At 40.7% G+C, this 576,716-nt stretch overlaps 4 protein-coding genes, 2 long non-coding RNA genes and 1 pseudogene across 17 annotated transcripts; 3 read left to right on the forward strand and 4 right to left on the reverse strand.

Moving 5' to 3' along the window:
- Nucleotides 1-225: 225 nt before the first annotated feature.
- Nucleotides 226-11,221, reverse strand: CYP2R1 (cytochrome P450 family 2 subfamily R member 1). 3 transcript variants are annotated; one of them, XM_054242137.2, is made up of 5 exons: nucleotides 10,940-11,221; nucleotides 5,538-5,679; nucleotides 2,742-2,894; nucleotides 1,347-1,676; nucleotides 226-512 (listed from the first exon to the last, which is right to left on the reverse strand). In XM_054242137.2, the coding sequence occupies exons 1-5, from the start codon at nucleotides 11,162-11,164 to the stop codon at nucleotides 337-339; spliced, it is 1,026 nt and encodes a 341-aa protein (XP_054098112.1). In that variant the 5' UTR covers nucleotides 11,165-11,221; the 3' UTR covers nucleotides 226-336. The 3 variants fall into 3 exon arrangements, with proteins under 3 accessions (XP_054098112.1, XP_002755039.1, XP_035121797.1); XM_002754993.7 differs by having other exon boundaries at nucleotides 2,262-2,894; XM_035265906.3 differs by lacking the exon at nucleotides 10,940-11,221 and adding an exon at nucleotides 10,525-10,659 and having other exon boundaries at nucleotides 2,262-2,894.
- Nucleotides 11,222-24,452: 13,231 nt separating this feature from the next.
- On the forward strand, nucleotides 24,453-47,236 carry LOC144578132 (uncharacterized). 2 transcript variants are annotated; one of them, XR_013523319.1, is made up of 6 exons: nucleotides 24,453-24,912; nucleotides 25,447-25,528; nucleotides 26,945-27,008; nucleotides 27,292-27,430; nucleotides 27,850-27,924; nucleotides 28,447-31,360. It is a non-coding gene; the product is annotated as an uncharacterized LOC144578132 (long non-coding RNA). The 2 variants fall into 2 exon arrangements; XR_013523320.1 differs by lacking the exons at nucleotides 27,850-27,924; nucleotides 28,447-31,360 and adding an exon at nucleotides 45,745-47,236.
- Nucleotides 47,237-106,477: 59,241 nt separating this feature from the next.
- Nucleotides 106,478-109,982, reverse strand: CALCA (calcitonin-related polypeptide alpha). Of its 2 annotated transcripts, none has more exons than XM_009007720.4 (4): nucleotides 109,872-109,982; nucleotides 108,740-108,834; nucleotides 107,886-108,020; nucleotides 106,478-106,965 (listed from the first exon to the last, which is right to left on the reverse strand). In XM_009007720.4, the coding sequence occupies exons 2-4, from the start codon at nucleotides 108,823-108,825 to the stop codon at nucleotides 106,776-106,778; spliced, it is 411 nt and encodes a 136-aa protein (XP_009005968.1). In that variant the 5' UTR covers nucleotides 108,826-108,834; nucleotides 109,872-109,982; the 3' UTR covers nucleotides 106,478-106,775. The 2 variants fall into 2 exon arrangements, with proteins under 2 accessions (XP_009005968.1, XP_002755041.2); XM_002754995.7 differs by having other exon boundaries at nucleotides 109,848-109,982.
- Nucleotides 109,983-111,421: 1,439 nt separating this feature from the next.
- Nucleotides 111,422-295,312, forward strand: CALCB (calcitonin related polypeptide beta). 3 transcript variants are annotated; one of them, XM_035265913.3, is made up of 5 exons: nucleotides 111,422-111,595; nucleotides 226,165-226,259; nucleotides 226,524-226,661; nucleotides 228,726-228,910; nucleotides 229,501-230,057. In XM_035265913.3, the coding sequence occupies exons 2-4, from the start codon at nucleotides 226,174-226,176 to the stop codon at nucleotides 228,883-228,885; spliced, it is 384 nt and encodes a 127-aa protein (XP_035121804.1). In that variant the 5' UTR covers nucleotides 111,422-111,595; nucleotides 226,165-226,173; the 3' UTR covers nucleotides 228,886-228,910; nucleotides 229,501-230,057. The 3 variants fall into 3 exon arrangements, with proteins under 3 accessions (XP_035121804.1, XP_035121803.1, XP_002755042.1); XM_035265912.3 differs by lacking the exons at nucleotides 111,422-111,595; nucleotides 229,501-230,057 and adding exons at nucleotides 225,047-225,117; nucleotides 295,159-295,312; XM_002754996.6 differs by lacking the exon at nucleotides 111,422-111,595 and adding an exon at nucleotides 225,047-225,117.
- On the reverse strand, nucleotides 121,671-122,519 carry LOC108593817 (purine nucleoside phosphorylase pseudogene; annotated as a pseudogene).
- Nucleotides 269,012-409,150, forward strand: INSC (INSC spindle orientation adaptor protein). 4 transcript variants are annotated; one of them, XM_035265911.3, is made up of 13 exons: nucleotides 269,012-269,268; nucleotides 304,852-304,952; nucleotides 335,798-336,143; nucleotides 337,156-337,208; nucleotides 338,356-338,479; nucleotides 356,329-356,442; nucleotides 365,791-365,916; nucleotides 386,562-386,733; nucleotides 390,725-390,903; nucleotides 400,622-400,688; nucleotides 403,620-403,775; nucleotides 405,259-405,335; nucleotides 408,495-409,150. In XM_035265911.3, exons 1-13 carry the CDS (start codon nucleotides 269,173-269,175, stop codon nucleotides 408,621-408,623), a joined length of 1,740 nt encoding a protein of 579 aa, XP_035121802.1. In that variant the 5' UTR covers nucleotides 269,012-269,172; the 3' UTR covers nucleotides 408,624-409,150. The 4 variants fall into 4 exon arrangements, with proteins under 4 accessions (XP_035121802.1, XP_009005970.1, XP_035121799.1 ...); XM_009007722.5 differs by lacking the exon at nucleotides 269,012-269,268 and adding an exon at nucleotides 271,207-271,287; XM_035265908.3 differs by lacking the exon at nucleotides 269,012-269,268 and adding an exon at nucleotides 302,533-302,626.
- LOC103796229 (uncharacterized) lies at nucleotides 368,968-426,879 on the reverse strand. Of its 3 annotated transcripts, none has more exons than XR_008475186.2 (3): nucleotides 426,810-426,879; nucleotides 408,446-408,592; nucleotides 368,968-370,117 (listed from the first exon to the last, which is right to left on the reverse strand). It is a non-coding gene; the product is annotated as an uncharacterized LOC103796229 (long non-coding RNA). The 3 variants fall into 3 exon arrangements; XR_623940.5 differs by lacking the exon at nucleotides 368,968-370,117 and adding an exon at nucleotides 387,890-388,549; XR_004731324.3 differs by lacking the exon at nucleotides 368,968-370,117 and adding an exon at nucleotides 387,890-393,681.
- Nucleotides 426,880-576,716: the final 149,837 nt, after the last annotated feature.

Below are 576,716 nucleotides of genomic sequence, written 5' to 3' on the forward strand. Positions count from 1 at the left end.
AGGACAGAGCCAGATGGAGTAAAAAAGGGATAAGTACCTGGTACTAAACAAGATGCTCTGCTTAGGGCATCCATGACCCTTCTTAGCATTTTAAGCAACACCCATTATTTGCACCTTTGTGTCTCTCAACAGAGAATCTTACCCCAGAAGTCATAAAATCTTGAAAACAATCACAGCTAATGCTTGTTACTGCTCTCATACTATTTTAAGACACATCTGTGTTCATTTGGCTTTATAATGCTGTGACTTTTATTCTAATACACACACTGATTTGATTAAACAAAGTTCAGGCGTAAGGCGATATACATCCTTGTTCCCCAAAACATCCAGGCACTATCAGCGTCTTTTGGCACAGATGAGGTATGGTTGGGGCTGCAACGTCATGCCTAACCTAGGCTTCAGATTTGGAACTAGTTCATGTGGAAAATGCAAATGAAACCTCTGAAGTAATGCTGTAAAAAAAAAAAACATTTCCATCCGAGCCAACTGTTCTCCAAGACAATGTCTTCTCCCTAAACAGAAAAAGCAGATATAATAATTTTTTAAACCTCCAATGTTTACCAAAATTAATGTCTAATATTTGGGTGTCATTCAGGAAATCTGGAATTTAAAGAAAGTGAGAGGGAATTATGTTTATTAAAGGATTTTCTTAAATCTCAAATAATAGAAATTGACAGTTCAGCTCCCAGAACCCATTCCTTTACTTCCTTTTGTCAGACAATGGACTTCTGTAACTTTAGTTCCAACTCCCACTTCCCTTGTATTATACCACAGAGCCTAAAATATGCCATGAAAAATCTAATTTGAGGTGAGATATTTTGCTCAAGAAAAGTCCACTTCATTTCAACTAATTGTGTAGTCTTCCCCATTGAAGGGGAAGAGTTTCTAGTCCATCTTCCATGGGTCTTGTGTACCTTTTCACAGAAGAAACAATATTTTCCTAGTTGAAGAGGAGGTACAATAACCAGAAGCCAAGAGAGTGAGATTCTAGTTTTACTTAAGTGACTGTGTTTTTTCCTTCTCTGTGTCTCAGTTTCTCAACCTACCTGTTACCGACTTCTCATTCCATAAGTTTTGACTATAAGCCAAAAAGCCACAGGCAAAAAGAGTTTTAGAAGAAGCCACAAGTTCTCAAAAGTTTATCTCTAGTTAATAAATTATGGCTTATTTTAAGCAAAAGCAGACGTTAATTACTTCCAATTAAATCATTCTCTCCTGTTCAGTGCTATGTTTTTAGATCTAGAATATTTAATTCTATAGCAGAATGCTTCAGATTAAGATGCTATAGCTAATGAACTATTGTTATCCTTTATTCTAAAGTTACGCCCCTGTGAAAGTTCACTTACCTAGGGAAAAAGGAATCAAAGCTTCCTTCTTGGCAAAATATCCACTGTTGTCCAGAAATCGCTCAGGATGGAATACTTCTGGGTCTCTCCAGTACTTTTCATCAAAGTGTACAGAATAAAGATTTGTAATTACTGTTGTGCCTTTAGGAATGGAATAACCACGTACAACTGTATCTTCAGAGGTTGCATGGAGAATCCCTAATGGAACTATGTTACAGAATCTTAAAACTTCATGCAAAACTGCCTCAGTATAAGGCATTTTGCATTTGTCTTCCCAAGAAGGCTTCCCATTGGGGCCCATAATTAAATCAATCTCTTTCTGAACTTGTCCTGTCAGAGAAAAAGTATTCAAGTTATTATGCAATTCTTAGAATTACAGCTTAAGTTATTTCCCTTTGGAATAAAATAAAGGATAACCTATAACAGACAATAGGATATGGATATACCCAGATTCTGATTTTTTTATTATCTGGGAGTTCCACTGAATTATATGCTAACAGTAGCCAGTGCTCTGGGTAGCTGTACTGTGCAAAACATATTAGAAGTAATAAGAATAAACATTAAACAAATCTAGAATTGGAGTAACATCACTCTCAGTAAGAAAAATAGTAAAGCATAAAATTAATTTTTTAATTAAAAAAAATCAGAGTTCAGGTTCCAGCTCTGCCACTTGCAGATACTCAGCCTTTTTTCCTCATTTAAACAATAGGCATAATAAGACCTATTTCAGAGATTTTTTTTTACATGAATTGAGATAATAGATTTGAAAACTTTTTGGAAATATTACATATTTCTACCCTTGGCTGGCACAGCAGGAGTTCCTAAAGAAAATGTATTGTGCATGGCCAAGACTCAAAAACATGTATGAACCCTAAATGTAAGGACAGACCCTGAGATTATCAAGAGAATCCTCACCTTGAATATTAGGATAAAGGGCCATGAAAAGAATTGCCCACCGTAGCACATTGGTTGTAGTTTCTGTTCCAGCAATGATGAGTTCACCCACTGAGAAAATTAGGTTTTCTTTGGAGAAAGTAGATGATGGGTCATTTTTACCTTGATCCATCTCATCTAAATAAGCATCAACAAAATGCTGAGGTAACTGAGGCTTTCTGCTGACTGAAGCTTTTTCAATAAGTCTGGAGAGAAAATTATAGACCACAGCTGCATTTCTAAAGAGCTGTTGATGTTTTCCAAAAGGTAGGATGCCAATCCATGGAAAAGCATTATATAAGAAGACTGAGGGACTGGCAGCTAGTTCCACGTTTTCACTAAATAACTTAATCATGTGCTGAAAATCAGTGTCTTCGTAAGTGAATCGTTCTCCAAGAATAATCAGATTGGTTATGTTTGAAACAGCATTTGTTATTAATTGTTTAAAGTCAAAAGGTCTACCTTTGTATGTTTCAATAGCATCAATGAAAAATTTGGTTTCTTCTAAGATTTTAGATTCAAAAGACTTTTGGCCATATCCAAAATATCGAAAGCTGTTTACAGCTATTCTTCTGTGATCCACCCATCCTCGGCCATATCTGGAATTGAGTAAGCCTGAAAAAACAAAGTATTAAAATATTGTATAATTTCTACTTATCTGTATCTAACAGCTGAGAGGGAACAAAATTTTTTAAATGTATGGTTAGTCATTCTTCTCCAAATTATCCTCCTATATAACTACATGGTTGGGTTCTGTTCTCAGTAACTCATTAGTCAGAGTATTAAAACAGATAAAGTTTTTCTACTCCTTATCTGGGGACTGGCAGAAAAGACTTATAATTGTACCACCCTAAGAAGCTAGTCAGTCTTGTGTAATTTAACCTGGTAAAATAGGCTCAGGGTGACTATATTCTCCAACTTTTACTATAAGCCTAATTTACAAAAGACAAATGACCACGTTCTATGGGCAAAATTTTTTCTTAGACTAAACAAATACCTAAAAAATCATCCTTCTAGAATTATAAATTTTCTGCTTAAAAGAGAATGGCTTTTAGAATATATATTTCCTCCTCTTAAAGGGATATGGTAGACAACAAAGTAACTATGGCAGAAGCAGGTACTCTGAATGAGTTGCCAATTTAGTGAAATGCTGAAGTCAAAAGAAGGGCAAAATGAAGCTCAAACTTTTCTAATGCTGATATTCCCTAACTTAAAATTTCAGAGTCTTCACAGTGTATCTGCTGTTTTGATATGGCTACTATGGAAAATTTCCCCCTTAAATTAATTCAGCATCTTCAGTGTACATATTTATGTCATATGTACTTTACTCAAAATTTCACTCATTACTGGCTACCTATGACAAATCTCACATTGACATACGATTCTCAATGTTGGAGGTGAGGCCTGGTGGGAACTGACTGGATCATAGGGGCAGATCCCTTATTAATGGTCTTACAACATCCCCTTGGTGGTAAGTGAGTTCTCACTCAGTTAGCTCATGGAAGATCTGGTTGTTTAAAAGGTTAGGTCTTCCTGCTACTCACTCTCTTGCTCCCACTGTTGCCATATGACAATGCTGGCTTTCCCCAATGCCTTTTGCCATGATTATGAGCTTCAGCAGAAGCAGATGGCCTCAGCAGAAGCAGATGCCAGCACCACGCTTCCTATAAAGCATGCAGAACCATGAGCCAATTAAATCTCTATCCTTTATAGGTTACCCAGCCTCTGGTATTTTTTTTAATAGAAACACAAAATGGACTAATACAACCCACAATGAAAAATGTTACAATCTCTTGTGTACATGAGATGCATACAAAATTTACATTTCAACAACTTTATACAATAATTTTTGAATCTAGAGCTTATTAAAAAGTTATCATATGTAAGGAAGTCATTAGTGCTATGTAGCAATCTTGCATTCCCATAGTCCATTCTTTTTCTGTTTTCCCAGATGACTATTCATTCAACAAATATTCATTTAACATGTTTTTGTGGAACACCCACTATGTTCCAGACAATGTTCTAAGTGTCAGAAATATATCAGGAAACAAAAGAAGCAAAGATTCCTACTCTCTCAGAGCTTACACACTAATAGGAGAGACAGACAAAATAACGAATAAATTATATAGCAAGTAAAAAGATATAGGGTAGTCAGCCAAAGCGTCACTGAGAAGATGACATCTAAGTAAAGACTAACAGGAGATGATGGAGTGAAACAAACAAATACTTGAGGAAAGACCACTGGAGTTAGAGGCAGCAGCTAGTGCAATGGTGCTAAGATGAAACCAGCCCTAGAGAAATATGTGCATGTGGGGTATATAAACAAGAAGATACAGAGGAGCACTGTTTATTATAACCCTACAATGACCAAGCTGTTGCCTGGGCATGAGGCTGGATCTACCCAAAGGGCAACTTTTTTCCATTCACACAGTGGGCTTAATAGTGGCCATGATTTTCTACTTCCAAGGTCAGTACATAGTACCTTAAAACAACACACATAATGTTCTGCTTTTTAAAAATCTTAAGTTGAATACTTTATGATAAAAATAGTCTAAACAATAAATTTACAGCTTTGAAAAATACATACTTTGTCTCAAATATTACTGTGATTACATTATCTTTCATTTTCGTCATCTTTTTAAAGGTCTTCTACTATAACTGTGGCTTCTTCTTTGGTCTAATTTGAACATTCTATTTTAGGGGGTCTGTTGCTGCTTTCTTCTTACCAATTTTGTCAACTTGCAGTCTTTCCCCCTTGTTGAATATGGAATCTCCAACACCGATCAACACTAAACAATACAGAATGCTAGTCCTTTACACAAACTGTGCAACTCTGCACTTACTAACCACAGTGATTAGCAGTCAAGAAAGCTGCTTCAAGTTCTGTAACCTTATAAGTAAAATGATAGTAAAAATGTCATCAAGTACTCAAGATGGGTTCAAAAGGGCACTTCTGATTCAAGTCCAAGTGTGTGTTTATTCCTAACTTGTTTCACAAAAGCTCATGTTATTAGGTGCTGATTCTTTAAAACATTATTTATAGTACTTATTAGAGCTGACATCAATAGACTTAGCAATGTACTAGTCTAAAATATGAATGTAGTTCATCCTGAAAGGTCCTCAAATACTAGGTTCTATACATAAATAGTTTCTTGTTAATCAGTATAAAATAATCCAACTCTATGTACTAAAACTTAATATAAGAAATGTGATTTAAAATAACTTAGTAAATGACTAAATAGGTGAAAATAAACATACCTCCCATTTTTGTCATCTTCATGAATAAAGGAAGGCATGGTCTGTCTGCAAAAATTTCACTTTGATGAACAAGGCATTGCTTTACTATATCATAGCCATTTAGAACCACAGTTGATATGCCTCCAAGATCTAAACTGAAGATCTTTTAAAAAGAGAAAAAGAAAAACAACATTTAAATGGCAGAACGTATGGAGAAATATAACCATGAAAATCTACAAGTGGTAAGGGCAGCTCTTCCAGGATTTGTTACGTCCCTGAAAATGTAGGCAGCTATTACTCAAGTGACAATGTTCAGAGTATCCTCCTTCTATAAGGCATGTAAAATTGTGATTTCATTATGCATTCAGTGCCTGAAGTCACAGTCTTACCAACAGTATAATGAAAAGGGTATTGGACTCAGGAGGCCTGGGTCTAGTTTAAGGTTTGACATTATACACATAAGAGACTCTGGGCAGAACACTTAACTTATTTGGGCTTCAGTATTGCCATAGAAAATATATTTGATATACCTGCTCTTTTATGATTCATTCCACCTCAAACTGTTCCATGATATCTAGGAATCCTTTTATTTACAAGATGAATGAGGCTAGTGAGGGAGAGGATTGTCAAAGACCTGAGAGACAACTTTGAAGTATAAACATATTGTAACTAAGCCCATTTCTATTTGGCTCTCAATTCCACAAAGTGAATGAAGAGGGCCCTAAGGGAACCTGACCTTGGAGGAAAGGCATTTACCACAAAGGCTAGGTGGCTGCCTCTCAGTTAAGGGGAAGGCAAACAGGATCCATTCCATGCCTTGCTGGAGTTATCTGCCCTGTGCCTCACCTCAGGCTCACTTACAATTTCACACCTCCTGTAGTCTATTCTAACTAACCCAATAGAAGGGCCTAGTCCAGTGAGAGAAGTTCAGTAGAAAGTTATATCAGCAAAGGTCATGAGGTCTGCCAAGTGGTAACATCCAACCAGCTGAGTAAGGGGGCCACCAGAGTCTTTGGCACAAGGGTGGGCCCTGTCAACTGAGCAGTAGGTATATCCAAAACCTTGGGAAAAGAACAGGGACTGCCTGCCATAAGCAGTGGTATTTGTCAAAAGTGACAGTGGAAGAGTTCTAAGTAAAAAGGAATGGCTATTAGCTGAGCAAAGTGGGGACGAAGCAGTAATGTAGTCCTATTAAAGAAAAGTCTTTTTGCAGAAGTCAATTTTAGCAGAGAAAATAAAAAGATTTGATTTCACAAGGATAGTAAAAGAGCCATGAACTTAAAGTTGTATCACTATGAAGGCAGAACAGAGGGCAAATGTATTTCAGAACAGAGCTTCAGGATAGAGCTTCAAGCTGTGGACACCAGGGATTACAAAAGTCAAGGAGGAGCCATGGCTTGAGAGAGCTGTTTGACAATCCACCTTTACTCAAGAATCTGAGATGGTCCTCTATTTGAGGGTAGAACTGGAGAACCTTTTACTTGAACTAGTATCTATTTCTGTATACACAGTTTTCAAGGACTTTTGGTAAAGGTTTGTAAATCAAATTATGAAAACTTATCCTTAAACTGCTTTGATCTATGGAAGAGTACAAGATTAGCTTATATATTCTTTGATTTATTTAATAATTCTTAGTGCCAATTATGGGCTAATAATGCTAGTAGAGATGTAAACAGAAATACACAAAACATTTTCCTTGCCTTCTTCTAGATCACTCCATGATCTTCAAGTCTCTTTCCCTCGCCCAAACCAGCCCTACCCATAATTTTTCACTCTCCCAATTAATGACCACTCCATACATCCTTCAAGTTGTTGAGGTCCAAAACGTTGCAGTCACCCACACTGACTCATTATTTTCTTCCAAACTCTACATCCAACTGCTCAGCAGTCATGTTGTTTCTACCTTCAGAATATAAACAGAATCAGACTATTTTATATAATCTGCAGGTGACTGGTCTAAGTCACCTGCATTTCTCCCTTACATTATAACCACAACTTCCTAACTGGTTTCCCTAATTTCACCCTTGTCTTTTTACAGGTAATTCTCAACATGGCATTCTCTTGCTTCATGGCCTTTCTTCTTGCTCTTCTCTTAGTCTAGAATGTTCTTCCTTTTGATATTCCCATAGCTTGCTCCTTCATTTCCTTTAAGTCTTTGTTCAGATGCTATCTTTGTGGTAAGACCTGTTCTGATTAACCAATTTAAAATCTGACCCTCCCCCACAGCATTCTCCATTCCCTTATCCTAATTTAGTTTACTTCTTACTCTGTACTCTTTGAACATATTATATAATTTACTTTATTGTGTTTACATTGTCTATCATCCTTCCACTAGAATGTAAGGTACATAAGGGCAGGAATCTGTTTTGGTCACTCCTACATCTCTAGCACTTATGACAGTGCACAGCATATGACAATAGAAATATATGTTGAATTAATTAATAGCTGTGGATACATATATTTAAGCATATTATTATAACATCATGGTCTAAGTGCTAATAACAGACAAATGTGCAAAGTGCTGTTGATGAAAACCATTAAGTGACTGTCACACTTTTCTACCTTTGCTTGGTTTGTTTCCTCATTTGGAATGCAACCCTTAACTGCCATACTATCCTAACCATACCAAGTCTTTAGGGACCATACTACATGATGTCTTTCTTGGGGCACTCTTTTTCTCTCTACTTTGAACCACACAGCACATGCTGAGAAGCTTCCATGGTACTTATTTAATGCTACCTTGAACCAGAAACATTCATATTCTTGTCTTCTGCCAGCCTGCTAAATTATAAACTCCTTAGGAGCAGTGATTTAATCTTTTTCATCTTTGAATCCTTCCATAGAATCGCATTCAGTGCTATGCATGAAGTTCTCAATAAATGTTGCAAAAATAAATTAATATGTCTACTTGCCTTAAAGGAATTATTTTATTGTCTTTAAGTGCATTACTGGAAAAGAATCTGATAAAGCAACTTGTATTGGCTTTGCTAGCCAGGGAATGCCTCTTGAAATCTACATTAAGATTAAAGTTACTGCAGAAATGTAAACACTCAGAATGAATCTCCAAGAAAATGGTAATTTTTGGTGTGATACACCTCTATTTGAGATTGCCTTTAAAATGAATGTATAAGTCCTGAGGACTGGCTGTTTAACTTTCAAGGATCACAGAGAATTTAATTCACTGACTACACAAAGGTAGGTGTCACTTGAAGTGACTGACGTAAGCAATTTTAAAGTCCAATTTTTTTTTTTTTTTCTGTGAGCATATATCTCAAATTTAAGACAGTAGAGGCCAGGCAAGGTGGCTCACTGCTGTAATCCCAGCACTTTGGGAGGCCGAGGCAGGTGGATCATGAGGTCAGGAGTTCAAGACCAGCCTGGCCAAGATGGTGAAACCCCACCCATCTCTACTAAAAATACAAAACATTAGCTGGGCATGGTGGCGGGTGCCTGTAATCCCAGCTACTCAGGAGGCAGAGAATTGCTTGAACCCTGGAGGCAGAGATTGTAGTGAGTTATCGCACCACTGCACTCCAGCCTGGGCAACAGAGCAAGACTCGGTCTCAAAAACAAAACAACAAAACACACACACACACACAAAATAATAAAAGACAGTAGAAAACTAAGATTTTATTTATAAATAAGTTCTAGGAACAACTTTCTGGAACCTCTCATAAGTATAGGCGGTAACAGTCTTCTCCCACTTCCAAAAAAAGGTATAGTATTTTAACAATTTATACCAACTTTGAAACTTTGTCAGAATTGGAAAATATCTCTAAGATAATGGGAGATCTTTAGAGATGTTTCACACCAGAATAAAGATCTAATGCTGCTACAGCCTAGAGTTAATATGTTTGGTGGTTATCAGCTAAATCTAAGGCATAGTCAGGCAAACAATGTCTACCCTTTGATGCATATATTCTTTTCATTTTTGCTCCTTTCATTTTTGCCCCCATTGCGGCTAGTAACAGTTTAGCCCTATTTCATTTGTAGTTAAGAGCTCCCTCTGTAAAGAACCATGGTTCCCTCAAACAGTGGCACCAGCAATAAAACTAGTTGGTCATGCCAAATTCTTATCTACTGAACTAGATCTACCTATCCCAAGATGACAGTCTACTACGTTTATAATTTGTAACCCATGATAGGGGACTTAGATAATCCCCTGCCCAAAAGAAACATTTATAGTAATTCCCTTTTCTGTGAGAAACCATTTCAAATAATTTGTTTAAAGATACTTTCAAATTTATAGGCCGAACAAATGTGTTATGGGTATAGAAACTAATAACATATGCAATAACTAAGAACACTCCAGTAGCACTTTACTGTTTTCCCTTGTTATTCTCACTACCGAGATGAGAAAAAACTAAGATTCAGAGTAGAGGTCAAGTTCTGTCTGGCAAAAGACCCAGTGTCTCGTCTTATGCTTTCACATTTTATTTCTCTAGAATATTATAGGGCTGTTTACCAACATACCAAAGAGATCAAATATATTACATAAAAATCATGGGAATAAACTCAATTCTGGGAGAACTGCAGGTTGGAAAATAATATCTATGAATTATACATACTTTCGTTACCTGGTCCAGATTCCCTTTAACAACACATAAATCATTAGTAACTTTCTAGTCTAGAAACCTAGACTAATTCTTGAAAAAACTGGTTTAAGTAAGGATTTAAGGTCAAACCTGAAATACCACAGTTGCCAAACATCCCTGTACTTTTCCTTCAAAACACTGACCACAGCCTGTGGCCGATAATGAGATTCGTTTTCTCTCTCCCACTCATCTGCCTTCTTCACCGTCAGCGTCAGGCAGGAGCCTGGCCTGTAGTTGCATATAAATAAGTTTAATTCAAAACAAAACAGGTGAGCTCTGGCCAGGACCCTTGGAAGTCCTCAGACAGGGGTGTTTCCCCGGGTTCTCCATCCTCACAGCAAACGCCTACACCAGTCGTTCGTCTACTGCAAACATCGAAGAACCCGCTATTAACCATCTAGAACTCAGCACACCTTGATTTTCAGACAGGCCGCGTGCAGCTTCCACTGAGCTGCGAGGCCGACTCGCAAGCCGCCAGCGCCTGAGTGCTGGCGTCAGTCCCGGACCCGAAGCGGCGGAGCGGCCGGCGAGCCAAACGGCGCAGGAGCAAGAGCTCTGGCGCTGGTGGGAAAATCAGGCCTGGATCGCCTTGGGGCCTCGGCCTGGAGTGGGGCACCGGCAGGGGCGGGGCTTCCGCCCCAGGGGGCACGTCATCGCGGACTTCTCCCTCCCAGACCCGGGAAGTGGGTTTTTCTCAAACGGCAGCCGGCACACGGAGAGTTCCTGGCTACTCGGGTCAGGAGCGGCCGTAAGTCTAACCAGGAAGGCCCCAGCCCTGGCCAGCCTGGCGGGGCGGCCCTCCCTGCCCGGGTCCCGTCGGGGCTGTACCTCTCCGTACACCTGGCTCTGCTTTCTCAGGTAGACATGGGGAAGCTCCGCCGAGGTGGCCAGGGAATAGATGTTGCCGATAAAAGGCAGCCCCGGCGGCCCCGGAGGGAAGCCCATCGGCCGCCTCTGCTTCAGGAGCTGGCGGACCCCCAGCGCGAAGAGCAGCAGAAAGAGCGAGCCGCCGAGCGCCGCCGCTCCCTCCTCAGCTCTCCAAAGTTTCCACATCGGGCCGGGCTGGGGCTGCGAACTTCACCGCAGCCCTGAGACCCGGGCACTCACTGCAACCCTGCCGCACTCCCATTGGCAGGATATCCTCAGGTTCCGCCCTTGCTCCGTGGCCATTGGCTGGCTGAGTTAGAGTTCAAGCCCCCCCTCTCGCAATAACTACTCTCTAGCTTCGCGCGGCTTGGAGTCGGTACTGCGAAGCTGGTCGCGGGTGTTTCCCTTTGGAAGTCGCGCGGCTCTAGGCGGGGCATTGAGCCAGGAGGCAGTTTTCCAGAATGTTTACACCAGGGCATTGACGATGTGGCAGGATGGCCTCACTCACCGGGGCTAGACGGATCCCGCTTCTCTGTGGCTAGCCCTTTCTTAAACTGTCGTTAAGAACTAGGTCTACTTATTTCATTCTGGACTAGGAAAACTGGAGAGATGATCAACACTGCAGTCTTTAGCTGAATCTGATAGTTATCAGAATTTCCAGTAGAAAATTGACCCATCAGTAGTAAAAGAAAGTAATTTTACTGTTTTACTAATCTATGTTTGTCCTGTTCGTGTATTTTTGTGTGTAATCTTTTAAGAATAGTGATGATTGAGCAGTTTATGTGCTTAACTCAGTTTACCTATATTTGACCCCTCTCTGGTCTTTCCAGAATGATTACTTATTGGCAGTCACAGGATTCTTGTCTGCACTTGTTCATGAAGAGTATTTTCTATTTTTCTGCCTCTACTGCCTGGAGTTAAACTGATTTCATAATTATTCTTGCTAATTCAGTTTTTATTCCTGTTTTCTATTCAACAGTTCCTTGCAGCGCAGGACTTACTGGGTTTGGGACTCTTCTAACAGCTGCCCTCTAATTGTGATTTAGCAGCGGCATGAGTTTTATGGTCCACATTAGCTTATGGCTCATTCACACAACAAATATTTATTGAATGTCTACTATGTTCCCATGTCCTAGGCAATAGAGATACGGAGGTATCCACTTACATTAGGAGAGGGAAGAACAATAACATGGATATAATAATTTTAGATAATCATAAGCAAATGAAAAGTATGTTATAGAAAATGCCTGGTGGTTGGGGAGATAATTATAGCAGTTGAAGGGTGTCAAGGAAAGTCTTATTAAGAAGATGATGTTGAAGCTGAGATCAACTGTTAAAGAGGTGTATTCGTTTCCTACTGCTTCTGTAACAAATTACCACGAATTTAATGGCTTACAACCATACAAATGTATTTTCGTACCATTCTTGAAGTGAGAAGTCCAAAATGGGTCTTCCTGGGCTGAAAGAGAGGTGTTTGTAGGGCTTCATTTCTTCTAGATACTAGGGGAGAATCTATTTCCTTGCCTTTTTCAGCTTCTAGAGGCTGCCCACATTCCTTGGCTTTTGTCCCCATTCCTTCCTCTTGAAGGCCATTAATATCAGTTCAGATCCTTCCCACATTGCTCTCTAACTCTCTCTCTTTTACTTCCCTCTTCCACTTATAATAATAATTGTGATTATATTGGACCCATCTAGATTATCCTCATCTCAAAGTCAGCAGATTAGCCATTTAACTCCATCTGCAACCTTAATTCCTCTTGCCATGAAACCTAACATATTTACAGGTTCTGGGGATTAGTATGTGGACCTATTGGGGGAGGGGAGCATTATTCTGCCTACTGTAGAAGAGAAACTTGAGGCAGACATGGGGGAAAATATTTCAAACAGAGGAACTACCAAGGGCAAAGGCTTCATATTCTAAGCAAACCCTGTCCTCTGCCAGTGTTTCCAGTTCTCTACATCTCCCATGCAAGGACACTGTGGAAATCAACAAGTTAGTTAGGCCTTTGAGTTTTTCTGTTTAACTGGTTTGTGACCATCCCTAAAGGCTGAAGTTACCCCCACAGAGTATGTGATCTCCAGCCACAGAATATCTACCTACTGCCTATTACAAATCCCTATTAAGAGATTCCTTAAAATTCTTAATAATCTGATCAAATAAAAAAATAATTATGAGAGATCATTGCTAAACCTTGTCTCTAATTTCTTACCAAAGGCCAATGGAGATGACACAGGATGGATATTGGGACTGTGGGTGGGAAGCAATGCTGTTGAGGCACCAGGAGCTGTGGAATATCACCTATGGGATGCCTGAGGTCAACACTGCCTTTGCAGCACCATGAGGCTTACAGTTTTTGGTCTGGCCACAGCTGTTATGCAGTACAGGTACTTGGTTCTGGAGTGGGCCCCCTGCCATCATTTATTTTCAGAAAGGATTAATTTTCATGACAAAAACATCCTCCAATTCACTTAAATTAAAGAGCGTTCCTTCTTTGGCATTCTTCCCCTGGCTACATAGCAGAGGAGAGCTGAGTTACCCCTGATGCAGACTAACTGCACCGTTGAGATGTTTTCTACTCCACCACACGCCAGCGCCCCTTGAGAGATAATAGGTGAGGGATTCTCAGGAATAGCTATAAGTCTTTCTGGACACAGAGCTTCCCCTGTAGCAATTTATTATGTTCCCTTAGTTCACAAAGAGAAACACCCCCCCACGCTCCCTGCATTTCGTCTTTGAGTGATAGAAAACAGTCAACAATGTTTGGCTTTTATCATGACAGGAAGGTTTGGGGAAACAGGAAGTGAAGGATTTCGCTGTTTGAAGGCTGAGGTCTTATCTGCAGTACTCAGGGTGAAATGGGGGAATACCCTGTACAGGACTCTGCCATTTCTATGTACAGAACATTAATGGTTTTAACAGAGAACAGCAATGCTGTGCCAGAATCAGAGCTTCTTTCTGGGCCTTTGAGAAGTGAACTGAAGTTCCAGAATTCATCCTGAGGGGCAGTGTCAAGTGAAATTCTTGTGGGCTCTCCTTCTGTTCTTGAATGGCTGCAGCCCTGGTCTGGGCCATGGGTGTTGTCCCAGAGAGCTCCCAACACAGAGTGATGCAATCAGTGCAACTGTGCCTCCTTTGCATGTTCTATTATGTGCACTCTCAGTCTGTTTCATCAGCATAGAAGGCAGTGAGAGTCAGAGGAAGCTGAGCCATATTGGAGCTTGAGCTAAAAGAAAAACATTGATAATACTGATCCTGCCTTATTAAAAATTTGATGTTTTGTTTATAATGGGTTTTTCCCTCAGTTTTGATTTGAAAGTGTTGCATTAAAGTATTATCTTGATTCTGAGCTTCTTGGAGCCCTCTTAAATTCTGTTCCCAAGGTGAATTATTCACTTTCCTTATTTTAGTCCTTATGCTGGGAGGTAGGGTACCCAAATGAAGACTTTGATTACACAATGGTGAGTAGAAACTGTGTTTGTGCACTTGGATGCTTCTGGATGAGATTAGGAACCTTATGAAAGTCTCCCTGTGACCATTTTAAAAAGTCCTCCCTGCCCCACTGCCTGAAGTTCAGTCTTTACAAATTAATTTATCTGAATTGAACATTCCCTGTAGCAGGCTAAGTTGGAAAATGCAATCCCTGGTGGAGGGAGACTACAGTAATAGGAAGTTCCTAAAACTGCTCATACATGCATGAATTTAATCCCACATTTGTAGGCAAGACTGAATGGGAGACATGATGATACTGATTTATTTGAGGTGGTTGCATGGTAACGATGACAGTGGTGGGTGTGGGGATTTAAGAAGAGGATGCAGAAGGGGAAAGAAAGGAAGTTTCACAGAGAAACTTCTTTTCCTTCACAATTTTTCCAAAGGCTAGATTAACTTAGAGAAATCACATTTCTCAGAACCATGAGTTATTCTTGCCACTCCCTAGAGTTGCTCAGCTAACCAAGCCTTGCCACTTCCTCCCATCCAGCTCCCCACTGAGTCATCTGTTCTTGTATATTGCATTCCTTTCCTTGGGTTTCAAAAAAATAGAAATCTAAAAATGCATGAACAGTTCGTGATCTTGTTGAAGACCCTCTTCCAAATGTAATAACAGAGAGTCAGAGAAAGTTTAGTGTTCTGTTGAAGGTCACACAAGATAGCACCAGTAGAACCAGAATTCTGGGCTCTTGACTTGCCATGCATTCTTTCAGCCACTCACCACAGATGTATTAGGCACCTACTAGATTAGGTGCTGGAGATATAATGGTGAGCAAAATCAGTCATGGTCCCTATGTTCCTGGGGTTTACAGTCTACTGATGGATGCCAAGACCAGTCAAATAATCATGAGTAAATTTATTATTTGTATTTTCAAACATTACTGTGTTTTCAAGATGCCAAACATTTCTGTTTTCTGAAGTAAAGAAACAGTTCTACAAGTGTGCAAAACACAGGAAATGTGATCAGTCTTGGGGGTCAGTAATTATATCCTGCACCAAACAACCAGCTTATACCCAGGGACTTCCCCATGATTGTGTTCATGGAAGATGTTACTAAAATTCTTCCCTACCAGCTGGTCTCATATGGGACACTGAGTGAAGGGAAAGGAAAGTAACAAAATCCTCTATTTAAAATTCATGAATATCACTCAGAGAGACATTTAAGTCTTAATTTAAAGCTTTCTTACTTTTGCTTTGCAAATGAGTTTCATAAGCATTCTTATATTGTGCTTCTGAAAACAGTAGATTTGAAGAAGCAAAGTAAACAGTAGATTGAATTGTTGTTAGAGATAACCACACCAACAATTCTGGAGACAGCTGACAATCTGATAATAAAAAAGGAAACTATAATTATAAAATATAGATGTAACAAACCAAAAAGCACAGAAGTCTGAGATCATTTAGGGTAGAGAATATCAATCCCACACATCTCAAAGCCTGAGAGTATCATGTGTATGACAAACAGAACACATTAATTCATGTTCTCATTAAATGAACAGCCTCATCAAAGAAGATTAAAATTATATAAGAACATTCTAATTTAAGAGTACAGGGAAGTGTACATGTATTTTTGAAAGATGTGGCTAAATTTCCAAAACAGAAAGAAAAAGTCCTTAGCACTTGAAGAATTAACTTCGGTTATTTAGAAAATGTTCTTTGGGAGCCCTAATACCCTGATGATGATGAAGGGGGCCTCCTAGCAGTGGCTTGCAAGTTTAGTGGGGATGCCTCCAGCCCTTCTCTCCCTGGTTTTACAGGTCAGTATCCTCAGAGGACACAAGAAGAGAGTCTTGCCTCTGAACCCTCCAAAAAATTTTAATATTGTGGAATGTAAATTAAGAAATTCTTTAGTGTCATTTGTGGAGGTTGTCTACCTCTCAGATGTGAACAACCTGGGCCTGTATCTGGGTACTGTATCTTGGGTCATCACACTCAGATCATGTTCTTCAACAACTTTGAAAATTGTCTTCTGGTCTTCAGAAGGGACATGTGCAGATAGTTGGTGGTACAGAAGGTTTATTTCTCTGGGGTTTTAGAGACTGGCATTTTAAACATCAGATAGAAAATAGAGCATTTCCTGGGCCTGCAGGAGGTCAGTTAGACTTTCCACAAGAATACCCAGCTTTCTATTTTCTACACATCCTCACACCTACCCTCTTCAGGCCTGCTTCAGACTGCTTCCGTTCCAGAGCTTTATCCAAATGCTCTGGCCCATAATGCCCCTCTGCCTGTGAGCCCCTCCAGCATTTACGCTTCTTATCACCCAGCTCAGCATTCACCTTTCAGGGCTTTCTCTTTTACATTTATCATTTAATGAGAATGGCCCTAGACTTCTGGAGGATAGGATCCTTGTATTACTCTTCCTCTAAACCTTAATACCCTCACATGTGGTTAGGCACATTGTGGGCCCTGAATCCATCCTGAATGATTGGCTGGGTCTACCTGAGATAGTCTCTCCCATCAAGACTCCTCCTTAGAGGGCTCTCTGGGGGGTATTTCAAGCCAGTTTTTAGGCTCTAGAAGAAGATGTGTTTTGCCTCTTGGGGATTCATCAGACAACCGCATTTGGAAGCTTTTGTCTACAGAAGCACATGGTGCTATCCACAGAGAACTTGTTCACAGAGAAGCAAGGGCCCAGACACAATGCAAGCTTCTTTTAAAGAAGAAGGAATAATCCCTACTGCTCTAAAGGACATAGTGCTCCTTGCCTCCTTTTCCTGTCTCTTCTGAGAATTGTATACTTCTCCTGTCCAGACAATGGGGCAGTAATTTTCCTGATTATGCCTCACACCACAATGACACATTCTTGCACCTCTTTGCTATACTTCTGGAAGCCATAGCGTGACTGGATATTATAAAACTAGTGTAGGGTTCACATGGCACAACATTTACAGCAACATTATAGAATTTCAAAATTGGAATAAATATCCAAAAGCTGTATTTTACATTCAGATATGGAAGTTGAGGCCTGAGAGGACAAATGACTCACTCAAGATCACACATTGAGCTGGTGGCAGAAAAAAACCAACATGGAGTATTGATTTCTAGGGCTGTGATTTTTCTTTCTTTCTTTTTTTTCCAGGCTGTCTCAACTATGTGAGAGTGAGTATAAACCTATTCAGATTGGATATCTAATACTATTCAATCTGAAATCGAGTTGCTTGCTTTTTTTTTTTTAACCCACATAACTGAAAGCCATGCTACTAAACACTGTAACTTAGCCTTCACTAGCTTCCTTTTAAATAATACCTCTGACATATATGTCGCCGTGGTAATGATTGCTTAAGATGTCTTTCAGGAATGGCAGTCCCTGTCCAGTTCAAACCAGTTGAAACCCTCTGGCTGAGCCTGCACAGATGTCTGAAAGGTGACCTTTTGATGTCAGAGGACCCAAAACTCCACCCTCAGATCATGCTAATTATGCCATTTTTTGAACATATGTCCTGTGAAGAACCATGAACTTTGACTATGCTTAGTGCAGGATCAGTGATTACCTCATTTTTCCCCATTGCCAATTATCTTTCCACATGCTTTATATCACCCTGCTTCTTTATTTAATAAGTATCCCTAAGTCTTATTTTCAGGAAGCTGGGTTTGAGAGCTGTTCTACTGTCTCCTTTTCTGGATGTCCTGTGAATAAATTTTTTCTCTACTGCAAAACTTGTCATTTCAGTAATTGACTGTCTTCATGACAGGTAGAATGAACACGGTTTGGGATCAAATCGAAGTCAATTTGCAGATGTTTGAGTTCCAGGTTAAGCAAAACTGATTTATTTAAGCTGGTGTGTCAACACAGAATAAAATAAGTAGAGAAAATTTCTGCCATTGCAAATTTCTCTTTTACTTTAATGAATTTAGTTATTTAAAAATTTCTATGATTTACTCTGAAATAAGTGGGGAAATACATATTTTTCTCCTGCAAAACTGGAAGTTTCCCACACAGTATCTTTGGATAATTTATATTCTGTCATGATGTCTTTCATTACAAATCAGTCTGGTCCAAGCAGAAAGACCTGGCTATATTTTCTGTTGAGTACATTCATTGCCCTAGGGAACCAGGTGTCTTAGCAAATATAGCAGGAATATGAGAAGTCTGTGGGCTAATACATTTTAGTTAAAAGCCTATGGTGAATATTATTACTGAATTCAAGTTTACTAATTGATAAAACATAAATATCTAATGTTTGGTTTCCAGTTTTAGTTTGGGTACTTTTCATTATACTTATGTGTTGATATCTTTAGAACACAATCTTATAATTAAATACAAATTATTGCTGGGTTTGCTTGTGGTAAAACTATTTAAACAGTGTTATAATAAACATCCTCTTTCATTCAGTATTCTCTATGTCTGAAAGAATTTCCTTGGTGTAGATTTCCAAATTCTGAATTATTAGATTACTGCCAAATCACTAAGTAGAATCCTCGTCTAGGCACCCTACTACCTGGATTCGATAGTCTACCCCACTCAAAGAGAAGTAGTATAGTTCTCTTTTATTATTATTATTATTATTGTTATTTTTTGTTTTTCACCAGCTGCTCAAGTATTTCTAAGTAATATAGTTCTCTCTGATAATGACTTAATACACAGCAAGCTAGAATCATTTTATTTCCTTTTTAAGTTCTCTCTCAATAGGCCCTTTGATAGAAGGCTTTTGGCTCTCTCCTTCAAAAACCATAATCTCTGTACAATTTGGAACACTCTAGTTAATTAGAGATCTTTACACTTTGTCCATGTAGAGAAAGGGCCAGGCTTTATATTGTCTTACACATGGATTGGTCTAAAAGCAGTATTTTAACCTAAGCTCTAAAGTACAATTTTACAGTAATTATTATCCTAGGGCAAATGAAAATTTTGAAAAAATGCATTTTGGCTCTGTGACATTAATTTCAGAACTTCATAATATGGTTTCAGCTATGAATCTAATAATATCCTAGAACTTACATATAAAATTAAAATCAATACTTATTTTTTCTTTGTAAAGATTTGTGTGTGAGAGAATATGTATATGTGTGTGTGGTGTGTATTCTGGCAATAGTGGTATTAAGTTTCTGAAGAGAACAAAAATTTGTTAAAAAATTATATAAATAATCCTCTCAGATTATTTTAGAATATATTAGAAAATAGAACCTCTATCTTATAATTAAATATTGAGAATTAGCCGTTACTGCCCAAATAAAAGTTATGAAAATAGTTAAATAACAAACTACAAGTAAGATACTTACGGACATAATACGTTTACTTTATTTATTTATTTAGAGATGGGATTTCACTCTTGTTGCCCAGGCTGGAGTGCAATAGTGCAATCTTGGCTCATTGTAACCCCTGCCTCCCAGGTTCAAGTGATTCTCCTGCCTCAGCCTCCTGAGTAGCTGGGATTATAGAGGTCCCTGCCACCACAACCAGCTAATTTTTTTTTTTGTATGTTTAGTAGAGATGGAGTTTCACCATGTTGGCCAGGCTGGTCTTGAATTCCTGACATCAGGTGATCCACCCGCCTTGGCCTCCCAAAGTGCTGGGATTGCAGGCATGGCCACCGTGCCCACCCATACATTTACCTATTTAAAAAGTTCTTAAAAACATACAAAACAACTTTGAAATTCCAAGAAATTATTAAACAAAGGTCTTGAGTAGATATATAATTCATTAAAGAGGAATTAACAATGGGTAAACAAACATGAAAAGGCACAACTTCACTCAGAATAAAAAAATGCAAAATAAAGTATCTCTGAAATCACAGCAACGTAATTCAGAAAACCCAAAAACCAGACATAACTCAGGTATATATCAACAGGAGAATCAATAAATAACTGCGTATATTCATGCAATGGAATACTACTCAGCAATAAAACAGGAGAGGAAAACCTGCTGGTATACAAAACAATATGGATGAATCTCAAAAACATGCCAAGTGAAAAAATGTGTATATCAAAGCATACGTACTGTATGAGTCCATTTATATGGAGTTCTGGAGCTGCCTTTAGTAAACTATGATTTTTTAAAAATTGAAAGTGGTAATTGCCTCTGGGAAGGTGGGGGCAGGTATTAGGGGCAGGGTTTGATGAAAGGGCCATGAGGCAATGTTTTGGCATAACGGTAACATCCTATTTTTTTGTAAGTTTACATTTTGTAGGTGTATGCAGTTTTCAAAATGCATCAAACTGTATACTCAAAATTTATGCATTTCATTGTATTGAAACTTTTTCCCTAAAAAGGACCAGCAAGTGAATATTGAACTCTATTTAAGATATGCATACTAACATGTGTAGAGGTGAAGTATCCTGCTGAATGCAACTTACTTTGAGATAAGTTAAAAATAATATGCATTAATGCATATACAGAGGGAGAAATAGATATCTAAATATGTGTTAAAGCTAATATAGCAAAATTTTAAAGGCTAGGTGTTGGTTACATGGGTATTCATTGTATGAGTTCTTCAACTTTTCTGAATTTTTCAATTTTTTCTTAGTAATTTGCTGGCAAACAAACTCTGAAGTATTATTTTGCCTATTAAATAAGAATAATATTTTAAAAAATATAATGAGCAGAAAAAAAATTTAAACCCACAATAATGGCCATGATGCCATGATGCCATGAAACAGATACTCCCTTGTCTATTGATATTTGATATTGATAATAAAATATCTAATTGATTTTTTTGAAGAACAATTTAGCAATTTCTATCCAAGCCACAAAATGGCCTACCTCATCTAATAATTCTCTATATAATGTACACCAAGAAATAATCTCAAACATGGAACACTCTGAAGAAAGATGTTCATTATAATATAACTTATATAGGAATAAGTTAGAAACCTAACTTAGCAACAATAAATCAATTGATAAGTTTCTATCCCTTGTTGTCACAGAAAATTTGAGATTCTAGTAATAAAATTACAATGAAATAGTAAAATAGATATAGAAATTATGACTGTCGAGGGAAATGAAATTATGAAGTAAAATACATCTACACTTGAAATATTATATATAGTTAAAAGGCATAGCTATGAAGACAATACTGTTTCACTGAAAATGTCTGTGACATGATACGTACAAAGTAGACAAGTGTGTATATATACACCATAATTAACAGCTGTGTGAAAGTGGTACGTGTCTGAAGCTGTTTGTAGTGGATGCTGTTGTGGACTGCCCAAATCTCACTTTCAGGACTGAGGCTTGCATTACTCCAGCCTCACTGGAGTATGGTGGCTGAAAGCTATCAGATGAATCAATTTCTGAGAATGCCTCTCAGCCAGAGGAGTTGTGGGGAAAAATTCTCATTGAATGGATGGTTGAGGGCAGGACCAGTTATATAAATTGCAAAGTCCAATGAAAAATGAAAATGTGGGTCCTCTTGCTGCAAAATTATCAGGAACTTCATGAAAGTAGGGGCCCTGAGTGATTGCACAGGTAATATACCAATGAAGCTGGCCCTATTTCAGTGAGGCATAAAGGCTCAGGCCCCTTGCCTGAAGCTGTTACAACTCTGAAGTTCCAGCCTATCTCTAGAGCTCCCTGTGAGATAGGTCTTTCCTGAACAGTTCAACTTTTCTCTCTGCCCTACTTTCTTCACTCCCTTATAGGTGTTGATACCAGGGATTCCTCTCAATTGCCTTTTGCCACACAAATCTCCAACTCAGAGTTTGCTTCCCAGGAAATCTTACATAACACACTATTGTTAAAGCAAAATAAATGAGCATAAAATCCAGGAAGGAAATACAAGTAAATGTATTAGAATAATTTTTTTCTCTTCTGAATTTTAGAGTATACGTTTTTAGTGTATAAGTTTACATGACATTCAAAATAAAAATAACCTCCAATTTAAAAAATGATAGTTTTAAGAAAATACACAAAATAATTGAAAGCATAGACTCAAATCGATAATTGTATACCTGCCACATGCTACAACATGATGAATCCTGAGGACATTATGCTAAGTTAAAGCCAGACAAAAAAGGGCAAATATTGTAGGATTTTACTTATATGAGGCACCCAGAATAGGCAAACTCATACAGACAGAAAGTATCATAGAGGTTACAGGGACAGGTAGAAGGAATAGTGGGGATTATTGTCAAATACCATTTCCATTTGGGATGACAAACAAATTCTGGAAATGCATAATGATGATGATTTGCACAACATTGGGAATATAATTATTGCCACTAAACTGTATGATTAAAAATGTTAAAATGGTGTTAAAAGAATTCTGTTCCTGCTTACACTTTAGAAAGCAGCAAAGGCATATCACTCCCACCCTAACAATGAGAAAAAGCTGAATAATCTACAGAACAATACTTTTTTGGGCCCTCCAGAAGGCTGAAGTCACAAGACAAACTGAGTCACAAAGTATACTGATTCAGAAGGGTAAAAAGCTCTTCCAAGAAGAAATGGATCACATGAATTGTTTCAACTTTGAAAGAAGAGGTGGCACTTGAAAAAGCTGGTAAGCAGGACTGGATTTGAGTGAACGAGTGTGTGGGCATCATCCAATTGGTTGAGAGATTGGTTGATCGAAAAGATTGGGAAAGGTTGGATTCACCCTCTGCCTGACCACTTGAGCTGGGTCATTGGTCTTCTCTTGGGGCCCATGGTTCTCAGGACTTCAGGTCCAGACTGGAATCTGTACCATTGGCTCTCAGGCCTTTGAACTACACCACCAGCTTTCCTGGGTCTCCAGCTTGCAGATGAAAGATGGTGGAACTTCTCACATAATTGTGTAAACCAATACTTTATAATAAATATAAATATAATAAATTACACACATACACACACACACACACACACACACGGTCTGTTTCTCTGGAGAACCCTGAATACCACAGAAGTCAAGATAAATAAGTGCAATAACTATGGACTAAATTGTGTCCTTCCAAAATTCATGTTGGAGAGACTTAACCCCCAATATGATGGTATTTGGAGATGGGGCCTTTGAGAGGTAATTAGGTTTAGATGAGGTCGAGACAGTGGGAGCCTCCATGATGGGATTAGTGCCCTTAGAAGAAGAGATACCAACAAGTTTACTTCTTCTATTTTGCTGCCATGTGAGAACACAGTAAAAAGGCAAGCCAGGAAGGGAGCACTCACTGGAAACCCAATGGTTGGACAACTTAATCTTGGACTTCCCAGCCTCCAAAACTGTGAGAAATTATAGCTACTTTGTCTATGGTATTTTATTATGGCAGCCTCAGATGACTAAACAGTAATATGATTAAAAATGAAAATTAAAAATCTATAAAAAACAAAATATCAGTATTTTAATGAAGACATGACAGAAGGTGGCATTTATACGAGCTGGCCTCACTCACCTCACCCGATTCCTGGTCCTATCAGAGCCTATTTCAAGTTTAGATATGTTATTTTTTTTTTGTCCCGGATGTTTTTTTTTACTCATTTTTATCATTAAAGACATTATGTTAAAATGTTACTCTGGATTTCTGAGATTCTTGGTACCCCTTTAAATTTTGCAATGGAAACAAATATCTTACTCATCTCACCCCAGTTCTGGCCTTGCAGGACACCTTTGCACAGAAATTGATTTTGTTCACCAAATAAAACGAAGCTAGTTTTGCCCAGCAGTTTGCTTTCCCAGCTAACGAGAGATCAGATATAAAATGCAGATGTGCTCTGGATTTATTCTTGATTGGGGAATTGCACCCAGGCAGCAGCAACAAAACGGTTTTGATTTGCTGGGTCCGAACCTAATTGATCCCTGCAGGTTTCCCTATTGATCGCTATGCTTAGGTCTGGCGTGGTTCACTGGCTTCTGACAGGGTGGCTTTTATTTTGGAAGTTTGAGGACGCACTGGACGGTTAGAACATGGGGATTTCTGGTTGAGCAGTTTTCAGGGAATGAAATCAGTTCCTACGCGCTTTTTTCTGGGGGCATTTGCTGAACGCCAGCCTTAGAAAAGGTCGCCCTTCTGGGCCCAGATAGCACAAGGAGCAAGCAAAGCGTCTAAGAAGCGCCCCCTGCCGGCGGCAAAGGCGCGGCGGTCAGGGGACCGGAGGACACCGGGGCAAACCCGCCACCCAGGTGCACAGGTCCAGGGGCTCCACGGCCGCGGGTGTCAGGACCTAATATACCAGGCCGAATCCTTCGGCCTGGCCAGGTGGCCGGTCTTCTTCTAGATCGCGGTAGCTAGGTTCGGCAGGCGGCGGGGCTTGCTGTGCCTCTGGACCTACGCTAGGCTCCGGGGCCCGATGCCTGCAAAGCGTCCATTTTGGAAAGAAGTTTCACTTGCAGGGAGGGCAAGTGTGTACGGAATGATGGTCAGTGTGTCCGAGACGAGAATGCCAACCAAGACTGCGTCCGTTGGTGGCATGTGTGCGGATCCTTCGTGAGGGTGCTTCTGGCAGTCACAGTCCGCGAGTTAGCGAGGAGATGGTTGGGAGGCGGCGAGCCCCCGCTCACCCCAGAGCCGCGCATTTCGAACACCTTACGCAGGGGTGAGTTCGTTAGCATCGGATGAGAGCATATCCTTAGCTGAGTACAAACACCTGGTAACCTTCGGGCCTGCAGAGCCCCTTGTGTTCCGTTGGAGGGCGCTGCAGGATGGGCTGCGGTGCGTCCGGGCTTTTACCTCAGGTAGTCGGCAGCAGGTGAACTGTCCTGGACCGGCAGGCACAGAGCATCTCCACAAACAGAGCTCCTCGGCGCAAGGCCGCTGTGCAAACGGTCTCCAGAGGGGCTGCCCTCGCTCTGATGGATGGGCAGGAAGGCGTGTGCGTGCGTGCGTGAGTGCGTGCGTGTTTGTGTGTGCGCGCCCGCGCGCGTTGGGGTGGAGCGGGCTTGTTGGAGGCAGCAATGAGAGGTGGCTTGTTATTCTGGGAAGGGGCACCGCAAAGGGCTTCACTCCCCACTGGGTGAGCCTTCTGGAGGTTGCTGTCCTGTTCAGAGCCCCAGTCTCAGTGGTACCACTGCTGGAGAACCCGCGGGGGTCCGAGTCCGCCCACTGTGGGCCTGTCTGATCTTTCCCTTAGCCCAGCCGGTCGTCTGCATCTCCCCTGGACTCTCCCCTTTGATCTGGAGGCGCTGTTTCAACGGCTGTCAGTCTCTCAAAGGGTAAATTCGGTTCCAGTCATTCTTTTAGTGGGCCCTTATTCCTAATCCTCCCTCTCCTTTCAGCTGCTAGGCACCTCTCTCCGAGGCGAGCTCCCTGCTGGGGGCGGTCATGGTGCCATGGCATACCTTGCGTGGAGAGGCCTACTTTGGTGGCAACCTGAGCTGAGTCCAACACTGCAGTGGTGTGTGTGCCCCTTGGGGAACAGTCCCTAAATCAGGGTAGGGCAGCAGGTGATCACAAGGAGATGGGTTTGTCCAGGGGTCTGGCCTTCGAGGAATGGGCGAAGCACCCACATCTACGTTCAGGTGAAGCTGCAGAACTCAGTCCCTACGGGTGGCAGGAGCTGACTGCAAGCAAGAGCCTTGGGCTCTGTACCTGTCGTTAAATGTCCTTGGGACTAGGAACGTGCAGAGGAAGCGAGTGTGTGTGTGTTTCTCTGGACTATTGAAATAACAACCTTGCCCTGGGAAAGAAAACCCCAGCTCTCTCAGTACCTAAGGGGGCAGTGAGTCCTTCTTCAGCCATATTGGGCAGAGAGCCTTCCTGGTAGTCTAGACCCACAGGATGGGGCTAAGGCCCTTCAACCCCAAGCGAAACCTCAACACACTCAGGCCTGGACATCTCTCCCTGAGCTGTCAAGCTTCCAAACCATTTACATTCATGAATGCCTTCAAACTTGAAGACACCCCATTGGGGTGATGAGGTCTAGAGAGTGTCTAGTTAATTGCTTGAGGTTACACAGAAACAAGCAGCACAGGAAACTTGGCCTATAGCCTTTCTGCCACACTAACTTCTTGAGAAGGGCCCCAAAATACATGAAGAATTCTAGGAGACACTCTAGAGAGCCCCCTGAACAAACACAGAGCTGTGTGGATCCTGGAGATTTAAATTCCTGTGAAGAACAAAGGCAAGGCAGACTGCAGGAGGGGCAACTGAATCCCCCACCCGCAGCCGTACATGTTGTTCTAGGCCCTGGGGAAGGGTGCATGGAGAGATATTTCATGGGGAGGTGTGAAGAAATGGAAAGACTTGAAAATGGGGCCCGAAACCTGAGGAGGCTTGGGGACTCCTAGTTAGGAAGTGCCTTTGGAAAAGCTATGGGAAATGGGGGGAGCCCAAGATATCCTCTAAACAGTCCAGGATAGATGGGAAGAAGGATCTAGGCTGGTGGGCATGGTAGGGAAGAAAGCAGGTATTCAGAGCAGAAGCTCTGTGCAGGAATAGGTACCATGCTTTTGCCTTTAGCTCCAGGTGTGAACATGCCAAAAACTTAGCTGAAGCTGGCTTGGTCCCCCTCACTAGAGGGTGACCCTAATATATCAGGTACCTCAAATGACTGGAAAAGGCTGTGACAGTGACCCCAGCTGGGGATTGACTGGTTGTACCTAATGGTGGGATCATTTTTCTTGTTACAGAGAGCTATCAAAGGCTCCCAGAAGTTCTCTCGCTTCCTGGCTCACAGTCTTGGTCCTATGCCAGGTGGGTAGCCTCCAGGCAGCACCATTCAGGTGAGACAGCTTGGAGCCAGGGGCCTCTCCGTTCCCACTGTCCCTGGGACCAGACAGCTCTGTGGCTCTGAAGTCATGCGTGGCTCCTGGTTAATCAGTGCCCACAGGTGGACCCTGACCTCATGCCCTATCCCCTGAGAGTCACAGTAGTCACATCACCAGGGGAAGAAACAGAGACGAGGAAGCCTGGCTGCTTATCCTGGGGAGGGGCAGACAGGGACTCACAGCCTGTTGAGTTTGCCTCTCCTCCACAGGTCAGCCCTGGAGCTAGCAGTTCAGATTGGCCACACTCAGTGAGGAGGAAGCGTGTCTCCCACTGGCTGCACTGGTGCAGGACTGTGTGCGGATGAAGACCAGTGAGCTGGAGCAGGAGCAGGAGACAGAAGACTCCAGGTGAGGCTTCCCAAGCACCCAGCACAAGGCCTTCTCTCCTGTAGCATACCAAGAAGGCAGATCCCAAGAGGTAGGAGAGGACACACTGGCAAGGGGTCCAGCAAGCTGATTTTTTCAGGAGGACTTGGGGCCTAGCTTTTCTCAGGCTTCAGGGGAGACAGAGGTCCCAGTGCAGCTGGGAGGACTATGGTTAGATACAATAAAAACCTCCATTTCTGAAAGCTGTTAGAAAGTGAAATAGGAGGTATGGAATCACTCACTGTGGGAATTGCTCTTGCAGTACTGGGAGACCCCTCAGCATTGGATGGGTTAAGACTGGTATGGGTGAAGCCAGAGATAGGCCTGGTATGTATCAGGAGATTTTAGAAATTTGGTTCCACCTCATTAATCTGCATATGATATTCTTTTACACCTGCAAGGAGCCTTCATTTCACATTTGCAAGGTGAAGGTGAGGCCCTTGCAGAGGGTGGGGACAAGTAGAGCCATGTCTGAGGTAGGTTTGAACCTTTAGATGTGTGGTATCTGCAGAGATGTGCATGTTGTCAGGAGGCCAGGGAGAGCACCCTTCCCCAGATCCACATCCCTGTGCACCTTGAGCCTGAACAGAGACCAGCCTCTGGCCTGGCCCCAGCAGTACCTGGGCAGAGGCATGTGTTGCACCTGCATTCACTTTGAGAGCCCCCCTGTAAAGCATGAAGGACTGAACAGCATGTGGAATGCCAGAAAAAGTCACCCCTTCCCACCTAGGCCTTTCTGTGTTGCCCTTGCCCACTGCACTTCTCAGCTCTCCTAATGGAGGATGTGTGAGCTCCTCTCCTGCCTGCCCCTCGTGCTCCCACTTGACATGCCCCCTGCCTGATTAAGCCTTCTGAGTGACTGCTCACAGGGACAACCCCTGGTGTATGGTACTGTCTAGCATGTTCTTTCCCTGGGCCTGACAGCCCCAGATCTAAGAAGTGTGGTCATCTGAGCACTCGCAGAACAACTCACATGTTCTCTGGCATTGACTTCACAGCTGAAATGTCTGTCAAGAAAAGGGACATAGCCAGCGGTTTGCAGAGGGACCACCCCCAATGTGGTGTACCAGGATAACATCTGAACCCCATTCAATTCTTCTGATTTTGTTTCTTGCTTCTTGGAGTCTTGCTATGTTGCCTAGACTGGGCTTGATTCTTCACTTTTGCCTCCCCACTATATGGTTCCTCTCTGATTGCTCTTTAGGCTGGTATTGGAGAATTTGCTTGTGTTATAGAATATCAGGGACTTCAGGGTGGGATAAGAGAGAGTGGCATTCACAGTAAGGATAGATATTAGAGAGTGTGAGGGCAGCTCCTGACTACTGGTAGGCACATCCCTCATTTCTGGTCATTTGTCTAATGTAACTATATCTAAAAGGCCCTGAGCCATGGTGGTCACTGCTCTGGCCCACATCCCAGCCTTGAGGCTATGATTAGACTTAGAAGCAATGTTAGCCCAGGGTGACTCAATCCCAAACTTGGCAGATGGTTCCTGTGAACCAGCTCAAGCAGCAACAACTGGTGTGCTGAGGAGCAGGTAAGCATTTCTGAAAGAGGATGCCACAACCTTTTTTTCTGGGCTTCATCATAAAAGTTTGGGGACTTTTAATTTTCTCATGGAAGTGTGTTTGATGCCTGTCCTTGGGGGTATAGCTTCTAGAGACTCCCTACATGCCACATAGTGGGCCTGGGAGTAATTCTCACTTTCACTGTAATTCTTCCAGCCTTTGTCATTAACCCTTTGCTGGCATTGAAGAAACTGTAATTTTTGGATGGGAATAGCAGGATTTCAGCATATGCCTGATAGGTAGGAACCAGGAATCTCACTGGATTCTGGGTTTTCTGTAACATTCTTTGGAAGACTCCTAGCAAAGGTTGGCATGATAATTTCCTCCAGTTACCCCTGTAATCCTCTTTTTTTTTTTTGATAACTTTGTTTAGGAGCAACACTTAATTGGTTAAGCAATGCAACTCAGACATTAGTTCTTTTTATGAAGGTCCCAGGGGTTAGGCTCCTCTTCTTTGACCTCTCCTAACCTTAGAGACTCATCATCCTTTCTTTTACATTACTATCATGGTCCTATGGGGCAGGCTCCTACAACCAGTCTCTCTGACAGGTCTTCTTGTGTTTCTCCACCTTGCATCAGCATCACTGCCCAGAAGACAGTCTGCAATGTTGTCATCTGTGTAACTCATCAATTGGCAGGCCATTGGATGACAGTACAGGGACCTTCAGAGCTAAGCAGTTGGACACTCTAGGAAGAAAGTGACTGGCATGAGTGAAACAGGGGAGGGGCCTATGTGCTGAGTCCCCCTGGATGTAAGTTACGCTGTGTTAGTTGATGGGAAAGGAGTGGGCAAGGCTAACTTTTCTCTGTGGTGCTGAGTTCATCCATCTAAATTTAAAACACAGATCATTAAAAATTGAAATTCAAGATGTGTTAAAGACTTAAACATTAGACCTGAAGCTATAAAAATGCTAGAAGAAAACCTAGAGAAAACTCTTCTGGACATTGGTCTAGGCAAATAATTCAAGACTAAGCCCTAAAAGCACAAGCAACAAAAGAAAAAAAGACAAATGGAACTTAAGTAAACAAAAAGCTTCTGTATAGCAAAAGAAATAAGAGTGAATGGACAATCTGTAAAAAAGAGAGGAAATATTTGTAATCTCATCTGATGGGAAAAATAGAATTTATGGGGAACTCAAAACAACTCAATAACAGCTACAACTCATTAAATAGTGAGCAGAGTACCAGGAATAGACATTTTTCAAAAGAAGAACATATTATATGTACACATAAAAATTAAAATATAAAAATATAAAAATTTAAAAAGAAGACATGCAGATGGCCAACAAGCATATGAAAAAATGCCAAACATCATTAATCATCAGAGAAATGCAAATTAAGATTACAATGAGACATCATACCGGTCATAATGACTATTATTAAAAAGAAAAAAAATAACAGATGTTAGCAAGGATGTGGAGGAAAGGCAATACTTATACACTATTGGTGGGAATGTAAATTATTACAACCTCTATGGAAAACTGCATGGAAATTTCTCAAAGAACTAAAAATAGAACTACTATTTGATCTAGCAATCCAAAAACTTGGTATCCACCCAAGAGAAAAGAAATCATTATATCAAAAAAAAAACATGCATGTGTAAGTTTATCACAGTAATATTCACAAAAGCAAAGATGTGATATCAAACTAAGTATCCATCAACAGATGACTGGATAAAGAAAATGTAATAAATATACACAGTGAAATACTATTCAGCCATAAAAACCATACTATTCAGCCAAAAAAAAATCATGTCCCTTTCAGCAACAGAGATGGAACTGGAGGCCTTTTTCTTAAGTAAAACAACTCAGAAACAGAAAGTCAAACACTGATGTTCTTACTTACAAGTGGGAGCTAAATAATATGTACACATGGACATAGAGTATGGAAAAATAGATATTGGAGACCCAGAAGGGCGGGAGAGGAGTGAGGGATGAGAAGTTACTTAATAAGTGTAATGTACACTATTTGAATGATAATTATATTAAAAGCCCAGACTTCACCACTATGCAATATATCCATGTAACAAAATTTCACTTATACCCCTTAACTTTATACAAATTTAAAAAAATTGGTCGTTCAAACTGTGGAACATGATCCTTGATTACACTATTCATTCTCTTCTCCCAGACTGTAGTGAAACTGAGCTTGCCACTTCTTTTGATTTGTAAGGCAAGCATTATGCTATACATTGGAAAACTTTCCACAGAAAATATGCATATTACATTCTTTTTAATGTTGCAAAGTATCTTCTTGATCTGAAAGCTGTACACGCTCATTCTGGTTCCTTCTATGTATCCTACCTTTTTAAAAATAAACTTTTAATTCTGGAATAATTTTAGAATCACAGCAAATTACTACAGAGTTCTTGTGTACTGTTTACATACTTTGGCCTAGTGTTAACATCTTACATAATCAAGTTACATTAGTCAAAACTAGGGGATTAGTGTTGGTATGTTTCTATGAACTAAAATCTGGACATTATTCAAATTTCATTAGTTTGTTTTGCTAATGTCTTCTTTCTGTATCAAATCCAGTTCAGGGTACCACATTGCATTGGAAACTAACGTGTCTTTTTAGTCTCCTTTTGTCTGTGACTGGATAAAGAAAATGCAATAAATATATGCAGTGAAATACTATTCAGCCATAAAAAAGATGACAGTACAGGCACCTTCAGACCTAAGCAGTTGGACACTCTAGGAAGATGACATTTACATATATTATTTGTAATTCTGTAAGAATTTTTAATTTATTAAATAATTTCTCTATGTCAGTATGGATTCATTTGTTTTATAATTTAAGTTATGATCCAGTACTACATTGCTTATTTTACTACTCAAATTGATCTAGCTTTGGCCATTGGGAGCTTTTTTAGGTTAAGACCTGGTGCCCTTTGGACATGCCTGCATCTTCTTGAGGACTTCCATGTTTTCTGGCACTGCAAGATGCTCCAGGCTCATGCTGTATTTTCCCTGCATTGGCCGTGGAATCAGCTATTTCTCCAAGAGCTTGTTTTCCATTTTTGAATGTTATATGTTCATTGCTTTTAAGGTGTTATTGTTGACCCTCTCAGCATACATTTCAGGGAATATATATATATATATATATATTGATGTGCAGATGTACACATATTGGTAATTCTATCATCTATCTATCTATCTATCTATCTATCTATCTATCTATCTATCATCTGTCTATCTAATCTTCAACTAAACATAAATTCATACTCATGTCTTCAGTCTTAATCCAGTAGCACAGGATTCATTGTAGCCTTCCCCACTTGCTTATTTGTAACTTCCTTCTATGACATTGAGAAACCTAGCTACCATTATCTACCATTTATTTGCTTATTCCCTAACATAACTGTAAAGCACTTTCAGAATTGTTAACCTATTTGTAACCATTTTAACAATTGTAACCTATTTGTAATAAGTTTCTCTTCTATGAAAGACTTTTGAATTAGAGCACAGTGTTAATGTATAATTATTTTTGTTTTTAGCATTACAATTTCCAAAGTTACTCAGGTCAGTTTTTTCCCCGCCCACTTCAGTGAGCTTATGTTATCAATTTGTAACAGAGTTAGATTCATTTTTCACTGTCTGTGGTTTAATCTAGGATCCTTCAACATCCTAGTTGATTTTTAAAAACTTGCTTACATTCAAGTTCACACTTTGTGATATGCAGTTCTAAGGGGTTTTGATATATGAATAGTTACGTATTTACCAACCCAGGGTGGTGTAATAGTCTAAAATTCTCTTGTGTGTCCCTTTTGCAGTTAAACATTCTATACTTCCCCAACCCATGGAAACAACTGTTTTGTTTTCTGTCTCTATAGTTTTGCCTTTTCCATAATGTCATATGAATAGAGTTATACAATATGTAGTCTTTTGGGTCTGGCTTCCTTCACTTAGCAAAATGCGTTGAAGATTCACATTCTTACATGTATCAGTAGCTCATTCCTTTTTATTGACAAATAGTACACTATTGTGTGGATATATGAGAGTTTGCTTATCCAATCACCTTTTGAAGTAAATATTTATTGCTTTCAATTTTGGACAATTATGAGTAAACATACCAAAATATTTTAATACAGTTTTTTTTTACATAAACATGATTTTTTAATTAGCCAGTCACTAATCTACTTTCTGGAACTTTCATATAAATAGAATTATATAATGTGTGGCCATTTGTGCCTGGATTCTTTTACGTTGCATTATGTTTTCAAGGTTTGTCCATATAGTAGAATGTATTAGTACTTTAGTCCTTTTTAAGGCTGAATAATATTTCATTATATAGCAATATCACATTTTGTACATCCATTTATCAGTTGATGGACATTTGAGGTGTTTCCAGTTTTTGGCTAGTGTACTATGAGAATAATGCGCTTATACATGAACATTCATGTATAAGTTTTTGGGTGAACATGTGTTTTTGGTTTTCTTGGGCATATACCTAGAAATGGGATTGCTGATGTCATAAGTCTATACTTAACTTTCTAAGAAACTGCCAGCCTGTTTTCCAAAGTATGATTTTATGCAAATCTTTTTTATATTAGGTCCTGATCCACAAGATGCAACAATAGCTTTCATTAGATGGAATAATTGTGAAATACATGTACTTTGTTTAGTGTTGACTATGTGCTGGTTACTGTTGTAAATAGTTGACTGATGATTTTGATCCTCACAACAATCTGTGAGGAAACTAAAACAAGTAAGGTTAAATAATTTGTTACAAGTCATAAACTAGTAAATAGTAAAGCTGAGCTTTAAAATCCAGGTAATTTGGCTCCAGGCTCCATTTTCTTAAGTAGTATTTCTACTGCCTTCTAGTTAGTGAGTGTGTGAAGACCTAGCATGGGGGCTGGAATACAGTAGGTGCCCTAACGTGTTAGGAGGTTTTAGGCTTGCTCTTTCTTACACTTTCTCCTTCCCTTTCAGTCAGATCAGTTTCTGACGGCTGGTTCTCTCCATTCCTTTCCTTTCTAAGGTGGAGGGTAGATCTCAGGTAGAGCAGCTGATCACCAGCAGATGGCAACAAAGACTGTCCAGATAAAAGCTAAGACCTTCACAGGATGAATTAGTTTCTAAAAAAGAAAACTGAAATAGAACTCATGGAAATGTTTCTTATTTCTGAATAACCAAATTCACAGGAAGCTAAGTAAAACATTTAGGCTTTATTGATGTTGAAATTCCTTCAAAACATTTGTTGAAATCCAGAGTGATATTGAAAAGAACTGATTGAGGATAGTGAACATCCTCATTGTGTTTATAAACTCAGGAGCAAAGGCCTTTATTATGATATTAACAGTGGGATTTTCAATATGTATCTTTTTTCATAATAAGAATGAACTCTTCATTCTAGTTTTCTGAGAGTTTGTATTAAGAAGATTCTTAAGTTATATCAAATGCTTTTAAAAAATCTATTTAGATGATCATATGGTATTTCTCTTTTATTCCGTTATTGTGGAGAATACATTGATTTTTGGAGGTAAAACCAATATTATATTCCTTAAATAAACACCATTTGGTCATGATCATCATTTTTTCCACATTGATGATTTTTTATTTACTTTTCTTGATGTTTAGGATTACTACAGCTATATTTATGACATATATTTGTTTGTACTTTGCCTTCCTAGTGTTGTCCTTATAACTTTTTTGTGGGTTTCTACTAGTTTCATTAGATACATTGGGAAAAGTTTTTTTCTTTCTTTTTTCTCTGAAAAAGTTTCTGTTTGATTAGTTATATTTCTTCCTTCTTGGAGCTTCCTTTGTGAGAGGGATTTAAGTTACATGTTCAGATACAGGACTATTCAGATTTTCCATTTCCTCTTGTGTAAATTTTGGTAGCTTGTCTTATATAAGAAACTTACACATTTTATTAAAATTGTCAAAATTATTGGCACAAAATATTCATAATATTCTCTTATTATCTTTTAATGTTTTTAGAATCTCTAGTGGTATATCACTTTTTATTCTGGATACTGATAATATGTATTTTCTCTTTTATGTTGCTCAGTCTTGCTAGGGGATTGCAAATAGTATTAATCTTCTGAAAGAACCAGCTATTGGCTTTGTTGGTTTTCTCTATACTATTTCGTTAATTTCTATTGTTATTATTTTATTATTCTCCTTTTTTTGGATTTGTGTCCTTTTTTCTAGTTTCTTGAGATGGTGGCTGAGGTAACTGATTCTCAACCTTTCATTTTTTCAAATATATATATTTAAAGCTATAATAACTTTTAAAAATTAATGGTTTTTAACTACAGCTCACAAATTTTGATGTCATATTTTAATTTTCAGTTGAAAATATATTTTATTTTCTTTATGATTGTTTCTTCGATACATGGTTTATTTAGGTATATACTGCTAAATTTCCAAATATTTTTCTATTATTGATCTTAAATTTATTTTCACCATGGTTAGATAAATACTCTCAGTGATTCCAATTCTTGGAAATTTATTGAGAATTGGTTTATGGTTAGCATATGATCTATTTTGGTAAATATTCCATGTATCCTTCAAAGATTGTATATTCTGGAGTTGTTGCATGTAACCTTGTATAAAGGCCGAGTGGGTCAAGATGCTTAATTGTGTTGTTAAAATCTCATATACACTGTATTTTTGACTGATTTTTCTATCAGCTATTGAGAGATATAAATTATACAGTTACATAAATTTGTCAAGTTTTCCTTTGAATTCTTTATTACCGTTGTATATATTTTGAAACTATGCTATTAGGTGTATTTAAAATTTAGGATTTTTTTGTCACTGTTGACTTGATCTACTTTCAGATTTAAAATGTCCTTTATCACTAGTAATACTATGTATATTAAAGTCTACTTATCTGATACTATATAGCTACACTATGTGTATTATGTTAGTGTTTTTATAGTATATCTTTTCCCATTTTGTAACTTTCATATTTGCAAACAGCATATAGTTAGCATTTTTTAGACAGTCTGACCATTTTCATCTTTAATTGAAGTGCTTAATCCTTATACATTTAATATAATTTCTGATATAGTTGAGTTTGTCTTCTACCTTCTGTTTGTTTTGCTTTTGTCTCATCTGGTCTGTTTCTTTTCTTTTTTTTTTTTTACTTTAAATTCTGGGGAACATGTGCAGAATATGCAGGTTTGTTACTTAGGTATACATGTGCCATGGTGGTTTGCTGTACCCATCAACGTGTCATCTACATTAGTCGTTTCTCCTAATGCTATCCGTCCCCTAGCCTCCCACCTCCTAACCTATCCCAGTGTGTGATGTTCCTCTCCCTGTGTCCATGTGTTCTCATTGTGCAACTCCCACTTACAAGTGAGAACATGTGGTGTTGGTTTTCTGTTCTTGTGTTAGTTTGCTGAGAATGATGGTTTCCAGCTTCATCCATGTCCCCGCAAAGGACATGAACTAATCTTTTTTTTTTTTTAACAGCTGCATAGTATTCCATGGTGTAAATGTGCCACATTTTCTTTATCCAGTCTATCATTGATGGGCATTTGGGTTGGTTCCAAGTCTTTGTTATTGTGAACAATGCTGCAATAAACTTATTTGTGCATATGACTTTATAGTAGAATGATTTGTAATTCTTTGGGTATATACCCAGTAATGGGATTGCTGCATCAAATGGTATTTCTATTTCAAGATCCTTAAGGAATCGGCCACACTGTCTTCCACAATGATTTAACTGCTTTACACTCCTACCAAAAAAGCACTCCTATTTCTCCACATCATCTCCAGTATCTGTTGTTTCTTGATGTTTTAATGATTGCCATTCTAACTGGCATGAGATGGTATCTCATTGTGGTTTTGATTTGCATTTCTGTAATGACCAGTGAGGATGACCTTTTTTTCATATATTTTTTGGCTGCATAAATGTCTTCTTTTGAAAAGTGTCTCTTCATATCCTTCACCCACTTTTTGCTGGGGTTGTTTTTTTCTTGTAAATGTGTTTAAATTATTTATAGATAAATGTGTTTAAGTTCTTTATAGCCCTTTGTCAGATGGATAGATTGGAAAATTTTTCTTCCATTTTGTAGGTTGCCTGCTCACTCTGATGATAGTTTCTTTTGCTGTGCATAAGCTCTTTAATTAGATCCCTTTTGTCACTTCTGGATTTTGTTGCCATTGCTTTTGGTGTTTTAGTTATGAAGTCTTTGCCCATGCCTATGTCCTGAATGGTATTGCCTAGGTTTTCTTCTAGGGTTTTTATGGTGTTAGGTCTTATGTTTAAATCTTTAATCCATCTTGAGCTAATTTTTGTATAAGATATAAGGAGGGGTCCAGTTTCAGTTTTCTGTGTATGGCTAGCCGGTTTTCCCAATACCTTATTAAATAGAAAATCCATTCCCCATTGCTTGTTTTTACCAGGTTTGTCAAAGATCAGATGGTTGTAGATGTGTGGTGTTATTTCTGAGGCCTCGGTTCTCTTTCATTGGTCTATATATCTGTTTTGGTACCAGTACCATGGTGTTTTCGTTACTGTAGCCTTGTAGTATAGTTTGAAGTCAGGTAGTGTGACGCCTCCAGCTTTGTTCTTTTTGCTTAGGATTGCCTTGGCTATATGGGCTCTTTTTTGGTTCCATATGAAATTTAAAGTAGTTTTTTCTAATTCTGTGAAGAAAGCCGATGGAGCTTGATGGGGATAGCATCGAATCTATCAATCATTTTAGATCTTTCTGTGAAAGTATTTATAATCAGTTGACTGTGTAAAAGAGACTATTATCCATTAGCTGGTGGGCTTGATTCAAGTACAGCCATTCCTTGATATCCATGGAAAATTAGTTCTGGGACCCCCAGTGAATATTAAAATCCATAAATGCTCAGTTCCTTGATATAAAAGGGATGGTGTTTGCATATAATCTATGCATATAATCCCATAGAACAACAGGTATATTAATATTTATATTTAAATAATCTCTAGGTTACTTATAATGTCTAATACAGTGTAAATGCTATGTAAATAGTTGTTATACTCTATTGTGTAGGGAATAATGACAGGGAAAAAAGTCTGTACATGTTCAGTAGAGCTGCAATATTTTTCCCAAATATTTTCAATCTGCTGTTGGTTGAATGGACAGATATGGAACCCATGGACGTGGAGGGCTGACTATAGTTAAAAGGCTTTAAAAGCAGAACTGAAGTTTCCCTGAAGAAGAAGAAATTTCACCTGTGGGCCGGGAGTGGTGGCTTATGCCTGTAATCCCAGCACTTTGGGAGGCCAAGGCGGGTGGATCACGAGGTCAAGAGATCGAGACCATCCTGGTCAACATGGTGAAACCCCATCTCTACTAAAAATACAAAAATTAGCTGGGCATGGTGGCACGTGCCTGTAGTCACAGCTACTCGGGAGGCTGAGGCAGGAGAATTGCTTGAACCCAGGAGGCGGAGGTTGCGGTGAGCCGAGATTGCGCCATTGCACTCCAGCCTGGGTAACAAGAGTGAAACTCCATCTCAAAAAAAAAAAAAATTTCACCTGTGAACTATAGTTTTAGTACTTGCCTGAGAGTTTCCAGCTTTCTCCTCCTGATGGCCTGTTCTATGGATTTTGGATTTGCCAGGGCAGCCCTCACAATTCTGTAAGTCAATTTCTTTACAATAAAGTAAATCTCTTTATATCTCTATATATGGATATATCCATTTATGTCTATATATACATATAAACATATACACATATACACATATATGTATGACATAACCCATAGAATAAATAAAATATTCTAAAATTATCTAAATAAAATAATATATATGCATATATAGTTTAATTTTATTTATTCTACTGGTTCTGTTTCTCTGGTGGAACCCTACCTGATACAATTACTATACCAGATTATATAATTATCTCTTTTCTTTCACATCAGGCAGTAAATACCGTTAAAACAGAAATACTGTCTTGTTCATCTTTGTATTTCTAGTGCTTGGAATATACTTATACTATATGTTCTAGCTGACCTTCTGGAAAATAAGGAATATAACATATGCTCAAAAAAGTATTAAATAATAAATCAGTTTCTACTGAGATTGAAGAATATCAGTAGCCTAATATGAAAATCCTCAATACAGCTGTGGGGGACCTTGCTTAGTGCACTATAGGATTGGAGAAGGAATGGGCTAAGAACCTGATAGAGACTTCTAGTACTTTGGAATAACAGATAGTAACAGTTCACTCTTTAGAGAAATCATTCATTTGGCATGTCGCTAGAATATCCATTAAGTTTTTGTAGTTGTCACAAATATTGAAAAAAAGTAAGCTGATTCAAGAAGTTAGTAATTTCTGTACTAAAAATGAAGGTTCAACGAAACACTACTTGCGTAGTTCAGTGGCAATAAACTTTGATGCTTAACGGATATGTAAACTGTTAATGTATCAAGTAGCCCATAATTGCATGCTCTAGGAGTCTGATTCCATTTTTAAATTTCAGTGAGAACATGAAAATAGCATTTCAACTGATTCAGCACAAAAGATTACAATAACCTAATATGATAATTGCAAAAGAATGAATCAGAATCTTGGCTTCTATTAAGGAACAGTCATAACTTTGTAGGTATTCCAAAAAGAAAGCCAGGAAAAAATCTGATGAGAATAGACAATGACATAAATATTTTTTTAATGCTAAGGACTGAACTATAAAAATCTCTCTTGAATTGTGCCCTAAACCTATGTGTTCCAAAAAAAGTTTGAAGGCTTATTCCATCTGCACCATCTGGGTATTTGTAAAGACATATCCCCAGGCTCCATCCTATGCCAACTGAATCACCAGGGGTCAGGTCTGAGTATTAAATATTTACCAGGTGATTCTGATGCACAACCGCTTTTGGGAAATAGCACTAAATGTCAGTCCTTAAGTCACATCCTTCCTTTCCTTCATCTCATTGGTTAAGGTCAACTTTCTGTAGGAAGCTCTCTGTGGTTTCTTTTACCTACTGGCAAAATTTCTGCAGTTCCTTTTGTTTACTAACTCCCTTAATATGGCATTTAATCAGAGTATATTACTTTATGGAACCATGAAATTGGGATTGGAAAATAGTGGAGAAGAAGCAACACAACATTTAATTTCTTCACATGTGGATCTTTAGATCCTGCTTTGGTACATTAGTTTGAGCATTCTCTCACATAGAAGAACAGGCATATTAATATTCAAATGCAAATCTTAATGTAACCCACATCACTAGCAAGAAAGATCCTACAATGTAGTTTCCTGGGAAGATGTCATAGCTCACTTGGATTGAACAATAGCTAAGGATTTTCCAACAAATAAGCTTGATAAAATAAAGTTCCTGACCTAATGCTTTTGAAAGAAGTTTAATTAACAGTACCACCTTAGGCTTAGAACAAAGGTCTAGTCCTCAGGATCCAAAGTTCAAATGCCAGTTGTACTATTAAATGTGATTTTAGGAAATTTGCTTCACTTTTTCACATCTATATTTTATGATTAGTAAAATGAAGATACAGCATGTCATACTGAAACAATAACAATAGCTGATAGCCACTAGGTGCTATGCTAAATGAAGACAAGTGGGCAAACAAAATGAATTATTTCTCATCCATTGAAGAAATGTTGGCAAGGTGTAGTGCCTCATGCCTGTAACCCCAGTGCTTTGGGAGACTGAGGCAGGAGATTGTTTGAGGCCAGGAGTTCGAGACCAGCCTGGTCAACATAGTGAGACCCCTGTCTTTACTATATATATATTTAACCTGATTTGGTGATCAGCACTTGTAGTTCCAGCTACTCGGGAGGTTGAGGTGGGAGAAAGTATTGGATCACCTGAGGCTGCTGCACTCCAGCCTGGGTGACAGAGCAAGATGCACCTTGTCTCTTAAATAAATGAATAAATAAAAAGAAATGTTTGTGATCATGCAACTACCACAGCTTTTAGTCATTGTAGGGATTAGCCTCACGATTCCATCCGTAGGAAAAAATGTATAGTTCTGATAAAATATTTTTTTCAGAATCAGGAAAAAGGAAAACAATAAAATGTGAATATCATTGTTTTAAAAAAATCAATAATATCATTATATTGAGATCTATCTATCTGAATTGAAGAAGGTATCTTTTGGCTGTGGCAGATTGTATTTTTCCAGTAGTGGCTGCAATAATATTTCCCATACTGTATGCTTTTTGAGAATCTTGACAAATTCCCATCAAGAGACTGAGTTTATGTTATCTTCTCTTAAACTTGCATGGACCTTTGTGATTAGCTCAATTAATGCACTACGAGACTTCTGAGGCTAGGACACTAAAGACAATATAGCTTCTACCTAGCTCTGTCTTTCAGAATTCTTTCCCTTGGAATCCAAGTATCATTCCATGAGGAAGCCCAAGCCATATGGAGAGACTGGTTCAGTAGGAAACCAAGGCTCCTAGCCCTCCACTGCAGCTGACCTCCCAACTGATCACCAGGACCAACCAGTTGAATGAGCCATCTTGGAAATGAATTTTCTGGCTCTTAGACAACCCAGATACAAGCGTTCTGCACCAAGCCCTGTTCAAATTGCAGATTTCTGAGCCAAATGAATGATTGCTTTTGTTTTATACCACTAAGTTGCAGAGTGGTATGTTATGTAGCAAAAGATTACCTGAACATTGCCTAATTTTCTAGAACATGTATACATTCATACCACATGTCAGCATTTCTTTAATTACTGCATGGGGTATTAGGATGGAGTAACTGGACATCCAATTCAACTGCAGAATGTTATTCAGAGCAGTGCTAGGATTCCTGGTTAAAATTTATATAGTGGGTATGTTAATCTTTTTGTGCAGCTATAACAAACTACCACAGACTGGGTAACTTTAAAACAATAGGAATTTAATTATCACAGTTCTGCAGGTTGGAAAGTCCAAGATCAAGGCACCTGCATGTTTGGTATTTGGTGAGGGTTGCTCTCTGCTTCCAAGATGACACCTTGTTGCTGCATCTTCCAGATGGGACAAACTGTGTCCTCACTTGATGGAAGGGGGGAAGGGATAAACTTGTGCTCTTAAGCCAGCTCTTTTATAAGGCATGAATCCATTTATGAGGGCAAAGCCCTCCTGGCCTAATCAGTTCCTAAAAATCCCATCTCTTAATGCTTGCACTGGGGATTTAGTTGCAATATAAATTTTGGAGGGAACATAAACATTCAAACCATAGCAATGGGTACATTTGCTTAAGTTTGAAAAATATATGTAGATGGCTGTTCATTACAGTCCTATTTTTAATATCAAGAAAAAGACAAAGAAGGAAATGAAAAAGGAAACAATCTAAGTGATCACTAATAGGTAAAAAATATATGATATATCTATATAAGGAATGCTATACAGGCACTAAAAAGAAGACAAAAATGTAAATGTACTGACCTACATTTTATGGGGAAAAATGCAAAATGATGTGTGTAGGAAGATCCCACTTGTAAAATATGTAATAGATATTTCATTTATGTAGTTGTATAAGGAGAAAGATTTCTGGAAGGAGATGAATACTGATACTTCTGGGGTATGGGAATGTGAAATTGAATTGGGAAATAGGAAATTATATTTCCTTTTCTATATTATCTGTATTTTTCAATTTCTTAATTTGAGTATAGGTTTTATAACAAAAATGCTTTTCAAGTGCACCAAAATAGTACAGATGACCTATAAAGTATAAGAATTAACTTTTTGTGTGTTCTTTAAAAAGGAAAAAGATACCCTAAGGGACATCTGGAAATATTAGATATGGATTTGCCCTGTCTGGATGATCGTATTTGTACATGACAGCCATCTCACATGGAGCTACTCACTCCAATGCGTTTGATGCCAGGCAGCCCTGAATTTAGTCTGTGGTAGTAAAACTCTTTAAGAAAAAGTAAGCAATTTGATCAAGGCCATTTACCATAAGAATCTGAAGTACTTTAGGTGTGGTGGCTCATGCCTGTAATCCCAGCAGTTTGGGAGGCTAAGGTGAAAGGATCGCTTGAGGCCAGGAGTTTGAAACCAGCCTGGGAAACATGGTAAGACCTTGTCTCTAAAAAAAATATATCTAAAAAAATTAGCCAGGCATGGTGGCACATGCCTGCAGTCCCAGCTACTTCAGAGGTTGAAGTGAGAGTATTGCTTGAGCCCAGAAGGTTGAGGCTGTAGTGAGCTATGATCACACCACTGTACTCCAGCATGGGTGACGGAGTGAGACCCTGACTCAAAAACAAATAGCCAAAAGAATCTGAAGAACCATAAACAAAAATAAAAAACTTTAACGTTTAACTTTTTCACAATAATGCTAAGTGTTCCACAGACAACATGGTTACTTACCTCATTCCTAAAATAAAATACATTATCATAGTAACTGGGACAACCCTATATGTTAATAGAGAGGAACAGTGTTGGGTATGGCCCTACAGTCATTTACTTTACCCAATACTTTAGGACTCTCTTAACAGTTCACTGGTGCATTGCTGGAGGTAAGGGTAAAAGTATTCTGATTTTCTAAACACACGTCAGCTAAGTGTTAGGTTAAGTGGCCAGGGTGGAGATAGGTGGTGGGAAAAAGCAGTAATAGAGAATAAAATTTGCTACATTGAATTTGTAACTCAGATGGAAATACCATTGATAATTAATTATTTATAATATTATCAAAGCAAGCATCTCAGTATTAATTTGATGTTGTCATATTATGTTTCATAATAGGAAAGTTTCAACTTGAGATTAATCACTGTGAAGAAACTTTCATGAAAAATAAAAGACAAAACAGGGAGCATGCTAACAATTATCCCCAAACCCATAATCAATGAAACAGACAGAAAGCCACAGTCTTCAATTAGCCTTATTAAAATCTCAAGGTATTAAACTTTCAGTGCATCAGTCTTCCTGCTCCTCCGTTTGAGCTCCAAGAGCATGCATTTGCGTGGTTGACAAGCCTGTGTTGAGCCCTCTGTGCCAAATATTTTGCCTGACATTAAGGACAGAGAGGTAAAGAATGCTGTCCTTGCCCTCTGAGACCTTTAACTCATGTCATTGTGTGGTTTATATCATGTCATGTTATGGCTTGTTGTAAATATGTCTTACAGAAAGGCCTGGGTCTTACTCATATTTGTTCACTGTCTCTACCACAGTTATCAGTTGTAATCACAGCAAAAGGTTTAAATGCTGATATGATTTAGATATGTATCCCTGAATTATGTTGAATTGTAATACCCATTGTTGGTGGTAGGACCTGGTGGGAGGTGATTAGATCATTGGATCATGGGGGCAGTTCCTCATGAATGGTTTAACACCATTTGCCTTGGTAGTGTTGTCGTGACAGTGAGTGAGTTCTTATGAGATCTAGTTGTTTAAAAGCCTTTAGCACCTCCTCCCCCTCTCTCTTGCTCCTGCTCTTACCATGTGAGATGCCTCAGTTCCCTTTTGCCTGTTGCCATAATTGGAGGCTTCCTAAGGCCTTCCCAGAAGCAGAAGCTGCTATGCTTCCTGTACAGCCTACAGAACTGTGAGCTAATTAAACCTCTTTTCTTTATATATTAACCGCAAGTTTCAGGTAATAAATAGCAAGGCAAAAATGGACTAATACAAATAGTAATTTGCTTTCCAAAATATGGTCAGGGAATTAAAAAAAATGAGAGTAGATAAAAAAAGAATCAGAATTATTGGACTGACCAAGGCACTAATGTTTTCTCATTGCCTGCCGTGTGCCAAACTTTGTGTTAGGGATTTTGTATGTGTTCCCTTGTTGAATCCTTACTCCAATTCTGTGAGGCGGAAGGGAAACTAAGACTTGTGGAAGCCTTACAGAGGTCTAACATCTTCATTTCTGCCCTTCCATTCTCCCCATTGCAGCTAGGTTGTTTGGTCTGATCATGGATTTAACAGCTATCCATGGTTCCCCATTACCCTGGGAATAAAGTTCAAAATGCTCCACTGACTTTTAAGGAGCAATGAGACCTAGTGTTTTCCTATATCTCCAGCCTAATTTCTTGCCTTGCTTTCTCTTGCTCTCTTCTCTGTAGACATAGAGCATTTCCTTCAGTTTCTTGAGCACGTTATGCTCTCTTTTGTATCCTGACCTTTCCACAGGCTATTTTCTCCAGTTGAATGCTTTTCCTTCCTGTCTTCTCAATAAGGTTGAATGAATGAATGAATAAAGGGATATTGGAGAGAGTCAGGATAGGAGCTTGTTTGGAGAGAAAAATAGGAGTGGATAAAGGGATTAGGGAGTTAATTATAGACCTATGATAATAGATGCATTTTTTAAAGGTTTAAGCTGGTCAAAAGATGACTAGATCTTGGTTTCTTCTCTTTATTAGCTCCTTTTCCTCCTTCAAGCCTCAACATTGGTGCCACTTCCTCTAGAACGCTTCTCTCACCCCCAAGATAGTTAAATCCCCTTGCTGTATGCCTCACACCTCTATGCATTTCCTGTCTATAATGCTTATCACAACAGATTAAAGCTGCTTGAGGACAGGGCCTTGTCTTTCTTGTTGGCTTCTCTGTCCCCAGCACAGAGTAGTTGTTCTAAATATATTTGTTCATTTGAATTACAGGAAGTTATTCAGGAATGTCTTTCTCATTGGTTTTGGTGTTTTATTTTTTGGACCATTAGTTTCTTTCATGCAGTGTTATCAGTGGCTAGCAATTATAAAAATTTCAATTCTTTCAGAGTGAGTGCAACTGGTTGGGGAGTGAGGCTACTCTCAAATACAAAAAGACAGTCTCTAATTTATAACATAATTAAATAGCAACTATTCTGAGTTTTCTTTTCTTTTTTTTTTTTTGAGACGGAGTTTCACTCTTGTTGCCCAGGCTGGAGTGCAATGGCGTGATCTCGGCTTACCGCAACCTCCGCTCCCGGATTCAAGCAATTCTCCTGCCTCAGCCTCCCGAGTAGCTGGGACTACAAGCGTGCAGCACCATGCCCAGCCAATTTTTGTGTTTTTAGTAGAGACGAGGTTTCATCTTGTTGACCAGGATGGTCTCGATCTCTTGACCTTGTGATCCACCCGCCTCAGCCTCCCAAAGTGCTGGGATTATAGGCGTGAGCCACCGCACCCGGCCTATTCTGAGTTTTCTAAATGTCCCTCTGGGCACAGGCTCTGGGGACATATGTTTATTTTCCATTCTTTTACCTTAGCTGCCTCCCCTTTTCCCTTTGCCTGACTAATTCCTATCTGTTAGGTCTTGGCAGAGCCATAACTTCAGACAACATGCATCTAGACTATGTAGGTGGCAGTGCCATCTCAATGCCAAGCACAAGAGTACTTGATATATGATAGCTAAATAAATGATGTTGAATGAATGTGTGGGTGAGTGAGTGAATAAAGGGATGTTGTGGGGAGATTCAGGGTTAGATCTTCTCAGGAGAAGGTCAAGAGTAAAAAAGTTAGGGAATTAATTACAAAGCTATAATAATAGCTGTGTTCTTTGATTTAAGCTCTGTTCTTTGACATTAAGCTATAATAAAAGTTGTGTTCTTTGTCTGTTTTCAAAAGATGCAGCCTACTTAGCATCCAGATCTTAAATAATTTTATATTTATATATTGTATATTATTCTTCAATAAAAGGAAGCAGGAATCCTTGAATAAATGGATGACTCTAAGGCTGGGGCAGGGAGAATACAAAATAAATTTCGAGCATCTTATAGTGCCAGAAAGTAAGGAAGTACTTAAGTGTCTTTAAATGTGGGCTGCATTTACTTACTGACTCTCATGTGACAAACAGAATATGGAAAGGGAAAAATAGTAATTTTGGTAACAGGAAAGCCTGGTAGATGCTGCCTTAACCAAGTGATCAAGATTAACATCACCAGTGATCAATATTAGTAAACGTTGTAAACTTTTCTATATAAGGAACTAAGAAAGACACCTCACTTCTGGGACATTCTTTCCCAAGATCTCTAACCTCAATTTAGTCATGAGAAAACATCACTCAAATTTGGGGACAGTCTAAAAAATACTGACCAGTGTATTCCAAAGTGTCAAGGTAATGAAAAATAAGGAAAGACTGAGAAGCTGTTAAAGACTCAGGGGAGACTAAGGAGATGTGACAACTAAATTGCAACATGACATACTGGAAAGAAAAAGGACGTAAGTGGAAAAACTGGTGAAATCTTAATAAATTCTGTAGTTTGTTAATATTACTCTGTACCAGTGTTAATTTCTTAGTTTTGATAAAGGACCATGGTGAAGGGTATATGGGAACTCTGTAATATCTTTGCAACTCTCTGTAAATCTAAATTTATTTCAAAATAAAGTTTTTTTTGATGCCATGCAAGGCTTGACTGCAGGGTTTGTTTGTGGAGAGTGCTAAGGCTGAGAGCAGGGAAGCTTGTCTGATTTGGGATTCATGAAATTGTAGCCCTCTAGCAATGCATATTTAATGCTACCTTTTTCTGCATAGCTTTTTTGATTTTTACGTAAGGATTTCACATCCTTAAATTCCTTTGACCTTCTCCATCAAGAGGAAGCATAGGAAATGAAGTACTTTAGTATTCCTTTAGGATAAAATGAATAACCTCACATATTATATTCAAAACTAGGCATCTGCTAAAACCAAAGTGTGGTCTCTGAAAGAGACTGATCTAATAGAAGACTGTGACATCATTAACACACTAAGGGAAGAATCTGACAGTGGTTGCGAACAAATCCAGAAAGAGTTTAGGCAAACATCATATATTTGTTAGCTTATTTCTAGCAGGGCCCAGGGGGAAGCATACCCTAGTGGTCTCTCATAGACTCAACCAACAGGATCTTGCCTTTGGTAAAGATCAGTGCCTCAGGCTATTGCAATTCCTTTGTTCTGGTTCTGTCTCTAAACAAATTAAGTGCAAAAAAAAAAAAGGAAAGTGAGCATGTATTTGCTTATCATTGTGCTAGGTAATTTAAATGCTTTATGTTTTTATTATTTCAAAACACTAAAAATTAGGCATTCTTGTCCCTTAATTTACATGTGCAAATCAGAGAGAGGTCAAGCAAACACACTTGATTACATGGTAAATGGTAGAGGTGGAATTCAAACCAAGATGATTGAATGCCTTGGCTCATGCTGTTCGTACACCCAGATGGCAAGTACAGTCCTCCCTTGGTTTACGTGGAGGATTGGTTTCAGAAATCCCTGTGTATACTGAAATCCACAAATACTTAGTTTCCGGAGCCCGAAACCCAAGTATACAAAAAGTCTGCCCTCTGTATACGCAGGTTTCACATCCTGAGAACACTGTAGTTTCAATCTGTGTTTGGATTGGTTGAAAAAATCCCAGGTATAAGTGGACCTGTGCTGTTCATACTCATGTTGTTCAAGGGTGATAGGGACTCCTGGCAAAACTGCCCTGTGGGATTGCATTTTGGAAAGCACCTGATTTAGAAGAAGGACATCTCACTTTCCTAGTGTGACTCTATTTTATATTTTGGTTATAGGAATAGGCATGTAAGTGAAATTGGGTCAAGAAACACAAGGATTTGTTTGCTGGGAGACTCTGGGCTCTTCCTCTAAGAGGGTTTTCAGAGACATTGTTTTCTGTCTTCTGGAATATGCATGATGTTATGCTAGACCCCTGCTTACTCCAGTAGTGATGGCACTGTGTCCAAGAGGCTGAAGAGGAGACCGGAACAAGCGAACTCCACATAGAGTGTTTTGGAGACTAACATACAGGGCCGTCCAAGAGAGGGGAGCTGGGCAGAAAAACTTCTTCTATTAGTAAAAAGTATGCAGGTTATATAGCATTTTCAACTAGCAATTTCCACCTACCAAACCTTAGCTAGCAACCCCTATTTGACCCAAAACAAAGCACCTCGATTCCCTGAACTCCAAGGAATGGGTGGGGGTTGGAATGTCCTTTCTAGATAAGGAGTGAACTGGATTTATCAGCTTGGAACCCTGAACACATATTCTTATTAGACCATGAGGTTGTTCTCAGGGTATGCTTGAGTTATTGCTGTCAGGTGCATCTGCCTTACATATGAGAAGGGGTGCAGCACAGGGTGTGGATAAAGAAGCCAACTACTGCTAATTTTACTTTGCCACAGTGATATGTGGACCAAAGAGGTCAAAATAGATAAAATGTTGGGTGTTCCCACCGTATCTCATGAGCTCATAGATCACTTTTATTATTAACACAGTTTGAGTTGGATTTTCATTTATTTACAACTGAAATAATCTTACAGACAACTTCCAAACTAATTTTTCTGAAAGTTAGCCGGTGAATAAGGTAATCATATAGCTTACTGTTCAAATCAAGACCACTTTGAGAGAAAGTGGGAACTATTAACAACTGTTCTGGGCAAACTGAGATATGTGGACACTCAACTCATGAGGCATAAGCTAGTTGCTATTCTGTATGTGGATAAGCTTTGAAACTCTGAGCGATTAATTTCAGATCTCTGGATATCAATTTTTCTATATGTAAAATGAAATATGACATTGTGTGAGTTTAAGTTGTTTCTATAGTATTCTGAACTCCCTTCTGTTCTGAAGCGCTATAGTCTGAAGCGCTATAATGTTCTGTAGAGTAGATATAACAACAACAGCAGCAACAACAATAATAATAATGGAAGTCAACCATTGCAGAAATAATGCATCACAAACCACCACAAAAATCTCAGTAGCTCACAACGACAGTTATTTTTCTTGCTGATCAATCTCAGCTGGGCTGACTTGGCCAGGCTGAAGTCAGAATGCTCCATGTGTTTCCATTTCTGTATCCAGGCTGAAGAAACAATGGCCATTTGGGGCATATTCTTCTCATGGCAGAGGGAGGAAGCTCCAAGAGGTCAGAAGAAACCATTCAAGCACATTTAAAACCTTTCCGACATGCCATATGTTACATCCACTCACATTCCATTGACCAAGCAAGTTGTATGGCCACGCTCAATGTTAACCATGAGCATCACCACACGGTACTCCAAGAAAAAGACATTGAAAAGTCATGTAGTGAAGGGCTTAGATATATAAAACTATTATGGGGTAGAAGTAAAGAATTAATAATCCAGTGTAACATCCTCCATACACTTGGCACTCACTAGGTTACAGGCTCTTAAGATACATGATATTATTTAATCTTCACAGCAAGTATATGGGACAGATACTATTAGTATTTGTTGTATGAAGGAGCATTTGCCAATTGTATACCTACTGGGCTATGTGCTATGGCTACTATGTAAAACAGTTCTGATATTCAGTTGGCTGGATATCAGTCAGGGTAGCCGGAGGACACAGTTAGGCATGAAGAGGAAGCTGGAATTATTTCCTAAACTCATGTCAGCAATGATGCACATCTGAACCCAGGACAACTGATGAACAAGCAAGCCTTGACTTACGTAGAGATAGACCTTCTAGTGTAGATGCCTTTTCTCCCTTCACCTCCCACTCGTCACCTGTGGGCATCACTCTTTAGGGTTACGTCCTATAGGGCATCACTGGATACCTTCTCTTTCCCTTCTTCCAACATACAAGCTCAGTGGAAGCTTCACAGGTTAGCACACTGAATGTTTGCTTGTTAGGATTTTGCTCCTCTGCCATTTTCATACTAATATTACAGAAGTACCAGTGAACAATAATTACAAACCACAAAACACATAATAATCAGAAGATGGTGCACTTGATGTCTGGAGGTTCTTATGATGGGATTCCTAGCACAAGGAAAAGCCTAATTAGGGGGAAATCTGGGACAAGGGCGATTTCCAGTCACTGTTCAAATAGTTTTTCCTCCCACTCATTCCCAAGACCATTTTGATGTCATAAGCCTGGAGACACAAATCCTGAATCTTTTGCCAACTCATCCTTTAAAGGGATGGGTGAGAAAACATTTTTTCCTGTTTAATAAATAATGCACTCTAACAATTAATACAGTATGTCAGGGCACATAACTTTATTTCATCCAACATTTACTGAATACTATATGCCAGACAATGAGCTAGGTACAAGTGACAATCTTGCCATCAGGGTCACACACAGACCAGTGTGAAGAGAGGCACATACGTACAAATTTCACCTTAATAAAGAGTGCTCCATTTGAGATATAAACAAGTGATACGAAACACAAGAGAGAATAATTCTTTCTTTTTTGAAGAGAGGAGCAGAAAGAGTAGATGCCATTTTATCTGAGCCTTGAAATCTAAGACAGAAGAGATAGAATAACATTGTAGGAAGAGGTTCAACATGTAAAATGGCACAAAATAATGAAAGTATGACTTGTCTCTTTCAGAGTCCTGAGTCTAAGGAACTACTGTGGGATAGAGTGATATGGGTTGAATTTTGTCCCCCTCAGAAAGGTATGTTGAAGTCTTAAACTCAGAATGTGACTATTTGGAAATAGGATATAGCATAGTACCCAATAGTTAGGTTTTAATCCTTGTCCCTCTCTCTCCCTTTCAGTAGTTACCAGTGTCAATTGTTGCCATCTTTATGTCCATAAGTACCCAGTGTTTACCTCCCACTTATAAGTGAGGACATGTGGTATTTAGTTCTCTGTTCCTGCATTCATTTGCTTAGATAATGGCCTCCAGCTGCATCCATGTTGCTGCAAAGGACATTATTTCATTCTTTTTTATGGCTGCATAGTATTCATAGTGTATTTGTACCACATTTTCTTTATTTGATCCACTGTTGATGGGCACCTAGGTTGATTCCATGTCTTTGCTATTGTGAATAGTGCTGTGATTAATATACAAATGCATGTGACTTTTTGGTAGAATGATTTATTTTCTTTTGGATATATACTCAGTAATGGGGTTGGTGGGTCAAATGGTAGTTCTGTTTTGGGTTCTTCAGGAAATCTACAATTTCTTTCCACAGTGGCTGAACTAATTTACATTCCCACCAGTAGTGAATAAGCATTCCTTTTTCTCCACAGCCTCAGCACCATCTGTTTTTTTTTTTTTTTTTTTTTTTTGTAGTAGCCATTCTGATTGGTGTGAGATGATATCTCGTTGTGGTTTTGATTTGCATTTCTCTGATAATTAGTGATGTTGGAACTTTTTTTCATATATTGTTTTCTTGTGTGTTTTCTTTTGAGAGGTGTCTGTTCATGTCTTTTGCTCACTTTTAAATAGGGTTCTTTGTTTTTTGCTTGTTGAATTGGTTCAGTTTTTAAAATAGATTCTATATATTTGACCTGTGTTGGATGCATAGTTTGCAAATATTTTCTATTATTCTGTAGGTTGTCTGCTTACTCTATCAATAGTTTCTCTTGCTATGCAGAAGCTCTTTAGTTTAATTAGGTTCCATTTGTCAATTTTTGTTTTTGTTGCCATTGCTTTAGAGGCAAGTCCCTGCATCTTCATGGAAAGAATTATAAAAATTTGTGATCATTTAAAATCTATCAGACCCACCCTTACAACTGGGGTAGGGGTAACCAATTTCACCCAAACCACAGGCTTCTAAGCAGAATGAACATCATAGAGAAAGCTGGCTAGAGGCTGAAGAGGAGGCTGAAATGTCGTGGCAATTATACATCAATAAAACTGGCCAAAATTAAAAGAAATTAGGCTGCAGGGGGCTTTGTTTGACATGCTTTGTATGACATGCTAGGTATACTTGATCTTGTAGGCTTATGATTCTTCATGGTTGATGAATATGATGCATTCCCATTAGTAGCCATGATTTAAAAGTGATTTACTGCAACTGTTATTCTCAATATGCAGAGTAGGGTGAGAAATGTTTCCTACAAGGACTGCATCAGACTCTCCATCTATTGGGGGGAGGGTGGTGGACCTACCTTAATTGTTACTCACAGTTCTAGGTGATGGGGAGTTACTGATGCCTTGATCCCAAATACAAGGGAGATTTTCTGCTTTGAAATCCATTCTGAAGTTGCCCCTATAAGAGTTCTGGTTAAATTCACATACACCTGCCTTCATTTCCCCCAGTGTGCACTTATGCTGCTAGTTTGGGACTTTCCTGTTTCTAGAAGTACACTGTCTCCATAAGCAACATTTCTTCCTGAAGGCCAAGTCCTTGGGGCTCAGTCTATTCCTGGGTACTCACACATCATTCTCATTGCCATGGCTTTATTCTGCTTTCTAGTCTTGACAAGGACAGCTCCTGCCCATCCAATGTGTTTTTGGACTTCAATTAGGTGAATGGCCACAATCCAATTTTTTTTCTTTCCCAGAAGTCTCCTTCATACATGCACCATCTAGCATAGTCTCCAATACCCAAACAAATATGAACATAGACTTACTGGGCAAGAGGAGGGTGATATCTTTGTGGTGTCTGAGCTGTGGTTACAGTGTTCTGCCATGTGTACATATTCACCTCTGCTGTTGGGTTGAATACAACTTCTAAAAGAAACATGGGATTTTCCTTGTTTATGGTGAAAATAAATAAATAAATTTGTTGAGTAAGTGAATTAATAATGGATAAATAAGATAACCCTGTACAGCATCCCTCTAAGATGAAAAAGCATAGTGACATGGAAAATGTTCCCTGGTGGACAACTTTTCTACTCTTCACTCAAAGCCCAGGAAAGTACTAATACAAGTGGCTGTAAAGCATCTTAATCTTGGATCCTCTCCATACATGGTGGAAGATACCTGAGCCAAGAGGAAGAGTTTAGAACAATGAGAATGTCTGTTAAACTGGCTAGGGATAAGGTTCTGAGCAATCCTTTGGCATACTGGAGTGGAGCAGGGATAACAGTGTGGTGGATAGACAATAAAGAGAAAGAGTGTTGTAGGAATGTGCAGGGAAGAGCCCATTTATCACCTCCCCAAGGGGCCTTCCTAATAGAAAATCTCACCATGGAGCCCACAGATTTGTTTCTGCAGGACCTCTGGCTGTGCCTCCCCAATGAGGAGTGCTAGTTTACAAAAAGGACTTGAAGCCTTAAGTGTCTCTGACTTAATTCAGTGGCTGCTGCTCCATAGCTCATTTCTGCTCCCACGCCTCATTAGAGGCGGCTCCTGCTCACTCACATTTGGCTAACAAGCATGAGCACTGAAGGAAATGGAGGTTGTTTACAGTAAATTATTCAATTAGAACCAGGAGCAACAGCAGCTGCTACTGCTGTCTCACAGGCCAATCCCAGGGCAGCTCAAAATGGCTAGGATTGTTTAATCTGCAGAGTCCATTAGAGCTGTCAACAAGGGCAGTGTGGAAAGCAGTTGAAGGGTGTGGCTTGACTGCAGCTTTAGAAGCAGTCCTAGTATGGAGAGGAGGTATCTGGGGGATGAAGGTTAAGGAGGGAGAGGCAGCAAGGCTGATCTGGCTGGCCTTCTTGCCTGCTCCTCAAAGACTTCTAACTCATTGTTTATCACCACCCTTCGATGCACATTGGAATCTCCTGGGGTTTTTTACAAACTGCTGATAACTGGCTCCCACTCCTCACCCAAATTCTAACTAAGTCAATCTGGGAGTCAGGGTTAGGAAGCACTCCAGGTAGGAAGGCTAAAAGGGAATGGAGAGATTTTACTTTTTCACAGTGGAAAGCTGGAAGGACTCCTACAAAACCCAGCTTCTTAAGGAAAGAAACAAGAGGAAAAGGTCTCCTACCTGGCTTAGCAACAAAGAGAGGATCAGAAACTCTTGAGTTCTCAGGTCAATTAATTTTTCCATTTAACACTCTTCTTTCACTTATTAGTCATGTGATCTTTGCTAAGTCTCTGTTTTCTCATTTGTAAAATGGGTATAGTCATTTATTCTACTATTTCTCACTTTCATAGGATCAATGTTAAAAACAAAAGGTGTGTTCCTTAGTGGCAAAGAGAAGAACTAGCACTCAGACAAATAATTTTCTCAGCAAGACAATTTACTTTTATAGAAGGGTATGTCTCACAGATGGGCAATGGTGAGAGGACACCTGAACAGGGGAGCAGAAGGGTTCTTATCCCTGATGCAGGTAGCTCCTACTGCTGTGTTGTTCCCCTATTGGCTAAGGTTGGGCCACATAGTCTAAGGTAGTTCTGATTGGATTTTAAAGTGAACAGGTGTGATATAGCTAACTTAAGTTGGAACCTGTATACTGCCATCTTATAAAAGACAAAAATGTTTCCATTCTCCTCAAGGACTGCTAACCTTGGTTTCTGTAAATTGCTAGATCATTTGCAGGATGCAAAGAGAGGTAAAGCTGCATACCTTCTCTTATCTGCCAGAATTGCTGGCCTTTGTTTCCCAGAGTAAGCACTCCCAGATCATTCCATCCTGGCGCCAAGCAACTGAAAATCTATGGATCCCACCCCTACCCAGATGATGTGTAAGTGAATGCTAATCTTAGCATCTGTGAACCCTTAAATAATAATCAGAATGTCAAATAGTCCCCTGGCCCTCGAAATGTCCAGAACCCCCTCACCCTCCTCTCCGCCCAGAAAGTGATTTGAATCCACTGGCCCTCGGAATGTCTGAAGCCCCTCACCCTCGTCTTAGCCTGGGAGGTGATTGACAGCTTTCATTCCCATCTCCACCCCCACTCCCAAGGTGGTTTTGCAGGTATAAAAAGGTCTTGTTTCTTTTCATTAGGGGCCACGGGTTGGAGAGACGTGAGTCCTCCATAGTCGCCGGCAATAAACCCTGCAATTTGGCATACTTTTGTTCTGGTGTTGACTTTCTGTGCTAAGTTCAATGCAACACAGGCATATAGGCCAGAGTGGCAGGGTGAGCAGTTTAGCAAGAAAGATGGTTACACAAGGAACTAAAGATGACTCAGGTTAGAGCATGCAACCAGAGGTGAGTCAGGAGGAGCAGATGACCCAAGAGTACAGATATGAACTACTGATTAGAGCTGGCAAGGAGGTTGTTTACTAAAACTAGAGGCAAGGAGAGGAAAGGAACAAGGAAGTTAAACTTTAAAATAGTTAACAAAGAACACAAAAACTGAACATACTGGCATACTGATTATTTGAAGAGAAATTTGGAACTCATTAACTCATTGTATTCAACAGTCAGAGTTGATGAAGATGTTCCTGAAGATAGTGGGGAGAGAACAAAGAGCAGAGATACGGTTTTTAAGTGCAAGACTTTAGAAGAGTTTATCTAAATCAATGGTACCCAACCTTTTTGGCACCAGGGACTGGTTTCATGGAAGACAATTTTTCCACAGACCAGGATTAGTGAGGAGTGGTTTCAGGATGATTCAAGTGCGTTACATTTATTGTGCACTTTCTTTCTGTTATTATTACACTCTAATTTATAATGAAATAATCATACAACTCACCATAATGTAGAATCAGTGGGAGTCCTGAGCTTGTTTTCCTGAAACTAGATGGTCCTATCTGGGGGTGATAGGAGACAGTCACACCTGAAATGTGTTGCTTATGTCCAGTATACTCTATAATCTCGTTTTGGTGGCTGTCACTGCAGAAAATCCTGCTTCACAAAGATAGGATGTTGGAAATGGAAGCAGCTTTTCAATGCTATTGTGGCAATCCTGTCTCAACTTTAATCCAGAATGTAAGGAGATTTTAAATTGGCTCAAACATATTTTTAAGGTCACCATCATTTACTATCTCAAGCAGTTGATCCCCTTCTAGCATGGACAAAGTTGATTCATTTGCCTTATTTAAAATGGGTCACAGATGCATTCCTTTCCAGTTTGGAGGTTTTTGTGGTTGAAAAGTAATGCTCAGACTCTTTTGAAAGCTGAGTTGGTGATCATACGCCAGCTTGGAGGAAGATGACCTGGCTCAGTCTCTTTCAAAATCTCTGCTATTGTTTGAAACGTGTCAAAAATCCCAATGTTCACTTGTCATCTCCATAATTCCAGTTTGGCTTTGAATGCAGCCACTTTATCCACTGACTTGAACATAGTTGTTTTCCCCTGGCATGACAGATTGAATTTATTAAGCAGGTTGAATATGTCACCCAAGTTAGCAAGTTTTGTGACCCATTCTGTGTCACTGAAATGTGCTGCCAGTGGTGACTGTTTTTCTAAAAGAAATCTCTGGAGTGGCTCTCATAGCTCAAAGACTCTGGCCAGTGATCTTCCTTTAGGGAGCCATCTCTTTTCTGTGTATAAGAGAAGGTGTTTGTGTGCTCTGTGTCCATCTCACAAAGCTGTATAAACAGATGTGAATTAGGGGCATGTACTTTAATGTGTTTGATAATTTTCATCACATTCCACAAAACATTGTTAAGTTCAGAAGACATTTTTCAGCTAGCCAGCATTTCTCTATGGCTGATGCAGTGCACAGGCTCACATTCAGAAGCACCTCTTTGACCTGAGTAGTGAAACCAGAAAGCTGTCCAGTCATGGCAGCTACTCTATCCGTGCATATACTGACACCAAATGACCAACCCACATGTCCTGATATGTAATCATTCAAGGACTTGGATAAGTCTGCAGCTGTGGTGTTGGTTGGCAACAAAAGTACATGTAACACATCCTCATGCACATCCTCCTGAAAATATATTGCACAAAAACAAGTGTCGTTGCCTTGTTGTCAGCTTGGTAGACTTGTCAAACTGGATTGCATACCATGGTGTCTTACTAATCCTCTCTAACAATTGTGCCTCAATATCCTCTGATATTTCATCAATTCATCTAGTTATGGTGCTAGCTGAAAGAGGAACACATGCCACCTTTTGAACTGCAGCCTCTCCTAAAAGTTCATGAAATATCCTTAGCAGCAGGCAGGATCAACTCTACACTATTAGTAAAGGTGGCTAATAGTCACTAAGAATGATGCTCTTGGTGCAAACACATTTGATGAAGAGGTGACTTTCAATGATTTTTTCTGTCTGGTCTTAATCTGTTTTCATGCTGCTAATAAAGACATACCTGAGGCTGGGTAATTTATAGAGAAAAAGAAGTTTAATGGACTCACAGTTCCATGTGGCTGGGGAGGCCTCACAATCATGGCGGGAGGCAAAAGGCATGTCTTAGATGGTGGCACACAAGAGAAAGAATGAGAGCCAAGCAGAAGGGGTATCCCCTTATAAAACCATCTGATCTAATGAGACTTGTTCACTACCATGAGAACAGTATGGAGGAAACCACCCTCATGATTCAATTATCTCCCACCAGCTTCCTCCCACAACACATGGGAATTATGGGAGCTACAATTCAAGATGAGATTTGGGTGGAGATACAGCCAAACCATATCATGTTCTTTGTGTTCACATTTCTCTCTCTGGAAAATGCCAAAGGCTTATCTTTTAGTGCAAGTTGTATGGTCTCCATGTTGCAAAAAAGTTTTGGTTTCATGGCTTCATTGATAGCAGGTCACCACACATTATATAAAGCACTCTTAGAGAATGTGAACCACCTGTTGCAATGAACCCATAATTTAAGTAGGACTCTTCGTATTTTCTTTTAAAAGCAGCTTTATTTTTGTTGGCAGTCTTAGAGACTTCTGCTGCCTCATAACTGGGTCTTTCTCCCTTTTCAAAGAAGCTCTCCAGTGATGTTTGATTTTTACTAATTTTGGCTAGGATTAGCTTGTAGGATTACCAAAACTATCTGAGATAAGTGCACAGTGCAGAAAAGAGATGTAGATGAAAGTCATAAATAAAATAATGGGTGGGTCACATGCATACTAAATAAATGTCTCTCTCCCTCCCTCCCCTCCTTCCTCCCTCCCTCTCCTTCCCTCTCCCTCCCTTTCCCTCCCTCTCCCGCCCTCTCCCTCCCTCTCCCTCCATATCCTTCCTTCCCTCCCTTCCTTCCCAAATGGAGTAGACTTCAGAAAAAAATTTGTTAGTCTGAAGCCCTGCACAGAGCAGGGCTTATCCATACATGATATGCTCTGTGTTGAATTAAACCACAGGAATCTTAGCTACATAGCTTGGAAGTCAGTATATTAAGTCTTGTGTTGCTCTGCCCACTAAACTTTCATGCCCTGGGCACTTTGCCAACAGGCTCAGGTGGGATACTCAAGGGCTCATGTAGTTTACCTAATTTTCAGGACAGGAACATGTTTTGGTTTTCATGAACCCAAGAGTAGAGCTACCTTTTGACCTCTTAGCCCCTATAATAATGAGATACAAGTTGTAGGGAAAATGCAAACTGGGGATGGCTAGAAGAAGCCATGGAGTCCCCTGGAGACTACCCAGACATTAGCCACAGAGGCAAGATCTGTATACACTTGACACCAGAGAGGTTTGAGATTAGGAAACAACTATGGGTATGGGCTCCCCAGGCCAGATAGGAGTGAAGATGGAAGGGGAGGGGAGGGGAAGGAAGGTGGGGGAGGGGAGGGGAAGGGACTTTTTGTTTTTGTCTTGGGAAAGCTGCTTCTAGACTGGAACTAGCAGTCAGGCAAGGACTGGTGCCCAAGGCAGCTATGAAGGTAACCTTTCCCAGGAAATCAGTGGCCCCAGCTATAAAGGTTAGAAGTCAGAGCTCATGGAGGCCTATGGTACATCCTTTGCACACCAGCCAGCATTACAGAATTTGGTCTGCTGTGTCCTCCAGAGCTGCACTTGTCCCAGCAGAAGGATAACAAGGAGGGCTGTCAACCAGATTCAGGATAACCAGACCCTCCAGTAATGCACTTTGGGTCCTCATCCTCCCCAGGACAGTGCTTGAGCAACAGAGGTACCATGTTGAATTGCTGGTTCTGCCAAGGCAGCTTTGGGAGAAACTTAAGCTTCTGGATACCTCCTGAAGTGGCTTCTCAGAAATTAGAGGTATCTTGGGTTGATAGGTTGGATGGTGTGGAAGGTAGGGCTTTCCTGCTGACTTGACTAGGGCTGTCTCTGAGGCTGCTATCTTTACTGTCAATGCCCAAGGTCTTCACACAGTTCTCAGCCTTGATAGTACTAGCATCTTCTTCTCCATATCATCCCCTTTAGAAATTGCAGCAGCCTCTATTATGAAGGCAAAATGTTAGAAGCAAAAACCACCTGATTTCAGACATTAAAGCAGTAGCAAGCTAGCAGCCTCAGGGAAGAACAGAAAGGCAAGCTGAATCTAGCTGAGAAGACAGGCCCTGGGTCTCTATGTACCTACTCAAGTACAGGCTGGCCTCAGGAAAAGGTCATTCTGTGGCTTGTCTTTTGGCCTAATATTCATGACCTGTGCAGGTCTCTCTGTCTCTGTCTCTGTCTCTCTGGGCTTCTGTCTTCCAGATAAAGCATTAAAACTTTATGTTTTGGGAGGCTGAGGTGGGTAGGTCACCTGAGGTCAGGAGTTCAAGACCAGCCTGGCCAACATGGTGAAACCCCATCTCTACTAAAAATACAAAAATTAGCTGGTAGTGGTGGTATGTACCTGTAATCCCAGCTACTCGGGAGGCTGAGGCAGGATAATTGCTTGAACCCAGGAGACGGAGGTTGCAGTGAGCTGAGATCACACCACTGCACTCCATCCTGGGTGACAGAGTGAGACTCTGTCTCGAAAAATAAAACAAAAGAAAACAAAAACAAACAAAACTAGATCAGTTCAAGAGCTCTTGCAACCCTAATACTCGGAGAGCTCCTCCTCGTGTTCTCTGCTCAGCCTGGACCCTATCTCTGGCCTTCCTGTGTCCTCAGCCATTGCTATTCCTTCTCTCACCTGCCTTGCACTCTTGAGCCTGGGTTTCCTTTGCTTATTTTCTCACTTTGACCCAGAGATAGCTCATCTTTGCTGTATCTCTCTTGCTTGCCCATTAACCATCTATACTTAGCTATTAGCCAAGGTGTTCATTATAATTTGCATAGCTCTTAAGTGTTTTCTGGAGCTCCTTCACAGAAATTCTGTCACTAATTTTCATAAAGAAACTTGACCTTCAAGAACCCTACATAACTCAGTCCCTAGGGGGCCAGTTTTAGTCACTGAACCTTAGGGTCATATATGCTGGATTAAGGCTTATTTCTTCTTACATTGACATGTCTATATGAGCTGAACTAGTTTCACATAAATATTTGCTTCCACAGGGATCTTTAAGAAATTACAATTCTTTTAAAATAGGAATTTATTATTCTCAGCTTCCAATGTTAAAAGCTATAAACCAAATTATGTCTTGCTGGTTTAGGGGCTTTACAACCACAGAAATTAGACTGTATTGATGTGATGCTCTCTTAGTTGCTTAAAGGGCAAATTTCCAGCCTGACCAGCTTAAAGCCTACAATCCCTTGAATAATTTTTCTCCAGGGGTCTCTGAGTGGTCACTGGCTACAGCCCTCCCCCATCTCTATAGCCAGCAGCTTTCGAGGAGACTATAGTGTTGAGAAGCAAGCTTCTTATGATTCATTAATCAAATATGGAGAAGGACCATTAAAGAACAGGCCTCCAGAGTGTCAGTAGCTAGCCCAAGATATTGCTTTTTAGAGCTGCAGAGGAGCAGTTGGCTTCTGGGCAAGATCTTGATTTCAATAAGGAAAAGTGAGGCAATGACTTTCTTGAGAGCAGAGGGAACTCAAGGACATGTTTTTCTTTGGTTGCTGAGGGAAAGTGTGGTGAGCAAGTACCCCGAATATTACCTGAGACTGGGTAGTTTATAAAGAAAAGAGATTTCCTTGACTCACAGTTCTGCAGGCTGTACAGGAGGCATGGTTGAAGAGACCTCAGGAAACTTATAATCATGGCAGAAGGCAAAGGGGAAGAAAGCACATATTCATATGGCTGACAGGAGAAAGAAAGAGAGAGAGAGAGAGAGAGAGAGAGAGAGAGAGAGAGAGAGAGAAAGGGAAGGGAGAGGTGCTACACACTTTCAAACAACCAGATCTCATGAGAACTGTATCATGAAAACAGCAAGGGGGACGTCTGTCCTCATAATCCAATCACCTCTTGCAGGCCCCCTCCTCCAACACTGGGAATTACAATTTGACATGAGATTTGGGTGGGGACACAGAGCCAAACCATATTCATTCAGCCCTTTCCTGTCCCAAATCTCATGTCTTTCTCACATTTCAAAACACAATTCTGCCTTCCCAGCAGTCCCCCAAAGTCTTAAGTTGTTCTTGCATGGACTCAAAAGTCCAAATCTAAAATCTCATCTGAGACAAGGCAAGTTCCTTTCACCACCTATGAGCCTGTAAAATCAGAAACAAGTTAGTTACTTCCACAGTACAATGGGGGTACAAGCACTGAGTAAATACTCCTATTCCAAAAGGGAAAAATTGTCCAAAACAAAGGGCTTCAGGCCCCATGCAAGTCCAAAACCCAGCAGGGCAGTCATTAGATCTTAAAGCTCCCAAATAACCTCCTTGACTCCATATCTCACATCCAGGCCACACTGACGCAAGGGGTGGACACCTAAGGCCTTGAACAGTTCCACCCTTGTGGCTCTGCAGGTTATAGGCCTTGTGGCTGCTTTCTTGAGATGGTGTTGAGTGTGTGCAGATTTTCCAGGTGCACAGTGCAAGCTGTCAGTGGATATATACCATTCTGGGGTCAGGAGGATGGTGGCTCTCTTCTCACAGCTCCACTAGGCAGTCAGTGCCCCAGTTGGGTGTCCACATTTTCCTTCTGTACTGCCCTAGCAGAGGGCTCTGCCCCTGCAGCAGACTTCTGCTTAGACATCCAGGTATTTCCATACATCCTCTGAAATCTTGGCAAAGGCTCCCAAACCTCAACTCTTGATCTCTGAATAGCTGCACACTTCACACCACATGGAAGCTGCCAAGGTTTTGTACCCTCTGGAGCAGTGACTTGAGACATATCTGGGGCCCTTTTAGCCATGGCTGGAGCTGGAGCTGGAACAGCTGCAATGCAGGGCACCATGTTCAGAGGCTGCATAGAGCAGTGGGGCCCTGGGCTTGGCTCATAAAACCATGTTTTCCTCCTAGGCCTCCAGGCTTGTGATGGGAAAGATTGCTATAAGGGTCTCTGAAATGCCTTCCGGGCATTTTCCCCATTATCTTGGCTATTAACATTTAACACTTTTTACTTATGCAGATTTATGCAGCAGGCTTGAAATCCTCTCAGGAAAATGTTTGTTTGTTTGTTTGCTTTTTCACTCTACTACATGGCCAGGCTGCACATTTTCCGAGCTTTTATGCTCTGCTTCCCTTTTAAACATAAGGTCCAATTTCAGGTCATTTCTTTTTGCTTATACAAATGAGTGTAGGCTTTTGGAAGCAGCAAGGCCAAATCTTGAATGCTTTGTTGCTTAGAAATGTCTTCCACCAGATACACTAAATAAATTATCTCTTTCAAGTTCAAAGTTTAACAGATCCCTAGAGCAGGGGTACAATGCCACCAATCTCTTTGCTAATGCATAGCAAGAGTGACCTTTACTCCAGTTCCCAGTAAATTCCTCATATCCATCTGAGACCTCCTCCACCCAGACTTCATTGTTCATATCACTATCAGCATTTTGTTCACAACAATTTAACAAGTCTCTAGGAAGTTCCCTCATCTTCCTGTCTTCTGAGCTCTCCAAACTGTTGCAACCTCTGTCCCTTACCCAGTTCCAAAGTTGCTTCCATATTTTCAGGTATCCTTATAGCAATCAATATCCCATTCCCTACCCCACCTTCTAGAAATACCCATTTTTTTTACAATTTTAAGACAGGGTCTCAGACAGCCTGTCACCCAGGCTGGAGTGCAGTGGCGTGATCTCGGCTCACTGCAACCTCTGCCTCCTGGGTTCAAGTGATTCTCTGACCTCAGCCTCCTAAGTAGCTGGGACTACAGGCATATGCCACCATGCCCAGCTACTTTTTGTATTTTTTTGGTAGAGACCAACTTTCACTATATTGGGCCAGGCTTTTCTTGAACTCTTGATCATAAGTTATCCCCCTGCCTCTGCCTCCCAAAGTACTGCAATTACAGGGATTATCCATCACACCTGGCTTAATTTTCTGTACTAGTCTGTTCTCATATTGCTATAAAAACCTACTTGAGACTGGATAGTTTATAAAGAAAGGAGGTTTAGTTGACTCACAGATCTGCAGGCTGTACAGGAGGCATCGCTGGAATGGTCTCAGGAAACTTACAATCATGGTAGAAGGTGGAGGGGAAGCAAGCAAATCTTCACTTGGTTGGCAGGAGGCAGAGAGGGAGAAGAGAGAGAAGCTACACACAGATCTCATGAGAACTGTATCACAAGAACAGCAAGGGAGAAGTCTGCCCCCATTATTCAATCATCTCCCATCAGGCCCCTCCTTCAACACTGGGAATTACAATTTGACATGGGATTTGGGTGGGGGCAAATAGCCAAACCATATCATGCAGATATATGGAAAGAGATTTATTATGAGGGACTGGAGGGTCTGGAAGCTGGAGGCCCAGGTGGGCCAGTGGTATAAATTCCAGTTCAAGCCTAAAGTCCCAAGAACTGGAGAGTCAATAGTGTTAAGTAACAGTCTGCATCTGAAAGCCAGGGAAACAGAACTACTTATGTCCAAGGGCAGGAGAAGATGAATGCACCACCTCAAGCAGAGAAGAAATTCACTTTCCCTCTACCTGTTTGTTCTATGCAGAGCCTCAGCAAACTGGATGATACCCACCCTCTTTGGTGAGGGTAATCTTCTTTGCTTAGTCTACCCATTCGAATGCTAATCTGTTCCAGAAACATCCTCACAGACATGCACAGAAATAATGTTTTACCAGCTCCCTGGGCATCCCTTAGTCCAGTCAAGTTGACATAAAATTAACCATTACAGTGCCCAAGGAGATATGACTTAAATGATGGCAGGAGACCAGCTGCTTCCAGATATCTCTCATCCTTCCATGATGCTAGCTACCACTGGGGCTTTGCATTCCTTACTAGAGACCTAAGTTATGCCAAGCATAATTCTGGGGCTAAAAATACAAAGTAAATAAGACCAGCTTCTGACCTTATGGAACTTCTGGCTTATTTTGGAGCTTGATAGGACTAATTGACTGTGGGGTTAAATGATAATAAATATAGGATGTCCCCCAGTACTTTGACTTAGGAACTGAGTAGAAGCTCTGAAATACTCACACTAGTTGCTTTCATACATGTTAGGAGGGAGTGTCCCAGCCTCTTTCAAAAGCCAGCACCTCTAGGCTCTGGGTCCCCCCCTGCTCTAGTTTTTCACTCTTGCATCAATTTGCCCCTTTACACTGGATCATTCTTATTAGCATGCAAACATGTCTGTTTTCTACTATTTTTTGTTTTTTTTTTTTTTTGAGATGGAGTCTCACTCTGTCACCCAGGCTGTAGTGCAGTGATATGATCTCGGTTCACTGCAACCTCTGCCTCCCAGGTTCAAGCAATTCTCTGCCTCAGCCTCCTGAGTAGCTGGGATTAGAAGTGCCCACCACCACGCCTGGCTAATTTTTCTATTTTTAGTAGAGATGGGGTTACACCATGTTGGCCACGCTGGTCTTGAACCCTGACCTCGTGATTCACCCACCTAAAATGCTGGGATTACAGGTGTGAGCTACCATGCCCAGACTGTTTTCTGCTATTTTTAAGCCCTCTCTTTGACTTCTGATCTTACTGCTGTTTTATAGAAAAGTTATCTCTGTCACTTTTTCCTTGCCTCTCATTCTCTCTCCACCTGACATCAGTTGGGCCAGTGAAATGGCTCTCAAAAAGGTCAGTAAAGGTCTCCTTTGCCAAATCCAGGGGTTATATTTCTGGCTTCATTTCGTTTGATATCTCTAGCATTTTTCACATAACTGTCTATTCCCTCTTTATTCAAATTTATCTTGATTTTTATGACTACACTTCACTGGCCCCTTTTTCTTAATTTCCTTTCCTGGCCCTTTTTCTTCTGAACCTCTAAATTTTAGAGAGCCCCAGTGTAACTACCCAAGGGGGTTCACCTTGGCCACCACCTAGACAGAGCTGGTTTATCAAGATAGGAATTGTAATAGAGAAAGAGTAATTCACACAGAGCCAGCTGTGCAGGAGACTGAGTTTTGCTATTACTCAAATCAGTCTCCTGAAAACTTAAGGATCAGAGTTTTTAGGATAATTTGGTTGGCAGGGGGCCAGTGAATTGGGAGTGCCGATTGGTTGTCTTGGGGATGAAATCATAGGGAATCGAAACTGTTCTCTTAGGCTGAGTGAGTTCCTGGGTGGTGGCCCCACAACTGGTTGGGAGGTCCAGATGGGGCCATCTGGTTGTTAGAAATGTGAAAACCTGAAAAGACACTTCAATAAGACAAATCTTAGGTTCACAATAGTGATGTTACCTTTAAGAGTAATTGGGGAAGTTACAAATCTTATGATGTCTGGAATAATGGCTGGTAATATTTAGAATTCCAGGTCCTCTCATTCTGACTTGGTGGCTGGTGGCCTTTCATTCATTTTACAAGAACAGTTTAGCTTTGGGGAATTGCTATTATTTAAACTATAAACTAAATTTCTTCCTAAGGCTAGTTTGGCCTATGCCCAGGCATGGATAAGGACAGTGTAGAGGTTAGAAGCAAGATGGAGTTGGTTAGGTCTGATATCTTTCACTGTTGTAATTTCTTCAGTTATAATTTTGCAAAGGCAGTTTCACTACCCCAGGCCCTCTACTCCTCTCTGCCCTCTTAATCTGAATGAGCCTCTCTGCTTTCATGGCTTCAAATATTGCTGATGTCTCCTAAATTTGCTTACCCTATGAGCTCCAGATTCATAATTAAATTGCTTATTTGACTTTGCTATTTAATACTTGACATGACAAAAACAAAAATATTGATTTCTGTGGATAATTAGCTATCCTCTGTGGATAAATAGTTAGCAAAACTCTTCCCTTCTGCATAAGAACCTGACTTTCAAGCTTTTAGCTCTATTCTCTTAATAACCTGAAGATGGTTAGAATGTCAACTCTGTTACTAGGCAATATCACTTAGAGTGAAAATGACCCCTGGTAGGTAATCTAAACCTGGAGTGGGAGGAAGTATAAATGAACCATAAATGCTTCTATGAGAACATGCTTTGGAGCTTCCCTGTGTGTGGCAATTCTTGTACTGTCATGGCTCCTGTAGACAATGAAGCTATTAAGCTAGTGAAGCCCCTGCACCTGAGTTATATACATGCAGAAAATCATAATGTGGTTCAGTCATGGTGAGCTTTTTTAGCTTTTCTCTGTTCAAAATCTCCATCACTCTTACTTTTATCACTGAGAATTGAGAATCCTCCTGGATCTATATACTGCAATTTTCTTCACTGCTTTTGCTCTTCCTATTGAACATTTAGGTTGTTTTCAATTTTTGCTATTACAGATAATGCTACAATGAAGAGCTTCATACATAAAGATTTGCCCTTCTTTTGAATTACCTCCTCATTTTAAATTACAATGAATAAAATTACTGGGTGTGAACAGTTTTATGATTTTCAATATATACTGCCATGTTCCTGTTTTATATCCAGTGCTGGAAAGTTTGTACACATTAATTTTCCTGCATAATATCTGGCACTAGTGTTATTACACATTCCTTGCCAAGGTAATAGATATAAAAACATATATTATTGTTTATTGTAAATTTTGTTGCACTCTGAACCCATGTTTGCTATCTACATATTTTCTGTTTATGTCTTTGCCTGTTTAGCTATGAAAGCATTTATGGCATTTACAATATGTTAGAATATATTTTATATATTATACATAGTAGTCAGTTTCTCTAACATTTACGACGATACTTCTGCTGTTTTCATTTTCATTATGATTAGTTTGTTCTTATACAGAAGTTATTATTGATCTTTTCCTTCACAAATTCTTTCCAAGATTCAAAGTTCAGACATTATCATCTAAATAAATATATAAAAACTCTTGGTTCTATTCTGTGAAATTCATTCACATTAAATTATTTAACAAATTCATAATTTTTAAATGTACATTTTGGATGTAACTTGATTTTTCCCCAAACTGGTAATCCAGTGGTAGCTTCAGAGTTTATATGTGGGGCACTTATGGAGCAACCTTGCTAAAAGGGTGGGCAGACTCCAGGTCTTGCAACTGCACTTCTACAGCAAGCACGTTGTTTTAATTTAGACCCCATGCTGTTTGGTAGCTTGGTGATAATAGTAAGAATGATGAAGATCTTGCACCGAGAAAAGCTAAGAAGCTCTCCAAGCCAGAACCACATTATGATTTTCATGAGTTCTAGGAACTTTTGCTTTTATGAGCCCCTTTCTTTATAAAACTATTAAATATTATATTTTATTTATTATTATAAATATGATATTTATAATCATATTTTACAACTGCTTTGTTATTATACTTCAGGACAAATTATTACATGTTCATTATTATTACTGTATTCTTTTTTCTTATTTAAAAGAACTTAGAATGAAAACATTTTTGTGGGCTGCTACACTGCCTTTTGTGCCTAGTGGATAAGTTAACCCTGCCCCAAATCACCCCTTTGCACTAATTAACTCTCTCTATCTAAATTATTGGGGCTGCTTCTTGCCTTTTTATTCAGTTCATCAGATAGATATTTCTGTCTCACATAAGAACCACAGTATTTAATCATTATTATTTCTAATATCCTAATAGTTTTCATAGCTGGCCTATATCCCCAGATTTCTTCTTTTTAAGTCTCTTGACAACCTATTTTTCCAAGTGAATTTTAGAATTACTCTGTTTATTTTAATTGAGTCCTCTTGAAGTTGCATTGTATTTGTAAGTTATCTCATGGAGAGATGACATCTTTATGAAGTTACAACAGTTTGCTATTCTGCTCTAGAAACAAAATACCATTATCATGCTACAGAGAGAGTTTAATGGGAATGGAGACAGAGGCAAGAAATAGGGTAAAGAAGAATCTGCACTTTGTTAGGGTGAGTGACCAACCAGGGGTGTTCAGTGAGGCTGGGACAAAAGCTCCCATGAACCAAGATAGCCCCAGAAGTAGGTCTCAAGTCAGCCCTGCAGGAAAAGTGCTTAGTTTATTCTTCAGATGAGGGAAAAGGGAATGCCCATGGGGAGAGACTAAAGACCATCCGTCTGGCTAAGCCAACCTTTTCCCAATCTGGCATTCTAAAGCGCTATAGTTTGGTAATATCAATATTAGAGTTATAGGTAAGTTTAAACAAGACATTTTGTTTTTTCATGCATGTATCCTTGAAGTCAATGAGTAGTGGTAGGAATAGAGGAGATGAGAAGGTAGAGGCTGACCAATATGGCAGCATGTTGAACCATCACTTATAACCATCTTTCTCCCCTTTTTTTTTCTTTCATAGAAACATTTTATTTATATTTTATAATTTTTAAATATGAAAGACAGCCATTTAAGGACAGACTTGCAAAATTCAGAGGGCTTCCTCCCAAAATCCAAGTCTTTAGTGTTGAAAATGAAAAATCATGATACTTAAAGTGAATGACTTACAGGTGTTGTCTGCTGTGAATATACATAACTCTAATATAACGACCATTAGAGCAAATTGAGTAACTTCATATAGAGGGAATTTGGATTTATATTATATTTTACAAGTCACATGCTGAGGTTATACTTGGCAAGCTATTTCCTTTTATGAATCATGAATAAGACCTAGGCTGGGAAGATTTTCTTGCCTCCAAGAAAAAGATGAAAGGTGTGATCTGAAACCTTAAACTTTCAAAATTTCAAAGGCAATGTTTTATTTCAATTTTAATGTTATGGGACACATTGGAGCAACTTACTGGAAAGTCTCTCTGTGGGTCTATGCCTGCCTGCTCATCATGCCCAGAAGTATACAGTTATCTTTATACTCAAAGAAGCACCCCCTCACTCCAAATAAATCAAATAATAACCTATATGTGTACCAGGGATACACATTAGTTTCCAACATTGATTAATGTTGGTCAGTATCTCTCTAATCAAAATAGCATCCTATATTCGAGGTGTATGAGTAGATTTTTAAAAGGGGCCAAACTGAACAAACAGAAAACAATTCTCTTAATGAAATAGGGAATGTAGCTTAAAGTTATCTTGAATTGGTCATGTTCTTACACATCAAATTGAAGTAAAAGTAAATTAATTCTAGAAAATATAAATTCAGGCTAATAAAACACCCTGTTATTAAGTACCAATAAATGTGAACTAAAATTTAAAAATCACAAAAATATACATGAAGCAAGTCATCATAAGCAAGAATCATCAAAAATAAGAAACTAAAGAATCAGACCCACAAATAATGCAGATATAGGACTTATTGGTTTCAAAATAAATTTGTCTAATAGTTTTGAATAAAAGTGATCTCACAAGTTGAATTAATCAGTTAGGGCTGCCATAACAAAATACCACAGACTGAGTGGCTTAAACAATGGAAATCTATTTTCTCACAGTTCTAGAGGCTGGGAAATTCAAGATCGAGGTGGCAGCTGTTTTGGTACTTGATGAGGGCTCTCTTCCTGACTTGCAGATGGCTGCCTTCTCATTGTGTCCTCATATGGAGGCGAGAAAATGCTCTTGTGTCTTTTCCTCTTCTTACAAGGGCGTTAGTCCTCTTAGATTAGGGCTCCACCCTTATGACTTCATTTAACCTTTATCATTTCCTCACAGATCTTATATCCAAATACAATTACACTGAGGGCTTAGAGCTTCAACATGTGAATTTTGGGGTACATAAACATTTAGTTTATAATACAAGTATAACTAAAAAAGTATCTACAAAAAAATCTTTGATTTGAAAAAAAAAACAAACAAAATTTTTAGAAGCAAAAATCCCTAAGAATTTAAAGATCAATAGATAGGTTAAATAGAATATTAAAGCTAAGGACAGAATTAATGATTTCAAAGACAGATTTAAAGGAATTCCTTAGATCCAGTAGTGCAACAAGAAAATAGAGGCTAGGCACGGTTGCAGTGGCTTATGCCTGTAATCCCAGTATTTTGAGAGGCCAAGGCAGGCGGATCACCTGAGGTCAGGAGTTTGAGAACAGCCTGGCCAACATAATGAAATCCCATCTCTACTAAAAATACAAAAAATTTGCCTAGCATGATGGCACGTGTCTGTAATCCCCGTTACTCAGGAAACTGAGGCAAGAGAATCGCTTGAACCCAGGAGGCAGAGGTTGCAGTGGGCTGAGATTGAATCACTGCACTCCAGCCTGGGCAACAGAGTGAGGCTCTGTCTCAACAACAACAACAAAGACAAAGAGAATAGAAAATATGATATAAAAGTTAAAAACCTTGGTGGATGGTGTGAAGTCTAATGTCAACAAATCAAGTACAGGAAGGAGAAGATAGAGAGAATGGAAGAGAGGAAATATTGGAAAGGTAATGGATGTGAATTTTCCAGAAATGACAAATGTTTACAACTCTTTAAATACAACAAGCCCTACAAACCTCAAAGCTAATTAATAAAAAGAAATTTATACCTAGACACAAGTATATGAAATTACAGAGATGTCTAAATGACAAAGAAAATATCTTAAAAGTAACTAGGACAAAAAGGTTATTTGCAAATAAATACCAATTAAACTAATAACTGATTTCTCAACAGCAACAGTAAAAGCCAGAAGATTGTACAATAATATCTTTAAGGTGCTGAAAGAAAATAAAATATCAACCCACCTATATGTGTTTGTGTGTTCAGAGAAAAGGGGCAAAATAAAAATATTTCAAAGAAATAAAAAGAAATTAAGAGTATTTACCATAAACAGACCCTCTATAAAGAATATTCTAAATCAGAGTTTTTCTATCTTTTCCCTTTTTACTGACAGTATTGAAATGATCCTATATGCTTGTGTATTCAGTGTAACACTGAATATTCTAGAAGTGGTAATTTTTAAAAAAATTGTTTATTGCATTTTAGGTTTTGGGGTACATGTGCAGAACATGCAAGACAGTTGCATAGGTACACACATGGCAGTGTGTTTTGCTTCCTTTCTCCCCTTCACCCACATTTGGCATTTCTCCCCAGGCTATCCCTCCCCCTCCCGCTGGCCCTCCCCCTTTCCCCCCAATAGACCCCATTGTTTAGCACTCCCCTCCCTGTGTCCATGTGTTCTCATTTTTCATCACCCTCCTATGAGTGAGAATATGTGGTGTTTCATTTTCTGTTCTTGTGTCAGTTTGCTGAGAATGATGTTCTCCAGATTCATCCATGTCCCTACAAAGGATACAAACTCATCATTTCTGATTGCTGCATAATATTCCATGGTGTATATGTGCCACATTTTCCCAATCCAGTCTATCATCGATGGGCATTTTGGTTGATTCCAGGTCTTTGCGATTGTAAACAGTGCTGCAATGAACAGTCGTGTGCATGTGTCCTTATAGTAGAACGATTTATAGTCCTTTGGATATATACCCAGTAATGGGATTGCTGGGTCAAATGGAATTTCTATTTCTAAGGCCTTGAGGAATCGCCACACTGTCTTCCACAATGGTTGAACTAATTTACACTCCCACCAACAGTGTAAAAGTGTTCCTATTTCTCCACATCCTCTCCAGCATCTGTTGTCTCCAGATTTTTTAATGATCGCCATTCTAACTGGCGTGAGATGGTATCTCAATGTGGTTTTGATTTGCATCTCTCTGATGATCAGTGACGATGAGCATTTTTTTATATGATTGTTGGCCTCATATATGTCTTCTTTCGTAAAGTGTCTGTTCATATCCTTTGCCCACTTTTGAATGGGCTTGTTTGTTTTTTTCCTGTAAATCTGTTTGAGCTCTTTGTAAATTCTGGATATCAGCCCTTTGTCAGATGGGTAAACTGCAAAAACTTTTTCCCATTCTGTTGGTTGCCAATTCACTCTAGTGACTGTTTCTTTTGCCGTGCAGAAGCTGTGGAGTTTCATTAGGTCCCATTTGTCTATTTTGGTCTTTGTTGCCAATGCTTTTGGTGTTTTGTTCATGAAGTCCTTGCCTACTCCTATGTCTTGGATGGTTTTGCCTAGATTTTCCTTTAGGGTTTTTATGGTGCCAGGTCTTATGTTTAAGTCTTTAATCCATCTGGAGTTAATTTTGGTGTAAGGTGTCAGGAAGGGTCCAGTTTCTGCTTTCTGCACATGGCTAGCCAGTTTTCCCAACACCATTTGTTGAACAGGGAATCCTTTCCCCATTGCTTGTTTTTGTCAGGTTTATCAAAGATTGTATGGTTGTAGATATATTGTGTTGCCTCCGATGCCTCTGTTCTGTTCCATTGGTCTATATCTCTGTTTTGGTACCAGTACCATGCTGTTTTGATTACTGTGGCCTTATAGTATAGTTTGAAATCCAGTAGTGTGATGCCCCCCGCTGTGTTCTTTTTGCTTAGAATTGACTTGGCTATGCGGGCTATCTTTTGGTTCCATATGAAGTTCATGGTGGTTTTTTCCAGTTCTGTGAAGAAAGTCAATGGTAGCTTGATGGGTATAGCATTGATTCTGTAAATTACTTTGGGCATTATAGTCATTTTTACGATATTAATTCTTCCTAATCATGAACATGGAATGTTTCTCCATCTGTTTGTGTCCTCTCTGATTTCGTTGAGCAGTGGTTTGTAGTTTTCCTTGAAGAGGTCCCTTACGTTCCTTGTGAGTTGTATTCCAAGGTTTTTTATTCTTTTTGTAGCAATTGTGAATGGCAGTTCGTTCTTGATTTGGCTCTCTTTAAGCCTGTTATTGGTGTAGAGGAAGGCTTGTGATTTTTGCACATTGATTTTATATCCTGAGACTTTGCTGAAGTTGCTTATCAGTTTCAGGAGCTTTTGGGCTGAGACGATGGGGTCTTCTAGGTATACTATCATGTCGTCTGCAAATAGAGACAATTTGGCTTCCACGTTTCCTATTTGAATACCCTTTATTTCTTTTTCTTGCCTGATTGCTGTGGCTAGAACTTCCAGTATTATATTGAATAGGAGTGGTGAAAGAGGGCATCCTTGTCTAGTGCTGGATTTCAAAGGGAATGCTTCCAGTTTTTGCCCATTCAGTATGATATTGGCTGTTGGTTTGTCATAAATAGCTTTTATTACTTTGAGATACGTTCCATTGATACCGAGTTTATTGAGGGTTTTTAGCATAAAGGGCTGTTGAATTTTGTCGAATGCCTTCTCTGCATCAATTGAGATAATATGTGGTTTTTGTTTTTGGTTCTGTTTATGTGGTGAATTACGTTTATAGACTTGCATATGTTGAACCAGCCTTGCATCCCTGGGATGAATCCTACTTGATCATGATGGATAAGTTTTTTGATTTGCTGTTGCAATCGGCTTGCCAATATTTTATTGAAGATTTTTGCGTCTATGTTCATCATGGATATTGGCCTGAAGTTTTCTTTTCTTGTTGGGTCTCTGCCGGGTTTTGGTATCAGGATGATATTGGTCTCATAGAATGATTTGGGAAGGATTCCCTCTTTTTGGATTATTTGGAATAGTTTCAGAAAGAATGGTACCAGCTCCTCTTTGTGTGTCTGGTAGAATTTGGCTGTGAACCCGTCTGGACCTGGGCTTTTTTTGTGTGGTAGGCTCTTAATTGCTGCCTCGACTTCTGCCCTTGTCTATTCATAGTTTCAGCTTCCTCCTGGTTTAGGCTTGGGAGGACACAGGTGTCCAGGAATTTATCCATTTCTTCCAGGTTTACTAGTTTATGTGCATAGAGTTGTTTGTAATATTCTCTGATGATGGTTTGAATTTCTGTGGAATCTGTGGTGATTTCCCCTTTATCATTTTTTATTGCATTTATTTGGTTGTTCTCTCTTTTCTTTTTAATCAATCTGGCTAGTGGTCTATTTTGTTGATCTTTTAAAAAAACCAGCTCTTGGATTTATTGATTTTTTGGAGGGTTTTTCGTGTCTCAATCTCCTTCAGTTCAGCTCTGATCTTAGTTATTTCTTGTCTTCTGCTGGGTTTTGAGTTTTTTTGATCTTGCTCCTCCAGCTCTTTCAGTTTTGACGATAGGGTGTCAATTTTGGATCTCTCCATTCTTCTCATATGGGCACTTATTGCTATATACTTTCCTCTAGAGACTGCTTTAAATGTGTCCCAGAGATTCTGGCATGTTGTGTCTTCATTCTCATTGGTTTCGAAGAACTTCTTTATTTCTGCCTTCATTTCATTGTTTATCCAGTCAACATTCAAGAGCCAGTTGTTCAGTTTCCATGAAGCTGTGCGGTTCTGGGTTGGTTTCTGAATTCTGAGTTCTAACTTGATTGCACTATGGTCTGAGAGGCTGTTTGTTATGATTTCAGTTGTTTTGCATTTGCTGAGCAGTCCTTTACTTCCAATTATGTGGTCAATTTTAGAGTAGGTGTGATGTGGTGCTGAAAAGAATGTATATTCTGTGGCTTTGGCGTGGAGAGTTCCGTAAATGTCTATCAGGTTTCCTTGCTCCAGGTCTGAGTTCAAGCCCTGGATATCCTTGTTGATTTTCTGTCTGGTTTATCTGTCTAATATTGACAGTGGGGTGTTAAAGTCTCCCACTATTATTGTGTGGGAGTCTAAGTCTCTTTGTAAGTCATTAAGAACTTGCCTTATGTATCTGGGTGCTCCTGTATTGGGTCCATATATGTTTAGGATCGTTAGCTCGTCTTGTTGTATCAATCCTTTTATCATTATCTAATGGCCTTCTTTGTCTCTTTTGATCTTTGTTGCTTTAAAGTCTATTTTATCAGAGATGAGAATTGCAACTCCTGCTTTTTTCTGCTCTCCATTTGCTTGGTAAATCTTCCTCCATCCCTTTATTTTGAGCCTTTGTGTATCCTTGCATGTGAGATGGGTTTCCTGGATACAGCACACTGATGGGTTTTGGATTTTTATCCAATTTGCCAGTCTGTGTCTTTTGATTGGTGCATTTAGTCCATTTACATTTAGGGTTAATATTGTTATGTGTGCATTTGATACTGCCATTTTGATGCTAGCTGGCTGTTTTGCCCGTTAGTTGTAGATTCTTCATTATGTTGATGCTTGTTAGCATTTAGTGTGATTTTGGAATGGCTAGTACTGGTTGTTCCTTTGTATGTGTAGTGCCTCTTTCAGGAGCTCTTGTAAAGCAGGCCTGGTGGTGACAAAATCTCTAAGTACTTGCTTGTTCGCAAAGGATTTTATTTTTCCTTCACTTCTGAAGCTCAGTTTGGCTGGATATGAAATTCTGGGTTGAAAGTTCTTTTCTTTAAGGATGTTGAATATTGGCCCCCACTCTCTTCTGGCTTGTAGAGTTTCTGCCGAGAGATCTGCTGTGAGTCTGATGGGCTTCCCTTTGTGGGCGACCCGACCTTTCTCTCTGGCTGTCCTTAGTATTTTCTCTTTTATTTCAACCCTGTTGAATCTGATGATTATGTGCCTTGGGGTTGCTCTTCTTGCGGAATATCTTTGTGGTGTTGTCTGTATTTCCTGCAATTGAGTGTTGGCCTGTCTTGCTAGGTGGGGGAAATTTTCCTGGATAATGTCCTGAAGAGTATTTTCCAGCTTGGATTCATTCTCTTCATCACATTCTGGTACACTTATCAAACGTAGGTTAGGTCTCTTCATATAGTTTCACATTTCTTGGAGACTTTGTTCATTCCTTTTTGTGCTTTTTTCTCTGATCTTGGTTTCTCGTTTTATTTCATTGAGTTGATCTTCGACTTCTGATATTCTTTCTTCTGCTTGGTCATTTCGGCTATTGAAACTTGTGCATGCTTCACGAAGTTTTCGTATTGTGTTTTTCAGCTCCTTTAATTCATTCATATTCCTCTCTAAGTTATCCATTCTTGTTATCATTTCCTTGAATCTTTTTTCATATCTTTTTTCAAGGTTCTTAGTTTCTTTGCATTGATTTAAAACATGTTCTTTTAGCTCACAAAAGTTTCTCATTATCCACCTTCTGAAGTCTAATTCCATCATTTCATCACAGTCATTCTCCATCCAGTTTTGCTCCCTTGCTGGTGAGGAGTTTTGGTCCTTTCTAGGAGGCGAGGTGTTCTGGTTTCGGGTGTTTTCCTCCTTTTTGCGCTGGTTTCTTCCCATCTTTGTGGATTTATCCACCTGTCGTCTGTGTAGTTGCTGACTTTTTGGTTGGGTCTCTGAGTGGACACCCAGATTGTTGATGATGAAGTATTTCTGTTACTTGGTTTTCCTTCTACCCGTCTAGCCCCTTCGCTGTACGACTGCTGAGGTCCACTCCATGCCCTGCTTGTCTAGGGTGCACCTATAGCAGCTGCGGAACAGTGAGGGATGCTACCAGTTTCTTTTTCTGCTATCTTTGTCCCAGAATGATGCCTGCCAAATGTCAGTCTTTTGGATATAGAGGGGTCAGGGAGCTGCTTGAGGAGACAGTCTGTACTTTATAGGAGCTCAAGTGCTGAGCTGTGAGCTCTATTGTTCATTCAGGGCTGTTAGGCTGCTATGTTTAATTCTGCCACAACATAACTCATAAAAAAACCCTTTTTTTCTCAGATGCTCTGTGTGGAGGGGTTGGGGCTTTCCTTGTGAGTGTCCGCCCCACTGTCCTGCCCAAGTAGGAGGCAGTCTAGTCACTATTTGCTTGCCGAGACTCCGCCCTGCTGGTGTGAGGTTCGCCCTGTTGCTGCAGTCTCCGCCCTTCTGCTTTGGTCTCCGCCCTGCTGCCACCGGCTATGCCCTGCAGCGGAGTCTTTCTGTTGTAGTGGGTTGCCTCGGCAATGGCAGGCTGCGTCAGCCTTGGGCGTGTACCTCAGTAGTGGCGGTTTGCCTCAGTAATGGCGGACGCCCCTCCCCCATGGAACTGCAGCCTCAGGGAACCCCTCCACGGGGAGCATTTGGAATCGCTGTTTTGTTTATCCCACTGTGCTACCCCAAACGCTGTGACCCTGGAATCTCCTGGGCTGGCTCACTGTCCAAGTCCCATTCAGTCTCAAGTTCAGCCCTCCCAAGTCTCAGGTTGCCGGCCCAACAGGGCACCTGGACGAGCATGCTTTGTGCAGAGCACTGTGTAGTGCCGCCACAGCGTGGGCCGCTGCCGCACTGGCCGCCGGCTGCACCAGCCAAAACCTCTGCCTGGCGTCCCGCATCTCCTCTATACCTAGGAATTTCCCTGTTCTGTGGGCAACAAAGATCCGTCTGGAAATGCGGCCCTGACTCACCCCCTCCACGCATTGACTGCGAGTTTCAATCCTGGGTTGTTCTCACAGTGCCATCTTGAGTCCTCTCCCCTAGAAGTGGTAATTATTAGATCAGTTGGTATGCCTCTGCATTTTAAGTTGTGGCAGATACTATAGGTTTTTCTTCAAAACAACAGCACTAGAGCTCATCAGTCTTTTAACTTCTTTTCAGACTGAGGCTACACCAAGTGCTGGACTCAGCCAGGACCATATATATTTATATTCCAGGTACCCACTTGAATGTGATGAAACTCTTTTGCGACTGCTTGTCCTGAACCGGATGGATGCTTTTGTCTTTTGAATTGACTTTAGGTAATGCAAACCCCTAAGTCCCCTACTCCTACCCTTCTCTCCACTTCCCCTCAGTGGGAGTCTTCATTATAGCAGCCCCTATCACTCACGTTGATGGCTATGAGCAAAACTGCCATAACTTGTGATGGTAATAGGGATTCTGAGTTATTCTGTTCCTCAGACATACATTTCTGTCTTATATAAGAACCTTCCCCAGGCAGCTTTTTCTGATTTTCTTCTGAGAAGCTCTGAGAGCAGTCCAATATCTTACTTTGGTCAGGTCAAGAAGGGAGACAGTGTGGTCCTGTGTTCACAATTAATCAATAAACATATCTTAAGCTTCTGTTGTATAACACACTAGAAAGAGACACAGAAATGCATAATTAAAATGTAGTAACTCTTAACATGAATTCAAACAAAATACTACATCGGACTCTGTAAGACCTTGGACAATCATGCTCTTTATCTGGACCTCTAATTTCTAAGACCTCCAATGGTCCTACTTCAGTAGTATGCTGGTAAATGTTCAATTGTTGACTTTCTGAAAAAACGAATGTCTGTAAGTTTATTAGACATTTTACTGATATAAAGGGTGTATAGCACACAGTTTATAAATCATAAAATTTGCTATAATATTTATAGTAAATTATGTAGCCAATCGGTCCTCACAGAATGCTTTTGTTGATTTTTGCTGAACTCTTGTACCATAGACAACCTATGCCTGTAAGTGATGACAGAGTACAGCTCTGGCCTGAGTGTTGGTCAGTATGTTTTGTGAAACAATAAATACATATGTTAGAACTTCACTCATTTGTCAGTGACATGATTAGCTTCTTTGTGAAAATGGATAATAGTGATAAAATACTGAAAGGCTATTTCCTCATTTTTTTTGTTAGTCATAATGTACCAGCTATAGACATGATACACTTTTAAGCTTAATAGCCATTTTTAACATTTTCTTTATTATTTCTTGAGTCTAGGCAATCAAGAAAACAGTAAATTAAGCTCTGATTGGTAGTATTTATAATTTCTGGGATGTAAGTATTCCTACCATGATCAACTTCAAGCTACCAAGTGTGCATTACTGAATGAAGGTTGGGAAGAGATGTGACTAGCACACCATTATATAATGTTTCCACCATACATATACAATAGATGTAAATAACCTTAACAGCACAGATAAAAGTGACAAGTTGTACAATAAATAGGAAGTGACAAGTTTGGCATGTTTATTACCCTATTTTTATATTTAATTCAGTTATAAGTTTTTATAATTTAATTTTATTAATGGCTCAATGGTGTTTAATAAAATGGCTCAACATTTCTAAAAACTTAACAATCAGCTCTCAAAAGCCAGTGTGAGCCAGTTCCATAACGCCACTGCCTACTGCTTTTAAGATAATGTTCTATAACCTAATAACCTTAGGAAGCTTATGGAAGAGCATGTCATAACCAGATAGCATAACAGTTGGCACCAAAATTCTTCTTTTTGTCTATTCTTGCCCAGAAGATAATTATTTATAAATGACAGGATCTGGAGGTGTAAGACTAGGTTTAGTTTGTTACTTAGCCTCCAAATATCACATTTGACTCCTTCTCTCACCCACCCTTCAGCATCTCTGCAAATTCATGGGATAAAGCACAGTCTTGAAGGAAAACAAAAAAGAAAATAAAGGATCATTTTTGAACATAGTGAAAGAAAGGTGATTCTCCATTCTCTCCCCTGCTCCCCCACCACCCCCATGCATTTATTTATACACAAACACTAACTTTTGTTTATAGCCCTCGAAACTCACCTTCTGCCCATGGTAATAATCAACCCCTTGAGTCAATACCTTCATTTTTTTGCTGGATAGAGAAGCAGAGTTACTCACCAGTGGCTCTCCTATCAGGCCTACCACTCCTACCTGAAGTGATCAGTTAGTGAGGGAACTAGAACAAGAACTCAAATCTTAGGCTCTTTGCCCCACGTTAAGTTGCATACATACACACATACATGCACATGCATACACATGCACAGCCATGCATATATATACACTCACTCATACTCACAGAAGCTTGTTTGTCCTCTGGCTTCAAGAAGCTTTGTTTCCCCTTCATGGTTGAGTTGTGGGTCCAACCAAGGCTACTAAGTGAAGATGAAGTTCCTTCAGCTGTAACTGTGGCTCTGCAGGTGCCTGGAAGTCTTGTGAGTGGGGGAATCCAGTCTCACATTGAGGCCTCAGCTCTATCCCTCCCCACTTTGAGGTTCAGAAATACCCAAAGCTGAGACTTCCACTGCCCTCTGTCCTAGTTTCTCATGGGAGGGTCAGTCACCTCTAGGGATAGGAGAAGAAGGACCTGTAAGGGACCTGGGGAGACTTCCCCCTCCCGCAGAAAGTGAGGGACCGACTGAAAAACAAACCCCTTAAAGAATCAGAAAAAGACAGAGGTCATTCTCATTCATAACAACTGAGTTTCCAATATAATCCCAGGTTTTGAATGGTTTTCTCTTGAAGCTCCCTAAGGAAAGAAACCTTGCAATTCCTCTAAGCAGCTTGTTCTTTCTCTGTCTGACCTCATTCTTTCCAGCTTCAGAGTCAGCTCTGCTATCTGTTGATGGGTCTTTTGTGATGGCATCCTGTTTTGATATATCTCCAAGATTAGGACAGCGTCACCTTTTACATCAGCACCTGCACAGAGAACATTATCAAGATGACAGGATAGTATAAGAATAGCTGATGACCAGACAGGCCCCAGACCTATGATGGAGATAACAGATCAGAAGGTCATGATGATAGTAGCTGACAGGTCCAAAAATATGAGAGGTGGGCAAATATCCAGACAAGTTTTATTCCATATCCTGCCACCATTCCTACAGAATATGAGCTAGAGGGGAGCTTGATGATCATATGGCTCCAATTTCCCCATTTTATAGAAAAGAATGCTAAGATCTAGTGAGGACTGGCCTGCCTAAGGCCACACAGGGAGGCCAAAGCCGAGAGAAGGAATAAAAAATCAGGGTCCTGGGCTCCTAACTCCCAACCTAGGCCATTGTGTTTTCCCTATATTATACTGCTACACATTTTGGTGGCGGTGTCCGTTTGAGAATCAATGGCTGCTCAGCTCAGGTTATCAGTTCTCAGGCATAATCAGTGTGGGCTGTGGCTAATCACACCTGTCTGTCCAACCTCCTCAGTCCCCCTCTCCTGGGAACCTCAGAAATCTGAGCAAAGACTGGGTGTCCTAGTACCTGTGATCAAATTCTATTTCCAAAGGCAACATGGTCTCAGCAGAGACACAGGAAGAGACCAATTGCTGCAGTCCATCTTTGGTACCTTATTGAGTTAGTGACTCAGCAGCTAGAACCAGTTTCTTTGCTTGGCTAGTGTGTGGAGGATGGTAGTGCCCAGATTTTAACTAAAGTGATTCTCAGGAGTTTCCTCTGGCAAGCATACCAGCATTTCTCCAAAAGGAGACTTCTCATCCTGGTTCCAGAGTTGACTTTGGGGGATCCTGGGACCTCATGTTTCCTTTCTAGGGAATGAACATCTGCTTGCTGGTTTAGCCCTCTAAGCTGATTCTTGATTTTGACATTTTTTTCTGTAACTTCATTCAGCATATTGGCCTAAGACCCCTTTTTCTGTCACCTGAAACTTTTTGATCCCTGACCTTCTCTCTTTCCAAGCTCAGTGCACAATTCTCCAAGTTTTCCTCACTGTACAGTCTCAAACAGGCTCACTTAAGTTGGCTTGTACAGGGGATCTGTGCATTGTTCCCTTAAGTAAAACACAGCTATTTAGTTATTAGCATCCCCAAATGCTGAGTACTGTGTGAGGTATCCTGGAGACCGCAAGGAAAAAAACCAACAACTCCTGCCTTTAAAATACCTTCAAGGAGAACTACAACCACTGCTCAAAGAGATAAGAGAGGACACAAACATGTAAAAACATTCCATGCTCATGGTTAGAAGAATCAATATCGTTAAAATGGCCATATTGCCCAAAATAATTTATAGATTCAATGCTATCCCCATCAAACCACCACTGACTTTCTTCACAGATTTGGAAAAAAATCTTCATATGGAACCAAAACAGAGCCTGCATAGCCAAGACAATCCTAAGCAAACAAAAATAGAAACAAAAAAAAAACAAACCACAAAACAAAATTGAAAAAACAAACCTGGAGACATCATGCTACCTGACTTCAAACTGTCCTACAAGCCTATAGTAATGAAAACAGCTGGTACTGGTACCAGAACAGAGATATAGACCAATGGAACAAAACACAGGCCTCAGAAATGACACCACACATCTACAACCATCTGATCTTTGACAAACCTGACAAAAACAAACAATGGGGAAAGGATTCCCTATTGAATAAATGATGTTGGGAAAACTGGCTAGCCATATGCAGAAAGCTGAAACCGGATCCCTTCCTTACACCTTATACAAACATTAACAAGATGAATTAAAGATTGAAACATAAGACCTAACACCATAAAAACTCTAGAAGAAAACCTAGGCAGTACTATTCAGGACATAGGCATGGGCAAGGATTTCATGACTAAAACACCAAAAGCAATGGCAACAAAAGCCAAAATAGACATATGGGATCAAATTAAACTTAGCTTCTGCACAGCAAAAGAAACTATCATTAGAGTGAACTGGCAACCAACAGAATGGGAAAGAATTTTTGCAATCTACCCATCTGACAAAAAAGCTAATATCCAGCATCTACAAAGAACTTAAACATATTTACAAGAAAAAAAACCCCATCAAAAAGTGGGCAAAGGATATGAACAGATACTTCTCATAAGAAGGCATTAATGCAGCCAACAAACATATTTTAAAAAACTCATCATCACTGGTCATTAGAGAAATGCAAGTCAAAACCACAATGAGATACCATCTCACATCAGTTATAATGGTGATCATTAAAAAATCAGGAGACGAGAGTTGGACTCAAGATGGCGCTGTGAGAACAACCCAGGATTGGAGCCCGCGTTGAATTCGCAAACGGTGAGTCAGTGCTGCATTTCCAGACTGATCTTTGTTGCCACAGAACGGGGAAACTCCCAAGTATAAAAAGACACGGGACGCCAGGCAGTAGGTCTGCCTGGCGAAGCCGGCAGCCGGGGCGGCGGCGGCCGGCCCTACCCAGCAATCCCCACAGGGCGCGCTTGTCCGGGTGCCTTGTTGAACCGGCAACCTGAGACTTGAGAGGGCTGGACTTGAGACTGAACGAGACTTGCACAGTAGCCCAGCCCAGGGGATTGCAGGGACAGATCGCTTGGGATACCCAGTGGGAGGAACAAAACCGCGATTTCAAACTATCCCGGGCAGACAGTCCGAGACGCTCTGTGGGGGAGGGGCGTCCACCACTATGGAGGCAACCTACCCCAACTGATATACACGCCCACTGCTGAGGCAGCCAGCCGTTGCCGAGGCAACCCGCCCCAACTGAGATACACGCCCACTGCTGACGCAGCCAGCCGTTGCCGAGGCAACCCGTCCCTACTGAGATACACGCCCACTGCTGACGCAGCCTGCGTTGCTGAGGCAACACACTACAACGAAGAGACTCCCCCGCAGGGCATGGCGGAGACCACAGCAGAGCCGGCAGGAACAGCGCGAATCACACAACAGCAGGGCGGAGCCTCGGCAGCGAAACAGTGGCTAGTCTGCCTTTGAGCTGGGCAGGACACCTGATCGGACATCCAAAAATAAAGCCCAAACCCCTCAACACAGAGCATTTGAGAAAAAAAAAAAGGGTTGTTTAATGAGCTGTGTTGCAGCAGAATCAAACATAGCAGCCTAACAGCCCTGAATGAACAACAGAGTGCACAGCTCAGCAATTAAACCCCTATAAAGTACAAACTGTCTCCTCAAGCAGCTCCCTGACCCCTCTATATCCAAAAGACTGTCATTAGGCAGGCATCATCCTGGGACAAAGAGAGCAGAAAAAGAAACTGGTAGTATCCCTCGCTGTGCCACGGCTACTAGAGGTGCACCCCAGACAAGCAGGGTCTGGAGCGGACCTCAACAGTCGTACAGCGAAGGGGCTAGACTGGTAGAAGGAAAACCAAGCAACAGAAATACTTCATCATCAACATTCTGGGTGTCCACTCAGAGACCCAAACGAAAAGTCAGCAACTACGCAGACGACCAGCGGACAAATCCACAAAGATGGGAAGAAACCAGCGCAAAAAGGAGGAAAACACCCGAAACCAGAACACATCGCCTCCTAGAAAGGACCAAAACTCCTCACCAGCAAGGGAACAAAGCTGGACGGAGAATGACTGTGACGAAATGACGGAATTAGACTTCAGAAGATGGATAATGAGAAACTTTTGTGAGCTAAAAGATCATGTATTAAATCAATGCAAAGAAACTAAGAACCTTGAAAAAAGATTTGAAAAAAGATTCGAGGAAATGATAACAAGAATGGATACCTTAGAGAGGAATATGAATGAATTAAAGGAGCTGAAAAACACAATACGAGAACTTCGCGAAGCAAACACAAGTTTCAATAGCCGAATTGACCAAGCAGAAGAAAGAATATCTGAAGTCGAAGACCAACTCAATGAAATAAAACGAGAAACCAAGATCAGAGAAAAAAGCGCAAAAAGGAATGAACAAAGTCTCCAAGAAATGTGGGACTATGTGAAAAGACCTAACCTACGTTTGATAGGTGTACCAGAAGGGGACGAAGAGAATGAATCCCAGCTGGAAAATACTCTTCAGGACATCATCCAGGAAAATTTCCCCCACCTAGCAAGACAAGCCAACACTCAATTGCAGGAAATACAGAGAACACCACAAAGATATTCCGCAAGAAGAGCAACCCCAAGGCACATAATCGTCAGATTCAACAGGGTTGAAATAAAGGAGAGAATACTAAGGGCAGCCAGAGAGAAAGGTCGGGTCACCCACAAAGGGAAGCCCATCAGACTCACAGCAGATCTCTCGGCAGAAACACTACAAGCCAGAAGAGAGTGGGGGCCAATATTCAACATTCTTAAAGAAAAGAACTTTCAACCCAGAATTTCATATCCAGCCAAACTGAGCTTCAGAAGTGAAGGAAGAATAAAATCCTTTGCGAACAAGCAAGTACTCAGAGATTTTGTCACCACCAGGCCTGCTTTACAAGAGCTCCTAAAAGAGGCACTACACATAGAAAGGATCAATCAGTACCAGCCATTCCAAAATCACACTGAATGCTAAAGAGCTTCAACATAATGAAGAATCTACAACAACTAACAGGCAAAACAGCCACTTAGAATCAAAATGGCAGTATCAAATTCACACATAACAATATTAACCCTAAATGTAAATGGACTAAATGCACCAATCAAAAGACACAGACTGGCAAATTGGATAAAAATCCAAAACCCATCACTGTGCTGTATCCAGGAAACCCATCTCACATGCAAGGATACACAAAGGCTCAAAATAAAGGGATGGAGGAAGATTTACCAAGCAAATGGAAAGCAAAAAAAAGCAGGAGTTGCAATTCTCATCTCTGATAAAATAGACTTTAAAGCAACAAAGATCAAAAGAGACAAAGAAGGCCATTACATAATGGTAAAAGGATCGATACAACAAGAAGAGCTAACGATCCTAAACATATATGGATCCAACACAGGAGCACCCAGATACATAAGGCAAGTTCTTAATGACTTACAGAAGGACTTAGACTCCCACACAATAATAGTGGGAGACTTTAACACTCCACTGTCAATACTAGACAGATCAACCAGACAGAAAATCAACAAGGATACCCAGGGCTTGAACTCAGACCTGGAGCAAGCAAACCTGGTGGACATTTACAGAACTCTCCACCCCAAATCCACAGAATACACATTCTTCTCAGCACCACATCACACCTACTCTAAAATTGACCACATAATTGGAAGTAAAGCACTGCTCAGCAAATGCAAAACAACTGAAATCATAACAAACAGCCTCTCAGACCATAGTGCAATCAAGTTAGAACTCAGAATTCAGAAACTGACCCAGAACCTCACAGCTTCATGGAAACTGAACAACTGGCTCTTGAATGTTGACTGGGTAAACAACGAAATGAAGGCAGAAATAAAGAAGTTCTTCGAAACCAATGAGAATGAAGACACAACGTGCCAGAACCTCTGGGACACATTTAAAGCAGTCTCTAGAGGAAAGTATATAGCAATAAGTGCCCATATGAGGAGAATGGAGAGATCCAAAATTGACACCCTATCATCAAAATTGAAAGAGCTAGAGGAGCAAGATCAACAAAACTCAAAACCCAGCAGAAGACAAGAAATTACTAAGATCAGAGCTGAGCTGAAGGAGATTGAGACACGAAAAACCCTTCAAAAAATCAATAAATCCAAGAGCTGGTTTTTTGAAAAGATCAACAAAATAGACAGACCACTAGCCAGATTGATTAAAAATAAAAGAGAGAACAACCAAATAGATGCAATAAAAAATGATAAAGGGGAAATCACCACAGATTCCACAGAAATTCAAACCATCATCAGAGAATATTACAAACAACTCTATGCACATAAACTAGTAAACCTGGAAGAAATGGATAAATTCCTGGACTCCTGTGTCCTCCCAAGCCTAAACCAGGAGGAAGCTGAAACTATGAATAGACCAATAACAAGGTCTGAAGTCGAGGCAGCAATTAAGAGCCTACCTCACAAAAAAAGCCCAGGTCCAGATGGGTTCACAGCCGAATTCTACCAGACACACAAGGAGGAACTGGTACCATTCCTTCTAAAACTATTTCAAACAATCCAAAAAGAGGGAATCCTTCCCAAATCATTTTATGAGACCAACATCATCCTGATACCAAAACCCGGCAGAGACCCAATGAGAAAAGAAAACTTCAGGCCAATATCCATGATGAACATAGATGCAAAAATCTTCAACAAAATATTGGCAAGCCGATTGCAACAGCAAATCAAAAAACTTATTCATCATGATCAAGTAGGATTCATCCCAGGGATGCAAGGCTGGTTCAACATACGCAAGTCTATCAACGTAATTCACCACATAAACAGAACCAAAAACAAAAACCACATGATTATCTCAATTGACGCAGAGAAGGCATTTGACAAAATTCAACAGCCCTTTATGCTAAAAACCCTCAATAAACTCGGTATCGATGGAACGTATCTCAAAGTAATAAAAGCTATTTATGACAAACCAACAGCCAATATCATACTGAATGGGCAAAAACTGGAAGCATTCCCTTTGAAATCTGGTACTAGACAAGGATGCCCTCTCTCACCACTCCTATTCAATATAGTACTGGAAGTTCTAGCCAGAGCAGTCAGGCAAGAAAAAGAAATAAAGGGTATTCAAATAGGAAAGGTGGAAGCCAAATTGTCTCTATTTGCAGACGACATGATAGTATACCTAGAAGACCCCATCGCCTCAGCCCAAAAACTCCTGAAACTGATAAACAACTTCAGCAAAGTCTCAGGATATAAAATCAATGTGCAAAAATCACAAGCATTCGTCTACACCAATAATAGACTTAAAGAAAGCCAAATCAAGAGCGAACTGCCATTCGCAATTGCTACAAAAAGAATAAAATACCTTGGAATACAACTCACAAGGAACGTAAGGGACCTCTTCAAGGAGAACTACAAACCACTGCTTAACGAAATGAGAGAGGACACAAACAGATGGAGAAACATTCCATGTTCATGGTTAGGAAGAATTAATATCGTGAAAATGGCTATACTGCCCAAAGTAATTTACAGAATCAACGCTATCCCCATCAAGCTACCATTGACTTTCTTCACAGAACTGGAAAAAAACTCCATGAACTTCATATGGAACCAAAAGAGAGCCCGCATAGCCAAGTCAATTCTAAGCAAAAAGAACACAGCGGGGGGCATCACACTACCAGATTTCAAACTATACTACAAGGCTACAGTAATCAAAACAGCATGGTACTGGTACCAAAACAGAGATATAGACCAATGGAACAAAACAGAGGCACCGGAGGCAACACAACATACATACAACTATACAATCTTTGATAAACCTGACAAAAACAAGCAATGGGGCAAGGATTCCATGTTTAACAAATGGTGTTGGGAAAACTGGCTAGCCATGTGCAGAAAGCAGAAACTGGACCCCTTCCTGACACCTTACACTAAAATTAACTCCAGATGGATTAGAGACTTAAACATAAGACCTGGCACCATAAAAACCCTAGAAGGAAATCTAGGCAAAACTATCCAGGACATAGGAGTAGGCAAGGACTTCATGAACAAAACACCAAGAGCATTGGCAACAAAAGCCAAAATAGACAAATGGGACCTAATGAAACTCCACAGCTTCTGCACAGCAAAAGAAACAGTCACTAGAGTGGATCGGCAACCAACAGAATGGGAAAAAATTTTCGCAGTCTACCCATCTGACAAAGGGCTGATATCCAGAATTTACAAACAACTCAAGCAGATTTACAGGAAAAAAACAAACAAGCCCATTCAAAAGTGGGCAAAGGATATGAACAGATACTTTACGAAAGAAGACATATATGAGGCCAACAATCATATGAAAAAATGCTCATCGTCACTGGTCATCAGAGAGATGCAAATCAAAACCACATTGAGATACCATCTCACGCCAGTTAGAATGGCGATCATTAAAAAATCTGGAGATAACAGATGCTGGAGAGGATGTGGAGAAAAAGGAACACTTTTACACTGTTGGTGGGAGTGTAAATTAGTTCAACCATTGTGGAAGACAGTGTGGCGATTCCTCAAGGCCTTAGAAATAGAAATTCCATTTGACCCAGCAATCCCATTACTGGGTATATATCCAAAAGACTATAAATCGTTCTACTATAAGGACACATGTACACGAATGTTCATTGCAGCACTGTTTACAATAGCAAAGACCTGGAATCAACCCAAATGCCCATTGATAATAGACTGGATTGGAAAAATGTGGCACATATACACCATGGAATATTATGCAGCAATCAGAAATGATGAGTTCGTGTCGTTTGTAGGGACATGGATGAATCTGGAAAACATCATCCTCAGCAAACTGACACAAGAACAGAAAATGAAACACCGCATATTCTCACTCATAGGTGGGTGATGAAAAATGAGAACACATGGACACAGAAAGGGGAGTACTAAACACTGGGGTCTATTGGGGGGAAAAGGGGAGGGCCAGTGGGAGGGGGAGGTGGGGAGGGATAGCCTGGGGAGAAATGCCAAATGTGGGTGAAGGGGAGAAGAAAAGCAAAGCACACTGCCATGTGTGTACCTACGCAACTGTCTTGCATGCTCTGCTCATGTACCCCAAAACCTATAATCCAATAAAAAATTAAAAAAAAAAAAAAAAAAATCAGGAGACAACAGATGCTGGAGAGGATGTGGAGAAATAGGAACACTTTTACACTGTTGGTGGGAGTGTAAATTAGTTCAACCATTGTGGAAGACAGTGTTGTGATTCCTCAAGGATTTAGAAATAGAAATACCATTTGACCCAGCAATCCCATTACTGGGTATATACCCAAAGGATTATAAATTATTCTATTATAAAGACACATGCACATATATGTTTATTGTGGCACTGTTCACAATAGCAAAGACTTGGAACCAACCCAAATGCCCATCAATGAGAGAGTGGATAAAGAAAATGTGGCACATATACTATAGAATACTATGCAACCATAAAAAAGGATGAGTTCATGTCCTTTGCAGGGACATAGATAAAGCTGGAAACCATCATCCTCAGCAAACTGACATAAGAACAGAAAACCAAACACTGCACGTTCTCACTGATAAGTGGGGTTCTCACATGGACTCAGGGAGAGGAACATCACACACTGGGATCTGTCAGGGGCTGGGGGCTAGGGGAGCAATAGCAGGGGTTTGGGGGATAGGGAAGGGATAACATTAGGAGAAATACCTAATGTAGATGATGGGTGATGGATGCAGCAAACCACCATGGCGTATGTATACTTATGTAACAAATTTGCATGCTCTGCATATGTATCCCAGAACTTAAAGTATAATTAAAAAAAGGAAAAAAATACCTAGAATATATAAGAGGAGATGGAGATGTTAACCGATTATAGTATCATGTATTCAGGGCTATAGTTGAAGTGACCTATAATCAAAGTGCTGTAAACCTTGTTACTCAAAGTGTGGTCTTCAAACCAGTAGCATTGGCATCATGGGGGAGTTTGTAGGAGCTGCAATCTCTGGCCCCAGCCCAAACCTATTGATTAGAATCAGAATTTTAACATAATTTATGAATGAATCACATGGGGGTGCTAATGCTGCTGGTGTGTTGATCCCAGTTTGAGAAATGAGGTTGTAGAGCACAAAGGAAGGGACAATTCTGCCTAGCTGAGGGAAGAGCTAAGGATGACATTGAAGGAACCATAGAAGAGGTGAGATATACACTGGGCAAGGGAGAATGGATAAGAATTTTCTGAGCAAATGCAGGGAGAAGACAAGTAGATGGGCAGTCCAGGCAGAGGAAATAACACAAATAAAGGCACAGGAGCATGAAAAGTATATTTGAGGAATGATAAGCAGTAGTCATATTGGACAAATAGATGAAGATGATGTTGAAAATACAGGCTGGGACCATATTGTGAAAATTTTTCTATGCTATGTCAAGGACTATAAGCAACAGGAATTCAAGAATTTCTCTGAGTAGAGGAAAAGCAAGATTATATCCCTCTCAATTAAATGAAGAGGGCAGACTAAATGGGAGAAAGTCAGACAACATCAAGAAGCCTGGAGGGGCTTATTGCAAATCTAGGCATGAAATGAATAAGGGTTAGAACTAAGGAAATGGCGGTGGGGATGTATGTTAAGCTGCTGTATTTGTGGTCATTTGTTATGCAGCAATAGATAACTAACACAGATTTCAGTTCTTGGAAGTGGGATGATGCTGTAACAAACACCTAAAAATATAGGAGCAGTTGTGTAACCAGAAATTAGGCAGTTGCTGGAAGAATGTTGAAAAGCATGTATGAGAAAGTTTAAATTACCTTGAACATATTGTTAGTAAAAATCTGAATATTAAGGACGCAGCTGGGCATTAACATGGAAGGTTTAGGTAAAGGAAATGGACGAGGCTGAATTATTTGATCACTCTTGGGAATTAGATGAGCTCAGCACCACTTGAGCTGAAGCCACACCTGCCCTTCAGGCAGGCTCAGAAATCTTTAACAGCTCCCAGATCTGGTGTGTGTAACATTGCCTTCTGGTTTCTATAGGGTTCTACGGAGTTGCCTTTGCATACCCTGGACTCAGCCTTCAAGAGACCAAAGGACAAATAGCTTTAGTAATCCTGCCCAGACTTGGTATTATTGCATCTCGTTTTGAAATCCTCAGCCCTGGCTGCTGCATATTCTACCATTTCCAGAAACCCAGTCATCGGCGACCAAGGAGGCAGCTCTCTAGCAAAGCTGGTCTTCCTCATGAAGTTTTGGGAGGGATCTGGCTACCACACAGAAACTGTGTGGCATCTAACTGTTACCTTACATGCTTGTTTCTTACCCAGTTTTAAAGCTCCACATCTATCATGGGACTTTCAGTAACTTCCTGTTTCTGGATAGAAGGACTGGTAGTTCTCATCTGCAGTGGGGAGGCAACGGACATTGGACTTCCATCCAATGACTGATCAGCTCATTCAGGCTCTGTTACCTCTTACTTCCTCAATTGCTTTGTTTACCTGGCAGAATCCTGTGCATTTTTAGATACTCAATGTGATATCATTTCCCAGGAAATCTTTTCTATCTGGGTCAGGTTAGACCACAGCTTCTTGAGCCTACTGCAAGGATAGCATTTATCACATTGGTCTCTAATTGCCTCCTTTCTTCATGTGATGAATACTTTTTGAGCACTTATACTTGCTGCTACATTAAGTGTTTTGACAGAGAGCAACAGGAATGCAGCCCTTGTGTGAAAGTCTGAGAATATACTTTAATCAAATTGAAGCAGGAGTGGCCACGAACAAACCTCTCGAACAATGAACTGGGAAGAGTGATAATTTATTCAGCTGGGAGCTGCAGCAAGCATGGATGCCTCAAAAACTGAGCTCCCTGACAGAAAATCCTAGCCCTTTTAAAAGCTCACAGTCTAAGAGATCTAAGAGGTGCACATGTGAGAGGGTCGTGATTGATTAAGCAAGCATGGGGGATGTGACTAGATAGGGGTCTTGAACGGTTGAGCAAGAACGATGCCTTCTGAGGTAAGGTTCCTCCATACCATGCCTGTGATCTATAGATAGGATTGTGGTTAGGAGTAGGGGGGTTTATGTTTAACCTCCAGACCTGATCAGCAGCGCCCAACCAGTTCTTCCACTGACCTCGTCTGGCTGACTTTTAACTTTCATTTCCTCCTTTTCTCCAAGCACAAGCTGAGGAAAGGGGGTCTCCCTCATCATTTCCCCCACTTTGAGAACTTCACTTATTTATTAGTGAGGGTTCTCACCCTCTTCCTCACCATTCTGGTCATTTAATGATACCGATTAATAATGATTCATGTAGTATGCCTGAGCTGAAGTCTTTTGGTGAACTGTAGTATTGACTAAATATCTAATCATTTGGAGGAATATAGGCGATAAACAGAGAAGTAACAAGCACGCACCTATTACCAGCACCGCACCTATTATGAGGGTTTTTAAATCCTCCTAAAGCTGGGAACCATTTCCCAAACATAGATGTGGGGTCAAACCCATGCCAAACTTGCACTGGCACATGGGCTAGTTTTGTCATATCTTTTACAATATCTTCAACTGCCTGGTCTTGATCATCTATATGCAGACAACAATTGGTTAAATTGAATTTCTCACAGACTCCCACTTCAGCCGCTAGCAAGTAGTCTAGTGCTAATGTATTTTGGTAAATAGCATTACTCATTTGAGTTTCTTGCCAGGCCAGAAGGGTTAAAGTTTTACCAGTTTCGTTGGTGATTATTTCTAATACAGCTTGTAACCAGATAATATGGTTGATCATATAAATTGGGGTCTGGTATCCCCATGAGCCATCCCGTGCCCATGTGGCAGGCCCATAATATTGTATGATTTTCTTAGGGGGCCATTCATCATTTTTCTAATCTCCTATAGGTAAGTTTCTTGGTTCCTGGGAAGATGTATAGACAGGGTAGCCTAACAATTCACCTGTCTTGATGGGCAATAAGAAAGAGGGTTTAATAGTATCAATGACACAGCTGCCGGTCCAGCTTTCAGGCAGCTGCACATATGCTCTGTGCCTGCATATTCCAATACAACCCAGCTGGGGCTGTTCAGTCTCAGTGGAGCCTGGGATGATTCCAGGCATCCTGCAATGTAGGGAATTTAAGGAGAGGGTTCTCCTTTGTGTGGTTTGAACTCCACAAAGTGACTGTATCTACTGTTTTACTGTACAATTGCTGTCCCAGGCAACTGAGCCTCCTTACTGGGATGGTGAAGTCTTTTCCCTCTCTGGCTAGGCAATACTGTCCAATAATTGAGACTTTTAGGACACAGAAACTGTTAGTTAGAATTCTTTGGACTGAGGGTAGGTCTGAGATGGGATCAGAGAGCACTAACTCTCTGGCTTCCCATAGCCACTGGTTTCCCATTGTAGTTTCCCCGCACACCTAACAAGAAGTAACATTAAGTGAGTGGGCTACATTTTCAGCTAACTGGAGGAATAAGTTTTTCATCTTCTTTGGGAGTTCTGGAGCTGGTTCATTTAACTCATCGTAAAAAGTCTGATACACCGGCTCTGGACTGGAGGTATGTTTTTGGACCTCCTCTTGAATTAAGATAGTTACCGTGGGATCCAGTCCCTTTCCATCAATTCCTAGCTTTACAGATTCTCCTATTTTCCAGCAGGGATCCCGTGGATTGGTAATTATTACTTCTAATGGATTGAAATGCCCAGGGGTACAGAGAACATTACTCCAGGGAATATTTTTCCCTTTGTAAGGCAGATGGGGTAATTTTTATCATTTTTCCAAGTGGCCCAGAAAACATATGACCAGTAAGTACATTCACTACACCAATATGTTGTCTGGCAAATATACTTATGCTCTGCTGCATAACCCAGCTCCCAACCAAGAGAGCCACACCTCTGATTCATAGCCACACAAGCATCAAATTTTATGACAACTTGCTTGAGGATTCCTTTCTCCTCTGTTCTAGCAATTAACTTACTTGAGGTTTTCCATGCCACAGTTGTTAAGCATTTTACCTCAAAAATTGTGCACATGTGGGGCTCTGATGGGTCACAGCAGACATCTGGCTGTCCATCCCCTGGGTTGCACACTTTATTTTGGGTGCCATTGTACAAACAAGTTCCCCTCTGAGTTCCTGTACGTTTATAATAGCTGTAGAACAAAAGGACAGTAGTGATTTTTTGTCCTACCTCAGTGGCCTTATGTATACACTGAGAACAGTCTCAAAAATCAGGTAAAGTTCTTATTATGTGAGTTCAAATTCCAAGGAGAATGAGTCCCATGATGAGTTTCCTCATGCTTTGGCCATGTGTGGACCAGCCAGCTTCTGGTATGTGGCTGGGGCAAGGCTTGTCATCTTCCTTAAGGTGATCTTGCAGCTGCTGTCGGGGTCTGGTTGCACCTTGCAAGTTTTAGCTGCTGCAGGTTTTACTTGGCTGTGATGAATCCAAGCTGATGGTCCTTCCACCTTCACAGCTGTGGGAGTGGTCAGGATTACGATCAGGGGTCCTTTCCACCAGAGCTTCAAAGGGGAAATATTCCAATCCTTTAGCCACACTTGATCACCTGGGAAAAAGGGTGAACTGGGAATATAAGCTTATTGGGCACCTTTCATTTACCCAGGCTGAGATGGTTTGGATGACTATTCCTAAGGCAGGTAGCTGTTTTTGCAGTTTAATTTCACCTTGAGGAGTTCCTGGGAGTCCCCATAGTATATATAGAAAGTATAGATGGTAGAGTATCTTATAAGGGGAGTACCCTGTTTTCTTAGAAGAGGTGCATGTAATTTTAAACAACACCATGAGAAGTGCCTGTACCCACTTTAACCCTGTCTCCTGGCATACTTTCCCTAAACTATTTTTGATTGTCCGATTCATTTGCTACTTTCTATAACTTTGTGGTCGATAGGCAGCATGCAGTTTCCAAGTGATTCCCAACACTGTTGCTGTCTTATGAACCAAGTCAGCCATAAAAGCTAGCCCGTTGTCTGAGCCAATGTGCAAGGGCAGTCCAAACCTAGGAATGAGATCTTGAAGAAGCACAGGCGGTACTTTGCAAGCTTTCTTGGTTTGAGCTGGGAATGCTTCTACCCACCCAGAGTATGTACATAGCAGAACTAGCAAATACTTATAACTTCCACACTTGGGCATTTCAGTGAAGTCCACCTGGAGATCCTCAAAGGGAGGTGCTCTGTAAGACTGTATGCCAGGCAAGATCATTGGACCCTGCTTTGCCTTGTGTTGTCGGCAGTTGACACATTGTTGTGACACTGCCTTTGCTAGAGCTGACAAATGTGAAATGTAGAAGTACCAGCCTATTGGCCGGGCTCGGTGGCTCAAGCCTGTAATCCCAGCACTTTGGGAGGCCGAGGTGGGTGGATCACGAGGTCGGCAGATTGAGACCATCCTGGTCAACATGGTGAAACCCCGTCTCTACTAAAAATTACAAAAAATTAGCTGGGCACGGTGGCGTGTGCCTGTAATCCCAGCTACTCGGGAGGCTGAGGCAGGAGAATTGCCTGAACCCAGGGGGCGGAGGTTGCCGTGAGCCGAGATCGCGCCATTGCACTCCAGCCTGGGTAACAAGAGTGAAACTCCATCTCAAAAAAAAAAAAAAAAAAAAGAAGTACCAGCCTATTAACTTTTTGAGAGATTCTTGGCCTAGATGGGTAGTCTCATGCACGGCTTGCACAACAGCAGTACTTAACAGCTCTGGCACTCCTATTTTTCCATCTGGTAACTGGATCCATCCTTCCTTTACTGCCTGACCCCCAGGTGGGTTCCTGGCAACTGGGTCCTTACATACTCCTGGGGGTTTTGTTAATCAGCTGGAACATGCTCTTCCAGCAATTTCAATGCTGCCTGGAGCACTCTCCGTCTCTCATCAGTGTTGAAAACGTACATGAGCAGCTGGTGACAATTAGCGCAAGTGGGATTATGAGTTTGGATGACAGTCTGAAGCATGTCAATTAAAGCTTATGGCTTGTCAGTGTAAGATGGGTTGCTGTTTTTCCAGTTTATGAGTTTGGCCGAAATGAATGGTATATATGTGAAGACACGCCTTTCTACCATGTGGCCATCTTCATCTACTCCAGTGTACTGCTGTTCTTTTAGAGACATTTGCACTCCCACCTTGGGTTGTAACCAGGCTGCCAATGGGAGTGATTTTTCTGGGAAGCAGGCTGCTATGGGAGGAGTGCTTCCTGAAGCCATGCCTCCTTTTCCTTCACTCTGGGTGGTCTAGGAGTGTTCAGATCTTGTGAAGGTGCAGAAGCCTCTGGCTCTGGAGTGGTGAACCTCTCCTCTGAGTAAGGAGGGGGTACCACTGGAAGGGTGCTATTGGCAAAGAGTCTTCTGGTGCCAAGTCGGCCAAGACCTTAAGAGTCTGTGTCCTCTGGCAGGTGGAGTGAGATCTTTCCTTACCTGTCTGTCTGTCCCTGGGCCAGTAGAACTGCAGCTGCCTGGCCCTTTAACCACTGTTGGGGTTTCAAAACCAATCGTAATCAAGAGTATGTATATGGGAATTGGTTGGGTTGTTCTGGCTTGCCTATAACCTTGTGCCACACTTTGGAGACAAGAAACTTATCCAGGTTCCCTTCGGAGGGCCAATCCACCTCTTATGCCGGCCAGGCCACTTCACACAGTCCTAAGTCTTCCTGGCATCATGGTGGCACCATAATCTCCATTAAATTCCTTTTTAAAATTCTTTAGCATAGTTCCCAATGGAGTGAGTTTGCTCTGCGTTTTACCCATCTCCTTAAGAACAGCACTACCACAACGTAGAAGGGTTTCTCACTGATTTTGCCCAATGTTACTAATTGGGATTCTGCACTCCACCCTCAGTCTCTCACCCATTTAGGCAACACTCTCTCTTTCTTCACTTTCACTTCACATCAGTAGGACCATCCCCCTTGAGTCAGTGTTTCAGACACTGCTTGGCATTGGAGAGATCATTACTCCTCCCACAATACCTAGATGGTGAGGGCACTTCCTTTAGCCTATGCAGGTTGCCTCTGATCCCAGCTGGCCCCACAATGTGCTCTGGACGTGCTGCCCACTCTAATGAAGTTGCGGCCCTCACCCTTCATGGCTGATGAGCCCAATTGGGCCCTTCCACATTTGCACACACACTCATACACCTCCCACCACCCAAATTCTGAGAACCCAAGATTGCTGAGACCAGTTACAAGGAAACAAAAATCAAGTTCAAAGTGCCAAAACAGATTGACACTTCGTGGGTGATCAGGCCATGCTTCCACCCAGAAGGGTGGGAAAGTTTCCCAAGACAAGTCCGACCGTGTTTCTGATGTCTGGATAGTTCAGGCACCTGTTCCTTCTTGGTGTTCAGCCCCTAGGTGGATCCACACTGCGGGGGTCTACCCTGCTTTGTTCCGGCAAGGTATTTCACCAGGGCCAATGCCTACCCAGGAGTGCTATCAGGACTTGTGTCACCCGAGTGGGCTGCAGTACCCCTCAGGGATGCTCCGCAGAGCAAGGCAAAACCACCTGGGTGGCTGTCCCAGCCGTTTTCCCACTGAAACTTGCTTCCAAGTTTCAGGTCAGGGAACCAAATGAAGCAGGAGTGGTCACAAACAAACCTCTCGAACACCAAACTGGTAAAGTAATTTTATTTGGCTAGGAGCTGTGGCACGGACACCTCAACAACTGAGCTCTCTGACAAAGAAAATCCTAGCCCTTTTAAAGGCTTACAGTCTAAGAGATCTAAGAGGTTCACAAGTGAGAGGGTCGTGATTGATTAAGCAAGCATGGGGGACATGACTAGATAGGGGTCTTGAGCAGTTGAGCAAGAACGATGCCTTCTGAGGTAAGGTTCCTCCATACCATGCCTGGGATCTATAGATAGGATTGTGGTTAGGAGTAGCGGGGTTTATGTTTAACCTCCAGACCTGATCAGCAGCGCCCAACCGGTTCTTCCACTGACCTCGCCTGGCTGACTTTTAACTTTCATTTCCTCCTTTTCTCCAGGCACAGGCCAAGGGAAGGGGGTCTCTTTCCTCAAATTAATTGCACTAATAAATGCATAAACTAAAACTGAAATGGTAAGCTGAAAGAGAGATACTTCCGCCATTTGAAATCAAATTAGAAATAAAACCTAGACTGTGGGGTTGTAATCTGGGAAGATTTTTCTAAGGAAGTAATACTTAGCCGAGATCTGAAAGATAAGAGTTAACTGGGAATAGAAAAGATAAGATGACTCCAGAGCAGGGGAATGTCACATTGAAAGACCTTGTGGCAGCAAGAACATGCTGAATGTGACTCACTAAAAGAATGCTATAGTAACTGGACTTCAGAGGGGGAGGAAGAGCATGGTAAGAATGAGGGTGGAGCAGTAGTTGGGTGTCATATTATACATAGCTTTGTGGACTATCTTAAAGGTTTTATACAGAACCTGGCACATTGCTGGTTACTTTTATGAAGGCAAGGAAACATTCCTACAAACTTCCTAGATCTATGGATAAGCCAAGCTCTCCAGGAAGCCTCTAAAGAAACACTCTTTGTAGAAATAATTAATCTTATCATTGTCCTGGCAAATCTTAATAGGAGATGAGGTCCAAATTTATAGTGCTTGGCTCAGGGTTCTACCAGAGACAAGGGCAAGATTTTTTAGCTCTCCTCATCATTTACATGCAGCAGTGGCTACAGGAATATCCAGAAAAGTTTTGCCAAGAGAAGAGATGTCTGAGGATCCAAATAATTGAAGAGACTTGTCCCCCAACATCAGATAAATTATTGATAATAGATAATCATCTAGGATGATTTAGCTAATCATCTAGGATGGATTTAGCTAATGAGATGACTCACAGAAACCCCAGGGCAGCTAGGGACTCCGTAGTGAAAAAAACAGTGATTTCTTTTAAATCTCTGGCAATTAATACCCAATCCTTGCTTGAGATGTCTGATCTCAGTCACAGCCAGTTCTCCATGAAGGGTCTACATACAAATGGAGCAACAAAGCAGAGAAAGTGAGTTCTGCTCACGATTAGAGGACTTTTCTTAAGAGTCAGAGTGATCCAAAGATAGAAGGAGATATCAGGAAATGGTTACCTCAAGATTTCAAAAATAAGCCAGAAGACCACGTGGGAGGTACAGAGAAGATACAACCATGTGGTTGTTATACATGCCTTAAGGGTTTCTTCCCACCATGAGAATTTCTGAGGCAGAAAGGGTGACATGAAACAGTGGCTACAAAACAGAGAGAAATGAGACATCAGAGAGGGAAGGAGGGTGCTGGTAAAACACACTCAATGATGAAGAACAGAAGGACTTAATTTTGTTTGAAGTGGAAGCAGCTTATGTTATTGCACCTAATCTGCTCTGGCCTCGGGAACCAGGGGAATGATCTGATGATGAAACCTCCTTTCTGGGAACTGTGGCCTTCAATGTGATCTCAGGTCAGCACCTCCAGCCAACTCCAAAGGCTGTGCTTTCCAGATTTCAGGGGTTGAGCTGGAGTTATCATAGTTTGATAGGTATTAGTTATCGAGTTACCTCAAAATTTGGCAGCTCACAACTACAAATACCTATTGTCTCACTGTTTCTGAGATCCAGGAATCTGGAAGAGGCTCAGCTGGGTGGCTTAGGGTCTCTCATGAGGATGCAGTCAAACTTTCAATTGGGGCTGTGGTGATTTCAAGATTCAACTGGGCCTGAATTATGCACTTCCAAGCTCACACGCTTGGTTATTAGCAGGTCTTCACTTCTCACTGGCCGTTGGCCAGATACCTTCATCCCTGTGCCCGTGGGCCTCTCCACAGCCTACTTGAGTGGCCTCATGACATGACATGTGACTTCTCATAGAGGAAGTGACCCGAGAGAGAGAAAAGTGAGCAAGTGGGTGAAGCAGTGCCAAAAGAGGAAACAAGGTTGGTATGTAGAATATACATAGAGCTCCTACAACTCAATAGTAATTAAAAGCGGGCAAAATATAAACAGAAACTTTACAAAAGAATATTAACAAATGACCAGTAAGTACATAATAAGATACTCAATTATTAGTAGTCATTAGGGAAAAATTTTTTCTTTGAGATAAGGTTTCACTGTCACCCAGACAGGAGTGCAGTGGTGTGATCATGGCTCACAGCAGCCTCAACCTCCCCTGACTCAAGCAATCCTCCCACCTTGGCTTCCTGAGTAGCTGGGACTACAGGCACATGCCACCATGCTTGGCTAATTTAAAAAAAAAAAACATTTTATGGAGACCAGGTCTCACTATGTTGCCAAGGCTGGTCTCAAACTCTTGGGTTCAGGCAATCCATCTACCTCAGCCTCCCAAAGTGTTGGGAATATAGGCATGAGCCACCATGCTCATCTGGGAAATAAAAATTTAAATCCATGATCAGATACTGCTACAGAATCATAAGAGTAGCTAAAATTAAAAAGACTTGAAAACACCAAGCATTTGCAAGGGCGTGTAGAGCAAGTTGAATGATCACATGATTCTACTGGGAGGGTAAAATGGCATAGCCATTTGAAAACAGTTTAGTTATAAGCATGTTTACCATACTACTTCTAGATATTTATCCAAGAGAACTCAACTAGAAAGACTAGTACATAAATGCTCATAAGAGTATCATTTATAATAAACCAAACCTAGAAATGTTTTAAGTATTCATCCAACAAATGTAGGAACATTTTGAGTATTCATCTAACAGTGAAATACTACTTAACTCTCTTCTTCAAATCCTTGAGAATTGGTACCTGGTTAATCCAGCAAGTAATTATATAATGATATATGCAACAATATAAATAAGTCTCATGAACATTATGTGAGTGAAAGGAGCTAGATACAAGAGAATACATTCTATTTATCTATGTATGTATATATGTATCTATCTGTCTATAATCTACCTAACTAATCCATCTTTCTATCTATCTATGTAAAAGTTACTCCATAGTGATAGAAAGTGATAAGAAATCAGGTCAGTGATTTCAGAGATCAGAGGTTTAGGAGACATTGACTTCAAAGTGGCATGAGGAATATTCTTGAACAATGGAAATATTTGATACTTTTCTTGTGGTGATAGCTACATAGACTATATGATACACATTTTTTGCAAAACTCATTGAAATATAATTAAAAATATAATTTTATGTTATTTAATTTTTACCTATGATAGTTGACTTTAAAAGTAAGAGGAAATGAGAATATGTGATATAAAAATTTTTTAAATGCAAGGGATAGTTCACAGAAACAAAATACTACTTGGAAACTTTATTACCTTCTCCAGTTTTTTTAAGATCAACTACCTAGGCAAAAATAACATTATAAATAATATAATTAATTACTTTAATTACATATATATGTAGATAGATATAGATGTTACTACAGGGAACATACTTTTTCATTGTATCTTTAAAACATTTACAGGAAAAAGTCACATTATAAGAATTATAGGAAATCTCACTGGACACAGTGCTTCATGCCTGTAATCTCAGCTACTTGGGAGGCTGAGGCAGGAGGATCATTTGAGCCCAAGAAGTCAGGGCTGCAGTGAGCCGTGATGATAGGCTACAGTGAGCCATGATGACACCATTGCACTCTGGGGTGGGCAATAGATTGAAACCCTATCTAAAACACACACACACACACACACACACACACCACCACCACCACCAACAAAAAGAATATCTCAATATATTTCCCAAGTAAAAAGTTATAGAGATTACTTTATCAAACCCCAGTGCAAAATACTTGGAACTGAATAACTAAAGTATAATTCTAAATGCTATTTAAAAATTTTAAATATTCTAAATAATTCTTGAGTCAAAGTGGAAGTCAAAATAAAAATTATAGAGTAACTTAAAAATGAGAACTTTATGTCTCAAAGCATGGCATATTGTTAAAGATTAACTCAGAGAACAAAATTATATAGTTTCATAATTTACTTTTTAACTTAACAAATATTTATTGAGGAACTAATTGCTCTATGAATTTTTCTAGGCTCTAGAGGTATAGCCCAAGATATATGTAACTTCCCTCATAGAGTTACATGCCAGAGGAAGGACACCGGCAAAAAGAAAAACCAATGTATTTGTATATAATATTTTAGAAGTAATAAGTTCTATGAATAACAATAAATCTTGATACAGGGGGTAGACAGTGAATAGAGAAGAAATGCTGTTTTGTATAGGGTGGTCAGAAAAGCCTTCTTTGAGAAACTGAAGTTTTGGTAGAGTTCTGAAGGAAATGAGGGATTCAGTTATGAAGATATTTAGGAAACAATGTTCCAGGCCCAGAAAATACTAAGTGCAAAGACTTTCAGGAAGCTGGAATTAGAGCAAGCAATGGGTTAGCTGACAAGAAGAGAGGGCAAATAAATGATGGTGAAGTCAGATCCGGAAGTGCTTCTTAGATTATCATAAGAAACTTTTACTCAGTGGAATGGGGAAGGTTTGAAAGGTTTTGAGCAGAGAATAGAAACGATATGACTTATGATATAAAAGAATCACTCCAGAGTAGTTCATATAGCAAAAAGTGTAAAAACAGGGGGATCAGTTGAGAGCTTACTCTAATAATACAGGTAAGACATGATGAAGACTTGGATCAGGATGGCATCAGATCTCATGAGAACTCACTGTCACAAGAACAGCATGGAGGTAACTGCCCCCATAATTCAATTACCTCCTACCAGGTCCCTCCCACAATGTGTGGGGATTACGGGATTACAATTCAAGATGAGATTCGGGTAGGGACACAGCCATACCATATTATTCCATCCCTGGCCCCTCCCAAATCTCATGTCCTCACATTTCAAAACCCAATTGTGCCTTTCCAACAGTTCCCCAAAGTCTTAGCTTATTATACCATTATGGGATTACAATTCAAGATGAGATTTGGGTGGGGACACAAAGCCAAACCATATCAGCAGCTAAACAAAATTTTGAACAATAATTGGGTAAAGAGTGTGGAAGAAATTAGTAAACTGGAAACCAGAAATAAAGTGAAGTTAAATAAATAAATAAACTTTGGGAAGTTCAATAAAATAAAAATTGTTTAAGTGAATAAAGAAAAAGAAAAGAGAATACTATTACACTACTTCCAGAATGAAAAAGAGGCTATAACCTCAAATATGAAGATGTAAAATTTGTTTATTGCCAACAGGTCCTTTGAGGGGAAGTTAGGATTAGATAAGGGTCCTTATGGGGAGGAAAGGCAGGATGGGTAAAGGCAAACCTGCATGAAGGAGGATGCATGGATAACCTCTTAGGCTGGAGACCAGGGCACCCTCTGAAAATAAATATCAGTTGTTCTCTTTGACATGCACAGGGATCTAATTCCAAAACATCTAGTATGGTAGAAGGTAATAAGTGGTAAGGATAAAAATACTAAGCAGATTTGGGAGGCCAAGGTGGGTGGATCATGAGGTCAAGAGATTGAGACCATCCTGGTCAACATGGTGAAATTCTGTTTCTACTAAAAATACAAAAAATTAGCTGGGCACGGTGGCGCATGTCTGTAATCCCAGCTACTTGGGAGGCTGAGGCAGGAGAATTGCCTGAACCCAGGAGGCGGAGGTTGCAGTGAGCCGAGATCGCGCCATTGCACTCCAGCCTGGGTAACAAGAGCGAAACTCCATCTCAAAAAAAAAAAAAAAAATACTAAGCAGAGAAGAGGGCTAGGGTGTGTCGTTAGCTGGGGTGAGGTACAGTTTTAGAAAGAATGGTCAGGACAGGTGACATGTGAGAAATAATTGGAGGAGATGAGGGCAGTGGATGAAGAGTGTTCTTCACAGAGTATGAGTGGTGGTTGAATGATGGGAGATAGAAGTTGAGGAATAGTAAGAGGGGAGCTGTGCATGGTGGCTCATGCCTGTAATCCCAGCACTTTGGGAGGCTGATATGGGCGGAGCATGAAGTCAAGAGATTGGCCAACATGGTGAAACCTCGTCTCTTCGAAAAATACAAAAATTAGCTGGGCATGGTGGTGCATGCCTGGTGACAGAGCGAGACTCCATCTCAAAAATAAAAATATAAATAAATAAGTAAGAGGGCTAGCGTGTAGGAGAGTAAGAGATGAGGCCAGGCAGGTAATGGGAGTAGTGATGAGAGGAAAGAAAGGGAGATCACCTTGAATGGCATTGATGACCTTTCTAGGTTGGCCAGTCTGTGATCACTATTTAGGGTCTGAGCCATTGTTTCTAAAGGAGGTTAAGGAGTGGGCGAAGGGGTCCTTATGGGGAGAAAAGTCAGGGATGGGTAAAGGCAAACATGCATGAAAGAGGAGTGCATGGGTAACCTCTGAGGCTGGAGACCAGGGCACTCTCTGAAAATAAATATCAAGTGTTCTCTTTGACATGCACAGAACTCCAATTCCAGTAGGGATGCTTCACTTGAAACTGAGGGTACAAGACACTAGGGGTCCATCACAGGCATGTTTTCTTTGTGCCAAGTGAGTCAGCTTGGTCAACAAAGTGCTCACAGGCCCCTGAAGCTCTACCTGGGAAAAACAGCACAAACAGCAGCAGAGAGTCCATTGAAAATACATTTTTAATTTTGATAGAGTTTACAAATGTCAGCATTGACATTTCTTTAAACAAATAGTTTCGTCAAGGTACAGCATTATGTCCCCAGATGCCCAAAAGGAAGTGATTTCATGTCCTCCTGAGGTTTAGCAGAGCCACCAGTGTCAACAGGATGGCTGACAGGGCCTAGATAGGCCAAATAAGCCAATGAGACATGCTGTCAGATTTATGGTTTTACATAATCAACTATTTAAAAAGATGCACAATAGGTAACTGCATTGAGCTTGTTCTGCATTTAGCAATAGTTCCTTTCAAACTAAGAAGATAGTTTTCAGTATCAATAAGGATGCCAATATGTATGTCTTCCACGGAGGCTTTTCTACAAATTGTTTTTATTACACATTAAAAAGTTCAGCTTCATTGTAATCTAGGAGGAAGAAAATAACAGCTAGAATTTAGTTACTGGTTAATTGTCAGACTCAACATCTATTATCTCACTTACTGTTTATGGTAAGGCTTGGAGGTAGGTACTATTGTAGCCCTCAATTTACAGATGGAGAAACTAAGGCTAGGAGAGAGTCATGATCATATAGCTAGCAAAGGGCAAATACAGTTTTTTAACTCAAGTCTGTGCACTTAATTTGGAAGTACATGACATAGTAATGTATACTCTAAAATGATAGTGTCATTACCTTTCATATGCAAATGCTAGAATAATCACAATTATAATGGCAAAAAGTAGTGTTTTAAATAAACAGGATCTATCTTTCTTGGTCCGATGATCTCAGGGTTACAAGGGGAGACTGAAAAAAGAGAGAGATGAATCCAAATTCTAGCGTTTTAGCTATTGGAACTCAGTGTTCTTTTTCCAGACACTGGTGTGGGTACCTTCCCTTATGGATTTTTTAAACCACATGGTCTCAGGGAGGTTTAGAGTGTGAACTACACCCCTATAATAACCAGTCATTGATCTTCCCATCCCATAATACAAGGGCATTCACCTTCTTGAGTCATTTAGCTGCTCAGGCTTGAAGGTTCCTGCGGCGCCTGCCGAAGGCTTCAGAACCCACATTGGTGGGCACGAAGTTGTTCTTCACCATGCCCCCAGATCTGCTCAGCAAGCCTGCCAGCCGATGAGTAACACAGGTGGCAGTGTCACAGGTTCTCTTCTGGGCAGTGGTTCTGATTTACAGGATGAGAAATAAGAGAAGACCTGTGACCGAGAGGCTGGGAGAGGAGTCGGCCCCATGGGACCTTCATGGTAAAGTTGCTGTTCTGAAAGGCACTAATTAACTTTAAGTGTTTCTCCTAAATACAACTATCAGAGCAGAAAATCACAAGGCCATTAGGAAAAATGCCATGATCACTCCCCATAGATATTCCCAGGGGTGTCAGAAAACCAAAAGATGACTCTGGATTACTGGCTATGGAATATGGAGCAGTAACAGCCAATCTTTCCTGTATAAACTAACTAAAAATCAAAGCAGAGGCTTATGAGACTGGAGTGCATTATGGCCCCACACCCAGCCCTATTCACAAGGACTATAAAATTGATACCCCAGTCATGGGCACCAACTACCCCTTCTTAGGAAAATAAAAAATTCTTCAGTCTTACCTGGAAGAGGAGCCGAATGTGCAGCATCAAGTCCTAGAGGTGCTTACCTGCTCCCCAGGACTCCTGCTCTTGCTGCTTGAGCTTGGTTAGAGGAACCACCCACCATATCCTGTGTCCAGCTACCCCAGGGTTAAGGCTATTTCTAAGGACAGGTCTTAGACACTATAAAGCCTGGGACATACACCAGAGTAATGATTACCACAGCTCAGATCTTTTTGGAAAAATCATTTTATTCCTCAAATGATCAACACATTCAGAAGCAGGACAGAGGAGCTCTCATGAAATCTCTGGGGGACTCAAAGCAGCCCTCATTTTCTGATGTTTTCCTGGGTGATTCTCTTCCAGCCTGTGAGTCCTGCTTTCTTTCCTCCCATCTGAAGTTTGAGACATCCTCTACCTCAAGGAAAGCCACTAATACCAGCCAAAAGAGCCACCAGAGAGGAACCAAACCACATGCATCAAGTTATAGGAAGAAAGCGAGAAGGAAAATTAGAAAGGAGAGGGAGGAGTTTAGTTGGGATCCTGGGGCATGCCAACGTGAGGGTGATGGTCTCTCTCCAAGCTGTTGTACACATCCCTTTTCTTGCCAGGTGCTCCAGGCCCAACTGCAGTTTTGGGGAATGTGTGAAACTTGCTGAAGTTCTGCGAGTATGTGCTCAGCATGCAAGTACTCAGCTTACTGCACCGCTTAGATCTGGGGCTGCAGGGAAGAAAACATGCCAGACAGTACCACAAACCTGCCCCCATGGGGAGTCACTTAGAAGATTAGACCAGGCAGGGGACTCTGAGTAGGAGCAGGAGGGGCACGCAGGAGGGCAGCTTGCTTTTCCTTCATCAGGAGAGCTCATAGGTTCAGTGGGCCAGGGCAGTGCAGGGAAGGACTGGATGGGGAAGCATAATCTTTTCTGGCATTCTACATGCTGTTCAGTCCTTCATGCTTGACAGAGGGGTTCTCAGGGCAGATGCAGGGGCACACATGCCTCTGCCTGGGCAGTGCCTGGGGCTGATCTCTGCTCAGGCTCAAGGTGCACAGGGATGTGGATCTGGGGAAGGGTACTCTCCCTGGCGTCCTGACAACATGCACATTTCCACAGATACCACACATTTAAAGGCTCAAACCTACCTCAGACACTGCTCTACCTGTCCCCATCCCCTGCAAGGGCCTCACCTTCACCTTGCAAATGTAAAATGAAGGCTCCTTGTAGGTATGAAAGGATGTCATATGCAGATTAACAAGATGGATCCAAATTTCTAAAATCTCCTGAGATATACTATGTCTATACCTGACTTCACCCTCACCAGTCTTAACTCATCCCAATACTGGGAAGTCTCCCAGTGTTGCAAGAGCAAGTCCTACAGTGAGCAATTTCACACCTCCCCATTTCATTTCCTAAGAACTTTCAGAAATGGAGCTTTTTAATGTGTCTAACCACAGTTCCTCCAGCTGCACTGGGACCTCTATCTCCCTTGGAGCTTGAGAACAGCTGGGCCCAGGTCTCAGTGAACAACACAGCCTGTTGGATTTCTGGTCAGTGCTTTCTTTCCTGTCTCTTGGGATCTGCCTTCCTGGGTATGCTGGGGGAAGGGGAGGCCCTGTGCTGGGCACTTGGGGAGCCTCACCTGGAGCCCTTTGTCTCCTGCTCCTGCTGCAGCTCACTGGTCTTCAGCTGCACATAGTCCTGTAGTGCAGCCAGAAGGAGGCGCCCTTTCTCCTCACTGAGTGTGGCTAGGTCTGGGCTTCTCTCCAGGGCAGACCTGTGGAAGGGAAGCAAACAGTGCAGGCTGTGAGCCCCTGCCTGCACCTCCCCAGGATAAGCAGCCGGGCTTCCTGGTCTTTGCTTCTTCCCCTGAGGATGTGACCACTGGGAGTCCCCGGGAGAGGGCACGAGGCCAGTGTCCTCCCCAGGACCCAGGCACTGGAGTGGCCTCCAAGCAGTGGTGTGCTGGAGCTAGTTTGTATAGACTTGTCAAAGCTGATGGTTAAATTTTCAAGAATTTTGCAAAGCTGAGTGCAGCTATTATTAAAAATTAAATGCTAAAACTTACAGTTAGTGCTGAACTTGAAAACAGTTTTAGTTTAATAAATTTATATGCGGGTGAGAAATAGATCAACAGGTAAAATATCAGATTTAACAATAACAAATTTATTGGCAATAGTATGCAATTCATTTCTCAAATCTGGCTGAATATGGTAAATAGGATGGCTACACATCCAAAAGTTTGGAAAAAAGCAACAAAAGCATTTTGTGAGACTCAATGGGCTATATGAAATTTATAATAAAGAGTATTTTCTAAATATTGATTACTACTTATAAATTGTGTAACATACATTTTTATATCAGAAAAAATTATGTATGTGCGTGAATATATATATTACCCTGCCCCCCTGTTGGTTTTTAAGCATTCAGCATATCACACTTAAGAGGCACGGAATTGTCTGATTCCATTGTGCTTCTGGCTTCAGGCTGTCTTACCTGGATGGTGCTGCCTGGAGGCTGCCTGCCTGGAACAGCACCAAGATGCCGAGAGCCAAGAAGGGGGAGAACTTTTGGAAGCCCATGACACCTCTCTGCAAGGGAAGAATGAGGTAAACCACCTGCGCCAGTTCAAAATTCTAGGAGCCCACAGACCTTGGCTCCTATCCTGCTTTTCTATCTTGCCTCTAACACCCTGGCTTTGAGGCTTCAGACTGGTCATCATATTTCTTTTGTTTCCTCATCAGCACAGTGGACTTCTGGGAGGTTCAATGGGCCTGTAGCATGCACAGTTTGACGGAGCTGGAGGAGCAACCCTAGCGTGAGAGCTGAATGGGAGAGGTCTCAGTCTTACCCTTCTCCCCAAAGCGACACACGTGCATATAGACCTATTAGCCAGCTCTCTGTGGAGGACACACTCCCAAGCCCCTGTCACAGAAGCTGCTCTCATAAGGAAACCCAGAGCTGTCCTCTTGTGGGGCTTTTGCATACACCTGGGTGGGAGAGACCGGGGAGATCTGCGGAGAGGGATTATCTCTGCAATTGGAACCTGAGAAATAGAAGAATCCGTTTTAGTGCTCAGCCGCTCCGCCGCTCCGCCTGCTGGCACCTCAGTCCCCTGCAGTAACCAAATTTAACTTTTAAATTGGGACCTAAGACTTTCTCTCTTTGCTCCCAGGAGCCTGTTGCAGTTTAGGGCTGCTTGTCCCTCAGTCGTCGTGCGCTTTTGCCACCCGTTCGCGCTGTTTCAGGTTCTGAACGAATTTCCCTGGGACTGCTAGGCGCCAGACTCGATTCCTGAACGCACCGTCTGCGGAAAGTTACTCTTACGTCCTGCCCTGTGCACGGTCCCTGGGGAGCCTGAATGTCCCAAGACCGGCCCAAGCCTGTGTGCAGGGGGAGAGAATAAGGCTGGAGTCCGCAGCTGAGCAGGAAGAGCGAGCCCGGGGACTGAGACTGTCCGATCCCACCTAGGGCAGGAGCCTGGTAGAAATCGCAGACTAACAGAGACTGTCTGATGAAGAGACTAATGGAGAGAGAGAGAGAAAGGAGGAGAGGGAGAGAGAAATTGACTTATGGAGGGAGAGGGAGAGAGAGAGATACACACCTGAGCTAGAATCTCGGGGCTGACCTGGCGGGAGGTGGCTTGGATCGGAGGCAGTGGCGGCGGCGGCGGCGGCGTCCAGTCAGAGCCCTGTGGAAGCGGCGGCGACAGTTGGACTGAGCAGTGAGTGGCTCTGATGCCTCTCAGCGCCAGCGACCGTTCTTATTCCCATCGCTGTGGATCGGGAGGGTTCCGCCAGTACACAGCAACCAATGGGCGGAGGGGTCCTTTGCCCAAGTTGGGTTGCGTCACCCTCATGCTTCCAGAACCTGTCGGATCCAGCAGGACGATCCCACTTGTATTTGCATTGAGGTCATTGATGGAAGTGAGGGGTGGGGAGGACGGAAAGGGGATGGTGGGGAGGACGGAAAGGGGATGGTGGGGAATCAACGAGAAACGCCCTTAAAGTGAGCGGGAATTTGAGGGCAGTTTGACGTCATGGTGAATTTCATCTCTCTGTCGGGCTTGGTTTTGAACTCGCGCCCCACTCCACCCCTGGTTGTGTGATTTGGCGGGAAGGGTCCAGGATTGCAGGGACTCTCCCAACTCTGACCCCAGAACCCTGCCCAAGTGAGACTTGAAAGTTAATACCCCTAAGGGTGGAGTCTGGGCCCAACCAGGCTGACTCTAGTAGCTGGTATCACCCACAGAGGGCCAGGGCTCGTGGGAAACAAGAGATGGAGCTGAGACCAAGAAGTTTGTTAGACGGGAATTCAGTTCCAGTTGAGCCAATTCCGGATTGTGTGATCATGGGCAAGTAACTTCACATAGGCTTAATGTACTCATCTTTAAATGGGGACCATAGTCTCATCTTGAAGGAATGTTGTCAGAAATAGCCCAGTGCCTGGGCCCCAGCTAGGCAGGGATCTACAAGAGTTTCCTGGTCCGCTTAGGGGATTCCCTAAGATCTCCATGGATACTTCGCGAATCCCCATCTCTCCGGACTGTCAACTCACGGTGGGCTGTCCCGGGGTACTGTTTAGATCCATTACATGTGTGAGGAGGGGGCCAGTGACTAGCTGGGCCTGAGGGGTGAGTTGCAAGGGACAGGTGCATAAGTCTCCATCCAGACCTCTGGTCCTCCCCCTTCCTACCCTGCCATCCAACACCTGCCTGAGCCGTTTGTACAGCTGCCCCTTTGCTTCCGGCTGCCGTTTGCCAAGATGTCCCAGCGACATTCTATTCCGGCCCTGTACCCCTCGCCCCCACCCCACCCCACTTCAGTCCTCCACTAAGGAGCAGGCAGGCTTGACCATGCTGTGGGGTCCCTGCCTAAACCGAAGCGCACATAGTCACTTCCGCTCACACTCGTTTACACACACGCAAACGCATTACTGTCTACCAAGATGTGCCCATTCTGAATCACAGATACAAAAAAACAGATGATGGCGCACAAGAGTATCCTTAGGGGTTCATTTAGACGTGTTCCAAGCCTGCTTCCGAGTCTCTTGGGCAGTAGTATTCACACACCCGCACGACGATGACCTGCTTGGATCAAATCTACACACACTTTCACATCACACCCAATTACACGTGACCTCGACAACACTCACACCCCGCACAAACGGGTTTCGACCACTCCGCCTGAGCGTTCAGCTCCCGGCGCGCCCCGAGCGGCAGTGGTCTTGATTGTGGCACCTTCCCACAGCGTCCAGAGTGGCGAGAACGAAGCTTTTCAGCGTCCCCACGATCTCCCGGTGTGAGCGCGCAGCGCGCGATCTGCAGCAGCTGGTCCGGGCGCTGCCTGTGCGGTGAGAGCAGTAACGGCATCCCGGGGCTGTCGGGGGAGGCAAGGACCCTGGCTTGAGGTTCTTTGAAGCAGAGCAGAAATTAGCCCTTAAGTGTAGGGTGAGTGGCGCGAGTCACGGAACTCCAGGTACTCCCGGGTCGAGTCCGCACCCTCGTCCTCAGTCCCCAGAAGCTTCGACATTTCCTAGGACCACACCCCTGTCTCGCGGTACATCTCTCCTTCGGGGGTTGATGGTCTCGGTGGTCAAGGAGGTAGCGGCAACGCCTAACTTCCAAGATGCCCTTAATTGAATCTCTTCCTTCTTAACTACTGCGAGGGAATAACACCTGGGGCTGGAGACGGCGTGTCTGAGACTCGCTCTCCTCAGGCCCCGCTGGCAGGGCGGCCGGAGGACCCGGGACTGGAACTGGGGCTCACCGGCGCGCGTCAGGCGCAAAGCGCGGAAAGGCGAGCTGCGCGCGGAGCAGGGCCCGGGACTGCGGATCTTGGGTACTGTGAGCCCTGGATTCTGAAGGAAGACAGCTAGCTACTGCTAAGACCCAGTCCGGAGCCTTGGAGCTTTTCAGCAGTTTGGGCTCCGAGCCCTGGCCTGGGTTTTCGGTGCAGAGCTCTGCGAAGAGTTGCGAAGGCCGCAGTGCGAGCACTAAGTGGGGTGTAGTGCTTGGGCCGCTGTCACCCGGCCTGTAACAGGAGAGTGTTTGCGCTCAGCTACCACATACTTCAGCGGAAATGACTTTTTCCAAGACTAGAGGTTTCTAACCTAAAGGGAGGGCAACATCACATACTGGGGTCTGTTGGGGGATAGGGGATAGGGGAGCGATAGCAGGGGGTGGGGAGGTTGGGGAGGGATAACATTAGGAGAAATACCTAATGTAGGTGAGGGGTGGGTGGGTGTGGGTAGCGGATGGAGACAGCACACCATCATGGCATGTGTATACCTATGTAACAATCCTGCAAGATCTGCACATGTACACCAGAACTCAAAGTGTGTGTCCTCTTGAAACCGTTTGTAAGTGTGTGTGTCTATGATGTGTTTTCCTAAAGAGGGAGCTCATAGCTTTCGCCCTTGCCACAGTGACCCCAAAATGGAAGACTGTAGTCAGATTTTGTGGTCATGTCACTTTGCGGGATCGCAATTCTTCTCCTGACTGTCGCGTGTGTGCCTTCAGCTCTCAGAATAGACACGCACTCCCCACTATCAAATCTTTGGCAGTTATAAATCAAAGAAAGGCTGGTGCCGTGGGGGCTAACCAGAGCCTGCGTCCAGAAGGCGCTAGTGTACCCCTGAGCAGTTTGAAGGCTGAAAGGCCCTCTCTTTAGGACCGGAGGGATTGTCATTAATTCACCTCTCAAGCACTCCTTGAGTTTGTAGGCAGTGTGTGGCGACTTGCTGGGGGCAGAAAGTTTTTTTTTTTTTTAGTTTTGTTTTAAAGTGATTTTCTCCAGCAATTAGCACCATGCCAGGCATCCTAGTAGATGCTCCGCCAAAGTTAAATGAATGAAAATTTATTCTTGCAAATTCACCAGTTTCACAAGGTAGCTTGCAGAAAATTTGGACCTAGTCAAAGCCGCATTTTGCTTTGTTTTCTGAAATCCGCAAACTGTTCAGCCAGAGTCCTCCCATTTTATTTGGCACAGCAAATCGGTTCCCAGGTAGAATTTTCCAGAGATGAGGCAGGGAAGTAAGGATTTCGTCTGGGATTCTCTCTAAACACTGGGATCTCCTGGTGCAAAATGTGAAGCCATTCTCTGAGCCCATCCCTGATTTACTGAGGGAGCCGAAGGAAGCTTAGAGCTTCCCCTGAGTAGATCACTTAGATTTGGTCCCTCTATTTCTGGAACTTCTCTGAGTTTCAGTACTAAACAGAGCATGGTCTAACGAAAGTCTTTAAGAAAAATACTGATTTTAAAATAGTCAGTTGACTATTTGACTATTGATTTTACTGTCTTATTTCCTAACTTTAAAATCTGGAAATTAGGGTCAGTTTTGAAGCAATCTAAGTTTGGAAAAAAATATTTTTACAACACTCTGATAATATCTAACTTAATGTTTGTTCCCATTCGTTTAGATCACATTCCTGTACTTTTTGCTTTAGAAATAACAACAAAGATGAAGTCTGGTTGAAAATTCTTATGTGAATTTCCATGTGATAAAAAAGTCATACCTAAAGGCTTGAGTTCAGAGCTCAAGTTGAATTTATTGCTGCTATACAAAGAACAGGTTTCCTTTATAATATAGATGCGACCACAAAATCACAGCAGTAGCAACAGCACCACCAGTAACAGTAACACAACAGCCCACAACACACACATTTTCTTCAGCCTGGCAGAAATGTGGAGCTAACAGACTAACTAGAAAATCCCAACTGAAAATCCATAGTACTGTTTAAAGAAGGGCAGAAATTAAAGTTTTCCATCATCATGTTTACTGGAGAACATGCCAAGAAAAGTAGTTGCTTCTGATCATTTTCCTAAGACACTTTTAGAGTGCAGTAAAGCTGCTTCTAGGGGAGGGAGTACAGAAATGACCGCCAAAGAGACAGAAAGATTCACAATAACCAAGATACAGAAACAGCCTGTGTCCACTGATGAATGAATATTTTTTTAATGGTCAGAAAAGTTCCTTCTTTATTTTTTATTGAGATATAACTCACAGCAGTGTGCACACAATTTAAATGAACAGCTTGATGAACTCTTATACGTATAAGTACACATTAACACTACCCACATCAAGATTTAAAACATTTCTAGCACCCAATTGTTCCTTTTTGCCCCTCCGAGTTGATAACCCTCTCCCGCAAGGGTAACCACATTCTTTTTTTAAAAAAAGTTATTGTTGATTTAATTTCTTTTTTTAAAAAAATGTATATTTTATTGCACTTTAGGTTCTGGGGTACATGTGCAGAACATGCAGGATTGCTGCATAGGTACCTACATGGCAATGTGGTTTGCTGCCTCCATCCCCCCCCCCCGTCATCTATATCTGCCATTTCTCCCCATGTTATCCATCCCCAAGCTCCCTACCCACCACTTTCCCTCCCCTATTCACCTCCAACAGACCCCAGTGTGTGATGCTCCCCTCCCTGTGTCCATGTGTTCTTATTGTTCAACATCCACCTGTGAATAAGAACATGCAGTGTTTGATTTTCTGTTCTTGTGTCAGTTTGCTGAGAATGATGATTTCCATATTCATCCATGTCCCTAGAAAGGACACAAGCGATGAATGAATTTTTAAAGAAATTGTGGTGTATGTTTATTACACACTCACAATGGAATATTATTCCATTCAGCAATATTATTCAGAAGAAGGAAATGTAATTTGTGTCAACATAGCTGAACTTGGGGGATATTATGCCACATGAAATCAGCCAGGTACAGAAAGACACATAATACATGATCTCACTTTATGTGGAATCTCAAAAAACAAGTCGAACTCAGTAACAAAGGGTAAAATGGTGATTATTTGGGGCTGGGGTTGGGGGTAAAGGAGAAATACTAGTCAAAGGATACAAACTTTCAGTTATAAGATGAGTAGGTCCTGGAGACCTAACATACAGCACGGTGACTACAATTAACATATGATTGAAATTTGCTAAGAGAGTAGATCTCAAGAGCTCTAAGCATGCACACACACACACACACACTCACACACACAAAGGAAACTGTGAGGTAATGATACGTTCATTAACTTGATTGTTGGCAATCATTTCGCAAAGTATACATGTATCCAGATATCACATTGAATACCTTAAAAAATAAAAACCTTTAATATGGAAATGAAAGTGAACAACAACAACAAAAAAAGAGAGTGAGAGACAGCTGAAATTCCCCAGTGGGAATTTTGCTGTGGACTTTAGAACAGGTGCATTTGTATAAACATTTGAGAGGATATCAATGTTTTATTAATAACCTAGATATAGAATTATCTAAAAGATGTTGCATGTGCAGTAAGTATGACAAGTCATATAAAACCATATTAAATTGAAACAAAGCAAAAATATTGTAAATGTTAAAACTACCATCAACTAAGTTCCATCCATGTGTCAGACACTGTGCATATATCATCTTTCTTACTCTCAAAAGTTTAATAAGATAGATATTTTATCTTTGTTGTATATGCAAGGGAATAGCAAGAGTATTTGGCTTTAGTTAATTATATTTTCCAGGCTCCTTTTGAGGACCTGAAATACCAGAACATGGTTTATCTGTCTGCATATCAGGTAAAAAATTTGGTCCCCTGGATCCAGGCACTGACTCAGAGGAAGAGATGGACACGTCTGCCTGCTTCAGGGCTAATGTGATTTGTAGTGAGAGACTCAATGAGCTGGCATAAATCATTTACAATTCCGGGACCAATATTTGGGAACATTGACATTTTTGCAACAGGAAAATAAATGTTGGTGGCATCACTTAAGTAAATTGCTAAAGAATAAAATCCAAATCAGATTTATAACAATATTCATAAGATAAAATTTTAAAACACTTGAGTTCAAACAAACAAAAATCCAAATGACTTAACTTCCTATATTTAGCATCATGCATTACTTCATCTTGTCTGAAATTGTGGTTGATTTTATAGAGTGTTCTATTTTGTCCATGGAAGTTGGGGGTGAGATGAGAAGGGAAGGGAGTTAGTGGAAAGAGTGCTTGGAGTCAGGAGTTAGGGTTCTAATTCTCACCCCTAACCCAAAGGGTATGGCTTTGAGAAAATCATTTGGGCCTCTGTTTCCACATCTGATATATAAACTTTTATGGGATTAAGGGATTCCGAAATTTCATTTTAATTCTGACATTCTATAAATATGCTGTTTTTATAGTACTTTTCAATGACACCAGGTCACCTGCTACTTGGCTTCTTCCGCTTGCCCTGGCAGGTACCATTGTCTTCTAATAATATGTAAGAGGAGTTCAACATGAAGGAGAAAAGATATGTCATTCTTTGGAGTGACACACTTCTTTGGAGGTACTGTTCCCCTACCTAAATATGAGGGATAAGTGATTTTCAGAAGAGACAGGAGAAGAAGGGAACAAATATCCTGGACCTTGTCTCCTTGTCAACAAAACATGTACTGGTTTCTTTTGAAAGGAGACAGAAAGCATGCCAGCTAAATTGGGAGCACTAAGTTCTTCTCTGCTTTGTGAAAATGAATCTGCAACAACCTCCTGGTCTTTATCTGGATGCCCATCTTTCTGCAAGTTGTTAGCAGAAGCTTTGCAATGTGGCTACTTGGTGAGTTCACATACAGCCCAATGCATAGTTCTGATGGAGCCTGAAAATCAGCTCTGAAAGGTTCTCCTCAGAGGATGCCTCTGAAGTGAGAGGCATGAACAAAGAAACTAACCTTCAAATAGGTCCAGCCAATATTTTAACAAATATTCAATGAATAATTTGGTTGGAAGGTAAATCAATTGATTATGCATAGAGAAATATATTATGTTAAGGAGTACATATAATAAATACATAAAATACATTTGTTTAGAGGGGTTATAAAATTATTATATGGCTATACATATTTGGAAATATTCTGTATTAGTAGAAATAGAATGAACCAAAAAAGTGTATTTATTAAAATATATGAGGAGCAGGTGAAAGAAAGAAGTGTAGGACTATTTATATCTTTGTTACCAAACAAGCAAAGAAAAAGTATGGCTAGTTAACTGGAGTTATTGAAGGGAGACCCCCACCAGCTTTCCTAACTAGGCTCTCTTCTTGTGTTAATGACATTGTGTCCACAAACGCTGTGTGCAGATGAGGCAAGCAGGTAGAGCGGTCCTTGATCTTCAGATCATCTTTATTGGGTTTGGAGTGCATTTTGAGTAGAGGACAAAGGTTGGGATAATATGGCTATGGTCTTATATTGCAAATAAAAGAGATACACTGAGTTTTTATGTTGAAGACCATCTTGATTCTACCTGTTGGTCTCCTGCTGGTGTAACCTGAGAAATGTGAATAAATCCAGGTTATCTCTCCTCCTATGTTTGCTGTCATCATTTTATAAAAGGATTCCTTGACTAGGGGAATAGTAGAGTTCATTCTCTTGGTGGCTATTGAGAGCTAAGCTAGATTGCTTGTAATCGGTTGGCCTGATGCCTCATTTGTTTCTCCCTGAAGCCTCTTGCTGTCAGAGGGTCAGCATATCTAGAGGAAGTGAAATAATGAAGTTAACCTGAGTGAGGTTCACTATATGCAGGAACAGGTGGAAATGAATAAAACCAATTTACTAAAAGCACTCTATGTAGTCTCTTAGGGAAACAAGACCCACACATCTGAAATAATGAAAGAAGAATACAAGATAATGAATAAGTATACTGGTTTCCCATTGCTGCTGTAACAAATTACCACAGATTTAGTGGCTTAAAACAACACATGCTTATTATCTTACATTTTTGTAAGTTAGAAGTTACACATCCAACATGGGTCTCACGAGTCTAAAATGTTTGCAGGGCTGTTTTCCTTTCTATAGGTTCTAGGGAAGAATCCATTTCCTTTCAATTTCCAGCTTCTGAAGGACTTTCAAGTTCCTTGGCTCATGGCCCCTTCCTCTATCTTCAAACCCAGCGTGGACTGCATCTCACATCACATCACTCTGACCTCCTCTTATACTTCTCTCTTTTACTTGATGGGATCCTTGTGATTACCTTAGGTCCAACTCCTGGAGAATCCAGGATAATCTCTCTAACTCAAGGTCCTACGTTTAATCACATCTGCAAAGTCTCTTTTGCTCTGTTCTCAGGGATTAAGGTATGGACATTTTGGGGGAGCTCATTCTTCTGCCTACCATAATAAGTAGAGGCTGGGCTAATTGACAAGGAATGCAAATGATGGGTGTTGGAGAAAGAGGCTGCTGTGGGCTGGGGCACTTTGGGAAACCTCCCAGAGATGGTGGGGCTACACCCAGAAAGTAGCTAAACAGTGGATACAGAGTCTCTGTTGAGGGATCCATCTACTGGGTTGGGAAGGGGATGAGGAGACAAGACAAGCCTTCTTTATATCAGGTGCCATCCTCTACGCTTCTTTTGCTGGGAAGGGAGACCTCCTGAATATGTACTATATGGTTATTGACATTTACCACTCAGGTGGACTATGTCTAGAAATCATGAAATCTCATATATCAGAAGTTTCTCTTCTATCAAATTCCAATTTATTATGTATCCCTTTGATATTCATGTTCAGATATGCTATAAACAAAGGGGAGATATTGAGTCAACTGGTGTCAGGATTGGTGCAGACATCTCTGGCGTGAAACTCCAGTAGGGGTGGGGAATGGAACCTTTGCCACCCCATTAGTCCATGTCTTAGAAGATTATGATGGTGCTATTAAATCTTAAAGTTGGTGTTTGGCCTTTTAACCCATGGCTTAGATATCTTTGCTAGACTCCTTTGACAAATAACAAAGAGCAGGTTTCTGATAAATTGAGCACTGAATTAAAACTCATTTGAAGAAAAATCCACGTAAAAAAATTTAGTGGCTGCACTGAGGTTGGGCAGGCAATAGGGAATTGCTAAAATGTGTGGGGAATGTAGGTGAGCCTCAGGACTTTCCAGCATCCAGTGTGGGGAAGATTTCTAATGTCTCCCTACACCCCAGGAGAGAAGGTGATAGGTATTCATACTCAGGCATTGGGGCTGTGAAGATTTTATGTGTAACTCCCCGCTACCATGGGGTATATTAACTGCCACTAGAGCCTAAAACAAGGCACAACAAATCAGTACATTTTACATTAGATCAGAAATGAGAAAGACACTTATGGAAAAAAGAACGAATAGCATATTATTTCTGTGGGGGTTTTTCTGGCCTCTCATTCTTGGAAAATGAGAGGGCTTAACTGACATTTTTGTAGAGTGGAGCTGACTGTTGCCCAGGGAGCAATTCTTCCCAACCCCACTGGTACTTTATTTGCTGTAGGCACCAGGAGAGGTTTTTTCCAAGGTCCAGAGGCTATTTTTTAGGGTGACTTCAGCTGCCAGGGAAAGAGCTGAGTATAGTGGACAAGCGCCAGGCTGGTCACTGAGAGGTGGATGGACTCAGTGGGTGACATCAAGGAATTACTCAGGATGGGTTCCTTTAACATGATTTCTCCCTTGGCTCAGACTAGCTGGATCCAGAATAGCTCTTCTCTCCCTGGCTAGGAACATTGTTCTGTGGAACAAGAGAGATAGAGATAGGAATCTTCCCATGGTACCAGGAAGCTCATTACAGAGATGATTCCTTTACAGGTATTGTCAGGGAATAATAAGTTACATATAAGGGGATTTCTTATATAAATAGACTCTGACTGAGATTATGAAGAGTATGTCTTCAAGGTCTTATGCAACTGGATTTGAGTCTTGGCTCTACCACTCACATATTATTCTTGGGCAGATAATAATCTCCCTAAACTACAGTTTCTCAACATGTAAAATGGGGATAATAAGAACTACCTAGGAAGGTTAAAGCTATTTTATGCTAGAACATCTGACACATTGCTTGGCATGAAGCAAATTCTTAAGAGTGGTGGCTATTATTATTAAAACAAGAGCTTATTCCTTCAAGCACCAAATGACATTGGCTTAATACAGTAAATCAAACAAAATCATTACATATTCCTCTGTCTTCTTAAGAGGACAATCTGTAAGCCTTTAATTCTCAAAATAAAACCAATTGTCAAGGCCATAACAGAATGGCTCTGGCTTCCCCAACCCTCTCAGGGTCATGCCTGGCTGTGTTTCGGCCTCACTGCCCAGCAGGATTAAGGACCGGGCATATTGCTGTCATAGAATAGGCACTGTAGAGTGATGGCTATTATTATCATTATGACAAAAGCTTACCTCTTCAAGTGCCAAATGATATCAATTTAGTTATCTAATTTTCCATTACAAAAAAACACATTTCACACACCTCTACCTTCTATAAAGAATAAGCCAAATACACTTTCAATTCTTTCTTGAAAGTTCATTGTCACCATCATAAGAATATCACTTGATGTGCTGGCCCGTATGTTGGACCAATAGCCTCAAGCAAGATTATACCACACTGTCTTTCTTTTTGAGGTCTAATATGTATGTAATTTCATGATTATTCAATTTGGTTCTTTGGTTTCTTTCGTTTGTCCCTATCACTTCTTGCTGGTTTCAAGTAATATATCAGCAATCTATTTACTTCCATTTTCATTTGGTACACAGCAAAACGAAAAATAAAACACCAACAAAAACAAAAATCAAGCTTAGTGAAATGGTATGGGAACAAAGAATTTATAGTCATGGAGTATGGACCTGTAGATACTGGTCAAGAACTATAGAAAGGGGACTTTTTGGACATCTGCTCAACTAATTTGTACTCAAGAGAACAGAAGCAACGTTTGTCAGAATTGTGCGTAGGAGAGCAGATACTTAGTGATGTTCTTTTGGTTAGGAACTTCATGATCTTTTGCAACAACAGCTTCAACTGACATATGCTCAGAGAAACCAAACAGAACAAGCAAACATGGTAGAGTTGGGTGTGCGTGAAGAGCCTATAGACAATTGAGTGAGAACTTCTTAATGGTCATGATGGCAGTAATGGATTACTGTGACACCCATTACAGTTATTCATATACAATTTTTTTCTTTTTTTTTCATTTCATCTGTCTCTTTATGCTGACTACATTATGACATTAAGTAAGTCCAAGAGGTATTGAGTTAGTCCTTGTTTGGTCTCTGTTGATTTAGATAAGGCAGAACTGAGCCCCCAGAAATGTATCATCTCAAAAAGCTAGTAGCAGATGCCAAGTTCGAAGGCCCAAGTCAAATCCTGGGCATATCCGCAGATGCGTGGTAGGGCATGGGCTCCAGCTCTTGTGTAAGAAAAACCAGGAATGGGAACAGCTTTATTTTGTAGTGCCAAGGTCTCACTATGTTCACACCTGTGATCCCAGCTTTGAGAAGAGGATCTGGCACCAGAAGGGTCTGGTGGAAGAAAGTGGGGCAGGTAAAAGATAGGAATGTTTTCCTTTCTGCTAAAACCTAAGGACAGAGGCACATGACTCCAGTAGGGGACCAAAGAAGGTAGCAGCTACTTGGATCTTGTGTGGGAGACACCAGACCACTCCGGGGCAGGTCAACTGGCTTTGTCAGGGAGTGGAATGCTGGCCATAAGAATGGAGACAAATCTTTCCAAAACAAGTGCAGCTTGTTTGCTAGCTTCTAATACTTCTTCGTGGTTGGCCTTCTCCAGGCTTTCATAATCCAAGATGACCTTGTTAGTGATGAGTGAGAAGCCAAAGACTCGAAGCCCACAGTGCCGTGCAATGATGACTTCTGGCACCGTACTTATGCCAACAGCGTCTGCTCCCAGCTTCTGCAGCAGACAACATTCTGCCATGGTCTCAAAGCTGGGGCATGCCGGCATCACATAGGTGCCTTCCTGTAGCTCACGTTTCTCCCCCATTTGTTCCCAGGTACTGAGAGCCCTCTGCTTCATAGTCCGGTTGTAGGCATCAGACATGGCAGGGAAACGAACCTTTCATCATTGGGCCCTCTGAGAGGGTTCTGACCAGAGAAACCAGGTAGGTTGATATGATCACAGATCAGCATGATATCTCCAACCTCAAACTTGGGGTTCAGCCCTCCTGCTGCATTGGTGACCATAAGGGTGTCTACACCCAGAAGGTGGAAAACCCTCACCTTCCAGAGTGAGTACCCTTCATACATGTGGAACCTGTCCTGCATCATCACACAGGCTCTGCCGTTCAGGAACCCAAACCAGTCGGCCAGCATGACCTGGCACTGTACTTCGAGGAAAGTTGGGGATTTCACTGTAGTCAAAGGCCTGGGCCTCAGTTAATTTATCAGTCAGACCTCCTAATCCAGAACCGCAGATTATTGCCACTTGAGGTCAGTGTTTAGTGTGAGATGGAAGCCATTCTGCAGTGTTTTTATAGTCTTCACATGTGTATCCGTTCTCCATTGTCCCACAGATGCCCTCTCGATTAGCCTGCTCGGGTGTGCTCCCGCGTGCTCCGATCCACTCGGATCCGCTAAGCTATGCAGGACTGAGCAAGTTGCAGATCTTTCTGGTCTGCACGGTTCTTATATACAATTTTTTTGGTATTTTTTTTTCCTCAGCTTTTTTTGGTTTAAGGGAAGTCGCCAGGCAAGTGACACCTGATGAGTGAGTGTTTTGTAGTTTCAGGAGGTACAGTACTGATGAAGACAAGGTCCATGATGTGGGAAGGAATCTCAGTCTGTCTGTTATCTGTTAGTTTTAACACCATACCTGAAACTGGGTAATTTATAAAGGAAGAGAATCTATTTCTTATAGTTATGGAGGTTGAGAAGTACAAGGTTGAGGGGCCACATCTGGTGAGGGCTTTCTTGCTGGTGGGGTCTTCCTGCAAAGTCCTGAGGTGGCACAGGCAGCACATGGAGAAGGGCTTATGTGTGCTTGTTCCTCTCCTCATAAAACCACTAGTACCACTCCCATGACAACCCATTACTCCATTAACCCACTGTTTCATGAATCCATAGATTAATCTAGCCATGAGGACAGAGCCTTCATGATCCAATCACCTCTTACTGGCCCCCAACTCTCAATACTGCCATGTTGGGGATTAAGTTTCCATATGAGTTTTGGAGGGGACATTAAAACTGTAAACAAGGGTTCAGTGATCCAGGCTGCAGTTTTGTCAGGATTATGTCTCTGGTTACCAGGGTTCTGAGGACATGAGTAGAAATGATGTCTTTATTTCTAGGCAAATATCTAATTGGTCCTTGGATCTGGGGAAAGATCAATCAATTTTCAGGTTTTCAGATCTTACATTGATTTCTGTACTGCCAAGTCATTCTTTGGAATAAAAAACTTTAAAGGATCTTAAAAGACCCTTTGGAAAACCCTTAGACCTGGCACCAATTGTCTTGGGCATACTTTTAAGCAGTAGTGAAACATGCTTAAGCAATCAATGCCTAATTTCTCTTCAGCACCAACAAGTATTATCTACAGATAACCTTCATTTAAATGAGAATGTGGTGAGCAGGCTGCCTGAAGAGTCCAAGGACTGAGCAAAGACCACGGGTTAGAGAACAGTTCTTCCTTTTACCCTGCTTTGCCTTGTGGTAAGCCTGGCAATGTCTTGATCCTTCTGTCTTTGTCTCAGAATTTCAAAATTTATTGTCCAGCACACTGCTATGAAATCTTTTTTCCTCTCTCTGTAGGAAGATAGAGATTCCAGGTTCCTGCAGGTCATAAAGCAGGATAAAGAGAGGTTGTGGAGAAAGCTTATTTTTACTTCTGTCATGTATACTGAACATGAAATGTTTATATAGCCATTTGGCTTTTATGTTTCTTCTCTGAGGTCTTACTAAATATGAGATAAAGTTAGATTATATGCAGTTGCTAGATCATATATAGATCATGTTAGGAAAGTTGTTCTTGTGATTTAACCTCTGTTACACATTTTAAAAATAGTTACATGTAGTTAAAGTAGCTGTAAGGCCCATTCCAGTCTTATACTTTTAGTTTATTTAAATGGAGAGGGAGTGAAGGAGGTGAACATAGAAGAACAAAGAACAAATGAAGGACATTATGCGATGGCAATTATATTTACTTAGAGGTTAGTTGAAAAATGCTGGTGATGATTATTTATTATATTTTGGTGGTGAATGCCTGCTCGAATTTCTGGTAAGCACTTCTAGAAGAAAGTGTTCAAGAAAGCTTCCCTAAGGGGGTTCTGGTTCAAGATGGGTGACAGAAGCAGCTAGTGTGTGGATCACTTTCACTGAGAGGTAACAAAGTGGTTAGTAAATACTAGTTCTTTAAGTAGATTGTCCAGAAGATCACACTGAGATTTGCCAAGGAAGCAACTGGATCCACAGAGAAGAGCAAAGGTGTTCCAACTTTGGGTACATGCAGTTGGGTGTTGGTTGTGGTGGTGTCAGCTGGTTGGGTCAACCTGACCTCAGACCGTGGGGGAAGTGGTCAGGTGCCAGCAGATTTGGAATGGGTACGTAATTCCCAAGCCTCAGGACTTTAGATGGTCTACTGGGCAGCATGTACAAGTCATGAAGGGGCTAGACCAGCGTCAGGGTAACCCAGAGTTTGGGTTCTGGCTGTGAACCAGTTTTGGGGGGGGCTGGCTGGTCCCCAGCCACTGGCAAAACTCTCAGGCAGAATGCTTAGGTGGTGGGAGACTGAGAGAAGATCACAGGGCTACCTGAAATGCTCAGGTGAGAGTGGGGTTGGTACATTTGGAGCCAGAAGGAGGCAAGTCGCGTTAGCTTAGGAGGAGCAGGAGTGGGGGGGTAGGGAGGGGATCTCATGGTAGGTAAATAGCCTGGCTGCCTTTCAGTACAGTGGCTGTGGTGCTAAGAGCACAGGAAAGCCCTCAGCCTGTTAGTTCCCTCCCTAGTCTGAGGGTAGGTGGCAGAAATGGGGACAGCAGCCACAGCAATTGCAGAGGATCTGTCAGTCACCTCTCGGAGTTTCTTCCCAGAGGAATGCAGAGCCATGCTGTGATCAGGCAGAGGCAGAGAGGCTGCACTGGGGTCCAAGCCAGAGGGCCCTGCCTGGCAAGGAGCAATAGGGACAGGGTCTGCAGTCTGGTTATCTAGAGGAAAATGGATAAACTCCTGGAAACACCCAAAGCCCCAATATTGAATCAGGAAGAAATTGAAACCTTGAACAGACCAATAGTGAGTTCTGAAATTGAATTATTAATAACAAACTTACCAACCAAAAAAAGGCCGGGACCAGATGGATTCATAGTCAAATTCTACCAGACATATGAAGAAGGGCTGGTATCAATTATACTGCAAGCATTCCAAAGAATTGAGGAAGGGGGACTCCTTCTTAACTCATTCTATGAAGTCAGATACCAAAACTTGGCAGACAAAACAAAATTAAAAAAAAAAGAAGAAGAAAGAAAACTACAGACCAATATCCCTAATAAACGTAGGTGCAGAAATCCTCAACACACTACTAATAAATCAACCCAGCATCACATCAAAAAGTTAATTCACCTCAATCAAGTAGGTTTTATTCTCAAGGACATTGGTTTGGACAAAGATTTCTTGAGTAATACCAGACAAGCACAGGCAACCAAAGCAAAAATGGATAAATGGAATCACATCAAATTAAAAAGCTTCTGCACAGCAAAGGAAACAGTCAACAAAGTGAAGAGATAACCCTAAAGAATGGGAGAAAATATCTGTAAACTATCCAACTGAAAAGAGATGAATAAGCAGAATATATAAGGAGCTCAAACAACTCAATAGGAAAAAATATAATATGATTAAAAAAATGGACCAAAGATCTGTATGGACATTTCTCAAAAGAAGACATGCAAATGACAAACAGGTTTATGACAAGGTGCTAAACATGAAGGATTATCAGAGAAATGCAAATCAAAACTACAGTGAAATATTATCTTACCCTAGTTAATTGGCTTTATCCAAAACACAGGCAATAACAAATGCTGGCAAGGATGTGGAGAAAAGAGAACCCTTGTAAACTGTTGGTGGGAATGTATATTAGTACAACTACTAGAGAGAACAGTTTGGAGGTTCCTCAAAAAGCTAAAAATAGAAATACCATATGATCCAGCAATCCCACTGCTAGATATATACCTAAAAGAAAGGAAATCAGGCTATTAGGGAGGTATCTGCACTCCCATGTTTATTGTGCACTATTCATAATAGTTGAGATTTGGAACCACCCAAGTGTTCATCAGCAGATCAATGGACAAAGAAAATGTGGTTCATATACACAATGGAGTGCTATTCAGCCATAAAAGATTCTGTCACTTGAAACAACATGGATGAAACTGGAGGTTATTATGTTAAGTGAAATAAGCCAAGCACAGAAAGACAAAAATCACATGTTCTCATTTATTTCTGGGAGTCAAAAATGAAAACAATTGAACTCATGGAGATAGAGTGTAAAATGATGGTTATGCAAGACTGGAAAGCATGTGGTGGGGAAGTGGGGTTGGTTAATCAATATAAAAATATAGTTAGACTGAATAAGATATAGTATTTGATAGCATAACAGGATAACTACAGTTAACAATAATTTATTGTACATTTAAAAATAACTGAAAGCATATAATTGAATTGTTTTTCACACAGAAAAAGGATAAATGCTTGAGGTGATGAATACCCTGTTTACCCTGATGTGATTATTATGCATTGTATGCCTATATCGAACTATCTCATGTACCCCATAAGTATATTACACTGGCTATGTGCTCACAAAAGTTTTAAAAAGCATTGTGAAAGAAATCATAGATGACACAAATAAATGGGAAAACATTCCATGCTCATGGATTGGAGGAATCAGTATCATTAAAATGACCACACTGCCCAAGGCAATCTACAGATTCAATGCTATTCCTATCAAACTACCAACATCATTTTTCACAGAAATAGTAAAAAACTATTCTAAAATTCATATGGAGCAACGATAAAAAAAGAGCCAGAATAACCAAGGCAATTTTAAGCAAAAAGAACAAAACTGGAGGTATCACATTACCCAACTTCAAACTATACTACAAGCCTACATTAACCAAAAGAGCATGACCCTGATACAAAAGCAGACACATAGACCAATGGAACAGAATAGAGAATCCAGAAATAAAGCCACATACCCAAAGCTATCTGATCTTTGACAAAGTCAACAAAAACAAGCAATGCAGAAAGGACTTCAGTAAATGGTGTTGGAATGAACTGGCTAGCCGTATGCAGAAGAATGAAACTGGACTGTTACCTTTCACCATATATGAAAATTAACTCAAGATGGATTAAAGGCTTAAATGAAGACCTAAAACTATAAAAATCCTAGAAGAAAACCTAGGAAACACTATTCTGCACATCAACCTTGGCAAATAATTTGTGACTAAATCCTCAAAGGCAATTGCAACAAAAACAAAAATTGACAACTGGGACCCAATTATACTAAAGGGCTTCTTCAAGGCAAAAGAAATGATCAACAGAGTAAATGGAAAACCTACAGAATAGGAGAAAATATTCACAAACTATGGATCTGACAAAAGTCTAACATCCAGAATCTATAAGGAACTTAAACAATTCAACAAGTAAAAAGAAAATATCCCCATTAAAAGTGGGCAAAACATGTAAGCAGACACTTCCCAAAGGAGACAAAGAAGTGGCCAAGGAACATGACAAAATGCTCAATATCACTAATCATTAGAAAAATGAAAATCAAAACCACAATGAGATGCCATCTCACCCCAATCAAAATGACTGTTACGGCGGGGCGCGGTGGCTCAAGCCTGTAATCCCAGCACTTTGGGAGGCCGAGGCGGGTGGATCACGAGGTCGAGAGATGGAGACCAACCTGGTCTCTACTAAAAATACCGTTTCTACTAGAAACCCCGTCTCTACTAAAAATACAAAAAATTATCTGGGAATGGTGGCACGTGCCTGTAATCCCAGCTACTCAGGAGGCTGAGGCAGGAGAATTGCTTGAACCCAGGAGGCGGAGGTTGCAGTGAGCCGAGGTCGCGCCATTGCACTCCAGCCTGGGTAACAAGAGTGAAACTCCGTCTCAAAAAAAAAAAAAAAATGACTGTTACTAAAAAGTAAAAAACTTTAGGTGTTGGAGAGGCTGTGGAGAAAGGGGAATGCTTACACAATAATGGAAATGTAAATTAGTTCAGCCACTGTGAAAAGCAGTTTGGAGATTTTTCAAAGGACTTAAACAGATCTAACATTTAAGCTAGTAATTCCATTACCGGGTATGTACTCAAAGGAAAATAAATTGTTCTACCAAAAAGACATATGCACTCATATGTCCATCAGAGCACTATTCACAATAGCAAAGACATGGAATCAATTTAGATGCTCATCAATGGTGGACTGAATTAAAAAAAAGTGGTATGTTTATATCATAGAATACTACACAACCATAAAATTATGTATTTTGCAGCAACATGGATACAGCTAGAAGCCATGTGTTAAGTGAACTAATGCAGGAACAAAAAACTAAATAGTGTCTGTTCTCATTTACAAGTAGGAGTTAGAACTTTGGGTAGACATGGGTGTAAAGATGTGAGCAATAGACCTGGGGACTGTGTAGGAGGAGGGAGGAGGACAAAAGGCTGAAAAGGTACCTATTGATTACTATGCTCATTACCTGGGTGTTGGGATCAGCCATACTCCACACATCAGTGCCATGCAGTATACCCATGTAACAAATGTGCGCGTGTACCCCCTGAACCTAAAATAAAAATTGAAATTAAATGAAAAAGAAGAAAGCTTCTTTCAGTGAAATATGAATTGTGTCAGGTTACTCTTGTAAATCTTACTTTTTCCTTCCACTTTCAGAACTCCTGCCCTCATGAGGAATTCCATTTCATCATATTGCTTGGTCCCCTCTCCCCAGTAGGAGTGCTTATTAAGAGTCTGCTAGATTCCCCATTCATTTTTAGAAATAGAAGCTACTCTTTTTTCTTTTTTTGAGACAGGGTCCTGTTCTGTCACCCAGACTAAGGCTGGTGTGCTGTGGCATAATCACAGCTCACTGCAACCTTGACCTCCTGGGCTGAGTCAATCCTCCTGCCTCAGCCTACCAAGTAGCTGGGATTATAGGTGTGCACCACCATGCACAGCTAATTTTTGTACTTTTTGTAGAGATGGGGATTCACCATGTTTCCCAAACTTGTCTTGAACTCCTAGGCTCAAACAATCAGCCCACTTCGGCCTCCCACAGTGCTGGGATTATAGGCATGAACCACCATGCCTAGGCTACTCCAGGTATTTATTTATTTATTTGAGACGAATTCTCACTCTGTCACTCACTCATTTATTTAAGACAAATTCTCGCTCTGTCACCCATTTATTTATTTGAGACCAAGTCTCACTCTGTCGCCCCTTTATTTATTGGAGATGAAGTCTCACTCTGTCACCCAGGCTGGAGTGCAATGGTGTGATCTTGGCTCACTGCAACCTCTGCCTCCTGAGTTCAAGGGATTCTCCTGCCTCAGCCTTCCAACTACCTGGGATTACAGGCACGCACCACCATGTCTGGCTAATTTTTGTACTTTTAATAGAGATGGAGTTTTACCATGTTGGCCATGCTGGTCTCAAACTCCTGACCTCAGGTGATTCACCCACTTTGGTAGTCTAGGTATAGGAAAGGATTTCATACAGGGAATTGGATGATAAAAAAACAATGTTTGAAGTTCTTCTAGATGCTACCTTTACTGTAATCACAGAAGTGGGGACTAAGGACACTATACACCTGAATTGACGTGAAGAGAATCCCATCAATGCTGCGATCCAGGGATTATAGAGCTGCTGTTGCTTCTGTGACAACTACCTTTCTTTTTTTTTTTTTTTTTTTTTTGAGTTGGAGTTTCGCTCTTGTTACCCAGGCTGGAGTGCAATGGCGCGATCTCGGCTCACTGCAACCTCTGCCCCCTGGGTTCAGGCAATTCTCCTGCCTCAGCCTCCCGAGTAGCTGGGATTACAGGCACGCGCCACCATGCCCAGCTAATTTTTTTGTATTTTTAGTAGAGACGGGGTTTCACCATGTTGACCAGGATTGTCTCGATCTGTTGACCTCGTGATCCACCCACCTTGGCCTCCCAAAGTGCTGGGATTACAGGCTTGAGCCACTGCGCCCGGCCCGACAACTACCTTTCAACATTCAAAGTACTCTGGGTCCTGGAATGCTGCCGTAGAACTCCTGATTCCTTGACTGTGCTTGACAGGAGAAAACAGAATAAACAGCAGGAATATAGACTGTCTCACTCCTGTCTCCCAAGTTTCACAAAAGGCATCTACTTGGATGAAGTTTCCATTCTGAACTTAATTTGAAAAAAGTGTGGGAACAATCGTGTTTTAGGTTTCCATCCAACTGGGAGGGTTGAGAGGATTCTGAGTGCAGCGATATGATTTCCAGCATAGTATTCATGCTCTGAATAGTCCTAGCCTTCAGTGGATTAAGGCTTATACCAAAGGAAATAATCTGTAATCATGGAATAATGAAACTTTATCCATCAGTGATTGAAACTTTTTTTTTTTCCCTCTTAGTTGTGGGGAGGGTTTTTCAGATCTCAACTCATCAGTGATCCTCTACTAATTTTACCTTTGGCCTACTGGTGCCTTATGGTTAGGAACATCCAAAAAAGGGCAGTGCTCTTGCTTAATTTTCTATTTCTTGCTGCTCAGGCATGCAATATATTGTCATGTGTAATTTTATAATTAAGCTTTTCAAGGCCGGGCACAGTGGCTTACACCTGTAATCCCAGCACCTTGGGAGGCTGAGGTGGGTGGATCATGAGATCCAGAGATCGAGACCATCCTGGCCAACATAGTGAAACCCTGTCTCTACTAAAATATAAAAATTAGCTGGGTGCTGTGGTGCACACCTGTAGTCCCAGCTACTTGGGAGGCTGAGGCAGGAGAATTGCTTGAACCTGGGAGACGGAGGTTGTGCCACCGTGCCACTGGACTCCAGCCTGGTGCCTGGCGACAGAGCGAGACTCTATCTCAAAAAATAAAAATAAAAAAGATTTTCAGGTCCTCACTTTCTTCCATTCTAATGGAACACAACCTTGAGTGTACATAATGGAAGGTGCAAAGGAGGCACATTTGTGCTGGCTGTATCAGTTTGCGTTGGAAAGCTCTGAGGGACAACACCTAGGGCTCTGGCCAGGGCTTCAGCCATCCAAGAACTGGCAGGAAGCCCACCAGACATTCTCACCTGACATGCCCCTCAGGATAAGTCCTGCAGGTTTGGTTCCTAAAGGCTTAGAAAGAGGCTCTTGCAGAAGCACAGCAGCTCTGTTCTTTGTTGAAACCACTACTGTCCTGCACACAGAAAAGGCAGAGATCTGTACAAGATATTAACCAATTCCTCTGGCATACTGAAGATGGGATCCCTGCCATGAAACAGTGAAATCCTTTACTTCTGGTTCCTCCAAACATCCCTGTCATGATAAAAGCCAGAGACAAACATTATTGATCATTTTCTATCACTCAAAGAGCAAATGCAGGGAGGGGGAATGCAAGGAGGGATTTCTCTTTGTTGAGCACTGAGAGAACATGATAAATGGTTACAGGGAAGGCTCTGTGTTCTGAAAGTCTTATAGCTATTCTCAAGAACCACACTCATTATCCCCCAATGGGTGGTGGGAGGACATCTTATCAGTGCTGTCAGTCAGACAGGGCTGCATCAGGGATAACTCAGCTTTCCTCCGCTAATGTAGCCAGGGGAAGAAGGCCAAAGGAATGATCTTTCATTTAAGTGAATTGGAGAATATTTACTAAATGGAAATCAATCCTTTTTGAAATTTAAAAAATATCTGAGTTAGGATCCTCTCCTAAGCAATGAAATCAACAGGGAATTCAGGCAAGAATTACTTTAGGATTATTCTTTGTGGATCCTCTCCCTTCTCTGGGTGCCTCCTTTTTCACCTTAAAGTCTAATATGAATTCTCTTCTCATGGGGACTTTCTAATGGTCTTACTCCAAGCTTTGACTTGACATTTTCACCAAGTCCTGACCAACAGCCTTATCTTAGAATATCAGGTGACTTGACAAACTGTAGAGAAATCCTCATTTGGCACTATTGTATAGACCTCTATTATTAAGCCTGTGTAGTTAATTGTCACCAAAACAACTTTAAGCATGGACTAGATTAGTAAATGAGCATAAATAATATGAACTTAATGAGCATGATGAATGTTCACAAACCTGGCTATGTGTATAGGAATGTGTTGCTGCAGATGTTGAAACCATGTTCTAATGACCTAGGAAAAGCTGGTTATCTCTTGGTGGTCAAAAGATTAAAGACAAATCTAGGCATAGAACTACTGGAAGAGAAGAATGAAAACAATGAGTGATCTCGTGTTATGCCTAGTGTCCCAACAGAACTATCAATACCACTTCCTTTGACTCTCAGAAGGATGATTGGCAGTAAATTCTATTATGAATACATACATTACCAGTCTAGGCATGTGGTGAATCATCATAAACTCTGTGACACTACAGTCTATGTGTGTGGTCAGTCAATATATATTCTGTGATAGTACCATCATGAGATAAAACCTAGTACTATAAAGGACAGGAAAGACAGACTACCCTGGAGGCAGAAGGAAGAAGAAAGTCCCCATAAGAAGAGAAAACTGCTGAGAGGCAAGCACTTTCTTGATTCCATATGCAGCAGAGTCTACAACTCACCTGACAGCTGAAATAAATGCATCAAATATGAGAGGTATGTAAAATGTTTAATGAGAATCTATAATTTTTTAGGAGACATACATATTTAACACTATTCAGCCTTTACCAAGTGCAATTTTTTGGCTTCCAGAGAATAGAGAAATGAATAAGGAAAGGACCTTGCCCTCAGGGGATACTAGATCTGCTTCCATGTGCTCCTCAAAAAAGTATGTGCTTTGAGTAGTCTCAGCCTGTCATGGATAAAGCTTATGACAAAGGAAAGAATCTCTAAAAATGAACATTATTCAGGTGAGCTTCAAACCCTCCTCAATCTTGTAATATTTTTTACATGCTTGAATCATAGGAAACGCTGACTCCCTACTTCCTTTACGGACCATGTCATATATTTAGAAAAGGTCTTGGAACCCTGGTTTCCTTGATGGAATATCAAGATAAAATGGAATTTTTAAGCAATTACCTAGATCTTTCTGTGTAACAGCTTTGAATTTTCTGTAATGATGTAAATGTTCTATAGCTGTTGTGTCTGATGCCATAGTCACTAGCCACATGTGGTTACTAAACACTGGCATTGTCTAGGGCAACTGAGGATCTGATTTTGTGAAATTTAAATATACATTGCCATAAGGCTACTTATGGACAGTGGAGATTCTTGACTTCTTCTTCTTCATTTTTTTTTTGGTGCTGTTTAACTGAAACAGTCAAGGTTTTTACTGGTTCTTATTTCTTTTCCCTTAGATGTTTTTGGCACCATGGGCAATAATATGTCCTAAATGAAACTGGGTATATCACAGGGAATGACAATTCATCAATTTTTATTTGCAATGGAGAAAATGTATTTGTTCACTCAATCAAAAGAGATTTGTTGAGCATTACTGTGTGCTGGGTGCGGTGATACAGTATGGCAAACATAAACCTGGACCCCAACAATCATAGGGCCTATTGATTAATAATTCACTGGTGATGGTAATGGGTTTCATTTGGTCCCTGTATTGGAGTCTTTTTTTCCCACTTTACTTTTTCTTTTCTCAGTCTCCAAATCTGATGTATCAGAAGCTCCTGGTTGCTTAAGCCTTATGGTAGACATAGGTCAGGCAATAGCTCTGTTTTATAGAAAGAAGACTCCCATGTCCTGATGTGACTAAGAATACAGAATGTTTAATTTCCTGTACATTAAAAATGAGCAGCCCATGTCAGAGAGATTAAGTGGCATTTCTCATACAGATCACTCACTGGTGAACTATCATTTACAGAGATAAGTAAAAAATTTCAACAAGATGGCAGGGATTTCATCTATTTTATTTCCCAATATCTTTACTTTGGAAGAAGCTGTATGCTATGCTTGCACTTTGCCCTCTGAAGCCATCAAACATTGTAGATGTGATTAACTAGGATTATTTAAATATGATCATATATCTTTATCTTTTTGGTCAATCACAATTTCTAGTTATCTTTTAAATAAAGTGTAATAAAAATGTAATCCAAATGCCTCCAAATCCTATGGCCTTTTGAGACCATTCTTTTATTTAATATTCAAATAAAAATGATGGAAGCTCCCATTCTACATAACAGCAAGTTCTAGTTTTAACACACTATTCTTTTTTAGTTTAACTTCTTTTTTTTTTTTGGTAATTCATGTTAATGTTCCTTGAAAGGCTTGGAAAAGGAGAAAGGGATATCTGGAGATATTCTTAAAAAGCTCTGGGCAACTGGTACCATTATTCTAGTGGGCCCTGATTTTATTTTTATTTTTTTAATTTTTATTGCATTTTAGGTTTTGGGGTGCATGTGCAGAACATGCAAGACATTTGCATAGGTACACACATGGCAGTGTGTTTTGCTGTCTTCCTCCCCTTCACCCACATTTGGCATTTCTCCCCAGGCTATCCCTCCCCACCTCCCCCCCACCACGTCCCTCCCCTCTTCCCCCAAAGTGTTTGGTACTCCCTTCCCTGTGTCCATGTGTTCTCATTTTTCGTCACCCACCTATGAGTGAGAATATGTGGTATTTCATCTTCTGTTCTCCTGTCAGTTTGCTGAGAATGACGTTCTCCAGATTCATCCATGTCCCTACAAACGACACAAACTCATCATTTTTGATTGCTGCATAATATTCCATGGTGTATATGTGCCACATTTTCCCAATCCAGTCTATCATCGATGGGCATTTGGGTTGATTCCAGGTCTTTGCTATTGTAAACAGTGCTGCAGGGAACATTCGTGTGCATGTGTCCTTATAGTAGAACGATTTATAGTCCTTTGGATATATACCCAGTAATGGGATTGCTGGGTCAAATGGAATTTCTATTTCAAAGGCCTTGAGGAATCGCCACACTGTCTTCCACAATGGTTGAACTAGTTTACACTCCCACCAACAGTGTAAAAGTGTTCCTATTTCTCCACATCATCTCCAGCATCTGTTGTCTCCAGATTTTTTAATGATCGCCATTCTAACTGGCGTGAGATGGTATCTCAATGTGGTTTTGATTTGCATCTCTCTGATGACCAGTGATGATGAGCATTTTTTCATATGATTGTTGGCCTCATGTATGTCTTCTTTTGTAAAGTGTCTGTTCATATCATTTGCCCATTTTTGAATGGGCTTGTTTTTTTCCTATAAATCTGTTTGAGTTCTTTGTAAATTCTGGATATCAGCCCTTTGTCAGTTGGGTAGACTGTAAAAATTTTTTTCCCATTCTGTTGGTTGCCGATTCATTCTAGTGACTGTTTCTTTTGCCGTGCAGAAGCTGTGGAGTTTGATTATGTCCCATTTGTCTATTTTGGCTTTTGTTGCCAATGCTTTTAGTGTTTTGGTCATGAAGTCCTTGCCTACTCCTATGTCCTGAATGGTTTTGCCTAGATTTTCTTCTAGGGTTTTTATGGTGCCAGGTCTTATGTTTAAGTCTTTAATCCATCTGGAGTTAATTTTGGTGTAAGGTGTCAGGAAGGGGTCCAGTTTCTGCTTTCTGCACATGGGTAGCCAGTTTTCCCAACACCATTTATTAAACAGGGAATCCTTTCCCCATTGCTTGTTTTTGTCAGGTTTATCAAAGATTGTATGGTTGTAGATATATTGTGTTGCCTCCGATGCCTCTGTTCTGTTCCATTGGTCTATATCTCTGTTTTGGTACCAGTACCATGCTGTTTTGATTGCTGTAGCCTTGTAGTATAGTTTGAAATCCGGTAGTGTGATGCCCCCTGCTGTGTTCTTTTTGCTTAGAATTGACTTGGCTATGCGGGCTCTCTTTTGGTTCCATATGAAGTTCATGGTGGTTTTTTCCAGTTCTGTGAAGAAAGTCAATGGTAGCTTGATGGGGATAGCATTGAATCTGTAAATTACTTTGGGCAGTATAGCCATTTTCACAATATTAATTCTTCCTAACCATGAACATGGAATGTTTCTCCATCTGTTTGTGTCCTCTCTTATTTCGTTGAGCAGTGTTTTGTAGTTTTCCTTGAAGAGGTCCCTTACGTTCCTTGTGAGTTGTATTCCTAGGTATTTTTTTCTTCTTGTAGCAATTGTGAATGGCAGTTCGTTCTTGATTTGGCTCTCTTTAAGTCTGTTATTGGTGTAGAGGAAGGCTTGTGATTTTTGCACATTGATTTTATATCCTGAGACTTTGCTGAAGTTGCTTATCAGTTTCAGGAGTTTTTGGGCTGAGGCGATGGGGTCTTCTAGGTATACTATCATGTCGTCTGCAAATAGAGACAATTTGGCTTCCTCCTTTTTTATTTGAATACCCTTTATTTCTTTTTCTTGCCTGATTGCTGTGGCTAGAACTTCCAGTACTATATTGAATAGGAGTGGTGAAAGAGGGCATCCTTGTCTAGTGCCAGATTGCAAAGGGAATGCTTTCATTTTTTGCCCATTCAGTATGATATTGGCTGTTGGTTTGTCGTAAATAGCTTTTATTACTTTGAGATACGTTCCATCGATACCGAGTTTATTGAGGGTTTTTAGCATAAAGGGCTGTTGAATTTTGTTGAATGCCTTCTCTGCATCAATTGAGATAATCATGTGGTTTTTGTTTTTGGTTCTGTTTATGTGGTGAATTACGTTTATAGACTTGCATATGTTGAACCAGTCTTGCATCCCCGGGATGAATCCTACTTGATCATGGTGGATAAGTTTTTTGATGTGCTGTTGCAATTGGCTTGCCAGTATTTTATTGAAGATTTTTGCATCTATGTTCATCATGGATATTGGCTTGAAGTTTTCTCTTCTTGTTGGGTCTCTGCCGGGTTTTGGTAACAGGATGATGTTGGTCTCCTAAAATGATTTGGGAAGGATTCCCTCTTTTTGGATTATTTGGAATAGTTTCAGAAGGAATGGTATCAGCTCCTCTTTGTGTGTCTGGTAGAATTCGGACCTGGACTTTTTTTGTGTGGTAGGCTCTTAATTGCTGTCTCAACTTCAGACCTTGTTATTGGTCTATTCATAGTTTCGGCTTGCTCCTGGTTTAGGCTTGGGAGGACACAGGTGTCCAGGAATTTATCCATTTCTTCCAGGTTTACTAGTTTATGTGCATAGAGTTGTTTGTAATATTCTCTGATGATGGTTTGAATTTCTGTGGAATCTGTGGTGATTTCCCCTTTATTGTTTTTTATTGCATCTATTTGGTTGTTCTCTCTTTTCTTTTTTATGAATCTGGCTAGTGGTCTGTTTATTTTGTTGATCTTTTCAAAAGCCAGCTATTGGATTTATTGATTTTTTGAAGGGTTTTTCGTGTCTCTATTTCCTTCAGTTTTGCTCTGATCTTAGTTATTTCTTGTCTTCTGCTAGGTTTTGAGTTTTTTTTATCTTGCTCCTCTAGCTCTTTCAATTTTGACAATAGGGTGTCAATTTTGGATCTCTCCACTCTTCTCATATGGACACTTATTGCTATATATTTTCCTCTAGAGACTGCTTTAAATGTGTCCCAGAGATTCTGGTATGTTGTGTCTTCGTCCTTGTTTGTTTTGAAGAACTTTATTTCTTCCTTCGTTTCATTGTTTATCCAGTCAACATTCAAGAGCCAGTTGTTCAGTTTCCATGAAGCTGTGCGGTTCTGGGTTAGTTTCTGAATTTTGAGTTGTAACTTGATTGCACTATGGTCTGAGAGACTATTTGTTATGATTTCCATTGTTATGCATTTGCTGAGGAGTGCTTTACTTTTAATTATGTGGTCAATTTTAGAGTAGGTGTGATGTGGTGCTGAGAAGAATGTATATTCTGTGTATTTGGGGTGGAGAGTTCTGTAAATGTCTATCAGGTTTGCTTGCTCCAGGTCTGAGTTCAAGCCCTGGATATCCTTGTTAATTTTCTCTCTGGTTGATCTGTCTAGTATTGACAGTGGAGTGTTAAAGTCTCCCACTATTATTGTGTGAAAGTCTATGTCTCTTTGTAAGTCATTAAGAACTTGCCCTATATATCTGGGTGCTCCTGTATTGGGTCCATATATATTTAGGATCGTTAGCTCTTCTTGTTGTATCAATCCTTTTACCATTATGTAATGACCTTCTTTGTCTCTTTTGATCTTTGTTGCTTTAAAGTCTATTTTATCAGAGATGAGAATTGCAACTTCTGCTTTTTTTTGCTCTCCATTTGCTTGGTAAATCTTCCTCCATCCCTTTATTTTGAGCCTTTGTGTATCCTTGCGTGTGAGATGGGTTTCCTGGATACAGCACACTGATGGGTTTCGGTTTTTTATTTAATTTGCCAGTCTGTGTCTTTTGATTGGGGCATTTAGCCCATTTACATTTAGGGTTAATATTGTTATGTGTGAATTTGACACTGCCATTTTGATGCTGGCTGGCTGATTTGCCCGTTGGTTGACGAAGATTCTTCATTTTGTTGATACTCTTTAGCATTTACTGTGTTTTTGGAATGGCTGGTACTGGTTGTTTCTTTCTATGTGTAGCACCTCTTTCAGGAGCTCTTGTAAAGCAGGCCTGGTGGTGACAAAATCTCTGAGTACTTGCTTTTTGGCAAAGGATTTTATTTTTCCTTCACTTATGAAGCTTAGTTTGGCTGGATATGAAATTCTTGGTTGAAAGTTCTTTTCTTTAAGGATGTTGAATATTGGCCCCCACTCTCTTCTGGCTTGTAGAGTTTCTGCCGAGAGATCTGCTGTGAGCCTGATGGGCTTCTCTTTGTGGGCGACCCGACCTTTCTCTCTGGCTGCCCTTAGTATTTTCTCCTTCATTTCAACCCTGGTGAATCTGACGATTATGTGCCTTGGGGTTGCTCTTCTTGCGGAGTCTCTGTGTGGTGTTCTCTGTATTTCCTGGATTTGAGTGTTGGCCTGCCTTGCTAGGTTGGGGAAATTTTCCTGGATAATATCCTGAAGAGTATTTTCCAGCTTGAATTAGTTCTCTTCATCCTGTTCTGGTAACCTATCAAATGTAGGTTAGGTCTCTTCACGTAGTCCCACATTTCTTGGAGACTTTGTTCATTCCTTTTTGCATTTTTTTCTCTAATCTTGGTTTCTCGTTTTATTTCATTGAGTTGATCTTTGACTTCTGATATTCTTTCTTCTGCTTGGTCAATTCGGCTGTTGAAACTTGTGCATGCTTTGCGAAGTTCTCGTGTTGTGTTTTTCAGCTCCTTTAATTCATTCATATTCCTCTCTAAGTTATCCATTCTGCTTATCATTTCCCCAAATCTTTTTTTAAGGTTCTTAGTTTCTTTGCATTAATTTTGAACATGTTCTTTTAGCTCACAGAAGTTTCTCATTACCCACCTTCTGAAGTCTGATTTTGTCATTTCATCACAGTCATTCTCCAGCTTTGTTCCCTTGTTGATGAGGAGTTTTGGTCCTTTGTAGGAGGCGAGCGGTTCTGGTTTTGGGTGTTTTCCTCCTTTTTGTGCTGGTTTCTTCCCATCTTTGTTGATTTATCCACCTGTCGTCTGAGTAGTTGCTCACTTTTCAATTGGGTCTCTGAGTGGATGCCCAGATTGTTGATGATGAGGTATTTCTGTTACTTGGTTTTCCTTCTACCAGTCTAGCCCCTCTACTGTACGACTGCTGAGGTCCACTCCAGGCCCTGCTTGTCTGGGGTACACCTGTAGCAGCTGCAGAACAGTGAGGGATGCTACCAGTTTCTTCTTCTGCTATCTTTGTCCCAGAATGATGCCCACCTACTGTCAGTCTGATCAGTCCTTTTTGAGGTGACTCTGGGTATACAGGGATCAGGGAGCTGCTTGAGGAGACGGTCTGTACTTTATAGGAGCTCAAGTGCTGAGCTGTGAGCTCCGTTTTTCATTCAGGGCTGTTAGGCTGCTATGTTTATGTCTGCTGCAGCAGAACTCTTAAAACCCCATTTTTTTCCACAGATGCTGTGTCTCGGGGAGTTGGGGCTTTCTTTTTGAGTGTCCATTGCACTATCCTGCCCAGCTAGGAGGCAGTCTAGTCACTTTTTGCCTGCCGAGGCTCCACCCTGCTGATGTGGGGTCCACCCTGTTGCTGCAGGCTCTGCCCTGCAGCCAGGGGCTCTGCCGTGGGCTCTGCCCTGCTGCCACGGGCTTTGCCCTGCGGCGGAGTCTCTCTGTTATGTCAGGTTGCCTCGACAATGGCAGGCTGCATCAGCATTGGGAGTGTACCTCAGCAGGGGTGGATTGCCTCGGTAATGGCGGATGCCCCTCCCCCATTGAGCTGCACTGTCCTGGGTTCAGCTGTGCCCGCAGTGAAACTCTCCACCTGGAGCATTTCGAATTGCCGTTTTGTTGGTCCCTGTCGGGGTGAGACCCACTGAGCCTGCTTGCCTGGCTCCCTGCCTCAGAGCGCCTTTCTTTTTTTTTTTTTAAGTTGAATGGATGGTCTCTCTGAGGTGTTTCGGTCACCCGCTGTTAGGGCACCGGGATCTGTGTGATTTCCCGTGCAGCGAGCCACTGCGCTGGCTCAAACGCCACTTCCCAGGAATCCCCTGGTCTGGCTCACTGTCCAAGTCCCGTTTAATCAGATGGATATGCTAATCTGCCCTCCCAAATCTCAGATTGCCGGTTTAGCAGGGCACCCGGACCAGTGTGTTTTGTGTGGAGTATTGCGGAGTGCCACTGCACTGCGGCACCGGCCAGAGCGGCTGCAACAGCCAAAATGGCTGCGCTTGTGTCCTGTGTCTCTCCTACACCTGGGAATTTCCCCATTCTGTGGGTAACAAAGATCTGTCTGGAAATGTGACTTTGACTCAACCTCTGCACATTCACTGAGAACTGTGATCCTGAGTTGTTCTTACCACACCATCTTGAATCGGGCCCTGATTTTTATCTTTCCAAGAAAATACTGTGTCATACTTTGGTATCTGGTTAGAACTTAGGGTTGTCACTTGACTGAGGATGGAGTGAGAAGAATCCAGTTCTGGGGATATGGTTTCATGCAGCCTGGATAGTTCTGCATGATCCAGGGTCCTGGAAAAATGTTGCTGGAAGAGGGCTTTGAGACCCGTCTGTGGTTTTCGTGGAGGTTGGGGACAGGTAAGATCATCTTCATCCATCTTAGGCACCAATTCATGAAGTGGCTAACCTCTATGTTGCTTTAATTGAGATATCTAAATAATGAAAAACATTGATGATTTTTCAATTGTAAAAATATTAGATACAGATTATTAAAAAATTCCAGCAGCATAGAAAAGTATGAGAAAGCAGAATTATTAAAACATCCAGAAGCAACCACTGTTCACATTTAGGTGACCACCCTATGTAATATCTCTATGCTTATTGGTGCACATCTGCACATAGCCACACTAATTTTTAAATAAATGAGACCACTTAAAATTTTTGGATTTTTTCATTCTTTATTTCTCTCTTAAAATTTTTTATTTCCTTTTTCTCTTTGCTTTTTCATTCCTTCCTTTCACACCAGCCAACAATACTAATAACCTGTGTGTATTCTTTTATAATTTTCTCCAAGCTCATATGATCACAGGAAATCACATCAGACATAAATCTACTCAAATTGGAGCAGTTTGTTAATTGCATTAAAAGGGCTCTTTAATTGCATTAAAATTGCTCTAAAATTTTGCTTTTCTTCTAGCGACGCTTAAACAACATTTTTCCTAATGAGTTCAAATACCGTCTAATTCATTATTTTTAATGACTGGTTAACAATATCCATAGAGGTTCCCCAAATTTCTACATTCATGCTACTCTTGGTGGCTTAGTCATTTTTTTCATGTCATCTATAGGCCAAAAGAAATACTTAACACTTTTATTTATTAAGTAGCTAAGTTCATACAACTTAAAATATTTATGCCCTAACAACTCAGTAGCATTTGAAATAGAAAACATGTAAATTAGAAGAACATATAATATTTTAATTTAGTTTTTAAGCAACCACAATTTCTAATAGTGTGTGTGCAGCTATTGAGTACTGCAAAACTTTTCAAACTTAGAATCACACTAATTTCATTCCAAAGTTTGGAAGCAACACCACCTTAATTGACTGTCCCACACCGGTTTTTGTATGATACTTGCTTTATATCACAGAAGCTGCTGGTTCCTAAGTTGTGGCAACAGCAAAAAGAAAGTAATATGATCTAATGTTGAAACTATCAACTGCCTTAAGCTAGTAGTTCATGCATTGTCCAAAAGATGTCAAATTTTATTTCCTAGAAAATTTTGTATATCCCATAGTGTCCCATGAGTTGACTTTAGTATCATAGGGTTATTCAATACACAGTTTAGGAAACATGGGTCTGTAGTATGGATGTTTAAAATTTTTTAACTCTGAAAATAATTGACTGTTCAGAGACAAATAATAGCAATGTATTGTGGGAGTGGGATTTATAACATACATAGAATTGAAACTTATGAAAAGATCACAAAGGACAGGAGGGGATAATGGTTGTGTATTGTTGTAAGATTTTATATTATGTGGGAGGAGGCATATTATTTGAAGATCAATTGTAATAAGTTAAAGATGTAGATCCTAGAGGAACCAGTAAAATGTAACAAGTAGTGGAGATTAAAATGAAATAGTAAATGCTCAATCCAAAAGAAAACAGGAAAAATTTTTAAAAAGAAACAAACTTCAGATAAAACAAATAGCAGGGTAGTAGCTTATAATCTAAAAATATTGATAATACAAAATATAAATAATTTCACTCCAATTAAAATACAGAGATTGTCAAATTGCCTAAAAAGTTATGGATAATTTAAAAGTAAAAGAATGGAAAAAAAGATATGTCATGCCAATACTAATCACCCTAAAGGTAGAATGGTTATATTAATGTCATATGAAGAAGATTTCAGAACAAAGAATATTACCAGATATGAAAAGAAGTAGTTCTATAATAAGAAAATTGAAAGAAAACAACCATCCCGTGTTTCTTTTCAATAGCTGTGCTTGAGGAGAAATGAGGCAAATGTATGGCAGTATCTGAAGAAGAAACAGACAAGTCTGCAATGAGAGATTTCTCAGTAATTGACGGAAGAATTAGACAGAAAATAGTAAAGCTAAAGAAGACTTGAACAATACTAACAACCAACTGAACCTAACTTACGTTATGGAATACTTTGCCATGGACAGTAGAATACACATTCTTTGCAAATGTACATTAAACAAGAGAGACCACATCGTAGGCCATAAAACAAGTCTCAATAAATTTAAACTGACTAAAATCATACAATGCATACTCTTTTGTGTCTTAATAAGTTCAAAATGATTGAAACGGTAAAGATTGCATTCTATGACCACAATAGAATTGAATTTGAAATCCATAATAGAAAGATTCCTGGAAAATTGTCAAACATTGGAAGTTAACAGTACACCTCTAAATAATTCATGGATCAAAGAGAGAACCACAAGGGAAATTAGAAGGAAGATATGAATTGAATGAAAATGAAAATAAAATATATCACAGTCTGTGTGACATAGCTAAAGAATTGCTTCATGGGAGGTTCATAGGCTTAAATTCTTGTATGAGGAAAAAAAAAAACTCTAAAATGAGTGAGCTAAAATTCTGACTTAAGAAGCTAGAAGAAAAAGAGCAAATTAAGCCCAAAGTAAATAGAAGGGAGGAAATAATAAAGGTAAGTGCAGAAATCAGTATAAGAGGAAATGAAGAGATGATAGTGAAAGTCAGTGAACTACAAGCTTATTCTTTTTTTGAGATGTGGTATTGCTATTTTGCCCCCGCTGGTCTTGAACTCCGGGGTTCAAATGATCCTTCCATCTCAGCCTCCCTAATACAAGGAGCTGGGATGGCAACCTCATGCCATCGCCCTGGCTTGCCTCTTTTAAAATATGTATATAATGATAAACCTGTATGGAACCTGTTCACGTAAAAGGGAAGTCACAAATTACCAATATCAGGAGTGCTAGAGAGTTATCACCATAGAGTCTCAGGATAAAAACAAAGAATATTATTAAACAATAATAAAGGTTAATAAAGAAGTATTACTATGATCAAATTTATGTCAACAAATTTAAAATTTAGATTACATGTACAAATTCCTTGAAAGATACAAGTTACCAAACTGACAAAAATAACAGTCAACCAAGGAAACTGAATACATAACTAAAATTTTTCCCACACAGAGAACTTGAGATCCAGATGGTTTCTCCAGTGAATTCTACCAAAAATTTAAGAAAAAAAAACCCAATATATACACACTTGTGTTACAAGTTCAATTCATTTTATAATTCAATAATTTAGAATTAGCCTGGTACTAAAATCAAACAAAGTATTCACAAGCAAAGGAAACTGCAGATCACTACACTTAATTACATGTAAATTATATCACAACAAAATTAATTAATATAATTTAAAAGTAAAATGGCATGTCAGATGGTGATAAGTTCACCAGAGAAAAGTACATAAGGGAAGAGAGATGGAGGAAGCTGGGTGTGGTGAGGATTCTACTTTAAATTGGTTACAGAAAGCCCAAGAACGTTACTTTTGAGGAATAACCTGAAAAGGAGAGGAAAGAAAAAGGTTACATGATATAAGAAAGTACACAGAAAGCAACACTTTACTCAAAATCATCAGAAATACCAAGGTTTAGCCTTTGGTTAGAAAGTTTCCAAACATACATTTATGTGTACAAAATCAGACAAAAAGCATGGATACATAGGTGGTAGGCAAAGAGATAAATAAGAATAATTTTATAAATAAGTATCATACTATACATGCCTTCTGAATGTACTTCATTGATCATATTTGAATTAGCTAGAATAAAATAGGCTTAAGGAATTGTTGAATTATAGATAAATATTTAATAACAGGATTATACAATTATAAATTGAAGCCATACTTTGCATTTTTAGTGCATATGTCCTCTTTAGACAATGAGTCTTCTCCCTGCTATAAAATATTTTCTCACACCTTCCCATTTTATTAGTTATAAAATTATTTCATTTTGTCAGAGCATATGCTATTTTCTAAAATAGAAAAACAGGAATGAATTAACAAAAAGTTTCAATGACAGTTAAAACATTGCCTTGCATAAAATGTGCCACATTATTTCAGGAGTATGATTCTGGGAATCAGATATTATATGTTACCTTGCTATTTTTCCAAGTTTATTGTGGTATAATTTATATACTATCAGATACATCCATTTTAACGGCACTCACAGTTTGATGAATTTTGACAAATGTATACACACATGTAATCACCACCAGATTCAAGATGTAGAATATTCCCATCACCCCTAAAATTTCCCTTCTTCTCCTTCCCAGCCAATCACCATTTGCTCACCCATACATCCACCGATCTGCTGCACTGCTGTGATTATAGATTAGATTAATTTTCTAGAGTTTTCAACAATTGCAACCATACATTATCTGCCTTCTTTTTGGGACCTATCTCCAAGGTTGTGTATGTTAGTAGTTTGTTTCTTATTTCTGAGTAATAGTCCATTGTATTAATGCACCACATTGTGCTTATTCATTTGATGGACATTTTGGCTGTTTGCAGTTTTTCTCTTTCATTAAAAAAAAAGAATCTGTGAGCAATCTTGTACATATCATTTTGTGGAAATATGTTTTCGTTTTTCTAGGTAAATACTTAGAAGTGTTATTGCTATATTTTATGATAAGCATACGTTTAATTTTATAAGAAACTGCCAAACCATTTTCCAAAACGATTGTAACAATTTATATTCCCATCAATTATTTATGACAGTTCCACTTGTTCCACATTCTCCTGAACACTTGGCATTGTCAGCTTTTGAAATTTTTAGCCATTCTGCTGGTGGTGTATTTGTATCTCACTGTGGTTTTGATTGGCATTTCCCTGATGACTAATGATCTTAGCTTCTTTTGGTGTGAGTATTGACCATTTGTATATCTTCTTTTGTGAAATGTTTGTTAAAACCTTCTGCCTGTATTTTAAGTGCTTGTCTTCTAACATTGACTCATAAGAGTTCTTATGAATTGTAAGATTTATACGTATCTGATATATATTTAGATATCAGTTCTTTGTCAGATGTATGTATTATGAATATTTTCTCCCAGCCTGTGGCTTTTCTTGAAAACAGCAGGAGGATTTAGTTTTGTGAAGTCCAATGTTTCATACTTTTTGTATCATATCTAAAGAAATCCTCACCAACTCCAAGGTCACAAAGATTTTCTCCTGTGCTTTCTTCTGTAACTTTTATAGTTTTAGCTTTTATGTTTAGGTCTATGGTCCTTTTCAAGTTAATGTTTGGGTATGGTGTGAGATCAAGGTTTATTCTTTTTATCCTTTAGGAGTGTTCAGTTGTTCCAGTACCATTTGTTAAAAAGATTATCCCCTTCTCATTGAATTGCCTTGGAACTTTTGTCAAAATCAGTTGACCACATGCATATGTTTCTATTTCTTAACTATTCGATGGCATTGATCTTTGTGTTTATCCTTATTCCATTACCATTCTGTCTTAATTACTGCAGTTAGCATTAAGTCTTGAAAGCAGGTAGTGTGATTTCTCCCAATTTATTCTTCTTTAGAATGGTTTTGGCTATTCAAGATCCTTTACATTTTCACTTAAATTATAGAAAAAATTTTCAGCTTTGAAAAATGCCCCCTGGTAGTTTGATTGGTGTTGTATTGAATTTGTATATCCACTTGGAGAGAATTGGAATTTTAATAATACTGACTATTCCAATACATGAAATTGGTAAATCTCTCCATTTATTTAGATCTCCTATAGTCCTTTCAGAAGTGTTTTGTAGTTTTCACTGTACGTTTCTTCCTTTGTATTTCACATTTATTAATGTTTTTGTAAACAATTTCTATTTGTTAATTATTTGAATATAGAAACAATTGCTTTACTTATTGAACTTGTATCCTGTAATCTTGTTTAACTCACTGTTTCTCACAGGATTTTTTTTGCAGATTTCTCTAAATTTGGAACTTACATTGTATCACCACCTGTGAATGAAGGCAGTTTTATATATTTCTCTCCAATACGTATAACTTGTGTTTATTTTTCTTACCTTATTGCATTGACTTTGACATCCAATACAATGTTGAATAAAAATGATGGTTGTGAACGTTTTTGCTTTGTTTACAATCTTGTGGGAGAGCATTCATTAATTCATAAGCAATATGATGTTAGCTTCAGGATATTTATAGATGGCTTTGATCAAATTCCTTGTCTTCTATAAAAACTGAGAATTTTTACCACAAATTTGACTTTGTCAAATGCATTTTCTGCACCTATTAAGACGTTCTGCTTTTATTTTTTCTATGGTATTTTGTTGAATTGCATTGATTGAAATATTCAAATAGTAAACAAACTTTGCATTTCTGGAATAAATTCTACTTGGTCAAGAAACAATACTTTGTTCATATTACTGGATGCAATTTGTGACTATTACAGTGTTAAGGATTTGTTTCATCTATGTAGATTATGGATATTAAATTAATCTCTAGTCTGCTTTTCTTTTCTTATAATGTTTTCATCTTTTTTTTTAAAATCAGGATAATGCTAGCTTCAGAAAATGAGTTGGGATGGGTATTTCCTTCTTAATCTTCTAAATGAATTTGCATAATTTTCATTTCAGATATCTCATTTTTCTTCTCTTACAGTCCACTCTGTTTTACTTTTTAAATCTTCCATTGTTCTCCTCATTACATTCATGTTTTTCTTTAAATTCTTAAGCACTTTTTAAAGTGATTTTGATTATTCTTGTTACTTATTCCACCTTATCATTTCTGTATCTGTTTCTGTCGAATTATCTTTTTACTTGGGTTACATTTTCTTCTAGTTTTGCATGTCTCAATGTTTTGATTGGATGTTAAACATTGTAAACATTTTATTGTTAAGTGCTGAATTTTGTTGTATTTCTTTAAAGGAAGTTAATTTGGTTCAGTCAAGAAATTAAACTACTTGTGATTCAATTTGATCTTTCTACGCTTATTTTAAAAGTTTTTGTGCCTTTTGAGGATGTGTTTAAAGTCACTGTTCCTGCAGTACCAGTTTAGCCCTAGGTAGGCTTTTTCTGGGGTCTCTAGTAAATTTCATATGCATTTAACAATATAATTCTGCCCTGGTTAGGGAGAACTTGAATAATTCTGGCTCTGAATTAGCTATGGATGTTGTTTGGCTTCTACTTCTTTGTAATTTTTCTGTTTCTACACGTTGTTCTTTGAATAGTCTTGTTGAATTTTATGCCATGCATGGGCAGATTATTATTCAATCAAAGACTCAAAGAGATTCCTATTCAAATACCCAGATCCCTTTTTCTAAATAGCCATCTTCTCTGCAATATTCTACCATGCAAAATCTATTTACCTGGGCAACCCTAAACTCTAACTCTCCTCAACTCAGGGAAACCTTCTCATACTTCTATCAGGTTCCCTATATCTGCACTCATGAGCCATAAATTGTCTACAGGCTAAAAGGGGAGGCTATTGTAGGATTCACCTATTTCCCTTCTTTCAGGGATCACAACCCTTTATTGAATTTGTCCAATGTCCAAATGCTTTTATTTTATGTATATTTGGCCAGATTTCTAATTGTTCTTAGTTGCAGAGTACATTCACATTCTTTTACTCCCTCATGAATGTAAGCAAAAACTATAATATTCAATAATAATCAGGATTTGTCATTGATGTTTCTCTGTTCATTTTTTGGGGGGAGGATGTGGTGTACCTTTTTAACCTGAAGGTTTTTATATACAGATTTTATTATTTCAAGGATTTTTTTTCTGCATTCTATTTCTAAACAATTTTGGGGGCATTGTATTGGTTGGGTTCACTATTTTTGAGACATCAAATATCTTCAATGTGAGATTTTCTTTCTCTGACTTCTACGTCTATTTTTTTTTACAGCATTTGTTTTACTCTCTTTTCTGTTAATTCATTGTTATTGAATTAAACCTTCCAACTGTTTCTATTCAAGTATTGGTTTTGTCTGTCCTGTTCAGGTAATTTCTAGTTTATAGACAAAGTTATTTTGATCTCTTTTTATTTCCTTAGGTTTACAATTTCTATTTTTCTTTCCCTTCTGTTACTTTGCTTTTCATTTAGACTTTAAGCTCTTGTTTTACTGAATTCATATTTACTAAGTAGATCTATAAAGCTCAGCACTTGTAGGCAATTTGTTTCCATATTCCATGTTATGTTATTATCCAGATTGGGTTATTTGACAGTTCTTGCTTACTTTCTGAATTATTTGCTTCCTGGGAATGAATTCTCCTTGGCATCTGTCTAACTTTATTTGAGAATTGTTTTTCTTCTCTGGTTTGAAGTCTAAATATTTCTTTCCATTCACTTTTCTGAAGCCTGTTTATACCTTGACCTAAATGTTAGTTACTTAGAGAGGTTTTCTCTTATTTTCTAATTTAAATTAGGATTCCACCATTATTCTCCAACTCTGAAACCTGGTTTTTTCCTTTATAGCATTTATTACAGTGTGTGATTTTGATCATAATTTGAGAAAAAAAACTCCTTCTATCTTTGATGTAATTTTTTCTTACACCCCAAAAGGTCTACCAGTGCCATCAAGGGTTTTTTATTTTTAGCATTAGAAATTTCATCATTGTCACTTGTTATCTGGTGAATAAAGAGCAATTACTATGAAAGTTTCAGAGAGTTTTAAAGAAAAATAGCCCATTTATAAACAGTACAGTTAATATAGCTTGCTTGGGGAATGAATAAATGTCTAAATGTCATTGGAAGATATTGATTTTCATAGCTAGTTTGTTTGATCCTTTCTATTAAAGTCCTTACCCAGTGCTAAATGATCAATATTATTTAAGAGTGTTCTCAGAACATCACAAAAAAGATGATCAAAAGGACAAAAATTTATAGATAAAATGAAAATCTGATGCTCTTTTGTGGTCCTGTCTGAAAATGATGTTTTATTGTATGCCCCAAATGTACTCCATGCAAATTCTGAAAATTTCTGACTTCGTCTTTTTCAGACGTTTTATACACACACACACACACACACACACATACTCTCTCTCTCTCTCTCTCTCTCTCTCTCTCTCTCTCTCTCTCTCTCTCTCTCTCTCTCTCTCGTATATAGATAGCTATAGAACTGCTTTTTATTTTGTGCACAGCTTAAGAGTTGTGGCCAGACAAAACATGAGAGGAATTTACATGCTTGAAGCCAAAACATTTTTACACTTTTAGCGACATATAGAGCCAATGGAAAATAATTTGAAAAAAATCCCACAAAATTTAATCAGGCAGAAAAGTGACTAATTCCAACCTTGGTAAGTGTTTCAAAATACCATTTGCCCCAACTAAGTCACTATAAAAGAGCCCAGATTCTATTCCAAAGTAGAATCACTTTGGAAGAAAAGAATATCTTTTGTTTAACAATGATGCATTCCTCTTAGAGTATAAAAGCCTCTGAGATACCAAAATGGTTTATTTGGAACTTTTGTTGCTTTTTGAGAAAGTAAATCCTAAAGATCGCATTAAAATCTTTGGCAAGTCAAGTGAATTCTAATGATTTTTTCCCAACAATACTGAAAAAGAATTAAATCAAGATATCTTGTAGATTGTTAAAAATTATTTTTAAAGCTAGATCAGCAGGTGCTTTCTGGCATTTAACTCAGAAGTAGTTCAAAGAATTGTGACATCACAGTGAAAAAACTTCTTCTATTCCCATTCTCATTTTTTATGTGAATGAAGTTTCTCAACTCTTACATCCACTAAAACCACAACTTCAAGGTAGTATGAGAATTGCTGCTTTTTCTTTTTTCTTTTAGTAGTAGGTAAGAATTGTCCATGGATGCTGGAACTGATTAAAAAATATCTTATCCATCTTGTTAAAGGATGCATTTCCAGTAAAAATCAACTGTCTATATTTTATAATTATTTAACAAAAATATAATAATACATATAAAATAATAAAACATTTATGTTTAGTCAATTCTACTATAAATATTTGTAATGATAATTCATTTTAGAATAAAATTTTATAAAGTATTATAGATATGAGAAATGAAAATATATTCATCTATATTTTAAAGAAGAATACAATGGATGAGTAAAAAACTCACAACAATAAAATGTTATGAATTGTGAAGAAATTCAAGGGAAATAGAACAATGTAAGATTTTTTACAGTTAAGTGCCTGCTCCTTTTGAAATGGATGTTATCATTATCAAATTGCTGTGGCATTTAGAGTCCAAATGCTGTATTTAAAAGAGCAAGATATTGGGAGGCCAAAGCAGGCAGATCACTTGGGTCAGGAGTTCAAGACCAGCTTGGCCAAAGTGGTGAAACCCCATCTTTACTAAAAATACAATAATTAACCAGGCATGGTGGCATGTTCCTGTGATACCAGCTACTTGGGAGGCTGAGGCATGAGAATTGCTTGAACCTTGGAGGCAGAGGTTGCAGTGAGCTTAGATCGTCCCACTGCACTCCAGTCTGGGCAACAGACTGAAGTGCAGACTCCATCTGGAAAGAGAAAAAAAGAGCAATGCAATAGCTTAAAATGTCCATATTTATAATATATGGAAATGTTTATATTTTATAACCATTTAAATTTAGGAGAAACTAGATGTCACCTAAAAAAGGTTAGTGAGCAAAATTGTTTGAAGATCACCATACTATGCTATGCAGACTTGTAATAATCTCAATTAGTTTAACTTTTATAATATGAAAAAGTAGACATAATTATACCAAATTTACCGAGTACTGTGAGAGTTAAATGAAATAATAAATGCAAACATCCTAGCAATAAAAAAAAAGGTCTCAATGAATGTAAAGTTCTGGTTCTTCTCATTTGTCAAGTGAAGACTCCAAGTTGAACTGATCTTTCTAAGAAAGATCAGGGCAGGACTGGAACAGTAAACCAATTTCCCACTTGTTCTTATACAAAACATTTCCTATGTGCCTAATGCAGTGTGTTAAACCCACTTCAATCATTATATAATTTAATCCCGTGGGCAAACTAAAACAAAGTTTTTCCAATGAGATTTTCTCTGGTCCACTACATTCAAACTGCAAGTTCTTTCCCATTTCCTGCTTAATTTTTCCATAATACGCAACATCTGACATTTTATATATTGTATTTTTTATTTGTCTGTCCCCTCCTAGAATGTAGGAGGGTAGAAATCATGTGTTTTGTTTTCTGTAATATATCCACCACCTGGAATAGTGCTGAAAATGTAGTAGATGTTTACCGAATTCAATGTATCAATAAATATTTTTTTAAAAAGTAAAACTATTTAAGGGGACAGTGTTTATGAACCAAGTAAAAATTTGTGGAATAAATGCAAGAACAAAAATGTGGACAAATAACAGTGTTGAAGGGGCCTGTCTGAAGGGTAATAATTAATAAATCAATTTCATTCTGGAAAAATCTTTCCAGTGCTTTCAAAACTCTGTTTTGTACTTCGTTCAGGTAGAGTTAATATTAGTGCTACATGAATAAAAGTTCTGTATTAAAATAAGCTTGAGAAATCATTTTGGAAATACATGACATTAAAAGACTGAAAAAAACATAAATGAAAATGTAATCTTAAATTTTGTTTAAGAGGAAGTGAATTTATTTGTGTAGAATACATTTTTCTTCACTTACTTTAAAAATTTTCCATTGAATATTAGCTTATGAATTTCTGCTTTTCTTTTTTTTAATTGTATATATTTTTATTTTTTTATTTTTTATTTATTTTTTAATGATGAAAGGATTTTTTTTTAATTTTTTATTGCATTTTAGGTTTTGGGGTGCATGTGCAGAACATGCAATACAGTTGCATAGGTACACACATGGCAGTGTGTTTTGTTTGCTTTCTCCCCTTCACCCATATTTGGCATTTCTCCTGAGGCTATCCCTCCCCACCTCCCCCTTCCACTGGCCCTCCCCTTTTCCCCCCAATAGACCCCAGTGTTTAGTACTCCGCTCTCTGTGTCCATGTGTTCTCATTTTTCATCACCCGCCTATGAGTGAAAATATGCGGTGTTTCATTTTCTGTTCTTGTGTCAGTTGGCTGAGAATGATGTTCTCCAGATTCATCCATGTCCCTACAAACGACACGAACTTATCATTTCTGATTGCTGCATAATATTCCATGGTGTATATGTACCACATTTTCCCAATCCAGTCTATCATCAGTGGGCATTTGGGTTGATTCCAGGTCTTTGCTATTGTAAACAGTGCTGCAATGAACATTAGTGTGCATGTGTCCTTATAGTAGAACGATTTATAGTCCTTTGGATATATACCCAGTAATGGGATTGCTGGGTCAAATGGAATTTCTATTTCTAAGGCCTTGAGGAATTGCCACACTGTCTTCCACAATGGTTGAACTAGTTTACACTCCCACCAACAGTGTAAAAGTGTTCCTTTTTCTCCACATCGTCTCCAGCATCTGTTGTCTCCAGATTTTTTTTTTCTTCTTTTTTTTTTTTATTGCATTTTAGGTTTTGGGGTACATGTGCAGAGCATGCAATACAGTTGCATAGGTACACACAGGGCAGTGTGTTTTGTTTGCTTTCTCCCCTTCACCCACATTTGGTATTTCTCCCCTGGCAATCGCTCCCCCACTCCCCCTCCCACTAGCCCTCCCCTTTTCCCACTATAGACCCCAGTGTTTAGTACTCCCCTCTCTGTGTCCATGTGTTCTCATTTTTCATCACCCGCCTATGAGTGAGAATATGCGGTGTTTCATTTTCTGTTCTTGTGTCAGTTTGCTGAGAATGATGTTCTCCAGATTCATCCATGTCCCTATAAACGACACGAACTCATCATTTCTGATTGCTGCATAATATTCCATGGTGTATATGTGCCACATTTTCCCAATCCAGTCTATCATCGATGGGCATTTGGGTTGATTCCAGGTCTTTGCTATTGTAAACAGTGCTGCAATGAACATTCGTGTGCATGTGTCCTTGTAGTAGAACGATTTATAGTCCTTTGGATATATACCCAGTAATGGGATTGCTGGGTCAAATGGAATTTCTATTTCTAAGGCCTTGAGGAATCGCCACACTGTCTTCCACAATGGTTGGACTAATTTACACTCCCACCAACAGTGTAAAAGTGTTCCTTTTTCTCCACATCCTCTCCAGCATCTGTTGTCTCCAGATTTTTTAATGATCACCATTCTAACTGGGCGTGAGATGGTATCTCAATGTGGTTTTGATTTGCATCTCTCTGATGACCAGTGACCATGAGCATTTTTTCATATGATTGTTGGCCTCATATATGTCTTCTTTCGTAAAGTGTCTGTTCATATCCTTTGCCCACTTTTGAATGGGCTTGTTTGCTTTTTTCCTGTAAATCTGTTTGAGTTCTTTGTAAATTCTGGATATCAGCCCTTTGTCAGATGGGTAAACTGCAAAAATTTTTTCCCATTCTGTTGGTTGCCGATTCACTCTAGAGACTGTTTCTTTTGCCGTGCAGAAGCTGTGGAGTTTGATTAGGTCCCATTTGTCTATTTTGGCTTTTGTTGCCAATGCTTTTGGTGTTTTATTCATGAAGTCCTTGCCTACTCCTATGTCCTGGATGGTTTTGCCTAGTTTCCTTCTAGGGTTTTTATGGTGCCAGGTCTTATGTTTAAGTCTTTAATCCATCTGGAGTTAATTTTGGTGTAAGGTGTCAGGAAGGGGTCCAGTTTCTGCTTTCTGCACATGGCTAGCCAGTTTTCCCAACACCATTTGTTGAACAGGGAATCCTTTCCCCATTGCTTGTTTTTGTCAGGTTTATCAAAGATTGTATGGTTGTAGATATGTTGTGTTGCCTCTGATGCCTCTGTTCTGTTCCATTGGTCTATATCTCTGTTTTGGTACCAGTACCATGCTGTTTTGATAGCTGTAGCCTTGTAGTATAGTTTGAAATCCGGTAGTGTGATGCCCCCCGCTGTGTTCTTTTTGCTTAGAATTGACTTGGCTATGCGGGCTCTCTTTTGGTTCCATATGAAGTTCATGGTGGTTTTTTCCAGTTCTGTGAAGAAAGTCAATGGTAGCTTGATGGGTATAGCATTGATTCTGTAAATTACTTTGGGCAGTATAGCCATTTTTACGATATTAATTCTTCCTAACCATGAACATGGAATGTTTCTTCATCTGTTTGTGTCCTCTCTGATTTCGTTGAGCAGTGGTTTGTAGTTTTCCTTGAAGAAGTCCCTTACGTTCCTTGTGAGTTGTATTCCAAGGTATTTTATTCTTTTTGTAGCAATTGTGAATGGCAGTTCATTCTTGATTTGGCTCTCTTTAAGTCTGTTATTGGTGTAGAGGAAGGCTTGTGATTTTTGCACATTGATTTTATATCCTAAGACTTTGCTGAAGTTGCTTATCAGTTTCAGGAGTTTTTGGGCTGAGGCGATGGGGTCTTCTAGGTATACTATCATGTCGTCTGCAAATAGAGACAATTTGGCTTCCACCTTTCCTATTTGAATACCCTTTATTTCTTTTTCTTGCCTGATTGCTCTGGCTAGAACTCCCAGCATTATATTGAATAGGAGTGGTGAAAGAGGGCATCCTTGTCTAGTGCTGGATTTCAAAGGGAATGCTTCCAGTTTTTGCCCATTCAGTATGATATTGGCTGTTGGTTTGTCATAAATAGCTTTTATTACTTTGAGATACATTCCATCGATACCGAGTTTATTGAGGGTTTTTAGCATAAAGGGCTGTTGAATTTTGTCAAATGCCTTCTCTGCATCAATTGAGATAATCATGTGGTTTTTGTTTTTGGTTCTGTTTATGTGGTGAATTACGTTTATAGACTTGCGTATGTTGAACCAGCCTTGCATCCCCGGGATGAATCCTACTTGATCATGATGAATAAGTTTTTTGATTTGCTGTTGCAATCGGCCTGCCAATATGTTATTGAAGATTTTTGCATCTATGTTCATCATGGATATTGGCCTGAAGTTTTCTCTTCTTGTTGGGTCTCTGCCGGGTTTTGGTATCAGGGTGATATTGGTCTCATAGAATGATTTGGGAAGGATTCCTTCTTTTTGGATTATTTGGAATAGTTTCAGAAGGAATGGTACCAGCTCCTCTTTGTGTGTCTGGTAGAATTCGGCTGTGAACCCGTCTGGACCTGGGCTTTTTTTGTGTGGTAGGCTCTTAATTGCTGCCTCGACTTCTGCCTTTGTTATTGGTCTATTCATAGTTTCAGCTTCCTCCTGGTTTAGGCTTGGGAGGACACAGGTGTCCAGGAATTTATCCATTTCTTCCAGGTTTACTAGTTTATGTGCATAGAGTTGTTTGTAATATTCTCTGATGATGGTTTGAATTTCTGTGAAATCTGTGGTGATTTCCCCTTTATCATTTTTTATTGCATCTATTTGGTTGTTCTCTCTTTTATTTTTAATCAATCTGGCTAGTGGTCTGTCTATTTTGTTGATCTTTTCAAAAAACCAGCTATTGGATTTATTGATTTTTTGGAGGGTTTTTCGTGTCTCAATCTCCTTCAGTTCAGCTCTGATCTTAGTAATTTCTTGTCTTCTGCTGGGTTTTGAGTTTTTTTGATCTTGCTCCTCCAGCTCTTTCAATTTTGACGATAGGGTGTCAATTTTGGATCTCTCCATTCTCCTCATATGGGCACTTATTGCTATATACTTTCCTCTAGAGACTGCATTAAATGTGTCCCAGAGATTCTGGCATATTGTGTCTTCATTCTCATTGGTTTCGAAGAACTTCTTTATTTCTGCCTTCATTTCATCGTTTATCCAGTCAACATTCAAGAGCCAGTTGTTCAGTTTCCATGAAGCTGTGCAGTTCTGGGTTGGTTTCTGAATTCTGAGTTCTAACTTGATTGCACTATGGTCTGAGAGGCTGTTTGTTATGATTTCCATTCTTTTGCATTTGCTGAGCAGTGCTTTACTTTTAATCATGTGGTCAATTTTAGTGTAGGTGTGATGTGGTGCTGAAAAGAATGTATATTCTGTGGATTTGGGGTGGAGAGTTCTGTAAATGTCTATCAGATTTGCTTGCTCCAGGTCTGAGTTCAAGCCCTGGATATCCTTGTTGATTTTCTGTCTGGTTGATCTGTCTAATATTGGCAGTGGAGTGTTAAAGTCTCCCACTATTATTGTGTGGGAGTCTAAGTCTCTTTTTAAGTCGTTAAGAACTTGCCTGATGTATCTGGGTGCTCCTGTATTGGGTCCATATATGTGTAGGATCGTTAGCTCTTCTTGTTGTATGATCCTTTTACCATTATGTAATGGCCTTCTTTGTCTCTTTAGATCTTTGTTGCTTTAAAGTCTATTTTATCAGAGATGAGAATTGCAACTCCTGCTTTTTTCTGCTCTCCATTTGCTTGGTAAATCTTCCTCCATCCCTTTATTTTGAGCCTTTGTGTATCCTTGCATGTGAGATGGGTTTCCTGGATACAGCACACTGATGGGTTTTAGATTTTTATCCAATTTGGCAGTCTGTGTCTTTTGATTGGTGCATTTAGTCCACTTACATTTAGGGTTAATATTGTTATGTGTGAATTTGATACTGCCATTTTGATGCTAGCTGGCTGTTTTGCCCATTAGTTGTTGTAGATTCTTCATTATGTTGATGCTCTTTAGCGTTTAGTGTGATTTTGGAATGGCTGGTACTGGTTATTCCTTTCTATGTGTAGTGCCTCTTTCAGGAGCTCTTGTAAAGCAGGCCTGGTGGTGACAAAATCTCTGAGTACTTGCTTGTTCACAAAGGATTTTATATTTCATTCACTTCTGAAGCTCAGTTTGGCTGGATATGAAATTCTGGGTTGAAAATTCTTTTCTTTAAGGATGTTGAATATTGCCCCCCACTCTCTTCTGGCTTGTAGAGTTTCTGCTGAGAGATTTGCTGTGAGTCTGATGGGCTTCCCTTTGTGGGTAATCCGACCTTTCTCCCTGGCTGCCCTTAGTATTTTCTCCTTTATTTCAACCTTGTTGAATCTGACGATTATGTGCCTTGGGGTTGCTCTTCTTGCGGAATATCTTTGTGGTGTTGTCTGTATTTCCTGTAATTGAGTGTTGGCCTGTCTTGCTAGGTTGGGGAAATTTTCCTGGATAATGTCCTGAAGAGTATTTTCCATCTGGGATTCATTCTCTTTTTCACATTTTGGTACACCTATGAAACGTAGGTTAGATCTCTTCACATAGTCCCACATTTCTTGGAGACTTTGTTCATTCCTTTTTGCGCTTTTTTCTCTGATCTTGGTTTCTCATTTTATTTCATTGAGTTGATCTTTGACTTCTGATATTCTTTCTTCTGCTTGGTCAATTCAGCTATTGAAACTTGTGCATGCTTCACGAAGTTCTCGTATTGTGTTTTCCAGCTCCTTTAATTCATTCATATTCCTTTCTAAGTTATTCATTCTTGTTATAATTTCCTCGAATCTTTTTTCATATATTTTTCAAGGTTTTTAGTTTCTTTGCATTGATTTAAAACATGTTCTTTTAGCTCACATAAGTTTCTTATTATCCACCTTCTGAAGTCTAATTCTGTCATTTCATCACAGTCATTCTCCGTCCAGCTTTGTTCACTTGCTGGTGAGGAGTTTTGGTCCTTTCTAGGAGGCGAGGTGTTCTGGTTTCGGGTGTTTTCCTCCTTTTTGCGCTGATTTCTTTCCATCTTTGTGGATTTATCCACCTGTCGTCTGTGTAGTTGCTGACTTTTCGATTGGGTCTCTGAATGGACACCAAGATTGTTGATGATGAAGTATTTCTGTTACTTGGTTTTCCTTCTACCAGTCTAGCCCCTTTGCTATACGACTGCTGAGGTCCACTCCAGGCCCTGCTTGTCTGGGATGCACCTCTAGCAGCTGCGGAACAGCGAGGGGTGCTACCAGTTTCTTTTTCTGCCATCTTTGTCCTAGAATGATGCCTGCCAAATGTCAGTCTTTTGGATATAGAGGGGTCAGGGAGCTGCTTGAGGAGACAGTCTGTACTTTATAGGAGCTCAATTGCTGAGCTGTGAGCTCTATTGTTCATTCAGGGCTGTTAGGCTGCTATGTTTAATTCTGCTGCAACATAACTCATAAAAAAACCCTTTTTTTCCCAGGTGCTTTTTCTGAAGGGGTTGGGGCTTTATTTTTGAGTGTCTGCTGTGCTTTCCTGCCCAGCTAGGAGGCAGTCTTGTCACTATTTGCCTGCCGAGGCTCCACCCTGCTATTGTGAGGTTCGCCCAGTTGCTGCAGGCTCTGCCCTTCTGCTGTGGTCTCCGCCCTGCTGCCACAGGCTACGCCCTGGGGCAGAGTCTCTCTGTTGTACCGGGTTGCCTCAGCAATGGCAGGCTGCGTCAGCAATGGGCGTGTACCCCAGTAGGGGCTGATTGCCTCGGTAATGGTGGACGCCCCTCCCTCATAGAGCTGCGCTTTAAGGGAACCTCCTCACCGGGAGCATTTGGAATCGCCGTTTTGTTTGTCACACTGTGCTACCCCAAACGCTGTGTCCCTGGGATTTTCTGGGCTGGCTCACTGTCCAAGTCCCGTTCAGTCTCAAGTTCAGCCCCCTCAGGTCTCAGTTTGCCGGTTCAACAGGGCACCCATAACAGTGCGCTTTTGTATGGAGCACTGTGGAGTGCCTCTGTGCTCCGGCGCGGGTCGCAGCCACACCAGCTGCCGGCTACACCAGCCAAAACCTCTGCCTGGCATCCCGTGTCTCTTTTATACCTGAAAATTTCCCTGTTCTGTGGGCAACTAAGATCCATCTGGAAATGCGGCCCCGACTCACCCTCTCCGCACCTCCAGCGAGAGCTTCAATCCTGGGTTGTTCTCACAGCGCCATCTTGAGTCCTCTCCTCCAAATTTCTGCTTTTCAGGCATACCTCAGTTCTATGTTCTTAGTGACATCTTGCTGAAAGCACTGCTCTTAGTATGTTATTTGAGGCTAGAGAGAGTCATAACTGAAAGGACAGACTAAGTGAATAGTGGCTTGGAGCACCAACCTATAAGGAGGCTAAGACATGTCTAGACAATTGGAAATGATGCCAGTTGATTCTGTTTTCCACTACCAGATGGAAAATGGCAAAATGCACATGGTTCTCACTTCTGCTGAAGGAGTTAGTGCCCTCTAGTGGAAATTAAAACAAAAAGACCCTCCTTGCTGGTGTCAATTGCGATGGCTGTGCTCCTCACTAACCACCACACGTGGTTATTTAAAAATTTTAATTTTCTATGTTTTAAATTAAAATTTCTGTTTCTCAGCTCTTATATTAGCCACACTTCAAGAGATCAAGAGCCACATGTGGCTAGTGGTTACTGTACTGGATAGCACAGAAACAGAACATTGCCACCATTGGACAAAATTTGTATAGAATGTACCACTAACCCCAAACCAACCAGCTGACACACCTTAAGTTGGTTGTCATAGTTAACTAAAATTCCCAAACCATTAAAATGCCTGGTATTGTGCTTTTTACTAGGAATAAGTGATTCACTTTGTTGTTGAATTTTTCATTTCTTTAAAACACCTCTCAAGAAGTAATTTTAGGGAAAAAAATCACAATTTCAAATACTTTAAACAAAAAATGTTACATTAAATATAGCTTTTTTAGCATAAAAAGGCATACGTTTTTTTGGAAGAATAGTTTTATTGTAGTTCTGCTAAATAATATTGAACAATTTTACAAATAATTTTGACTTAACACAGTGTCATATTTTTAGCTTCTCTGTATTCTCCATTCTACCCTTTTCTGAGTGGGCTCTATCTTCCTCAACCTTGATAAGGAATAATAAGAGTTACTGAAGTTTTGGGCTTGTTTTATTTCTGGAAATCCAAACTACTCACAAGAGCTATTTGGAGAGCAAGTTTCGTAATAAACAATCCATGGCATTTCTCCTGCATAAAAGCTGAGTAGCACAAGAAAACCAATAAAGATTCACAAACATTTGGCTTATACATTCCGTGTAAAAGAGGCAACTGGCAGGCCAAGAAATTCTCATCAATTAAAATTGGCTTTGGGAGGCCAAGAAATTCTCATCAATTAAAATTGGCTTTGGGAGGCCAAGGCGGGCAGATCACAAGGTCAGGAGTTAGAGACTGGCCAACATAGTGAAACACCATCTCTACTAAAAATACAAAAAATAAGCCTGGCGTGGTGGCATGCACCTTTAATTCCAGCTATTCAGGAAGCTGAGGGAGGAGAATTGCTTGAATTAGGGAGGTGGAGGTTGCAGTAAGCTGAGATTGCACCACTGCACTCCAGTCTGGGTGGCAGAGTAAGACTGTCCAAAAAAAAAAAAAATCCTCTTTTGTTTCTTGCTGTAATCATTCTTTTAAACATCTCAGTCCTCATCCTCTGCACACACTTCTTTCAAAATCTATCTCACATATGCCCTTTCTAGTGCTAGGAAAATATTAAAGTCTTTCTTTTTCTCATGCCATTGACTTCAATTGTCTTGCTGGCTGAGACATATTTTTCATGCTTATTGAGTTAAATTACCTCTTTCTACTGAGTTAATTCATTCTATCATAAAACACAGCATGCAAAATATTCCTTACAATGACCTCATATTATGTATTTTACATAGAATCTTTTACAAATGCTTTTCTCTATATATTCATTAGCTTGACAATTTCTTGTTATTTTAATGTAATATATTTCCTCTTGACCAGCACCTTGGGAACTGGGATTTCTTGATCAGGCCTTGGGAAAAGTGCATATGAATAGAAGCTTGAGAGAGAAGTTGTCACTAACAAATTAAACATAAGACAAATAAATGTAGCATCTTGCAATTAGATCCCCAAAAGCTAACTATACACATATACAGAAGGCCTGGGGGAGACATGGCTCAGTAGATATATTTGTTAAAAATATTTGGTGGTTTTAGTGATTCTTGATTTTGACATATATTTGCAAAACGATAGTGTAGTGGATATCAATTGGGATAACTGTCTGAAGAGGATAACCCTCTTCTCTCTGAGAACAATAGTAACACACAGGGTTAGGCCTCCACTGGTCATGTCTGAACTAAATTACCTGCAGCAAATTTGCCCAGGTGGCCTGGTAAAGACTGGCCAGCCAACTTCTGTGCCCGAGATTTGTCACTCAGAACTAAGGAGAGTTTGTTAATGACGTGAGATATGGCACCTGTCAGTACTGTATTTCCCAACATGAGAGTCCTGGAAGGATTTATGCCTTTCAGGTTCTAGTCAACTAACTGTTAGATCAGTTTATCCATTCTGTGCAGTAAAATAACATGTAGCCATTTATACCTAGTGTTCCATTATTGGAAGGCTAAGCTTGTGGGAGTTATTTATGTCCTACTGGTGAAAGTCATTACTGAGATCTGATTTTTTCACACACAAAAATTGCAACATTCAGCAAAAAGAGTTAAAATCTGAGTTACTGTCTTCTGTACAAACTTCTTCCAAAATTCTTTTCTTTACTCTTTATCCTTCAAAATCTCTTATCTTTTCATTGACTTTTTTAAGTCTAAGTTCATTTGAGTTGGCTTTCTATCACTTGCAACCAAAGTTGAGAATAAATATTGTTGTCAAAGGAGCTAATGTAATCTTAGTCTACAATATTGTAAGTAGTTAGAACAAGATTAATGATACTTATATTTTATTTTAAACTGTTACAATATAGTGATTCTGGATGTCAAATTTGATGGTGAAGAGATTCAAAGTCACATCATATAAAAAGTTTGAAGGAATTAGGAATTTAATTTAGAGAAGAGACTCCATTGGAATGATAGCCTGCTATGTGGCTATTAGATTTGTTTAAATTATCTAAAGTCCAATATGACTAAATCTCTTCTATTAAATACCTGCCTAGTAGATAGCTGACATATTCTTGATGCATCCAGGGATTTAAAAATGATTCAGCCAATAGCTGTTGAGAACCCACTGTGTGCTAACTACTGTACTAGGATGTATTTTGGCATTGAGGATAGATATCATCTCTATCCTTCTGACAACTAAGGTCTCTCGAAGGAATTAACTACCACTTGACAAGTCCTATCTTTAGATAATTTAGAAAATCCTTCCTGGGACCAATGGAAAAATATTATAGAAATACATAATCTATTTGAATTGTTTGAAAATGGTTAAATCTAAATGAGACCAGATATTTAGACAGATTTAGATAACATCCAATCTTAAGATTATATGAAAATAAGGATACCTTTTATACAAGTGGTTTCTAAATTTTGGACTGCAGACCACAAGGAATCCAAGGAATTATTTGAAATAGTTTAGGAATTCACATGTACTTTAGTAATAATTTCAGATTAAATAAGTAATATGGCTCCCACTATTATGTAAGTGGCCATTGAAATTTTCATCCATTCATGCATTCATCATTAAATATATAGAAGACCTAGCAGGTTCTAGACATTGTTCTAAAAGCTGGAAGAGAAATCCAGAACAAAAAACATTTGGAAAGGCTAGAAGTCACTACTTTGAGCCACTTGCAATACTCAGCATATTTACTGTAGGCTTTTATTAGAATGTCAGATGACAAATACATAATTTTGTTGGCTTTTGGGGAGGGGGCAGACTGGGCTTTTCACATGCAAAGTTGATATACAAATTGTTAGGGTATAAATAGTACTCTGTAAGCCATGTGATCCAGGATAACTAACAAATTTTTTAAATTGCATTTTAGGTTTTAGGGTACATGTGAATAACATGCAAGATAGTTGCATAGGTACACACGTGGCAGTGTGTTTTGCTGCCTTCCTCCTCTTCACCTATATCTGGCATTTCTCCCCATGCTATCTCTCCCCAACTCCCCAACCCCCGCTGTCCCCTATTCCCCCCAACAGACCCCACTGTGTAGTGTTCCCCTACCTGTGTCCATGTGTTCTCATTGTTCAATATCCGCCTATGAGTGAGAACATGTGGTATTTCATTTTCTGTTCTTGTGTCAGTTTGCTGAGAATGATGTTCTCCAGGTTCATCCATGTCCCTACAAAGGACACAAACTCATCGTTTTTGATTGCTGCATAATATTCCATGGTGTATATGTGCCACATTTTCCCTGTCCAGTCTATCATCGTTGGGCATTTGGGTTGATTCCAGGTCTTTGCTATTGTAAACAGTGCTGCAATGAACATTCGTGTGCATTTGTCCTTATTGTAGAATGATTTATAATCTTTTGGATATATACCCAGTAATGGGATTGCTGGGTCAAATGGAATTTCTACTTCTAGGTCCTTGAGGAATCGCCACACTGTCTTCCACAATGGTTAAACTAATCTACACTCCCACCAGCAATGTAAAAGTGTTCCTATTTCACCATATCCTCTCTAGCATCTGTCTCCAGATTTTTTAATGATCGCCATTCTAATTGGCGTGAGATGGTATCTCAATGTAGTTTTGATTTGCATTTCTTTAATGACCAGTGAGGATGAGCATTTTTTTCATGTTTGTTGGCCTCATGTATGTCTTCTTTTGTAAAGTGTCTGTTCATATCCTTTGTCCACTTTTGAATGGGCTTGTTTTTTTCTTGTAAATCTGTTTTAGTTCTTTGTAAATTCTGGATATCAGCCCTTTGTCAGATGGGTAAACTGCAAAAATTTTTTGCCCATTCTGTTGGTGGCCGATTCACTGTAATGACTGTTTCTTTTGCCATGCAGAAGCTGTGGAGTTTGATTAGGTCCCATTTGTCTATTTCGGCTTTTGTTGCCAATACTTTTGGTGTTTTGGTCATGAAGTCCTTGCCTACTCCTACGTCCTGAATGGTTTTGCCTAGATTTTCTTCTAGGGTTTTTATGCTGTTAGGTCTTTTGTTTAAGTATTTAATCCATCTGGAATTAATTGTAGTGTAAGGTGTCAGGAAGGGGTCCAGTTTCTGCTTTCTGCATGTAGCTAGCCAGTTTTCCCAACACCATTTATTAAACAGGGAATCCTTTCCCCATTGCTTGTTTTTGTCAGGATTATCAAAGATTGAATGGTCATAGATATGTTGTATTGCCTCCGATGCCTCTGTTCTGTTCCATTGGTCTATATCTCTGTTTTGGTATCAGTACCATGCTGTTTTGATTACTGTAGCCTTGTAGTATAGTTTGAAGTCTGGTAGTTTGATGCCTCCCGCTGTTTTCTTTTTACTTAGAATTGACTTGGCTATGCAGGCTCTCTTTTGGTTCCATATGAAGTTTAAGGTAATTTTTTCCAGGTCTGTGAAGAAGGTCGCTGGTAGTTTGATGGGGATAGCATTGAATCTGTAAATTACTTTGGGCAGTATAGCTATTTTCATGATACTGATTCTTCCTAACCATAAACATGGAAGTTTTCTCCATCTGTTTGTGTCCTCTCTTTATTTCATTGAGCAGTGGTTTGTAGTTCTCCTTGAAGAGGTCCTTTACATTCCTTGTTAGTTGTATTCCTAGGTGTTTTGCTCTCTTTGTGGCAATTGTGAATGGCAGTACGTTCTTGATTTGGCTCTCTTTAAGTCTGTTATTGGTGTATAGGAATGCTTGTGATTTTTGCACATTGATTTTGTATCCTGAGACTTTGCTGAATTTGCTTATCAGTTTCAGGAGATTTTGGGTTGAGATGATGGGGTCTTCTAGCTATACTATCATGTCGTCTGCAAATAGAGACAATTTGGCTTCCTCCTTTTTTATTTGAATACCCTTTATTTCTTTTTCTTGCCTGATTGCTGTGGCTAGAACTTCCAGTACTATATTGAATAGGAGTGGTGAGAGAGGACATCCTTGTCTAGTGCCAGATTTCAAAGGGAATGATTCCAGTTTTTGCCCATTCAGTGTGATACTGGCTGTTGGTTTGTCATAAATAGCTTTTACTATTTTGAGATACGTTCCATCAATACCGAGTTTATTGAGGGTTTTTAGCATAAAGGGCTGTTGAATTTTGTCAAAGGCCTTCTCTGCATCAATTGGAATAATCATGTGGTTTTTGTTTTTGGTTCTGTTTATGTGGTGAATTCCATTTATAGACTTGCGTATGTTGAACCGCCTTGCATCCCCAGGATGAATCCTACTTGATCATGGTGGATAAGCTTTTTGATGTGCTGTTGCAATTGACTTGCCAGTATTTTATTGAAGACTTTTGCATCTATGTTCATCATGGATATTGGCCTGAAGTTTTCTTTTCTTGTTAAGTCTCTGCCGGGTTTTGGTATCAGAATGATGTTGGTCTCATAAAATGATTTGGGAAGGATTCCCTCTTTTTGGATTATTTGGAATAGTTTCAGGAGGTATGGTAACAGTTCCTCTTTGTGTGTCTGGTAGAATTGGAATAGTTTCAGGTGGTATGGGAACAGTTCCCTTTGTGTGTCTGGTAGTATTTGGCTCTGAACCCATCTGGACCTGGGCTTTTTTTGTGTGGTAGGCTCTTAATTGCTGCCTCAACTTCAGATCTTGTTATTGGTCTATTCATGGTTTTGACTTCTTTCTGGTTTAGGCTTGGGAGGATGCAAGTGTTCAGGAATTTATCCATTTCTTCCAGGCTTACTAGTTTATGTGCATAGAGTTGTTTGTAATATTCTCTGATGATGATTTGAATTTCTGTGGGATCTGTGGTGATTTACGCTTTATTGTTTTTTATTGCATCAATTTGGTTATTCTCTCTCTTTTTTTTAATTAATCTGGCTAGTGGTCTATTTTGTTGATCTTTTTGAAAAACCAGCTCCTGGATTTATTGATTTTTTTTGAAGAGTTTTTCATGTCTCTATCTCCTTTAGTTCTGCTCTGATCTTAGTTATTTCTTGTCTTCTGCTAGGTTTTGAGTTTTTTTGATCTTGCTCCTCCATCTCTTTCAATTTTTATGATAGGATGCCAATTTTGGATCTCTCCACTCTTCTCATATGGGCACTTATTGCTTTATATTTTCCTCTAGAGACTGCTTTAAATGTGTCCCAGAGATTCTGGTATGTTGTGTCTTCATTTTCGTTGGTTTCAAAGAACTTCTTTATTTCTGCCTTCATTTCATTGTTTATCCAGTCAATATTCAAGAGCCAGTTGTTCAGTTTCCATGAAACTGTGTGGTTCTGAGTTAGTTTCTCAATTCTGAGTTCTAACTTGATTGCACTGTGGTCTGAGAGACTGTTTGTTATGATTTCCATTCTTTTGCATTTTCTGAGGAGTGATTTACTTCCAATTATGTGGTCAATTTTAGAGTAGGTGTGATGTGGTGCTGAAAAGAATGTATATTCTGTGGATTTGGGGTGGAGAGTTCTGTAAATGTCTATCAGGTTTGATTGTTCCAGGTTTGAGTTCAAGTCCTGGATATCCTTGTTAATTTTCTTTCTGGTTGATATGTCTAATATTGACAGTGGAGTGTTAAAGTCTCCCCCTATTATTGTGTGGGAGTCTAAGTCTCTTTTTAAGTCATTAAGAACTTACCTTATCTATCTGGGTGCTCCTGTATGTGGTCCGTATATATTTAGGATCGTTAGCTCTTCTTGTTGTATCAATCCTTTTACCATTATGTAATGTCCTTCTTTGTCTCTTTGGATCTTTGTTGCTTTAAAGTCTATTTTATCAGAGATGAGAATTGCAACTCCTGCTTTTCTCTTGCTCTCCATTTGCTTGGTAAATCTTCCTCCGTCCCTTATTTTGAGCCTTTGTGTATCCTTGCATGTGAGATGGGATTCCTGGATACAGCACACTGATGGGTTTTGGCTTTTTATCCAATTTGCCAGTCTGTGTCTTTTGATTGGTGCATTTAGCCCATTTACATTTAGGGTTAATATTGTTATGTGTGAGTTTGATACTGCCATTTTGATGCTAGCTGGCTGATTTACCCATTAGTTGATGAAGATTCTTCATTTTGTTGATGCTCTTTAGCATTTAGTGTGTTTTTCGAATGGTTGGTACTGGTTGTTCCTTTCTATGTGTAGCACCTCTTTCAGGAGCTCTTGTAAAGCAGGCCTGGTGGTGACAAAATCTCTGAGTACTTGCTTGTTCGCAAAGGATTTTATATTTCCTTCACTTCTGAAGCTCAGTTTGGCTGGATATGAAATTCTGGGTTGAAAGTTCTTTTCTTTAAGGATGTTGAATATTGGCCCCCACTCTCTTCTGGCTGGTAGGGTCTCTGCCGAGAGATCTGCTGTGAGTCTGATGGGCTTCCCTTTGTGGGTGACCCGACCTTTCTCTCTGGCTGCCCTTGGCATTTTTTCCTTCATTTCAACCCTGGTGAATCTGACGATTATGTGCCTTGGGGTTGCTCTTCTTGAGGAATATATTTGTGGTGTTCTCTGTATTTCCTGGACTTGAATATTGGCCTGCCTTGCTAGGTTCGGGAAGTTTTCCTGGATAATATCCTGAAGAGTATTTTCCAGCCTGGATTCACTCTCTTCGTCACATTCAGGTACACCTATCAAATGTAGATTAGGTCTCTTCACATAGTCTGACATTTCTTGGAGACTTTGTTCATTTCTTTTTTTGCTTTTTTCTCTAATCTTGCCTTCTTGTTTTATTTCATTGAGTTGATCTTCAACCTCTGATATCCTTTCTTCTGCTTGGTAAATTCAGCTGTTGAGACTTGTGCATGCTTTGTGCAGTTCTCATGTTGTGTTTTTCAGCTCCATCAATTCACTCATATTCCTCTCTAAGTTGTCCATTCTTGTTATCATTTTCTCAAATATTTTTTCAAGGTTCTTAGTTTCTTTGCATTGAGTTAGAACATATTTTTTTAGCTCACAGAAGTTTCTTATTACCCACCTTTTGAATTCTGATTCTGTCATTTCATCACACTCATTCTCTATCCAGCTTTGTTCCCTTGCTGGTGAGGAGTTGTGATCCCTTGTAGAAGGCGAGGTGTTCTGGTTTCGGGGTTTTCTTCCTTTTTGTGTTGGTTTCTTCCCATCTTTGTGGATTTATCCACCTGTCATCTGTGTAGTTGCTGATTTTCAGATTGGGTCTCCGAGTGGACGTTCAGGTTGTTGATGATGAAGTTATTTCTGTTTCTTAGTTTTTTTTCTAACAGTCTGGCCCCTCTGCTCTAGGACTGCTGAGATCCACTCCAGGCCCTGCTTGACTGGGGATCACCTTCAGCAGCTGCAGAACAGTAAGGGTTGCTACCAGTTTCTTCTTCTGCTATCTTTGCCCCAGAATGATGCCTGCCAATTGTCAGTTGGATCAGTCTTTTGTGAGGTGACTCTTTGGATATATGGGGGTCAGGGAGCTGCTTGAGGAGAGTCTGTTCTCTATAGGAGCTCAAGTGTTGAGTTGTGAGCTCCATTGTTCTTTCAGAGCTGCTAGGCAGGTATGTTTAAGTCTGCTGCAGCAGGACTCATAAACCACCCTTTTTTCCCCAGGTGCCTGTCCCAGGGAGTTAGGGCTTTATTTATGAGTGCCCATTGTGCTGCTGCCTTATTTGTTTTTTCAGGGCTGCCCTGCCCAGCAAGGAGGCAGCCTAGTCACTGTCTGCCTGCAGAGGCTTTGCTGAGCTCTGCCCTGCTGCCGTTGAGCTTCCCTGTTATCCTGTTTATATGGGTGTGGTTAGAACTGCCTCGGCAATGGTGGCCCGCCTCTGTAATGATGGAGTCTGTTATGGTGGGTTGCCTCGGCAACAGCAAGCAGCCTCAGCAATGGCGGACTACCTCCGTAGGGCTGGAGTGCCTTGGTAATGGCAGGTGCTCCTACCACACTGAGCTGCACCATCCTGGGTTCAGCTGTGCTTGCCATGAAGCTCTCAACCCCGATCGTTTCCAATTGCTGTTTTTTTTGTTTTTTTGGGGGTGGGACCCGTCGAGCCTGATCACCTGGCTCCCTGCCTCAGAGCCTTTTTTTTTTTTAAGTTGAATGGTTGACTCTCTCCTAGGTGTTCCAGTCACCTGCTGAAAGGGTGCTGGGATCTGTGTGATTTCCCATGTGGTGACCCACTGCACCAGCTGAAACAACGGTGCTGCCTGGGAATCTTCTGGCCAGCTTAAAAGGGCAACCAGACCAGTGTACTTTGTATGGAGAGCTGCCACACTGCAGCACCAACAAAACAGCCACGCAGCTAAAACAGCCATGCTGGCCAAAACAGCCGTGACCATAGGGCTCTTCTGCCCAGGAATCTCCTGGTCTGTGGGCAATAAAGATCCATCTGAAAATGCCACATCCACTCACCCTCTGTGCTTTCACTGGGAGCTGCAATCCTGAGCTGCTCCTAAAAGGGCTGTCTTGGATCTTCCTAACTAACAAAGTTTAAGACTTTTATTTTGACCTGTGGTTGTGGATAAATATAACTTGACCAAAAGCTACATTATTTTTCTATGTTCATTCAAAAAAGAATTTCTTCTTTTCTTATGACAGTTAATTTAATGTGAAACAGGACTGTTCAAAAATAATGAGATGTCTGTTTCCATGGTAGCCTTATAAGAACTGTCCACAAAGCAAAAGATTTCAAAAGTTCCTGTAACCTGTCCTCAGAATTCAGTAGTTGTTAATAATCTTGGGAGACCTTGCAATTCTAGGCCATATGGTATAAACAGTGAGAAAATAAATTAATCAAGCTCTGTTCTTTTTCCCTTTCTTTACATGGGCTAAAATGTGAGGGCATGACTATAGAGATCCATTAGCCAAGATATATCCTAAAAAGAAGTTGTTAAAACTAGTGAATGGTGCATGATCCCAGTGCTATATAGGGTTCACAAGAGCAGTGCTTCTTCGAGTATTACTGATAAAATTGATACTATCTATGTACAGACATGTTAAAAGACAGAAAGTCTTCTAGGTTATAAGCAGATATAAAAAAAGGCACTCTACAGTATTAATATACTTTAAAAATATATGTCAAAAGAACGGACTGTTGGTATGAAATATGGTAAACATGGTGTCAAAGAGGAATATTTTGGTAGCATTATACAGTGTTGTCTAGAAAATAAAGAGACACCAAATTGTTACTCTTATTTGTGTTGTAGGACAGAGATTTTTTAAAAATCAGGTTTTATCATGGCTTGAATGAAACATCTCTCTGGTTTGTACATTTCTGTGTTTGCCAAGTAATAATTAACATTTCTTAATTTTCCTCTTGATTAACCAGCTGCCAGAAAGCAGACACAAGATACTATTCAATGTGGAGGTATATGTTCCACTGTATATTAACATGTTTTCATGGAAGAACTGATCAGTGAATTTGGGCATACAGTGTACTCGATAGTCTAAATTAGTAAATTTGACCTTCCAGCTTATGTACCTATAATTTATTGAGAATCTGAGGTCCACCAGCTCATGTTTGTGGATAAAATGAAGACTAGGAAAAGAGACTATAACCTTGGACAATGATACCATCTCATGAGACTCTGCCTTAGCAATTAGTTTGTTACCCTAGGTGAATTATTTTCCACCTACCTTCTGGTCCTCTGACCTAGAAATCAGTCAGATATTGGAAATGTGGAAGAGTAGTTTCTTTTGTTAGGTGCTTTACAAAAAAAAAACAAAACAAAACTGGAAAAAGATCCCTCTGTGCAGGTATATGGTTTTATTTTCATCTCACCTATGAACATCCAATTCCCAAATTGATATCTATATAGGCACAGTTTATTTGACACTTTATTAAGAAGAATTGCATTTCTGCAGTATAGATGCCAATGAAAAATTCCCAGATTTCAAACACTTATGTTGAATGACCCTTACGAATTTTGTTATTAATATTTTAAGTGATGAGGGGAATTAGGAACAATGAAAACAAATGTTTTGAAGATCCTTTTGAGGCTTAACTTTGCCACAAATCTGGTTTAAATTGTATTGATCATCACAGATAAACTTGGGCTACAACTAAATATGTTGGATTGAATAACCAAGTACCTTTTAATTTAAAAAAAGTTGATAAACAGGTTGAGGAGTGTAACTGCCCAACAGGTTAACCTTGCTTCCTGCCCAGACAGAGATGATTTGTCAAGAAAGGGTAATTGTAATAGACAAAGAGTTACTCACACAGAGCCAGCTGTGTGTGGGATACAGGAGTTTTATTATTACTCAAATCAGTCTTCTGGAAAACTCGAGGATTGATGTTTTAGGGACAATTTGGTGGGCAGGGGCTCATGAAGTAGGGAGGAAGTTGATAGCAATCTGACATGTTTTTGTTGCCTGTATTACAAGGAATAAGCTTCAGTTTTCAGGGCCTCAGGTAAAAGGTAGTAGCCATTTCATTGAGTCCAAGTCCGAAAAGTGGAAAGAAAAATCTGTGAACATTAGTTTGGGGACTTGTAGTCCACAAAGAACTCAGGAATTAGTTCAAACTATAGACAATAATAAATATTCAAGAACATCTAACAACAGATGTACTATAGTTTTTTGAAAATCATTCTTTTCTCTCTCCAGTCCCCACTTTTATTAAAGACAAATCATAGTAGGACAAGTTACTTGCAAAATAAATCTTAGATTTATTGTGCTTGGCCTGATTATTTGCATAAAGTGCATTAGGAATAACTATTTACGTATAAAATGTAGAATTGACCTTAAACTTTAAAAAATTGGCTTTGCAAAAAGTTTGTTTCATAAGGAATATCAGGTAGCACTCTATAATGCCTTGAGTCCAGTCATAAATTTGTGGCATCAAATACCTAGATTAGTTGGGTCAATTCTTCTTCTCTTGAGGTCTCAGGATAACTTTGGGGTTCCTGGGTTTGTCAGAAAGTTACATTATTTACTTATTCTGGGTCAGGAACCCTGTACAGGAACTGTGTAGACAAGGTATGATGCCAGTTATCCCAGTGGGCTTTTACTGGCTCTACAAGTCAAGTTTGATTCCTTAAAAAGAAAAAAGCACACAATTCCAGTCAAATTCTTGGTAAAATAACGAGCATCTCCAATTATGTTTTGTTACAAAAGAAAACAGATTCTTATTACACTTATGAAAATAACAATACTGCCCTAAGTCGAGTATACTCACAGATAGTTTCTAAATTCTGGAGAAATAAGATAAGAGAGAAAACAATATGCTCTGAATTTTGTTTATAAGAGTATACTGTACTCAATTGCTAAAAGTTGTAAATAGCTCAAAGGAAAAAAGTTTTCTTAGTTCTGAAAAACAAAAGGATTAGTGATGTTTAACATATCTACTCTCCATGAGAATCTTAGAAGCTTTTTTTCTCTATTCCAATGGCACAATTCCTGAAGTTATCAGAAACCTGTATTTAGGAGTACCCATCAGAGTTTTCTATCAGATTATAAACCACCTTTTGAAAAGAATCAAAGCAAGACAATAATTATCTATGGATGACAAAATTCTCAGGACAACCATAGTTAAAGATGCAATTAAAAAGGAAATCTGGGCCGGGCACAGTGGCTCATGCCTGTAATCCCAGCACTTTGGGAGGCCGAGGCGGGTGGATCACGAGGTCAACAGATCGAGACCATCCTGGTCAACATGGTGAATCCCTGTCTCTACTAATAATACAAAAAGTTAGCTGGGCATACAAAAAAAAAAAAAAAAAAAAAAAAAAAAGGAAATTTGTTTATCTCTGTGACATACAACAATTTAATTTAAGAATTATAATTGGGAAAGGGGCTATCAAAATCTGATGGAGCCATTAGGGGCAGAGGTGACTGTGGTATCCACAAATCAGCAATCTTTTTTTTTTTTTAGACTGAGTTTCGCTCTTGTTACCCAAGCTGGAGTGCAATGGTGCAATCTCAGCTCACTGCAACCACCGCCTCTTGGGTTCAGGCAATTCTCCTGCCTCAGCCTCCTGAGTAGCTGGGATTACAGGCACCTGCCACTGTGCCCAGCTAATTTTTTGTATTTTTAGTAGAGACGGGGTTTCACCATGTTGACCAGGATGGTCTCGATCTCTTGATCTCGTGATCCACCCGCCTCGGCCTCCCAAAGTGCTGGGATTACAGGCGTGAGCCACTGCGCCTGACCCGAGCAATCTTAGTCTTTTCTGCCTGTGGGCTCTGGAGAGTCAGGACAGTCTGAAAGAGAGCGATCCCTGCCAAGCACAGCACATGTACTCTGCCAAGGGGCAGCCAGACTACCAATTTAAGCAGGTCCCTGATCCTGTTCTTCTTGACTCGGTGAGAACTCCCAACAGGGGTCTCCAGACATCTCATACAAAAACCTGTAGCTGGCATCAGGTCAGTGCCCCTCTGTGACAGAGCTCCCAAAAGCAGAAGCATGGAACCATCTTTGTTGTGTTGCAGCCTCCACTAGTGATACCACAGGTATGGGAAGAACTCAAGTGAATAGGGTCTGGAGTGGAACCCCCAGGAAACCATAGCAGCCCTACAGAATAGGGTCCTAACTGCTAAAAGAAGAATAAACAGAAAGTACCAACAACAACAGCATCAGTGAAAAAGACCCCAGCCAAGGCTTAGAAGCTCAAAGATCAAAGGTAGATAAACCCACAACGTTGAGGAAGAATCAATGCAAAAACACTGAAAACTGAAAAAGCCAAGGGGCTTCTTCTTCTCCAAATGATCTCAACACCTCTTCAGCAAGGGCACCGAACTGGGCTGAGGCTGAGATGGATGAACTGACAGAACAGGCTTCAGAAGATGGGCAAAAATGAATTTTACTGAGCTAAAGGAGTATATTCTAACAAACTGCAAAGAAGTTAAGAACCATGATAAAACATTACAGAAGCTCTTAACTAGAATAACCAATTTGGAGAGAAACATAAATGACCTGATGGAGCTGGTAAACACAACATGAGAACTTCACAATGCAAACACAAATATCAATAGCTGAATAGAGCAAGCAAAAGAAAAAGAATATCAGAACTTGAAGATTGTCCTGCTGAAGTAAGGCAGGAAGACAATATTAGAGAAAAAAGAAAGAGAAGGATGAGCAAAACCTCTGAGAACAGTGAGATTATGTAAAAAGATCAAACCTATGATTGATTGGGGTACCTGAAAGAGACGAGGTGAATGGAACCAAGTTTGATAACACTTCCATATACCAGCAGGTTATCATTTAGGATATGCCAGCAGGATAACATCCAGGAGAACTTCCCCAACCTAGCAAGACAGACCAATATTCAAATTCAGAAAATCCAGAGAACTCCAGTCAGATACTTCATGAGAAGATCAACCCTAAGACATATATTCATCAGATTCTCCAAGGTCAAAATGAAGGCAAAATGTTAAGGGCAGCCAGAGAAACAGGCCAGGTCACCTACAAAGGGAAAACCATCAGACTAACAGTGGACATTTCAGCAGAAGCTCTATAAACCCGAAGAGATTGGGGGCCAATATTCAACATTCTTAAAAAAGGAATTTCCAGTTCAGAATTTCATACCTGGCCTAACTAAACTTTATAAACAAAGGAGAAATAAGATCCTCTTCTGACAAGCAAATGCTGAGGGAATTTATCATAACCATGCCTGTCTTGCATGAGCTCCTGGAGGAAGCACTAAATATGGAAAGGAAAAACTGTTACCAGCTACTATAAAAACACACTGAAGTACACAGAACAATGACACTATGAAGCACCTACATAAATAAGTCTGCAAAATAACCAACTAGCATCATGACAGGATGAAATTCACCCATAACAATATTAACTTTAAATATACATGGACTAAATGCCCTAATTACAAGGCACAGATGGCAAGCTGGATAAAGGGTCAAGACCCATTGGTGTGTTGTCCTCAAGAGACCCATCTCAAGTGCAAAGATATACATTGACTCAAAATAAAGGAATGGAGGAAAATTATCAAGCAAATGAAAAGCAGAAAAAAACAGGGGTTGCAATTCTGGCGATATGGTTTGGTTGTGTCTCACCACACAAATCTCACCTTGAATTGTAATAATCCCCATGTATCAAGTGCAGCACCAGGTGGAGTAATTGAATGATGGGGGCAGTTTTTGCCATGTTTTTCTCATGATAGTGAGGGAATTCTCACAAGATCTGATGGTTTTGTAAGGGGCTACCCCATTTGTTTCGTGCTCACACTCTCCTGCTATCCTGTGAAGAGGTGCCTTCCACCATGATTCTAAGTTTCCTGAGGCCTCCCCAGCCATGCTGAACTGTGAGTCAATTAAACCTCTTTCCTTTATAAGTTCCCCAGTCATGGGTATGTCTTTATTAGCAGCATGAGAATGATCGGATACAGTAAATTGGTACTGGGAGTGGGACACTGCTGTAAAGATATGCAAAAATGTGAAAGTGACTTTGGAACTGGGTAACAGGCAGAGGTTGTAACAGTTTGGAGGGGTCAGAAGAAGACAGGAAAATGTCGGAAAGTTTGAAACTTCCTAGGGACTTGTTGAATGGTTTTTACCAAAATGTTGATAGTAATATCGATGAACAATAAATTTTAGGCTGAGGTGGTCTCAGATGGAGATGAGGAACTTCGTGGGAGCTGGAGCAAAGATAACACTTGCTGTGCTTTAGCAAAGAAACTGGCAACTCTTTGCCCCTGCCCTATAGATCTGTGACACTTTAAGCTTGAGAGAGTTTGATTTAGGGTATCTGGTGGAAGAAATTTCTATGCAGCAAAGCTTTCATGAGGTGACAGAGTATATAAGTTTGGAAAACTTGCAACCTGATGATTCAGTAGAAAAGAAGAAACTATTTTTTTGGGAAGAAATTCAAGCAGTGTGCAGCAATTTGCATAAATAATGAGAAGCCAAATGCTAATTGCTAAAACAATAAGAGAAATGCCTCCAGAGCATGTTAGACACTTTTGTGGCAGCCCCTCCCATCATGAAGGCTTAGGAGAGAAAAATGGTTTTCTGGGCTGGATCAAGGGGCCTCCTGCTGAGTGAAGCCTTAGGACTCAGTGTCCTGTGTTCCAGTTGTTCCAGCCATAGCTAAAATGGGCCAAGGTATAGCTTAGGCTAATGCTTCAGAGGGTGCAAGTCCCAAGCCTTGGCAGATTCCATGTGGTGTTGGTTCTATGGGGACACAGAAGACAAGAATTGAAGTTTGAAAACCACCTAAATTTCAGAGGATGTATGGAAGGGTATGAATGTCCAGGCCTGGAAAAGCCACAGACACTCAATGCCAGCCCATGAAAGCAGCAGGAGGGAGGCTGCATCCTGCAAAGCCACAGAGGTGGAGCTGCCTGAGGCCATGGGACTCCACCTCTTGCATCAGTGTGACATGGATGTCAGACATGGAGTTAAAGAAGATCATTTTTAAACTTTAAGGTTTAATGACTGCCCTATTGGATTTTGGATTTGCATGGGGCCTGTAGCCCCTTTGCTTTTGCCAATTCCTTCCATTTGGAATGGGTGTATTTACCTAATACCTGTACCCCTATTGTATCTAGGAAGTAACTAACTTGCTTTTGATTTTACAGGCTCATAGGCAGAAGGGATTTGGACTTTTGGGTTAATGCTGGAATGAGTAAAGACTTTGGGGGACTGTTGTAAGAGCATGATTGTGTTTTGACATGTAAGGATATGAGATTTGAGAGGGCCCAGTGGCAGAATGATATGGATTGCCTTTCTGTCCCCACCCCAATATCACCTTGGATTATAATAATCCCCATATGTCAAGGGCATCATCAGTTGGAGAGAATTGAATCATGAGGGCAGTTTCTGCCATGCTGTTCTCATAATAGTGAGGGAGTTCTCATGAGATCTGATGGTTTTATAAGGAGCTTCTCTGTTCACTTGGTGCTCATTCTCTCTCCTGTTGCCCTGTGATGAGGTGCCTTCTGCCACAATTGTAAGTTTCCTGAGGCCTTTCCAGCCATACTGAACTGTGAGTCAATTAAACCCCTCTCCTTTATAAATTACTCAGTTTCAGGTATGTCTTTATTAGCAGTGTGAGAATGGACTAACACACCTAGTTTCTGACAAAACAAACAGATTCATAAAACAAGTTCTTAGAGACCTACAAAGAGATTTAATAATAGTGGGGGACTTTAACACCCTACTGACACTGTTAGACTGATCATTAAGACAGGAAATTGACAAAGATATTCAGGACTTGAACTCAGCTGTAGATCAAGTGAACCTGATAGATATCTACAGAGCTATCCACCCAAAAACAACAGAATATACATTCTTGTCAGTGCCATATGGCATGGTGTTTACTCTAAAACTGATCACATAATTGGAAGTAAAACCTTTCTCAGCAAATACAAAAGAACTGAAATCACAACAATCAGTCTCTCAGACCACAGTGCAATCAAATTAGAACTAAAGATTAAAAACTCACTAAAAACCACACAACTACAAGAAAATCGAATAACCTGCTTTTGAATGACTCTTGGATAAATAATGAAATTAAAATAGAAATCAAGAATTTCTTTGAAACTAATGAGAACAAAGAGACAACATACCAGAATCTCTGGAATGCAGCTAAAGCAGTGTTAAGAGGGAAATTTATAGCACTAAATGCTGACATTAGAAAGATAGAAAGATCTCAAACTGACATACTAACATTGCAACTAAAGGAACTAGAAGATCAATAGCAAACAAACACTAGAGCTAGTGGAAGACAAGAAATGACCAATCTCAGTGCAGAACTAAAGGAGATAGAGACACACACAAAAAAACCCTTCAAAAACATCAATGAATCCAAAAGCTGTTTTTTTTTTTGGAAAAAAAAATTGATAAAATAGATAGACCACTAGCCAGAATAATAAATAAGAAAAGAGAGAAGAATTAAATAGACAGAATAAAATATGATGAAGGGAATATGACTTCTGACTCCACAGAAGTACAAACAACCATCAAAGAATGTTATAAACACCACTGTACAAATAAACTAGAAAATCTGGAAGAAATGGATAAATTCCTAAACACATACACCCTCACAAGACTAAACCAGGAAGAAGTTGAATCCCTGAATAGACCAATAATAAGTTCTGACATTGAGGCAATAGTAAATAGCCTACCAACCAAAAAAAGCCCAGGATGAGATGGATTTACAGCTGAATTCTACCAGATGTAGAATTCTACCAGAGGTAAAAAGAGGAACTGGTACCATTTCTTCTGAAATTATTCCAAACAATTGAAAAGGAAGAACTCCCCCCAGCTCATTTTATGAGTCCAGCATCATCTTAATACCAAAATCCAGCAGAGATACAACAGAAAAGAGCACGTCAGGCCAATATCCATGATGAGCATCTATGCAAAAATCCTTGATAAAATACTGGCAAACTGGGTCCAGCAGCACATCAAAAACCTTATCACCACAATCAAGTTGGCTTTATCACTGGTATGCAATGCTGGTTCAACATATGAAAATTAATAAGTGTAATTCATCACATAATCATAATTAAAACAAAAATCACATGATTATTTCAATAGATGCAGAAAAGGCCTTCAATAAAATTCAATATCCTTTCATGTTAAAAACTCTCAATAACTAGGCATTGAAGGAACATACCTGAAAATCATTAGAGCCATATATGACAAACCCACAGCCAGTATCACACTGTGATACTGGAAAAGCTGGAAAGCATTCCCTTTGAAAACTGACACAAGACAAGTATATCCTCCCTCATCACTCCTATTCAATATAATATTGGAAGTTCTGGCCTGGACAATCATGCAAGAGAAAGAAATAAAGCATATTCAAATAGGAAGGAGGAAGTAAAACTGTCTTTGTTTGCAGATGACATAATTCTATGTCTAGAAAACCCCATATTCTCAGCCCCAAAGCTTCTTAAGCTGATAAGCAATTTCAACAAAGTCTCAGGATACAAACTCAATATGCAAAAAGCACAAGCATCCATACACACCAACAACAGATAAGCAGAGAACCAAATCATGAATGAACTCCCATTAACAATTGCTACAAAAAAGAATAAAACAAATACCTAGGAATACAGGTAACAAAGAAAGTGAAAGATATCTTCAAGGAGAACTGCCACCACTCCCCACGGAAATCAGAGAGGACACAAACAGATGGAAAAACATTCCATGCTCTGGGTAGGAAGAATCAATATTGTGAAAATGGCCATACTGCCTAAAGTAATTTATAGATTCAATGCTATTCCCATTAAATTGCCATTGATATTCTTAGCAAAATTAAAAAAAAACAATTTTAAATTTATATAAAACCAAAAAAGAGCTCATATAGCCAAGACAATCCTAAGCAAAAAGAGCAAAGCTTGAGGTGTCACGCTACCTGATTTGAACCTATACTACAAGGCTACAGTAACCAAAATAGCATGGTACTGACATAAAAACAGACTCATAGACCAATGGAACAGAAGAGAGAACTCAGAAATACGACCATACATCTACAACCATCTGTTTTTCAACAAACCTGAAAAAAACAAGCAATGGGGAAAGTACTTTCTATTTAATAAATGGTGCTGTGATAACTGGCTAGCCATATGCAGAAAATTGAAACTGGACTCCTTCCTTACACCTTAAACAAAAATTAACTCAAGATGGATTATAGAGTTAAATGTAAAACTTAAAGCTGTTAAAAACTCAGAAGAAAATAAAGGTTAATACCATTCAGGACATAGGCATAGGCAAAGTCTTCATGTAATTGAGAAAAACAATTGCAGCAAAAGCAAAAATTGACAAATGGGATCTAATAAACTAAAGAGCTTCTGCACAGAAATAGAAACTATCATCTCAGTGAACAGACAACCTATAGAGCAGGATAAAATTTTTTCAATCTATACATCTGATAAAGGTCTAATATACGGAATCTACAAGACACTTAAACAAATTTACAAGAAAAAAACAACCCCATAAAAGAGTGGGCAAATGACATGAACAGACACCTCTCAAAAGAAAACATTCTTTTGAGAAGCCAATGAACATATAAAAAAGAGGACAACATCACTGATCATTAGAGAAATGCAAATCAAAAACACAATGTGATACCATCTCACACTAGTCAGAATGGCAATTATTGAAAAGGCAAGAAACAACAGATGCTGCAGAGGTTGCAGAGACATAGGAACACTTTTACACTGTTGGTGGGAATGTACATTAGTTCCACCATTGTGGAAGACAGAGTGACAATTCCTAAAAGATCTAGAACCAGAAATATCATTTAGCCCAGGAATCCCATTACTGAATATATACCCAAAGGAATATAAATCATTCTCTTATAAAGATAACATGCATGTGTTTGTTCATTGCAGCACTATTCACAATAGCAAAGACATGGAATCAACTCAAATGCCCATCAGTGATAGACTGGATAAAGAAAATGTGGTACATATATACCATGGAATACTATGCAGCCATAAATAGAAATGAGATCATGTCCTTTGCAGGGATTGAGCTGGAAGCCATTATTCTCAGCAAACTAACACAGGAACAGAAAACCAAACACTGAATGCTCTTCCTTGCAAGTGGGAGCTGAACAATGAGAACACATGGCTACAGGGAGGGGAACAACATACACTGGGGCCTGTTGGGGGAGGTGAGGGGAGGGAGAGCATTAGGAAAAATAGCTAATGCAAGCTGGATTTAATACCTAGATGATGGGTTGACAGGTGCAGCAAACCATGATGGCACATGTTTACCTATGTAACAAACCTGCACACCCTGCACATGTACCCCAGAACTCAAAAAAATTATAATTATGACTAATAACATTTACTGAGACATATCAGAATTTTAGGAATCTTATATAATGTTGCAGCACATATTAACATATTTATATGAATATAACTCAAAGTTAAACACCATTTTAAATTTGACAATGGTTTCTGTATGATTTTAATACATCAAGTAAGAATGTGTCTCTTTTGGACTTTTGGAGACCTACTTTTAAAAAAAATTTAAAATATGATTTTGTAATATTTGCCAAATATTAAAGGTTTAAAACACTGTATATTACAAAATGTGATCACAAGATATTCATTTAGCTAAAATGGTAACTCCAAAAAAATTTTAAAAGGCAAAAATCCATACTGATAGAGGAGAGAATCAGCTTTCTAAACAAGATGCAAGCCAACTGAATCTATCTCTTTTCCCTCCTCTCTCTCTTTTTTTGTAGTTTACTCAAAAGGCAAACAAAAATCTTTTATTGTCTCTCAATATTCTATAAATTTTTTTCAAAAGAGAAAACCAAATTTTATTTTTCTGTTAGTACATCTTTAATGGTAAAGCTACTTTTTAATTAAATTTTATAAATCTATTCAGTTTTAACTAGTTTAATCATAAAGTCAGATTTTCATAAGCTTTTCATAAATTTATTATATTTTTGTTAAATACATCAATGTTCCAAAAGATCTTGTTATTTTGACATATGGGCCAAGATTCTGGCCCTATGTCAGTTTGTGTTTATTTTAATATTTAATTTAAAAATAACTAATAAATAGCATTTTAATTTTAGTCAACTTGCTCACTCACAGAATTCTTTACAAGGTTAATTTTTCATAAACCTACAACTTGCTTAAACTTTCAGTTTTATTTTCTTTCTTACAAGTAAAAATACTTCTTAAATTTTCCAAATTAGGCAAAATTAGTTTTTTGAAAAAACATGTTCTATGGCTTTTCATCAAAAACACATAATTTTTCTTTTCAGTGTAAGCAATTTTAATTACATACCAGGTGCAGAGTCTAGGATGCATGACAGAACAGATAAAGTCTGACTGTTTCCAACACAGGTAGGAGACATGGCTAGTACCACATGTCTCCAGGCCTTACTTAGAATCCATTGGCTCTAAAGCAGGTAAATTGCACAATTTTCAAAATTCAAAGAAGCAGTTTATGGCATTAAAATATTTAGCAAATATAATCTCTCACTTAATTTAGACCAAATGTCTAAATTTTGAAGACATTTTAATTTTACCAATAATCTTCAAAGCTGTTTTTATTTCCCAAAGATTACTAACGTCACATGAACTAGAAAGCATAGAGTTTCTATTTTTCTGACAAAATATTTAAGTGCTTTTATTTTCTTTAAGCCAATTAATTAGTGCCCCTTTATATAAAGATCAAACACACAACACTTACAAATTCACAGACAGAAGAAGATGTAGCAGTTGTAAGTTTTTTGTTCCTATTTTATAAACCTTGTTACAACTCATACAAGTCATCTATGACATACTTGGATTTTCTTACATGTCCTATATCTCCCTCTTTCTTCAATAATTAGTAATTCTACTTTAGGACCAGAATTTACCATACAAGATCCTTTCTCATATTAAATTTATTTTCTTTATAACCTTCCTTATCATAAATGCATCTTCAGATCATACATTTCTTTACATGTCTCTTCTCTACTAAAGTAATTTCTGATGCCTCCAAAAGTCAAAAAAGTCAGGTAATGTGATGCAAAATAGAGAAGAGCCTTAGATTTTGAGAGGAACCTGTCTGCTTACACTTCTTTGGGTTCCATGAGGAAAACAGAGATTTCTCCCAAAATATGCCTTGTGGCCCCTTCTCTGTTTTCCTAAGGAGTCCCAGGATGTCAGAAATTATTTTAGGTCCTCTTATGTAGGCACTGAGAGTTGCAAGAAGACAGGCTGGGGAAATAATTCAGTAGACTGTGAAGAAAAAAAAAACTTTTTCTCAAACAAAACAAAACAAAAAACAAGAACCAAAAAGAGAAAAAGCAAAGAAGCCATATATATATATATGATATTAATTTTAAATTAAGCTGATTTTAACCATAGAGTACTTTAAAAATTTATGTTTAAAAATCTCTTTTCATGTGACTCCAGCCAGCACAGACAGCCAATATTTCTGGCTTTTGAATTCTACCACTGGTAGAATTAGTGAGTCTTAGTAAGTGAAATTAGTGAGTCTTAACTAAGGTATTATTTAACCATAATTGTATAAGGTGTCTCAGAGATGGTAAGCAGTTTCTCATTCTTTCTTTCTCTCTCTTTCTTTCTCTCTCTCCTTCCTTCCTTCCCTCCCTCCCTCCCTCCCTCCCTTCCTTCCTTCCTTCCTTCCTTCCATCCTTCCTTCCTTCTTTAGAATCTCCCCCAAAGGTACTCCAAAGCAGTCCATCGGTGGCCGGGGCGGGGGGGGGGGGCGCTGGCGGGGCGGGGGAATGAATCAATAAATGGCAAAAAAGGAACACAAATAACAAGCCAGAAAGGGCTCATTCCTTAGGACAAGAACTGAACTTGGGCTACCATTGTCAAAAGACAAAGCCTTAGCTACTGAGCTACAACATTGAACAGTTTCTATTGTTCTTTCCTGAAGGGGGTTATAGCAGCCAATTTCGAGCTTGCAAAGGGTTTTAACTGCTGAAGATAATTTTTAGGGCCAACTATGATATGAACCCCAAAATTCCTCTCCTCTAGATGGCAGAGACCAAGAGAAAGTATCCCCACATGGTCACAAGGTTAAGCTCTCAAGGACATAAAACAAGAGAGAGGCTTCATCCGATATTGGTTTCAGGTGCCTGCAGCAAAGTTTGTAAACAACAAGCCTGCTAGGCTGGTTTGAAAAGCAGGTTTATAGGGTTTCTAAGCCCACATTCTCTTTTATTTTTTTGAGACGGAGTTTCGCTCTTGTTACCCAGGCTGGAGGGCAATGGTGCGATCTCGGCTAACCGCAACCTCCGCCTCCCGGGTCCAAGCAATTCTCCTGCCTCAGCCTCCTGAGTAGCTGGGACTACAGGCGCGCACCATCACGCCCAGGTAATTTTTGTATTTTTAGTAGAGATGGGGTTTCACTTTGTTGACCAGGATGGTCTCGATCTCTTGACCTCGTGATCCACCCGCCTCGGCCACCCAAAGTGCTGGGATTATAGGCGTGAGCCACCGCGCCCGGCCTAAGCCCACATTCTAACCTGTGATACTCCTCTCTTAATGAGAGAATGACACAGAAAGGCAAATTCCTATCACAAAGTGCACCAGATTTACTATAGCCTAAGAGTAGTCTCACAAATTCTTTTTTCTATTAATCAAATCCTTGCAGAGGAAACAAATAGTGGTGACATTTACTGTACACACACACACACACACACACACACACACACACACGCCAGAAGTCTGGCTGGTAAGAAATTCTTACCCTTTTGCTGGCACACCAGGTTTCTGGGTTCCCCTTCTCGGCAGCTTCCAGAAGAACGGAGTGGCTTTTGATGACCCCGCTCCTTCTGCCATAGCTGTGGGGGGCAAGCCAAGTTAAAAAAGAAAATTATCCCAGTTACTCGGGAGGCTGAGGCAGGAAATTGCTTGAACCCAGGAGATGGAGGTTGTGGTGAGCTGAGATTGCGCCATTGCACATCAGCCTGGGAAACGAGCGAAACTCTGTCTCAGCGACAACAACGACAACAACCACACACACACACACACACACACACACAAAATTATCCTTTTGTTTTATGGAATCATGGGCAAAAGATTTTCAATTTTGCAATATTCTGCCCAACAGGTTGCATGAGAAACCAAATTAACATTTTCCATCCCAGCTGAGGAAAATATACATGAGAAATGGACACTAGTCACATTGTTCAGCACCCAATATCAACCTGGCAAGACTCAAACTTTCTCCCATTGCTCCTTGTCACCTTTGATCCACTCAAGGTGCGGAAGGATGACCTCTGACTTGGAATTTGAGAGGTGGTCTCTGGGCAAGATAAAGAGTAGACAGTCACCCCAAGTCAGGCCTGTTTAGCTTTCTTCAGAACTCACCAAATGTGACCAGAACTCGGGTTCTCCAAGTTAGGCCTGCTGGACTTCCATCAGCAATTCCTTCAGTGATCCCTTCCACATATGAAAACACACACAATAAATACAAGACAGACAGAAGGCCTTCCAAACCAAGATCCCTAATAAAAAATTCCAACAGTATTTCTTCCAAACTAACCTCCTATTTTCCATCTGAGAAATATCCTCCAAATCTTCCTGATTGAGGAGAAGTCTCCTGAATCAAGACTCTTCCTACTAGTTAGAAATAGCCAACAGAGATCCCTGAAGGAGCTCAACCAATTGGGATAAGAAAGGAGGCATTGGCAGATCCTAGAATACTCACCAAATTGGACATTCTGTAATGGGGCTACAGTTGCAGACACTCCGTGATGGGGCTACAGACACCCTGTGATAGGACCACAGTTATAGACACACTGTGGTGGAACTACAGATAGACTCTGCAATGGGGATACAGACAGACCCACCACTGTGAGGCTGCAGACAGCCTCCACCATGAGGCTCCATCATGGGGCTACAGTTATGGGATGGGATGTTTCCCCAGGACTGTTTCTCTATTGCAATTAAATGCATGCACATTAGATCAGCAGTGCCCTGCTGGTAAGATGGGGCCAGAGTCAGCCCCTAGTCCAAGAGAAATAGGTGAACATTTGGGCTAGCCTCCAGATCTGTTGCCAGAGGGGGGCTACTGAACCATGAGCAGGTAGCCACAAGGGCAATCCTGGATGAGCCCCTAAATTTTTAACTGCCCAACTGGTTCACTTTGCCCATTGCCTAGATAGAGCTAATTTATCAAGACAGGGAAATTGCAATAGAGAAAGACTTATTCACACAGAGCTCGCTGTGTGGGAGACTGAAGTTTTATTATTATTCAAATCAGCCTCCTGGAAAATTCAGGGATCAGAGTTTTTAAGGATAATTTGGTGGGTAGGGGCTCATGAAGTGGGGAGTGCTGATTTGTCAGGTTGGACATGAAATCATAGGGGGTCGGAATGAGTTTTTCTTGCTGTCTTCTTTTCCTAGGTGGGATTGTATAACAGGTTGAGCCAGATTACAGGCATAGGCAGTGTCAGCTGATGCATCAGAATGCAGGGTCTGCAAAATATCGCAAACACTGATCTGAGGTTTTACAATAGTGATGTTATTTCCAGGAGCAATTTGGGAGACTTAGAATCTTGCAGCCTCCAGCTGCATGACTACTAAACCACAATTTCTATTCTTGTGGCAAATTTGTTAGTCCTGCAAAGGCAGTCTAGTTCCCAGGCAGGAAGGGGTTTATTTTGGGAAAGGGCTATTAACACCTTTGTTTCAAAGCTAGCCTATAATCTAAGTTCCTCCCAAAGTTAGTGTATTCCTAGGAATGAACAAAGACAGCTTGGAGGTTAGAAGCAAGATGGAGTGGGTTATGTCAAATCTCTTTCACTGTAATAATTTTCTCAGTTATGATATTTGCACAGGTGGTTTCAGGAGTCCAGCACAGAGTAAAATGCATGGATCAGGAAGCTTAGGTGTGTTCTTTGTATTGCATGCTTGGTGTGAGCTGTGAGGGAAGTTTAAAGGCAGAAAAAATTGCCATTGGTAAGAAGCTTCAGGCTTCCCTTTTATCTAGATGGGATAAAAATAATAAATTGATTACATATTCAGAAGAAAACCAGATTGTTCATTAGAAATATTCATTTCCTGGAATTGAAATCACCATCAAATATCATTTTGAAATGCATTTTATTTTCAAAAATAAAAAAGGCTTTTTGTTTGTTTCTGATTATAAAAGTAATGGGATTAATGGGGAAGATAATGGTATAAGTGTACATTTATCTATGCCTTACATTTACTGAAATGAAGTAAAACAATGAAATAAGAGAAAGTAAGCTTCATTAATGCTGAAACTAGAGCAGGCTTCATCTTCATAATACTATCTCGGGATAAAAGATGCCAAGGACAGGTTCGTGATCCTCTGTTCATTTGCACAGTGGGCTGGGCTGTGGAAATGGATGGAGCTGGGGCACAGGAACTTCAGTGGCACTTTTTTCAGTCAGAGGAGAAGATACTGGTGGCATAATTGAGCTGCAGGAAGAATGGAAAACATCTTACTTGGAATGAAGTGGGGTCTAGAAGAGAGATTGTATGACCAAATAATGCTGTTACATTTCTATGACTTCCCAAGCAGTAGAGATCTACAGGTGAACCTTTATTGCAGCTGTGTACCAGGAATAATAGTATTGATTTGCAAAATTAAATGTACACTAAACTTTTAAGACCTCTCAATATTAAAAATAGATTCTTTATCAGAATTAGTAAAATAAATCTACATTTAAGGTATGCCTCCCATGGAATATGGGATAGCACAGAAAGACTAATAAAAGTTTTAAAACAAATGCAGTAAGAAAATGCAGTCAAATTTCTGAAACTGCAGTTGTAGATAGACAGCTCCCTACCCACTGATCTACCCACCTGCAATAGACAGCTTATACCAGAGAAGAGGGAATTTTTCTTGTAAAAATCCCTCCCTTTAGCATTAATGCTAATGACAAGATTAAAATAATGCTTGAGTAAAGAGAAAGGAGGCTCAAAAAGCTTCTACCAATACTAATCAGGGGCAAATTTTAGACTCACATTAAGAGATAAATATGCAGGAAAATATTCAGCATGCAAATCACATAAACATTCTATAGAAAAACGGATTAAAAGAACATTTTATGCCAAAGATGGATGAAAGTAACATTTTGGAACATTTACTCTAAGAAACAGAAACATTTTAAGTATAGCCACATTTTACTTTTAAGGAAATTAAAGAAAACAAGGATTCAGGCAGGAAATTTTATGATAGGGTAAAATGGAAAGCTACTGGAAAAACCAAGGCAAAAAGGAAAGGAAGAAAAGAACCACCTTCCAGATGGAAATAGTATTATACTAATGTTAGTTTTCTGTTTTAATAACTACACTATATTTATATAAGTTGTTTATATATGTGTGTATACATATATGTATGTAACTAGTTATGTTGATATAGATCTCATTGTTGAACAATGAGTCTAGAGCACTGGGATAAGGCAGGTGCTCAATAAATATTTTTTGAATGAATGAATCAATTTCACTCATAGTGGTGTGCCATAGTGGTAAAGAATAATCATCACAATTATTCAGGGAGCTTTTAAAAAATACAGAAATCCAGGTTTCACTCCATATCTATTCAATTTAAGAATATAATAGAAATTGATAAGAACAAAACAGTAATGAGAGACTTCAACATATGGCTTTCACGACCTCCTAGTGACTCACTTGGAGAATTTGAGCTTCTTGTCTCAACCATTTTAGGCTCATAGTGTCTGTAAGTCCTGATTCCTAGGGTTTGGGGGTGGGTATGCTCCTACCTGGGCAGTCAGGATTCTATCAAGCCTCAAGTTATGGCTGCTGCCTGGTAATTTTTGTCTCTTCCTGTTAGTAAAACAATAGATAAAGAAAATAGTTACTATACTATGGGGTAGTTAACCCTGATCGCTGTAAGGAGGTATGGTTGATGCTACATAATGGAAGCAGGGAGAAGTATATCTGGAACCCAGGGGACCCATTGGGGTATTGCTTTGGGTTTCCAACTCAGTTTTAACTGTGAATAGGCAATTTCAACAAAGATGACCCAACAAAGACATGATAACTAGAGGCTTTGGCTCCTTAGGGATGAAAATCAGGGTTACGACACCAGGAAAGCAATTCAGACCAGTGGAAGTACTAGACAATGGTGGCAAGAAATCTTAAGTGGGTAGTAAAGGGGGAACATAATAAATATCAGTGATGACCTTGAGATCAACAACTGCAGCAGGAATTCTAGGGTATAAATCTATGTGTCCCCTCAAAATTCTGATCTTATAATTTAAATCCTAAGGCGATGGTATTAAAAGGTGACATCTTTTGGGAAGTGATTAAGTCATGAGGGCTGTACCTTAATGGGAATAATATTTTATTATAAAAAGGGTTTCAGAGAGCTGTCTGGTCCTTCCATCTCTTATGTATGATAGGACACTGTTAGTCCCTTTTTGCCCTTCTACCAGGTGAGGGTGCAATGAGAAGGTGCCATCTTGGAAGAAGGAAGCAGCCCTCAAAAGACACTGAATCTGTTGGCACCTTGAGTTTGGACTCCCAGTCTCCAGAACTGTGAAAAAAAATTCTGTTCTTTATACGTTACCTAGTCTCAGGTATTTTGTTATAGCAGCACAAACAGATCAAGACAAAGGGTTACACTTATTCCATTAACCCTTCTCACACAGTCTAATTTTTCCCTAGAATTGTGACCAGCCGATATTCTGAAGAATTAGTGGAGTAAATTTAGTGTGAGGAATGAGTGAATCTGAACAGCACAAGATCTGGGCTGTAGCAAACACTGTTAGTGCTCTGCCTACATCTCCTTGGATTCCCTTTTACAACTCTAGCGCTCATCAGCTTCTGCATCTTTTTGTCAGGGGTCTCTGGAGACCACTTTATCTCTTCAGGTAGAGAGCCAGTTGTTCTTGGGAATTCACTAACCCCAAGGCTGGCTCCTAACCAATGACTGGTGAATGTGCAGAATATAAATATTCTAGCTCCTTAGTTCCTGAGCAGGACAAATATTATGATCTACACTGTATCCAAAGCTCTTCTGTGAGACCGAGTCAAAATTACCCTACTGAGGACTTTTCTTGATGTTGCACACTTACTAGACTGCTTTTCCATCTCATTTTTCCTTTATTACCAGTTTTTCTTGGTGACTTTTTTTTTGTAAGGATGAAGTCTCATTTTGTTGCTCAGGCTGGTCTCGAACTCCTGGGCTCAGGTGAGTCTCCTGCCTTAGCCTCCCAAGGGCTGGGATTATAGGCATAAGCCACTGTGCCTGGCCCAGCAACATTTCTTAATAAATTTCATTCACAGGTTCTGATTCCAGGGAATCTGATTTCAGAAACTGATAATATGATTGGAGTTTAGGGAGCATAAATGATTGAGGTGGAATTTCACCAGTTTGTCATGATGGCAATTTTAATTGTTACTAAGATGATTTGTAGTTTTTAAGACATGTGTATTTTTAACTGTCTGCATTTGTGGACTAACATGCTTATGCAATACACACATATAGCCAGCCTTAAATATTTAGATTGTGTCTGGACACTGAGAATTCCCAGTTAACTAAGACTACTGCTATACTTTGAATGTGTCCCCTCCAAAATTCAGGTATTATGAATGTGGTAGCATTAAGAGGTGGAGCCTTTAACAGGTGATTAGGCCATTAGGCTCCTTCCTTGCAAGTGGGATTGGTGTCTATATAAAAGAGGCTTCAACACAATGAAAAGGTGGTTGTCATCACGTCAAGGAGAGAGGTCTCAGGAGAAACCAAACCTGCTGACAGTCTAATCTTGAACTCCCAGAATCCAGAACTGTGAGAAAATAAGTTTCTGTTGTTTAAGCCACCCTGTCTGTGTATTTGATTATGGCAGTTCTAGCAGACTAATATACAGTTGATCCTTGAACAACTGTGTATTAGTTTGAACTAATATGGGTCCACTTGGCTTTGAACTGCTAGGGTCAACTTGTGGATTTTTTTTCAGTAAATGTTACACCAAGTGTGCCTACATATCCTGTCTCCCCTCCACCTTTTCTACCTCTGCCATTTCTGAGACAGTAAGACCAACTCTTCCCATTTCTCCTTCTCCTCAGCCTGCTCTAGGTAAAGACAATGAGAATGAAGACCTTCATGATTACCTACTCCCACTTAATGAATAGTAAATATATTTTCTGTTTTATGATTTTCTTAATAATATTTTATTTTTTCTAACTTACTTTATTATAAGAATGCAGTTATATAATACATATAACATTTAGAAAAAGAGGCTTCATGCAATGTTTGTCTAGCTTGCCCTTCAGCCTTTGGCCATGTGAGGACACTGCATTCCTCTCCTCAGTAGGATGCAGCAGCTGGGTGCCATCTTGGAGATGGAGAGCAGCCCTTAACAGATTCTGAATCTGCTGGTACTTTGTTCTTGGACTTCCCAGCCTCCATAACTGTGAAAAAATGAATTTGTGCTTTTTAATAAATTATCCAGTCTGTGGTATTTTGTTATCACAGCATAAATAGACTAAGAGAAAAATCAAATCTATTGTTTTGTTTAACAAATGAAACTAGAAGATGTATGCTGCTTCATGATTCAAGTCCCAGTTTTGTTGCTATTCTGGAGCACCAAAGAAAGAGTCACCATTGATGTCTGTTCTATGTAAGAGTGGAACCCTTCAAAAAGAAACAGTTATGCACCATTGCCAAAGAAAGAATATTCCTCCAGCTTCTGCTTATTTTCCACTCTGTTCCGTCTGTCTGAAACTCTTAGCATTATGATGCACACCAGTTCTTTGACAGTTTTACAGCATAACCAACAATGGCACCAATGATTACTCTGAGAAAAACATGGCACGTGGGAGAATCCAAAAGCCTCCATGAAGATAACACACCTGTGCCCTAGTGACCATGAGCAAAGCAAACCTCTCAAGGCAAATTCTGGCTTTCCATTCTTATAAAGTATTTCTTAAATCATAAAGGGATCTGGTTAGGAAGAGAAACAGCATTATAGCTGGAGTGGGAACCAATGCAAACCTTCATTAAAGATGGGGAAACTGTGTCTCAGTAAAAGGAAGAGAAATAGTGAGCTAGTGGCAGAGTTAGAACTATGACTTCTAGTGGGAACAGGACGGGGTTACATTTTGGATTGTTTATTGTTGGCAAATAAGAAAGCCATTATTTTTTTCATTCTTTTCTGGGCAGATGACCATATAACAAATAATGATTTATATCTTGCTTTCTAATATTTACCCCTTTTAGTTTTATTGCCTTAAATATTATTTATTATGTAGAATATTTGCAATGATGTAAGTTTTCCTTTTCTTGTTCCTGATATAGTGGGAAGGCTTCTAAAATTCTATCACTAGGCATGACATTTTTTATAAGTAGGAATCCTTTATCAAGTCAAGGAAGTTTTCTTTCATTCTTAATTGCTAAGAGTTTTCTTTTTTCTTTTCTTTCTTTTGTTTGATTGCTTGCTTGATTTTAAAAAGGGGTGTTGATTTTTTAAATATGGGAAGTTTAGCATAATAACTAAGAGCCTACATTTCAGTCCTAACTTCACTGTATACTGGTGGTGCCTCCTTGACTGAGTTACTTAACTGCCCTATCACTCAGGGAAATGTAAACATTACCTAACTAACAAAGTTGTGAGATTAAATGAAATAATAGATATGAAGCTTGTGGCATGGAAGTGCCCAGTATGTGTGACCTGACTACTAGTCAACCTGGATTCTTATATTGGTATCCATGTCGAAGAGCTGCATAGAATCATGTGATCTTTGTTTTCATCTAGGCCAGCTGGTTCTCAGATTTTAGATTATATCGATTGTAACAAAAATTATTTTAAAATCTGTGGTGAAGATATTGTTATTAGCTTTTTTATTTAGTAAGGTTACTAATAAGAGAAACAAAACATACAACTATAACAATGTTAAGTGTGAAAAAGTTTATTTAGCACCTTAAAATCAACAAGAGTATAATCTCAAAATAAAACAGGTTCTTCTAAAGTGAATAAATGTGATGTTTTGAGGAATTTACTATATTGTTCTGATTTTTTTTTCTCATTCACCATAGAGCAGTGAAAGTGAAATGGATGGGTAAGTTTGGGAGCTTTTGACCCAGGTCCATCTCTCACCTAATGTAAGAATCGTTTTTTCTCCAACATCCCTCTCAGCGTTTGATGGATTCTTCCAGGAGTGGGATGCTTCATTTATGAACAATATGGTTAAAAATTATTTTCTGAACTAGCTTCCTTATAACTTCAATACACTGTTGCTTGGATTGCTGTTTGGAAGCAACACTGATGAAATTTCTTCTTGTTCAATAAATGCCTGTCAATTCTTGAGACAATATTTTCCCCCCTCACTCCACAAACTTCCTTACTTGAGAGTGAATATCTGTACTTTCAACCTTTTCTTATACTGCATGGCCTTTAAGATCTCTTCCCCTTGTATTTCCCTTCTCTGAATACAGTCAAGTGTCTCAAAGTCTTTCTTAATTTATAGAATCACCTCATTTATAACAATAGGATCTGGCATGATACTGGTTTAGTCAGGAACATTTGGTGGGAGTGTGAATATAACAGGCAGCCTTCTCAGGTAGAAAAAATTCCTGGTTATGGGAGACTTCTATAAGAGATAATGTTATGAAATCTTTGGGATGCCAATTTTCAGGCTAGAAACCTATGTCTGGTGGTGCCTTTGTCCAAGTTCTTGTCCTGCATCCTGGAAGAATGAGGTATGCAGACAATTAGAGGGTGAACAAGATGAAGAGGAGCTTTATTGAGCTCAGAGGAGACCTCCATTGGATAGTTTCTCTCTGTAGGGAGGTGGGTAGCTCCTCTCTGTAGGCAGGTTGTCTGGTGGACTGTTCATCTCTCAACACAGAGGAGGTTCTGGGAGGGTAGCTTCTCTCTACCTACAGGTCCTCCTGTCCTCTCTGCAACTATCACTGGAGATGGTAGCTCCTTTCTGTCCATTATCTCCAGCTATCAGCAGAGAGGGTAGTTCCTCTCTGAGGGAAGCATCACAAATCCCTCTCTCATTAGTCCTCCCTGACCTGAAGGTGGGGCCTTACCAGGGACTGCCTCCTTTCACCCAGGAATCTGTCTGCCTTCCACTGCCATTTATGGCCCCAGGACTATGCCCCATTTTGCTCCCAGATCAGAGGGGGCGCTGACGGCGGGAGAAACCAGGCAGTGGGGCAAGCATTTCTGAGCCTGCCAGGGCATTGGGGTCTACCGGGCCCCCAAGAGTGCAGGGATGCTTGAGTCTGCAGCAGGTTTGGGTGGTTGCAGTTGGGAGGCAGATGGGGCTCCTGCCCACTTGGTGGCCTACATCAATAGCAGCAGTTTGGGTGGCTGCAGCTGTGTCCAGGAGGGCAGGGATCCTGCCTGGTCCCAGCCACACAAAAGAGGCTCAGATCCACAATTGCAGTTTGGGCAGTTGCAGCTGTACCCAGAAAGGTGGAGCTCCTGCCTGCTCTAAGGAGCAGGAGGCCTGGGTCTGCAGTCCCTGCCGTGCCTCCCTGCTGCAGCTGGCATGATGGCAGCAGCAAGCCATCTGGAGCAGCAGCTGCAATCAGTAGAGTCACCTTGTTTTGAGGTTAAGAAGCAGTTTGAAGGAGTTAGTGATTAAAAATACAGACTTTGGCATCAGACAGAATTGACTTGAGTTCATCCTCCATTATTTACTAGCTGTGCATCTTTGGATAAGCTTCTTAACCTCTCTAAGTCCAAGTAAGGTTTAAATGATTCAATTTATGAAGATCTTAAAATGGTGCCTGGCATATAGCAAATGCTAAATTAATGTTGCATAATCTTTTTATTCTTATTCATATTCAGGATCAGCATCTTAACTGCAGTTGTTATTTGGGTCCAGCCAGTCCAGAAATCTATTTATAATAATGTCTGAGAACATTCTTTAGCTCAGAATCGATTATACAATAATAAAAAAAAGGCTAAACTGAGAATATCTGAGCCCACATTATGGAATGGGAAAGCAGAGTGAGTTTAATTATATGGATGACTTTGGGATAACTACTTTTATTATTTATTATTAACTGTAATTTTGTTATTACCTATGTATTACCTCAGTATCTTCTCAGGGAGGACTGGAGACAGAGCCTGGACCTTTCTCTCTCCTCCTTTTTACTTGCTCCTTCCCACAGTAGGAGAAATGAATTATCTAATGGATATAATTTATAAGAATATAACAGCAGTCATAACTTTAGTAGGGGCAGAATCACTGCATTAAAGAGTGGGCTTTTCTCTCTTCCTTTTTTAGGCTTCTTGCTGATGAGGAGTTAGCATATGGATAGGACACCAAGCCCTGGCTCAGGAAGGTCAGCAGAGTTCCTGTTCTCTGAGTTTTGGCTTCATCATCACACTTGGACAGCTAAGGTCAATCATTTACCTCCAATTGAGGAGGAAGCTCCATGTTGGCCTTTGGTCTAAACCACTTTCTTCAATCTTTGAAAAAAGCTAATTGACATTTTGATTTAACTCTAATGTTAATTATACCATGATAACTATAACATGAGATTCTGATATCCATTTCGATTTCTTTAGCCATTGATTGATGAGTCATTAATTTATTCACCCACTCACTCATTCATACATTAATTCTGGAGATTTACTGCTCAATATTTATGAAGTGCCTACTGTGTACCAGGGACTCTTAGGCACTGCAGCTAAAACAGTGTACAAAACAGACTAAAATATCTACTCCAATGAGACTTACAGTTTAGTAGAGAAGTCAGACCATAAATGATAGAAATAAATAAAATATGTAAGTATAAGAAATATAAAATGTGATATATGCTACTGAGGAAAAGTAAAGCAGAGAATAATGCTAGGGAGTTTTGTGACTGAGACAGGGTAAAATTTTGGTTTGGGTGGTCAGTAAAGGCATGACAGAAATGCAAAAGGACTGAAGGAAGAGAAGAAGCAAGATCTGAGCTACCTAAGGGGAAGGGTCCTGGTGGAATGAACTGGATGTGCACAAGCCAGAAGTGGAGATGGCCAGTATGGCTGAATAGGATTTTGACACTTTGAATGCAAAAGAAGCCTTTGGAGGATTTTAAGTACAGGGATGATATGATATGCCCTATATTTTAACAGTGCACAGAAAAGACAAAATTTCTGCCCTTGTGAAATTTATATTTTAGTAGCAGAGGCAGATGATAAAATTAATAAATAAAATTTATAGATGGAAGATGATTCTACCAAAGGAGAATAAATCAGGGAGATAGAGCATTTTCGTTACCATATTGAGAATAGGTTGTTGTGGGGCCCTGGGGAGAGTGTGAGTGTGGTGGGAAAGGAACAAGTTAGAGTTCATTGCAGCAACTGAGGCAAGAGACAGTGAGAGTGACAGAGCAGGATGGTAGCAGTGGGGGTGGTGAGACATGTCCAATTTGGGACATATTTAGAAGGCAGAGCCAGTTGGACTCTGCTGTTAGATTGAATGTATGGTGTGAGAAACAGAATTCAAGGACGACTCTGAGGTTTTTAGGCTAAGTAACTGGAAGGATGGCGTCTCCGTTAACTAAGATGTGGAAGGAACAGGTTTTGGGGAAACTAGGAGTTCATTTTGAATCTGTTGTTTGCAAGGCCTAACATACATCCAAGCAGAGATGTTGACAGGGAGGTGGGGGTAAACTGGAGTTCGGATAGAAGAGTTGGCATGGATTTTTCCGTTTCCAGGTCATGCTTATCTTGAGCCATCATTTTGCACCGAGAAGCAGTGAAGAGCATTGGTTCTACAGTTTCATTCCCGGGGCTCAAGTGTGGCTCTAAAAGCTTTGTGCTGTCAGGCAATTATTTAACTTCTTGCTGCCTCATTTTTGTCATCTATAAAATAGAAAATAATTGTGTGACTCAGTATTGTTGTGTGAATGAAATGAGTTAATCCCTTTCATGATCTTAGCATTGAGCATGGCATGAAATATTATTCAAAGTAAATATTTGAAAATGTTATAATAGCAGTAGCTAACACTAATATAGCCTTCATTTTATGCCCAACACTATTCTAGAAACTTTATAATATGTTAACTGATTTATCACTCAAAAAACCCTGGGAGGCAGATACTATTACTTCCTAATGGCATGGAGATGGCATGGATGGTTAAGTTGCACCGGTAGCAGGTGGTAGAGCTGGAGTTCAATCCCAGGCAGTCAGGCTTCAAAGACCATGAACTTAAATACCACACTGCACTATCCCTCAGAACATGTTCGTTATGGATATTATTTTCCTTGGTTGTTCCTTCCTTTTATGAGAGCATCAATTCTTAATCTACTTATGAAGCTGCTCAAAGTTCACTAAGAGTCCAGTGTTTATCAATTGTACTTCTAAGGCGTATGTTTACCTTCAATATACTTTGCAAAATATAATATCAAATTGCCCTAGGAATGACCTAACTCCCCATTTGCCAGGTCCTGTTGCTTCCTGCCCTTCTCTGATTTGAGCACTCTGTCTTCTGTATCAGGTGATAAGCATTCTGCTTTTGCAATAGCAATGCAGAGGTTAAGATCTACCTACTTTAATGAGAAGAGATTCCATCTCCCATGGCTGCTGCCACTTGGGGGCATTCTTGTTTTACTATTTCATGTCCACTGGTGTGTGCACAATAGTTGCATAGCTAAGTGGTAACTCATAAACACTTGGGTTCACTCTTGCCATACCATATAATAAATAGAATATTTTATTTCTAACAGATATTTTAAATCCCTATCTAGCATCTTGTTAGGTAAAATACAATATTTTGAAAATCAAAAATGGTTGAAAAAAAAGATGAGTGGTATTTCATGACACATGAAATTATATGCAGTGCAAATTGAGGCAGCTATAAATAAAATTTTATTGGAACATAGTCATACTTATTCACATGTTATTGATGGCTGACTTCACACCACAGAGACAGAGTTGAACAGTTGTGAAACAGATCATATAGCCTGTAAAGTCTAAAATATTTACTATCTGCTCTTTGCAGAAAAAGTCTGTCCATCTCTGATATAAACCAATAAGCAAGTAATGCCCAAAGTGTCCTTGCTAAGGCCAGAGTCTTGCATTAGGGTTTGTGTGCCCCTCCATTCAGAAGAGGCAGAGCCTTCATTTAACTACAGATGCTGTTTGCAATTAGAGGAGACAGTCAGAGGAAAAACATTCTGCCTAATTCCTTATAACACTCGATTTTTATTTTAATATGTTTTCCTTTGAAAAGAAGATGGTTCTTTTAAATTGTTGACAAGTTTTCCAGAAACAAAACAGTCAAGGATGTGGAAATACATCTTGAAAGCCTCAGTAAAAAGGACTTTTGGTTTTCAGAATTAGAGTTATTTTGTTATTTTCTCATTATAAAACCATATATTTAGTGCAAAATGGTAGAAAAGCCACAGAGAAGCTAAACATAAAAGGAAAAACTACCTAAAATCTCACCTCTCAGAAAAAATCAGTTTGATATAAGTTTATCTTGTGGCTTAACAGAATTATTACCAAAAATTTTATTAACAGAAAATATTTCTTTGCCAGGTGGCAGAGGCAATCTGATGTTTGTGTGCACGCAGCTGAGAAGCCCTTTCCAAGGTGAGGGTGGTGGGGTGGCCCACCTTCCTACTCCACAGGGAAGTCCATCATCTGTTTGCAGGAAACTAGTAGTTCAGATCACTGTCTAGACTTCAGGTAGCTCAGTTTACCCTGGGGATAAAAGCAGCAAAATGTTTTATAGAAAGCATTGCATATGCATCCATTATTTAACTTTTCAACCAACAAATCAGTGAATAGTAAGCATATTAGTTTTCCATTGCTGCTGTAACAAATGAACACAGTTTAATGGCTTTAAAACAGCACGGGCTTTTTCTTTTAGATTTCTGGTGGTCAGAAGTCGCAGCTCAAGGTGTTGGCAGAACTATGTTCCTTCTGAAGGCTTTCAGGAAAAATACATTTTTTACCTTTTCTAGATTCTAGAGGCCAAGTGAATTTCTTGGCTTGTGGCACCTTCCTTCATTTTCAAAATATATACTCCAATATCTGGTTCTGTGATCATATCTCCCCTTTTCTCAATATCTTGCCTCTCTCTTTTAAGGATCCTTGTAATTATACTGGATCACTGGTTAATCCAAGATAATCTCCCCATTTCAAGGTCTGTAATTTAATCACATCTGCAAAGTCCCTTTTGCCAGGTAAGGTCACATAGTCACAGGTTATAGGGATTAGGACATGGACATCTTTGGGAGGCCATTTTTCTCTCTACCACAAGAAGTGAGCACCTACTTTGTTCCAGACACAAAACTAGGCTCTAGGAAACTAGAGATGAAAAGCTGAATTCCAGACCAGAGGTAACAGACATGGGGCAATGCGCAAATTCCACACAGAAGGTGGCCTTTGTGGGAATAAATATTTGTTTTCCTAATCAATTTTATAACGAAGTGATGATGAATAAAATGATGTTATTCAGGAATCTGCTATATTTAGTAGAAGTGAGTCTCTTTGTGTAAGATCCCATTGGATTCCCCTGATGAGAGTTTCAACCAAACAAGGTTTCAATGTGACTGTATGTAAGAGAGTTTATGAGGAGAATTTATCCTCCGCTTTCAATCTCAGGGAATGTAATAAAAGGACAGAGCACCTTTTCTACTGTGCTGTAAAAATGACTCAGAAATTTGCTTAGAGTCTTGACTGTAGGCTTCCCACTTCCCACTTAATGTTATTTATCCCCAACATGAAGGAGAAATCCAGCTTAGGGCTCAAGATGGCCTGAATAATTGACATTTTCTACCACAAGACAGTGTACTGAATGCTAAGAAGGTGATACAAAAGGATTATTAGAGCCTATGCTTAATATGAAATTAAAAGGCATGTGAAACCTTCTGCCCTGATTTTTTCTCCTACTTTCCTGAGATTTTCATCTTAAAGAAATTTAACAAATTAAAGTGCAGGCAGGCTCAGAAAGGTCATTCTTGATTTGGAGCAGATTCTCAGAAAGAGGGAAACCTTTTTGGGTGAATAAGACATTTTAGAAAGTTATTTTAACTTGGAAACAAATAAATTCCATCACTAGCAGAGCTATGGGTATTAGGCAGGTTAATGTTTTGCATTAGATAGCAGGCTTTACAAATCAAAAGTAGATGCAACTATTTAAGTGCATTAGTTAGAAATCTTTTAGTTTTAAATTACAGGAGGCCCATCTCATAGTAGTTTAAAGTTAAAAAATGATTCATTGGCTAACGTGAGTGGGGGATTAAAGATATAATTCTGTATTCAGTCATGGCTGAATCTACAATTGAAGTAATGCGAGTAGATTGTCTATATTTCTCTATATGTTGACTCTGCATTCCTCTGTATTTGTTCTTTCTCAGCATGGTGGCAAAGATGCATGCCAGTATCCTTAGACATACATTTTCCTTTCAGCAAATGATTTCTAAACAAAAGGAGCATAATTTTCCCAGTAGCTCCAGGAACAGTCCCAGGAGTAACTCTAGTTGGATTGGCTTAAGTCACATTCCCCTCCCTGAAGCTTTCAGTATTAAGAGGGATGTGGACTCCTATAAGCCAGGCCTAGGTCATGTGCCTATTTCATAACCTAGAAATAAGGCCAGTTCTCCAACTACACGTGGACAAAAAAATGGAGCAGGGGTGATTCCCCAAAGAGCTGCTGACCAGATAGAAGGTTAAGATTCTTATTGGATGGGCTCATCTATGAGGATTGGCTGTAGCAGTAGACATCACCCAGGGGTACCATAGGAAACTGGTGGTGGATGCCCTGTGGTGACTAATATATTTTACTTGTGAACATTCATCATTTATTCACTTACTTGTGAACTCTCATCCCAGAAGTCCCCATACTATCATGCTCAGGGAAAAATTTGTTAGAAGCAAGGGAGGTTTTCCATTAGCCAATACATAACCCATGGAAGCATGCGTTACATGGGTAAATCCATAAATGAAAATCCAAGTGAGAATTTGAAGTCAGTTATTGTATAGCAGGGCTTACAAGGGAGTTGATTTATGTTAAAAGGCTCCATTTTTAATGTTTGCCTATTTTGTGATGTTTCTTTTATACTTTGTATGCTGCTGCTCGGAAAAATGAATGCTGATTTCTGGTGGTAGAAAGGGACAAGTTAGTGAAGGATGAGAAGGAGGAAGTGTGAAGGGTACCTGAAGATGGAAAGAGCAGAGAACTAGTATGCGTTTAGATTGAAGTTAGAGGTCATATTCAGAAATTTACATAAATATATATTACACAGCAGTAAGAAGTTTAAAAATATTAGTCTTTGGTTTATTGGTGCATCCTTGATAGTTTCCCCATGAAGTGTTCACAGTTCAAGATATTTCCAGATGTTTGAAAAAGGGCCCCAAGCCAACATCATGTGCCACTGCTATTGACATAATAATAGGATGAAGGTGTTCATGAAGAGCTGACCCACTGAAAGGCATGCAGAAATCCAGCAGCCCCAATTTGACCTCTAAAGAGGATATCAACAGTATACACTACATCATGTGCTATACTATACTATACTGATAGCCTCAGAATAACTTGAAAAACTTTAGGAATTTTCAAAACTTGAAAGAGTGGTCTTTGAAGGCAGATGTAGAAACCTATTGCAATCTCTTTCTAGGATCAATTACAGATTAAACATTTTAGAGAAGGATAGACAACTATTTATAGCACTACTTGCCTGGATGTTCTTGGGAACTGAAATAGATCCACTTCTTCACCAAAATGTCCTCTACTCTTTTTATAGGGGTCTTTTCAAACAGTTCCAGGCAAGTAGAAGAAGTGGCCTATTTTCTAGACATATTTGCTGTTAATTAATAATGCTGGAGTAACTCTTGAATTAAATAAATACTTTGTAGTACGCACTCGGTTACTTCTATAATGTTTTTAACTTTTTTTGGGCTGATTTAAGATGGACAAAATTTGGTGAAAAGATAATGGAAATTGGATATAAGGATAAGAGTTTCCTTTTTCTTTTCTTTCTTTTTTTTTAGACAGAGTGTCACTCTGTTGCCCAGGCTGGAGTGCACTGGTGTGATCTTGGCTCACTGCAACCTTCACCTCTCAGATTCAAGTGATTCTCCTGCCTCAGCTTCCCAAGAAGCTGGGATTACAGGCATGCCCCCCATGCCTAGCTAATTTTTGTATTTTTAATAGAGACCATGTTGGCCAGGATGGCCTCAAACTCCCGACCTCAGGTGATCCACCCTCCTCAGCCTCCCAAAGTGCTGGGATTACAGGCGTGAAACACCATGCCCGGCCAAGAGTTTCTTCCTAACTTCATCATATACTAGATGTATAATCTTTGGATAGCTAATTAATCTCTCCCAGTCCTTGTATTACAATCTATAAACTAGATATAATAATACATACACAGAAGCTTGCTTTGAACAATAAATTAGGTAAAGACTCTGCAAAGCACCTGGTACATTTTTGGGCATAAGTATTTGTGCAACAGACACAACTTATTATGGAATCATAGAAACAACAATCTCACATTTCATTTGTAGCACAGGTTTCCACAAATTTATCTATGGTCTGGTCTTTTTGATGAATTTCCATAGAGTAAGTGATTTACTAGGTGAAGCCCCTCAGAGTGGTGAGCTCAAAGAGGCTTTCAGGAAATACATCCACCACAGGATTTTTAGTAGCCTGTTCCTTGTTCCAAGTCCTCTTTAGTCAGGGTTAAAGGTGCTGGACCATCAATCTGAATATAAATACATACTTCTTTTTAAAAACCTCAGAGATAAATTACAAATTATGACCTATAAATGAACCCAGGGCATTTCTGCTTCTTCTTGGAATATTTCCAAGATGCCATTAAAGAGACTTGCAGTTACTTATTGGTATATTTAAACACTACCCTCTCCAGACTCATTATGCCAGGGAATAGTGGTGAAGAATTGATCTGCTTGTGGCCAGATGGGCCAGCAAAAAGTATAGCAAAAATTACTCAGGGAAGGTAGATATTTGTGTGTGATCTTATTGCAGATGGAATTTATCTTAGTCTGCTTGGGCTTCATAGCAAAAACCATACACTCGGTGGCTTAAACAATAAACATTTATTTCTCTGCTCCCTGAAGCTATAAGTCCAAGAGCAAGATGCAAACAATGCAGATTTTGTTCTGAGGCCTCTTCTCTTCATGTTGCCATGTGCTCACATGACCTCTTCTTTGTGTGAAAGAGAAGAGAGGGCACTCTGGTATCTTTTCTTCTTATAAGTATACTTATAAGAAGTATGCTTCTCACAATTAAGAACTGATATACTTCTTATGGTATGCATCATGGGGGCCCACCCTCCTGACCTCATCTAAACCCAGCTATCTCCAATGGCCCTACCTTCAACATACAAATCTTGGGGGGCCCACAAACATTCAGTCCACAACAGCATTTATGAGTCAAAACATGTGGGAAAATATGGCCCAATCCAAAACACTCAAAACCTCTTCAATCTGACTGTTCATCCCTCCATTGCAAAACTAATTGATTATCTTATTAAGTCATTATTCCCTTTTCCCCAACTCACCTCAGCAATTTTAAAACCAGTTCTACCTTGTATCCAGATAATTATTTTAGAATTTATCCTATCACAAAATTACCACCTACTCATCAAATATTGTGACTTTGACAATACTACCCTTCTTTGCAAGGGAAAAGAACATAATATTTGTAATAAATGAATATTTGCATATATAAACATAAATTTTGCAATCTGTTTGAAGTTGAGTTTTGTAGAATTATTCTACCTGAAGTCTATAAAATGGAAAACAGGAAGATAAGAATTTATCTTAAGTGTCAGCTTAATATCATCCCAGGGAAACAAAGACTATCTAGAAGATTCTGATCCTCTTTTGTGGGTAGGATCTTACCAGGCTTTGCCAAGGATGAGATGAAATATCCGTGTTGGCTATCAACTTTCTTGTACATTGTTTTTTGCTGCTCACTAAGAAAGATCCTGATGATGAATTTGGCTTCTCAGGTATCTTGATATGAAGAAGAGTAAGTTCCAAAAAGTGGCATAAAATTCTGGTCCTTGGAAAGAGGGAGGCATATCTTTCATTGTAAATTACGTATGTCAGGTTTTGGTGAGTCCAATTTATGAGAGTCAGTTCCCCAAGTCTGGTCAACCCTGGTGCACTGAAAAAAAAAAAAAAAAAAAAAAAAGAGTTTCTAGACTTCAAAGCTTCAAAGAAAAGCCTGGTAAACAGACCAGAACAAGATACTCAGCTCAGTGAGACCTTGCTTGAATTGCTAGCCAGTGTATGTTTGTCTCTTATGTCTTCTCGCTTGAACAAATCTGAAGGGGCAAGCAGAGTGGTCATGTCAGTTGCCACCTGCCAGCTGTTGTGTCATCTTCACCGACACAGAGAACTAACTCCCCCTGTCATCCCCAGAGAATAGCTCTGCCCCATGAATACAGTACTTGGCAGCATTCACAGCAACTGTGCCAGAATGCTGCAGATAGAAAATAGAATCATATTTTCAGGATCTCTGAAAATTTCTTCATATATAACCTGCTACCTCCTCAGAGTCGACCAATCCTTAAAACAGCCTAGTTTTATGGGGACGCTTTTTATGCTAAGAATCAGTGAAGAGTTTTAGAAGCATTAAAAAAAATTGAATACAGTTGTGTATTCTTCCTTTGAGTGGAAGGTTATACATGGGGAACTGACTCTCATACATGGGCACAGTTACAACACCCAGCCCAACCAGAACTGTATCTCTGAGCACAGTTGATAGTATCCGAAGTTAGAAACTGTATTCTGGAGGAAGATGGGGTTAAAAACTTTGAGGCAGCTGTGTGCAATGGCTCATGACTGTAATCCCAGCACTTTGGGAGGCCGAGGCGGGCAAATTACCTGAGGTCAGGAGTTTGAGACCAGCCCAGCCAACATGGTGAAACCCCATCTCTACTGGAAATACAAAAATTTGGTGGGTGTGGTGGCAGGTGCCTGTAATCCCAGCTACTAAGGAGGCTGAGGCGGGAGAATCGCTGGAACCTGGGAGGCAGAGGCTGCAGCGAGCTGAGAATGCATCACTGCACTCCAGCCTGGGTGACAGAATGAGACTCTGTCTCAAAACAAACAAAATAAATAAATAATAAAAACTTTGAGGCAAGTTAAGTAGAAGACATTTTTACTTTTACAAATTCACATTACAGACTAGACATCCTGGTAGTTTTCTGTCCACTAACCGATTTTTGATACATATATTCTTGGTTTACTCTTTTTCCTGGGTCTTTCTGGATTTTTCCCTATTCTGCAAACAGAATCTTGCTGTTGGTATAGTCTCTGTAATTCTTCAGGGTACAAGTTCCATTGAACTGCATGCATTAACACTATCCATTATCTTTAAACAGACCTTTGTCCTTAGAACAGCTGTCTCTATGAATATTTTATTAGTGAATGTTTACTAGTAACATTTTAAATTCTCCTTTATTTTAAACAACTTCCCTGGTTCTCCTTTTTTTTTTTTTTATTAGAGTTTTGTATTTTTTCCTTAAAACTCTTACTGGAGAACATCTTCTAGATATCCTAGGAATGTATAGGTATAACATGCAGAGGCTTTCTTTAAGTAGGGATGTCAGTGATGACCTGTCTGTGTATTGCTCACATAAAATATCTCCAAAAAAATAATTCTCCTGATAATGGAATTGTGAAGTGTATAAAGCACACAAAGATATAATTCAATAATAAATCTTCCAAAGAGACAAAAATTGAGGTGCCTCAATTATCTTTAAATATCAGGATATTGACCGAAGCATTAGACCTCAAGTTGCTCACTAAAATGTCAAGCTGAACTCCAGTCTGGTGCTAAGACTATCAGTTATCTGATGATAAATAAATATTCCTTCCTTTGAGAACCAAGGTGTCTTCTGAGTCCTAACATATATATGCTAAATGAGCTGTTCAATAAATATACCCAAACCACTGATCCAAATGCTCATGTGGCCTTATGACATGTCATTAGAAATTTCTTTCCAGTTTGAAGTCAATCAGTACCTTTTAGTTTTTGTCATTTAACAAGTTGTCCTTCATATTGTCCAAATGTCTGCTTTTGTCCACCAAGATTTCATGAGATCCATAACAGAACCTAAGGTTGTGGGCATGGGAAGCATCAAATTCTACCTGTAGGTCCTGGGGAGTAATGGTGAAAAGTGACAATCTTATTTCCACTTCTTAGTTGTCTTTTCTAGCTACTAAGGATGCAGCACAACACGTAAGTTATTGATTTAATACATATGTTGCATCCAGCAGGAGAGCTCCCCAATGCTGCAGAATGTCCCTGAGTTGGTACCTTATCTAAACCCTTTACCATCAACTCTAAGGCTATTTTACCATTCCATAAACTGGATACTTCTGAGAATGGGTACAGAGAAAGCTAATTGCTGAAATTCCTTTGAGGTACATGGATATCTTTGTTTCAGGCAATGTTATATGGGACATAATATCAACAGATCAGGCATTCTTAAGTCTAAGAGAAGTGGTGCTGAACAGGAAAGGCAAGCTCATATTCAGAGTATGTATTGATTATAGTAAGAACAAATAGCTACCCTTTCTAGCCTAAATGGAATGTTCTCTGGACCCTAAACAAGGTTAACTCCATGAAATTATACCAATTAAGTGAAGCAACTATTTGATAACCTTGATATCCAATTTCCTGCTGTTCTGTGTCCCAGTTAACCACAGGTAAAAGAAGCCTCAGTAATTGTGAGGCCTGCATGGCAGAATTCATAGCTGTACTCTTACCAATTAAATGGAGTCTTCTGTTGCCTTCAGACAATCCAACTCGAAGTCCGTCATGAGGTCTGCTCTTCCAGGGCCACTGCCAGTGTTGTCTTAGTATGAGTTTCCTAGAAAACAGGATCTAAGGCAAAAAATTATATCCTAACATTGTAGAGTAGAATTTAATCCCTAGAAAGCAGAAGTAAGGGAAAATGGGAAGCGACACAAGGGAAGGAGGGAGGGCAAACACGATAGGATGTGTCAGTGAGCTGGCCACCACTCCTAGATAATGAACATAGCTGATGACTTGGCCTCATAAGAGAGCTTCAGAAAAGCCAAATACAGTATTACTGCACCTTTGAAATAGCTCATGGTTCAGAGACTGGAGCGGGTGAAGTAGGAAAGAGAGTGAGGAAAGGAGATGAATTTATTTCATCCTCTAGTGTCTCCTCCCATTGGTTAAGTTCATTCCATAAGGCGTTACTTCTCTTGTATTTTTGGGTTGGGTTGTATTGCCTCTTCTTTCCTGGAAGCTGCTGGAGAAGCAGAGCTCCTCCTGGTCCTTCCTTCACAATCAGCTCTATGACGGGGGTCATTTGATCTATACGTGTGTGGTTGGAGAGAGGGCAGCTTCAGTGACCTGGCTCTGTGACTATGGGAACTGTGTGAAGGGTAGTTGGTTGAGGGAAATGTGGATACAAACAGTGAGAAATAGGTATAGCCATAAGAAGCTGGGAATAATGTATAAATTGAGTGTTGTTTTAACAGAATACCACAGACTGGGAAATTTATAATGAACAAAAATTTGTTGGCTTATGGTCCTGGAGGCTGTGAAGTCCAAGACTGAGGGGAGGACATCTTGCAGGGGCCTTCTTGTGTCATCCCATGGTGGAAAAGAGGATGAGAAAGAGAGAGAAAAGCAGGCCAAACTCATCTTTTTATTATGAACCCACTCCTGTAATCATGAACCCTTTCCCACCATAACAGCATTAATCTATCCATGAGGGTAGAGCCTTCATGGTCTAATCACCCCTCATTAGGCCCCACCTCCCAACATTACTGCATTGGGGATTAAGTTTCCAACACACTAACTTTGAGGGACACATTCAAATCATAGAACTGCATCTGGCAAAGGTTCAGGAAATTGTGTTGAGAAAATGGTGATTTGCCCCAGACCTATACCCCATTAGACTCTTTTCTGCCTAGAAATTCCACAGGAATAATCAAGAATACATTTCCAGCATGAATTCTCATAAAACATTTATACTTCTTGCATTCCTAAGGCACCTAGCAAAGTGCCTGCCACACAAAATGCTCTAGGCAATTTGGCTTTAAAAGGCTTACAATTTTTAAGAAGCTGTCTCCAGTGTCTGATGGACCCAGTGGACAAATTATCACACTATGGATTTATCTTCTTACAAAGTGTACATATTAGAAATTAAAAGGAAAAGAAAAAACCTACTGTCCATGACATTTAATTTAATTGCCTGGTTCACTTCTATAACTTAAATCACATAACCTACTGGAAATGATTTTTACCCCACCTGTACACTCTTGACTATTTTTTTTTCTTGAACATAGAGAAATGTAAACATTTTCTTAGTTTGAACAGGACATTTGAATTTATGTACCTTTTAATGATTCAAAGCTGTTTAATTTTGGACTTAAAACAAGCAAGAATATCCTTTAACACAGATTCTATGCTTTGTAGGTACTTTTTACATTTCATTTATGAGGAAAGAATGAGGATTGGAGGTGGTAGGTTGTAAGAAGAAATCCAAGGAAAAGTAGAGCTCTATTAACTGGTATTTGCAAATGGAAGAAAGTTTTTTTACTTGCTTTTTTTTGAACCAGAGAATCCTATATTACAACCAATTAATATATTAAAATTGATTACCAGCATTGATAAATTAGTTTTCTTAGTCAATATTTCAGGTGCTTGAGCTATCATTCAGTGAAATTCACCCAACATCACTAAGTTATATCCTTTGAGAATTTATATATGAATATAACAAGTAAAAACAATAAATTATAGGACTGGTTTAGCTAGACTGTGTTAATAAGCTGCAATAATTTACATTAAATAAAGATCTTCACTATTCTTGGACATATATGGGTATGTAAGCAGATGGCATAGTCTATTCAATTAGAACACATGTAGGAGCTAAGACTCCATTAAATCAACTTCATTCAGGTATTACTCCTTAACAGCATTTGAAGGGTGTCTTTTTTTTTACAGTTTTATTTGGCAAGGATAAACTATATGAAAATGGAAATCATTTATAATTAGCTAACATATTTATTACATACAATATGCATGCTTTATAATCATGCATTGTCATTCATATGTATGGCTCTTAGGTGCATGGAAATTTTGAAATAAATGTTGTCTTCACTTGCTATTATTTTTTCTATTATTATTATCAAAATGATCCTGACTCAGAGGAACTGCATGCCTTGGGAAATAATCGAGCCATGCTGTTTTAAGGCTTTGCTATTGAATGGCTTATTTGATATTGACCACACACTTGTTGCATTGCCCAGCCCAGTGTCTAATGTGCTTTAATGGTAGACAAAATAGTTGAGATGGAGGGTGGAAGAGGGAAGAATGAGCAAGACTTAGAAAACTTACAACAACTGCTAACTGCCTATTTAGCTATCTGAAATTCAACCATGAGCTCTGTAGTCTTTAGAGTTGCTTGAGTGTTGTCCATTGAGTGCTTTAAGAATTACCAAAACCGGCCAGGCATGGTGGCTCGCGCCTGTAATTCCAGCACTTTGGGAGGCCACGGTGAGTGAATTACTTGAGGTCAGGAGTTCAAGACCAGCCTGGCCAACATGGTGAAACCCAGTCTCTACTAAAATACAAAAATTAGTCGATGTGGTGACACACACAAGCTACTCGGAAGGTTGAGGCAGGAGAATTGCTTGAACCAGGGAGGCAGAGGTTGCAGTTAGCAGGGATTGCACCACTGTACTCCAGCCTGGGCAACAGAGGGAGACTCTGTCTCAGAAGAGACAACAACAACAACAACAACAACAACAACAACAACAAACCTTTTGTTAGCCTCTGTCTTGTATTTCCTGTTTGCCTATTTTAATTGTGAATCCTCCATGGTAGAATAGTTTCGCCACAGCAGAATGTCTTGCCAGTGCCTATACTGCCACCTTAGGAAGCCTGGAATTGCGATGCTACTCAGACCACTTGCCAGCTGCTTAGCTATATTGCTGGAGCTCTTTTAGGCACTCTCTTCACATCACTGATTTTTTTTCTTTTATGCTAATAGTTATAACTAGATTACTAGGAGCCAGTGTCCCAGGATCCTCATATAGCACTGAATTAATACTTTCCTTACTTCTCTTATGACCCAATACTTAGCACTGAATTCCTGTACTGGCCCTCATTAATTGGCTGCCTAGCTCTCTGCTCCATCATCAGGACAGAACTCCAACACTCTGGTTTTCAACCTTCCACAGTGGGAGGGGGAATTTTGGCTTCCAGTTCTCCCAATTTTCTGATTGGGTGTTGGGGTGAGATCCATACTCTATGACTTGAACTATTTCAGACTCTTGAGTGGTCCCTCCCTTTGTGGATTCCTGATCATTGTGTTTGACTAATGAGAACTGACATTCAGTGCTGATGGCTTCTGGAATTAAAAATATGAGGCAGTGTCCACTTAGGCACTACCTTGTAAAACCCAACTCTCTTTTGCCCATGTCTTCATTTAAATTGCTTTTTCCTAATTCCTATTTTGATGTCACCAACTCAAAGGTCCCAGTCCAGGGCCACCTAGATTATGACCAATGTGAAATCTTATGAGAACCCCATGGCAAGTCCTGTAAGAATGAAATGGAAACAGAATAGAGAAAAAGACCATCAAAGCTTGTCTGAGAACATCTTGGTTTGCGTCATTGGTCTCCAGGGACAGTCCTAGTGACGACATTGTTCAGAACAGGGCAATTTGTATATATAGCATCTCTCCATCTTTCATTTTCAAAAGGATTTATTTTTATCCCCAAAATACCTTCCAGTTTACTTATCCTAAGGAGCCCTGCTTCTTTGGCAGTTTTCTGCTGGCCACATTAGTTGGAAACCTCTCTGAGCATCTCTGCTTGGCTGCCAACCTGTCTGACTGACAGCATCTAAGAGATGACTTACTCTGGGAATAAGCAGAAAAATTTTAGGAAATAACTAAAAGTCGTGTAGAAAACAAAGCCTTTTTATAACCACTTGCAGTTTTCCTCTGAGTGCTCAGCAAAGAGAAATAGCTCATGGAAATCTTTCTCCTTGTGTTTGCCCTTTGAGGGCCAGCAAACCTTTTTCTGTTCATTATATAGGACTGCTTGGGTGGAACAGTAACTTAGAGATGTCATCATTTCATGGAACGGTCTTGTCTTTAATATGCAGAGTAGATGAAAGCCTGTAGAAATGTGATCACGGTGTAAAAGGATTTTACATTGCAGTGTGAATAATGACAACATTTTTAATTGAGAAGAGCATTGTTGTGCATGAGCCAAGAGACTCCTTCTGCGGCTGTTGGGAACCATTTCCTCCAGGACTCACCCGATAGTCTGTCATCAGGTGAGAGTGTCTCTTGGGCTGCCAGCCAGTTCTTGGACGGCTGAAACACTTGCCTGGGCACTGGCTTCTCACCTCACAGTGCTCTCTGAACAGAGTTGCCCAGAGTGACTCACACAGAAAACTGTTACCTCATTTTGTTCAATTCCATTGTGTGGGCTGAAGGTTGAGTTTAGCTGGGAGAGAGGAAAGTGAGGACCAGAGATGAGGCAACTAATTGACAATCCCAATTATGAAATGACACATGAGAACATCAAAGGTCTTAAAAAGGAAGGTAAGGTGAGGGATTTGCCCTCTATTGGATTTCTTTTGCTGCAGGGTACTTGTGAGTCACAGGCTGAGCTGGGGGCAGGCACAGTGAGTTCAAGAGGGTTGATGCAATGATATGAAAATGTTTCAGTGAACAACCCCCAGTGAAATCTCACAGGGTATAAGGGGAATAAATAATTCTCATTTCTACTGAATGAAAAGCAATAACCTTGAGAAACGCATCACTGAGTGGCTGTCCTGATGCTAGTGTAGCTCAGCTGCAAGCTGAACTTTACCAACCCCTTACAAGATAGGGTCAGCTTAAATCCTTATTTCATGCTTTATAGCTTTTGGGCTTTAGTTTTTATGTGTGCTGACAAAACTCAACTCTTTCCTTCATTTCTCAAAAGTGTCCAGTTTAACAAAACACAAAAAATTATATTCAATTTTATTTAAGATATGGGGGTTATAGAAAAAGTCACATCACAGCTTACCAGGTAAAAAAACTAACTTTTCATATTAGGCATTTCTGGTTTTTCAATGTTTTTATCCTCATCTCATTCCTAACTACCAAGGCAAGTTTCTCATTTGCTCTTCACCTCTGTAAGCTCTTAGATTTCTGCTGTTTCTACTTTCTCCTACTTTCTTTCACTCATCCCTTCCAGACTGTTCTAAGGGGACTTTAAATTTTCTTCCCTCTAAATTTGGCAGAACAATTAATTTCTTCTTGACTCCAAATCACAGACTTTGATATCTGAACCCAACAAGGATTCAGTAAAACAGCAGCAAAAAAAAAAAAAAAAAAAAAAAAAAAGCTTTTGCACCACTATTATTCATGTAACCAATATTTGCTGAGTGGTGACTATGTGTCAAGCACTGTTCTAGACACTATTCATCTCTGGATGGAAATCTGCACAGCATCTTTACCCTCCTAGGATTTTACCTGGTTTCAATTAGAATATCACATTGGTTGCTTTGGGGCCCAGATTTTTGACTAGTTCTGATTTCTGCACCAATAGTTCCTTCATTCATTCTATCCTGGAAGACAGACATATCTCTAACCCATCCAATCTGTGGATGGGTCAGAGAAGTAGTCAACCAAGGAGATCCTGGATTCTGATTTTGGGACTGGAGACTTCCACTCTGAAAGTTTCTACAGTGTTTGTCACAGATATCCTGAAGAGATGACCAAAGGATGGTGATGGCCCAGACAAGACTAAATTTGGTCCTCCAAATGGATTTAGCTTTCCAAGAGTCTTCTTTCTTTCTTCCCTCCTTTCCTCCCTTCCTCCCTCCCTCCCTTCCTCCCTCCTTCCCTCCTTCCCTTCCTCTCTCTTTCTCTCTCTTCCTCCCTCCTTCCCTCCCTCCTTCCCTCCCTCCTTCCTTCCTTCCTTTCTTCCTTTCTCTCTCTCTCTCTCTCTCTCTCTCTCTCTCTCTCTCTCTCTCTCTCTTTCTTTCTTTCTTTCTCATTCTGTCACCCAGGCTGGAGTGCAGTACCATCATCTAGGCTCACTGCAACCTCTGAATCCCAGGTTCAAGTGATTCTTCTGCCTCAGCCTCCCAAGTAGCTGGGATTACAGGCACCCACCACCATGCCTGGCTAATTTTTGTATTTTCAGTAGAGACAAAGTTTCGCCATATTGGCTAGGCTGGCCTTGAACTACTGACTTCAGGTGATCTGCCTGCCTTGGTCTTCCAAAGTGCTGGAAATACAGGCATGAGCCACTGCACCTGGCCCCAAGAGCCTTCTGTAGTGATTATGGCTGGGCACCTGGAGAGATGGTTGGGGTTGCCTAGAATTTGATATGTTTGACATGATTGAGCTGAGGTGGCTATTTATCAAGAGCTTCTTGCTTCTTCTTAAAGAGCTACAGTTGCTATGAAAAAGGCAAATGAACATAAATATTGAAAGTGTGGCCTCTGAAATCTGACCGCTTTATACTTAAACCCTGTCTTACTAATAAGACATTTGGCCAGACTTAACTTCCCTATTCTCAGTTTTCTCAACTGGAAAGCAAGGGTAACAGTGTCTACTTCATAGGGCTGTTGTAAGGATTGTGTCAAGTTGCAGAGTAAGCATTCATAGGCTTCCATCAGACTTGAGATGCTTATTAACCCAAGCTTTATGTTGGGCACTCTTTCAGGTACTGGGGTTACAGTGATGAACAAGGTATTCAAGGAGCTGTCTCTCAAGGAGCTTATATTCTAGTGAGGAAAGACAAATAATATTCAAATAAATACATTTCAGGGATAATTTCAGAGAGTTCTAAGTTTTGTGAGGGAAGTAAAACAGGTTAATGTCGTAAAGAAATTGAAAGGACTTTTTTAAGATAGGTGGGCAGCAAAAGTCTTTTTAAGTAGATGACACTGATTTTAAGCTGAACAGTAAAAAGTGATTCAGGATCACGGTTCAGTGATTCAGTGCTTTTGGAGCCAGCTACCAAGAGTGATGGTATGGTGTGTGTGTTGGGGTGGTGCCAAAGAAGGTAGGATTGACAGGTGAAAGAAAGCTTTTTAGAATGAGAAACCAACAAGTGCAAAGGCTCTGGACTGGGAAAGGTCTTGGTGTTTCAGTTATAGCATTTTTCAAAATACCAATGTGAGTATATGGGTGAGGAGAGGCTGGCATAAGAGCATACTGGTGAGATAGAGAGGAGCTAGACCACATAAGAAATTATTTGGTGTAGGAAAAGGATTTAATTTTTTATCCTAACTATACAGAGATTTGTCAGAAGGAGAGTGACTCAACATAATCTTTTACTCTAAGGGTTATGTGGAGAGGAAATTACTTGGGCAACAGTCAAAACCAGGAGACTAGTTATGAGACTATTGCACTTGTCCAGGCAGGAGATGATGGTAGTTTTAGTCTAGGTTCCCCAATAGAGGTGGAGAGAAAGTGATGAATTTGAGATGTGTTTGGGGGTAGGGAAGAGTAAAGTTAATAGGACATATTAGTGGATTGAATATAGATAAGGGAAAAGGAAGTTATTGGCGCTACCATTTATTATCATGGAAAAAAGTGTGATGTGGGGGTCAGATTTGGCTAGAAAAAACAAAAATTCCTTTATTGGAAACAGTTAGAGAGGATTATTAGACATCCACAAGAAGCTGTATGTGGCTAGCTCAATACTTATTCAAAGGTTTCTTGCAAGCCTTTCTACAGAGGCTAGAAAATTCAACATTTGATTTCCTAGGTTCCCTTGAAGCTAGAGTTCCACACAGATTTAGGTTCTGGAAATCAGAGGCATTCATGAACACGTGGAAGGCAAAAGTGAGCACTTGAATATGATGGCTGTCTGAGAGGAGACTGGATATTATGGGAAGTCACTTGGATTCAAAACTTCTCCAGGTGAGCAACAATGGACTTCCTACCAGATCATTTCCATGGTGCGGTTTGTTTTCCTGGATGTATTATTCCTGACCACGTGGGATTCAGACCTGACTCCCTAGCCTTTTAAAAAAATCTGTAAGCTTCCCAATATCCTGTCCTTATATGCAACTAAGCACCCAAATTATTACAACACCAAATGTTAATAATTATCATTATTGTTAATAGTCATACTGCCATCTCCCATGATCCTCTCTCCTTTCAGGAGAACTTATGAAAATTTAATTTTAACTCATCAAGAAAGAGAATTAAAAATACCTGTCCACATAAATAAACCTAATTTAATTATCTTAATTAATAAACAGAAGAAGTTCATCAGTAATTTCATGGCTAAGGAAATTTTCAAGATGCTAGGTTTGATAAAATAGGATTTGTCCAACAAGAAATAACAGATTGATTCATGAAAACTTATAAATCAGGATTGGGATACTCCCTTTGCTTCCCCCAACCTTCATCCAGCCCTAGCAACAAGTCTTTTCTATATTCCTTTGAGCTGTGGGCTTCTGTGTGGGTTCTGATATATTGCTGTGAGAGAATAGAGAACATTGAGTTTTCTGTGTGTTTGCTTACTGATTAAAGAACTACTGAAGATAACTGGCACTAAGACTGCCAAAGGGCCTTGTAGATACTCTGGGGAAAGGCCTTAAGAATAAGGTGGGCTGGATTAGCCAATGAGGTCACATCATCATATAACAGTCTATTGGCTAATCTTTTGCAACACGATATGGATGGAGAAACTTATTCCTGACTATTTCTAGGGAGGATCAGTAAGCAGTGGCAGTCTCTTTGTAGTAATAATCTGGGCTATAGCAGGCTGTCTTGGTGCTTTGCTGGTGTTTCCAATTCCTATTTGTACCCACAGTTCTCTGTTATAAGACCTATGATTCTCTGCCTAGGCATTTTCTCTGGCCACAGAAGCTTGGCCATGAAGGACTGGCTAGATATGCTGAGGCATCAGCATCCCTGGGAAGTATCCCTTAATAATAATAGACAGGAGTTGGTGGATAAATAACTTATCACTCCTTGGGTGGGATAATTCTGATACATGCTCTCTGCAGTGTCCCAGAGGGTCTCCACAGGATGAGACCTCAGTTGCCTACACCAGTAACCTGCTCATGATCATACTCCACAAAGGCTGCCTTTCTTCTCTGTCTCACTTCCCTGTTTCCTTACCAATGAGACTCCCAAAGAAATGATTTGTACTCAAATTCTTGTCTTAGCATCTGCTTCTGGAGAAATCCAAAGTAAGATAATGGTTAACATTTATATAGCACTTACTATTAGCTGCACATTGTTCTGAGAATTTTATGATTATTACTTTATGTAATCCTCACAACGTCCCTAAAAATTAAGTAACAATATTATCCCTGTTTTACAAAAGAGGATCCAGAGACTCAGAAAGTTTAAGTGATTTGCCTCTGGTCACATAGCTAATAAATGTGGGAGCCAGAATTTGAAAAACAGTGTCTGACTCCACAATCTGCATTTAGCAACAACTACATTATACTATAGACCTGTGTTGTCCCACAGAGTAGCCACCAGCCACAGATAGATAATTACTTTCAAATTAATTAAAAATAAAATAAAAAATTCAGCTCTTCAGTTACACTAGTTATATGTCATATGTTCGAGAGCCACATGTGTCTAGTGTCTATTATACTAGGTGGTGCAGATATAGAACATTTTTATTATTGCAGTAAGTTCTATTGGATAGCATTATTATGCAGAACCCTCTTTTAAATGTATAGTTTTTCTCAAACTTCCTTAACACAATAGAAACAGTGAAAGAAACTACAGAAACACTCACTGGCTGGGCACAGTGGCTTACGCCTGTAATCACAGCACTTTGGGAGGCTAAGGCGGGCAAATCACAAAGTCAGGAGTCCGAGACCAGTCTGACCAACATGGGGAAACCTCATCTCTACTAAAAATAGAAAAATTAGTTGGATGTGGTGGTGCGCACATGTAATCCTAGCTACTCAGGAGGCTGAGGCATGAGAATCACTTGAACCAGGGAGGCCAAGGTTTCAGTGAGCTGAGATCAAGCCATTGCACTCCAGCCTGAGTGACAGAGCAACACTCTGTCTAAAATAAAAAGAAACACTCACCTATTCAGAAACTTCCTCTATATAGACCATAGTGAGAGCTAGAAAAGACAGGAAAATGGCCTTTGAGTAGCTGCAATAAATGTAATTCAATGCATTAGAGCCCTTTAGCTTTCTTTAGCTCTGCACATAGGAGAGACACCGAGATCCTCTCCTTAACCTCCCTTCCTTCTGATTGGCTCCAGCCGGTTCTATTGAGCATGTTTCTATTGTTTTCCTGGTGGCATTAATTTAGAAGGTGAATATTCAGGTAGACTGGGCCTGGGACTAGTGGCAAAGGTATTAGAAAAAGAAGAAGCCAGCAAAATCCCAAAACATGATCCTGAGATCCTGACTGTGAAGGAGGAAATGAACAACTAAAAATGGTGGACCATGAGCTCCAAAGCATGGCAGGTGGGGGTCAGCAGGAGTGACGATAAACAGCCCAGCCAACTCAGGTTTTTACTCAGGACATAGCACTGTGACTGATGTTCCTTTGATGATGGCTGTGAGTCATCCAGAGAAGGTTAAGAGGAGAGTGTAATGCATTTTAAGAGAGTTTCCATGCAAAGTGACTTTTTAAAAAGGTGCATTTACCACTTAGAGTATATTTCTCTTACCTGGGAATTTGTCTTAGCAAGAACTGTCATTGTCTGAGAGTGTTGAATGAAGCAGATTTTACACCCAGGAGCTTTACATGGAAGTTTTAAGGACCTGCATTTCTACCTTCTTTGCAGTGTGGAATAACGCTCTCAGACAGGGAGAGAGAGTCAGTTTGGGTTCTGCGAGTCTGAGCCAAGAGAGAATTTTAATCATCTCAGAGGAACCTAACCTGAGTAATTTTTTGACGTCACGCCTGAGTCTATTTATTATTGTGATCAGCTTGAGTCTGGGCCACTATGCTTTGCTCATTCTCTGGCAAGCACAGACAACACTAAAAATATTCTCTAGAAGGAACTTCTGCAGGTTAGATGTTGGCATCTTTATTTCTCTGGGGTTTGGGGAGAGCAGCCTGCAGCAGCCAGATGGCCTGTGATGGAAAATGGGACTCAGCTGAAGTAGAGTGCCCAGTGAATTGAGTTTAAATTAGAGGGCTCTGTGAAGATTGTCTATATTTCCACCCTTTAGCCAGGCTTCCTAACTAGCTTGGCAGAAGGGAAAGCAGTATAAAGACATATGTTTCTAGTAAACACTCTAGTAAGGTAGAGAAATAGATCAAGAAGAAAGGACTCTAGAAGAGCTTAGGATTTTGAGCAATTGGTTGCCTCTGTTGGTAGAATTACAAGATGAACTGAAAGTAGGAGAGATTGCAGGACCCGGGATTTCCTTTTAAATCCTATGCAGTTAGATGACTCTCCCTCCTTAGTCCCAGAAAAGACTGGAAGATTACCAGAATGAATGGCAAGACTCTCAGCTTCCTACTCATCTGCTTGTACTCCACTCAACCTCCATCCTGTTGCCCTCCATAGGAGATTGCAGGAATCCTCTTAAACCAAACAAGAAGCCATAAATAGACTTATAGCTACTGATAGTTTAGGGTTCCCCTCAATGAAACAGCAAGATCACTTACTATCCAATCACTCTACATTCAGGCCCATCAGTGGACAACTCTGCCATTCATATCATCTGATTAGCACTTTAATGTAAGAATAGCTTCTAATATGAAAAGAATAAAACAAGAAGAGAAACCTATATTTAATATCCCCAGAGAGCTAGGAGAGGATGCTGTACCCCTTAAATAAAACAGGAGGCCATAAAAAGTAACATTCATGGAATAAAATAGAAGCTTTTAGAAATTAAAAATATGATCAAAAGAATGAAGAAAAATCAATATGCACTTGAAAAAAACCCTCCCAGAAAGTTGAACAGAGAAAGAGAGAGAGAGAGAGAGAAAGAAGAAAATTAAGAAATGAGGCAAAAAACCACAGCCCTTCCCTGAAGTGAATGACATGAAATTTCATATTGCGACTGTTCCCACAGTACTCAGAACAAACAATAGAAACAGTTCGCACCAAGGCACATCATCATAAAATTTTAGCAAACTGGTGAGGAGAGAGAGAGAGATCTTACAACAGCAACAACAAAAGAGAAAATGAAATGAATTTCTCAACAGTGACACTGGAAATAGAAGACAGCAGAAAATACTTTCAAAATTTTGAGTGAAAATTATTTCCAACCTAGAATTATTCCCAGAAAAGCTACCAATCAGATAGTGGAAAATATGCTCCACCGACGTGAGAGAGTAAACCATGTATGAGAACAAATAGGATCCAGGAAGAGGGCTAAACAAATCATGGGCAGAAAGAAAATTAAGGTGATGAAAAGAGAGGGAGTTACTAACTCAAAGTAAAACATATATGCAAAGAAATGTAATCAAAGTACACAATGTGTCTCAGCTAGGGATAATATATATATAGTCTTGATAACGTAAACCCTGAATATCTTTTTGACAAACAGATAGATGATGTTACTACATTGACAGAATGTGATTAGGGCAGGATGTGTTCTATTTGCAGGGATGGGTGCAATTGTGTTCTATTTGCAAGAATTCTTGTTAAGTAAGCACATCACTGAAATATAAGCACAGGGAAGGCAGGAGTTTTTGTTTTGTTCACTGTGAATTCCTAGTGCCTAGAAGAATGCCTGGCACATAGTAGGCCCTCAATAAATGCTTGTTGAATGAATGAAACTTTCTTCTAAGAAACATTTCTTCTAGGAAATTTGTAAAGAAAACAAAAAACAAGCTAAAATAAATAAAAATAAACTTCAAAACTGTAGTACATGGAATCTGTTCCTAAAATGTTAAGACCATCGTTTTCAAAATGTATTAAGTAATACTGTAAGATTATTTAAACTGAGTATCAAAATATTTAAGACACAATCTAATCACCAGACATTCCTCGGAAACTATTGTCTGTAAATCTTTATGGTAGTTTGGTTGGTTGAGGCTCAGAACAGTTCCAGGGAAATCAAGATGCAATTTTCTCAATTTAAAAAATAAATTATTTTATTAACTTTTCCTCCCATTCACTCACTAATATCATACAAAGATGGGCTGAAGAAAACTGCCTTGTTTTGCTTTGCAAACTGGCAGACTTCCAAAGAGATAAAGCCCTCACTATTTCCTCTCACATTAGATTCCAGAAAGTTTTCACTAAAGACACTGATAACTTTTATTAAAATAAAAAGAAGTGGGCCTTTGGATAAACAATCTGCCCTTCCATCTAATAGCTGTAAATTGTATCTACAGCCCAATTTAACTTGGGTGAACTTATTGTCTGACTTTTAGGGTAATGAACCCATGAACTGTTCATTTATTCACTGCCTTGCTCTTTCTGCCTCATTGAGCATTTGCAGGGACCTATGATGTGCCAAGCACTGTGCAAAGATGCTAGTGGAGGAACAAGACTAGGTCAGGTAATCTTGGGTGCTCAAACTAAAATCGCTAATCCCATGGAGACACTCAAGAAGATAACCAGCTTGCCAAATGGGTTATATTTGTGTTTAGGTTGCTAAAATTCCCTTGGTGTCTGGTAAAGCACTCACTCTTCCCAGAGCAGAGCACAGGGATTCCAGTCTTGGCGGCCTTAATAGCAACTACCGCCAAATCTGCCCAAGGCAGGAGCTGTGTGCTGCTGGGTTGTGGGCCACCCGATGTGTGCCTGTGAAGCAGAGTGCCTAGCCCGGGAATTGTGCCATGCTACGACAGTATGGCCATCTGTCCCAACACTTCAGAAAAGTCCTAGTGACACAGACCTGGCCTTTGGAGATGGTGCCAGCTTTTGAGCCCCAGTTCCAAAGGTTCAAAGTTCCCTTCAAGTACTATTGCTGGGCTTCTTGGAAGGCCAAACACCAATTATGACTCCTCTTGAGCTCCCAGCTTGCTTCCTGGACCTTGCACCACTGACAACATTGGCAGGCTGGGGAGCCAGGGGCTGGGGCCTTCCAGATTTTCTCTCCTACTCAACTTTCTTGTCTCTCCTGCTAGGCTGGCTCAAGGGCTCTGTGAAGAGTGGTGCTGCCCAGAACTATTGGGCTACCCTTTCTGCTAGATCTCAGAGAGGGTGGTGTGTCCAAGGAAGAAGCAGGATAGGGGGCACAGGCCCCATGCAGATAGCATCTCCCAACTTTGCCTTTCCATCAGGCAGCCCTTTTTCCAGGCTGGAATTGAGGAGAGGGAGACAGAAGTCTCCCCTAGAATTGCAGGGCTTTGGGAGGAAGGGCTTCCAAGTGACAGCTGCCTTGGTGTCCCTCATTGCATCCAAAAGCGAGCCCAACATGTAAAAACCTAAACAATTGAACTCATGGACGTGGACAGTAGAGATGGTTACCAGAGGCTAGAAAGGATAGTAGGTGGTGGTGATGGAGATGGGAAAGGTTAAAGGATACAAAAAAATAGAATGAATAAGACCTACTATTTGCTAGCACAACAGGGTGACTATGGTCAATAATAACAATTGTACATTTAAAAGTAACTAAAACAGTGTAATTTGATTGTTTGTAACACAAAGGATAAATGCTTGAGGGGACTAATACCCCATTCTCCATGATGTGATTATTACATTATATGCTTGTATAAAAACATTTAATGTATCCCATACATATATACACCTACTATGTACTCACAAATTAAAAATTGAAAAACAAAGCAAAACAAAAACCACAAAACCAAGTCCAACAGTTTAGCTGTAGATAACCTTCCTATTATGTAGAAATACTCCTTAGAAAGCTGCAGTTCCTGATGTGCTACTACACAGGTCCTGGAAGTCCTCCTGCCCTATTTTGAGTCTACCACAGTCCAGAGCTACTTCTACAGCAGTTGCCTGAGTCAGCGGTCCTGATTCTTCGTGAGCGTTACCTGCAGTTTCGATTGCACAGGTGCTAGCGGTCTTCCTACCTTAGCTCCACCAGCTGGATCCTGCCACACGAAAAGGACCCAAAGGGCCTACATAGACATCCCCTGAACTTCTTTCTGACCCGCAGAAACAGTGAGCACCACCTGCAAAGATTCTGCTAGCCTCTGGCTTTGCTTCCTGCCCCGCAGCCTCCAGCAAGGTTTCCAGAACACTCTCCTGGAGTGTAGGGGGTGCTGGTGGATTCATTTAGGAGAGCTGCTGTCAAGTGGCAAAGTGAACCTGAGGCCCGGGCGGGGGCAGTGGTGAGTGGCGCTCCCTTACTTTCTTGCTACCGCCCCTACCCCCAGCTCCCTCCCTAGCCCTTTCTGCCAAAGCTGGGATCTTCTCCTGGAACCCGGGAGCAAGAACCCGGCTTTCCTTAAGAAAAAACAGCATTGTACTGGTACCAAAACAGAGATATAGACCAATGGAACAGAACAGAGGCCCTGGAGGCAATGCCACACATCTACAACCATCCGATATTTGACAAACCTGACAAAAACAAGCAATGGGGAAAGGATTTCCTGTTTAATAAATGGTGTTGGGAAAACTGGCTAGCAGTGTGCAGAAAGCAGAAACTGGACCCCTTCCTGACACCTTACACTAAAATTAACTCCAGATGGATTAAAGACTTAAACATAGGATCCAATACCACAAAAACCCTAGAGGAAAACCTAGGCAAAACCATTCAGGACATAGGAGTAGGCAAGAACTTCATGACTAAAACACCAAAAGCATTGGCAACAAAAGCCAAAATAGACAAATGAGAACTAATTAAACTCCAGAGCTTCTGCACAGCAAAAGAAACAATCATTAGAGTGAACTGGCAGCCAACAGAATGGGAAAAAATTTTTGCAATCTACCCATCTGACAAAGGGCTAATATCCAGAAGCTACAAAGAACTAAAACAGATTTACAAGAAAAAAAAAAAAACCCATCAAAAGTGGACAAAGGATATGACCAGACACTTTTCAAAAGAAGACATATATGAGACCAACAAACATATGAAAAAATGCTCATCATCACTGATTATTAGAGACATGCAAATCAAAACCACATTGAGATACCACCTCACGCCAGTTAGAATGGCAATCATTAAAAAATCTGGAGACAACAGATGCTGGAGAGGATGTGGAGAAATAGGAACACTTTTACTTGTTGGTGGGAGTGTAAATTAGTTCAACCATTGTGGAAGACAGTGTGGCGATTCCTCAAGGACCTAGAAATAGAAATTCCATTTGACCCAGCAATCCCATTACTGGGTATTACTCAAAGGATTACAAATCATTCTATTATAAGGATGCATGCACAGTATGTTCATAGAGGCACTGTTTACAATAGCAAAGACCTGGAACCAACCCAAATGTCCATCGATGATAGACTGGACAAGGAAAATGTGGCATATATAAACCATGGAATACAATGCAGCTAAAAAAAGGATGAGTTTACGTCCTTTGTAGGGACATGGATGAATCTGGAAACCAAAATTCTCAGCAAACTGACACAAGAACAGAAAATCAAATACCGCATGTTCTCACTCATAGGCTGTTGATGAACAATGGGAACACATGGACACAGAATGGGAGCATCACACACTGGGGTCAGTTGAGGGAGGCCAAGGGAGGGACAGCGGGGTGGGGGTGGGGAGGTCGGGGAGGGATAACATGGTGAGAAATGCCAGATGTTGGTGACGGACGATTGAGGCAGCAAACCACATTGCCATGTGTGTACCTATGCGACAATCCTACATGATCTGCACATGTGTACCCAGAACCTAAAGCACAATTAGAAAAACTCTTTAAAAAAATGGATAGGCTGAGTTCGTGTGCGTGGATGTGCATGTGTAGGTATGCGTGTTTGGGGGACAGTATGTACCTCCATTTGCATAAAACACGTCTGTTTTTGAAAACAGAAACACACGGGTTTGCTTTCGGGTCTGGGTGTGGTTGGTTTGGGTTCATGTGCGCGCGCCCTTTGCGAGAGGCTGGTGAGGGCGCGTCTGTACCGGTGAGTGCTGGCTGTCTGCGGGACTGTCTGTGAATGCAGAAGGCAGAGCATGTGGCGGGGGTCCAGCCATGTGAGTGGTGATGCTCGCACCAGCTGGTCTATAGTCGCGAGTGGAACGGGTGTGAAAATTCTTAGACTGATCCTTCGGCTGCAGCATCCTCTTCCCTCCGCTGGTGGCAGAGAGACCCCAGAGTGCTCAGCTCTCAGGCGCTTGAGTGAAGTGGGGCAGGGGTGTGGAGCAAGAGCAGTAGAGACCCGGGCATAGACCATCCCCACCAGGCAGCTTGGCAAACAGGGGGCAGAGTCGCAGTGCAGCTATGTAAGCCAACTTCGGCGTGGCAGTGGAGGGTCCTGGCATAGGGGGTTGCTGGACCCGCAGTCAAGGATTTGTGGATACAGGGGAAGGGGAGGAGGTGGATGCTGAGCCTTGTATGCAGGCAGTGCCAGTTTAGTCCTCTCCTCGTCCTTTCTTCCACTCCTACCCATCCCAGAGGATTGAGGTGGAGAAGGATTGGCTGCCAGACTGGCACCAAAACAGCCTTCTTTGGGGGCCCAGGGTGCCAGGGCTTGAGGGGTCGGAGGATATCCAGAGAAGCACCCCAGGTGATCCAAAGAAATCAATTTTTGAGGACTCCTTCCCTTTTCCCTTCCCTACCAATCTTTCAGCTGTGGTCTCTTTAGAACCTAGGACTACTGCTTAACTTCGCTGGGGGTTAAGGTGACTGGACTCGGGTTCCCCACTGGCGTGACAGGAGGAAGTGCGAGGCAGGAAGTTTAGGAGCTAAGGAGGTGAGAGAAGCTCTGGTCCCTCACTGTAGGTGACGCCAAACTCTCCTCAACTTTCCCCGACTCTTAGGTAGTTGAAAGCTCTCTGTCCTCTCCCAGGCTCTCCAGCTTCCCAAGCAATGACCTCAATAAAAAAAATGACAGCGAGGCGGACTGCCCCCGCTCCAGAGTACCAGTGCGGGCAATGAGAACTATGACGCAATCCGAACTCGGTCGATCCTCTGATTGGCTAGTCCTGGCCACTTTGGATTGGCCGCGCGTGCCGGTGGACCCCCCTCCCGCTATCTCTGCAATAAGAACAGGGGTCTCCGTGGGGAAGGCGCCCACGGCAGGCGTGGTGTTCATCCCGGTTGGACCTGCCGCTCGCGCTGCCCTGAAACTCGCGTCTCCAGGTGAGGAACTTTCCATTCCGCTCACTCTAATAACCTGCTTCTTCGATTAGTTCACCCAGTTTGCGCCATCTGCCTGTCTGCCTCTCCACCGCCATCTGGTCTTACCCTACAGCGGTGGTCCTAGCTCTCTTCCAGGCTCCGGAGAAGGAGAGCGGTTGGGGTTATCCTGGCCTTTTCTCCTACCCTTACGAGAGGCGCCAGAGCATCGCCTGGGCTCAGCGTGGGCGCTGGAAGCGCTGCGAGCCCAGGTAGGCGGGTCTGCGGCAGTGGCACTGGGGCCGGGCTGCGCGCAGGATTCTACCGAGTTGGGTCCGGGAGCGCCCTGAGCTGTTTTGTTTTTCGGGATCCTGTTTCCTTCCCGGGAGATCAGAACCCTGAGTTTTCCTCTGAAGCGCCTCCTGGCGAGCCTTCCTCCGATTCTGGTCCAGACCTGAGGCAGTGTAGTTAGCCCACTAGAACCCTGGGTGCTCACCTCGGGCAGCTGCGGTCCAGCATCTGCTGCTAAAGTGCTCTCCGGCACAGGGCCGGCTTTGCAGGAGAGTCCCGAGACACCTGTAACTGGCATGTTAAAAATTTCCTCAGTTCCAAGACTGAGAGATGAGCGCTCTTTTCCAATCCGCCCTTCCCGCCTTCCCCTCGCACGCGTTGTCTCGAAGCGCAGCAGAGGAGAAGGCGAGAAGACAGGCGCAAGGGGAGAGCAGGTCTACAGCAAGGTGCGTCCACGCCTGGTTTCAGTATAAATCAGGGCAAAAGTTTGGGTTAGTGTGCACGGGCGCTTGTGGCTTCTGCCTGGCCTTCAACAAAACAGAACTAAAATCCATCCTTTCTCCCTACCCTTCCCTCAGGACACCATTATCTGTTCTATCAAGCCATTCACTCGCTGCAATGTATCTATTGAGATTCACAGCAACCCTTCCTGCAAATGAAGGGAACAGAGGCTCAGGCTGGTGAAGTAACCTGCCTGAGGTCATATGACGGTTGTGGCAGAGGCAGGACTGGAACCTAGATCTGTGTTGGTGCAGTGGTAACGTCATCCTTCCTTTACAGAGAGGCGGCATGGGCTTCCGCAAGTTCTCCCCCTTCCTGGCTCTCAGTATCTTGGTCCTGTGCCAGGCGGGCAGCCTCCAGGCAGCGCCATTCAGGTGAGACAGCTTGGAGCCAGGGGCGCCCTCTGCTCCCACTGCCCCTGGGACAGACGGCTCTGTGCCTCTGAAGTCAAGCGTGGCTCCCGGTGAATCAGTGCCCACAGGTAGACACTGGCCTCATGCCCTGTCCCCTGTGAGTTGCGGTGGCCACATCCCCAGGGAAAGAAGCAGAGACCAGGAAGCCTGGCTGCTTATCCTTGGGGTTGCGGGGTGGGTAGGCAGGGACTCACAGCCTGCATTGAGTTTGCTTTCCTTTCACAGGTCTGCCCTGGAGAGCAGCCCAGACCCGGCCACAATCAGTGAGGAGGAAGCGCGCCTCCTTCTGGCTGCACTGGTGCAGGACTATGTGCAGATGAAGGCCAGTGAGCTGGAGCAGGAGCAGGAGACAGAAGGCTCCAGGTGAGCCTCCGCAGGCGCCAGCACAGGGCTTCCCTCCCTGCAGCATACCAAGAAAGCACATCCCAAGAGGCAGGAGAGACCACACAGGCAAGGGATCCGGCAGGCTCCCTTTCTCAAGTTCCAAGGGAGACAGAGATCCCAGTGCAGCTGGAGGGACTGTGGTTAGATACAATTAAAAACTCCGTTTCTGAAAGCTGTTAGGACATAGATGTAGAAGCTTTTTCTAGACATAGAAAAAACTAAATTCCTGAAAGCTGATAGGAAATGAAATGGGGAGGTGTGGAATTGGTCACTGTGGGAATTGCTCTTGCTGTACTGGGAGACCTCCTAGCAGTGGATGAGTTACGACGGGTGAGGGTGAAGCCAGGGATAGACCCAGTATCTCAGAAAGTTTTAGAAATTTTACATTGTATAGTTGCTCTTTCACACCTGCAAGGAGCCTTCATTTCACATTTGCAATGTGAAGATGAAGCCCTTGCAGGGGTTGGGGATAGAGCAGTGTCTGAGGTAGTTTTGAGCCTTTAAGATGTGCAAGCTCTGTGGAGATGTGCATGTTATCAAGGGAGAAGGCCCTTTCCCAGAATCACATCCCTGTGCACCTTGAGCCTGAGCAGAGACCAGCCCCTGGTCTGATCCCAGCCCTGCTGGGCAGAGGCATGTGGCGGAAGCCACATCTACCCTGAGAACCCCTCTGTTGAGCATGAAGGACCGAATGACCTGTGAATGTCAGAAAAGATTATCCTTCCCCATTCAGCCCTTCTCTACACTGCCCTGGCCCACTGAACCTCTCAGCTCTCCCAATGGAATGTGTGTAACCTGCCCTCCCGCCTGTCCCTCCTGCTCCAACTCGACTTGCCCCCTGCCTGCTCCAACCTTCTGAGTTAGTGCCCATGGGGACAGCCCCAGTGCATGGTACTGTCTTGCATGTCCTTTCCTTGCAGCTTGAATAGTACTAGATTTAAGTAGTGTAGTCTAAGTACCTGCCTGCTGGGCACATACTTACAGTAACGGAACAAATTTAGTATGTTCCCTGTCATCAACTTCAGGCCTGAAATGCCTGGCAAGAGTAGGAATATAGCCAGGGGCTTGCAGAGGGACCACTACCCCACTTTATGGTACCCCAGAATGGCAGCTGAACTCCCACATCTCCTGATTCCCTTTCTTGCTCCACATAATGAACCTGATGCATGTGGATTCCTCTCTAATTTGTCTTCATGCTGGTGTTGGTAGCTTTGCTTATGACAGAGAATGTTGTGAAAACCCCAGGATGGAAGGGAAGAGAGCAGAACTTACTGACCACGTTAGAGATAAGATAAAATGAGGGAAGCTTCTTCAGACTGTAGAGGATGTTATGACAGAGCTATCTAATTTCTGCTTCTAGATGTACTATAATCAAATAAGCACATCCTTCATGCCTCAGCATTTGATGAATAAATCTATTTTTCTAAAGGAACCTGAGCTTCCATGCTCATTGCTCTGGTCCATATCCAAGGCTTGAGGGTGTCCAGTGCCTATGCTCAGAAGTAGCCTTAGCTTCAGGGTAGCTGGATATGGGGCTTCGTGGGTCATCTCTATGACCCAGCTCCAGCAGCAAGAACAGTGTGTGAAGGAGCAGGTAGGTACTTCTGGGAGACAATGCTGCAAACCCTGTTCTCTGAGCTTCTGAAGTCTTTAAGGAATTTCACTTTCCTGTGATAAGGGGTAGTGTTGGTGCCTGTGGCTGGGTTATGGTCTCTATGTATTCCTTGTGTATCTTGGGGTGTGGCTGGGCCTCCTTGCCCATTTCCTCCTTGAATTGTAAGTGCAGGGTTTCAGCATGTGCCCCATGGCTTGGAATCATTTTTTTTTTCTTTCTTTTCATGATGGTCTTTGGGCAGAGCTTCTGGAAAAGGCTGCCAGGCCATTTCCTCTAACAGCTTTGATAATTGCATTTTTGAGAAACACTTAACTGTTAGGCAGTATGTTCAAGAGTTGCAGTTCTCTTGATGAAGGTCCCACGAGGTGGGCCACTCCCCCAGCTTTTCATTCACAGATCTTCTCTTCTTTCTCTATCCTGCAAATCAGTACCACTACCCAGAAGAGAGCCTGCAACACTGCCACCTGTGTGACTCATCGACTGGCAGGCTTGCTGAGCAGATCAGGGGGCATGGTGAAGAGCAACTTTGTGCCCACCGATGTCGGTTCCAAAGCCTTTGGCAGGCGTCGCAGGGAACTTCAAGCCTGAGCAGCTGAATGACTCCAGGAAGAAGGTAACTGTTCTTGTACTATGGAATGAGAGGGGGAAGGGACTTGGAGTTAAGACTCACATTTTGAAAACCTCTGCCCTGGTAGGTTCTTTAGGTTCTTTCTGTCCCATTACATTCTTCCTCTTGAGGTAGTAAGTTCTTTCTAGAACCTAGGACATTCTGACATCAGAGATACAGTTTTATTTTTCTGAGAAGGAAAGTGGAAAGGAAAAAAAGCTTGCTGGATTCACAAAGGGAGAGATCTGCAAACCTTAACCAGGGCCAGTCTTCATTAATGAGGCTGGTTTCAGAAAGGGCTCAACCCTTGACTAGAGATTCAGATGGGAGAGTTGTAATCATACTACCAATATTAATAGCTGCAGTTGAATTATTTTAGTCTTCATTTGCCTTACAAGCCTGCTTACCTCTCATATCCATAGTTCATAAATGCTGTTTAAAGAAGCACCTCTGTAAATTAGTATTTTTTCAGTAATAATTGTGATTATTCATGACTTGTCTTCTGCTTATCTTCCTTCTCCTTTTCATCATCTTTCTTTTTCTCTTCTTTCACCTCCCCTTCTTTTCCTTCCTCTTCATTTTTCCCCTCATCTCAGGTTATCATGAACCTGAACTCACCATTTCTATTAATTTCTGTTGACAACAACTTGGTGAGAATGCCCCATGGAAGACATACATGTTTGCATCTGAAGATTCCAAAAAAATGACACCTTTGTCACTTGAAAGGAATGAAACTTAATGCAAAATAAGCTAATTACATATTTGTTGTGCATCTTTTTATATTTAATTATATGTCCAGTAAAAGTGATGGCATCTCTCATTGGCTTATCTGGTAGCAACCTGGTTCCTTAGAGGCATCCTGTTGATCACGGCAGCTCTGCCAAACCTTTGGGGGGACATGAAATCACTGCCTGTTGTGGTCTCTGAGGACACGTGGTAATGGTGATGCTGTGCCTTGTTGTCTAAGAACATGATTGTATAATTTGTTTAAGAAAATGTCAATATTGTGCCATTTGTGAACTTCATCAAGATTAAAAGCATATTTTGGATACATTTGTTTCAAAACGTTGGTGGTTCATTACAACTTGTTTTCCTATGTAATAATAGTAATGATGATGATGATGATGATAATAAATATTTTTTGAGTGCTTACTATGTATGGGCCAGACGTTATTTTAAAACAGTGCTTTATATCTGTGAATTCCTTTAATCTTCATGACAAAACCACGACGTAGATACTATTATTCACATCCCTTTCCACCATGTATTTCTAAGTGGGAAGAGCTTTTAAAATATAATCACAATTTCATTTAACAACTAAAATAAATTTATAATAATTTGAAAATTATTTAAAATTACACATCAGTCAGCATTCATATTCTGTACATATCATGTCATATGAATAAGATGGAGAATTTACATATATTTGTATATATGTGAAATCAGGGCTCAAATTGAATCTTCACATTGCTGCTGGTTAATAAGTTTTAATTTAAGTCTCTTCCAAATTAGAGTTTCCTCCTTCATCTTATTTCCCCCTTGCTGTTTATTTTTTGGAGAGACTAGGTTACTTGTTCAATAAACTTTTCTAGGTTCTGCATCCCTGTGGTGAGGTTTAACAGGTATGTCCTGTGAATCAGCAGTTAGACCTCGAGGGAGTGTTGGGGAAAAGAAGTAGGGGATGAGGCCAGAGAGTAGATGAGGAATACAGATCATGTAGGACATTGTAGGGCATAGGAAACACTGGCTTTTTATTAGTCAGTCTCCAGTCAGGAAAATAGGAACTACCTCAGTAATTTTAATAGAAATAATTTAATAAAAGGAGTTGGCTAAATTAGTATTAATGTAGTGAAAAGGTGAAAGAGAAGAGTAGTTCAGAGACAGAAACTGTTGGAAGAGGCCACCATCTGCAGGGCTACAGGAATAAAGAGAAGAGGGCTAAGTAGGATCTAGAGCCTGGAGGAGAATTCTCAGACCACCAAGAAGGGAAGGTGGCAGATGCTGGTATCTCTGAAGGGGTAACACGGCTATTCTAGAAGTAGGGAAAAACAAAACAAAACTTGAAACTGGAAACAACCTCACTGCCAGGGTAAAGCATCTCTGTGGGTGATGCCAGCAGAAATAGAAGTCAACATTGGAAGGAACCTGTTTCTTCTTATTCCAAATGCCTCTTGTCTCCTCTTAAGACCCCCCAGTTAGCAGAGCCTAACAGGGGCTCAGCTGACAAAGGAAAAGTTGGTTTGCAAAGTCTCAGCCCTAGTATTTCATAGTAAACATATAATTTTAAATTTACATATAGAAAAGTTCATTCTTTGTGATGTACCAGTCTATGAGTTTGAAAAATACATTGTCATGCAGTTACCACCACAATGGAGACACAAAATAGTTCCATTCCTTCTCCAAATTCTTCCATGTTTCCTCCTGCAGTCAATCACTCCTTCTACCCTCAACCTCTGATCACGACTGTTCTGTTTTCTGTCCCTATAGTTTTGCCTTCCCAAGAATATCATATGTATGTAGTTTTTTGGTCTATCTTTTACTCAGCATAAGGCATTTGAGATTGATCCATATCGTTGCATGGATCAGTGAGTTGCTTCTTTTTATTACTGAATAGTATCACCATTGTTGCAATGTGCCACAGTTGATTTATCAATGTACTCAAAGAAGGACACTTGGGTTGTTTCTCATTTGGGATTGATGAATGGAGGTGCTATAAGCATTCATGGACAGATTTTTCTGTGAAGATGAGTATAATGGGCTGCATTCAAAAGGTACCCATATCCTCATCACTGGAACCTATGTTGTTACCTTCCTTGGGAAAAAGGTCTTTGCTAAGGTAATTAAGAATCTTAAAATGAGATCATCATGAATTATCCAGGTGTGTCCTAAATCCAATGACCTATTCCTTAGAAGAGATACACACAGAAGACACATGTGGAGAAGGTGACATGACAGTGGCAAGGAAGCACAAGCCAAGGAAGTCTATGGCTATCAGAAGACAAAAGCACAGAACAGTCTCTGGAAGAAACGCTTCCAGAACTTTGAGAGAATAATTTCTGTTGTTTTAAGCCACCAAATTTGCGGTAATTTGTTATGACAGCCCTGGAAAACTAATACAATACGTTTTCATTTCTTTTGGGTAAATGCCTTGGAGTGGGTTTGCTCGGTTATTTGGCAAGTGTGTGTTTAACTCTATAAGAAACTACCAAACTATTTTCCAAAGTGACTGTACCACTTTGCCTTCTTGCCAGCCATATAAGAGGGTTCAAGTTTTTACACAAATAGTTAGGTAACAGTATCTCATTGCTGTTTTAATTTGCATTTCCCTAATGACTAATGATGTTGAGTATCTATTTTACCATATGTTTATCACGTTTATTGAAGCATCTCTTCAAATCTTCTGCTAAGTTTTTATTGGCTTGCTTGCTTTATTATTGTTGAGTTTCTAGAGTTATTTATATGTTGTGGATGCAAGATTGTTTTCAGACATGCAATTTGGAAACTTTCGTTCCCTGAATCCGTGGATTGCTTTTTCATTTTCTTAGCAATGTCTTTCACAGAAAAAAAGTTTTAATTTTGATAAGATTCAATTTATCATTTTTTTCTTTTATGTATTCTGCTTTTGGCTCATGTCTAAGAACTCGTTGCCTAACTAAAGTCCCAAGGTCACAGTAACCTTATTCTATACTTTCTTGTAAAAGTTTTATAGTTTTATGTTTTACATGTAGGCTAGTTATCCATCCTAAGTTAATTTTTGTATAAGGTAAGAGGTGTAGGTTGAAATTCATACCAGTGAATATAGATAGCCAATTGTTCCAGTGTCATTTATTAAAAAGAATGTTATTTCACCATTTAATTGCCCCTGCACCTTTGTCAAAAAGCAATTGATCATATTTGTGTGTGTATATTTCTGGTTTCTCAATTTTGTCTCATTGATTGATTTGAATATTCTATTGCCACTGCATACTGTCTTGATTAGTGCAGTGTTAAAATGAGTCTCAGAGCCAGGTAATGTGGGTCCTCCAACATTGTTCATTTTTGGTTCAAAAAGATTTTAGCTACACTTAAAATATTTTCTGTACCTTTTACACATTTTATAATCAGTTTGTCAATATCTACAAAATTTCTGATGAGATTTCTAATGGGATTGTGTTGCATCAGTAGGTTAATTTTGGGAGAACTAGCATGTTAGTAATATTAAGTCATCCAATTCATGAACATAGTACATGCTTTCATTTATTTAGGTTTTCTTTGATTTATTCATCAATGTTTTCAGTTTTCGGCAAAAAGATTCTACACATATCTTGTTAAATTGGTAACTATTTTATTTTTTGGTGCTAGTGTAAATGATACTTAAACACTTTTATTTCTAATTGTTCATTGCTAGTAGATAGAAATACAATATTTAAAACATTAACATTGTATTTGGTGATCTTGCTAATCTCATTCCTTCTTTGAGTTTTCATTGTTGTTGTTTCTTTCAGGGTTTTCTATGTAGACAGTTATGTTTTCTTCTGGTAGAATCAGTTTGATTTCTTCCTTTTAAATCAGCTTATTTTTAATTTCTTTTTCTTGACATATTATACTGGCTATAACTTCCAGTATGATGTTGAATTGGAGTAGTAAATGCAGACATCCTATTCAATCTTTGTGGTGATATTAAAGAAAAGTTCACACATTCTTTGGTACTACGTCCTTTAAAATGGAGAGTCAATATCACTTTTCCTTAAGTGTGAATTCTATTGACTGATTTGCTGCTAACGATAGAATGTGACAGAGAGATGGTATGTGATATATGCTTAGAACATATAAGGTTTTGTACTATCCTCATTGCTTTCTGTCTCAGATTACTTACTCTGGGAGAAGTCAGATGACTTGTGAAGACATTCAAGCACCCATGAGAGGCCTACATAGCAAGGATCCGAGGTGTCCTGACAGTAGCCATGTGGGAACAAAGTAAGGTTGCAGTCAGCTTCTCTGGTCCCAATTCAGCCTTCAGATGACTCTAGCCCCAGTGAATGCCCTGCCTGTACCCTCATGAGAGACCTTGAGCAAGCCCCGCTCAGCTAAGTCATTGCCAAATTCCTAACCCGCAGAAACTATGGCCAAAAAATTGTTGCTTTAACCCACTAAGCTTTGGGGTAGTTTGTTATGCAGCAATAAATAATACAGCCTTAAAACATTAAATATGTTAGCTATAAATTTTTTAATAGATGCTCTGTTAGGTTAAGAACATTCCCTTCAATACCTAATTTGCTGAGAGTGTTTTTTTTTTAATCATTATGGTTTAATATGAGAACTTTCATGGGATCTGAATGATGAGAACACATGGACACATAGAGTGGAACAACACACACTGGGGCTTATTGGAGGATGGAAGGTGGGAGCAGGAAGAAAATCAGGAAAAGTAACTAATGGATACTAGGCGTAATATCTGGTTGATGAAAGAATCTGTACAACAACCCCCCGTGACACACGATTATCTATGTAACAAACCTGCACATCCTGCACATGTACACCTGAATGTAAAAGTTTAAAAAAGAAAAAAAAATTTCCAAGAGTTTTTCCTGCATCTATTGATATAGTTATAAAGTTTTTTTCTTTAGCTTGTTAATACGGTAAATTAAAAGATTTAAAAATGTTGAAACGGCCTTGCATTTAGAGGATAAACTCCACTTGGTTGTGATGTGTTATTCTTTTTATATACTGAAGGAATCTATTTGCTAATAAATTTGTTGAAGAATATTCTGAGTTTATGTTCAAGGAAAGCATTAGTTTGTGCTTTTAATACTTTTGTTTTTAGAGTGTTGGGGTAGTGCTAGCCTTATAAAATTATTTGGGAAGTATTCCTTTCTTTTGTTTTTCTGAAAGAGAGTTTTTAGAATTTGCATTACTTCTTCTTAAATGTTTGTAGTAATTTGGCAGTGAAGCTTCCTGGGTCTGGAATTTTCCTTGTATAAAAGTTTTCAACTATATATTAAATGGATTTAATACATATATAGGATCATTTTTATTTTTTTTTTATTTTATGTATTCCTTTTTACTTTTTTTTTTTAAATTTTTTATTGGATTTTAGGTTTTGGGGTACATGAGCAGAGCATGCAAAAAAGTTGCGTAGGAACACACATGGCAGTGTGCTTTTCTTTCCTTCTCCCCTTCACCCACATTTGGCATTTCTCCCCAGGCTATCCCTCCCTACCTCCCCCTCCCACTGGCCCTCCCCTTTTCCCCCCAATAGACCCCAGTGTTTAGTACTCCCCTTTCTGTGTCCATGTGTTCTCATTTTTCATCACCCGCCTATGAGTGAGAATATGCGGTGTTTCATTTTCTGTTCTTGTGTCAGTTTGCTGAGGATGACGTTCTCCAGATTCATCCATGTCCCTACAAACGACACGAACTCATCATTTCTGATTGCTGCATAATATTCCATGGTGTATATGTGCCACATTTTTCCAATCCAGTCTATTATCAATGGGCATTTGGGTTGATTCCAGGTCTTTGCTATTGTAAACCGTGCTGCAATGAACATTCGTGTACATGTAGAACGATTTCTAGTCTTTTGGATATATACCCAGTAATGGGATTGCTGGGTCAAATGGAATTTCTATTTCTAAGGCCTTGAGGAATTGCCACACTGTCTTCCACAATGGTTGAACTAATTTACACTCCCACCAACAGTGTAAAAGTGTTCCTTTTTTTCCACATCCTCTCCAGCATCTGTTGTCTCCAGATTTTTTAATGATCACCATTCTAACTGGCGTGAGATGGTATCTCAATGTGGTTTTGATTTGCATCTCTCTGATGAACAGTGACGATGAGCATTTTTTCATATGACTGTTGGCCTCATATATGTCTTCTTTCGTAAAGTATCTGTTCATATCCTTTGCCCACTTTTGAATGGGCTTGTTTGTTTTTTTTTCTGTAAATCTGTTTGAGTTCTTTGTAAATTCTGGATATCAGCCCTTTGTCAGATGGGTAAACTGCAAAAATTTTTTCCCATTCTGTTGGTTGCCGATCCACTCTAGTGACTGTTTCCTTTGCCGTGCAGAAGCTGTGGAGTTTGATTAGGTCCCATTTGTCTATTTTGGCTTTTGTTGCCAATGCTTTTGGTGTTTTGTTCATGAAGTCCTTGCCTACTCCTATGTCCTGGATAGTTTTGCCTAGATTTTCTTCTAGGGTTTTTATGGTGCCAGGTCTTATGTTTAAGTCTTTAATCTATCTGGAGTTAATTTTAGTGTAAGGTGTCAGGAAGGGGTCCAGTTTCTGCTTTCTGCACATGGCTAGCCAGTTTTCCCAACACCATTAGTTGAACAGGGAATCCTTTCCCCCTTGCTTGTTTTTGTCAGGTTTATCAAAGATTGTATAGTTGTAGATATGTTGTGTTGCCTCCGGTGCCTCTGTTTTGTTCCATTGGTCTATATCTCTGTTTTGGTACCAGTACCATGCTGTTTCGATTACTGTAGCCTTGTAGTATAGTTTGAAATCCGGTAGTGTGATGCCCCCTGCTGTGTTCTTTTTGCTTAGAATTGACTTGGCTATGCGGGCTCTCTTTTGGTTCCATATGAAGTTCATGGTGGTTTTTTCCAGTTCTGTGAAGAAAGTCAATGGTAGCTTGATGGGGATAGCGTTGATTCTGTAAATTACTTTGGGCAGTATAGCCATTTTCACGATGTTAATTCTTCCTAACCATGAACATGGAATGTTTCTCCATCTGTTTGTGTCCTCTCTGATTTCGTTGAGCAGTGGTTTGTAGTTCTCCTTGAAGAGGTCCCTTACGTTCCTTGTGAGTTGTATTCCATGGTATTTTATTCTTTTTGTAGCAATTGTGAATGGCAGTTCGTTTTTGATTTGGCTTTCTTTAAGTCTGTTATTGGTGTAGACGAATGCTTGTGATTTTTGCACATTGATTTTATATCCTGAGACTTTGCTGAAGTTGCTTATCAGTTTCAGGAGTTTTTGGGCTGAGGTGATGGGGTCTTCTAGGTATACTATCACGTCGTCTGCAAATAGAGACAATTTGGCTTCCACCTTTCCTATCTTAATACCCTTTATTTCTTTTTCTTGCCTGATTGCTCTGGCTAGAACTTCCAGTACTATATTGAATAGGAGTGGTGAAAGAGGGCATCCTTGTCTAGTGCCGGATTTCAAAGGGAATGCTTCCAGTTTTTGCCCATTAAGTATGATATTGGCTGTTGGTTTATCATAAATAGCTTTTATTACTTTGAGATACATTCCATCAATACCGAGTTTATTGGGGGTTTTTAGCATAAAGTGCTGTTGAATTTTGTCAAATGCCTTCTCTGCATCAATTGAGATAATCATGTGGTTTTTGTTTTTGGTTCTGTTTGTGTGGTGAATTACGTTTACAGACTTGCGTATGTTGAACCAGCCTTGCGTCCCCGGGATGAATCCTACTTGATCATGATGAATAAGTTTTTTGATTTGCTGTTGCAGTCAGCTTGCCAATATTTTATTGAAGATTTTTGCATCTATATTCATCATGGATATTGGCCTGAAGTTTTCTTTTCTTGTTGGGTCTCTGCCGGGTTTTGGTATCAGGATGATGTTGGTCTCATGAAATGATTTGGGAAGGATTCCCTTCCCTCTTTTTGGATTATTTGGAATAGTTTCAGAAGGAATGGTACCAGCTCCTCTTTGTGTGTCTGGTAGAATTCGGCTGTGAACCCGTCTGGACCTGGGCTTTTTTTGTGTGGTAGGCTCTTAATTGCTGCCTCGACTTCTGACCTTGTTATTGGTCTATTCATAGTTTCAGCTTCCTCCTGGTTTAGGCTTGGGAGGACACAGGAGTCCAGGAATTTATCCATTTCTTCCAGGTTTACTAGTTTATGTGCATAGAGTTGTTTGTAATATTCTCTGATGATGGTTTGAATTTCTGTGGAATCTGTGGTGATTTCCCCTTTATCATTTTTTATTGCATCTATTTGGCTGTTCTCTCTTTTCTTTTTAATCAATCTGGCTAGTGGTCTGTCTATTTTGTTGATCTTTTCAAAAAACCAGCTCTTGGATTTATTGATTTTTTGGAGGGTTTTTCGTGTCTCAACCTCCTTCAGTTCAGCTCTGATCTTAGTTATTTCTTGTCTTCTGCTGGGTTTTGAGTTTTTTTGATCTTGCTCCTCTAGCTCTTTCAATTTTGACGATAGGGTGTCAATTTTGGATCTCTCCATTCTCCTCATATGGGCACTTATTGCTATATACTTTCCTCTAGAGACTGCTTTAAATGTGTCCCAGAGGTTCTGGCATGTTGTGTCTTCGTTTTCATTGGTTTCAAAGAACTTCTTTATTTCTGACTTCATTTCATTGTTTACCCAGTCAATATTCAAGAGCCAGTTGTTCAGTGTCCATGAACCTGTGCGGTTCTGGGTTGATTTCTGTATTCTGAGTTCTAACTTGATTGCACTATGGTCTGAGAGGCTGTTTGTTATGATTTCAGTTGTTTTGCATTTGTTGAGCAGTGCTTTACTTCCAATTATGTGGTCAATTTTTGAGTAGGTGTGATGTGGCACTGAGAAGAATGTATATTCTGTGGTTTTGGGGTGGAGAGTTCTGTAAATGTCTATCAGGTTTGCTTGCTCCAGGTCTGAGTTCAAGCCCTGGATATCCTTGTTGATTTTCTGTCTGGTTGATCTGTCTAATATTGACAGTGGAGTGTTAAAGTCTCCCACTATTATTGTGTGGGAGTCTAAGTCTCTTTGTAAGTCATCAAGAACTTGCCTTATGTATCTGGGTGCTCCTACATTGGGTCCATATATGTTTAGGATCGTTAGCCCTTCTGGTTTTATCGATCCTTTTACCATTATGTAATGGCCTTCTTTGTCTCTTTTGATCTTTGTTGCTTTAAAATCTATTTTATCAGAGATGAGAATTGCAACTCCTGCTTTTTTTTGCTCTCCATTTGCTTGGTAAATCTTCCTCCATCCCTTTATTTTGAGCCTTTGTGTATCCTTGCATGTGAGATGGGTTTCCTGGATACAGCACACTGATGGGTTTTGGATTTTTATCCAATTTGCCAGTCTGTGTCTTTTGATTGGTGCATTTAGTCCATTTACATTTAGGGTTAATATTGTTATGTGTGAATTTGATACTGCCATTTTGATGCTAAGTGGCTGTTTTGCCCATTAGTTGTTGTAGATTCTTCATTATGTTGATGCTCTTTAGCATTTAGTGTGATTTTGGAATGGCTGGTACTGGTTTTTCCTTTCTATGTGTAGTGCCTCTTTCAGGAGCTCTTGTAAAGCAGGCCTGGTGGTGACAAAATCTCTGAGTACTTGCTTGTTTGCAAAGGATTTTATTTTTCTTTCACTTCTGAAGCTCAGTTTGGCTGGATATGCAATTCTGGGTTGAAAGTTCTTTTCTTTAAGAATGTTGAATATTGGCCCCCACTCTCTTCTGGCTTGTAGTGTTTCTGCCGAGAGATCTGCTGTGAGTCTGATGGGCTTCCCTTTGTGGGTGACCCGACCTTTCTCTCTGGCTGCCTTTAGTATTTTCTCCTTTATTTCAACCTTGTTGAATCTGACGATTATGTGCCTTGGGGTTGCTCTTCTTGCAGAATATCTTTGTGGTGTTCTCTGTATTTCCTGCATTTGAGTGTTGGCCTGTCTTGCTAGGTGGGGGAAGTTTTCCTGGATGATGTCCTCAAGAGTATTTTCCAGCTTGGATTCATTCTCTTTGTCCCCTTCTGGTACACCTATCAAACGTTGGTTAGGTCTTTTCACATAGTCCCACATTTCTTGGAGACTTCGTTCATTCCTTTTTGCGCTTTTTTCTCTAATCTTGGTTTCTCGTTTAATTTCATTGAGTTGGTCTTCGACTTCAGATATTCTTTCTTCTGCTTGGTCAATTCGACTATTGAAACTTGTGCATGCTTCGCGAAGTTCTCGAATTGTGTTTTTCAGCTCCTTTAATTTATTCATATTCCTCTCTAAGTTATCCATTCTTGTTATCATTTCCTCATATCTTTTTTAAAGTTCCTTAGTTTCTTTGCATTGATTTAATACATGTTCTTTTAGCTCACAAAAGTTTCTCATTATCCACCTTCTGAAGTCTAATTCCATCATTTCGTCACAGTCATTCTCCGTCCAGCTTTGTTCCCTTGCTGGTGAGGAGTTTTGGTCCTTTCTAGGAGGCGAGGTGTTCTGGTTTCGGGTGTTTTCCTCCTTTTTTCACTGGTTTCTTCCCATCTTTGTGGGTTTATCCGCTTGTCTCTGCGTAGTTGCTGACTTTTCGATTGGGTCTCTGAGTGGACACCCAGATTTTTGATGATGAAGTATTTCTGTTACTTCGTTTTCCTTCTACCAGCCTAGCCCCTTCTCTGTACGACTGCTGAGGTCCACTCCAGGCCCTGCTTGTCTGGGGTGCACCTCTAGCAGCTGTGGCACAGTGAGGGATGCTACCCGTTTCTTTTTATGCTATCTTTGTCCCAGGATGATGCCTGCCAAATGTCAGTCTTTTGGATATAGAGGGGTCAGGGAGCTACTTGAGGAGGCAGTCTGTTCTTTTTAGGAGCTCAATTTCTGAGCTGTGAGCTCTGTTGTTCATTCAGGGCTGTTAGGCTGCTATGTTTGATTCTGCTGCAACAGAGCTCATTAAAAAAAACCCTTTTTTTCTCAAATGCTCTGTGTTAGGGGGTTCGGGCTTTATTTTTCGATGTCCTTTGAGGTGTCCTGCCCAGCTAGGAGGCAGACTAGCCACTGTTTGCCTGCCGAGTCTCTGCCCTGCTGTTGTGTGATTCGCCCTGTTCCTGCAGGCTCTGCTGTGGTCTCCGCCATGCCCTGCGGCGGAGTCTCTTTGTTGTAGTGTGTTGCCTCGGCAACGGCAGGCTGCATCAGCAGTTGGCGTGTATCTCAGTAGGGACGGGTTGCCTCGGCAACGGGAGGCTGCGTCCGCAGTGGGCGTGTATCTCAGTAGGGACGGGTTGCCTCGGCAATGGCTGGCTGAGTCAGCAGTGGGCGTGTATCTCAGTTGGGGCGGGTTGCCTCGGTAGTGGTGAACGCCCCTCCCCCACAGAGCATCTCGGACCGTCTGCTCGGGATAGTTTGAAATCGCGGTTTTGTTCGTCCCACTGGGTGTCCCGAACGCTCTGTCCCTGCAATCCCCTGGGCTGGCCTACTGTCCAAGTCTCGTTCAGTCTCAAGTCCAGCACTCTCAAGTCTCAGGTTGCCGGTTCAACAGGGCACCCGGACAAGCGCGCCCTGTGGGGATTGCTGGCTAGGGCCGGCCGCCACCGCCCTGGCTGCCGGCTTCGCCAGGCAGACTTACTGCCTGGCGTCCCATGTCTTTTTTATACTTGGGAGTTTCCCCGTTCTGTGGGCAACAAAGATCAGTCTGGAAATGCAGCTCGGACTCACCTCTTTGCGGATTCAATGAAAGCTCCAATCCTGGGTTGTTCTTACAGCGCCATCTTGAGTCCTCCTAGGATCATTTTTATAATACCATTTAGATTTTCCTTCTTGAATGAGTTTTAGTAGTTTATGCCTTTCAAGGGATAGATTCATTTTTATGTAAGTTGATGAATTTATGGGCAGAGTTATTCATAGTATTCCTTTATTATTGTTGTTAATGTCTGTAGAATCTGCAGTAATACCTTCTCTTTCATTAACAATATTGTTTTTTTGTCTGCTTTCTCTTTTTTTCTTGGTCAGTCTGGCTAGAGGGTATAATTTAATGATCTTTGCAAAGATCCAGCTTTGGGTTTTATTGTTTTTCTTTGTTTTCTGTTTGTAATGTTATTGGTTTCTGCTTTTATTATTATTATTCCTTTCTTCTTTTTTCTTTGGTTATTATATAAAATTCTTTTCCCATTTTCTTAGGGAGGAAGCTTAGGTTGTTTATTTGAAACCTTTCTTTTTTACCCCTAATATAAGCATTTAAAGTTATTAATTTCTCTCAAAATACTATTTTAGGTATAAATTTTGTTATGTTACATTTTAACTTTTATACAAGTCAAAATCTTTTCTAACTTTTTGAGAATTTTTTTCTGACATTTGTTCTTTAGAAGTGTATCCTTAATTTCCAAATCTTGCAGAAGTTTTCAATTTTCTGTTTTTGATTTACATTTTAATTCTGTGCATGATTTAAATTTTAAATATATATATATATAATAATTATTTTACTATTACAGTAGTTTTTGTGGAACAGCTGGTGTTTGGTTACATAGATAAATTCTTTAGGTGTAATTTCTGAGATTTTGGTGCACCCATTACCTGAGCAGTGTACACAGCACCCAATGTGTAGTCTTATTTCCCTAACCCCCCTCCTACCCTTTCTCCTAGGTCCCCAGAGTCCATTATATCATTCTTAGGCCTTTGTGTCCTCATAGCTTGGCTTTCATTTAAATTGCTAAATTTTACATTTAAATTTTTGGCAATCATACATATTAATATTTTTCTTTATAACTTCTTCTCTTTTTATCCTCAAAACAGCTTTCCCCATGTGCAACTACACCAAATTTTATTTATATGTGCCTTTACTCCATGAACAGCAAAATTCTCAGAGAAAATTTTTCAGTCATGTTATTATACTTACAATACAAATGGAATTGACTTTGTTGTGTGGGAATCAGAATATTGTCTGCAGCTTTTGATTAAGCCAAGCATATGAGGATGCAAAGGCATAAGCATCACAGCATAGCTCTTGATTAAGAAATAGCCATAATAGGGAGGCCGAGATAGGTGGATCACGAGGTCGAGAGATCGAGACCATCCTGGTCAACATGGTGAAACCCTGTCTCTACTAAAAATACAAAAAATTAGCTGGGCATGGTGGCGCTTGCCTGTAATCCCAGCTACTCAGGAGGCTGAGGCAGGAGAATTGCCTGAACCCAGGAGGCGGAGGTTGTGGTGAGCCAAGATCGCGCCATTGCACTCCAGCCTGGGTAACAAGAGCAAAACTCCATCTCAAAAAAAAAAAAAAATAGCCATAATAAAAAAATTTTAATTATGTCCATTTCTTAATCAAAAAATCGAAAAATAATAAATGTTGGCGTGGATGTGGTGAAAAGAATACACTTTTACACTGTTGGTGGGAATGTAAACTAGTACAACCACTATGGAAAACAGTGTGAAGATTCCTTAAAGAACTACAAGTAGATCTACCATTTGATCCAACAATCTTACTCCTGGGTATCTACTATAGGAAAAGAAGTCATTATATGAAAAAGATACTTGCACACACATGTTTATATCATATCAGCACAATTCGCAATCGCAAAAACGTGGAAGCAGCCCAAAAGCCCATGAATCAACAAGTGGTAAAGAAAATGTGATTATATATATATATATATATCTTGAAATACTACTCAGCCATAAAAAGGAATGAAATAATGGCCTTCGAAGTAAGCTGGATGGAATTGGAAACTATTATTCTAAGTAAAGTAACTCAGAAAATGCAAAAACCAAACAATTATATGTTCTCACTCATAACTGAGAGCTAAGCTATGAGGATGCAAAGGCATAGAAATGATATAATGAACTCTGGGGACTTGGGGGGAAAGGGTGGGGAGGGAGTGAGGGATAAAAGAGTGCATATTGGGTACAGTGTACACTGCTTGAGTGATGAGTGTACCAGAATCTCAGAAATCACCATCAAAGAACTTATTCATGTGATCAAGCATCACCTGTTTTCCCCAAAGCTATTGAAATGAAAAAAGAAAAAAGAAAAAGAGCTGGGTGGCTATGCTAATATTGGACAAAAAGACTTTAAACAAAAACTTTTGTAGACATAAAGAAGACATTTCATAATGATAAAAGAGATGACCACTAAGAAGGTATAACAATAATAAACATAAATTAACCTGAAAGCAGAACTTCAAAATTCATAAAGTGAAAACTAACAGAATTGAAGCAAGAAGTAGGCCATTTAAAAATAAAAATAAAAAAGATGAATTATGGCCATTCTTGCAGAAGTAAGGTGATATTGCATTGTGATTTTGATTTGCATTTCCCTGATAATTAGCAATGTTGAACATTTTTTTTTCATGTGTTTGTTTGCCGTTTGTATCTCTTCTTTTGAGATTTATCTATTCATGCCCTTAGTCCACTTTTTGATAGGATTATTTATTTTTTTTCTTGCTGATTTGTTTGAATTCCTTGTCGATTCTTGGTGCTAGTCTTTTGCTGGATGCATAGTTTGTGAATATCTTCTCCCACTCTGTGGATTGTGTTTACTCTGCTGATTATTTCTTTTGGTGTGCAGAAATTTTTTAGTTGAAGTCCCATCTATTTATTTTTGTTTTTGTTGCATTGCTTTTGAGTTCTCGGTCATGAACTCTTTGTCTAGGCCAATGTCTAGAATAGTTTTTCTGATGTTGTCTTCCAGAATTTGTATGCTTTTATATCTTAGACTTAAGTCTTTGATCCATCTTGAGTGGATTTTTTTTTTTTTGTACAGGGTGAGAGATGCCAATTCAGTTTTATTCAACTACTTATGGCTTGCCAATTATCCCAGCACCATTTGTTGAATATAGTGTCCTTTCCCCACTTTATGTTTTTGTTTAATTTGTTGAAGATCAATTGGCTGTAAGTATTTGGCTTTATTTCTGAGTTCTCTTTTCTGTTCCATTGGTCTACATGTTTGTTTTTGTACCAGTACCATGCTGTTTTGGTAACTATAGCCTGTAGTACAGTTTGAAGTCAGTTAATGTGATGCCTCCAGATTTGTTCTTTTTGCTTAGTCTTAATTTGGTTATGTGGGCTCTTTCTTGTTCGATATGAATTTTAGGATTTTTTTTCTAGTTCTTTGAAGAATGTTGATGATATTTTGGTTGATGATATTTTGGATATTCCCACCAAATATCATCTTGCATTGAATTTATAGATTGCTTTTGGCAGTATGGTCATTTTCACAATATTAATTCTACCCATCCTTGAGCGTGGAATGTGTTTTTATTTGTTTGTGCTATGATTTCTTTCAGCAGTGTTTTGTAGTTTTCCTTGTAGAGATCATTTACCTCTTTTGTTAGGTATATTGGTATATTCCTAAGGTTATTATTTTATTTTTTTCAGCTGTTGTAAAATGAATTGGGTTGAGTTCTTGTTTGATTCTCAGCTTGGTAGCTGTTAGTGTATAGCAGTGCTACTGATTTGTGCATAATAATTTTGTATCCTGAAACTTTACTGAATTCATATATGAGATTTGGGAGCTTTTTGGATGAGTCTTTAGAATTTTCTAGGTATACGATCATATCATTGGCAAACAGAGACATTTGACTTCCCCTTTGCAAGTTTGAATGCCCTTTATTTCCTTCTCTTATCTGATTGCTCTGGGTAGGACTCTGAGTGCTATGCTGAATAAGTGATGAAAGTGGGCATCCTTGTCTTGTTCCCGTTTTCGGGGGAAATGCTTTCAACTTTTCCACATTCACCAAAATATTGGCTGTGGGTTTGTCATAGATGCCACCTTATTACCTTAAGCTATGTCCCTTCTATGCCAATTTTGCTGGGGGATTTAGTCATAAAGGATGCTGCATTTTGTTAAATGCTTGTTCTGCATCTATTGAGATAATCATGTGCTTTTTGTTTTTACTTCTGTTTATGTGGTGCATCACATTTATTGACTTGTGTATGTTAAACCAACCTTGCATCCCTGGTATGAAACCTACTTGGTCATGGTGTATTATCTTTTTGATGTGCTGTTGAATTTGGTTAGTTAGCATTTTGTTGAGATTTTTTTTGCTTCTATAGTCATCAGGGATATTGGTCTGTAGTTTTCTTTCTTTCTTTCTTCCTTTCCTTCCTTCCTTCCTTCCTTCCTTCCTTCCTTCCTTCCTTCCTTCCTTCCTTCCTTTCTTTCTTCTTTCTTTCTTTCTTTCTCTCTTTCTCTCTTTCTCTCTTTCTCTCTTTGTCTCTTTCTTTCTTGTTATGTCCTTTCCTGGTTTTGGCATTAGGGCAATACTGGCTTCATAAAATGATTTAGGGAGGATTCCTTCTTTCTCTATTTTTTGGAATAGTTTCAATATAATTGGTATCAATTCTTCTTTGAATGTCTGATAGAATTAAGCTGTAAATCCACCTGGACTTTTTTTGGTTGGTAATTTTTTTTATTACTGTTTCAATTTCACTACTTATTGGTCTGTTCAGAGTTTCTATTTCTTCTTGGTTTAACCTAGGAGGCTTCTATATTTCCAGAAATTTATTCATTTCCTCTAGGTTTTCTAGTTTGTATGCATAAAAGTATTCAGAGTGGTCTTGAATGATCTTTTGTATTTCTGCTGTATTGGTTGTAGTATCTCCCATTTCATTTCTAATTGAGCTTATTTGGATCTTCTCTCTTCTTTTCTTGGTTAATCTCACTAATTATCAATTTTATCTTTTCAAAGAACCAGGTTTTAGTTTCATTTATTTTTTTGTTTGTTTTAATTTCATGTAGTTCCACTCTGATATTTCTATATATTTTCTTCTGCTGGGTTTGGGTTTGGTTTGTTCTTAGTTCTCTAGTTCCTGGAGGTGTGACCTCAGATTGTATATTTGTGCTTTTTCAGACTTTTTGATGTAGGCATTTAATGCTATTAACTTTCCTCTAAGCCCGCTTTTGCTGTATCCCAGAGGTTTTGATAAGTTGTGTCACTACTATCGTTCAGTTCAAAGAATTTTAAAATTTCCATCTTGATTTCATTGTTGACTCAAGGATTATGTAGGAGCAGATTATTTAATTTCCAAGTACTTGTATAATTCTGAAGTTCCTTTTGGAGTTAATTTCCAATTTTATTCCAATGTGTTCTGAGAAAGTACTTGACATAATTTCAATTTTCTTAAATTTATTGAGACTTGTAGCCTATCATATGGTCTATCTTGCAGAATGTTCCATGTCCTGATTAAAAGAATGTGTATTCTGTGGTTGTTGCATAGAATGTTCTGTAAATATCAGTTGAGTCCATTTGTTCTAGGGCATAATTTAAATCATTATTTCGTTGTTGACTTTCTGTCTTCCTGACCTGTCTAGTGCTGTCAGTGGAGTCATGAAGTCCTTCAATATTATTGTGTTGTCATATATCTAATTTCTTAGGTCTAGTGGTAATTGTTTCATAAGTTTGGGAGCTCCAGTATTAGGTGCATATATTAGATTATCTTTTTATTAAAGAGTTGTAAGCATTCTTTATATATTTTGGATACTAAACACCTATTGAATAAATAATTTGCAAAATTTTTCGCATTGTGTGGGTTATTTTTTCACTTTCTTTTAAAGCACAAAGGTTTAAATATTGATAAAATTCACTTTATATATATATATTTTAAGGATTTGCTTGTGCTTTAGTTGTCATATATAAGAATCATTGACTAAAATCACAAAGATTTGTCTATGTTTTCTTCTAAGAGCTTCATAGTTTTAGCTCTTACATTTAGATCTCTGATCCATTTTGAATTGATTTTTTTTTTTTTAGACGGAGTTTCGCTCTTGTTACCCAGGCAGGAGTGCAATGGCACGATCTCAGCTCACCGCAACCTCTGCCTCCTGGGTTCAGGCAATTTTCCTGCCTCAGCCTCCTGAATAGCTGTTACAGGCACATGCCACCATGCCCAGCTAATTTTTTGTATTTTTAGTAGAGATGGGGTTTCAACATGTTGACCAGGATGGTCTCGATCTCTTGACCTCGTGATCCACCCGCCTTGGCCTCCCAAAGTGCTGGGATTAGAGGCTTGAGCCACCACGCCCAACCTTTGAATTGATTTTTTTATATGGAGTGAGGTAGGGGTACAAATTCTTTTTTTTTTTTTAATGTAGAAATACATTTGTCTCAGCACAGTTTATTGAAAAGATGATTCTTTCCTGAATTGAATTGTCATTGAATCTTTGTTGAAAATCAGTTGACCATAGATGCTTAGGTTTATTTCTGAACTCTCAATTTATGTGTTATTTCAGCAATTATGTAAATTGATCTTTTGCCAGTAATACACATTTTAAAAATACTGTAACATTGTAGTAAGTTTTGAAGTTGGAAAGTGTAAGTTCTCCAAGTTTATTTATTTTTCAAAATTATCTTGGCTATTCTGAATTTCTTGCATTTTCATATTAATTTTAGGATCAGCTTGTTGGTTTCTGAAAAAGGGATAGCTGGAATTTTGATAGGAATTGTGTTGAATCCATAGGTCAGTTTAAGGAGTATGGCCATCTTAACAATATCGACATTGTCCAATTCATGAAGACCAGATATCTCATTCATATCATGAATTGTTCCTCAGATTTCATTGAATTGTCTATCTGTATTTTATTGTATCTTTACCCTTAAGATAATTATTTTGAGTTTCTTTTTCAGCAATTTGTTTATTTTTTTTTTTTCAGTGAGGTCTGTTGCTAGGGAATGATTATGTTCCTTTAGTGGTGTCATATTTCCTTGCTTTTTATTTTGTTATTGTTGTTGTTGTTGTGTATGTGTGTGTGTGTATGTGTGTCCCCACATTGATGTGTGTGCATCTGGTGGAAACATTTCCTGTTTCAAACTTTCTGGAGTGTCTTTCACAGAGAAGGGCTTTCACCTACAGTTGGATCTTAGTGTGCAATTTGGAAGGATGTGGTGACTATTTCCAGTAAGTGCAATGGCATAGTTTCAGTGCAGCTTCTTTGGCTGCATTCAGCATCAGCAAAAACTGTGAGTGCCTCAGTGGCTTAGGCTATAAAAGTTTGATGTATCCCTGGTGGCAGCATAGGTTGTTAGCATCCTAAGGGACAAGGGATTTTGGGTCCTTCTATTCCTGTTTTTCCTACAATGGGAAAAACATAGGTGACAGGACCTCTTTTGGTGTCAGGCCTGACATGTCCTACAAGCTGCTGCAGTGGTGCTGAGTTTCAGGTACAGATGCTCAGAGTGGCTGTGGGGCTGGGGACATAGGCTTGGTGTCTCCCAAACCTTTGTGGCATCTGGGTCTTAGGGTGCAGTTTCACTCTCCATGGAGGCAGGTTGCTTATCGAGCCAGGATCTATGACTCTGAGGCACCCTCTAGCAACTCAGGCCTGGGGGATAAGGTTGTAGCTGTAATAATACCCTTAGGGGACAGGGCACAGATCTGGCCCAACTCTAGGAAGAAGGCATGCTCCAGAGGCTTGAGCCCAAAGCACATGGTACAGCTGCAATGCAGGAGCCTGAATCAATAAGGCTCAGTGGCAACTCAGGTCACTGTGGATGAAGCACAATATAGTGGTGATTCTATATTTTGGAGATGGCAGGGCTTGGTAGTATCCCTGACTCTGGAAGCCAGATGCATTAGCAGCAAATACTCCAGAAGGGCCAAACAAAGGTGTCATTTTGTTCTCAGGGGACAGGAAGAAGTACAGCAATGACTGTACCATCCAGGGAGAGGGGTGTCTCAGCAGCTCAGACTCTAGGGAACTAATCCAGTTCCAGGGAAGCAGGGTACTACAGTTGTTTGCCAATAAGTTAAGGTGTCTCAGCTCAGTCATTGCTCTGTTTCCCTGGGATGTGGAGTGCTGCACCAGCTCAGTTTTTGCCCTACACAGCTGCTCAGCTTCACAAAGGCACCAATTCCTCAGGGGGTAAAGTGCCACTTCAGCTCAGGCCCAGGGACCTTGACTGTTCTAGGCAGCCCAGGCACCATTTTTCTGTTATGCAGGACTCCACCAAAGCACTCTGTCCTTGAGAGGTAATATGTAGTTTCAGTTTGGGCCCCTAGAGGCAGGGTGCAGCCACTGTTGACAGAGGTAGATGGAGCTGTTCTGTCAAAGTACCATTTTCCAAGAGGGAGTGTGCAGCTTCACCTCTTGCCTGAGGCAGACAGTTTGGGGTTGGGGGGCAGGTGGAGCAGTTTCATCACTGCTCGGCACCACCAGGAAGAGTGTGACAGTTGCCTGAAGCTTTGTTTGGAGATGCTGAGCCATCATGTGTAGGCGGTTTAACTGTAGTTTAGCCTCAGGGATAAAGGGGTGCTGTGGCTACTTACCCCCAGAGCAAGACATACTCCAGCATTAGTTCCCTTTCAAAATGACATAGTGCAGTAGCTACATGGGCCACAGGGGCAAGGTATGGTGTCAGCTCCTTCTAAGGGGAGTACAGCTATATGGACTCTAGGTAGCTCCCTTAGATGGGCTTAGTGCCTGTGAGGACTACAGGAGACCTCAGTGGACTGTAGCTGTCTCAGGTGTTAATGGGGGATGCTTGTGTCTACATGCCTACCTTTTCATTGTAGGGAGAATTTCCTCATAGCTTTCAGCCAATCCTGGGGGGTAGAGTGGTGGATGCTTGGCATTTCCTCCTATTTTTTTTTTTTTCTGAGGCAGGGTCTCACTCTATCACCCAGGCTGGAGAGCAGTGGCCCAATATTAGCTCACTGTAACCTCCACCTCCTGGGTTCAAGCAATTTTTGTGTCTCAGCCTCCCATGTAACTGGGATTACAGGCAGGTGCCACCATGCCAACCATCTTGTTGTCATCATCTCCAGGATGTCTTTTCATCAGTTAGATTTTCTTTATTTTTATTTTTTGAATTCCTCAGCATTTGCTTGGGAAAGTCTTTATTTTTCCTTCATGCTTGAAGGATATTTTCACTGTATATACTGTTCTTGGCTAAACATGTTTTTTCCTTCAGTACTTTATTATTTTTTAAAAAACAAAAGCATAAACTTTATTTTTCAACATAAGGTTCATGAAAGTCAAGAGATTTTGTAGGCCAGGATACCAGCCATTTAGTCCATCATAAAGAACTGTGGGTCCTGAGAATTTAAACATGTATTCTTTGAAGACTTTTTTAAGATTAGAAAACAAAAATAAGTCAGAAGGAGCTAAATCAGGATTGCAAGGTGGATACCTAATGATTTCCCAGCAAAATTCTCACAAAATTGTCCTTGTTTGATGAGAAGAGTGAGCAGGAGCATTGTGGTAGGAAGGACTTTGTGGTGAAGCGTTTGTGGGTGTTTTTCAGCTAAAGCTTTGACTAACTTCAATAAAACACTCTCATAGTAAGCAGATATTATTTTTCTTTCACCTTCCGGAAAATCAATGACCAAAATGCCTTGAACATCCCCCAAAACTATTGCCATGACCTTTGCTCTTAACTGTCCACATGGTCCTTAACTGGCCCACTGCCACCTCTTAGTAGCCATTGCTTTGATTGTGCTTTGTCTTTAGGATCATACTGGTAAAGCCATGTTTCATCTCCGGTTACAATTCTTAAAAAAATGCTTCAGGATTTTGATCTCACTTCCTTAAAATTTCCATCAAAAGCTCTGCTCTTTTCTGCAGCTGATTTGGGCACAATGGTTTTGGCACTCATTTAGTGAAAAGTATGCTTAATGTTAGTATTTTAGCATTCTATGAGCTGAACCAATTGAGATGTCTATGGTGTTGGCTATTGTTTCTGCTGTTTCTCATTGGTCCTTTAGGATAAAGGCACAGATAAAATTATTATTTTTTTCTCACAAATTGATGTGGATGCCCTGCCATTGACAGCTTCATCTTCAACATTTTCCTTTCCCTACTTAAAACAAGTTATCAGTTTGTAAACTGCTGATTTCTTTGGGGACATTGTCTCCATAAGCTTTTTGTAAAGCAACAATGATTTCACCATTCTTCCATCCAAGTTTCACCATAAATTTGTTGTTAGTTCTTGCTTCAATTTTAGCAGAACTCATATTGCTCTTATAGGGTCTCTTTTCAAACTGATGTCTTATCCTTCATTTGTGCCTCAAACTAGATCCTGTTCATGCATGTCATAACAAGTTGGTACAAGTTTATTTTGATGCAAAAAATTTTGAAGTCCATGTGTAGTTTTTCTTTTTTCTGATTGTTTTAGAATTCAGGTTTATTTCCTCTTTTCTTAAAAAAATTATGTTTAGGGGTACCTGTGAAGGTTTGTTACATAGGTAAATTCATGTCATGGGGGTTTGTTGTACAAATTATTTAGTCACCCAGGAATTAAGCCCAGTACCTAATAAATATTTTTTCTGCTTCTCTCCCTCCTCCCACCCTTCACCCTCAAATAAGCTCAAGTATCTGTTGTTTTATTCTTTGTGTTAATAAGTTCTTATCATTTAGTTTCCACTTATAAGTGAGAACATGCGGTATTTGGTTTTCTGTTTCTGTATTAGTTTGTTGCAGTTTTATCCATGTTCCTACAAAAGACACAATCTCATTCTTCTTCATGGCTGCATAGTATTCCATAGAGTATATATACTACATTTCCTTTATCCAGTTTGTTATTGATGGGCATTAAGTTGATTTCATGCCTTTTCTATTGTGAATAATGATACAATGAACATTCATGTACATGTGCCTTTATGATAGAGTGATTAAATATGTCATGTCACTCTCTTCTGGCCTATAAGGTTTTCACTGAGGGATCTGCCATGTGTATTGGGGCTCCTTTGCATATTATTTGTTTCTTTTTTCTTGCTGCTTTTAGTATACTTTACTTATCCTTGATTTTGGGGAGTTTTTTTTTTAAATGTCTTAATGTATTTATTTTTGAGTTAAATATGCTTGGTGTTCTATTACCTTCTTGCATTTGAATACTGATACCTTTTTCTAGGTTTGGGAATTTCTCTGTTATTTTCCCTTTAAATGAATTTTCTACACCAACTCTCTCTACCTCCTCTTTAATGCCGATAACTCTTAGATTTACCCTTTTGAGGCTATCTTCTAGATCTTATAGGTTTGTTTCATATTTTTTTATTATTGTTCTCTTTTGTCTCCTCTGACTGTATATTTTCAAACAGACTGTCTTCAAGCTCATTAATTCTTTCTTCTCTGATGCATTCTTCAGTGTGTCAATTGCATTTATCAGCTCCAGGAATTTTTCTTTATTCTTTTAAATTATTTCAATCTCTTTGTTATATTTATCTGATAGGATTCTGAATTCATTTTCATGTTATCTTGGATTTTGTTGCACTTCCTCAAAATAGCTATTTTGAATTTTCTGTTTGAAAGGTCACATATCTCTGTCTCTCTGGGATTGGTCATTGGCGACCAATTTAGTTAATTTGTTAGGGTCATGTTTTCCTGGATGGTCCCAATGCTTGCGGATAGTCACTGGCATCTGGGCATTAAAGACTTAGGTAGTTATTATAGTTTTTGCAGTTTGAATTTGTCCTTTTTGGGAAGGCTTTCCAAGTATTCGAAGGGACTTGAGTGTTGTAATCTAAGTCTTTAGTCACTGCAGCCATGTTTGTATTATGGAGCACCCCAGGCCCAGTAATCTGTGACTCTTTCAGTCTCATAGAGGTACAGCCTTGGTGGTCTTGGGTAGGATCTGGGAGAATTATCTGGATTATAAGGTAGAGACTCTTGTTATTTTCCCTTAGTTTCCCCCAAGTAAATGGAGTCTGTTTCTCTGAACTGAGCTGCCTAGAGCTATGGGAGGGGTGACATAAGCACTTCTGTGGTCACCACCACTGGAACTATACTTGGTCAGATGCAAAGCCAGCACACAGCACTGGGTCTTGCCCAAGGCCCACAGTGACCATTGCCTAGCTACTGCCTCAAGGGCTCTATAATCAGCAGGTGGTAAATCCAGCCCAGCTTTTGTCCTTTCATGGTGGCAAACTCTCCCCAGCCCCAGGCAGTTCCAGAGATATAATCTATGAGCCAGGGTCTGGAGTTGGGAACCTGAGAAATCTACCTGTTATTCTATTCTACTGTGGCAGAGCTGGCACACAAGCCATAGACAAAATCCTTCCCACATTTCTACCCCTTTCCTCAAGCAAAGGAGTCTTTCCCCATGGTCAGCACTGCTCCAGGCTCATGGTGAGTACTGCCTGGCTACTGCTGATGTTCACTCAAGGACGAAGGGCTCTTTGGTCAGCTGTGGTGCATGTCACCAGCCCTGAGTCTCTCCTTTCAGGGAGATGAGCTTCTCTCTTGCCCAGGCCAGGTGCAGAAATGCCACCCAGGAGCCAATGCCTTGAATTGTGGACTCCAGCAGCCCTGTTGGCACTCTACCACACTGTGGCTGAGCTGGTACCCAAGCTGCAAGACAATGTCCCCTTTACTCTTCCATCCCTTTCCTCATGCAGGAACTCCTCATGCAGGAGCCTCAGCCACAACAGCTGAGCATGTGCTGGGTCTCACCTGAAACCAGCATAACACTGGGTCTTACTCAAGGCCTATGATGTACCATCTTAACATCACTACTGGTTATTCAGGACCCAAGGACTCTTAAGCCAACATGTGATGGGTCTTGCCAGGACTGTGTCTTTCCCTTCAATACAACAGGTTCCCTTCTGACCTAGGGTGTGTCTAGAAATGTCATCTGTGAGCTAGAACCTCATGCCCTATTCTGCTGCAGTTCAGCTGGTATCCAAGTTGTAGTCCTCTATGCCTTCACCTCTCCTGTCCTTGAGGAGAAGGAAGGAGTTTCTCTTGGAGCTGTGAACTGCACTGCCTGAGGTTGGGGGAGGGGTGATGCAAGTACTCCATTGGTTGCTCCAGCTGGTGTCTCCCCAGTTTGCATGAACCTGAAGTCTGTTGGCTCTGAGTCCAGTCCAGCACCAAGACTTTCCGAGGAACTGCAGTCCTTTCAAGTTTATTTGGAACCCCGCAGCACTTTATGCCGTGGTGACGGGACTTGCTGGAGCTCAGGTTCTGACCACAGGGCAGATGATTCACCTCTGGCTAGGGCTGGTATAAACGCTCCATCTATGGACACCAGCTGAGTTCTGCTCCATGTTACTTTCTGCCATAAGAGGGCAGCACTGAGTTCCAATGCCAAGCCCCACAACCACTGTGCTCTCCCTCCTACAAGAGCACAGATTCTTCGCACCATGCAGAGGCTGCCAGGAGGTGGAGAAGGGGTGGTGTAGGTGCTTCGAGACTGTCTTTCCTACTCTTTTTAGTGCCTCTTTTCTTAATATGATGTTAAAACCTGGCACTGTGATCTCTCACCTAATTTTTGGTTCTTATGAAGGTGATTCTTGCGTATGTAGTGCAGTGGAACTTTGTGCTGTTGTGACAGTGGAAAGCAACACTGAGAATTTTTACAGTGGAAACCAACTCTGAGAACTTTTTTAAAACATTATCATGGAAAGTCTTTGAGATTTAGTGCATGCCTTGAGCTGAGAGTGTTGGGTTGTAGAGACATAAGCAACTAGACACTCTGAGATCTTTAGAGTGTCCAAACTTTTCTACTTGATGAGAACATAATTGCAAGTATCAGTTTTACACTGAGTGTCATAGTTAGATCTTTATTCTGGGACATAAATGGGCTTTTGTGCTGCTTGTCACACATTAGCTAGATAAATGATTCTTTATTTCCTATATTTTGCATATTTTGCTAAGCATTTCTTTCCTTCACTGCACTCATGATATCAATCTCTGTATCAGTTAGGATTCTTGGCTGTAAGCAATAGAAATGGACTCAGGACCTCTCATGCAGAAAGGTAATATTTTGGAAGCATATCAGAGTTTCACTGAATTCTGAGGGTTGGAAATGTGAGAGTGGTTTCATTGAGTGGTCCTGGTTCAGGGTCTCTCATGAAGTTGCAACTAAATGTAAGCCAAAGCTGCAGTCTTCAAAGTCTTGAAGGGGGACAGAGGATGTGCTCTAAAGCTACTAATGTGTCTGTTGGCAAGAAGTTTTAATTTTTTGCCATGTGGGCTTCTTCAAAAGGTTGTTCATGTCACAACTTACCCCAGAGTAACTGATTGCAGGAGGATAGTGGATGAGTCGGAAGAGAGAATGAAAGCACACCATGGAAGCTGAAAAGTCCTTTATCCCCAAATTACTTCTGTAATATTCTATAGGTTACCTTGACCAACTGTTGTATAATGTGGGAGGGAATTGCACAAAAGCATGCATTCTGGGAGACAAGGATAATTAGGGGGAATCTTGGAGGCTGCCTACTACAAGGGCTAAGTGGAGGACAAAGCTGATAAATTCAAAAAACAAAAAACTAGGGATGCTCCAAGGGCTGACCAGCAATCCTTCAGAAAATGTCAGAGGGGAGGAACAAAAGTCTTAATGTTGCTATTGCCACTGTAATGGTTATAACTTTTAGTCACTCTACATTGTTAAATTATTTGCTCAAGATTGAGAGACCTGGGAGTGCTGAGACTGCCTCATGTGCTTGCATCTTTATCATGCTGGGTTTTTGACAATATCTATTCAATTCAGCTTCTATCATAGGAAGCAAGCACTGCCTTCCACCAAGACTACACATAACAGGGAATTCTCCAAATAACAGGTCAAGGTGCTAACTGGAAAGAAGGGTTTAATGCTAGATACCCCTGCCCTTTCCCAGAAAAGACAGTATCCAAAAGAGTCATACAACATTGAGGGACCTCCAGCTGGATAATGTGATGTGTAGTCTGAGACATCTATGTGAATAATTAAATGTAGGAGTCACTGGAATTCAAATAGGGTATTTGAGATTATGATGATACACAAAAGAGCTAGTGAGTGTTTGTAGAGACAAGAGAAGAGGGCAAGAGGAGACAGAACATTTGAGAGGGTAGGAAAAGTCAGGCTCATGGATACTGTCTCTTTTCTGATTTCTTATTGTTTGAACCACATACAGGAATGGATTCACTTGTAAGTCCTTGCTGCTATTGTATCTATTAGTTTTCTTTTACCTGAAAGTGTAGTCTTCCTCAAAAGGAAGACTATTATCTGTTATCAAGCAGAGACTGTCTCATTTACCTCTCCCTTTCTTCACCCCATAACTCAGAGTTGTTTAGCTATGTTGCAACTTGCCTGGGAGGAGGGGATCTAGCTATAGTTCATTATTCTATCCCTGCAAGAGCTCAAGAGAAGCCTCTCCTGAATATTAGCAGGCAGCTACAGAAAATGTGATTCAGAGTTTGCTTTGGAGGAGAATAATCTTTTTAAACTGCAGCATTCATTTGATGATTCTTCAGTAGCCCTCAGATGTAAACCTCTAGAAAGATAGAAGTTGCTATGCCTTGATCCATTGCAGACAGAGATAAATTCTATGTTTACTATGACTTCTGTTAAGAAATAATATACTGTTTGTATAACTTCTAATTCTTAGTAAATGAATATTGTGAAGTAAGCTCTCCTTACAGGGATGAGACAATAAAGGATAAAGCTAGAGACCTTTTGTAGGATATAAGGTATCACGTACAGTGTAAGCTTGCTATTTGTCCCAATTATCTGGGGCAATAGGCCTGCTTCTCTGATAAGAAACTAGAACTTAGGAGAAGAGGTCTAGGTTGCCAGAAGGGAATTTATCTCTTCTTCGGTTTTGATTTCAGGAAAGGTTGTTGAGATATCTAGGAAAAGGCTCACTGATGATGGATGTTAAGATGACACTGACCACATGGAGGCAGGCTGGAGACTGAGAAGGTGGGAACCAAGGGAACAGAGTCGACCCTTTGAAGCTTTGATGATGATCTCTCTTGAATGGGAGCAAAATGTTTTAGAACCTTTGAGCCCTGAGAATGAGCTCCTGATGGTAAAAACCAGCCTTGGACGATAAAAGCCAGACGTCACTTTCCTTTGGTGTTTGTTTACCTATTGCCCTCCATCTGGGTTTTGTGAAATCTGTGCAAGGCCTAGGTAGTCGCAGCTAAGCTCTCAGGGTATGCAGGGTGGGGCTTGTGTTCTATAAGAGTTAGAGTTATGGAGGAGAAGTCATAGTCCACTTGCCCTTGTCCATGAGAGCGTTTGCAGTGTGGATTCAGAACAAAGCATGAACATGTTCCATGCCTTCCTGTGTATCACTGAGGCAGTGCCTGGAGCATTGCACCATCTCTGTGTGTTCTTCCTAAGCCAGGCTATGGTCACATTGCTGGTCTCTGCTTCTGCTGCCTTCTTGGCACCCAAAACCTGGATGGCGTCCTCTAGGAAGGGTGTGAAGGCAAAAGTCTGGATTTCTTATCACTTAGTTTCCAGAACTATGAGGTGAAGGCCTAAAATTTTTTCAGGGACCCATGAAAATGTTAAAGTTTACAAAGTATGTTATTGGCTTCAAAATATGAACATGGTACAACAGGTTAATAAATAAATGTCATTTAAGTGTCTTCGTGTCCATTGGTCTACTCAACTCAACTCTTATGTAGTTGCATAGAATTTGTATTTTATATTAGATGCAGATGTATTTTATTATGATATGAGGTGAGAATTTCAAAATAAAAGGCTTGGCAGCATCTTAAAATACTCTCTTCCTCAGTCCGTCCTGCTGGGCGCAGAGAAGCCCCTTCTCCACCAGGGGGCGGACTAAGTCCCGCTTCAGCTTCCTTTGCCAGGATCCCCGTCTCTCAGGCAAGTTGCAAGCAGGTCTCCCAGATTCATCTCTGATTCTTCCTTTTCTCTGAGTCTTGGTTTTCTGGCCTATAAATTTGAATTTATGGTGCCTCCGTCACAGAGGTGAGGCAACGTACTTCCGAAGCACTTGGGATTCGGGGGCAGGTGGTAATGTTAGGAAGGAGAGAGGCTTTAGTTCCTCCCACCTGAGAAATCCTACTGAGACACCTAGAGACTGAGAAAACTAGTGAGACCCATTTTGTTTTATTTCTGATTTCCCTCAAAGCCAAAGGCTGGGGCAGAGGTGGAGGAGTGGTGGGAGTGGAGGTCATTACAGGAAAGAATGGATTTTACTCTTCTTCTTGAGCCTGTCCTTCCTTACTGAGATGTATTATTTCAAAATGCTGACTGAGCTCAGAGGAGGCCTAGAGATCTCCTGGTTGGAGATGGGGTGAGGGTGGATAAAGACAAAATTAGGGAGGTTTTATGGAGGATTTAGTCTTGACCTAAATGTGCTGGTAGGGGGGTTTTTTAAATGAAAAATTTAAATAACTTGTTTTCCTAATTATAAAATGATATATACACAATCTAGAAAATTTAGATTATTGTACACCTCCGCCAAAAAATACATGTTTCTTACCTATCCCATCATTCAGAGAAACCCACCATTAACAGTTTGGTGTATGTTCTTTCTTTTACATCTTATCTTAGTTTTATTCCTGCTGCTATAACTAAATACTATAGAGTGGGTGATTCCTAAAGAATAGAAATTTATTCCTCACAGTACTTGGACTGGAGGCTGGAAAGTCCAAGATCAAGGCATCAGCAGGTTTAGTATTTGGTGAGGGTTGCTCTCTGCTTCCAAGATGGCACCTGTTGCTACATCCTCATGTGGCAGAAGGGCAAAAAGGGGGACAGGGGACAAACACTCTGTCCTCACATGGCAGAAGAGATGGAGCGGGGAGCTCACTCCCTTAAGGCCTTCTATACAGGTGCTAATTCCAGCTGTGATAGTGAAACCCTAATGATTTAGTCACCTCCTAAAGGCACTGCCTCCTAATATAATCATCTTGGAGGTTAAATTTCAATATATGAATTTTGGAGGCACACGTACATTCAAACCATTGCACGTCGTATGTACATATTTATACACATGTATAATAACATCAAACGTCTTTACAGTCTACCTTTTTCAGTCTGTATCTTTCTAAGCTATTTTTTTGTCTACTTATTTTTTGTTTATCTTATGTGACATTGAATAGATATGCCAGAATTTATGTAATGAAGCCCTATATACATGTAAGTTGTTTTCAGATTTTAATTATCATAAAAATGGTATAATAATCATTTTTGGAGCTAAATTTTACAAAATGTTCACATTGTTTTCTTAGCAAGGATACACATGGGTATAGTCTGGGACCATTTTAATCTAATTTTAATCTAATGAGATACTATTTTTTTATCCTTTCTAGAAACTGGATTGTATAGTCTAAGGGCAACTGCATATGTAATTTTGCTAGATTTAGGCAATGGTGCATTTTGTATTTCTACCCATCTTATGTAAGAGTTCTTTCCTGCAGCCTCACCAGTTGAATATGTTGTTAAATTTCTAGATGAATTTTTGGATGACCAGATATGGGATAGTGCAACTTAAGCAACAGACAACAGAAACAGATCCAGAGGTTCAAATGTAGGGGGACCTAACAGGAAGACAAATATCAGCTCCATATAGGGAAGCACTTTCTGTCAGCTTATCTGTTTAAAGATAGTGTGAGATTCTTAGGAAGTGATAGGCTTCCTGTCACTTGAGGTGTTCAAGCAGGGGCCAGATGACCGTTCAGCAGAATGTAGTAAAGCAGCACCACTTTGGCATCTAGATTAAGGTCCTTTAAGACAGGAGAAAAACACAAAACCATATTGATTGCTTCATTTTAATCCCTGAATCCATGATTATGAGAGACTTAATTAGGCCCTTACTGCTGCTATGGATTTATATGTCTTTAGTCCATTCACTCTCCCACTTACTTCTAAATCACTTCTACATATCTTTCCTCAAACTCCCAGCTCCCCTTCTACCATCCTTATTCTCAGCTTCCGACCTTGCTGCCTACTTCACTTAAAGAATGGCATCAATCAGAAGAGAGCCTCCACAGACTCTTATCAAAACATCTCTACATCTACTGGCATCTGAACCCAGGTACTCTTCTCCCATTGGTTGCCATTGATTAACTTTCTGTGCCCCTAGCTAGAGCTATTTCTTTTATTTGTGCAACAGATGCCATCCCCTTTTCACTATTTGGAGGCATTGCTTCAGTCATTGTCTATCTCTGCCTTCATCTCTTACTCCCCTCACTCCTTTGTTTCATCTTACTGATCTTCCTGCTCCTGTTCAAAGATACCAGCCATACTCTTGCCTTAGAATATTTGCTTTGACAGATTCCTTTTTTTTGGAAAAGCTCTTCGTGCAGATTTGCGTTATACATAACTCTTTCACCTCCATTTACATTGATTAGACTGAAAAAATATCTAACTAGACTTTTTACAGGCGTCATCTAAAACATAATACAGAATAGCAAAAGTAAAAGAATAAAAATACAATCTATCATTATTTTAGTGTTAGTAAACACTAAAATAATGGTAGTGTAATTAATATTAATTTGAATAAAATTGACTATAAGATAAAAATCATTAAGAGATCATGAGGGCTATCTTAAGATAACAGAATGTAACATTTCTAGCAGAATATAATTCTAATTGTATATGCACCTAATAATATAGCCTCACAATATATAAAGGAGAAATACACAATTATAGTGGGACATTGTAATTCATCTCTCCCATTAATTAACTCTTAGTATAAAAATGGTCTATTTATACATCTTTCTCCATTTACTAGGCGGTGAAGACCCTAAGGTAGAGACCCTGCCTTGATCATGGTTGTATTCTGAGTGATGTGCATGGTGCCAGGCATAGGGCTGGCCTTCATTCATTAATGTTTTCTGTACTAGACTTCCTCCAGGAATAGTGAGGTTAGCATGTTCTGAAGTAGCTCATTCTTTGGGAATGCTCTTACTCTTAGAAGGCCCTCAGTCTTTTGGATTGAAATCTGTCTCTTTTTGCACCCCACCCTCCCTAATATATACTCTTGGGGCTTGGGCATAGATGGGTTCTGGAGGAACAGCCTTTTAAATAACTAGTAGTGTTAATTGTAGGGAATTTAAAACAGATCAATTTTTTATTTCCCACGAAGTCCTGGGCTAGGCACAGTTTCTATTAGAAGGATCCTTTCTAATGGATCCTCAATAATCTAATATATCCTAAATAATTTATCTGAGGGTTTGCATTAAGGCTTTTCAATTATTCAAATTGCCAGATTTTTCATCTCTTAGTGAAACTTTTCTGGAAGATTCTGTCTTGGTTGTTGCAAGTGTTTGATAGCCTAGTTTCTGCCTTTGGCAAGCACTTAGCCAAGGGCTGTAAATCTGGGCCTATCAAAACCATTATGGCAATTTAGAGGCTTTCTGGAGAGTTTAGTGCTTCTATAGAGAGGTTTAAATGAGACAGAGTCTGTGGGGATTTAGAGAGTTTGTAGGTCTTGGGTTTTCTCTGGGTTCTGCTTAGAAACCATTGTGCTGGGCATCCTCTGCCATAGCTTCTCTGTCATCTCTGCTTTGCTCTGTGTCTGGAGAAGCTGGTCTTCAGACCTTAGCACCTGGACTTCCTTGTTCCCTGGTTGGGTTCAGCCAACAGAGGCACTGGCTGGAGATCAGAGGAAGGAGCAGAGACAGGTTAGGGAATTTCTTTATTTCTCTCTGGAACCACGCTTTTACGATCACAGTTTCTTCTGGGTGGCCTCTTCCATGGCTGCCCTGTAACACCAGTAAGTGGTTTCCCTTCTTGTCCCTCTAGAATTGATGGTGGTAATGGCTTCCCACAGTTGTCAGTCCCTGCATGCTTCAAACCACTTGCTATTATGCTCTTAACGCTTCATTAAATAGGCCTTCATTAAACTGTCTTTCAAATCTCAGCTGAGTGGCCTTCCTTCCCACTGGGACCTGCCTGGCGTATGAAAGTGAACAGAATATGAATTTTGCCCGAAAGATGGCCCCTTTCCTTACTATCTTTTGGCTTAGAGTCCTCATCAGTTACACCTGGAAGGACTAGGTTTCAGGTGCTGTGGACCTAGGTGTGGAGACCCAGAGAAGGAAAAGACACTTGTGCAAAGTCAAAGAGATAAAAGATAAGCCTCAAGCCCTCATTCCCTGTGCTGTGTGCTTTCCATTGGTGGGCCTTCTCTCCCAGCTGTCTTCACTGAGGAGACGGGCAGAGGGAAAATAAATGAAGACTTGTCAATTGACAAGCAAAAGTAGAAAACTCAAGCCAGCTTAAGAGAAATAAGAAAAATCTTGTTAGACTCTACAGGTATCTCATGGGATCCCTCCAGGACAGGAAAGCTGTTGGTTCTCATAAACCAGAGGGGAATGTCCTTCTCAGGGAAAGTTTTGGAAATCCAAGTCCTCTTTCTTTTGCACACTGGGGTTTCTGTTGGTGCCATTTCTCTTTTTGCATCTGGTTCCCGGATGATCTCTTCCCCTCTTTGCCCTGACACATGGGGCAGCAACTTCCCTTACCATGCTTGAACCATTCCATGGCAGTTTACTGAATATTTACTGTGTGCCAGCTACTGCATTAGAAGACAGGGTCTCTTTTCTGGTGGCATGGAGGGTGGGAGAGAAAGACAGTAATCAAACAAATAAACAAGGGAATTTCAGAGATCAGTAAGTGGCATTCATAGGAGAATGACTGGGGCTGGTTTTTGTAGGTCAGGGAAGACTTCTCTCAGGGAGATGATGTGACCTGAGACCCTAGAAGAGAGAAGAATCATGTAGGGTTTCATGAGACAGAAGAAAAGATTTGCATTTATTTTTTCCAAGTACAAGTAGTAAGAAGCAATTGAAGAGTTTTAGGTGAGGAAGGACAAGCTCATCTTTACCTTGTTAAAGGATGACTCAGGCTGCTGTCTGGTTAATGAAGGTTAGAGGGCAGAATAGGAAGCAGTGAGGTCCTTGCAGAAACTCTAAACAGGAGTCCAGGTTTGCAATGACGGCGTGGAGCATGGTGGTGGCAGTGAATATAAGAAATGGTGGAGGTTTTAGGGAGGAGACTGGAGGCAGAGCAGTTGGATAGACAGGGATGGAGATAGTGGGAATAAAGAGGAAGCAAAGGCAGCTCAGGTTTTTTGATCAGCTTGGAATGGGCTGGTGCCACTTAATGACTTGCCTTGATGAAAACTCACAAGCAGTCCCAGAGCTGCTGCACTCTCCAGGTGGGGCAAGTTCTTTACTTGCCAGGCTCCACAGCTTCCTAATGGCTCCCAGGTGCCCCCATGGGTCACTTCTATCTGCAGGCCCTGGGATCAGCCCTTGTCCCCACAGTAACTTTGTGACTCAGATAGGAGTCACCAAGTTCTGGCTTGTACACATTGCTCTCACTGGCTTCATTTCAAATGTATGTTTTCCAAGCCCCAGCTGGGCTCCTTTTGTCATATCTAATCCAATCCTTTCTTTTCCATACTTCCCATGGGAGCTGGTGTGTCCTGTCCCTGACTCCTCAAAGCTCCACCCACACTTATACCCCTTTCTTCTTCACAAGCCACTGACCCTCCCTCCCAGTTTGGGAAAAGGCTTTCTCACGTTTCCTTCCCCATCCTACCCTTCTCAGCAGCAGGTGCACTTCCTCCTGTCCCAGGTGAACCTCTACATCTGTATTGAAACTCGAGGGGCTGCCGGGCATGGTGACTCATGCCTGTAATCCCAGCAATTTGGGAGGCTCAGTGGGAGGATTGCTTGAGCCCAGGAGTTCAAGACCAGGCCTGGCTAACATGGTGAATCCCTGTCTCTACTAAAAATGCAAAAAATTAGCCTGGTGTGGTGGCGCATGCCTGTAGTCCCAGCTACTCAGGAGGCAGAGGTGGGAGGATCAGTTAATCTCAGGAAGTTGAGCCTGCAGAGCTGGTATCATGCTACTGCACTCCAGCCTGGGTGATGGAAGTGAGACCCTGTCTTAGAAAGAAAAAAAAAAGAAAAGATAAAAACAAACCAGAGAAGCCTGGGTCAGGCAGACCTGGGTTTGAATCTCTGATCTTCCATGAACTGGCTGGCTGATCTTGGGAGAGCTATTTAACCTCTCTCAGCCTGCTTACTTTCCTCTAAGTGGGCCAGTAATAACTGTATATTATTAAATTGTGGTGAGGCTTATACCAGATGAAACATGGAAAGTACTTGGTACGAGCAGGGCTGGTATACAGAAAGAACTCAATACATGGAGATGTAGTCACTGTTATTATAATTTTGTCCCTCTCCCTGAGATCTCACTTCTTCAATTATCTTCAAATCCATCTTTCTCCCTGAAGGAAGCACAGAAAATGAAAGAAACACTGGACTCTGAGCTGGTGAGGTCAAAATGGCTTTCGGAGCTAGGCCCTTGGCCATCCTCCTTCCAGAGGGACTTGAGAAGCTGTCCCAGGCAAGACAGAGCAAGGCCCTGGGAATCTAAAGAGCCAGGGAAGGTCTAATAGGAGTCACCTCCTCAGTTAGGCACCAAGGCAGTGACAGAATTGGCATTTCCTGGCATGTCTTTGCTGAGGTTGTCCTACTGTTTTTGGAAAGGCATTGCTTTTTAGGCTTCAGAAAGGGGGACTCTATTTTAGTTTAGGATGCATAGCCACTGCTTAGTCTCTTGGGAGCAGAGGGTTAAGGAGCATGGGGTTAAGGAAGCTGGGCAGGAAGTGGTGTGACTGGCCCCACACACCCCATGCTGGTCTTACACCCTGATGGCCTTTCCTCCCTGACCTGAACAGCCTTTGGTTTATTGTTAGGTAGGCAAAGCAATGGCCCCTCCCGCTGGAGCAATTCTTCTCAAATTTAGCAGACATCAGAATCTCCTGGGAGACTTGTTCAAATGCAGCTTGATAGACAGTAGTGAGATTTTCTGATTCAGTCACTGTGTGGTGAGACCTGAGAATTTGCATGTTGTTACAAGATCCCAGGTGTTGTCAAGATTGCTGGTCTAGGACCACTCTTTGAAAACCACCATCCTAGAGAGTTGCATATTTGCACAATCATTTGTCCTTTGGCATCCCATCTGAAGGCAGGGCATGCTGTAGGGGAAAAACAAAGGGACAGGAATCTTGGGTTCTTATTTTCGCTAGTTTGCTCTGTGGCTGTATTTCTGAAGATGGTTCTGATTGTAAGAAAATATAGCTTGTTACTCTAAGACAAACATGGACTTTGTTGGAAGGATAGTAGGGAATCTCTCTGAATTCAAGGAACAGATGATAGTTAAGGTTTGGAGGGGCAGGGAAGCCTTGGAATTTATGTTCTGCTGTCCAGGGCACCCCAGTCAGGTAGTTCAAATTCTAAATGCTGATGAGAATTAATCTGTTTGGCTCACAAGGGACAGGACTTTCCCACCCTCCCCCACTTAGCCAGTAAGCTTCAACAGGTATTTGGTGGAGCAGACATACACAGGACAAGTTCAGGTAAACAGGCAGGGCTGCTCCCCAGCCCCCACCAACCTGAACTGAGCAGCCTACTACAGAGACCATGACTGTGAATCTTCTCCAGACGGGGCCTCAGTTTTCTTATGTGTACTCTAAGGGGTTTGGGTTAGAACTTTATCACTAGATTAGTGTTTCTCAAAGTTGGCCTGCATCCTAATTGCTTGGGATACTAGAAGATAGAGACCAACAATGTCCCATGGTGTGTTGATAAATGATCAACAATAGGCTTTCCAAAACAAAACACCCTAATTTATAGTGTTCACTCTATTTCTGTAGTGTAAATAAATACTCCTACTTTCGCCAAGTCCAAGCTAACAATGTGAAGTCACTGAACTTCACTTTGGGGAAGAGAGGTGCATGTTGGCTCCAGCACACCACCCATCTCCTGACTCAGAATCACTGAGGGACACCTTGGATTTTGCATTTTTCTTCCCTTCGGGTGATTCTAGTGGATCATAAAATTTCAGAACCTTTGCATCCAGAGATCTCTGAGGGCCTTTCTGTCGCTTCTATCTCTCCATTCCAATTTTATTTCAGGTTCTCACACTGGCTCTGGGAGTTGAGGAACATTTTCCTTCTTGAAAGAATTGCAGAGCAAGGCTTGGAGAGATAGACAGGCCATTGCCCAAGTGAGTTAATGATGCATCTGCACCAGCCTGTCTGGGATTGTCTCCTTGTCCTCTGTGAGGGCCCTGTCTCTCCATCATCTCCATGCACACGTCTCAGGGGGATACTGGAGGTCACAGCTGTGGGCACTGGGACCCATGCCTATTGCTCATCTGTAAGAGTTGGAAATGGCATTTCAGCTGCTATCACTATAACCTTTTGATCTCTTATCTCCATCCCTGGAACTGAGAGCCTACTGGTCATCACTATTTTTGTGCAGGTCCCTCATCTTGATAACCTTCTCTGTGCAGGTAGAGGACAGGGTGGAGGATGCCATTTTTTTGTCTTGAGGTGTGCTGGGGCAGAGAGAGCCATTACAGAGCCCATGAAAGACCCACCAACAGATGGCAGGGGTGACATGAAAGTTGGGAAGAGGAAGGTTAGGCGAGGAAGGTTAGGCAAGGAAATGAACAAACTGCTGAAAAGGTTAAAACATTGCAAAGTTCTTTTTTTAAAAAAAAAATTCTTAGAGACAGAGTCCCACTCTGTTGCCAAGGCTGGAGTGCAGTGGTGTGATAATAGCTCTGTAACCTTGAGCTTCTGGACTCAGGCAGTCTTCCTATCCTCCTGCCTCAGCCTCCTGAGTAGCTGGGACCACAGGTGCACACCACTTTTTCTGGCTGATTTTTAATTTTTTTTTTTTGCAAAGCTTTGTTGCTTAGGCTGGTCTTGAACTTTTAGCTTTCACTTATTTTCCCACCTCAGCCTCCCAAAATGGTACTGGGATTACAGGTGTCAGCCACTGCACCTGGCCCAGGATTGTACATTCTTTCTTTAAGATTTCAGAAGAAACCATTTATACTCTGAAGTTAGGTTGGAAATTTAGTTTTGAACTGGAATGATCCTTGACTTTCTCTTATTCCAGAGAGTAGTGGTTCTTAAAGTATGATCTCCAGATCAGTAGTGTCAATATCGCCTGGGAAACTTTTAGAAATACAAATTCTTCAGCTCAGAATATCTCCCCTTCTTAGAGCTATTGCCTGAATCACCGCGATTCCTTACCCATTTGTAGAGCTTAAGCACTCCTCTCTCAAAAAACTCTTTTCCAATGCTGAGGCCCCATGGGGCTGCCATGCTGGGCTATTTTCTCTGACCACAGGGTGGAAGAGCTTGTGACAACAGAAACAATTGGAAAATTCTGGGTTGGGATGTGGAAACCACAGGGGACAATAGAGGCTACTCTGACTGTAACAGGCCTTCTTAGGAACTTTCTATTGTGGCTGCTTAGGAGGCCTGATGCCAACACACCTTCTGCTCCTTGGAGATATCTAGCATAGCATGGAAATTTCAAGCAGTGGATAAGCTCCTGGTGGACTAAACTTTTCTGATCTCTCCTGCATGTCTGTCATCTCAACTATCTGAACTCAGGACTCCACTGCCTTTCCCAAAAGAAACAGGACTTTTCTGCCCTCCCCAACTTGGCCAATAAACCACAACAGGTATGTGGTGGAACAGACGCAGGAGAGGGCGGGGTGGCCCGGCCCCAACCTCTCTCCTCTCATTCCACCAGGGTTTTCCAGGGTTTTGCCATCTTCCTACATTATAACTTTAACTTCCTTGGGCAACACATTCTCTACTCTACCCGATGCTTGGGCTCCTGTGCCAGGCCTTGTCCCAAGTGCCCTGTTTAGACTCATCTGGGCCTGAAGGACAAAATCCAAGTATTGGAGCCTGGTCAGTGCTCAGAGCCTCTGAGGTGCTCCCTCCTTGGAGGTGTGATCCCTTCAGAAGAGTGTAGCTGAGGCTTCTTTCAGTGACCATCTAGAAAATACTGGGGAAACAATTTGGAGCTGAGGATGGGGTTGACTATGAACCTGGCAGGCTGGAGTGTAAACCTGAAATCTTTCCTCCGTTTAAGTCTGAACTTGTTCTTCCTAAAGTGATGTGTGAAGCTGCTGGATCTGGGATAGGCCATTTGGACAGGAGAAGAACCTGGAGTCAGGCTGGAGGGGACCTTTGCCTGATATAGCTCTGGACCAGTCCTGAGACTATTTGTGGGTGAACCTCTGAGCGTGTGCATGTGTCTCTACCTGTGTGTCTCTCTGTGTATCCATAAGGGTTCTCATGTCTATCTGTGTAGAGTTTCCATCTGACCAGCTGTGAGGCCACAGACAGGTAATTTAAGCCACTTGGTCTCCATTTTCTGTGTCTGTATTACGGGGCTAATAATAATTTTTATAAAGGGTTACTATGGCAGCAAAATGAAACAATGCACACAAACTTCTTAGCACAGATCCTGGTACTTACATGTTGGGCTATTATTACCAATGCCTTGGATAAGTTACTTAACCTCCCTGGGCCTCAGTTTCTTTATATGTAAAATGGGGACAGTATCAGAACCTAGAACTGTTCTAAGAATTAGAGCAATTGATGACCTATAAAGTTATCACATATGCAATAAATGTTAGTGATTAGAATGTGTATTATCTTTGTGCATGGATGTGTCTGGATGAGAATACCTGAGTTTGTGAATGTCTTTGAGCATGTCTTGCTGCTTGTGTGTGTAAATACATATGTATATATGTGTTTAAGTGTATTCATATGGCCAGACAGGCCCAGTCTCTCTTGTGGCGTTTGCTGTTGGCCCAAGCCTGGACTCCCTGAGCCAGCTAGGGCCGGCGCCGGGGATGGAATTTCCATTAAGAATTAAGCAGGACAGCACAGCATTGAGAAGCCAGGCAGGCAGAGGGGAGGGGGTCGTAGGGGTGGAAGCTTCAACTCTGAGCTCCCTTGGGCGGCGTCAGTTCTGAACTGCCTTGGACAAGCTTTGTCTTGAGTCACAGGCCTCAGGGCCATGGCCCAGAAGGATGGGCAAGGGGAGAGAAGCTGTTCATAGGGGCCTCTGTAAGGAGACTTGGAGTTGCTGTCACCAAGACTAGAGCCATGAGGCGCCCCCCCGGGAATGGAGAGGCAGCCAGCGAAGGTCCAGGTGGCTGGGGTCTATGGGGAGTCCAGGAGTCCAGGAGGCTGTGCTGTGCTGTACGTATCTGGGAAGGTGGGTATATGGGGTGTGTGTGCATGTGTGTGTGTGTGTGTGTGTGTGTGTATTTGTGCGTGTGTATTGGGAAGTGGAGGGTGGGGGGCATTTATGCCAAGTGCCTCTAGGGAACATCTAACAAACCAAGTCTGTTCCTCTCTTACCTTGAAACCCAGACACAGAGTTTAGACCTGGAAATAAAAAACCTTTGAGGCTTTTTTGCTAATATCGATCTGTGTATGATCTAAGCCTCATTCTATTTCTAGCATATAATAAAATATCTGTTTTCAAGGTGTTTTATATCCTTAATCTCACTTCATACTTTCAATAACCTCATGAGCTGGGCAGATATTACTATGTTCCCCAATGTACATATGAAAAAACTGATGCTCAGAGAGATTAAGTGATTTGTCCAAGGACTCATCACTGGAAAGTAGTAGAGGCAGGATGCAAAACCAGGTTTCTTTGAGAAAGAAGTGGAGACTGTTCTTATTATGCCACCTGCCCTACCAGAAACAGACTCAAGAGAAGATTCTGCAAACTCTGCCTGTTTGAGTAGACTGTGGTTCTAGTGGTAATGCCAAGCCAGGTGGCACCAAGCCCTGTCCCCAGCATTAGCATTTGTTGAGACAGGAACTAAGGCCCCTCTCAGGGAACTTGGGGAGTAGAATCAGGCTGTGCTGGATGACTGGAGGATAGAGATGAAGCTGGTTTGTCTGAGAGGAATGACTTGGCCACCTACTGAGCCCTGGGCCCCCAGAGACCTGAGGAGAGGACTTAATGTCAGAGAGCTAATGTTTGTTCGAGGCCAGGGAACAGCAGGCAGCTTCATCCAGAGCCTGAACAAAGAAATAGAGATTATCGGCATCAAGGATGAGAAGGCTGCAGTGGGACCTTGGTGTGGTCATTGTGTCACGGGGATAGAGTTGAACTTCTTCTGCCTGGATACATATTGTGAGCAAATTGACATAGTTTGCATGTGAGAGATTTAGGTTAGATGTCAAGGAAAACTTTCTGCCAATAAGAGGGTTCAAGCTTTGGAGCAGGACTCAGGGAGACCAGGGGCCACCTTTGGTTGAGGACCTCCAAGAATAGGTTGAGATTCTCCCAGCTCTGGGGTACTCATACCAAGACGTGGTGGTGGTAGTGGGAGGGGGTTGTATGAAATAACCTGGAACTTTTACTCCAGGTCAATAATGCCACATTGCCGAGCTTTTGAGTGGGAATCAAGTTCCTCTAGATTTAGCCGTTTGACAGAGTCCAGGATGGTGTGTGTGGGTCGGGGGTGGGATCCGAACTAATGTGCCAAAGTTAGAAAGAGTTTCTGCAACAGCCCCTGGTCATTTTTGGCAGGTCCAGGATGTAGAGGGTGACTTAGATGTGTGTGACCAAGGATCCAGAGGGAAGCACCTGCGGTGAATAAACCGCCTCATTCTAGGCGTTTGGGGCGGTTAAAAACTGGGCGGCTTCCTCCTTCCAAGCAAGTGAACTGCACCCAAATCCCTCCTTGTCTTGTTTCAGCTCCAAGGGAAACCATCGCGGCACATTCCCTTCCCCTCTCCAGATGTTGGCATGCAGGGTACCTTGTGGGCGCCCCCGCCTGGGCGGCTCCATGGCTCCCGGGTGATCACCCTGGTGCCTGCCGCCCGGCCTGGGGGAGCCCGGCCTCTAATTAGGCCTGACCGCGTCCCCATTCCAGCGCACCCGCAGATGGGAGGGAACGCCATGTTTCCCCCGCCAGGGGCGCCGAAATAGCCTCGCGGTCCCGCGGCAACTGCAGGCAGCCGTGCCTGACGCGGGACAGAGGCTTGGCAGGGAGCGTGCTTTTGTGGAAGGAAGGTCCTTGAGAGGCTGTGGCCGCCTCGGAGGGGCGGGCGGGGGCAAGCGGGGCGGGGGCGGGGGCCAGGGGCGGCCCATCGGGTTGGGCCTGCGGAGAGGCCACTTTGCGCGCGGCCTCTGGAGCTCCCGCTGCGTCCTGCCACCGCTGGCCACTCGCACCAGCCGTCTGTCTCGCACACTAAGTAAGTAGACAGGTCCCCTGGCTGGACTCAGGGGCTGGTGCTGCTTCTGCCAGCCTAGTTGGGAGCAGTGCAAGTTTGTGACTAATTGGATAGGAGTAAGTGTGTCAGTGTGAGTGCTTGTGAAGGGGAACTTGTGCCAGTGTGAGGGAGGGTGTCTGGGTGCGATGTCCACATGTGGCATTTTCTAGCATGTGCCCCAGTGAATGTGAGTGAATGAGAGTGTCAGAGTGTGTGTGGTGGTCTGGAGTGGGCCACAGGTGTCTGTCTGTGTGGCACCTGCTGCCCTGGGTGGACTGTGTCTGTTCCTGTGGAAAGCCCTGTGTGTGTGTGGCAGGAAGGCCTCCAGGTGAGCTGAGCCAGTCCATATGTGGATGAGTGGATGTGCCAGACTCAACCCAGGAAGGCAGAAGCTGGGGCTAGGAAGTGTTATATGAACTCAGGCTTTCTAGGGTGACCTGACTTGTCCCGAGCTGGGGTGTCTTCTCTGTGGGTCATTTGGTTTTGATTTCTCAGGGCTTGGAGCAGGACAGAAGCTCAGAGCCCTCACACAATACTGGAGTGAATGTGGCTCTGACTGACCCCATCTGGCTAGACCAGGGTCAGGGAGACAGCTTGGGGACCCCACTCTCAAACCAGGAGAAGAGGCAGGAGGCCAGGGGATGAGCAGACCACATGGCCATGGCCACCCACAAACACTCAGAGTGTACCCACGCTCACATGCTCAGCATACACACAACCCTGTTCACACGCACCAATCTTGCACATGCTCCTCAGGATTGCCATGCAACCATTCACACACTTTCGACATGTATACCTGCAGACAACGACATGTATGCAACACGCACCGACTGTGCACAATGCCTATGCACAGACATATCCCTGGCTTGGCTCCACCCTCAGCTACTAGCCTCCCCCAACCCCTTTTGCTCATTTTAGCCTGTATATGGTACCTCTGACAATGGGTCCAAAAAACTGGCCTCAGCAGGGAATATTTTAAGTCAGGGACTTTGGCTGGGGGGTCAGGGCAGATGGTGATAAGGTGTCTTTGAGGGGTCCCATTTAATCTGAAATTGAGGCTTCCCATGGAGCTCAGCCAGAGAGCATCTTGGCCCTTAGAAGCAGTATTTGCCCTTTTAGAAGTGAAAATTTCCAAACATTTCCTTTGGAAGGCAAGCCAGTTCAGGCTGGGATCTGAGATGGAGTGGAGCTGAGCACCTGTAATTTCCTCCACACTGTAGCTTATACTCTGGATTACCCCTGCTGCAGAGAAGTGGTGACCCTTCTGGGCTGGGGCCCAAGGCAAGAAGCCCAGAGCAGGAAGGACAGTGAATTGAGCTGGGCTGATTCCTTCTTTTCTTTGGTTTCATTCAATGCTACTTTAAGTCTCCCTCCTGCTGGCTGGTGGAGGGATGGTCTTTGCTGTACTCCTATTCTTTCTTCTAGTGGTTATCTCTTTTCTGGACAGAATCTTCTCTATGACCTCCTCCCTCTGGTGACTACTGGGCACACACTAAACAGTGGTTAGCAGAGTAGGTGCCAAAATGCCAGCTGAGTGGTGGTATTATTCTTCTTAGTAGAGCTTCTAGACCTGTCCCAGCCTGGCTATTTTCTTCTGTATACTTCAGTGAGGTACTCAGCCTATATGTGCTCCTTCAGTTGGGAGGTTAGAAAGATGGTACTAAGTTTCTTCGTTCTTTTCTTGTTTCTTTCTTTCTTTTTTTTTTTTTTTTTTTTTTGATGGAGTCTTGCTCTGTCACCCAGGCTGGAGTGTAGTGGCGTGATCTCAACTTCTGCCTCCCAGATTCAAGAGATTCTCCTGCCTCAGCCTCCTGAGTAGCCAGGATTACAGGTGTCTACCACCACACCCAGCTAATTTTTGTATTTTTAGTAGAGACAAGGTTTCACCATGTTGGCCAGGCTGGTCTCGAACTCCTGACCCCACGTGATCCACCTGCCTCGGCCTCCCAAAGTACTGGGATTACAGGCATGAGCCACCATGCCTGGCCTGAGTTTCCACTTTCTTAGTGTTTATGGTTTGGTGTAAGGGGTTTTGGTTTGGTTTATGGTTTGGTCTAAGCTCTTACCTACTAACTCCCCTAATATGCAGGAGAGCAAATTGGGTTCGATCACTTTTTGAGGGGAATGCTAGGATCTATCTTCTCTGTAGCCTGATCATATGCCTGACCCTTGGGAGTGATTAAAAAAGGGCAGGGTGTGGTCAGTCCAGCAGAATAAAGGTGGCAGTGTATGAAATTATTTTCCCATTGTGTTTCTTTTCTCAGTGCCGGTTGCTGGGAAGCTCTTAGTCTATCATACTGCTCCGTTGTAATAACTATGTTAGTTGGAACCATTGCTTTGACTTCTAATTTCTACTTTATCAACTTTGTAGAATACATATTTTTAACTGTAAACTTCCATATCCTTTGTTGAAGGAAATCAGATTAAATAAATGAACAACCAGCAATTCAGGATTCTATTGGTCTCTGGGGATGGGAACCACATTGGATTTTTGGGGACATCCTCAATTTCAAATATGTCATCTGGTTTTCAAACCAAATGTCTCAATTTGGCTTCTGTACCTTTGGACTCTAATTGGTGACAATGTCTTGAAGTTTTTTTTTTTTCTTTTTCTTGTAGCTATGGGACATAATGCCCATCTCTGTGTTGGCTCAGACAAGGGGGATAGTTGAGAATGAATTGGGCCATTGATAAACACCCCCTGCTCCAAGTACTTCAGCTGCTAGCTCCTCCCTGTCTCAAAAGCTCAAGTGTCTGTGTGCCCGAAGGAGTTTGACCCTTGCCCTAAGCCTGCCCCTGGCCCCATGGCTACCCCTTCCTCATGTGACCCTGTCTCAATCCAGGGCTCTGTTAGGAGTTCTGTGTCTCTTGGATCTGAGCCCTCCCCCAGTATGGACCACAACATCTCTGATCAGGGATGGCCCTTATGGAACTGGAGCTTGGGATGAGGAGCTTGGACTTAGGAGTGTGGAGGAGAACAAGAAGAACCTTCCTGCCTCCTTACCTGGGTCTGTGAGGCCATAGGTCAGTGCTCAGCACTTTCTTCTTCCTCAAATATAGTCCCCAGTCTGCCAACTGGTCAGGGAGTCATTTGTCACCTCTCACCTGCAGAAGTGCACCTCATCTGAATGCAGGGTATTGCTGTAGCCACATTGCAAAGTTGGTGGAACTTCTACTTCACTCCATGGCAAATTATTTGTGCTGCCCAAGGCCATTCATGTTTGGAAAGGAGAAAGCTGGAGGGTAAAACTGAGCAACAAAAAATGATTAGAACAACTCAGATGGTGGGCTTTCAGGCATTGTACTGAGTTCCTGCTTCTCAGTATGTGTTATGTTAACCCAAGCTGGTGGATGTTGCCTGCCTTCAAGGTTCAGCCTTCCAGAAGCATTTGATCACAAGGTAGAAAAGAGGAAATCCCCTGTGGCCTGGTACTGAGTAATGTGCTGGTGGCTTGGTGTGGATGAGGAGTTTGTTCCTTCCCAGATAAATGTCATCTTTAAAAGGTAAGACAAGACTGGAATGCATCTCTGCTGAATTTTCACACTATTTAGACTTTGGTTGTTTCCATGTGCTTTAAGCTCAACCAAGTGAAAATAGGCTTAAAAGCCAGCAAGACAGCATTGTGTAATATGGTTAGGACTTCCGTGTGGGAAAGGTAACTGACAGCAACTCACGTTTATTTACTATCGACTACTGTCCAGCTTCCTTTTTAGGCTCTTTCCATCTTTCATTTCATGAAACCTTTACACCAACCCTATGACATAGTTAAGACTCTTTAAAATATGAGGAAAATGAAACACAGCAAGGTTAAACAACTAGCCCAAGGTCAGAGCTAGCAAAGATTCCTTCCCAGGTCTGTCTAACTCCAGAGTGTGTGGTGAATGTCCACTGACCACCAGAAATGCCAGGAACTCCATCTCAAAGGCTTTCAAAGTAGGAAAAACCACTCCTTTGGGCAAATTGGGGAATGAGGCTAGGGCTTGACTTCTCTGTCTGTCTCCAGGATCTGAATGTGATCGGCATCATTGGCCTTTCCAGCCTCAGATGGAGACTGCTGCTGTGTGAGAAGCAGGGATTGAAGGGGTGGGAAAGGCCTTCTGGGCTGTGGGGGATCTCTCCCCTGCCTTTCAACCCCCCCACCAACATGGTCTGGGCAGTGTTGAACTTCTGTGGCTTCACTTCTTCCCTGGAGCAATCTCCGTCCTGGTAACCAAGCCCCTGCCCAGACGTTGTGATCTGGCCAGCCTAATCTCACCTCCTCAAGCTCCAGGATCCCCTCAGTGCCAAGCTCTGGTGGAGTCCTGGATACTTTTGAGGATGTCTCAGGGCAGATCAGACTCTGGTGTGATGCAGTGTGTGTAGGCGTCAGCAGTTTGGCTGTGTAGTTGTGTATAGTATTCACTTTCTGCTGGAGAAATGAAGGTTTTGTCTTACAAACCAAATATTCTGGGTTTGGAAATCATATGAAATGTGGCCTGTGGTTGGAGGGTATGAGCTGCATTGTGGGCCTGTGTGTGGTGCTGGATTAAAAGACACTGTTGAGGGACAGAACAGTTGGCTTAGGCCATCTCACTTCTTTTGATGGAGGGTCACAGGTAGGTAGTTCATACTGGCAATGTGCAGAAAAGAGAGCATGAGCCTTTGCAGCCAGATTGATCTGACTTGGAGCCTCAGTTTCCTCATCTGTAAACTGGAGTTCCTCATAAGGAAATGTGATGCCAGAACTGGAAAGTTTATTTGAAATACTGTGTTTTGCATAGAATAGCTAAACGGTAAAATGGAATAGCTTTCCTTCCTATGCCACTCGCCTTCTGTGAAAGAACACTGGATTCATTGGCACAAGATCTGGATTCCAGCTCTGACTCATCCTTGGGCACACTGTATTATCTTGGGTTAAGTCACTTATCCTTTCTGAGCCTCCCTTTCCTTGTGCATAAAATGAGAAAACTCACTTCTCTCACTTCTCTGCATTTTCTGAGTACAATGAAAGAGACTAAAGTTAAGGATTCTCTTGGAAGATCCAGAAAGTGCAACCAAAACTGATTCATTTATTCACACCTCAGTATTAATTGAGATCATCTGCTGTGCCAGGGTCTGTGCAAGATGCTGGGGGGAGAGGTAAATGGGAATATCTCAGCTTCAAGTAGCAATCAGACGAAATGGCAAGACAGACTCGTAAACAAACAAAGGCCTGTCCGTGGGGCGTGATCAAGACAGGTACTGGAAGCACTAATGTAGCAGCAAGGAAGTGTGTCTCCAACCGGGGCAGTCAGAGAGGACTTCCTCTCTTGACTCTGAAAGTGTAAGTACTTGGTGTGAATCTTGAAAGGTAACAGAAAGTTGCCAGGAGGAGTAAGAGGAGGACATTGTAGGCAGAGAGAGCAGCATGTGTGAGGGCACATAAGTGTTGCCTAATGTGGCAAGTTTGGAGAACTTTTAAGCAGTTAGCATAACTGGAGCCTATGGTGTGGGTGGTCAGTAGTGCTGGGGATGAGATGGAAGATGTTACAAAGAGCTTTGTATGGAGTCCGGTCTGGATTGCTTTCCTGAGATGTTTGAACTTTTTATCATATTTATGGGCAAGCACTGAGGTATTTTAAGCAAGGAAGGGACATGGTTGGATATAGGCTCACTTATTCATTCAACAAACATTTATTGAGTGCTTCCTATTTTTATGTCACTTTAAATTTTGGCATATCAAATATAATAATGTATAAGACTTATATAAGAAATCCCTCTTTATTCATGTCTCAATTGTTTACATGATCTTCCATTTACTTTGTTATTTTCATTCTCTTCAATAATATAAAAATATTATTTTTATTGTTTATGTAATTATATTTCTCATATTTTTATATTTATTATTTTATTATATATGTGAATACATATGAAAATGTTTAAATTTATGATGAGTTGAAGAGAAATTGGAGACATGATGCCTCTTAAGTCCCTGTATAGTTCAGTATGTATTTCCTTAAAAAGGATATTATCTTACCATGGTGCAATTCATGGTCCTAACAATGTGTTCATGGCTCCCCCATCTCTCTCACCTCAGTCAGGATCCAATCCACAGATTGCATTTAGTTGTCATGTCTCTTTAGTCTCCTGGAATCCAGAGCAGTTGTTCTGCTTTATTATTTTTTTGAACTTTATGTTTTTGAATAGTACAGGTCAGTCATTATTTGGAATATCTCTTAATTTGGTTATTGTTGATGGTTTCACATGATTAGATTCAAGCAATGCATTATGGGCAAAAATGCAACTGCAGTGAGGTTATGTCCTCTCCAGTTTTCATATCAGTAAGCACATGATGCGGGTATTCTCCTAGTGCTGGTGACAGGAGCTTTTGTCACTTGCTTAAGATAATGTCTGCCAGTTTCTCCACTGTGAAATTATTATTTTTTCCTCTTTCTAATTAATAGGTAATTTGTGAGAGATACTTTGAGACTATGTATAACTTGTTCCTTATCAAACTTATACCCACTAATTTTATTATCATTGATCACTTTGAATCAATTATTTCTTCCATATTTAGTAGTTTGCATTTTACTTAATAAAATCGTTTCCCCTCTCCCTCCCTTCCTATCATTGGGGTCTCATGAATTCTTCACTTATCAATTATTAATTATTGATAATAATTAATAAATTACCAATTATCTTTATTTTATTTCAATGTTCACATTGTCCCAGATTTGATTAGTGGGAGGCTCTGCAAGCTGGCTTTATTTCTTTTTGACTTATCATCATGATTCTCTGTGCTTTTCCTTACTATTTGCTATAGCAAGAAGTTACAGGCTCAGTTTTTTTTTCTTTGCTATAGGCCTGGAATTAGCCATTTGTCTGAGGAGCCCTGGATCCTTTCAGTGGTAAATAGTATTTAGAAACCAACAAGATTTAAAGGCTACCTGTGCTTCTTGTGATTGGTGTGTCATCGTTTATATGCTCTCTTGGCAAACAAAGTTAGGACATATATGTATATTTATTTCTCCAGTCAACCAGTACAATATATTGTTACATGTTTTTAGAAGAAAAAATCCCCAAAGACGGTGATAGAGAATAATGGGGTAGGAATACTTTAGATTGGGTGGTTAGACAGGGCCTCTTTTAGGAGATCATATTTAGAAAGACAGCATGAGATGGGCGGATGGATGGGAAGAAGAAAGAGGCTGGAGATTGTTTTAATTATTTATGCAGTAATTACAAGGGCCTGAACTATGTTCAAATGGAGAGGAGGTAGAATCAATAGGACACAGTGACTGGTGAATGCAGAAAGTGAGGGAGATGACAGAGTCTAGGAGACTCCCAGGGTGATGTCTTAAAGGCCTCTCAAACTCAACGTGTCCGAAAGATAATTTCCATTTTTCTTCTTTTACACCATCCTACTAAAACCTGGTACTCTTCAGATATTTCAGATCTCATTGAATGACTTTTATCTGGGTAGCTGCACAAATCAGAGAGACCTGACAGTCATCCTCAACACCTTTCTCCCTCAAAACCCATATCCAGTCCACCCCCATGTCTTGTTGATATTAGCTTGTAAATATCTTTCAAATCCTTCACTTCTCTCCTAATCTACCAGCATCACTCTAGTTCAAGGTGCCATCTTCATGTTTCTCAGGTACCATAAGAGCCCCCTGATGACCCTATTTCTGCACTGGCTCCCCTCCAATTTGTTCTCCACACAGCAGCTAGAGTGCATTTCAAAACACAACTCTGTTCGTATCATTTTCTTCCTTAAAAGTAGGTTAGTTGCTTCCTGTTGATCTTAAGATAAAGACCACACTCTTTAATAAGTCCTATGAGGTCTTGCTTGTCTGCCCTCTCCTACATCTCCCTACCCAGCACTCCCTGGCTCTCTGTGCCTCACTGGCCTCAGCTCAGTCTCAGTCCCTAGGGCTTGTTAGGTTTCCTCCCACCATAAGTCTTTATATTTGCTGTTCCTCTGCTTAGAATGCTTGTTCTTCCTGACTCCACCTACTGAATTCCTGCTTAACTCTCAGTTGTCAGCTGAGCTGTCACTTTCATATTCCTCAGGACTAGGTCCAACCTCATTTTATAAAGTTTTAAAACATCATGTACCTCCTTCAAGGCTTTATCATCATTTCAATTTTGCATTTATTTATTTAATCATTAATGCTTATCTTCTCTATGTGATGATGAGATCTGTGATGGTTGGGGCAAAGTCTGATTTTGCTCATTACTTTATCCTAGCAGGTATCATGGTACCATGTTACTGACACATACCACAAATATATGTTGAACAAATGAATGAATGAAGATTTATCATCTGAGTAACCACATAGAAGATGTGTACCATTCAGTGGAATAAAAATTATGAGAGAAGCAGATTTGAGGAGGAAAATGACAATTCATTTTGGGACAGCTTGCATTTGGAGTGCCTGCCAACCATGTCTGTCCCCTAGAGACCTTACCTTCTTTTGTACAAATTAGGATGTCACTAAGGAGCTTTTAGGGTGCTGGTGACAGGTAACATCTAATTCCTGGATTAGTTTAAGAAGGTCGCTGGAGGAAGTGGCTAAGTCAGAAAAGGCATCCCTGAGCTGTGGCTTCTCTATCTATCCTTATCTCTGGCTTATAGAGCATACAGGAAATAGAAGGGGTTTCCAGGTGGTCCTGACTTGGCTTGTTGGGTACTTGCATAAAATATCTTTACAATCCTATGAAAGCCTTCTTGGAACTTTAGCTACTTGTATGATTCACATTTGTCAGCAGCTGCCAACATCCTTCCTACCTCTAGCAATACACTAGACATAGTCTTAAAAGAGAATACAAAAAGTGGGTCTTACTAAGTTCAGTGAGCCATCCTTGCAAAGATGTCATCAGCACTAGAACAGAACAGCCCATTCAATCCCTCTGACTCACTCACTCTTACATTCCTCACTCACTCATTCAACTTTGTATTTCATCTTGTTCTTTCAGTCACTTACCCACCCACCCATCTGACACCCACCTATCCATCCATGTATAAGAGTTTATGTTGGATTTATAGCAGGACTCAATGCATTATCTTCAGCCTGACTACTTTATCCCTCTTTTCTATGGTCCTCATAGCTCAGAAACCCAGGCAAGGAGACTGTCAGGGGTGGGGAAGATGCTACTGTGCTGGTCTAGGGCTGGGCTGGGTATGATTGCAGGTTGTTAGCAGGAAGAGTGGGAGACCAGAAGCAGCCACATTGATGACTCCTCTTGGATCACTGTCTGCTTTTCTGGCTTCCCCTCTTTCGTTGGTGATGAGAACTTAGAGATTAGACTCCTTATTCAGGTAGATATAAGGCAGACTGGGCTTTGCAGAGGTGTTAGGGGGCTCTGGCCTTAAGGGGAAATAGGAACATAGCTCCCTGTAAGCCATACTATGGAAAAAATGATGCTTTTGTTTTCTTCTTCATTTTAGACTAAAGTTGCACTTTAACCCTGTGGAATTTGCAGAGAGGCTAGGGGAGGATGGGAGAGAAGGATTTAAAAATGTGGCATTTAGAAACCAGGCAGTAGACTAATCCTGGCCCTGCCCTCCGAGAAGCTGCTCTTTCAGTTCTCTTAGGCTTGTCATTTACAAAGAGCTCCCTAGAATGTGTGCTATCCATCTGCTTTCGTGGCTGACAGGGCTGGAACTGAGCAGGCATAGGACAATGACAGCCACATCAGATAAAAGCATCTTGGAAAAATGCCAGAAGGTTGCAAGGGTCTAAGTTACAGACTCATTCACTCATTCCCTCCCTCCCTCATTCATTCATTTATATACTTAGCACCTACCTAGTAGGTGCCACATTTAGTTCTCAGCACTGGAGATTCAACAGTGGACAAAGCACAGATTTCATGCCCTTGGAGGATTTGGTTTGGGAAGATAGACAGTAAACGGGTACTATACACAATACAAAGTATAAATACTATGGAGAAATATAGTAAGGGAGCTCCAAGGGTAGGAGGGGGTTTATACATTTATACAGGCTAAGGAGGTTTTCTCTAATAAGCAGACACTTAAGCAGAGGCCAGGAGGAAGCTATGTGAATACTTGTCAGAAGAGGAGCCAAATAAAAAGAAGAGTAAGTGCAAAGGCTCTGAGGCATGCTTGAGAAAGAGCCTGCTGGTCCATATGACTGGAGTCAAATGAGGGATGAGGAGAGTTGAAGGAGTTGAGATCAATGCAATAGTGGGGGCCAGATCATGAAGGCTCTTGTGGGTTATTTGAAGAACCTTGGTTTTTAATATGAATGTTGGTGAATATTGAAAAGTTTTGAAGAGAGAAATGACATGCTATAACTGCTATGAAGATAGTCGGGTGTTTCCAGGGGGAGAAATGGATCAGAAGCCTATTGTAGAGATTTAGGTGAGAGAAGATGGTGGCTAGGACCAAGGTCCACTTATTCATTCATTTATCCTCCATTTCATTTTTTATTTAATGGATGTCTCTATAGCTCTGCCTACGTATGAGGCCCCTTAGCACTTTGCATTCATTCCTCTGTCTGCCCTGCCCCTATGATCTGTCCAGTTATCCTCGTTGCTTTCAACAAGTCTTTACTTGCTCTTTGTAGAGCATTGTGCCAGATGCTGGCTAATATGGGCTTTTTTTTTTTTTTGAGATGGAGTCTTTCTCTGTCACCCAGGCTGGAGTGCAATGGTGCAATCTAAGCTCACTGCAACCTCTGCCTCCCAGGTTCAAGCAATTCTCTTGCCTCAGCCTTCCTGGTAGCTGGGATGACAGGTTCATGCCATCACGGTGGGCTAAGTTTTGTATTTTTAGTAGAGACGCGATTTCACCATGTTGGCCAGGCTGGTCTTGAACTCCTGACCTCAGGTGATCCGCCCACCTCAGCCTCCCAAAGTGCTGGGATCATAGGTGTGAGCCACCGTGCCCAGCCAATATGGGCATATTCTTGCAGGACTTTGACTCTCTCAAGGAGACAAGATGCACCCATAGGAGATCACCAGTCAGCTACAAAACCAAGCAAGTCTCTCAGGCTCAGAATGAATGATGTCAACACTTCAGTGTTTTAGGAGCCCTGTGGGTTGGAGATCAGAGTAAGCATCTGGGAGGAAGCCACATTTAAGCTGAATCTTGACAGGTGGGGAGGGCAAGTCACTCCTGAAGGATAATGGAAAAGTTGCTCTGAAGCTTGAACATAAGGGACATGTTGGGGAATACTGGGTGGTAATGCTAAAAAGAGGAGGGGTGGGCTAGAAACAGGGTCTGGAGTGTAACGAGTACCAGGCTAAAGAGTTCACATCTGACTTGAGAGACTTTGGGGAGATACAGGTTTTCAAGAAGATGTTACAATGAGAGCTGTGTTTTGAGAAGCTGAAACTAAAATCAGATGGAGGAAGAATAGGCTGGGGACTCGGAGAGCAAGAAGACAATGGCCTTGGGTGAATCTGCTTGGCCTTCTGGTCAGCAGGAACACTGAGGCTAGAAGGACTTCTGGGGTTGCTCCTGGATACAACGGTGTGGGGCTTTATGGCTAATACAAACCGCAGGATATGGGAGTGGCAGTCCCTGGGACAAACCCTCCATGTCTCCTATACCTTGAAGCCACCTTTGAGCAAAGAACGCAGAGCAGTCTGGGTTCTAGGAAGAGCAAGCCGGAGAAAAAATTCAGGTCTGGGCTATGGCCATGAATGACTTTTTTAGAAGCCTCTGCAGTTATTGGATTGTAGGAACATTAGATTCAGAGCAGGAGCTCATCTAATTCAGCCCTCTACTCTTATAGATGGGAAACTGGAGGCCCAGAAAAGGGGCATACATTGTCTAAGGCACTATAGAGCACTTGTTTCAAAAGGTCAAGCATGTCATTGAACTCATGATGGAGGAATTTCTGTTTTATTTAATTATTCATTTACATATCTTTTTCAATGGAAAAGAAAATTCTAAGAAGAAAATTGTTTTCTTCATCTCCTCTGTCATTTAGCTGGGGCTTGATACAGAGCAGATGCTCTGCCTGACCCCCAGGACCACACTGTCTTCTCCTCTTGACTCAGACCAAAGCAGGGTGTTAGCCTGGCCTCAGAGCTGGCCAGATGTGGAATCAGAAAGAGCAGCCTGTGGATGGAGAGAGAGACTGACTCTGGACCCTTTATGCATTCGTGAAGCTTGGCCTGTGGTCAGTTTCTCTCTCAATTATGTGTACAGCCCTTGTTGACATCTCACTGGTGGCCATGATCATGGCTGCTGCCACAAAGGGGCCTGATGAGAGAGAGGGGAAGGAGGTTTGTCTGTGGTGAGGGGATGTCTTGTGCCTGAGGCCACTGCAAGAAGAGAAAGCCCCTTCCCAGCTGGAGAGAGAGCAACCCACAGGGAGACTAACAGCCTCAGGTGGGCATCTAGGATACATATTTGGGCCCTAAGGCCAGTGATTGGTCTGGCCTGGGGCCAGGGCCTACAGGGACTTCACCAAACTCACCTATTTGTTGTCCTACTGTCCTAAGGAACTTAAAGCTACTTCTTTAAGAACAACCTCTCTGAAATCTGCAAAAGTCTATGGCTTAACATCAACAAGATTTCAAAGTGAAGTGTCTTTTGATGTACCTCCATTCCTGCATTTAGGATCCTATTGGGGAGGGCTGAAGCTGGAGATATCTTGAAAAGTCAGAGGGATTTGGACCATAGATCCTGCCAACCCAGGCACCAAGGTTTGCATCAGTGCTGGATGGTAACTGGTTCTTAAGCTCTTAGTCAGAACCATGTCCTGTTTGTCTTGTGCTGTACAGTAGGCAGAGGGTTTCCACATGAAGGAGGGTGAGTTATATTTGTGAGCAAGCTAATTTGTAGGCACAGGAAAATAAGTACTTCCTCACCCTGTTCCATGTTCCTCAGAGAATATCCTGGGGAAGGCAGTGGTGTTTTCTTCAGTTGTGGGGTCATTATGCCCTTTGGGGTAGCAATCATGGATCAAGCAAGGTGGATGGAACTTGGATGGGTGAAACTCTAGAAGGAGGCTAGAAAGAACTTGAATTCTATTCTGGGTTCTACCACAAATTTGCTGGACAAGACATTTACTCTCTCTGGGCCTCCATTTGTTTTTGTGCAAAGTATAGGGTAAAAAAAAAAAACCAATTTCTGAGAGCCTGTTTTGTATAACATTCCAGATTTCTTGTTTACATTATGCCAATAGGAAATGATTATTCAAAAGTCAAATGTAGTTCTACTTGATCCTGTCTTCCTTGATCCTATCCCAACCAAGGGCTGATTTTTCATTTTGCCTGAATAATACCTTTCACTCCTTTTGGTCTCTTAAGAGATTTATTTATTTTTTTCCACAGACAATATTGCCTCACAAAATCTCCCCTATTTTCCTGGAATCATATGGGCATACGAAGCAGTGCCATAATGTCATATCCATTATTATATCTTAATTTTTATCTTAATAAATATGCAAGGTAATGAAATATATATTATTATCCCCAGTTTACATAGGAGAAAAGAGGCTTAGAGAAGTTAAGTAACTTGACTAAAGTTATGTAGTTAGTTACTGGCAGAGCTGGGGCTAGGCTGAAGGTTTCTTGGCTGCTAGTCTGTGTTTGGTTGTGTCACTTTTTGGACTTGGGAAGGGGCATCATAAGGACTGCATGGGATAAGGTTTGTGGGATTCACCAGGTGACAGAATTATCAGGATGACAGCACCTGCCACGACATACCTGTACCACGTAAGGTTGAAATGTTCTTAGCCTTGGGCAGCCCCCACCCATCTGGACCCGGAGGTGAGGGGCTAGGCTGGCCCCTGTGCCAGGTGTTGCAAAGATCATGGCTACAGAAAGCCCTTTTTGGCAGCTTTTACTAACGATTCAGCCTTGCTGTCTGCTGTGTTAGCAGGGTGGTGGGTATCTGGTCAGTGCCTCTTAGTTAACCTTCCCTTCCTCATTTTTAGAAGCTTTTTCATCTGCTTGGTCCTAGAGCTAGGCTGGCTTTTTCTGGCTGCAGAAAGGGGCTTTTAAAGTACCCCTCTTAGTTTATTTTTCTCTGGACCAATCCAGCCAGATATTTACTTGGGGCAAGAGGGAGCCTCAAGGGTAGAAGTATGTGAGTAAGAAAGAGCTCTCCCCTCACATACCAGTCAAGAACGACTGAACATCACTTGCGTCCCCAGCCCCATTCACTTTCTATCTATTCACTTTCTAATTGTAATTTGGTCTCTCTCTCTGTGTGTGTGTGTGTGTGTGTGTGTGTGTGAGAGAGAGAGAGAGAGAGAGAGAGAGAGATTGAGAGAGACAGAGAGAGAGAGAACTCTGAATAGGTTGCACTCCATCTTCCCCTCCTCACTCATTAATCAAGTTTCCATATTTACTTGGGTCTATTTAGGGGCTTGCCATTCTGTTCTCTATGTTTATTCCAATTCCAGGGTCAATATTCCACTGTATTTATTAGTTTTTAAAAAGTCTTATTAACTGGCAGGAAAAATCTCTCCAAATTTTTTTTTCAGAAATATCTGGGCTACACATTTCAGATTCAGCTGGTCAAGTTCTAGAAAAAAAATCCTATAGGGAGTTGGTTGGAATTGAACTGAATCTTTAGAGCAGTTTATGGTGAATTAACATTTCCCCATCATATATATGATATTTCATATGCATGAACTATCTAGTAATTTATCTTGGCCTTCCTTAATATCATTGAATAATATTTTACAATGTTCTCAAGGAGGGACTTGCACATGTTAAGGTTCATTTCTATGGCCCTTACATATTTTTGTTGCTTTGTTAATGACCTGTCTTCTAAATTTTACCCTGTTTGTGCTGATGTCTAGAACTACACTTGACTTTTGAATATTTATTTCTGACGCTCTAAGACCTTATATAAATTAAAATAATATTTTTGTAGAAACTCTTGAATTTTCTACATAGACAATGAGGATTAATTGCTAGTTCATATTTATCATAAGAATCAGGGAAGGGTACTGTGTCTGCAAAGACACAGAGCCGTGGACTCTTGGCTTGCCAAGTGGACTGGAGGTCTGTGTCTGGTGGACCCAGGCCTGTGTTGGGGTGGCTGGATGAACACAGCAGAGGCCAGCTTCAGAGTCCTTACTCTCTTGGCTGTGTGTAGATGTGCACAGGCAGATGTGGCTCCCTGTGGAAAACCATATCAGCTGCAAATAATGACAGTTTTGTTTCTTCCCATTCTAATACATTTTCTTTCTTTCTACACTAGCTAAGATCTCTAGCACAGTAATAAGTAGAAATTGTTAAGAGCTGGGCATCTTTATTTTGTTTCTGATCTCATAGGAAATGCTTTCATTCAACATGTCATCAAGTATATTTTTGTGGTATATATTTTTTCTTGGTAGATGCCCTATAATCAGTTTAAGGATATCTCTTCTATTTCTAGTTTGCTAAAATATTTTATGAATAGCTGCTGAATTGTATCAAATTATTCTTCTTCATCTATTGAGATGTCATTAAATTTTTCCTTCTTTATGTGATGAGTTTCATTGATGTATTTTCTAATGTTAAAATAACCATGTATTTTTAGGCTAGATCCAACTTGGCCATGATATACAATCTTTTTCATATCTAGCTGGATTTTCCTTGCTAATATTTGTTTAGTATATTTTCATTTATGGTTCTGAGATTGGCCCATATATTTCCTTTCTTGTGTTCTTGTGCAGTTTCAGTATCAAAGTTATTTCTGCCTTATACGATCAACTGAAGTATGTTTTCTCTTTTCCTATTTTGTGGAAGAGTTTGGTTATTTTTCCTTTGAATGATATAAACTCATGCATCTCTGGGCTTGGTGTTTTCCTTATGGGAAGATTTTAAACTACTGATGAATTCTTTCAGTGGTTATGGATTTATTTTTCCTTGAATCAGTTTTGGTAAATTATATTTTTCTAGGAATACATCTAGCTTATTTATGTTTTCAATGATATTGCATAATATTCTCTTATCTCTGCTGTATCTGAAGAAATAAACCTCTTTTATTGCTAACATTATTTGTTTTCTCTTTTATCTGATTTTTTCCCAATCTTGCCAGAAGTTTCTCTATTTTATTTATGAAAAGATAAATAAAATAGACAAACTTTAGTCATTTTGTTTGTGTTTATGTTTTGTTTTGTATTTTGATTTGTGTTTTATTTAATGTTTGTTCCTCTCTTAATTATTTTCCTTCTGATACTTTCTTTGGAATTACTTTCCTCTTCCTTTTAAAGTTTCTCGTGTTGGAGAGCATTATGTTGGAGAAATTAGAGATTCTTTGAATTTTCACATTTGTTTTCTAATTTAAATATTTAAGTCTAAGTCTGTAATTTTTGTTTTTCTATTTTATCTATATGCTACATGATTTTTATATGTATATTTTAATAATCATTCAGATTTATTTTCTAATTTCTGCTATAATTTTTTATTTGACTTATAGCTTGTGTGTTTAGAAATATCCAAATGTTTGGGGTATTTATGTTGGTGTAGAGATTACAACCCCAATGTTAATTTTTTGCAATTTGTTGAGGCTTGCTTTAAGGTCTAGAAAGTATTTGATTAAAAAAAAAAAGAATGATTCATGAGTGCTTGAGAAGAAAGTGTATCCTGGGTGTTCTGTTAATGAACATTAAATCTAACTTTAATGTGCCATTCAAATATCCTATATCCTTACTGTTAATTTTCCTGCTTGATCTATCAATTAATGACAGAATTGTGTTGAAATGTATGTGATTTAAGACTAGTTCATTTCTCCTTGAAGTTTTATCAATTTTACTTTGCACATCTTAAGACTATGCTATTAGGTATATCCTCATTATTATATTTTCTTAACAGGCTGAACTTTTAATTTTTAGGTAGTGAATCTCTTCATTGCCTTAAAGCTTGTTTTGTATTATATGAATACAGTAGCATTTGATTTCTTTAGATAAGTATTTTTATGGTATATCTTTTGTGGCCTTTAATTTTAAGCTATTTTATGTCTTTTTGTTTTAGGGATATTTCTTGTAGCTAGCACACAGCATGCACAACTTCCAGTTCTTTCCATGTAATGTACCCTTAATAATCTCTGCTTATAACTGGGTAGTTTAGCTAATTTCCCCTTAATGTGATTACTACTATACATTGATACTCCCCTCTACTCATTTATTTTTCTTCCTCTATAGAGTTGGAGCGAATTGTCTCTTTCTCTGTGTCTGATCTTTTAGTTAATTACTTTAGATATCATAGCATTAATAATAACCTAAAAAACCTAAACTTAATTTACATCTCTGTTTTTCTTCCCCCAGATAGAACCTTGGAGCACTTTAAACAATTTTAGTCATATTCTTCTGAATTATATACAATATTTTAGATTTAACTAATCTTAAAAATTCGGGATTATAATGTTTTTTTTTTTTTTTGGATACAGGGTCTTGCTCTGTTGCCCAAGCTGGCATACAGTGGTACTATCACAGCTTACTGCAGCCTCAACCTCCTGGGCTGAGATGATTCTCCCACCTCAGCCTTCCGAGTAGCTGAAAACACAGATAGGAGTCCCTGCACTCGGCTTATGTTTTAAATTTTTGCAGAGATTGGGGCTGCACAATGTTGCCCAGGCTTGTCTTGAACTCTTGGGCTTAAGTGATCCTCCTGCCTCAGCTTCCCTAAGTACTGGAATTAGAGGCATGAGTCACCATGCCTGGCCCTGTAATTGTTACTAAGTCAAAGTCTCTTTGGATTTACCCACAGTTTCAAACAAGTTTGCTCATCATTCTTTTTGTATCTCAAACCTTCCACATGACATTACATTCTTTCTGCCTGAAGAAAATCCTTCAGAATTTCCTTTAGTGTGAAATTTTTGATTGTCTGAGAATGCTTATATTTCATACTTATTCTTCAAAGATAATTTCTGTGGATATAGGATTTTGGGACAATTATTTTCTGACATAATATATTTTCCTGTTGTCTGCTGACTTTCATCGTTGTTAAGTGGTCATCTGTCAATCTAGTTTCCTTTTTCCTTTGATTGCTTTCAAAATCTTCTGTCTTTGGTGCTCATTAATCTTATGCATTGTTTAGGGTATGTATATATATGTTTTCTACTTATCCTGCAGGGGATTCATTAGGATTTCTTAATTTGAAAGTTGTTTTGTCTTTCAAAAAATCCAGGAAACTCTTCAGCCACTGATTCTTTAAATATCACTGTTTTCCCCATTCTCTCTCTTACCTTTCTTTGCAAACATGATGAACTACTTGTTAGATCCCATCACTCTGTGTTTCTTAGCTTTAGTTTTCTCATATTTTTTCTCTCTTCATTTCTCTGGACTGCATCTTGGTTCATTGCTTTTGTTCTATCTTTTGATATGCTAATCCATTTTTTTAATCTGTGATTAATCTATCCAATGAGATTTTCATTTTAATTACTGTATTTTGATGTAGAAAAGTTGTATTTGGTTCTTTCTCAAATTTTCTTGGCCATATTTTATAGCCTTTGTTCTTTGAAAATGTTTCCATTACTCTCTTTTATTTCTTGAAACTAAATTCTCTAATTGAGTCTCCCGTTTCCCCAACAGATAATGTAAATTCAGGCCACAAGCCTATGTGAGGCCCATATTGTGGTCATTAATTCTCAACTTTCATTGTTGACAATTTTGATTTAGAAGGCTTATTTCCAATTTACCCTTATACTGAGTTTCTGGTTTTCTGGACCTCTATGTGATTCCTCCCCTTGGGAAGTTCCTAGGTGTTATCACATGTCTCCTTTCGCTGTACACATAGGAAACAGAAGTCCAGAGAATACAACATTCAACAAATGTTCTCAGGGAAACAAAACAAAACAAAACAAAACAAAACAAAACAAAACAAAACAAAAACACAAAACCAAAAAATCCCTCCCTTCAACTCTTGCTTAGATTTCCTGGTTCTGCTTTTGCTTTACTTTTGGCCTCTCCAGATTTCTTACACATTTGCCAGCTCAATAATATATTTTAAAAACATTAAAAGGATCATTATTCATCCTTTAAAATTGTTATTATGAAGAAGTATTTAAAGCATCTGGGCTACCATATTGCTGGAGATAAAAATCTTATATGAGTTTTCTCTATAAGGAGAAGGATTGATTGTCCATTAAAAATCAGGTGCTAAAAATAGTGGCTTCTTATGCCTCTCTAAAAGAGAAGGTAGAGCCTTCACCCTCACCCAGCATGTTAGCTGTGTACCTTAGCAAATTGTTGAACCTCTCTGGGTCACCATTTCTACATTTTAAAATGGGGATAGTAGTAGTACTTATTATTTTGGATATTTGGAAGAATACCTGAAGTTATTTATGTAAGACACTTAGAAGAGTTCTTGGCACATAGTTAAGTGCCTAATACCATATTTCACTGGATTTAAGATGCTATATACTGTAAGATCCCTGTTACTTCATGAAAAAGAAAATATGGTTTCAATTAAACAATGACACAATGCCCAGATGCCACTGACTGAAATATATATCCCAATTTTGGTTGTTGAAATATGAAAAAAAGATACCTTAGAAGGACCTGACTGTAGTAAATTTTATCTGTTATTGTGAATGGATGAATATAAGCAAAAAAGGCAGTGGTTGAGAAACAATCTTAGTCTCAGAACTGATAGGACTTAATTGTTCGTAGATATTTATTCCATCCCACCCTGATCCCATTACTTCTGGACTCTGGCTGTATTATGCAAGAGTTAACTTCTGTGTCCAGATAGCTGATTGTCATTAGACAAACAAAATATCCCACCATCTTCTCCAAGACTGAGGAAGAAGGGAAAAGGACCCCATGTGTATTGAACAACTTCCATATGTGTAGCACATTCACAGGTGCCTTATATATAGCATTTACTTTAGTTTTCACAATTAGTCTTTTTAATTAAGACCAGTTGCTACAAATAACTCCACCCCCCCCATATTAGTGGTTTAAAATATTATGTTGATTTCTTGCTTACCCTACATACTGATGTGGATTAGGTGGCTCTACTCCAAGCTGTGATTCAAGTCTCAGCTTCTTCCTTTTTTTTTTGCTTTGCCATATTGTGGCTTTCAGGTTGCCTTGGCATCACTCAACACAGGTAGAAAGGGGAAGAGAGAGGGAGCATCAAAAAGGTACATCTTTCTATTGTAATATAATTTAAAATTCTTTAAGACCTTACTGCTTTCTTTATTCCTAGATAACATATTTGGAGGGAGAAATTAATGTAAGTTAGGGTGTTTGAAGAGACCTGCCAGATAAGGTTGGATTAGAGATGAGTCCTCAAGCATTGGAATTACTTGGAGATAGAAAAGAGAATTGAGAGATTTCAGTTAGGAAGTGCTGGGGTACCATGACCAATGCATAGGATTGTGGAAGTGCAAGATATTTTTGGAGCACCATAGAACACTCTTGGTGGAAAGATTAGCATTTATTGAGCTCCTACTCTGTGCTAGACACTGCAAAGCACTAGACCTAAACAAGTCTTGATAAAACAGTATTCTGCAAATGGGTTGTTTTTCATGTTTGATCCATTCTGAGCCCCAGATAAATGTGGATCATGTGGTCCATGTACCTTATACCCTGTTTCCCAACATAAAGGATTCTTTAACTGAGGATGTTATGACAATGACAACAGGATTTGTTGAGAATAATTGTGTCTTGCTCACACTCTAGAATATTCTGTTATATACAGTGGTTCTAGAATAGGTGATGGTTCTGTCTTTTGTCCCTTTGTGTTAATGAGCTAGTAAGAACTCTTCTTCCTTGTGGCCAAGCCAAGGTTCTGGTTCAGTCTGGATTCTCCTTTGAATGTTCCATAGTACATTGATCACATAGGATGTGAATGAGATATTAATTGTTTCTTCTGGGTCAATTTTACTCATCACAGAAAATGTCTTAGTGTTTTTGTTTGTGTTTATTCAAAACATGATTTCGTTCTTAGTCCATTCTGTGCTGCTATAACAGAGTGTATAACAGATTGGCAGAGGCTGGATAGTTTATAAGGAATAGAAATTTATTGGCTTACAGTTCAGGAGGCTGAGAAGTCCCATATCAAGATGTCCACAGGTTTGGTATCTAGTGAAGCCATTCTATTCTTCCATGATGATGGCTTGCATGCTGTACTCTCTGGGGGAAGGAAGACTGGATGCTTACATGGTAGAGGCAGAGGCCCAAGAAAGTGAATCCACTTCTGTAAGGCCTTCTTCTAATGGCATTCATTCATTCATGAGGCCTCGGCTCTCATGACTTACAGGCATACCTCGGAGCTTTTGCACATTCAGTCCCAGACCACTGCAATAAAGCCAATATTACAATAAAGAGAGCCACACAAATTATTAGGTTTCCCACTGCATATAAAAGTTATGTTTACACTATATTGTAGTATATTAAGTATGAAATAAAATGTCTGTGTCTAAAACAATGTACATATATAATTAAAAATACCTTATTGCTAAAATGCTAATGATCATCTGAAGCTTCAGCAAGTCATAATCTTTTTGCTGATGGAGAGTCTTGCCTTGATGTTGATGTCTGCTGACTAATCAGGATGGTGGTTGCTTAAGGTTGGGGGTTGCTGTGGCAATTTCTTAAAATAAGAAAACAGTAAAGTTTGCCACATCAATTGACTCTTCTTTTCATGAAGATAACATTTTAACCATAGTAAAACTTTTTGTAAAATTGGAGTTAATTCTTTCAAACCCTGTCACTGCTTTATTAACTAAGTTTACATTATGTTCTAAATATTGTCTCTTCACTAGAGTAGATTATATCTTAAGAAACTTCTTCCTTTGCTCATCCACAGCTGTTTAGTTTTGTCATGAGGTTGCAGCAATTTAGTCACATCTTCAGGCTCCACATCTAATTCTAGTTTTCTTGATATTTTTAACCACATCTGCAGTTACTTCCACCACTGAAGTTTTGAACCTCTCAAAGTCATCCATGATGATTGGAATCAACTTCTTCCAAATTCCTGTTAATGTTGATATTTTGACCTCCTCTCATGAATCATGAATGTTCTTAATGACATCTAGAATGGTAATTGCTTTCTAAAAGGGTTTCAATTTATTATGCCCAAATCCATTAGAGGAATCACTATCTATGGCAGTTACAGCCTTACAAAATGTATTTCTTAAATAATAAAACTTGAAAGTCAAAGTTACTTCTTGATTCATGGTCTGCAGAATGGATGTTAGCAGGTGTGAAACATTAATCTCTTTTCACATCTTCATCAAAGCTTTTGACAACCAGGTGTATCATCAATGAGCTATAATATTTTGAAAGGAATATTTTTATCTGAGTGGTAGGTCTCAACAGTGAGCTTAAAATACTCAGTAAACCATGCTATAAACAGATGTGCTGTCATCTAGGCTTTGATGTTACATTTACAGAGAATAGGCGGAATAGATTTTGCAGAATTTTTAAAGGCCCTAGGATTTTTGGAATGGTAAATGAGCATTGGCTTCAACTTAAAGTCACCAGGTGCATTAGTCCCTAACAAGAGAATCAGTCTGGAAATTTCGAAACCAGGCTTTGATTTCTCCTCTCTAGCTATGAAAGTCATAGATGGCATCTTCTTTAAATATAAGGCCGTTTTGTCTCCATTGGAAATCTGTTGAGTGTAGCCACCTTCATCAATAATTTTAGCTAGATCTTCTGGATAACTTGCTGGACTTCTTCATTAGCACTTGCTGCTTTACCTTGGACTTTGATGTTATGGAGAGGGCTTCTTTCCTTAAACCTCATGAACCAACCTCTGCTAGCTTCCAACTTTTCTCCTGTAGTTTCCTCACCTCTCTTTGTCTTAATAGAATGAAATAGAGTTAGGGCCTTGCTCAGATTAGGCTTTGGTTTAAGGGAATGTTGTGGCTGGTTTTCTATCCAGACAACTCGAACTTTCTCTATATCAGAATAGGCTGTCTTGCTTTTTTATCATTTGTGTGTTCAGTGGAGTAGCATTTTTAATTTTCTTTAAGAACTTTTCCTTTGCATTAACAATTTGCCTAACTGTTTGGTGCAAGAGGCCTAGCTTTTGACCTCTCTGGGCTTTTGACATGCTGTCCTCACTGAACTTACTCATTCCTAGCTTTTGATTTGAAGTGAAAGATGTGTGACTCTTCCTTTCACTTGAACATTTAAAGGGCATTGTAGGGTTAGTAACTGGCCAAATTTTAATATTGTTGTGTCTCAGAGAACAGGGAGCCCAGAGGAGAGGGAGAAAGACAGGGGAATGGCAGGTTGGTGAAGCAGTCAGAACACATATAAAACTTATTGGTTAAGTTTTCCATCTTATGGGGAGTGCAGTTTGTGACCCCCCCCAAAACAATTACAATAGTAACATCAAAGATCACTGACTACAGATCACCACAGCAGATATAATAGTAGTGAAAAATTGGAATTATTGTGAGAAATTACTAAGGTATGACAAAGATATGAAGTCAGCACATGCTATTGGAAAACTGGCACTGATAGATTTGCTTGATGCAGCTTTGTCCCAGACTTTCAATTCGTAAAAAAGAAAAGAAAAAAGCAGTGTCTGCAAAGCACAATCGAGTGAAGCACCCCAACTCCCAACACTGCCACACTGGGGATTATGTTTCAACCTATGAACTTTGGAGGGGGAGACACTGAACCATAGCAGTATCTATGTGCTGGGTTTCAAATCATATATCTTCTATAGGACGCTTTGCTTCTTTCCAACATATTTAATATATTTTGCTTTTTAATTCTCTCTAGTGGAAAGTAGCTCTTTGGATCTGAAGTCCGGATAGGAAATGGATCCTTCACTGGTCACAAAGATGTGTATCATAAAACTTCTTACGGAGTGCCATTAACTAGCCTGCTGGGTCAGAGTAGCTTCTGGTATTATTATTTCACTTTTTCTGAAATATCATACAGCCTACATCATCTTATGTGATTTTGACCACAGCCCTGAGAACAGGTTTTATTTCTATTTTACAGATATAGAAGCTGAAGGTCAGAGAGGCCTAGTAACGGGCAAAACTGAGTTTGGAATTCCAACCGTAAACTTTTGGATTTTTGAGACCTCACCAGGCTACCTTCCAGATGTTATTGACCAAATTGCAATTTGGAGGACTTGAGGAAGAAATAAAATCAGAGAAGATTAGATTATCATGGTTGTTGATGCAATGCTGTCATTTGCTCAAGGCTGTAGAATTCAGATAAAATCATATTTGTGAAACTATAAGAGATTGTACAATTCTCTCTCCTATTTCACTTTCCCAAGGGTATACAGACCCCTTCAACCTGGGTCCTCATCATGACTCAGAGAGGGAAATAGCTTGCCCAGTATGCCCTTTGAGTATGATTTATGAAATAGGATGTATCCAAATTTTCACCACGTTGGAGCAATTCAATTTTCTCTAATGGCCTTTATCTGAGAGTTATGTCTATTCGTGGCAGTCACAACCAGTAAGTCATTAGCTTAAAGTATGGTGATTGTTAATTTTAGCATCCTGGGCCCTGGGCCCAGTAGGAGAGGTCTCTCACTTTTGCAAATCAAAGCTAAGGAACATTTGAGCAGTTGGCAAACATTCATATCAGGAAGAGTTAGAAAGTAAGAAGGAATAATTTAAAAGTTAGAGTTAAAAGCAGTGGAATAGTGGAGCAGAGGAGGCAGCAAGATAGTTTTTTTCTGGCTGCCTCCCTACTTCTAGGCACTGTCCTCACCAGAAGAGAGGTAGAACCAATCTTTAGATCAACACCTACTGTGTGCTAGGCACTTCACATATGTGTGCTCACTAATGTGCCCAGCATTCTTATTTTATCCTTATGATAGATACCATTTTATAGACAAAAAAACCTAATGCTCAAGGTCACACAGCTAATAACTGATGGAGCTCATATTTGAACCTGGGCAGTTGATTCCTGAATCTGTATTCTTAACAAACAGAGCTATGGATGGGGGTGGCTCAAAGGCCCAACCAAGCCTCCCTTGGAGCTACATTTTGCCTAAGATCTTGAGATCTGGGCACCAGATTCTCACTTTTGACCATTAGAAAATTGTCAGCTCAGAGCCAGCTAGCTCCCAGAATGCCAGCAGCTGTGGCTTCCTGGTGTGGCTTAGGGTTGGAAGCTCCTCTGATGAGTAATTGGGCAGTCAGAGCCCCAGAGCCAGGAAGACCCCACCCTGAGACACAAGGTAAGGACAGCCATGGCTTTCCTGATTCCAGGAACCTGAGCTTTCCTCCAAGAGGGCCACATAAGCTTCTTCAGGGGAGGCTGCTTGGACATGCTGGAGGTATCTAGAGGGTATGTAGTCATATAAACCAGGCGCTGGCACACACTGGCTTCAGTGAAGACACCTTGACACTGGGCTCCTCTCTCTCTGACCCTGGGCACTAAGGGGCACTTCTGAGTTAACCTGCTGTCCCATTCCATGGCTGAGCTGAATCTGAAAAGGATTCATGAATTTCCCTGCCCATTCTCTATTTCCTTGTACTTGATAACCACAGCAAACTTCTCCATTTACAGATGGAGAACTAAGCCTCCATGAATGTCCTATGGTAAACCATTCTTAGGCCCTGGTGGGTCTCTTTGTTCCAACCAGCCAAAGCCTCATTTGGATTTCCCATGGTGGGAATGAGGAAGCCTGTGTGCATGTCCCAGGTTGTGACCTCAGGCAGTGTCTTTTTCTTTCTTTCTTCCTTTCTTCCCTTTCCCTTTCCCTACCCTTCCCTTCCCTTTTTCTTGAGGCAGGGTCTTGCTCAGGCAAGACAGTGGCATGATCATAGGTCACTGTAACCTTGAATTCCTGAGTTCAGACAGTCCCCCCACCTCAGCCTCTCCAGTAGCTGGGATGCAGGCATGTACAACCATGTCACATCTAATTTTTCTATTTTCTTTTTAAATAGAGATGGGGGTTTGCTATGTGGCCCAGGCTGGTCTCAAACTCCTGGCCTCAAGTGATCCTTTTGCTTCAGCCTCTCAAAGTGCTGGGATTGCAGGTGTGAGCCACTGCACCCAGCCTCTCTTCTTCTTCTGGACATGTTTCTCTATTGTCCATGTTAACCCATCTGGGCTTCTGGCTCCTCATCTGAAAAATGGAGATAACAATAGTAACCTACCTCATTGGGTTATTTTGAGGACTGAATATAAAGCATTTAGAACAGTACTTTATACATAGTAAGTACCCAGTACATGTTTCTCCCTGTTTGCCTCCTCTTCCTCCTCCTCCTCATTATTATTACAAGGGGGTAATCTCTAAGGACCCCCTACTAGTTCTCATGCTCTGAGAGTATGATGTGAGCTTCTCCAAGAAGGCTGCTTGGACATTGGCTGGGACATGTAGTCTTAGCTCTGTCAAGTTTATGGATATATTTGTGTAGATGAGGTTCCTATTGCCTTCAAAATGAGGCCTAAAAGGTAGATGTATCCAATTAATCAGGTAGAGGCTTGGGACCTTGTCTGTGCTTTGTTGAAACTTTATTGGCTCCAGAATTGAGGGGCAGAACAAAGGTCTGGGTGGGGCCCCCTCTACTTGATGCAAGTCATTCTGGGCTGTCCAACCAAGGTCTCAGGTCCTGGAGGGGATTCAGCCCAGCTCTGTGAGTCCTGAAGTCTGTTCTGCCTACTTCTTGGGCTCTGTTGCCCGACAGCTGTGAGGGGCTACTGGGGCTTCCTCCAGGGAGCTAGAGCCGTCTATATTTCATGAGGCTCAGTTCATTCAGCAGGGCTGGGTGGCAGCTTGCTTGGTTTCTTATGCCTCCCCTGGGAACCAGGGCTCTTAAAGTATCTGATTGCTGTAGGATGCCAGCCACTCCAGCTAGCAATATATCCAATGATTATTGCCATCCTTGCACAGGTCACATAGAGGCCCAGAGGGGGCTGGGGAGGGAGATGTGTTGTGATTACCTGCCAGAGATCTTTGTAGCCCTTCTTTCCACTCCTGGGTCCCTACCTCTCCACCCCTAGGGCTTTAGTGCTCTGACTGAAAGCTTACACCTGCCTCTTAAATTAACCCTTGTTCCTGATCTTATTTTCTGGAGTTTATCCATTCCACTGGTTACCATGAGGACTGAAATTTCACTCTGATAATTTCACTCCCCTGCTCAAACACGTTTGAAGACTCCCTATCACCCACAGGACAGAGACTAAATAATCAATTTCTTTCATGGTCCACACCGTAGAAGCACCGTCCCTACAGCCTCCTGAGAGAGATCTGGGTCCCCAAATACTTGCTACATTTTCTGGTCTCCTTGCCAAGGTTCACACTGCTCTTGGCTCTGAATGCCCTTGTCCCATCTTCACCTGGCAAAATCCCTCCCTGCATTTGAGGCCCAGTTCATATGTCACCTTCTCTAAGGTGAAGAAGTCTGCTGTATTTCCCTAGCTGAAAGTGACCACTCATTTTTCTGCATTCCCATACTACTGGGGATAAACTCCACCATTAGGCCTGAGTGCTCTAGCCTTCTTGAAACACTTGCAGCTCCGTAATCTCACCATGCTCAGGATTCTGTGTCAAATGCTCTTCCTTGTGCCCTGCACACTCTTCCTTTTAGCCTCTTTACCTTCCTCTGCTTTTTCCACATTCTTCTTTCAAGTTTCAGTGTTGAAGTGATGCCCTGAGAAACTTCCCATGACCCCTATTCACCACCTTCCATTCTGACCTCGTACTGCTTAACAGCTTGCTTGCCCCACTTGGGGGGAGGGTGACATTCCCTTGATTACCTGTCATTGCAGTTTTCACACAACATTGTGATTGTCCACTGATCCATCCGTCTGTCCCATGGGAGAACTTGATGAACACAGAGCTGGAGGGAGGCTGTCCAGCTGGGTACAACCAGACAGTGAGGACTGCAAGAACTCAGGAGGGACAGGTGGCTTTGTCTCAGTGGATGTTAGGATGCAGAGCCCTTTCAAGGCACAGTGTGTATGGTATGTAAAGGCTCCTCCTCCCCACCCCACAGTCATCTCACTGAATCCTCATCAGGGTACTGTGAAATAGTTACCATTGTCTCCAGTTTATCAGTGAGGAAGCTGAGGTTCCTTCCACAAGAATGCATCCACTCAGTGAGCAAGTGTCTATTGATTATTATGTACAAACTCTGTCAGGCACTGGCAGTATGGCAGTGAGCAGCACATTCCTCTAGTGCCTGCTCCCGACCTTCAGGGGAGAAAGACATTAAGCTCTTATAAAGCCCCTAACATTACAGCCCTTAATTATTTAATTACTATTGTGATAAAGTCTATGGAGGAGAAATACTGAGGGGACTAGGGAATCTTATAATAAAGGATGTGATCGAATCCGTGGTCAGGGAAGGCTGCCCTGATGAAGTGGCATTTGTTCTGAGCTCTGAATAATAGGAATAATTTGGTAAGAGGAGATAGAGGAAGGTGCTTGGCAAGGGGAGGGGTGGCTTGCTGTGGGGATGAACAACAGCCAGAGTGGCTGAAAGGCTGAGGGACAAGAAAGGCAGTTAGACAGGGACAAGATCCGTGTGAGACAAGCAGGCCCCAACAGGGTTTGGTCTTTGTCTAGTAGCAACAGAAAGCCATTGAAGGATTTTAAACAGAGGGTCGATGTGATTAGATTTGTTCTTGAGATCACCCTGGTGGTTGTGTGGAGAACAGTTTAGAGAGGGGCACATCTGGAAAGGGGCAAGTGATGAAAGGAAGGCCTTGCAGATGTCCAAGAGAGAGATGCCAATGCCTTTGACCAGGAAGATGGCTGTGAGATGAAAAAAACATGATGAAGGGAAGGGATGTATCCAGGATAAATCTCAGGCAAGACATCCAAATCTAGCCTCTGGGCTCTAAATCCTGTGCATTTTGCACAGACTGGGGAAGGCAGATTGAAGAAAAACCTACATTGTAGTCCCATGTTAAGGTGTAATCTGCATGCCAGATACAGGGGAACTTGATTCTTCTGCAGGTACCACAAGGTCTCAGAAAGAAATCTCTTCTCAAGCTCCTAGCCCTGTGTACCTGATTGGTGAATCCTAGGTCATGTGCTTCTCTGTTCTGTGTGCCTGATTGGTGAATCCTAGGTCATGTGCTTCTGTTCTGTGTGCCTGATTGGTGAATCCTAGGTCATGTGCTTCTGCTCTGTGTGCCTGATTGGTGAATCCTAGGTCATGTGCTTCTGTTCTGTGTGCCTGATTGGTGGATCTTAGGTCACATGCTGCTATTCTGCATGACTGATTGATGGCACCTAGGTCATGTACTTTGTTCTTGCAGCAAAGGATTCTGGGAAACAAGTGACTGGTTTTTTTTTTTTTTTTAAGTTTCTACATTGGGAGGCAGGTTTTTCCTTTACTAAGACTCATAAGTGAAGGCCTAGTTCTCAAATGTAGGAAGTGGGTTCATATCTTAGGGGTCAGAAAGAAAGGTAAATGTTTTATAGATAGGAAACAGATATGGAGACACTAGAAAAGTCTTTATTTCTTCCCCTGTAAAGAAAGCAGTGCTCTCTAAGGGCATTTTCAGCTCCAAATGCAGAGATTCACAATGATGGGCTGACAGAACAGCTCTGTTGCTTCCAGCCCTTTCACTTTCTGAAGACTTTGAGGAAAAACCATATCTGCCTGATGCTGTCCAACTCCTCTTTGACTCGATAGCAGTCTCTTTCTTGTTCCTAGAGCTGCTGCCAAAGCTTACTACTTTTCACAGTTCTTACTATCCCCTGTCCCTGTCCCTTCCATGTTGACAGCCCTAATGTTGATGGCCCTAATGAGACTGCAGATTAAGCAATCTCAGACATACCTTGAGCTGTACATGGATCGGCCCATTAGACAATGGCAGAAACCACCTTTGCTCCTGATTTTAATGGAATAATTTACTGTAAATAGTCTCCATTTCCTTCACAAACCCTGTGTGGTTAGCCAAAAGGAGGTGAGCAAAGGCTGCCTCTAATGGGATGTAGGCACAGAAATAAGCTGTCCAAATGGAGCTGTTGTCACAGCAGGCATTGAATTAAATCAGAGACACTCAAGACTTCAAGTCTTTCCTGTAAACTAGCCACTTCTGATGGGAGCTGTACAGCCCAGAGGCCTGAGGAAACAAGGCTGCAGGATCCATGGCGGGATTTTCAGTGAATTAGGAAAGACCCTGGGGGAAGCGATGGAGTGATTTTCTCTTCCTTGTTCATTCCTACATGTGTCCTTTTCACCTCTCTTACTGGAAAAAGCAGCAACTCTGCTCTGAGAGATATTTCTTAACTCTTCCTTCCAACAGGAAGGGTACTTCTTTGAGGCTGCTATGTACTAACCACAATATCAGGGACTTTTGCAAGTATCTCCCCATTGTATATCCCCCTTTCTTCCCTCCATATGGCTGCAGTGTTTGCTTTTGTTTACTGAGGGCTGTGTCACTGAGGGCTGGCACTAGGTGAAGCTGGAAGATTCACAGTCTGGAGAGTGAGAGCATTAGAAGGTACTGGTGAGAGGGAATAGTGCTGGGCCCCCTGGGGCTGGGTGTTGCCATTAGGGAATGGAGCCTGGTTGTCTGTTAGCAAAGGCTGAACACAGACTCTTATGTTCATCTGCTCCAGCACCTCCCATTCAATCATCAAACCTGGATTCTAGTCTTCTGCCACCTACTAACCTGTGCTTCTCACTGAATTTAAGATGTCTCATCTGTAACAGAAGATGATGATGGCATTAAATGAACATGCTCAGTAAATATTGGCTATAATTATTATTGTTATCGACACTTTATAAACAATGGCTGGGTTAAACTAGTATTTCCTGTCTTGGCTTCCAGATATTCTTCTTCATCCCTAGTGAAAATAAGCTGTGATTCCTCTGACAGCAAATCTGATTCACAACCCAGACTCTTGACCATGCAGGTCATTGGGTCAGAACTGTGCCCCATCTCACATTGAGCAAGATTTGACTTTAGACATTAAGAAACCTTATCCTTTTGGGGCAAAGAGGTAGCCAATAATGACATAGTCTGTGAATAGGGCAGTGATGCATATGCAATCAGATGTCCTTAAGGTGACTTCCCAGTCTTTGGGAATACACGAGATCATGTGAAGCAAGGCTTTATGAGCTGGCAGGCTCCCTCTGCATAACTGCTGGGAAGCTATGGGTAAAAAGAATGAATGAGAGCACCTCACTGGGATACTTTAAAAAATCAAGATATATTAGGCTTATTACAGTTCCCTCAGCTAAGAGCCCAGAGGCTCCTGAAGGAAAAGAAGTTGATTTTTTTTTGGCATGGCTTGTTCCTGCTGTGTTCTGGCTGGCTTCTTGTGCTCACCGCTTCTTTCTGAAGGGTTCATTGATTGGTGATCCAGACTGGCTATAGAATTTGTGGTCATAGAGCTGTGTTTCTGGAATCTGCCTCTTAGAATTCAGAACACTTCTTGCATTCAGGCCTCTCCTCATGGCAACTCTTTTTTCTCTGGGTCCCTCAGAAATGGCTTGAATGAGAGCCAGAGGTTCCTCTAGTACTTTATGGTATGGTATGTATGCTTCACCTCATCCTACAGAATTCTATTGGTTCAAACTTCTATGGGCGGTGGAATTTCCTTAGTGTCTCCCTGTCTCCTCTCCTACATTGGGCTTGAATCTCCATTTCAACATTTTTACTTTGCCTCTTTTATTATCAATGGTGAAGATATGGAAATAAAATAAAATCTACTTGCTTACTGCCATCTAATCACATCTTAGCTTTTATCCTGAGAATTTGGTATTTTCCTTTTTTGTTCTTTAGTCAAACATATTGAAAAGGGAATAAATGCTTCACGTCATTGTTTCTAGTTTTTCTTTTGTGCCATCTCTTTTAGCCTACTGGCTCACTAGGTTCCAGAAATATACCTTCTCAGTAATGATAATAATGATGGAAATAATGATGGTGAAAGCTAACGAACGCTTGTTGAGCCTCTCACTGTGCTAAGTACGTGACCTGCTGTATTTCATTTTCTGCATCTCCCTTAGCATAGCTGACCACAGAGCTGAGCACATAGCAGACTTATAGGACATGAAAATAATAACAGCTACTGTTTATTTAGCTCTTACATTGGCCGTATACTTCCACATTCCTAATCTCATGTCGTCATTATAGTAGCTCTTTAAAATAGATATTATTATCCTAAGTTACAGATGACGAGAGGAAGCTCAACGTCAATGTATTAAAATTTATCCCACTCATTCTTTCAACAGATGTGTAGAATGCAGGCTAAGTGCCTGGACCTTGGCTCAGTGCCAGGAACACATGTGGCGCCTGCGCTCAAGACGTTCACAGGCAACAGCAGCAAGTCTCTGGAATTATCTAGTGCCCTAGTTTATTCTGGGCTCCTACCTCCCCACACTTTTCAGATTGAGCATTTTCTTCTTTCTTCCCAGCATTATAAGGGGTGCTTTGTGTTCACCCACATCACTATTAAAGTGCTCCTCCTCCATTCTTTTCTATGGGGGCCCCTTGTAATCATAGAGTAAGAGTCTTCTGTTGATGTGCCCAGGCAAAGGTGAAGAATCTACATGTTCCTCAGGAGGTCTTACTCTTGGGCTTGGAGGAGTTGGCAGAGAGAGAGAAATGAAACAGAGACAGTGTGTGCAAAAAGGCCTCCAGGAGCACAGCAGGGACAAGGTGAGGGAGAAAAAGACAATCGAGGGTAGATGGTTTTGGTTCAAATGTGAGGCACAGGGGAGCTAGGTGCATCCTCAGTGCTAGGATTGAGGGTCCCAAGAAACTGGCTTACTTTTATTCATTAGGATGCTTTTGTCTGTATAGAATAAAAACCCCCACTCAGACTGACTTAAACAATAAGAGCTTTTATTTTCTTAGATAATAAGAAGCTTAGAGCTGGGCTAGACTCCAGCATTAGTTGATTCAGTGGCTTGGTGATCAAGAACCCAGCATTTTTGCATTTTTTTTCTTGGTGTGCTAACTTTGTTCTTCAGCTAGGGCATCCCATGATTGTAAGACAGTCTTCAACAGCAACGAAGTGGATAGGCTTCCTTGTTCAAGTCCAACAGGAGAGATACTGTCTCATCTTGTAGCTCTCTGTTGCAAGAAAAAAAAAAAACACTTTTCTGTTGGGAGAAAAAAATACTTTTCCTAGTAGCAATGCTGTCATGGCTCATTGGCCTAAACTGAGTCACATGCTTATTTCTGAACCAATTACTGGCAATTTGGGTGCAGTTACATCATCTGCAGTGGAATGGATTTGAGAAAGCAGCCACTATGCCAATAACAGGGTCACATTTTCCAGTACAGACTTAAGCATAATCACAGTGAATAACCCAGTTCTACAGTGGCAATAGCCAGCTAATTAGAATGTAGAATTGCCAAATTTAGCAAGTAATACAGGATGCCCAGTTAAATGTGAATCTCAGGTAAACCATAGATACTTTTCAAGTACAACTATGTCCTATGGAGTACCTGTGAGCTGTGTGCCCCAATGTTTGATACATACCAAAATAAGTCAGGCAAATATTTGGCAATTGGAATAAGAAAACATTTTAGATATATAAAGTGGGCCAAGGACTTAGAAACAAGATCAAATCTGGGTTCTGCCGTACTCATGTGAAGACAGTGGAGTATAAACTGGTTCCAAAGGAGAAGAGGGCTAAGAGGACTTACCTCTTTGCCTGTTTTGGTTCCTTACGGCCTGGATCTGGGAGAGAAGGTGATTGCACCTCTTCTCTTAGGGCCTCGTTGTGCCACCCGACCCTCTCTTTTCAGGATCACGACTGCTGCCAGCAGGCCTTGCTGCAGATTGGGATCAACATGATGGCGCTGCCTGGAGGTTGCCACCAGGACTCCATCACCCTGCCAGGTCAGCGGTAAGTCCTACAGCTGTCACTCCAGGCAAGTGCTGCCCCATCTAAACCCTGACTAAGGCCCAGCCCCAGCATCCTGAGGCTGCATGCATTTTTCTGGGGAGGAAGCTGAGGATAAGTCTTTCTCCCCAGGAAAATGGGGATGCCATGTTCACTCAGCAAATATGAATAGCACTGGGCCCTGGGACATGGAGAAATCAGGCACATCCCAGTCCCCAGTAAGCTGAAGTCTAATGCTGAGGCCCACTATGAAACAAATAATTGAGTGGAGTAGCCTAGTAAGATGGAGGACCCCAGAGGAGGCTCCTGATCCTGCCTGGCTAGGGGGCTGGAGCCGCTGGGGGTCCTTGGCATTAGTGCAGGCCCTATCTGAGCTTTTTGGAAGGTGTCAGTCTGCCCTTGAATGTCTTTTCCTTTGTCCAGAGCACCAAGGAGATAACTGAGCATAGAGGTGATCCTTAGGAAGTGCTTGTCATTCTGAGTTGAACAACGACAGAGGGTGGGAAAGGTATATACTGAGCATAAGGTAAAGCCTGGATGATGAGGTGAGAGGGGCTTGAAAACATCTTGTCTGAAGAAGGAGATACTTGGGGCCACCAGAGGTGCCTGCAGACAGATGGAAGATGTGGCAAAGCAGGTGCAGGTTTGATGTGGCTGGTCCTGGAGCCTGAACCTGAGCCAGTGTTGGAAGTGCCAGGGTGCTAGAGCTTTGCTGACCAACTGTCCCAGTTTGCCGGGGCCTGTACTGATTTGGGTATGAAAGTTCTGTGGCCCTGGAAACTCCTGGCAAACCTGGAAAATTGGTCAATGTAATGTAGGTTTGGTCTATGGAGGAGCTCAGCAACCTCAGAGTGCTTAGGGCTTCTGCCTAGCCTGATTTATTCATTTATTTTTTTGCTGAGACATTTTGATTGGGTTATTTTGAGGCAACAAAACCCAAGTCACTTTTGTAAAACCATTAAGCCATTGTTTTATGTTGTAATGTTCTGTGTTATATATTGCATGTATCAGTGACATTTTATTTTTATCCTTAACCCTCCGTCTGAATTACTTGGGATTTCATCTTATTGTGTCATTAATTTCAATATTGTTTGTTTGGTTATTATTTGTTTTTGGGTATGTGTTGCTTTTAAAATCAGAAAAAAAAATTATTTGTTAAAAGTCTACTGGAACTGATTTAACCTCTGTGTACACACCAGTCTGCTTCCCCAAATCCATCATTATGAAGAGGTTTTAGGATTTGACACAGTTCATTCGAGTTCCTGAGGACTCAGAGCATGGTTAGAAATCCCAGCTGAATTTCCTCTGCAGCTGGAAGCCAAGAATAAGATATCATATAGGGATCCAATTATCTTTGCACATAGCACCTCTAAGGTGGATCTCAGAGATGGTGAGATACAGACCTGTCAGAATATATGTGGTTTTTTATTTTTTATTTTTATTTTATTTTTTAAAATTTTTTATTGCATTTTAGGTTTGGGGTACATGTGCAGAACATGCAAGACAGTTGCATAGGTACACACATGGCAGTGGGTTTTGCTTCCTTTCTCCCCTTCACCCACATTTGGCATTTCTCCCCAGGCTATCCCTCCCCAGCTCCCCCTCCCGCTGACCCTCCCCCTTTTCCCCCAATAGACCCCAGTGTTTAGTACTCCCTTCCCTGTGTCCATGTGTTCTCATTTTGCATCACCCACCTATGAGTGAGAATATGCGGTATTTCATTTTCTGTTCTTGTGTCAGTTTGCTGAGAATTATGTTCTCCAGATTCATCCATGTCCCTACAAACGACACAAACTCATCATTTCTGATTGCTGCATAATATTTCATGGTGTATATGCGCCACATTTTCCCAATCCAGTCTATCATCAATGGGCATTTGGGTTGATTCCAGGTCTTTGCTATTGTAAACAGTGCTGCAATGAACATTCGTGTGCATGTGTCCTTATAGTAGAACGATATATAGTCCTTTGGATATATACCCAGTAATGGGATTGCTGGGTCAAATGGAATTTCTATTTCTAAGGCCTTGAGGAATCGCCACACTGTCTTCCACAATGGTTGAACTAGTTTACACTCCCACCAACAGTGTAAAAGTGTTCCTTTTTCTCCAAATCCTCTCCAACATCTATTGTCTCCAGATTTTTTAATGATCGCCATTCTAACTGGTGTGAGATGGTATCTCAATGTGGTTTTGATTTGCATCTCTCTGATGAACAGTGACGATGAGCATTTTTTCATATGTTTGTTGGCCTCATATATGTCTTCTTTCGTAAAGTGTCTTTTCATATCCTTTGCCCACTTTTGAATGGGCTTGTTTGTTTTTTTCCTGTAAATCTGTTTGAGTTCTTTGTAAATTCTGGATATCAGCCCTTTGTCAGATGGGTAAACTGCAAAAATTTTTTCCCATTCTGTTGGTTGCCGATTCACTCTAGTGACTGTTTCTTTTGCCATGCAGAAGCTGTGGAGTTTCATTAGGTCCCATTTGTCTATTTTGGCTTTTGTTGCCAATGCTTTTGGTGTTTTGTTCATGAAGTTCTTGCCTACTCCTATGTCCTGGATGGTTTTGCCTAGATTTCCTTCTAGGGTTTTTATGGTGCCAGGTCTTATGTTTAAGTCTTTAATCCATCTGGAGTTAATTTTGGTGTAAGGTGTCAGGAAGGGGTCCAGTTTCTGCTTTCTGCACATGGCTAGCCAGTTTTCCCAACACGATTTATTAAACAGGGAATCCTTTTCCCATTGCTTGTTTTTGTCAGGTTTATCAAAGATTGTATGGTTGTAGATATGTTGTGTTGCCTCCGATGCCTCCGTTTTGTTCCATTGGTCTATGTCTCTGTTTTGGTACCAGTACCATGCTGTTTTGATTACTGTAGCCTTGTAGTATAGTTTGAAATCCGGTAGTGTGATGCCCCCCCGCTGTGTTCTTTTTGCTTAGGATTGACTTGGCTATGTGGGCTCTCTTTTGGTTCCATATGAAGTTCATGGTGGTTTTTTCCAGTTCTGTGAAGAAAGTCAATGGTAGCTTGATGGGGATAGCATTGAATCTGTAAATTACTTTGGGCAGTATAGCCATTTTCATAATATTAATTCTTCCTAACCATGAACATGGAATGTTTCTCCATCTGTTTGTGTCCTCTCTTATTTCGTTGAGCAGTGTTTTGTAATTTTCCTTGAAGAGGTCCCTTACGTTCCTTGTGAGTTGTATTCCTAGGTATTATATTCTCTTTGTAGCAATTATGAATGGCAGTTCGTTCTTGATTTGGCTCTCTTTAAGTCTGTTATTGGTGTAGAGGAATGCTGGTGATTTTTGCACATTGATTTTATATCCTGAGACTTTGCTGAAGTTGCTTATCAGTTTCAGGAGTTTTTGGGCTGAGGCGATGGGGTCTTCTAGGTATACTATCATGTCGTCTGCAAATAGAGACAATTTGGCTTCCTCCTTTCCTATTTGAATACCCTTTATTTCTTTTTCTTGCCTGATTGCTCTGGCTAGAACTTCCAGAACTATATTGAATAGGAGTGGTGAGAGAGGGCATCCTTGTCTAGTGCCAGATTTCAAAGGGAATGCTTCCAGTTTTTGCCCATTCAGTATGATATTGGCTGTTGGTTTGTCGTAAATAGCTTTTATTACCTTGAGATACGTTCCATCGATACCGAGTTTATTGAGGGTTTTTAGCATAAAGGGCTGTTGAATTTTGTCGAATGCCTTCTCTGCATCAGTTGAGGTAATCATGTGGTTTTTGTTTTTGGTTCTGTTTATGTGGTGAATTATGTTGATAGACTTGCGTATGTTGAACCAGCCTTGAATCCCCGGGATGAATCCTACTTGATCATGATGGATAAGTTTTTTGATTTGCTGTTGCAATCGGCTTGCCAATATTTTATTGAAGATTTTTGCATCTATGTTCATCATGGATATTGGCCTGAAGTTTTCTTTTCTTGTTGGGTCTCTGCCGGGTTTTGGTATCAGGATGATATTGATCTCATAAAATGATTTGGGAAGGATTCCCTCTTTTTGGATTATTTGGAATAGTTTCAGAAAGAATGGTACCAGCTCCTCTTTGTGTGTCTGGTAGAATTCGGCTGTGAACCCATCTGGACCTGGGCTTTTTTTTGTGTGGTGGGCTCTTAATTGCTGCCTCAACTTTTGACCTTGTTATTGGTCTATTCATAGTTTCAGCTTCCTCCTGGTTTAGGCTTGGGAGGACATAGGAGTCCACGAATTTATCCATTTCTTCCAGGTTTACTAGTTTATGTGCATAGAGTTGTTTGTAATATTCTCTGATGATGGTTTGAATTTCTGTGGAATCTGTGGTGATTTCCCCTTTATCATTTTTTATTGCATCTATTTGGTTGTTCTCTCTTTTCTTTTTTATCAGTCTGGCTAGTGGTCTGTCTATTTTGTTGATCTTTTCAAAAAACCAGCTCTTGGATTTATTGATTTTTTGAAGGGTTTTTCGTGTCTCTATCTTCTTCAGTTCAGCTCTGATCTTAGCTATTTCTTGTCTTCTGCTGGGATTTGAGTTTTTTTGATCTTGCTCCTCTAGCTCTTTCAATTTTGACGATAGGGTGTCAATTTTGGATCTCTCCATTCTCCCCATATGGGCACTTATTGCTATATATTTTCCTCTAGAGACTGCTTCAAATGTGTCCCAGAGATTCTGGCATGTTGTGTCTTCGTTCTCATTGGTTTTGAAGAACTTTTTTATTTCTGCCTTCATTTCATTGTTTATCCAGTCAACATTCAAGAGTGAGTGGCAGTTTTCATGAAGCTCTGCGGTTCTGGGTTGGTTTCTGAATTCTGAGTTCTAACTTGATTGCACTATGGTCTGAGAGACTGTTTGTTATGATTTCAGTTGTTTTGCATTTGCTGAGGAGTGCTTTACTTCCAATTATGTGGTCAATTTTAGAGTAGGTGTGATGTGGTGCTGAAAAGAATGTATATTCTGTGGATTTGGGGTGGAGAGTTCTGTAAATGTCTATCAGGTTTGCTTGCTCCATGTCTGAGTTCAAGCCCTGGATATCCTTGTTGATTTTCTGTCTGGTTGATATGTCTAATATTGACAGTGGAGTGTTAAAGTCTCCCACTATTATTGTGTGGGAGTCTAAGTCTCTTTGTAAGTCATTAAGAACTTGCTTTATGTATCTGGGTGCTCCTGTATTGGGTCCATATATATTTAGGATCGTTAGCTCTTCTTGTTGTATCAATCCTTTTACCATTATGTAATGGCCTTCTTTGTCTCTTTTGATCTTTGTTGCTTTAAAGTCTATTTTATCAGAGACGAGAATTGCAACTCCTGCATTTTTTTGCTCTCCATTTGCTTGGTAAATCTTCCTCCATCCCTTTATTTTGAGCCTTTGTGTATCCTTGCATGTGAGATGGGTTTCCTGGATACAGCACACTGATGGGTTTTGGATTTTTATCCAATTTGCCAGTCTGTGTCTTTTGATTGGTGCATTTAGTCCATTTACGTTTAGGGTTAATATTGTTATGTGTGAATTTGCTACTGCCATTTTGATGCTAGCTGGCTGTTTTGCCCATTAGTTGTTGTAGATTCTTCATTATGTTGATGCTCTTTAGCATTTAGTGTGATTTTGGAATGGCTGGTACTGGTTGTTCCTTTCTATGTGTAGCGCCTCTTTCAGGAGCTCTTGTAAAGCAGGCCTGGTGGTGACAAAATCTCTGAGTACTTGCTTGTTCGCAAAGGATTTTATTTTTCTTTCACTTCTGAAGCTCAGTTTGGCTGGATATGCAATTCTGGGTTGAAAGTTCTTTTCTTTAAGGATGTTGAATATTGGCCCCCCACTGTCTTCTGGCTTGTAGTGTTTCTGCCGAGAGATCTGCTGTGAGTCTGATGGGCTTCCCTTTGTGGGTGACCCGACCTTTCTCTCTGGCTGCCCTTAGTATTTTCTCCTTTATTTCAACCTTGTTGAATCTGACGATTATGTGCCTTGGGATTGCTCTTCTTGCAGAATATCTTTGTGGTGTTCTCTGTATTTTCTGCATTTGAGTGTTGGCCTGCCTTGCTAGGTGGGGGAAATTTTCCTGGATAATGTTCTGAAGAGTATTTTCCAGCTGGAATTCATTCTGTTCATCACATGCTGGTACACCTATGAAACGTAGGTTAGGTCTCTTCACATAGTCCCAAATTTCTTGGAGACTTTGTTCATTCCTTTTTGTGCTTTTTTTCTCTGATCTTGGTTTCTTGTTCTATTTCATTGAGTTGATCTTCGACTTCTGATATTCTTTCTTCTGCTTGGTCAGTTTGGCTGTTGAAACTTGTGCATGCTTCGCAAAGTTCTCGTATTGTGTTTTTCAGCTCCTTTAATTTATTCATATTCCTCTCTAAGGTATCCATTCTTGTTATCATTTCCTCAAATCTTTTATCAAATCTCTTTTCAAGGTTCTTAGTTTCTTTGCATTGATTTAAAACATGTTCTTTTAGCTCACAAAAGTTTCTCATTATCCACCTTCTGAAGTCTAATTCCGTCATTTCGTCAGTCATTCTCCATCCAGCTTTGTTCCCTTGCTGGTGAGGAGTTTTGGTCCTTTCCAGGAGGTGAGGTGTTCTGGTTTCGGGTGTTTTCCTCCTTTTTGCGCTGGTTTCTTCCCATCTTTTTGGATTTATCCACCTGTCGTCTGTGTAGTTGCTGACTTTTCTATTGGGTCTCTGAGTGAACACCCAGATTGTTGATGATGAAGTATTTCTGTTACTTGGTTTTCCTTCTACCAGTCTAGCCCCTCCACTGTACAACTGCTGGGGTCCACTCCAGGCCCTGTTTGTCTGGGGTGCACCTATAGCAGCTGCGTAACAGTGAGGGATGCTACCAGTTTCTTTTTCTGCTATATTTGTCCCAGAATGATGCCTGCCAAATGTCAGTCTTCTGGATATAGAGGGGTCAGGGAGCTGCTTGAGGAGACAGTCTGTACTTTATAGGAGCTCAAGTGCTGAGCTGTGAGCTCTGTTGTTCAATCAGGCTATTAGGCTGCTACGTTTAATTCTGCTGCAACAGAACTCATAAAACTTTTTTTCTCACATGCTCTGTCTCAGGGGAGTTGGGGCTTTCTTTGTGAGTGTTTGTTGTGCTGTCCTGCCCAGCTAGGAGGCAGTCTAGTCACTATTTGCCTGACGAGGCTCCGCCCTGCTGGTGTGAGGTTCGCCCTGTTACTGCAGGCTCTGCCCTTCTGCTGCGGTCTCTGCCCTGCTGCCATGGGCTACGTCCTGCAGAGTCTCTCTGTTGTAGTGGGTTGCCTCGGCAATGGCAGGCTGTGTCAGCAATGGGCGTGTACCTCAGTAGGGGCAGATTGCCTCGGTAATGGCGGATGACCCTTTCCCACGGAGCTGCACCATACTGGGTTCAGCTGTGCCCTAAGGGAACCTTTCCACCGGGAGCGTTTGGAATCTCCGTTTTGTTTGTCCCTCTGCGCTCAAAACGCTGTTTTCCTGGAATCTCCTGGGCTGGCTCTCTGTCCAAGTCCCATTCGGTCTCAAGTTCAGCCCTCTCAAGTCTCAGATTGCCGGTTCAACAGGGCACCCAGACCAGTGCGCTTTGTGCAGAGCACTGTGTAGCGCCACTGCGCTACAGCGCCGGCCGCCGGCCGCACCATCTGCCGGCTGCACCAGCCAAAACCTCTGCCTGGCGTCCCACATCTCTTTTATACCTGGGGATTTCCCCGTTCTGTGGGCAACAAAGATCCGTGTGGAAATGCGGCCCTGACTCACCCTCTCCGCGCATTCACCAGGAGCTTCAATCCTGGGTTGTTCTCACTGTGCCATCTTGAGTCCTCTTATATGTGGTTTTTTAAAAGATGGGGCCTGCCCCAGCCTCATGAAAGCCTAATGGCCTTTCATGAGGCAGGGAGGTGGGGTCAGCTTTGGTCACATGACTGCCTGGCTTCAATGTTGAGCTATACTTCTTACTTGCTTTGTGGTCTGTGCAAGTTTCTGAACTCTGTTATCTGCTCCTCATTCTCCTCATGTAGAAAATGGGATAATGATAGTACCTGCTTCATAGTGTTAATGTGAGGATTAAATAAATTTATATATGCAAAGTGTTTGTCACACACTGAAAGCTGCATATGCAGAACCATTACTTATTGAATGCCTGCTGCTGTGTGGTAGAGCTCTTCACATAGGTGATCTGGGGAAATTCTTCCAGAAATCCTTCTCCTGACCCCTTACCCTCAGCAAGTAACCTGACTGAGAAAAAGAAATCACAGACAGACACTCTCAACAGCCTAGTATTTTAAGCCAGGGAAAAGTAAAACTATCCTGGTTCAAGTGAAGTCTGAGTTTTCCCTGCCCAGACAGTAGATTGGGAACTGTGTAGCCAGGTGGGTAGCAGCAGCTCCGGCCATAGGGCTTTAGGATCCCTCCAAAGACCCTTTGTAGTCCTGGTATGGTCAGATCTAAACCTGTTCGGGGGTTGGGGAAGTCATCATCAGGATGTTTAAGAGAGTGGTTAGGACTGCAAATGGCTCCAACTTGGTTCTTGGTTCTGCTACAGAGTAGCTATAACTTTGAGCTTCAGTTTCTTCATGTATGAGATGAGGATAATTTATACATGCATCGTTGGGCTGTTAGGAGCATGTTATGTATGAAGCATCTGCCTGGAGCATAGGACCTGCTTAATCAACACTGATTTCTCCTGCTTTTCAGGAGGAATAGGTGCTCTGAGTAGATCATGAGGGGCAAAGATTAGATCCTGGACCATTTTAGGCCACTGAGAACCACTGACCTATCTCTCCTTCTCTCTCTCCCACTTCCAACCTCTTTAGAAGTTTTAAGTTTATAGGAAATTAGATTACATTAAAATGATTGAGGAATCAAATTATTAGGAAGCAAGGCATGATTTCTAACTGATGTTGCACAGCAAATATGTTGGAAGGAAAACACCAGACTGACTTAAGATCAGGAGTTATGACTGGCCATAAAAGCTGCAGCTTGTGAAATGTTTTTTTTTTTTTTTTTACAATGTCTTCATCCTTGCAGTTCTGATAGGGCAGGGTGAGCAACAGAAAGAGAGTGTGGTATTTCCTTTAATATGTTCACAGCCTGACATTGCCAGGCCTCGCCAGAACACTGAGGGAATAGAATCCCTGGACCTAGCAACCTGTTAATTGTGTATGTTCTGGGGGCATGAGCATGTTCCACATTCACAGAGAAGGCACATGTGTATCTACAGGATGTCAGAAGTGTTACTTTGCCTACTATGCAATCTAAAGCAGCATAATAGGCAGATAGTAGCAGCCACTTCTTTCCTCCTGTTCCAAGCTGCAGAGGCCTCTCTCATGGGGAATAATACCATGGTTATTGTCTCCAGATAAATAATTAATGCTGGATAATTGACTTCTTTCTGTTGTATTCCACTGAAACTGAATTTAATTTTGCAGTGCTATTGTTCACCTCAGTACAAAAATAAATAAATAAACAAGTATTACCAAGTTGCATGGAAGCATCCAGCAGCCTGGGTAAATCATATGCATGAGGACATTGGTATTTGAGACCCTTGTGAGTAAATAGCAGCATGAAGGGCTGTTCTAGGTACAGATTCCTAGGAGAGAGTAGAAGTCAGAGAGTCACAGTCCCTGGGCCAGGGGTTGGTTCCTTTGCTGAACTGGCAGGAGTGGTGGGAAGTGGTCTGACAGGATGTGGTGGTTCTCAACTCTGTATCTGAGTCTCCTGGGATGCTTTCATATTTAAAAACAAGAAAATAAGCAAAAGAACAAAACTCTACTCTTGGAATCTCTTTTGTGGGCCTAAGTGTTTGAAAGCATGTAGACCTTGGAATCAGACTTGGGTTCAAATCCCAGTTCACTTCCTACCAGTTCTGTGATCTTGAGTGGCTGCTTAAGCTGTCTATGCATGTGTTTTTCCTTCAGCATAGTGGCAATGACAGTTGCATTAAAAGGTAGTAAAGTGCTTGGATCCAGGAAGGAAAGCCTCTATAGAGCCTCAGGATGCCTTGCAGTATATAAGCCTCACTTTCCCAGGTCATATAAATCAGTGGTCTGCACCCCTGGTCCTCAGCCTGTTAGGAACTGGGCTGTACAGCAGAAAGTGAGTGGCCAGCAAGAAAAAGCATTACTTCCTGAGCTCCACCTCCTGTTAGATCAGAGAAATCATTAGATCATTAGATTCTCATAGGAGAGCGAACCCTACTATGAACTGCTGGCGTGAGGGATTTAGGATGCATGTTCCTTACGAGAATGTAATACCCATTCCCCACTGCCCCACTGAATGGAAAAATTGTCTTTCACTAAACCAGTCCCTGGTGCCAAAAATCCCTGGTGCCAAAAAGGTTGGGGACTGCTGGTATAAATAACAGTAATATTTATACTCCCTCTCCCCACAAGTAGTGAAAATAATGCAATCTCAGGCCTGAGTACTTCCCTGCGGGGCTGGGGGCGGGGCAAGATTTATTGATGGAAGTGAAGGAGGCCAGAGATGAGCTTCCTGGATAGCAGGAGACTGTGGCTGCTGTGTCCCTAGCTGGTCTTCATTTGCTCCATGGTCTCTGGGCTCCTATCTTTCCATCTGGGATGTTGATCTTCTTGCTGTTTCTGGGCATGGTGGTGGGGCTGCTGGAACCTAGCCATAGGGTCAGCATGTTGGCTCTGGGCTTCACACTCCCAGGGTTGTGCCCTCTGCCATCACAGTCTGGCCCTCATGTTCTGCCAGGATCCAGATGACACAACCCTTTGGTATAACTGTCTTTATGGGAAGGCTCCTGGCAGGCAAGCTGGAGGCCAGGGTCCACACAGTGCTGGGTCCAGATGTCCCCTTCCTTCTATAACTTATCTAGCTCAGAAATCAATCTATGGCATTTAGAATTTTTCACTCTCAGTCCTTGCCAGTGAAGAGTCAGGGTGGCAATATTGATTAACAGGCTGGCCTTTGCAAACCCTCATAACAAAGTTGGCTTATGGTTTCAAGCAGTTGTTATGGGCTGGGTACTTCACATAGCTACTCATTTAGTCTTCACTATGACCCATGTCTATCATTATTATTGTGTACATTTTGTAAACGATAGGTTGAGTTCTCTGGGAAACAGCTTTGAGGTGGAGTTTAGAGTTCAGAGTGGTTTTTAGGAGACATCTTTGGGACCAATGCCCATGGAAGGGAAAGGAAGGAAGCAGGACTGGGCAGAGGGCAAGGTTCAGCCACAAAACTTGGCTCAATGATGTCAACTGATCTCTCAGGGGAGTTTTGGAATCAGAGTTGTTGTCCATTGGCCAAAATTTCCAGGGCCTTTATGTCCCACCTTAATCTGTCATTGGAGTGTGTTTAAAAAATATTTTAAACTGGGAAGTCATTAGGCTGGGGCTGCTTCAACACTTTAGGTTTCTACATAGCAAACTGAAGCCCAACATTAACAGTAGAATGAAACTACAAACTTTACTGATCAGAGATCAACTAACTTCTAACTAGGAACTTTCTCCTTTAATCATTAGACATGTTTTCTTTGTTTTCCTTTTGTGTTCAGCCCATAAAAGTTTGCTGCCCATGCTGCTTCAGAGGAGCTCTCCAACTTCTTCTGGTTCTGAGTGCTGCCTGATTCATGAATTGTTTTTTGCTGAAATAGACTCTGTTAAATTTATTTTGTCTAAAACTTTTAGACATCCTTTAGAAGGATGTGATCTTAGGTGAGATGGCTCTAAGAACATCTGGAGGGCCTGAAAGCTGAAGGCAGTTGGCTAATGATACTCCCAGCAGCTAGGGCAATACCTTCTGCCAAAAAGAGGAATCTGGGAAGCACATCACAATGTCTATCCCATGAGGGAACTGAGCCTTGAGGAGGTGAAGTTACTTGCTCAAGAACAGAACCGACAGGTAAAGAGCTAGCATATGTGTTTCTATATGTTGCTTAAACCTCAGTGCTAAGTAGTACTCTCACAAGTCTCTGTCTTTTCCATAAACAGATCATTTACTCATTTATGCAGGTAGCTGTTTATTCATTAGCTTTCAACAAAGTTCTTCTATAAATATTTACGGAGCACAGGTCATCCGCCTTTTATGGTGCTCTGTGCTTGAGGATGTGATGGTGATGTAGTTGAACATTGTCTCCTATCTTCATAGAACTCAGTCTTTATTCACTGACTTCTCTTTTGGCTTGATCAGGCCTGGATTTGTAGCAAGTATACAATTTGGGGCTTTCATCTGTGACCTCTCCTTGTGAGTGAAACACTTTTTCACATTGTTTCCATTCAGCTTTGAGTATGAGATGATCCTGGACTGGATGTAGCTGCAGCTTGTGGCAGGCAGCCTCCTGGTTGCCCATGGCTAGTTGGGGAGATAACCAGCTTCCCTGAGCCAGTGGGTGCCATTGCAGGCCAGCCTGTCTCCATGTAGATAATGGCTTGCATATGTGTTCCTCTGTTCTGTGGCCAGTTTTCTGCTGCTGGGTCATTTTCTATGCCTGTGGTGAGATGTGCAGACTGTAATTGTGAATGGGATAACTGGATATTTTTCTGTTGTTTAAGCTGAAAAGAAGGCCAATCAAAGCTAAAATTGAATTCCATCCTTTCTCCCATTTCCAAACAGAAATCCACAGAAATATAGGGTGTGACCCTGAGAAGGCAGGGGGACAATGATTCAACAGTTATTTTTAATAAGAGAGGTAGGATTAAAATTTTTGTACAGTGCTGGGAACAGAGATCATAGAGGCATTGGGTGTTGTTGCTAGAGTTTCTCCAGAGTTCATTTATGCCATCCCTTCACTATAAGATGGGGAAACTGAGGCCTGGAGAGGAGAATGCAACTGTTACAATACTCTTCAGGCTGCTTTCCCACCTTTTGGAGTCCTGCCTCCCCTAGGTTATGTTTCTTAAATTAATGCTCACTCAGCCTTCAGTAAATCTTATGAGCTCTGTGTCCCTACCTCAGTGGAGTTCTCATATAGCAATTATCTAAAATAGAGAAATCAATTTCATTCATTCATTTGAATGAAATTTACTTTGAACCAAGAACTTACTTTGAGCCAAGCCTGGGGTAGACCAATAGTGATTTATGTATCTGTCTGTATCTGTCCTCTTTTCTATTCAGGGATAAATGTCATGAGGGCCAAAGGGCTGAATTCATATTTGATTCATATTTATGCTCCCAACTATGATTAGAATGCACACAGTAGGAGCTTAATAAGTGATTGTTGAATAATAAATATTTACTAACTGTTTGATAAATGATGAACTCTTGGCTAGGGAGTCTCAGGTGATGGTGAGAAATTAAATTAAATAGCTTGGATTGTGATTTTTTTCTCTAAGACACTCTTCTGTCTCCAGCAAGCTATTCTCAATTTTTTAGTATAAAATTGCTGTTTGGAGGGAAAGGATAAGCCAGAGATTTATCCTGATTAATTTAAATAATCTCTCTGAGTGGGAGCCAAAGATTTAATTGGTTGAAGGAGTCAGAGAGTTGAAGAGACTTTGTTTTCTTCTAATGAAGAATAATTAAGAAGTATTTTTAGTCTTTGCATTTAAGTTCACTGGGGAAAATGTGTGCAATCTCATCATCAAATCCCCTGCAGAAAAGCACAGTGCAGTGAGGAGCATGGACCAGCCTTCCACTAACATTCTGTGTGTCCCTTGGACAATTTTTCTCCCTCTCTGAGCCTTAGTTTCTTCATCTGAGGATGAGGAAGTAGACAAAAGTATCCCCAGGGACTCTTCCAGCTTTAACATTCTAGAAGTCTATGAGTGAGTTTCGAATGGTCTTGTCCTTCTCTAGACAAAAATAACCCACTTTAGTGCCACAGGGCTAGGAAAGCAAACCCATTGACTAAAGCAAGTTCTTCTCATTTTTTCCTATAAAATGCACAAAGGAGTCTAGTGTTTGCCTTGTGGTTGGGATGGAAATTTCAAGGCATAGTAGTTTGGGAGTCCTCCTAGCATCTGAGAATGTGCCCTTTTCAGGTTTTATAGAAGTCCCTTGGTATATCCAAGAGAAGTATTCTATGGTGGGGTTGTGGGGTGGCTTAGGGTGTCCTGCCTTGGTGGAATATAATACAGATAAACCCATGGATCCTAGCACTCTAACATTCTTCAAATTTGACCCATTGATTTTCAACTTTACCCCACCCCTCTGGCTACACTTAGCAACTTGCCATTTTCCCAGCACATGAGTACATGGTTCTACTTCTTTGCACATGGCATTTCTTCTGTCAGAAACTCTATCCTCTTCCAATACTAATGCTTTTCATGGCAAACTTGAGGAAATCCTTTAAGAAGCGGCCTGGGAAACCTACTGAGATATCCTGGCTTGGGTTACATATCCCTTCTCTGTGCTCCCTTAACCCTCCATGTTAACTTCAAAATGCCATATGCAGCACAGTGAGCCATAATTGTTTGTTTACAATTATTTAGTAAATCTTTACAGAGTGCCTATGAAGTACTGGGCACTGTTGTAGGTAGAGGGAGATGTCACTGTGCAATAAAGAATCCTGCCCTCATGGGGATCATATTCTCACATCTCTCCTTTGTAATCCTAGCACCCAGGCCTGGTACCTGGCCCATTTGAGGTGCTTAGTACGTTTTGAAGGCCACTTCCAAGTGTTTATTTACAGAGAACTCCCCACTTCACACAGATGGTAGAATAAAGTAAGGCAGAGAAATCCAAACTCTGGACTTTGAAGATTTTAAAATTAAAGTTCCATTCTAAGTGAAAGGAAATTAAAATGAGCCAAGAAAATAATAGGCATAGATTTCCACAAACTATTGACCCTAGAATTTTGGGGGACATTGGACACCAGATCAGTGGGATAAGCTGAGAATAAGGAGCTGGTACCAGTAGCTGGAAGCCAGGGCATGGATCTTCTTAGCTTGGAAAATTGTTCTCTTTGGGCTCTGCGGGGTCAGGTATAGTAACCTTCTCCCAGTGGTGGGCTTTGGGGAATAAAAAAGGTGGTCCACAAGACAAGGGCAGAGGCAGGGCAAGACCACTGAGGGAATGAGGATCCCCCTAGGCAGTCAGGGTCCCATGAACGTCACTCCCCACTGAATCACTGCTTACATGGTCTTCTGGGCTTCCCTGCTGCTGCTATAAATTCATCAGAGGTCTGTGATGTTGAGGCCAGGGCCAGAAGTTCTATTCTGAATGTTGAAAACACACACCCCAACTTTCCTCAGAAAGAAACCAGACAAGGGTTTGAAAAAAGACTAGACACTCCACCATCTTTATATGATCACACGCTTTAAAGAGGCAGATGTATGTCATGTAAGAGCAGTCTTGCATAGCAGAAAGAGCTCTAGCTTTGGATTTGAGGGTTTGAGTATTAGCTAAATTGCTGAAAACGATCAAAGAGCATAGCATAATAATTAAGAACAAGGCTCTGGTCTCACATTGCCTGGATTTTTTTTTCCACTTATTTACTGTGTGATGTTGGCCTACCAAATCTCAGTTCTGGGAACATCATAAGATTGTTTTGAGGGTTAATTAAACCATTAAGATTGAATCAAGCACTGAGCACACTGCCAAGAATGTAATAAGCACTCAATCAATTCTAGCGTTATTGCCACTATTAACAATGAGGTCTTAGACAAGTTATGTAATGCCTCTAGGCCTCAGTTTCTCCATCTGTAAAATTGGGGGGGTAATCTCCAATCATCAAACCATGGTGAGGCCTGGAGCAGAGGGTTCTTGGCACATTGAAGATGCACTATAGTTGGTAATTCTCCCTTTTTGTTGTGTGGGTTGTTAATTCCTTCTGACTTTGGAACATCCCTGAGGAAATATTGTAGGGAGAACACTATTTTATACTGCAATTTCTTGGTATGAGACTTTGCTACTCCCTTCTCCCATCCTAACTCCACCATGAATAATTCCGGCTTAGAAAAAAAGTCATCCAGCTTGTAGCCTGGTATATGGAGATGATTGTGGTTGCATCTGGCTTTGTGTTTGAGTCTGCCAGACTTCAGAAAGCCCAGATTTTAGGACTCATTCCCCTCATTCCACATGCTCAGAACAGCCTCCCTCAGAATGCAATGAGCAGGGCTACTTGGGGAATAGGCAACTTCTGGGGGCTAAGTAGAAATCCTGGGAGTCACATTCACTGTCTTGGATGCCTTCCTTGTTCCCCAGGCAAGGGGAAAATCTTAATAGCATCAGCTTCAGATTTCAGTTCACCATGGCGACAAAGGAAATCAAACCCGAGTCCTGGCCTCTGGCCCCTCCAGCCCCTTGACTAGAGACCTTATAAGCTCCTGACTGTGGTGGTGGTTTTCCACCATGAAGGGAATGTGACTCACTGCCAGTTCATCTTCCTTGACCTCAATTTTCAATTCCCTTCCTCTGTGTGAGTAATAGGATCAGTTGTTTGTACTTGCAAAGGAAGGATTTCATGCATATTGAGATGGTAGCTCAAAGTTCGTGGCTGAAGACGATTGACCCAGCGGGAGTTGGAAGGAGTTGGGGGAGTAGGCAGCCCCCATCACACAGCCAGAACTGCTCTATTTAACCAGACTTTGCACACTGGGATCAAGCAGCAAATCCAGCAGGAGAGGGGGAGCCCAGAGAGCCAGAGAGTGCATGACAGAGAGTCAGGCAAGCTATGCAATTATGGGATGTTCAGCACTAACACAATCCAAACCTTAATGAGTCGCAGTCCCTAGACTCCGAAAATTGAGAAGAGTGCTTATTATGTGGCGGCACTGTGACCATGGCTGGTATTAGATGGGCTGGTGGTGGGGCCATGTGGGTGGGGTTCACCAGGTCCAGTCTCCTCCCTGAGAAAGCTGGTGCCCTGATTGATGGGCCCCTCTGTAAGGCCTGGCCCCCACTTCTGCTGTGGACTTGTGGTCTCCACTTGTCAGAGGCCATACCCTGTAATCAAACCAAAGGAAAACTAGTTCCTCCTTGGATGTGTTTCCTATCTCAACTAGGACAGCTTCAAGAGAAGCCAAGAGAGTCAGTTTTGATTCTTCCCTCTTTTTCAGTCTCGTATCTTATCCTTTCCCTCCCAGATCATCCGCTTCTTCCTATCCCATGCCATTGCCTTCGTTCAGGCTTCTCTCTTTCTCCCCTCTCTGTTTTATAACTGTCATTTCCCAACAGGCTACACTCCTGCTTAGAATTTAACCTGGCTGTGATTCATTTTTTACTCATTCTTCGTACAATTGTTGTCACTTTCCTGTTCTAAAATGCTTTTGGTGGCTCCAAATTGCCTTCAGAATTGAATCAACATCGCTATTCATGGCATTCAAGGTCTTTGATCAACTAGTCCCTGTTTCTCTTTTCAGACCCCCTCCTGCCCCTCCCTCAGAGGTCCCTGATGTTACAGTCTAGTGAAACTTCTTGCCGTATGACTTTCTGGCCATATGCCTCTGGGCCTTTGTACCTAGTGTCTCCCCTATGTGGAAGTGCTTTTGCCTTTGTCATCTTGGCCAACTCCCCTCCTCTAAGAACCAGGGCAAATGTCACTTCCTTTGTGTAAATATTCCCAGGCAAAGTGAGGCCCTCTGTCTTCTGTGATCCTAGTCTATCCTCCTCACAGCTGCTTGATGGTAGTGTGGTGTTTAGTTGATAGAAGCTGAGACTCTGGACTCTAGAGGCCTGGGTTTGAATAATGGCTTCATTATTTACTCACCATGTGATTTCTCCAGACGAAAGTCAGGCTTAAAGGAGATAATATATAGAGACGGCTTGGACACTGCCTGACTTTTAGCAGGAACTCAGCACTTCAGCTAGTCTTATAATTATAACCGAATTGAATTGTTGATGCCTTTTTGCCTGTTTGGATTTTGGCTGAGCTCTATGAAGGCTGGGATTTTCTCCTGTTCAACTTTGTAGCCTCACCTCCTAGGACAGGGCTGGTTCTGAGTAGGCCCATGGAAAACACCAGGAGCTAGGGCTCCAGCCCTGGCCCCAGTGTGCACTGCCTGTGGGACTTGGGACAGGCAACTTCTGGCCTCTTGCACCTGGGGGTCTTTTTTTAGGGGAGAGCCAGTACAGCCCCAGGTGAAGGATCTTTTGTTCCTGAGTCTGCCTACAACTGAGAATAGAGAATCCTCCTTAGGAGCCTGAGACTTGGGAGTAGAGGCAGGGCATAGTGGAGGCAAGGTATCCAATTGGTAGCTGGAGGCTGATGGAGAGTTCTGGAGCCTTGCAGATGGTGGAGAGTCTGGCTCTTGGAAACCCTCTAGTGGTGATTTCTATACTCTCACCTGCATTTCATAGAACCATACAGAGGTGTATCAGGATGGTAATGAACATATTACATCTGTGAATTCTCCTAAATGTCCACTTTGGCAAATGAAAATATTAAAGTAGGGAGAAGAACAGAATAGAAAAAACAAAGCTAAACCATTTTTAGTATATACATTGAATCACATGTTACTGCCTTGAAAATTCATGACAAACGATAGGAATAGCTGGATGTATGTGTATGAGAATGCATTTATAATTTTTACCTGACAGTACTGCACATGATGTTGGAACAGAGCCCAGCCTAAAGCAGTCTACCACAACACTTAAGAACATACAGTCTAGAAACTGATGAGCTGGGTTCAGAGCCCAACTTTGCCATTTGCGATCTCTGTGATCTCAGATATGTTACCTGGCCTTGCCAGGATTCAGTTTCCTCATCTGTAAAAGTAAGAGCATAAGAATACCCTCCTCACAGGGTCATTGTGAGAACCAACTGAAATAATACATGTGAATCAATCCACATGATAACTGGCACAGGGCCCACCCTGAATTAGTGCTGTTATGATTATAAATTTTATCTCCCTCACCCTCACAACCCAATGAGACAGACAATACAGCAGCATAGGTTATTGTTATTCCCATTTGATAAATGTTTAAATGTAAGTAAGTTCCATACATATACACCAGCTGCATCATCAGTGTGCCAGATCCAGTGCCTTGCAGCTGACATAGCATGTAGCATGGTGGCATGTAGGGAAGACAAGACAGACACAGGATCTGCCCTGCCTCATCTGGGGGGTAAAGCAGGCATTTAAAAGTTGTTAAGCAATTGAGACCAGTGTAGATCAGGGGAAAGACAAGGTGCTACAGACACGTGGGGCACATGGGACATAAACTTGTTGAGGAGTCACAGAGGACTCCTTTAGAAGAGACATTTAGACCAAGACTTCAAGGATGTTTAGAAGTCATCCAGGTGAAGGAAGTGGAAGAGAGAGACCACCATGTGCAAAGCCTGGGAGGCTGGAGATCACAGTAACAGGACTGAAATAGCTCAGGGTGGCTGGGACAGTGGTTGTAAATGAGGGGGGAATGAGCAGGTCAGGAAACTGAGGCTGGGAGAGGACAAGTGTCATGTGCAAGGACACCCAGCTATCAAGAGGTGGGAGTGGGAGGAGGTCACAGGTGATGGCTCCTAATTAGGTGTTCTTGTGGCTTACATCATCATAATACTTGGCATCATTCATATACTGGCAGTACATATACACAGACATACCCTTTTTAGAGGTTAAAACTAACTGATTCATGAGTTAATGAGTGATCAGAGAGTGTGCTAGAGTTTGACAGTTAACAAGATGGGGCTCTGAGTCATCAAAGAGAAGTCAGCTGTCAGATGTACACATTGGCGCATAGGAGTGGAAACAGTTACCTGGAGCCAAATTCAGGTTCCTTGGCTTTCTGAAACCAAAATAACAACAAGTTCCATTAGGGTGCTGGACAGACTGCAGAGGTGGTGAGAGCACAGGCTTTGGAGTCAGGCACTGGACTGAAATCTGGCACTATCATTGACTAGTTTCAAAATCTCTTTGAGCCCTCTTCTGTAAGATGAGGGCAATACATAGCATTTCACTGAACACTAGTTAGATATATGTGCAAGTACTTGATATGTGCCTGGTATTCAGAAGGTACTCAGGAGATAGTTTCTTTCATAGTGTGCTTGGAACTATGCTACACTAAAAAGTAATTCGTTAGAGTAATCATATCTCTTCTTTACCCTCAAACCCTCCTACTGATTGAGAAAGGGCTGCAGCCTGGAGAAATGGGTGTGATAAAGTGATGGCAATGCCATAATCCATGCCCATGTAACACATTACTCTCAGTATTAGCTTCAAGTTGGGTTGCTGGGCCTTGTTTTGCCTCCCCCAAGACCTCTGGGGTTATACCACAGGATTCTCTCTCTTACCATATTATACTAAATAGTTTAAGTAACAGAAAATGATCTATCACATGTCAGGAAATGATATGGAACACCAAATGTTAAGTGGGTAGGATGAAGAGTGAAAATGGAGATTTCTGGCTAACATTGATAGGAAAACTTTTTCTGCCGCTACAGCTTGGAGCAGAGGACCAGTGCATGGAGACAGGAGAGAATGCAGAGGAATTCAGAGGAAAAGGGGCCACTTCTACTGTAGGTGGGCACAGGAGGCATTTCGCAGAGGCCATTGAAGGAGAAAAAACCTCAATGTTTCTGGTATTGCACAGATGAGTCCGTGGCAAGTTAGAAACATGCCTGTTGCAAGCTGCTCAGTGCCAAACACTGGTGCAGGATTTATACTTAAAATGTGAACTTAGAGTGGTTAGGGATGGAGAGATGGAGAATTGCCTTCCACTTACATAAAAGCCCAGATGCACAGTAAGGCCTGGGCTGATGCAGCTCAGCATGGGATTCAGAAGCAGATCAGAAGCAGAGCAACAAAAACATTGAAAAATTTGAACAAGATTAGAGTAGTCACATTTCCTTTAGTCACATTTGACTTGGGTTTCGCAAGAGCCTTAGTGTAGAGGGATGGGAAGTCAACAGTCTAACCATGCTGTAAATTATTTATAGCTTGTTACATAAATAATTATGGTTTAATTAGCTGTTTAGTAAACAGTTTATATTTCATTGCATAGCAGAGGTTAAGTCATTCTAAAGTCACCTATGTTGTTTTTTTTTATAAGGTCCCCACTGGGAGAGTCTTCCTGTTGGGTTATAGAAAAGTATATGGGTTAGATGGACCCAGCTGACATCTGGTGACAAGAGTTGTTGGGGGACATGGGAAATTTTCTGTTTACTCGAAGTGCTGCAATGGCTTCCATGGCTTTACATGATCTGGCTGAATTCATTCTCTGAGCTTCCTCCTACTAATATTTCCATTGTTCACCCTACTCTAGCCACACTTATCTCCATACTGTGTCTCAAACAAAGCAGGCGTCCTCCCTCCCAAAGTCTTTGTGCTGTTTCCTTTGCCTGCAATGCTCAGTACCCGTATTTCAGCATGGCTAATTCTTTCACCTTCTTGAAGTGTTTGCTCCATCTTAGCTTCTCAATGAGTCCTGCTCTGACTGCTTATTTAAAATGGCCATTACTTCCCTGATTCCCACATGACAATCATGATACCCCTTATTCTATCACTACATTTTAATAGAAATCATCTGCTTTTAACATACTGTATTCATTTTTATTTATTGTATTTATTATTGTTGTCTGTTTTCCCCTGCTATAATGTACTCTCCATGGGAGCTGGGATGTTAGTTTGTTTTATTTACTGATATACCCCAAGTGCTAGAACAGTTCCTGGCACCTATTTGGCACTAAGTAAATACTGCTGAATGAATGAGTGGGAGTAGGTCGGCTCTGCACTCTGCATGGATGCTGAGAGTGCCTGGAAGTTTTTAGAATGAAGTTCTATAAGAGGGCAGTCCAGTAAGAGGGACTGGACTTCTTGAAAAGAAGAGATGTCACAAACTGAACCTATCATTGTGTCTTCCAAATTTATTTCTCCTATCCATTCAGCTGCTTAAGTGAAAAATCTGGGTCTCATCTCATCACTCTCTCATTCATCATCTATATGAGTCAGTGTCCAGGCCTTACTGATTTTGTATTTTTAATTATTCTTGAAGGATTTTTACCCAACATCACTTCAGTCATCAGAGCTGAGAGTTCCTATTCACTTTACACTTGAAAGTAATTTTGAATGAATATAAAATCCTTGGCTCACACTTTATTTCCTTGAGTATTTTTAAATATGTAACTCTGCTTTTTCTGGTATAAAGTATTGCTCTCAGAATCTGATGACAGAATAATTTTCTGTCTCTTATGGGTAACTTGCACTTATTTTTAGACACACAAACAATTTCTTCTCTCTCTCCCTGCCTTCCTTCTGATTCTTTTCACTTGTGTAATAATCTTACCATCTTACTAGAGTATGTCTTGCATGTTTGTTTTCACTTATGTAGTATGTTCTTTCAATATGTAGTTTTAAATCCCCCTGCCTTACCTGAAATTATTCTGATTTATAGTTTTTAGTATTTACCATTTCTGTGCTTTGAATTTCTTCCTTAGGAACTTACATTGTGTGTTTGTTGGCTTTTCTTACCTAATGTTAATATTTGTTGTTTTCTCTCAAATTCATTTTATCTTTTTTATTTTTAATTTTTTTATACAGAGTTTTGCTGTGTTCCAGGCTGGAGTGCAGTGGTACGATCTTGGCTCACTGCAACCTCTGCCTCCTGGGTTCAAGTGATTCCCCTGCCTCAGCCTCCCAATAGCTGGGATCACAGGCACCTGCCACCATGCCTGGATAATTCTTTTAGTAGAGACAGGGTTTCACCATGTTGGCCAGGATGGTCTCTATCTCCTTACCTCATGATTTGCCCGTCTCGGCCTCCCAAAGTGCTGGGATTACAGGTGTAAGCCACCATGCCTGGATGCATTTTATCTCATTCTTCATTTTTTATTTTGAAAATGTCCTTCATTTTTGCATTTGACTTTTAAAGGCATTATCTTATGTGTTTCTTCTTGTTTAGCCTTTGTTTCTAAAATGACTTTCCCCCCTTTATTTCTAATTCTTTCCTGAGTTGAACATTTCCTTTCTGAGAATTTATGCTTCCTTTTCATGTCTTTTACAATTTTCTTAAAATGTTAAGCTTCTTTTGAAATAGTAGGTTATAGTTTTATCTATTTTATGAGTACATTTTTTTCTTCTTTCTTTTTTTTAAATTTAAAATTAAACTTTTTTTTATTGTACTTTAGGTTCTGGGGTACCTGTGCAGATCATGCAGGATTGTTGCATAGGTACACATATGGCAATGTAGTTTGCTGCCTCCATCCCCCTGTCACCTACATGTGGCATTTCTCCTCATGTTATCCCTCCCCGACCTCCCCACCCTCGTGCTGCCCCTCCCTTGGCCTCCCACAACAGACCCCAGTGTGTGATGCTCCCCTCCCTGTGTCCATGTGTTCTATGAGTACATGTTTTTTGTGTATTTTTTCATTGTAGGGATATTATTCTGCTCTTTATTCTCTTTTTAAAATAACTGTGTATGGAATGAGATGACAATAATTTTCTGTTACTCATTTTTAAGTGAAATTTGTTTTCATTAACCTTTAGAAGAAGGGATGGTTCAGGAAACCTATTCTAACTTTATAGAACTCCACCTTCTTTTATTTTAGTATAGGGTCCAAAAATACATTGACTTTCCCAGCGTTCCTAGCTCTACTTTCTTTCCTCACATTGATCTGAATATCTCTTTCCTGTGCCTCTGTTGTCCCTGTTCCACTGAATTTGGATTCCACTCCCAGGAGTTTCTCCTTAATGTGGTGCTCTCTTGTAGAACAGATTCCTGGTGGGTCAGTTTTGAGAGTTCGTAAAACACCCTGAACTCAGTTATATTGGAAAGGCAAATCCCCTTCTAGTTTCAGCTACTATTCTCAAATTGCCATGTTGTGCTTTCTAGTAAATACCCAGAGGCTATTTTGGGTTCTTCTTTCTCATGTTCATCAGATGCCACCTGATTGCTTCTTTCTTCATCTTCTCGTAAATAATATAATATGGTTTGGCTGTGTCCCCACCCAAATCTCATCTCGAATTGTAGCTGCCATAATTCTCATGTGTTGTGGGAGGGACCAAGTGACAGGTAATTGAATCATGGGGTAGTTTCCTTCATACTGTTTTCATGGTAGTGAATAAGTCTCATGAGAAGTGATGATTTTATAATGCCTGCTGCCAGGTAAGACATGCCTTTCACCTTCTGCTATGATTGTGAGGCCTCCCTAGCCATGTGGAACTGTGAGTCCATTAAACCTCTTTTCCTTATAAATTACCCAGTCTTGGATATGTCTGTATCAGCAGCATGAAAACGATCTAATACATGATACTGAGCAGGTCTTACAGCTGTTGGTGGTTTGTCCCCACTTGCTTGTATTTTGAAGTTTGTGGGGATAACTTATGACCTAGATTCATTATAAATATTATCCATGGGGCAGGGGTTGTCATACAGTTGCCCTATCAGTTTTCATGTGGGATTTGAAGACGTTGAAGAAATATGATGCCACCACTGCCATCTTTCCAGAATATTCTTCATGTTTTTTAACTTTTAAGTAGAAAAGATTTGATGATACAGTGGCTTTATTGGAACTGCTCTAATAGAGACTAACAGAGTATTACTCATCAGACATTTTATATATATATATATATAAAATCACTTCACTTAATAATCACCAAAAGCCCAGGAGTTAGTTATTATTATCTTTTACCATTTGCTAGTGAGGAAACTGAAGCACCAAGTCGTAATGTAACTTGCCCAAAGTTACATAGAGCAAGTGGCAGAGCTGGAATTTGAATCCAGGTAACCAGCTGTAGCGTTTATGCTCTAGTGGGAGCAGTGGTAACCAATAGAAGTCTCCACGATGCCTAGGAGACCCAGTGGCATGCCTGGTGGTGGTACCATGGTACTTAGGAGAGGTAGCAGTAAGAGAAGTGGTGACTGTAACAACCTGAGATGTCTTGTGGAGTGCAGAGAGCATGACATTCACTGGAAGGAATGTTAGCCACGCTGGGTAGACATGGCAGGACATGGCAGCTAGGGTCATGCCCGATGTAAGGCTGCTAAGGAAGCAAGGATGTCAGAACCATTCAATTCCACCTTGTAGTTGTTGAACCAGTCTTTTTGGGGGTGATGGGGGAACATATGTGAAATTAACTCTGGGGACTCTTAGACGCACTTGGGCAACCCTCATGACCCATCATGATAGGATGAGAGTGAAATTGGGCTATCTTTCTTATGTCTGTCTCTTCTGCTACACATGTGACCTTCCTGAGGGCAGGGATCACTAGAACAAGGCCTGGCACATTGTTGGTATTAATAGTGCTTCATTGAATCAAGTTTATCAGGGATTGCCTGAGAGGCGCTGCTTAATGTCTTAAAACTTGTTGAACTGGTTGAGAATATTGTGTGTTTGATATTGGTGTCATGTGGGGTCAGAGACTTCTCAAGAGCTTGAGAATATATACCAATACCTCACCAGAGCACTGTTACCTTTACATTCAGGCCAGGCTCTGAGAATTGTGACAACAGTGGCTAAGGGTTCAAGCTCTATCCAACCAGAGCACTGCTTAGTGGAAGACAGAAGCATTTGCAAAAATGCCTTGTATGAGAAGTTTCTCTGGTTCTAATGACATCAGCTTCAAATATTTCAAAATCGTTATTATCAAATTTTTTTCTGGAATCTAGCTACTTGCCCAACACCTAAACTTTTACCACAGGGCAGGGAACTCACCTCTACTTTGTCTGACATCCTAACCAAAGACAGAATCCATACCTCCTAAAATGCGACTGAGGCTACCTGTCCTGGGGAGAGAATGGAGGCACTCACACCCCTTTACCTCTGGCCTGGAAAAGAAAGAACCAACACAACCTGACTGGAAAACAGGCTGAAGTGCCCTTCTTATCATATCCTATACCTGCTAGCAAGATGCCTTATCCTTGGTGAAGTTAATCTTGATCACTTGATTAAAGTAGTGTCTGCCAGGTTTCTCTGCTGTAAATTTTTTTTATTTCTCCCTTTTCTACACTCTTTTCTTTGGAAATGATTCACACTAAGTGTGCCCATGCTCAAGCTCCACCCCCATTTTTAATCATCAAGTTTATATGAGGTGAGGTCTGTAAACACATATATAGTCATCTGTTTGAGCAGATAGGGATATACAGACACACAGACAGACACAGGCATTGAGATAATATAAACAGGCACCCAGATGGATTCATATCCACAAACACTGAGGCTTGTAGGCACAAACACACAGGGCTTGAAGAAATCAATATTTCTGTCATTTCACTTCTACTTGCAGAGTGACAAATCGATTAGGAGTTTGATTAACATGGCTTCTGAAATCTCACTTTTTAATTCTTAAATAGCTTTAAAAGCAAGAACTAAGTATACACTGTGTGCATTGGGGTGGAGGGCTTGACAAAAATTTGAGTTGTGGATCTCAGCAGGACTCCATGTCCTTGTTCTCCTTTCCTGCCTCTAACATGGCTTGGGTTGTGTTGGTTCTTTCCCTTCGAGGCCAGAGGTAAAGGGGTGTGAGTGCTTCCATTCAGAAAGTGCCAGAGCTCTTCTCAGGGAGCAGTCCCAGCACACAGGTTTCCTTTGAGCCAGGTGGTGGTCCCAGGTGCTGTGATTTGGCTGTTTTCTAATCTCACCCATCCCCACCTCTGCTGTCCTGCCCTGCCACCCTCCAGTATCTTCTCAGGGCTCTCAATGCCCAGCCCCTAATCTGGCACTGAAGGCTTCTCACTATCAGGGCCTTGGTGTACCTTTCCGGCTTTCCTTATCATGGTTCCCTCTCTTCCAGAATGTACAACTGTAGATCAAGGGACTTACTTATTGTCCCTTTGACTGCCCCACCCTGGAGTATGCTCCCCCACAAATCCAAATCCTACCCAGGGTATGACCACCTCCTCCAGGCACCTGCCCCGATTGTCAGTGGAAGGGAACAGTTCTCTTCTTGGAATTCCCAGCAGACCTTTACTCTAAGAACACCAACTCAACTATGTTTGGTTATTTGTGCACTTGTGTCTTAGAAAATATTCTTGTGGTTGTAAGCAGTAGAAATTAATTGTTGGACTTGTCGCCCCACTCCCCAAGTGATCCTGGAGTTTCTCATGGAACAACTGAAGTTTTCATTGTTAACACATCCCATGTGCAACAATTCCTGTTGGTATGACCCTTGGTTCTAAGTTTCACAATTTGGGGCAAGAAATTGGATTAGTGCAGCTTGGTTCAGAAGCCCACCCATGGATCAAGCACCAGTTCTTTCCAGGGGCATTTTAACACAGTCCAGACATGGCCACAGATGGCTAGGGGATCACCCCTGTGTTTGAGAGGAGGGGCCTTTAGCAAAGAAGAGAGAAAAGCTGCAACCTGGGCAGCCATCCAAAGAGGTAGCTAATTAAACTTGTCTTTGTGATTGACAGAAGAGAAAGAAAGGAATGCTGGAAGGATAATACAACAGATGTCCATTGTAAAGTGCTTGTGGAGTGAATGAGTCAATGTGCAAGTGACTTGTTCATTTGTTGCCTCTTAAAAGCCCTGAGGTCGGTTTGCCTCCCATTTCCTTGTCTCTAGAATACAATAATCACAGATTTTCCATCTTTAACATATCCTTTCCCATCACTTCAATCTTGGGGCACTCTCTGGGTAGCTGTGTGATGGAGGCATATGAAGTCTTTGCGTAGGTATAGACCTATGGCAATAAATGTCTGACACTTGGCCATTCATTCATGGGCATACATTTTCTGAATAACTGATATATATCAGACACTGGCAATAAGCCAGGCACAAGAGACTGTTCCTCACAGGACTTGGGGAGTTCACACACACCAATTGCAATAGAATGTTATTAGTGCCCCATTGAAGGATGCAAGGGTCTTGGGGAGGAACTTACCCACTCTGGCTGAAGCTTTTTAGAGGAGGTAATGTGAGAGCCAGGTCTTGCAGGGTAAATAGAAACTTGCCATGTAGAGAAGAAGAAAAGAGAATTCTAATCTGATGGAGAACTGCATGTTCAAGGCTGCAGAGGATTGTGAAAGAGAGTGGTGTGTTTGGGAAATTGGGAGATTGAATGTATCTGAGGTATAGAGTGTGTTTGTAGCAGGGGTGCTAGGAGTTGGAGGAAGATGGACAAGGGAGATGTGTGGGAAGAAAGTCTGTGGCCATATCATGGAAACTCTCTCATCTTAGCCTCAGGAGTTTTGACTTATCCAGGAATCGTGGTCTGGGGGATAACTGAAGGATTTAAGCAGGGGAGAAATGTATTTCAATATTTATGTAGAAAGCCCTAGTACATTCTTGGGGGAATGTAAAGGATTGGGGCTTTTGAAAGTCAATGTGGCAACATCTGTTGAATTACAATTCTATTCCTGGGGATCTATGCCCTAGAATTAAGGTTCTGATGTGTTAGAACATATGCATGAGGATGTTGAATGTTGAACGGTTTATAGAGGTCAGGAGCTAAACAAAAAGTGAATGCTCAGCAGTGGGAAAATGGTTTAATAAGTTGTGGTATATGCACAATATCCATTAATGTTCAGACATTGGAAAGAGTGTTTTAGGATTCTGCTGGATAACTTGGAAAGATTTCTAAGTTACATAGGAAAATCAAAATGCAGCAAAATGTGTATATATTATGGTCATATTTACAAAACAAGCAACAGGTCAGAAAACCTTATAAATGTATATATACTTAGATAAAAGTCTGTGTAAGAATGCATAAGTATGGAGAAAAATATAAAATGATACCTACTAGGTTAAAATTAGTTAGCTGAGTTTGGTGGGGGGAGGGAGTTACAAATATAAGGGAGTGATAATAAGGTACGGAAGATTAAAAGTTGTCTGCTAGCAAAGAGTACATGAGCTGTGGTTCTGCTTAATGTAAAATTAAATATGATTTCATAAAGATAGATGGGCAGTAGAGTGCTGTGATTTCAGATTTAATGAGTTTCTCTTCTCTCTCCCTTTCTGTGTATACATATACAAGCATGTATGTGTTCACAAACATATGTATATATATGTATATGTTCAATTCTTTAAAAATGTAATAGCTATTTCAATGAAGGAAGGCAGAGAAAGAAAGATCATTGGTTATTTTTTAAAAAGCAATTTTCTAAAAGAAATCATATGTTCAATTGCCATAAACATTATAAGAATTGTAGCTTAAAATTACATGTAAAAGCCTGTAGTCAAATGGTTGCATCTTTCAGAAAATCCTGCTCCTTCTCATTAAATAACTGTAAATGTGAAGACATGATTTTTTAACCTTGATAACTGGAGTTTGCCCTATAATTAAACCTTACTTGGTAACTTTGCTCCACCATGCTGGCCTCATGGTGCCCTTTGTTTGCTATACTGACTCAGAATAAAAGCCAAGTCCCCACCTTGTCTACCACAGCCCTATAGATCTACTCCCTTCACCTCCACGTCATTGCTCTCAACTCATCTCCTACCCCAGCTGACTCTTCCCACACTACTCTGGTCACCTTGCTATTCCTCGCACATCTCAGGACACTTCTGCCCCCAAAGCCTTTGCACTTGCTGATCTCTCTCCTCAGAGCAGTTCGCCCCAGATATTCACATGGCATCCTTCCTCCTGTGCTTCAAGTCTTTGTTCAAGTGTCTCTTTCTCAATGAGCCTTCTCTGATCCTTTTATTTTAAATTGTGAGGTTTACTTCCCCATCCACCCCTAACACTCTCTAGCCTTCTTTCATGTTCTCTTTTCCTTCATAGCACTTGCTACTTGCAACATATTACATACATTGCTCATTTATTTTGAAAATTGACTGTTCTCTCACTTGAATGTAACATTTGCTGGAGAAGTGATTGTTTGCTGCTACAGTCTAGGTCTTAGAACAATATTTGACATGTAGTAACTAATATTTGTAGATGAGTGAATGAGTTGGTGGCAGGTAAAGAATGTTTGATGCAGGTAAGAGCAGCCAGCTCTTGGTCTTTGGAAATTGTGGGGTGTTAGTAGTCATCATGGTGCTGTTTCCTGGTTGCAGGAAAGACTAATCAGAAGGCTGTTAAAAGCCGAAGACAAAGGAACTTGAGCTCAACCTTAGTCATTAACTATGCAGGTCTTCTGTTGTGAAATGATGGTGAAATTTGTTATTGTCTTTTTAGTTTAGTTTTGTTTAAAGTTTTATTTTTAATTGACACATAACAATTGTCTTTTAACTTCTCATTAGTTTATCTTGATACTTTAGGAAGATCAAAAGCTCCTTGAGAGTAAAGGCTTGACATCTTCATCTCTGCTTTTCCCACAGTAGCTGGCGCTTATATGAAATATAAGGTACTCAACAAATGTACAATACTTTATTAATGATCTGATATTACTGACTTTTGCCTAAGTGAATTTTAGAGTGCATTTTATTTGATTAAGATGTTAGGAACTAATCTATGTTCTCATGCTGTTATACTAAATAAAGTTAATTTTGTTCCATGACAAAAGCAATATACATGCTCACTATAGAAAATTTGGAAATTAGAGAAAAGCTGAAAAAAACAAAAAAGACTTTAGTTTTTATTACCCATTAAGATGTAGCATTCAAACATTATTGTAATAATTGTGTGTTTACAGTTCCATTTTTGTATACTGCATTTCCTCCTTTATGAGCACATACATTTTTCTTTGCTATAAACTTTTGGAAATAATCATTTTAAATAAGTGCATATTACATAATCATAGCTATACCATAGCTCACTTAGCATAACTATTATTTTATATTTAGGCTATTTCCATTAACTTTTTTTAAAGAGATGGGATTTTGCTGTGTTGCCCAGGCAGATCTTGAACTCTTGACTTCAAACAATACTCCTGCCTCAACCTTCCATTTCCCCTATTGTAAAGATCATTGGCTACTCTGTCAGACTTTGTTGCCTGTTGCTTATTAGTCTGGTCATCTGCCCTTAAAACTTGGTGCTTCAGACTTGTTATCTATAAGATGAAGAGAATGAGAAATGACTGGGAATATCAAGGTTCATGAATGGGAGAAACACTGCTGAACATATCAGATGTAAACATCTTAGTAAACATCAGATGGTCTAGAATTGAGACCTTTGGAAATTGTGGGGTGTTAGTAGTCATCATGGTGCTGATTCCTGGTTGCAGGCTACACCTGATGCAGGTGGATTCAGTCCAGCGCTGGATGGAGGATCTGAAGCTCATGACTGAGTGTGAGTGCATGTGCATCCTGCAGGCAAAGCCCATCAACCTGGAAGAGGATGCGCAGGGTGACCTCATCCTGGCAGGCGGCCCTGGCCCTGGAGACCCCCTGCAGCTGCTGCTCAAACGGGGCTGGGTCATCAGCACAGAGCTGCGCAGGATCGGGCAGAAGCTGGCCCAGGACCGCTGGGCACGGGTGCACAGCATGAGTGTGCGTCTGACCTGCCACGCCCGCTCCATGGTCAGCGAGTACAGTGCTGTCAGCAGGAGCTCCTCACAGGAAATCGGCCAGGTCAGCTGCCCTGGGATAGGGGTGGGCAGGAACTGAAAGTCAGGATGCTTTAGAGAAGAGTGGATTTGAATCATGTGGTATCTGAATCTTTGTTGCTCCGGAGGCCTTTCTCCCCTTCTAATAAAGGAGGGAAGAAAGATAGTAGAACCTTTACTGAGTTCCTACTATGTGCTGGACATTCTGCTGGATTTTTAAAATATGTATCTCATTTAAACTGTACAACCTGTAAGGTAGGTGCCACTACTGTGAGAAGCTATGCAATGGTTAAATTTATTGACTTTAATGTCAGACTGCTTGGGTTGAAATGTCAGCTCTGCTATGTGGATACTGGCAAGTTATTTAACTTCTCTGTTTCCCAGTTCCTTCATTCTAAAAGGTATGATAATCGCATTTATGTTATAGATTTGTTGTGAGGACTAGATGAATTGTTATATGCAAAACACTTAAAGCAATTAATTAAAAATATGTTAGTATTACCATTATTTTGTAGATGAGGAAACAGAAGTTCTGAGAGACCAAATAATTTGTTTAAAGTTATGGAGCAAATGGTGATAAGTAAGGTTCAATCTAAATTTTCTGATTTTACAGCCCATGTCTTTGAATCTTCTTCTCAAAGCCCAAAGTGAACCATTAAAAATCTCCCTTATTATTTCTTTCGTCATTCTCATTTAACCTTAGTGCTTTACCCCTTGCCTTGAAGATTTTCTTCCTCTGCTTTGCAGACATTAAAACTTCTCTTCATTCTTGAAAGCCCAGCTTAAATACTCCTTCTTCCCTGAAGCTTCTCAGCTTCCTCAGCATAAATAATTGCTCAGTTTCATTTTCTTATACTCCCAAAGCAGAAGACAGTGATCTCTTGCCACCCATATCACACTCTGTTACAGTTTAAGTGCCTGTTCCCCAAGTCACATTACTTGATTCTTCATTTTTAATACCCCCGAGTACTCAGCACAGCAGTTGGTCCTCAATCAGTGCTTACTGAGTTGAATAAAATTGACTTGTTTTTCTACAGATTGAGAAGCTGCTAATGGAGAAATGCTCAGAGCTGTCGGCAGTCACAGAGAGGTAAATCTGGACCCTGGATCTCCCAGGGTCTGCCTGCCTGACCTCTGGTAGAAGGGGCTGGTATCTTCTCCCAGAGGTAAAATGGGAATGGGAGGCCTAGTGGTGGTTTCAGAGTTTCCTTTTTCTGATTTTTATCAGAAATCTTAAAGATTCTCTTGAGTTTTTTTTTCTGCCCCATGTTCAGGTCTTAGGGATAAGGTAAAAAAGGCAGAGGAAAGGCCTGGGCATAGGAATAAAGAGAATTTTCTAGGAGTTGGTAACAAGGAGAAAGTTCCCACAGCCTTGGGAAGACCCACTGATCTCCAAAGTCAAGGCAAGGTGAAAATAAGATACTCATACCCTTACACACATACACATAGACTTCAATGCCCACGGACACTTTCTCATACACAGATATATAAACACATGCTCGGACCAGCACAGAAATATACTCACACTCTCTCCTCTATATTTCACATACATAAACATACATATGTTTATACTCAGCTATGTATACACACTCAGCCTCACGTGTATACACACCCATTGTTCTTTACCCCTCCCAGCGCCTGTGTCCTGAAGATAAAACCTGGGTCTTGGCATCCCCTGAGCTCCCTAGGGTCTTTTGCTTTCCTGGGTTGAACACTGTCAGGCTACAGGGGTAAATTTGAACCTGATCTCCCTCTGTTTTCCTTGTCTGGAAAGAAAATTCTCAAGGTTCTCTGCACACTCTAGGCAGCCATTTCTTAAAGGGCCACAGGGATTGCCATCCACATTTACAGAGCTCACTAGCATTACCTGGCACTTGGCACCTCTCCTTGAAGTTTCTTGCCCCTCCACCTCCACCCCAACATTACTGAGAAGATAGACCTTGGCTGCAATGATGGCAGATTCTCTAGGGTATAGATTTTCCACACTCTGATGGCCTTTCTTCCTGGTGATGTGGATGGTAGTTCTCATCTCAGGCTAGGACTTTTCTGCATACTAAGAGACCAGGGGGTGAGCCAGATGTGGGATAGTCTCTGACTCCCAGTTGTGGATGTCCTTCTCTCTAGGATACTTTCACCCCACACCAGACTTGGAGCAGGTCCAGTTCTGGCCCCTGCAATGTTTCTGGCCTGACCACCTGCCCTTTCCAGTGACCCACCTCATGCTTTCTTCCCTTCAGGTGCCTTCAGGTTGAGAATGAGCATGTGCTGAAGTCAATGAAGGCCTGTGTCAGTGAGACCCTGAGCACGCTGGGCCAGCACTTTGGCCAGCTGCTGGAGCTGGCCCTGACACGGGAGGTACAGGTCAGTGCAGGCTGGACTGCAGGGAGGGGTGCCTGTGTGGACCCTTGTGGGAAAGGCGGGTAAGAGGGGCTGAGCCAGGCTTTGGGAAGCTACTAATGTGGACTTTATTGGGAAACATCCTACTCAAACCTCCAAAGTCAACTCCACAGTCTGTGAAACCAAACTGTCAGAGCTGGGCTGAGGCTTTCCAAGCACCTAAGCCAATTCTGCATTTTCCAGATGTGAAAACTTGAGCCTGGAGTGGGGAGAAACTTATCCAAGGTCATAGAGCAAGATGGTGGCAGAGCCCAGCATCTCCCAATTACACCTTCAGTATCGCTCCCACCACCCTCAATCTCTGTTGAGTTATTGTTCACAGTGCATTTGATGGATCCTTACTATCTTGAAAGAACAGAACTGAGGCACCTGCAGGGAATATGCCAATTCTAGAAATCCTGACAAAAGAGAAGAACCTGGAAAGGTCATATAGTCTAGCCCCTGCCTCTAGGCAAGCTTGTGCTTAATTCCAGAAAGAGAGAGGGCTTTCGAGCCTGACAGACCTACTTTCAAACTGTGGTTTACCATGGAGCCTTGGTTAAGTTCCTGAACCTCTCTTAGCCTTGTTTTCCTCCTCTATAAATTGAGAAACTTCCCCCAAAAGAAAAGTGAGAGGACTAAGCAGAGGCATATGGAAGGTGCTTAGCATATAGTGTGGGTTAAATACATGTTATTTCCCTCCCTTGCCCTTTGCTATTTTAAAAACCTCCCAGTAAAGCAGATTCCATAAGGTTTTCATTATGAAAGGTATTTATGGTTATTTATAGTTACAGAAATATTGTGTTACATATTTGCCATTCTTTTCCCACCACCAAATAAAAGCCTACCACAAATAACAAATCTCTTTCCATATCGGCTCCTCTCCAAATTCAGCCTCTGCTGAGCCCAGGGTATGCTTTCTCTTCTTCCTGAGTGTTTCACTGTTGGACCCTTCTGGCCTGACTTGCATGCTGGTCCTGCCTCACCCCCACTCCTCCTACAAGGTCCCATGTCAGTGAGCTCTTCCTGAGTAATATCACCCTCCACCCCAACCACAGAAAGGTTCTCAAGGGCCACCCTTCGTTTTGACAGAGACAAAGGGAAGAAAGGGCCACAGGCTGGGGTGCTGGGGCAGGCACTTGAAACTGATGAGCCAGTGCTGACAGTCACATGCAGGGGCAGGCAGTGATCAATCCTCAAGTCCAGAGGGACCCATGGGACACAAGGACCAAAATGGGCAAAGAAGTTGAGGGAGTGAAGAGCAAGAAATATTGGAGTTAGTGGTGGGGAGGGAGACCTGGAACAACTTCTGAGCAGGGGTACAGGTGTTGGCTGCTGCTTTTTATACCATTTTTGTGCCCACTTGCCTGGAAGTGCCAGGTTCAATTAAAAAGGCTGAAAAGGAGGTGGTAAGTTGGACTGTGAATGAAAGCCAGCTGGGTTTGAAACTAGTCATCAGTGTGTTCTATGAGGCAGCAAAGAGGCAGGGTATCTTTGATGCTTTAGGTCAGGAGAGCCTGGGAAAAATCTCTCTGGACTTGCTTGGAGCCTACTTCCCTGGACTTTGGGCTGTATATTTGGATCCATTCTGGTATTTCTTCATTCTGACCATATCTAGGGTGAAACTCCTGATCTGGTCCTTCTACTTCCCCAGCCGTTCCTGCTTTATTGCCAGGTCTGACCACCTGGTTCACTGATGCCTGGCTTGGAAGCTGAGCAGATCAGCTCTTGCTCTGTTAGAATGGGTTCCTTATTGGCACCCCACCCCTGGTGGGAGTATGGGGAGTGGGTGGCCACATGTCCTCCACTCATCTGCATATTAGTTTTCTTTCTGATCACCCCTTTTCCTTTTGGTTTCCCCCTTCCCTGCCAGCATGTCCCATGGTTTCCTCCATACCCTCCTATGGGCTGAGCTTGCCGTCCTCATAATATATTTTTGGCTGATCTTTGGCTTCTTTTTACATTAGGAAGTTTCCATACAGGGCAGCAGTGACATCAGGAGATACATTGGCTGAAGACAGAGTAATTTATGTTCAGCATAATAAGCATGTATTTCTTAAACTAATGACTCAGATATTGTTCCGTAGGATGTTAGTAATTATACCTGGATTCTACATTTGTGCTGTTTTAATGTAAATGAAATCAAATCCATTTCTTTGCATCAAAACTTGTCTTATGATGTGCTATTCTGTACTGCAAATCTTCCAAAAAGTCCTCATGCACTCATAGTATTTCTTCTCTGACCTGAGCTTCTACAGGCAGGGATTTTGGTTTGCTTTGCTCATGCATATATATCTAATAACTAGAACAATATCTGGCATAGAATGTTGAGCAACATATTCCAAACTTTCAGGGTCACAGATTTAAAAAGTATTATTAATGCACCTATTTACTTCTTCTGAGATGCTGGTGTTTTAGGAAATGCAATTTGGGAAACATTCTTTTAGCACTACGAAGTCATGTTGGCTCTTGAGCAGAGGAACATATCTTCCCCACCCACTCCACCCCAGTGTTAAGGGCTCCTTGGACTCTTTAAATTATGGTTGGGAAAGATTGGTACAAATTGAGAAGTCCTGAAGGAAACTCCCATTGTTGTACAGTCAGTCTGGAATAAAGTTGTTGAAGGAAACCCAACTTCCCATACACTGGAATGAGGCCCTCCTGGCTGAGATGAATAAGTATGAAAATTGAATAGACTGTACTAACTAAGAATCTGGGACTTTGGATTATTCCTAGAGTGAAAGGATTTAATTTTTTTCTTTTACTTATTTTTTTTTCCGGGGAACTTTAAAATGGGATAGGAGCATATTAAAATTTTGGACATCTTTATGTTTGTTATCTGACAAGTATGTTTGGATTATCTTTGTATTACCATTTGATCTCATTGCAGCTTCTACTTACCTATATTGGGCAACATGGGTGAGCAAAATCTGCTCAGTGGGAGAGTGGAAAATAGAATAGGAAGCAAATTTCAATGCTTTTACTTTTAGGAATAATCCACAGTCCCAAATTCTTAGGTTAGTACAATCTCTTCAATTTTCATCTCACCCAGAGGGCCTCATTCCAGTGTGTGAGGAGTTGAGTTTCCTTCAGCAGCTGTAGTCCAGGCTTTTTCTTCAATAATGAGAGGGGTTCCTTCAGGACTTCTCAATTTATACTAGTCTTTCCCAACCATAACTAAAAGGGTTCACGAAGCCCTTAATACTGGATACATGATGCTTTCATAGCACTACCTATATATTTTCAGAAAGTTAAAATAAGCCAATCTTCAATCCCTAAAGAATTTCAGGAACTCCAGGAAACATTTTGTACCAAGATGCCACCCTTAGGGTTGCCAAAGGCCTTATCAGATATATGCTCATTGGTAGCCAAGAAAAATAAAAAGAATGTGTGACTGAGACTGTCTTGGTTGCAGCCTTGGCAGGATGTTAGTCAGTTTATTTCAGTTGAATACAGTCTATAAAGATTTGTGAACATACACTCACTGGGGAAAAATATCCACCATAGGTTAATTATGTTACTATGTTTACCATATATGGGGAAAAAATGTCTCCTTTCTCACTGATGGGCATTTGAACTTTTTTATTTTCCTGCAGTCAGGCATTTGCAACTTCTTTCCTGACTTGCTTGATTTGCATTCTTTCCCATCCAGCATATTCAAAACATCTAAATTTCTGGCTCCCGCAAAACACTGTATTTTTGTCACCCCAGCATGCATTGATTTGGGCTTCTTGAATTGACAGACCAATAGTCTTCAAAGCACTTCAAATGCACTGCATTCCCCAGGTTCCCAAAGATTTCCCAGGAGAAATACAAGCACATATTCTTTTAAGGAAATCTTATTTCCAGATCTTTAATTTTCATTTGTTTTCTTTCTTAAAAATGATCTTCCCGACAATACACTGAGTTATTTTATAGGCCTTCTATTACTTTCCAAAAGGAATATTCTTCACCCATCCCATGCAAAAATCTGGGTATGGGAGTGGAGAATCAAGCAAAGGAAAAGCCTTCACTTATGAACCATTAAGACCCTTAGGCTTCCATGAATTATTTCCATGCTTCATACAGTTTATATTGAGAGTGCCATTAGAAATTTTGTATTTTTCTAATGTGTGAGAAGTTTCTCAATTCAGATATATGGTAGTGTGTGTGTGTGTGTGTGTGTGTGTGTGTGTCTGTGGTTGGAGGGATGATTATGAAAGTTGAAAGTTTTCAATTTATTTTATCCCTTCCATCCATTTATTCTCAAATAGTGTATGGCCCTTGAGGGACATTCTCCTTAGACCAAAGCAAAGAGAGCGCTGGTAGGACACATCAAGCACTAAAAATTGTTTTTTTAGGATGTTATATCTGAGCGAGTTGTTAGGAAAGCACCACACTCTGAAATCTGATTGTGAGTCCTGTATTGCCAGCCACCGAGAGTCAGCTCACACTCAAAATCTTATGGCCCTGAGGAAGGGGTTTGATTTCCTTTTATATGTTGCTCAGGGTAAGGGGGCAAAGTGGAATTTTACAGAAGCAGAATAAGCAAGTTAGGGGAGGAGTCTGGCAACTTGTAGGCAGGAGGCTCCCATGATTGTTGATTAACTAAGGTTATATACAAGCGGTTCCCATGATTGCTGGTTACCAAGGGTGGCATTTGGTGTTTTCCATACAATCAATCAAGGGGGTATTCATAATAGCAAGTGGGCTTGTCAAACAGGATATGGTTACAATGGTTATATGTTTCTGTAGTTCTAAGCACAACATGACCCAGTACAGTGTGGCCCAGGTATGCACTCAAGGGAGAAAGGTTGGGGGAGAAGCCAAGATGGAGTCAGTCAGGCTCACATCTAAGATGGAGTTGGTTTGGTTTATCTCAAGGACACATATATAAATGCAAGCAATTCCTTTTAGCTGTTTTTCACACTCATTCCTAGGATGTGACTCTAAAGATTAGTGAGACTGATTCTTTTAAATGTAACGGAAATATGCTTTTGACAGCAATCAAAAATTTCCAAGATATAGTGGATAAAATAGAGATATAAATTTTACATTTCTAAAAAATTTGTTGCACATTATTTAAGATAACAAAGTCTATTTTGCCAAAATATTTTTTGAAATATCTACACTACTTTTTACTGCCTGTTAATGAAAGAAAAAATTAATTGCTAGCAGTTATACTTTTTTTTTTTTTTAATTTTTTATTGGATTATAGGTTTTGGGGTACATGAGCAGAGCATGCAAGACAGTTGCGTAGGTACACACATGGCAGTGTGCTTTCTTTTCTTCTCCCCTTCACCCACATTTGGCTTTTCTCCCCAGGCTATCCCTCCCCACCTCCCCCTCCCACTGGCCCTCCCCTTTTCCCCCCAATAGACCCCAGTGTTTAGTACTCCCCTTTCTGTGTCCATGTGTTCTCATTTTTCATCACCCGCCTATGAGTGAGAATATGCGGTGTTTCATTTTCTGTTCTTGTGTCAGTTTGCTGAGGATGATGTTCTCCAGATTCATCCATGTCCCTACAAACGACACGAACTCATCATTTCTGATTGCTGCATAATATTCCATGGTGTATATGTGCCACATTTTTCCAATCCAGTCTATTATCAATGGGCATTTGGGTTGATTCCAGGTCTTTGCTATTGTAAACAGTGCTGCAATGAACATTCGTGTACATGTGTCCTTATAGTAGAACGATTTATAGTCTTTTGGATATATACCCAGTAATGGGATTGCTGGGTCAAATGGAATTTCTATTTCTAAGGCCTTGAGGAATCGCCACACTGTCTTCCACAATGGTTGAACTAATTTACACTCCCACCAACAGTGTAAAAGTGTTCCTTTTTCTCCACATCCTCTCCAGCATCTGTTGTCTCCAGATTTTTTAATGATTGCCATTCTAACTGGCGTGAGATGGTATCTCAATGTGGTTTTGATTTGCATCTCTCTGATGATCAGTGACGATGAGCATTTTTTCATATGATTGTTGGCCTCATATATGTCTTCTTTCGTAAAGTGTCTGTTCATATCCTTTGCCCACTTTTGAATGGGCTTGTTTGCTTTTTTCCTGTAAATCTGTTTGAGTTCTTTGTAAATTCTGGATATCAGCCCTTTGTCAGATGGGTAGACTGCAAAAATTTTTTCCCATTCTGTTGGTTGCCGATCCACTCTAGTGACTGTTTCTTTTGCCGTGCAGAAGCTGTGGAGTTTGATTAGGTCCCATTTGTCTATTTTGGCTTTTGTTGCCAATGCTTTTGGTGTTTTGTTCATGAAGTCCTTGCCTACTCCTATGTCCTGGATAGTTTTGCCTAGATTTTCTTCTAGGGTTTTTATGGTGCCAGGTCTTATGTTTAAGTCTTTAATCCATCTGGAGTTAATTTTAGTGTAAGGTGTCAGGAAGGGGTCCAGTTTCTGCTTTCTGCACATGGCTAGCCAGTTTTCCCAACACCATTTGTTAAACATGGAATCCTTTCCCCATTGCTTGTTTTTGTCAGGTTTATCAAAGATTGTATAGTTGTATATATGTTGTGTTGCCTCCGGTGCCTCTGTTTTGTTCCATTGGTCTATATCTCTGTTTTGGTACCAGTACCATGCTGTTTTGATTACTGTAGCCTTGTAGTATAGTTTGAAATCCGGTAGTGTGATGCCCCCCGCTGTGTTCTTTTTGCTTAGAATTGACTTGGCTATGCGGGCTCTCTTTTGGTTCCATATGAAGTTCATGGTGGTTTTTTCCAGTTCTGTGAAGATAGTCAATGGTAGCTTGATGGGGATAGTGTTGATTCTGTAAATTACTTTGGGCAGTATAGCCATTTTCACGATATTAATTCTTCCTAACCATGAACATGGAATGTTTCTCCATCTGTTTGTGTCCTCTCTGATTTCGTTGAGCAGTGGTTTGTAGTTCTCCTTGAAGAGGTCTCTTACGTTCCTTGTGAGTTGTATTCCAAGGTATTTTATTCTTTTTGTAGCAATTGCGAATGGCAGTTCGCTCTTGATTTGGCTTTCTTTAAGTCTGTTATTGGTGTAGACGAATGCTTGTGATTTTTGCACATTGATTTTATATCCTGAGACTTTGCTGAAGTTGCTTATCAGTTTCAGGAGTTTTTGGGCTGAGGCGATGGGATCTTCTAGGTATACTATCATGTCGTCTGCAAATAGAGACAATTTGGCTTCCACCTTTCCTATTTGAATACCCTTTATTTCTTTTTCTTGCCCGATTGCTCTGGCTAGAACTTCCAGTACTATATTGAATAGGAGTGGTGAAAGAGGGCATCCTTGTCTAGTGCCGGATTTCAAAGGGAATGCTTCCAGTTTTTGCCCATTCAGTATGATATTGGCTGTTGGTTTGTCATAAATAGCTTTTATTACTTTGAGATACGTTCCATCGATACCGAGTTTATTGAGGGTTTTTAGCATAAAGGGCTGTTGAATTTTGTCAAATGCCTTCTCTGCGTCAATTGAGATAATCATGTGGTTTTTGTTTTTGGTTCTGTTTATGTGGTGAATTACATTTATAGACTTGCGTATGTTGAACCAGCCTTGCATCCCCGGGATGAATCCTACTTGATCATGATGAATAAGTTTTTTGATTTGCTGTTGCAATCGGCTTGCCAATATTTTATTGAAGATTTTTGCATCTATGTTCATCATGGATATTGGCCTGAAGTTTTCTTTTCTTGTTGGGTCTCTGCCGGGTTTTGGTATCAGAATGATGTTGGTCTCATAAAATGATTTGGAAAGTATTCCCTCTTTTTGGATTGTTTGAAATAGTTTTAGAAGAAATGGTGCCAGCTCTTCCTTGTGTGTCTGGTAGAATTCGGCTGTGAACCCGTCTGGACCTGGGCTTTTTTTGTGTGGTAGGCTCTTAATTGCTGCCTCCACTTCAGACCTTGTTATTGGTCTATTCATAGTTTCAGCTTCCTCCTGGTTTAGGCTTGGGAGGACACAGGAATCCAGGAATTTATCCATTTCTTCCATGTTTACTAGTTTATGTGCATAGAGTTGTTTGTAATATTCTCTGATGATGGTTTGAATTTCTGTGGAATCTGTGGTGATTTCCCCTTTATCATTTTTTATTGCATCTATTTGGTTGTTCTCTCTTTTCTTTTTAATCAATCTGGCTAGTGGTCTGTCTATTTTGTTGATCTTTTCAAAAAACCAGCTCTTGGATTTATTGATTTTTTGAAGGGTTTTTCGTGTCTCAATCTCCTTCAGCTCCGCTCTGATCTTAGTTATTTCTTGTCTTCTGCTGGGTTTTGAGTTTTTTTGATCTTGCTCCTCTAGCTCTTTCAATTTTGACGATAGGGTGTCAATTTTGGATCTCTCCATTCTCCTCATATGGGTACTTATTGCTATATACTTTCCTCTAGAGACTGCTTTAAATGTGTCCCTGAGGTTCTGGCACGTTGTGTCTTCGTTCTCATTGGTTTCGAAGAACTTCTTTATTTCTGCCTTCATTTCATTGTTTACCCAGTCAACATTCAAGAGCCAGTTGTTCAGTTTCCATGAAGCTGTGCGGTTCTGGGTCTGTTTCTGAATTCTGAGTTCTAACTTGATTGCACTATGGTCTGAGAGGCTGTTTGTTATGATTTCAGTTGTTTTGCATTTGTTGAGCAGTGCTTTACTTCCAATTATGTGGTCAATTTTAGAGTAGGTGTGATGTGGTGCTGAGAAGAATGTGTATTCTGTGGATTTCGGGTGGAGAGTTCTGTAAATGTCTATCAGGTTTGCTTGCTCCAGGTCTGAGTTCAAGCCCTGGATATCCTTGTTGATTTTTTGTCTGGTAGATCTGTCTAGTATTGACAGTGGAGTGTTAAAGTCTCCCACTATTATTGTGTGGGAGTCTAAGTCCTTTTGTAAGTCCTTAAGAACTTGCCTTATGTATCTGGGTGCTCCTGCATTGGGTCCATATATGTTTAGGATCGTTAGCTCTTCTTGTTGTATTGATCCTTTTACCATTATGTAATGGCCTTCTTTGTCTCTTTTGATCTTTGTTGCTTTAAAGTCTATTTTATCGGAGATGAGAATTGCAACTCCTGCTTTTTTTTGCTTTCCATTTGCTTGGTAAATCTTCCTCCATCCCTTTATTTTGAGCCTTTGTGTATCCTTGCAGGTGAGATGGGTTTCCTGGATACAGCACACTGATGGGTTTTGGATTTTTATCCAATTTGCCAGTCTGTGTCTTTTGATTGGTGCATTTAGTCCGTTTACATTTAGGGTTAATATTGTTATGTGTGAATTTGATACTGCCATTTTGATGCTAAGTGGCTGTTTTGCCTGTTAGTTGTTGTAGATTCTTCATTATGTTGATGCTCTTTAGCATTCAGTGTGATTTTGGAATGGCTGGTACTGGTTGATCCTTTCTATGTTTAGTGCCTCTTTTAGGAGCTCTTGTAAAGCAGGCCTGGTGGTGACAAAATCTCTGAGTACTTGCTTGTTCGCAAAGGATTTTATTTTTCCTTCACTTCTGTAGCTCAGTTTGGCTGGATATGAAATTCTGGGTTGAAAGTTCTTTTCTTTAAGAATGTTGAATATTGGCCCCCACTCTCTTCTGGCTTGTAGTGTTTCTGCCGAGAGATCTGCTGTGAGTCTGATGGGCTTCCCTTTGTGGGTGACCCGACCTTTCTCTCTGGCTGCCCTTAGTATTCTCTCCTTTATTTCAACCCTATTGAATCTGACGATTATGTGCCTTGGGATTGCTCTTCTTGCAGAATATCTTTGTGGTGTTCTCTGAATTTCCTGCAATTGAGTGTTGGCCTGTCTTGCTAGGTGGGGGAAATTTTCCTGGATGATGTCCTGAAGAGTATTTTCCAGCTTGGATTCATTCTCTTCGTCCCCTTCTGGTACACCTATCAAACGTAGGTTAGGTCTTTTCACATAGTCCCACATTTCTTGGAGACTTTGTTCATTCCTTTTTGCGTTTTTTTCTCTAATCTTGGTTTCTCGTTTTATTTCATTGAGTTGGTCTTCGACTTCAGATATTCTTTCTTCTGCTTGGTCAATTCGGCTATTGAAACTTGTGGATGCTTCACGAAGTTCTCGTATTGTGTTTCTCAGCTCCTTTAATTCATTCATATTCCTCTCTAAGGTATCCATTCTTGTTATCATTTCCTCGAATCTTTTTTCAAATCTTTTCTCAAGGTTCTTAGTTTCTTTGCATTGATTTAATACATGATCTTTTAGCTCACCAAAGTTTCTCATTATCCATCTTCTGAAGTCTAATTCCGTCATTTCGTCTCAGTCATTCTCCGTCCAGCTTTGTTCCCTTGCTGGTGAGGAGTTTTGGTCCTTTCTAGGAGGCGAGGTGTTCTGGTTTCGGGTGTTTTCCTTCTTTTTGCGCTGGTTTCTTCCCATCTTTGTGGATTTGTCCACTGGTCGTCTGCGTAGTTGCTGATTTTTCGACTGGGTCTCTGAGTGGACACCCTGAATGTTGATGATGAAGTATTTCTGTTGCTTGGTTTTCCTTCTACCAGTCTAGCCCCTTCGCTGTATGACTGCTGAGGTCCGCTCCAGACCCTGCTTGTCTGGGGTGCACCTCTAGCAGCTGTGGCACAGCGAGGGATGCTACCAGTTTCTTTTTCTGCTATCTTTGTCCGAGGATGGTGCCTGCCTAATGTCAGTCTTTTGGATATAGAGGGGTCAGGGAGCTGCTTGAGGAGACAGTTTGTACTTTATAGGGGTTTAATTGCTGAGCTGTGAGCTGTGTTGTTCATTCAGGTCTGTTAGGCTGCTATGTTTCATTCTGCTGCAACAGAGCTTATTAAAAAAACTCTTTTTTTTCTCAAATGCTCTGTGTTGAGGGCTTTGGGCTTTATTTTTGGATGTCCGTTGAGGTCCTGCCCAGCTAGGATGCAGACTAGCCACTGTTTGCCTGCCGAGGCTCTGCCCTGCTGTTGTGAGGCTCGCCCTGGCTCCGCTGTTCTGCTGTTTTCCGCCACGCCCTGCGGCGGAGTCTCTCTGTTGTAGCGTGTTGCCTCGGCAATGGCTGGCTGCGTCAGCAGTGGGCGTGTATCTCAGTAGGGACGGGTTGCCTCGGCAACGGCTGGCTGCGTCAGCAATGGGCATGTATCTCAGTTGGGGCAGGTTGCCTCGGTAATGGTGGCTGCCCCTCCCCCTCAGAGCGTCTCCGGCCATCTGCACGGGACTTGTTTGAAATCGCAGTTTTGTTCGTCCCACTGGGCCAATCCTAACGCTCTGTTCCTGCAATCCCCTGGGCTGGCCCACTGTGCAAGTCTAGCTCAGTCTCAAGTCCAGCCCTCTCACGTCTCCGGTTGCCGGTTCAACGGGGCACCCGGACAAGGGCGCCCTGTGGGGATCGCTGGGTAGGGCCGGCCGCCGCCACCCCGGCTGCCGGCTTCGCCAGGCGGAATATCTGCCTGGCGTCCCGCATCTCCTCTTCACTTGGGAATTTCCCCGTTCCGTGGGCAACAAAGATCAGTCTGGAAATGCAGCTCAGACTCACCTCTCCGCAGACACAACGAGAACTCCAATCCTGGGTTGTTCTCACAGCGCCATCTTGAGTCCTCTCGCTAGCAGTTATACTAATTAGATTTAAGCAGTATATACCTTTTCTTTTCTTTGACTACATAGGGAAATTTGATCATGAGAGCTACTAAAATTAATTGACTTATTTACAATTTTTAAATTCTCAGTTCTTGTTTAAAATACACCAAAGTTTAATACATATGTACCCATTTACTAAAGGAATACTGTGCTTTTTAAATCATATTCTTAGATTTGTTATTAACTTAGATTGTTAACACATATTACTTTGCATAATTACATATTCAGTAAATTATTTTATCTTGGATTTATAACATATGCAAATAAATCAAATTTTATTTTAGGTCTAATTTATTCGAATATTGACAATTTTTAGATTTTTTTTTCCCATAGAGAATAATCTTCATAATTATTTGTCAGTAGATTTTTGCATTTCTTGAAATACACATAGAAACATTTCTTAAATGGAAATGAAGTCAGGTCTTTAGTAAGAAAAAGTTAACTCTGACTTGGCTGATTGGGTTGACTAAAAGAACTATCTTTGCCGATTAGGTTATAGGGTGCGTATTTTTCATAAATTAAATAAGTAAATGCTTCAAGCTTTTGACAAAACATATTTGAAGAACAAAAATATTTTATTAAAAATTGTATTGGCAATGAAATTAATAATATTTTGATTTTCCCAATCCTTTCAGAATAATTTGGGTGATTCAAGGTGCTCTTAAGTGAAAAAGTTATGGTTGTAATTAATAGTTATTTGATAAGTCTTGGTAAAGTACTTTTGGAATTTTTCCCAGAAACTGAGAACGTAAATGAACAGCTCTAATGATTGGGTAACAAATGCTTTTGCAAGTGAAGTCTTCCAATTCTTTGCTTCTGTCAATTTTGAGGAGGACCAATTTAGAGGAGTTATCAGCTGCCAGATTCTTAAAAAAGTGTTTGATGATGGATTGCTATGTGATTATGTAACTTCGAAGGTGACTCAAGGGGTTGAGCAATGTACACAAACTACTCTCATTCCCCTCTACTGATTTATGGGAAAAAGATTTTTTGGAGTTTACATATAAAAATATAGCATTAAGTCAATCATGGATATATAAATGAATTAGCTTAAAAAGGATAAAAAGCCTCATTCATCTCATTTAGAGATATATTTATTTTAAAAATTAAATTTGTATAACTTACAATTATTTATCAAAATTTATAACTTATTTATTTCATTTTGACCAATTGGGCTGATAATAATCCTCAACCAAGGAAAGATTTTTTAAAATACAGAGCCTGATAGTAACAGGAAATAACATTTCAAATTTCAATAATGAGTGTAATAAGGGTGATTAATAAAACACTTTAAAACATTAAATTCTGAAGGAAAACTGAAATGGGAATATAAATTTAATGGAAGATGCAGAATGCTAAAAAGATGATTCATGTATTTTTAAGTGTGAATGATGAGATATCAAGTTGTTTTGGTATTTAGAACCTATCGAATACATCTGAAAGAGTGATGTAATAGTTTTATTTTACATCAATATTTGCAATTTCTGGAAATTACATTCTTTCCAACTTTGCTTTTTAAACTTATGATTAAAAATTTAGCTGTAAAATTAAAAATGTGCAAGGGTTCATATATTTTTCAAAGTGTTTTTAGGGTTAAATTACAAAAAATATTCTTTTGATGTAAGATACACAGGTGCTTCTCATTCTGTATCAGGAGGACTGTTGTCCCTGTCCCTTGCTAGAGGGTTGCTTAAACTTTAAGATCCCTATCAGCTGAGAAGGGTTTTCATTTGGTTTCTGCACTTGCTGCCTTTTAACATTATCCTCAGCAGATACCTGAACCGAGGCCACTCTTGATGTTCCTGAATTCTGAGTCCAGGAGGGCCAGTACCTTTGCCATGTGCTTCTCAGAATAGCATCTTCCTATAGCTTTTGAATATACCAGTTTTGAATAGTATTTCTTTCTGCTACATTTTTTTTTTTCAGTAATGAACTCTGCCTCCAGTGTTCTCTTTCTCTCTGTTAATGCCCTGTTCCTTTTAGAGAGACTCATTTGAATTTCTAACAATTTATTCTTCTTCTCATGTTGGTCTTTTCCTTTTCTAACTCAGAGTGAATGCAGCATCTGGATTTAAGCTACTTTTCTGCTTTTACTTCCCTTTGCTTTCTGACACATTCTTTTGTTTTTCCAACAAACTAATCTAGATGTTGAGATTTCCCTGATTGAGAGAAATGAAATTAAGTTTTGGGTCTGTCAAAATACTTTAGTTCTAAGAGATCTTATCCACATTTATGTTCCTAAATTGGATATTCCCACTTAGGAGGTATTTTCCCATCTGACCAATAGCTCATCTAAACCTGGATATAATTATTGTTTTGTCTGTCTTCTCTTCAGCACATCCAATCTTTCTGTGCTTCCCTCAGAGTCCTAATTCCTGCATTTATCCAGCAAGTTCTGTTAGGACAAAGGAAATACTGCATCCCTACTTCAATAAACTTTCACCTGAGTTGGTTTATCCAGTAATCCTTCAAATAGTTCATGTTGGTCTCTGTAGTCTTTTCCTGTGTTCTGAGCTCTATTATTAAAACATTAAAAAAAACCCAACAGCAATTGCTTTTATTATATCTCATAATTTTAAGGGTCAATAATTTGGATGGGGCTTGCATAAGTGATTCTTCCATTCCATGCAACAACAAGAGATGTGGTATTCATCTGGCAGGTAGCTTGAAGAGTGCTAGACAGTAGTATTCACTTGCATGTATGGTGCCATGGAGGGGATGGCTGGAAGGCTGGTCTTAGCCAAGGGTATTGATAGGGATCCTACACTTTGGTTTTCTAGCATGATAGTCTCAGAGTTATCAAACTTCTGATATGGAAGATCAGGGCACCCAAAACAGTATTCCAAGATGCCTGGAAGTTTCAATCAAGGCTTTTTATGACCTGGCCTTGGAAGTCTTAAGACCACTTCTGCCAAATGCTGGCTTCTATTGGTCAAGCAAGGCATTAAGACAAGCCTAGATTTAAGGCAAAAGGAATTAGAATTCATCTGTCTATAAAATAAGTAGAAAAGAATTTGTAGCCATCGTTAATCTACCCCACCCTGTCAATAATACCAGCATTTTATGCAATCCCTTTGCACAGATGACTACCCTACTAGGTCTGATTATCGACTTTCTATCCAAAGCTTTACAGAGAGATCTTACAATATTTTCCTGGCTCCTTCTGAGGAGCTCATGTCAATTTTGTTTTTGAGAGTTTACCTCCCTTCTGATAGATTTCTCTGGGTTGCAGTCACTATTTTTCAGATTGACAAACAATGAAAAATACATTTTTCTTTTCTAATTCCTTATCCAGAGAAGTGAAACTGCATGCATCTCCTTAGCCCCCTTTTATCCCTTTCCCTTGGTATTTAAGATCTTATTTTTTTGTTTCATATCTACCTAGTATGAATTTTAAGAAAATATTTGTCATTCAGCCTCAGCCTATCTTCTTTTATTTTTTTTTCAGTCTTTTACCACTCTTCTCATGATATAGAATGAGGCATATTTTTAAAACTTCTCCAATTTCTGCTTGATTTTCTGAAGAAAACACCTTGATTTGTAGAGACTCTGTCAGTTTGAGGCAGATATTAAGGTAGTAGATAGGCAATTCCTATCATGGATGTAGAGGAGGAAACAGAAGCAGGTGTGGAAAGCCATGTTGCAGGTCTGACATCTGAGAAAGAAAAGGAGGAAGGAAAAGAGACAGGGAATCAGGCCAAAATCTCCTGATGCAGGAGTCCTTTGTCCCACAGTCATGCTGGCTCAGTTATAGCTGGGAGTAGCTTAGGGGAAGTGTGGCTTTGGCAAGAACACAGGGTGGATCCATAGGGGCGGTTGCAAGGTCCTCACTCACAAGCTCTGGTTACCAACACATAGTGTTAGACATGAAGGGAATAGGAAGCCAGGATGAAGACTCACTCTCCTATTTGGTGAGAGCTATTAATGAGACTGGACAGTAGCTTTGCCTTGAGGCTTCCATCTCCACTAGTCCAGGTGAGGCCCTGCCTACATTAAAGAAGATGGATTTACTGACCTTCAAAAATGGGACATTGAATTCAGAGGAGTCAGGGCCCAACTCCTCCATAGACCATATTTGTAACCTTAGTCAGGTCTACGTCTGTTTCTTCCACTACAAAATGAAGACTGGACAGATTATTTCTGAGGTTCTTTCCAGCTCTGACATATGGTGTTATTTAGGGCCTTGAAGATTTCAGTGGCATCTTTGATTTCATCTTTCCAGATTTACACTGTGGAAAGGATGCTTACAACTTTTCTTTGTTAGAGATCTTATTCACTGAGCCATATCTGAGGTATAATTACTGTATATATGTGTATAGACATTAACATAAAATTATTCTCAGATTTAAATTGTCTAATATTAGCAGCTGATTGCAAAAGACATTGGGTTTGAATTGTTTAATGTAATGCTAATTTGCTTCAAGTGCAAACACTAATCAGGAACATTAGGTAATTATCATTTAGGTACAGGACCCCAATATGTGAAATCTGCATTTTCATGTGAGCATTAGTATCACACGTGTGGTACTTATGGTAATGGTGGGGAAGAATTCTAAGAAGTGTGATTATTACAGAGATTTGTAGTGACAAATCTTGCTTATTAATTTTACCTTTTGTTGAATCTCTAACAAGAGGTTGAATCTCTATCAAAACTTAGAGCATAATTTTTATATTTAATGTAGTTAGATTAAATACACACTTAATCTTAGACTGCTGTATCTAGATTAGCATAATGCATGTGTGTGAAGAATTTCATAAATTTGAATAAAGAAGACAAAAGGGAGAGTAATTTACCTTGAGCCTCAAACCTCTTAATTTTAATCATTTTACAAACAGGGCAACCAGAGTATAAGGAGCTTATCTTAACTGCACAAGATCACAAACTTATAACTGCTTACAATTTTATTTTGCCTTCACCTAGCAGGTACCATTAGAAGTCCTTTATAATATACTGACAACCTTAAAAATAGACACAACTCCCTTAAAAGATAGAAATTGTTATTTACACCATTTTGGTTATTTATTTATTTGAGATGGGGGTCTTGCTATATTGCCCAGGCTATTCTTGAACTCCTGGACTTGGCCATACCCCCTGCCTCAGTCTTCCAGGTAGCTGAGACTTATAGGGATGTACCACTGCAGCCAGCTTATTTTTACACCACTTTATAGATGAGGAAACTGAGGCAAAGAAAGGCTAAGCTGCTCCAAGTGTTGCTCTTAAGTGTCTTTTCCATAACACCAGTGTTTAATTAAAAATAGATTTCACTTTAATGTTTTAAAATAAACCTGGCAACTGAAACCGCATAAGTGGCTGCTCAGAGCACCCAGGTCTGGAGATCTTACTTTCTTGCATGAGGCCCTCATAGATTGCTCTTCCCAGTCTCTATCTTCATTCTTTCTAGGAGAAACTTAAGCTACTGGCCTTAATTCGCAGGAAGGAATCCTTTATAATCAATGAATCACAGGCTCCAAAGCAAATGGCTGATAATGAAGTGGTTTCAAGTTATATAAAAAACGTTCCCCCAGAAATTAGCTAAACTTTTCTAGAAATAATCTTCGTATCGTATTTGTTAATGAATCTTTCATTTGCTTTCCTTCCCGAATCTCCCTTGGTCTTATATTCAGTCATTTCCAGCGCCTCTCACCGCTACCCTCAGGTTCTTCAGCCTTGATCAGTGTGACATTCCTCACCTCATTACACACCCTTTGACAGGATTCCCAGTGTTGCTATTTCGTTTTGGCCATACTCCCCAACAATAAACTACTGGAGAGGGCAAATGTCCAAGGAAAAATATCCCTCAAGCAGTAAACTACTGTGGAATACTTCTCTGGACTTAACCCTTGAACCCATCACTCAGCTGGAGTTCACCGTTGGCTAATAGGCGTTCAAAATGAGCAAATCTTTGGTCATAGCTATAGCCACTCATTGGCTTTCAACTTCATGGTTTGTTAATTTAACTGATGATTTATGTTCTCTTTAGAAGCAAATAGTATTTTCTGAGCCCATTAATGTTGGGGACTGATTTTCTGAGGGGCTAGGACAAGGCTAATTATTGCCCATCTCCCAGGGGTTTTAAATGATCCCATATCTCTAAAATATAGCTTAGACTTTACCTTGACTGATACCTTTCCCAAAACTAGAACCTCATTGCCCTCACAATGGGGCAGTGGATAGGGGCAGGAGTAGATTCCATGGTTATGATTAGGAGCATGGGCCCACTGGTGTTCCATTAAAATGAGCAGAGGGTAGAGGTGGTGAGTAACTAGCTAACTTTTCTCTCTCTCCTTAGGCACTGGTGAGAAAAATTGATGCCTCAGACAATATCTACACCACAGAGTCCACCACAGGGAACCTGTTCAGCCTGACCCAGGAGGGGGCTCCTTTGTGCCGCATCATAGCCAAGGTGAGCTTCATGGTTAGGGGCCAAAACGGCAGGCCTGGGGAAGTACGAGGAAGCTCACTTGTTCAATGGGAATGGCTGGCTAAGGAGGGCTATCTTGGCCCCTGCATTAGCTTGCTGTGTGACCTTGGGAGAGTCACCTATCCTATCTGGGCCTTGGTGTCTCCATTTTTAATAGGTGGCAGGCTAGCCCCGCTGATTTCATTTCACACTTGAGACAGAAATCTGGTGCCCTCAGAGCCTCTATCATCTTTGTTTTTGTAGTGTATGTTATAAATATTAACCCTCCTTCTCCATCTCCACACATCCTTCCCTTCCTGGTAGCTGTGGTGTCCTGAGGTCTGTGGGATGTGGTGATTTACTGAATAAAGAGACCATCTGGCATGTGGCATTTTGGGTGATCTATTGACCTTATGTGTCTCCCTGACATCACGGTTGTAAGACATGGGCTGTCTCCAACACAGTTCAAAGAAAAGGTTATTTTTTTCATATAGATGTGTGTATAGCTTAAACTCTATCCACATTTCTTAATGCTGCTGCCATAACAACATACACCCCATAATAATTAGCAGTAGCATTAGCAGGAGAAAGAGGAGGAACAGGTCTACAAACATGACCTTTGCCACAAACTCAGAGGCATTTGTTTTCTGGGTTCCCATCCAGTGCTCTCAGTACCTTTTTATGTCCCTTTAGAATCTTGTGAACCTCAGCATCTGCCTATGATCCCTGGAAAAGCAGGAGGAGAATCTGTTTTGTCACCAAAGACACTGGCCCCTGTTCAGCATGCATTAAGACAAGATGGGCTCTGAAATACAGTCTCTGCCTGTCCTAAGCTTTCCTATTCCGCCCCCCACCAGAAGGAGGCTATACAGTTCTCTGAACAAAATAAAATGTAAGGATTTGCTCAAGGAATACAAGAAGGGGGAAGAATGCAGGCTAAACTTCAAAGCAGACTTGATTCAAGTAATGCATCTCAATTCTGTTGGCATCCTTTCAGGCCTTCCTATCAGTTTCTCCCTCTCCCAGGCTGAAGAGGAGCCCAGAGACAGCCTCCCTCTCTCCTCTGGCTCTCTCTGTTGGTTGGGTCCTACATTCTGGCCATAGGCTGGGGTGGCTGTGGCTGTCCCAGCTGCTTGTCTGAGGAGAAATCAGAGGAAGGACAAGGACATAAGTTATGGCCTTCACACCTGTTGTCTTTGTGATTTGAACGTCTTTCTCTCTTTTGCCACTTGGAAAACTCTTACTCAGCATCCCACGCTCAACTCTGTGTTCTTCTGTATTGCTTTCCAGACACCCTCCCACCTGTGATGTCTAAAAAGAATAGCAGGCACTGTCTCAGCACTTACCATATTCTGTTTTGCTATGTGTTTTAAGCTGTGTGCTTTTTAAGGATAGAAACATCTGAATCATCTCTGTCTTTAGTGCCTAGTGCAATGTCTGCACAAAGTGGGTACTCAAAGAATTTGTTGAATGAGAAAGTTAAAAATTCATAGATCCAAAATTTCTGAGAGTTGAGAGGAAACTGAAGTTCATTTGACCTTCAACTTTGGTAGGGGGTTCTGAGGGGCTGCTGAGAATCCAATGGGTTATCCTGTGTCCAGAAACAGATTCACCGGGTGTGAAGTTTTTAAATAACCCCCCTTATCTCTCATGCCCCCGGTTCTCAGTCAAGCTCTCAGATTACTACACTTTGAGAGCTACAAAGCTGGTATGGTACTCCCTAACAACATTTATACTCAGGCTAGGTTAATATATATTGGAAGAGAATTCACATATATTTGATTCTATTATATTTCTGACACTATATCAATGAGATCTCATGTAATTCTTATGATTCTGTGAGGAGGGTGGTACTAACATTTTATACAAATGAAGACAATGAGGAACAGAGAAAGTAAATAACTTGCTAAAGACCATATACCTAGCAAGTTGAATTGAAGGTATTCAAATTGTGAACTTTGATTCCAAAGGATTCATTGCACTTATATGTCTGGAAGTGGGTCTTGGATTTGTGAGGACAGAAGCTTATAGAATTATTGGGGCCTTACTTAAGTAAAAGATTGTAGAGTTATGAATTCAAAGTGGGTATTTAGAACAAGAAAATTATTCAGGAATATTTCTAAAAGGCAATTCTATACCAGGTTGGTTTACAATAATTTACCTACATGAGAAAGCAATGCCAAACACATTAACATATCCTACTAAACTCAAACCAAGCATGTCTCTCACACTCAGCTTCATCGCTGGATCTGAAAAATGCCTGCTGCCACTCCAATACTGCACTTGGAGAAGACTAAATCAAAAAGGATGGTGCTTTTCATTAATTACAATGGGAGTTGTAACTCATTAGCTTCCTGGTTAACTTGCCCCTGAACTTGGCTTCAAGACACTTAGAGCAAATATAGGTAACTGGTAGCCTTAGCACCTCAGTAAGGCCTTTTATTCCCTGTTTCCATTCTCCCTTTTCACTTGAGATGTGACATCATCATCAGAGACAGAACCAGGGATCTAATTGGTAGCAAAGTTATGCCTTTCAATAAGTTTGCTTAAGTTGCTAGTCACAGGAAGATGCCCCAGAAACAGTGGTTCCCAGTGCCCATTCTGTATCACAGTCCCTCAGGGAGTTTGTGGAAAACACAGATACTTTTGCCCTTCCCAAGATTTCCTGGGGTCCTTGGGTAACACCTAAGAGTTTTCATTTTAACAAGCCCTACAAGTAATTCTGAAGCATGGCCAGACTCTTAGTATCACTGATCTAAGCCCTTAAAGCAATCTTAAGAGTAGAGCAGGGTGAATGCTTGTCAACTCTTGCGAGTGGAGAAGTGAATTGTATGTAATAGCAATAGCTGGCATTTGAGTGTTGCTGTGTTCTGTCCTTAATGCATTACATACTTCATTTCTTTTAAGTCATGAGACCATTCTATAAAGAAGGTCATTCCATCAATAGTTGAGGAAATGATTTAAGGAGCTTATTCCAGATCATGCAGCTGACAAGGAGTAGAGACAGAATTGAACCCCAGTCTCTTTAATTTTAATTCAGAGTTCATGGTCCTAAATACCACAGTGGTGACTTCTGGTTCAATTCTTGACCCTTCAGGTCCTTGAGCCAAAGTGTGACTCAGGAGTTCTCAATCCTGGATACACATTACAACTACTAGGGAGCTTTTTTTGGATTCTGATTTAATTGGTCTGGAGTGGGTCCCGGGATGAGTATTTTAGCTTTCCAAGTGATTCTACTGTGCTAAATTATTTGAGGACCTCTACTCTCTTTTGGGAGTCATTTACATGTATTTAACCTGAAGAACTGTGGTCATGTTGGGGCGAAGGGGTTGGAAGAGGTAGCATTGGATCTGATTTCTCCAAGGCTTCTGTAACTCAATATTTAACTTAGTCAAGAATGCTGACTGTAGATTTTTGTCTTGGTGCTGTGGGGGAACAGCAAACAGTTCCAGCCTCTGAGTTGAAACTGACTCAACATTAGTTTAATGATTAACTCTAAACAGTAAGTAGATGAATTTCTTTTGTAACCGTGATCATTTTTCCCTTTTAAGTTGCAAACACATGCTAGGTTTGGGTTCTCTGTATGGATCTGAGGTCTGGGTGGGAAAAGGACTTCTTCTGAATGGTGCATGGGGTCTGAAGATGTTTTATGTTTTGTAAAGAATGGGCCTTAGAAGTTTCCGGGGAAGGAAACTTTGCTGGTCAGGAGCTCTGAAGCTCTGGGTGTTCTTTTTCAGGACCTGGGCACTCAAGGTCTGTTTCCATGTGCCACTTGATATAGACAGCTCCTACCACCTGCCTGCATTTGTGCTTCATATTCAGGAAAGCAGAGAGGGGACATGCATTTGGTTGTACGTCAAGATGATGTTTGGCCTCCTGCAGAGTCAGTCCCGTCAGGACCAGGCCTTACCTCTAGTTAAACATTATCCCAAACATTTCCAGTTGTAGAAAGCAGGGAAAAGGCCTGTGTTGGGACAAGAGGGCAGCTCTCATCCCAGCTCTGCCACTAGCTCACCGAAGGAGGTTGGCCAGACCACTGGGGATTTACTCCTCCTTTGTGGCCTGAGGATGCTGGACTGTATATTTAAGACACCTGGTTGGGCGCGGTGGCTCACGCCTGTAATCCCAGCACTTTGGGAGGCTGAGGTGGGTGGATCACAAGGTCAAGAGATCGAGACCATCCTGGTCAACATGGTGAAACCCCGTCTCTACTAAAAATACAAAAAATTAGTTGGGCATGGTGGCGCGTGCCTGTAATCCCAGCTACTCAGGAGGCTGAGGCAGCAGAATTGCCTGAACCCAGGAGGCGGAGGGTGTGGTGAGCCGAGATCGTGCCATTGCACTCTAGCCTGGGTAATAAGAGCGAAACTCCGTCTCAAAAAAAAAAAGACACCTTCCAAATCTACCATGCTGCTGGACTTTCCCAGTGTTTTCATGGGAAAAATAAGGATGCAATTTCACTTTTATCCTGTTCTGTCTTAAAACACAAGGCTAAGGTGAACTATTTTCCACATTTAGTTATCACTTCCTTCATTTCTGTCCACAGGCTTCTCACCTGTTCCATCCCCTCCTTGGCTACTCAGAGATCTTGCATGCTCCTAACACTCCCCTGGGCTCTCAAGTGCCATGACCAGGAGTTGTTAAAGATTTGGAATGATCTTTTGGTTATTTACATGGGCCATACTCTCCAGAGCCTGCCAAGAGAGATACTTGAATCTCATTGAATATTAACAACAACAATGATGATAATTACTATTTATTGGTGGTATTCTATGTGTCCAGGCCCTGTGCAGGGACTTTCACACAGTTGTTGTATCTTGTCCACATGTACCCCTCTGAGAAGTGTATCAGTGACCCTCTTTTACAGGTTAGAACTCCAGGACACACAGTGGTTGAATACCTTGAGCAGTTGACTCTTAAAACCAAATTTGTCCAGCTCTGGAGTCAGTGCTATTTCCATTTCACCAGCTCAGTTGGTTAAAACTTAGAGTCTTTCCCTTTCCCGACAAAACTCTGCTACAACAAATCTGTCTCCCTCTTAATCAGTATTTCCTCTTTCTCTGCTTCTGGTCCACTGCACAGTGATCAGCTTGCTTGCTCTGCATATAAGGCTGGTGGAGGCTAAAATTGGGAGGCACTGACAGGAGTCGGGGATGAATGGGAGAATCTGAGCTTTCTGAAGCCAGAAGTGATCAACTCTGATGATGGTGGTGGTGATGACATCTGTATTAGCAGTAGTAATAATAAATTTATTTTTATGGCACCCACTTTGTGCCAGATAATGTTCTAAGGGCTTTATACAAACAACATATGTGAACCTCCCAACAATCCTCTGTGGTAAGCAGGATCTACCCTCATTTTCCAGATTGGGGACCTAAGACAGCAAAGAGGTCCACAGCTAGTAAGTGTCTGAACTGGCATTTGTACCTGGCTATTGGGCAGCAAAGGCTATGAGCCTGGTTACTGTTTTGAACTGCTTCTCAGCAGCCCCTCCTCTTCTTCTTCCTCCCACCTTCCTCCCCATTCTTTTCCTTCCTCCTACCCACCTTCCATGCCCATTGTTTACTCAAGCATGGTTCTATGCTTTCCATTCACCATCTCATCTGATGCTCCGACAGTCTTTCAATATGTTGTAATTCTCATTTCGAAACTGAAGAAACAGAGTTGCAGAAAGGACATAATTTATTCGAGCAGAGCTGGGATTTTACCCAGGTCTGTAGATTCCAGAAACTTAATCTCAACCTTTTGATCTGATGTTTAGGGTCCAAGGGGTAGAGTAGACAGAGTGTTGAAGCAGAGAGAAGATTCAGGGAGGACTTCCATCTTTCCAGTTCATCTTTCCATCCCATCTTTCTGGGCTGGAAAAGGGAGTTCCTGAATCTTCTCTTTGGGAGAAGATGGGAGACTAATTCCTCCCACAGAATCATTTTGGGTTTCCAGTTCTGACTGTGAAGTAGGAGTTGGGAGTCTCCAACAAGCACTGGACAGCATCCTCACCTTAAATGTACCCAATGTTGCGACAATGTGGGGCAGTGACCTAGTGGCCGTCCTTATCCGCCTCTTTGGGGTCTGCTGTAGTGTTGGTTTGGGCCCTTCATCTATTGGAGCTGCTTCTGGGAGAGAACTTGGGCAACCTATCTGAGGCTTCTCCTCTCAACTTCTTGGGTTCCTCTGAAGGCTAAAGAATAAGCACAGACCTCTCTATGATGATGGTGGCAAACCCCATCCCTTCCCCTGTGTGGGGCACAGAAAACTCCTCTGGGCTTCATCAAAATTATCCCCCTACCACCAATAACTCCTCTGTTATTCCCTCCACCAGCAGCCCACACTCCCCACAAGTGATTTCTTTCCACTTTATGACAGTTCATCCCAAATCTCTCTGAATAATTCATACTGTTATGTGGCTGGGCTCTGGGCCAGAGCTTTCTATAAAATTAAACAAGCTTCAGCCAACAGTGTGATTCTGCTAGCTCAGGCCATTCCCAGCTTCACTCCAGGATGAGTGCTGCACTTAGATCTTGAATGGGGGCTCCAGAGTGGTCCTCAAGACCAATCCATCTTATTTCCTCTATGGCTTCCTTCTTCCTCTCTCCTCCCACATATCCTAGCCCTTAGGGTCCCTTTCATGAGAGTATGAGACACTCTTCTAACCAGGAAGCCTCACATAGCCTGACCCTTACCCACCGTCCAGAGCCAGGTAGTAGGCCTTTCCACATGCACTAACTCAACTGCACCCCGCAAAGCTGACATATAGCTATTGTAGCCCATTTTTAGTCTAACACAACCAGCATCAAAGCCAGGATTTAGACTAGAATGTCCTTCTTTTGGATCCAGGAATTTCCCCCTCCCTTTCCTGGTAGCTAAAAATGCTAAGAAGGCCATTTTTCTTAGACTTGAGAGAGATGTAATGAGACTCCAATGCAAATGCATGCAGAAGCTTAAATATAGTTGTGCTGGGCTCAGTACCTCCTGAGCCAAAGGAGGGCTGCCACATTCATTCTGGCTCAGGCCTCACGCATGTTCTTTGGCACTGTTTCTTCATTGTCTGCTGCAGATGTAAATGTCTGTCAATCAGTCATCTCTCTCTCTCATCTATCTACATATATATAGAAATAATATAATATGGTTTATACAATATGTAGATTTATAATTTATATAATATACAGTATGTAAATGATTTATACAATATAATTCAATATAAGCGCACACATTAGATACATACATAAATATGTATCTAATATGTAAATATATAGATATATATTTACATCTGGAGGAAGGCCAGTTGTGACCAGCAGGACTGGCTGAGGAAAGGTTAGGTTCTATTTCTTTTCTTCTTGTTTTGAAGAATAACCTGGTTTTGCTTCAGTGATTTTCTGAGTGAGATCTGTATGTAGAACCCTCATGCAGTTGGCCCAGGGGTCATGGAAAAGTAGGAAGGCAGGAGTAAAGGTTGCGGAACAAGAAATCAGAGGGGTAAGTGTCTGTCTTTTAGTGGAGTAATTATGTGCATTTAAAATCAGAATGGTTCTGTCTTGACCCTTTTACAACCCTCCACCCTCTGAGCATGTTAGGGGCTCCTGCTCTGTGCTCCCTTAACCCTCCCTGCACCCCCAACCACATGCCATTGCTTCTTTACCCAGCTTTGTATCTACTTTTAAAGTCATCTGCCTTCCCTATGAGACCATGAGTTCAGTATGGACAGGACCGAAGCAGTCTTGCTCAGTGTCCAGCATGATGTCTGGCATATAATAAACCATTAACATTTTTGAATGCATGAATGAATGTACCAGCCCTAAGCTATGCCCTTTCACACCAAAAGAAATGAGGGGAATTCAGCCACCCCGAAGGGAATATAAAAGTTGTGATCACTCTTAGCTGGTTCTAAAATGTCAGAAATTATGAACTCCCCGAGTTGGATACCTTCATCTTGATCCCTCAAGTGATCAGCAGCAAAACTTTCAGAATGAAAAGCGCCCATGAGTCTATCATTTTGGAGTGGAGGGGAAGGGAAGATCCGGGATTTAGCTATTTTGGTGAACCTGTGCTGAGTTTCTTTAAATTTCCCATTCATTGTTTTATCAGTCATTCACCGCTGTGTCCTCAGCACACATGAAACTGAGCCTGGCACATAGTATGTGTTTTGTTGCCAGAGTTCTCAAAAATCTGATAGAGTGTGGTCTTTTGCTGAACTTGCCTTCTTCCTGTAACATTTTGCTCAGTTTTGGGAACCGGTGCAAGGAGGTTAGTCCCAGAAGTGATGAGGTTAAAAGTGAGTGCCCTGAGGGACCCAGTTCAGATCAGTTGCTCATGCATTATTTACTGCTGCCAACCCTAGGCACCCTGCCTGCCTTCAAGGTAGGAGAGAGAGAGAGAGAGAGAGATCTAGGCAAAGCTAGATGTGGGGTATCCAATTCCTACCACTCTGGATGCCCCAGGTAGTGTTGCCACTGGTTTGCTGGGCACCTTGATTAGCCACTGTAGTGATCTCTTGGCTTACTTTGCTCCAAGAGTTAAGGTGGCCTCTGGTGATTATTATGAATAAGTCTGACTAGTTAGCAGGGCCCCTGGACAATGAGCTCCACACTCTCAGATTCTTGCCTATGATGAGCACTTTACTAGAAAGAAGTTTCCATAAATAGCTCTCATAAAAGGAAAAGTATATGCTCATCACACCCAAGAGCTGGGATGATTGTTTTTAAAAGGGTTATTATACACACACACACACACACACACACACACACACACGAGTAAATGAGAGAAAATGATAATGTGAACCCATCTAGACTTCAGTTTTTTCAATAAAATAATGTGAGGAAATGGTAGTACTAATATAAATAAAACTTATTTTTTTTTTTTGCCTGCCTCCTGCAGCAGTCAGAAGGATCTAAGGAATAGCATGGTGATTGTTGGCAGAGGGAGAACCAGCTCTGGGCATCCAGTCAGTTCTTTCCACCTTCCCCTGATTGGTTTCTAGGACCTGTTTCCTGTGACTGCAGACCTGCACTATGGGGGTCTGCTCCAGGGGAGTTGCCACATGTTTGAGAACCCTGTTGAAGGGTGCTGATCACCAGCGCTAGTGAATATGCCTGCCTCACACCCCTGGCTCGCAAGCCCTAGAAGCATTTAGGGTATCCCATCTGCAGCTTGGATTATGAAGAGTGACATTATTTGTGGAGCCAGCATTTCACTGTAGTGTACATGTGAGCATGTGAGCGTGTGTGATTGTGTGTGAGGTGGGGATTGCTGGATGCAGGGAGGACCCAAAAGCATAATAGGTGAATGAGGGATGTCACTTATTCTTGAGTTAGCCCCAGACAGGGAAGATGATGTAACATTTCTTTCTCTTGGCAGGAGGGTGGGGTCGTGGCACTCTTCAAGGTTTGCCGGCAGGACAGTTTCCGGTGCTTGTACCCCCAGGCGCTCCGCACACTGGCCTCCATCTGCTGCGTGGAAGAGGGTGTCCACCAGCTGGAGAAGGTAAAGACTGCTGGCTGGGTGGTGCCTGAGGTCCTTGAGCCGGGTGGGGGTGAGGGACAGGCTTCATGGTGGCCATTTGTACCATGGAGCAAGTGCCCCAGGTAGTCCTTTTCCCAGGCACCATTCGGTTAGGGCTGCTGGGACCTGGACTATGGGGGTTGGTAAAGAGGTGAAAGAGATGGGGACTGAGGAGCCTGACTAGGAAAGGCAGGGCTCAAAGGGACACTCAGCACTTCTGGGGAGGGGGTGACTACTGGGGAGACTCCTGTGGGGTGGAACATGCTGGGAGGCAGGCAAGTCAGTGGGGTGATGTTGGGGTTCAGGGTGGTTGATTCTTCATCCACAACAGGCCTCTTGAATACAGAAGAGGATCCAGGTCCTGGGGTGAGAGAGTGGGCAAGAGTAGGGCAGCACTGGGTGCTTGGAAAAGCAGGTGGGGCTACTCTTCACTAAAGACCAGTGGGCTTGGGTGATGGAGGTGGGAACCCCAGTCCAAGAGTTCACTGGGCCAAGATGACATGGGAGTAGGGTTGGGTTAGAGAATGAATGTGGTGATCTGACAGGCCCTAGTGCTTCTCTTCAAGAATAACCTATGGTGACATAACTAATTCCAGCCACCCAGACCCCTGCCCTGGTTGTGGGGCTGAGGCTACTCCTCTACCCAGACATGAGTGAGTCTGAGCTTTTGGATAGGCTCTCAGGGAGTCCAGCCATGAGGGCTGGGGAGGCGGGGGCTGAAGTCTGGGGTTTCCCAACCAAGTTTCCAGGAAAGATGCTGAAAATTCTTATAGAAAAGTGGAAAAGCATGGTATGTCCTCATACTATGGTGGTGCCTGCAGGATTTGGGGTAGGATCTGAGTCTGTTCCTGTGAGTTGGTGTAAATGGGGATGGGAGCCAGCAAACTGCTCGCTGTCCTTGGCATCAATGTCCCACAGTCTGGTCCTAGCAGCACAGATAACTCCACCCTACCCTCAGCTTCCTCACTTTGGTCTGGACTACTAGACAAATGGCCATCTTACTTTCTACCTTGCCTCCTTCCAAATCTACTCATATTATTGGGACAGGGTCATAGAATCATGAACTTATTGATGCTCTTAGCTAAGGATGGAGCATGGATAGGGAATCTGTTTTACAGATGAGAAGGCTATGGTCAGAATGGGGAAGTAATTTGCCTAAGGTGACAATGAGATAGTAGAGGAGCTAGTGCCAGCTCTTTGGAGAGAGTGCCCCCTTCCCACTGGGTTGGAAGTCTTCATATCTAGTTGCTATAAGCACTAGATTTGGAGGTGAGAAATCCATGCTTACTCCTTCATTGTGCTATTCATTGGGTTACTAGGTTCTGAGGAGAGAAGTGACTTGCTCAAGGTCATATAGTTATGGAATGAGAGAACCAAAAGCAAAATCTGAGTCTTCTAAGACTGAAATCAATTACACTTATCTACATTCCAGTGCACTGTCTGATGATGTGAGCACAGACAGGCTATGTATCTTATATGGCAAAATAGAGGAGTGGGGTGGGTGGTGAGAGAGAGAAAGACAGACAGACAGTTGGACTTGATAAAGGAAATGCATTGAGCATCCACAACTTCATGTGCTGAATAATTCCCTCTGTTCTCCCATAGAACTTGTTCTTCCTTTGATAGCGTACAAATGACCAAATGGGGTTTGTTTCTCACCTTTCCTGTCTGGTTGGCAGGGAGTATGGGAGGAGAAAATAGAAGGCGCTTGGGATCACCAGCCCTCCGAAAGCAGCAGATTGTATGGGTTTAGTGAGCTTGCAGTGCAGAAGGAAGTTTTCAATTCGGGGAAGAAAAACAACAGAGCTTTTTGTTTGTTTGTTTAGAGGTGAAAACTTGTGCAGCTAGGACAGCTGGAGGCATTTTTCCTTTTACCTACCTGATGCTGCTCAAATGCCAGAGTGCTTTAATGTGTCCTTCCTAGTCCTGATGGCTCAGGCCCTAGCCTGGGATTCAGACCCTGCCCAGCTGAGCAAAAGAAGAAAGAGATGGCTGTAGTCTCGGGCTTACTATGTGCCAGGTGCTGAGCTAGTCCACTACATGTGTCCTTTCACTAATGCACCAGAACCTTGTGAGCTGAGCACTATTCTCCGTCTTAAAGGTAAGTAAATGGAATCTCAGACAGTTTAAGTGACTTGCCTAAGTAACATAGTAAGTGTTGGAGCCAGAATTTGGATCCCCATCTGCCATAGTCCAACACCCAGTGTGTGTTTCAACCTCGCTGGTTTAATGGTTCCTCTAAGAGAACTGAAAAGGTCCCTGCAGCTTAACCCCAGACCACCTTGCTGTTCCTGGCCAATGTGCTAACCTATCACGTTCCCAGCTGGCATAGGGATAGTAGCTTACCTGGACATTTCTCTCCTCCAGGCCAGAGATTGCTTATAATACACAGACAGTCATGAAATATTTACTCTGTGCCAGGCACTGAAGAGGAATAAGACTTACCCTGGTAAGGGCCTCTGAGTGATCAGAAATAACAACTATATTGTAGAGCAGTTGTAGTGCTTGCAAAGTGACTCCACATGGATTCTAATTTCATTTGATGCTTGCTTCAAGTTTGAAAGTATCCCCATAGTATGGATGAAAAAACTGACGTCCAGAGAGGTGAAGTGACTTCTTGCACAAAATCATACATTATGTAATTCATTCAGCAACTATTTACTATCTGCTATTTGCCAGGCACTGTTTTAGGTGCTGGGAGTATGGTAGCGAACAAAACAGACAAAGCCCCTTGTCTTCGTGGAGCTTACATTCTAGTCTAGAAGGTAGCAAATTATGGTCCATGGGCTAAATTCAGCCTGCTGTCTGCCTTGTATGGCGCATGAGCTAAGAATGATTTTTTTAAAAAAAATTTAAATGGGTGGAAAAAAACCAGAAAAAGAATAAAATGTTGTGTCCCATAAAAAATTATGTGAAATTCAAAGTTCAGCCTATAGTTTTATGAGAACACAGCTACACCCATTTTTTTTGGGTGTTCTCTATGTGCTTTATACCAAAACAGAAGAACTGAATAGTTGCAACAGAGACCATATAGTCTGAAAAGCTAAAAATATTTACTATCTGGCCATTTATAGAAAATTCTTGCCGAGCCCAGTTCTAGCAGGTAAGGAGGATGTCATGACCACAAAGAGAAGAGCAATAACTAACATATACAAATACTTGCTTTGGCCAAGCAATTTGCTAAGCCCTTCCTTCCCTCAAGTCATTTATTCCTTGCCATCCTGTTATATCCCCACTGCTTACAGAAGAAAGGGAGAATCAGAGACTTTCAGGCAGTAATGTAATTCCAGCTCTGTTGGGCCAGAGTCAGCCTGGGCTGTTAACCATTGTGCAGACCCAGGACTTAAAATCTGATATTGTGAGGCCAGTGTCTGTGCTCTTTTCCTCCATGTCATATTGCTTCCAAAGTTGTGAGAAGTTCCAGAGATACCCATGAGGGCCTTAATGTCCACCACCCTTCACCCACATCCCCCTCTCTGGGTCCTGCCCACGCCTTCCACCCACTGTGACCTGGGCTGCTCAGCACTGCACACAGAAGCTCCAGTGAGGTTGGCCATTATCAGTGTTGAGGATGGAAGGTGGTGAAGACCAGGCACAGGCCAGATTGTAGAAACCACAGAGTAACAGGTGAGTGAAGGTGGAGTGGGGAAGTGCAGTTCCCCAGGGCTCTGGCCAGCCACCTACTTGCCAGGCATGGTTCATGGCCTGATTAGATCACATCGAAGTTCCAGCCTTCCCCTCCTGATTTACTGGCCTGGCTTACTCACTGAGGTTCACTTAATTAATTGGCAGTGGGAAATGTGCTGGATTTGGTGAAATTCATCACTGTTGCGCAGCTTCTCTCTCCTTTCCTTTAACCTGGAAGAGGTTCATTAAATCCTGCACAGCCCGCAGCGGAGTTGTGGGTCTAGACATATCCCTGCATCCATCCCAATTGCTGCTGTGTCATCCCTGACCCTTGCCAGGGTTGGCGGACTAGTGTGGTCATAGATTCAGTCATGGTCTCATTCATTTACTCAGGGGAAGTCACTTTGTCTGCTTCTTCATTTCTTCTGTCTGCCAGTCAGTCATTCACTTAATTTTAAACTCACTCAAATCCCAGTGCTTTAGGAGGGTGAGGCAGGAGAATCGTATGAGGCCAGGAGTTCCAGACACGGCTGGGCAACACAGCTAGATCTTGTTTCTTAAAAAAAAAAAAATTTTAAAAAAGCAAACTTACTCACTTGTTTGTTCTCTCATGAAGTCCACCACTGATGACTCTATGAATTTCTTCTTTTATCACTGAAGCAGCCTAGTACAGTGGAGAGACTGGGAATTTAGCCAGGCAATCCTGGGTTTGAACAGATTTTCATACTGTGAGCTTGGATATGTTATCCTGGGAAACTTGCTTAGCACAGTTCCTTGATCAGTAAAATGAGCCTATAAAATCTACCTCATGTACAGTAATATGATGCTTGGTACATAGTAGGATATGAATAAATGGTGGCTACTGTGACTGTTGCAGGTGCAATGCTAATTGTTGGGACTTTGAAAATGAATGAAAGGTTAGGGTCTGTTGGGGAAGGGAGGGCTGGCATGTGGGAGAGGGCCTGGCCTGGTCAAAGTTGCAGTAAAGTGCACATATGGAGAAGCTGGGTGGGGCAGGGGCATGAGTCCTCATAGCCTTTTGCTTTTACAGACGAGGAAACTGAGACTCAGAGTATTTCCTCAGTCATAAATGTAGAGCTTGGATGCAAACCCAAGTCTGGCTGGTTCTAAACCCCTGCTCTTTCCTCTGCTACCTGGGGAGAACTGGCCCTTCTGAGGCAAGGACTGCAGAGGGATGACTTCCTGGGAGCCGGGTTCTCTGTGTTCGCCTGGGCAGGGGTCAGACATGGACACCCACCAAGCAGGAATGTAGGAGGCAAGATATCAATGCACAGCAAAGGCCTCTCCACTGTCTGACAGGCCTTTTATGGCCCCATTCTTTCTTTTCAGGGCTGCTACATGGAGGTCTGGTTCATCCAGGCCGCAGCCTCCCTGCATCTTAAGCGTCAGGACATTGGTCCTTCCTTCCCTGTGTCCTCATCTGACTTCACTCTTCATTCCCAGCCCTGTGCTGGGCTCTGGGGAAAAGACAGGCTCCCTGCCTCTCAGGATGGCTAAAGGGGGAGAGGCCCAGCAGGACAGAGGTAGAAAAGAGTGCGTTTTTGCTCCTAATCATAACTGTGCCCCCTCTGGCCCAACCCCATCCCATTAGGTGAATGGTGTCATAGTGTGTAGATCCCAGGGCAAAGATGCTACTTTCTTGCTAGAGTTGGTTCTAATATATAAGCCATCGGAGGCCACAGGCAGGACGCCCCACCTCTGGTGGGGTTGCTGGTGCAGGCGGTACCAAAGAAGCTCCTTCTAGGAGCTGGGCCCAGAAGGGCCAGAGAGGAGCTCCCAGGCAGGCTGAAGGAAAGCAGTCGTAACAAGGGCAGGGGCAGGGGGGACTCCACAGCAGGGAATCGCCTCATGGTACTCCAAGTCTTTCAGGGTTTTTGTATTCAGTGAACGGGGGGAGCCCCGGGGAGGAGGCAGTGTTCTCTGGACCTTACTTGGGAGAAGACTGGAGGGAGAAAATAAGGGCCAAGGACAGAGTGAAGGCCCCAGAGCCACACAGTCCAGTGAGAGCAGATGAACTCAACCCAGCAGGGTGGACTTCTCAGGGTGGCCTTCCTGGAGGACTGGAGCTGTCAAGGTGGACTGGCATTACTAAGGGGGAGGACTGCGGGGTTTGGGGAAGGCTGAAGAGAGGTGAGGGAGCAAGTCACTTCTCCTTTCTGAACCCTGCTTCCTATTCTGTAAAATGGGACTACAACCTCTTACAGAGCTGCTATGGTGATGCAATGAAACAATATGAGTGGGGCTTGCAGCAATGGTGCCTGCATGGAGAAAGCACTCTGCCTGTGTCCATCTCCTTTTCCTCCTCCCATGTCCATTCATCTCCACTTTTTCAGGCTGGTCTGGGGAAAACTTCACATTGCCCCCAAAGGACCTGGTTATTGGGGATTTTGCAATGACCCTGGCAGGGTGTCAGATGCTTTGAGTAGCAAAAGGGAAGGTCAGGGCACTGCTGGTTGAGGGATTGCAGTTGGATAGGGCCAAGCCAGGATGGGGTTGGAGGGGCCTGGGGACTAGAGCTGGGCTGGGGACTGTGGTCCAGATGAGAGGCTGTGGTTGTAGGGGACAGGAAGCTACAGGTCTGTGGCCATAAGGAGTGGGAGGCACTCAAAGCCCAAGGCTCAGACAACCTCCGGGACAGTCTGGTAATTGTCTTTTTCAGCTTTAAGATCAGAGACAGCCTCACTTTCAAAAAGCATCCTTTTATTCTCACCCTCTCTTTTGTTTTATTTTTTCAAATAACGAGTTAGTTCACCCTGTGCTGGAGCCAAGGGGGGAGTTTAATGAAAATCAATACAGAAATTAAAGATGGGGGAGAGAGGGGAGGAGGGCTCAATTTCAAGTCCAAGAAGAAAATCACCAAAGGCAAGAGCTGGGAAAAGTGCTGCCTATCTCTATGCAGCTCCCTCACGCCCCACCCTTGCTTCCTGGGCAACTTCTTGGCATCAAGAGGCCCTGTCAGCTGAGGTGCTGGGCTGGATGAGAGATAAACACAGGGAGACCTAGACTTAGCTCTTGCAATCCCAGAGGCCCTGGGCAGGAGGGAGTGGGCTGCAAGGGAGAGTGGTGGGCAGGCTCTGTGGCTCCAGCTGCCATTTTACAGGAGTCTCTCTTTACTGCCTGCTCCCTGTATGATGACAGATGGTCAGAAATAGTAAACTTTTGCAAAAAAATGAATAAAAATTCAAACAAGCAAAAACCCTGACTTCAACCAGTTTTTCTTACCATTATGCCCATTTGCTTTTCACAGTCATTTTGTAAGGAAGGCAGGGAGAGATGGTCACCTCCATCTCATTTACAGAAGAGCAAATTGAGGCTGGAAAGGATAGAGATACTGGAAGGGACAGAGGCTGGACTGAGAACCCTGCGTTTTTGCTCCTAATCATAAGTGCACTCCCCAGTCCCATTAGGTGAATTGTGTCATAGTGTGCAGATCCCAGGGCAAAGCTACTACTTTCTTGCTAGAGTTGGTTCTAATATATAAGCCAGGCTGAATAGAGACAGAGGAACTGTGAATGCAAGGCAAAAAAAAAAAAAAAAAAAAAAAAAAAAAAAAATCTTTGCTTAATTTGTCTTGCAGTCCCTTCTTTACCTATTAGTAGCTTCTAGAGAGAATCTTTGTATGAAGGTCCCAGAATGCCTCTTCACCCCTCTTTGGGGCTCAATCCATCTAGAATTATCAGGTTCCTCCATTCCTCACACCCCCAGGAACTGGCCTTCAACTCCCCTGGGAATGGGCTAAGGCTTTGCAGAAAGCTTCAGGGTCCCAGGTTAGCTGTCTGTGCTGTGACTCTGGCTGACAGGCAGAAAGGAATTGGGGCTGGCACTGTCACTGTCACCCTTCCCTGCTTTGCAAGGGGGCAGGGCCCATGACCGAGCCTTCCCAGAGGCAGTGTGGCTTGTTCACTTTCAACATGCCAAGGCTCCTGTCTGTCTGTCTCCATGGTAGGGGTGGGGGCACCTAAGGAGGCCAGGATGCAAAGAGGCAGGAACTAAATCAACCACAATGCTCCACCTGCCCTCTCCCCTTCTAACAAAGATCTAGGCTGAGATTATGGGCCAGTACTTTCCAGACTGAAGGAGGGCCTTGCTGGATCAGGGACTGTGCCTTTCCCACCATGTCCAACCTAAGTTTGGAGAAGGGAATGGGGCTGCCAGGCAGTCTGGGTGTCTAAGTGCAGCAGTGAGTTTGCAGGAGCAGGCTCCATCCTCAGAAGCTCAGCAGGACCCCATGTGCTGTGCAACAGCGACCCCTGGTGGATATGAATACCAGTGGCAACTCCATCAGACTGCCTGCGGCAGGCTTCTGGGGCTGTTAAGGCTGGTGGTCTCTGGGCTCCAGTACCAACAATCAGGGCCAGTGTGTGGGGCAGTGTCAGTGGGGGAGTAGGGGAGGTTTACAAATTCAGAGCACTGAGCCAGCCTCCTCCGGGAGGATGATGTAGACACATCTTTCATTCCAACTTGTCTCTAATTTCCAGATTTCCTCAGAGAGTCTGTCCTGTGTGTTCTTAGAGTGGAAATCTTCCTAGCCTTCCTAGTTCCCACTGGATAGAATCCAGCCCCCTCAGGCTGGCATTGAAGGTGCCCTCTGAGCAAGCTGCTTCCAGCACACTGGCCCTTTGGTAAACAAGCCTGGGTTCAATGCCCAGCTCCACCACTTATTCCTTGTGTGTGTGACCTTGCACTCCTCTGAGCCCCATTTCATCATAGGTGAAAGTGAAGTGACAGTCCCTGTCTTGCAGGTTGTGAAGTTGAAACAAATCAATGCTCCATAGATGTGAGTTATTTTCCCCTTCCCACCAAATTTCTCCACCAAAGGTTTTGGGGGCTTCCTTGCCTTGGAGCCTGTGCTGGGGTGTCCCAGTGAGAGTTTCACTTCCACTGTTGACATCTCGCTCTGGGGCCTTCTCCTCTGGACCTTTTCCCGATTGTGATCCTCTCTCCTTGGTGCTCACACAGTGTGTGGACTGCTCTGGAAGCATGTCCCACGCTGCCTGGCCTCAGAGCTCTGCCTTGGCTTCCTCACCAAAAGACATTATTTCATCCACCTCTTTAGTCCATCAGGGAAGTGGTTTGCACACACAGGTGAAGAATGTTTGCTATGGAACTCACTAAATACTATTTGAAGAGTTCTGGTCCATTATTCCTCATTGCAGATGAGAGGATAGAGGCCCAGAGAGGTGAAACAATGTGCACAGCCACATTCCCGAGTTTCCCGAGATCAATCCCAGGGCTGAGACCAAAATGCAGAATGTTTGACTTCACTTGAAACAGTGTGGCAGGATGCTTGTTCAGTTTCAGACCCTGGAGAGGGGTGGGAGCTAGGGGAGTATAAACATTGTAGGGTCCCTCAATAAGGATAGAATGGCTAAAAATCTTTATGTGGAATTTGCCCTGAGCCCCCATTTGCACCACTTAGCCCTGACACTTTGCACTGGCTTTGCCTGTCTCCCAATTCTTATGGCCCTGAGCCCAAGTTCTTAGGTCTCAAACAGACTTAGGGAGGCTAGTGGGCCAAGATGAACTCTGCAAGTCAGCCTGAGATAAGTCAGATAAGTAGAAGGCCTTTGAGGCTGGCCATGTCCCCTGGGTAAAGTTCAGCAAGCTTGACGTTAGTGAAGAGATTCTGGGACCAGTTCTTCCTTTGCCACTGATTTGCTAAGTGATCACAAGGAAGTTTTCTAATCCCTATGAGCCTCAATTTTCTCATTTGATGGAAGTCCCAGTTCTGCTGATATCCTTTGGCATACGAAGTAATTTTGTGAGATGTAATGTGGCGAAAAAAAGTTAGATGAGCTGGCAGGCTAGGAATTCTAGATGCCTGTTCTGTGGATTTGGGTTGTGTTGAGCAGGTGGTGTTCATCCAGGAGTTGTTAGAAGAAAGGTGGGCACCTGTGAATTCTTAGATGGAGTTCTGCATTTGAGAGCTGTCTCCTCTCTCTCTCTCTCTCTCTCTCTCTCTCTCTCTCTCTCTCTCTCTCTCTCTCTCTCTCTCTCTCTCTCTCTGTGTGTGTGTGTGTATGTGTGTTGGGGTGGGGTGGGATGCAGCAGGCTCAGCAGGGTAAAGTCAACGTGCATCTTCTAGCTGGCCCCAAAGAATCTGGTGAAATCAGAAAATAAATGAGAAGTAAGATAAAAATGGGATGCTGGTGCTAGGGAGAAGGGAGGCTGTGCCCACAGGGAAGGAAGGATTGCCTAGGGCATGGTACAAGATACAGAGATGGCACTCACAGCCACCTCTGAGTGCTTCTGGAGTGGGGCAAGTGCTAGTTTGGAGAGGAGCAGGATAAAAGAGGTTGCTTGGGCTGGTGGGGTAGGGGGAGGATTGAGAGGATGATACAATGTGAAAGTTTAGGGTAGAATCTGATAGGCAGGATCCACTTCTGGCAACAGTCTGGCACTGTGCAGCATGGACAGCAGGCCAGCCCTAAACACCCAGAACTAGAACAATCAACAAACACCCATCACCCACTGCCGGCAAGCGGTGGGTCCTCTTGTCACCCACAGAAACAAAGACAGATAGGGAGAGGGAAGCAGGATGAGAAAAGGGGAAGATACTTAGAAGAGGAAGAAAGAGGGAGGAGAGCTGGAAAGACACAGACCCAGCTAATGAACAATCAATTTCCAAAGGAATGTTTCATTCTTTCTTTGGGCTACTTCAAAAATACAAATCAAGTTATTTGTAGATTTGTGAAAGCTGGACATGCAGTGCTCTGCTTGTGACCAACTTGAGTGCACCATCCTCTCTTATTAAGGTTTTAGTTTTGATTTTCCTAATAAGTAATGGTTTTGAACACCTGTTCACATCTTTACTGGCCATTTGGTTACCATCTTTGGTGAAATGTAGGGCTGAGTCTTTTGCCCATTTTAAAAACATTGGATTGTTTGTCTTTTCTTATTGATGTGTAAACTTTGAAAAACACATTCTACATACAAATCATCTTAAGATACATATTATCTGCCTATGGTTGGCTTTGTAATTGTCTTAGTTGTGTATTTTGATAAATAGAAATTCTTAGTTTTGTTAAAGTCCAATTTATTAATCTTTTGTTTTGTAGTTCTACTTGTGTCCATTTAAGAAATCATTCATTTTTCCAAAATTTTGAAAATATTCTCTGAATTTTCTTCTAGGATCTTTATTGTTTTGCCTTTAACAATTTGGCTTATGATCTATTTCAACTTAATTTTAAAATGGTGTTGAAGTTCAATTTTTTTCCCATATGGATACTCAGTTGAGCCAGCACTGTTTATTGAAAAGACTATACTTTCAGCACTGAATTGAAGTGACACCTTTTTTTTTAAAAAACAGTGATATATGCATGAGTCTGTTTCTGGATTGTTTTCTCTTCATTAGCCCTTTTGTCCATTGCATGCCAATAGAGCACTGTGCCCCCATAGTCTTATAAATTTTGATATTTGGTAGCATAAATTCTCCAACTTTGTTCTTCTTTAAGATTATCTTGGTAATTCTTAACTTCTTTGCAGTTTTATATACATTTTAGAATTAGCTTGTCAATGGCCACAAAAATACCTGGTGAAATTTTGATTGGGATTTAAAATACCTGGTGAAATTTTGATTGGGATTTAAAAACATTTAAAGATAAACTTTTGGAAAATGCCTTTTTTTTTTTTTTTTTTTTTTTTTCTGGAGACAGAGTCTCACTCTGTCACCCAGGCTGAAGTGATACAGTAGCGTGATTCCAACTCACTGCAACCTCTGCCTCCCAGGTTCAAGAAATTTTCCTGCCTCAACCTCCCGAGGCACTGGGATTACAGGCACGCATCATCACGTACAGCTAATTTTGTATTTTTAGTAAAGACAGGGTTTCACTATGTTAGCCAGGTTGATCTCAAACTCCCGACCACAGGTGATCTGCCAGCCTTGGCCTCCCAAAGTTCTGGGATTACAGGCATGAACCATCACACCCGGATGGAAACTGACATTGCAGACAATATAGGATATTCTAATCAATGAACAAAGTATCTCTCTCTACTTCATAGAAACTGTCTTTAATTTCTCTCAGCAATGTTTTGAGTTTTCAGTGCTGACATCTTGCAAATATCTTGTTTAGATTTATTCCAAGTTATGATTTCATGCAAATGTAAATGCTGTTTTTTAATTTTTATTTTCTGTTGTTGCTAATACATAAAAAATACAATTTTGATATTGTATCCAGTAATCTTGCTTGCTGTATTTATTTACTGACTTTAATAGCATATAGATTCATTGGGGTTTTCTTTGTACACAATCATGTCATCTGTAAATAGTGACAGTTTTGCTTCTACTTTTATAGAATAATGCAATTATTCTATCTTTGCATTTCTTGTCTGATTGCATTGGCCAGTATGGTATTAAATGAGAGCAGTGATAATGTATATCTTTATCTTGTTACTGATTTCAGGGGAAAGCTGTCAATATTTAATCTACTATTTTATTATTAAGTATGATACCATTATTATTTTAAAGATGAGAAAATGAGGCTTAGAGAAGGTGGATAACTTGCTCATTTTACCAAGTCAGCAAGGAGCTCAGGCTTTTCTTGCTCTGAAATTTGTGCAACTTCTGTGTATCACAAATATCTCTATAAAAGTGCTGCTCTACCTAGGATGGCCATGAAAGTTATTTGAGGAGTTTTACAAACTAATGATATACCCCCAGCAGTTTAGGAGGCCAAGTTGAGCAGATCACTACACTACAGCCTAGGCGGTAGAGTGAGACCTTGTCTCAAAAAACAAAAACCAAAAAAAGCAAAACTGTAGTGATACCAAGACTCTATCACAGACCAATTAAATTCAAATTTCTGGTGGTAAAGCCTGGGTATTTATGTCTTTTAAACTGTCCTAGATGATTCCAATCATCTAAGAACCAGGCTGAGGACAACTGATCTAGAACCAGGTTGGGTACAATTCAGATCCCAGCTCCGCCCAGTAGTGCTTTGCCGAAAACTTGATATTTTCTTCTCAGCACATCCCTAGTAACCCTAGCCCAAAGGGAAATCCACCCCTAAAATGCCTGCAGAGCAACTGTTTGAAAATCAGCTATAAGGAAAGCCATCTGCTTAACAGGGAAATTATTCTATATACTGTTAAGTGATTCAGTCCACAATTGCTTCCCACCTTAATAACTCATCTCTGCTTTCTCTGCCTATATGTCTCTCTCTCTCTACCTTACTGACTTGCCTGCCAAACTGGTTGTATAATCCCTTTTATTCATTGTTTCATCCATATTACATATTAATATTTGTATTTTTCCATTTTGGCATTTAGCTTTTAACTAAAGATTCTTGTTTGACGTAGCAAAAGAAGTTGAATGCTGGGATATATTAGTTTGAATGAGGATAATATTATTCTCCTGAAGGCCTGTTTTAGTTCCTGTAGCTTTCTATGGCGCTCTCAGCTCTACCACCACTCTGTAAAGCAAACACCTCACTGTATAAGGTGAGCCTTTAACTAACCCCTTAGACTTTTACAGATGTCATCCTGAACCTTGTCCCTAGCTGGTGTACAGTCCACATTAGCATTCTGCCTCTGACCCATGGGTTTATTTACTCCACGAAATGCTATTCCCCTGTCCCTTGGTCTGTCACTTGTCTTTGCTTCCTTGAACAGGCCCCTTGCTCCCTTTCTGATTATAATGGAATTTGTCTTCTAACTATACCCTGGACAAACAGGTCCATCCTTCCTAGGCCAATGAGCAGAATTCCAGTCACTTTGTGATTCCCACTTGCCTTGTGTGTCCGGAAGTACGGAAAGAGAAAATGTGGGCACTTTCCTGCTCCTGTGGCTAAGTTTTCAGTGCATTCCCGTGATTCTGTCTAATTGTTACAATCTAGCAACCAACTATTCCTTAAAATTAGACACATAAAACGAAAACAACCTACCTAAAAAACAAAACTGAGAGCAGACTAGCACCAGTGATATATGATAGGCCTTTATATGTTAGCCTGTGTCCTTTAGATATTTGCATGAAAACCACCACTGATGCTTTTCCGATAATCAGTAGGAGAATATTGCCCATAAATCTGATATTATGTTTACTGTACACGTTGCGTTCTTTCACTGCAATAGTTCTGCTGTGGTTTAATTGTGTCCCCCAAGGTTCATATGCTGGGAACATAATCCCCAATACAACTTTGTTGAGAGCTGGGACCTTTAAGAGGTGATTAGGTCACGAGAGCTCTGTGCCCGTAAATAGATTAAATCTGTTATTTTGGGAGTGGGTTAGATATCTTGGGTGTGGGCTCTTGATAAAAAGATGAGTTCCTCTCTGTGTCCCCTACCTAGTACTTTTATTGCAAGATCTCTTGCCCTTCTGCCTTCCACTACAGAATGACACAGCAAGTTGGCTCCTCAAACTTGGACTTCACAGCCTCCAGAACTGTGGGAAGTAAATCCATTTTTTATAAATCACCTGGTCTCAGCTTTTTCATTATAGCAGCATAAGATAGACTAAGACAATTTCTGTGCTCTCCTCCCACTCTCTGGGAAGAATCTCAGCGTTTGCCAGCTCCTTCTGTATCCAGACTCCAGGTGCATGAGCCCCGCTGCCAAGATGATGACCAGGCCAGACCATTCTCATCACCACTTGCATGCCCGCCCATGAGGAAAGTCTGGCTTCAGGCCCAGGCCCATTCCATTCCACGTAAAAGCTAATTATCTATAAGTGCTTCCAGCAGCAATTTCTTTAGGGATGTGAAAGTGCTTTGATTAGATTGTTCTCTTGGCATCATTAAGTTTACAACAAGAGATAGGAAGTGGGTGATTTGGGGATAGAGACTTTCCTAAAACTGGACTCATGTTTGGGGCAGCTGGCCTCAGGCTGGGCTACTCCTGGGCCCATTATGGGAATTGAGCTGAGCAACCTCTGCTCCTCTGGCCCTTTCACCAACTTCTCATTTCCTCCCTATAGTACCCAAGGAGGGAGGCATAGAGAAGGAGTGAGAAGGCCAGAATTAGGGTCCTGGCCCTCACATTAACTTGCTGTGTGGCCTGGGTAATCTCATCTCCTACCTGGGCCTCTGTCTTCTCATCATTCAGCCCATACTTCATCAGTTAACTGCTGTGTGTTAGGCCTTAGCTGAGTGCTGAGGACCTAGAGACAATTTTGTGTAGGAGCTGCCCTGAGTGGTTCGAATTCACTTGGGGAATGTGCATGTAACCAGATGAGACCATCTAACTTGATAGGTGTTCTGAGGTCAGACCACAGTGGTGTGGCAGTGGGGACAACAGAGAAGACCTCTTCTGGGTGAGGCAGGTGCATGCATGTTCACAGAGGAGGTGACTTCTGACTGGATCTGAGAGGGGAGTGAGGAGGGAAAACAGGGAAAATGACCACTTTAGCTTTAAGTGATTTGGGTTTGAGGTGCTCATGGAATATCCAGGCAAATTATGTTTGGAATTAAATGTAAAATGATAAGATAGCAGTTTGGAATGTAGACGTGGATCTCAGAAAAGAGGGCTAGGTTTGAGGGTCATTGTAGTGAGTCACTGAGGCAACTTGGGTTTGGGTGCCTTTGTCTGATATGGTACAAAGGGGGCTGGCAGCAAAACCTGGTATATGCCAGTTGAGATGAATTTGAGGGAGGAGAGGCCAGCAGAGCAAATGGTAAGAAGTGGTGAGCTAAGAAGGAGCCCAAAAATGTGGTGTCATGAAGTCTCAGCAGGAGAGCATGGCAAGATGGAGAGTTCCTCTCTCACTTGGCCTCTCTGTAACCTCTACTGCTGAGTAGAGGTTACAGAGAGGCCAAGTGAGAGAGGAGCTGAGACACTGAGCTGCATCAGACAATTTCTCAAGTCCTTTGTAAGCATATGATTTCTGTTTCCCTTCTCTAACTCACTTTCTATCTCACTCTCCATTTTCTTGTTGCTGTGTGTCTTTGCTTTTTCATCTCTGTCTTATTTATTCCTGGTTCATCTCCATGTCACTACCCAGGTCAGCACCTATCACAACGTAGGTGCTCAGGAAATGTTTATTGAACTATAGAAATGCAGGGATAGTACTGATTTTCTTTTTATTCCCTTCTGAGGAAGTGTAATTGTTCATCACATTGTTCCTAGTAAGGAATCAAAACAGAAATCACTCCCCTATTTTAAAAGTCCTAGTTCTGGGCTGCATGACTGAAGGATGTCTAAACAAGTGGTTAAACTTTGGGCCCCAATCCAAAGAGCTGAGGTTTTTGGTGAGGTCTCAGTCCCAAAACAATGTATAGAAAGGAGCTCTGGAGACAAGCCCAGTCAGGAGGCTGGGACAGGCAGAAGTGGGGTGAACCTAGGATTCAGGGCCCCAAGTCTAGGAGCCACCAGGTGGGGAGGGGAGGGAATGATGGTGCCCCATGTGGCAGGAACTACACATGCAGTCTCTCATTTGATAATTCCAATGGTCCTCTGAAGTTGTTACTTTTAGTCCCATTTTATAAAGAGGAAAAACAATCTATGAGATTGGTATTATCCCTGTTTTACAGATAAAAGCCCAAAGTAGGTGTATTAGTCTGTTCTCACATTGCTATAAGGACATACCCATGACTGTGTAATTTATAAAGGAAAGAGGTTTAATTGACTCACAGTTCCACAGGACTGGGGAGGCCTTGGGAAACTTATACAATCATGGTAGAAGGGGAAGGAAACACATCCTTCTTCACATGGCAGCAGCAAGGAGAAGTGCAGAGCAAAGTGTGGGAGGAGTCCCTTATAAAACCATCAGATCTCATGAGAACTCCCTCACTATCATGAGAACAGCATGACTCAATTACCTACCACCAGGTCCCTCTCATGACATGTGGGGATTATGGGAACTATAGTTCAAGGTGAGATTTGGGTGGGGACACAGCCAAACCATATCCGTAGGTAAGAAAATTGTTCAGCTAGTAAAGTATAGAGGCAGAATTCAGACCTGGGTAGGCCTAACTCTAATGTCTGTGCATATTCTGACTCTATAGGAATTGCCTCAGGTGCTGGGAAGCCCAGACCCCAGTGATGTGGCGCACTTGAGTAGTCTCCTTCTGTGGTGAGCTGGGCTGTGCAAGAGAGATGGTAATGAATATGAAGATCAACTTGCTGGCAGCAGACCAGGTGGCTGGTCAGCAGCGTCAGAACCAGACACTAGGAAAATTTGGTCCCTATGAAAAGACGCTTTACTAGTAAAGTGAGCAAAACATACAAACAGACAATTCATAGCAGAGAAGATCCAACCTGCAAAAAACAAAAGCCAAAACAAACCAAATCAAAACAAAATAATGATATTAAAAGTCTCTCAACCTCATTACTAAGTGGAGACATGCAGGTTAAAATAAAATTTTTATACCTATAAAATTGGCAAAAAATGTAAAAATCTGCTGATATCAAATATTGGCAAGAATCTGGTGTTAAGTGTGATTATGTATTGCTGGTGGGAGTAAGAATTACTACTACCATGTTGCACAACAATTTGGCAATACCAATAAAGCTAAAGATGTGTAAACACTAGGCCCTAGGAATTCCACTCCTATATTGGGACCTCTGAAGAAACTGGCACATGTTCACTAGAAGGCATTTAGAAGAACATTTATAGCAACACTGTCCATTATAGCAAAAACTGGGAAGCCACTCAAACACCCATCGATGGGAGAATGCATAAATGAATTGAAATTGATTTATACAATCAAATACCATACAACAGTGAAAATAAATGGATCATAGCCACATGGAACAACGAGAAGAGGTTCATAAACAAATGCTGACTGGAGAGAAAAGTAAATTGCTGTATTCAACATGATACCATTTATGTCAAGTACAAATCTTGTAAAACTAACAGTGGATATGTGCAATAAACCTCTCAGGAAAACAAGGGAATAATATGCATAAAACTCAGAGTAACAGCCCATGCAACAGGAGAAATCAGAGGTATGAGATCAAGAAAGGTGTGTAGGGGACTTTCTTGATTTTATTTCTTAGAATTTCTGGATATTAGGCATATACATCTACACATACAGACGTTCATTTTATTATTTGTTATAATTTATTCATTATCTATCATTCATTATTCATTATCTTAATCATTATGTCTATCTATCTATCTATCTATCTATCTATCTATCTATCTATCTATCTATCATCTATCTATCTCTTTTGAAGGGATAATTAATAAGTTACCAAAAGAGATCTGAAGCATATAAAACAAATTGCAAGGAAAGCAAGACAATGGGAAATTGGCAATTGTATAGACAGAACTCCACAGATCCTCTGGAAACCAAAGGACAGTGAAGGAATCGGGTTTACATCAGGATGGGGTCACTTTTCTGGGGTCAAGAATTGATTTATGTTCTCATGCTGGCTGTTTCTCCAATGCTGTCTTTTTCTATAACTGCCTTTGCTCACAATAGCTCCTCCATCTGCAGTGCTATTCCTTTAGCTTTGCTTGTCTGAAGTGTGTCCTTAAGTATTAGGTCAAATTTTACTTTCTTGTATTTATTTTCTACTTACGGAAAGCCTACTACATACCAGACCTGAAGCAGCCAAGAGTTAACAAGCTGTGGTCCCCAGGCTTGCAGAGATGGCAGGAGAACAAGAGAGCAGACAGACAAAGGAGCAGAGAATCATACTATAGTAGTGCTTTTCCGAATTGCTGGCACATAAAAGTCAGCTGTGGAGCCGTTAAAAAGCAGATTCTCAGGTGTCCCTGGCAATTCTGGCAGACTAGGTCTGGGTGGGGTACATTAACTTGCTCTTAAGAAACTCTCCCTGAATTTGATGCAGCTGGTCCACAGACCTCACTTGGAGAAACGGCTTGTTGGTGTGATAAATGCTACAACAATAGCAAAGGTGCTTGGGCATGGGAGCCCCAAAGAGGGCCACCTCTCCCACCTGAAGCATGGGCATTAAGTCAGAGTAGCTTCCAGGAGGCCCCTCTGTAGAGCATCCTCATTTGTTATTTGTAGATGTGAGTCATCTTCCCCCACTGCAGGGAACACTGTTCCCTGGTTTACCTTTGCTCCAGCACAAGGCTTGGCATGCAGTATATGTCAGGAATGTTTTATTCAATGGGATTTCAGAGCAGCAGGCTGGACTAGGGAGCAGGCCTAGTATCCAGGCCTTGGGTGGCAGCAGGCCCTGGGGACCAACAACTCCTTTGTCTCTCTGGTGTGTTTAGATTGGCCTATCTCCAAGTATGTGTTGGGGACTAGGGAAGGTTACTCGTTTGGGTCTGACTGGTATTCATGTCTGAGCTGGGGACTAGGATAGCATCTGCAACCATGTTGAGATTAAGGAGATGGGATTGATTGAGACATTTCCCCACTAACAACCCTATAGCTTCTTAGCAATCAGCTTTATCTGTGCTAGAAGAAGGAAAGGGATGAAGGCCGGATGGGGCAAGAGGTTTCTTATGTTGGCAATAGGGCCGCTTCCTGCTTCTAGCCCCCGCTTCCCTTCCCTTTTGCAGGCCCAAATGAGGCCCCCCTCTGAGGGCCTGTTAGTTAAACACCTGGCATGAGTCCAGTTCTGCCAGGGACTGCCTGGCTGCTGTTTGTTCCCTTTTATTAAGCACATCCAGGTGAGTTTTATTGCGGACAGTTCCCTGGGCTCCTGTTTCCACATTTGTCTCCTTTGAGTCTGAGATTGCCAAAGGCTTTCACAGCTAATGGACCTTACAGCTCCCAAGAGCCATTTAAGGGAGGCACAGAACTCAGTGGTGGTAATTAGTCAAACGAAACGCAGACCTCTGGAAGCCCACTGGAGCTAAGTGTCAGGAAGATGTAGGGACAGAAGCCTCGGGTCTGTGGCAGGTGTAGGGAATGAGCATGGGCTGCACCTCCCCCCACCTCTCCTGTTCTTCCCCCGCCTCATCCCCTACCTCCTACTCCTGACCTGAGAAGGACTTGGTGCTTGGTAGCAGGGTCCCCAGGCAGGCTGTTGTCTAGGGCATCTGAGGGTCTGCAATAGCACGGCGGAGCTAACCGTGACAAGCTCCTGCCTTCTTTTTCTCTAACAAGTCTTGTATACTGACCCTGATGGAGGCTGAAGTCTGAGCTCAGGTGCCACTTCTTAGTAGGCAGGATAATATTCTGTTCAAAACCTGGGCTTTGGCACCAGACCATTGTGTTCAAATGCCAAACCAACTACTTTTAAAGTTCTTGATCTGGGGCAAGTCTATGAAAGTTTCTGTGTCTCAGCTTTCTTGTCTGTAAAATTGAGATAATACTGACTTCAAAGGGTTATTGTAAGGAATAGATTGTATAACATCATGTTCACTCTACATAGAGCAGTACCTGGCATACTGTAAGCACGTGCTCAGCAGCAGCTGTTATCATGCCAAGAGCAGGTCTGACTCGGGCAGAGCTTGAAAACATGTTCTTATCTGGAATTCATGTCCCATCAGTTTCAGGTTTGCTTCTCACTGGTTGGGCACAGAAAGCAAGGCCCCCAAGGAAGCAGCCCCATTTCTATGGATGGTGGAGGACAAGATGGGGAAGAGAACCCTGAGCTCATCCTGTTGCTAAATCAGAGGAAGGGAGGAAGGAGCCAATATTTCTTGAGCATCTCTTCTGGATCAGGCATTGCCTGCTTTATCTCTTAAATCCCCCAATACCCTGTTGAAGGGTGAGGAAATAGAATATCAGAGAGGCTAAGTCACAGAGCAAAGAAGAGGGGTCTAAAATTGGAGCTTGGGGATGTGAGATTTCTAAGTGACTGTTCTTTCTGTGGCAATTTGCTGTGGTATCACCAGGGCCCTGTCTCTGGACACAGGACTTTATGTCTGCTATTTAGAAGACCCATGGAAGTTTACTGATCTCTGCTTGAATCAAAGAAGAGGCCTCCAGGTGCCAGAATTTGAGTCATTCTGAGGGCCTTGTCACTGGATTGTCCCTGGCTCTACATGTAGTCCTGGGCTGTTCTGGGAAGGCAGAGCTGGCTTACATGGAGGGGGCCTGAATCTGTCTCATTAATGTCATGGGCAGTGGTGTCTTCCTAGGGTTCACAGGGAAGCTCCCTCTCTCCATCTGCAGGTGGATGGCATTCTGTGCTTGGCCAACATCCTGACCGACGACAGCCACCCAGAGGCCACACGGGCTGAGGCTGCGGCTGTGGTGGCCCAGGTCACCTCCCCACACCTGCCTGTCACCCAGCACCTCAGTAGCTTCCTGGAGAGCATGGAGGAGATCGTGACAGCCCTCATCAGTGAGTCACCCTGGGCAGTGGGACCACTAGGAGAGAGGGCATTGGGACAGTTGTCTTCAGGAATAGATAGGAAGGCCTTCCAATCTGCCACTCGTTGCACCCCAGGTATCTCCTGTATAGATGATCACATTTGCTGAAATCCCACCATTAAGGGATCAGAATTAGGCTTTGAAGACCTCTATTGTCAAGAGTTTCTTATTAAAATGCATGCAGCCCTCTGAGAAGCAAGTTGAATTATTGTCAGTTTGGGATTAATTGGCATTTCAGAAGGGAGACCAGGACAAGCCCCAGAAAGGAATGGAGCCTCAAATTTTGAGGTTCAGATACTTGGATAAAGAGACTCTGATAGGCATTTTTCCTAAATTCTCAATCCTTGTACCCAGTGACTATCACAGTAATGACTGGGGCAAATGGTTTCTCAGAGAGCACTAGCTCACCACAACCTGCTTCCTGAAAATCACACCATTGGTCTCTCATCATGGGGCCGTGAAAGTGCTGACTCTTCTAGGTTCACCTATTCAAACATATGCACTGCTAGCAGGAGAATCATAGCTCTGTATTTAAAATATGCTCTTTTCTTAGCTTTCCTTTGCTAAGCTATAGAAACTGAAAGGGCTGGTCTGGATAACAATCCCCAGGGAATTGTTTTGTGAACCACCTCTTTCTTTTAAAAGTGCTGGTGGTGATGTGTGTTTCTATTTCTCTGTCACTCTCTTTATATCTATATATTATTGAAATTTCATTTCATTTCATCAGGAAATGTAAGATTAACTCTTGGAGTCACCATACCAGGGCTGGGAATATCTGAAATAGCAAGAACTTAGGGGCAACATAACACTGGGCTAGGTAGGAGTCAGAACCCTGGGTTTGGACTCTAGCTTTTGACTCATGCATTCAAGTGGCTCTGGGCAGCAAGTCTGTGCCAGTGCTGTGTGAGATCCCACCACTCACTCCTTACCATATCTCACTGTAAAACCCACTTCACAATTTTCCTAACATAAACAAGACATTGCAACTTGTTTCTCTCAAGGGTCCTTCTAACTCTAGAATTTGGAGATCTGCAAGTACTTTGCACAGAGGAGACATCAGTTATGTTGACTTTATGGCTGATTCTAGTCATGGGGGCAGTAGCACTCACAGGTCAGGCTGGGAGAAATCAATTTGCCAATGTCCACATTTATTCAAAATTGAGAAAACATGGAAGCCCATTGTTGAAAGTCTTGGCTAGAGGGAGCTCAAGAGACCCTATAGTTCCTTGCATACTCTCTAGGTGAAGAAATCTAAGCCTAGAGAGGTTAAGTTACTTTCTCAAGGTTACACAACAGCATTAGGACTCACTTATGCCAGAGTCCCATATTCAACATCCTCTAGAGCCCAGTAAGAAACATGAATGTGTTGAAGAGCACCACATGGAAGAATAAAGGTGTTTGAGACCTGTGTCAGATTGAAAAACTCATGCAGTGTCTAAAGGGATGGTCACTGGTAAATTTCAGTTGATTGTTACCATGTGGGAAAGGCATAGACTTTTAAAGATGAGACAAAATTTGTAAATTTTATAGAAAATTTCTCTACTTATAAACATTATCAAATAAACAAAGTACATATAGTCCAAGTGACCTTTCACTATTGTCATATATTCATTCTTGCTTTACTTCCCAGGCTGGGTTTCTCCCTGGAGCCAAGGAGTCTTCCTATTATTTCATCCTGATGAAGATGCATTGTAGAGTTCACTCTGAGATTCAGCAGATATATTCCGGGCAGGAAGCCATACTTCTGCTCTTTGGTGGGAAATAGCCCTCCAACTTCTTGCCATTCCCTGGAAACATTTATAAATGAGTCACTGGAATCCTCAATTTAATCTTCCTAACACATCCCAGGTGACTCAGACTGTAGTTCAAATAAATGTGCAGCAAAATTAAAAGGCACTTAGGTAGTTGTGTTAATAATTGCTGTGTCAGCAGCAATAGCAACTGAATGAGAATTAGGAGGAGTGTTTGGACCTAGAAGGAATCTCACAGGAAAGTGGGCCACCGTGCTCTGTAGACTCACCCAAAACCTTGGATGTAGGGAGGTGACCTGGAAGGGACTGGAGACTCCAGTGATTTTCCCAAAATCAGAGGATGGGACAATCACTGGATAAAGGGAATCAGAGTTCTTAATATTTCAGCTAATCTGTTGTCCCAGTCCTGGTGGTTGGATCAAGAGTTTGAGTTGTTTAATGGTCACACCTGGGCTGTGGGGAGCAACATTGCCCAGAGGCAAGTGTTTCCCTCCTGATAGAACTGAAACCCACATCTCTGGAAGCATCACTGGGAATGAGCCAAAGAGGCTGAGAGACCAGAAGTAACCTGGAGAATAAAAGAATGGGGACTTTGGAGTCAGGCAGACCTGGATTTGATTCTAGCCTCAGTCAGTTACTTATTGGCCATAAGACCATGGGCAAGTCACTTAATATATGAATCTTCAATTTCTTCATTTACAAAACAGTGATAAAAATGGGATTGTTGTAAGGAGAAGTAAAAATATGTACAGCAGTGAGTAAACAATAAATGGTAGCTGTTGCTACTACTAGCTTCTCTAAGACTCAGCTAGTTGTAAATGTGGACAATCATTTTCTACTTTGAGGGTATTCAGAATTTAATGGCATAGTGTAAGGCCCACTGCAGGTGTTTGACTAATGTTATTGGTAGAAAAAGGGTTTTATTACTAAAACTAAAATGTAGGCATCAGAAGGTGCATTCACAGGTAGATGCTAGGAGGTCGCATTTGCATCAGAACCTGGAGGTATAGGTTTGTCTGGAGGCAACTAGGGACCAGGATAAAACATAACTCAATTTTGTCTCTTGAACTTTTTTTCTCTCCTGAAGCTCTTTTTCTGAAGTATGTCTTGCCTTTTGTGGTTTTGTGGAGATGTTATCAGTAGGAGAGGGTCTGGACCACAGAAGTACCTGGATTGATGGTCAGGTTGGAGCTGAGGGCTAGACATCAGGTCTACTGAAATGGGAGAAGCACCATGGATAGAATCAATCTATTCCTCCTCCTGAGATGGGCGTGCATTCCAGGTTCTGTGGAGCCCATGAGGGATGTGTCGGGTGGTGGAAGGATGAGGTCACTCTGCTCCTTAAAGGTCCTTAGTACAATTACAGATGGTAAGTGGGGGAGTTTGGTTAGTGCTGAGCTAGGACCACTAGGATTAGAGATTAAGAGCCTGACATTCAGGAGCTTGGTATAGGACTTTCTTGCTGCCAGATGCCTCTTATCCCGGGACCAAAAGGAAGCACCAAGGCTCTGTTGATGGCAGCTGGAGGGGTATAATCTCTCTGTTTTACCTTTAGTCTCTTCCTTAAGGCAAGGTTAGCAGCAGGCTAGTGTGCATTACTGGAGAAACAAAGGGACTGGAAGCTCCTTCCCACTTCATGGGCTTTGTATTTCTTTTTCCTTTGGTCTAGAATATTCTGTTTCCCCAAGTAATTTTTATGACTGGCCCCTTTCTTCCTTTAAGGTCTCAGCTGTAAAGTCACATTGTTAGGGACACCTTTTGTTGCGCACCTCAGTGGGCGACTAGATATGCTGTCTTAGCACTTGTTCATTTTCTCCCTCATATTTATCAGACTTTGGAATTATGCATAATTTTTTAAAAGTTCATTTTCTTGCCCACTAGTAGAGTGTGAGTTCAACAAGGGCAAGGACCTGAACTGTTTTGTTCACTATGCCATCCCAATACCCCATTGGCACCTGGAACGTAGTGCTCATTCAATAAATACTTATTGGTTGAAGGAGTGAGTAGAGTTACATGCCATGTTTTAAATCCCAGCTTGGTCACTTGTGTAGACAGATACTGTTCCATCTGTAGTAACCACTTTCCTCATCTGCAAAATGGGTATTACAACACCTGCTCTGAAGATCTCCCAGAGCTATTGTGGGAACCAAAGGGACAACTGATATGAAAACACTTGGCATGGAAGTTATTTTCTTTCTCTTCACCATCCAGAACTGTGCCAAGAGGCCTCATCAGGGGAAGTCTTCCTATTGGCCTCTGCGGCCCTTGCCAACATCACCTTCTTTGACACAATGGCCTGCGAGATGCTCCTGCAGCTGAACGCCATTCGTGTCCTCCTGGAAGCCTGTAGTGACAAGCAGAGAGTGGACACGCCTTATACTCGAGACCAGGTAAGGTGTCCAGAAGGCACCAAGCCCAGGGCCTGTAGCCGTGGAGACAGAGGTTAGGAGGCCAGCACTTAGTTTCTGAGGTAGGGGAGAGGGCAGGGGAATCCTGTTAATTTTGCATGCTGTAAGAAGGTAAATATTCTCCATGTCTCTCATTGACCTTGAAGCCTCTTTATGAGACCTCCTACCCCTTTGGCTCATCCCATTGTGAGCTTTACATGCTGCAGAAAGGTAAAGGAATATATTTTCCATGTCTCTCATTGACCTTAAAGCCTCTCTATGAGATTTCCTATCTGCTTTGCCCATCCTGGCCACTTCAGGGCCTTCTTTAATCTCTTCAGATTGCCTGTTCTTGGAGGCAGAAAGACCCACAGAAAGTACCTGGACCTGCTCTGAAGTTCTGTGTCCTGGTCATGTTGGTGCCCATCTGACACTGAACCCTGTAGTGAACCACTTTCCTCTCTACCTTCATGAGAAACAGAGGCTTGGAGCAGAACCTTAATTCTGGGCTTCAGCCTCTACATCAGTCATAATTTTCTTTGTATATTTGAGCTCTGTGAAAGATTTTCTTTGGTAGAAAAGGGGTTTTACTACTAAAAGTGTTTGAAAACATAGAATGAGGGGCTTTTAAAGGCTTTTTGAACTCTGATGTCCTAGAATTTTATCCTGGTTCACCTCTGGCCCCCAACAAGGAGTGGGGGTGGTAGATTAGGTGGGCTTTAGGTCTCTGTAAATTCCTCCCAGTACCTAAGCTCTAAGTTAGATGATTCTCTCTCCCAATTCCTCCCAGTACCTAAGCTCTAAGTTAGATGATCCTCTCTCCCCCAACTCAGCTTATTCCTGTCTGCATTTTAGCTCCCACACCATCACCCCTTCCACCCTTATCTCTGAACTGAAGTTGCTTTGGTTTCTGTCCCATGCCAGCAGCTCCAGGAAGGCCTTTCCTGATGGTTTCAGCTCTCTGGAGTTGCCTCCTTTTCTTAGCATTTGTAACTCACAATGCAGTGTTGACTTATCTAATGACATTTATTCCTCTTAATTATTTCATGTGATTTTCCTCCTCTGAGGGCATGACCTAAGTTTGGAACTTCCCTAGGATTTTTAAGGCCTCTAGCCTAGAGCTGATAGCCTTGGTGAAGTTCCCTAAACTTCGTCAGTTATTTCTTATCCTTAGAATCACCTGTGAAAGGGCAGCTGACCATAGAAGCTCCTATTCAGAGAGAATTTTCTAATATCTAAACATTTGCATATGAGAGTTCTAATACTACTGTGACACTGGTGATGTTTGCCTCATTTTGTAGATAAGAATATTTTGGCTCAAGAGGATATCCCCAAAATTAAGTGGTTGGCAGGCAGCTACCCAGCATTTAAATCAGGTTTACATTTAAATTCTTAGAACTTGATCTTTGACTCTCATCTGCTGTTGTCTTTGAAGAAAGGAGGTCGTGCAGCTGTTGAACCACAGACTGGGTGTTGGTCCTGCCTGGGCCATTTATCAATTGAGTGACATTGAGCAAGTCAAAGGCACCTGCGTGTTAGTTTTCCATCTATTAATTGGGACATTAATGTCTATGTTGCAGGGTTATTGTGAAGGTAAGTGTAATAAGATATGCAAAAACCTAATATAAGGCTTAGCCCCTACTAAGTTCATAATAAATGGTGAATATCATTATTTTTTAAACCTGATGATCCAAGGAAGAGCATTAATAGTGTGTTACCCGAAATCCTCAACTCAGCCTTCCAAACTGTATGACATGTATAATTCCAGACTTCCTTTCCAGTCTAATCTTTTACTTCTAAGAGTTGGATAAGTCTCTGGAGAGATAAGGTATGACAGTAACAGATAGAGTGGTGGCCCCTGGTTGGCCATTGGCCTGACTGGCTCCTGAGGGGGACATGCCCCGTGTCTACTGTAGACATATCCTTGGTTGTGGTGAGGGAGACAGGAGGGCGCACCCTTTGTGATCCACCCTATTCATGCTCTTGTTGTCTTCAGCTAGGTACCTCCAGTTGCTGGTCTCTCATGTACCTGACATAATTTTAGGTCCCTTCACCTTCAAGTGCCTCTCCTGTGGCTAACTCCAGTCATTTCATACAAGATCAAGTAGTGAGTCAGTAAGACCAGGAATTTTGGAGTCAGACAACCTGAATTTGAAGCTTTTTTGCTATTAATAATCATGTCACTTTGGGCAATTAACTTTGAGTCTTACTTTGTTAATCTGTAAAATGGAAATAAATAATACATATTTTACAAAGTTGAAATAAGAATTAAATAAGTTGATAAATATAAACTCTTGGTACAGACTCTGACACATAGAAACTATTAATTCAACAGAAGCCACTATCAATGTTATTATGATTGGCCTTTGAATGTGTGGCACACAGCACTGAACGGGAACCTCCAGAGAGGAGTTCCCTCATCTGTAAAAGAGTTATGGCTTCTTCCATTTTGGATGTCCTGTGACTCTATGTGTAGAAGCCCCCTTCTCATCACAAGGAGTGACTGGCCCACTCTTGAAGCCTCACTGAGTCCTAGGAAAAGGAGATCAGAGTAGGGAGAGAATGTGGTCATGCTGCCAGCAGATAGTTCTTTCTGCACCTGGAGTCAGTAGCTTTTCATGTTATTCCACTGTCTGAGCCAGGCATGTACCACCTGTCCTCAGGATGGCTTCACCTTCTGCCCTGGCTCAGAACAGCCACTTAGCTAGCGAAAGTGCACCCATTAAAGAAACAAATGGCTCTTTCCTGTGGCAGCAAAAGGATTAAGGTGATCAGGGCTCCCTGTAATGAAGACAAAAAAGATGAATTAGGCTTTGAAGTGCTCACTGCCCCCTGAAATACTTAGGAGATTCAATGCCCCATGAGGCTTCCGGTAATGAACCTGCCAATGACAACAATGCTGTGTGGAGCCTCTTGGTCCTGGATCTATACAGACCACCTCTGTTTGAACAATGAGAACTTCTCTATCATCCTGGCAAGCAAGGTCCACATAATTCGTCCAACAGAAGCATCGTTAGCCATGCCTATCCTGTAGCCAGCCTTGGAGTGTGGAAGTTGGTGAGGGCAGCCTTGGACCTAGGCTTTTCAGCTAATTTACAGGAAGGGGGCCTGGGCTGCAGCTGATATGCTCAGGCCTTGAGAAGCCCAACAAGTAATCTGGATAGTCCTATGTTTTCATGCCAAGGAGGTATTTCCAGGAGCCATACTTCCCATGGAATCAGCTACAGATCTGACAGGGGGAGGTAGGAAAGGGGCTGTCTCCAGATATATTGGTGAACCTCTGCCCTGCCTGTGAAGCAGGGACAATCTAGGATGGAAGGGACCTGATGATCTTGTCTAATGTGTAATAGAGATTTTACTGAGCCTGACTTTTTGTGGCCTTCAGGAATTAACTATTTTCATAAGGGTAGGAGTGCTACTATATACTTCCCACAATAATACACCATCTGTTTGGCATTTTAGAATGACCAGATTTTGTAATATTTCTGGGATTTCACTGTGAATACCGTTTATCAGAAAATGATAGTCACTAGAGGTTGTATTTTTGGCTCACATCTCAAAATCTATAGTTTATAAAGCTCTGTCATGTATATATATGATATATTAGAAACAGTGCAGCTTTTTAGTTCAGACAGATCTGAGTTCACATTCTGGTTCTGCCATTTCCCAGCTATGTGACCTTGGACAAATCACTTAACCTCTCTGAGTCACAATTTCCTCATCTGTGTAATGGAAATAATAACACTTGCTCCCTCCTTCATGTCATTATGATGAGTAAATGGAATAACACTAGTAAAGTACTTAAAACCAAAGTGAATACTCAATAATGAATGGGACAACAGTCTCTAACAGAACTGGAGGCTGGGGTAGGTTTGAGACAGGGAATGTCAGCTTTGAAACAGGAAGGTAGGGTCAGGAAATGTAGTTAACGTGGTGGTCACTGTATTGGTCTGTTCTCACATTGCTGTAAAGAAATGCCTGATGTAATCCCAGTACTTTGGGAGGCTGAGGTGGGCAGATTGCCTTGGTTTATGAGTTCAAGACCAGCCTGGGAAACATGGCGAAATCCTATCTCTAAAAAAAAAAAAAAATTAGCCAGGCGTGGTAGTGCACACCTACAGTCCCAGCTATTCGGGAAGCTAAGGTGGGAGGATGGTTTGAGCCTGGGAGATGGAGGTTACAGTGAGCCAAGATGGTACCACTGCACTACAACCTAAGCGATACAGCCAGACCTTGTCTCAAAAATAAAAATAAAAATAAATTTCCTGAGATTGGGTAATTTGTAAAGAAAAAAGGTTTAATTGGCTCACGGTTCTGCAGGCTAAACAGAAAACATGAAGCTGGAATCTGTTTGGCTTCTGGAGAGGACTTAAAACTTACAGTAACTGTGGAAGGCAAAGGTGAAGCAGACACATCACATGGCAGGAGCAGGAGCAAGAGAGAGCAAAGCGGGAGGTGCTTCACACTTTTCAACAAGAACTCACTTCACTATCACAAGAACAGCAGCAAGAGGATGGTGCTAAATCATTCATGAAGGATCCACCCCCATGAATCACCTCCCATCAGGATCCACCTCCAACACAGGGGATTACAATTCAACATGAGATTTTCGGTGGAGACACAGATCCAAACCATATCAGGGACGTTATGTAGTATTGGAGGAATCCCGGATCATAACACCCCATCCCGACCCGTTCCGGAAACCCCTCCCTACAAAGCCAAGGGCAAACCAAGCACAGAGAATATGGTTTGGCCTTTATATGCTCTCTAACACTGTGGAGTTACAGCCCAACATTTGTGTAATCCCCAGGATGAGGGAGCTGGGTCTCACCCAGGAGAGCCCTTCAGCCTATTCACCAGCAGTACGAGACCTACATCCAAAACAGTTCCATGGCTTTTATCGTACTGTCTCCTAAGCCTAAATTTTAGTTCTCCACTCTTGACTCTATAGTAGTAAGAAGAGAATGCCGATCCTGTCAGTGAGAAGACCCAAGTACTGGAAAGAGGAAGCTGTATGCTTGTCTCTGGGCCTAGGCAGGTGCCCTTCTCCTAGCCTCTATGCCTGTCCAGCCCTCTCAGGTCCTGGGCCCTGGGCCATGCCTGCTAGAGGATGGGAGAGGCTCAAAAGAGAGCAGAAGAGAAGAGGGCTATACTTTCTCCTGGGCTCTCTTGCTTCTCTGGCCTTGTAAAACAAAGTATGTTCAAAGATACCACACCTTTCCTCCCTTAGACCCCTTAATTCTACAAATCAATGTCCTTGTCCAGATTCTTTCTGCTCTTTGGTAGAGGAAGTCGTGTGGAGGGAAGAAGGTACAGAGAAGCACTGAGCTTCCCCTAAAGCAGGGGTATCCAATCTTTTGGCTTCCCTGGGCCACACTGAAAGAAGAATTGTCTTGGGTCACACTAACACTAATGATAGCTGATGAGCTGAAAAGAAAAATCACACAAAAAATCTCATAATGTTATAAGAAAGTTTACAAATTGTGTTGGGCCATATTTAAAGCTGTCCCGGGCTGCATGTGGCCTGCAGGCCATGGGTTGGACAAGCTTGCTAGAGGCTGAAAATGATTTTGCTTTTTGTTCTCAGGGCTGCAGTTGACATTGTTGCTGCAAATATCAGAGTTAACATGGTGAGAATAGAAATCTAAATATTCATCTGAAAATTAAAGAGTAATTCAAATTACAGTCATATAATCTGTTGGCCTTTTGGTCCTAATTTCTGTACAGCATAAAAGTAATCATAATGTTTCATGAAATATGTGCCAGGCTTTCTGTGTTGAAAGTTCTTTAGATCAGAGCACCTGTCTACTTGGGTGTCCTGGGTATTCTTCACTTGCCTTGAATGCAGTTTGGTCTTCAGTATTAGTTTCCAGCAAAGGAATGCAGGCAAAGTCAGGGTGTGATCAGGGCTGACTGCTGAGACACTGTTAGGATGTGGCAGGCCTGGTTCATACCTTGTCATCAGCCTGCAGACAACTGTTTCCAGAAAACCTGCTTTGGGCCAGCACAGGGCGCACCTTTTCCTCCGTGTGCACTGACATCAAAAGGCCTCGCCAACCTCCTTCCTACCACACAGGGGCATATTTTCTTGAACCAGTGACGTGGGAGGTCCCCTGCTATCCTGGATCAATTTCCTGTCTGCGTCAATTTTCTTAATGTCTTTGGGGGCCAAAGAAAAAATAATTTGAAAACGCTACATAAGGTAGTGAACACACACTTTGTTCCTCTTGTGGGAAGGGTTGTCCTGCTCTGGGACAGGCTCCCCTTTGGGAGGAATCTCACATTAGCAGTGTGTCTTGGCCATGCTGATGCTCAGCCACCCACCCTGCCGCCCCCAGGTGCTGCATGTTGCTTGGCTGGTGCTTCTTGACACATCTTTCAAGGCTTGCATCCTTTCAGGTTCTCCTGCCCAGAGTGATCCAGGTTTGTTTTATTTAACAAAGGGTGCTTGATGAGATATTAATCACTGAATGCTCATACAGGTCTTATAAGAGATGTTTTATTTATTTACTTATTTATTTAGACACAGAGTCTTGTTATGTTGCTCAGGCTGGTCTCAAACTCCTGACTTCAAGTGATCCTCCTGCTTCAGCCTCTGGAGTAACTGGGATTAAAGGCATGAGCTACAGTGCCTGGCTGAATTATTTTTATTTCTTGTGGTAGGGCCCCCAAGGATGTCTGCATCCTAATCCTCAAAACCTGTGAATAAGTTACTTTATATAGTGACAGGGATTTTCTAGATGCCATTGAGTTAAGATCTTGACATAGGAATATTATCCTTGATTATCCAAGTAAATCCAGTGTCGTCACAGAAGTTCTTATAAGAGGGAGGGAAGAGGATTAGAGTCCGAGAATCAAATGTGATTAAGGAAGCAAAGGTCAGAAGGATATACTCCCCTGAGCCAAAGAATGAGAGCAGCCTCCAGAAGCTGGAAAATAGAAACTAGGAAATTGATTTTCCCCTAGAGCCTCCAGAAGAAATGAAGATCTGTCAACACCTGGAATTTTGCTATGTAAGACTCATTTAGAACTTCTGACCTCTAGAACTGCAAGATAAATTGTGTTGTTTTAAGCCACTAAGTTTGTGATAATTTGTTTTAGCAGCAATAGAAAATGAATACACCAAGGCACAGAAGGTTAGGTAACATGGCCAAGATCATAGGAAAATGTGATAGAGCCAGGATTTAGATGTAGGTTGAGCATTACACTCAGCTATTACATTACACTGACCTCTCGCCTAGGGCCACTCTCAAGGGTGATGTCCTCTGGATTTACCAAACAACTGCAAGGGCAACAGTGCCCTTTCACTCAGGTGGAATAGAACTTAATGGAACATTATCAGACAGGAATGAATTTGCCTGGGCTGGAGAAACTGGCTGGCTGGCTCCTGCACTCTGCCGCCTCACAGCATTGCTAGCTTGTATCCAACCAGGTAAAACAGTTGTCCCTAAAATCCCACCCATGGACTTGACTGTGAGGATAAACAATGACCTCTGTTATGGTGCACACAAGGATGTTTCGAAAGAGGGGCTCAAAGCAGGGCATAATTGGCATTTATTCAAATTGTGCTTAATTGAATACTTCATCTGCACCTCCAGAAAGCCACATGGGGTACAGGCTCTGTAAAGAGGAAGTAATTTTCATTAACAGGATCTAAATTAGTCTGACACAAAGACCTACGTGGTGCCTGTGACTCGGCTAATAATTACTTTGTAATGAACCCGTTGCCGCAGACAAAGCTTTCCTTTTCTTTTCCTACTTTGTCCTTCCTTCCTTCCTTCATTTTTCTCACTACTTGGCTCCTTCCTCCTTCCCTCCTTGCTTCCTTCCCTCCCTTCCTTTCTTCCTTCATGATTCTGCATGTCAACTAAGTGTTTTTGTCAGAGAGGCCAACCCGGTGATGATGGGATGGCGCAGCCCCTGTGTGGTGGAAGCAGAGTTCATGCTTCCTGCTCACAGCACAGAGATAGCCAAATAAACTCTAAACCAACATGGACTTGGCTGTGTACCTCCTCCCTCATAAGAATGTGCACATAGTGCCTCTTGGGGAACTTTCCATTTTTGACTGCATCTTAAACCCAGCTTTTCCCTCTAACTCCTTCCACTGAGCCCACAAACACAACCTTAAAAAGTGCAAAAATAGTAAATAAATACATTAAAGATCCTCGAAGTCCGAAATCTCCTTTAGTCCTATTATCTTAACTGCAAAAAGGAGCTTGTCACCCCCTTCATAAAACATCTGGTGGTACAGAGTAGCTTTCAGGATAGTTTCTGGAGTATTCATCTGTCCTTCCTCTGGCAACCCACTGTAGTCATGCTTATCCACCCAGGCTCCAGTGGGGTCTGAGTTGGAAGGGGCTGTCACACACACGGATGCTGCAGAAGAATGCGGCATCGCCTTCCAACATGTGTTCAGAAAGAAAGGGGAGAGATGGGTATTTTATTAACACAGCAAGCTTTTTCCTTTCTGTTTAAAAGAAGATATTTTTACATGTATTTGTTATCCAGAGTAAAATAGTAATATTTGTTATCCAGAGTAATTAAAATGTAGATGATACTCTTTCTTGGTAGACATCACATTACTATCCAGTTAAAGAATTTTAGCTGCCTGCATTGTACTCAATAGACTGTTAACTGCTGTCTCAGAGGAGAGGAGCATAGCCTTTGCTTATATCATCCTGCAAACTTTGAAGAAACCTTTCGAGAGAGAGAGAGAGAGAGGCTCGTACTAGTGAGAAGTGTTTTTTAATTTAATTTTATTATTTATTTTAATTACCACTTGAGAGTGCTGTACATTTCTGTGAAAGTGGGTGAATTTTCATCTTGCGATTTATATCAGGAGCAGTGTTGTAGATGGTATCTGAGTTAATAGGTGCCATGTTTCCAATATATTCCAGTAGTGTTTTGGCACTTTGTGCAATTTGGAGTCCCTGGAATGAGTACCCTGTCAGGCCATTCCTTAATCCAGTTTGTGCTGTGAGTTCTGTGTTCCCCCTTGACTATACAAGGGGTTGCAGGTGAGGCTGATTACAGCCCATAAAGTTGTAAATGAGACTCACTGTCTACCTGGGGTCAGTACCCCTTTCCTACAGGCAGAGACTTTCTGTGATGACTGATGACTGAGGCTTACCACAGACTTGTAACATGCAGCTGAGTATGCATGTTCTCATCAGATTCCATATAATACCAGTGCTTGGGGTATAATGCTGCGTCCTCCTACTCATGCCCTCTAACGTGACCTTAGCTTTCATCCATTGCAGGTTGAAAGTAGGTGAGGGTTAATATTCAGGAAAGAAGCTGGGATGGAGGAACTCAATCTAGAGTAAGAGCTAACTGTCAGGAGGACAAGCCAGCAAAGAGGAGTTAGGGGGCCAGGGACCTGCTGGTTCCGTCTGCATTTCAGGACTGGGGACCAGAGCAGAAAGACAGCTGGGCCCCAACTTCACCCAGGGTGATGCTAGTCTTTCTAGGGTGTTCTGAGGCCCTTGGGAGGCATCCTATGGCCATAGGCTGATAAATGGGCATTAGTCACTGGGGAAATACATCGGAGTGGCAGGAGCCCATTAAGATGGAAGAAAATACCATGGAAGGATAGGCCCAGTGGACAGGAAGGAGTCATAGGATAAAAGGAAGATTTGTAACCCCTGGCTGACCTGTCTGTAGAGAGTACCATTTGGATCAGTTGTTTTCATTTTCTCAGTTTCTAAATTCTCTTTTCCAGATTGTGACCATCTTGGCAAACATGTCTGTCCTAGAGCAGTGCGCCTCTGATATCATTCAGGAGAATGGTATGTCTTTGCAGCAGTGTACATGTTATGTGGATTATCTGGATGTAGGGGACTGTCTTTGTGCTTGTGTGAATGCCTGTGCAGGTATGTAAATAGGTACATGTATCACCTCGCTTGCATGAGCATATATGTATGTGCTTGTATGTGCGCAACTGGGCCTATATATGTGTTTGTTTGCTTTTGTGAGGCCTAAATTCTAGTGGAAGACAGATAATGTACAAGAAGATAGAAAATGTCCAATGATGATAGTGTGACAGTGCCCTGGGGAAAATAAAATAGGGAAGAAGAGTAAGTTAATCTCAGGGTGGGGTGGTGGTGGGTGCTATTTTAATAGGGTGGTGAGGAGATGGCAAATATTTCATTATGATCCTCAAATTAAAAAATCTATTCCTACCAAGTAATACATTCCAACTTTAAACTGTTCCTATCTTATTGGATTTGGCCTCAGTAAAAAGCTGATGAAGGGGTGAGCATGGGAGAGCAGGTCAGAGCAACCTGAATGTATTGAGCCCTCACTGAGAGCATCTCTTCTCCCACTTGCTCCCTTGTTCCACCTTGTGCTGAACGTGTCACGAAGGTCCAGGTGGGGCAGGCCAGGTTTCATTGGCCTGGAAGCTGATCTAAGCCGTTTCTACCAAAGGACAAGGCGGCTGCCTTGCAGCTGGGAGCAGAGATGGTGAGGGCTTCCTGTGACTGGGAAATAAGGGAGCAATTAGCAACCGGTTGGAAACCAGAGACGCTAATGAGGCGGAGTGAGGTGGGAGCCTGGGCCTGCTGCTTCTGCTCTTGCTAAAACTCCTTCTCCCAGGCTTCCCTGCTGTCTTAACAAAGATACACTTCCCCATCCCCCATTGCTCTGTTACTAATTGAAGGACATCATTTTGTGTTAATTTTATGTGATTGAGCTAATAATGAGAAACTTTGCTGAGCCAGCTGAGGCCATGAAGCTGAGCTATTGCATCTGTGCCCTGTTCTTTCAGCACTTATAGAGCCTTATGTTGAAGTGCTCAGTGGGAGTTGGTCTCCATAGGCCTGTGAATTTGGGATTGGAATATCTGGCATCTGTAGAGAGTTTTATGATTCACTAATTGCTATTGACTGACTCACTCAGTCAACTGTTACTGAGACCTAATATGTGCCTGGCATTGTGCTAGACAATGAGAACAGAGAGATAACTAAGTCCCTGCCTTGGTCCTAGAGGATCTCAGTCTAGACAGAGAGCACAACTTACCAAAACTGACATATGATAAAAGTATAACATCTACAATAAAATAATGCAATAGAGGGAGGTTGGCATGGTGGTTGAAGTTGTAACTGAAACCATATTCTGTGGGCGTAAATCCTGGCTCTGTTTACTAACCATACAACTTCTCTGTTTTTCCATCTGCAAAATGAGAACAATCCCTACCTTATAAAGTTGTTGTAAGGATGTGTGTTAGAAGATTGTCTGGCACAGAATCAGCACTAAGCTAAGCCTATCTCCTCTTTCAGGAAATAGTGGCAGTTTCATGGAGTTTGCCTGAAGAAAGTTTAATGAGGGAGCTATTTTCAAAAGTGGGGCAGGATTTGAGTATTCAGCAATGGTGTCAATGCAACTGGGGTCTGATGGAAGACAGGCCTCTTAGGTCTGGGCAGGGCAAATCTTGTTGCACAGGCTGGACTTTGAAAGTCCATGGTTTAAAGAACAGTTCAAACTTAGATGTCTACACAATTCAGACAGGTAATATAAACAGACGAGGTGAGCTCACCAGAGACAGGTCAATCTCTTTCAGTGAGACTCTGTCTCAAAAAAAAAAAAAAAAAAAAAAAAAGGAACTCATGATAAGCTTTAACAATTTGTTTTTGTGTAGACAGGAGGGCCTAGTGTTGAAATTCAGGAGGCAATTTCAGAAGTTAGAGATCTGGATTTTTATAGAAATCCTTCAATTAGCATACTATCAAAAATCTAAAAAATTTTAGACACTGTGTAGAGCAACAAAACAAAGGAAAACTATATCCTTGGGTCATGTCTGGCTTAAGTTCTAAGCTGGCAGGAGCCTCTGGGTGCAGAAGAGGAGAGTGTGAGATGGGCAGTTGGGCAACAGCTCACATAGAAGGTGAGCTTTCACTACAACCTGCAGGATGGAGTTTTTTAGATGGAGCATCAAGAGGGAAAATGGCATCCATTGTAGAAAGAAAGTGTGGGTAAAGGAAAGAAGGTATGAGTGGACATGGGTGTGGTTTGTGGAACAATTAAAAGACAAATCTGATTTCATGGGGAGGTAGGAGGCTTCTCAGCAGAGATTATAAATCTCTGTCTAATTACTACACCCTTTTCCAGCTTGAGTTCTCTCTAAAACATTTGATCTAGTTATTATCAGCTAGTCATAACCAGCTTAGATTTGGATCACCTGTTACCACGGGGATTCATCACCACCGGACCTATCTCAGATGCAGCCAGTATCAGATGTGAAGAGGTGATGGAGAGAAACCAGTTATCTGAGTTTCTTTCATTTTTGTTTTCTTGATCCCAAATGTGATGCTACATCTGAATTTCAATAGCAGCTCCCCCAGCTATTCACTTCTCTCTGGGCTTCAAAATTAATTGTAATAGTACCTAATTCATGAAGCTACTGGAAGATTTTAGGGGATTATGCAGTTACTGTGCATTGCGCACAGTGCTGAGTATGTAGTAAAAGCTCAATAATAGCATTAAAAAAATAAATATGTCTTCAGATGCTCCTTAAGAGTATAGTGATTTGGTACATGGATTCACCCTCAGGAGTAGAAGGCATGGAGGAGTGGCCTTGTCCAGCTTCCTCCCTCTGGGTGAGACCCCTGAAGTCATCCTGACAACCTTTGCTTGCACTCTGTAGCCATCTGTCCAGCTGGCCCCATGGGGAAGGCTCTTTGCTGGGGGTAGGTACCAACTATTCCTTGTTTCCTGCATAGGGGTCCAGCTCATCATGGGCATGCTGTCTGAAAAGCCAAGGTCTGGGACCCCCGCTGAGGTGGCAGCCTGTGAGAGAGTCCAGCAGAAAGCTGCAGTGACCCTGGCCCGTCTCAGCCGAGACCCAGATGTGGCACGGGAGGCTGTGCGGCTCAGCTGTGAGTAGTGCTTGCTGGCTGTGGCTGGGGTAAAGTGTGGGGTTTGGGGGTGGGAGCAGCTCTGATTTCATGGTGGCAAGAGTGGACACAGGGCGAGGGGTGGCTAGGGTAAGCCCTATCTCTGGGGGCTAGAAAATGCTGGGATGGAGGCTCAGGGTACAGCCCCTAGTCTAGTTTGTAACCTGGGGCTGAAGCAAAAGGGAGAAAGGACCTAGAGAAGTGAAAGTTGGCCAGAACCGTGACTCACCTGCAGACTGTTAATAAGATCCCCATTCTTTCATTCACTCATTCATCTTTTCACTTGCTCGGTTATTTATCTATTCATCTGTTTACCTATCTACTTGTTCATTTATTCGTTAATTTATCCTTTAGTTCATTTATTCATTAACCCATTCGTGACTTCATTATTAATTCATTAATTTACCCATTAACATGCTAATTCATTCAGTCAGTTAGTTATTTACCCAGTAAATATTTTCAGAGCATCCACCCTATGCTAAGCTCTCTTCTGAGCACTGGGCATGTAACATTGGATATGACATTGTTCTGACGACAGGGGCTCACAGCCTCACAGAGGTGACAGATAAAGAGATATTCTCACTTCAGAATCATGGGAGTGACACTCAAAGCATGTCCGTGGTACATTTGACACGCAGAAGAAGTAGCCCATGTTTATCTGGGTGGGTCAAAGAATGTTTTAACAAGGGGGTGAGTTCTCTCCTGTGGTTTGATGGGTAAGTAAAAGTTACTCCCATGTGAAGGCTGAGAAAGGGCTCTGCAGGAAGAAGCACGAGAAAAGGCATGGCAGTGTCGCCAATCATCCAGGTACCCCAAGGGACAGTGATAGGTGGCCTGGGGCAGCAGAGGGTTCCTGCTCCTTCAGGACCTTACAGAGGATGGACACATAGACTGCATTTGCATACCTTCTACTATTATGTTATAATGAGAGTTTTTTTCCTTAAAGTTGAAAGCAGTCAGTCTGCATTGAAAAGCTAAGTCATTCACTTAACTCTCCCCAGTAAAGCCCTAGGAAATATTAGTAGAGTCTGTAGTTTTCTGTTATTTTAGCCACAATATATTTTCTGACCAAAACAGGCACTTGAGAAAAAAAGGTATAGCTAGGAATTTTGTCTGCTAAAGATTCAAATATTAAACATAGCTCTGGTAAAATCAGAAGTGCCTGAATAGGAAGTCCTTTCTTGGTGACAGGAGCACTATCTCTGCCACAGTTTTAACTAAGCTTGGTCTTAGCAGCCAGTGGCTGCTGTGGCACCTGTGGGTTTGGCTTGCACGCTTCAGCTTGGCCTGACCCTGACCAGGGTCTGTTCACCACTGAGGGTGTAGAAAGTTTCCATCACAGACTCCCCCAGTTGGGTTCATCCCCCTTCTCTGGCATATTGGGTGTGCAAAGGAGGCCTAGTACCTCTGGGTCAGGCCTGGCTAGGCCCCATCCTGGGCTTGAGGCTCTCTGTGTCTCCTACAGGCATGTCCCGTCTCATCGAGCTCTGCAGATCCCCATCAGAGAGGAACAGCAGTGATGCTGTGCTCGTGGCCTGCCTGGTGAGTTTTCAGTTTTCCCCCAGCTTTTCCTCTGGCCTTTGGGAGGCATACCAGGGGCATAGAAGAACTGGCTGTGCTGTAGCTGGCTTCAGTAAGCCATAACACCTCTCTGGGCTTTAGCTTTTTCCTTTAGGATTGTGATCATTGTAATATGTGTTTCACTTGATTCATAAAATTGTGATGACAATTATAGGAGGTCATATGTGTGAAAGATGGGGGCTGAGAAACTTCCTCTTCCCTCTGTTCTACTACTACAGTTTTAGGAACCAGGAACCTTTGAGGTTCATGTGGAATGCTAGCTAGTGGTATCTATGTCATGGTGCCTGCAGAACATATGAGCTAGAATAGGGATGTCTCCTGCCCATTTCAAGGGTAATGAAGTGAGAAAAGGCTCCATTTCTCCCCACAGGGAGCACATCTGCTGGTGCTTTTCCAGCATTGTAGCTTCCTCCTTCTTTGTGGGATAGAACAAGAAGGAACATGACAAGACAGGGGACTATACAGCCAGCCACCTGGATCTTCACCTTGAACACAAGCGTGTCCTGGGAAGTCCCCACCCAACATCTTTTTGCTAGGGGTCCACCATGAAATAATCAACAGTGCCAGACAGAAAATGCATGCTTTGTCTTTATACTCTCCCTATTAGGGCCGTAAGGATTCCTAAAGTAGAGTAGCTTCCATTTGGAAACTTTTAGGAGCAGGGAAGCCACTCTATAAACTGAACCCTTAACTTCCAGAAGAATGTGCCGGCTCTTGTGATCAAAGAACACAAGGGAGAAGTGATGTATTAAAGATCCTTCAAGCTGTCTCATAGTAAAGTCCTCTCCTCAGCCCATTTTTAGCTGAGCTCATCTCTTTTCTGGGAGTTTCTGATGGGCCTTGCACAGTTGTAGAAACAGCAGAGCATTGCTGTCAATCACACCTGTCTTGGTCGTACCATTAATGAGCTGTGTGACATTTGATAAGTCACTCAGTGCTATACATTTTATTCAATAAATGTTTACTGAATGGTTCTGTGTTCCATTCACTGTTGCAGGCTATGGGGATAGAGCTGCAGGAAAAAAGACAAAAATCTCTGTGCCCTCTTGCTGTGGCTTTATTTTGATACATGCAATCTTAATCTTTTTGTCCCTAATGCATGCAAAAATACATTGATTGCCTTATCTCCTCATCTTCAGAAAATCCCTGATCCTATTTTCATGGTGACAACTCAGTCACCTGAATGGGGTTATCTTTCCCAGTCGGATTCAAGAAGAATCAGAAAGTGCTATGAAGTTTACCCTCTTTAGCCCATGGGGTAAATCATGCCCCATGAGGGTCGAGATGTGCTAGTTAGAGATGGTTCTGGGGGCTCCACTTCCTGTTGCTAGGGTCATAGACCCTGCTCATTAATGCATAAAGATACACGCTCCTTCTCTTTGATCTGGCCTGGACATGACAGCACCTATGACTCCCAGCAACCGGCTCAAGCTATCCTCTCTTTTGAAGCCAACTTGGTTGGCCTGATTTCTCAGCAACAGGCTACCTGCCATGTCCAGGTAATGAGTGGTACTCCTGCCTTTTGCTCAGTATAACCTCATATCCTGGTGTTGCAGCATCCTACCTGTGTGCGTAGGTATGAGTGCCCTGGAGTCAGACTCCTGTGAGATGTCTAGAAGGCCACTTTCCCTCTCTGAGCCCTAGTTTCCTTGTTTCCAAAATGGAGATCATGACACTTAGCTTGCAGCATCATGTAGGGATTAAGTGTGGTGCTATGGGGAGAGTCTCAGTGTTTGCATTCCCTCTTTCTTTGCTTCTTTTACCATTCTAGATATTCCCCCACTCTTTTTGCTTCCAGGGGTGAGAGGGGAGGGGCACCTTGTTCCCTGCTGTGTATATGCTCAGGAAGAGGGAATAAATTAATATTCATCAAGCACTTAGCATGCATTGCCTTAGTTAACTGGTAAACACTTGTAGGTAGTAGGTACACAGCTCACATTTAGTTTCAGGTTGCTATACAGTAGACCTCAATTATTAAAGCACTTCATTTATTCATTTCTTTTCAGCCAAATTTATTGAGCCCTGTGCCAACCTCTGTGTTGTCTGCTATAGATACAGAGAAATAGGAAACAAGATTCTTACTTTCAAGGAGCTCAGAATCTAGTGTAGGAGCCGAAAGCTAGTTACAGTCAAGTGTGAGAAGCTTGAGGTCAACCCAGGGGCCCTGGTTGCACAGGAGAGGGAGGGATGGACTGTCTCTGCTTCAGGGTAATTGGGGAAGGCTTCATGAGGGAGATGCCAATAGGCTAGAGCAGGAAGTCACTTCAAGTCACAGGTAAGAGTATGAGCAAGGAGGAGGAAGAATAGCTCAGAGGTAGAGCACTGGACTTCAGATTTGATTCTTTTAGACTCTTACCATGAGAATGAGTGCTACTCTGCAGGAATGTGCAAAATCTCAAGGAGCAGAGGGATCATCTCAACTGGGCCATCATAGATCAGCCAGTTACCAGGCAGCCTGATGCAAACACATCAGCTGAACCTGGCTTGGATCAGGAAAGCTGTGCGGCTGACACATGGACTTGTGAGCCACAATAAAATGCTTATTATTAAGTTAAAAAAATATGAGCAAGGGCACATGGACATAAACACAAAAATAGCATACTCATTGCTCATTGTGTGGGGAGCTGAGGAGTGACTTTATTCTGCAGGCACCTCTCTTTCCTGTTCATTCCCCCTCACCATATGTTGAATTTCTCAGTTAGCAGAATCCCTATCTACTTTTACAATATGTTCTCCCTTTCTTTTCTTCTTTTTTCTATAGTGCCTTGGACAGGACCTTGTTGAATTTGTGGATAAATGAATAGTTCTTGCTGTTCTAAGGTTACTCTAGGGATCTGGAAACAATAAAGACCATTATTAAGATTATTAACAGCTTTCAGATGACATACATCTTAGTGATCAAGGTGCAAATAAAGCCAGGTAATTAAGAGATGAGGTTGCTATGGTGACCAGGTGACCAAGATGGTCACTGAGGTGCCGAATGGCCAACATGACAATCAGCCCAAATTGTCTGGTAAATGCACCACTTCCTGAAATGCACATTTCAGGTTAGGTGAAGGAAATACATATACCTGACATGGCCCAGTCTGACATGTGTCACCTCTTCTGTCTTCTCCCCAGGCTGCTCTGCGTAGATTGGCTGGGGTCTGTCCCGAAGGCCTCCAGGACTCTGATTTCCAGCAATTGGTCCAGCCTCGGCTTGTGGACTCCTTCTTACTCTGCAGCAACATGGAGGAGAGTTTTGTGTAGCGAGTGTGGGAGAAGAAAGACATTTGGCTGTTCTCACGCCCCCTCTGAGTATGCACCAGTGAACATACCTGAATACATACCAGCTCTCCTCATCTCCTTATTTATACTTAACTTATTTTTTTTTATGAAATAAACAGAGGGTAAAATCTTAAGTAACATCATCAAACAGTCTGTGGTCCTTGGGAATCTTCTTTGTTTTTATTTTTTGACTTCTGTAGCTTTTCAGTTGCATATGTTGAAGTTCATAATGGCTAATATGACAGATTGTCATGAGTGATTCCACTTCATCTTGTTTTCTCTACTCTTACTATATAATCTTGCCTCATTTTTTTGAACTTTGGAACCAAAGTGTTTCAACTACCTAGCAGGGTTTTTATTTTTTTTTAAGTTGTATTTGCTCTTCCCAAAAATCTAAAATGAATTTCATAATTGGGTAGACTATACTGGAAGGAAGCTTTTTTTCTTTAACTAATGGAATCATGTAACATGTATCCTGGATTTTCTTATTAAATTGTATTTTAAACTAAGTTCTTGCTTCCCAAGGTTTCATTCCCCAAAAACTTTTCCAACTATTAAAAGTATATACAGAATTGTCTTGTTTTCATAGGTGTATAAATAGGTGAAGTTCTGAATGATTTAGTGAGAAACCACAATGACTTTCAAAAATACTTCCAAAGGCACCAGAAACTCTGCTTCCTTTGTCTTCTCTGCTTTTGTGTAACCTCCTATTCATCTCCTGGTAAATAGAATCCCCAAATGAGGTTTATTGAATGATTCCTCCTCAAAAGTATATTTGAAAGCAGTGGTGTGCTGAAGCCAACTCATGCCCGCTCATGAGGGGCAACTGTGAGAATTTCTTGCCAACTCTGCACTTAGTGACCTTGTGTTGATAGCTGTGAGCTACCTCTTGAACCCTCCTGTTGAAATTGACCATACTCAATTTACATTCCAGAAATTAGCAGATGCTATAAAGCACAGCTTTTGATTTTTTTTTTTAAGAAAGAGCTGGTTTACTGATATCACGGCTTGAAAGTATCTCAAAAATCTGTGTATCCTTCTGAAAATTTTGATGCCATCAAATTGTGATATAATTTTACAATATAATTGTGTAAAATTGTGATATAGTAATGGTTTCAAGAAACATTTTTTAAAGTCCCAATTACTAGTTTGAGTTAACCTATTAAACTAAGTCCTAGGCTAAGCATCTAACATGTATTATCTAATTTATTCCTCACAATAATCACATGAGAATTAGTATATTCATATATGTTATTATATATGTTCATATTAATTAATTTCCCAAGGTAACTAGCTAGTAAGTGATGCTAGGATTTGAACTTGGCAATATCTATTACCAGAGCCTTTGCGCTGAAGTCATATGCTATATAGAAAGGTAATGTCTAGGTCCTCCCACCTAATGTGAGGATGACGATGATGATTATGGTGATAGCAAACACTTGGCCAGCATTAACCAGGTGCCATGCACTTGTTTGATATCATTCTCTGAACGGACATTAGCATTTATTACTACATACTCATTTTACAGAGAAGAAACAGAGGAAACTTGTTTTACAGATGAAACAGTGGAGCTGAAGTAGCATGAAAATGGCAGACCCTGAATTCAAACCAAGGTCTTCTGAGTCCTTATACAAAGCTTCCATTTTTAGAAATAAGGGTTTTATATATATATAATATATTTATAATATATATATTTATATATCTCTCTCTCACTGAGTTACACAGATTGTTCAGATATTTGCAACTTTCATCATGTCAGATCAACAAATAACTTTTGTTAATATTATTATCTCATCCAAAAAGTTTTTAAATATTGGGAAGCTATCAAGCTTGAAAGCATAAATTGTGTCATTGGCAAGAAATACTGTCAGTTGTTTTCCTTGAAGAGACAGACTCACTTTGTTCATTTTTGAGAAAGTGTCTGCCAAATGCCTCAGTCTCAATAACCACAGTTTGTCAATTATTCTTTCAAGCAAAAATAGTGTTCCACAGAAAAAGCAACTAGTTCATACTGCAATTCAAACAATCACACAAGTGCCTTTCTCTCCAAACTGACATACAGTAGAAATGCCTGAAGTGCAGTTCTCATATCACTCAGAATAGTTAAAATGACATGTACCAGGGGTCAGAATTTAATATACTTAATACTTTTTACTGCTTCATCAAGGATATTCCTAAGTGGAATTGGCATTTAAAAATTTAAGTGTGTGGCAGTGAAGAATACAGTAAGTACAGTTTGGTGCCACCACCTTGATCATATTAAGGTGCAAACTCACCATTGCTTTTGCACCATTAGTGCAAATGTTAATAATTGGAGAAAGGTAAATAGCCTCTTAGTATTTTTATAAAAATAGTTTTGACCTCACAGAGCTCCTGAATATGTCTTAGGAATCCCCAGAGATCAGGGGCCCTACTTTGAGAATCAGTGATCTAGTTTAATACTCATTTTATAGTGAGGAAACTGAGGCCTGCGTTTAGGGGAAGCAAATGATTTTTCCCCAAAGCATGCAGAATGAAGAATAAATCCCAGCCTTTTGCATTCAAGGTCAAAGCTCTTCCCATTCCTCAATATCAGGCCAGTTGGTCACTGATACCACAGAACTGGAAGAGATTAAAGGAGAGTAGCTATTTGCACAATATATAATGCTGAAAATTTCTACACTGCAACCTTTATTATGATGGTGTATGTATATCAGTCAGGGACCTGGTAGGAAACAGAATTTAACTCAGGTGGTTCAAATAATAAAGTTTTAGTAAAGAGACTACTTGGAGACTTGAATGCAGAGTTAAGGGAGCTATTGAGGGATGCTGAGTTGCTCAGAGCTTAACCACCACAGTAAGCCCTTACCATCCTAAGGGCAGAAAGGCAAAGTGACATAATAGTGTTACCAAAGTCCACTGAGAACTGCAGTTGTGGCAGAGGGGCTATCCAGTAGGAGCCATAGGGACTTAGCCACTGTGAGGGACATGGAGTCTGGGCAGGAAGGCAGCAGGACAGAAATACCTGGACCATCTCTTCTCACCTTCTGACCTCCTGCCATTGCCTTCCATTGGCTAGTGCTCTGGTGAGAGCCAGCTACGAAATCCTCTGGAACAAGCCTCTTGAGAAGAGAGCAAGGCAGAGAAGAGTAGAGATTGGATCTAGGTAAGGTTAGGAAGGGGTTAAACAGAATAATAAGCACAGGTAGAAAAGTCTACATCCTTTCATATTCTCCAAAAAGCAACCAGTATTACTTTGGGCCTGGAGCAAAACATCAAGTAACAGGATTTATGAGACCTGTTTTAAAGAAAGAGAAGGTAGAGGGGCTCTAGGTACAAGCAAATAATATCCCTCCTTGGAGCCTTGCTTCAGAAAGAAGAACCAGGAAGGATGGAGTGGGAGATGGCACTAGATTGTGGTAAAATGGAAGTAGGTTGTGCCCCAGGCCTCAGAGTAAGGAAGACAGAGATATTCAGGGAACTACCTGTCCCAGGCCTTAGAGTAAGGAAGACAGAGATATTCAGGGAATCACAGAGTGATTCCAGAGGCCCAGGAGTTGGTACAGAGCTGAATCAAGCGCAGCAGACTGTTAAAATCACAGAAGATCTATAAAAAGAGGAGTCAGTGTGGTTGATGGCTAGGGGTGTGCTCCAGGGAAAGGTGTAAGAGTCTTTACCTTCCACACCAGCCTCTGGCTCTGCCCCATGGTTTTTCCATAGTAACTTTCACCCCACTGACTCTCTACCTGCACTCTGTACAAGACAACTACTATACCGGGCAGGACATTGGCCAGTTATGTGGCCTTAGGCCTTCATGATTGAGGCCATTGCATAAAATCCTCACTGGTCAGGTGTAGCCACAAGTTAGCTCAGCTCACACAGATCAGGTTGGAATGGGAGTGGCTGATTGATTAAAAGTTAGGATTTCCTTGGCCTAAAGCATACCTATTTCCTGAAATCTTCCTTTATCTCTAGGCCCTAGTACAGGATAGGGGCTGGGACTGGGTTTTCAGGAAGTCCACAGGTTGAGTAGAGTCTATGTCTATATACACTGTCTAGATGGGGAAATCTGGACACCCAGATTCTTTAGGATAAATGGGCAACAAGCTATGGAGAAAAAATCACCACCAGCTGGAATCAGGAGGATTCCTCCATGAGTTAAAAATCCTAGCTCTACTACTTTACTGTTGTTGACTTTGGACAAGATTTGGTACCTCTATGAGCTTCTGTACTCATCTGTAAAGTAGGGATAATACTCCTGCCTGACCTCCCTCTTAGGATTAGGATTAGGATTAAGATTAAGGGAGATCATTTGTATGAAGTTTTTAGTACACTATAAAGTTTTGTGCAAATGTAAGTTGTTTTCATCATTACTGTCATTTTGGAAAGGACTCTGTAGATAGCCCAGTACTTCATTTTACTTAAGCTGGGCTCCCTTGGCAGTATCTCTTCTAACAGAATCCTCCATTATTGCTCACAGATCTCCAGTGAATGCCATTACCATCTCTAATATTTGACAGTCTTCAGGATCAGGAAGTTTTACCGTATGTGAAGCCATACTCTGAAAAGTCATCTGTTGTTCCTAGTGTTGGTGTCTATCTGTTGGCATGTTATCTGTTGAACAAAACAAATTACTTCCAAATTTAGTGGCTTAAAACAATAACAACTACAACAACAGCAACAGCAACAACAACAACAACAAATTTATTCTCACATTTCCTGTGGGTCATGCTTTCAGGAACGGCTTAACTGAGTGGGTATTGCTCAGAATTTCTCCTAAGTTTCTAATGAAGATGTTGAAAGCATTTACAGAATGGCAGATCAAGGGCTCCCAAAATCTGCTTCTCCATAAAAGCAATGAGAACACTGTTAAAGATTGTAAAAATCAATTTTTTCAGAACTGACAATTAATTAAAGGCTTACAATAATCCATGGAGTCCTGAAGAAAAAGGCCTGAATCTCTGTAAGAACAGTGAGCTTTGTGGTGTTTAACCTGTCTCATTCTCATACCTCTCTCCCTAGCTCCAGTGTATTCCTAAAGAACAGCAGCCTCAAAACTACAATAGCTGTGAAAAACAGCAGCCTAGCAGCTCCTGGAAGAAGAAAAATGAAGTTTCTGCAAAAATTCCAACTAGACATCCACATGCAAAAGAAATCTGGTTGGAACGCTACATTATGCCAAACACAAAAATTAACAGAAAATGCATTATAGAGCTAAGTATAAGAGCTAACACTATGCAAGTCTTTGAAGTAAACACAGGTGTAAATCTTTACAATCTTGGGTTAGACAATAATTTCTTGGCTATGATGCCTAAAGCACAAGAGACAAAAGAACAAATAGATAAATTGGACTTCACCAAAATTAGGAACTTTTGTGCTTGAAAGACCACCACTAAGAAAGTGAAAAGGCAACCCGTGAAATAGGCAAAAATATTTTCAAGTCATATATGTGATAAGGGATTGATATCAAATACAACAAATTCTTAAAATTCAATGATAGAAACACTACCCAATTAATAGCTGGACAAAGGATTTGAATAGATATCTCTCCAAAGGAGACACACAAATGGCCAAAAGGTACGTAAAAGATGCTCAACATCATCAGTCATTAGGGAATGGAAATAAAAATTGCAATGAGATACCACTTCATACTGTCTAGGATTGCTAAAATAAAGAAAAGACAATAACATGTATTGGTAAGGATATAGAGAAATTATAACCTTCATACATTGCTGGTGAGAATGTAAAATAGTGCAGCCACTTTGGAAAACATTCTTTTAGTTCCTCAAAATATTTAACATAGAGTAATCATATGACCCAGAATTTCCATACATGGTATATGTTCAAAAGAAATGAAAAAGTATGGTCACACAAAAACTTGTACGCTAAGGTTCATAACATCATTATTCATAGTTGCCCAAAAATAGAAACAACTCAAATGTCCATTAGCTGATAACTAGCTTTTAAAAATGTAATAAACCATACAATGGAACATTATTTGGCAATAAAAAGAATGAAGCATTAATGTAGCTACAACAGTGATTAACTTTGAACACATTATGCTAAGTGGAAGAAACCAGTACAAAAGGCAACATATTGTATAGCCATGCCTGCATGGATAGGAAGTGGATTCGTGGTTCTCAGGGGCTTTGGGGAGGAGAAATGGGGAGTAACTGCTAATGAGTATGGAGTTTCTTTCTGGTGTGATGAAAATTAATGGTAAATGTTGCATAACTCTGTGAATATACTTAAAATCCAGTGAATTATACACTTTAAACAGATGAATTTATGATATGTGAATTGTATCTCAATTAAAACTGTTATTTTTAAACATTTGTTAGCCAGGGCTGTAGTCATGTAAAAACATAAGTAGGATTGGAGGATCTGCTTTCAAGGCTGCTCATTCACCCGGCTGGCAAGTTGGTGCTGGTTGGTGGCGGGAGGCCTCAATTCCTCTTCATTCAATCCTTTCTGCAGGCTGCTTCAGTGTCCTCTGGACAGGGCTTTAGCTTCCTCTAGAGCAAGTGATTCAAGAGAGAGCCAGACAGAATCCATCCTTTTTATGACCTAGCCTTAGAAGTCACTTAGATGACTTCTGACACGTTTTGTTGGAAGTATGTAACTGAATCTAGCTCTCATTCAAGGAAAGGGGAATGAAGCTCCACTGTTTGAAGAGTGGATTATCAAAGAATTTTCAGACATTTTAAAACCACCATACTGATTATATTTTGAACAAGGCTTTTCTGTCTGATATGCTATTTTACTAGTCACATTCATGTTTTCCAAACTCTTTCTAAACTGCTCACTCAATTTCAGGAAATCTAAATGTGTCAATATACCTCAGGTACCAACCATCTCCCGGTGTCCTACTGCCGTCATAATGAGCGTACAGAACTGAAAACAAACCCACCCCTTTCCTTCTACTCCCCTTCATGTCTTTCACCATGCCAGCCACCGACTGTGGCAGAACAAAGCCAGCAACAATTGCATTTGTTAGAAGAATGAAGGTAAAGAGAAATTGCCACTGAAATTTGATTTCAAAAACAACAATTCAAAAAAGAATAAAAGGAAAATGTAACAAGCAGAAGGAAACATACTTTCTTGCTTAATAACAATATTCCATACTCTTCGAATTTTCTTTGCTTGGAGTAAGACTGGCTGGGAGCAGAAAGTGTGTAAGTCTAATTTTATAATATGAGTTGTAGCAAAGAATAGGAAGGGAAGATCAAAGAAAGACGGAACCAAGAGCCTATTCAAAGGCGTTGAGACACAAATGACATTACGTAAGCTTCCAACGTTAAGATCCTTCATGAGAGGACTTGCCCCCATGGGACCTGCAGCTCTGTCATGTCTCATCTCTGGCTATATTAAACCTGAGAATAATTACTGTCTCTTCAATGCTGTCTTTTTGTAACACCCACAAATTCATAGTGTGGCAAGATTGTGTTACACATAAAGGAAACCTTATTAATAAGCAAAAGAAGAGGAGGAAGAAAAGGAAGTTGGACACAGAATGGAAAACTCAGGCCAAAGACCTACATGGCCTTTTTTTCTTTAAGTAATATTGAGCAAGTTGGAAACTTTGAAAGAGGAAGTTTAAATGAGGAAAGAAGGGATGACATCAAGCCCTGGATGAGATTTACAGTTAAAGCCCATAGCAGGTGGGAGAATGTCATGTCCTCCCTCTCCAGGATGGAGGACAAGGGCTCTACAAAGATCCAGCACCACATCTACCAGCTAGTAAGTGTCTGGTGCTCAGTCCCTACTTTCTTCCTAATTATCTTCTGCAGTGTAGGGCAGGCAGGATACATGACTCACTCTCAACTGGTGAGACCCTCTCCAAGTCCAATCAATTTTAACAGAGCCTTGGAGTGTAGACCGGTAGCTTGGCCGTATCTATGACCTACGTAAGGAGCCATAACAGGGACCCTGGGGCAAAAAATCCTATTCTGGAACTCAGAACAGGAAAGAATTAAAGGAGCCTTTCTTCAGCTCAGGAGCTCCATTTGAAATTTCCCTCAAAGTATGAAGCAAATGCTGATTGTATTTGTTGAGTGCCTTCTACATGTGGTCATTTTACCAAGTGTAACCTCTCATTTTCCCCTTTGTGAGTTGGGTGCTGTTATTCATACTTCCAACTACACTCGCCATTACACATGGGGAAACGGAGGCTTAGAGAGATTAAGTAGCATTGCCAGAATCATAAAGTTAATACTGATGTGGGATCGAAACCATACCTCTTTGAGGTCAGAAGTCAATTAGAAAGAAAGTAGTGACTTAGCACTGGAAATTTACTAGCAGGTAGATGTGGCACTGGATCTTTGTAGAGGGATTGTCCCCCAGCAAACCTATCATGAAGGTCTGCTCTAGGTTCAGGAAAGTATGAGTAAATGCCAGTATTACCTCTGATTTTAGATTAAACGGTGGTGAGTTGTAGATAAGCAGCCAATCCCTTTAGAAAAGCTGTATAGTGGTTAAAACTGTAGACTGTCATGGATTTGAATCCTGGCTCTACCATTTACTAACTATATAATTTTGGACAAGATATATACCTTCCTGTGCCTCAGTTGCCTCATATGTAAAATGGAATAATGATAGTACATTAGGCATAGGATTGTTGTGAGAATTAAATTTGGCAATACATGGAAAAGCCTTAAAATAGTGCCTAATAGCAAGTGCTCAATAAACGTGGTTACAATTGAAGTTAACTGAATCCCACCTTTGCATCTATTTGGGTTGCCTGTTCCTGCTTGACAGTGCTTCAAATGCAGGCTCATAGTGTGTTAGAAACAGAGACTATTCATCCTGTGAGGGATGCAGAGACCATCTAGGCTGATCTCTATATCCTCCACCTAGGAATGAAGAAACAGGCTTAAAATTACAGAGCAAATAAATGGAAAAGCTACTACTTGTATCCAAGAAATAACAACTACTACCACTACCATAGCTGTTTTTTTTTTTTTTTTTTTTTTTTTGAGCACTTGTTTGGTGCCAGGCACTGCACATATACTACTTCAGTAAATTTCTAAAACAATTCCTCCTAAGTAGTTATTATTGATCCATTTCACAAATAAGGGAACTGAGGTTTAGAAAGACTTTACATCTTGCCCAAGATCACATAATAGAAGGCAGGATTTGACCAAATACTTCCTGAAACCAAAACCCAGGATCGTTCCACTTGTTACACATATATTTTATATATTTTATTTTACGTGTGTATACATAAGCCCAAACACCATACATGATCTTAAAAGTAAAACACTTTGGCAAATTCCAAACTTTATTTGAAAACAAAGGTTTATTTTTTCATTAGTTAATTCTTAAGCACAGATATGCAGTATTTTAACACTTGCTAAAAATTTCAGTCATAGATATGAAAATTACTTCAGGGAGAAAGAGAATAGGAATAAGAATAAAATATAACTTAAATAATGAAAGTAAAAGTCCTGTGCAATTCCTGACCAACACTAGAAAAATCGCTAAAATATCTACTCTTTATTCTAGTTTCAGAGTAAACCATCAAAGACAAATCAAAGTGAATGCTATACATTATCAGCTCAACTTTTAAAGCATTGACAGCCTTTGAGAACAAATGCTTTAACATGTCTTTTTGTTAGATACTGCTGATGGTTCTTTGTAGACATTCGATTTATTTCCACATTCTTTTCTTCTTTACAACTTTTGGTGCTATCCATAACTGACAAAAACAGAAATAAGAGGCTATTTGTATGTACGTATATGTAAGTGTGTGTGTGTGTGTGTGTGTGTGTGTGTGAGAGAGAGAGAGAGAGAGAGAGAGAGAGAGAGAGAGTGCCTTGGACTTGAGGTCCTCAAAAGAAACTGTGTAGCCCAAATAGAAATCTATAAAGGAATTTTTATAAAGGGTTCTCTAATGAGATAATCTATAAAGGGATATTTGCTTATTTTCAAATTTTAGCATTACACAGAAAAAAAATCTTCTGTTTGTCTACATGGTTAACATGGCATTCTCTTGTAAACTCCATGGCCTCTTTCTTTTCCACCCTGAGATTGAATCAGTCCCACTGCAGACATATCCCACCATCAACTTAAAATAGATCCAGTTCTCACTCTGGTGCAAGCCATGATGATCATGCGTGACAGCTGGAACATGGGAGTCACACTACACATGAAGGATCGTGTTTCTGCTCTCAAGGAAGGCAGGGGAAAGAGCGGCTTTCAGGGCATTAGCCCCATTTTGCAAACTTGGCTGCTCATACCATTCCCAACTGCACCGTGCTTTCAGTAGAATCTGTGCATGACTTGAGGAACAAGAGTGGGGGAAGGGACATGCTAATTTTTAATGGTTTTGGAAAAATGTATTCTTTAGACCTCAAACATGTTAAAATTTAATAATGAACTTACCTATACTTCTAAAGTACTTCTAAATTGAAAAGTTCACCATTTAGCTGGTGCATCTTGATAAATGTACGACAGAATCCATCTGAGGAAGTTCACAGCCTTGTATCAGATTGGCACTTTCCTATGGCAGTTCTTGGAGAAAATTTCAAAGGCCCAGGTAGCAGGCAATAAAAGTGGAAGTCTTTCCCTCAAATTCATGTCCACCTTCATTTCCCACCTCCAGAAGTCAAACATCTGATTTTTCAAGCATTTTCCTTAAGGGACCAGTATTTGGGTGTGACATGGAGTTCTCACAAAGCCTCAGGGAGTAATAAATACGGTGGCACAAAAAGCAGAAGGTAGCTGGGTTCAGAGCCTGTAACACAAGCTACTTGGAAGGCTGAGGTGGAAGGATGCCTTGAACCCAGGAGTACAAGGCTGCAGTGAGCTATGATCATGCCACTGCACTCCAACCTGAGCAACAGAGCAAGATCATGTCTAAAACAAAAACAAATCCAAGAAACGGAAAGTGTTCACAACCAGATGGTACACCATTAAAGAGTGAGAAATTAGCCCTCGGTGGTCAACATCTCTTTCTACAGGATTGCTTCTCAGGAAACCCCATCATTGCTCCATCCATGCTGGGAACTCTGAGTTAAGTGACCAGCGGACATTTTCACTTTTTCTAAGAACTTGCCCAGGAAGGCCATTTCTTTATCTGTCTCTTGGCATTTGAGTTTGACAGACTTGTGGAGCACTTAGATGTACTGCTGGGTCCTCCCCTCCTCCCCGTGGTTGGCCACACAAGCCTACCTCAAGTGTGCTGTATCTTTTGCCTTTAAGATCAAGACCTCCTTCACTTTGCTCAATCTCAGGTTGGCCATCGCTAAAGCCTGGGACAGGGAAAAGCTGCAGATGAAGTTGTGGCCCTTTCCTTGCAGGAGGGCCCGGAAGCTTTTCTGCTGCTTTCAGGTTACTCATTAACTCTCCTTTGCAAGGTTGGCTGCTCTCTGTAACTAGTGACCAAAAGAGTGGGGTTGGTCTCCTTCCCAAAGCCCAGTCCAGGAGAGCAAAGTGGGGGGATGGGGGTGGCACACAGGTGATCTCTGGCCTTTGCCTTCCTCCTAAAGGTCTATCCCTTGAGCTTGGGACATTCACCTGTTATCCCAGGGCTCTCCCACATAGACACAAATTTTAGAGTTTCTTTATCAATTAAAATGTTTTCCTTCTTTTCTTTGTTATTTAATGGTATTTTCCAATAGTTGACTTTTATTGCCTGATATTTCCTTAATGCTGGAGCCTGGTGAGGCCTGAAATTATAAAATTGCAAGATCAAAAAGCTCAGCTAAAGAGCCATATAGTCTTGGCAAGGATGACAGAGAGCTCATTTAATCCAAGTCCAAAATGCATGTATCCATTATTATTTACTGATTGGATGACATTTTGAACCTTGTATATATTTTAACTGTTAATATAGAGAAGAGATTGGTAGTAGTAAATTCATAAAATAAAATACTATAAATACACTGGAAAAATGTGTCATCTGAATACATCTCAACATATTGTTGGAGTAAGAAAAAGAAAATGATAAAAGACATATAGAGTACAATGCAATTTATACAAAAGTTAAATATATAAAAGAGGCTAAATTATGTTTATGGAAAAATTATATGTTGTTAAAGTATTAATACATGGATGGTGTTATGGGGTGAATTTTGTGCCCTCAAAATTCATGTTGAACTCCTACCCTCCCCTCAGTATCTCATAATGAGAACTTATTTTTGGAAAAAGGGTTATAGCAGAAGTAATTAGTTAAAATGAGGTCATATTGGAGTAGGATGGGCCCCTAAAGCAGTATGACTAGTGTCCTTTTTATAAGAGGGAATTTGAACATAGAGGCTCACGCACAGGGAGAAGGCCATGTGAAGTTGGAGATATGCTGCCCCAAGTCAAGGAACTACCAGAACTAGAGAGAGGCCTGGAGCCCATCCTTCTCTGGTGCCTTCAGAGGGAGCACAGCCCTGCCTGCCCTTATCTCCAACTTCCAGCCTCCAGAACTGCATGACAATGAATTTCTGTTATTTAAGCCACTTGTCTTATCATACTTAGCTATGGCAACCCCAGGAAACTAAAACACATGGGAAAGATACACATAAACTTCAAGACAATGTCTATCCCTGGGGAAGTCAGAAAGGGAATGGAATTGAAGAGGAGCATGTGAGGCTTTTATTTCATTAATAATAAAATAAAAGACCTGCAGTATATATGGGAAAATGTTACTAGTTGTTAAATCTAGGTAGTAGATATATGGATGTTTGCTATATTATTCTCTGTACTTTTTAAAGATGTAAACTATCCCAAAACGAATCAAAAATATATTCAGAAGAGTGTCTCAGCACACCTAAGACTGGCAGTGTTGTCTCTGGTTGTTGGTTCTAAAGCTTTAATCAACCTAAAGCCCTACCTGTCTTTGGTTATAAAGAGAGAACCCGCTGGGTCAGAGACTGAAGATGCTGAGAATCTATCCAGACCTGTTATGCAGAGGAAAACAGATAGCTGGCATAGACAGATTTATTTTTAGAATCAGCCACTTCATTCACTTGTTTCATCCCTTGAAGGTTCTTTCTGATTGTGACTGTATCACTCATCCAGCTTTGTGGTTGAGATGTAAGGTCAGAATTTTACCAATTAGAGGAGTCGACTGTCTCTGAAGCTAAAGCTCTTACAATACCCTGTCTAGAGACAGCTCGCCAGGGCAGTGGGTGATGTAATTTGACCTGTTAATACTTAACCAGGAGAGACTCAAGAATTCATACTGACATCTGCTGGACCCTTTGAATACTTCCTGGTGTAAGTTAGAACCAGAAATTCTGGAGCAGAACTCCCAATAGGCCCCTTTAGGGGCTCTCTGACCTGGGGCGGGTCTGTCAGCCTGCTGAGATATGCAACTTGAAATCAAATTTAAGATCTTTTGCTCACTGCACACATTTAGCATAATACATCCATGGCAGAATGAGGCAGGACATCTAGGGTATAATTAACAATCACTATTCTATGATAGTCTCAGCAACACAAATGCCAATTTGCTTGTCAAATTCCAAAGAGAGAGGAAGGGACCATGTGGTAACAATACAAAACAAGGTCTTTGTTTTCAGGGCTCAACTCAGCAACTGCTCTGTTCTTTGTGTAGCAAGAAAGAAAATCTTGTCAGTTCCTGGTCCACTGGGCTCTAGATACAAAGTTACTGCATGGACATCATTCCAGAATCAAATTCCAACACAACTCAGTTCTCTGAATCTGTGAGGAAGTCTGTGAAGATGTAAACTGAGATCCAGGAGCCCAGTGGAGGAAGCTCAGATAAAGAAGACACCAAGTTCCTTTACATGCGGCTTGCCGGATACATCCTGTCAAAAGCTCTAGTACTCATTAAATTTTGTTGTTGCTTAATAAAGACAAGAAAGCAAATTGTTACTTAATAGCTGCAGCTTCTTTGACAGGGAAAATTTTTCTAAGAGTAGAACTATCTGAAAAAAATTAAAAGAATTTTGTTGTGGTATGCATGTCGAAAGCAATTCTACAGATAATAATAGTTAAATACTTTTCTCCTGAAATTGATTTGATTTTGACATAAATAATAAAATGTTTCTCTTTCACTCCGTACTCTTCTAAGAGTTGTATGATTTGAGTTGAAATTGGATTTTTAAGCGACTTTCATTCATTTTTGTCTATGAATGTGATTTGTCTAATTCGTTTTGTCTGAAGAATATGAGAGTTAGTTCTCATATTCTTTCTGTTGAAGAAACAGAATGAGGGAAGGAGATAAGCATTTATTGATGTGCAAGACGGTTTGTATTCATATTTGAATTTCATTCTAAGATATTGTTATGCCCATATTACAGATGCAAAACTTGTTCTCAAAGAGATTAGTTTTTTTTCTCCAAATTTCATAACTATTAAGCAGAAGATTTAGGGTAGGAATTCAGTTTGGTCTGACTTCAAAGCCTATGCTCACTTTCCCTTACATAATATTGTCTACATCTGATTATAATTGCTGAATTAAAAGAAAAATTACCAGATTTTACTTATGTTTTCTTTATGTACCTAAACAATTGAAAGTTTACACAATCCCGGTGTTTGGACTTGAACCACATCTCTGTACTATGATGTGAGAGAGAATCTGAAGGTGGAAATGTCAGTCTGATCAGTGGGAAAAAAAGAGGAGGCCAAATTGACTGAACTTTGGTTTTATATCCAAGGTAGGCATGGATCCAACAGCTGCGGGGTGGTGGAGGATCTTACCCAACCCAGCCTGCCTGAGGGAGGCCAGCCGCATCCACGAAACCCTGAGCCCTGTTCACTCTCTATTTTTATTTATTTATTTATTTGATGCCAGAAGCCAATTTCCAACCAGTCCTGCTTTCCCTGGACACAGGTTGTAAATGTCATCTGGGTCCATCCATTTATTGTGCTCTTGACTAGGTACCTTAAAAGACAACAGCAGAATGCAGTTGAGAAGCATTCTCATGATGAAATGTAATGATCTAATTTATTCATTTTGTAAATGTTTACTGTCTTTTTTTTGATGTCATAAGACAGAATACAGGTATGGGTGCCATCTAGATCTGGATGTACATCCCAGTCAGTCACTCACTATTTAACCTGAGGCCATTATTTAATATCTCTGTACTTTATGAAATGAGAATAATATCAAGCTCACATGGTTGTTGTAAGAATTAGAAATAATATATAAGATGTGTCTAATACAGAGCCTAGTACCTTGAAGGTACAAAACAAAATGTGACTTATTGCTTTTATTATTCATACATTTAAAATAGTTATTGTGTTTATTGATGTAATAGAGAACATGATAGACCTAGGAAACATACATGGAAGAATAGGAAAGTTTCCCTGCCTTCGAGAGATGCACATCTAGTCCTGGAGCCAGATGCATGAACACATGATGATGGGATGAGAAAGGTTTTGTGACTGAGGTCAGGGCAACTTGCTCTGGGAGCACCTCTTATGGTTTGTTATTAGTTAGCTTAAATATAATTATATATAGGAGCTACAAATGATATAGGGTCTAAAGATGTTGGGTGCCTGTGGCATCCACCAGTGCCTCACAAGGGTTTCCAGCTTTAAGGTGGGAATATCTGGGCCAAAGGTGAAAATTAGGTTTTCTCTGATGCATCAACTCCAATAATTGATAGTGGGTTCTTGCACGGCTTTATTAGTGGAAACAATGAGCAGAGAAGTTTGCTCACATTGTAGAAGCAGCATATCAAGAGAATGAGAATTTGGCTTCTGGAGCCAGACTGTTCTGTTGCTTGCTTGACCCTGGACAAGTTTCTTAACTTCCTTGTCCTTTAGTGTCTTCCTGTGTGTGCCTGGTTCTGATCCAGGTTTTCTTGTTATGTCATATTCTGAGTTTTAGCTTTAGTTTTTATGTGCTGGTTTTTAGTCCTTTCTATACCCCACATTAGCTGCTGTTCCATTTTGACCTTTGCTACTTTGTAACAGTTTCTTATATCAGAGCTGATATGTAACAGCAAGGACTTCTCATTCTTTCTGTAATTACTTAAATTCTAGTCCTTAAAATATAAAGTAACACAATATTGACCATATAAACTCCATAATCTTTGTTTCACTGTTTCAGGCATCTTAAATTAAGTACCTATTTTGAATTAGACACTTTATTATCTGTGATACAATCTGACAAAGATATATTTACAAATGAGAAATAGAGACTTAAGGAAGTTAGGTGGTAATTGACAAGTAGAAGATCTGAAATGTAAACTTTGGTATTCAGGGGTCCAAAGTTTGAGCTTCTTCCTTTCTCACTACATGCTGCATCCTGGAACCTATTGTTTTCAGCACTTGGTTCTAGCACAAGTTAAGATACAGAACTTTGGAGAATATTGGGAAAGATGGGAAAATTAGTAGGAAAATGGGGTAGAGCTCCCAGAAAAGAAATGAGCAATTAAAAATCAAGTGCACTCAGGGACTTAAGGTCTAATCTACTTCTATACTTATGTACAGGTGTGAGAAACAGGCTGGACTGATTTGGGTTCATGTAATGGGGGGTGAGGAAGGTCAGAACTGCAGAGCAGGCGTGGCAGGATATTTGGCATAGGGGGAACAGTGGGATTGGACCTCAGGGAGGCAACAAGTAGAGCTAGCAGGCTGAAGCAGACAAGTAAGCCTATCAAGATACTGGAGTGCAAGACAGGGCTACCACTTTCTGGGTCCTAGTTCCTCAGAAGGTATCCCAGAGAGAGTAAAATAGGCAAGTAGCAGCTTGGCCTCCCCTTGGAGAATTTATCTTGCAGAAGGATAAGGTGCCTGGATCTTCCATTTCTAATAATAAGACAGAGATGAGGTACCCTGATTGACACTCACTGAAAACAATGGAAAACAGTGAATAAATTATATACAACATTTTATTAAATGCTCTAATGAGCTGGCAAGAAAATAAAAAGCCATGAACCAAGTGAAAGTAAAAATCCACGAGGCAGGTTTTTAACATAAAGGCATTTGCTAAACCAGGTGGAAAACAGCCTTGCATAATACTATTGGATGAAAACAAAGTCCAGAGACTGCTGGACATACTGAGTCCAAAGAGAAGCTCTCAACAAAACGTTTTGGCTCTAAAGGATTTTGTTCTTCATAAGGGTGACTTAGAATTAAACCCAACCATCTGACCCAGGAGGCTGAAAGGAAAACTGCCCGTCTTGATTCTTAGCACCAACAGAGAGGGAAATTTGTGCCCTAAGATGGCCCTCACATGAGTTTTCAGCCTGAATTTAGATTATGTGGGTCACACACACACACCCACCCCCCCCCCACACACACACAATCTCCAGCCCAATAATTTTGATTAAAGTGGTTCTTTAATTAGATGAAAGCACAATTCTCGATGGAAGAAACAATTTCAAAGGCCTCAAAGCATTTCCACAGACAAAACTGCAAGACATATGAACTCAGTCCAAAATACCAATGAGAAACAAAGAAAAATATAGCACTCTGAGAAAGAGAAGGAAAAATTCAGAAGAGCTAGGCCTACACTGAATATAGATATCTGACTTGTCAGATACAGAATATAAATAAGAAGTTTTAATTTTTAGAGAAATACAAAAGGAATCACAATATTTGCAAAGGGCAAAAGTATTAAAAATGACCAGACAGATTTAAAATAGAAAGAATGGAACTCCTAAAGTTAATAAAAAATAAAATAATTGAAATGAGAATTCAACAGATTTATTTAATTCAATGGATCAATTCACTATTAAGCAGATTAGAAGCAGCTAAATAGTGAACTGATGAACTGGAAGATACAGCTGAAAAAGTATACCTTTGAGAGTATTTGTGGACAATATGGAAGAAAGATTAAGAAAAATTGAACTCAGAGTCAACCGGTTTAATATGTATGAAACTGGAATTCTGAAGAGGAGGAGAGAATCTGCCAGAGATCATATCTGAAGATGTAAGGGCTCAAAAACTTCCAACATTGGTAAATGACATCATCATCACTTTCCCATTCAGAAACTGTGATGATTTCCCATAGGAAGAATAAAAAGAAATCCATATGTATACATATAAAAGTGAAACTGCAGAACATCAAAGACAATGACAAGATCTTAAAGATAGAGGAAAAAACCCAAATTACTTTAAAAGAAATGATAATTGAAAAACAGCTAGTTCCTCAACAGCAAAAGTGAAAGCTGTAAGCGAAATGATACTGTCAACATATTGTGCATTCGTTTTCTATTGTTGTCATAAGAAATTATCACAAGTTTTTCAGCTTAAAAACACACAAATGCAGTGTCTTACAGTTCTGTGGGTCAGAAGTCCAGGTGGGCTCAGCTGGTTCCTCTGCTCTGAGTTTTACAAAGCTGAAATCAAGCTGTCTTTATTTCAGCTGGGCTCTTATTGGAAGGCTCTGGGAAGAATTCACTTTTGAGCTCATATGATTGATTGCATAATCCAGTTCCTTGCAGCTGTAAGACTGAAGTTCCTGTTTCTTTGCTGGCTGTCAGCTTAGGGTTAGCTGTTAGATCCTGGAGGCCTCTCTCTGGTCCTCTATCTAAAGCCAGCAATAGAACCTCAAATTCTTCTCATGCTTGAAATCTTTTGATCTTCTCTTTTGCTGTATCTCTCTTGCTGCTGCTATAGCTCTCTGACTGAAGGCACCGGAAGTTCTCTGCTTTGAAAGGCCCCTTTAGTTAGATTGGACCCACCTGGATACTCCAGTATACTCTTTTTCAAAGGTCAATAGCCTTAATTATATCTACAAGTTTTCTTTTGCCATGTAATGTAACCTATTAACAGGTTCCAGGCATTATGTTGTGGACAACTTTGGGATGGGAGCATTATTCTGCTGAACACATAGTAAGAGAAAGTAACGATTTGGAACTATTTTTCGAGAGTAAAGGGAGAATGACACTTTTAGATAAGCAGCAGCTAAAAGAATTTGTCACCAAACAACTGTCACTAAAGAAAACTCCAAAGAATGTGTTTTAATCAGAAAAAAATGTGACCCAAGAAAGAAGGTCTGAAATGCAAGAAGGAATGAAGAGTAAAAAAGGTTTTGGATTGTATAAATCCAAAGTACTTTGTAGATTAAGAAAAATAAGCTTAAATTAAAATATATGACAACAATAATGTTTAATTGAGTGGAATAAATGTATTCTAAGGTCTTTATATTTGTTCCTTGAATGCAAATAGACTTATCGTGAAGAATGTACTTCAGGCAGAAGAACTCTGCAGTGTCTCCTGGTCATTAATCAAATTTCTTCCTTATTTTGTCTATGTTAGGATCTGGAATAGAGTTATGCTATCTTCTTAATAAAAGTTATACAAGTTTCTTTCTGGAATAATTTGTAAGATAGAAATATTTTAAATAATCAGTAAAACTTCTCAATAATATCATCTAGTATTCTTAATGGGAAGATTTTAAAAAGTACCAATTCAATTTATTTTGAGATTATTGCACTATTCACCTTTTTCTTCTAGAGTCAGTTTTGGTAAATTGTATTTTAATTCATGTTTCAATTACTTATTAGCATACAAATTTCAAAATAATCCCCTTATTACCTTTTAAATTCTACCTAATCTGAATTATGTCCTATTACTGATTTCTGGTATTTTTGAGCTTTTGTTTTTTGTATTGATCAAGCTTGCCAGAGCTTGTAAATTTTACTAGTTTGTTGAAAGTACTAATTCTTGGTTTTGTATATTCTCTCTATGTTTATTTTGTATTTCATTTAAAAATCTTTATTTTGGGGTATTGTAGGTATTTTGAGGCATATATTTTTAATTTTTTTTCTTTTAATCTTTCTGTATCCTCCTAAAACTTAAAAGTACATGAAATCTTTGCCTCAATGAAATTTTCCAAGAGTCTTGTGGTTCTCTCAGGATAGGAGTTTCTGCAGGTACTCATAATGACAAAGTCCATTAAGCCTGAGACCACAGACATATTTACTCAAGATTTGACATGATTTCCAGGAATAGGGGATGAGGAAGCACAATATAGGATTGAACACTCAAAATGCTTCTTAGATGTAGAGAAGAAGTAATCTAACCAAAAGTTAGCTTTGTTTTTTTTTTTTTAGGGAATATTTGTATTTTTAGAGAAGGGAATAAAATAGGTTCAAATAAAGACCTTTCTAGAATAACACCAAGATCAGAGCAATTTTTGTACAGGTTCCCAAGTTATTTGTCCATAAATAGATTCCAATCCATAGTCTCATGATAAATATAAGGTAAACCTATTTGATTCAGAGGAAAAGGAAAACATTATACACCTGTGTATAATTAATAAGGGCATGAGATACTCTAACATTAAGAGAAAAAATAATTCTCTTATTAATGTTAAGAGAATTCTTCTTAAGATGATGTTTCATTCTTCTTCAATGAAACATCATCTGATGTACTTTGAAGCTCACTTTGAAATTTTTAAGCCTGTATATAAGCATTTCTAGGTATATTTATGTTATTAAAAGTAGAGGAGAAAAAGATCACAGTTTTACCTTATGTAATATCCAAATGAGGCTAAAGGCAGCATCTTGCCAACTTTTTACTGAAGAAATACCAATCAGGGCTTGGTTTATGAGTTATTTCAGATTTTTTCACAGGACCAGAGGAAGATCCACATAATGCCCAGATAATTTCTTGACATTTCTTTCCCAATTAAAAGTAGAAGTATGAGACCTAACAGTTTTTACAGCAATTTATGGAATTTTGGAATACATAGGATAGGTAACATAAAGAGGACTATTTATCATTACTCATTAATAAGATTACACCAGGAACTAGATAAGAGGCGTATTTTTTTTAAGAATCCATGTTAAGAAAGAGAAGCCCTTATTCAGCCTCTATTTTGGGCACATATATTTTAAAAGGAAAATTCAAAATTGGATTCAGCTTCAATGAGAGATACCGCAGTCATTCACAGGAAGTGTGTCAAGGAGGAAATGTGGATAACAGCCATCAAGGAAGCCTTGAAATAGATCAAGGCATCAGTGGATTTCCTATACTACAGATGTTCCTCAGGAAGTAGTGGAGACATCCTGCGTTCTCCAGATCAGTACTTGATCTGCATTTTTTTTTTTTTGAGATGGAGTTTTGTTCTCGTTGCACAGGCTGGAGTGTAATGACACAATCTCAGCTGACTGCAAACTCTGCCTCCTGGGTTCAAGCAATTTTCCTACCTCAAGCTCCCAAGTAGTTGGGATTACAGGTGATGGCCATGACTGGCACCTAACTTTTGTATTTTTAGTAGAGACTGGGTTTCATCACAGGCTTGTCTCAAACTCCTCTTTAAATTACAAATTGAAGGGATATGTCACACTTATGTTCCTCTTCAATCAAGATCACAATATGATGTGATCTCAAAAAAAATGCAACATTGCACATTTTTCAGGATTTGAATTGCAAGGACATGCACCAGAATAGAAACATTTCCAGATGCCATAGGAACTGCACTGGCCTTCATAGGGTCTATCAGCAATTTTAAGGTCACTTATTGCTACACATATTTAATTAAATAGAAACTTCCTGGCTATGTCCATCATTTGTGAAGAATAAATTACTAAATTTTACTGAGAGTAGATGAGTAAAGACAAGAAAAACATTTCTCAAGTGGGTAGAGCTAGGTGCTATAACATAGGTAAATAGTTTTCCTATATACCTTGGCTACTATAGCAGACTATAAACTCCTGTGTCCAAATTAGAAGCTATCTTATTATGCAGATCTTTTTGGTAGAAGAGTACCCTTTTGTGGTGTACCCAAGATTAGTGAGCAATGAAATGCTTCAGTACACACATAAAATGGAAAGTTTCAACACTGCTTTCATCATAAAGTAGCAAAGGTCTCTGAAGAAAGGTATATTTTTCTTCATATATTTCAGAAGGTCCAATGTTAACATCCAATCCACTTTCTCAACCACCTCATGCAAGTTTCCCAAGTAAGTTTAGAAAAAGAAGATTTCATGATTGGGTTGAAGAGTGGAAGACACAGAGATGATGGGCTATGTGCTACATCAGTCTCTATTAATCAATGAAGCAGAAAATAGAAGCTATTACTTGCATTTTTTATTCCTCTGTGTAAATTCAGATTTCTATTTAGTATCACTTTTCTTCTGACTGAAAAACTTTTAAAATTTCTTGTACTATATACATCTACCAGTGTTGAATTCTTTCAGCTTCTGTGCGTCTGAAAAAATATTTCTTGCAGGATATAAAATTCTTGATTAATAGTTATTTTGTCCACCAACCCTCTAGCCCCAGTTTTGTTCCACTGCCTTCCGGTTTGTATTGTTTCTGATGAGAAGTCTGCTGTCATTCTTATCTTTGCTCCTCTATATAATGTGTCTTTTATCACTTGTGGTTTCAAAATTTTTCTCTTTATGATCTGTCTTAAGCAATTAGGTTATAATATGCTCTACAAAGAGCATACATAAAGCATATTATAACCTAATATTAGGTTGTGATATTAGAGCTATAGCCTACAAAATATATACTATGCATATAATATGCTACATCTAATATAGCATATTATTTAATATAGCATATTATAACCTATTATACTGATTATTTTAATTTGGATTCTTTCAGCTTTTTAGATCTATTTATTGTTTTCACCAAATTTTAAAAGATTTTGGCTATTATTTCTTTAAATACTATTTTTATTCACTCATTCTTCTCTCATTCAAGGACTCCAATTACATGCATATTGGGCTGAATGAAAATTTCCCACAGCTCACTCATTCACTATTCATTTTCCTCCCATTTTTGGTTAAAATTTTATTTTATTTTGAATGATTTATATTCCTGTGTGTTCAAGTTCACTAAAACTTTCTGCTGCAATATCTAGTCTGCTGTGAGTGCTATCTAATATACACTCACTTCAGCCTTGTAGGCTATACCTTTCCCTGTTCAATTTGGGTCTTTTAAAAATGTATCCGTAGTGTCTTCACATGTTTTCTTCCACCTTCTTAGCATACTCTACCTTCTTGAAGATAAAGCATATATTTATAGTAACTATTTTAATGTTGTTCTATACTAATTCAATCTTCTGAGCCATTTTAGGACCTGTTTCTGTTGATGGAGTTTTCTTATTATGGGCTCTAGTTTCATGCTTCTTTGCAAGGCTGATTATTATTAATTGGATGCAAGACATTGTGAATTTGCTTTAGGGGTACTGGGTATTTTGTCTTCCTATAAATATCTTTGAACTTTATGCTAGGATGTAGTTATTTGAAAACACTTGGCGATCTTTAGAGCCTTCTCTCTGTGAAGCTCTCTTATCACTGATAATCTGCCCTATCAACTCCAGCTGCCTTGGCTTCTTGGACTCCTAATACCATCTCCTCAATTCAGGAGGACCACCAGTCTCTGCCTGCATTTCACCTCCTTGCATCGTAGCCTGGAAACACTCATTAGGTGATCAGATGGGAAATCAGAGGTCTCAATTCATCTGTTTTTTCTTTCTCAGAGAATTTACTGTCCCACATTGATAATGTCCAGTGTCTGAAAACAATTGATTTTTATATTTTTCCAAGATTTTAATTGCTTCAGGTGAGAATCAAGTCTAGTTTCTGTTACTACATCTTGGCCCAAAGAAGAAATTGCCCTTCTATTATTTAAAAAATTCAGATATTCACTGACTATAAGAAAATAATTAAGAAAATTCTTTCCTTTCTTGTTTTTCAGTTATCTTTCAACATATAATAAAGACATAGTTGACATGTTTTAGGTGATGACCATGAAATAGGCTCAGACTGTTCTATTTAAATAGATATGATTCTTGATCAGTGAGGGATCATTAACTCTTTTCATGCTGGAAACAATTAGATTCAAGAATCTGAAAATCAAGATGGCAGAAGTTACAGTCTCTAAAATGAAAAATAATATTTTGAAACAAATAATTTGAGACATCAGCAATTCCTTAATGTATAAAATATGTTTGCCTTCACTTATCTGGAAGAAAAAATGCTGCTGAGAAAGAATTTGCAATGGAATCAAGAAATTAAGTACTTTAAACTTCAAGCTATTTATTGTTTACATCAGGATTGCCCAGATTACCTAATTATTTGGAATCAGTCTATGTTATGTTTCAGTTACTGAGTCACAGCATTTTTAGAACAGTACTATAACCTCAACCTAATCCTTACCAGTGGTCATAAAGGCTGAAATTTCATAAGACTATATGGACACTATAGCAGTTTTTCTTATAGCTTTAGTTTCTTTAAAAATTCCATTTGAAAGTAAGAATTGTCCTAAATACCTACATTACCAACTTCAAATTGGTATAGAAAATGTAACATCTGTTATTCATACAGGGAAATACAGGGTAATCTGCAATTTTTACATTTTTGCATTCATTTGAATCTGAATTCCTTACAATAAAATATCCAATTAACTAGCAGTCATTGCTTGCCGAACAATGTTACTCTATTCAGTGTGCCGACAATTTTGTTTTCAAAGGTATATCTATTTCATTAATAGTTATTGTTTTATTAATATAGTAATACTGTTCCCTTTCCAGGTGCTCAGACATTCAGAATACTGTTATCTGATTGGAATGGGTACTTTGATTAAATCTTTGTTTATTATATATTAAAGTAGCCTACTAAATATTTAATTAGTCATGGCTATGAGACTTTCGTGGCTTTTTCTACATGTTCCAAGACTCTTTTTGAGATACTATTGCCTCTTTTTCTAATCTGAAATTAAATGACAAAGGTCTCCCAACCATCCTTAGGCACTTATGGTGTAATACTTTCAACTTCACCATTTTATGGAGGACATTTTTCCTTCCTTGGCTATGATATGGTGCTTTTTTTCTCCATCCATGGCTGACTGGAATTCCTTATGTTTTTTTGGATTTTGTTTCCTTTTCCTCACAGACGCTCATGGAAATTTCTTCAATAGCAGTGGTGAGGAGGAACATGATGTGTAAAGAAGATGGTTTGAACTAGATAATTGAGATCATCTTTTGAATAGCATCCTATATGATATGCTCTTGTCTGTCTCTGTTCAAGTCTTTATTGCTCAGCTCCATGGGAATCAATGTTTTGTCCATAAATCTAATATTTATGGTTTTACAGGAGCAAAGAAGCAATTTTTTACATTATTGATTAGGTTGGCTTCTAAGCCAATATCAGACATGATACCATGGCAGGTTCTAGTACAGAGCAGTTTACTTTTCACCAAGGAAGCTTTTAATTACAGGTAATTCCTGCACAGGTTCACTCTGCTCTCTAAACAACTCTTCCAAATAGGATCGGTCAGGTCAGGGCCACTGTGTTACACAATGTGGTATAGTTAAATGGTGCCCCCTGAGATTATACCACACACATCCTTGAGCCAAGTTATCCTCAAATTTCCCAGAGCCTGAATTTCTTGTTCTGCAATTCTTCACCAAAGACTTATATATAAATGCTTTTCAAGAGATGGAAGTCCTTTGTAGCTGATGGCCTGGATGCTTTTTCATCTCTGGGAGGGTTTTGTCCTTTACTTGTATGGTCATCCTCATCTAAGATGGAGACAATTCCCTCCCTCCAGTTACTCAGACCAAAAGCCTTGTATTAATACCTGCACTCAATTCTTCCTTTAAAAAATAACCCATAGTCAACGCAATAGCAAATCTGTTTATCTCCAACCTCCATTTAAACATATATTTTAGTTATTTTGAGCATGGCTTTTCTTTACTACATTCATGAGAAAACTTTATAAATTGCAACAAAAACAGATGGTTTGAGAGCTGGGTTGCAGCTAACATTTAAAGAAAAAGTGAATCCGGCCTTGCACAGTGGCTCACGCCTGTAATCCCAGCACTTTGGGAGGCTGAGGTGGGTGGCACAAGGTCAGGAGTTCAAGACCAGCCTGGTTAAGATGGTGAAACCCTATCTCTACTAAAAAGAAAATAGAAAAACTATCTGGGCGTGGTCGTAGGCACCTGCATTTCCAGCTACTGGGGAGATTGAGACAGAAAATTGCTTGAATCCAGGAGGCGGAGGTTTCAGTGAGCCGAGATTGTGCCACTGCATTCCAGCCTGGGTGACAGAGTGAGACTTTGTCTCAAAAAAAGAAAGAAAGAAAGAAAGTAAAAGTGAGTTCAGCAGCACTGAAACTACTATTTCAGTCCAGGGACAAACAAGGTAAGCCCCATTTATTTCAAGAAATAAGTGTGATATTCAAAACAAAGTCCTGGGAGCCTGAGATTTACAGACTGAGGTTATATCCCATTTGGGTCACATCTCAGTCCCCAATAGCTGTGCCTGGGAACCCTGTGCTACTTGTTGGAGGAACCTCCTATTCAAAGTTGTCTATTTGATTTTTAAAAATCAGTCTGATGATACTTGTCATTAAATTGGCCCAATCTACTTACATTTATTGTAACCATTCATTTATATCACCTTATTTTATGCTTTCTTTATCTCTTCTCTCTTGACTATATTTGAATTGGACATTTTTTCCTTCGTTGTATTTTTTCTTTACTTCTCTTTTTTGGGGGGTTTACCTTGGAAATGTGGCATGCATGGTTAATTTGTCAAAGTCAAAAGATAAGCTTTATATTTACCACCCTCCAAACATTACAAAAACTTCAGCATTTCTGTCTTCAAGCAGTCCTTACCAGAGAATATTATTGTTTAGGTATATTTATACTTGTTTTCCTTGTTTTTTTTTGTTTTTTTTTGTTTTTTTTACTCATAAGACATTATTATTTTGTTCAAAATAGTAAAACTTTGTTCAGATTCACATATTCACCAATTTACTTGCTCATCATTTTTACTTATTCTTGAATATTCTATCTTAGAAAACTTTCTGAGAAATTTTTTAGAGAAATTTTTCATCAAATCCATCAAGAGACAAGTTTAAGAATGTATATAGCAGCACCTGCTATAACGTCCAAACCTGGACAACACACACATCTGTTCAACAGTACATGGGATAAATATTTTGTTATATTCCTTCAGTGGAAATCTATAAAACCATGAAAATTAATGAATTGATTTTGTACAGAAAAATTGACTAAATCTTAATAAAACAAGACTGAGCGAGAGAATTAAAGTCACAAAACGCATACAGTGTGATTTTATTTACATGAAATTTAAAAAATGCAAAACGGAATAGTATGTTGTTTAAGGATACAAAAATGTGTAATGAAATTATAAAGAAAAATGAAGAAGTGATAAATACAAAATATAGGAAGATATTTACATCTGAGGGATAAGGAAAAGAACTGGCCTCTGAGAAGAGAAGACAGAGCATGTAATAATAATGTTCTCTCTCTCTTAAACTCGTTGATGAGTACAAGGATGTTTGCTCTATGCTCAAATATTGTGTCAGAGGCACTTCATGTGTTTCCTCCCCGTTTCTACCTCCTTGAAGTTAGGCAAGGCCATTGAATGGCTTCAAGCCAATACGCTGTAGTCAGGATTGATGTGTATGCATGTGTTACTTCTGGACCAAAGCATAAAAAAGTTGGTGAATGACCCTCCGGTTAACTCTTCTTCCATAGCCTTGTGTTGAGATGGGAGAGCCACAGGATCAAAGCAGTCAGAATTGCTGAGCCATTGCATGGAGAGTAACTCTTGAGAAGTATCCCGGCCAGCCGCTGATTTTGCAGAGATGAGAAGTCCACGTTCATTGTGCCAAGTCACTGCCATTTCAGGGTTATCACTGCAGTATAACAACCTGGACTAATACAAGTATTTTTACAAATACTCTTTTTATTTTTATTCAATATTTAACAAAATCAATTTAGAAGGCTCACATTAAAAATTTCAAAGAATAGAAACCAATGAAGAAAGAGCACCACCCAGGACTTGGATGTAAGTGGGTTGTGACTACTTCCAAACTCCTCTAGCTTGAATGGTAATGAAATTACCATGCTGATTTATTGACCACCTGTTGGGTCCAGAGAAGAGTGAGTAGAGCAGTAAGCATTCATTAGAACCAGCTCTATGGTGCTCAGCCAAGGAATGGCCTTGCTGACTCTGGCCTGCTTTGCATCGTTATTGAACTTGGCCACATGTGTAGGTCTAGTCTTCCCAGTGGGGTTGAACATTCCTCGAGGCAGGGTTTATGATGTCTCTTGCACCTTCCTGCCATCGTCATCCTGGTAACAGTTTTGTGAGTGATCCTCAGGTACTTGTTGCGTTGAGCTCAGAATGCCTACTTTTCTTCTTCAGCTGAAGTTCTTGACAGCTGCCACATCCTCCCTGCCCTCTCCCACCTTGCCAAGCACCTTTGGCCTGGGGGTCTGCTAAACAAGACCCAGGGGACACAGTTTTCTAAGAAAAGCTGGCTTCTCCGGCAGGGGGGATTTTCCAGTGGCAGGATGTCATGCGAAACAGATTGAAGACGCCTCGCCTCCGTGGCCATCAGAATCAGAAACGCTTGCCTGCCAATCAGCATTACAGTGAAGAACTGTGACATGACAGTTGTCTGACTTGTGTTAATACATTCTAATCTTGCAAACTAATTTTTTCCCCCCACTTGGCCATCCCTGCATTGTGCTTGGCCTGCCAGGGCTGGCACCATCCATCAATCTTAGTTAGTGACCTACTCCTTCTACCTTACAGCTGAGAGTGTCCTTCGTCCCATCGAGACACTCATACCCCCTTCAACAAAGCCTTTTATTCAATCAGCCTGTAAGAATGTGGTCATCTGGTTCGGAACAAAAATGCACGTTCTTGTCTGTGAGGGCTGACAAGATGTCCATTGTCTGATAACATTTTTCAGGATGGCTTTTCTTGGGGGAGAATTCCCCATGGCACAAGGAGAGCATTGTGGGCCTGGTTGTCATTTATGAGCCAGTGAAACATGTTCAATTTGTTGGAGTCAAACTTCCTGACCTCTCTTTGGGCCTAGTTTCCCCATCTCGATGTAGAGGTCTGGGCTATATGATCACCAAAGTATTTGTTGTCTCTGAAATTTGATCAGCCTATCATTCTATGGCCATTGATCCTCATGTCTGGTAATAGCATTTTGTTTCAAGTTCTCTTTAGGCTACTATTTTAACACTTTTGTGGGGGCGTAGGGGTGTGGCGAACCCCTTGAAAATCTGATGAAAGTGATAAAAGCTTTCTCCCTGGAAAAATGCACTGACACAAAACTTGTACTTAAAAGTTCCCGAGGTTTGTAACTCCTAAAAGACAATTTGTGGTCTCCAGAGGTTGAGAAACCTAATTTTGATTTGTGTCCTGATTTTATTTCTTACTCTGGCATTTATCTCATTTTTAAACTTGCAAGCCTTATTAAATACTTTTTTTCATTTCTTTCAACATTTGTTTTGAAAAATTTCAAAACTACAGAAAAATAGAAAGTTCGGATGGATATTCACATACCCTGTAACTATTAATAGATTCACCAACTGTTATATTTGCTATATTCTCCTCTTCCTTTTTCTCTTCCTCCTTCTTCCCCCCATTCCTCTCTCATTTCCCCTCTCCTTATGCTGGAGGCTGGGTCTTTGAAGGTGTATGAAACCCAGCCTCTTCCCTTTCCTCTTAACTATCTTGTGGGATGGTAAGACAAGAACTCAGTTAATTCTAATAGAAAGCAAACTTCACCCGTGCCTCATTAGGGTCATAATACGATATTGTGGAGTGGGAGAAGAGAAACGCTTCTACTAGGGTAAGGGTCTGAGGACAGATTGGCAAAAAGTATCATGAAAGGATGGCAATTACCGTATTCCTTGAAGAATGGGCACTTTTGGTGTAGGTTATAGTGTGAGCAAAGGCATGGAACTGGCTTGGAGGAGAGTAATGTGAGCAATGACAGGTACAGTTCTCCTTTGAACTTGTTTGTATTATTTTTCTATCCTACTGGCCTGACCCTAAATGAATCCATCCCCTACCAAAGCCTTTTGGAAAATGTTCCTGAGAGGACCTAGCACTGTGGGTCATTTCTGTAGCCCTTCTTCCCTTTATCAATGAAAGAGAAGAGAAGGCTTTTCCTGGTCACATGAGACTTGGATAAGGAGAAGGTGATGGTTACTATACAACCTGGCCCCCTCTCCCCATCTTGTCCCTTCCCCTTCATGGAATTCAGGTAGGGGTTGACCCTGCCTTCTTGGACACAACTGCCAGCATTGAGTGTTCACCAATTTTGAAATGCATTGAAAGGCAAGGAGCACCTGTGATTTTCTGATGAGCCACAAGAGGGGGAAGTGTGAACACAAATGAAAAAGGGGGAAAAAAAAGACCCACACAACAACATCCAGCTGGGAAATGAACAGCTTTTCTGAGACCCTCATTTCTGATGCAGGCTAGCAGTTTCAATCTGTTACGTTTCTCTGTCTCTGTCTCCTCGCTCTGTCACTGTTCTTTCTCTGCCCCTCTCTCACTTTGTCTCTCACTTTCCCGCTGGAATTTCTCTGGGAAAAAAATGCAAATTTGTTTTTCTGCCTCTAGGTTCAAAAATCAGTTGCACAATTTCTAGATGGGGGGAGGTAAAGATCTGAGGGGGCTTTAACTTTAATTTGAATATCAGTCAATGGGGAGTTTTTGCAGCTAAGCTCCTTACTCCTTACAAAAACAAAACAGAAAAGCCTCAATGAAACCAATGCCGTTTGGCCACATTAATACTAACAGTTAACATTTGTGTAACCTTGTCCCTGTGCCAGGTGCTATTCTAAGTGCATTGCATGGATGAACCCTGTTAATCCTCCTAGCCACCCTCTGGGGTCGGTACTATTATTGTCACTGTATTATAAATGAAGAATCTGAGGCACAGAGATGTCAAAGAGCTTGGTCAATATCACACAGCTGGTGTCGAATGGGGCAGTCTGGGTAGAGACTTTCTGCTCTTAATCTCTCCCTAGTAGCTAGATCATAATATTAATGAGTGTATAGTGTTCAAAACAAAGGAGGTGATGACCTTAACACAGCCTCCCACAGTCAAATCAGGTCTGGTTGTGTTTGGTTCATTGGAGCATATATTAAAAAAGATAGTTGACATTTGGAGCTGCCCAGATGCAGGTGATAAGGGTGATAGAAATAAGGTCATATGCAAACCATTTGGCTTAAGTGAGGGGGGTTTAGTCTGGTAAAAGCAAAAGAACCTGAGTGTGGAGACCAGAAAATATTGTTCTCAAATATTTGCAGAGACTCTGAGACTTCTCTCTTTCTCTGGAGGTTTAGGAACTTTCTTTCACAGATAGTCCCCCTGTTCCTGGGAAGAAGAGTGACCCTCAATCATGTGAGCTTCCTTTGCCTCCCACGAGGTTGTTCAACCAGGGCTTACTTTCCCAGGTTGTGGGATTATGTCTGCATGTATCAGTGATAAAATGCAACTTGACATGTCCTCCTGTGTCACTTCAGACATAACAGAAGTGTCTTTTCCTTAAAAAATGCATATTTAATAGAGAAAATTTAGAAATTATAGTAAAGTACAGGAAAAAAAATCTTACACTATCCCATCATCCTGAGGAAGCCAGTGATAACATTTTATTATATTTTCTCCTGGTCCTTTTTTTCCTGTGCATATATCCTTGTCCACAATCTTCTTAATGGTTCTGAAAGGAATCCCTTCTGGAGAGCCATAAAGAAAACTCAGAGAAATGTCACACTCCATTATGAAGCATGAGCCAGAGCTTCCTTCAGCCTCAAGAGAATGTCTTTGGTGGAAATATTTCAGAAAACATTCTGAAAATAAGTAGTGATTTGATTTATTCTAGGGCCTCCTCTAAAGAGTGGGGATCACTGAGGCAGAGAACAGAGTGTGGAGCATTTGGACTTCATAATAGCACGATGTTGGGAGGGGAAGAGAATGCCATACTGGCATCTTTTGTGGGCCAGGCACTGAACTGGGCACTTTACTCACTTATTCATTTATTCAAGAAATATCTGAGTGCCTATAATGATGGCCACTGGGGATGTAGTGGTGAGTACAAAGCATATACTGTGGATCCTGCTCATAGAGAGAAACTAGTGTCAAGGAGAAAGCTGAGAGTAACCAGTGGAGGGAACAACCAGAGAATATAATATAGAACATAACACAGACAAGGGTGGGGGAGTTGGGAAAAGCCTGCCTTAGGGAAGGGGGATTGGATCCGAGGTCTAAAGAATAAAATGGAGTTGTGTGAGGCAAGAGGAAAAAGGAACAGCATTCCAAGAAGAAGGTAGAGTGTTCAGTTGGGGGATGCATCCATATTCCTGGAGAAGAAATGAGACTGGATAGACTGCACAGAGGGAGCAGAGGAATGAAGCAATTAAAGTTAGATACTCAAAAAAAGACTGATCTATTGTACCTGCAGCAACACGAATGAATATCATAGACTTAACCTTAAGTAAAAGAAGCCAGACACAATAGTGCACACAGTGTATAATTCATTTATACTAACTAAGTTCAAGAACAGATAAAACTAATCTGTGGTGACAGAAGTCCGGACAGTGGTTATCTTTGAGGGGGCTGGTATTCACTGGGAAGGGACACAAAGGAATCTTATGGGGTGCTAGAAAACGTCTGTTTCTAAATGATGGTGACACCAGTGTGTATGTATGTAAAATTTCATCACATCGTATGCTTAAGATTAGTGTACATTACATACTTTACCAAACATACAATCTAACTCCATTAATAAATGCAATAGAGACATTTTAAATGTATAATAAACCACTCAAAAGTGAGGTGTATGGGCTGATGCTGCTCTGTGAGCTGTTTGTTACCAGCGGGCAAGCTTCCTCCAGAATGCAAATCAACGAACAACTTCTTTCATGGAGAAAGTCTCACTGCCACAAAATGTTAGCCGACTTCAGCAGCATGCTTGTTGATATAGCACCAGTGAGGTGAGAGATGATGTGGCTTGGATTACAATAAACTGGGGGATGAAAAAGTTAATGAAGAATCCCGTGAGGTTTGGTTTGGTTTGGTTTCTGTGTGAGGTTTTTACAAATTAGGAAATTGAGACTAGAAATGTGACTATTGTGGTCTGAATGTTTGTATGCCCCTCTCCAAATTCGTGTGTTAAAACCCGAACCTCTAAGGTGATGGTATTCAGAGGTGGGGACTTTGGGAGATAACTTGATCCTGAGCTCTGCCTTCATGAATGGGATTAGTGTCCTTTTCAAAGGGGTCCCAGAGATCTGTCTTTTGCCTTCTGCCATGTGAGGAGGCAGCGAGAGGGCACCATTTATAAAACAGGATGGATTCCAGACATGAAATCTGCCTGTGCCTTGATCTTGGAATTCTCAGCCTCCAGAAGCATAAGAAATAAATCTTCATGGTTTAGAAGCTACCCAGTTAATGTGTACTTGTTATAGCAGCCTGAGCGGGCTAACCCAATGACATAAGCATCCAAGGTTAGGCAGTTTGTAAGGGGTAGGCTATTCCAATTCACCATTTCTCTGCAAAGAAATAAAGAAATAATTTGAACACCCTTATATTTTCTGTAGAAAAGGGCTGCTTTTCTATAGCAGCCCTTTAGGCAACTTTCCAAAGAGAATCCTAACTTTATTTTCCTTCCAAATGCAGAGCTCAATCATTCTTTAATATACAGATAACAACCTCCAATAATGAGCCTTTACTCTGAGGCCCGTGCCCCTGGATATTTTTCCTATCTTGTCTCACTGGAGCCTCCAAATAACCTCCTGAGGGAGGTATTATTAACATTCCCATTACCAGTTGAGAAAATTAAGCATAAAGAGGTGAAATGATTTTTTCCTGGTGTCACAAAGGGTTTGAATTCACCAGGATTTGAACTTGGGTCTACATTTTATTCACTTACCCAGTCACTCTTCCTGGCATGTGTCCTTTCAGTGAGGGAGAAGTGGCTGAGTTTGAGCCATTTAGTGATTTCTTTGTGGTTGAATATACATTGAAGGGAGCTGCTCTGAGCTGATGGGAGTTTCAGAAGGAAGACTTATACATTGCTTTTGTTGTTCACCAGGGTAATAGGTCTTAGGACCTATTACCAGTTTCTCCCAGCCACCTGGCCTATATTTTATAACAACGAACACAACAACACTCCCTTGAGTGAGTTGTTTAGGGCAGAAAAAAGGGCATGGCTGGGGGCTACACTACCGAGGGACAAGAAGAGATGCAGAGAGTGTGGCTGAATATTATGCATTACCAAGGAGTTAGTTCCACTAAGACCCATAGGATTGTAGAGTGGAGCCAGGCCTGAGTCAGTCCTAGAACCTAGCAAGGAATCCCTGCAAAGTCATTGTTAGTTACTTAATCTCTTTGTGGCTACTTGGACTAATTGGTCTGAACCCTAACATGGACCTGGAAACAGAATAAGATTTTGAGTCTATTAACCTGGATTTTTTCTCCATCTACCTACTCTGGTTAGAACCATAGGCCAAGCAGACATTGAGATACAAATTTTTAAAGCCTCAGCTTCCTCATTTCTACCATGGAATAGCAATATCTTCACAGTGTTGATACTGAAGTTCAATGAGATCATATATGTGTAAATGCCTACCATAGAGACTGCTTCTTCATAGCAGCTCCTCAATAGATTCTTATTCTTTGTTCTTCATGAAACTGGCTTTCTTTATGTTTTTTTCTCACGCTCATCCAATTCCCTTTGGGATTCCATTGTTGTTCTTGGTGTAGTTTTCTTGTGTGTGTGTGTGTGTGTGTGTGTGTGTGTGTGTGTGTTCTCATTCCAGAGGATGAATCTATCTGGGGTGGGAGGCGATTCCTGAGGAGTGAGAGGAAAACAGTGTGGGTTGTTGCAACGACTCTCTCTCCATTCCCATTTGCTTCTTCTCCCTTGAGTCAGGGCAGTGAACTTGAATAAGCTCTGACAGGTTTCCTAAAGGAGCTTTGGAGAAAAGAGGGTCATGGGGTGCGAAGGCAAAAGGAGTGCCTCCCTAGGTCTGAAACCCCATGCCTGCACATTCCAGTTCACATGGTGCAGGCAGAGACTTCAACCCCATCCATTCCTGGTGCATCTGTCCTCTACCAACACCTCTCAACCCTGATTTTCTGGCATAGGGGAGGAAAGAGATGCTGTGGTTGAATTGGGGGAATAAATGTTTTTCTTGTTTCTGAGAGGGAAAAGGCAGATACAGGGTCCCCTATACATGCTTGGAGCCACTGCCAGTGGCCTCTGAAACCATGCATACCAGGGTGCCTTCTCTGGTTCCCAGCCATCTTATAGTCTATAGGCTTCCTATATACCAATGCCAGGGCAATGTATCTGATGCTTTAGCTTAGTTTCACCTTAAAGAAGAGCTGGGGCCATAACTCATGGAAGGAGCCTCTGCCGGCTGTTTGACCCAGGGGAGAGGAAAACTCCTTATTTTCTTTCATGATGGCAAAGGATTGATCTGCGATTGTTTAGGCCTCTTGGTTTCCACAGCTCAAACAAAGCAGTGATTTTGCAATGTTGTTTCCAGTGAGTAAATCTTTTTCTTGTATTTTCATTTTAAGAAGTCTTAAAAAGGCAGCAAGAAGAGAAGCTTTGAATGTTTAGGATATGGATATCTTGACACAAGGTGATGAGCTGAGCTAATGTTTGTTTCTGTGGAAAGGTTTGCTACTGAACAAAGAACAAGACAAATAACTGCATGGCTCTTTAAGAGTGAAAGATGAGAAAATTCTTTCATTTCAAGAAGCAGAAATGAGTTCCTGCAAGTTTGACAGGGTAGCAGGTGAGGAATGGAGTCAGGGAAGGATTTCTGGAAGGTAGGGAGTATATTTCTGATCCAATAGGGCTGCATGACTTGGGGGTAGGGTAGTGAGATGTGAGTGGATGATGGCTAGAAGGTGCTGCTCACTGTCCCTGGGTTGTGGGGAGAAACTGGATCAGGAGGAGGCTGCTTTTCTGTACTGGTTTCCTCCTCCCACTGGATATGGAAGAAAGTGGATGCTGTGTTAGTGAGTCTTCCTTGGACTACGATCTGAAAAATCTATAGATTAGGTGACTAGGAAGAACCTGATGGCCTTAAAGTCCCCCTTTTGTGGTGGGCTCCAGTTAGTGTTCCTGCTCTGCTCTACAGTTAGGATATCACATTAGTAGAGGGAACCAACATTTCATGGGCTTTTTAACTTCTAAGATCCTGATACAGTCTTTGAAACTCTACCATGTAGTTAAAGAAACATAGAAAATGATCAAATGGAAGAACGTACTTGTTATGACAGAAGCATAAACAAAAAACTCTGGGGTCCAGAAGAGGGAGCAGCTATGTGTTGAGGAATAGAACAACTTCAGAGAGGAGGTGATGTTTGATATGAATTTTAAAGGATGTATAGGAGTTTGTCAGTCAAAAGCATGAGGAAAGGCAGTCTAACAGACAGAAAGACATATTAAAAGACACAGAGATAGGAGAAGGCATGACATACTTGGCAATAAGGAGTGGAGAAGTGAGGGTGAGGGATGGTGGGATGGAGTGACAGGAGGCACACCCAGAAGTCATCTGTCTCCAGGGTGAGGAACTTCGGATGTCATGTCAAGAAGCTTGAACTTATATCTGTGAGGAATGGAGAATTAGCAGAGTTTTTTTACTTTTTAAACCTTATGACATGAACTCTATATATATTTATTTTTGAAGGATTACATAATATGGATAAGTAAACAAAAATAATCACTATTAACCATACCTCATTGAAGATAATTACTGGTAACAATTTGATCCATCTATATCGTTTTATAACTCTATCTATCTATCATCACCTCTCAATCTATTCCTCTTTCATAAATAAGAACATTATACACACACATTCACATATGCATATACACTGTATATATATAAGCCCCCCCACACATACAGTCATCTCTCCATATCTGCAGGGGATTTGTTCCAGAACCCCAAAAAGAATAACAAAATCTGAGGATGCTCAAGTCTCTTATATAAAATGACATAGTATTCACATATAACCTATACACATCCTCCTGTATACTTAAATCATCTCTAGATTACTTATATCTAATAAAATATTAAAACTATGTAAATAGTTGTTGTATTATCTTTCATTTTTTTTACTATTGTATTGTTATTTTTATGTTTTTTCCTCAAATATTTTCAGTATCTGGTTGGTAGAACCTGTGAATACAGGTATATATCCCATTAATTATTTGGATTTTTAAAAATTTAACATTTCTTCATTGCCAATGAATACGTTCCCTGGCCTCATCCTTTTTATGGCTACATGGTATTTTAATGCATGGGTCCACATCTGAAGTTTATTTAACCAGAATTCTATGATTAGAGATTTGGGTGATTTTCAATTTTCTCTGTTGTAAACAATGCTGTAACAAAAATCTTTGCAAGTATGTACTTGTGTAATTTTCTGATTCTTTCCTTTGTATAAATCTGCAGAAGTATAACTAAAAACTTTTGGGAACTTTTAGGTGTTTAAATATCCAGGACGGGTTTTAAGCAGCGAAGCAGCTATAAGATTTTTATGTAGAAAGCTCACTCTGGCTGCTGGTTGCCTGGAGAGGTCAGGAAAAGAGCTGCTTCACGAATCTATATGAGGGTTAATGAGGACTTGAGAAAGAGAAAGGAAAGAGAAATTTAGGAGATAAAATCAACAGAAATGTTTGTAATTTGATATGACAGATTTGGAGAGTGTAAATGTAAATATTTCACACTGAAAAAATGTTTTAAGGCAGTGTTAGTCTTTCTTTTATAAAATGGAGGAAGAGAAATTTAGTGTCCAACAGTGTTATGGGCTTGTGTTCCCGCACCATGCCCAAATCCATATGCTGAAGTTTGAAATCAGAGTACTTCAGATATGACAATATTTGGAGTTGAGTCTTCAAAAAAATAACTAAATGCACATGAGGTTGCTAGGCTGGGCCCTAATCCACTGTGGCTGATGTCCTTATAAGAAGACAAAATTTGGAAACCGCTGGATGTAGAGAGAAGACCATTGAAGACACAGGGAGAGAAGCATCATCTACAAGCCAAGGAGAGGCCTCAGAAGAAATCAACCCTGCCAACATCTTGATTGCCCTCTAGAATTCTGGGAAAATAAATGTCTGTTGTTTAAGCCCCCACTTGTCTGTGGTGCTTGTTATGGTAACCCTACAAACTAACACAACTAGAAAACAGGAGGAGGTAGCAGAGTGGGTTGCAATTTTAAAAGGGTTTTTTTTTTTTTTTGAATTCTCCTTCACTTTCTTCTTAGCCACAAATGGTTTGTAATATTTCAGTAGTGAAGGAGCTCAGTGATATAATCAAACTCTGTTTACTAAAGATATAAAAATAGCACAACTAATCAAATCAAAATGGTGTTATCAAAGGAATTCCCATCAATTTTCTAACCATTTACCGAATAACTCTCTCATTTGATTAAATTTTTACTTCTTTTTTTTTTTATGAGCAATTGATCTTTGTAAATTTTCTGCATGTTCTCAGGGTTCAGTGTTTCAGCATATAATTATCCTACATTGTGTTTGTGAACTTCCAACAAGCTGCCCTCCATTCTTTGTGGACAATTTCAGCCTTGGGTTTGTTTATCTATGATTATTAACATATTTAAATGCAACTGCAGAATTCTCATGCTTAATTTCAAATTGATACATTGAGATGTTTCAAGAGGAAATTAATATAGCTGATAAAATAATTTCAATAATTTTCAGGCATTTTTAAAGTGTATATAAGGGTACAGTAAGAGTGTTACAGAATTTTGTTCATGGAAATTATTAGAAACTTATTTATCTCTGGCATGAGCATTGCTCCTAAAATATTCTCTAAAACGCTACCAGCTTGGAAAAACTGCCAGTTCAAGATAAAATTGACACATGACATTTTCCTTGTGTGGGTTACTCGAAGGGAGTCTTGAGCTGCTTGGTCATCTGGAATACTGAAAGGCAGTCCATAGGCCTTTGCCATTTCAAAAGACTCTGACTCAATTATCTCTCAAGGAAAAGTAGCCGTTATCTAAAGCTGATGGGACAAGTACCTGGGTGATCCATGTTTCTTTTGGAAAACTCCCATGTTCTAAGTTGAGATTAGCCGGTGTCTAGAAGCTGAAGAAGCATCCTCACTGAACTTCTCTCTACCCTCTCTGGGTTATGGAACGTCTTTACAGGCCTGAGGCTAGGACAGTCAATGACAAGCTCAGGACTTCAGCATCTTACTTTAGGTCTTTTCCATACACTAACATTTTCTAAGCATGTTGTCTGTGTCAACTTCTCTCCTGGGCACTGGTGATACCACAAAGAAAGACAAGTCATTCTTTCCTCAAAGAGCTCACAATATTACCAACATTTTTATCTCTAATTGTAATTTGAAGGACATGAGAGCTGGGCAATTCTCTATAAAAAAGATGTTTCCTGTTCAAATAAATGTGCAACAATAGAAGAAATGATGTATATTCAATCCCTTTCTAAGAGTCACACTGTACAACAACATACTAAAGGTTCTACTGCAGACATTAAAAAAAGAAAACAACAACTTATAGGTAAAATATCTAGAAGCATCCTAAGGAGTACACTTCAGAAAATGCTGAGATGGTGGTGTCTTCCAGTCCTGGGATTTCTGGTCCTCTTGGTAACTGTCAAAGTTACATCTCACTTGATCTTTTGCTTGCTGTTCTTGGGTACCCAATTTACACAGCATGTGTTTATATAGGGCAAACCATTTTACAAGGACCCCAAGGGCTTCTTTGAATTCTTTTCCTGTTACAGGAGATTTTATTGTTTTAAATATTGCTTACAGTAAGTGCGTCACTGGCTGGGAATCTTTGGTTAAACTGAGATTTCACAGTAATAGAATCCAATTCAGTCTCTAGGGTTCATTGTACATGTTGTTGGTTGGGTTTTTGCTCAGATTGTTACAAGGACAATTATAGTTCTACTGGTTTAAGCTATCTGTGGAGGTCTCCCTGAAGGCAGGGACTGAGATTCTTCTTTTGTCTGTTTGTTCACCTGCGCATGGCCAAATATCCTCCTTCCTTTATACCACATAGAAAACTTTCCATATCTACTCTCAAGACTGAGTTGTTTCTTTCAAGTGTCAAGTCAGTAGCTCCACTTATATGACTGTGACATTAGGTATATGTCAGTCTTAGTGTTCTCCCTCCTACCACCTTTATCTTCAAGCTTACATGCCCTACCTTTCTTGACCAAAGATTAGGCTAAAGAAAGTTCAGGAAAACCTCAAACATGGCCATCTTCCCACTTTCTCAGCCTTCACATGGCTTGGGAATGTTATTTCCTGTTGTGTTTCTTGAGTTTCATCCCCATTCCTGCCTCATTACCACCATTCCCTCAAATCTCTTGTGAATAGCTTGGCAAGTCACCTCTGAGCACTACACTAATATCAATGAAAGACGGTGAAGTAGAAATGAGATTTTGAAGCACTGAGAATGAATAATAATGAAAACTTGTATGTGGATACCAAGTCTTTTCTTCTCCCCCATCAGCTCATGTTTTAGAAGCTATTTTGTTCAAAGATGGCTTTGCCTTAGGGAGCACGGATAAGGATTGGACAAGGCTGAGATCCTTTCTGTAAATGTCACAGGAGTCCCCACTCAGTGAGCTGCTCTGTCCATTCCAAATTGGGCAGCATTGCCCAAACTTCAGTTCATGAAGTTTGTGTGTGGGTCTCTTTGAGGCTCAATGTATAATCCCATGCTAGTTCATCCATTATTCATGATTAATTCCACTATCACCTGTGGGAGAAAAACAAATGCAGACAATGTGGTTCCTTCTCTTAAAGAACTCACAGTTCAGTGGTGGAAGTAGGTACCCAATCAGGTCACTAAAATACTGATATGCAAGTGAAAGGTAAAGGTATGGGGGAGATGATAGGGGCATAAAGATGGGGTGCTGAATACATCCTGGGGATGGGGGTATTAGAGTTAGCATCTTTTTAAACAGAATCTTAAAGTTGGGGGCAACAGAATTGTTCCACAAAGAGACAGATAGGAAATAGTGTAGGCTTTGGGATTCATATAGTCACTGTCACCTGTGGGCGACTCTGCCATTGTAGCAGCAAGGTCATAGACAATACATAAACAAATGGGTATAACTCTGTTCCAGAAAACTTTATTTATGAACTCAGGCAGGTAGATTTGGCCTGCAGGCCACAGTTTGCCAACACTGTCTTAAAGGATAATACAACAAATAGCTATAAAATGCCTACCAGATACCACAGTGTACACACAGACACACATGTATATGCAAATGCATATACTTATTTAATCCTCACGATGACCCTATAATGTAAGTATTATAATCTCCATTTTATAGTTGAGGAACTGAAGGAACTAACAGGTGAAGAAAATTGCCCAAAGTTGATCAGCTGTTGAGTAGTAGAGCTGATATTCAAACTCTTAGCTTGGCCCTAGCCAGGCACTTAGTCCAGGCACTCAATGACTACTCTACATAAGGCAAGAATAAAGGAGTTGATGAAGGGAAAAAGCATAAGCAAAGGCCCATAGGCAAGAAACTGTATGAAGAGTACATGGAGGAGTAAGTGGGAAGCAGAGAGTGGCAAGAAATGAGGTAAGAAGGGGCTAGATTGTGGGAGGCATTGAACGCCAAGCTGTACAGTAAGGGCTATTAAATATACAAGGCAGCACCAGCCTTGGGAAAGAGACAACACATTATTCTGGGACTTAACCCTTCTCCTTTGCATTCCTGGGAGCAATACTCTGACTGGAGGGAGGCAGGAGCAAGTGCCAGTTTCCTGCAGAGGCTGGGAAAGGAGCAGAAAGGAGAGTCTTTTGGCAGATGCTGCTTTTCCTAAGAGCCAGCTCTGATTGGAGGATGACCCAAATCAAGGAGCTCTTGCAGGGCAAGGGGGAGTCTAAGTATGGCTTTGCTGGCCTCCTTCTTAGGTTGCCAGCCTGTTTGGCTTGGCAGAGGTGGAGTAGCAGTTAGCCCATCAGGCCAAAATTCCTCTGCCAGACGTGAAGTTTAGTAGTCAGCAGAGTCTCACAGCTGGGGAGAGTTTATAAATTCTCATACTTATTATACACAAGCCACAAGCCTGTTTATTGAGGTGTTTTTTTTTTAAATTAAAGCTCCAGCTCAAGCCCCACCCACACCATTACCTTATTGAATGAGTTATTTCTCTCTCCATCTTTTTAATGGGCCACGGTCACCCTGGTCTCTTGCCTCAGGCACAGGGGAGAGCTCTGCTGAAAATAAAAGTGTCTAGCTTGGAAGGAAGCAGCCAGCTGCAGGCCAGGCTGGGCCAGTAATTGGCTGAGATGATACTGGAGGCTTGGCTAACAGGCCCAAATTGGTCCCTAATCAAGTCCAACCTGAGAGCTGCTCACTTCCCCGGCTGCCAATTTTCTTCTTGTTGTTGGGCAGGATTCTGGCTGCCTGTACAAATGGCACTGCAATGGTTAAGGGCAGGAACACAAACCCTCTTCAGAAACCATTAGAACATGTCACCTGCTTTGTCCTGGAAGAGACTCGGCTTCATTCATCTCTTGGTTTCCTGGTGCCAAGTCCTCAGCCCTGCTTTGGGGAAGTCTGAATAGGCTGGAGGTCTAGTCAATGCCAGAGCTGCTGGCGATGGTAATAATCACCTCATCTCCTCTTGCACCTGATGTGCTTTAGAGGACTTGTCATCTACACGGACTTGAGGACAACTCTGTGTAGGGGCCCAGCGGGCATTATAATTCCCCATTTTGCAGATGAAAGAAAATCCCCATTGCATAGATTTGAGAGAAATCTCTATTTGGCGGAAGAAGAAACAAAATCTCAGAGAAGTCAAGTAACCTTCCCAAGGTCCCACAGCATCTGGTCTAGCCTGGAGCTGAGACTAATCTCCAAATCTCCTGGCTACTAGTCTGGGCTCCTTGTCTTTCATTTTTCTTCCACAAGAGCCAGCATAATTGTGAATTTCTGGGCAGGTGTACTCAGGTTAAATGACCTTGGGCTTGGCTTAGCCAGGGGCTGGGAGATGTAGTAGAGAGATGTATTCCTGAGACAGGTGGTGGCCCCTAGGAAGGAAATGTCACCAGAGGTCAGGGCACATGGGTGTATAGAGTAGAGGGGTGAACACTGTCACCAGGAAACTAATCCCACACTGTCCCAGTTTCCTAGGTGATGGTGGAGTGAAGAGGATCTAGATAATACTGAGTGGGGATGAATTCCAGGTCCTTCACTGTATCCAGTCCTTGGCGTAAAGATTTCTCTTTTTCTGCTGATTTTCTTTCCTGAATTATCTGGTCATCATAGTGGTGCTAGGATGCCTCTTCCTTTCAGTTACTGCCTCCTTTACCCCAGCAGTGAATCTGTTCATAGACTTTTTTTTTTTTTCCCTCAGTTTACTTCAGTGTCTGCCTTAAATTATGAGCTTTGGAGGACAAGACCCAAGCATTAAATACAGTTAATGAACATTTGCTGATTTCCTAGGAAGGGGAAACTATCTTCGTATTCATTAACTCATGTTATCTGAGGGATGGTCTGGCTCTGGCTGTCTTGTGAGAGCCAATTGTGTACAACTCTTCCCAATCTGGCATTTAGTGACACCATGTTGGTAACTTGAAGCCAGGCTCACTGTGAGTATTTACATCAGGAAAACCCACAAACACTAAAACCAGGGATTTTTTTTGTCATCGTTGTTGCCCAGAAATCTGGTTGTTTAGTATTTACCAGCACATGACTGTAATTCTCTCCACAACTCAATGAGGAAAAGTGTTTCTTATTCTCACTTTATAGGTGAAAAATGGAAACTCAGTGAGGATAATCAATTTGCTCCAGAGCATTCAACTAATAAGTGCAGATTCACCACTGGAACCAGCCTCACTCTGATTTCAGAGCCTTTGTTCTTTCCATGCTGCTCCACTTACGGTCCTGGGAATGCTTCAATTGCATGGATCAGAGATTGGGACTCTGTTGGAACAAGTTACAAGAACAAGACATACAATTTTTACAGCACTTTAAAAAGTTTCAAATACTTTCATACTTATTATATTACTTGAGCTTCACAACTATCTTGTAAAGTAGATGAGTGTCATTAGTTGCACTGGAAGTTGAAGAAATTGAGACTCGGAGGTTAAATAAACATCCTTTGGTCATATCAGTAAGAGATGGTGAATTTGAAGCTGGAACATTCGTTAAATGATCCTTGGTTCAGGGTTCTTTTCATCATGCATTGTAGCCTCAGATCTTGACAAAATACATCCTAGCTAATCAAACATTTCACCCAAATAGAATTTTTATCTTTCCTCTACTTGTGAGACAACACAATGAAGTTATCTCATATTAAGAATTCTTTAGAAAGAAACAAAAGATACATGCTAGGATCGCTTATATCCAAGGAAGCCGGATCTCTGCCTCCTTCTAGGTCTTAATCTGTAATGTGGATGGTGGTAGTGGCAGCGGGAGGGTGAGCAGGGGAAAAGGAAAAGGTGGCAAGAAGATGAGGGCTGGGTAAGAGAACTTGGAAATTCTGCGATCCTGAGATTCTCTACCTCTCTTCAAATTCACTCACAGTCCTGGACGGTAAGAAATACTTTCAAAGAGATCATTTCTACAAGTAGTTCCTTCCTAGAAATACTCTAATGTTCTCTGCACTGACCAGTATCAGGAAAGAGATCCAGACATTGTTCCAAACTTACCGACTAACAAGGTTGAAATAGAAGGATTTTCTTTTTAACTCTGAGTAAAATGGAAAAGGACTTTAAAGAAATTTTCTAGGTACTAGAAATTCTGGTTAAGTGAATACATTGGTCTCTACCGAACCATGACATGGGTCAAGGGAGGGATGCAGGAGAAGGAAACCAGGCATCTGTGGGGCCATGAGAAAAGCTCTGGGAGTGGACTCAAAAAAAACACAATGGCAGCTCTGCCATCGGTCAACTCTTGGACACTGGGCAGATCAGTTTGACTTCGCTGAACTCCAGTTTCTGCCTTTATAGACTAAAGAGAGTAAAATAGCCCTACAGATAGTTGTTTTGAGAATAAAATTAAATGGGATAACCAATGAAAAAATGAATAGTGGATATTCAATAAATGTATTCAATCAACAGTTTTCAAATTAATAAGCCATTTCATTGCTTACTCTTGAGAAGTCAACTCTTAGCTGTTCTTTGTCAAAAATCCACCTGGCATGGCATAAAATGAGTTAAGTTTGATTCAGCAATCCAACTGATTGTTCTCTTTTTTGCAAGCCTGTTTAGAGAATGAGGCCATTCTGCTGCCACCTCCCTGGTGGCATGGTGCCCAGCTGCTTTCTGTAGGCAATGGTGTGAAAAAAATTTTAATAGTCAGTCATGCCCTAGAGTGGGCACAGTTTATAATTTTCCATGACTTGCTATGCTCAGCCTCAATTACTTTTGATTGAATATATATATATATGTATATATATATTTTTAAATCACCTCATTAATAGTGGTGCTTGTGATTTTGTCTTCTATTTCTAATAGAAATCTGCCATTTTTCATTCGATGGTTTCCCAGCCAAGTGGGAAAAAGACAGCCAGGATGAAATAGATCCACTGAAAATAGTTTATGGAGAATATGGGGCAGGAAACTGTTTTCCAAACAAATACCAGTAACACAAAGGGTTATCCCCTACACGATTCTGTTTCTGTTTTCTTATTGTCTCATTATCACATCTATCCATCTTAGCCATTTTGGTTATCTTTCAGCCCATGAATTACTTAATCTGTGCAAAGCAGTGAGTACAGTCCAAGAAATGTAGAGAAAAGAGATTGAGTTAATGCATATGAAGTTTGGAAAACTGTGCCCAACACACAGAAATCATTTCATTAGTGTTCAATCACAAGAATCACCGCTTTGAACGTGAGTAGACAGGCCTTCTGCAAAATGAGATGTTGGAATAGTTTGTCTTCTGAACTTTCAGCTTGCTATCTTTAGGTTTCAACATTCACCACCTCTCCCTAACCTTAGCCAGGTTTCGTATAGGCTTCCCACCCTTTCCATAAAATCTCGCTCCCAGGAAACACTCAGATGGATGTATTTAGTGAGGTGTCAAGGATGAATGTTGTTTGATAACTGGGTGAGGATGGGGCTGCAGCCCGAGGGTTCCTTTTAGAAGGCAAATTTAATTTGAATTTCAAGCCTAGTTGTAGGAATTTACATCTAGGAAAGGCAGACGTAGTTTGGGGGGTGGACTAGGAATTAATCCGTACAATTTCGTTGGCCTTCACAGATGTCAGGCAGCCAGGAAGCAGCATTAAATAAGGTCAGCCATCAGTGCTACCCTTTACAGTGGCCTCAGTATGTGGTGCAACAATACATTCTTATTCTAGATTCAGCCAAATAAGATACCTTCTCGGTGACCAGTGGATACTGACAAGAGTCTACCCATTTTCCTGGTAGAGCTTTAGAAACAAATATCAGCCACGATAAGTACTTGACCAGCCCAAATGTCTATCTCCTGGACTTTCTGGATTCTGCTTCTGCCTTGATGAAACACAGAGATACAGCAATCCCCATGCTATTGGACCTCCAATTCATACCAATCCCAAGATGCCAACAGAATGGATCTGCTTTCCTGACAGCTCTCAGATATAGGCCTGTCCGTTTTGCAGGCTCAGTGTTCTTTGTTCCTATGCCAACCCCTGTGCCAGTGGGCTCAAAACCACAGCAAGTGTGGTCTGAGAAAAACTGGCCATTCTCTCTGCAGAGTTTAGTTGGGAGGAGAGTGGCCTGATCGGAAGGACACAGACTCTGGAGTTGGGAAAACAGAGTTCAGATCCTAGCTGCTCCTAGGATTTGGACAAGTCCTTTTATCACTATGGACCTCAGTTTTATTAATCTATGACACAGAAATAGAAATCTCTTCCCTAAATACACCGAAGGGTTGTTTTGAGCAGCAGATGAGATCCTGGCCTGAAGCTAAGATCAAGGGTCAGCTGCCCCTTGGCCTGAGGCTTACGTTTTCTGAAGGGATTGTAGACAATCAGCTGACATTGTCTAAAGAGAAGGGAGGGGATGTGTTGGACTGGCTGCCCTTCTCTCTCACAATCTGTGAACCTGGTCAGCAAACCTTCCAGAGAAAGTCTGCCCTGGTCCCAGGTGATATTTGCAAAAAATGGGACCCTTGGGCTAAGTAAAAGACCAGATTGTGGAGGGGAAATTGATAGAAATCATAACTGACAGGTCACAGATTTAAACATTTATTGACTCCAGCTAACTATGCATACTCATTCCAGTGCTACATACACTTACTTTGATCTCACACACACACTCTCTCAAGATGTCACAAACACTTGGATGTTACACACACTCAGCCTGTTACACAAACACACCCATGCAGATGTTACACATAATTTCTCAGATGTCCCCCGCACTTACTCAGGTGTCCCAGACGCTCAATCATAGGGTAGACACACTGGTTCTGTTTGGCTTCACACTGTCTTAGGTATTATTTGGTTACAAGAGACTAAGCCCATTCAAACCAGCTTATGCGAAAAGGAGATTTGTTGTAAAAATTACAGCTGTGTCACAGTACTCGGATGGGAGTTGGCAGCAAGGGTGTGACTTTTTCCTTTCTCTTTTTCTGGAGAGGAATGAACTAGCACCCGGGTTTCTGCTCTCTGCGTCTGTGGTTTGTTTCCCCACTGGCCAATTTTCTTTTCTCTGCTTACATTCAGCTCGTTATAGTGGTTCTTAAATGTTAAACCAGGTTTTATTAGTTTTTGCTGTTCTTGTTTTTAATATCATGATAGGGACCATTTGTCTTTGCTCTCAGAGACTAGTCATAGGCTCCCCATTGGTCTTTCTTTTTAATTTTTAATGTTAATTTTCTGTGTTTCCATCATAAGACAGAACTTTTTGTTATGGAAAATGGCAAAAACAAAATATCAGCAAAAGGAAAAATAAGACTCATTGTTACACCACTCAAAGAAAAATTACTTTCTTCTTATCTTTGTTTCTCTGTGGTTATTTGTATAGCACTGATCATATAAAATAAAATAAATTAGAATATTTTAATATCTTTTGCAGGACTATGGTTGAAGGCATTTTCATTTAAGCACATCCACTCAGATGAGCCAATCAAGGCTCTGGTGCCTTGAGATGGGTCCTGGTTCATCTTTACCTCAATCAACAGCAGATGGAGTCTTTAGGAAGCTCAGGTGAACTGTGTTTGACCAGGTTTGGGGCCACTGTCTCAGGCATTTTCCCTAACTCTCATGGGCACACCTACATGCCCAAGAATCCAGTAGGCCTTCATCTCCGCAAGAGTTCTGATTTGAGCCATTCTAGACTTATCAACAAAGGCCCATGGCCTGAGCTTCAGGTTCTCAGGGACTCTCTGAGACTGTATGTCAAGTTTTGCATTTTGTATTTTTTTTTTCTGGAAGAAAGTGTTCATAGCTCAGAAATATCCATGATCTAGAAATTCAAGAACCCCTTGTCCACCATCGATAGCAAAAGCTATCCTAGACAGCAGGGGCCTCTGCCTTCCTGGTTTCCAGCCAGCCCAGCCCTAGACAAGGAGAACAACCAGCAAAAGAAATCAGCTTATTCTTCTTCCTCTATTTTTTTTTAACTTTTGTTTTCATTTTTGAGGTCTGATGCACATTATTCTAAACTGTTAAAAGGGGTGAGAACCTTCCCACACAGAAGAAAACAGAATTGGTATGCAAAGTAAGACCAGTCTTGAATAATTAATTCTGATTTGCATGTTCAGATGAGTCTGAGAGCTGCCTTGGCAGCCGGGAGGGAATTCATATGCAGGAAGGTGGAGGATGGTGTGCCCAGAAGGGGAAATTTGGCTTCCCAAGGAACCTTCACTGTCTTTCTCAAGTTAATTCTTTTGCTTTCTGGAGCTATAAAAGCCCTGGGAGATGGGGAATTGAGGCTCAGAGAGGGAGAAGCATCTTGCCTAACTTACACAGCAAGTGAGTGACAGAAAATATCACATAGTGATTAATAGCCAGAGATCAGGGATTCCTGGATCACCAGGATTCTAATACCCCCACTTAGCAGCTATGTAAGCTTGGCAAATTACTTAACCTAAGGCTCAGCCTCCTCATCTGTAAAATGGGAACAAACAATAATACATGCTTTATAGGGATGTTGTAAACATTCAATTCGATGTGTTGATTGCTCTTGCTGTGGCTCTTATTATCAAAATGTTCCTCCTCCTTCTCCTCCTTCTCTCTTTAATGATGGAACTATAATTAGAACACAGACTTCTTTATCGGCACAACTTACGTTCATCAAAAGGAGTTTAGGGTCTTTGGTGAGCCTCAGTGCCTCCTCCCTGCTAATTATCCTCTGGTATTATTGCTAGGGAACAATAATACTAATAGTAATAAATAATAACATATGCCAGATGGGCACTTCTTCCAAGGTACTTTGCTAAGCCCTTTGCAGATCTTTAGGCCCTTGAAGGTGATGATTCACTAAGGTCCTAGACCACAATGTTGAGGATGGAAAGATGCATCATCTAATGGGATGGGGCGCTGTGTGAGGGAATCTGAACAGAGGCTTTTGAGGCTCAAGCCCAACCAAAGCATATGCCCTCCACTCAGCTCCACTGCAGTGAGGGCTGGTCAGATCCCTTCAGGGTTTGGTGCCAATCAGACTTTCCACAGTCTGCAGCTCTGAGACCCACTGAAGCTCACTGGAGAGAATGGAAGCCACCAATAGACCCCAGGTATACATCCTGAGGAGGAGTGTGTGTCCTCACTGCTTCCATATCCAAATGAAAAGGGGTCTCATAGAGGAAGGACTCAGTGTTGAACCAGTGGGTGGAAGCTGTAGAGAGACAGATTTTTAACTGTAGTTTAATTCTGTAGAGCAAAAACTCTCTACAAAGTTAGAATTCATCATCGAGATAAATTCCCAGCCACTGAGAGTGTTTCTTGTAGGGGTCCCTGGGAAAGTTGTAAAAAGGGGCCTTTTAGACAGGATGGTGCTTGGGGTCCCTAGATCCCTAGAACTATCAGGTTTCAAGTCTCCAGGCTGGTTGATGATGCCCCATTGCCTTCATAGAACCAGGTTTTTCCTCTCTCTCTCTCTCTCTCTCTTTCTTTCTTTCTTTTTCTTTCTTTCTCTTTCTTTTTTTTTCTTTCTCTCTCTCTGTCTCCTTTCTTTCTTTCTCATTCTGGGTACATGTGCAGATCATGCAGGTTTGTTACACAGGTATACATGTGCCATGGCACTGGTTTGCTGCATCCATTACCCTGCCGTCTACATTAGGTGTTTCTCCTAATGCTATCCCTCCCCAATTCCCCCATCCCCTGCTATTCCTCCCTTAGCCCCACAACCCCTAGGCCCCAGTGTGTGATGTTCCCCTCCCTGTGTCCATGTGTTCTCATTGTTCAATTCCCACTTATGAGAGAGAACATGTGGTGTTTGGCTTTCTGTTCTTGTGCCAGTTTGCTGAGAATGATGGTTTCCAGTTTCATCCATGTCCCTGCGGAGAACATGAACTCATCTTTTTTTATGGCTGCATAGTATTCCATGGTGTATATGTGCCACATTTTCTTTATCCAGTCTATCATTGATGGGCATTTGAGTTGGTTCCAAGTCTTTGCTATTGTGAACAGTGCCACGATAAACAGATGTGTGCATGCGTCTTTATAATACCCACACAATTTAGGATTCAGGAGATGCCAGCCAGGGAGCTGGGTTGTTCAGTTAGTTCATGATAAGAGATAAGCAACTTCCTTTTCTTGCACCATGACCCCAAATTAGAAGGATCTTGTGCAGATGTAATAGGCCTAGCCTTGTTGGGCCCCAGGGGCTTATTCTCAGAGGCAGGATAATACAGTGGAAAAAAATAAACACTGAGCTTGGAGCCAGATCTTCTGTGTTAAATCCCAGTACTACTCATAGTTTTGTGTTTTCGTTTTGTTTTGTTTTTTACTTTGGGCAACTTGCTAATCTTCTCTGAACCTTAGATTTTTTGGGGGAGGTCATGCTACCCACTTAAAGATTTTTTTGGGAGCTCATGTTACCCACTGTAAAGAGTAGAGATCATACTTGCAATGTACCTGGCATAGCATAGGTGAATTGTATAATCTGCCTCGGCATGTACCTTACAGAGGTACCTAAACATAGGACAGTTGTGCAGACTAGATGAGAAAAAAAATGGCAAAGCATGAATGTCACTTTCCTTTCCCCAAGCCCTGTTCATGTGTTTAGGAGGCTATATCCTTTCATATGTCATTCTCAGTAGCCTAATATATTTCCTCAAGCTTTACTTTCAGAAGCCTCTGTTCTGCTGGTACTGAGAGGGGAGGCTAAGCTGGGACTAGAATGTTGACAGAGGATTTGTATAAATGCAATGAGAAAAGAGCCTCCAAAATGGATGCTATCGCCTGCTGACTGATGTTCAGGAAGACTTTAAGCATCTGGTGTAAGATCTAACACCTCTGGAACCCTGCATCTGCTTGTTCTGGAAGAAGAATCACGAAGTAGAAAGAGTGAGAACCAGAAAACCTGTCTCTGCCCCTACTACTCAACCTCTCTCTGCTTCGATCTCTTCATCTCTAAAATGTGGCTAATAATTCTACTGAGGATTTTGATGAGAATTCTATGAGATGACTGGTGGACACATCTAGCCAATGCCTAGGTGGCACTCAGTATATGCTAGTGAATCTGAATCCGGATAGTTGAACTTTCTGCATGGCCAAGGGTTAACCCTATAAACATTAAGATTTGTTTTTTTGAGACAGAGTTTGCTTTTGTTACTCAGGCTGGAGTGCAATGGCACAATCTCGGCTCATTGCAACCTCTGCCTCCTGGGTTCAAGCAATTATTCTGCCTCAGCCTCCCGAGTAGCTGGGACTACAGGCATGTGCCACCATGCCCAGCTAATTTTTGTATTTTTAGTAGAGATGGGGTTTCACCATGTTGACCAGAATGGTCTCAATCTCTTGACCTCATGATCCACCTGCCTCGGCCTCCCAAAGAGCTGGGATTACAGGCGTGAGCAACTGTACCGGGCCAACATTAAGATATTTTTAAAAAGTATTTTACTGCAGATCTTTATATTCTTCTTCCAGAGGAAAGAATCTTTATATTCTTCCACCAGAAAAAACAGTATACTTAAACCTTTACTTGGTGGCTTAGGCTGTCACTATTAACATCAGCCGCTACTCAGTGAGGTCCTTGAGAAGGTGGGTGGACTGTGTGCCTCTGTGATAAACTGCTCCAGAGCAAACTTCTGCCTCATCACTTCTATTGCTGCATCTGCAAATCGTAGCTTTTCTTCACATATTTAATTGACTGCCTCTCCTCTTCTGTAGGCTGGAAAAATAACATCTAAGAATTTTATGAGTAAAATGAGTTTCCAGATCCCTGCAGGGCTTCCCATGGTTAAAGCACATGGGTTTGTGACAGCTCTTTTGGCTGGCAGATCTCGATTGCCTCTTACTTGTACCTGGATGCATTCTGGACAGAGAGAGTATAAGTGATGACCTATCTCCAACTGGAAAACAGACTGTGGAATCCTACATTGCTCCTATATAGCTTGTCTAAGAAGCACAGGGGCAGCTGAATAATTCCTTGCCTTCCTTCCTTCCTTCCTTCCTTCCTTCCTTCCTTCCTTCCTTCCTTCCTTCCTTCCATTCATCTATTTTTCTTCTTTTTGTTACTGTACTCTTGTCAGGAATTATTCTTTTAGGTGCACAGTTGTGTGTGGTTGGGATACAGTGAGGCTCACCTGTTAGTGCAGTTTGGTTGGCTATATCTGACATTATTACTTCTAGGAGAAGATTGTCTGGAAATCCCTGATTTTAAAATGCCCAAACCACTGAGCTTGTGGTAAAAAATCAGAGAGGTAATGAATGTTCAATTGACCTCTGGTATCTTCTATGCTTTTATAGATGAGAGTCACAGACAATATAGTGGGTATATGAAAGCTTGACTTGAAAACTTGAGTTAGATTAGAAATAGGGGCAATGGATTGTTAGATCCAGAGTTGCTGCCTTGAGCATTCCAAAGACATATTCATTTGATCTTCAATTGATCATATAAAGTACAGTGTCTAGCTTTGAGATATTTCCTGCCAGAGAATGCTGTGATTCTCAGACACTGAGGCCTGGGTATACAAAGCTACGTGCACATAAGGATTGCTCAAAGCACACACACAGGCATGCACATGGCCCTGGACAAAATCCACCTGACCTGCATCTTCTTCACCCAACTTCTTTCCTTTGTCTAGCTAACTCCCCCTTATTTTTAGGTCCTACCTTAAGCGCCTGCTCCTCTGAGAAGTCTTTCTTGATTTCTCTTAATTTATATGTCTCAGCTATGTATGCCCAAAACACTCTTTCCTCCCTGATCTTATCACTTATCCTGTTTTACTGTGATTGGCTGTTAAGTAACATATAGAACCTCTACAAGATTGTAGCTCCCTGAGTAGAGATGCTTTCAAAGATTTCACAAATATTATAACTCCACATTGTGTAGTACATAATATATGCTCAATAAACATTGTTTAGTAAATATAAGAAATGGTCACACAAACCCCAAACAACCCACAAAATCACTCTTGTATACACACGTACAAAGATATAAATGTATACACAAACATGATGTGTGCACAGAGAGATGAGCTTGTGCACTGTCACACACACCCATAGATCCACAGGGACAAAGCGGGCACATACTCTCCCAAGTACAGAGATGCTCAGATTCACACATAGGCCCACATAAGGACTACTATACACATACCCACCCACAAGCAAAATATACACACATGCACGCACCTCAAGGAAGAGATTTTCCTTTCACTTGTATTCACAACCTGTGTATGCAAATTGGATTTTCAGAATGTTCTAATCCTTTGTTGACATTTATTAAGACAAAACAGGTGGGCACACACAGCGTCTTGGCTGGGCGGATGTGTCTTTGCTGCAATGTAATGTCAGAAACTGTTGATGCAGAATTAATGCTCACTTTTACGAGTTTATCTTATGTCATAGAGTTGAAAAAAACCTTGGTGTAAATATTCATCATATGGCTTAATTGGTTTGATGTACCGTAGCAACAAGCTCAGCGCCAGACGCTTGCTATGGAGGCCTCCGCGTTGTTTCAAAGTCTTTATTATTATGACAGCAAAGTCTTGTTCATTAAAGTTTCACAATCCATTTTCATTAGGTTGAAGCTGAGTCTGTAAATGAACAGTTGCTCTGAAAAATCAAGCCCTCACAGTTCTCGCTGGGGAGGCAGCGCGTCTGTATTAATTATCAGGACGCTGGTGTCGATCGACGATGTTAATTGCACTGATGGCTCGTTATTTGGGGAATTGCCATGCATTTCATGCAGGGATAATAAAAATGAATTTTTAAACAAAGAGACTTAAAATAATATCGAATCTGCAGAGAATACCAACATCAAAGGCGTATCTCAAAGCTTTGAATTTTATCTTTGTGGTCCAAAATGTTAAAGAGGCGCCCGCAATGCAGTTGGTTCAAGTTTGCAGTGAAGGAAAACAAAACAAGAGTTAATTAACTGTTATTACAAACCTTTTCAACTTTAATTTGACTTTCAAATATTAGCATTTATCTATGAACTGTGCTTCTGGGTTTGACAAATTAGTTTTCACAGAACAAGTTTAATTAGGCGTCATTGTGCTTTTATGTCAGTTTTCAGAGCTCCAGACAATGAATGGATTAACTTATTAAAAGTCATCTGTTTAAAAGACTTTGTCGAATGGCAAACGGGTGGGCAAAGTTGCTTGGCTTTGCAAGGAGATGGGGAAAATGATATTGCTGGTTGGGTGTCAGGGGGGTTGTAGATCAGATGAAGAGTGGATTGGCCTTCCTGTCAGGTGAAGTCTGCTTCTGGGGTACCTTCACTTTCTTGCCCTCTCAGGTGGTGAGGGGTCTGTGGTCACTATACCAACACAGTGCCTGGGAAAACTGAGCCAAGGAAGGCGCCATGACTATTGTGGAGGAAGGAAATGGCAATGGCAATGGAGAGAGTTTTAGGGTCTGTTCCCATGGCAATCTGTGCTTGATTATGCACTATATTCCAGGATTCTCTAGTTCAGAGTTCAGCAAACTTTTTCTGTAAAGAACCATACAGTCTCTGTCACAACCACTCTACTCTGCCATTGTAGTCTGAAAGCAGCCATACAAAAAAACAAAACAAAAAAGAGCTCCAATGAAATTTTATTTACAAAAAGAGGAAGAGGGGCCATCCTTGGCCCTGCTCATAGTTTACTGACTCCTGCCCTAGTTGAATGTCATGTGTTGTCATGTGTTGTTCCTCCCATAGCAACCAGAATGCATTCACAAAAGGGAGTCTCTTCTCTGTTAATTTTCTCCTAGAAATGACCCATAACTTCTCAGTCATCAAACACTGTCTGACTTTCATCTAAAGCACTAGGCATTGCTGGGCAAATGGTGATACACAGATGGTTTATAAAATGTGTCGTGACCTTGAAGAGGTCACATTCTAATGGTGGAGCTCTTTCTTTGGAATCTTCTATGACAGGGCTAGGGTGTATTTATTTTGACTAGTTGAGTTAGATGTCTAGTGATGTATTAGAGCAGAACACACATGGCCTTGAGGATTTCTCTGGAAACTTCAAATACACTCATTGCTGCAAACCCTGGACACCTGACTCAGACCCTGGGAAGTGAAGTGGATGGGGCAGAATGAAGGAGAAGCAAGTGAGGCCGGCAAGGCCAGCCAGGGTGCAATACCTCAGGAGGTGTGACCTGGGCAGCTTGTCTGGAAGAAGTATGGACTAAGAGGCAAGACCTGTTTGGCCTCTTTGGCTCATGGTCAAAATCTAGAAGGAGATCTGGACTTGTCCGAGTTCAAACTGTGGAAAGAATAATAGGCCTGGAAAGTGAGCTCTTAAGGAAAGAAGAGAAAGAGCCAGATTCCAGGGGTCTAGTTTCCAGCCTTAGGACCATTGACACCACCCATCCCTATCTCTGCCTTCTGCTTCTCCAACTCCCCACTTCTAGTGTCAGTCCCCCTTTTCTCCCCTATAATTTCAGCCTGTTCTTATGTCCATAGCAATGGGTACACTGGGCAGGCAGGATTGAAACAACTTTGATCTACTTCTGCCTTGCTTCTGGGGGCTATGTGGAGCATCCCTCCAGGGGCACTCTACTGAGCTCCTGCCTGCCTCTCCTCTCAGCTCCTCTGCCCTGGGGTTTCCTAAATTCAGGGCTTGCTCTGGTTTTGCTGGAGGCCCAGCCCTTGTCCTGAAGTCAGGGGTTTGTACCTGGCTTGTGCCTGTCATCCTTGGGTCATCCCTCCTGAGGAGGGCTGCCCACCTGCCTAACCTTGTATGCCAGATTCCCTTTCCAGGGTCATGCTTCCCTGAGGGAGCTGTCCTACTTACAGATTCCTTTAGTGTTTAGAGATTTCTGAATCTCTCAGACCTGAGTCTTGCCTGCCTTAGGGGCCAGGCTCTGGATGTGTCCAACATCAACCCACAGTTCCATGCAAACTTTTGCCAGCCCTGGATGTTGCTTTCAGGAACTTTCCAGTACTATATATACCCTGGACATGAGAATTATAGTCTGACCATACACAGCAGGGGATGGTGAATATCAGACAGTAACTTGTGGATTGAAATAAATAAAACAATAGTCAGGCAGACTTCAACTGTGCTTGGGATGAGGGGACAGCTTTTATTTAGGCTTTCAACATGAAAGATTGATTTATGTATACCCCCTATTAGCTGCCTCAGTAAGAAGGAAAACAAAATAATTACATTTTGTCTTATTACAATCTTTTGAAGACAGATTTATGGGTCCCATTTCACAGATGTGGAAACTGAGGTTTGTAGAAGAGAAATGAATTAAAGAGCTGGTAAGTTGTAAGTCTAATCCCAAGAGGATGCTCTTTCATGGTTTCCCACATTAACCACACCCTGGAACCCATGCCAGAAGGATGGATGCTAGCCGAGGACTCTCTAGCTAAGCACACAGGGCATCCACTTCTTACCTTGTTAGTCCCAGGAAAGACGATGGCTTAGTGTACACATGCAAATGACATCTAGCTTCTCACTGCTGAATCCCTGAGCACAAGCCCTTGTTGTTCATTTCTATAAATGTTAACATATCAGGATGTATTTTGACACGCTACTAAGATAAGTGCTAGAGCTGACAATAATAATGTATAATTTATGTCTCTCATATTACCTTCCCATCACTATGCTTACATTATTACATAAATTAGTTTAATGTGTCTGACATTCATCAGATAATTTAAGCATTTGTTCTTTTGTCTTCCTCTCTAGCTCTGCAGGCTTCTAGGCTACGGATCATGGCACCATGTTGGCAGTGACTTGAGGGCACCCTGGGAAAATTATGGAAGACTTTTCTGACATGCATAGAGGAGACTTACTTTCTAGGGAAGTGATTAGACCATAGGGTACAGACAGCCCTGGAAGAAGCACTCACCTCTGAGGTAGACTGCAAAAATATCCACAAATTCTTCCCATCCTGATATGAACACCCCTTTATAATGAGATTTTGGAGCCCCTCCCATCCAGAAGTATAGTCTATTCACCTTTTTAATTTGGACTTGGTTACATGTCTGATTTTGGCCAGAAGGGCATCAGTGACTTGCCCTCTTTCTGTTCTTGAAATCTGCATTCACCAGTATTTGAATGAGCCCCAGATAGCCTGCTGGATGATGAGACCCAAGACCCAGTTATTTCCTTTGCCCCTGCTGACACTCAGCCATCTGCCAGACATGTGGGCGAGGCCATGGACAGCTAGCTAACTGTAGCTATACCCATAGGCTCAGTAGAGGCCAGCAGAAGAACCACCCAGCTGATCTCAGCCCAAATTGCTGATCCACAGAATTCTGAACTAAGTGCATGGTTGTTATTTTAAGCCAATAAATGTTGAGGTATATGTTACACAACAAAAGATGATAGAAGGCTGAGGTTGATTGATAGGGGAGTCCTCCTTATAGTTGTCAGAGAGGAGAAGGGGATATTTCTTGAGTTCCTACTTAACCTCCAGGCGGGCTGAGTACTTATATCTCCTTATAAACTATAATGAGCACTTATATCTCATTTATAGTATCTCCTTCAGTCCTCACGACAGATATATTATTTCCTTTGTGATATAGGAACTGTTATCCCCTTTTTATAGTTAAGAAGACCTAAGATCCAAAATATTTAGGTTTCTTGCCCAAGGTCACAGAGCTAATAAGTGGTAAAGCCGTGGTTCAAACTCAGGTGTATCTGCTTGAACACCCCAACGCTGATCATTTAGTCAGATCTTAAAAAGGAGAAATGTTTGAAGTGATGAATTCTGAGGATGCAGTTCTGCCCCAGGTGAGGAGCATACGTAAAACAACTCCAAGTGTTTGCTATGACCATAGTCCAAAAAGCATCAATGCAATGTCTATTATTTGCAAGGCTTTTTCACTTCCAATACCTCACTTAATTACCCAAGCCTACAGTCTGTATTTTTATCCCTTTTTTCTAGATGAGGCAAGTAGATTCAGAAAAGTTAAGGAACTTGTCCAACATAAGCAGGAGAACCAGGACTTGAGCTCAGAACTCTTGAATCCAAGCCCCATGCCTGCTCCCTTGAGCCAGGCCATCTCTCTTTCCAGTTTCCTAGTGGGACTACAGGCTGGATGCTTTAAGTTCCAGACCTTTATGTATTGACAGATATGAAGACAGCTGATTTAGAGACACTATCAGTGTGGGGGACCCTGTGCTAGGCTCCTGTAAGTTTCAGAGACAAATAGGGGATATTTCCTGCCCTCACAGGGCTTGCTGTCTGGCTGGGGAGACAGCACTCCACAATGTGGTAAATCTGGGTCTCTGCAGTGCTGATGTGTGGAACATTATCACATGACCAAGTGTATCAGCACCTTCTTCTCAAGTAGTGCTAACACTTCTCCACTTGAATAAATCAACACATCCATTTCCACAGTCAATGCTTGTGCCCATGTATGCCCCCTGGGACCCCTCCAAAGTGCATCACTCTGTTTTCATGTTCACAAGTGTTAAGAAGCAGTCAGACTTAAAAATGAAATGTCCAGTTTTGGGGAGGATGTGAAGAAGCTGATAGAATTAGTAAATTGATACAAATTTTTTTATAAGACAATTTGGATTAGATAACAAAATCCTCAAAACACGTATACATTTGATCCCCAAATTCTAGGACTTTATTTGAGGAAAATCACCTCCCATTAAGATGTGCAAAGGCTTGGTTATAATATTTTTAATGATAATGATATTTAATTGGAAATAAACTAAATGCCAATAATATATATTGGTTAAATAAAATATGATATATCCAAACAATGAATTGCTAAGCAATGAGTTAAAATGATGCCACAGATGAGTATCATGAGATATCATTAAAGGAAGAGGTAGACTGTAAAAACAATATTGTGGTATGAATTCACCATGTAAACAAAACATGTATGGAAAAATTCTGGAAGGGTGTATGCCAAAGTGTTAACAATGCTATTTCTGGTAGGGGGGTTAAGAAATTAAGAATATTTCTTATTTTCTTCTGTACGTTTCCTTGTATTTTTTTCCATTAGTGGTGTGATGCTTTTAGTGGGTACCAAAAAAAAAAAAGCAAAACAAAACAAAACAAAAAAGGAATAAGCCAAATTAAACAGCATTCAGCATTTAAAATAAAAGTTTTACAAAACCTGTTTGCAGAATCCTGGAAATCTAGGTGATACTGATGGTCTAGTTTTAAATTACATAGAAAGGTAGTTACAGAATTTGAGAAGTGAGGGACAGGAGAAACATTACTAAGATTTAGAATCAATACCTCATTCCTTCTACCCTTACTTCAAAGCTATCTGGCTTTGTTGCTCACAGAGTTCATGTCTCTTATTTTGATCCAAAACAGATCTGAACATTATTTAGTACAAAGAAAAATATCTTTGGCATCAGACAAATATAGGCTTATCTCCTACTTTTTACTACATTAATGTCATTGAGCAAGTCACTTAACTTCTCTGAACATCTATTTCTTTGCCTTTAAAGGATGGATATACAACCTAGCTTGCAACAGTGTTGAGAAAATTAGTGTGTAAAGAGCAAAGTATAGTACTGACATAGTAGGTGCTCTATAAATTGTCATCATTATTATTATTGGTGTTTTGGTATTGTTATTGTCACATAAAGGAACAAGAGAGTTTGAATGCTATGCTCATATTTTCTGATGAGCAAACCGAATCAGCAATAGAAGTGGACTTCTGGAAGTCCCCAAGGGTAATAAGGAATGCTTATTGGTTGACAGTTCATTCCAGGACTTCTCTCTTCCTTGGCAGTGACATTTTAAACAGGCTCATACATACTTCAACCCAAAGTATCTTCACACCTGAAAAAACACATTTCCTTTTGCAAGCAGGTCAGGATTATTATTTTGCATGTATAGGAAAGTGTATCATTTGTCCCCATATAAACATGGCTTATCCTAGAATGAGGCCTGATGCCCAACTCTGCATGCCTATGCAAATGTCAAGATGTTGGTCACTGATCATAATGCCCTTTCCTTCCTAACCCAGGCATAGTCTTGAGATTCTTCTCAACACGTGGTTCACGTAGCCACTGTCACTTGATCAGAGGTGGCAAATAAGATGAAACCTACTTTGCATGTCTTGTTAAAATCTGAGAGTCAGGAGGAGGCAAGGGCTGAGGGTTCATCTATTTCCACCCATGATTTACTTCTGGAAGGTTAGAAGAGACTTTTTCCCCCTGGGTCTCATTTTTCTCATGGATTCATTGAAATCCTAGGATTATATCAGGTGTGGTGAAAGGTTTCCTTTCATGTGTCTATTTTGATGGATTAGTATCTCTATAAAAAGTATCTTGTACAAAAATATTCAGGGGCCACATCCAGAGTTGGCTGGAGAGTGATGCCTGCCATAGCATGATATGAGCTGGGGCTGGGGCAAGAGTGCCAGGTATTTGCCATTCCAGGATTGAATGGTCTCAAGTAGTTTGGAATTTTTACAGTTCTAGGAAACTTAGTGGGGAGAAGTGACAAGTCCAAATAAGTTTTTGGTAATGCTGGGCTTTCTGCCTGGGGCTTGTTCCACAAAGACTCAAATACTACTTCAAGCCTCTGGGCCCCATGAATGTTCCTCCAGAGGAAATAGGAGCTCTGGATGAATGGGTAGCATCAGTCCTTCCTTTTCTGGGACAGATCCTAGCTGCCCCAGTGAGGTTCTCTGCTAGGCCTGACACCTCTGACTGCAGCAGTGGGCTCTGGAGCTAGGGCCAGGCTGCTCCTCCAGGCCTGGCAGAGGACTTTCTCTGGGTCTTCCCCAGGAAGGAAATGATTAGATTCTGAAGTCTTTCCCCTGGGGTGGAGTTGGGGGGTGGGAGGCATTTCCCAGAGTGGGGCTTTGGCTAGGCAGGGGGCTCAGCTAAGAGCTACAGGGAAGCAGCAGGGGTTCCTTAAATATGCAGAGGGAGCAGCTGCCTTTGATCTCTCCAGCGGCATTAGCAGCCACTTCCTGCTGAGTTAGAGTGTGCATATGTGCCTGAGGGTGGCATGTGATGTGTGTGGGTTAACATGTAAATAAGGATAGACTGAACACCAATGTGTGCACACACGTGCACAACTACAGATTCATATGTGTGCACATGTGTATACACGTCTGTGTATGTACACTCTATTAGTGTGTGAGAGTTATCAGTGTGTGTACATGTGTATGTTGTATAGTTTGTTGGGCCTAACACGTTTGCACTTTTGTTTATCTGAGATATCTCTATAATACAATGTTATTATCTGCCCATCAACTCCTGTTTGGGGCAATTCTTTTTCCTTTCCTTATTCTTAGCATTACTGCCAAAGCCACAATAGTAGTTCAATCTGATCCTGCTTCCTGGCTCAATCAACTTATCAAGGAATGAGTCACTTTCTGTACCCACTCACCTGGTCACAGATGGTCAGGAGACGATGTGGTAGGTTGTGTTACTCTTTAGAGCATTTGTTGCCTTCTTCCCCCTGTTGAAGTCAGGATGACTGGCCAACTTATTTCTGCCAATGGAATGAGGGTCCAGACACATGTCACACATGAGTATGAGTTCTAAGAGCCCTTTCATGGCTTGCTATCTTTTCTCCTTTCCCTCTGCCATGAGACATGTGATATTCATCCTGGGTTCCAAAAAGGAGGTGACAAGGAGCAGAGCTATAGGCATTCCGTAATAAACATTAGCAGAAATCAAAAATAAATCTTGTAGGAATAAGCTATGAAGATTTTAAGGTTTGTTTTTGTTTTTGTTTTTAAACTTTGTTACTGTAGCATAACTTATCCTAAACTAACTAAAACAGATGGGCACTGGAATCAATTGCCCCTTCTCTTGGATTTTTGACCCAAGAGCCAGAAAGCACTTGCATTTATCTACCATGTATCTGCTTCTTTCTACCATGGAGATGGTTCTATCTGCTTCTTTTGGTGGCTGGAGATCAGCAGGTGTGTGGCTATGTTTCCCACATGTGGAGAAAGACCATGTTTTCCATATTTGACTACACATTAGCTTTTTGTGTGAAGCTTACACACACAGAGAAATAGAGACCAAAGTGAGTAAAGAGGTCAATAAAGTCCATGGTTCTGAATTCAGGCAACTCTGAGGCCCAGCTACATCCTTGCTTTGCCTCAACTTCATTGTCACACCTCTCCTTGATTCTAAATTCCCCTTTTAATGAAAGCAACGTGAATTAGGTAGGTTTCTGTCATTTGCACAAAGACTCTAATGTAATATCCATGTTCTTATATGTCTATATCCTTGTGTGTATTACACTGCTATGTATCTACATGTACTTTTGTATATTCACATATTTGCCCCTATTTGTGAAATGTGTGTGTCCGCATATCCTTGTTTATCTATGTGTGTCCTGGTAATCATGTGTAGCCATATAGTTATGTTTATAGAATGTGAGTATATGTATAAATTTGCTTGGCCAAAAATAGGTAGTCAATAAATATCTTCTGAATGAGTATACTGTGCTACAACAGAATGTTCATGTTTGTTGCACCATAAGTTGCTACGAAAAACTGTGTGAGGAGGAGGGATTGTTTATACATGGTAACATTCTGCTGGAACATTTCCTGGCTGTACTTGGACTTGTGGTAGGCACGATCTACATATGTCCACTTCTCCCAAAGGGTTTACACATTAGGTTTGCAGGTTACCCCTTGGGCATTCTACTGGGCTGGGCTTTATCCATTCTTGGTCCAAGACAATAGAAAAAAAATATAGCCTCACCCAACTGGTCTCTGGTGGTGCTGGGACAGCCATTGTGGAGGCCCGGGAAAGTCCAATGTTTCAGGAGGATTTTCTGGAAGGATTGCTTAGGTCCAGAGTCAGGATGGCTGATGTCACTCTCAGCTATCTGCTCAAGCTCTGGGTCAGGCTTTCATTGTTGTAACAGGGAATTTTAATCAACAGACTTTCTGCATTTGACTTTGGCAGTTTTATGATTAGGTGGTTTGACAGAAACTTGGGATTTGATTTCTGCTATTTGCACTTCATTGTCATGTGTTAGGAGAGTATTTTGATTTGGTGAGGTGGAAAGATTGAAGAGACAGCAGTGAAGGGCAGTGGAGGCGAGATGGCAAGATCACTACAAAGAAGGAAAGCATCACACTTGGGGGCTTTCTGAGTAAAAATCAGGGACCCCTGGGGTTGAAGGAACTTTAAATATCAAATGCTTCAAACCTAACCCCATGCTCAAATTTCCTCTAATAATATTAATTGTAATTATAGTAGCTATAATAACAGCTATTCTGTGTGAGCACCTACCAGCCTTTGTTGGAGTTGGGCTTGATAGGCTGCAGAGAATATAGATTCACCCAAGAAAGCTCACGTCCACTCTTTCTTTCTTCTCTCCTTTCCCCTTCTGTCTTCATTATCGCTGACCCTCATCCTGTGTTTTTTGTTCTGTTAACCACTTGGGATAATATGAAACAAGCCCAAACCTTCTCTTGTAGGACAGCCCTGTTGAGGTGCAAAGTCAATGCTTGTGGCCTCCAGAGTGGTGTCTTTTCCAGATTCTTTAGCTTCAATCCTTCCTCCCCTGACCTTGAGCTCCCTCCCTTTCCTCTTTTCCTTCTCAGACAAATCAAGCATGTCAATTTCTCTCTTCAAATGTGGCTCTTCAGGAAAGACTTGTTTTGCCCCAGGTATGTTCTTGAAGCACCTTTAAACCCAATGGGATCTTTGTAAAGAAGAGTCCCTAAAGTAACGGGGGTCCTCAAATCCTGCCATGATGGTCAGTCACCATCAGTCTTGGAAGGTTCAAATCAGTTCAATTCAGTTCGGTTCAAATCAGTTCATTCAACAAATATTTAAAGCATGGACTTTGGCGTCAAGCAAACCTAAGTTTTGACTCTGGCTCTATCATTTCTTAATTGTCTGATTTAATATCAAGTGACAATTACTCTGAGCTCCAGGTTTTTGCATCTTGATTTACAAATCATACCTGACTCATGTGTTTTCCATAAGGGTTGACTGAAACCACATATGAGAAACATAAAGAACAATGCTTCAACCACCCAACCACTCATTCATTCATTCCCTTATTATGAAGGATAAGAACTTGGGAGATTCAGGAGTGGACAGGTCCTTGTCTTTACAGAGTTCAGAGGGGTACCTGCTTCCACATACTCAACAAATATCACCCTGCTGACCTCCTTCATGCCTCTGTACACACAGGAGATAGTGCTGGGAAATGGGTGTGGGTAGAGTAACAAAAATGAATAAACCAGGGCAATGGCTTCCAAGGAACTGAGATTTCAGGAACAGCACTATGTCATTATGGAATCGGGGAGGGGGATGACCAGTTTTTAAGCTTGAATTTAAATTTGACACTAAATGCTAGAAAAAAAGAAAACAACAACAAAAAAGACCCTTGACTTTCTTGGTGACTGGGATGTTGATAGTTCAGAGATCTGGACTAGAGCTGTGGTAACTGTAATTGTAGAAGTCCAGAGTCTCAGAAAGATCTGCAGAGATAGAATCTGGATGAAGGAAAACTAGCTCTGAAGGGAAGTATGGAGAGATGCAGTTCATTGACTATTCCTGAGTGTATAACTCTGGTTGGGTCATTCATTCATTCACATTTATTGGAAGTCCAGTATGTGCCAGGCATATGCAATGTGCTGGTACAGATCCTTGTGTTTTTACAGTATAATGGGGGAAGCTGGCTTTTATAATCCAGTATGAAGAATGTTAAGACAGGGTGGGGATCATCACAGTAATTTCCTATGTAATGGTGACCCAGGGAAGGATCATCCTTCTCTATCCTGCTGCATTCAGTTCAACTACAGATGATTTTTGACCCCCAGGGGACATTTGACATTGTCTGGAGGTGTATTTAGTCATCACAACTGGAGTGGAGGTTTGCTACTAGCATCTAAAGGGTAGAGGTGAGGATGCTGTTAAACATCCTACAACAGTCAGGACAGTCCCCTTCAACAAATAATTATCTGACCCAAAATGTTCATAGTGTTGCTGTGGAGAAATCTTGATCTAGAGAGATTATATAAAGCTTCTGAAAAGAAGAGATACTGAGTTGGATCCACAGGATGAGAAGTTAACTGGATAAAGGATGCAGGTGGGCAGGCCTCCAGGAAAAGAAACAGCAGATTCAAACATGTGGGAATGAGAGATCACAGAGAGCAAAAGCGAGAGCCTGGGTGGGTGGGAACAGGACTGCCCCTGAGATCCAGAACTGTAGAGCTACCAGTGTGCAGCTTCAGCCTGGGAGAGCCATGGGCACAAGACTCCAACCTGTGAGAGCTCCAGCATGGGCTGTGGCCGAAAAGTTGTGGGGAGGATGGGGTCATCCAGAGACTTGGGGCTCAATCCCACTACAGTATATCTATAAGGCAGGACATGGAGTCAAAGGAGATAATTCTCAAACTTTATGATTTAATGTTGTTTGTCCTGTTGGTTTTGGACTTATTTGGGGCAAGTTACCTCTTCCTTCCTTCCTATTTTTCCATTTTGGAATAGGAATGTCTATCCTATGCCTGTTCTGCCATTGTGTTTTGGAAGCACATAACTTTGATTTCACAGGTTCACAGCTGGAGAGTTTACTTCAGCATGAATCACGCCTTGAGTCTCATCCATATCTGAAATGCGTTGATATTTAGATGAGACTTAGATTTTAAAATTGATTTTGGAAGAAATTAAGACTTTGGGGGCTGTGGGGATGGAATAAATGTATTTTGCATGTGAAAATTATATGAATTTTGGGGGGCTGGAGTGGAATGCTATGGTCTGAATATGTGTGTGCCTCCACAATTCATATGTCGAGACTGAACCCCCAAGGTGATAATATTAAAAAGGTGGGGCCTTTGAAGGGGGTAATTAGATCATGAGCTCCACCTTTATGAATAGGATTAAGTACTCTTTTAAAGGGGCCTGAGGGAGCTTGTTTGTTCCTCCCACCATGTAAGAACTCAGCAAGAAGATGCCATCATTGAAGCAGAGAGAGAGAGTCCTCAACAGACACCAAATCTCCTGGTCTTGGACTTCCCAGCTTCCAGAATGGAAATAGTAAATATCTGTTGTTAATAATTGAGCCAGTCTAAGGTATTTTATTATAGCAGAACCTGAATGGACTGAGATGCTGACCTTTCTTCTCTATCTTTTGCTCCCTTTTCTGTCTTGACTTCTCTCTGTATTTTCGAGGTTACATTGAAGCTGGGTCAACACCACCAAGCAAAAGAATGGGATTTTATGATGCATTTATTTTAGTTCACTCAGCAAACATTTCCCAATTTCTCACTCCTAGCACAGTGAGTAACACATATTAAGTGCTCAAGAAATATTTGTTAAATGAATGTAAGAATACATTTCAGTCTTCATTTAAATGTCTTCTCCTTGGAAAAGCCACTTTCTGACCATCTTATGGGCAACAGTCCTCCATCCTAAGTTTGTCTCTAAACCATTGCTTCATTTAATTTCTTTCATGGTACTCATAAGGATCTGAAATCATATTAAAATATGCGTTTGTTTGTATGTTACAATCTGTCTCCCTTACTAGAATATAAGCTCTGGGAAATCAGGGAATTCATCTGGTTCACTTATTCTCCCTAGTACCTGGAAGAATGTCAGGTACACAGTAGACATTCTCAAATATTTACTGAAAGAGGTTTGCTGGTTAGCTTCTCTGCATCAGACCCTGTGATAAGTACTGGGGATTTAGAGATGAACAAGATGTAGTCCCTGGCCAGAAGACTCTTTCATGTTGGATAAAAATTGCCAAGTAAATTCTAGACATGACATAACTGAAGCTCCACTTGAGGCTGACTTACCTGACGTCAGGTAGAGTGGATTCGAGTTAGGAACCACTAACCCAGATAGGCCTGGGTTTGGAGCTGGGTTGTATCTACTAAATCTAGGGTATCAAATAAATATGGATAAATGAGATACCATAAATGGGGTGCCTTATGCAGAGGTCATGTTCAATAAATGATAGAGGTAAGATTGTAAGAGAACAGTAAGAGTATACTCTCTGAAGCCAGAATTTTGGGGTATGAATCCCAGCTTAGCCCCTTACTTTCTGCATGATCTTGGGCAAGTCACTTATCTTCTCTGTGTCTCAGCTTCCTCATCTGTAAAACAGGGCTAATGCTACTGCCTATATTTAGGGCTGCAGTAAGGGCTTGAGCCATTAATAGATATATAATATATAGATAATATGTAACCTATATATTAAAAACATGTAAGTGCTATATGCAAGTTGTACCTGTTAATATCACTATTAAAAAAGTAATCATTTCACATCTATGTGTAATCACCTCTACACTGAGAAATAGAGGCATTTCCCTCCTTGGAGATCCACAGAATAATCCAGACATACACTGTGGATTTTTTCCATGTGCATCTGTGTGTGCATGATGGAAAGTGATGGCCTGAGTGATGGAGTTTTTTTTTCCTTCACGTTGTGACATTGACACATGCATTTTCAAATAAATTGAGTTCCCATTTTGCTGTACTCATTTGGCAGCAACCACAAGTTCATGGAAAAATATGAATAGACAAGGGGAAGGTGCACACAAGGGGTTGGCAGTGGGAGAGTCAGAGAATCAATTTACAGTTTGTCAAGACAAGAGTATTAATGCCTCCCTTTTATTAAAAAAATTAATGCACTGGGTCCTTGTCTGTCATGGATTGTAACAGCTATAGCAATCACTTATTGAATACTCACTGTGCGTGGGGCTATTTCCAAGTGCTTTATAAACGCATTATCTTATTTAATTTTCACAGTAACCTAAGAGGCTGGTACCATTTGAACAGGCTTTAAGAGGTTAACTGGCCTGAGGTCACATGGTCAGTATATAATGCAAACTGTTCTGACTCCGAAAGGAAATTGTCTTAACTGCAGCAGATGTCCAACCAGGACCTGCCAGGATGGTGGCATGGGTTGTTTGTAGCCACCATCTTTTCTGATGGGTGGGGCCCCATCATACTGGCTGTTGAATAATTCCACTATCACTACTTCTCAACCATGAGGTGATACTACACTGTCATAATCAGTGGTAGAGGAAAAGGGAGACAAACGTAGCGTATCTTCTTATAATCTGTGATACATTGATTTGAATCTAAAGAGAAATAAAACTAAATTTAAAAATGCACACGATCTTAGGAATGAAGTGATCATCAAGTATGGTTGGAACACCTAATCAGCATGGTGGAAGGGAAAGAGCACTGTGCTGTGAGTCAGAGGAGCTGACTTATACACACCTCTGTCCTCCAGGAGAAAGATGCTATTGACAAAAAGAATTTTGGTAAATGCAAATAACAAAATGAAACAAAGATCTAAAAAGGAAAAAATAGCCATAATTTTCAAATTCTTATCTCTTAGAGAGAACCCTTGAGTACAACTGTGACCATTTTTATGGCTCTGTCTGTACACTTTTAGGAATATGTTTATATATTCCTCTGTTGGTTCGGAGGTTGATCTTAGAGGTCCTTTCTGACTGAAAGCATTCTGACAATAATTCAATTAACTCCTGTCAAGGTGTGCAATAGGAGAAGCTGGGGATGTGCCACCTTTGACTGCTTAGCTGGGTTCTAGTTCATCCCCAGTGAAAAACTGTCTAAGAGGAAATTTTCTTAGTGTGTAAAACTGAAAAGCAGAACTCAGTACAGTATATAATCCTAACAATGCCGTATGAAAACGCAGTAAAAATAGAGTCAATTATACACTGTCAAAGCTTTTCTCTAAACAGCTGCCTAACAGAATATGACAATTTTTCTACAATGTAGTAAAAAATAAAAAAAAAGTTCTCTCACAATGCCAACTACACAGGGCCGAATTCATTAACACTTTATTACCTTAAACTTCATTGTAAGACAAAAATAATATGACGCAACTTGTCACTTTTTTCTTTTCCAGGTTTTGTTACTGTGACACATTAAGATTTGGGCGCCTGCTAGTGTGTTGTGATCTACATTTAATGATCTTAACAGGGACTTAGTAAGACATTGTTCATTTCTCTTGTGCTATCCCTGAGTGGAGTGTTACATGAACAGTGAGACCCAATTATATCATAGTGGAATTTACAAAGGAGAGGAAAAAAAAAGTTCTTTTCATGGTGTGTTCCCCAATGAGACTAAGAGTATTGTAGCAGTTTCTTGGCTCTACTTTGGAAAAATATAATTAGCTATAATCTGAGTATTTGCATATAGTACATAGAGCAGAGTAATTCTCTGCTTGCTGGTTTAGGATGTAAAATAGTCTTTTATAAGACAGTTGCTCTGATACACCTAATTTTACTTAGTACATTTGCATCTATGTTGTGGCTGATCATCACAAATGGAAATTGTCATTTTCAATATGGAAGAAAAATGAGGAAATGCATCATAATGAAAGGTAATTTTTTTCCCCAATAGATTGTGATCGAGGGCTTATTATGGGCTCAGGGCTGGGGCAGGGCCCTGATGCCTTTGAGATAAAAAGCTGGATTTTAGTTCAAACTTCATATGGCTTTACAGTTAGGGTGGCATTTCATACACTTTGTAATTATACTTGAGAATGCCAGATCCTTCAGCATCAGGATAGCTGGTGCTTCTACTCTAAGCACAGGTCTTTGTTTAGGGAACTGAGGAACAAAAAGAGGGTTTATTAGTTTGTTACCTCTTTCTTGTAAACTGTCCACTTTCTCACCCTTAACCACCAAAGCTGAGATTGATCAGAAATCCATAAACTGGTCACATTAATTTGTTTCATTAATTGATTTCACCTTAGAGAGTGGGTATGTATCATTCTAAAGTGTCAAGCAAAAATCTTTGCAACAACAACAAAGAAAAAAACCTCTTGAAAATCCCATCAAATTACATTTAAGGGAGTTAAGAAACTCTATTACAAAAGGCCTAAGGGAAATGAGCCAATTGAAGGGGTAGTGGATTCACAGTAATTTTCTATTTCAGGCTTTCTCCAGGGCACACCTAAATTGTAAGTGGAATGGCCCCGGGTTTAAGTAATTATCTCTCTGTATCCTTATCTTCTTCCCTTTCTTCTTCATCCCATTTAAACAGAAGTGTTTAGTTGACAATAAGCATGATCTTCAACCACTCCCACTAGACTGAAAGCTCCACCGGAATGTTGGTCTTCTTCACTTTGTTTCAGTCCTAGCACAGTGTCGGGCGCATAGTGTGCCCTCGGTAAGTATTTATGAAAATGACGATTGAAAAGATTTGCTAATCCTTCAACTTCAGCCACATGAGATATACAACTAGAAAGACTGTGGTGGACGTCAGGCCTCAATAGTCTTGTTCATCATCTCCATCTTACTACCTTGAAAATTCAAAAGATGGTGGAGCTGAGATGCTAATGTGTTTTCTCCAAAGTTTGATTTATTTACTCACTGCAGGTTTGGGAATATAAAATTCCACCTCTTTGGATTGGATTAAAGCTAACTTTTGGCCAGCCAACATGCATTAATTGGACATGGGGAATTGTGGATTCCTAGAACTAGAAGGTGTTAATGCTACAAGGTCTCTTAGAGATAATGGAGTCCAGGACTCCAAATTCACAGGTGGATGTTATGGGTTACATTGTATCCCTCCTCCACTAATCCATATGTTGAAGTCCTAACCTCTAATACCTGAAAATGTGACCTTATCTGGAGACAAGATTTTTACATAGGTCATCAAGTTAAAATCTTAAAATGATTTCATTTGGGTGGGCCCTAATCTAATAAACCTAATGTCCTTATAAGAAAGAGAAAATCTGGACACAGATGTACTCAAAGAGGGTAGATGTTATAAAAATACACAAAGAATGGCCACTTACAAACCAAGAAGAGAGATGTTGACTGAATTCTTCCCTCATAACCCTTAGAAAGAACCAGCCTTAATAACACCTTGACTTTGTGTCTTCAACCTCCAGAAATCTATGACTACAAGCTTCTATTGTTTAAACCCCCAAGTCTGTGGTACTTTGCTATGGCAGCCCTAGCAACCTAATACTGTGGGTAATCTGGGGACCAAATTTTAGGTCAAGACCCAGGCTATTTGTTAAGCAAGATGGTATATGCTTTTGGCCAGGGTTAAATATTATCTTCCTCAGCACTAGCAGCTATTTTTGAGAGATCATGCAGTTTCCTCCACTTGTGGTCCCTTTTTGAAGAACACTCTCTAGATGTTTAGGAAAGTTTAAAATGTTTAGAAAATGTTGAGGAAGAAAGGAGCATATGTAATGATCAAGGACATGTGGCAAAAAGGAGCCGAGCTCTTCCTTCTATGATTCCCTGTTTGTCCCTCAACCAACAAATTTGCAGTGCATTAGCGAACTTTTCCTACTTAGTAATACTTGTTGTGATATAGGATGTCAGGTTTATTTTCCTATTTTTTTGTGATTTTTTTTTTTGAGACGGAGTTTTGCTCTTGTTACCCAGGCTGGAGTGCAATGGCGTGATCTCGACTCACCGCAACCTCCGCCTCCTGGGTTCAGGCAATTCTCCTGCCTCAGCCTCCTGAGTAGCCAGGATTACAGGCACGCGCCACCATGCCCAGCTAATTTTTTGTATTTTAGTAGAGTCAACATGGGGTTTCACCATGTTGACCAGGTTGGTCTCGATCTCTCGACCTCGTGATCCACCCGCCTCGGCCTCCCAAAGTGCTGGGATTACAGGCTTCAGCCACCGCGCCCGGCCCTGTGATTTTTTTTTTTAATGGAAGTTGTGAAAACAATAGGTGAAGGGAATAAAGGATATAGAAAGTGGGGAGTAATGGAAAATGATTTGTATACAAGCCCTCCAACGTTTTAGCTCTTTAACTCGAAATAATTTTAATTCTACAGAAAAATTTCAATAACAGTGAAAGAGCTCTCATATGCCTTTCACTCAGGTTCATCAATTGTCAAGATTTGTTACATTTTTCCACATTTCTTTTATCATTTTATATATATGTTCTTTTCTTCTTAAACATTTCAGTGTGGCTTTCCTAAGAATGAGGTTATTTCCTTATGTAACTGAAGTGCAGTGATCAAAAGCAGGACATGTAACATTGATATTAACTGATAGATATGCAGATTTCACTAATTGGTTCAATAATGTCTTTTATAGCACTGTCCCACCAATTCAGGATCCAATATAATATTATGTCTTGCATTTAACTTTCACAATGTCTAATCTCTTTTACCTGGAAAGATCCCTTTTGTATGAAGATATTGAGGTGTTTTAAAGAATACAGTACAAGTCATGTATTTTGTGGATCTTCCTCATTTTTGTTATTGTTGGATGTTTTCTTGTGATTGGAGCCAAGTTGCACCTTTCTGGCATGAAACTACTAAGGCTGGCTGTATCCTTTCCTGTGCATCACACCAGATACTGGCTTATCTCACCAGGTTCCTCTCACACACACATTCTACTATGTAGATGAAAACAACAGGTTAATAATGAGTACAGCTAAAGATAACTTTGTCTTCATCCATTCATTCATTACACACAGGAGTTTTATGATCTCCAGAGCACCAATTTGTTCTTCTTTGGAGAACAGATAAATTAGTTTTTGCTTTGTTTCAACGGTTTTCAAAAACTATTCAGGTTGTAGAATGCCTGGAAATCAGGACCCTTTTTATGGATTTTTGAAAGATCCTCTCTCTAAACCCCTATACCAGAAAACAAAGTGTAAGCTTTCCCCTCTCCCAGGTGCTCACACAAAACAAGAAGCAAAACAAGCTATTGAACTAAACACTATCCATTGTTTCTGAGTTTTCCTGTTAACAGCTTGTTCTTCGCCCATTCATTTTGTGTCCTGTGAGCCCAGTCTAGAAGTCCAGGGGTAGCTGGGTCTGAAATTGTAAAGAAAAACATGTGGGAAGGAAAGATTGTAGCTAAAGGAATTTCCTCATTAATATGTGTTCTACAAATTGGAAAAGAATGCTGATGTTGGATTTCAGCTTCAGAATTCATTTGTGGAATACAAATGCCTGTAAAGAGGAAAGATGAGAACTTTGCTTTTCTATAGCATGTTTTCTCAACTGGTACAGGATTAATGGATTACTAGTGTGTGGAGGTAGTGGTTCCCCCTGTCTGGGGGATGATTTGGTGGGGCTGAAAGAGCTGGAACCCCTGGGCTGATTGCCTGTGACTACAAAGAGCCTTGTGAATTAATCTCTGTCTGCCCTTAAAACAATCATTTTCTGTGCCTACCGTAAAGTGAAAAGATTGGAAAACGCTATAGTCACCTGCTTTGTTTTATGCCTCTCCGAAAGCAGGTGGCTGAAGGCAGGACTTGGGTCTTATTCATTAGTTTTTTTCAATGCATGGCATAGGGCCTGGCACAGAATATTTACTCATATATATTTACTGCATTGAAATTGCTGACTACCTGTTATGAGAAAAGCTGTGATGGTGAAGCAATGAGATACTGTTTGAGGGGCCACTTTTCCAACAGCTGTTGTCTTGGAGGACAGAGAGTCTTTTTAAGCACAGCTTAAAGGACACCTTGAATCTGAAATAGAGCAAATGACAAAGTGGTGAAAGAAGAGACACATAACACATTTCTGGAGAAAGAGAGTGAACCCAATCTCTGACAGGATTAGCAGGTTAATTAAAGAATCTGTCCTGATGATGCTGGCACATCTTCAATTCAGACTGACATTAACTCAAGACACAGGCCCCAATCTATCTTTTCCACCCCCTGCCATGAAGCTGAACCATACAAGATGATTCTTAAGAACTTTCTACAGCCAGGCTCAAGGCTGTAATCCCAGCACTTTGGGAGGCCGAGGCGGGTGGATCACGAGGTCAACAGATTGAGACCATCCTGGTCAACATGGTGAAACCCCGTCTCTACTAAAAGATACAAAAAATTAGCTGGGCATGGTGGTGCGTGCCTGTAATCCCAGCTACTCAGGAGGCTGAGGCGGGAGAATTGCTTGAACCCAGGAGGCAGAGGTTGCGGTGAGCCGAGATTGCACCATTGCACTCCAGCCTGGGTAACAAGAAGGAAACTCCGTCTCAAAAAAAAAAAAAAAAAAAAGAACTTTCTAGACATGTGTAACTGTATCCCAGGTGGACGCCCACTCCACAAGATGTGATGAGTCATCTCATGGATTAGCAGGGGCAGGATTATCTGATTAACGTTGACCACCTAGTAATGGTCAGTGGGTATAATGAGCAACAGAAAGGGAAAGTTTAGATGGAGTGTGCAAATTTGATAGATACTCAGCTCTCTGAGTATCTATCACATGCCTGACACAGTGCTAAGCACATTGCCTCACTTATTTCATTTGATGGGCTGATTAAGAGTGGCTACTATGCTGTCAGGTAGACCTGGGTTCAAATCCCAGCTCTGCTATATTCTGACTGACTCTGGGTAGGCTACTTTTCAGTAAGCCTTGGTTGTCTTATCTATAAGAAAAGGACAATAATATATTTGTATTAGTTTCCCAGTGATGCCATAACAAATTACCACAAATTTAGTGCTTCAAAATGACAGAAATGTATTCCTTTACAGTTCTGGAGGCCAGAAACTGAAAATCAATGTGCTAGGAGGATGGAGCTCCCTCTAAATGCTCTAGGGGAGAATCTGCCCTTGCCTCTTCCAGCTTTGGACGGCGCCAGGCATTCCTTGGCTTGTGACTGCATCATTCCCATCTCTGCCTCCTCCTTCACATAGCCTTCTTCTCGGTGTCTTTTCCTATTCTGTGTCTCACACAGACATTTGTCATCAGATTTAGGGCCTACCTGGGTAATGCAGTATGTTCTTATCCTGAGATCACTAACTTATTGGCTATAGAGAGCTATGTCACAATACTATAAAGTCTGGGAACTGGATCTTATTAATCTCTGTTAAACAGGTTCAGAGAGGTTTATTACCTTGTCCAAGGTCAAAATGGGTTTCCTATATAATGCTGAGTAACCATGGAGTCTCTGTTTTTGTCCCTTATTGTGAAAAGTGGGTTGAATCTTCCAATGCAGACCCTAAGACAAAAATTTGGGTACAAGCAGATTATTTAGAAAATGATCTTAGGAAACAGTGAGACAGTGGGGAAGTGAACAGGAAAGCAGAAAAGCTAATGCAAGTTGCATTACTGTGAGTGTGTTACTGCTGTGGGCACTTGGGCCTACACCCCACCAGGACCATATGGGAGGTTGACACATATGAGAACATGAGTAACCTCCAGGATGGGCTGAGGGGATACAAGATAGGCAACAGGAGCTCATCCTACCCTAAGAAACTCTTTGGTGTCAGAAATCTTGGGGGATCAAGGTAGGAGGAAGCACTGAAGTGAGGGATAGAAATAGGCAACAAAAGTCAAACTTAGCTTTTTGAAATTTTGCTTGGGCCGCTCCTGGAATGTTTGATGGAATCACAGATTCTCAGTGCTAGAGTGGGCATTACAAGTCATGGGATTTGACCTTACTCCCATTGATGAGCTTCATTTACAATAACCCCATAACTTCAGATTTGTCCTTAGGGTTCATCTACAGCCGCTACTTAGATACACTGCCTCCTGAGGCCAACTGTTTTATTCCTGTACACCTCTAACCATGAAAAAGAGCTTTATGTTGATTCAAAATTTGACTCCTTGGGTCTTCCACCCAGGAGAACAGGTTATTTTTCTTAAGCCCTCATTCTTCCTTAAGAGATCTACTTTTGCTTACACATTGCTTTCAGCTTTACAATCCCATCCTGTCCCTGCCCTATAAGCTGTGACTCTTTGGAAACACTGTATCCAGCTCCCATAGGACTCCTGTTTATAATGGTCTAGGAAGTAACTTAAGTGGTTTTAGAATGAAATATAGCTGAACTGTTAGGGGCAATTTAAGCTTATAGTACAGAAAGAACATATGCTCAACAAATGCCAAATAAGCACTAACTTTGTGTGTCGGATCTGTGGCCAAGAGTCTGTTAGAAGATATGGACACACAATTATAAACTACAATGCCCAGGATAAAGGTCCTGAAAGCCCACTCTAGAAGGGGCAGGAGGTGTGCCGTGCTTACCAAAGCCTGAAGGACTACATGCTCTTGAGTGTAGCAATTTCATCATGGAAATTGGGGAAGACTTCATGGAGATGACATTTGAATTGGGCTTTGATGAAAGTTTAAAATTTTAACAAAGAATCTGAAGATACGGGAATGGCACAAAAATGTCCTAGAGATGAGGACATGTATGCTTTATTCAGGGAATGGCAAGTTATCAGGTGTTCCTAAGAGTTTAGAGTGTATATATTTATGTGTTTGTATGGTTAGTAGCATATGAGGTTGAGATGGCATGCTACAGACCCACTTAGATAATATTGTATGACACCTGGTCTTGACTTATCCATTAGATGATAGAAATGTCTTCAAATGCATTTGCACATGGAAGAGAATGATTCAGTTTTATTTTTAAAAACAGTCACTGTTAATATTCCTGTGGCGGATAGGCCAGATTGTGGTGAAATTGGAGATAGGAAAATTAGGTAAGTTGGGAGTGCAGACATTCAGATAATTTACCCATCTTTGCTTCCACCCATTTTCATCCATACTTTCATTCATTTGTCCATCTAGCCCTCCAAACTTAAGCAATTTATATGCAAACTATTGTGGTCAGAATTAAGGATTTGAATTAAGGAAAGGTATTTTCTATCTTCAGGGGGGTTATGCTCTAGTAGGGGTTGAATGGGGGAAGTGGAGAGGAGAAGGATAGAAAGATGTTTCAGGATTGAAGTAGACTCATCAGTGTCAAATTGCAAGTGGATGAAAAGAAGAAAAATAGAAAAACTCCCTCACACTAGAGAGGAATACCTGAAATCCAAGCCCAAATATACTATTGGCTGTACTATACTATACACTGACTGTGTGACCACAGACAAGTCCTTAGCCCTCTTTGGGCCTATTTTGCTTATCCACAAAGTTTCCACTAGATGAGTTCTCTCAGTGCTTGCCATTCCAGGATTCCACTCTTCTATCTCTTTGTCCATTAATTATTAAGAGAAAGAGGGATGGTTAAGAGAGGGCAAACATTGGGGTGTTTGAACTTAGGAAGTGTGCACAGGGCAGTGTGAATCAATGAGGAAACAGGTGGAGAGACAGATGACTAGGAACACAGGTTGGAATCAGGTTGCAGGGGCTGTGAATGTCAGAATCATGAGCAGTAGTAAGAAACACAATTTTTACAGCTTTGTTCCATCACTTCATCTTCCAGCTTCTGATGTGCTTCCCTACTTCTGGTTCTGACGTGGCTGGAGTAATCCTGGAAAGGACTGCTCAGAAGCCAGATAACCACAGTTTCTTCCCCTTCCATCTAAAGTGGGTCTCAGCCCTGGACAGGCTTGAGGCAATCGTAGACTAGCAGGGTGTGGACCAGGGGACACTTGGGTAAGGACACGAATGCTCTTCTCCTCTGTGGGCTGCGTGCCTTGTCACTCTGGGCTAGAACTTGTTCATTTTTCTTCCCTTGGCCTCTCCTCAGGGCCTTTGTTTTACTTGGCAAAGAAGAGTCATAGAGTTAGGGACCTAGGATACATGAGTGGTCACTGATTATAGAAGACTGGGTACTCCTTAAGGCAAGGGCCACACCTTGATGCTTGCTGAATTCTCAGCCTTTAACTAGATCCTAGTTCATAATAGATGCTCAATCAAAGCTCACTGAAGGAATAAACGATTGAATGATTGGCATCAATAAATGCTCATTGAAAGAATGAATGAATGATTGGAGCCAATCATGTACAAATGACGATGCTGAAGTCAAGGATGGCCAGTGGCTGCTGAAAAGAACACTGACTTTGGCATCAGACAGAATTGGGGTCATATCCTAGTGACATTTCTTCTTGAATGTAGCTCTTTAAAATGAAGACAGTATGTTCCCTCAAAAAGATCAGTTATAAAGATTAAGAAGATATTGCTGGTAAAGCTTCTAGAATGGTGCTGAGCACAGTTTGCACCCAATATTTTTTTGCTCTAGCTCAAGGGTGTCCAGAGTATCAGTGATAATTCTCTGATATTTGGAAAGAATGGGGGCATCATGTATGGAATCATTGTTTGAAAGGCTTTAAAGAGTATAGACAGCTTCATCTGTCTAGGGCAGCTCAGCATACAGCCTTCTTAGAGGGAGAAGAGGGATGGACCAAATGCCCTCTGGCCCTTCCCACTCCCTTTTGGGTCTTGAAAACAAGGATGCACTTCTGATCCTGACCATGGGGTGGCACCAGCCCACCAGGTTAGGTAACGACAGTGGCAGGCGAGGCCTCTGCTTCCCAGCAGGGGAATTGGAAGGGGGTGGGGGCGGGGAGTCAGCAGGAGTGGGGGTAGGGGAAGGAGCTGCCTAGAGAGTCCAGGTGTTTGTGCCTCTGTGAGACTGTGTGTGTGTGCCTTTGTGCATGACTGGGTGGGGGTGGGCTGTAGAAGCATTATGAGGGTGTACGAGCATGTGTGTGAGTGTGTGTGTGCCTGCGTGAGTGCTAACGACTCAGAGAAAGGGGGCCTTTGTTTCACTCCTGTTTATGTGCAGGGAAATCATTTGACCTAAATGAAATCGCTCTGCCCTAAGGATATTAGTATATGGCTGTGGATGAAGTAAGGCTTGGGATATGGAATTTTCAAGACGTTAGAGGCACTAAAATTTGTTTAGTCGAACCCCTCATTTTACTCATGGGATAAACTGAGGCCAGATGGGGGCTCTAACTGGGTATGCCATAGACTCTTGGTGGGCCGGCCAGGGCTCTCGTTCCCTGATGCTGCCTACCAAGGTTTGAGTGTTTGAGCCTTGCGGCTTCCTCAGGACAAGGAGACGAACCATCTGAATATGATGGGTGACCTCCAGGAAGCAAGCCCCGCAAGATGAGACTGAGGACCTGCTGCTTAGTCTAAGCCGCATTTAGCGGGAGCTTCTTGGCTTCACCCCTTTGTACTTCACTCCTCACACCTTGATCCTGGAGCCAGCAGATTGGCCTTGTCATCCCCTATGCAGAACCTCGAGAGTAGCTGACCTCGCTTAGAGTCCCACAGCAGGCAGGTGACAGCCCGGGACTAGAGTCCAGATCTCCTGTCTTCTACTCTGTGTCCTTTTCCTGCTGTCATGGCTTCCATCTCGCCTTTGGGGAGGGATTCTACCTTGCCTCCTCAGTAGCCGGAGGATCAGGCCTCTGGGGTACCAGCCCTCAGCTCTGCCTTTTTAAGGATCTCAATGATGTTTCCATCCCTTTAATAAGGACCTTGAGTTATACTCAAGGCTTGATGATGTTCACGGAGATTTGGGCATGCACCTGGTCTGCAGTTGGTAAAAATGATGGCCAGTGCTGCCATTTGTTCAGGTTTGCTCTGCTCCAAGGACTAGGCTGGATTCTTCAGCTCTGGAGTCAGACTACCTAGGCTTGAAGTCTGACTCCTTCACTGTCCAGCTCTGTGACCTACAGCCAACCTCCTAACATCTCGGATTCTACATGTTAAAGCCAGAGATGTCATATGTGCCCACCATGGAGGGTTGTTGAGAGGCTTAAATCAATTAACACATACAAAGTGCCTGACACTAATGTCTCAATGCATGTTCTTACTGTTAGGCTTTAAATCTTGCAACAACCCTACCCAAAATGGGAGGTATGATGCTCCCATGTTATGAATAAGGAAACTGAGACCCAGGGAGATGATGTATTCTATATGATTCAAAGTAACACAGCTAGCAAGTGGTGGGTATGATAACAAAATCCAAGTCTAGAATCAGACCTTATACCAGTCCTCTGAAGTCCTTTATTGTCCCATTACCAAGTCAGGAATGAAGGGTGGCCTCCTGTATAAGAGAAATTCAATGAAAGCAAAATCAAATATTGTATATGTTTGTATGTTTATATATAAGTATGAATGAGTAAGAGAGCACTTAAGAAAATAAAAAATTACTTTCTCCTAGACCTAGTGTTCTCATTAGGCCCCAGGTTTGTCTTGAATTCTAACAGGTTGGTACCAGGATGCTTTAGGAGACAGACATATCTCAGAAACCCTTCTTGGTCTGCCAGGAGTCCTGCACTCACAGCACCCTTCTCTCCCTACTTACCCATCCTTTGTTAACTCAAATCTATCCCACATGGATGGGGCGTCTGTACTGGGTAGCAGGACAGTGTGCCCCAGACTCCCAAGCATAGTTCATAATCAGCACCCCTTTATGAGCTCTGTGCCAATGCATAATCTGTGTTACATAAAACATAGTTATGAGCCCTCATTATGGCTGGAGGCAGTAGTTGACATAGAAATTACTCAGTTGCAGATGTACGATGTCAAGCCACTAATGAACCAGTCTGGCAACCTAGTGGGTCCCACCTGATCCACGGAAGGGCCTCTGGGCTGCTTCACCCCAGCCAGCATAAAGCCTTCAAGATAAGCACTGTTTGCTGGACTGCAGCTATCTTCAAATTTCTCCCCATGATTCCTCCATCAGTGGAGGTTCCCTCCATCCCAGACTGGCAATGAGCATCCAGAACATCTATAGCCATCCATTTACTATTTTTGGTGCACCCATTCTGTGTGTCATTAGAGAAGGCTTGATGAACAGTATCTATCAACTCTTGCTGTGCCTTCATGGATCTTGCAATTAACACCTTTAGGGGTTATAAGTGGCATTTGTGAGCCAAATCACTGCCATTTTGGGATCTAGACTACCCATCTGATCCCAAATTGTGCAGAGCCAGCTGGGCAGGTGGGAGGGTGGCCAAAGTAGCTAACGACAGGGCAGGTCAATTCTGGGGGAGCCTGGGATGAGGAAGGAAAGAACTGGGGAAACTGAATTGCTCAGCAGGAACATTGGGGTTGGAAACAGGAGCCAAAATTGGTAAATCAGACATCAGTACAAAGTGAACGAAGTCTTGGCTGGGTACGGTGGCTCACACCTGTAATCCCAGCACTTTGGGAGGCCAAGGCGGGTGGATCTCTTGAGGTCAGAAGTTGGAGACCAGCCTGGCAAACATGGTGAAACCCTGTCTCTACTAAAAATACAAAAATTAGCTGAGCATGGTGATGAGCACTTGTAATCCCAGCTACTCAGGAGGAGGCTGGGGCAGGAGAATTGCTTGAACCCAGGAAGTGAAGGTTACAGTGAGCTGAGATCTGAGATCATGCCACTGCACTCCACCCTGGGAAACAGAGTGAGACTCAGACTCAAAAGTGAATGAAGTCTCCCTGCTTTTGTTTTTGTTATCTACAGTTCATTCTTCACTCAGCAGCTGCAATAATCTGTAAAATCATACTATATCTCTCTTTGCTTAAAGCTTTCCAATGGTTCCCCATTACGCTAGAAATAAAATCCAAACCCCTTCCCATGGCCTGTAAAAGTTTGGGCAGTTTGTGTCCTCTCTCCTGCTTCTCAGGCTTTACGTCTTAAGCTTTGCAATTCTCCCATCCTTCTCTACCCCACTACCTTGACCACTGCTCATCTGCTCCAAGCACACTGACCTTCTTTCTATTCCTGGAAACACTGGCAAGTTTAGTCCTGCCTCAGGGTCATCACACTACTTTCTCCCCTGCCTTGGGGTCTTCACACCCACTTTCCCTCTGCCTCAGGGTCTTCACACCCACTTTCTCCCCCTGTCTGAAATGCTGCTCTCCCAGATTGTCACAAGGTTTGCAACTTCTTGTTACTCAGTTCTCAATTCAAATGTCACCTCAGAGTTGTAGTGGGGATGGGAGTTTTGATCTTTTCATCTTAGAATCAGTTGTGGGATCCTTGGAAAGCCAGCACCATACTATGATGTTTGGGATGTTTCTGGACCAGATCCTCATGGACCTGGGAAAACTTCATCCCACCAGCAATGTTGATTAGAAATGCAGTAGATGTCTGCTTTTACAACAGGGATAGGAAGTGAAGAGACAGTTTGCCACCATGCATTTTGAGCTGTAAAAATGGAAGTATTTTAACAGAGCAAATGGATTTTTGTGTCTTTTCTTCTAGGCTTTTCCATATAAATCAAGTGAAATCATTTTCAGAATGTTCATGTGCAAGGCATCATTCAGTTATTTAGGAAAGTCTTACAAAGAACTTAACATACATCAGTCCTAGGTAAGACACTGGGGTGGAAAAGATGAACAAGATTGGCCACTTTCTCTAAGTATATGCATCAGAAGGGAGGCAGGCATGTATCTGGAAACAGACTTCCTGAGTTCAAATCCTGGCTGTGTGTCTTTGGGAAAGTTATTTAACAGCTATATGTCTTATTAGCCTTCTTGTCAGTAAAATGGGTCTGATGAACACAATGCTTCAGAGGACCCTTGGAAAGATTAAATGAATTAATGTAAGAATAGAGCTGGCACAATGTCTGAGACATTGTAAAAGACAAGTAAGTGCCAATGAATATAGTTGTTATAAGGTAAAGTGAAGGAGGCTTTCAAGGGAGATGTACAAGGTGCCATGGGGACAAGGAACTCATAGAGAAGGACAGAAAGTACCTCTCACAGAAGATGAAAGTTCCCTACGGGGTGGCAGCATCATCTCAAGGCAAGAGTAAGGCCTTAGGAAGAGAGGCCTCTTCTTCAATTCTAGACAGCTATGTTATTTATCAGCATTGTGACTTTGGACAAGTTATTTAACCTTCTCTGTGACAGGTGTTATGAGAGTACTGTGAAGATTAAATAAAAATGTCATGAGTGAAGCTTCTGGCACATGGTAGGTGTTGGATAAAGGGCCCTGTTCACTAGCCACATAGAGAGGGGATGTTGTGTTGCATGAATCCCATCAGGCTTCTTCGGTTTTGCCTCAACTGAAGAAAACTATCTCTTCCAGGGTTATGCCTCTTTTCAAGGGCAACCTGCTTCCAATGTCTGATGACCTGACTCCCACTAGAAATGACTCTGAGTGACCATCCTGGCTCTAGAGCTCTCTGTGGGGCTAACTGAGGTCTTAACTGGGACCGCATTATGACTCAGTGTTTTTCTCTGCCTTTCATGCTTCCTTCATTTCTTCTCTCAGTAAGCTTAGGCTACAATAACAGAATATCACCAACTAGGTGGCTTAAACAACAGAAATTTATTTACTTACAATTCTGAAGACTTGAAGTCCAACATCAAGGTTGGTTAAAATCAACCAGCAGGGTTGGTTTCTGATAAGAGCTCTCTTCCTGGCTTGCAGATGGCCACCTTCTTGCTGTGTCCTCACGTGGCTTTTCCTCTGTGTGCATTGGGAAAAGAGAAACTTGCTGTGTCTCTTTCTCTTCTTAAAGGGACACTAGTCCTATCAGACTATGGCTTCACTCTTATAACCCTATTTAACCTTAATTATCTCCTTGAAGGCCCTAACTCCAAATACAGTCTCACTGGGGGCTAGGATTTCAGCATGTGAATTTTGGGGGAACATAGTTTACTCCATAATGTCTCCCTTTCACAGGAGTGGATCTTAAGTGTACTCTTTAGTAATGCCTCCAACTGTCTGCCAGTTGAGTGCCTTCTGGGGAACCCAAGGTGCAGACACACTTCTAAATAATCTTAGTGTGCATTGTGCCTGGAACACAGTAGTTACTCAATTCATGTTTATTGAATGAAATGATATTTGGACCAATATTTGTTAATGGTCAGAGAAAATAAAAATTCAGCTATTTCATCATGGGTTTTTCTTTAAGTAGTCATGTACACAAACACCACAGACTTTAGCCCAGGGATCACAAGGTCAAGTAGCCTTTATTTGCTGCATAGGAAAGGGGGTCATCCAACAAGTCTAGGTTCTAGTAGGAAGGTCTAAAGGGAAGGATGGAAAAAGAAATTTCTCTTATTGACTACCTTCTGTAAGCCAGTACTATGCTAGAAGCTTTGCTGGCACATATTTTCACATATACAACTCTCAACTGCTCTGTGAAGTAGAAATCTTTGCCAACTCCACCTGAAAGACAGAGAAACTGAGGCTTCCTCTTCAAGGTCACACAGCCAGCCAGTGGCACAGTTGAGAGTCAATCCTCACCCAGCATCCAAGCCCCTGAAAAGAAGATAAGAGTCCTCAGATCCACTCTTTCATCAGAGGCATCACCTCCTGCTTCTCCAGACTGGCAGTGACAGGACTGCCCTCCCTCAACTCTAGGGTGTGCACAGGCCCCACCCCAGCTGCTGTTTCCCGGAAGCCTTTGGAAACCTGAGGAACCAGACCTCTGGGGATAAGGCTGACACTGGAAGTTAATGACTATCAGTTGAAAGAAAACACTTGTTTACATGTTTCCATCATTAGAGGTTCCAGCCTCACCTCTGCTGGGCCTCTTGCCAGATGTTTGGAGGGGGTTTTCACAAGCTGTGAAGTTTACTAAATACTAAAGCACTCATATTAAGGCATTTAGTATGAGGCAGTACAGTGTTGCAATGTTGATAATGGGTAATTGAATTTCTTTATCTGGAGCAAAATGGACATAGACACTCTCAGAATTTGCTCAGCTGGGGAACACAGATGGTTGCTGGAGACATGAGGCTTCCCTTCTAGAGCCTCCACTGAGGAGGATAGTTTGATTTAATGATCCTTTGAGCTTTGTATCTGACTCCTGGCAGATGCTGAAGCAATGCTTCCTGAGGAAATCAGGGGAGACTTCGTAGGGAAAGTGGCATTTACACTTGACGTTGAAGCATAAATGAGATTTTTACAGGTAGAAAAAGGGAATGGGTAAGGGCATTCCAGAAGAGAGAACAGTAAGTGCAAAGGCACAGGAGTCTGATAGCTCGAAGAGAGAAAGCAGTTCCTATAACACTAAGCACACGTTTATGTCTGACTGGCTGCTATCCAGACCAGTGGCTCTCCACCCTATATGAGCACTAGAATCGTCTGAGGAGATTAAAAAATTACCCAGCCCTTCTTCCCAGATTTAATTTAATTAGATAAGATTCTGAGTGTCAGTATGTTTAAAAAGCTCTCTGGATTAGTCTAATATACAGCCAAAATTTAGACTTATTGTTACATTTCAATGACTTCTTGCCTTCTCAACTTTTAGACAAATGCATTGGGGAGAAACTTTGGTCAACTTTTCAAATTTGTTACTAAGAGTGACTGAAGTGCAAGATGGGCCTTCCTCAATGCTCAGCCTTGAGGGCAAACATTTCCCTTTGGGCTGGTGAGACATATGAGGCACCCTCTTTCCTGTCAGAGCCTGTTAGGGGAAGAATAACTTGTAGGAAGAGCTCAACATTGACCAGATCTTGACCACATTAATCACATAAGTAAGCAAATACCAATAGGGCCCCAGTGCTTTTACCTGCAACTTTCCTTCTGCTGACTTTTCTGGATGAAGGAAAAAAATGGTAAATTATTCAAGATTGGGGAGAGCAGGTTTTGTAACTGTGAATTGTAAGATGGCTGAATAAGAAACTATGGTAGCCTATGCATGTTTTATCCCTATTTTTTTTTATCCCTTGCAGAAGAAGATTTCGGTTTTCGTTTCTCCCAAGCAGGACTGCTCACTTTGACATTCCCTGGGTGTCTGTAGTACTAGGCAATAATTAAATATCAGGTGCATAAGTTGCTCTTTAATTTGACATGTGTGCTCCAGGCAATAACGGCACGCAGTGCCATGTGGGAGTGTAATTGCTAAGGAATAAAATCTTGTAGCGAGTGAGATCATTGTATCAGGTACGGTGTGACAGCTCATTTGATCATTATGCCCAGGCTAAAGAGTTTGCCTAATTAGTTTCCATTAAAACTCACCCTTTAATCAAGAGTTATTCTTGCATAAAGAATGTCACTCGGTCCAGATGAATGAACAATGGTTTCCCCTTGAGATTGGACTCTCGGCTGCACTGGGATGCCATATGTCTTTTCAAACAATCTACACCCGGCCCTCAGCTGGAAAGCCCAGGCAGGAATGGCTGGTATAAGTGGAGAGGAGGAAAGATATTGGGAGCAAAGAAATGGATGCTTCCAGCCCTTCTGGTTGGGGCTTGGGGTCTAAGGGAAGCCTTCTGACAGGCACAGAGACCTAGGATTCCAGAGAACTGTATTCAGAGAGAATGGGGACATATAGAGGAAGGAGTGACTTGGTCACAGGTAGGTTGTGGCAAAGCTCAGGCTGGGACCCAGTTCTGACTTGCAGCCCAGAACTCGCTCTACCCCATCAAATGCTGACTTCAACTCTCATGCTTCTTAGGACTGAGGACATAGAGCTTTATCTCCTGATTCACTTTGAGTACTGGGCTCTGAAATGGCCAGAGTAAGAATGATTTCTGGGTACACTCAGCACTTAGTCTTGTCCCATTTCTATCTCCTAGGCTGTGAGGCCAACCTACTCTTCCTCTGAATCCCAGCTCTGCCCTTGAATAGCTGTGGGGCCTTGAGCTCTCTCAGATTTTATTTCTTTACCTTTAAGGTAGAAGTAATAATATCTACCTCCTAGATAAAAGGATTCTTCTCTGGGTACCTGGAATTCAGAGTGCCTCCTCTTAATTTGGGATTCTATTTTGAGAAAATTTGTGCCAACATTATGTGGTGGGTCATTGTTGCAACTCCATCCATTCCCATGAATGTACCTACCCAGATATGATGATGATTTCCAAATATGTACCTTTAGCCTTAATTTTCTTGTTTTTAACCCTATACTATCATTTGTCCACTACTAATTGACAATTAACATTTTGACCGTTGTCAACTACTAATGACACCTCAGCATTTCAGAAAAACCCACCTTATCTTGAATTCATTGCTTACTTATTCCCCAGGCTTACTTACTTTTTTATTTTTCACTGACTTTGCCAAGCTCTGAGAACTCCAAGCTAAGTAGCCTCAGAGCCACCCTTGAGTAGTAGGAGAAATGCAGGAAGGAGCAAGAGCTCTCAGTCTGAAACCCTGACCTGGGACAGCTCACTTAAAGTATCTGAGCTTAACTTAGTGTCCTCATATTTAAAATGGGGGGAAAATGACATTACATGTCCCCCAGGACCCTGAATCCTTGCTTGACTTTTGACATTAGCTGTTATTTATCTTCATGAAATAGCCTTTGCTGCAAATGCTCCAGACCACATACTGCCCCCAGATCACAGTTGTCATTTTAATTTATGCCTTCATTCATTCTCTCACATCATTTTTCTCCGCCTGGAGTATTCTTCCTTTCCATGCTCACCTGGCAAACTCCTACCATTCTTTATGTCTCAGATCTTTATTAAGACTTATCTTTATTAAGCTTTCCCTGGGTTTCCAAGATAGAGTTAGGAATTCTGTTCTTTACTTTCATACAGTACTTTTCTACCAAACTCTTTGGGACTTTTATACTTCATAAATCCGAATCTATCTTTAATATCTTTTAGCTTTTCTTTAGTTTTTTGTCTATTATTTCCTCAGTTTGGCCTTCTAATTCACTAATTCATTTTTTCTTCAGTCAGTTTCATCTTGTTATTCATCCCATTGTGCTATTTACTTTGGCAATTTACATTTTTATATTTAATATTTCCATTTGGCACCATTTATTCATATATCATTCTTTCTTCATATTGCTATAATTTCTGCTCATATATCCTTAAGTGTATTTTTCATGCTTATTTTATATATTTGGATCATTTGTTTCAACAATTCTGTTTCAGATGTTATTCTGTTTGTTATTTTCCTTTATAGTAATTAAGTCTTCCCATCTAGCTATTTTGGTTTATAAAGTGGTATTTCCATGGAGCTTTCAAGCAAACACTTAGGTAATCTGTATTGGGAAAAGAATCAAGGTCCAACGTGTCTGTCCCCATGGTTTTCAGGAGAAAGGGGAACAGATGAGTCCTAGTGCAGAAAGCCCAATACCCCAAAGGCCCAGTGGTTGGAGTTTCACTGTCAACCTCTAGGGTGAAGTGGCAAGGGGAGAGGGTGGTCTCTTTAGGCTGTGCCCCCCAGTGCTGGGCTTAGGAGAGGGTAGGGTGAAGATGTGAAAGCCTAAGGGCAGAAGAATAGACCCTGTTTGTTTTAATCAACTCTTAATCCCAGCAGGGTTTTTCTGCTGCTCCAGCGTTGGCCTGGCTGAGCTATGAAAGAGCAGGCAATGGCTTGCTTAAGGCAATCCAGAGGAAGATGAGTTCAGGAATTCAAAGTTTTTCTCCCGAATATTGGTTGGCACCATCTCTGACTGCCCCAGGCCCCATGAAGCTGACCCACTCCCTGACATATGCCAGTTCCAGGAACCTTTCACAGAGGGCTCACTTTTTATGTTATTTTTGTTAGTTCTTGGAAACTATATTCTCCCCTTGCTTCCACCATTTTCTCAGTGTTAATTTTTCTGGAGAAAGGAGAGAAAACTAGTCAACTATCTTGACATAAGTCAAGATTTTATATTTTTTAGTACTTGATACAATATCTACAAACACATATGTCACAATTGTTAGATTGCACAGTTGTTAAAAACAAGGACTCTGAAATTAGACTATTTGATTTTTTAATTTTACTTAATAAAATTTAAATAAACCTTATGGGTATATAATATACATCAAATACAATTTACTCACTTTTAGAGTATAGTATGGTAACTTTTGAAATACATATACCCATGTAACTACCACTACAACCTATATAGAAAATATCTTAAAAATTATATATTGACAAATTATAGTTGTATGTATTTAAGGGGTAACATTATAACTTTTGAATACAATGTGGAATGACTGGCTCAAACTAATTAACATATCAATCACCTCAAATATTTAGCACTTTTTGTGGTTTCATTCTCTTGGTGATATTAAACTGTGCAGTACTCAATTGTTAACAACACTATGCAGTTGATCTAAAAAAATCAAACTTACTCCTCCCATCCAACTGAGGTTTTGAATCATTTTATTATTATTATTATTATTTTTAATTGCATTTTAGGTTTTGGGGTACATGTGCAGAACGTGCAAGACAGTTGCATAGGTACACACATGGCAGTGTGTTTTGCTTCCTTTCTCCCCTTCACCCACATTTGTCATTTTTCCCCAGGCTATCCCTCCCCAGCTCCCCTACCCCTCTGGCCCTCCCCTTTTCCCCCAAATAGACCCCAGTGTTTAGTACTCCCCTCCCTGTGTCCATGTGTTCTCATTTTTCATCACCCTCCTATAAGTGAGAATATGCGGTATTTCATTTTCTGTTCTTGTGTCAGTTTGCTGAGAATGATGTTCTCCAGATTCATCCATGTCCCTACAAATGACACAAACTCATCATTTCTGATTGCTGCATAATATTCCATAGTGTATATGTGCCACATTTTCCCAATCCAGTCTATCATTGATGGGCATTTGGGTTGGTTCCAGGTCTTTGCTATTGTAAACAGTGCTGCAATGAACATTTGTGTGCATGTGTCCTTATAGTAGAACGATTTCTAGTCTTTTGGATATATCAGTAATGGGATTGCTGGGTCAAATGGAATTTCTATTTCTAAGGCCTTGAGGAATCGCCACACTGTCTTCCAAAATGGTTGAACTAATTTACACTCCCACCAACAGTGTATAAGTGTTCCTTTTTCTCCACATCTTCTCCAGCATCTGTTGTCTCCAGATTTTTTAATGATTGCCATTCTAACTGGCATGAGATGGTATCTCAATGTGGTTTTGATTTGTATCTCTCTGATGACCAGTGATGATGAGCATTTTTTCATATGACTGTTGGCTGGCCTCATATATGTCTTCTTTCGTAAAGTGTCTGTTCATATCCTTTGCCCACTTTTGAATGGGCTTGTTTGTTTTTTTCCAGTAAATCTGTTTGAGTTCTTTGTAAATTCTGGATATCAGCCCTTTGTCAGATGGGTAAACTGCAAAAACCTTTTCCCATTCTGTTGGTTGCTGATTCACTCTAGTGACTGTTTCTTTTGCCGTGCAGAAGCTGTGGAGTTTGATTAGGTCCCATTTGTCTATTTTGGCTTTTGTTGCCAATGCTTTTGGTGTTTTGTTCATGAAGTCCTTGCCTACTCCTATGTCCTGGATGGTTTTGCCTAGATTTTCTTCTAGGGTTTTTATGGTGCCAGGTCTTATGTTTAAGTCTTTAGTCCATCTGGAGTTAATTTTAGTGTAAGGTGTCAGGAAGGGGTCCAGTTTCTGCTTTCTGCACATGGCTAGCCAGTTTTCCCAACACCATTTATTAAACAGGGAATCCTTTTCCATTGCTTGTTTTTGTCAGGTTTATCAAAGATTGTATGGTTGTAGATATGTTGTGTTGCCTCCGATGCCTCTGTTTTGTTCCTTTGGTCTATATCTCTGTTTTGGTACCAGCACCATGCTGTTTTGATTACTGTAGCCTTGTAGTATAGTTTGAAATCCGGTAGTGTGATGCCCCCTGCTGTGTTCTTTTTGCTTAGAATTTACTTGGCTATGCAGGCTCTCTTTTGGTTCCATATGAAGTTCATGGTGGTTTTTTCCAGTTCTGTGAAGAAAGGCAATGGTAGTTTGATGGGGATAGCATTGATTCTGTAAATTGGGCAGTATAGCCATTTTCACGATATTAATTCTTCCTAACCATGAACATGAAATGTTTCTCCATTTGTTTGTGTCCTCTCTTATTTCGTTGAGCAGTGTTTTGTAGTTTTCCTTGAAGAGGTCCCTTACATTCCTTGTGAGTTGTATTCCTAGGTATTTTATTCTTTTTGTAGAAATTGTGAATGGCAGTTCGTTCTTGATTTGGCTTTCTTTAGGTCTGTTATTGGTGTAGAGGAATGCTTGTGATTTTTGCACATTGATTTTATATCCTGAGACTTTGCTGAAGTTTCTTATCAGTTTCAGGAGTTTTTGGGCTGAGGCGATGGGGTCTTCTAGGTATACTATCATGTCGTCTGCAAATAGAGACAATTTGGCTTCCACCTTTCCTATTTGAATACCCTTTATTTCTTTTTCTTGCCTGATTGCTCTGGCTAGTACTTCCAGTACTAAATTGAATAGGAGTGGTGAAAGAGGGCATCCTTGTCTAGTGCCAGATTTCAAAGGGAATGCTTCCAGTTTTTGCCCATTCAGTATGATATTGGCTGTTGGTTTGTCATAAATAGCTTTTATTACTTTGAGATACGTTCCATCGATACCGAGTTTATTGAGGGCTTTTAGCATAAAGGGCTGTTGAATTTTGTCGAATGCCTTCTCTGCATCAATTGGGATAATCATGTGGTTTTTGTTTTTGGTTCTGTTTATGTGGTGAATTACATTTATAGACTTGCGTATGTTGAACCAGCCTTGCATCCCCGGGATGAATCCTACTTGATCATGATGGATAAGTTTTTTGATTTGCTGTTGCAATCGGCTTGCCAATATTTTATTGAAGATTTTTGCATCTATGTTCATCATGGATATTGGCCTGAAGTTTTCTTTTCTTGTTGGGTCTCTGCCAGGTTTTGGTATCAGGATGATGTTGGTCTCATAAAATGATTTGGGAAGGATTCCCTCTTTTTGGATTATTTGGAATAGTTTCAGAAGGAATGATACAAGCTCCTCTTTGTGTGTCTGGTAGAATTCAGCTGTGAACCCATCTGAACCTGGGCTTTTTTTGTGTGGTAGGCTCTTAACTGCTGCCTCGACTTCTGCCCTTGTTATTGGTCTATTCATAGTTTCAGCTTCCTCCTGGTTTAGGCTTGGGAGGACACAGGAGTCCAGGAATTTATCCATTTCTTCCAGGTTTACTACTTTATGTGCATAGAGTGGTGTGTAATATTCTCTGATGATGGTTTGAATTTCTGTGGAATCTGTGGTGATTTCCCCTTTATCATTTGTTATTGCATCTATTTGGTTGTTCTCTCTTTTCTTTTTTATCAGTCTGGCTAGTGGTCTATTTTGTTGATCTTTTCAAAAAACCAGCTCTTGGATTTATTGATTTTTGAAGGGTTTTTCGTGTCTCTATTCCCTTCAGTTCTGCTCTGATCTTAGTTATTTCTTGTCTTCTGCTGGGTTTTGAGTTTTTTTGATCTTGCTCCTCTAGCTCTTTCAATTTTGATGATAGGGTGTCAATTTTGGATCTCTCCATTCTCCTCATATGGGCACTTATTGCTATATATTTTCCTCTAGAGACTGCTTTAAATGTGTCCCAGAGATTCTGGCATGTCGTGTCTTCGTTCTCATTGGTTTCGAAGAACTTCATTTCTGCCTTCATTTCATTGTTTATCCAGTCAGCATTCAAGAGCCAGTTGTTCAGTTTCCATGAAGCTGTGCGGTTCTGAGTTGGTTTCTGAATTCTGAGTTCTAACTTGATTGCACTATGGTCTGAGAGACTGTTTGTTATGATTTCAGTTGTTTTGCATTTGCTGAGGAGTGCTTTACTTCCAATTATGTGGTCAATTTTAGAGTAGGTGTGATGTGGTGCTGAGAAGAATGTATATTCTGTGGATTTGGGGTGGAGAGTTCTGTAAATGTCTATCAGGTTTGCTTGCTCCAAGTCTGAGTTTAAGCCCTGGATATCCTTGTTGATTTTCTGTCTGGTTGATCTGTCTAATATTGACAGTGGAGTGTTAAAGTCTCCCACTATTATTGTGTGGGAGTCTAAGTCTCTTTGTAAGTCATTAAGAACTTGCCTTATGTATCTGGGTGCTCCTGTATTGGGTCCATATATGTTTAGGATCGTTAGCTCTTCTTGTTGTATCGATCCTTTTACCATTATGTAATGTCCTTCTTTGTCTCTTTTGATCTTTGTTGCTTTAAAGTCTATTTTATCAGAGATGAGAATTGCAACTCCTGCCTTTTTTTGCTCTCCATTTGCTTGGTAAATCTTCCTCCATCCCTTTATTTTGAGCCATTGTGTATCCTTGCATGTGAGATGGGTTTCCTGGATACAGCGCACTGATGGGTTTTGTTTGTTCATCCAGTTTGCCAGTCTGTGTCTTTTGATTGGTGCATTTATTCCATTTATATTTAGGGTTAATATTGTTATGTGTGAATTTGATACTGCCATTTTGATGCTAGAGGGCTGTTTTGCCCGTTAGTTGTTGTAAATTCTTCATTATGTTGATGCTCTTTTGCATTTAGTGTGATTTTGGAATGGCTGGTACTGGTTGTTTCTTTCTATGTGTAGTGCTTCTTTGAGGAGCTCTTGTAAAGCAGGCCTGGTGGTGACAAAAGAATCATTTTATTATTATCTTCCCATTCACCCCCTCAGCTTCCGGTAGCCACCATTCTACTCTCTGCTTCTATGACTTCCAATTGTTTTCGATTCCACATATAACTGAGAACTTGTGGTATTTTTCTTTCTGTGTTTGGCTTATTTTGCTTAACATAATGCTCTTTAATGCCATCCACATTGTCCCAAATGACAGAATTTCCTCCTTTTTTAAGGCTTTGTGTATATGTACCACATTTTCTTCATCCATTCAACCTCTGATGAATGCTTACTTTGATCATGGGTATTATGAATAATGCTGCAATGAACATGTGCATGAAGACATTTTCTGAGATGCCAATTTCAATATTTTTAGGTTAATACCCAGAAGTGGGATTGCTGGGTCATATATTCATTCTGTTTTTAGTTGCTTTTTTCTTTACTCTATCACCCAGGCTGGAGTGCAGTGGCGTGATTTCAGCTCACTGCACCCTCTGCCTTCCAGGTTCAAGTGATTCTCCTACCTCAGCCTCCTGAGTAGCTGGATTTACAAGTGTATGCTACCACGCCCAGCTAATTTTTAATTTTTTTTAGTAGAGGCAGGGTTTTATCATGTTGACCAGGCTGGTCTTGAACTCCTGACTTCAGGTGATCCACCCACCTTGACCTCCCAAAGTCCTGGGATTACAGAAGTGAGCCACAGTGCCTGTCTCTATTTCCAGTTTTTTGAGAAACCTCTATACTGTTTTTCATAATGGCTGTATTAATATACATTGCCACTGACATGTACAAGTGTTCTCTTTTGTCTACATATTCCCCAATACTTGTTATCTTTTGTCTTTTGATAAGAACCATTTTAATGGTTGTGAAATGACATTTTATTGTGGTTTTAATTTGCATCTTAATTATTAATGATGTTGAGCAGTTTTTCATTTGTCTGTTAGCCATTCATATGTCTTCTTTTGAGAAATATCTATTCAGTTCCTTGGCCTATTCCTTATCAGATAGATTATTTATTTATTTATTTATTTTCTTTAGAGTTGTTTGAGTTTCTTATGTATTTCAGATATTAATCCCTTATCAGATGTATGAGTTGCAAATATTTTCTCCCAATGTGTAGGTTTCTCTTCACTCTGTTGTTTCCTTTGTTATGCAGAAGCTTTTTATCTTGATGTAATCTCGTTTGTCTAATTTTGCTTTTATTGCTTGTGCTTTTGGAGTCAAATCTAAAAATCATCGCCCAGATCAATGTCATGTAGTTTCTTGCCTATGTTTTATTGTGGTAGTTTTATAGTTTGTGATCTTATGTTTAAGCCTTTAATTCATTTTTTTTTGTTGATTTCTGTATATAGTGTAAGATACGGGTTCAATTTTATTCTTTTGCATGTGGATATTCAGTTGCTCATGACATGATCTTATATATAAAGATCATGGTCTCTTCTGAGCATGGGGCCCAGTGAGACTTCACAGATACACAGGTGTCCTTCTGAGCATGGGGCCCATTGGTTTTATTCTCTGTGGTTGCCATCTTGAAATCTTAATACTTTTTGAACAATAGCTCCACATTTTCACTCTATACTAGGCCTACCAAATTATGTACCAGTTTTTCCAGATGTCAATATCCTACATAGTCATGGTGCATTTATCAAAACTAAGAAACTAACATTAAAACAGTACTAGTAACTAGACTACAGACTATTTGGTCTGTATCAGTTTTCCTACTAATGTCCTTTTTTCTTTTCTAGAATCCAATCCAGAATATCACATTACATTTAGTTATCATGTCTCCTAGTTTCTACCTCTGTGACATATTCTTGGTCTTTATTTGTCTTCTGTGACTTTGAAACTTTTAAATGTCCTGGCCTCAACTTGAGTTGATCTGATGTTTCTTTTTATTAGACTGAGATTATGATTTTTTTTGACAGGATATCACAAAGGTAGAGCGCTCTCAACACATCAGAGCAGGAGGTGCATAATCTCAACATGCCTTATCACTGGAGTATGTAATCTTGATAACTTGGTAAGGGTGGTGTGTGCCAGGTTGCTTCATTAGGAAGTAACTACTGTTCCTTTCCATGCTCCATTTGTTAGAAGAGAGTCACTAAGTCCAGCTCACTCTTAGTGGGAGGGGAATTAAACCTCATTTTCTAGCAGGAGGAGTATCAAACAATTTGTGAACAAACATTAAAACCACCCCAATAGGCCGGGCGCAGTGGCTCAAGCCTGTAATCCCAGCACTTTGGGAGGCCGAGGTGGGTGGATCATGAGGTCAAGATATTGAGACCATCCTGGTCAACATGGTGAAACCCTGTCTCTACTAAAAATCCAAAAAATTAGCTGGGCATGGTGGCACATGCCTGTAATCCCAGCTACTCAGGAGGCTGAGGCAGTAGAATTGTCTGAACCCAGGAGGCGGAGGTTGCGGTGAGCCAAGATTGCGCCATTGCACTCCAGCCTGGGTAACAAGAGCGAAACTCCATCTCAAAAATAAATAAATAAATAAATAAAAATAAAAAATAAAACCACCCCAACAATAAGTAAATATTTATGTAGGACTCTACGCCTCTTTGTAGGTCTCTAAGAACTTGAACGTGGGTGCTCCTGTGTTAGGTGTATTTAGGATAGTTAGGTCTTCTTGTTGAATTGAACCCTTTACCATTATGTCATACCCTTCTTAGTCTTTTTTGATCTTTGTTGGTTTGAAGCATATTTTGTCTGAAATTAGGATCACAACCTCTGCTGTTTTCTGTTTTTAATTTGCTTGCTAGATTTCCCTCCCTGTCTTTATTTTGAACCTATGGGTGTCATTATATGTGAGACGGGTCTCTTGAAGACAGCATAGGATTGGGTATTGCTTTTTTATCCACATTGCCAGGCTGTTCCTTTTAAGTGGGGCATTTAGCTTGTTTACATTCAAGGTTAGTACTGATATGTGTACATTTAATCCTGTCATTGTGTCGTTAGGTTGACTTGTTTGTGTGGTTGCTATATCATGTCACTGGTCTATTTAAGTGGGTTTTGTATTAGCTGGTAGTGGTTTTTTCTTTCTATATTTAGCACTTCTTTCAAGATCTATTGAAGGCAGGTCTGGTGAAAACAAACTCCTTCAACATTTGCTTCTTTAAAAAGGATCTTATTTCTCCTTTGTTTAGGAAGCTTAATTTGTCTGGATATGAAATTCTTGGTTGAAGATTTTTTTGTTTAAAAATGTTGAATATAGGCCCCCAATCTCTTCTTGCTTGTAGGGTTTCAGCAGAGAGGTCCACTCTTAACCTGATGGGGTTCCCTGTGTAGGTTATTGGCCCTTTCTCTCTAGCTGCCTTTAACATACTTTTTTTTTTCATTTGACCTTAGAAAATCTGATGCTTATGTGACTTGGGGATGGTCTTCTTGTGCAGAATCTTGTAAGAGTTTCTGTATTTCTTGAGTTTGACTGTTGGCCTCTCTGGCAAGGTTGGAGAAGTTTTCATAAACAATATTCTGAAATATGTTTTCCAAGTTGTTTGCTCTCTCTCCCGCTTACAGGGATGCCAATGATATGTAGATTCAGCCTCTTTACATAATCCCATACTTTTTGGAAGTTTTGTTCATTTCTTTTTATTCTTTTTAAAAATTTTTATCTGACTGTATTATTTCAGAGAGCCAGTCTACAAGTTCTGAAATTCTTTCCTCTGCTTGGTTTATTCTGCTGTTAATACTTGCGATTGCATTGTGAAATTCTTGTACTGTGTTATTCAACTCTGTCAGATTCATTATATTTTTTATACAAATTATTTTGTTCTTCTGTATTGTTCTATTGTGATTCTTAGTTTCCTTGGATTAGGTTTTCCATACTCCTGAATCTCAATGATCATCATTCCTATCCATATTCTGAATGCTATTTCTGTCTTCTCACTAGGGATTGGTCCTTTTATTGGACAGATCTTTCTTCCTAGATTATGTGCCAGCTTCATTCTATTTAGTTAATGCTTGCTAAACATGCCAGCAATTTCAAACCTTTAATCGATGGGACCTATATATAACCATACTAATGTAAATACTGCAATGCCTCATTAATTTGATCTCAAAAAGGTTCAGAACTGGAGTGAACTTGCACTATAATGCAGCTGAATTTGCATTTTCATTGTATCTGAAGACCGACCAAGCACATGAAAAAAGTGAAAAGAATCAAGAATAAGCATAGGAACCACCTTGAGATAATCCAATCCCATGATTTTTGAAATGCTTTTTTTTCCCTTTTAAATATAATACTGGAAGCCACTTTAAATTATTGTTTAAAAAAGAAGGAGGAAAAATAGAACGAAATCAGTGAATTTATGAGAACTTTGATTTATTTATTAAAGCAGGTTTTGAAAGGACTTAAACTAGGCAAGCCTTAGTTACCCTAGTCTGGGGTTCCTCTAAGTTTTGGAATAAATAATTGTATATTTATACTCATAGCCTCTGTAATTCCAATTGTGCCTGAATTAAAGAACTGTGGCAATCCATGGTACTAAGGGTCAATAAATGAAATCTGGAAGGTGCAAGGCTCTGATCCTCCTACAATGGCCTTTGCCTTCTTGAAGGTCTCATAAAGGCCATAATGTTTTCCCAAGTCTGTTTTTGCCCTCACAGCTGAGGAGGCCCAGCCACTCCTGGCGGCAGGGTGGGGGTGCAGTGGTGGGAGTGATTTTCACCCCATTTATCTCTTCACTATCAGCAATTTCTGTGTGTTCCTAACAGCAATAGATGTCATGCTGAGTAATCCTCTTCCTGTTGTGAAGGGACCTGAGCAATTATTCGTGAAGTATTCAGGAAAGATCCAAGGGAAATGATACCTAATGATGACTTTTATCAGACCTACCAATATATGAGCAAACATGCTTTGGAGAAAATAGAGATTTTATTATCTTTATGGGTATACCATCAAAGTTGTGTTATAGTGTTTGAATGTGTATGTGTGTGTGTGAGAGAGAGAGAATTTATATGTTTTAAAGTCTTATCAATATTATTTTATCAAGAAATTGACTTTACTTTCAGGGCCACCTTTATCTTGTCAGAAAATCAGAGGGAATTAGAAAAAAATTGGCTTTCTAATTTTTCTTATGTTACCCCCCTTGTGGTACTACTGTCCCCTCTCCCCAGAGCAATCAGAGTGGCCCCTGAACAACATGGCCCCTACCCACTTCCTCTCTCCCCTTGGGCCAGCCTCATCCATGCTCTGGCTCACTACTTTCCTTTCTGGTCTCTAAACATGCAGGGCCTGCTCTCATCTCAGAGCCCTGCTAGTCCCACCTGCTGGTCCCACTGCCTGTACATGCACCTCCTTTCTGAAGTAGAAGCCACCCATCTAGTTACTTGTCTTCAAAGTTGGATTGTCTTCAAAGCATTTAACACTCTCTGAAATTATCCTGTTTGTTCATTTGCTTAATGTCTGCCCTGTCTCAGTGTAAACTTCCTGAGGGGGAAATTCCCTGTTTCATTCACCACTGCATTCCCAGCACCTGGAAGAGTAGCTGGACACTAACAGGTGCTCCCTATATTTTTGAACAACTGAGTGAATTAATGTATATAAAATTTGGCTGCCACCTCCATCTGCTGTGCTTTCCCTGGTTTAGTTTTCCTTTTAGGATTTGAATACAATTGTGGGGGAAACTACCAATTGGTAGATCAAGTTGGAGTGAGTGCTATGTGGGTCAGAGAAATCTGGCTCAGAAGCCAGCTAAGGCAGGATGCATCAGGTGAGTGTAGGCATTTGGGACTCAGGGGCTGCACCCCTCTTATCCTCAAGTTTGAGATGTGAGTGTCAGGAAGTTTCTGAAAGAGATATTCACTGGACACTGAATGGTTATATATTTGTGCTCTGCCAATTGAATGAATGATTGCCATGAACACAGGGAACTCCTGAGAGCCTCTTTAGCAGGGAAGCCCTTTAATTGTATTTCTAAAATACCATCTGCCTCTATTCTGACTCTTCTGTTTCCACTGCACTGCCTTAGCTAAGGTTCACTTTATCCTTCTCTTGAAGGAGATGCTAAAGGATCTGTCTTAAAAGCAAGTGCCAATGGTGAAAATCCCCAGCTTGCTCCTCAGTGGAGAATATGGGAGTTCTTGCCTAGGGCTATAGAGGTTTGCACAGATGTTAACTATCAGATAGAGATATAAAGGGTGTTTGCTGCCCCGTTAATCGACTGATGACCCTTTATAGCCATTCTCCTTGTAGGCAGTTATCCCCTTTTATTCCTAGCCGCCAAAGATAATTCCTGTACACTCACCTCCCCCTGCCCAGAGTCCCAGATTTATTGCTTTGCACCAATCAGAACGAAGTGGCAGAGACTAAAAAGCATTTCACCATTACTCAACCTAGAAACTAAAATCCTTTCCAGATAAAGGACCACAGAGTGAAAGACTGAGGCCAACCTAATTCAAAGATTCTTAGGAAATGTCATCGACCTATGAAGTCGGTAGGAATCATAGTGCAAGAACTCAATGTCATGTTTTGCTTCAAAAAATACCTTTAGAAAAAAGGCTTCTATAAGTTGCCTCTGTAACATATGGTAGAAGGGTTATAAGGAGAGACAAATGAAGCAAGTCTACACATGATTTTGCCCTTTATTTGAATATTTTTCTTCACTGAGGTTTTATTAGATAACATTTTCTTTGTAAACTTTGCATTTTGTAAAATATATGATTTGTCTATGAGCACAGAAAATATTCATCTGGATAAATTTAAGACCAAGGGTATTTCTTAGATAAATGTCTTTTTCCATATAAGCATCAGCAGATGAGAATAAAACTCAATGTACATCAATACCACATGTCTGTATAAAGGCCCCAAACTAGAGGCCCAAAGGACACACTTTCCAGGATATGAATGTCACAGAAAATGTTTGGTGCACCATTAAGTCACATTTACTGTAACACAAGCTCCATGGGAAGAGGGACTTTGTCTTTTTTACCACGGGATTTTCAGCATCTGAGACAGGCCCTGGCCTGTTTAGGCACTCAAAATATTTATTATTAAATGAAATGCTGCCATAAACTAATTTAACCAGGTTTCTTTACTGCAGGACTTCCCAGAGTCTTACCGTGCTAATATATGTAGTGAAGCTCCAAAAGGAGGTGCTGGCATAACTTATTTCTCAAACCTATTTGACCATGGATCACCCTAAAATATATCTATTCATACCTAGTGGCACTGTGTTCCAAATAAGTTTGGGAAAAGCTGGACATGTAAAAATGTCTAAGGCAAAAAGTTTCGGTTAATCCACAATTTAGGCTCTGTTACAGCTTTTTGGTGACTTACATTCTTTGATCTTTGAATACAGGAAAAAAGAAGAGGATAGAGGAGAAAGCATGGGTGGGAGGAGAGAAAGGGGAAAGAGAAAAGAGAAAGAGAGAGATGACCATTTGAGATTGAAGAAGTGGTACTCTGAATTGCAGGAAAAAATTCTGTGCTGGGGTTGGTTGGCAGCTGATAGCAGCTGGAGGCCTCTCGTGGAACCTAGTGATGATAATTACCCACAGAGTTGATTTATTTGGTAAAGGCTTGCTTGAAGCCTTATGGGCTCAGTTGGCTGTGACCAGGAAAGAGGACATAGATGGTTAGATCCGTTCTCTTTTTTTGATGTAGGTTCATCTACCTATCCTTTCTACTCTGGGACACATGTTAATGAATGGTCTGGATTCGTTATTGCAGAGGAAATTAGGCACAGATGATGAATACGTAAGACTGCAGATTTTGGAGACAAGCAGTTGAGTTGATGGTGAGTATCCTGTGTGGTCTTGGACCTATTCACCTCTCTGTATTTCAGTTTCCTCCTTCAAAAGATGGAGATGATAATAATATTTACCTCATCATGTCCTGAGTGTCAAATAAGGTGATATATATGCACATATTACAGTGCCTTGCACATCTAAGTGCTCAAATGTTAATTATTGGTATCATTAGTAATAATAACTAAAGATAATATCTTGGTGTTCTGTTAACTCATAACTTGTATTTCAATTTATTTCTATGAACTTCATGTATAGCATTATATAAGTAGACCCTGTAAGTTATTTATTTTAATACAAAACACTTACTACAAAAACTACTTGCTTAGGGGAATTTGATACATGGTTTTGAAAGTGGGTGTCCTTCGGGGAAACAGGACCACTTCTAAATAGAAATATTCCCCCTCACCTTACATTATTTGTTCCTCTATCTGAAGAAAATAAAATAAACAATGCCTATCCTGTAGGAAAAGGGGAAGAAAAATTTAGATTTGCATCTCAAGCTAGTTGCTTAATATAGCATCTCAATTTCACTTTTACCTTCTTTTATCTTATGCAATATGTTCCAAAGCCAAAAGTCTCTAACTCCAATTCTCCAGGCTCTGTTCTACTGTATAAATAAAATGTAGCATAGCAGGAAAAAATGAGCCCTTTCCACACCTTATTCTCTAAAGCAGGGTGGAAGAAGGCGTCTCTCACCTGTTATGCACACCTTTGGCTCCTAGGTCATAATTACATCTGTCAGCTGGCCTCACTCCATCCTGAAGGCTCAGCCCACCTACCTGGAGGGATTCTTTTAACTTAGGACTCTAGAAGAAAAATAAAAATGGCGATGACTATGTACAAGGGTTGAATTATATTTAATTTAAAACAGACAGTTTTGGCACAATTGTGTATTTAGTCTACAAATGCTGTATCTCAAGTACCTACGGTAATGCCTGGCATACAGTAGGCACTCACTACATTTTTTTGAATGGCTAAATCTTAAATCTAAAATTTATTACCATTTTTAGGGTATAAAGAAGAAACCAAACAAAAAATGGGCTCTAAGTTCCACACCCAGAAAACCCCTACTGCCTCTATATGAGTAATACATAAATAAGATTAGAAAATATAAATGAGATTATGTGAGTAGACTCTGTAAGTTATTTCTTTTAATGCAAAACACTTATTACAAAATCTACTTGCTAAGGGGAATTTGGTATGTGGTTTTGAAGTTTGAACTAAACAGAAATTACCGAAGCAAAAAGCTGTCATTTTTCCCTTTTTGCCCCTCATTCCGTCTTTCCAAATGTAATAATTGAAAACAATTTATTCGATGACTTTTTTCTCAAGGCAATTATTTGTGTAAGGGTATAGATGAATATACAAGGCCACATTATTAAGATAATGACCAACAAACCCAAAAGCAGAGGTTCTCAAGGTAAAGTCTGCTGACAACCCACATGAAGCCCAGCTGCCTCTGAAACACCTGTTTGTCTGTTAGCAGTACAGACTGGGATAGACATTTTGATTTGGTTGGTCTGGGCATGGCCAGGAATCTGCATTTTATTAAGCATCTCAAATAAGTATATTCTATAACTATAAAGTTGAAGGATGTGGCTCATTAAGGATCTAATGAAGCTCAAGATAGTTCATGTTTTAGCACCAACCCCTCTTTACTGTGGAATTGGTGGAACTCTTAGCCAGTTGTAGGTGAAGCAACACATTTCTGGTGTGCGCAAACTCTGACTTTATCAGCTGGCTTCCATCTTATCCAGTTATCTTAATAGCCCCTTCCTGTCCCATGTCTTCTTCTACCAAATTGGTTGAACTTGTTTCTTCATTGTAGCCAACATGGCTATTAACTGCAAATATGCCTAGTCTTTCTCCTTTCAGCTGCTCGATTTATGTCCAGCTTTATGTTTCTAGCTGTAACTGTGGCTATCCCTGTTCTGGATGGTTCCACCGCATAGATCCATGCAAGGTTGGAATTTCAAGCTCTTATTCCTTAGGGATCTCATTCTGAAAACTATCTGCTGATTTTGACCAAAGCAATGTCTCTGTCCTTCCCTCTCTTCCTTTCACTCTTGATCAGCTGGACCTGTGCCTAAGTGTGGGCCTGTCTTTCTCTTTTTGATTCTCAGGTAGTGGAGCTTCTATAAGCTATCCTGGATTTTTAGGCAGAAAAGGATTACATGTAGATTTAAGATTGTTGAAAAATTCTTCCCTATTCTGTAGATGCCATCGGCTCCATGCATTGTCATTAAATATGGTCACAAAAGCAGGAACCTAGGCTTTTTGCCTTCTGCTTAACTCTTTGAGTGCAGTCTCTGCTTGGGCTCTTAGACATCAGATAACGAACAAGATGGAAGGGGAAAGAGATGACTATGCCAGCTGATGTTTCTGTACAGATCTATACAGATCATCAAGTTAAAAGGAAATGGAGGTGGACACTGAAGATACTACCAAGGAAGCCTGTCCCCACTGGGATAAACATGACCAAAAAAGAGTGCCCTTTTCTCCAATAAAATTTAAGCTGACTTAATGTTGGAAAAGGACCACTTTGATTACTGTGTTAGGAACTGGAAGCAGGGACACCAACTGCAGGGTATTATGGTAAGAAACTGAGATTTACCAGTTTCCTACTAGTCTCACTAGAGATGACTGGCTCACACCATGGTAGTGGCAGCAGGGGAATGAGAAACAGTTGGAAGCAATGCAGAAACTGCTTGACTACTTGATGTTCTCAGCCTCCTGAAATTCACAAGCCATCAGATTCACACCATTCACATTCGTATTTCACCCCTAAGGCCCTTAATTACAATATCTCCTGAGACCTTCCTCTAACAAGCTGAACAATGTCTGGATGAGAGTAAAACATCTGGTACCCACAACTTTCCAAGTGGTTCTGATCATTTGAATCCACAATTTGCAGCTTTTGAGCTATGTTGATGCAGGCTTGTGGTGTGGTACACTTGAGAAGCGGTGTGCTAGGGGTGGAGGAGCTGGTTTCGCATGCTAGTCCTGCCCCTGACTTGCCATGCAGCCTGGATAGGGCCCTTCTCTGGCCCCACCTACCCTGTTATAAAATGAAGAGCATGGAGGAGGTGCTTTCTGAGGTTTCTTCCACCTCAGACAGGCTATAGCACTTTTTATTTTTTTTTGAGACAGAGTCTTGCTCTGTCACCAGGCCCCAGGCTGGAGTGCAGTGGCGTGATCTTGGCTCACTGCAACCTCCACCTTCCATGTTCAAGCAATTCTTCTGCCTCAGCTTCCCAAGTAGCTGGGACTACAGGTACATGTCACCATGCCCAGCTAATTTTTGTATTTTTAGTAGAGACAGGGTTTCACCATGTTGGCCAGGATGGTCTCGATCTCTTGACCTCGTAATCCACGTTCCTCAGCCTCCCAAAGTACTGGGATTACAGGCGTGAGCCACCGCGCCCGGCCCAGGCTATAGTTCTTAATTGATTGATCCCAGGATCCCTGGTGAAACTTATGGGAAGCTTTCTGGTTTTCTCTATTCTCATTCATTTAAATTCTGGGTGTTAACATATGATCAACTTCCCTGAGAATCTGCATGTCAAGTTCAAGAGAGAGTGACTGCAATAAACGGGCGTCACTTTTGGAGCTGCTGCTCTGCTTCTTCTCAGAGAGCAGTCGACTTGGTATCACTTGGAACCTCACAGAGGCAGACTCCCTGGTTTGGAGAAAGCATTTTCGTTGCGTTTTTCATCTGGTTCAGGCTCTGGGAGTTTGTGACCCTGCCTTAGGACATGCCTATTTACACTGCTGGTTTCTCCTTGGACGTGATTGGAAACAATCTCTAAAAGCTTTGTCCAGATTCCTCTTTAGTTTTTGCACAGCACCCCATCACGACACAAATGAATATTGTGCAGCTTTGTGAATGCTAAGTGCCTTTTCCAGGTTTGTGTGTGCCCAAGTCTGCCCAGAACTGATGAATAGGGACTGGTGAGCTGAGGTAGCCAAGGGGTAAATAAGAAGAAAGCTTTCCTTCTTGGCAGGCTTTTCTTATGAGGGATTTCTTGGGAGAATTTTTTCCTTTCTATTTGAGAGAAAGCTTGTAGTATTGTTATACCAGAAAGCATCTTTTTAAATATAGTCTACAAATTGCGGAGGCCAAGTTCCCCAGGGGGCAGAGGTCATAGATGATGAGGCCCCCATTAGCTAAAACAAAGGCTCATGTCTCTGAAATAGTTCCAGGATGTTTTTTTCAGTGGCAATCTGGCCAACACTGACTGAAGAGTCAGAGGACCAGGAAAGTTGGGTGAATCAGGCTTCGTAACAACTTTTTTTGGTGGTTCAGTGGTCAGACCTCCCGAGAGTTCACAGGTTGCCCTTGCCACCCTGACTAGGAGCCCAATTGCTATTACACTTGCAGCCAAACACCAGCTAACATTTAATAAGCACAACACTTTACTTTGCATTACTTCACTTAGCCTCTCCTGTCATTTTTCCACTTACAAATAAGGACACTAAGATTTGGAGATGTAGTTATGTAAGTGGCAGAGCTTGGATGGTCTGAGACCCAACATCCTGAGCTCTTACCAACTTAGCTGTATTGATACCCTCAGTCATGCATCACCCAGTAAAAGGCACCTGGTCCTCTTCTCTCCTTCATGGACTTATATTGTAGAGACAGGGCCCATGGACCACAGTGAGGAATAAAGTTACATAGAGCCAGTATTAGCAAAGGGTCAAAAGAATGTCAAACCAAGTTTAAAGTTTGAAGGTAAAGGAAATTCTGTGTTTTCAAATATGTTTGCCTAATAGTTAGCAAATCTCTTTCTTATAAGTTAAGACTTTTCCCTTTTATTTTAATTCTCCTGATTTTTCCAATTTTGTGTATTATATTGTGTTTCATTTATTTTATTCAGAAGTAAGCAAGCCAGTGATTATTATTTTTCCCCAAAGAAATCGCTCTTTGATTTATTATTTCAGTTCCTACTTTATTTTCTAATTTACTGCTTTATATTTTATTTTATTAATTATTTCTTTTCTCTGTGCTTCAGCATCATTCCACTTTATTTTTAATTGTTAAATTTAGTGCTTAATTTGTTCATTTCATTATTGTTTAATAATCATATAAGGTTGTATGATTATGAGTCTTTTGCCTGCACTGTTCTGGCTATATTACACTGAGTCTAATATGTAGAGATTCCACTTTCCATTATTCGCTGAATAAACTATATTAATTGAATCCTACAATGTGCCAGACATTGCACTAGTGGCTGGAGATATGGCTCCTAGAAATTCCTGCCTTTATGGAGCTAATTCAGATGAGGAAAAGACAATGAGTAAGTCAATAAATAATGTCAGGCATTGATAGGGAGAAGAAGGAGAGAGAGAGTGATAACTTGATACTTAAACAGAGATCTGGAAGAAGTGAGAAATATACATGAAGGAGAATAATATCTCAGACAAAGGAGACAGCACATATAAATGATCTGGTGCAGGAACATGCTTGGTGTGTTCTAAGATTCCGGGGCAGAAAAGACTTGGAAATGGTAGGAGGGATCTGGAGAGGTGTGGAGAAGCAAAGCCATTTGCAGGTCACATGCAGCATTATAGGGCATGGCAAGAATTTTAGATTTTATTATAAGCATGATAGGAAGAGGGAGGATTTTGAGCATGTGACTGATGTGATCCGACTTATGGTTATTAACTATTTGATAATCAATTTTATTAATATATAAAACAGCCATTTTAAGTGTGCAATGCAGTTAATTTGGACAAATACTGGTGTGTAAACCAACATAATCAATATAGCAAACATTTGAAACACTTCAGAGTTTCCTTGTGCCCTTTTACAGTTGATCTTCATTTCCAGGTCCAGGCTTAGGCAACCATAGATCTGTTTTAACTAACTAGAAGTTTATACAAATTGAGTCATACACAAAAGTATTTTGTCTTTTGTGTCTGGCTTCTGTCACTTAGTATAATACTCTTGAGATTAATCCATGTGGTTTCATGTATCAGCTGTTAATTTTTGTTTTTTATTGCTGAGAAATATTTCTTTGCATGGATATACCACAATTTGTTTATTCATCTATCGGTTGATGGTGATTTCAGGTTTTTGGCTATTATGAATCAAGCTGCTATGAACATTAATGTACAAGACTTTGTATATATATATATTTTTTTAAATTTCTCTTAGGAATATATGTGGAATAGTATTGGTAGATCATAAAGTAAGTATATACTTCCATTTTAAAAAAACTGTGAAACTCTTTTATACAATGTCTGTATTTTTTGCATTCCTACCAGTTGTATATGAGAATTCTAATTCTTAAACAACTAACACTTATTATGTCTAAGTGTTGGAACTCCTAATGCTTAGTATGTCTTTATAATTTTCGTCAACTGGATATGTGTTGGTATCTTATTGGGCCTTTACTTTGCATCTCCCCGTGACTATGTTGAGCATGTTTTCATGCACTTATTTTGCCACTCATATATCTTTTCTGGCAAAGTATCTGTTTGAATATTTCACCCATTATTTTATATAGGTTGTTTGCTTTCTTATTATAATGTTGATTAATTAAAAATTTTTAAACAAATCTTACATTTTTGTGATAAATCTCACTTGGACATAATGAATTGTTCACTTTATATGTTGGCATGTTTGATCTGGTAAGGTTTGGTAAAGGATTTATACTCTTATGTTTATGGTAAATATTGATCTGTGGGTTTTTGTGAATAATTTCTTTGACAGGTTTTGTTTTCAGATATCATTGACTCCATAAAATAATCTGAAAAGCATTCTCCTTCTATTTTCTAATAGAGTTTGTGTAGAATTGGGGTTATTTCTACCTTAAATATTTGATAGAATGGTCGGTACATCTAATAGATAGAGAGCTATTTAGGTTATCTATTTCTTCTTGAATTAGCTTTTTTTGTTTTCCTTCCAAGGAATTTTAAAATTTCACCAAAGCTGTAGAATTTACTGGTACAAAGTTTTTTTCTAAAATTCTCTTGTGATTCCTTGTAATATTTATAGAATGTGTACATTTCCTTTTCTATTTCTGTTTTAGGTTTACTTTGTCCTCTTATTTTTTGATTATTTGGCTAAAGTTTCATTGGTTTGTTCAAAAAGTGAGCTTTTGATAATCATTTTCTCTACTTTTTTTTTCAGTATGAAGTCATTGGTTTTTTACTGTGATCTTTATTAATTCCTGCATTCTACTTACTTTAGGTTTGATTTGCTCTTCTTTTTCTAGTTTCTTAAGCTAGAAGCTTAGATTATTGACTTTAGATTATTCTTATTTTCTAACTTAGGCATTGTAATGCTATACATTTTCCACCAAGTGCTATTTTAGCTGTATTTAGTACTTTGAATTAGAATAATCTTTTAGACATAACAATGACAGCAATAGATAGGAAATTTTTGAAACAAGGGCATGTGTCACCCATAGAGATGGTAAAATGTGACATTGGTACAAAGAAGAAAGGCTTAACATTTAGCAGACACCTACTATGTGCCCAGGTTTGGGCCAGGATTATATCTGATCTCATTTAGTCACTTCAGTAATTCTGGGTAGGTATTTAGACACGAGGAAATTGAAGCTTAGAGGATTGAAATTACTTTTCTAAGATTATATGTGATTCAACCTCAGGGTGGTTTAATTTCAGAAACTACTCTTTTTGATACTAATGTGGAAATACAGACCCAAGAGAAGAAAATAGAGTAATAATACATATAATTAGTGAAAAATTCATTATTATGTATTAAATTATAAACTTATATAAACATTTTGTATACATAAAATACAAAATGGAGGAGCACTGACTAGGCAAAATACTTTGTCTCAAATTTTTTCTTCTAAGATTAACTTATCTAACATAGAGGCAGGGATTATATTATTTTTTCCCATTCTAGGTACATTCTTCTCAAAAGTACTCAAATGATATAAATTAGTGACCTTCCAAGATAGAGAAGGACCAATTTTTTTTTTTTTTTTTTTTTTTTTAGGGAAAGGAATAAGAAAAGATAGCATTGAAAATTTTAATATTTAAATAAATCAAGTATTATACCCATTCTAATTATTGGCTATGCGATACTGGATATGTTATTAGAACCCTATGAATTCCGGTTTTATCATTTGACGGTTAAGCATTTCTTGAGTAACTTTGTGTCAGTATCCTCAAGTAGCACACAGTATAGCTCTTCACAAGTTAGTAAAAAGGTCTTTGCTAAAAGGCTCTTACCCTAACCACTGCTTTGTTACTAATGGATTATATTCTGCTCCTAGTGTGTGTCATGGTTTTTCTTTCCCTTTGTGCCATTATTTTTATGCTTTGTGCAGTTAGAGAAAGCAGAATAATGTGAACCATCTAATACTTTCAGAAGAGAGGTTTTTTTTTTTTTTTTTCATTGCAACCACAAGTATATTGATTGCCGGAGAAATGCCTCACTTGACAGCTGGAAGTCAGGTACCAGTTTTGCCTGGGAGGCTATCAGAGGCTCATCAATTGCTTCCTCTTCTGTTCCAGTTGCACGTTTATCTTAGGGCCAGCATCCAGCTTCTAGGAAAAGGGAATTACAAGGTGGCTCTTTGGTGTTTCCATGACATATGGAATCCACTTCCTCTGGGTAGAAGTAATAGGGCAGTGAAACAAACTCTCAGAAGACGATTTTACCACCCATTGATTTATTGATTCATTTAACCCTTATTAGATAAATATTTATTGGGTGCCTACTATGTACAAGGAACTGTGCTAAGTGATAGGAATCAGCAAGTGACAAAACAGAAGAAACACCTGTTTGCCTGAAACTTATATTCTAGTAGCTTACCATAAATAAAAGATATTGGGGGGCTAAATTTAAGCTAGGCATTATTCAAGTGTTTTAGGCATTTTACCTCACTATTCTCATGGAACCCCCAAAGGTTGGTACTACTGATGTCTCCATTTTACAAAGAAAACTGAGGGCAAAAAATGTAAAGTAATATACTTAAGATCATCAAGCTAGAAAGAGGAAGAGACAGGATTAAAAGCAGGAAGCTTGTTTCCAGAGTACAGGTCCTCACAGTGCACTTGTTAGGTACCATCCTAAACCAGGGTATGGAATAGAAAGGTGAATCTGACATAGATTCTTCAAAAAGCTCACCATCTAGCAGAAGAGACAAGGTGAATTGACATTTATAACATGGATAGAAATGTATCATTAACGAAATGCAGAAACAAGTCATAATAAATATGGAATGTGAATAGAGATCATATCTAATTGAAGAGTCTGGGCAGCTTTTCGTGGAAGAAGTGATGTTTGATTTGGGGTTGGGCAGGTAGAAATAAAGAAAGAAGAAGTAAGGAAAAGGCTGAGTAAAGGTGTGGGAATTTGAAAGCATAGAATCCAGTCAGTTTGACTGAAGCTGAGGGTACACCAAGGGATTAGTGGTGATTAAGGTTATAAAAATGACTAGAGCTGCAAAACTCTGCAACAAAATGTTGGCAAAATATGATCAATACTGCAGTGGAGATGCTACCACCACCTACCACAGGAACATACTCTTTGCTCATTTGAACATTTTGTATATAATTGTATCAGATTTCCAAAACACATTTAATGAAAGTTCACATCCATTTCAGACTAACAAGAAAAAAAAAATAAAGACCTGTTAGTAATGAAGTATACAATGATACATTCATATAAAATATCTACCCTAAACAAATATCAAATGGACAGAGAACACAGGCTTCTCATTTTCTCAATATTTTTTCTGCTTTTTGTTACATCTGAAAGATACAACAAGCTTTATTAATAGAGAATTATTATGCAATGATTCTGAACTGTGAGTGACAGAACAAGCAAGATCTCATGGAGAAAGGAGTATGATAACTCTGTTTCCATGTCCCTAACCCCAAGATTTATTATACAGCCTCCTAAAAGTTATGGTTGAGAAACACTTCAATTACACCAGTAAATAAGGAATACTAAAATAATGTTCACTATCATTGCTCTTATTACATTTGTTCGAAAAGTTCTAACTTATGCAGCAAGAAAAGAAAAATAAGTATAAATATAAGTGAAGAATAAAGATTCTTGGAAAACCCATGAACTAAAAATGAAACAAACAAACAAACAAAAAAAAAATACAAAGACCTTTAACAGACGATCAGTTATAATATGAGAAAATAGATTTCTTAGGTACCAGAACAAAGTATAGTGAAAAGAGATACCATTCACAAGAGCAAAAATTTTTTTAAAAGATTAGAAATAATATAAGAATAATTTTGCAGGCCTTATATATGAATAAAACCACAAAACTTTACTGAAGAGTATAAAAGAAGCTCTGAACAAATGGAACAGCAGTTGTGTTCCTAGATGGGAAGATTCAATAGGAAAAGAGCCAACTTTTAAAAAATTAATCTGTAAGTTTAAATAGCTCAAATTAAAATATGAAATAGAGGGCTCTCTTTCTGAAACTTGACCAAATTATTTCACAATTCACCTGGAAGAATACATTTAGATGAATACTAGGAAAATTTTGAAAAATATGAATGACAAAGATGAACTTTCATTTCCAAGCATTAATAAGTATAATATCATAATAGTTTCAGTAGTTTGGTTCTTATGCCATAATATATGGACTGATGGAATAGAATCTCAGAAATATACCCAAGTAAGTAGAATAACTTAGTCTATGATAAAGATGATTTTTCTAATCATTGAGTAATTAGATGGATTTTTCAATAAATAGTAAGTGTTAAATGTTGGGATATCTGCCATCTTTTTGAGAAAAAAATGGCAGGATTCCATTGGATATTGTGTTTATACCATTTCTTGATCTAAATATCTGACAAGGCATGTATGGTGTTATGATATATATTGTTTTTTATTCAGGGTGTCTGGCTCATAACTCCCATAGTTGCAGTCTTTGGTTATGATGTTGGGTGTGTTAGGTCCCTGACTCTCTCCTGCCCTCCTATCACTCTAAACTTCCCCTGCCTTTCTGATTGTCCATGAGAGGGTCCCACCCTATACCCTGGGGGAAGGAATGTTGATGTAATGAAACCTCTATTAAAATCCAGGAGGAAGAGTTCCTTGAGCTTCTGAATAGCTGAACACATGGAGGTTGCTGGAGGGTGTCATGCCCAGAGGGGGCATGGAAGCTCCATGCCCCTTCCTCTATACCTCACCCTAGACATATTTCATCTGTATCATTTGCAATATTCTTTATAATAAACTGGTAAACATAAGTGTTTCCTTAGTTCTGTGAGGTGCTCTAGCAAATTAATACAACCCAAAGAGAAAGTTGTGGGAAGCCCAACTAGAAACTGGTTGGTCAGAAGTTCCAGAGGCTCCGACTGGCGACCGGTATGTGTGCGTGGGTGGAGGGGCAACTGTGGGGACTGACCCCTTAATCTGTGGGATCTGGAACTATCTCCAAATAGATAGTGTCAGAACTGAATTGGAGGATACCTGGCTGGTGTCTGCTGCTTGGTGGTGGGGAGAGATGACCATACATTTAATCACAGATGTTTTCTTCTGTGTTGATTATTGTTGAGGTGTGAAAACAGAGGAAAAACACGGGTTGAGGAGAGTTTTCCCTACACAGCATGAAACTGCTGATTTGATTTGATGAGGACTGAGGCATAGAACTATGTCTATGGAAAAGGTCTGTCAGTGGTGGCTGAAGGGACCCATTGAGAAAACCAGACTTGTTCTTTCTGGATAACCTGTCATTTTTATTCTAGTTTTATGACTTATGCTGAATAGTGTTGGTACCCTGACTGATGCTGCCTGTATTAGTGGTTTCCAAATGCTGATGTTGGCTATGAGAGAATATTTACTCTGTGGCAAAATGAAAAAGGAAAAATAGAGTGTTCGTCATGACGCAAATCTTGTCCAATATAAAATATCATTTTTCAGGATGTGAGTAGACATTCTCAAAAGAAGACATATGAGGTCAGGCATGGTGGCTCACGCCTGTAATCCCAGCACTTTGGGAGGCTGAGGCGGGCAGATCACATTAGGTTGGGAGTTTGAGACCAGCCTGACTAACATGGAGAAACCTTGTGTTTACTAAAACTACAAAATTAGCTGGGCATGGCGGTGCATGCCTGTAATCCCATCTACTTGGGAGGCAGGAGAATAGCTTGAACCCAGGAGGTGGAGGTTGTGGTGAGCCAAGATTGTGCCATTGCACTCTAGCCTGTGCAAAAAGAGCAAAACTCCATCTCAAAAAAAAAAAAAAAAAGATATGAATGGCCAATAGATATTTGAAAAATGCTCAGTATCATGAATCATCAAATAAATTCATATTAAAACCACAGTGAGATATCACCTCACATCTGTTAGAATGGCTATTACCAAAAGGAGGAAATGTAACAAGTATTGGTGAGGCTATGGAGAAAAGCAAACCTTGGTGCACTGTTGGTGGATATGTAAATTAGTGCAGCTACTATAGAAAACAGTATGGTGGTTCCTCAGAAAATTAAAAAAGGAACCATCATATGATCCAGTAATCCCACTACTGAATATATATCCAAAGGATATGAAATAAGTATGTTGAAGAGATATCTGCACTTCCGTGTTCATTGCAACATTAGTCACTGTAGCCAAGAGATGGAATCAACCTAAGTGTCCGAAGTTTTAAAATGTGGTATATGTACACAATGGAATGCTATTTGGCTTTGAGAAGAAGTAAATCCTATCCTTTCTGACAATATGAATGAACCTTAAAAATACTATGTGATATAAAATAAGCCAGCCACAGCAAATAAATACCACATTGTTCTCTTACGTGGAAATTAAAAAAGAACTCATAGAAAAAGTAGATGGTGATTATCAGAGCCTGAGGGGTGGGAGGATTGGAGAGAGATGTTGGTCAAAGAACACAAAATTTCTGTTAGGACCAATAAGCTCAAGAGATCTATGTACAATATGTGTGCATATATATCATGGTGACTATAGCCAATAATAACATATACTTAAAAGTTACTGTAAGAATAGATTTACATGTTCTTACCACAAAAATGATAAGGATGTGAGGTGCATATGTTAAATAGCCTGATTTAGCCATTCCACAATGTGTGCATATGTCAAAACATCATGTACACCATAAATACATAAGATTTTTGCTTGTCAATTAAAAAAATTAAAAAATTCTTTTTCGGAGATTTTATTCATCTTAGAGATTGGTGATAAAAATATTCTGTGGGCTGGACATGATGACTCACGCCTGTAATCCCAGCACTTTGGGAGGCCGAGGTGGGTGGATCATGAGGTCAAGAGATCGAGACCATCCTGGCCAACATGGTGAGACCCCGGTCTCTACTAAAAATACAAAAAAATTAGCTGGGCATGGTGGCACGTGCTTGTGGTCCCAGCTACTTGGGAGGCTGAGGTGGAAGAATCACTTGAATTCAGGAGGCAGAGGTTGCAGTGAGCTGAGATTGCACCACTGCACTCCTGCCTGGAGACAGAGCAGGACTCCGTCTCAAAAAACAAAACAAAACAAAAAAAAAACCCACTTCTGTGAAATGATAGATTTAGTATTTGGTGGTTTTTCTTTATTAGTAAATATGAATCTATATACTAAGATGGAAAATTAAAAATTGAAAAGTTGGAATTGGTTCCTCCAACCTGATGGCTTTTTATTTTAGTGGTACACAGATACACACAGCTTCCAAGTGTATGTACCACAGTGCAGTACTAGTTATACTGAGTTTGTATGGATCAGAGAATCAAGTCATCTTAGAATTTTTTTGATTTTAGCCACTAAGCACAATCTCTCTGCTATGTCATCTTTCCAGCAGCTCCTACAAAGGACATCCCATTCATTACTTATTGAATAGGAGGCTCATTACTTCTCACAAAACATCCTTTGCCATTTCTAGACATTTCCAGTGGGGAAATTTTCTTGTGGGACAGCAAAAATCATGACTTTTTTCTTTCCCAAGAGACAGTCCTTCACTATTTAAAAGCAACAGCCATATCCTGCCAAAGTCTCATCTCTATGTAACGTCACATCCTCTCTCATTTCTTTCTACCAGTTACCATCTGCTGGTACCAGTGACTGTGGATCAAACACTAACAACCTTGGATCATTTGAAAATCACATCAATCTTATAGTTAATTAAAATAGCTTACTTTCCCCCCACAGTGACTGTTTAGCTAGGTATTCCCAATGCCTACCTATGAGTAGTTGACCTTTTGAATCTTCTGAAAAGTTTACATTTATCCCTGTCAGGTTGATACCCATCTGTATTTCATTCAGTCATCTGGCTACCCTCCCAACTTTTTGTCATCCACATATTTTGATAAACATGCTCTCTGTGTGTTTAATATGCTGAAAAATATTAAATAGGTTAGGGCCAAGGACAGAGCCCTATTGCTAAGAATGACCACAAAATTTAATGTCTGTTTAAATGATGGTCCCAATCTCTGTTCTGTCATCTTCCCTTACTGTTACAAAACAAAAGTCAAGGGGCCATAGCCTTCCGCTACAGATTTTTATCTGCTAGTCATTATCACTATCAATAAAGATGTTTAACCAGCTATTGAGCAAATTCCCACTGTTTCTAGATTGCAGACATATCACAGTATACTTTGTTACACACCTGACTGAAAATAAGGTCAACTTGTTCTACTGACAACTCAACTAAAAAAAAAAAAATACATGAAATTTATTTGGTAAGGTTTGTCTTTGTGGGACTTGTCTATTTTTACTTATTTTCTCAGCTTCAAAACCATTGATTTAATAATCAATTATTCCTTTACTAGTGGTTAACTAGCTTCTAGTTTCTAGATCTGCCCACTGCCTTTTTATAAAACCGGCACAACCTTATTTGTGTATGCATTTATTTACTCAAAAAATATTTATTGTGTGTCTATGTCAGGCACCGTTCTTGGTAATACAATACAAGGCTTATCATTCTATTCCTGCATCTTATCATTAAGCTCTTTTCATTTTTATTATTTTTTTCATGATTTCTTAAAAAATACTGGCAGGAAGTAGTTCCATCCACATATTCTCCATGGCCTGGAGGCTTTGCATCACTGACTCTGGTTGGCAGCTTTGATTCTTCCGGCATCATAGCTTTATGGTTTTCTTCCCTCCACCTTCTAACTCTTTTCATCCTTTCTTCTTTCTCTCTCATTTTCTTCTCCCTATACTTTTTTTCTTCCTTAACCCCTTTCAGGCTTGCAAACTACCTTCCCAATATCTGGGAACAGGGCTAATCAGTTGACATTGCTGGAGTTGGCCAGGGATCTCTGAGGATTGCATACTTGCTGAAATGGAGATGGAGTGGGTCTGGGATTAAATACTGGAAGTCTCAGGCACCATCTATTATTTATTTATTGTTCAGTTGGTCTAAAAGGGACAGGATAAAGAGAATGAAAACTGTCTTGTAAATGGATAGGGCCAGAGCTGATGAAGCCAGAATAATCTCTCTCCATTAATTCTTAGCATAGTTAGCCATTTCCCTTGGTTCTCTGCAACTCACACTCTTTAAATAACAATTAATAGGATAAACACTTTCCTCCCTGTAGTGGTGTGCAGTAAAGAATAATAGTAATTTACAATACTTTCAACCACGCCATTAACTCTCCAGGATTTCCAGCACGAAAAGGCAATTATTATTTAAGTGGGAACTCTCAGGGCTCTGGTGCAAGAGGTGGGTGTTTCATCCTCACATGCTTCTGCCTTCGCTGAGATGAATTTTTGTTCGTTCCATAACCTCAGTCTGGCACGTTGAACAGATTATGTTAGGGCTGACTCTACTTTTAGCTCTGGTTGCTTCATGATGACAGGCACATGCTTACAGTGAAGATTTCGGAATTAATGGCTCGTTGTGTCTGGATTTCACCAATGTTTGCAATTTTCTGAAAAGGAAAAGCATGCTGCTTTTTTCTAGAAGGTTTTTTGGTTTTTGGTTTTACTCCCAAATCCTCAACCTTCCCACTGGAGTAGAATCCATATCTGTAGGCTTGTGCTGTATATACACATACACACCCCAGAGCTGTTGGGCCTAGAGAATACCATTAATAATGCAACCAAGTCTGGGTGCTTTTTAAAAGTCAATTTCTTGCTTATAAATAAATGGTAATTTGTTTAAAAGCATCATTACACACAGTGTTCAGGCGGATCCCATGCATTCGATTATTTTAAATAAATGGACCATAAATGGAACAAGTTCTTTCTAATTTACAAATGATAGGAAACATTTTTCAAGAAAAAAAAGAAAAAAGTAAAAAATTTGTTCTTAACTACATCTCATTAATGTAGAACTGTTCAATGACCTGTAAAGATTAAAGAATTAGTGAATTGCTGGAATTATCAGAATGAAAAATCTGTATAATTTTTGTTTCAATTTAAAAATCTACTAAACAGTCTAGCGACTTTAGTCTCGGATATTACTTTTTAATATCAGTTCCTACAAATGCATTGGCATCACAGTTGCAAATGAGCTGAATGGAAAGCAACAAATAGTGTATTTAAATTCACGGCACAACAGAGGAGCTAAGTGAGAAGGAGGGATGCTGTAGGGGGAGGGATGGGTTATTTTTTTTTCCTAATAAAAACAACTGAAGACATTTAATTAAGTGACCACTCTGCTAAGTGGAGCAAAAATTAATATACACAAATGCATTTATGTCCAAGCAATGGTGCATAATTAAGAAGTCAGCTTCAAATAGGGAACCAGAGATGGAGCTGTTTAACCAACATTGCCAAAACATCTTCTTCCTAAAAGTGTTCCAGTGATCATAGGAAGAAGAACAGCAGAAAGAGAGTGAAGAAAGTCTTGCACATTGATTAGGACTCAAAAGATGTGGCCATCCTAGCTGATAAGAGTCTGTTCATAAAGGAAGGATGGCTTAAGGGTCCCCTATGTTTTCTTCCTGGATCTGTCCACTCCAACCTCCACCTCATTGTCACTCATACCTATCTGCAAGGGATGTCTGTCTTTTGAAATCTCCTCACCAGTCCCTGTCTGCTTTGGACCAATTTAAATGTAATTTTGAAATCTTTTCTGCTGGATGATAATCCTTTCAAAGTGATAAATTATCTCTAAGGTCTCTCAATAACCATCATCATACTAAGCTCGGGGTAGAAGCACAATGAGTGTTTTCAATCTGGGATTCCAGGCATCCCCAAAGACTTGGTGAAGGCAGTTTGTGCTGGGGCTCTAGCTGACTGCCTAGAAAAAGAAGGCAGTCTACTCTGTTTTATGCCTTTCACCTCTTCTTTTTTTCACCTGGACCGGATATCTTCTATTGCCTCTTGATTTACTCACCTCTCCCTCGACTCTGCTCTGTTCTCTGGGGGTGGGGCCCATTGAAACTGCAATAGCTTCCTTGCTTCTGGAGGCAGGGATGAAGTCAAGAGAGTGGGGTCAGGATATTTATTCCCTGATCCTCCCTTCTGGATGGCGGTAGGTGGGCTGCTTTTCATAGCCCTTCTCAAAAGACTGCTCCATGGAGCTATGCTTTTTGATTTATCACTGCTTTTTTTTTGTATGACCTAGAGAGGATAGTGGCTCTTAGCTGTTATCAGGGCTAGAGTGCTGCACTAGCTTTTTTCCTTAAACCCTGCCCACACCCTTAAAAATAGTTTTTTTGTTAAATTCTCCTTTAATTACCAGTTGGAATGTGCTGTCCCTTAGCTTCTAGGTCCCTGACTTATGCCACTCTTTCAAGTTATGCCCTTTGGTCATTTTTCTCCAGTTTTACCAACCATAACTATGCTTAAAAAGGACATTGCCTGAACCTTGGATGCACAAGTCTCCTGGGAAGGCACATTGGGTCTCATGGGAACAGTCAAATGGGCCCACAAGTCACTTGGGCTTGTCCATTTTAGGACAATAAAAACGTGTTAACTAATAGCGTGGAAAAAAAGAAGGTTTCACATCTGCTTGTCTTCAGTGGAGATAGGCACACCCTGAGTCTTTGGAGTATGAGGCTGGAACACAGGTGCCTGAGTTTGGAGACCTAATCAGCTAGTGGGCTAATAGAAGTAGGACAAGTGGTAATAACTCACATCTTAGTGACCCTACAAAGCACTTTTATTAGCATTGTTTTCTCACAATTGCTCAATGAATTATCTAGTGCAATTATTCTCAACTGCGGTGACTTTGTCCCCAAAGGAACAAATGATCATGTCAGTAGACAATTTTTATGGCCACAATCTGAGGGGTATGCTACTGGTATCCAGTGGGTAGAGGCTAAGGATGATGCCAGACATTCTACAATGCATCGAGAAATTCCCTGCAATAACAAAGTATTTGGCCCCAAATATAAATAACGCAAAGGTTGAGAAATCCTGAACAGTGTTTTGTTTCTGCTTGAGGGATTAGAAGAAACCTGTGGGAGTATCTTTTGGCATTGATCTGTAAGGTTTAGTGACTCAGAGTATTCTGGGTGAAAATTTCTCTAAGGGACACCAAAATTAGTGTAGCCAGAACAGGAGGCCAAGGAAGTGGCCCTGAGCATCAGACCTCAGAGATGTGGCTCCTGAGCACCAAGTGTCAATGCTACCAGAGCCACATTGGTGTGAGGGCCAAAACTTAGAGCTCATGCTAAAACCTGCTATTCTGTTTTTACCACACTCCTTGGCCTCTGTGCCCTATTACCCTCAAATTTGTACTTGTGTATGTATGTATTTAAGATGAGAGTATTTGGATTTGATAAGGAGAAAGGAGACTTTATGTCTGTTTCTTGAGGCCAACTGCAATTTACACTTTGGACACATGGAATGGGAGTGTCTTGCTGAACATTTCATATACCTTTTCTCATGGGGATTCCGAAGCAGGATTTATCTCCTGTTGTGGTGTTTCTGGAAATGTAGATGTGCACATAGTCACCAGATGACAATAATTTCTGCATCTTCATCTCATTACTTGTCCATTGTCAAAGACAAAACTAAATTTGAGACAAATTTAACCAAGGCTGTTATTTTTTTTTACGTTTGTACTTTAGTTTCTGAGGTACATGTGTAGATCATGCAGGATTGTTGCATAGGTACACACATGGCAATGTGGTTTGCTGCCTTCATCTCCCCGTCACCTACATCTGGCATTTCTCCCATGTTATCCCTTCCCCACTTCCCTATGCCCCCACTGTCCCTCCCTTGGCCCACTCCCAAATAGACCCCAGTGTGTGATGCACCCCTCCCTGTGTCCCTGTGTTCTCATTGTTCAACACCTGCCTATGAGTGAGAACATACAGTGTTTGATTTTCCCTTCTTGTGTCAGTTTGCTGATAATTATGGTTTCCAGATATATCCATGTCCCTATAAGTGACACAAACGCATCATTTTTTATGGCTGCATAGTATTCCATGGTGTATATGTTCCACATTTTCCTTGTCTAGTCTATTGTCGATGCACACTTGGGTTTGTTCCAGGTCTTTGCTATTGTAAACAGGGCCTCCATGATCATATGTGTGCATGCGTCTTTATAATAGAATGATTTATAGTCCTTTGGGTATATACCCAGTAATGGGACTGCTGGGTCAAATGGAATTTCTATTTCTAGGTCCTTGAGGAAGTGCCACACTGTCTTCCACAATAGTTGAACTAATTTACACTCCCACCAACAGTGTAAAAGTGTTCCTATTTCTCCACATCCTCTCCAGCATCTGTTGTCTCCAGATATTTTAATGATCACCATTCTAACAGGCACGAGGTGGTATCTCAGTGTGGTTTTGATTTGCATTTCTCTAATAATCAGTGATAATGAGCATTTTTTCATATGTTTGTTGGCCTCATATATGTCTTCTTTTGAAAAGTGTCTGTTCATATCCTTTGCCCACTTTTGGATGGGTTTGTTTGTTTTCTTCTTGTAAATCTATTTTAGTTCTTTGTAGATTCTGGACATAAGCCCTTTGTCAGATGGGTAGACGGCAAAAATTTTTTCCCATTCTGTTGGTTGCCAGTGCACTCTAATGATTGTTTCTTTTGCTATACCGAAGCCCTGTTGTTTAATTAGGTCAATTTGTCTATTTTGGCTTTTGTTGACAATGCTTTTGGTGTTTTAGTCATGAAGTCCTTGCCTATGTCCTGAATGGTTTTGCCTAGGTTTTCTTCTAGGGTTTTTATGGTGTTAGGGCTTATGTTTAAGTCTTTAATCCATCTGGAGTTAATTTTAGTGTAAGGTGTCAGGAAGGGGTCCATTTTCTGTACACTGCTAACCAGTTTTCCCCACACCATTTGTTAAACAGGGAATTCTTTCCCCATTGCTTGTTTTTGTCAGATTTGTCAAAGATCAGTTGGTTGTAGATGTGTGACATTACCTCCAGGGTCTCTGTTCTGTTCCATTGGTCTATATCTCTGTTTTGGTACCAGTACCATGCTGTTTTGATTACTGTAGCCTTGTGGTATAGTTTGAAATTAGGTAGCATGATGCCTCCGGCTTTATTCTTTTTGCTTAGGATTGTCTTTGCTAGGCAGGCTCTCTTTTGGTTCCAAGTTTAAGGTAGATTTTACAGTTCTGTGAAGAAGGTCATTGGTAGCTTGATGGGAATAGTGTTGAATCTAGAAATTACTTTGGGCAATATGGCCATTTTCACGATATAGACTCTTCCTAACCATGAGCATGGAATGTTTCTCCATCTGTTTATGTCCTCTCTTATTTCCTTGAGCAGTGGTTTGTAGTTCTCCTTGAAGAGGTCCTTTACATCCTTTGTTAGTTGTATTCCTAGGTGTTTTATTCTTTTTGTAGCAGCTGCGAATGGGAGTTTGCTCATGATTTGGCTCTCTGTTAGTCTGTTACTGGTGTATAGAAATGCTTGTGATTTCTGCAGATTGATTTTGTATCTTTAGACTTTGCTGAAGTTGCTTATCAGTTTAAGGAGATTTTGAGCTGAGATGATAGGGTCTTCTAAATATACAATCATGTTGTCTGCAAATAGAGACAATTTGACTTCCTCTTTTCCTAATAGAATACTCTTTATTTTTTTTCTTGCCTAACTGCTCTGGCTAGAACTTCCAATAGTTCTAGCCAGAGTAGGAGTGGTGAGAGAGGGCATTCTTGTCTAGTGCTGGATTTCAAAGGGAATGCTTCCAGTTTTTGCCCATTCAGTATGATATTGGCTGTAGGTTTGTTGTAAATAGCTTTTATTGTTTTGAGATATGTTCCTTCAATACCTAGTTTATTGGGAGTTTTTAGCATAAAGAGCTGTTGAATTTTGTCAAAGGCCTTCTCTGCATCTATTGAGATAATCATGTGGTTTTCGTCTTTGGTTCTGTTTATGTTGTGGATTACGTTTATAGACTTGCATATATTGAACTAGCCTTGTATCCCTGGAACGAAGCCTATTTGATCATGATGGATAAGCTTTTTGATGTGCTATTGCAATCAGTTTGCCAGTATTTTATTAAAGATTTTTGCATCTATGCTCATCATGGATATTGGCCTGAAGTTTTCTTTTTAATTGAGTCTCTGCTGGGTTTTGGTATGAGGTGATGTTGGTCTCCTAAAATGATTTGGGATGGATTCCCTCCTTTTGTATTGTTTGGAATAGTTTCAGAAGGAATGGTACCAGCTCCTTTTTGTACATCTGGTAGAATTCAGCTGTGAACCCATCTGGACCTGGACTTTTTTTGGTTGGTAGGCTCTTAATTGCTGCCTCAACGTCAGCCTTCATTATTGGTCTATTCAAGATTTCAACTTCTTCCAGGTTTAGACTTGGGAGGGTGCAAGTGTCCAGGAATTTATCCATTTCTTCAAGGTTTACTGGTTTATGTGCATAGAGTTGTTTTTAGTAATCTCTGATGGTAGTTTGTATTTCTGTGGAATCAGTGGTGATATCCCCTTTATTGGTTTTTATTGCATCTATTTGATTCTTCTCCCTTTTCTTTTTTATTAATCTGGCTAGTGATCTATTTTGTTGATCTTTTCAAAAAAACCAGCTCCTGGATTTATTGATTGTTTGAAGGGTTTTCGTGTCTCTGTCTCCTTCAGTTCTGCTCTGATCTTGGTTATTTCTTGTCTTCTGCTAGGTTTTGAGTTTTTTTGATATTGCTCCTCTGGCTCTTTCAATTTTGATGATAGGGTGTCAATTTTAGATCTTTCTTTGCTTCTCATGTGGGCATTGATTGCTATAAATTTTCCTCTAGGCACTGCTTTAAATGTTTCCAGAGATTCTGGTACATTGTGTCTTTGTTCTCATTGGTTTCAAAGAAAATCTTTATTTCTGCCTTCATTTCATTGTTTATCCAGTTGACATTCAGGATCCAGTTGTTCAGTTTCCACGATGCTGTGCGGTTCTGAGTCAGTTTCTTAATTCTGAGTTCTAATTTGATTGCCCTGTGGTCTGAGAAACTGTTATAATTTCCATTCTTTTGCATTTGCAGAGGAGTTATTTACTTCCAATTACATGGTCAGTTTTAGAGTAGGGGTAACGTGGTGCCGAGAAGAATGTATATTCTGTGATTTGGGGTGGAGATTTCTGTAGATGTCTATTAGGTCTGCTTGGTCCAGGTCTGAGTTCAAGTCCTGGATATCCTTGTTAATTTTCTGTCTCATTAATCTGTCTAATATTGAAAGTGGAGTGTTAAATTCTCCCACTATTATTGTATAGGAGTCTAAGTCTCTTTGTAGTTCGTTAAGAACTTGCTTTATGTACCTGGGTGCTCCAGTATTGGGTGTGTATATATTTAGGATCATTAGCTCTTCTTGTTGCATTGATCCTTTCACCATTATGTAATGCCCTTCTTTGTCTCTTTTGATCTTTGTTGGTTTAAAGTCCATTTTATCAGAAATGAGAATTGCAACCCCTGCTTTTTTTTTGCTCTCCACTTGCTTAATAAATCTTCCTGCATCCCTTTATTTTGAGCCTATGTGTGTCCTTTCATGTGAGATGGGTTTCCTGAATACAGCACACCAATGGGTCTTGACTTTCTATACAATTTGCCAGTCTGTGTCTTTAGATTGGGGCATTTAGCCCATTTACATCTGAGGTTAATATTGTTATGTGTAAATTTGATCCTGCCATTTTAATGCTAGCTGGATGTTTTGCCCATTAGTTAATGCATTTTTTCATTGTGTTGATGGTCTTTACCATTTGGTATGTTTTTGGAGTGGCTGGCACTGGTTGATCCTTTCTATGTTTAGTGCTGCTTTCAGGAGATCTTGTAAAGCAGGTCTGGTGGTGATGAAATCTCTCAGCAATTGATCTTATTTCTCCTTTGCTTATGAAGCTTAGTTTGGCTGGATATGAAATTCTAGGTTGAAAGTTCTTTTCTTTAAGGATGTTGAATATTAGCCCCCACTCTCTTCTGGCTTGTAGGGTTTCTGTGGAGAGATCCACTGTGAGTCTGATGGGCTTCCCTTTTTAGGTAGCCTGACCTTTCTCTCTGGCTGCCCTTAGCATTTTTCCTTCATGTCAACCCTGGTGAATCTGACGATTATGTGCCTTGGGGTTGCTCTTCTTGAGGAATATCTTTGTGGTGGTCTCTGTATCTCCTGGACTTGAATGGTGGCCTGTCTTGCTAGGTTGGGGAAGTTCTCCTTGATAATATCCTGAAGAGTATTTTCCAGCTTGGATTCATTCTCTCCATCACATTCAGGTACACCTATCAAATGTGGATTAGGTCTTTTCACATAATCCCATATTTCTTGGAGGCTTTGTTCATTTCTTTTCACTCTTCTTTTCTCTAATCTTGCCTTCTTATTTTATTTCATTGAGTTGATCCTCAATCTCTGATATCCTTTCTTCTGCTTGGTCGATTTGGCTATTGAAACTTGTGTATGATTCATGAAGTTCTTGTGCTGTGTTTTTCAGCTCCATCAAGATGTTTATATTCTTCTCTAAGCTGTTTATTCTAGTTAGCATCTCATCTAACCTTTTTTCTAGGTTCTTAGTTTCTTTGCATTGGGTTAGCACATGTTCTTTTAGCTCTGAGAAGTTTCTTATTACCCACCTTCTGAAGCCTGTTTCTGTCTATTCATTAGATTCATTTTCTATCCGTCTTTGATCCCTAGCTGGTGAGGAATTGTGATCCTTTGGAGGACGAGAGGTATTCTGGTTTTTGGTGTTTTCATCCTTTTTTGCTTGTTTCTTCCCATCTTAGTGGCTTTATCTACCTGTGGTCTTTGTAGCTGGTGACTTTTGGATAGGGCTGCTGAGTGGACATCCCTTTTGTTGATGATGAAGTTATTTCTTTCTGTGTCTTAGTTTTCCTTCTAACAGTCAGGCCCCTCTGCTGCAGGACTGCTGGAGGTCCACTCCAGACCCTGCTTGTCTGGGGTCACCCACAGGGGCTGCAGAACCGTCAGGGTTGCTGCCAGTTTTTTCTTCTGTTATCTTCATCCTAGAAGGGTACCTTTCAGATGTCAGCCTGAGCCCCCCTTTATGAGGTGTCTTTTTGGGTATACGGGGGTCAGGCAGCTGCTTGAGGAGACACTCTGTCCCTTACAGGAGCTCAAGTTCTATGCTGCTAGCTCTGTTGTTCTGTGCAGAGCTGCTGGGCAGGTACTTTAAGTCTGCTGCAGTGGAACTCCTAACCACCTCTTTTCCCAGGTGGTCTGTCTTAGGAAGGTCAGCTTTATTTATAAGTTCCTGTCATGCTGCTGCCTTTTTTCATAGATGCCCTGCCCCGCACAGAGTGGTCTAGTCACAGTCTGCCAGCAGAGGTGTTGCTGAGCTGCTACGGGCTCTGCCCAGCTGCTGTGTGAACTGCCTTGGTAGTAGAGGACTGCCTCAGTAGGGGTGGTCGTCGCCCTTCCCCCACTCAGCTGCACCGTCCTGGGTCCAGCTGTGCTTGCTGCGAAACTCTCAATCCAGAGCATTTCAGATTGCTTGTTTTGTGGGGGTGGTACCCGCTGAGCCAGATTGCCTGGCTCCCTGTCTCTGCCCCTTCCCTTTCAGTTGAATGGGCGGCTCTGTCCCCCAGGCGTTTCAGGCGCTAGTTGAAATGGCCGTCTAGATTTTTTTTAGTTTCTGTGTGACAACCCAGCACCGGCTGAAACCGCTGTGCTGAAAACTCGTGGCGCTTTTCGACCCAGGAATTTCCTGGTCTGTGGGCAATGAAAATTTGTTTGGAAATACCAGTGGGCACTCACCTTCTGTGTTGTTCTTGCTGGGGACTGCACTCTGGAGCTGTTCCTATTTGGTCATCTTGGATCCTTCCCCAAGGCTGTTTATTTTTAAACTTGCAGCAAGGAAATTCATTTATGGTCACTTTCATTTCAGCATAGAGTTAGTGTTAGAAAGAAAAGCAACTGTTACAGAGTTGAAAAAAAAGACTGAAGTGGACTCTGGCAATAATTCTATTAAAATGGGATTTTTGGAAGCAGGGAAAACCTTTTAACTACTCTTCAGGTAGATTTAGTAGGTTGAAAGAGGGTGAGAAAACTATTTGGGGACCTTTCAAAACAGGAAGTATTATTCAGTGTTAGTGGTGGGAGATTTTCTGTAGATGGCCATTTTCTGGAAGAAGTTGGGGATTGACAGGCGTTTCTTTGTGGCCATACTATCATAATAGTCCTTATGGGGGAGAGGGTTGCCATGAAACACAGTTTCTTACCATGTAGGTGAGGCCGACAGCTTCCTTGGGAATCATAAAGCCAGGCTTTCTCTCTTTAACGTATAGAAGCTGTTTGTACTCTAGAAGATGCTGGCTAGCTTCTGGCTAGTACATCTCCCATCCTCACCTCTGACTGTGAAACGGGCCTGTGTTCCTGACTGAATATGATTTATTCTCCCCTTGATGACTCAGATGGTGCAATAGGGACTTCAGTAGGTCATCATTAAAATTACTTACACCATCTTGTAAACAAAGATTGTTTCAGGGAGGTTAGTTGATTTGGGGAACCTATCAAGAAAGGGTGGTTTATAAGGCAGGTATGGTGGAACCGAGGAATGTAGAGAGCAGTTCAGAAGCTCATCCACAAGGTTCAAGCTACATTCTTAAAAACACTGCAGAAAGCAGAAAGTTCAGCAGTTGAAAGAGTGACTATTGAAATCAGAAACATTTGGATTCAGATTTCTGTAACTCACTACTTTAGTAACCTTCGGCGAGTTTTCTAATCTTTTGGAGCCACATTTTTCTAATCTAAAGAATTAGGATGGTGGTAACACCTACTTCTTAATGTTGTAAGGAACAGCATACTGCCTGCCTAGAGTGTGTATAGCATAGTGCTGGCTGTAACAATTATTACTGATGGGCAGGGCGGAAACTGGACAGCCAAGAGCCTGAAGTAACTGTGAGTCCAAATATCCCATGAAATGGGAGTAAGAACATGAAAGAGCCAGAGGATTGGGGGGGGGGAAAAACTCAAAAAAATAGGGTTTTGCTATTTTGAGGTTTTTGAGGAGTGGGACCAGTAACAGACTGTATATTGCAGCCGTATGAGTGATTGACATGAAGGTAGTAGAGGTAAGGCTCATTGAAGACTAAAGGTAGCTAAGAGGGACAAGAGGCTCTGAAGTTATGGCTTTGCCTGGGAAATCCACCTGGACATTGGGGCCACTTATGTGATCCAGGAGACAAAGCAATTCATGTTAATGACAAGGAGGAACAAAAATCTAGTCTGATGGCTGAAGCTCCAGTGCCTGAGGGTTTTGTGTGGAGGTTACAGAATTGTAACCTGCTATTCAGTTTTTACCATACTCCTTGGCTTCTGTGCAAAATCCTTCATATAATTTAGAAGGGTTGACAAGAAGCTGGAGGAATGCTTAAATTACCACCTGTTCTCACAGTATATGGAAGAAAGTCAGAACTTAAATGCCAAAGGTTATAGGGGAAGTGGTATTTTTCAAGGGAAGGACAAGTTTCAGTTAATACTAATACTTGCTACTGTTTTGTGTTTGTGTGTGCATGTATGCATGCCTACTGTGTACTAGAAAGTTTACAGATACTGCACTACAGTCATGAAGTAGGCACTTATTTTCATTTTATATAAATGTAAAGAACAAGAATCAGAAAAGTTAGAAGCCTCATCCTAAGTCACCCAGTTAAGTAAAAGTCTCAAGACTGGAACATGAGACCATCCAACTGCCAAGCGCACCCACACATTTCCCACTCAAGTAGTTTATCTGCTCATTCCCCAAAGAGAAGATAATTTTGAGGAGAATGTGAAGATGTTGGTTTTTGTTAACCAGGTAATAGAAGTTTCAGATACACAGAAGAAAGAAATAAAGGGGAGGAAGACGTTGGGAGATCTGGAAAAAAGAGAAGAATCAAAGATTCCTTGGGCTGACCTTGGCAGAAGAACCAGCAATTAAAGGGGCTGAGGAGAAGTGTGACCAAGGGTCGCAAGGAGGCAATAAGTGGATGGGGCTGATTTTGCCTCAGCATCCCAAATTTGCAAAACTTGTTTTGACATCATAGAAACTCTACCCCTTCAGTAGCAAAGATGGTGCTTTTGGAAGTTTCCTCAGTGTATCCCTGGCATCTGCCTGTCCCTGGAGAATTGTCAAGTACTCAAGCTCAGGAGATTAAGGAAGAGGCAGGGTCAAGTACTTGGAAAGCATAGATCTGGAGGTTGGCCTGGCGGACGGTGGCAGTGGAGGAGTTGTCCGCAGATGCATGGCTTCCTCCAAGCATGCAAGGGCTTCCAGCTTTCTTTGAAATCAGTCAGTGGTCTGCCTGTAATAACTGATGTGCCTAATCAGGGACTGGAGTCCAATGCCCATTGTTTCTTTTACTTTTTAATGGATTCGAACTCCATACCCAAGCTTAGAAAAATCAAAGCCCTTCTGGAAGATATTTATTAGCGGCCAAATTATAAAAACACATAGCAAACCTTTAGTTTGCATTACAAGTGTTAATATATGCAGAGCCCCGTGAATAGCTCATCTTTCTGCCTCTCTTGTATCTTAAATTTTTCATTACAAATTTCCAGGGCTTCAAAGTAGACTCTCACAGCCGGCGCCTCTTTTCTCCCTTGCATGACAAAGAGCTGTCAAAAACGGTTCCTGGGCTGGCTAGTTTCTTCCCCTTTTTTCTCTCATCTAAATGTCAAACAACTTAGCTTAAATAAAGCCCAGCATTCTTCGTCTGGTGCTTCTCAAAAGAAAAACACCACCAGAGAAGGCATCTACAAAGGCCCTAATTAATGTTTCTCATTGATTTGGTTTTAGTGTGATGTATTTTATTAAAAAAATATGAATCCAGAAGGCACTCTCATTAAAATCATTAGCGGCTCAACATTGGCTGCAAACAGGCTGGTGCGAGGTAGGGCTTAAGAACCCGGACTCATACAAACACGCTGACACAGAACTCACATGTGCACTTGTACATGCAGATGACATGCTTTCCAGATCATGTATAAAACACCTGGGTGTGTACCCATGCAGATTCATGTGCAAGATATGCACAAAATACCTGCATGCATATGCATACATTAATTACTGATGTGCATGTGTACATACATGTGTCTGACTGTTCACAGTGTGTATGTGCAAGCACAGTGTACATACAGCTGATTATCCATGCATGCACAGAATACACACTGTAGGTTTAAGTGTGCATGTATATACTTACACATGCACATCCATACATGCACACTTAAACCTGTGAACATGGCTGCTAACCACAACCCAATGAATATTCATGTATTGGAGGAAGAAGGGAAGAGAACTAGCTCTTCTTTCTTAGAATTATGTTCATGAAAGAGATTAAGGAATACCAAGGCCAGTGTTTCTTCACATCACTACTTTTTCTTTTTTTATTATTATTTTTTGGTTTGTCCTCCCAATACTATTATCCAAAGCTATCAGGACATATCAGGGACATGCACCTGTCCTCCTCTATGACTTGAATTTTCTTTGGCTGGGCTGAAATATTTTCTGGAATTCTCTCTTCTGATTGGTCTCTTTGCTCCTCATTATGGGGATAGAAAAAAAGAAGAGAGGAATTATAGATCTTGATAGGGCATGGAGACGAACTCCATGATCTGAAACTACTGAAGTTGAGATTTAGGCTCTTTAGATAGCAGATACTGCCCAGGGTGGTTTTGGGGTTGATGAAAGCCCTGCTGCTTTCTAGACACTTGTTTCTATCCCTTACATTTTGTTTCCTTTCCATAAATTAGACTTTGGCTAAACAAACTCTGTCTTCATCTTACATCTTATTTTTAAAGCACCCTTTTTTGTTTTTCAGGGACAGCAATTTTGAAGAGGTTTCATGACTTATAGAGGGACCCTGAAAAAGCTTCCTCCTCAACTTCATCCCTAAGATCCATACTCTCTGCTCTCATTGTGACGTGTGTGATCAAGATCAGCTTGATCTTTGAGCAGCCACTGGGGTCTGAGGTTAACTCAAATGTTCTTCTCCCAAGGCTAGCCTGTTCGAGTTCAACATTGAGCCCTAGCCATTGCTAGCATCAAAAAACAGGTTTGCTCTCACATTAAAATGCTTTGCTTTTGTTTCCTGGGCATATATTTCTTTTGATGATTTTGCAAGGAGGGATTCACTGAGCCAAGTTTATGGTTTATGTATTTTCAGAGCCCATGTGTCAAAATATTATCTCAACTCAAAAGATACATGAAATTTGGATTAGATACAAATAATGTGGCAAGTCCTCTGAAATAATCAGAGACTCCACTTTTTTACCTTCTCCTAGGGTTTTTTTTTTCCTGAGCCCAAAGGGAGTACAAACTTTTCTTTTAAGGGGACTCTCCTGTCTTTTCCTGGGGTGCAGGAGAGGCCGCCTTTGCCCCTCCACACATTGTATGCTCACATCTCCCCTACATGGGAGAAGTCACTAACCCAAGTGTAGAAACCTTACATTTGGGGTCCATATTTTCCTATGGAAAGCACCTCTGTGTTAAAGATCAGGGCTCATGTAAATGTTCTCCTAACTTCTTGCCTTCTCTTAAGCTTTCTGGCTCTTCATCACCATGTGATGATCATGGTGTTAGTCAACCATTTCTCTCTTTCACTGCCTTAAGACATAAATGACCGGTGTCCCAAAGTTTTAAATTAGGAAAACAGGAGAAAGATTTTGTTTAGCCTTAGTCTTAAGCTCTATTTTACAATCCACTTTTACTAAATGTTAGGGCTTTAGATAGTTGTGTCCATTAATAATATGACCAATACTTGTCTTTCTGTTTGGTTTGACTAGTGACCATAGCATACCAACACTTGGAGCCCCAGAAGGGAGTAGGAATGAAGCCAATCTTAATCCATAGCATGTATAAACACAAGCAACATTCAGTAGCAACACACTGAGATAAAATAAGTAATGGCAACTTTAAGCATTGGACGGAGCAAGGGTGGGCAGAGAAGGGGGAGTTATGCACCAAAGCCTCTCTACCTAACTAAAGTGCAGTCTTCGTGTTTTGTCATTTGTCAGAACAAAGTAAATACTAGAATCTTAACAGTTGCGTCTTCTTGGTTAAATATCTTTCTGTGGCTATTGCTCAAATATTGAAAATACTTGTGTAAGTTCTAGTGCAAAACTGCCATCGGAGTGATTTATGTGGAAATATAACCTGCTGCCTCCCTGAATTCATGCATTCACTATCACAGTTCATATCAATTTTGCTCTGGTCTCCATTAGCAATGTTGTCAAAAAAAAATCACAGAAAAATAATGACCCCGCAAGCCAAGAAATTTAGATCCGGATATGAGCCGTAAATCTGTATTAATTTAATAGTTAAAGTGCGTTAATGCTTTGTAATATTTTTTCTTTATAGAGAACACAATAGTGAGGTCATCTGTAATAAAGATGTTAATCCTGAGCCACCTGCTAGTTTGTTTTGCCTCTTGGGGCAAGAGGACGTTAATGGATGAAATATGGCCCCGAGCTCCTTAAAATGGTGTTTTATGGCAACCTCTATGCAGGGCTATAAAACACTCACTCTGGGTGATAAAGAGTCTCAAGAAGGAATATACACTCTCCATCATGCCTGATCTGACATTAGCTTTGCTTAACTTATCACTCATCCACAGACACCCACTGGGCTGGGCAACAAAGGGAGACCAGGGCAGCCCCAGAACTCAGGGAAAAGGAGGTAAGTTATCTGGCCTTTTGGACCAGTTTCTGGGACTTAGTCCCTGGAGGAGGTGTCCATTCTAAATCTGTTGCCTAGTTTTCTCCCTGGCATTTTGATTAGAAAAGTGGTTCATTGTTCTATTATGGGTCTCCTGGCACATTTTGTCAAATACACAAGAAAAAAAAATAAGTTATACTTACCCACTTTTCTCCAAAAATACTTCTCGTTTTATATTGTGTGGAATATCCTTCATTTAAATTTCTGTGGTCTCTTCAGAATAACAGAATAAGCCCCATTTATGGCCTTCTTATTCCTCTTTTAATACCTATAATAATTTTCTTTCTTTCTTTTGTTGAAACAGGTCTCTTGCACTAACACGCAAAAACCTATTCAGATTGTACCAATCTTCAGGTGGGAAAACTTCACTGTCTCCCCAGGAATTGCAGAAATAGGGAGTACATTCCTCACTCTGGCATTCAAGGGTCTTGGACCATAGTCAAGCAGAATGAGGATGCAAAATGCTTGCACCTTATCAAAGTAGCAGGCATTGGAGGGAATGGCTCACATACCTGCCTAGGCATACACATGGGGAGTCAGCCATTGGTAATCTCCTTAAGGGAACATGGTCTCTGGTTGATCCAGGAGAGGGAGAGACAAAGCTGCCCAGAAGGTCGTAGTCAATTAGCACTCAGAGGGTTTTTTACACAGCCTAGTTCCTCAGCAATCATGGGGTAGCCAGATAGGAGTACAGCTTTTAGGTAAAAGGGGGATGTCTACATATGAAGTTTCAGAAGGAAGGACAATTGATTCACATGTCACTGGGGAGACAGGCACAGGAGGTCCTCAAAACTAATGCTGACAGCAAAGCACAGAAAATCACAGCTAGCTGATACCTTGGCAGGATGCTTCTCAATGTTGGTGGCCTCAGAGAGTGAAAATTAAACTAGGATTCCCCACAGGAGACTGATAGCTTGAGGTTCACACATGAGTACAAGCATTTGCACTGCCTCTACCTCTTTTCTGGTTGGGACCCAAAAGTAATACCTGTTTGGTGATTGTAGAAGAAAGATGCAGCCCACAGCTCCTGTGCGTACATTTGGAATACCCAGGTTGGCCCAGGGCTGATGTAGGCTGCATATCTGCATTCATATCCTCTCTGAATAACTGAGAGCTTGTATCTTAGCCACTAGACCAACTCACTGGATGTGAACAAGTGAGTAAATGCATAGATGGCAGAGGCTCTCCTTGTTTTAGTTCTCCCTACCTCAGATTTTAAGGTCCTGTCATCAGCTTAGTGGATAAACACTCCTTAATGAGTGTAAATACAGACCAGTATGGAGCATAGCTTCCCTCTCCACCCTTATTTTAGCTACTGTTTTGTTCCCCTAATCGCTAAGCCCATCATAAATACTATCCCATTAATCCTGAAAATAGTACTTTAATTAAGTTCCTATTGTTATTTTTTTTTAATCAGTGATGAACTCCGAGGCTAGAGGTCAATGAACTTACCTAAGATCACAGGCCAATCAGTGGCAGAGTTAGGAATCAGTCTCAGGTCTGTGTGATTCCAGTCTGTGGTCAGGACCACTTGCTGCAGCATCTCCACAACACCCATGACTTTAGTCTTATAGTAGTTGGTCAATACATAGTTGTTGAATGAAATAGTGCTGGTGACAAATTTACAGTCAGCACTGCCAGTTATTTCTCTCAGAGTCCCTAGGTTAACACATCAATCAGGTGGGCTTCCATTCTCTTCCATGTTCCTCCTCCCCAGGTCTGACTCCCTTGTGTATCAGCCTTGACGACCTGGAGGGCCTTGGAAGGCCTGCAGGAGAGATGTTGGTGCTCTTTCTGCTGCTTTTCTGTCTTGTTCCTTAAGCATCACAGTCTTCAGTGGCATTTGATTATTAAATTTAAATTTAATAAATTTCAGATCAGCTCCCAGGTTGAAGAAGACATTTCATCATGATGGTTCTGTATAATCTCACCAAGGGCCAGAGAGACATGGGGACACTGGGGTAGGCAGTGTCCACTTAATTAATTCAGCTTTCCTGTTAGCTACCAACTGGAGACTGATTTCTGCAGTTGTGGACTGCTGAGTTGGGGAAAAAGTCCTATGGGAATGAATATTTATTGAGCACTACTTTACGTCAAATACTATGTTAAGCTCTTAGTCATTAACTTGATCCTCATCTTAAACCTAAGAAGTTAGTGTTTTGCCCTTATTTTATGGGAGGAAACGGGTTGAGAGGGATTTAGTCACCCATGCAAGGTCACTCACAGCAAATGAGCAGTAGAGGTCATCTGAGCCCAGATTTGACCATAAAGCACATGTGATATAAGGAAATTTGCAAGAAGCAAGAAGGATTACTAAATGTATTCAATGGAAAACTATATATTGTTTAGAATGTATGCTTGAAATTCATCTGATTTTAGCCTTTCCTTATCCTTGAACTATTTTACAATGTAAATTGTAGATAAATGATGGCAATGCAAAATAATTCTTGTCTTTAGAAATGTAAATAAATTCTGTCCAATGTGGGTTTGATTCTCCCCCTGCCCAGTTTCATATCTATTTGTGAATGCATTTTAATATTTCTTTATATTAAATGCATGGTTCTTTGATTTTGCCTTTGAACAGGTCATAGCATCTTTTCCAATTTTTTTACATGCTTTTATTTTATATCTTATCTTTATACTTACATGTGAGAGTCATGATTTTGCCTTTTTTAGAAAATTATCTTTTAATAGCCATGTGGTCAAAGGCAAGGTTCAGGATAAGATGGCTGTGCAGTAAGGCCAGCCCCTGCTTAGTTGGATTGTGTAAATCCAGAGCTGGACGAAGAAAACTAAGAGTCAGAAGGCCCATTGTCTGCATTGCCCAAGCCAGCCTAAATAGCCTAGTTATTGATTAAAGGAATTGCATACCCCTGCTATTTATAAATTCAGGGCTCCAAAAAGAATGTTTGTTTTTTCCTGCTTTTAATTATTGAACATGAGATACTAGTGTTGTTTTGCCAACAGCGGCACAATAGGTCCCTAATGAAACTCACTGAGCTACTAATAATTAAACCATCAAGCGGAAGTAACCAGTGCAGTGAGATATCAATTAACATTCTTCAATAAACTCTCTTTGTTTTGATTGTTTTAAAGGAAAGTGTTTTTGCTGTTATTTCTTCAAATTTATCACACAGAACTTCCACCTCTGGGGAAACTATGCTAAGGCCTGAGCTCTGAAATCAGAAATTCCTCAGTGCAAATCATTGTCCTTCCACTAACTATAGGATGACTCTGGGCACTTATCTGAGTGAAATTTCTTGATATGGAAAGAGGAGCTAATAATAGTTACTAGGAAGAATTATCGTGAAGCTAAAGAGGATGATGTATTAGGCTGGTGTAAATGTAATTGCGTTTTTTGCCATTACTTTCGATGGCAGTAAGTCTTAGAACCTAACTTGTCTTTAGCACATAGCAGAAGTTCAACACATTTTAGGTTTTCAGCCTCTCTTTCTCCTTTTCTTAGTCCCTCCCTCTTTCTTTTTCTCCTTTCACTTTCTAATCTGTTTTTCATAAGACTTGTAGTCTCATCAGAGTCCTATAAGTATCTTGAACTGTGCTCCTATACCTTCATCTTTTAAATTATAACTTCATCATGGTCTCTGCCAAAGGGATGGATCTAGACATTCATAAATGTATAATAGGACCCTAACAACAGATGATTGGTTCAGCACTAATCAATTCAGGAAGTGGGTCAAACTGATCAGATTCTTTATTATAAGACTCTGTGCTAAGAGAAGGAAACAAATTAGTAGTGGAGTCTAACAGTAAAGCTAAATGGTCACACAGGGTGAGGGTGAGAGCAGGGTCATGGCAAGGTCATCTGTCCTTGTGGTCCTTGTGAAGGGAGAATGAGAAGTGTCAAACCAGAGGAAGCCATGAAGTATCAAGAAGCACATCCAAGCAGAGATGCGTAACCACTGGAGAGAGAAAGTGAGAGAGACAAAATTTGCAGATGAATTTCTTGCCCCCATTAAACCTAATTGTACTTCCTTCAAATGCTCATTTATTAAAATAACCAAAAGTAGAAAGTACCTGATTGAGCAAACTGATCCCTCTGCTAATTGGGCAGGGACTGGTCATGAGAAAAGGGGATTTTCTTAAAGAATATGAAAATTTTAAGATGACAGCACTCACAGTCACAGTTTTAAGGGTGGTCCAGTGGACATGAAAGTGGGAGTGGCAAAGAGGCCCCAGACTTGGGATGTCAGAGGCCAGGCCTGGAGTAGGAGTCATGACTTTTGGGAGCTGACATGATGGGGCCATTTGTGCATTCCCTCTGGAGTGTGAGGGGTGGGGTGGAGAGGCAACCTCCCTTCATTAGGGGATAGAAGACTCATCTGGCACCTTTTTTGAGAAGACTGGAGAAAGACTTGCCAGTTTCCAGCTTTTAGTTACTTTAAGCTCATTTCATTTTCAAGAGTGTGTGAATCACCAAGTGGAGGAAACAGTATCTAAGTAAGAAAGAGAGGCATCTGGGAGGGAAAGGAGACACTGAGGAGATGGAAGGAGTCACAGTTTGCCTGGTTTGCAATTTGGGGCAGAGTACTTTCCTGGCCTGACACTAAATTAAAGTAAATTAAATACTGTCAATTCTGTTCAATTTAACAAACCCTTACCTAAAATATGCAAGACATGATGCTAGATACAATAGGGAACAGAGGGATGGTTCTGTCTTCAAGCAAGGATGTAACATGCTCATGAATAACTATAGTAACAGTCAGAATATCGTGAGAATATAGCAATTGACACCAAAAAGTGATTTAGGAACTGAATTGAAGAGGAAATTACCCCAGGCTAGGGAGCTGCCTGGAGAAGGTGGATTGTAGATGACCCTTGAGTGATAGATAGTAATTTGACAGGTGTTAGTGGGCAGTTAAACAGAAGAATTCCAGGAGAAAGAAACATCATGTGACAAAGTATAAAGGCAGAACATGTGCGAATGATTGGAATACAGGAGTGGTCCTTCTTTGGGTGGAGTAACCCAGTATAGACCATGATAAGCTGGAACTGAATGCTGAGTCTTCTTCTGTAGTGTCAATGCTAGGAAGAAAAATTTGTTTTGAGTTTGGCAGGTGTGATGGCAGTTTGGCAAGTGTCAACCTGATTGGATTAAAGGATGAAAAGTATTGATCCTGGGTGTGTCTGTGAAGGTGCTGCCAAAGAGATTAACATTTGAGTCAGGGGGCTGGGTATCATCTAACCAGCTGCCAACACAGCCAGGATATAAAGCAGACAGAAAAATGTGAAAAGGCTAGACTGGCTTAGCCTCCCAGCCTACATCTTTCTCCTGTGCTGATGCTTCCTGCCCTCAAACATCAAACTCCAAGTTCTTCAGCTTTGGGATTCAGACTTGTTTCCTTGCACCTCAGCTTGCCGACAGCCTATTGTGGGACCTTGTGATTGTGTGAGTTAATACTACTTAATAAACTCCTCTTTACTTGTACATCTATCCTATTAGTTTGGTCTCTCTAAAAAACCCTGACTAATACAGATTTTGGTACCAAGAGTGGTTCTAGAGGAACATAATATTAAGGATGGAGTCCCTTTGCTGGTTTGAGGGTTTCTGGAGTTGGCTGTTTAATATGATTAGACCCAAAAATGCTAAGAACTCTACTTCTAATTGTATGGAAAACACTGATAGTCCTTGGTATGAACTGTTTAGAGAGTCATATAAAATAAATGCATTTGACACTCCTGATTCACTGCTCATGAGAGGCAAGGAGTTTAGTGACTATACATGATATTTTTTACTATATGTGGAGAACCAAGGAACATAATGAAGTTGGTTGGTTCATTAGGCTGCTCCTAAGTTCACTGGACAAAGTGATGAAAGGAAATGATGAACTCATGGATTCTAACTCCTGAACCTCAAATCTGCAATGATTGCCAGGTGTGCATGCGCTCGGGGCGATGCTGACATGCCAGCCTTCTGCAGGCTTTGGGCACCAATGAGCATGGGAGGGAGGCCAAGGGGGTGGTGTGGCATGGGCCTTAAGGCACTCCTGCATATGAACAGCTCAGGTGCCATGGATGACGTGATTGATGGTGGCAGGAGGCAGACAGGCTACTGGGCAGAAATGGGAGGGTGTCTGGTGAAGACTCACCTACAAGCCAGAAATGGCCTGCAGGATGAGGGCTGGGCTGTCAGTTCGAGGTGGGGTCTGCAGTCTGCAGTGAGAACTTGTGTTTTTGCCAGGCCTGCTCATAGCCTCCTGTGGACCAATCAGAACGTACTTCCTCCTTTCTGGGAGGAAGGGAGGAAACCCATAAAAACCCAGGACTCTGTCAGACTCACATCCAGATGACCAGCTGTGGGAAGGAGCTTGAGTCTCCTCTCTGCCGAGAGCTGGACACTTGTCAGGGTGACCTGCTTGTAGAAAGGAGCTACTCACTCTGGGTCTCCTCTCTGCTGAAAGCTAGACACCGGTTGGGATGACCTGCCTATGGAAAGGAGCTACCCACTCCAAGTCTCCTCTCCACTGAGAGCTGGACACTTGTTGGGATGATCTGCCTGCAGAAAGTGGCTACACACTTTGGTTGTCCTGAGAGCTGTTTTTTTACTCAATGAAGCTCTGCTCTGCCTTGCTTACCATCCAGTTGTCCATGTACCTCATTCTTCTTGAACACAAGACAAGAAACTTGGGACCTGCCTAATGATGAGACTAAAAAACCTATAACACAAACAGGGATAAAAGATGCCTCCTTACTATCCATGTTGTGGTTGACAAGAAGGACAGAAGAGCTGTGGCCCTTTGGGAAGCCCAGACCTAGGGGCTTCCTGAGCCAGGGCTGTGACACCCTCTTTGAGGCTCTGTAGCTCCCAGCATCTCCAAGCTTCCAGGCACCACCGCGTTTTCCTTGTCCAAATGCAGGTGCCCATAGTGGAAGTCATATATGGTACATCTTGTCCAACCACAGCCTCTCATGGAACCAGCACCTGTGCCAGTGCCTGGAGCTCCTGCTCTGCCATGTGCCTGGTGGTGTGCAGTGGCCTGACCCTATACTTACTCACTCATGTACCTCTCATCACTCCATGCCTGACTCGCCCTTGGCAGGTATGGGATCTGGGCCAGTAGCAAGAGCCTAGCATAGGCTACTGGGCTGAGCGAGTGAAATGAGGTATAAAGTGCCACTGGCCACAGAGGTTTCTGGCTGGAGAAGTGGCACTCCAAGGACCCTGTGACATCAGGATTTGGCCTTTTGAAGAAACTAGGCATGCATGGGCAGCCCCATTTGACTCTAGTATTTTTTTTTTTTTTGAGACAGAGTCTTACTCTGTTGCCCAGGCTGGAGTGCAGTGGTGCAATCTCAGCTCACTGCTCACTGCAACTGCCACCTCCTGGCTCCAAGCAATTTCCTGTCTCAGCCTCCCAGGTAGCTGGGACTACAGGCATGCACCACAACACCAACCTTATTTTTGTGTTTTTAGTAGATATGAGTTTTCACCATGTTGGCCAGGCTGGTCTCAAACTCCTGACCTCAGGTGATCCACCTGCTTTGGCTTCCTAAAGTTCTGGGATTACAGGTGTGAGCCACAGCTCCTTTTCCTTTAACAAATGCAGTAATCCTATACTGTTCATTTTGCCTATATGAATTATTTAGAGTAACACCTAGGGAGGTTTTAGTAGGGTAATCCAGGATGGACTTTGTCAGCTTTAACATGTAACTATGAAGTACAGAAGAAGGACTTTTTTTTTTTTGAGACAGGGTCTAGCTCTGTCACCCAGGCTGGAATGCAGTGGTGTGATCATGGCTCATTGCAACCTCTGTCTCCCTGGTTCAAGCAATCCTCCTGCCTCAGCCTCCCGAGTAGCTGGGACCACAGGGGTGTGCCACCACACCTGGCTAATTGTTTTTGTATTTTTTGTAGATACAAGATTTCACCATGTTGGCCAGGCTGGTCTTGAGCTCCAGGCCTCAAGTGATCCTCCCACCTCAACCTCCCAAATGATGGAATTACAGGCATGAATGACTGTGCCCAGCCTCAGAACTCTTCTTAACTGCCCAGCAGGTTAATATTGACTTAGACTCAAACCAAAATTTCATAAAGACTGACCTAAGTTCCTAGAGGCAGGATCTAGATCTACTCTAATGAGGGAAAGCATTTCCCTAAATAAAACTCATTCTATACAAACTCATTTTGCAAACAGTGTCAGGACTCTTTTCTTTTGTTTTTGGTTTACATAATGTAATTTGAGGCTCCTTGCATATATAAACTTAAGCAGTTGCTATGTACTGCCACTTTACATGAATTAACTCACTCTACGTATCAATATTGCCATTTTTACAGATGAAACAAATGAGGCTTACAGAGTTAGAATGACTTGGCCAAGTCACCCACCAAGCAAGTGGCAGAGAAAGGATGTGAACCCAGGCACTCTGTACACGACACTGTCTTAACTCTAAATGGGCCACTTTGCAGAGACTCTACCTGTTCTAGAACACACAAACTCCATGCAGAAGTCTTGACATGTCTCATTAATATATCTTAGAACAAATTGCATTTCTAGGCAACTTCTCATACCCATTTGCTATCCTCTCTGAATGAAAGAGAGACAATGTGAAGACCTTTGATTGGCTTATGTAAATAATTCCCACAGACAGGATTGATATGCTGTGATGGGAGGGGAGAGAATATGACCTTCATATTCTCTTTGTAGGGGAGTACATCAACATAGAGGAGCTTAGTTTTAGAGTGGTGAGTGTGAGGAGCCTGGGGATTACCCAGAGGGAAATATTCAGTAAATACAGGGTCCCACTTTGGGAATCAGGAGGTCTGCACTGTGGAGTGGGGCCAGCACATGGATGAAGTGGCCCAGAGAAAGTGTTCTTCACTCAGAATCAACACAGACACAACACAACTAAAATGGTAAGGGCTGGAAGCAGTTGCCTAAAACAATCATTGGAAGGCCTGAGGCCTGGAGCCAGGCAGCCTATGGTGAATATTCAGGCCCGAGTCCTGGTATAAGGATGTTCCATTCCAGGGCAGCTTCCATCAGTTCAACAGATCTACAGAAGACCTGGGCTATTTTTTTTTTTCCTGAGAGCCAGAGGGAGTACAGAAGATTTTAGAACCCATACCAGGTCACCCCCAGGCCATTCTCTGCACACAGCTCTGGCTTTCTCAGGAAATCAGCTAACAGCTTTTCCTTGGCTTTCCTTGGACTGCTAATGCAATAGTGCTTATTTTCAGAATCTTTGTGAGGCTCAGGAAAGCATCAGAGTTTCATTGTAAATCCATTATGTCTTCTTTGGTTAGAAATTATCCCTGACAAGCAGTCCCACAGCAAAGAAAAGTCAGTATTATTTTGCAGAAATAAAAAAAAGGGGGATTGGCCTCTTCTTTTATTATTTTTTTATTATGACTGTCCTCCTTTTCGTTATGACATTCGATGTATTATTTAGCTTAAGTGCTTGATTAAGGAAGAAGTGGTGGGGGGTGGCGTAGGAACAGGAAGGGGGGCAGTTGCGCAGACACTGGTCTTTTTGCTCCTGTCTTGGTAGGTGGGATGGAAATAAACTGCTATGACCCTTTGGGGATCCCGAAGTGTTACCCTTAGTACAGGAGATCACGTTCTGGCAAAGGGACCTTCTGGACGTTTCTGGGTCAGCAGAACCTTGGTGCCTTTCTTTCATATACCGGAACCCTTGCATCTTTATTAAATATTAATTTGCTGTCAATAATTAAATGCTGATTATTTGATCTCTAATGGGGTCAGGATTCCCACAGTCCCATATTAGTGTAATAATGCAAAAGTAAAAATTGCCTTTCAGATGGAAAAAAATGTACTTATTATTCTTTCTTTGTTCAGAGTAAAATGGTTTGTCTTAAATTAAAAATTAAAAGCAGAATTTTCTTTAATCTTCGAATTAAATTAGTGCTAATTAGTTCTATTTTCTGTACAATATTCACATGCTAAAATCTCGGCCATTGCTTCAGCGTGTTAATGGTGCCCTTTGGCTGTAATCAAGATTGTCTTACATTAAAAATGATACAGTTAACTCAATTATATTAAGATTCATTGTTCTCAAATCACAGGGTTATGACTAGAAGCTGTTGGAACTGGTGGAAGGGCTGAGATTGCTAGGGTGCAGAGCAAAGTCAGCCATCATTTCCATTTCAGAATCCCAAATACTGGTATGAGGCTCATAAAGCATCTGAGATTTACAGGTATCCTTGGGGTGAGTGGCAGACATAGGGATCAGGTGCAGATTTCATGCCCATCCTATGGAGACCATGGAAACATTCACTACTTTCCTTTGAAAGAGGAGGAAAAAGAGAAAGCAAAGGGAGTCCTCATTTTGGGATGATGCTATCTATAAGAGCCACCTGTTTCCACCTCATCCTTCATTACCTTGGGAAATAGTACCTGGATTCTGAGTCAGACAGCAACAGCAAAAGGAGCCACAACAGCAATAACTGCACCTACTACTACTACTGCTTATTGAGCATTTACTCTGTGTGCCAGGTTCTAGAAACCAAGTGCCATAAGACATCACTTCATTAAACAGTACCCTGCGAAGCTGGTATTGTTAGTCTTACTGACACTTGGCAGACTCTGAGAGGACTGATGAATGAATTTCAACATCATCTAGCTAGTTAGGTGGCAGAATCCACATTCACACCCAGGCATGTCCGATTCCAAAGCCTATACTCTTAACTATGCTCTATGATTACAGCAATATTTCCAAGCGATTTTTTTCCCACAACCAAAAAGATGCTGTGTGTTCTGTGTTGGTGTGTTGGTTTGTGTGTGTACTTATTTGTGCACATGGGTGTTAAGAAAGGAAAGAGAGAGAATAAGTCTGAAATTTTCTGGCAAGGCAGCACAATTACTCACATGCTTTTGACTGAAGAAGCATTCTTTTTCTTCTGGGCCATCATCTTTGTATGAAATTGTATAGGGAGGAAAGGAAGGTCCCATTCAAAAGCCCTACCATTGTATGAAAGATGTAGTTTCTATTAAGTTACTCCTATTTCTGAAGGAATCTGAAGGGCAAACTCTTACAAACCCTTACTCTTATTTATCCATGAAGGATGTGTTTCAAGGCCACCAGTGGATGCTTGAAACCAGGGATAGTGTCAAACCCTATATATACACTATATATTTTTCTATACATATATATTATATATACACTATATTTTTTCTATACATACCTATGATAAAGTACTATTTATAAATTGGTTGCAGTAAGAGTAGCAATAACTAATAAAATAGAACAATTATAACAATATATTGCAATAAAATTTATGTAAGTGTGGTCTCTCTCAAAATATTTTATTGTATACAATATTTTTGCATTGTCATTGACTGTGGGTAGAAACTGGAGAAAACAAAACCATGGTTGAGAGGGACTGTTTGCTAGCGTGTTCAGCTCAGATGTCATCACATTACATAGGCTCAAACCATAACCTGAACTCATTGCTGGGCCTCCCTATACACAAGTACCATTCAATGTTACTGATGCCTGTATGCAATGAACCTTAGCATTTACAGTTCTGTAATCATTTGGTTTAGGATCTACAGTAGCTCTGATTTTTGGGGAGAAGAAAATTCTCCTAGTATTTGTTGCCAGTGTGCTTGGTCACCCAAACCAATTAATTGAGCATTGTGCATGTATTAATTTCACTCAACAACCTGTGAGATCAGGTGTGTCTATTTCATAGATGATAAAATAGAATATGAGAGAAGTAAAATAATTCTCCAAGGTCTTACAGTTGAAATTCTATCTTATTCCATATCCTATGCTCTTTCTCTAACACCAGACACCTCATTTTGGAAACTACATTTGGATTCTAGAATTAGAATAGACCCACATTAGAAATACAGGTCTCAATCAGAATCTGGTCTATCCTGTGGAGGACTAAGGTCAACTAGGGCTACTGGGAAAAAGGCAGTAGTCCTTTCCTCAAGGACATTATTCACTAGGTTTAATTACACCATCAAATAGGACTATCTGAAGTAAATATGTATTCTTTATAATTCTGTACCTTAACGCATTAACAGACTTTTTTTCTTAACCAACGCCAATACTGACAGCAGAGTGTCTAGTATGTGTTCATCCTCTGTCTGTTGTCTAAGACTTCCAGGCTTGAATTCTGGGTATTGGCTGTAAGATAGTTTAATTCCAAATAAGAGAGCTGGGCTATTCTTTACAGAACTGGCAGACCCTGGCTTGACAGTGGTTCACAAGCAAATGCCAGTAGCCTTTGACTGAGCTCGTGGTTCCTCAGAAACTTTGTTGTCAATATTTTCCCAGTGCTTCATTAGTCATTCTATAGCATCTAGATCAAGGAACAATCATCTCATGGGTCTAAGGGAGAAAGCATGAGAAGGGGATACAGACATGGTCAAATAAAGAGAAATACAGAGCAAAGGTAACAGAATTGATGACAGACACTGAAAGACAGAGATGGAGATGAAAGGGGATGAGAAGAAATACAGAAAAAGAGAGAGAGAGAGAATGAATGAACGGAAATAAAAGGCAGGCTGAGCGTGGTGGCTCACGCCTGTAAATCCAGCACTTTGGAGGGCTGAGGTTGGCAGATCACTTGTGGTCAGGACTTTGAGACCAGCTAGGCCAACATGGTGAAACCTTGTCTCTACTAAAAGTACAAAAAAATTTAAAAAAATTAGCTGGGTGTGGTAACCTGGGCCTGTAATCCCAGCTACTTGGGAGACTGGGGCATGAGAATTGCTTCAAATAGAAAGTGGAGATTTCAGTGCCCAGATTGCACCATTGCACTCCAGTCTGGGCGACAGAGGCAGTATTTTAAAAACAAACAAACATAGAGGCTGCACAGGAAGAACTGTCTTTGAATTATCTTCCTTTGAATTGCAGTAATGATAGCCAGCAAAATAAATGCATGTTAATTTCATAATTTATGACAACAGGCCTTTCTTTTGTGTATGATCCTTGAACTGCATCCCTCAATCATTTTTCTTACATCCATTCCCATAATGCAGAAGTTTTGATTTTTCAGTTTTGATCCTGTTAAAGTAGATCTATAACTTAATGATACTTTCAGAACAAGCTGAAAAAGGAATCCTTCTAGATTTTCATCATTTATTAATAACTTTCAAGATCTGTGACAGCTGTCTTGTTACTATTAATTCATAGCAATATGTATCTTCAGCAACTCTCCTTTAGAAGTTTCCTAAAGCATTTAGCTTAGTTTTCATAGAAACAAAATTCTTTTCTTTTCTTTTGTTTGTATTTAATTGATTGTGGGATATTTAACTTTATGATGAAAAACAAGTGGAAGTGGCACAAATAGGTTTTGGTACAAGCACCCGAATGGTGAGAGCTGTGGCATGCAGCATCCCAGGAGCAGGCGAATGGCTACAGGAATTCAGGGTGGTGAGGATCAAAATTTTTCAGAGGGACTGGAGAATGTCTTAATCCAGTAAGTCAGTTCAGTGGAGGTCAGTTGAAAGCACTTTATACTTGGGACATGGTTGGGACCAGAGCCTTGGTTGGGGGTCTGGGTAGCTCTTTTTAATATGGCACATCACATTTTTGTCACGGTTTTCACATTGGTGCTTCCAGGCTCTCATTGGTCACCATTTCCTCTTCTGATTTTCCATCTAACCTTTTATTTACCTATACTTAAAGGCAGAGGCAAATTTCTGAATTAGAGGGAATTTTGAAATAAGGCACCAAATGCCTCATTTTCAAATTCTGAATTAAATGTTTAAGCAATATTTTTAATGGCTAAAAAAATGGTAATGTTAAGAACCTGTATTTAGAAACTGGAGAAAGTCATCCACAGAAGTTTTGAAAAATTTTTGCTCCATATTCTGTAGCTGCGGCTTGAAGGAGGGCACTAGAGAGTCTGAGCCCTATTTCTCCTGCTGAGGAAGTGGCATGGTGGCCTGGAAACAAAGTACTGAAAAAACTTCCTGCATCCTCTAATTTGAAATGGCAGTGATTGACTGTGAGGATGATGCTCATGACAGCTGGGGAACACTCATCTGCAATCACGTTTGCTGCTATAGATCACCCCAAAATGAATAAGCCACACGAATCTTCCACAAACAGAAGGCTTCTAGGTACCAGGGCCTCTTCTGATTCCAGGGGTGAGGGGCCAGGGCACATCTGAGATATAGATCAGTCCAAACAGAAAACCTGATATGGACTGGTGGCCCTGCAGCATCTTCCAGCCTCAGAATGTGCAAAGCCAATTCCTCTCACCTTAAGCCTCTCGGGCTGCCAAATCCCTATACAAACCCTGCAAAACTGCATCTACCAGACCTACATCTGACAGTCTGAATGGAAAATTCTATACACATCAGGTGGACAGTGACACAATCCAAAGGGAATATCTCCAATCACTCTCTCTTTTGATAAACATCTGGTCTTAAAAGAGCTTTTATCATTCAAAACTGAGAATATTGAAAACAACAATAACAGAAGATCCCTATTCAAAATGATGTACAACATAAAGAAGAATAACGCCATTCTCGGTGGGCAGAGGAAAGCAGAAACAGAAGTAAATGTTTTACTCTTTCTGCTTTGGGTTCTTAATAAAATTCAATATGATAAAACACAAGACTGAGAAGCTAATGAAGCAGATTGTGACAATGGGATAACTGTTAAAGGAAACTGAATTAGATAAGGAATACCAAAAATTTTTTGAGAAAAATTAAATTGTATTATTGGCATATAGTAATACTTATGATTCTTGCACATTGATTTTGTGTCCTGAGACTTTGCTGAAGTTGCTTATCAGGTTAAGGAGATTTGGGGTTGAGACAATGGGGTTTTCTAAACATACAATTATGTCCTCTGCAAAAAGAGACAATTTGACTTCCTTTCTTGCTATTTGACCTATTTCTTTCTCTTGCCTGATTGCCCTGGCCAGAACTTCTAATACTATGTTGAGTAGGAGTGATGAGAGAGTTCATCCTTGTCTTGTGCTGGTTGTCAAAGGGAGTACTTCCAGCTTTTACCCTTTTAGTATGATATTGGTTGTGGGTTTGTCATAAATAACTCTTGTTATTTTAAGATATGTTCCATCAATACCTAGTTTATTGAGAGTTTTTAGCATGAAGCCATGTTGAATTTTATTGAAGGCCTTTTCTACATCTATTGAGATGATCATGTGGTTTTTGTCATTGGTTTTATTATGTGATGGATTACTTTTTTTGATTTGTATATGTTGAACCAGTCTTGCATCCCAGGGATGAAGCTGACTTGATTGTGGTGCATAGCTTTTTGATTTGTTGCTGGATTCGGTTTGCCAGTATTTTATTGAGGATTTTTGCATTTGATGTTCATCAGGGATATTGGCCTGAAATTTTCTTTTTTTGTTGTGTCTCTGCCAGGTTATGATATCAGGATGATGCTGGCCACATAAAATGAGTTAGGGAGGAGTCCTTCTTTTTCTATTTTTTGTAGTAGTTTCAGAAGGAATGCTACCAGCTCCTCTTTGTACCTCTGGTAGAATTTGGTTGTGATTTCATCTGGTCCTGGTTTTTTTTTGGTTGGTAGGCTCTTAATTACTGCCTCAATTTCAGAATTTGTTATTGGTCTATTCAGGGATTTGACTTCTTTCTGGTTTAGTCTTGGGAGCGTGTTTGTGTCCAGGAATTTATCCATTTATTGACAAACAGAGAGCCAAATCCTGAGTTAACTCCCATTCACAATCACTACAGTGAGAATGAAATACCTAGGAATACAACTTATAAAGGGATGTGAAGGACTTCTTCAAGGAGAACTACAAACCACTGCTCAAGGAAATAAGAGAGGATATAAACAGAAAAGCATTCCATGCTTATGGTTTGGTAGCATCAATATTGTGAAAATGGCCAATATTGCTCAAAGTAATTTATAGATTCATTGCTATCCCCATCAAGCTGCCATTGACTTTCTTCAAGAATTAGAAAAAACGATTGTAAATTTCACATGGAACCAAAAAAGAGCATATATAGCCAAGACAATCCTAAGCAGAAAAAAAAAAAACAAAACTGGAGGCATCATGCTACCTGACTTCAAACTATACTACAGGGCTACAGTAACCAAAACAGCATGGTATTGGTACCAAAACAGAGATATAGACCAATGGAACAGAACAGAGAACTCAGAAATAACACCAAACATCTACAACCATCTGATCTTTGACAAATCTGACAAAAACAAGCAATGGGAAAAGAATTCCTTATTTAATAAATTTTGTTAGGAAAACTGGCTAGCCATAAGCATAAAACTGAAACTAGACCCCTTCCTTATACCTTATACACAAATTAACTCAAGATGGATTAAAGACTTAAATGTAAGACCTAAAACCATAAAAACTCTAGAAGAAAACCTAGGCAATACCAATCAGGACATAGGGATGGGCAAAGACTTCATGACTAAAATACCAAGAGTAATGGCAACAAAAGCCAAAATTGACAGATAGGATCTAATTAAACTAAAGAGCTTCTGCCCAGCAAAAGAAATTATCATCAGAGTGAATAGGCAACCTACAGAATGGGAGAAAATTTTTGCCATCTATCCACCTGACAAAGGGCTAATATCCAGAATCTCCAAAGAACTTAAACAAATTTACAGGAAAAAACAGCCCCATCAAAAAGTGGGTGAAGGATATGAACAGACACTTCTCAAAAGAAGACATTTATGCAGCCAACAAACATATGAAAAAAAGTCATCACCACTGGTCATTAGAGAAATGCAAATCAAAACTACAATGAGATGCCATCTCATGCCAGTTAGAATGGCGATCTAAAAAGTCAGGAAATAACGGATGCTGGAGAGGATGTGGATGAAGCTGGAAACCATCATTCTCAGCAAACCGACAAAAGAACAGAAAACTCAAGAAAAATAGAATGAGAGGTATATTTTTATTTATATAGATTTCAAAATACAACAAAGTTATAACCATGAACCAAGTGTAAAGTTATAAAAAGAAAAACAATTGAAGATAAAAGGAGAAATAAAAAAAATTTACCAAAATTGATGAAAACTGGCTAACACATTAAGATTTAAACTACCATTTTTATAGCACAATAAAACTTCTGCTATTTTTGAAAAAAATATAAATCAACATAATTTATTCAAAAGGTCAAAGATATGAATAAATAACTGAGGACAAAAATTCTAAATGTCAAAATTTTAGCTTCAAAAAACCCACTGGATCAATATAATTCTTATAGTTGTCTAATTGTCAAATAAATTATTGCAATACATTGTTGTAGAATGCAGAAAATAGTGACAAATTTCAAATTGATTTTATTAAATTATCAGCTTTAAAGTAAGAAACTTCAAATATAAAGAAACACAGCAGGGCCAGGCACAGTGGCTCACACCTATAATCCCAGCACTTTGGAAGGATGAGGTAGGTGAATCATTTGAGGTCAGGAGTTCAAAATCAGCCTGGCCAGCATGGTGAAACTCCACCTCTACTAAAAATACAAAAATTAGCCAGGCATGGTGGTGGGCACCTGCAGTCTCAGCTACTTGGGAGGCTGAGGTAGGAGAATTGCTTGATTCTGGGAGGTGGAGGTTGCAGTGACCTGAGGTTGTATCACAGCACTCCAGCCTGGGTGACAGAATGAGACTCTCCCTCAGGAAAAAAAAAAAAGGAAAGGAAAAAGAAATTCAGCAGAAAGGAAGTAGAATGAATATTGTTGAACTTACTCTAGTCAGGCACTGTTTAAAGCCCTTTAAATACGAGAAAGATAGGAAGAAAAAAGTTTGTAGACATATAGGCAGATTGGAAGGAAAGAAAGAGAAGAGGATGACAGCAAATATATGATATACCAAATAGCTCCTATCATATTAAATACATGATCTGATCAAATAAAATAGTCACCAATCAAATCCAGCAACATATTTTAAGGCACATTGCATTAAGACTAAGAAAAATCTATTATAAAAATGCAAGGATGGTTGAATAGCCATTCTCAACTTTTAAATATTCTATACTAGAGATAAAATAATTTATCCTTAAAATGACAAAGATATTCTCTCAGACAGGTACATAGAAAACTTTGGAAATGCAGACGCAACTATGCTCAAAATGAAGACAAGAATCCCCATTATTTTTATTATTTTAAAATATATGTATTCAGGCTCCAGCCACACCATGCAAAATTGGGGAAGAAATACTGTGTAATGATTGAGGAAAAAAAGACATACTTTAAAAAAATTCTTATATTAAATATATTCATCTTCTTGGTAATCATTTGCTAATCCATTTGAACTAATTATTATGTTCAGTAATGTTAAAGGTTTAAAACATAAAAATCAGTACTTTTTCCTCCATATCAACAATAAATAGTAACGAAAATAAAATATTCTATTCCCTAAAGCAAAAAATATGAATAATATAAGCAAACAAATAGATATACATTAAGCAAGAAATGCATAAAAATTTTATTAAGAAGGTAATATGGATTTCTACTTTGAGCAAGTTAGCAAGCTAAGGTTCTTAAAATCCTTTCTGTTACATTCACAGATGCTGGATAAAATATGTTGGGGAAAATGTACATTTTTAGTTAATCTCACAAAAAAGAAAATCCCCAGGAGCCCAACAAGGCAAAGAAAATCAGAAAATCAGAGTGAGGAGTGAGATGGTGCTGTTGCTGTCCTGTAGTAACTGCATGGATTCAGGGTTATGGCGCCTCTAAGCCATGGACTTGGCTTCTAATGTCCTTCGAATCCCAGAAAATGAATAACTTATACTTAGGTGAGGCAAGATTGAGAGAGTGAGAATCCTGCATGAAATAGAGACTGTTGAAGGGATATCTCCCTCAGTATAAGGGGCAGATTAGGAAAAAATAAAACAAAGGAGCCCATTGAGAGGGCAAGAAAATCTGTTCCTAGGCCGGGCGCGGTGGCTCACGCCTGTAATCCCAGCACTTTGGGAGGCCGAGGTGGGTAGATCACGCGGTCAACAGATCGAGACCATGTTGAAACCCCGTCTCTACTAAAAAATACAAAAATTAGCTGGGCGTGATGGCACGCACCTATAGTCCTAGCTACTCGGGAAGCTGAGGCAGGAGAATCGCTTGAACCTCCACCCTGGCGCCTGGCGACACAGCCAGACTCTGTCTCACAAAAAAAAAAGAAAAAAGAAAATCTGTTCCTGAAAGATCCATCGAAGAAGAAAAGAGCTCCCTTGAGAAACCTAAATGCTGACTTTGCTCTGCAAGCAGCCTTGGGGTTGAAATTTATACTACCCATGAGGCCTTTAACTGTAACACTGAGAAATTATTCCCCATCCAAGACATCTCTGTGATGCTTGGCAAAAGTAAATGCAAAACCTCTCTGAAAAAATACTCCCATGATCAGACTACATGGCATTATTAGCAAGACCGTTGAAGATGAACTCACAATTCAACACACACACACACACACACGCGCGCGCACGCACACACACACACACACACACACCACTGTGAGTTATGGTCAGCAGAAACAACAGAAAGATTAAAGCCCCAAGAGCTTCAAATAAAACAATCTGAAAAAGAAGTATGCTTAAAATGGATAGAGATACAGTGCTAGATCCCCCAAGATAATAATATTAAATAGAAAACTAGGCTCTCTTTTCAAAAAGTATCCATTGTAACTAAAAGACATGCAAAATGTAATCTGACACTTATAGAGACTCCTGGTGAAAACATGAAAAATGAAATTCTAGAGGAAGTTATAAAGACAGAAAAAGATTTATAACTTCTTTGATCTCTTCCTTTATTATATACAGTTGACCCTCTATAGCTATGGGTTCTGCATCTATGGAGTCAACCAACCTCGAATGGAAAATATTCAGAAAAAAAGTCCATGAAAATTTCAAAAAGCAATATTTGAATTTGCCACATTCTGGGTACTATGTGGAATCGATGCAAACAAAGTGATCTGGGTACTTTATTAGACATAAGTAGTCTATAGATGATGTAAAATATATGGAAGAATGTGCCTACGTTAAATGCAAATACTATGCTATTTCTGTTGTTTTTTTCTTTAGAGACAGAGTTTCGCTCTTGTTACCCAGGCTGGAGTGCAATGGCGTGATCTCGGCTCACCGCAACCTCCGCCTCCTGGGTTCAAGCAATTCTCCTGCCTCAGCCTCCTGAGTAGCTGGGACTACAGGCATGCACCACCATGCCCAGCTAATTTTTGTATTTTTAGTAGAGACGGGGTTTCACCATGTTGACCAGGATGGTCTCGATCTCTTGACCTCGTGATCCACCCGCCTTGGCCTCCCAAAGTGCTGAGATTACAGGCTTGAGCCACCGCACCCGGCCTATTATATTTCTATAAGGGAGTTGAGCATCTGTGGATTTGGGTATCATAGATGTTCTAGGTCACAAAAGTTTATCCAGAAAAGACCTAGAACTGACAGGAAGAAAGAAAGAATTCCTCTTCCATTCTGGACACTTTGTAGGAATAAAGAAGAAAGAGGAAAAGAATGCACGTTTCTTATTTCCCTGTGCACCTCCTGCAAAGCTCGATCTCAGAGTGGAAAAATGGGATATAGAAACATAGAAACATCCAGATTTGTTCCTGACAGAATCATCACACATGGTACTTTTCTCTAGGCATCCTTAGAAGATGCACCTTATAAGACTTTTGGAAAAGACTTTCATGCGACAACTTCCAGTGTGGTGTGGGATGATAGTGCAGCAGCATCAGTGGAGGTAGGTGGTAGATAATTACAGATAGTGCTGCTGCTCCTTATGTCCTGCTTGTGGAATGCATTTTTATGTTATTGGTTTTATAACCAGTCATCTTGATTTTAACTAATCATCTCATTGTTTCTCTGATGATGAGTTACAATGATGAGTTATCTTGAGCATTAAATGGTATCTCATGGTTTTTATAGTGTTACATACTGTTTTATACTGATGATGAGTTATGCTGAGCATTAAACAGTATCTCATGGTTTTAATCTTCATTTCTCTAATTATTAGTTATGTCAAACTTGTTAGCCATTGTATGTCTTCTTTTGAAAAATGTTGATTTATGTTCTTTGCCCACTTGTTAGTGTGGTTATTTTGTTGTTGAGTTGTTAGTATTGTTATAAATTATGAATAGTAGTCCCTTTTCAGATGAATAGTGTGCAAATATTTTCTCATTCTGTAGGTTATCTTTTCACTCTGTTGATTAATTTTTTACTGTGCAAAAGCTTTTTAGTTTAATTAAGTCCCCTTTGTCTAATTTTGGTTTTGCTGGTTATGCTTTTGAGGTCTTAGTCATGAATTATTCGCCTTGACCAATGTTGATAAGAATTTCCCTAGGTTTTCTTCTATTATTTTTGTAGTTTCAGGTCTTACATTTAAGTCTTTAATTCATTTTGACTCAACTTTTATGTATGATGAGAGACAGGGATCTACTTTCATCCTTCTGCATATGATAATTCAATTTTCCCAGTGTCATTAATGAAATTGGGTGCCCTTTCCTCAGTGTATGTTTTTGTTGACTTTGTCAAAGATCAGTTGGCCGTATATATATGGCTTTATTTCTGGGTTCTCTAGTCTGCTCTATTGATTTATGTGTCTATTTTTATACCAGTACCATGCTGTTTTATTTACTATAGCCTTGTAGTATACTTTGAAGTCAGGTAAAGTGATGTTTCTGCCTTTGTTCTTTTTGCTTAGAATTGTTTTGCCTAGTCAGGCTTTTTTTTTTTTTTTTATTCCATATGAATTTTAGGGCATTTAAAAAATCCTGTAAAAAATGACATTGGTATTTTGATAGGGATTGACATTGAATTTGTAGATTTCTTTGGGCAGTATGGAAATCTTAATGATATTAATACTTCTGATCCATTGGCATGAGATGTTTTTCCATCTCTTTGTGTCATTTACAATTTCTTTCATCAGTGTGTTGTAGTTTTCTTCATGGAGATCTTTCACATCCTTGGTTAAATATACTTCTAGACATTTTGCGTAGCTATTATAAATGGGATTGACTTCTTGATTTGGTTCTCACCTTAATTGTTGCTAGTGTATAGAAATGCTGCTGATTGTTATATGTTAATTTTGTATCCTGAAACTTTACTGAATTCATTTATTAAATCTAACATTTTTTGTATGAGTCTTTAGGGTTTTCTAGTTATAAGATCATATCATCAGCAAACAGAGATAATTTGACTGCTTTTCCCATTTGAATGTCTTTTATTTTTTTCTCTTGCCTGATTGCTCTTGCTAGAACTTCCAGTACTACGTTGAATATGAGTGGTGAAAATGGGCATCTTTGCCTTGTTACAGCTTTTAGGGGTAATGATTTCAACTTTTCCCTGTTCCATATGATGTTGGCTGTGGATTTTTCATATGTGGCCTTTATTATTTTCAGATATGTTTCTTCTATTTCTAGTTTGTTGAGGATTTTTATTATGAAGAGATGATATATTTTATCAAATGAGTTTTCTGCATCTATTGAGATGACCATGTGGCTTTTGTCTTTAATTCTGTTTCTGTGATTAATCAGATAACACATTTGTTGATTTGTGTGTGTTGCATCATCCTTGCATTTCTGAAATAAACCCACTTGACTATGGTGTATTACATTTTTGATTTGCTATTGAATTAGGTTTGCTAGTATTTTGTTGTGGATTTTATATTTATCTTCATCAGTGTTATTGGTCTATAGTTTTCTTTTTTTGTGTGTCCTTGTCTGGTTTTGGTATCAGGGTGAAAGCTGCTTCACAAAATGAGCTAAGGAAGACTTCCTCCTCCTTAAGTTTTTAGAACTGTTTGAGGAGGATTGGTACAAGTTCTTCATATGGTAGAATTTGGCTGTGGATCTATCTGGTCTTGGGCTTTGGGGGATGGGAGATTTTAAATTACTGATTCAATGCAATCATTTATTATTGGTCTATTCAGGATTCTTTTTTTCTGATTCAATGTTGGGTGGTTGTATGTTTTCAGGATTTAACCATTTCTCTAGGTATTCTCGTTTGTGAGTGTATACTTGTTCAGAGCAGTCTCTGGTGATGTTCTGTGCTTCTGTGGTATTTGTTACAGTGTTTCCTTTTTAATTTGGATTATGTTTATTTGAGTCATCTTCCTTCTTTAATTTTGATTATATTTATTTGGGTCTTCTCTCTTTTTAGTCTAGCTACTGTGTTATCAATTTTGTTTATTTTTTCAAACAATTAGCTTTTAGTTTCTTGCTCCTTTGAATTTTTTGTCTCGATTTCATTTAGTTCTAATCTGATCTTTTATTTTTGTCTGTCAGCTTTGGGTTTGGTTTGTTCTTTTTTGTTAGTTCCTTGAGGTGCAATATTAAGTTGTTAATTTTTTTGTGTGTGTTTTTTAAATTATTTGATGTAGACATTTAGTGCTGTAAACTTCCCTCTTAGCACTGCTCGTGCAGTATTCCAGAGGTTTTAGTATGTTGTGTTTCCATTTTCATTCACTTAAAAGATTTTTAAAATTTGCATCTTGATTTCATTTATAAGATAACTTAGAATCATGTTGTTTCATTTTTACATATTTGTATAGCTTTATGAGTTCCTTTTATGAGTTCTTTTATTGACTTGAAGTTTTATTCAACTGTGGCTTGAGAAGATATTTTATATAATTTTAATTTTTTAAAATTTATTGAGACTTGTTTTATGGCCTAACATATTATATATCTTGAAGAATGTTCCATTTGCTGAGGAGAGGATTGTATATTCTGTGGTTGTTGTATAGAATATTCTATAAAGGTCTGTTAGGTTCATTTGGTCTAAAGTCCATTTTAAATGTGGTGCTTCTTTGTTGATATTCTGTCTAGATGATCTGTCTAGTGATGTAAGTGGGGTGTTGAAGTACTCCACTATTATTTTATTGGTATCTGTTTCTTTAGGTCTAGAAATATTTATTTTATGAATCTGAGTGCTCCTGTCTTGGGTACACTTATATTGAGAATTGTGGTATCCTCTTGTTGAATTAATCCTTTATCATTATATAAGGGCATTCTTTTTCTTTTTTTACTGTTTTTGATTTAAAACCTGTTTTATGTAAGTATAGTTACTCCTGTTCATTGCTGGTTTCCATTTGCATGAAATATCTTTTTTCACTCCTTTACCTCCAGTCTATGTGTCTTCACCAGCAAAATGAGTTTCTTGTAAGCAGGATATAGTTAGATCCAATATGCCAACCTACATCTTTTAAGCAGAGCATTTAATCCATTTATGTTCAACGTTAATATTGATATGTGAGATTTTGTTTTTGTCATAATGTTGTTTTCTAGTTGTTTTGTAAATTATTTGGGGTGTGTGTGTTTGTGTGTGTATGTGTCTGTCTTTGTAGTTTGGTGGAGTTCTGTCATGTTGCCAGTTGATTTCTTTCTTTTCCTCCTTTGTGTAATTGCTTCATAATACTTATGAGTTTTATATTTTGATGTGTATTTATAATGGAGAATATTTTAATGTTATATTATATAGAATGATCTTTTGTTTCCATGTTTAGAATTCCTTTGAGCATTTCTTTTAGAACTGGTCTACTGGTGATGAATTCCCTGAGCATTTGCTTGTTTGGGAAATATTTAATTTCTCCTTCATTTTTAGCAGGTATAAAACTTATGGTTGACAGTTTTTGTCTTTAAACACTCTTAAAATTGATTTCAATCTTTCAGGCTTGAAGTTTTCTCCTGAGAAGTCTACTGTTAGTCTGATGAGTGACTAGACACTTTTCTCTTCCTGATTTTAGCATTTTTTTCCTTCATTTTGACTTTACACAGTCTGACGACTACATGTCATGGTAAACTTGGTCTGTCAATATATTTTTCTGGTCTTTGTTGGGCCAGATGTCTAAATATCTTGCTAGACTAAAGAAATTGTTTTGTCAATTATTTCCTTAAATAGGTTTTCTAACCATTTTGCTTTCTATTCTCCTCTGGGAATACTAATAATTTATAAGTTTGGTTACTTTTTGTAGTCCCATACTTCTAGAAGGCTTTGTTCATTTTTTTAATTCTTTAAAAAAATTTTTTGTGACTGAATTAATTCAAAATCCTGTTTGAACTTCTGAGATTCTCTCTTCTGCTTGATCTAGTCTATTGTTAAAACTTTCTTTCTTCCTTCCTTTTTTTTTTTTTTTCCTAGACAGGGTCTAACTCTGTCACCCAGGCCCAGTGCAGTGGCATGATTATAGCCCACTGCAGCCTCAACCTCCAAGGTATGAAGCATTCTCCTGCCTCAGACTCCTGAATAGTTGAGACTACAGGCAGGCACCACCATGCTGAGCTAATTTTTGATGTTTTTTTTATAGAGATGGTGGCTTACTATGCTACCTAGACTGGAATTTCTTTTTAGTTAGAATCTATTGCTATAGAATTAATATGTTCCTTTGGAAGTGTCATAACTCCCTGCTTTCTCATACTTTCAGTATTATTGCACTGATTTCTTAGCATATGTAGAAGCAGTCTCTTCCTGTTTTTTAGTGTACTTCACTGGAGTAAAACTTTTTCTTTTCTCTTGAGGATATGACTATAACGTGTATTGAGTAAAGGCATTTGGCTTTACTTTTCAGTGTGTTCAGTAATGAAGACTTTATGATTTTCTTGGTTATAAATAGCCTTAGTGTAGTGTCTTTCTCAAATGCCATCTGTAGTAGCAGTGTACTTAGTGAATAAGTAGGCTTACAGCCAGCTGGGTATCCAGGGTGGCATGGGCAGCACTGGTAGCAGAGGTTGCAAGAAGCTCATCTCCTTCTCCAGTGCTGTGCACTTGTGTCAGCAAATTTTGTAATGAGCAGTGTGGGTTGATTTCAAGGCCAGTAGGTGGCACTTGCAGGTGAGAGTCAGGTGCAGTGGGTGGTGGTAGAGTTTATGCTCGACCTTTGTTAACCAGGAGAAGTACTTAGTGTCCCAGGTGCTGGATTGGGCCATGGAATTCTCTGTGGTCTAGGTCCTATGGTCCGCCTCTAAGTTTGGTGGGGCAAAGTCAAGTGGGCCTGGGCCGGGCAAGACTGTACTCAGGTTCCCCATTGGTGGCTCTAAGTGCTGGTCCCAACAGGGCTCAGGTGGTATTCTTCAGGCCTCTGGAGAAAAGCTCCAGCAAGGAGTGGAGCAACTGCTGCCATGCCAAAGATGCAGGATGGGGAAAGAGGGGTGGCTTCAGTTCCACAGCTCAGCATACTGTAATGAAATCCACTTCATCCTCATGTTCTGGACCTGGCAGAGCTCTCTCCCATGGCTTGACCTCAGTAGCAAGTCAGGACAGTTATTTATGTCACAAGCAGTTTGCTTTCAGTCTCTGAAATGGTCTTAAGCCATAAAACTTACTATCCAGGCCAAAACCATACCTCTAAGGCAAATCTCCCCCTGTTCTAGTCCCATGGAGTGGGGGTACCTAATTCTAGTCCTGTGGCTGTGGCCCATATCACTCTTGTCTCTCAGTTCGGACTGAGGGGGTCCCTCTCTACACTCTAGATCAGCTTGCCGATTCCTGGCCCAAGTCTGTCCAAACCAGTGGCTGCAGCCCCTGCTAGCTGGAAAGTTCCTGCATAGCCCTCTAGGAGCTACAATCAGGAATGGCCTCCTTCTCTTGGTACCCAGGTCTGGAAGCATGCATAGGACACTTCCAGTGCTATTCCTTTGCAGTCTCCTGACTGCTTCTCAAGTCAGATCCACAGATCAGTGGGGTCAAGGAGCTCCCAAGTGACCAGGATTCCTGGCTTCCCTGTGGGAATGTAAATTGTGGAGACACTCACTCCCTGTCACACGCACTGGAAACTCACTCACGGTTTTCTGCCAAACCTTGCCATGTGGGCTGCTGCTTGCTTTCCTTTTCCCAGTATGAAGTTTTCTTTTGCTTTTATGTTGAACTCTCATGTTCCTTCTAGATAAAAGTAAGCCGTGTGATTCTCTATATACTTTTGCTAATTCTGAGTGAGTGAGGTATGCTGGGAAAGCCTCTATTTGGCCATTTGGTAGTTATGATATTTAACATTCCAGTTTCTTGATCTATTATATGCTTTACTGTCTATAACATTCTTCCTTATCCATTTAGATGCTTGTAAAATTATTTTCTAATTTTTCCTAATATATGTTAATATTAATATTGCTATCCTATATTTCTTTTGGTTTATTTTTGAATCTTCTGACTCACAGTCAGATGCATTATCAATTGTGTCTGTCCTCATCTTTTGATTTATTTTTGTGTGGCACATCTTTTCCCAGTCTCTGTATCTTTTCATTTTAAATACTTGTTTTCTTTTCTCAATTCGATCTAAGGCCCTGTTTTTATTTAAAAAATAGATTTTATTTCTGTTTATTTCTTTATCTGTCCTGTTAATCTTTGTTCTATTATCTTCAATGTACTTATAATAACTCTTTCAAGTTATTTCCAGCCTACTTCAACATCTAGATAGACTGTGTCTTTTCTCTCATTTATTAAGCTATTAAACTTATTTTCACAATTTTTGTTTTTCTCATAATCTTTGCCTGTTTCATATTTTTTTGTATGTTGGACTTCTGTATAAAATATCCTAGTGATTAGTTTGAATGTTATTTTGCACTAGTGGGGATTTATACTTTTTTCTCTTAAGCAGACAAAATAAGAGGAAGCTCACATCAATATAATTAGTTATTGTGCTGGGTTGCTCTGAGTTTTAGCTTATTGTGATTCATTCTACCTTTGGTTTCTTGTAGATAAACTGGTGGCAAGTTTTAGGCTTCTCTAATTGCCAATCTGTCATGTCAGCGTATAAAGCTATCAGAAACCTCTCTGGTTCCTCTATTCCCTGGTACTGCATCTCTATGAGGCACCAATCAACCCTCAGTCTGTGCCTAGGCTCAGAAAATGCCCTTGGGGAAAGAACAGGTGGCAATCTCAGCTCATTCTAGGAAAGGTTCTTTCCCCTTTGAAATTTTGGTTCATCTAATCATGTAATTCTACAGCTATAAATATGATTTTAAAATAGACATATATATATATATGGAAGGATACATTATATTTTAACAAGCCATACCTCATGCTGCAACAACTAGAAAACACACAGTTGTTGCAGCATGAGGGATGGCTTGTTAAAATATAATGTATCCTTCCAGGAAACAGAAGCCATGTATCTGATTTATGATTAGTGATTTTAATTATGTATGTTTATTGTAACCACTATTTCTGCCATTGTAGTATTTTCTATTTACCACATTATGTTTCTTTGTATTTTTCTCCTTTCCTTTTTTCTATTCACTATATCTAATTTTCTTCTTCTGCCTAAAAATATATATTTTATTCTGTCTTTTTCTCTCTTGCTACACAAACACACACACACACACACACACACACAGTAGTGTGCTCTCACTTCAATCCTGTCTTTGTTTTCATACCTGCCATACTGACATTATCACCAAGATTGGGCTTTAAGACAAGGAGTTAGTCGCGCCTCATTTTCTCAGGAAGCGTTGATTAATCTCTTTAAGCCACTATTTCTGTAAGTGAACATTGGAAGTATTTATATATTTAATATATGTATTAATTTTATATATATAATGTATTTATATGTTATGTATATTTAAAGTACTAGAAATATAGAAATAAATAAAGAAACAAGGATTCCTGTCATCATAAAATGTATCTAGGTTAGTTAAGTCTAAAATTAAATTCTGCCTTAATTACAAAAATCATTTTATATATTTAGACGAAAAGTGTAATTAGTACTTCATAGAGGCCATAGTCCAGGTCATGTTTTATGGATTAGACCCTTGCCCCTTCACCTTGATCTACCAGAGAATCAGCTTTTCAACTCCTTTCCAAAGGTGCTCCGTGGCTGTTCGTAGCATGGAGCCTCTAGTTGATTTGACTAATTGGTGGGAGGAAAGTACTGTCCGGACCTTTTCTATATCATCTCCCTTATGAGGTAGATATTATTACCATCTGTTGCTATAGATGAGAAAAATATGTTTCATTGACATTAGCAACTTGCCCAAGGTCACAGCAAATATATACAAACCTAGAATCTGAAAGCCCTGGCTTTTGTTGCTGTATCTTAAAAGCAAAGGCTTCTTATGACTTGGAATATGAATGGCTTTTGTTCCTCTTGACTTACCTTGTGATTTATGACTTTCTTTCTACCAACATTCAGTCTTCAAACTGCTTAGATTTCATACAGGACAAGATAGAAAATGGTAACCACCTTTTCTTGCCCCATCTCCGTCCTTCTAAGTCAATGATACATTTACATATCTGTAAATGAAGCAATTCCTTAGTCCTTCCAAATAACATTGGTGTTTTCTACCTCAGCATCCTATTCCAGATGGAGAGTCATATTGGAATTTGAAACAGAGAGACTCAGAAAAAGGGCTTATGGATAATTTTATAATTCTGACAGGCCTTCCATGTATTTCCTTCTGCTTTATCATTTCCCCCTAAGAGAACTGATTTTAAGATTCAGAAGTGCTACTCCCACAGATACTCTTTAGATCTCTCCAGGCTGGAATATCCTGATAACTCCCCACTTCCTCCTGCTAAGGGGAATAGAAAGTAAAATTTTTGGAATTGATATTTCCGATTCCCTACTTAATTTATCCAGCGTATTCAGCTCAGGATGGCCAACTTTCATTCTCTTTCCAAAATCCGATTTAATCACTACCTGGAAGTCTTCCAGGGACAGAACTCTTTCTCTTGTTCTTTGTGTTTCAACTTTGTAACCCCACTTTTCTCTCCTTTATTGGCTGCTTGCTGCCACTTTCTGGTGTAGTTTCTCTAGAGCAACTCTACTTATTAGTTAATTTAATAAACAGATTGTTGCATGGAGGGTCATAGGCTGGTCTCAAGAGCTTGGAAATAAGCAGAAACTCATTTGCAAGTTCATCATTCTCCTTTGGAAACAGCCACTGCTGTTGTAACATGGGGCTTGTCTGTCTTGCTAAAAGTTCTGTTACTCAGGGTTAATTACCACTGGCCCCACACTTCCCACTGTCACCGGAGCACCACTAAGAGCTTGGTCCAGCCTTTCAAAATCAACTGGACTTTCTCCTCTATGAGTTATGCTACTAGTATGTTTAGTACTGCCTGAAAGCAAGGCTGAAGAGATAGGCTCCCTAGCCAGTTCTGAGCCAGAAGTGGACATGGCTTCAGGAGACCTAGATTGAAATCTAAGCTTGCCTTTCTGTAAATATGTGGCCTTAAGCAATTGACATAACTTCCTTGAAGCTTGATTTTTTTTTTCTGAAAAGAGAGAAATGTATACCTTCCTTGCAGTAATGCCATATAAGTAAAGAGGCAATGTCTGTGATAACATTAGTTCTTAACACACAGTTAGTGCTCGATAAATGTTTATTGGGTCCAGTCTAGTTGAAGTACCAAAATTATCTTGTGATCTATCTAGGAAGTTTGTCTCTTTGTTCAGCTATGTGCAATTCAATTATCCTTTGATGAGCACCTAATATTGAGGTCTAAGTACTGCACACAACATGGATGTATAAAGATGAGTAGTAAGACCTGGTCTCTGGTTCCAAATTTATAGTCCTGTGAGAGAAGGATGGGGAATTTGAGGGAACGGACATAGGAAGGGTTTAATTAGATGTAGTGTTTTTGTAATGTGCCAACTTAGCTAGGCTGAGTTATACTCCCAACAATTTTTTTTTGTTATATTTCCAGTTAGGGTGGGCTGTGGAGAGATTCTTGCTGGCAGCAGCCATCCTGTAGCTTCCACACATTGTCACTCATCTCCTAGTACCCTTCCTTAGTGTGAGTGATAGACTGGGCTGCCATTGCTCTACTTTCCCCAGGATACTTCTTCAGCTTCTCTGACTCCTGGGCCAGTGTGTGTTTAGCTCCTTGATGAGGGACCCTGGCTTCTGTGAGACACCCACCCCAACAAGGTGAGAGATTGCAAAAACTGCTATAGGTTTTGGTCTGTCCTCAGCTCCTGCTCATGCTGTGGGTTCTGGTTTATTCTTGCTTTTCCCCACTTTGCATTATCTTTCCTCCCTAACTCTGTCTACCCTGCAGTTTTCATGCTCCAGTATCAGAGTAAAGACAACAGCCTTACAGACACTGCTTAGTGACCTCCATGAGGTTTTGCTTCTCTGTGTGAACTCTGACTTAAGCAAACAGTTGGGGGAAGAGTTGTCAGAGGGGCATGGAGGACAAACAGGAACCTCCTGGCCAATTTTCTGCCCACAGAAAATTCTGTGTCTCTACTCAATGAAGATTCTAGAGTAAGAAGATTTTAATAGGTTTCCTCTAATATTTTATAACCTTGATTTCTAACTTTATTTAGTTGTGGAATTTTTTCTTTAAATGACTTTTTCTGCAGGTGCTCAGTACAAAGTCCAGTTTTAGGGGGTTGAACTGTATCTTCCAAAAAGATATGTTTATGTTCTAACCTTCAGTACCTGTGAATGTGGCCTTATTTGGAAATAGGGTCCTTGCAGATATAATCAACTTAAGGTAGAGTCATTTTGGATTAGGGTAGGCCCTAAATTCAACAATTAATATATGCATAAGAGAAAAACGAAAGAGATTTGGACACGGACACAGAGACATACAGGCTAAGAGGCCAGGTGAAGAGAGAGACAGACAATGGAGGGATGGATCTGTAAGCCAAGGAAAGCCAAAGGTTGTCCACAACCACCAGAAACTGGAAGAGAGGCCTGGAACAGATCCTCCCTTAGAGCCTCTGGAAGCAACCTTATTTTAACACCTTATTTCAAACATACAGCCTCCAGAACTGTGAGAGTAAATTTCTGTAGTTTTAGGCCATCCAGATATTGGTACTTTTTGTTACCGCAGGCCTAAGAAATCAAAACACAGGTCAAAGTTGAGCTGAATTGGGGTAGAGCCCTGCCAGCTCACTCTCTTCTCTTCCCAAATCCAGGCAGTTACTGAGATGCTACTGGAAACTCTGGGGCTCCTCAAGAAAAACTGCAAAAATCCTTGTCAGAGTTTTCTGGTTCAACAGTCCCCAAGGGCCCGTCATGGTGGTAGAATCTTATAGCCCTGATTTTCCAATACTTATGACATTCTGCAAGTTAAGTCTTTATTTCTGTAGTGTGGGATGGTATCTGGGCAGCCACGTGTCTAGGGCAGGCCTGAGAATCCCAGAGTTAATCAACCCTCTGAGGACTGCAGCCCGGCTGCTCCCCAAGCCTGGTGAGCACCCCAAAGGCGTGATTATCCGATGGTTCTTGCACAACCAGCACCAGGGCCTTTTGCTTAATTAACCACAGAAATGCTCCTGCCTAACTTCAGACAACAAAATAATGAGCAGGCCTGTTAGAGGTTCAAAGACTGTCAGAAAAACAAGCTCTCCCTGAGGAAAGAGCCCATTGGAACAGGGAGGTCAGAAAAATCACTGGGATCTACTAGAACTGCTGCTTGCATTTTTTTTACATGCCCCCTTTAATATAAATGTAATGATAATGTAAATGTGTGTATATAGGAGATTAACACATATACCATTTGGATTTTAGAGCCAGAAAATATTGAGTTTTGAGAAGGATCTTAGAGATCCTTTATATAAATGAAGAAAAATGGTGCCCGTGGAGGTTAAGTGACTTGCACAGGGCCATGTGGCTGAAGCATGTCAGTGCCATCCTAGTACCCAGATCCCTTGTGTCTAAGTCTGTAAATGTGAGGATAGAGCAAACTGAAAATGGAGGTTGCTTAGAAGTTACAGAGAACAACAAAAACAAAATCAGAGGATAGAGTTTAGATAAGAGTTTATAGGAGTCATATGTCAGTTTAGAGCACAGAGCATGTCAGAAGGTGGAGGTAGTGAAAAGGCATCAGTAAAGTCAGGGGTAGAGGTCAGGTGAGAACTTGTAGAATAGTCAGAGGTGGAGGTCAAATTAGTCCTTCTGACAGTTTATGGTTTTAGCATTAGACTTTGGGTGTTATAAGTTTAGATGAGACAAGATCTATTTTTAAGGAGCCTGAGACAGTTCAAGAGTTAGGAATAATACACCATGAACACTTGAAAGAGCTGGATCAGTACTAGAGGTGTAAATGCTAAGGGGGTACAGAGAGCCAAGCTGCAGTTTAAAGTATCAGAGCCTGATAAGGTAGGAGTTGTTGGGGCATGTGAAATCTGGGACATGGATATATCAGGGACAAGGACCAATCTGAGCAAGGTGTGATGGGAAGTTAGAAAGACTGGGGAATTCAGATTGACTGGGGCAGAAGGGATGTGAAGGGAGGACCAAGTAGGTAATATCAGTTGGGGAAGTTCTGACCAGGAGTTCAGACACTAGGAGTTCAAAAGAAAAAAGTCAGCCACAGAGCAGGACCACCATGCATCATTTTCAGGTTGTGTCTTGTGCACAGGTACTGTGTGTATGAGGCCATCATTCACATCATACCCATAATTTTGGTGAGTGCCTGGGAAGTGGGAAACAGAGATACCAGACCTCTCTGCTGAATCCTGGAGCAGCATTGAGGAACCCCTTCCTATGTAAACTCACTGACTCTCAAAGCCATGAGCACGTTTACTAGCACTCACCTCTGTTCAAGGCTAGCCATTTTCTAGACATCCCTTGAGGTTGTTTCTCAGTCTTACTCATGTTGGAGGCCTGATCCGTTCCCCTAGCTCTGCCATGTAGGACAGCCTGGAGAGTTAAAGGTGCACATGGACTGCTATTTTGTTTTTCTAACTTGAGGAAGAATGCCTTTACCAATAACGTTGTTATGCATAGTTCTGCTTTATGAGATAGAGGTGGCAAGACTCAAGTTAGTGAGCTGAGTGGGATGGTGGTGGCAATTTCAGGAGGCTGCTGGTAAGGCCAAAGTGTCTGAGGTGCTAAGGTGTAAAGGGAATGCCATCTTAGAGGTAGAACCACAGAATTCCTACCAGGCAGGCAAGATTCTTTCATCCAGACTCCCTGCGTGATCTCGGCTTATACATCCCATTGCATACTGTACCAACATAATAACTCCCTGGACATACACCTCATCTCTGTGAGGTTTTAAGGTTTCAGGGAAAAACACCTTTTCAAAAAGGCATAGTGTCCAATTCATGTACTGTTTTCACTGTGAATCATAAAATATTCCAAAGTGTGATTGACCCCTTCAGAAATGTGTAGCATGTGAAGTCAAGATGCAAAGTAAGACCGATCTCTTCTTCCCTGAGGAGGAACTGGGGGTTGTCGGTGGCAATCACTGGGCAGAGAGGGTCACAGGCAGAGTCTGAGTCTGCATTTGGGGAGACAGGTGTTCTGGCAGCCAGGTTGTTGGTAGGAAACCTCATTGCAGCATATGAGAAGCAGTTGCTGGCAAACCTGTTTATAGGTAACAAACCCATGCTCTTCCAGAAGCTGGCAAGGCCAGACCGATCTACCTGAAGATAGCACCTATGCTGTGGGATGTCCACAAACATGGAAAGGACCAGGGATCAACTGGTTTAGGCTGAGGGCTATTGGTCAACACTGCGACCTCCAAGTTTTGCCACTGGCCCAAAAGACCAGAAGAGACTCCATTTTTTCCTGACTCAGCCCCTAGTTAGCTGTATATCTTCCATTCTCTTTGGATTTCAGCTCCCACCGAAGAAGGGCCTGAAATGGCATTAGGTGACAGCTCTGAAAGCTGCAATGTTTCATTTCTAAATATAAGGCAACCCCTAAATGCTGTGAATGCTGTGCTTTTTCTTAGGATGTCTGTATCTAAACAGTCTTTGTAAGTAGATTTTGTTTTGCATCTCTATCACTTTTTGTTACTCCAAGTGCTGTGCTCTTGTGACCTAGATGTAGCAGTTAGCAATGGAATTGGAGGGCCAAGACCTTTGGGAAGTTGAGTCACCTTATTTAAACTGTGTTGGTGATGCAAATAACCTTCTGAAGTTCTCACCACAGTCTGCATATTAGAATTACCTGGAAACTGAAAAACACCATGATGGCTGGGTCCCAGCCCACTCTTGCTTTAATTGACCAGGCTGGGGCTCAGGATTTTTTGTTATATTTTGTTTTCCTAGACTTCTCAGGCAACTAGAATGTGCAGCCAAAGATCAAAGATGATGTCACAGATCACTGGATGACCAGTCATCACATTTGATATGTCCATTCCACTTTGCTGGTACCAGCCATTTATGCCCTCTTTTGAGTCACCTATCATGCTCAGTAGGCAAGGCTGTGGTGATCAGCTGGCAATGTCTCCCATGCATCTAGGCAGGAGGATTGAGGGACCACAGAATTAGTGATTGCCATCTCTGAGTGGAGAAAGGGTCTGGGGAACGGGTTTTATGTTTTAGATTAGATAAGGTAGTAAAATTATTGTAACATACCAACTGCAGGTCCTTTCACAAATTTGTGGGGCCCTCTATAGCCTCAATGCTAGATATTTTATACTCTTATAGCACAACATCATGACTTTTAGCACAGTGATGAAATTTTAAAATTTACTTGTGGGATTATTTGATTATTATTGACTATAAGATCCATGAGCGAAATGATGCTTTGCTCACCATTGCATGTCCAGTGCCTAGGGACTCAAGAAACAGATGCCAAATAAGTGAACCAAGGAAGCCATGGGGCAGGCTCTGACTTATTGACATTTGACAGTCCCTCGGAGGGTCAGCTGTGAATTGGGGACAGGCCTTGTGCTTCCTGTGTCTGAGGGCCTGTGGGGATGCAGCAGAGGGAAGCTGGGCCTCTACTGTCTTCTGGATTGTCCAGGCTCTGCTGAGAGCCTGTTGTAGTGGTCACTCTCCCAGATATACCAGAGATGGGGTAGAAGATGGAAAGAGGAAGCTATTGGTTGCACATCTGAGTTTGCACTAGTCTCGGAAAACCATGATATCTGCCAACTCTGTAAGGTGGACTTTTCTGAAGGCAAAATTGAGCTGAAGCAAGAACCCTAGGAGACGCCTTGTCCCTAGGGCCTGCCTCCATGCATTTCATCAGGAACCATCTTTGCCAGAAAAGAACCGTAGGGGCCACTGTGCCTCCCACTCCCAGGCCACAGTGTAACCTTCAAAGGAAAGCCCTGGGTCATGAGGTTGCAGCACTATGGGCGTAGGAAGAAAGAAAATGGTTTCCAGAGCAGATATCAATTATCAGACTCTCAGAAAGTTTTTAGCACCTTCTTTCTCATTTCTACCCAGGAACTTGGGAGGAAGGGAGCTGGGTTTACATGGTCAAAGTAATACATACAGAAGTGGTTCCACAACCCAAATGCCTGTCAATGATAGACTGGACAGGGAAAATATGGCACATATACACCATGGAATACTATGCAGCCATAAAAAACGATGAGTTTGTGTCCTTTGTAGGGACATGGATGAGCCTGGAAACCATCATTCTCAGCAAACTGACACAAGAACAGAAGACCAAACACCGAATGTTCTCACTCATTGGTGGGTGTTGAACAATGAGAACACAGGGACACAGGGAGTGGAGCATCACACACTGAGGTCTATGGGAGGGAAATAGGAGAGGGACAGTGAGGGGTGGAGAGGTGGGGAGAGATAACATGGGG

The sequence above is a fragment of the Callithrix jacchus genome, chromosome 10, assembly GCF_049354715.1.
Source record: "Callithrix jacchus isolate 240 chromosome 10, calJac240_pri, whole genome shotgun sequence".
Taxonomy (NCBI): domain Eukaryota; kingdom Metazoa; phylum Chordata; class Mammalia; order Primates; family Cebidae; genus Callithrix; species Callithrix jacchus.

Coding starts and splice junctions, on each gene's coding strand:
- CYP2R1 (XM_002754993.7), bottom strand. CDS start 11,164: ATGTGGAAACTTTGGAGAGCTGAGGAGGGAGCGGCGGCGCTCGGCGGC. Junction 2,895..5,537: donor GAAGATGACAAAAATGGGAG/GTATGTTTATTT, acceptor TTGTTTTTTCAG/GCTTACTCAATTCCAGATAT. Junction 1,677..2,261: donor CCTTTATCCTAATATTCAAG/GTGAGGATTCTC, acceptor TTTCTCTGACAG/GACAAGTTCAGAAAGAGATT.
- CALCA (XM_009007720.4), bottom strand. CDS start 108,825: ATGGGCTTCCAAAAGTTCTCCCCCTTCTTGGCTCTCGGCATCTTGGTG. Junction 108,021..108,739: donor CTCCAGGCAGCACCATCCAG/GTAAGACAGCCT, acceptor TCCCTTCCACAG/GTCTGCCCTGGAGAGAAGCC. Junction 106,966..107,885: donor CAGGAGACAAAGGGCTCCAG/GTGAGGCTCCCC, acceptor TCTTCCCTGCAG/CCCCAGATCTAAGCGGTGCA.
- CALCB (XM_035265913.3), top strand. CDS start 226,174: ATGGGCTTCCGCAAGTTCTCCCCCTTCCTGGCTCTCAGTATCTTGGTC. Junction 226,260..226,523: donor CTCCAGGCAGCGCCATTCAG/GTGAGACAGCTT, acceptor TTCCTTTCACAG/GTCTGCCCTGGAGAGCAGCC. Junction 226,662..228,725: donor CAGGAGACAGAAGGCTCCAG/GTGAGCCTCCGC, acceptor CCTGCAAATCAG/TACCACTACCCAGAAGAGAG.
- INSC (XM_035265911.3), top strand. CDS start 269,173: ATGAGGCGCCCCCCCGGGAATGGAGAGGCAGCCAGCGAAGGTCCAGGT. Junction 338,480..356,328: donor CCCTGACACGGGAGGTACAG/GTCAGTGCAGGC, acceptor CTCTCTCCTTAG/GCACTGGTGAGAAAAATTGA. Junction 400,689..403,619: donor TGATATCATTCAGGAGAATG/GTATGTCTTTGC, acceptor TTTCCTGCATAG/GGGTCCAGCTCATCATGGGC.